We start from the raw sequence: 569,960 nt of genomic DNA, 5'->3' as shown, positions 1-569,960 counted from the left end.
CTTAGGCATTTGTGTCATTGATCTTCCTCACACTGAAGATTTTTTTACTATTTTTTTACAGTTTTCCTTATCCTTGTTTCTGGCTGTTGCCTCTTATCACTGCACCCCTGTGAGAAGAGTTTGGGTCTGTCTTCTCTACACCCTCCCATTAAATAGTTGTGGACAGCAATAAACTCTCCCCTTTGCCTTGTCTTCTACTGAAAAAACCAGTTCCCATGGTCTTCTGTTTATATCATGTGCTCCAGCCCCATGAACATCTTGGGGATTGGAGCTGGACTTGCTCCAGGAGGTCCATATCTTTCTTGTAGTGGGGAGCCCAAAACTGGATGCAGAACTTTCAATGCAGCATCACAAATGCCAAATACATGGCAATAGTCATTTCCTAGGACCCCTGGGTATGGTTTTGCTAAAACTGTGCAGGATGTGATTGGCTGCCTTTGCCACAGGGATGCACTGCTCACTGAATCAGCTTGTAGCACCAAACTGATAGCTCCCTTTTTGCAAGGTTGCCTGCTAATCACTTAGTCCCTGACCGAGATGGTTGCAGAGATTCTCCCTTCCCAGGTGCAGGATTTTGCACTTCCCTTTGCTGAACTTCACAAGGGTCAATCAATGCATTGCTCCAGTCTAGAAACATCTCCCTCTACACAACTTGGCATCAGGTGTGAATTTTCTGAGTAGTGCACACTGTCCTATCATCCAGGTAATTTAAAGACATAAAATAGTCCTGTCCCAAATATCAATCCCTGAAGACTATCACAGTGACAATCAACTAGATGCACATTGTACTGCTGATTAAAATCCTTTAAGACACATAGTCCAGGCAATTATCCATTCACCAGCCAAACATATCTCACCAATATGGCTATCAAGAAACCACACTGAAGGCTTTGCTGAAGTCAAAATACACAGGCTCCACCATGCTCCTCACTGTGAGTCATCTGGCTCATCACAGAAGGCAATCAGTTTCATCAGGCACAATATGCTGCTGGTAACTCCGTGCAGGCTGTTTCCAATCACCCTTTGACATTCAAGCACCAGCGCAGGACCTCCAAGAGGACTCACTCCATAAACTTTGTCATGCCCTTGCAAAGCTGCTATGGAGCAGCCACATGGTGATGTTGGCCCACTCCTCTGGTGCTCCTAGAGACTTCCCATCTGGACCATCTGGCTTGGGTATGCCCAGCTTGCTTGAGTGCTCCCTTACTCTGTCTTCCTCTCCTCTGGGTATTGCCGCAAAGGAGACTGCAACCAGCATCAAGAGCAGGAGAGTCTGAAGGCAGTCTTGCACAGCAAAAAAGGCAAAAAGGCACTGACTGCCTCCACTTTTTCCATGTCCTTTGTCCCTCAGTCTCTAGGTGGACTTAGTAGCAAGCTCCCAATTTGTTAAGTTTTCCTTTTTCAATTCTTTATAGGAGCCCTTCTTGTTGTCCTTGACATCCCTTGCTAATTTAAACTCCAGCTGCTCTTCTGGTATCTCTCTGTTTTCTTATATTGCAGTAAATTAGATAAATTCATCCCATTGGTAGTAAGAAAAACTCTGAGGAAGAACTCACGGGAGCCGTTCACACAAGGGAACTAGCCAAATGCATCTAAATCTTTCAAGACTTGGAAGCAGCAACCAGATGGAAAGGGACCATTTCCAGATGCCAACCCTCCATGGAAGATTTCAAATCCTCAAAGAAAACAGCTCATGGAAAATTCATCTTATAAGAGACGTAAGAGAAAGAAAAATCATTGTTCTCTTTTGTTACTGTGCATCTCAAATCCTTTCCCAAACTCTGACTCTTGCTCTATATTCTTAAATCCCAGTGCACACTAATTACCAATTATATTTTAACATTCTGTCAGCACATTATATCTATTTTCGCTTGGAAAACTTTTGGGTTTTTTTCCCATGGGGCATTAAGATAAGCACTTTATTAATTAAGCTGCCCAGAATTAAATGTGGATAATTGGGAATGCTACCATTTCTGTCAAGTATGAAACATCATTGTTTGGAAAGATGTAAGACAGCTCCAAAAAAAACCCTATCCATGGTTGAGCACATATTCAAGGGACAAAGCACTGTGTTCTTCAAATCCTTGCTCTCTCAGGACTTCCTAGGAGAATCTTGGTGCGAACAAAATTTTGGAAAACAGTAGGGGTGTCCTCTTAGTCTTCACAATGAAAGACTACAATATTTCCAACATGCAAATATTAAAACCCTAGAAGAAGATGAAATGTGTTCTCAATCTTTTCTTTAAAGATTTTAGTTTGCTGCTAGGTATTAATTTTCATATTTCATGTGAACTGTGCTATAGCTCATAGAGGGTTCAACACGTTCACTGTCTTTGCTACAAGAAATTTGTGACATTTTCTCATTAAGTATATCAGGTATGAAAATAGCAGAAAGAGAAAACAGTGACTATCGAAGGAGGACTGGATGCTTGCCTTTTTTTTCAAGTAACTTTCCAGACTGAGGTTGTCACTATAGAGCTAAGAGTAGAGTTCATATCAGCTGTCTTGCCAAAATTATCTCCTCTTGCCTTTGATGGCAAATGTTTTATCTCTTTTTCTTTTGAACTTTTTGCAGTGATGCATAAGGAAAGTGTTCCAGTTTCGCTTCATTTTCCACAAAACAAAGCACACACCTAATCACACATCTGCTGCTTGTTATATTAATGCCCTGAGCCAGCCTGGCTCCTCCTTTAGTCCCTGCCTTCAGGCACATTTCTCTTTCCGTGGCAGGGATCTGAGGCAGCAGGTCTTCAGCTGTGTTACAGCTTAAAATGGCAAATAGTCCATTGCTTTGTAGCTGTCCATTTATACATCCCCTCTTGCACTGCTGTACATTGCCCCTGTGAAGTGCTCCTCTGGGATGATATGACAATTACAATCTTGATTTCCTACATCATGCATGTTTTTCTAGCTCCTGAAGCCTCTTCCCACATCAGCTTGAGAATCACCTTTCTGTTTCTCACTTCATGTGGTATTTTGGCTGATGCCCTCTTGCATTTAAACATTCAAGAGCTCTATCACAGTTTCACTTCTCTATTTTGCCACACTTGAATCCTACCTCTTACATGTTGTCTGGATGCAGAGGGCAGGGCTCTTCCAGTTCCTGCACTACATAATTGTGATTAGTTAATTCCTGTGAGAATTATCTGGAAATTATTTCTAAATTCACACATACCAAAGCCAGCTCTTTTAGGAAGTAAATGTTCCTTCTAACTTGTATTTGTTGGTGATATCCACCCTCTGCACCAGCAGAACCAAGCCAGTCTTAGGCAGTCTTCATGTGCCTTCTGAAACTGTGGGAAATTTAACTCTGATGAGGAGACATTCAGTGTTTCTGTTCTTTCTTTTGGAGCCTCCCCCACTGTCCTCTTGACACCAAGGACATTTCACTCAATCACTCCAAGAGAAGGACCTGTCACCTTCAATTCCACCTGATCTGTCTTTGTTTCCTGAGCTGTCACCTAATATAACACAAGCCCAACAAACTGATCTGGAAATGCCTTAAAACAAAAGTTTTCCACAGCAGGCATCAGACTCACATCAGCCATTATGGAAGCCCATATCTTCATGTGTGATATCATCTCTCTCCAGCTAAAACATCCCTTGGTCCCTTGGGCACTCCTTTGCTCTGGAAGCTGGTCAGCACTTAGGTGCTTCGGTGCTGCCACATCTGCTGCTGGTGACCCGGACGTGGTACGGGTTGGGAGAAGGGGAACAGTGTGCCTGTGGTCTTGGTGCTGATGTAGACCTTCCCCCACCCAAGTTAAGCATTCTTCTTTTGGACTTCCTTTGCTTTTGGCAATGTAAACACTTGAATAATTTGCAAACACCAGTCCACTAAAAGTTAGGCTCTGAAAAATTTTGACACTGGGGGACGGTTGAAAAAACTAGTTAGGGAACCATTATTATTGACAGAGAAGACAAAGCTAAATTTTGACCTAAATTTCTCCATGTAACATGTAACAGAGCAAAAATGGTGTGTATAGGGACAACTCTGGGTTCTGGATAGAAGGGAGCAAATACTCTTTCATGTATAAAAGCAGGCAGAGAGCAAGGCAGCATGTGAAGTCCCACATTTTTCAAGATTTCTGTGATCCTTTGCTCACAGGGGTGTGCCTGAGGGCCCTTTGATCCTCTGGTGCACCATGGGGAAGCCACTCTGTGTCTGCACCGTGGTGAAAGGCCCTGCTTGCAGGGGGCTTGCAGGAAGGGCTGTGTGAGTCGGCTGTGCTGCAGGGTCAGCACACAGCAGGGCTGCAGGATAAGAGAGCAGCCAAGCCTCAGGCCTCCAGGTGGGATATGGCTGCTGGGGCAGGGAAAATGCTGCTGGTGCTTTGCTTAAGGGCTCTGATATGCACACCACTGGGGAGAGGGTGTAGGTAGGAAGAGGCTGTTGGAAAAATCCATCCAAAAGCCTTTAGGAGTGACAAGTCCCAAATTCCCAAATTCCCAAATTCCCAAAGTCCCAATACATACACATACACACACATACACTTCTCTTTTGTACAGAATGGTGTAGCGTCACCCCCACTTTTAACCAGACACCAATTGCTCCCAGTGATGCAGAAAGGCGGCCTTTTGCAGGAGTGCAGCTCCACACTCCTTTCCTTGGCTGTGCCTGTATAGCTCAGCTCTAAAGATGGCACTGGAGGGTTGCTTTGCAGCAGTAAGTACGGAAGGAACAAGAGAAGAACAGCAGACCCTGAAATTTAGGGGAAGACTGCAGCAGAGCAGCTAATCCCACTTGAAAGGATGGGCTCATGTCCAATTATAGGTTTTTTTCCAATCCCCTGGGAAAGCCATTATACTGATGGCAGTTGGATTGGTGCAGCTACAGCAATCTTGAAAGCGTTTAAGATATCTTTGATTAAATGATATAGTGGACAAAGACTGAAATTGCTTCTCTAGCAAAACCCTAGCATGGATACTTTTTTAATTAAAATGAGCTAATATGATACTTTTACTTGTAAAATCACATGAAAGGGAGAAAACAAAAGTGAGGGATGTGAGAAAGGGAAAACACCCCTTTGTTTTCTCTACCGATTATCACCATACTGTTTTTAAAATTCCTTTGCTTCCCTGTGTAATCAGGTTGATTAAAATCCTCTAAAGAAATAAAACAGCTGCACAGACTTCCAAAATCGCATTCTTCTCTACTTCATGTGCGTTGTATTCTTTTCAACAGCTTTGTTTCCAAATTATTCTTTTTCCTTCATTGCCTCTGAAAGTCTATTACTGTATTTATTAAAACAAAGCTGAATAAGCATGCTGAATACAGCCACAGTGATTGCCTCAACACATGTTGTTCGTGCAAGGACTAATGTGCAAGCAGGTTTGAGCTGCTGGCTGTCACTGAACTGAGGCAGAACAATAGAAAACCCAGCTGAAAGAATGAAATTGTTCACTAAAGGAAGATTCCATATTTTGCCCTTCTATCATACTCTGAAGAGCTGAAATAATTATTAAGCTGAAGTCAGACCATGATATTTTACTTCTACCCAGGTTAGGAGGAGGAATGTTCCCATCTTGTCTCTAAAATGACCTGACACCTTTCCACTGTCGAAGGCTGGGATGAGGTAGTGCTTCCACATGCTGCTGCTGCAAGCTATACTTTCCAGGGAATTAGCTCATCTGGGGTGGCTTGGGAAGGGGGCACCCTGCTTGCTTCCCACTCCTGCTTGGTGGTGATTTGCCTGGCTGTAGGAGGCAGCAGGAATAAGGAGAAGCTGGTGTGCAGAGCACAGCACACACATGCACTCACCGTGTGTACACACAGCACACATGGGGGTCTGCACCTGTGCACGGGAGCGAGGGTAGTGCAAGAGCCCTGGCAGGAGCCCTGCATGAATGCATGAGCCCTGGCAGCTGGGGAGGTGGCACACCAGTCCTCCTGCCACTGTCTCAGTGCTTGTGCAAACCACAGTGTGCCCAGTGCTTCTATAGACCTCTCCAAGCCAAGTGCTTTCCTGCTCCCTATTCCATTAGGTTTTCCACAGGCAGGCTTCCCTAAGGAGGCAGGATGTTTAACTGAGCGGAGCTGTGCGTGACACCGTGAAGAGGTGCATTGTACCCACTGCTAAAGTGGGAACTGGTGGTGGAACCAGGGAAGTGGTTGAGTCACCATCACTGGAGGTATTTAAAAGACCTGTGGATGTAGCATTTAGCAACACGGTTTAGTGGTGGACTTGGCAGTGTAGCTTAACCATCTTTTGCAGCCTAAGGGATTCTATGATTCCTCTCTGGGAAGCATAGGGGTGCCCTGTTTCCTGCCAAGCCCTCCCTCTGTGCTGCACTCCCCATAGTGGTAAGTTTTGTTCCTTGCTCAGCCCAGCGAGCAATTTGAGTCATCCCAAAACAGAGGCAAAGACACAGCTGCAGGCAGAGGCAGTTCTGCAGGGCTGTAACACTGCTGGAATTTGCACAAGCAAGATGCAAGTGCTTTTATTACTGGCCTCAGTTAGCATGGTGGCTTGAGTCTTCTCACCTTTTTGACTTGTCCAAGAAATGTACTGTAATTTCTTGGTCAGTACAATAGATTTCTTTGTTTTGCTAGGCAAAATTTAATTTAATGGAAGGTACACAGCCAAGCACAGACTTTCTTCTTGCTGAGCAGCTTTATGTGCGAGTGGTGAACCACCCGTATCCTCCCCAGGCACCCTGCAGCCCAACAGCATCGACCTTGCCATGGGCACCAACAGCTTCCCCTGGCACTCCAGTAACACAAAACTTTTCTGCCTTATCATGAAGACATTTAGGAGAGACAAAAAACATTTACAGAGACAAAAATATTTATGACCTCAGTGTCATAAATAAGGCTACACTTAGTTCGATAGAACATATCAAATTTATTTTAATGATTAATAGAACCATATCTGGAAAGGGCAAGTTGAAAAAGCTACTTTGCAATTCTGAAACAGTGATAAAATCACTCTTGAAATGTTTAAAAATATGAAAATTGAGTATCTGATAAACAAGAGCAAACAGAGTCAGTCCTATGCAAATGACTGAGGACAGGGCAGATTCTGAAAATACCAGAGGCTAGAAATTTCTTTCTTCTAGAAGAAACTGTGTGTCCCAAATAGTTTTAAATCAGCAAACTTTATGTGCTGTTATCCAGATGGAGTAAAATGCTGGCCCCACAGACATTAATCACTCAATGAACTCACTGAGGTCAGAGTTTTTACCCTGAGACTCAATTTTTTAAAAAATAATTCATATTTCTGACATTTTTATATACACTCACATAGCACAGACTTACAGACTTCCTGCATTGTGCCCATATATATAAATTCATTTATAGCAGTACTGGTACTAATGTTTTGTAAAATCTATTACTGATTTACAACTCTAAAGAGTTTCTAATTTCTCTGTCATCCTATTCAGACATCACTCTGTATTTTGCTCTCTTCAGTGCAAACCACTGAAGGCCCATTCTAGCAGAATGACATGAAAGCACACATGTTGTGTGATGAAGAGCAGCCCTATTCCACAAAACACACAGATGTTTTTGAGATGCAGCATCACTGCATTGTTTCCCAGCACAGACCTATAAAAGCACCATTTTATTCATTTAAAATGCCATGATATGGAGAGTGGCTGATTCATATGGTATGTGTGCTTTGCTGAAAAGAAAAAAAAGATGTATAAAAGTAGAACTCAGTGGCAGAATTGCAAACACAGCCTTTTTGGGTGCTCTAGACACCCAAGAGAAAGCAAATAGCTCCTTAAGCCCCAGGGTTGATTGGGGTGTACTCTGAGAAGACATGGCTCTGTGACCCCCCCCAAAGGACTGGGCTGTAACACACACGTGCCCCAGGAAGTTACAAAGGCAGACAGGTCTCGTGCACTCAGGTTTTTCTCCCAGAAGAAATAATCTGTCAAGTTGTAAAGCATTCCCCTGACCCAGTTTGGCAACTTCATATCCTACAATAGTTTTTTATTTCTTATTGCATATCATGGCATAAATTCACATATTTGTGTTTCCCAAATTGTTGTTTTTGAGAAGGTAATTTTTTTTCCTGGTTTTACCCAAATATTCTCTTAGTGTCAAAGAGGTTGTAACACCATAATTTTTCATATTTCTATACTTAAATGTCTGCTACTCACATTTCAGAAGAGGACTATCCATATAAAACGACCTAACTGGTCATTGCTTGCAGCAGCACCTGTATGTTAAATACACTTTGTGGTAGAAAAAGTTTAAAATCCCCTTTGAAGCCTTTTCCCAAGCTTTGTTTACAGTTTGGACAGTAAATATGGATGTGATAAAGTGTTTAGAGACATGTATTATAATGTGCATCTCAGTTCACAACCACAGTTAATGCATCTGTGTATGTGTCTAACCTCATACATAAAAGTGTTTCAGCTTTGGTGCTTGTGGATTATTAAAATTGTATCATTATATCTCTTTCTTTGATCACAACTTAGTGTAACACATTATCTTGATTCTCAGTAACTTCCAACTTTGATGTTATATTTAATAAAGTATAATGCTGTGCTGAGGAATCCCTCGGGTATCTTTAATTTCTTTTCTTTTTTATTAATATATATTACACTTTAAATGGGATTAAATTGTCTGATTAGTGAAGCAGGCTCTCACTGCAGCAGTTAAACCCTGAATTCCTCAGGGTGCTCTGTAGACATTGTTGAAACATCTTTCCAAGGTGCTGATAAGCCCATGAGAATTAAGCAAAACATTTCCCTTGTGCTGAGGCTGGTTTCATGCTCTGACCCCAACCTTTGCTTTGTTAATCCATCTTCCTGCACAGAAACCTTTGCTTTTGCCCTTAGAAATGTTGTAAGGCTGCACTGTAAAGTAGGAGGCAGAACTGAGGCAGGATTTTGAAGACACCCTGCCACCCCAAACCCGAGAGCTGTGTGGAGAGTGGCCTGCACAGAGCTATGGCCTGCAAGGGGCTGCGTCACCACAGAGCATCATCCAAAATATGCACCAAGACCAACATCACCCATTGTCCCCACCAGGGGAAATTGCTCGATGCTCACAGGCTTGGCACTGCCTTGAAGTGGGCCAGTGCCACTGCTTGTGGCCACCCAAGCAGTGTCAGGAAACTTGGTCAGGGCTGAGCCCATGAAATGGAGCACTTAGCCCAGAAAAGCCCGGTGGTGATGTACAAGGCCCCGGCACAGTCCCTGTGCCCAAACAGCCCTGGAACAAGTGCTCGATCAAGCTCATGAAGTACATTGTGTGCTGAGCTGAAGAACAAACTCAAGCATGGCACAAGGACTATCCTATAAAAAACTCTTCTGGAAAATGCTTAAAAGCAATTGAAAAGCAAAGAGTGGGCTGAGACAGGCATGGACTTGGGGAAGAGGAGAAGAGGGAGGCTGACAGGCAGGCGGATCTTTTCTCACTCTTTTTTGTGCTCCAGTGGCTTTTGGTTGGGACAGCTCTGCCGCCTGCCCTTCTGCAGTTTTTACAGCATCCAGCCCTCATCCCCAGTAGTTCATCAGATTTCATTTTAATTGCCTCCAGCACGGTAATGAGGGCAAGTGGAGCCTAAACTCTGGCTGACGATGCCTACACAACTCTCTGAGAGAGGAGGTCCTCCCTAGCCTGTCAAGCAGTAAAAGTAGTCTTGAGAACCTGGGGCCACATCATTGTGCTCTTTATTAAATCTTATTAAGCCTTATACTAACCCTTATACTTCTATATTATAAAAGTAATTCTCTAGAGTTGGACAGTGCCAAGCCAAGCAGATTTTGCCATACTGCAAGCATAGGAAAATTCTTCATCACTTTGGCTTTATTGGCTAACACCAATTGTCTTTAACAGTCAATCAATGTACTATGCAAGTAGAAAAATTCAAATGTACAGTAGACTGACCAGTAAATAAAAACCAGATTTAAAAGACTTAAACACAAAAGACCTCTTAAATCACTATAGTTCTGCCTCTTGAGTTGTCAGGCTTTTAACATTTCACTGACAGATACATATATATAAAACATTGTTATGAGATATACTTCCAAGCCTGTAATTCAATAATACTCAATGAAAAGTTATATGCAAACTCACCTGATTATTTGATAAATAATTCAACCAATTAGTGACATGATAGCGTTCCTACCTAAAGAATAGTGAAGTCCCCCTGCACAGGGTACGAGGCAGAGTTTTACAATGCAGCTCAGTTTTTTGGTCCTTCAGTGTCCAGACCCAGCTTGGACATCACTTATGTACCTAAGCAGTTTACACAGGTGAATAGCACAGCTGCCTTTTCAGAGAGCTAAGTCTTCCACAATATGATCAGCAGAAATACTGTCAGTATACAAGCTGGTGTTTTAGCATTTCAGGCTTAATCAAAAAAAAGGAAGACTAGACTAGATGAGACTAGACTAGACTAGGTTTCCATATTTCTAGGACCTGAAGAAGGAGGTATGGGACAGGAGTAGAGGCTGTTTCTTTATGTCTACACAGTAGAAAAATACCTCTTCAGATTTACAAAGGTAAAAATGTTTAATTCGTAGGTGACCCTTCCCCTCCTGGTCACTGAAAAAGAAGTAGATTACTGAGCTAAAAGGAAGAAACATTTCACAACATTACTGACAATTAAGTAAAATAACAATTTTAAAGCTCTGGGAAAAGGGTATATGTGGTGAAGGATTTGTTTGCATAGACAAAATAAGTGAACCTGAGGGCAACGCAGGAAGGCACTGCTGGTATAGACCCAGGAGGCACAATACAAAACCAAAACACAGCCAGGTGGTCTGATAAAACAGAGGCAATGGGAAGAGCCCTCATAAACCATCACTGATGTCTTGACTGTCTTTGATGATAAAAGTTTTAAGAAGTTGTTCAATTACCTTCTGCTTTGCTTTCCATATGGTACCTAAGTAGCTTATTCAAAGTGAACTGTAAATTGCATGATCAACTCTTTGGTTTGTGGTAAAAAGCAGCAGGTGAGGCAGACCAGGGTCCTTGTGTGGACACAGGCAAGACCTAAACCTCAGACACTGAGAACCTGAGTCAACAGCAAGGTTTTCCTGAACTGGGATACTACTGATGAATGTACCAGTCAGCAGTAAGGACTTCTGGCTTTCCTGGCACTGTGTGGGTGCTCTCTCAACTGCCAAAATCAGGGTACAAAATCTGGTCATACCCTCTCTTCCTCTCTCCTAGTGCATTGATCCCAAAACACCCATCTCCCTACTATCCCCCAGCCCAGAACCTGCCCCCTGCCTGCTGCAGGCGATGGCCTAGTGAGGATGAAAGAGTTTGGAGTGTTTCCTGTGCCGTTGGGAATATGCACACCACAGTTCAAAAATCCCTGGTATTAAACATGAAAGATGTGAACCTAGCAAGGAGCAGGAAGAGTGACATTTAAGGCAAGAAACATCAGAGATTTTAGAAAAAATTGCCATCCAGTATGGAGAAACAACTTCATAAATCACAGAATGACAGAATCTGTCCCACTGGAAAATAACCACAAGAGAGGAATTCTTGCAAATGCATTTCTGATTTGGGAGATAAAATTAGAAAACCCAAAGTTGACTGTTGTGAAACCATCTTTGCATAGTCCAGTAATTTAGAAAATTCAGGTAAGTGCTTGAATGGATGTCCTGACTTTTGTGAGGACAACAACCATATTGGTACTATCTTTAATGGGACCAGGATGTCAACCCTGAACTTTGTGCAGTTGATCCAAAGCAGCCAACATCAAGTCATGTCAGTGCTCATATGAACACAGTAATGAAGTCAGTACAGTACTCAATTAAGGAACTTTCTCATTAGCAGGCAAACAGTATCCCTTTGCTGAAGACCCATACCTGCTTGTTTGAGGAAAAGTTCTATGAAAATCCTGCCATCACAATTTATGTGAAAAGTACCTCCAGGAAAAAAATCTAGTAGTAGCAATTCAAATGATAAACTTCAATCCATGGAACTCAGGAAGTGAGTTGGCATGAAGGACGGAAAAATGCTTTCTTCTTAAGAAGACTTTGACTTTTTCAAGGAAAAAATTGATAAAAGAATGTTCTGGTCCCAAATCACAATATTTTGTTTCTGAAAAGTGGCAACAGAGCCTTGAGGACAGGAATGTCTGCTTCCTTCACTCTGGAAGGTAGTTTGAGATCCTGTCTTTCCCATAAATTATGCTTCCATTCTGTCCCCCTTCTTTCTAAAGACACGTAGGAAAATAACCCAATTTGCTTCAGTTACTTAGCTTCAATAAACCTTCCTCCACCATGATTGTTGGACAATCATAGAATGATTTGGGTTGTAAGGGGCCTTAAAGTTCATCTAATTCCAACCCCCTGCCATGGGCAGGGACACCTCCTTGCACTTCTACCAGGTTGCTCAGAGCCACATCCAACATGGCTCTGAACACTTCCAGGGATGAGGCATCCACAACTTCCCTGGGCAACCTCTTCCAGCACCTCAGCACCCTCACAGTAAAGAACTTCCTCCTGCTGTCTAATCCAAAACTACTTTCAATTTAAAGCCATTCCCCCTTCTCCTGTCCCTACATGTCCTTTTAAAAAGTCCCTCTCCATCTTTCTTGTAGACTCCCTTCATGTACTGAAGGCTGAAATTAGGTCACACCGAAGCCTCCTATTCTCCAGGCTGACCAATCCCAAGTCTCTCAACCTTTCCTCATAGGAAGGGTGGCCAATCCCTCTCATCGTCTTGGTGGCCTCCTCCCCCTTCCCTTGACCTGCTGCCCACACTGCTCTGGATGCAGCCCAGGACACTGTTGGTTTTCTGGGCTGCAAATGCCTGTTGCTGGGTCATGTCCAGCCTCTCACCCACCAGCACCCCCAAGTCCTTCTGGGCAGGGCTATTCTTGATCTGTTCATCCCCAGCTTTTGTTGATACCAGGAGCTGCCCATACCTGGGTGCAGCTGCTTGCACTTGGTCTCGTTAACCTCATGAGATTCCCATGGGCCACTTCTTGAGCTTGTCCAGGTCCCCTTGGATGCCATCCCATCCTACAGGTGTGGCAACCACACCACTCAGCTTGGTGTTATCTGCAAACTTGCTGAGGGTGCACTTGATCCCTTAATCTGTCATTAATGAAGATATTAAATGACACTGGTGGCAGTAAGGACCCCTGAGGGGCACCACTTGTGACTGATGTCCATTGAGACCCTGAGCCATTGACCATGACCCTCTGGATGTGACTGTCCAACCAAGTTCTTATCCAACAGTATGTGACCAATCATTGTAAAAAAGTTTGTCTTACTAACATTTCTGTACTGATAAAATTTAAGCATATAAAAAAAATATATTTTGTATATATATATATATATATATATATAAGTATATACACACAGAGACCAATATTGATTTGCGGGAATTAAATCAGTCTAAAGAAACTCCTTTTGAAATAATTACACCGTGTAAAAATGAAATAATGCACAAGGTATAAATATATGCCACTTATATAGGTACCTTTCTGTTAGGAAAAAAAGAGCTGTGTGTGCATCCTCCCCCACCTCCCCATCTGACCTCTCCCAGTAATAGTTATGTGTTAAAATCTTTCTGCTGAAATAAAAACTTTTCATTAATATTCTTAAAAATCAAATTGAAAACTCAACTGGTCTGTATTTTTAGTGTGTTTTTAAGTCCTCTACTCCTAAATTGCTCTTTTTATCCAGACAAGTCAAATGATGCTGGTACTCTGTTTTTCTGTCACATACTCTTTCCTTAAAATCACAAGTCATTCTGCCCCATCCAGAACATGAGGGCAAACATGCACACTACTTGCAATACCCTGTAAGACCCAGACACTATAAAATCCATCATTTAAATCTGGTATAGTATTTCTGGCTTAAAAAAATAAATGCAGATGAAGCTATCTTCAGCCCAAGGTAAAAACCATCCCCTGGGAAAAAACTGCCTACAGTGTAAACCAGAATAAATGCTGCAATATTTATGAGAATAGTGGTGCTGGGAATCCCCTCTGAGAGCCTCTGATTTTCACCATACATACATTTCACCATTCACCATATCATAAGATGTTCTAAAATTAGAAGAGGCCACAATCTGACAAGTATCCTTTATGTTTTAGTCCTACAGATGGATACCATGAGGTACTTTCTCAGCTTGAAACTGTTCCAAAACCAGAGGCACTAATCTGACATATTAAACTGAATTTATATAAAGTCTTGTGTCTTTACATCATGCCACATCATTTATGGCATGCTGGGCTGTGACAGCTTAAGTTATGAAAATGCAGTATCACACAGCAGATCAGAGCTGGCTTTATAGCAGGGCTCATGAATTTCTTCATCCAGAAAGAATAAATTTTGTGTGGGAACATTCTGCATAGAACCCCTGCAGAGCAATAGATTAAAACTGGATTTTAGCATTTACCTCTAGCTCAACTATAAATCAGGAATTAGAATTGATAATGGCAGTTATCCATCAACAGCAATGCAACTGCAGATGAACCGGAGTAGTTTTATGGTTAAAAGGAGTTACTTTTTATTATTATCCTTAAAGAAAAGCTCTTCTGTTTGGAATGTTCCTAGTCTCTACATAGGGAGTGATTAGATCCGTACAGATATCAGCATGGATCACAAAGATGCATTTGAAGTAACACCTCTCCAGATTCCAGACTGTTACTCTGACACTGTAGCAATGGGCTTGAGCAGTTCACATTGCAGACTCCTCCCAAGAGAAGAGCTGCAAGGGACAGCTACCAGAGCCGGCAGGACTCTGCCCCGCGGTTCATCGTCGTGTTCGCCGGGCAATGGAAAGCTTTACGGAACTCTTCAAAGTTGCTCATGGCTCCGATTACTCTGCAAAGAGAAAAGTGATGAGAAAAGTGATGGACATGCAGGTTGCCTTCTGTCAAACACTACAGGTCTGCAAGTGTTTCAGTGTTTTCACTTCAGGCTGAATTTTCAGGCTTTCACGTAATTTTTTCACAAATAAAACCGAAAGGTACAGAAGAAGGGCTCCCAGTTAATATGAAGAAAATCTTATTTTGTTTCATGCTTTGAGAAGCATCTTGCTTTGCTAGAAATGTGATGAAAAACAAATGCATTTTGTGATATCGTGCCCTTTAGAACAATTTTCTAATGTGACCCTTGGCAGCAGAGGTGGGAGATAAGCAGTAGCTGTGCTCAGTGGAATCCTTCTTCCAGCCCTGCCAGACAGCTGCAGGGCAGCAGGCAGGGGATGTAAGCACACACCGGGGTTGTGCTGGCAGTGGGGTTGTGCTGGCAGTGGTTTCATGTGGCTCTCAATTCTCGTAACAGCACGCTCTGTCCACCCACACCTACACACACCCACACCCACCCACTGAGTCCCTGGGACTTTGCAGTCTCAGGGGGCAATTAGAGACTCTTGTTGGGCAGCTCAGCCTTGCACCTATGAGCACCTCAACTCATCTGATATTTTGGAAATATATTTTCTGAGCCTTCTGCCCTGACCAGCTCCCAAGCCCTCTTGCTTCTACCACAGGTGGTGGGATACTGAAAGAGCAGCACATCCCTGCCTGACCCAAGCTGGACTATGTGTCTCCATCCCAGACTGGCCCCTTCAGGCATAGGGGAAGAGCTTGCTCTTTGCATGCAGTCATCCTTGGCTCCTGCTTTCATGTCTGCATTATGTGATGTGGTCAGAAACTATTATTTTACCTCTGCTAGATTGTGACTTTGTTGTTTGCTGCTTTTTCCTATGCTTTTAATCATCTTGTAATTTGCTAACCCGAAACTTGCAATGGTGTTACAAAGTTTCCTGAGTTACGAGCAGGAAAGTATCTACTGTGATATTAATTGTATACCTTTCCTTTGTTATGCTGTGAGGAGGCATTTTTCTATATTGCAGACAATCAGCTTCTCAGTGTAGCTCAGCATGGTAGAAAACGTTCTTATTACATTGATTAGACTTTCTGTAAGAAAATTTGCAGTCATCTGGCACAAAAATGTCTAAAGGTCAGTTTTGTAGGGAGGATTACCAAATGAGGTTAGGCTGCAAATAAGAAATACAGCTTTACTGTAAAAAAGCTGCAGATACATATTCAGGGACTGGAACAGCGAGAGCTGGTCATGCAGAACTGCTGCTGATGTTGGTGGGAGTTCTGCCTGCCATGCCAGGGATTTCAATCTGAAATTGGCATTCAAAAATAGCAAAGACACATGCTAATACTGAAAATCTGCCAATTAAAAAGAAATAAACCCAGAATTTATCCAATGAAAAGATCTTTATGTATGCATGCATGCCACTTTTCTACCCATGGTTTGATACTGCCACACATTAACTAAAATCAGAGTGGGCTGTCTGGATTTCATCCCACTGAATTACAGTAGAGACACCTTTCCCTAAGCAGGTCACCCTGGCCTCCCTTGGTAATCAATAGAAAGATATATTTGCAGAGTCTAAGTAATTTAAATTTATTACCTGCTGAAAGATTATTTTTATATATATTTAGTTCTAAAATGCCATTTCCTTTTTGACTGTGAAGAGAACCTGGTGTGAAACATTCAGATGCACACACCTGTGTTCAAGATGTGTTGCTCATTTCTATAGTTTTTATTGTTACCTTTTATGATTACTTTTAAAAGGGCTGTTTGAGCTTTTTGGACAGAAAGAGCTGTCAGCGTGGGAGCTAGCTGTATTGCAGTTATGCTCATAATGGTCTTGGGACATAAATGAAATCCAGTTGGGAGAAATAGATAATATAATTTGTTAGCCCAGCTGATATGATTTGCAAGAGAAGACAAGCACCAGTTCTTCAGTTTCAAAACAGAAGCCAGTTCTCAGTATCTCACTCAAAAACTAAGAAAAAGTTTTGTCTTTATTTTCTAGATCTCAAATTAATCGAAACGTCTCTGAAATTTTCTTTCATAGCTTGATGCCTTCAGGAGTTTTCCTAATAAATACTCTATCCCTAGAGTTCCCTGTATATTTTGAGATTTGCACCATCTCATGGGAATGTAGCTATGTAATGATTCAGAATATAAATATACATATAGGTAAATAAACCTGAGGACTTTAAAAGACAGCAAATGGTTATTTTTGCCAAAATCTTAACAAGAGTAGGAATTATGAAATTAATATCTCTGTAGGCTGAAGGTCAGCCTGATACTCCTGTCCTCATTGTCATTGTATTTTAACATTGTATTTTCAATGTTAAAAGGCACACAGATTTGCATACTGTACTACTTTTACCCTCACTAGCTGGTATAAGACTCTTTTAGTCAACAGAAACTGGTAGGATTCTCTAGAAGGCAAATAATCCACTGTATTGTATGAATCAGCTTGTGGAGTTAACTTCCTTTGTCCTTATAAAGAGGCAATGTAGTACTGCACCCAGTTCTTAGTTAAGTAGATGCAACCAACAGGAATCCCAACAAAACCAACATGTTATTGGTCACAAAAACTCTGTGAAGAAGCAGAGAAATAAACTCTGGCTTCCTAATTCTTATGTGGTTCCCCCCTTCCCGTGGCAGGGAGTTCATGAGTGTCTGTGGTGAGGGAAGCCTGGGGAAAGCCTTTTGGCAAGGACAGACACTCTCTGTTATGGCTGGACTGTCACTGCTCCTTCAAGAAAAGTGTCACTTGAATGCCAGCAGAAGAGTTTGGTCTTGAACTGAGCTTACAGGGCACATTTTGCCTTGCATTATCAATATAATTCAAGGTAGAGACTTATAAGCTTTCAATGAACTCAGACAGATTAAACCAAGGACCCTCCTTATATTCACTGTTTGCTAAACTAGAATTGCTTCGGGAAAGAGATAGATGAGGCATTTTAGGTACTCAGGCCATGATGACAGGACATCACAGGGATCACAGTGTGTTCTGGTTCAAATGCTTTTGAAGGTAGATGCAAGCTCCTCAATTTTACAGAAGACCATTTGTAATAGTGAAAGAAGCTAATAAAACCAATTCAATTTCCATCTAAACCAAGAGCACAGTCCAATTTTGTGTTTGCTCTTAACCCCCTTTTAAAATGCTAAATTTCTGCACTTCTGTTCTGCAGTGATTGATTCTGTATGTACACTGAGGAAATACTTTATTTGCACTACCTGAACTGAGGAGGGCTGTGAGCTCCAGTATATATTTGCTCCCTCGCCGATTCTGGTCTAAAGGAGTTGCATCTTACCTAATAAAATAAAAAAAACAGAAACAGGCACATTATCTGGGATGACTTTGTATGTAAAGCAAAATGTAAAGTCACTGTTCTTAAGATGCCTATTACTTATAGAATGCATAACATGGAAAGACACCATAAATTCCTACTTTGTTTCACCTTTGCCAATATGCAGTTTTCTGTTGGTATGTTCTCTTGTTTTTCAAACCCCCTGATGGATCCAGTGCCCACCCACTGTTTTTCTCTACACACACTTTCCCATCATCTAACCACAGTCACTTTACTAGTTCTTTTGAAGTTCTCTATAATGGTAGCTTGTCTTTCAGCTTGTGCTGCATCATCTCACACCTTAATAATTACCAAACATACTTCTTGGTCTCAAAGCTATGTAATGTGTATAAAAGGTACACATAATAATGCTTATCATCTACAATTGCAGCTATATTAGCTGGCATAGTTATTCCATGTTGGAACGTCAGTTTCTTTTTAAATTACACATTTTCCACATTTCCATCAGTGGTCCCCAGTTCCCTGCTCCTGATAAGATACTTACCCAAATCATAACTGACCACAAAACAGGGCAGATAGAATATTTGCACAACTGAATAATCCCTCTTACACTGTATCCATTGCATGAAAAATCTCCTTTAAACTGCCTCTACCTTACGTAAGTCTCTACATTAAATGTTCCTGTCAACAAAATCCTTTAAGCCAGATTGCCCAAAGGATTTCAGTGGACTTCAGTGCAATTTTTTCTGGCTAAGCACAGCTCTGACAGTTTAAATAAGGCTGTTGAGTGTCTTGAGCTCTGTGGATATGGGCTGAGCTTGAGGGTACCTTGCATACAGTGCTCTCACTGTGCATGTGCCTTCCCTGTGAGGGACCACTGGACGTATGATTCCTGCAGTGGTCCTATAAGGCCCCCAGATATTCCCTATAGATTCAAAATTTATTTGGAGAAAAAGTGCCACGAGGCGAAACTTAATTCAGCATAAATGACCAAAGTGGAATATTTTCTTTGCTCAATATTGTCAAACTGAAACAGCCATAGGCCCATAGACTGCTACACTGACTCTCAGCAGAGAAATTATTTTCGGCCAGGACTGCTTGCATTGGGTCTTGTTTTTTTTAGTTTGGCATGATTCATTCCTTCAACTGGTGGCAAAGTTTTATAGCCTGACTTTCCTTCTCATGTAGGGAGTTTGTCCCAATCTGGTTACCCAAATGAATAATTTCTGATCCTCTCCCTTGCTCTATGTTTTTCTAAAAAACTCGCATCTCTTATCAAAGTTTTGTTACAGCATATTTAGTGACAGATGGGAAAAAATAAACTAAGACTTTCTTCACTGCTGCTTATTTTCCTTGAACAACGTACACAGTAACAAATGGTGGTGGGACACTTTTAACAGGAGTTTGTGGTGGAAGCAGTCATAAACTGCTGTGTATTGCAAGCACCAGGAATCTGGGAAGTTAAAATTGAAGGAGGTTGAGGAGTCAATATATGCAGGAAGACCCTTTTAGTGGAGGGAAGTAGAAAGAAGAAAGAAAGTTTCTGTGACAACACTGTGCAAAACCAAGAATATTTTCAGCAGTACTGGCACCATGGGTAGTTGAGGACAAAGAGGGAAAGAAAAAGAAATAATTATTGTGGGAGAAGTCTCTGCTTATACTCTCAAAAGTCTGTGTTTGGGTGATGCAGATTGTTGAAACCAGGCAGGCTCATATCTGCACTGCACATTGTTCCGGTTAACACATGGGGATTTGAAACACATTTGCACTACTCACATGGGCATAACTGAGAAAGAAAAGCTGGTTGTGTGTGAACTCAAGGCCTGGCAGTAAAGGCTCTTCTTCTCCTCCCCTCTTTTCTGTAATCCATTTCCTGTATGCCTGATAAGAAAGAGATACTAAGTGCCTTTCAGCAACATGAAGATTACCACAACTTCTTTTTCTTTTTTTAATAATATGATGTTTCAGATATTTTTCATCTACTTACCCTGAAAGCTTCTCGCAGACCTCCATTGTCTGCAATGTTTTCTGCCAAAGTCCTCTTCCCTTTCACCTTGGCAGAATGAAAGAACATCAGTCATTTGACCCATTTCTGAACTTCCTACTCGATCAACTTCAAAAAGAGGAGAAAAAGTAAAACAAGGCAAGAACAACCTCAGTCAATTTCATCCATCTTTGGTTAAGAAAACTGGGTTTCAATGTGAAAACTGCCAGTAAAAAATTTTCTGTGATGAGTTATCCTGGCTCTGGCCCTAGATCTCTGTAGCACAAAATATGGCAGATAGAATGCACTTAAGAATCCAGTCTTTGAATACAATCTTTGAGCTGAGTGTCAGTAATTTTCCCCTAAGGACTGTTTATATCTGGTGACATGTGAGATCCAGTAGCCTCTTTCTTAAACTTTTATCTAAAAGGTTATATTTATTTCTCTACATAACTCTCAATATACTACTGGGATGCTAAAATAACTTCTAAGTCATAACACAAATAACTGTAATTAAAAATAACTGTCAGAGACAGAATCAAAATTGATAGTACATTCAATGCTCTAAAAATATCTGCAAAGGAGATTCCTGTTGTTTCTCCTGGGTATTGATTCCAAGATCAGGAGCAATAGCAACCAGAACATGTTGTTGGAAACAGCTCTATATAAACTTTGTGAGGAAACTGGTCTCCTGGCATTACCAAGTGCAGTATCATTACAAAGAAATCCTAATTTCTGCTGAAGTAGCATTATCTCTACTCACCCAGCCTACTAAGGTCTTTGTGTTACCAACTGTAATTGTAATTAAGCAGTTTTACTCTCTCCTGTGCCTCAAATAGGCAAGATAATTGAGCACAGTTTTGAGCAGGGCTCTGAAGGTCAATGCTGGCTGCAGCCATCAGCTCTCCTGTGCCACAGGGATCAGTAGGGTAGGGTTGGCATCAGGACTCAGTTTCAGGATGGCAAAAGATGGGAAAATGGAGAAGAAGAGGTAAAAAGACCAAGGGAATCGCCAGGTACTTGTGCTCAGCCCCACACTCGGTGCAGATGAGCACCCAGATTGTACTCGGGACATCTTACTCGATGCCTTGGGTACAGTGTTACAGGAAAAATGGGAGCCACGGAGGAAAGTGCAACCCTTTCCTGCTAGCTCTCCCCTGCCCTCAGGAGGCTGGAGATGGAGGTGAGAGAGAAGCTTTTAGGACAAAAGGTGCTGGGACAGCAGGGAACAGGCACACATACCAGCTGCCTTTTCCCTGGCCTTCCTACTCGCACATTTTCTTCGCAGTGGGCTTGTGACAGAGACTGACTTAGAGCATAAGATGAGAGTAACCTAACAGTGGCACAGGGCCACAGGTCATCTGAAAAGTGGAAGAAGTCTTTCTGCTGATCTCAGGCAGCTCTGGATCAGGTATTTGAGACTACTCTGCCCAGACAGTTTGTGGCAGGGCAGGGACCACGATAAGCCCTTTATTCAATGAGATGACTTTATGTGATTATTGCACTCTGAAGCTATTTCTATATCCACTTTTTCTTTCATTAGGCTTCTGTTCTGGAGACATTTTTATTGCATACTAGATGAAAAGGAAGAAGAATAAATAGGTTTCTTGATCCATGAAAAATATTCATTTAAGGGTAAAAAACCTGCAGAATATTGATGTAAATGACAGAACAAAATGACAATAAAAAAAAGGTCTTTGCTTGCATAGCTCTTCATGCAAAAGCTATAAAATATGACAGAAAATTGGAAGATTCTTCTATCCTTTAAGAAGTGCTTTCGGTTATCCTGTGGAAATAGAAGGAATGGGATGACAAGGCTGTGGGTGATAGGATCTCTCCAGTAAGCCCATCCATGGACTTCAAAGGCAGTATCTACACTGGAGAGGAAATTCAGACCTACCTCATCTCAAGAGACAGTGGAAAAGGCAAAGGGGATGGCCAAGCCAACGGCAGAGACATGGGAAGGGCTCAGCCCCATCCTTGGGGAAGCTTTTATTGATCTTCGAGTGGCATTTTTGTAATGACAGTTTTTGTCCTACAGATATTCAGGAATGAGCCTGAGAATTTTGATTTGTAACTTAGCTTATTATGAAGTATTTAAAGTCTGAGTCGCTGGACTTCAGACTGGACCACAATACGGCTTTGTTATCTCCAAGACCAGCACAAACAAGCCTGGGAAAAGTGCTAGAATTGTTGATGAGCATTTCATGTGGCCTTGCTATTCTGAAAAGGTAAAGATGTAATAGTATTTCTAAAATGTAGGTAGAGGTGTTAGAATTGAGTGGGGACTGGAATATGTGTTTTATCCTGGAAACTAAGATTACAGTTGTGTCCCAGACAACATTACTGGAATTTCAGCTATTCATTTCTGAAGGTCTGCAATTTATCCTGTTTATCCTCATTTTGGACACACAAATACATCTACACATTTTCAGGGAAGCCCATACCTCTGACAGACAATGAAACAGAAACCATTCCCTTGCACTTTCTTTCTCAATCCTTTTCTAGGAGCTACTGCTATCATATTCCCTTGATTAAACATACAAATGGGGTCTGTGTGCACACACGGAAGAAATAGCAAGAGTTGAATATGAAATAAAGTAGGGCTTATGCATCCATTTTATAGCTGCAATAAATAACAGGCAGAATTGTTAAAGGAATCTATAAAACATGCTATTATATTCTTTCTAAAAGAGTGATTGCTCAGTTTTCATTACAAACCTCATCTTGAGAAGACATTTAACGTGCTCACAATAATTAGACCAGCCCTGCTGAGTGGCTTCATCCTCTTCCTCTGATTCCAAAAGGATGTGAGGGATTGAAATGGTTTAACCCCATCACCAGAGTGTGGGTAGTGGTATTTGACCAGACTAATCAAACCTGACAGACAATTTTTAACACAATTATTCACCTCAAAAAATCATTTGTTGTGAGAAATGAAGTTGGTAGTCTAATATTCCAATACATTGGGATTTATAAAAAGAGAACTTTAAAAAAAAAAAAAAGGGGGCACAACAACACAAACTCCTCATGTACCACTATTTTCAGTCACTGGTGGTTTACATACGTGTAAGCCAGCTTGCTTCCAGTAGTAATTGTTGTACTGATTAATCATGCATTTTGTTTTCTCCTTAAATTTTTCTTCAGAGTCAGTTGTCCACCAAGGGTCTAAATTTCCATTTTTGTCATATTTCCGACCTCAAAAAGGAAAGAAAGAAAACAAATTTTTTTGCAGGAGAAAACTTTTACAATTTAGGAATTTATCACCTGCACAGAAATGAGAGGTGAATGTTCTCATGTAAGTGTGTTTACAAAATGAGTAGGATCAGCGATCAAAATCTTTAACTCCGTGAAATCAGCAGTGAAAAGTTGTCGTTCTATTTATTGTCAGAATTTCCATTTGCAGAAGAAGATAGTAATGACTAACAAGTTCAGCAGTACATTTTATAATTACATAGTGTAAGACACATTTAGCTTTCTTGCAAGTGTAATTGTATTTTTCATCCTCAGACCATATGTCTTTGATTCTGAAAATGTGATGATAACTAATTTATTATTAATTCTTCACTTGATCAGGAACCCAATCCATTTCATGCAAACTTCTGAAGTTTCCGTGTTTGATTTTGGAGCAAGACCAGAACATTTAAACCCTATCCATGGAAACAGGGAGGATATATACATCCCATTGCCCAGGCTGATGGTTACAGCAGTGCCTCATGGAAGTTTCACCCTCAGGTCCCTGCTCCCTGTCATTTGTAGGAGAGTATTTAGTCTCCATCATGACTCCAGCCAGTCAGACACAAGACATGTTTGGACTTTACTGAGAGCATGTTTAGCTGCCCATGTGGATGCAGCCTTGCTCTGTGATTTGATTCTTCTTTGCAACTGCAGGAGAGAGAGGTAAGGATCAATACAGGCATAATACCAAGTACTGAAGATGTTTTATTTCATGCTTTTATTTCTTCTTTTTTTCCTCTGTGTATTATCTTGTTCAAGATGACAAATTCCTAGAGATGTATTTATTTCTATATTTGGAAGGGAAGAGCCTGGCAAGAAGTAGGGGTCTGCTTAGGGAATCAAACCTTAGGTTCCTTTCTGACTGGCAGGAGACAAGAGGGAGATTAGGTACTCACCTACACAAGGTGGGAGTTTATGAAATAAAATGTCTCCATTCTGGAGTGATTGTTGACACAAAATATTGTAGAGCAGTGCCAAAAAGGATACCAGGACACAAGGCTTTCTTTTCTTTTTTCTTCTCTTTTCTTTTCTTTTACTACACAACATAAGCAAACTCAAAATTGCTGCTAGGAGGAGGAGGTTCAGGTTTCTTTCTCCCTGCACCTCCCTCCTCTCCCCCTCCCCTCACTTTCTCTCAGAAGCCCAATTTTTAAAAGCACCTTACTGAGACAGCCAAACCTAGATAGTGGCAATGCCTCACTCTACCCAGCTTGTCAGGACAATTGGATTGATATTTTCTGACCATTCTTCTTTTTCCCCTCTCTCTCTTTTTTGAATTTAATTTTAACATTTTGCAACACCTTTTCTGCATCACTATTGTTCCAGTATTGTATTTTAAAACTTTTGTAATTATCTTTTGAAAAAGATACCTGAAATGAAAAGTTTTCTTGGAAGTAATTTTTATCAATCAGAAATTATCCTTTTGCCCTTCCCACTCCCCCCATTAGGACTTTCAGAATCTGTTGCTGATTTAGTTTTCATTCAAGACAAACAGAAGGAATCAAGCTTGTGGCATTTCTTACCAAATAAAATCCAATTCAGAGAAGCAAGATTCCATGTAAATAAATCTAATAAATACAAGTTGATAATTTTTTCACGCAATTCAGCACCATTAGAACACCCAAAACAATAAAAACGCTACAGCATGTACAAGTCAGCTTTCTAATCTGTCAACTCTGTAAATAAAAAAGTTATCAACATGCAGTCAATCACTCACCATTGCTATCAAATCCATGAGTAAACTCATGGCCGACAATCACTCCTATGGCACCATAACTTAATGACCTGTAACACAAAGAACCAGTTTCCTCAGGAAGTGTTCACAGTCATGAACATTAATGGACAAAAGACCTCAGGAAATATCATTATTGATTTTAAAAGGGGGTGAGGAGGCAGGGGACTATGGGTCTAAAAATCACACCTATACAATTTGGACTTAAAGATGTTGAAGCTCTTAACTCTTTTAAAAGCAACATTTAATCTAAAACTTTGAAAGCATTGGGCTGGTTCACTCTTCCAACCAAATTCCTTATCAGCATCGTATGAGCTCCAAATGTCTCCCACAGCTGACTGCATTCTGTATATTCTGACAGGGAACAGGACACAGTTACAGCTATAACTACTCTGAAACAAAGACTATATTTTGTAAAGCATTAACAGATCTCCATTCAGTTTTAAAAAGAAAGGTCACATAATTCCCTTGCACCTGCCCTGGAATAGGAAATGATACACAGTCGGACCTAAGGCACCCGGGAAACAGAGTAAAAAGAAATATTTTGTATTCCTGATTGACAATTAATTATATCTTCCTTATTATATCCCAATAAACATGCTTTTGGGAGAAACAGAGATGAAAGAGGGAAAGGCTAAGGGCTTTTTTACATCAAAAGCAGTGGATATCATGGGGGTAGGTGATCTACCCAATGCATCTTTCATTTGTTGAGTTGATTTTTGTGATTTTATTTATTTCATTATTGAGATGCTACACTTCAAAGCAGCTTATAGTATTTCTAACACATCGTATTGAAATAGAAGAAAGGCAGAGGGTTTTGAAATAACATGTTATTATTGGACCTAATGATCCATAATGCACTAATTGCTCATCTCAGTCAGGCCCAAAAGGTATTATATCATTTAATTCCCTCTGCTCCTACGAAAATCCTTCCCTTTGTTTTTTTGTTTCCTGAAAGGTACTTTGCATGTGCTAAAATCTTCCCTACTGTTTTTTAGCCCAAGTACTGTTACAAACCTTCTCTAAGAAATGCAGGTTAAAATGATACATTTCAGCAATGGAAATATCGTCCTTTTGTGTGACAAATTTGTAATCTTGTGTAGCACACAGTGATAATTACCCCTAATAAATGCACTATGTAAGACTTGTTTTCCACATCTGAACTAAAGGGGTTATGCAGGTTCTTTTGCAGCTGGAGAAGTGAAAAAACAATGGCACAAAACAGGTAAAGAGATCGAGAAGAACCAAGCCCTATTACTAAATACATCTTATTTTTCCTCTAAGGTTCTTCGTCACCATGAGTGACAGGACAAAGAACAGGTTGGTGTTCTGGCACTCCTACAGCTTTCCTTAGCTCCAAAACATTGGGTGAAGTTTGCAGCAAATTTTGGCTTTGAATCTGTGAACCCCCTTCAGCATTTTGTCCAGCTCAACAGCATTTATTGCCATAAATTTTCCCAGCTCTGTTCGTGCTTTTCATTTCTGGGCACAGTAGGACATAGATGGAAGGGATTAGGTGCAGTCCAGCAGATACCATATTAAAGGGGAACTTTCTGGGACTGGGGAGGCTCAGAGAACTGTAAGGAAGCTATGAGATCAGGTAGTTTGAAATCTCTATTTCAATATATCTGGCACTGAAGGCTCATAACTGTGAATGATGGCATTTGAATGTTATTTAATGTACTGAGATGTAAAAGTGATAACTAAGCTTCCCTTTATGAAAATAGACATAGCTGGTTTTTGGTGGTTGCGCTGGAACTGTTCACTAAAACGCCACTAAATGTTAAATATTTGCTAAAACAGTTTTTCAGCAAGCACTGGTGACTTTTTGATGGTTTGTCTGTTCCACTGCCATGTACTGTTTCTTCTAAGCAGACAGAAAACATCCAGAATATTTCAAGGACAAAAGCAATTGGTTGTCTGATATAAACCAGCCACATTTGTTTACTAAATTTCATTTTGATACGTACTCAAGCAAAACCAATTTAAGCTAAGGTAACCTTTAAAGAAGAGAGATGAGCAAAGTATAACACTTTGAAAGAACCACAATTTTATCACTATGGCAGAAGGTCAGAATACAGAGAAATCTCTTCAGAAAGCAAAGCTGGAAACAGATCTGCAATAACTGTAACAGGAAAAAAGTTCACCTTAACAAGAAAGGACTTTCTTCTATCCCCAATTACCACTTACAAAGTCACCTGGCCCACAAGAATTCTCTTTGAATTCAAATTAATTTGTTCCTAAATTGAACGTCTTTCTACATATATTGCAAAATTTCCTGTTTACAAGGACATAATCCAGATTGGATGATGGCAAACACAAAATGTTCAGAAAGTTTTACAAAGATTTATTAAGGATATGTTTCACCAGTAACTGGCTTTATATAACTGCAAAATAACTTTCAGAAACTGCCATCAGAAACTTTTCATGGTCTTATCCTGCCCTAAAATAGAAAGCTATTGAACTGCACAAAAGCAGTGATTTTTCAAAATTAAATGTATGTGACCTATAATTACCCTTCCTCAGCTACACTGGCACATGCTCAGGCAATCTCAGGCAATCACTTATGCACATGAAGATATTCTCAGGCACCTCAACAGGCACAGACAAGGGGCCACTGCTAATCTTAGATATTAGCAGAAAGTGAACAATAAACTGATAATAATTGGCTTCTTGGGGTATTCAGTTCTGTTCAGGAAGTGTTAGTTACCTGATTTACAATTCCTTTTAATACCTGCCATGTGCACACTGCTGCATCTGCATGCTGTAGCATTGAAACACTTCCACTTGGGTGCACTTAATTAGCAATTCCTGCGAGAAGTCAGTCATCAGTTTAAGACAACAGCAACACATATGGCTCCCAAGGGTAAGAAAAAGTATCTCACAAAGCAGCACTTCTCAAAGTCAGTTCTTCCAGTGGAAAAACCAGGATACAGCAGGAGAGAACACACAACCCAAGGGCCAAGTTTGCCCTGCAGAAAGACAACACAGTTTTCCCATGCACTCACTACCTTTTGGTTGCCTTCAGCACTGCAGCCTTCTCTGCCATGCCCTCTTCTTCACCTATATATGTTTGCAATAACTTCCCCTGTTTTTCCTCATTTCTAGGTGGATGAAGTTCCCTGGTGCAATACTTACCTAGGATACTCTGTTCCCCAAAAGAAAGGCTTTTGAAGTTCTCCTGCTGGGAATCCTGCAATTGAAAAAAAAAAATATAATAAAAAAGTGAGGCCAATTCAATACAGCTGAATTGCTGTCACAATGCCCAAGGGTTTAGATTTTATGACCTCATTTGTTTGGTTTCAGAAGGTTTTGCGAGGGGAGCTTTCCCTGGGGTGGTAGTTTCAGACTGCAATGTAGAGGATCTTGGAGAGGCAGCAGAGATGCTGCCACACGCTCGTCTGAGTAAGCACACGTGTTCCTGTGAAAAACACACCTCCTGTTTCCTATGAAGAATACTGGATTACCCTCAGATGTGCCGACAGATCAACAGACAATACATAGGTAAAGTGCAAGAAGAATTAAAATAGTGTTAGCTTAGTGAGGCTTCAGTGCAGCAAGAAACATGAAAGTGGTAAAATGTAAGCCTAATTCTATTTAGTCTATGAAAAACAAAGGTAAATGAGCATGCTTAGGCACTTCTGTAAAGGAAAACTGTAGATTATTAAGGCTGTAGGGTCAGTCTAGCTACAGATATTACCTGGCTGTTTCTGGTAGACTAACCAGTTGCCAAAAAAACATCAGTGGAAACACTCTGGCGAGTGATGATCTACTGATGTTTCACATAGGAATCAAAATTGTTCCTCAAAGTCACATGTCTATTTTTAATTCCAGGGTGACATTTCAGTGCCAGGATACTGAAGACAGTGGAGCTGCACATGGTAAAAATGTAACAGCCCAAAGAACTGCTAAATAGAACATACACCCATGGTCAAAATTCTTACATGATGGTGAAAAGTGCCATCCTTCCAGGCCCAGATGTGGAATTTACTGTCTTGTGTCACAAACTCCCATCCATAAAGCACAGGCATACACCTGCTTTGAAGCTTAACCCACATGGTCATCACCTTGTTGAGGAAGAACCAGTTTCCTCAGGTGACTCACTTGTCTTCCCAGGAGCTGCTGCTTCACCCTATGGGTCTCTCTTCAAGAAATCACCTGAATGCTCAGATCAATACAAAAACAAATTCATTTAATTCTAACCCTATTCATTTTTTTTGTGGATATATTGGACATAGATTTCTTTATATCTGAGATAAGTTTTCAGGCAAGATCGTTGTTCTTTCCTTACAAAGTCTTTAAAAAACTTACTTTGAAATGAAAAAAAGAAAAAAGAAAAGAAAAAAAAGAAAAAACCAAAACCCCAAAACCAAAACCAGTATGCTGAGTGTAATTCATGCCAAGTGATATGGCACAAGGCATGTCCTCTTGGCCTGCCCAGCTGCTTTTTGATGTTGCTTCTCCATGGCTGCCATCATTCCCTATCTGCAATTAGCTTACAAAAAATGTGGGCTTCAAATTTATTTTCTGAATGTTGTTTGGGGTTTTATTCTTACTTCTCCAGATGTTGTTTTATTGTTTCAAGCATGGTATTATTTTCTTTTCCAGCACTACAGACCAAAATTTAACCAGTGTCAAGGACAAAGTTTTCCTGATCTAACTCTCCTTGCCTCCCAGTGCACAGAGAAGATTATTTATGATGCATGTTTTTAAACATTTTAAGCAGCAATGGTACACTCATACAACCTAATGAAAATTCCTTGTTAGGCCTTAAGTTAAAAGCTGTGTTTAGAGCTGAAAATCCTATCTGAACTGGTTCTCTCCAAACACCGAATCTCAGAAGAGGTTTTAGAATGCTTAAGTTCTACTAACTCTAAATGATCCTATCCCCACAACAACAGGTGAGAGGAACTGTGGCCAAAATGAACAAATGAGCCCATACTGAAGGCAGTATGAACGAAATCATGTCTAATGATCACACAATCCTGTGTGCCTGTCCCTGCACCAAGAGGCTATCAAAATCTTTTTAAGGAGCTGCAGTTTTTATGTCCAGGTATAGACTTGTGTAGTGAATTTGCACTTGTCTGCAGTAGAGGTAATATACATTATTTACAGCAAATTAGGTGCAAATCTTCACTCAGGCTTATCCATCTACACTAAATGTGTCTTTGTAGAACATTGCTGAAACACAGTCAGCTGTGAGTTAAACCATGAGATAGTTTTCACTGAACAAGTCAATGAATGAATGGTAGGAAGCTCCAATCCTGAGTCCATGCAACAGGTTGGTAACTATTTACTGAAAGTCAGGATCCATTTTAGGTTAGATATCACTGAGCAAAGTGCTGGTTGAAGGAGTGGTTTCTGGTTCTGGATGTGTGAAAACACCTCTGTAGTTTGCACTAATGGAAGCTCAGGAAGTATTTTCAGGCCAAAGCAGAGAAAGAGGCCATCAGAATGTAATGCACATTTCAGAAAACCTCAGGAAACTGAAATATGTTATCACCAGGAGTTTGTTTTGTTTTGTTTTGTTTGGGGGGTTCATGTGTTTGTGGTTTTGTTGTTGTTGTTTTTGTTTGGTTTTTGGTAAGAAAAAAGATCTAATTTTGAAAGGGATTCTTGGTCAGACAGTAGAGCAAATGGATCCCATTCTCCAGAGGTCAGCGGCACTGAGGAACTGAGGGTGCTTGTCCCCTCTTGCAACACTACAAGGAACAAATTCAGAGTTGGCAACACTTTTTATGCAATGTCTCCTTCAGGCAAGCAATAACTACATCATCCTTGGGGGAGCAAGGATAACAGTGTCTTAGACTAGAATGTCCTTGAAATTGTAACATGAGATTGATCACCAGTTTCTTATTTTGTGCTGATTTGAATCCCTCGATTTAGGCAATTCCCTTGTGAAATCTGTTTCCTTTTTGCTTGACATATTGCACCTAAAAGAATTAATGACAAAACTCAGAGAGCTCATAGTAGGCTGCAGATGCAATAAATATTAATGGGATTATTTATATGCTACTGGAGTTCAAGCAGGCAAAGGACAGATCTGAAGGAGTAAGACAGGCAGACTTCAGGGAATTTCACACCTTAAGGAAGAGATACAGGCACTGGGAATGTATTTTGAGCTAACACTTGACCACAAATTTAGCCTGTATTGTGCACGTTTTAAAGCTTTCTCCCTCTACACAGCCCCAAAAGAGAGACACAGGCTGAGAGTCTCTCTCTTTATACACTATATTGCTAATGCAGACCCTGAGTCTATGGTCATTACTCACCAACAGCACACAGAAAGAAAACTGTGTTATCTTATTACAGACCCCACACAAATCCATCTGCCATCATCAAGACCTGGACTTGAAGAATCTGCTTTGACTGCCTTTTTACAACCTACCTAAATTTGGAGCAATGCTATTGGGCTGCATTCTGAGATGGGCAGTGGTGTGACATGCCACAAGAGCACTGGTCTGTGGACAGATGAGTTCAGGCTGTCACAGAACAGCACTGGTACCCTACATCCATGCATCTTACTGGTGGCAAGGCGGGACAGCCAGGCTAGATCATCCTCAAGATGGACTTTGTGCCACTGATCCCAACATGCTACAGACCAGTTGTTCTGATCACAGCCCTTTAAGCCCAGTGGTCCAAGGAGTTTTCAGCGCATCTGAGTACCCACTTGAGTAGCCAATTCTTCAGGAGTTTTTATTTGAGTATGTTAAGGGAGAAAGTGCTGAAATTCTTTCTAAAGAATAAATCACATTCACATCTCTCTCCTCAACCACCGAGCTAATAATCTCATTGTAGAAAGCTGGTCAGGGAAACTGTTTCCAGGGTTTACTTTATCATGTACACAGGGACTGTTGTGAGCCTGGCTAGCTTGAAATTCCCTAGATTTACCTTCTTGAAGATAGGAGTGACATTTGCTTTCTTCCAGTCCTCAGGAACCTCCCCCAGTCACTATAACCTTTCAAAGATTACCAAGAGTGGCCTCACAATGATGTTGTGAGCTTGTAGGTGCACCCTGTCAGAGCCCATGGGCTTGTGTTTGTCCAGTCTGTTTGAACATTTCCTAACCTATTCCTCCTCCACAGAGGGTAAATCTCCTTTGTTACCAGGTCCCCTGCCCTCATTCAGCACTACATTTTCCTTCAACTTTCTGCTGCTGCAGCTACACTTGCAGGAACATTTTTTCACATCCCTTGCCAGATTCATGTATAGGGAGGCTTTGGCTGTCCGAACCTCTGTGTCTGGACCCTTGGACAGTGACTGTTCAACTTTCCTCTTAGTCACCTTACTGCTCTGGAATGCAGGGGCACTTCAAGCAGTGCAGTACATCTGGCTTACTTCAAACATTTCACTCTTAATTTATGCTGATATTGAAGCTCTGGAAGAATCCTGCCTGCACGGTGTATATATATATATATATATATATACACACATACACTCTGCCTTTTAATGTAATTGAAGGTTTCTATCTTCATTTTATCCATGATATCATTTTCAGCATCTCTCTACAGCAAGGTGCTGTAAAGCTTGTTAGAATGTATTTAAAATTTGAAGGTTTTTCTTTCCTCCAATTTTGCAGGGGCTTTACTGCCATTAATAAATCCACTTACCAGCGAATACCTACACTTTGCAGATGAATATCCTTACATTCAGTATAATATTGCTAGTTTACCAAGAAGACACAAGTAACCACATTTGATCTGATAATTCCCTGAAACAATGCAGGGCAATAATGGATAAAGTAAACCAAAACACACATGAGAAGACTCGCCAAATCATGAGGAAATTTGCAGTTCAAATCTAAATATAAATTCAAATTTTATAGTTCAATTACATTATTTGGTTATATTGTATGATGATTTTAACTGAGGCAAAGCTTTATTCCTCAATAATGAGGTTGGTTTGTTTAAAGCAACTTCTGACAGGCTAGTGAATCCCATATGTAAGTAACAGATATGGGAGACAGCTGTGCTAAACTGTGTGATATACAGGGTGCTCTGCCAATTGGTGTACTGGCAATTCTCAGATGTGTTCAAAAGCTGTAACTTGTTTTTTCAAGTGTCACTGAATGAATTCAGATGTAGAGTTTTAAAGGGATAAGACATAAGCAGAAGACTAACTGCTGGTCAGTAATCAAAGAATATTGAATTCACACAAGGAATTAAATGTGAAGACAGCTGGGGTGTTGGTTAGTTGTCTAAAAACAGCCCAAAGGACATTTTGTTTAAAATGGTTCCACAGACTTCTATGTGGACAATTGAATCTCATGCCAGTGATGGCTTTCATGTCTTCTTTGAGGTCTAGCTGCCAGTCTTGATGGCAAGGGGCTTCTCCAAGTTTTATCTCAGATAAAACACATGAGGAAACCTTTCAGACACTGTAGAGCACCCCAGACAGCTTTGAGCATCCATATGTAGGTGACAGAGACCAAACTCTCTGTCATTACATGGACCTGAATCATACACCTTATTTCAAGTTTTATCCTGTGGACAAAGAGCAGAGAAAACAAAAATTGTGTGAGGACAGAAGATATCAATTGTGTAAGGCACAGTAACTGTTCCATACAATGCATGAAAACAAAGCTTAATTTTATGAAGAGCTCAGTGAATAAATTCATTAAAGAGATACAGGGAAGTAATAGTCTTAAAGCAGAGGACTCTGCAGCCTCTGCTTCAATTCTTGGCTCAGCTTCTGCTTCACCTGACAAGAGACTCTGCTACCCATGAAAAAGAGAGAACCCAGTATTTCCCAACCACAGTGGGGCAACATGAGGAGAAACATGACGTGGTTTGTGAGGTGCCAAGGAATACTGTCTACTAAGGGAGTAGGAAATGTGAAAACATCTGTTTTACAAGAAACTTTGATCTTTATTTTTTAAGGAGAAGCCTCACTGGATTTCCCAGGGTGAGAGAATGGGGGTAGGGGGAGAAGAAAAAAAGGAAAAATTCTTCTACTTTATACATTCATAATAAGAATTTTAGAAAGAAAAGATAAAGAATGGAGGTAAGGATCATGTATCATCTCACTTGTGACCATAGTTAAATAAAATGAGAGCTCACTTAAGACACTTAAAGCTTACTTAATAACAGGGCTCAGAAAGTGTTCAGTCCAAATCTGCTGTGTTCATTAACCTCCTGGAAACTAATGGCACACTTGAAACTACTTCATCAAGAACCTTCCAATTAGTCCAGTTCTTAAGGGAAGAGAAAATGCCCCTATGGACATTCCCCTTGTCCTGCCCCGGCCACGGCACTGGGTGCTGTTTGCCAGCACTTCCCTGGCTCCTGGCAAGATAAGAGCTCTCCCTTGCAACTCACAGCATAAGCGAGCTGCCAGCATCAATATCTGGGTGATGCTTCCTGTAAAGACGATACTTATTGGCTAATATGAGCTCTCATCTCTGCTTTTCTCTATGGATGCTAATTTAAATGCAATTTTTAAATTCTGTTGTAGATTATATCTCCTTCCTGTAACATGTACTGAGGCCGCTCTCTAAAGAGGCCTCTTGACTTTCACTGGAGAACTGCAGGAACAGCACAAATGACTTAGAAGGAGCATGGATATAAACTAAGAGAGATAATATCAACATTAATTACCCAGTACATCTATTCAAGCTTACACTTCATGAGTATGTTGCTTTTATTTGCCTCAGTTCACTGTAAATCTCCCTTTCATTACTGTTCACAGCCCACAAATGTGACTATTTTTATATATTCTAAAGGCATACATATTTACATTTTGAAAAAACAACTGAACACACCAAATGTCTGACGAACAGTTTCCTTTTATCTTTAACATATTCAAGGGCCAATATTTTTGTGCTGTAATGAAATAAAAACCTTTTCTTGAACAGAAGTGTGCTAGCACACTTTGATCATCACTTGTGTCTATTTTCAGCACATATTTGTTGACAGCTCTAGAGTGCATTAAAATAAACTAATCCTTTAGGAATGTGGTTTTGGTGTTCCAATTATGATAATTAAAAAGATAGTATTCATGCTGCTTAGATGATATGAAGTGTACTTAGATACATTTTGAGACTCTAAAGGCAATGACACATACCTGTTGTCCTTGTTAAGTACCTATAATTAAAGGGGAAATTGACGAGCAAATGCACAGAAAATTGAAAAATTATCCAAACTAGGATTAAGAAATTATTAACAACCATTATAAACATGCATAGTGGTTCATCTAAGACACTTTGAATTATTGAAAAAGAGGAAATAAATAAATAGAACTCACATAAAGAGAACATCAGGAGTAAACTTGCATAATATTAAGATAAATTATATGTACCATATTTTTTAACTCTGCTCTTTGTGGTACATCTCACTTTGATACAGCTACTTATTTCTCCTTTGTAGATATTAACAGAATTGTTGGTCATTCAAGCTATCAATAGTTCAGTAATGAAAATTAAATTAAGCAACAGCAAAGACAAGGGTGTTTGCACTAAAGTACAGCAAAATTTGGTAGATCTACTGCATGTGCAAGATTTGCTATATTCTCCCAAATCCAGTGATTTTTAAAATCATCTAGTTTCTATTCTCTATTAATTTTCACTTTTCATGAAACAAGACCTTTTCTTCCAAGTAACTGAGTAGTCAAGTAGTCAAGTTAAAAACACTAAAAGCCTGTACATGGACTTGCATAGATATTCTAATGTTTATGTCAGTGATACAGATTACAGAGACAGAACAATTTGTGATCCTTCCATCAGGAGTGTCAGAGACCTCCCTGTGTTTTGAACACAGAAAGCAAAACCAGCTGCCTAAAGCTCAGAAGCTCCACTTCTGCAGGTACCTGACGATTGCTCTTTTCCAAAATCCATGGGTCACGGCACTGATGTTTCTTTTTCTCTAAACTTTTTCAAGAAGCCTTTGGTGACTAATCAAGTTCGGAGTTTCTGTAGATTTGTTGATATCATCACACAGTACATTTCTATTTCCAAACTAACGGTCCTAATTTTTAGAATCAAATTTTGGAACCAGGGATTTTCCAGTTCATGTAGAAACTAATTTCCATAATCAAATTCTGTTATGCATTTTAAAATTCTTATTTCTCAAATTCTTCTTAGTAAAGTCACTTACAAAGAGCAAAAATAGATGGGCCTTGAAGACACTAAAGTCCAGTTTGCTTACTGAATAGCAGGGGCACTCAAGCAGGTGAAGATCTGGTCCATTCACTATTTAGAGCAGTGATCAGTAGTAGATGTGAAGGGAAAGAGTGTCAGGCAACTACCTGTGAGGTAATTCTTCTGCTAGCACATATTCCTACCTTCCAGAAGCCAGCAGGAGAGGGAACTGTCCTCCTGAACTGAGTTCATATACCTCTACTCTTTTGTACAGAACAGAACACCCTCTTTTCTGATCATCCGCTAATGCGGTAAGTAGCAGAGATCCCCACAACACACCCCTCCAACTATTTGCCAACAAGGAATTGGTTCCCACCTCCTTTTCTTATCTCTAATCAATCATTAACTTATGAAAGGGCCTTCTTTCTTGTCCCACAACAACTTCCAGTTATTAGTATTGGGAAAGAACATCCAAAGTGTGCGATGGAAAAAAACAGTGTATCAAGCATACTTACCTGCTTTCTAAATTTTAAAAAACCTCTAATAGATTCAGAAAGTATGATTTTTTTCTAAAAGAAAAAGCTAAAAACATCTCACATTCTCATGTTCACTCTTCACCATTATATCATACGCTTATTCATTCTCTCTATTCAATCATGTTGTGGTCACAACCGCATTCCTTCATATAGAGGCTAAAGTGATTTTTTATGCAGATCCCTCTGAACTATCTTTTGAAAAATAGGATTTGAAACTTGCCACACCTACTCTTCCTGTGCTGAGGCCACTATAAGTCATAGGCTATACATCAAAGCTGGTTGTTTGGAAATTTTTTGTCGAAGTTCCTTTGAAATAGCTGGGAGAATATCATATGGTCCTTATATTTGTCATAGTTCATTGTATGAATTTCTTCTACAGTCTTATTGACACAGTTTATTGACACTAAATTTTAAGCAATTTCTGGGACCAACCTCTCACAAGAAAAAGCTCCAGGGTTAGAACTTCCCAAACTCTTCCCGTGCAAAGAATTATCTTATTTTTATGCCTTAGAGACTCTTCTCTTTCAGTGTATTTGACAAAAAATTTTTATTATTAGTTCTTGTGCTGCTAGAAATTTGGTCCTCAAAATCTTTCTGGGCTTGCTGTATCACAGTTTTACATTTAACTTGCTGGAGTTCAAGCTTAATTCTTTTTCTCAAATGACTCTAGTTTGAAGAACTTTTTTTCTGTGGTTTAACTAGGCCTTTAAAAATGCCACAGTTCTTGTGGTATGTGAGCAGTCCCTCAAAACTTTGTATGGATTACTACTGAAAACATACCTGCAAAGCAGCAAGGTAGAAGTTCTTCCCCACCAGCATTAATGAGAAATCAGTAGTGATGTGTCAAATGTTTATCAGCAGCTTCTGACTTGAGAATGTTCTTCCCACATCTCACAGGGCCTCTTGCCCCATTAAAACACACCAGCCAGCAGTGGAAGACAGTACTGTGCCTTTCTCTGAATCTTCCCTCCTGTTGCACATCATTTTCAGGGCATGCTTACATTTGTACCTCTCTGGTAGGAGAGGGCTTTGTTCAGAAAGAGCCACCTAAAACTTTTTCCTCTTTGAAAGTCCTGAAAGAACTGAGAGTGAGTAGCACCGTCCACACTTCAAGGTCACTTGCCAGCAGAACGAGAAGGTCAGCTGTTTTGATAAAAAATACAATTGCCTCTACACCCATAACTGATGGGTTATGTTTGATAGCTCTCTGACTCCTGACTCTTTCAGACATGAGTGTGAAATTTTCAGTGGCTCCAGCCTCTTGACACAGTTTTCTCTAATGTGCCACGGTGGAGTGGCTGGGACAGCTGAGCACTGCTGAAACTTGAGAGAACCCAATATTAAAGCAGTATAACAGCGATGGCTTCATTTTGCTCTGAGCAGGCGTCCTCTCCACTCACAAAAACCTCTCCAGCAGCAGTGATGGTGGAGGAAGAGCAGCTGTAATGCTTTGCAGGTACCTTAGAACTGTGACCACCTCAGCCAAGTGCTCCCTCAGATGATCAACAAAAATGTGACTGCCTAATGATGGCAGCCCCTCTAATTAAGGAAGAGCTATCTAAATATAGCACTAATTTTAATCAAAAGAACTGCCTAATTATTATACACGCTTTACAACTGAGATCACTTAGACATGAAAGATTTTGAGTGGTTTGGAGGCAAAGTTGCTTACAGAAATTGGTAGAAGCAAATACCAGCAGACTCAGACTGCCAGTCCTCTGCTGTACCTTCTTCAGTGTGATACATTAACTTTGTGCCTTTCTCTCTGTGACCAAAAGAGATGCAGGAATAAAAGGGGGAATCACTAAGCAATTTTTGAGGTCCTGTCTCTGGGGACCGAGACCACAGAGGTGGTGGCAGCCACCTTCCAGACACGAATGGCATAGAAGAAGAAGGCTGATTTAACATGCAAAGCTTGTAAGAGCAAAGAGAAGTGCCAGGGTAAAGGTAACACTCTTGTACACAGAAAGACTGGTATTGAATTTTAAAGCGTGATAGAAAATTTCAGTTCAAAGCCCCATTAAAACAAACAGGAATGAACATCCAAACTCATAACACTTCTTTGAAAAAGTCATCTCTTTTACCTAATTTGTTTCCACACCAGAATATAAGCTATCTAAAAACAACCAGTAACTAAAATTAGTAGAAGACAGGTAGTACTGCATATACAAAATAACTTCATCAAACTATACAGGTAAGAATTTTAAGTTAGCTACAGATATCACTCCTTGTCCTTGAAGGTATTGAACAAATCCACTGGACAAACATTTGTATGTTTTCTGGTCTGTATCACAGTCGTCTCTAGTCACATTTATTGCTACATATCTGTCAATACTAGAGGACAGAACTGCTATCACTGTATATTTATGGAGATGTGTGTACACATGTTTTTGCCACAGAAAACAGAAGATAGAAACATTAGGCTTTAATAAAAGTGATTTAAGCTATCATTTGCAATGGACAGAGTACAAACACACACATGGTCACTGCAACTCATCTGACGCAGGGTAACTCATTGAGCAACTGTAGTTCCAATTTGTGGGAGCTCTGGGTTTTCCAGATTGATCCTCTCACTTAGGTCTCACAGCTGAATTACCAGGTCTGAGCTTTTAATTTTCGGTCACAAACAACACAATAGGTACAGCAGTTATCTGAAGCTTGACACATACATTCCCAAACAGGCACTTTATAAGGAGACTCAGAAGGCAGATACTCACTGATCTGGTTGGTAGATGCACTATAGAAAGCATTTACAGTAGTCGGGCTTGTAAACCACCTGTAGTAAGAACAAAATTAATTCTCTGTCAGTACATTGACATTCACCTTTATGAATCAAAGGAGCAAAGATAAAAATTGAACTCAGGTGAAGGAAGTAAAAACATTAAGGACTTAAGATACATTAAAGTTTAAGTATTTCTCCATTTCAGTACATGCTACTCACACTTTCTTAGAACATTGAAATCTATTGTTTAATGACTTTAACTATGTACAGTCAATGAATTCCCAACAGGAGCAATTCCTAGTGTTCCTATCACGTGATCTGTTTAATTTCTAAGTGACCACTGTGCTTCTGAGGTCTGCCATGCTGATGAATCAAAATTCACCCAGCAGAGGCTGCAAGACTGACAGCAGCTGGGAAACCTCTCTTGAGTGTCTTTCAAACACGTGTGGAGAAACTCTCTGTTGAAATTAGAGGAGAGCATTTTGAAACAAGTAAAGTGGCTTTAGAGGCTTTGCTGAACAATTACTTGAACAATTAGGATTATGCCAACAACACAAACAAGTACCTTCTGGGAATGTAAATTCAGAATAAACAGCTTCATGTTCTGTACCCTATGCAGTGAACATGACCATCCTAAACAAACAGGCCTCTTGCCAGGCATTTCTTCTCATAGTTTGGTTTCTCATATATACTGGAGGAAACCCTAGATTTGAATAGGAGTTGGACTTTGATGATCCTTGTGAGTCCCTTCCAACTCAACATATTCTATGATTCTATGAATAGCAAATGAATCTCCTTAGCCTAAGCTCATCTGTATTGACAGCGGCTTCAACCATATGAGTGGAAAATCTCAACTGACTTCATCAAGAACCAAATCTCCTCAGATGAAACCCTGAGTTCAGTGAGCCCAAGATTTCACTTTATGATTTTATAAGGGAGCAGTGAGGCAAAAGAAATAAAGATGACGAGAATTAGTGGTTAGTTCATAATAACTTAGAAGTAACTCTAGTAAATATCCAAACAAGAACATCTTGATGTCTTTAGCAAAATATTACTCAAAAGTTTTGAAAAGCCACATGAATGCAATGTAATTGCTTTGGAAATTTTCTTTTAAAGAGGAGAGATAGAAGCTGCAAAACAAAGGAAGATCTATCAGAATATGGAAAATATGTGATATCAATGACAATGTATACACAATTTGTGCTTTAAAATAGCCCCATTAATGAAAGAGTCATCTGCACACCCTGACTGGTTTTCTGACAACTAATGTCCTCACATAAACCAGGTAACAAAGGGGAGAGTTTGAAAATGGCAGCATTTTGTCTTTTGTCAATAAATTTAACTGCTTGTTTTAGTCTCCAAGCTGAGCAGCTTATTTTGCAATGAATCAACCAGAAAAACTAACAAATGAAGGCTAAAAGAGTGATATCGTGTACATATTTTAACAATCTGTCACATTAAAGGCTCTAATTGTCACAGATAACTCTCCCTGCTTTGTTTATTAGGAGATTGTGAAGGGGAGGAGCAGGGGGAGGTTGTTTTCTCTTCATAATAAGGAGATTAAATGTTAGAGGTAATGTAGTGAGATAATGGAAAATTGAAGAAAGAATGTGTATGGTGAGGGGATCAAAAAAAAAAAATTAGGGGCTTAATTAACAACATTTCAATTTCATGTTCACAGACACAATCAGCTGAACTGTGTTGAAGGATGCAAGCCTGCCATTTGTGCCTTGGGACCTGCTCTCCAGGCTTAGCAGTAAATCCAGAGGACTGCCCCTTTTTTGAAAAGGAGAAATCCCATCTGAAAAGGACTCATCTGAAACAATCAACACTTCAATTTAGATTTTACTGTAAGTTTGAACAAAGACACATAGTGCTGTGACTTGCACCTCACCCTGTTGGCTTGTTCTGTTTACAACAGCCTTTCTCAAACAGCAACTTTTAAGCATGAAAAAGGCTTCTGGAACAGCAAATCCTCCTTTTTTGAAAATTCCTCTTAGCCTTTTATTTCCAGAGGATCAAGGGCCTGAGATGTATCACAGATACTTCAAATCAGATTAATGTGCTGTGGTTCTTCTCTCCATCCTCTGGGGGGGCTTACCACAGTTAGCTGCAGAGAGGAATCACCACAAGCAGCAGCAAAGAGCTCTTCACTGCCTAGAGACAGCTCTCTTAACAGCACAAGCTGTTTTACTGGGTGAGGAGCTGGTGATACAGGTACTTGTCCCCACAGGAGCACTTCACTCTGCCCAAGAGCAGCAGTGAATGCTGGCGACATTTGTTCCGCATTTACGGAGGGAGGACATCACACCATCCTCTGGCCATACTTTCATACCTAAGAACTCATAGACTTGTAGCTCGTAGATGTATCACAAGCATCCCCATCCTGCTTTGTTTCTCATGATCTACCACTGCAATTGCAGAGCCCATCCCATTTCCTGACCTTAACATGAGACAAAGACTGAGAACAGCCTTGATTTTCTCACTGTAGAACTGAACTCAGTTCTTTCCAAATTGCTTTTTCATAATGAGGCCTCAAAAACGACCCTGTATGAAACTTGTTATGCTTTTAGGCAGTTACGAAGAGGACACTTAGCAGCCCTACTGAGGAGTCAGGAAGAATGAGAGTTCTCGAAGAGTATTTCATATTTGACATTTGGCAAGGAGATTTCCATTCCAGCATTTTGTTGTACCATTCTGAGCACTCTCAAAAAGATTTAGGAAGTATTTTCCAGAAAAGAGTAGAAATAACCAAGACTGCTTCCATCCAGACTAGCAGAACAACTTCACTTCTCATCTGCCATGTGAACTCCTTGAAATGACTGAACCGTCAGGGACAGTCCTTAACTAATAACACACCAAATTACCATATGAAGGTGTGTAATAAATAGCTGCTGCTGTTAAATTTTCAGGTGAAAAAAATTTAGAAATAACTCTCCCATTCCTGTTTGAAGTCAGATTCCCTGAGCATTTGCTCTAGGTCTGGTTACAATTTCAGTGCATTTTATCTATTAACAGAAGGATAGAAAAAAAAGAAAGGCATAACATTCCAAGCTCTTATTAATTGCAAAGTAAATAAATAAAAATTCTAGAACTGCTGACACTGTTTTCATTTGCTATAAGTTTGTGAAAAATGGGACAGCTTTGAATGATGTCCTGTAGCATTACCTATCTACTACTGCAGCAGTCAGAACCTAACGCTGCAGAGTTGACACTTGTAAGGTTGAGATTTCTCTTGTAAAAATAAAATGTGAAACATACACTGAGACAGCAAGTGGGGCAGAAACTCTCTTACTCTGTGTTTCTTTAGGCTACAATTTTCTCTGTGATATTTTCTTTCTGAGTTAAGAGTACAGTGTGCTACATTGCCACTCATGAAGAGGGGTGGCTGGGAACATTTACAACGCAGGAAAAAGCTTATTAGTTTACTTTATTCTCTGTAAAGCACAAACTAAATTTTCAAACTGATCTCTCAATTTTTTGAGTTAGAAGAAATCTTTCAGTTTGCTGTTCAACATCCAAAGTAAGAAATAAAAAATAGTAATATAAATAAAGAAAATGAACTTGTCGATGTACAAGACTTAAGCCGGTCAGAAGTGAAAAGTGTACTAAGTTTCTGGAAGCTGGAAAATGTCTTTCAAAGAAAATACTATTAAGAAACCTTCTAACTGGGAGGCAACCTTCAAGGTGACTTTCAAAATTGTATTTCCTCTTCTCATTGTTAGTCTCTTTTATACATTTTCCCCTGTAGAAACAGAAGATTATTGTCCTAGGCCAGGCTGCCATCTGTCTCCCTTAGGAATAGGCAAGCAACTAGGATGGTAAGGCTGGGCCCAGCCTTCAGTGCCACATCACTGATCAAAATGAGGTTCAAAGACCAGGAAAAGGCTCCAGAAGGCTCCTTTCCAGCCTCTCCTCTCCAGGGCAGGTCCCAGCCACACAATTTCTGAGCTCTCCAGCAGCATCTCTCCAACAGACAACAGACCACCCAGTGTTCCTGATGGCTGCTTTTCCCTTTTAGGAGAAGGAGCTTTACACTGTCCTTAATGGTATCCAACCCAGAACCTCTCATAGCTGCTCTCCCTTGGGGCAAACCAAGGGCCAGGGCTTACACACATTAGTGTGTGGTCAAGAAAAACAGGGATGGGCCCTGGAGGAGATCCTGGAATCCTCTCATAGCATACCTCCTTTGGGTCCTCTTATCAGGATACCAGATGCCTACATCCCCAGCACAGAAAGTGAAAAATTGAGAAAGATTTGACCAGGTCTAAAAATCTTAGATTATATGCTGACTTTAAAGGAGAAAGATAAATAGTAATGAAGTGGCATGCCCAAGAAGTCCTCTGATGCTTTGTTATTTGCAAGTATGATATCAGTGTTAAGGACAGATTCCATCATGGATAAAAAGGTGCAGGAATGTGTTTGTATACACACACACACGTGTGTATATTTGTATGTAGGAATGTGTATGGCTCCGTCGTTGGATAAGTAAATGCAACTAAAACCCTGACTCTCCTTTACTTCTCCCTTATACGTGGCCATCACTTCTCCCTGTACTAACTTTTACTTTCCTCTGCTCCAGGTGAATCTCACCAGGATTAAAATAATTGTCTTCACACCTGGTGCCCATTCTCCCTCACTGCCCCTTCCAGCCTCTCCTTCTCCACTGAGCCCTCTCAACGTAACCTGCGCTGGTTTGTGCACCATGCTCCTCAGCTCCTGCACAAATCCCTTTCATGTGTCTCTCTGCTGATACCTGAGCACTTTCTTCTTTGTTAGGTAGAGCCAGCTGTGAAGGTGACAGTCATCTCCCCAGCCAGCTGTGAGGATGGCAGCTGGCATCCAAAGCTGGTGTTGAGGACAACAAGTAATAGTGTTGAGGACCACAGCCAGGATGCCCTCAGGGGAGCCTGGCCCCAGGACTGGCAGAACGGATGCCTTGTCACAGCTTTCTGGTACAAGCAGGGCTGGGTATGTCCCCCCACCCATGCCCTGAGCAATGTCTCATCTGAGTTCCTCCATGCTCCCTCCTCCTGTCAAGCAGATAAATGCCAGGGATGGAGGGAACAGAACAGAGAACAAAGAATTTTGATAATTACTCCTGATTTAAGTTTTTTCCTTGTCTTTTCAGATTAAAAAACTGTTGAATTTCCAAAATAATTGTTTTCCATTTTGTTATCCACATTCTTCCTTGTTTTACCTAACTCCTTTGTCTTGTATCTCCCATTTCCTCTGTCCATCCCCTGATGGTCTTTTCCTGGTACTTTGATTGAACCATCATCTTAATTTCACATTTAGCTGAGGAAAATTATTCCAGTTTGAAATAATATTGTTGAGAAACATGGACTGTCTGCTGAAAGAATATGGTGTTTTACCTTTTGGTTGTAGTATTACTTTAGTAACTTTTATTTTATTTCCTTAAACACTCATTTTCTTATTTATCTTTTTCGGTCCATAACTTTGATGATCTTATAATATCTATCTCTAAATATAAATGTTATGCTAAAAGCTACTAAACTACGGAAAAGAAGAAATTAAGGAAATAGAAACAAAAACCCAAGGGTAATTAGCTATTAACATAGCACCAAGCTTCATCAAAAATTCTGTGGAGTTCTATGAAATGGAGAAGTTTAAAAAACAAAAACAGAAAAATTAGAGGAAAAAAAAGAAGTAAAAGCATCAGAAAGCAGGGGTGTATGATAATTTAAAAGTGGCAAGTGGCTAAAAAGTGGCTGATATTTTTGAGGCCAGGTTTGACATGCCTCAGACTGGTAAGTGGGAGTTATTGCATTATTTTAATAAATTTTTTAAAAATTACTGGGGGCAGCAATGACTCTTTGTGCCTTGGTGTCCCTCAGCAGGCAGAGTGACACCACTTTCAGAACCCTTTTCTATCACTGAACAGTTGCAGAGACAGAATAATGTCCCAGCAGGAACCCTAATTATTCCTCCGCCAGGCCTCACGTGGAGCTTACCTCCAGCCCTGCAGAAGGCAGAGCAAATAGCTGTGCTAACAAAGAGAAGGGACCAGAAATCAAACTGGCATCCCTCAGACCTGAATGTGCTCTGAGAGGTGACAAGAAAAGAGCTGCAGAGGTGATGAGGGGCTGGCTATTATATAGTCCTAGAAATAAGATGGTAAAGACAGGCATGAGAAGGTGTTCAATCTTGTAGTGGGCAATCAGATAACACTTTCATTTTTTAAGCGTACCCACGTGACAGCTCTCAGCAGATAGTTCTTGAGTCAGGGGCTGCCTACCAGTCCATTTCCTTACAGGGGAGTTTTCCCATTGTGCCAAGAATCTACAGGTTCTGCATCAGTGCTGCCCCAAGGCTGACCGTGAGGAGGAGGTTGCTGATCACTGCTATAGAGAGGCCAGTGTTGTTTCACTGCTCTCTTGGAACTGTTACTCTGAAGGAAATACACCATCATGGTCTAGTCCTGACATCCAGGAAAATCCCTAAAATCGTCCCCTGGGGTTAACCAGTGCAATGTCAGAGAAAGCTGTGATGAGAAGGTAAAATTCACAATAAAAACTAAGCTATAAAAAAGCCCTTGAACACACGGGGCCAAATTAAAACACTCTAACCATGAACAGCCTTTGTTTCTCCCGCTGACATCCTTGCCCTGCCTCACAGACAGCACGGAGCCACCCCTGGAACAAAGTATGGTTCAGTTGAAGTAGGACTTTCTGGAGTCCTGAGGAAATACCACCACAGGAGCTAAGCAGCAGCACTGATTTCAAAGACTGTGTGTAGAAGAAGTCATTTTTAAGTAGCATGATTAGCCTAATTAAGTTCTGCTTAGGTTTTAATTTGCATTTTAAGGATTTGATTACCCACAAGTAAGAAAAGAGAATGATTCTCTCATGTATTTTATGACAGTTTGTGACACAATCTGCACTCTAATGTTTACAAATAAATAAAAATAACATATGTAGATTAAATTATGTTTCATTCTGTATCATTGCTATTAACAGCAGGTAACTAACAATGCTGATTTGTATTACTAATAATAACATTATCTCTTACTATGGTTTCATTCCTACAAAATTTATTTCATAAATCCCTGCTGTACCATTTCAAACTCTAACTGTGACCAAGAGGCACAGTCCATTTTTAATTGTGATTCAGTTACCCCTTTTTTTCATTAAATTAAGTTCAAGCTTCAAGCATGTGAATACCGTGCATATGAGCAGGGATACCTAGAACTCACCGAAAAAAAAATCCACAGGAGTTTCTGAATAATGGGAATTTGCCCATAGGCTTTTTGTGTCATAACATGTTGCTGTCTATATAATTCTATTAAAACTTAATAGATAACAGTATTTATTACATAAATTAAATAATATAATTTAAAACATTGTTAGAAGATTATGTAAATATGTATTTTGTCTACTCACTCTGTTTTTGGAACTTCTTTTCTAAGCCAGTAGAAATCAGATTGGGCTGCGTATTTGCGAGTTTGCAATACATTGCCAAAATAATCATTTTCTGTAAACTTCAGCTGTATAGAAAAAGCACAGACAATTTTAAAGCATGTCCAAAGAAACAAAAGCTGACATAAAACAAACAGAATTTTTATTTTATACAAGCTAATCACCTAATTTTTTAGTGATTTTCAAAGCAAGTAAAATTTTCACAGTTGGTAGGAAGAATAAATATTTTATGAGCTTAGTTAAAAAAACAGGCTGAGCAGATTTGCACAAGGGTCTGGAACACTGGGAAAGCCCTTTACTGTGCGGAGTGCTGCTGAAGGAATCATAAGCACCCAACAATGGATTGCAGACTGCACATTTCTATGGCTATTATTAAGAGAGCCTCTTTTCCAGGAGGAAGTAGGCCTACTTTCATTTGTAAAAGTGCATTTTAAAACCACTTCCAACAATGTAACAAAGTCCCCTTTTTCAGTTTGCTATACATTTTATAACCAATACTTCATATTCTGTGCCTTCTGAGGGTTCTGCCACATTAAATATTTACAGCCATAAGGCTCCATACTTCCATAAGTTTCCAAATACGATAGCATTCACACACACACAACTAAACAGGCAAGGAAAAGGGATGTTAATAGGTTGTAAGCCCTGTCATCAGTTTAAAACAATTCTAGGATTTGTGAGGAAGTTGCACTTCAGATGTAAACTATGGTTTTGCAAGCATGATTAACAAGTATTTTTGAGCAGACATTACCACTTATCTGAGCAAATAATTCCATACCCTGAGTGAGAGTTGGTCACATGCTCTGTCTCATTACACTGTTTTCACTGCACCATCTCACCCTACGCTTTCCATGGACAAGGACTAGGCTGGTAGAGTTGGTTCTCTCAAAAAATGATGCCTCTGTTTAGTGTTTGTTCATGTGCTCTGGCAAAGATGATGATCGCTCTTGTCTTTTACTGGTCCAGGATTGAACTTGGGTTTCTAGTTTGCCTGTGACTTTCAGTAATACAATTCATCAAATGTGTGCCACAGTTGGAAAATGGTAAAATACATTATTATTAATCATTTGCCTTCCTGCCTTAGTTAGGCTGCACAGATACTGGAGCAGGAAGGAGTTCTCCCACAGTATCCTTGTCCAGCAGGCAACACAATAGGCCTATACATTGGTTAGGACCTCTTGGCATTATTAAAAGCAACAACTGTAAATTAAATTCATAGCCTGGAGAGATGAGGAGAGCTTATATAGGGCATCCTAAATTGTGATATTCTGAGATAAAATGCATTAGTGTTTTTGAAGACCATTATTTTGAGAAGAAATGCTTTTGGTTTGTTCCATTTTTATAGTTAAATGCAAAATTTATGCAAAAATTACAGTGTATGCTTAACCTTTAAAATGCTTAATGGCAGGAAGGTTCTTTGCATGCAGGCACATTTTACTCCCAGCAGGCCTCATGATCTCACTCAGATACAACAACATTGACTACTTAGACAAAATTTAGAGCTAGCACACTTCAAAAATAAAATAAAAATAACCAGGCAAGCACAAGTCCAGGTGCATACCAAATAAAAGACTAGCTTTGATTTTAGACAGCAGCAAAACAGAGCGAAGAATAGCTGAAATAAATGAATAAAGCTGCAAGCCTGACACTTACAGTTTTGATGTCTTCATTAATATATGTGTCATTCATTATAAACTGAGGGTAACCAACTTTCGCCATAACTGCTTTTGCCTTTGAAAAAGAAAAAGAGAAAAAAAAGTTTTGACAGATAAAACCACTTTCAGCATACAGCTTTCTCTCTTTCTTGCTCAGTTCCCACTTTGTATTATTATGGTCCCCTGGAGCCATCCTAATTTAACTTCAAAACAACTTGCCTACAAGGTAAACTTGGTGCCACAAATGAGCTCGGCATCACAATGCACAGAGTCCAGATTCCGTTGTCAGATTATCACAGTGGGTCTGTTGCTGCCTGCAGAGCTTTTGCGTACTTACAGCAATGTGTCTGAGTGCAAAATCTTAACAGCTGATTTTCCCTACTGGGTTTTGTGTTAATCAGATGGTCAAATGCCTGTTTGTACAATGTTTTCCAAAGGACGACAGGAAACGGCCTGTTCCACTATGGCAAAATAGCTGGTACACATCCAACTGCTAAAATAGATTTGATGCACAGCTGTGAATCAACCTTGGTCCCAGCAAGTGCAGACTGGTGTGTTTCCACTGAGGGCCACTGCTATTTGCACCTGAGGATGGCTCCTTTTCTGAAGGGCACTGTCTTTTCCAAAAACCACAGGGCTCATCTTTGTTTAGTTCTCCAGTTTCACTCCTTTACCTTTCAGTTTTTGCCTTTTTCCTAATGTCAGTAGGGGTGTTAAAATAAAACATGTCACTTGTCATTAATCCTCTTTCAGTCGTGACTTGGCCCCAGAATTTATGCACAACCTGCGTGAACAGTCCAGTGTGAAGTAGCTGTAGGTGAGTATTCCCACTTTGTAAATCATGGTGTGCATGTATAAACAGCCGTAGTAATCCTCACAAAAACACCAGCAGGCCACTCAGAAACCCAGAATCTCTGTGGAAACAGGTTTCCAGAAGAAAGAAAAAGTATACAAAAAGATGACATACCAAGTGAAATGTGAAAGGTCCATAGGATAAATTACAGCCATGATGGACTAGGACAGCACAAAACTTTCACTTTTTATGTTTTCAGGATGCTGAATGTAATTTCTCCATAAGTCTTTGGAATTCCTTCCACCCCTCAAAAGGTGCCCCTCCATGGTCATCAAACTCAGATGTCAAGACTCAAATGAATATTGCAAGATATGAAAAGCAATAAATAATTGGCCCTTAAACCAAGTACAACTGTACCAACCCTGCATTCTGCTCACTAGGAGCAGAGCCTGGACCTCTCTGGGGTCCAACAACTTTTATTTCCTTCTTGCTGCAGGGTGCTGACTGCTCAAGTGAAGATTCCCCTTCCTCCACATATCCTTTCTCCTTCTCCCACTTCACAATATCTCAATACAGCAGGGCCTCCTATACAGCAAGACTTAAAACCAGCTGTTCCACAATTTTAAGAAGAAAGGTAACGGAGGACTGCCTCCATTTCACCAAAGTCATTGTTTCCTCTTTTATTTTTCAAGAAAGGCCTCTTCTTTAAACTCCTTCAATCTCATTTCCAACCCAAAGTCATAATCCTCCATTTGTGACATCACGATTAATTGTGGTTGAGGTAATTGAGATGTCACAAACAGAAGATAACATCTTCAGGTAGGAAATTAGCAGCAGGAGCAGATGATCTCTTAAGCAAAAAAGATCCCATTGTCATGCAAATTGCCCTAGTAATAAAAATAGCAATGGAAGAAAAATGCTGAATGGAAAATATGAAATGAGCCAAATTAGCTTACAACAGAATGTTTCCTTACTTTTCCAGAAGGTTCAGCAGTCTTTCACGATATTTTAAATGCTGTGCTGGGGAGGGATAATAAAAAGCTAGGAAGGGAGCATGATTCATCTGCAAGTTTGTATGTAATCAAGAGTGCCTAATTTTTTCCTGGTGGTGTTGTCAGGTCCAACTGACTGAACTTTGCAAGGAATCGGAAAATTATTCCTCATGTTTCAATCCCAGTTAAAACTAGCTTTGAAAAAGGAAAGAGCAAAACACATCAGTTTTAATTTTTGCTAAGTCAGCTGCTTAAACAAGTCTGGTGAATCTCAAATATTCTGCATAAGTTCATCACTTCCTTTGTGACTTTCACAATTGATGTAGTGAGATTGAGATTTCTAAGCATGAGAATTAAGTAGTTGGACACGATGGAGTTTTTTTGCAAAGGCTATATAAACCCCTAGTAAATAACAGAGTGTGTCTCGAGATTTTTGAAAGCAAACTCAAAAGGCAGTGCTGCTTCTAGTACTTCGATGCTTTTTCAATGTCTAAAGCTGTCTGTATTTTGTGAGATAGATAGATAAGGGGGAAATGTTATTTTATTGCGTTTATTACTTAAAAGGCCTTACCACAATATGTGCGAGTTAGAGATCAGAGCAAAAAAGACAGACAAAGCTGATGCTGACAGTGAAGGGTGTTTGGCTCTTGGTTAGGCAAACTGTTTCCTATAGCCAAAGCAAAACTCATGAGAGAACCTAGGAAGCCCTCTGAAGTCCTTGGGAATCCCTCTGACTGGGATTCCTCCTAGGGGCTTTGCATCAGGTGCAAACCTGTTCAGCTAAGCCCAACACACAGCCCAATTTATTAACACAAGTGACAAGTTAGAAACTATCATATTGAGAGTAGGTTTCTAAATTTGCATGTTGGAAGTCTTGTTTCTGTGCCTATTTTTCTGTTCACTTGTGTAATATTTAACAGCAGTTTGGAGATTCCCTATTTATACAGCACAAGGAAGTGGAAAGCTCTTCTATAACTTCCTTGCTCTTTGATAATGATGTCAGTATTTTCCCCTTGATAAGATTAAAAGTAGGTATAAGAGACCAGCCTTCCAGAAGGCATGCACAGGGGAGTCAAATGAAATGTGACAAATGTGCAGGAACCAGCCATGTGGCAATTGCACATGAATCCACCATAAACACGCTATCCACAAGTTTTTATGGTTCAAAGGCTCATTTAACTCTTTTCTCTAATTTGCATATTAAACAACCCTTTGTACAGGAAGAAAAGAGGTGATGGGATACTTCCCCCAGGCACCAATAAGCACTCAGCCTTCGTTGGGCTGTTGGGTAAATTAAGGAAACTCATCACTCCAGGGCTCCTCTCCTGCCATCACAAGCAAGAGGCTCTTGCAGGGTGCTTTAGGGTAAGTCATGATGACTCTTTTCTAGCCCAGCAGCCAGGGAGAGCAGGCTCTGAGGCAGAGGATCCAGAGTGGGACTACTACTTCCACCACTCCTTGTGCATCGAAGTTTCCCCAGTGACTTCAACACAGCCAGGATTTTACCATCAGTGTCTTTCTGTCACAGTGAGAGCACTGCAAGTCAGTTTACTACACAGACAAAATAATAAACAAGCTTTCACTCTCTGCTCATCAACTTGCCCACGTGGGAATGCACACGTGTTTCAGTGCTCCAAAGCATCCCAGTTTCCAGCCTATTCAAATTCTCACTTGACAACCAAGAGTGTGAGTATTCTGAGAGCCTTTCTGCCTCTCAAAGTATGACTTGGACATTTTATACAACACTAAGTACTGACATATTTTACTTACAGTAAAGAGAAAACAAAACATATATCTCACAACAAAGTTTTGAGTCTGACAGAGATCTTCTGTATATTAACTTGACTCAATAACTTTGTAAAGATAATTTTTAAGCTTCTAAATATATAAAAATTAATACAATTACAGTTCACTGAAAAATTAGCATGAAATACATTGTGAAAGCTAAAATTATTCATGGCAAAGTAATGTCCCATTTAATTACAAAGATTAATTCCGCCTTTATATATGCGCCTGGTCTTTCCATTTTTCATTGAGAACAGATGATTCAAGAGCCATCTGGTAAAACTGCTGCATAAATATCACTGCATCTATCTAGGGTTTACATATGGAAGAACTAGGAAAATAGAGTGATGGGTCTTGGCAAAACACAGGAAAGTTCCATCACAGGACTAAAGCCCAATCCTACAGATGTCAGTAGGAAGTGACTACTGACTTGAGTGAGAGATAGACTGAGTTCACCCTAATGATGCACAGTATTTCCTCTGTGGGAAAATGAAAAATCAGGGATTTTCACATTGTCAACTACAACGGAAAGTGAAGTGGCAACTCAAACATGAACACTTGGCCTGAAATGACAATTTTTAACAGTACTTGATCTGCAGTGAACTGTCTAATCCATATTCAAGAATACAGATTATCATTATTTATTTTTAAAATTTGGCCTAACTGCCCTCTTTTTGTTGCAGGTCACAATAATAGAAGCTGTGTAGATTTTCAAGAACCGATGTTTCATTTAATGATAATTCACATACCACCACTTCACACTACACTGCACCATAACAATCCCCTCTTTTACAATAATTGTTTTGAATGCTCTAAAATAATTGATAAAATAATGAAGACAGAAAATACAGCTATCATTCCATCTTTGTAATAGCTTTAGGCAAAGGTTAAAAAAAAAAAAAGAAATAATCAAATGACTTATGTGAATAATGACACCCATGTACACATAAAATTGCTTTCAGTTAAATACACATTAGGATTTCAAAAATAGCTGAGTCCATTTAACACCTTTGTGCTGCCAAATGAAAAAAAATCCTAGTCCTTGCTCTTCTTCCCTGCTCCTCTCATCTCTGTCCATAGTTCTTCTCATGCTGCCTGCACCCACAGCCTCCAAAGGCTGCCTCAGCTCCTCGACACATCTTTCTGTGGGACTGCTTAACAGTTACTTCAATAACACAGCTGAAATTTAACCAAGCTTTTCCCCAGCTAATTTCCTGCCAGATCGCTGAGCTGAATCACTCACTCACTACATGGAGAGACACAACTACTTCTGGAACTTTTATGAGACAAGTGCTGGGGACACATGATGTGGCAAAGTGGAGAAGGGTTATGCGGTACACGAGTTACCTCCTGCTCTGAATGGTCTTTTGAAGCTAAAGCCTCACTCAGAGAAAACTTACTGACAAGAAAATACTTCTTAGTACACTTAAAAATACGACACCATAATTATAATGCTAGGAAACAGAGAGGAAAAGGACACAGCAGTTCCTAAGAAATGTGTTCATTGGGATTATATGTTTGGTCTTAATATCTACTATTCATCAAGACAATATTATTATTGCTCACCATAAAGATTAAAGCATCTAAAAGTTTAATAGGACTACCATGGACAAAAGAGTCAGAAAAAGCAACAATGAACATCAGTGCCACTCTTTCCTGTCCTAAATCCCTTCTGGCTCTCTGGAATACAAAGATTCAGTCATTGGTTCAAGCACTGTGACAAAAGTTTCACTGGAATTAACTTTTCAGTTTAAACTAATCCCACATTAAATTATTTTTTTTTTAGCAATAGAACTGGATTACGATTGTGCAAAATTAGCATCTTTATTTCAGTCTTACTTATATAAACATACTGATTGACTGTGATGTTTTCATAAGCACAGCTCCTCAGTTCAATGCAACACTACAATTAATAGACCTATTCATATTTTCTCCTTCCACCAGAAACTTATTCTGCTGCCAGCTTTGTTTTAATTTTGTTAAGAAAAATAATTCTTTTTCCATTTTGTTTTAATTTCATTTTCCATTCACAACCTCTGTAGGACAATTAGCATGATTCCATTATGTTATACACAGAATATTATGAGAGACATATATTCTGTCCTTCATTAACAGAATGTCAGATCTGCAATAACTTCCTTTGTGGCACACAGAAAATATTTTCATCTTTGAAGATATAAGTGCACTTATACTGCAGACCAGCACAACTGAGTTCTGGCACAGGATGTGCTTAACTGCCAACTATTTCTGTCCAAAGCACCTTGGTGAGTTTTAAGGGTCTTTGGATTCTCAGTAGAGCTGGAATGATGCCCATGGACCAGAAGAAAGGATGATGCCCAGATATGCAAAATGACTCAGCTATGGCACCACACCAGCAGGGAAAGGTCAGCTCCAGTGTGGGTTTTTCTGCACTGGATTCCCCTCTGCACACCTGTGCATCCCTTGGGGCATGACTGCACCAGGGTATGTGGACAGCTGGGAGCTCCTTCAGCTGCACTTCAAACAAGCCAGAAGCAATTGTTGTGGTCTGAAGGTGCAGACTATCATTAGTATCATGGTGGTATAGATTAGATATAGATGATACAGAATAGACGTAGATATATGCCCCATGGTATGTGCTGCTAAGATGCCTTTGATAGGACTCATGCCAAGCTAAGCTTGTACTCACACTTAGCACTGTAAAAGACCATACTCCTCATGCCTTTATTTTCAGGCAACACTCCATGTTTTCCAATACAATTATCTTTGAAAACCAAACAACCAAACATACTCCCCCAACTCAAAATTCTCTTTGTGTTTTGAAATTACCTTAGATATCTTTACTAAAAACCTTTTGCACCAGGATCCTAAGGATTTGCAATAGCAAAAAAGAAAAAAAAAAAAAAAAGCCACCTTTGACTGGTCTTCTGTCACACTGGTGAGCTGCAGAAATTATTATGTTCCATTTTTTATAGAAACTACTTCCTGGGCCCATTTCACCGCTCGCCCCCAGAACACCTCATGAGTTGACCCATACTCCCATGTTCATGCCACCTCTTGCTAGAAACACACCCACCTTTCCAAAACTCTTTTCTGCTGTTTTTGTTTTAGCTCTGGGCAAGCAGCAGGCTTAAGAAAACCCACTATGCTAGCAAAATATAAGTCCCCGGGGACCTAAAAACACCCTGTGTGCTGAGATCTCTGGCACTGGACACTGAGAGAGGGGCAGGCTCAGGGATCAGAAAAGGGAGAGGAAGCTCTCTCTCTCTCATAATTGTATGGGATATGATTTACCACAGCATTTCTTTTCCAGTTTTATGCAAAACTCTGAATAACCTGTTCCAGAAAGGGACTTCTGACCTTAGCATTTGCTTGCATCAGTTTATAGTCATTTAACATTTTCAAGGTTAAGCAAAGGTTGCTGAGCTTTTTTTTTTAATAAAGAATAGCATGTGAAAAATTCCCTTTTCATTTCTCATTTCACAAGTGAGCTTCAGCCACAGTCTTGATGCAACAGAAACCAGACATGGCAGAGACTCCTTTTAACACTACTCAAACTGAAATAGTGACTGAGAACTTAAACTCCAGTGTTACTCATGACTTCCATGTTTTATCTCTGAGGATAAATTTCTTTTCCTTGAACAGGGACCCTGCCCAGCACTGTACCAGTAAGCATGACACTATCAGTTGTCCATGCCTTGTAATATATGGGGGAAAGCAGATGCATACATAGACAAAAAACATAGGCTGCAGAATATAGAAAAAAATACATTCAGAAAATGCTCTACTCAAGACCAAATTCCTCTCTATTCCAAATCTTTACGTATTTTTATTTTTAAATAAATTATATCTAGGTGTTTTCACATTGATGAAGCTCATCCCATATGCAGAAAACTGAGCACAAGACACCTCACAGCTCCCTCACAAATGAGGGCAGCTGAGGAAGCCTTTATTCTTAGCCACAGCATCCTGGCCTCTAAAAGGCCACTAAAAGAACAAATTCCTGAGTCTCATGAACTCCTTGTGATAAGGCTCCTTCACAAATAAACTCCAGCAATACCAGTACCTGAAGCCATTTAAAATTTCACAACTTTGCTTCAGATCCCAGTGACTGGTACAATACCTGAGCAAGTTCAAGTGCTGCTGGCTCACGCTGCTGGTTGTGGACAGCTTGGTGCCAAGACTGAGGGTCCATGGTGGGGTCCCAGCCCAGGGCCCTGCCCAGCTCCTCACCCACTCCCAGCCAGCAGGCAGCTCTCCTCTCAGTGGGCATTTACAGCACACACAGATCACCACAGCCAGGAAATCACTTTCATTGGGAAGAGCGAGGGAATGCCAAGCAGATACCTGAGCTTGCCCTTGTAAACTCCTTCACACAGAGAATGGCTCTCCTGCACCTCCATATCTGCTACTGCTGAGCTGGGGAACCACACTGTCTTTGTAACTGTATCTCTACAGGAGACAGGTTTACTTGTTAAAACAAAGATAGTGAAAGTTAAAGCTGAAACTGTCAAAGTCTTCCAGGAGTGGCGGAGGATCCCTCACTCTTTGGAAGAACTGCTCTGTCATTTAGCATAGCAATGCTTTCATGTTGTTTTTCTGCCACAAAACCTTCAGATGCACCCTGGTCCCTCAGCATCTGCAGGTGTCTGTCCATCTGTCTCCCTCCTACTTCAAGCATGAGATTTGTCACAAGTGTTTTGATGTCACGCACCCATTCTGGCCTTATGTATTTGTGGCAGAGTCTGAAAAATGACAGCTGTGAGATCAGGGTTAAATACAATTTCCTCTCCCTTCACCTGTTTTCCACTATCTGTTTGCATGGTGCTCAGGTTATTAATGGAACTGACATCCCTGCACAACTGAGTGAGCAGTAGCAGCAGCCAGATAACAAGGGAGAAGCTGACAGCAGCAATCTAACCCCAGAGATAAGAGATAAGCAAACATGCCATGGCTATTAGTTTCAACTCTGGCCAACGGAGAAGAACATCTCCTGTGGTTACTGATCAGGAAAGCCCAGTCTTCCTGTGAAGGTTAAATTAAATTCAGGATGTGATAGATTATTCTTAGAGTTCAAAAATTAAAGTTTGTGATGAGAAATAAATATTTGATGTAAAACGAATAAGAAAGAAAAGGGGATGTTAATCTGACAGAAAGTGAAGACCTATTTTTATTCAGAGAAAAGCATGGAACACTTCTACTCTAGAAGGAAAGTACCATTCTCTGTTTCTCCCAGGGGAGAAAATATTACTCTAAAAACTGGCATTTTCCAAACAGCTATCTCAGGAATGGTGCAGGAGTGGCAGCCTAAAAATCCTGGCCAAATTCCAAACTAGTTAAGTAGTGCAAATTTCAAATCCCTTACATCATTTCTGAGCAGCATCTACTTTCCTTCCAGCTTCCTACTGAGTTGTCCCCTTCTTTTCATATGTCCATGCACATGGTAAAAGGATTGGGCTGTTCAGCCTCAAGAAGGGATGACTGAGAGGGAACCTCATCAATGTCTGTAAGTATCTGAAGGGAGAGTGTCAGAGGATGAAGCCTTTTGGAGGCTCTTCTCAGTGCTGCCAAGCAATAGGACAAGAGGCAGAAACTGATGCACAGGAAGTTCCACCTGAACATGAGGAAGAACTTCTTTACTCTGGAGGTGACAGAACACTGGAAAAGATGCCCAGAGAGGGTGTGGAGTCTCCCTTGCTGGAGATGTTCAAGAGCCATCTGGACACAATCTTGTGCCATGTGCTCTAGGACGCCCCTGCTTGAGCAGGGAGGTTGGACTAGATGACCCAGCCTGTGGTCCCCTCCCAGCCTGACCCATCCTGTGATTCTGTGAAAGATGAGTTAAACCAGGAAGATAAACCCCTAGTGATATATTTAATGCACAATGGAATTGCAGACGTGTTGGAAAAGAGTTAAAATGTGACTCTGCCTTTTCCAAACTTCAACACATTTCAAGCTTCTGAGGAGATTTGCTCATTGCTCCCTGCAATGCAACTACTACAACGCAACAAAGCCCTCGAATTTTTTACATCCAGACAGAGACTACCCTAGTTTCAGAATGCTCACTTCCACAAAGGAGAAGCGTGGCTAAGGTTTAATTGGCACTCAACAAAAGTACACTTTCTAATTTAAAAATGGCAAGGTTGTTTCCAGAATATCTGAATCAAACTTTCCGGTAAAACCAGTAAATTAGGAAGTCAGCAAAAGCCCATAGGCTTTTGAACAGGAATGAAGTGTCGAACTGCAATTAGAGCCTTCGGAAATTTCTCCCGCTTTTCTTAGCTCTTCTGAAGTATGTCTAGCAGTTCCTATGAGTGCTCTGAAGCAGTCTTACACTTTGTAAAGTTCTCTGACATCCTTGAAGCAAAGATATAAAGTCATCTTAAAGGAACGTGTAAAAGGTCTCTTGCGAGCTTTAGTTTAGAAACTCCATCCCTCTCTTTTAACAAGTGTTGTTCTATCAGTTTTGTGCTGGCTTTCATTCTAGAAAAAAGCCCATTGGAATCAGAGGCACTGAGTCTCAGGGCTGGTTCCTCTATCATATTTTTGCATTAGTTTTCATAGGACGGGTCTGCAGACCCCACAAGACTCAAAAGGCATTTTTAATTTTTGCAGAGCACCCAGTAACCACTTTCAAGACTGGATGATTTGTCATCTTTGTGCAAAACTAGCTTGGCATTAAGCAAGATTAATTTCAGCTCCTGAAGCTGTGGTGCTCGGCCTTTTTGTCTGGGCTTGCCTCAGATCTCAATGAAATGTTATTTTTCAGAACTGTATCTAACGCATGTTTTGGACAGGCTATATGAAGAAAAGCAGGAGGCTCCATTCTCCCAGCATGTATTGTGGTGCCAATACTTTGCAGAAGCAAGAGTGAGCACAAAAAGAGAACAGGCAATGATGATTCTCTGATTTCTGCACTACCCTAACATAGGAGAAGATGACATTTTTCAGACAAGCAAAAAGACACTCTGAGGCAGTGGGACTCATTGCTTGGGAAGTTGTGGATGATGAAAATTGTCATGGGTTCAAAAAGTCATTAGACAAACTCAGAGCAGGAAAATATGCATAACTATGAAGACACCACTTCTGGCTCAGGAAGCAAGCGAGCTGCAGTTTGTAGAGGCCAGGAAAGGATAGTGGGAATGTGTCCCTTTATGCTCGCCCTGTCCTTAGGTTCATCTCTAAACATCTGCTACTGTTTGGCCACTGTCCGAAGCAGACACTGGACTCTGCTCTGAGCAGTACAGCTGTCATGGTTGTAGTGAAATGTGAAGAGAAGGAGACCATGGAGAACTGGGAAAGGGGGCAGGGGCTCAGATAACTGACTGCAGGGCTGGATAGGGCCAGCAAGTTCCAGCTGGGAAGTGAATGGCTACAGTAGAATAACCCATGAACACCTACCTCCTTTAAAGTACCTATACTTTGTTAAATCAGGGTTTGTACAGATGGCTCTTGATTTCCTAAGGGCTATTGGCCCAAATTACACTGTGTTGTCTAGGGAGGTTTGCTGGAGCTCTCTGAAGCAGCAGAACAAGCCCTGTAGGCTAAAGAAAGGTACCTAATGCTGCCCAAGAGAGCCACCTATAGCTAGGCACAGTCCTGATATTTTCCTGTGCTCCTCTTGACTCAGTCTTCAGACTTGGAGAGATGTGAAGAAAACAAATGTTGCGTATACAACTTCCTTAGAAATAAAGCAAAGCAGCAGGCAAGTTCAGGAGCCAAATGATTGCACAGTGACCTTGGGATTTGTGCTCCATGACTTAAGGAGGTTAATAATGTTACAGAAAAATCTTACTAGAGGAAAAACAAGCTCTTTTTTGGCTTATCATCCATGCTTTAAAAATAGTACTGCAAAGCAAAAAAAAAAGCCAAAAAAAAAAAAAACCAAAAAACCCCCAACTTCCAAATAGGAAGTTATTCTTGTGCCATAGCCTAACAGGATATTTTATAAGAGAATTGCAAACTTTAAGAAAAACATATTTTTTCAAGCCTCCAGCTAAAACCAAGCACAAAGGGCATTTTAGGAAGGAAAAAGAGTGATTAATAAAATAATGGTTCCTGTCCAGGAGTGGGAATAGTTTAACATGTCAGTGATGATCTTCCACTGAATTATCCTTTGAAGAGCAGAAGCAAGAAATTACCATTTCAAAGAAGTGAGCCCTCATCACACAAGTTACGTCAATGGAGTTTCAGTTGTGGGTTCTCCCTTTCCCCTGCGGCCCACCATGCAAAACACAGCCGTCAATACCGTCTGGCTGCCATTGCTGGCTGCAATCTGCACCTTCCCTGTAAGGGAAACAAAAGGCTCTCGCTTTTCTCCCCCCACCCTGCAGTTCTGCTCAGAGGTTGTGACTGTGGCCATGGGCAACTCACAGAACACGCACTTGAAGAGTGTTGCCAGACACACCCTTGGAGCTGCACTCAGTTGAATAATTTCTCTGTTCTGCAAATGAGGGCAAAATATAATGACCCTTACAAAAGAGAGACTAAAAGGGCAAGAACCGAAACCTTTTTGAGGTGTTTGTTTGTTTGTTTATCAGAGCACTCCATTGAAAATTCGGGGGCTAGCAGACATACTTGAAGCAAATTTGAGATGATAGTCAAATACGGTACAATAAAGAAGGGCTTGAATAGAGCAGAGGGGCAAGGATAAGAGAAAAAAACCTCACAGCACAGAGCCGAGCGCTTCTCTCGGACTCAGAGCTCCTTTGGAAGCTGCGTGAGCTCCATCCAGAGAGCCAGGTGAGAACTGCACGTGAAGGCAGAGTCGCCTAACCCTGTTAGAAACTTTTTTGGTAAGATTGGCTTTCAGATGGTCTGGTTTAAATTAATCTTTCGATCGCAGAAAGAAAGAAATGGAGGAAGGAGAGAGGTAAATTATTAGATGTTATCTCATTATATTCTTTTGTTACAAAAAGAGTGTCAAAGCTTAACTCCAAAGTATACAAGGGCTAAAGAGATTATTCTCATTTCAAGGCTGCAAGACAATTGTTCCCTGTGTCACATGGAGTAGTAGATTTGATCCTTTTAACATCAAATTAGTAGTGTCCCTTCTGACAGACACAAAGAGTCACAGACACAGTGATTAGATAAAGCTGACAAGCTGCCTAAAGCAAAATTCAAGAATAGTTTCTACCAGAGGGTCTTTTGTAAGTCCTTTGGAGGTCGATGGTTCCTTTGATTGCAAAGCATCAGGCTGACAGCAAGGTATACAAATTTGGCCTCAGCCAAGCACAAAAGAAAGGTGGGCATCAGTCAGAAAACAGGAAACAGAAAACACACCAAACAGTGAGTACCTGAATCAGAGAGAGGATTTGCAATTAATTCTCTTTCAAACCTGCCGTGTCCTTTACATTACAATGTTGTCATCTAAAGATACAATCACCACAAGGCTCTCTATGCTCATTGTCCAGACACCCAGATCCCACAGTGACCCTATTCTTCCTTCAGGAAATGAGTAAAAAATTTGTTAATGACCCAAATATGCCTGAAATTAAAGAAAAACTTAAGGCAAATTAAATAGATCACATGGAACAGGCCCAGAAAACAAAACCACCATCAGGTTTCTGCAATTAATTTCTTTTCAGAGAATGTGAACATTTCAAGAATGCGATGCAATTAAAAAAACAGAGGAAGAGCAAGATATCTGAATCACAGTCATTTCCATGTAGGATACAGTTCTGCCATGGAACTTAGGGCAGAAGCTCCAATCTGCACTACTATAAGGGACAACGTAACAGTTACTGATGAAAACATAAAAGACCAAAACATCCTTTACCTAACTAATAGCTTCCTTTCTTTACTTAATTGATAGACTAGAATTAGAACATTTTGGTTGGAAGGAACCTACAAGGAATATTTTATCCAATGGCCAGATGACCTCAGAGTGACCAAAAGTTAAAGCACATTGTTAAGGGCATTGTCCAAATGCCTCTTAAACACAAGCTTGGGCCATCGACCACCTCTCCAGGAAGCCTGTTCCAGTGTTTGACCACCCACTCAGTAAGGAAATGCTTCCTAATCTCCAGCCCAAACTCCCTGATGAAGTACCTTTTAACTGCTCCCACACATGCTGTCACTGGATCCAGGGAGATGAGATCAGCACATCCCTCTCCACTTCCCCACTTTAGGAAGCTGTAGAGGTGGCCCCTCAGCCTCGTTTTCTCCAAACCAGACAGCCTCAAAGTCCCCAGCTGTTCCTCACAGGACACTCCTTCCAGCCCTTTCACCCGTCTTGTTGCCCTCCCTTGGATGCCTTAAGGGACCTCCAGATTCTTTTTAAGTATAGGGGCCCAGAACAACACACAGCACTCCAGGTGAGGCCACACCAACGCTGAACACAGCTGCCCTGCACCCTCTCTCTTCCAATTTATACTTGGTTCCTGGTGTTTTTCCATCCTTGGTGAAGAGTCCAGCATGTGGATGACATTTATTGACAAAGAAATGCAACTTCTACCGATTTCTATAACAAACTAATACTGCGGGGTTTTCAATCTCCCTCATAGAATTCATGCTGTCTGTGCTGCTTTATTAAAGCCTAAGTATTGAAAAAGTAACAGCAGAAAGTGCTAGGCTCATGAGATTTAATTGAACAGAGTAACAGATTTTGAAGGTTCTGTTGTATTATAAACCTTTGATTTCCCCAGTGAATTTTCTGACCCTACATGTAATGAATCTGTTTCTTGAACTAAAAACATGCTCATCCAAGAGTTCCAGGACAAATTGAATATCATTAACAATAAATAATATTTAATAAATATGCACACACTCCATGTCTGGAAATCTACCAAATGTCTTTCTAGACTCTTTCCTTCCAGCCAAGTAGCTATTTCTGTGCATCTGAACTTAAACTTGTAGTCATAAGTCCTATCACGTAATTGTTGCTGCAGTATCTAAGGCATTACATAACACTTGTCTCCTACAAGTTTGACCTGGTTCTTATGTCAGCAAACTATGAAATGGTTTTTCAGTTCAGTGAGAATGATTTTAAACCACTGGCTATTCATTTGATAGTACTATGGCTTGTAGCATTATTTTTGTTGTACTTATGGAATTTAGTTTGTCATGCATTGTTCAGCCCAGACTCACCCCACTAATTTCAGAACCTTCAATTACACGTCTAAATTGGGAGCAAAGTGGCATATGCTTCCAAAATGTGTCAACAGAGGGAAAGAGCCATCTCTACCTGCCAAAGATCTAGCCTGCCTTCTGATGAAAACCCTCCTTAAAACAGGAAAGGGAGAGCTTTTTTAGGGAATTTTGGCAATGTTTGTATCGTTTCCCTGCTGAAAGGCAGGTAGCAAATTCTGAACAAAATCACTAAGCAGGTTGTTATATAGAAGTATCTTTATTAAGGAAATCATTAGAAAATCTTCCTGCTCTTATTTTGCATCAATTTTAACAAATATCTAAATTACAGATAATTATATTTCTAATGGTATTTCTAGTAAAAAAAAGTATAACAGCCAATAAGAAGTAATAACTGCAGCCCATTTACCACCAGGTTAGCAGGAAATAAATGTCATTTTACTACTGTTCTCTTGCTATAGAGTTTATTGGTGCATTTATGCAGCTCTATTTCATTTCCGCATATATGAAGAGCACTGCTGTATAAAATGTAAATGGACTGCATATGGAATTTAAATCTTTCCAATGATAAAATAGCTCAACAGCTTTTTCATTAGAATTACTAAAAAACTTTGAAGGTCATATTTGCTTTTAAATCAAAACACTGCTATTTTTATTCAAGCACAGAGAGCAGGAACAGTTCAGCTGCACTTGCCTGTCAGTTTATTCAAAGAGGGTGCTTACTGATTCACTGATATCCAATTGCCTCAACAAATAAGGACACAGACCTACACAACACTCTCCACTTGTCTTTTTATATGCCCCCTCCAATTGCTGCTCTGGGGACAGAGCTCTGCATCTGGACAGCCTTCCTTTCCACTCACCACATGCTGTAAAAATGGGAATAGAGTGGAAAGGCTTTGAGTACATCCTCCTGCCTTCATCTTTACCTCTTGCCTTTTATTGTGACTATCTGAGAACAACCAGGACCAGTAATGCCATCTTTGATTATCACACTTCATAACTGGCATTATTCTGTCAGGAAATGGATGTTCAGCTGGGATCACCATTACACTCTCAAAAGACAGCTCTCAAGTTAGGCCTCCCACCACAACACTTGAAAAACTATGAAACCTGAATTATTCTCATATTCCCTTCTAGTTGGATCCTCCATCTTCACAGCAAACACCCGGAGCTGTCACAGGTGTTTTAGACACTGTTTTCTGTCTGTAGATTCGTGTGTCCCTGAGATCCTAGTCAAGGTGAAAACTTTGTCAAGAAAAGTCAAATATGAAATAAGCTCATAGTCTACATCAGCCAGAGCTAGATAGGGAAAGGTGGAAAGAAGTGAAGAAGAACAAGGTAATAAAAATAACTTCTGCAAAGAAGCAGGAGCTCAGATGGCTCGGGTTCCAGAAAAACAAATGTGGCATGCGTCCCTCCTCTAACAAAATGATGAGTAGGTAGCTGGAACTGCGAGTGCAGTCCATGACATACTGTTATCACTCAAGTCAAATTTTATTTTAACAGGATTTTACTCATTCAACATTTATATTTGTTACCTTCTCATGAGCTTTTCTTTTTGTTTCAGAGTCCATCCAGTCATTTTCCTTTTCTAGCATGTCAATAAAAGCCCAGCGAATTCCTTCAATCAACTCCTCCATCTGCAAAACATTTAGTAAATCCCTCCCCAGTAAGATATATCATAGCAGAAAGAAAAGGTTTGGTGTACATAGGACTGATAGACTTGGTTAGACCACAAATGATTTCAAATCAGGTGGTATCAGCTGTCCTTTCTTGAAGGCTAATTTCTGCTTTCTCTGGTACTGAGACACTTCTTCTGAGGGTAAGTTTCTTTCCATCTTCTTTCCCTTCTGGTGTAGCACAGACCCTGTTCGCTGCTGATCATTTCATGTCATATTTGTGAGAATACCCATCTTGAAATCATAAATCATAAATCACTGAGAGATTTGCAGTCTTTTGGGGAGATTTCTGACCCTCCGGTTCTAGATCGCTGGCCCATGCAGAAGGAGCCAGCCAAAAGGCATTTGCACAAATAAAGCCTTTTCTGCAGAGAGAAGGTCCGTGGCCTGGTTTGGTTTATGTGAGACTGAGACATGCCTTATTAATACTGCCAAAGAACTGAATTTGGGCTGACAGCACCATGATCCAAATACAAAACAGTATCCAAATATTTAGCCTGTATTTAGCTGCATTTGTGAAGCATTGCTACCCTTTACTGCAGGGGTGGAGGCCCTGGCTCACACCACTGAGCAGCCTTAACTGCTTCTGTGGTCCTGGACCACCAGTGACAGCTGGGATCTGTGCAAAACTGGGAAAACCCACAACTACTTCAGCTTGGCTGCTTCTTCAGACACCTCTGCAAAGCCAAGACCCTCAAGCAAGTAAAAAATAATAATAATAGACTGTTCAGTGAGTATGCACACTAAGAAAATCCTGAAATTACAGAAAATAAGAAATCTAATGGCTAAGATATGGATTATATGAGTCAAGAGCCCTCATTCCTATGGATCTGTCTGGCAGCCCAGAAAGGTGTACGCTACCAGCTGCCACTATTTGCACCAGCAGATGAGCCCCGTGACAGATAGCCATGGGGAATACTGTGAGGGTGAGGCAATGAGGGGGATCCAGCCATTGCCTGAGTCTTTTAGCACATACAAGGGTTAAGACAGCACAAGACATGACAGATACCCATTAGATGAAGACTTAGTGGAACTTTGTGGTATCAATTATGTTACATTTAAAAATAATGAAAATGTCAAGAAGCAGAGATTTATATAATCTTATTCTATAAATTTAGTAGATCTGAAATGTCATTAAAAGTGGGGACTAAACTCTCAAAAGTAACATTACTTTTAGGTAAATTGTCATTAATGTATCAGATCTGTATTTTAATCTGGAATTGTCCTTTATTTGTGGTGCAGTCAGAAAAAACGTAGCAAAGTTCCCTGGAGTATTAATTTTTTCCTACCCTTTTCAAAAAACATTTTCTTATTTTTAGAGGCTCCAGGGTCAACTAGAGCAGGTCTAGCATTAAATAGGACTAAAGAGTGAACATTCACAGTATTCACTGCATCCCAGGAAACAGGGTAACTTAAAGATATTGATGACAGAGCACTGACTCAATTAACTTTGTGCACTAATGAGGTGAACTCCCTGTATTTGGAGGTTACAAGTTCAAACGCAAGCTCTGCAGCTGGGCCCTGGTGTATACTTAGGCTTTATGCAGCAGCTGTGGCTGCAGGGGGCAGGGGGAGAAACCCATTCCTGCTATCAAAGTTATTACTGAAACTGCTCAGGCGTATCTGTAAGAAACACTGCAGGCACTCTGAGTGAGAAGCAGTGCTATATTTAGACGCAAATAATGTCTTTATTGATAAAAGAAGAGAAGTATCTAAGGTATGAAACATCAATCACAAAACATGGGGGGGGGAAAGAATCCATATTATCCGTAACTCAGGATTTGCTTATCATAGACAGATATATGCCATAAGCTAAAAAAAAAAAGAAAAAAAAAAAAAAAACCTGTACGAATAAGAGTGCTTTACTCACATGCTTTCTTACTGCTTAAAAAAGAGAAATAGAACTGAAAACCAGTGGAATGAAAATGATAACACCACAAACTATTAACTTGAAAAGCACACTTCTAAATGAAATGCAACGAATTCCACCTGTATGTAATTTTATCTCCACGGACTGTTCATTTTTTAAGACTGAATGTTGTGACCTACACTATGAATTTTATATGCATTTCTCACTATGGATGCTACTGTGAATTCAGACTTGATAATTTTCCAAAGCTTTGGTCTAAAAGGAACGTGCACACTAAGAAACATTCTAATTAGGTCACATTTCAATAGAAACCATTCTCTGCTCTATCTGCTTCTCATAATTTTTCCTCAAATAAACAAATATGAAAATATGTCCATCCCCTCCATAAAGTGTACATTTCTTATACTCCTACTCTTCCCACTTATCCTGTGCAGGATAATACACTGCATATGCCTGGCATATTTTTGCCACAAAATGGCCAAATAGCACATTACAAACTGGATCAAGAAGAAGGAGATTGAAAAGCTGGATCTCAGAGAGGAAACTCTAGGTGAAGGCAGATATGAAAAGAAATGCAGAACCTAAGAGGGAAACAGACTACAAAGATTTGGACAAGCCAAATAAGTGTGTGCTTTCTAAAATGGAATCTTTCCCTGAGAAAGCAGTCAAAGTAGATAAAATAAAACAGATAGGCTACTGAGCCAGGGCATTGCAGGGCTTTCACAGAGCTGTTGCTCCCAGCACAGGGTGCTATTTCACATTTCCTAAACAGTTGTGCCCTTCCCGCATGGAGTGCTAAGTTCAATGACTAAATGAGTTAATTTAAAACTGATTATTGTTGGAAAAATCAATGGCTGTAAAAGCAGATATTGGAAAACCTTATAAGAAAAACATGAACTGAAACTAAGTCATAAATTATTGTGACGGGTAATTAATTATTTGAATATGTTTTTGAGAGAAGTGATAACATAGCTATTGTTGAAATTTTAGAATGAGGATTAACATCTCTCTGGACTGAATGGTATGGAAAAATATTTCCTTTCACTGATCAGCAGAAAAGATTTGAATCACAGATATAAACTCTCGCTACACGGCTCTAAGCTTCCCTTAACTTGGGTCAGACATCAGTTACATGTTTCTTGCTTAGATTACAGGTGTAGGAGTCACAGCTTTCAAAGAGTAGTCCTAAAGCAGAGAAATCTCAACCAATTTTTTGACTAGTCAGTAAAAACTTTACTATCATGAATTATACTAGCTATACTGAACCATTTCTCATCAATACCCCTCACTCTGTTCCTGCACAGCCTGCCTGTCACTATTTACATATATTAATTAACAGCATTCAACTTGGTTTTGAACTGGCTGCTTATTTGTCTGAAGGACTGCAGATAGAAAGAAGGGGCAATGCCCAAATGGGCAGAAAGGTAACAATTCTTTAAATTCATTCAATTTTCTCCTTGTGTGTTTTTCTTTTTTGTTTTGGTTTGGGTTTTTTGTTTATTCAATTAAAACATTTTTAAGAATTTTATCTCTTTCTAAACATTTTCTAACATCAGAGGCAATTTTGTGAGGAGGAAATTTCCAGACAGAGACTAAAGAGGACTCACCATCTCTTTCTTGTCTTCTTGAAAATGGGCTTTCACAAACATCTTACCCACAACGTAGGGGAGGGCATTTTCTACAAGGTCCACACATTTATCCCACTGAGGCAGCAAAGTTGTAGTCCCATGGATCACCTGTTGACAGGGACCGGTATTAGGCCATAACATCATACTCTTGAAGAAGAACCCACATGCAGTATAGGCCAAAGCATATTTGTCAAATAGCCACCAAAAGGAAACAATAATGATACTCTACAGCTATTTCTATTTTCATCCAATGCTATGACAAGTACTTTGAACACCACAAAATAGCTGTAAGATTTTAAACTTAAGAACAGTACAATGGTAACAGTGACTTAGAGAGACTAGGCTTAGAGGGTTAGTGCTAACTTTGGACTACTCTTGGTGTTCTGTGTTAAGTAGAGAGATAATTTCCTCTAAAAAAACCTTGCTGTGAGATAGCTCCTGAAAACATTTGCCTCTCCTCTGACAGGGTGAGAGGCCTAGGGAGATTGTCCTCATGAAAATTGGGTTAGTCCTTATGAAACACCTCCGACAGAGCCCTCCATTGCCACAAACTAATGACATCTAACACAGTTAGGGATATGTCCACACCTTCTTGTCATTTACTTGTCCAGCTACTTTTACCATAGTTTGTGTCAAATAGTTGCTTTCAGTTCCTTTTCCAAACAGAGCATTTTCAGGAGAAAAGAGGTTTGAATCATCAAGAACACTGAATATGTTTGTCTCCCCCCATCCCCCCAAAAATTAAAAAAATCATTCTATGTTGCAGTAGAAAGACGTTGGTAGAACAACTGACGTATTTTACTAAAGAAATGGTCATTAAAAAGGCTCTGACGATGCCACCATAAATGAGCTTCAAAAGAAACAGTCAAGAATGGTCAACACACCAAGGAACAAGGCAAAACAGAACTCAAGATCATTTGCTCTCTTGGTTTCTGTTTCTCACAGGAAGAACGCTGTTACTGTGGGTAGTTACCCAGCTAACATTACATTGCTCATCAAGATGTAGTTCATTGTGTTGGGTTGACCCTGAGTTGATGGACAGTCTTTAAGACCAATTACGCTTCTCACAATTTACATATTTAAACCACCCAGAAAGGCGGGACTTCCCCTTCTTGGTCGGAGCTCGCCTGCTGGAAGGTGGGGGGGCTCCGAGCCTCCCGGCCCCGCTGGGCCGGGCCGGGGCCACTGCGCCTTTCCCCCTTTCTCAGCACCACGGCACGGACCCTGGGTCGCTGGGGGGAACTGTCCCAGAGCCGCAGGCAGCTAAAACCAGCCATGGACTGCTCACAGCTAAACCCATCCAGCGCGGCTTCTGGGGACAGGCGGGTCCCTCTCCTCTCCATGCGGAGCCGGCGGAGCCAGCGGGAGCCGGCAGAGCCTCCTGTCTGCAGCCAGCACACTTCGTGCTGAACTGAAGAGGACACCATGCAGCCAGCAGCACAAAGGGAGCGAGGCTTTCCCCACCGTAAAGCCTGAACGGGAGCACTCTTCAACATGGCGGCTCCAGAGTCAGAGAGAAAGAGAAGTGAGTCACGTGGGACGGAGCTGAGCATGGCGATGGGAGAAAAGAGGGCGATGCCGCGATTCTGGCGCGCAGCTTAAAAGAAACCTTCTTGCATGCCGTGGTAAGAAACTGTAATACCACAAACTGTTTGTCTCTTTAATCCATCTGAAGAACATGGGGGGATGGAGTATCCTCATGTGCCTGTGAAGATTGTGAAGAATGCCTATGCCAGGCTATATAGAAGTAGTAAGAGGCTGTTACAGACTTGTGGCGAAGAAAAGCCTCTGTGTGCAGGCCAAAATAACTTATCCTTAAAAAGATGAATAACCCCATGTGATGGCCCATGTTTTGCAGTGTGAAGGAACTGTGAGATTTTTCATGGGAGAGATGTTCTACACACAGCAGACTGTTTGTTTCCGGGCGGGTCTGCTGTTGGTGGCAGTTTGGGAACCATGTGCAACTGAAGGAAAACCTTTTCTTCCTTAAGCATAAGAGAAAGACTTTTCAAGAACTGCAACACTGACTAACATCCCATGTTCTGTTATCCCTTGTGTGAGCTGGATAAAAGGAGAGAAGTGCTGGAAAGACGGGGGGGGGGGGGGGAATTTACTTTAATTTTGTTTTGTTGTTTTCTCTTTACTTTTAATTCTGTTAGTAATAAAGCTCTTTCATTGTACTGCAACTGTTTAAGGTTTGTGCCTGCTTTGCTTTTCTCCTAATTCTTATCTCACAGAAGAAAAATAAGTAAATAATGGATATTTTGAATCAAAACCACTACATTTAATTGGTGTTTCTGCCCGGTTTCGAACTCAACCCGCTACATTCATCTAAAAAAACCCTACACACAACAAGATACAAGATGGGTCCATGTGAGCCATAAGCAGTGCTGACCTAAGAAACTTTTGTTATTTTCAAGGTTCAAAGTGTTCTCTTGCCACTTAAGGAACTTCTTAAGCTTTTCCACAGAGAACAAACACAATCCCAGTCCAACAGTTAACACCTGTCAGCTGTGTAAAGGCAGAGTATAGTCAGCATCAGACCAGATCAGGTGGGATAGGGATTTTGGCCTCTCACAGATTATGCAAGCCTCTTAAGCACCAATTTTGCAGTTTCTGAACCCCTTCTTTTTCCCATTATTCTCTTCCTTTGAGCACAAGATTAAATATCCAGCAAAACTGAAGGGTTTGGATTTGTCTTTTTCCAATAGGAAAAGATTTCATTGGAAAATTCCAGAGCAGCTTAACCCTCAGCTATTGAAGGTGAGATATTTTGGTCATTCAAAGATTGATTTTCCCTATCATATTGTCTGTAATTAAGCATAATCAATGACTCACACTTAAATACACCAGAGAATTGCATTTTCAAATGTTTTTTATTAATACTGTATGTGCAGTAATAGATTTTCGATGGCAGAGAGTACACTGCTTCTATAAGAAAACCCTATTAGTCAAACCAATACCTAATAAGGTGATATTTTTTCTAAACAGAGGCAAATTTGACAATCAACTCCTTTTCCAAATTCTTCAACTTTTATGCAAAACACAACACTCAAAAAAAAGATAAAAAAAAAAGAGAAGAAAATTTCTCTCTGGGGTCAGAGTAAATCTGCAATGGATCTTTTTCCTGATGCAGGGGGAAGAAGGGGAGTTATGGCATTAGTCACCAGAGCTTGAAATTCCTTCCAAAAGCTCTGAGTATGCATCAGCCATAGAAAGAGTCAGGAGACAGAGCTGGCTTTTAGACTGTGACATACTATTATTACAACATAATAATTATCATTATTTTGAGGGAGGCTTGACTGTAAGGAGGATATAAAGGCAGCACAGGCTGTGAGACCAATAAAAATAGAGCTGAGAGGAATAGATTATATCTCACAGCTGGTTTATTGATATTTATGTTACAACAGCCAACAAGAACTCCCTCAAATGGTCCTCCTAATATTAATGTACCACTCTAAAACACAGTACTTCAGGTAGTAACAGTGACTATAAATAGCAGGTTTCAAGCCCTCCCAGTCAATTCAGAACTTCACGACACAATTAACCGACCTCTTCCCCAGGTGCCACCGCAAATTTACAAGGTCTCAAAGTGCCACTGCAGAGGAGCTGCTGATAGTTGCTGATGTGGTACTCAAAGCACTTTCTTTAGAGTCAGCAGGTTTGTCCTATTTCTGAACCTGAAGTTTTTTTACAGCTTCATCATGTATTTTTCCTTCTCTGTGCAAAGATTTTGTGGCCCTGATGCCAAGATTTCTACATATAAGGTATAAAAGCTACCAAAAGAAAATGAGAACCTAGTAAAAAAAATACTGTGCTTATGATGGTTGAGGCTGACTGAATTAATGAAACAATGACTGTATAAAATACATTCTTTCCTTAAAGTGTCACTGATTTATCTCACGGTCATATCTCTTTAGCAGGAATTCAATGCTTTATTTGCCTATCTGGCAAGGGGTTGGTGAGTCCTTTTTATGATACTAAAGTGCCTCTAGTTCTCCATCCTCTGACTGGACAAATCTATTCAACAACAGAATAGTCCAGTGCCTTGGACTCCATTCCTCATGTCCTTTCTATTGACCTGTGAAATCTGTTCCACTGAGCTGTTTACTTCACTTAACTTTACGTATTAACTATTAGCAACTGCTGTTTACTTCACTTAACTAACTCTCCATCTCCAGGTCCCAGGGGTAGATAATAGGAATGAATTGCTGATTCACTGCTTTTACTGTGCTGTAAGCTTTCACAGCCATCTACATGGCCAGTATTGTTTAACTTATTCATCAACTACTTGGAGGAAGGGGCAGAGGCCTCCTCAGCGAGTTCACTGATGGCACAAAGCTGGGAGGAGTGGCCGATACCCCCAAGAGCTGTGCAGCCCTTCAGAAGGGCTTTGACAGGCTGGAGAGATGGGCAGAGGAACGCTCTGAAACTCAGCCAGGGCAAATGCAGGGTCCTGCACCTGGGCAAGAACAACCCCAGGCACCAGCACAGGCTGGGGGCCGACCTGCTGGAAAGCAGCTCTGAGGAGAGGGACCTGGGGCTCCTGGTGGACAACGAGCTGTCCATGAGCCAGCAGTGCCCTGGGGCCAGGAACACCAATGAATCCTGGGGTGCATTAGGAACAGCACTGCCAGCAGGTCAGGGAGAGGATCCTGCCCTGCTACTCAGCCTCAGTGAGGTGTGTTTGGAGTGCTGTGTCCAGTTCTGGGCTCCTCAGGACAGGAAGCACACTGAGTTCCTGGAGCAGATCCAGTGGAGGGAAACAAGGATGAAGGAATCTGCTGCCATGTGCTCTGGGGATGGCCCTGCTTGAGCAGGGAGGTTGAACCAGATAGCCACACTTTGGTCCCTTCCAACCAGACCCATTCTGTAATTCTGTGACAGCCTTGATGAGATTATTAATAAGCACTGAATCACTTTGAGTTAGATTTCTCCCTAAGCTTCTGTGTCCCAGAGAAGTGACAGTAGCCCATCACCATCTTAAAATGCACACTATCCAAAGCTTAATGTTTCCTTTCAGGATTTTTTCCGGCCATTATATAACTCAATGTAACTCAGTATCATGCTGCAGGCTGGCTGATAACCAGCATCATTTTACCTAACTACAAGGAATGTCCCAGGAGGGGATACCTACAGACTTGTCACTGTGGTTCTGACAGCCAGTTTCTCATATTTTACATGAAGATAACAGCATCTTTAACAAGACTATTTTGAATATGATCTCAGAAGTATAAGAAGCTGCCTTTCCTGTGTCGTTTCCATCAAGCTACTGGAGTTTATTTTTAGGTATGTGATCAACTCAGAACTATGCCAGGATTACTCATGGAAAAACAGTATAGGTTCTATAATAAGTCACCTGCATGCCTCACCAGGGAGGACAGAATACACACACCTCCTGCACCACATCACTCCCAGCACCATGCCAGCCTCCTGTTGTCAGCCAGTTTTCATAATGGCAAATAAAGTTCACCATCCAAAGTGGCTTAGACACAAGACAAAGCACCATTCAATTTCAGTTTAACCCTTTATTTAAGGAGCCCTCACACTGCCTCCAGGATTACCAAAGTGGCTTTCTATTCAGGGTTCACCTAATCAAATGTATGTGTTTTATATAAATGCCCATATTACTCGGCAGATAATTTAGTTCTGCTCTCACAGCTTGAAGCAGTTTTCTGGTTCTTCTGTAATGCCAAGCTGGAAGGTACCTGATCATCTTCTCTGTGGAAATGGCTGGTGTATCGATGTGCTAGAGCTCATGTAATGCTGGCATCAGAGCATGGGAGAGCTTGGAGCAAGCTTTAAAAAAGTGAAATCCTAGACTTCTGTTTTACTAGAGCTGTATTCACACAAGAGCAAGCAGTAGGTTTTCACAAAAAGTTTAGATTTTGGCCAAAAGGATTTGGCCTGCAGGTCACAGCCCACATAACCTAATTCAAAAACATTCCAACTTTCAAGTTGCTGCAAAAGAAGACTAAGGTTTTTAAAGGGGAGATTTCAAAACCTCTTTAACATCACCTAAAAGACTTTTTTTTTCTTAGTGTCATATAAATGTCTTAGTGTCACATACAAAAATATGTATGTCTATTGTTTTAGAGGGAGTCTTCAATAAGAAAAAAGTTTATTTAGAAAATTCATCCAGCATGGAAAACATTTAGTTTTGCAAAGGTACAAGCAACTATAAGGGAAACCAATAGTGTCAACACTACGACCCTTGTAAATGCTATGGAAGCAAAACTTACCCGAGAAAATTCCAGCCACCGATACTGAAAACGTCTACTGAGGTTGAATAACCTTGAATAAACCATCCTCCACACAAGGTAGTTGGCAAGAGTCCTGTTAAATCAAGCATATTTTTATCAGACATGTAAACACATATGATGTACCACAAAGCACTCACAGAAATATCTCTACAAACATTTTACCTGAATGGTGGAAATTTCACCTTAAAAATTAATGAGTGATGGCCAAATTGATAAATCCAAATCACACAGGAGAATCTGTATGATTGCAGCCACTTAATATATACTTACCCCATGATAACCAACTTCTAGGGATTATTTATAACAGGTTCATCACCTAGTATGTCATTTTTTTCCAAATGTTTTTTTTCCAAAAGGCAGCTTTCATTTTCCTTAGAAGTGGCAAGAACTGTGTTATCATAATAGTTGCATCAAAGCTCTATCCAGAGATTAACTGGTTTTTCTTTTGTAGATCAAAGTGAATGTTATCTCCCCTCATTAGTAGAGCACATAAATGGTAACAGAATAGGTAACAGTCCATCCCATATACACTCTCATTATCTCATATTTGTATATTTCATTAGAAGTTATCAATATGCTTTGAAAACTTCTACTATTCACAAAGTTATTAAAGTATTACTGTTCCTATTTTGTCAGATGGATAGTTGAAATACCAAAAGTGAAGTCTCAGTAACAAAAATCCTATAAGAATTGAGGCTGAGAGATCTGGAAAGAGATTGTTTAAAATTCCCAGGAGATCTGACATCCATGCCCCTTTTCAAAAACTTTGGGCACCTGACTGGAGGATTTATCCAGCCTAGATTGATCTCTCTCCATGTTCAACAGTGGCTGTATGAGCTAAAGGTGCATTCTGAAATATGCAATTCAACTTCCAACAGTCACAAAACAAGTCCAAAAATGGCCTAAACATATTATTCTCATCTTCTTTTATACATGACATATTTTTCAAGGATAGTCATTGCTTCAAAGCTATGGATATTCAAATGTTATTTGCTCCCCACTGGGATATAGATAACATTTTTGGCAGGCCACAGTCTTCTCCATAGTTAGGAAAATTGCTTCTTTGCAACCAAAGATGCTGTTATGGACAATCCAAACAACTCCCCCATCTCTAACAATCCCATTTCTGCAATCTCCCATTGCCATAAGTGTGGGGCAATGCAGCTGTTGCTACGGTGTCACTCCATTAGCTTCACTCAGAGACACAGTTCCCTCTTCTGAATCATAACGGCCTGGAAACACACTTCGTGGGCACGCTGTCTTGACAGCAGCATCTGCTTGAGACATAACTTCAGTTTTGCCTCTAACCAAGCTCCAGCCCACCCACACAAAGCCTTCAACTCAAGATGCGTTGTTGCATCTCTCACACTGGGTATATTCCCTCTTTTAGTACACAGATATATTCTATAGTGCACCTAAATGCCCACGATAATCATAAAACATATCTGAAAAAGCTTTTTTAGCATGGATAATGTACATTTATAAGACAGTACATGTTACAAAAGCCAAAATAGTTAGCTCTGCTTAGATAACCACACCATTTTAAGATAATGTTTAGGATCATTAAAAATTCATTTCAACCTAAGAAATGCCAGAAAGTTCAGATTTTTCCCTTAGTAAGTTTTTGACAATGTGGAATTTTCTCACTCAATGGCCAGTGAAGCACCCTAAAAGCACTCAGCTCTCATTGTTTTGGTAAATGACTCAAACTCCAGAAACCTCACAACAATCTGCCTCAGGTATTTCAGCAGAGCTGAAGAGTATCCAGCTGTAGCATCTTCTGCAGCATTTATGCAAATCTCACAGATTAAAAGGTTAAAGATTTGATTTCAATCAAAAGCCTTAGGTAAAAAACCTTAGCTAAATAGATCACCATCACACACCAATTATGTATTACAATTTGGTACTTAATCACCACCAAAAAAAAAATCAATTCTCTCTTCTGTGTACTTCTTGTTCTCACACAGCGATGTTTGTCCTTACATTTGAGTTGGGGAAACTCTCTCAAACTGGTAGTGAATGAAAGACTGTAATTTCTAAAGGCTGGGTCTCAAAAAGGTGACTAATTGAAAGACAATAATATCAACAAGAATTCAGAAATGTTTGTGTCAGGTATAAGTAATGAAGGCAGACAACAGTTGCGGGAAATATCTCATAATTAATTGAGGATTGTTTTAATTTGGGAAGGAAAAGGCTGACACATGCTAAAACCAAGCTGTCTGATGAGACAGCAATAATTCCAGATTGTAAGCACAACAGAATCCACACAGCATTAAACAAAAGGGAGGTTCCCCTTGAATGTTTTTTAATGGGGGGTGGGCAACAAGTGGAGAGGTTGAGGGGGTTTACTGTTGCATGTTTGAAGGGCAGTGTGCTTTAGTTTGTTTTTCGAAACAAAATAAAATAGAAATTTATCTGAATTTGTTTACCTATTTGGGGGATGATTATTTTACATTTTGGGCTAACTATGCAAACTTCAAATCATTTGGTGATCTTCAGTTCTCTTAAAAACTGTACTTTTTGCCTATAAAGTTACTACAACGCAGGTCTTGGGGTGATTTTCCTTGCAGTTTCACAAATAAGTTCACTGAGGCTCAGAGAAGTTAATCTCTACACATGGAGCAAAATCCAGCACACAAATAAAACCTAAAAATCCTCTCTGCTCTTTTGATGAGACCGGAATATTTGTTGTTGTAACCTTTCAGAAGAGTACACTCTATTTTAACTTCCAAATGCCTGTTACAGAAAGTGTAGGCTCACTTTTAACCAGTATGACCCTTATTGTGACACACATTCCCAAAGGAAGTGGTAGAGAGCTTGTTTGCTGGGACAGTTAAAATTATACCAGTGCTTATGAATATTTACTAAAGTACTTTCTCCCCTGTCTGAGAATAAAGTAGGTTGCTCATGTAAAATTCCGTGAGCTTGCAATATTTTAATCAACAGACATGGTAGCAATTAAAGAGGACAGATTTAATATGAGATAGGTGGACAAATTAATTGACGTTCTAAGAAAAAGATCTCTTTCACAAATTTTAGATCTGTTTGAAAATTGTATTCAGAATTGAGTCACGAATCAAATTAAAAGTACAGAAAAACTTTTGCCTCTATTGCTAGAGGCACTAGTTCAAGACAAATTATTGTAACTTCTCTAATTTTTCAGAGTCAGACTAAGACCAGAAAAGGGATCTAGTGCCTCCATCCATCTCTAAAGAAAATTCTTCATATGCTATATGAATTAGAGTTCTTCTCAATTAATAGTCCAATACTGCACAGATATGGGAAGGTAAGACAAAGGAAAAAGGGCCTACAAGAAAGTTGGAGAGGGACATTTTACAAGAACATATAATGATAGGACAAGGGGACTGGCTTTAGACTGAAAAAGGATAGATTTATCAGCTGTTAGGAGAAAATTCTTTACTGTGAGGGAGATGAGGCATTGAACAGGTTGTCCAGAGAAGCTGTGGATGCCCCATCCCTAAAAGTGTTCAAGGCCAGGCTGGCCTTGCCCTTAAGGATGGATCATCACAATGGGGCTTTGAGCAACTTGGTCTAGTGCAAGGTGTCCCTGCCTGTGGGAAGGGTGTTGAAACTAAATAATCTATAGCGTCCCTTCCAATCCAAACCATTCTGTGGTTCTATGAAACCAACTATCCATTCAGAGATCTATGAGAATGATAAAGCTGCTTCTTTCAACAGCTGCAAAGATCTCCAGGAAGGATGCAATTTAGGGTATCCTATTTATGGCTCACATAAAGCACCAGCACACAGGTAACAGGGAAGGGATATATATAAAGGATATATATAAAATATGTAATAATTGGTGCCAGCACAGTTCTCTCTGCCCCCTCACATGGCACAGCTGTACTGGAGCTCTGCCATTGCTCGTTTACATCACAGCTACATACATACACCTCTTTTTCCTGTAATAGAGATAAACCCCATTAAAAATTGATTGGTACACCAAAAAGCTGAAGGAATCCCTGAAGACCTGTTATGAAGGTTTGACTTACTTCAGCACCTGACATGACTTAGGCTAGCTATCCCAGAGCTGATGGAAACTCCTGCAGGCTGGTTGCTGAGCTTCGTGGGCAGCTCCCTGTGGAGAGCCCAGCTCCTGGGTTGGAGTCACAGCAGTGCTCTGGCCTGGGGACTTCAGACCAACCTCTGAACCACACTGCTGCACCTATTTCAAGCACCACACAGTAACTTGATTACATGCAGTTAAGTAAAATTCTGCTAAATTCACGCTACACGTCAATGTGCCCTTTTCTAGTAACATTGCCCTGTGAAAGATTTCACAATTCAAGATTGCTCAGCAGGTTCTCTGAGGGAGAAATTTTCAACACAAGGATTTTGAGTCCATACAACTTGCCACCTCCAACACAGAGAACTCCTTCTGTAGCCAGACTTAATTTTCACTCCATTCTTTTCTCCACCTCAAACAAACTTCATTAAATACTTTACCCGATCACTGGGTGAAATACTGGGGCATGAGCCATCTTTTTGTGACATTTTGAACAATACCCAGGCTAGCAGGGTACTCATTGAGGAAGAGGACACACAAGGCACTGGAATAAAAGTATAATTTAGGGATAGCCTTGTAACTGAAAAGAATATGGACTTGGTGAAAGTACCTGCTTTTCCTTATGACACTCCATCTCTTGAAATGATGAGAAGACAATTCACATTATGAACACTGAAGCAAATCTAAAATTTTGAAATGCTTTTCTAGGAATTTGATTGGTCTAGATATTTACAGTAACAAATTAAATTCATGTTGTTTATATTAACTAAACCTTTAAAATATCATATGGAGAATGACAAATGAGATTACCTAAAATAAAATATCCTTGTTAAGTTTTCAGGGTTCACCCTACAAGGGAATATTGAGACCTCACTGTTAGGAGTTCACACTAAGATGATCTCCTAATTTTCTCAGGCCAGATAGCAAAGTTACCTCTGGAGCAGACTCTGACATTTTAAATAATGAACATAATCACCTAAGAGATAAACATGATCTTGGTTATCATGCCTGGGCTGTTTGGATACATTTTACACACAAGAATTTGAAGCCTGCTTGGGTTCAGTTTAGCACTATTTGCCATTTATAACATTTTATGATGCAATTTTCTTAGGATAAGACCGGGCAGAAAATGCCTAAGCCGTTAGCACCTCTAACATATGCAGTGTGAATATACTGAAACTGCTTTTGCTCACCCTCTCCCCCCAGCCTGTGAGGGCGGAAACCTGGTCTTGAGCTTTGCTAAAGACAGGCATTGCAATTATTTCTGGTCATTACTCCAGCCTCCTTCTGTCATGACACACAGGCTGGCTTAACTTCTCTTGAATATTTAGATTTTCCCTGAATAAGAAACTGATGGAAAAAGTCTCCAGGTATTTACTCTATAGTTACATAATATATTTGCATGTAAGTGTATTTGTAGGCAGGGAATAACTAATTCCCTGTCATCTTGCTAAATATGCAACCTCTAAATCCTACATTTATCCCCACTGATGTAACTAACTTTGAGTTAGAAAGCATGGACAGCTCAAACAATTTAAAAGTCTTTCCTCAGTAGATTAAAATTGGTGGCACTAATGCTATTTATCTGAATTTTACAAGGAAAGGATATTTGATGATCTGTAAGCAAATCAGTAAATTTTCTTTTTCTTATTGTTTGATTTGTGTGCTATTTTTAAAGGTACTATGAATTAATGTAAGCATTCCATCACTAGAGACAGAGTGACAATATAAGAAAAATCTCTGTCTTTTTTTTTCCTGAAATACATTTGGTTGTGGCCATACTGTACAATCAGCAAAGATTGATATTTGGAGACAACAGCTTAACAATATTTATTTTAAATTTCAGCAACATGCCTCAGAGAACAAATTATCACAGAAATCCCTTAGATGTCATCAATAAGGATGTTTCAAATGGGATGTCACTTTTTCATCGCTGCCCAAAACTCTCTTGCTTCCCTTTGCAAAGCACATCTGCCATGTTTAATCAGAGCTACCTGCATTTTACAACTATGTCCTGCAGGTGTAAAGGATTTCACAAGATACAAGACCCTATACAAGTTAGAGATGCTGAATGCATCTGGAAAGAGCAGCTTTACTGCAACCTGTGTTATCCATAGAACAAAGGTGTTGAAACTGAAAATTCTCCTGCTGTGCACAAGGTAATATCTAAATCCTCATTCAGGCAAAACCAAACAGACTGTTTGCCTAGAGACTTGATTCCAAGAATAGCTGAAACTCATTAAAAAAAAAATAGAAAAGCCAGCATTTGATGTACCCTTATGATGCCTTTTCCTGGTCTTAAAATCAAGAGTCAAACACTCTGGAAGGGAAAAAGGGATTTTACCTTGGTATTTATTTTAAGGATCCTTAGGTGCACTACGTCTACGTCGAATGCACCTCAATGCCCACTGCAATGCACACCCCCCAAAGATCTGGTATAATATTATAGGTCTCATTAATTAGCATATCTATCAAAGATTCCCCAGTGAGAGACTTGAGTGAGCCCCCCTCCCCAAGGAACCTTCCCCTGGATGGTTCTATCTTGGTTTACAGAATGTGTTCTGGAGAGGACCTTGGGGTCTGGGGCACACTGATCCCTGGCTACAAAGCTTCTAAAATGTTCAGTCTCTCAGCTTGACAAACAAATCCAAGAATGTAGGCAAAAAGCACTAAGAATACAGAAGTTGTAAAAAGGTATAACAGGGGTATAAAAGAAAAGGCAAAAAATCTTCATGGCATCACTTATAAGTGTGGGTGAAACCATCATAGGATCCTTACTTTTTCCTTTCATTTTCTAGTATCCTGAATAAATCTTTGAAGTACTGGGGAACACGGACAATCACATTTTCTGAAGGACCTATATCTTTAAGCTCAGGATAGAGTTTGGTGTCAATCACCTTCTTGATGTATCCCAGCCAGTCAAACTGCAATGACAAAGAGAAGGCTGGTTAAAGCAGATTATGAAGAGAGATGATTTATGAACTAAGTTGTACCTTTAAAACTAATGGTTTCAAAGCTTTACTTATTACGAACATAGAAATTATTGCACTTTATCATTACATATGTTTTCAATCCTCATTAAAGTTGGAACTGTATTTAAAAGAACATATACTGTAAATGAGCACACACATTCCTTATGATACTCCTTTAACATGCTGCTCTGAACACTAAAGACAGTTTTAATTATACAGATCAGATATTAAAAGAATAATTTTTCAGTTATCCCCAACCAACCTGTGGAATCATGGCACTAAGCTCCGATATGTTCATTTTATTGTACATCACCTCACTTGTTCGATTTTCATAGGGAATCATGATCTGGTGAAGAGAAAAAAAAACACAAAACCATCAAAACAAGGTTTATCTTGCAGGGACTCTTACGTCGTTACCGTCCTTCATAATCCCTGTGCAGAAATATCTCACCACCTGTTTTCCAAGCATTTATGGCATTAACTTCCCTTTCTGAGGATTGCATTAAACTGGAAGAAATGGAAGATAATTCCTTTTAAGTTTAACTCATTATTGGAAAATTTAATGAGCTGCATGTGTTCTTTGGACATATCAGATGATTTGGCTCTGATTATGCTAAGGAAAGACATGTTAATTCATAAGAGATAAAAGTACACATTGACGATTAATACCTATTCATCCCTTCCTATCAAGTAGAAGCCACCTTCAGGTTTAATACATCAAATCTGAGATAGGTGCACCTTCATAAACTGAAGTGCATCTCATGTCTTGGATTTGAACATGTTCTTGCTACGGTCTTATTCCACCTGGGGGAAGAGCCAGATACACACTCCTCATTTCACCCCTTCACTCTGATTTCCATAGCAGGAAACCTGAGTATATAGGCCAGGCATGAATTAAAGCATTCCACAACCAGGCCTCTCATCTGGGTGACCAGAGGAGCTGGATCTCAAGTTCCTCTGCAGTGTCCAAGGATACAGCAAAAGAAACCCTAAATATGAAGCAAATCCTTTTATAACTGATGAGAAGGACACCCAGACTCCAAGATGGCCCTATGGTTCATAATAGAAAAACAAATCAAGTACAAGGTACAGCTCAAAATTTTCTCAGTGTTCAAGAAGAAACAAAATTCCCAGTGGCAATTCCAGCCCTGCTCTAAGGTAAATCCTGTACCACTGTCTGTATGCAGTCTAAAGGACAGGGATTGACGCCAGACTAACCAGACAGCTGGAACTTCTCCAACCAAAATTCTCCAGTAAGTGTCTGTGGTTTTACTATTGCTCAAGCCACACAGGAAACAAAAAAATTACTTTCTTCTCCCTTTCTGCAAATTTCATTTATCTGACAAATCTTTAACTCTTCTTGAACCCATTTACTCCCTTTCTCTCAAAACTTTCTCCAGTGATTCAAACCTAATAAAAATCTTCCTTGTACACAACAACCTCTCTCAAAGCATGCCACTCCTTCCTACATCCAAAGTATTCTTGCTGCCTCTTCCTGAGCACAGAAGTTCTCCATTACATACACTTACTTAAAAAATTGCAGAGGAACACAGGATACAGTAAAACCTACAGTGACAAACAGGACTACCTCCATCACGGTAAAATGTTTATATACATAATCATTAGGTACATTATATTTATGCAACAAGGCATGTCCATTGACTCATGCCTAATATCTGAACAGATACCAGGAGGATTATTCTTACTAAAAGAAACCATAAGCAAGCATGGTTTGTTGCATAACGATGTGCATTACAGATCCTGAGAGTTGTTACATGATCCATGTCATCTTATACAGCAGCTTCACTTACATACTTTGTGGATTAATGCTCTGTAAGACACCTGTTAGGCAAAGCATTAGAGCTACTAGAGCTAAGGATGCATCTTCTCATGCCATCACTGATAAACAGAAGAAATATTTACTGTTTTTCAAGTCTACCAGGTCACAAGGAAGTATTTGCGCATTAGTCCATCCATGCTAAGTAACTAAAAATTAATATTGGACTTTGCTTAGATGTTTGACAAAATTTCATCCCTTTCAGCAGAGAGATGGAAACATTGATTGGCTTCTGTTGTGGGTGGCCCTCACTTATGTACATACATGCCATTAAGAAGCATCCTTTAGACTGCAACAGCAGAACCCAGATAAAAGTCATCTACTGCATTGCCTGTCCTGTGCAACACAACAGGCTTCTCTGCTAACAGAGACCAACATTTCACAGGGATAGCTTCTTTCCTTGCAAATATGAAGGAATACTCAGCTCAGCTGGCAGTTCTGCAAACCAGCATCAAGCCTGTACCCTTACTTTTGGTGGTTTCCCAACACTGAGGCCAATCCTTCTCCCTAGTTTTAGTAGAGGTTGAAATGATAATGAACTTGCAGCACCCATGAGTGGGATTCCTGTAGTAGCCATACTGAAACAGGGATATAGAGAAGCAAAAACACTCCTTCAATCTGCAATAATCCCAAGGCATAAATTAAACACCACAAGGGAGCAAAAACGTCACCAAGTAAATGTCAGAACCAAGTACCAGATTTAAATATGCTTAGCTTTACTAAATTCAGCTGATCCTCTAAATTAAAACTCATGAGTTTTTCATCCACTCTCCCAGACTACCCCACGAAAACACTTCAGGAGCTAAGGGTGGTGCTACTGTAAACACCACTCCCTCACCACCAAGCTCCAATATCCCACCTCAGTCTTGCATTGCTTTTAGACTGTTCCGCAGAGAATCAGCCCAGTCTGCTGTTAAACAACAGGGTAATAGATCCTCAACACAGGTGCACAGCAGGAGCTCAGATTCCACACAGCTTCAAAATTATAGAATCACTTAGGTTGGAAAATACGTGTAAGGCCTTGAGCTATGTAATATTTTTTCAGCTGCCAAGTGGGTACCAGTGAATTGGTGTAGATGCACTTCAGCTGGGATATTGACCTCATCACCTTTTCAGGAGGATAAGCCCTAACTCCTATGGGACCCTTCTCAGGTGCTTCCACAGTTTCTAACATATCAACAATCCCTGTATCTCTGCTGCCATATGGATCTCCATCCCCCACCTCCACTGAGATGGGAGACCAAAGGACCTCGCTAATACACCATCCCTTAAACATTGCCATGCCACCCCCAGGCTTGCCACTGGTGAGCCTGGCTGACATTACAATTTTGTCCTGGGGTGATGTTATGAAGCCGCTTTATTCCTTAACCATCCGCTCAATGCCCAAGGATGCTCTGCCTTTAAGATGGACCCGGGGGGGCTCGGGGGGCTCGGGAGGGAGCACTGTGCTGCTCTTTGGGGTTCTTTGTGTTCCACTAGCAGGAAAAAGGTTCTGTTGGTTTGTCTTGTTCTTTTTTCCCTTCCCTTCCCCTTGCCTCACTGCCTCACTTCCCTCCTCACCGGTCCAGGGAGCCTGCGGGGGTGGCCCCAGTGGGCCTGCAGGGTGGCCCCGGCTGGTCCGAGCCCACGTGTCTGTTCCCTCTCTGGGAATTTGTTGTATTTTGACGGGGTTTTTTTATCCTGTTCTATCCTGTTTTTGTTTGGTGCTAATAAACAGTTTGTTTTTTTCCACTTCCACTTGCTGTGACCCACTTGTCTTATTGGTGGAGGAAAGGGGGAGGCCCTTTTCCCTTCAGAGGAGACCCTCCGGAGTGTTTTCTCCTGAAGTTTTGTCTCCAAAACCAAGACAAATTTAAAACACCAAGGGTATTTGGCTAAGGTTTTCCCCTGAGAATAAAATTACAGTTTAACAATTAACTAAGGGAGAAATATTATTCATCCTTTCCTCATCAGGATCTGCTCCTCTCCTTCTGCTTTTAAAATCCCTATTGCTAATGTTGTTGATATAAGGGCTTTCCGTTTTGAGAAAAGGTTATATTAGATTACCAACCTCTGCTATTTTAACTTCCAGTCTTAGAACTGATTTCATATCCGATTCAGCTCGGGAGGCGTTTGCACCCAGAAGCACTGCTGTATCAACCATGAACTGCAAAAAGGCATCTCGGTACTGTAAAGAAACAGAAGAGTGAAATGAAAACAGGAGCTGCTCTTGAGCAGAGTTGTAGCAGTAGACCAGAAATGCCCAGCACTAGGAGTGTAATACCTTCACACCTTAGGAACCAAGGTTGTACTTTCCTTACCTTGAGTGCCAAGCAAGTTAAAAAGGAGAAATAACACTGTAAAAATACAGTGCGTGACAGGCAGAGATACCTGCTATGGTTCAGGGAGCACAAATCTCAGGAAATGCAAAAGGCCATTCTGGATTAGACTGACAACTTTCAGCTCTTACAAATGGATTAGACAATGTGTATGAATGTACACCTGAATTTTAGGCCAACTAATACAGTAACCACCATGGGACAGAAGTACTTGTATACAAGTGCAAGCTTCATTTAGGACACTTTGCAAGAGTGTTTGTGATAGAAGTGGTGTTTTGTGATAGATACCCTGCAAAACCCAAATCCAAACAAAACACAACCCATTCTCAGTCTGGAGCTCAACAAAACAAAACAACAATGAAAAAAGATGAGGGGGAAAATGGTGACTCTATTTTCCAGCCGATAATACTTACAGATTTGGCTTCTGTGGTATTTTCTAGGTAATCCTCTCGAGATGCCAGAGAGAGACTTGCTTGGTCAAGCTGTTAAAAAAAACCAAGAAGTAACATTTAACAGCTAAATTCATCAGATTCAAAGGTAAACTGATAAGTAACTTTGGAAGGGTTCATGTTTTTCTGGCAATTATGGTAGATGTGTGCAAATGCCTAATACATAAAATACTGCACCAGTCTGAGTTGCACAGGATTTCAAAATAAAAGAAAAATGTTATGCTGTGCTGACAGGTATTAACTAAATCACATTACTGTGATCTGGGGAGCCACAGATGCCCCCTGCAATATCTAAGCCACCTAAAGAAAAGAATCACAGGTGTGATTTATATGGTTAAAACAGCTACATCAGCAAGTAGGAAACACAAAAGGACTGGGTCTACAGGATCAAACCATTGGTGCTGATGACCATGTATCCATCCTATGCCTATTTCAGAGGCCTAAGAGTCAGCTTGGGACCACACCAGCCTAGTGTATGCACCAAATGCCCTTGAGGTGCTGGAGCATGTGAGCTGCTCTCTACCTGGGAGGCATCGTTAGGTTTTCTTGACTGAAACTGAGGTTACACTTTTGAGCTCCACCCTAGACCAGCACTGTGTGCTGTATACAGTCTTTTGAGCAGATGAACTGAAACTGAACTGGATACCAGCCAGGATTGCTTGCACAGGATATTGTTATGTCTCCAGTACTTTAGCTAAAGGTGTCTGGTAGTCCAGATGGATCTTTGATCTTCACTTATCTTTTCCATCTAAACATGGATCAGATTTGCCGATCTACAGTCACCCTAATATTGGAATTAGGCCTGAAAATTTGAGATCTGCATTAAGAGTTTTGAGTGAAACATCTACATGGGAATATTTGCATGCTGTTTCAAATTCCTAACCAGGAAGAACTCACTACACAGCATATATTTTATAATAATTACTGGGAATTGAGATTTCCCAGAACTTCTCAATGTGATCAAGTTAGGTTAGGGTATGGAAGACAAAGTTGAAAACTTCATTTAACCAGCTTCCAAATTCTGAATAAGACACTGATTGGAGCAGAAACAACTGCTTTGATGTAACATTTTTGGTTTGATGCTGCAATTGTTTCTAAAGATAAATCTACTGAAGATAGACTGTATTTATTCATACAATTTCACTAAGTCCTTTCTAATCTAAGTCCTTTAGGTTAAGCGATTTATATTTCACATTTTCTACATTTATAAAAATGTAACAAATGAATAAAACTTAAAGCGAATGAATAAATATAATCTTTCTCTCTACTAGCTGATGTTCACAACCTTTAAAATATACCACAAACAAATAAAACAAACCATCTTCAAAAAGGAGTAATTGTGATGCTCAGTACAACTCTCATTCTTTGAAAAACTTTCTTTTCTCAGCACAATGATGCAAAAAGAATGTACTCTTATGCTTTTTTACATGTGTCTTTGCAATAGATGACTTCAGATTATTTGATGAATTTCAATTCTGTGACTGTTACATTAAATGTTCCTCTAAATTCCCATGTCTTAAGAATTAGAGTTGACAACACATTAAACGAAGAGAGCAGAAAAATGAGAAATAAACAAAAAAGTTAACCAACTGCTTCAGCACTCATGAAAAAAAAATATAATGTTGAATGCTGAACAAAGTTTTATTTGGAGTTTCCACCTCTTTTATGACCCATTGGTGATTTTGCAATGCTGAACAAAAAGAATTTTGCAATAAAGCCATTTTCACAAGCAGATTGAAATATTCTGTGGTACATCTACACCCCTGGGAATTCGTTAAAACATGGACAAAGTAGGGCACTGGCTGATGCATTCTGCAGATCAAGGCCCTAATCAAACTAACATCAGAATACCCTACGGAACAATATGTTATTCATAACAGGTAGTGCTTCAGTTATTTAGATACTTAATTCTTAGGTGCTGCTAAGCATAGCAAGTGAAGGTAATGCTGGTCATAAATCATTTCCAAGAGAGCAGCAGTGAGGGTGTCCCTGTCCAGCCATTTGCTGACAGGTGGCTTGAACTGAAATATTGTGACAGGAGATACCTAACTAAACATCTCTCTGATTCTACTGCTTCAGTTCTTTCAAGTGAGTCTTCAGCTGAAGAAAATGTGACAGGATCTGAACAGCATCTTAGCAGAATGACATCTTTGATACAGCAAACTGTTGATCTGCTGTTGACCATCCAGGAAAATGTCCTGGAGAAGGGGGGAAGTTACCCTTCAACTTAATGCCAGTTAAATGTCACAGTGAAAAGAAATATGGAATAATCGACTTAGAACTGACTTCCACTCCAGTACCACCACAGTCCCTAAATACAATGTATTCTTGGCTACATTCCTACAGCTAGCCAAGATGCTAGCAAAATAAGGATCATAGACCCTATTTTGCTGTGATGAATGCCATCATAACTTTCTTATTTGTTCCTTATCTCTTGCCTTCATAAACTATTTCCTTGTAGCCATGGAGGGAGGGTCTGCTCTGGCTACTCATCTGAAGTTCTTAAACAACAGTGCATTTGGCCCAGGCACTCAGTCTTGCACAGTTATACAACTTCATCTGGAGTTTTGTCAGACTACAGGGAGACAACGTTCCTTGGGTCTTTTTCTTACTAAACTGTTGTGTAATGCCATGCGCTGCTAACAAATGGGTAATGTTTTGGTGTAAAAACAACAGCATTTCAGGAAAAAGGTAAATTCTCTATTTCATGTTTAAAAGCACTTGGGAAAAATCTGTGTGGTAAGGTGCTGTATAAGCACCAGATTAAGTGTTTCCATCTCAAGAAAAAGAGCTCAAGTTCAAAATATCTGCTAGTGATGGACCATTTTTCATCCTCCCAGACAAAAAGCATTCTTCATGCAACCGATAAGTCATAAACAGCACACAAAATTAGATATTGACGTCTTATTCTCATGCACATAGACCCTGGCTATTGGTCTAATGGGACCATTTTTATGGGGTTTTTTCCATTTGAAAGAAGAAAACAACCTGTACCGAAATACTTTTCAATAGCATGTGGTTGCTAGTGGCTTCTACATTCCCATAAATTGGCCCCTACGTACAACTGTAAGCCAGCAGATAATAACAGCAACAATCAAGTGTAAACATCTGGCATGTAAAGATGTTTTAAAGAAAGAGACCATCAAACACCTATTAGATATGCTATACTGTACCTTCAGGATATAGCGATTGGAGATTTTGTCATCAGCAGCCACGTACAAACGGATGAAGACAGAGCTACTGTATTGGCCACGAAGAGTTGCCAAGGCTTGGACTAAGCTGAACCTCCTTTCTGACCACAGCCCTTCAGGTCCAATATTGGATTCCAACACAGGCCAACGGAAAGGTGAATGCTTCAGTATACTTAACAGAGGTTTCACATCAGCTTTTTCAATTTTATCTGAAATGTCAAAGTGTGACAACAATTACATTCCAGACAATTCAAGCCCAGCAGCAGCTACATAAGACAAAGATTTATTGGCATCGATTGATTTTCAGGCAAGGCAATCACAATAGTTGAAACCCAAAGCCTCTGCTCTGCCTGTGAGCACAGCAGCATAGAAGTCCAACCCTGTTTATCTGTATCAAGAATAAGAGAGGCAAGTCAGTGCCTTTCAAAAAAAGGCAAAGGCTGGAATTAAGTAAATTTAAAAAACCCACTCCTTGATTAGGAACTAGCATAGAAACTTCACTGTTTTGGGGGAGGGGGGTTATTGTTCATAATCAAAGCTGGAGTGGCAGCATCTGGGCACCAAGGCTGAGGAGCAGGCTGTCTCAATTGCTGGCAGTCAGACTTGGGCCATGTTGGAAGAAAACTGTGCAGGAAAAAAGCCTGAAAGAGTCAGAAGGACAAGGGGACTCCCAATACTTCTTTCACCTGTGCAGCTACCTAAGGGTAGTGATGTGTCCCAAACTAGTGTACTTTGCCTTACAGCAGCATTTACAAGCTAAGGAAAAGCACTCTGCAAATGTGGCTAACATGCTTGACATGAAGATACCTAAGCTAAAGAGTCCAGGACTGTCTATACCCAGCCCTGGCGTAGTGTTTTGATTAAATAGATTTAGAGAAATGTAGAAGGTGATGAGCAACTCTTGAAAGTATCAGTATGAGAATTTCATCAGAGGGTTCCTCTGAATTATTAACCCCAGGCACTAACCCCACAACCCTGGGGCACAGTTTAACATCCTTTTGCACAGATAAATATCTCTTCATAGTTCTGACAAGCAGAGGTTTCTCTAAAACTGACTTCTTTTGCCTGGGTGTACCTCAGTCTCAATAGCCAGCTTTAGAAATGTGTAGAAGACCCTCTGCATTCAGTTGAATCCATATCAGCAAAATCCAAGCATCTGCACAGAGCTTCACAGAGCTCTGCACAGAGATAAAAAGCCTGCCTTTAGAAATGCAGGGAATGCATCCATTTCCTTCTCAAATCAATCCACTTACTCTCATTCATGCAGGATGCGTAAAGGATCTTGGCCTTCTGTACAGCTTCACTGTCTCGTCTTTTGCTGATGGGTTTCTCTAGCAAGGCTGAAAAAACAATTTTTTTTTCAATACTTTGGAAAATGTAGACACTGTTTGCATGTTTCAGCATTTGGTTTAATCATAGCACTTGTTTAATTAAGTATGAGGCTCCATGTATATTTTCTTAAGCAGTAGCACAGACTTACCTGCACCTTTTTCAATCCCCAACAGAGAAGGATTTTTTATTTTTTTCAGAGAACTAACTTAAAGCCAAATGACAGATGCAGCTTATTACTTGTGCTCACAACCAGCTACCCTCAGCAAACTGAGGGGACAGGCAGTCGTGGGGTGAGGGTGGCAACCAGCACACAGGACAGGGAGCCAGGAATTTTTTCAAGTGGCTCAGCTTCTGGTGCTGGTACATTATGAAAACAGGACCTAACAGAGAAGGTTACAGGATCTCAGGAGCAAGACCACTGGTGTTCACTTTTGCCAGCCCTGGTGCTGCTGAAAGAAAGCAGCAGAGAACTGCCCCATTGTCAGTCAAACACAATCTCAGCCTTGTTAGTGACACAGAAAGCCAAGTGTCCAACTACTGTTTGTAAAGCTGCACTCTGTACACACACTCATCCTCACTTCACACTATAGGTGTAAACATCCTCGGTGCCTGAAAGCCAGACTAACCTTTCTAAGCTGTCATCTCTCCACATTCCTTGCATTCCTCACATTATGTCATGGAAAGGAAATAGCATGCAAAGTGCATCTGAATCTCAGCAGTCCCCTCCCAGCTGCCTTGAATTGTTCTATCCAAGCTGTAAATCAGGCATGATGCAGCTGCAGATACAAAGTACTGTGGTTAAATGCAGAGGCAGCTGAGTTTCAGAGAGATCTGTCAGCTCAGGTGCTGCACAGCACGAGCACTTCCACAGCCAAGAGAAGCAGGATCGCTCTTGAGCACAGCACAGGAACAGGGCTGGCAAGCTCTGTTGGACCTCACCTGGTATTGCAAAACCCAAGCCAATCCTGCAAAGCATTACCTTATTGTTACAGGGACCACTGGAAAGAGTGGCTTTGCTGGTATCAAGTCCCTCCTGTTGTGTGCTCAGCCAGGGCTAAAAAGCCTTGAAAAATTCAAGACTCCCTTCTCCATACCATAGTACCACCCAGTGCTCTGGGTTTCAAATGAGCAAAGGCAGCACAGTGCAATTGTGCTAAGAAGCATTCCCCACACAAAAGGAGGAACAAAGAGGAACACAAGAGTCCCTTAGGCCTGCAGAGAACCACTGAGACTTCATAACACCACCAGCCATGGCAAGACCAAACAGCTCCCACGCAGAGCTGGATCAGGGTCAATGCAACATTATTCCTCTGCCAGGACTGGCTGGGGACGTGCAGAGTACTGAAGAGGTGGTGGTACTGCCATCCAAAAGCAGCACCCTCCTGCAAACGGGTGGCAGCTGCTCACTCTCCAGCCCTGCTCTATCCAGCAGCTTTCTGGAGTCCACCCTACAGTGCCTCCTCTCCTGGGAGGCGAAAGCTGGATGGGACTGCTCGGTTCTACAGCTGAGAACAGCCTGGGTTTGCACAGCTTCTCTCAGTATTAGGAGCTCACTGCTTGAGGCAGAATTTTAAGGCACTTATTTCCCAAAATTTCCAGAGCACCCTGAGGAACCAGCCTTTTAGATATTCCCCACCTGAGCTCATGTGAGCACTCGGGACCATAATGCAGACCTCAAACTGTTTACTACTCAAGGAATACCATAGTGATAAGCAAATGCCACTTGTTCTCTCCCTCCAATCCCTTTTCTCCTTAAACAAAAAAACAAAAAAACCCCCCCACGCATTGCCCAATTCTTTTGCTTAGATCCTTAAGAGATTTAATGAGATCATTCCCATTTAATTATGAATAAGATTTTTCCCTTAAAATACTTCTGGAGAGGATAGCTTTGATTTCAAATCCTCAAATATTTCCCAATTTGTTAAATACAATATAATGCCAACCATCAACGTATATGTTCAGTGTGCACAATTCTTAGTAGCATAATCAGACCTGTTCACATATTTTAAATGGCATTTTAAAAGAAATTATAAATGATGTCTCCATAAAACCAAGGATGAAAACCTACCCTCCCATTAAAGTCATTACAATAATTTCTGTCTTTGCCAGTGAGCTGTACAACCATGAAATTGAAGCTAATAAAATCCAGTGGCTAAAGCTCAAGAGAGAAAGAGATAAGAGCCAATAAAATCAACCCTAGAGATACACCTGCATCAAATTGTGTTAAAATCAGACCTGGTGTTTTCCCATCAAACCATCTCATTTTGTGACAGAATGAAGATGTAACACTCCCTTCACTATTGGAGAGAGTGAGGTGGGGTAGATGTTGCCAACTTGCTCAGAATTCTTTTAAGAAGACAATTCTTGGTTCTGATAACATAAAATCCAGTGATCAAACGTGAAAGACTTAGTAAGATGGTTGAATCCTATGGACACTGAAATAGGGGATGCAATCCATGGATGCTCTTTAGGCTATGGAGGCTTCTCAGCCTTAACCTCAAGTTTTCAGAAAGATTTAGAAGCTCAAACCTGGAGCACTGCTCACATCCACATAATTTATACATTAGCTAGTATAAAATCCAAATACAAGATTTAGAAATTTGCTTCTTATTTAGCTCACAAATACATATGGATTTTACATGTCCTTGAGTATCTAAATTCTTAAAGACAAACAGCAAGAAAAGGCAAGAATAGCAACAAAAGGCAAGAAGCACAGCATACTGATCAAAGATATATGTAATCAATTGGTCTGTCTAGAGGTTGCTTATTCATGGAAAGAAAGTCACTACTGTGATTGAAATCAATGTAGGCCCAGCAAGCTCTCTTTAAATAAGCAATATTGGGTCCTGTGAGTCGCCTGGCCGCAGCTGCAGGCTCTGACAAACCCAGGCTGCACAGACCATATCTGTTTGTGTGGGTCGATGCACACTGCTCTCTACAGGGCTGCTTTTGGGAGGGCAGCAGCTCAGTCTCTGCTCTTCCAGGACTCTGCAAGCTGAACAAACCTGCCCCAGGGCCATCCCACACTCTCTGAACAGTGCTTAATCTCCTGACACATGACATGGATTTCAGGCTCTCATCTACAGCAGAGAAATGCCAGCCAGTGACATACAGAAAGCAAATTCAGCCCCTCTGAAAAAATTCACCTGAACTATAGCTGTCTGGGAAGACTGTCTTTCCATCTTGAAAAACTGTAATAGTCTCAGATATTTTCTCTTTTGACACCAAAATGTAAGCAAAATCTATGTGGTCTTTCAAGGGATAGGAAGAGAAAGACCACCAAAGCTCAGTTAATGTTGAGCCTCATAAGATACCACAGATTTGCTGTTTAGTTCCTTACTTTGTCTTTCCAAGCTCCAACTCTCACACCTCACTAAGGGATTGTGTGTATTCATACAAATCCACTGAGAAGTTCAGTCTAATAGGCTTTCCTTAAGCACAGTCTCCTTGAACTTTGACGTAATTAGGCAGATCAGGGCTACCAGCACTTTGACTAAAACAGCTCACTTAGCACTGAGAAGGACACTGGGCTTGTTCTTGGAGCTTGCTTGCTTTCTTCCGTTTTTTTTTTTAAACTCAGTTTTCTTGTTTCAAATTAGAAGTTCTAATTCCGTAAAGCAATCTTCCATTTTAGGACACCAAATATTTACCTCTACAGAAGAATTTTTAGGAATAAATAGTTTTGATCAGATTAGGAAATACACATCACTCCAACAATATTGAAAAAATACCCTTAAATTAATAGCTCATTTTTCAGCTCTCAAATGAACAATACAGCACCAGACATAGAATAGCAATCTGGCTGCAAAGGTTAAAAAAAACCCACAATCTAAGCTGCTTTCCAGCCATCTATAAAAGCATAGAATTGTTATTAACATTAACCAAAATTTAACAATTTATTGCTGCTACTGAGTTATACCACTGGCCTCCCTGCAAAGCAGAATATCATAACCAAAAATCACCAGGACAAGCAAAGTGAACCAGCATAGCTTAAGCCAGCTGAATATACAGTTTGGATCCCATTTCCTTAGCCAAATATCAAGTACATGTCTGAATGGCTTTTTTAGCAAAATAGCTCTTTTTCAGTTACATTTTTCACTTTCTTCACTTTGAAATTATTTCCAAAGTCATTCTCTTTGGGTTAAAAAAAAGATCTTGGCCTCTATCACTAACCTCAGCACCTCGTGGATGCCCAGATGCAAGATTTATGTTTCCCTTCACATAAAACTTAGTTATGGCAAGTGTCAAAACCTACTGGCAGTTCCACTCCACAGTGCTGTAGTAACATAACTCATCTCATTAAGCAGCCACCACTTGCACAGTCAGAAACTGTCAAAAGGTGTTCACGATATCCTCAACTTCCTGAGGCTGCAAACGGCTTCATCATTCACTTTCTTCTACCAAGGAGCTGAGAGTGCAGATGTTCCCATTGCAGTCAAAGTTCTTGGACTTCTGTCACCCCAGGTCAGGCATGTTTGCATCATTGCACGCCCTTACTCTCATATAAAACACAAAGACTCGGCATCACCAGCAAAAAAACACTCCATAGCTGGGAGTGATCTTCACTTGCCTCAACTGGAGATGCTCAGATATACAGTCAAGGAAAAAAAGCCACAGCTGGGGGTGGGGAGCTGGGAAGGGAAGGAAGAGAGTTTATATTGAGTTGCCTCTTTTTCAGGGCAAGAGGGCTAAAAAAGGCCAGCTTCCTGTGGTTCACTACCCTCAAGTAAATAGCAATCATCTGCTGTTAAAAGTGAGAGCAAGGCACATTACAAAGGAAGCTTTGCATGTGTGTTTATTTAACTGCATACTATTCTGAAGCTGCTAAGGATAGTCTTGTGGCTAAGTGTTACCTTTAATCTTACTTTCCATTTCCAGCCCTTGTTGATTTTCCAGCTGACTGTCTTGCACAGCTTCACTTTGGTTTTCAACCACCGTATTTTATTTATGGCACCAAGAAATCCTATACCTTTCCTTCTTCTGACTTGGAGTGCATGAAAAAGGATTGTAAAGCAAGATTTGCAGGGAAAAGAAACATGCACACCATTTATTCAGATGAGAAATATTGATTCAATTTATCAGTGTCCTGATCAGATTGTATGTATACTGTACCCTATCAGACAGGTTTATATATATATATATTTGTGTTGAACTCCTGAGAAATACTATGTTATTCATGAGGCTTATTTCCTATCCTAGTGAGAAAAATAAAATTTTTCTGTGCACTTTACAACCCTAGATATGGGGAATATATTGTGCTAGTAAAGATGGTAGCATTTTTTCCACTAGTTTTTGTCCTTATCCTTTTAGAAACATTTGCTCTATGTGGAAAATGCAAGCTCAAGTATTTGCATGGTGATATCTGACAACGATCTCAAATATATTATAATGCTTTCTGTCCTGAAGAAAAACAACTCCATGTGCAAATATCCCCCAGGGAATATGCTTGGACTGTAAACAAAACAAAAATTATACAAGAACCCCAAGAGACATCCCATTTCCTGGAAAGCTGTAACCGTGGAGGAGTGAAAAACTAGAAGCAGACAAATAATTCAGCATGAACTCCCAGGGCAATGCTAGAACAGACAACAGTCTTGCACTGCAAAACCAGAGAAGTATCAAAGTGGGGAGATGATCTTAGTGTGTACACAGGCTGGTGAGACAGACTGGAACACGGCCTGCCCTTCAGCTTTCTGCATTGTAAAAACAATGTTGGACAGTTGGACAGAGGGCAGAAAAATAGCAAAACAATTGGGTTTATTTCCTTTGGAGAGTGTGGCTTGAGAAATAGAAGACAAGGACAAAAAAGCATGCAATGAGGGAACATGATTTTTCTCACAAGAGATGTGAAAGGGTAATGGGATCACAATATCAAAGCACCTTGAGAAAATGCTTGGTGCCAGAGAGGTCTTTAGACTATTGAAAAAAGGCACAAAGAAAGCCAACTGTTGAATGATGAAGACAAATTCAGCAGTGACAGTGATCAACCATTGGAACCAGCAACCAGAGGAGATAGTGGCTTTTCTACCTCTTAATATCTTCAAGACTTCATGCTTTTTTGGGAGATAAACTTTAGCCCAAAGTCAATTATGTTTTATCCCAGTGCAAGCTACTGAGCTGCATTAAATGGGTAATGTAATTGTCTGTGACAAAAAAAAAGCCATAGGAAATAATCTAATGGTTACTCCTGGAATTGCACTCTATACATTTAGGATACAGATCTCAAAGCACTCTTAGACATGACAGACCAAGGAGACACAGCCATTATCCATTGTTGCAGATAAAGAAAGTGAGCCACAGATTGCTCCTTATCTAATTCATGTCAGAGTCCTACTGGTTGGAATAATGCTCCTTTATGAGTATAAAGCTTGCTGAACTTGATCTGCACACTCAAAGAGCTTGATCCTTTGGAGACAGTGAATGCCCCTCAGTCTCTTTAATTTCAGAGACAGTAGGAGTTGCTTGGCATTGCCCAGATGATGCTCAGCACTAAACTGAAAGCAGCTTGTAATGCATTTTTTTGGGAATCAGACTCAGAAAGCAGTCCAAGGGCCTACATATTCAGCAGGTTTATTTGCAAATACCCGATGACAGAGAATTTCTCTTTCAATACTTGAGCAATAAAGACTCTGCTTGTCACCCTCCCCTCACTGTGCACTACAGCTATAAGGACTGAGTTTCTAAACTAATGAGAAGAATAATTAAAAGAGCTGTTCCCATCTCCAGCTATCAGTGACAAGCTTTGTTTCCTCCCTAACTTAGCACTATTATGTGCTACCTCTGTGAAGAGACAAAACTCAAGTAATGTTTTGGAAATTTGCAGAAGATCCTCTGATGCCAGCAACAGGCTCTTTTAAGGATGTTCTGTGAAGAATTACCACTGAAATGTAGAGAAAAACCTTCTCAAACCTTGGTTGGAGTTTAGCAATCAAACCAAACACACAAACATCTGTGCAGAATGTCATTCCCTGATGTCCCTGAACTATAAGATAACTATGATTTATCTAGTCCTCCTTAAGAATTTCTAACCCTTAATTCCCATATTTTCTTCACGCGTAAGAACTATGGCAAAAGAGTTCCTGAAAAGTAACCTCTAAAACCCAAGCATCCAACTGCACTTGTGCCACTGGAGTTGTCTTAGCACTTCAACTATGTCATGAAGGCATTGCCCTCTCTTCAAACTCTCAGCACACTGGATTTAAGAAGTCAAGGTCAGTATGGTTCACAGAGCAAAGATTTGGCCAGGGTGCCAAACAGCACACAAAAAAACTTTAGAGCCACAGTGCTGTTACAGAAATCACAGCTAGACAAATGTACACTCTTAAGTAATGCAAGCTTACACGTTCCAAGAGTGATCATTTCAGAATGGTTTGGGGCCAGCTCACATTCATTTAGAGTATCTGCTTTCCAATTCCTTTTTTTCAGAGCCCAAAGGGAAGGAGAGCTGGCAGTGGTAAGTTTCATTGTGCCTACAAGGGGCACAGTGTTCTACCCCAAAATACAAACACTGGCCACAGCATACAAAATTATACACAAGACGGCTGAGATCACTCTATCAATGGTAACATTCCTGTCTCGATACATGAAAATAAGAATTTATTTAGACTGCAACATTCCAGGTCGCAAAATAGTCAAAGAAGAAAATCTGAAACATATATTTTTATTCTCATCTGTTTGGAAACCTGACTCTTATAGCTGGAATGGAGTATAGAGGGGAGAGTGACGAATATATGATATATACGTGTGTGTGTGTGTGTGTGTGTATGTTCTAAAAGGAAGTGACAGACTTGACTGACATTTCAAGCTGAACATATTTCTTGGGAACAAGACAAGTATGAAGCCAGGATTATTCTTAGAGTTAAATCTGTTCTCTCAGAGCACTCTTCTGCAAAAGACATGGACATCTGCTGTAGGACACAACATACAATAGTTCAGTACAGCTTTATCCCTCTTAGCAGGTTAATAGCACAGGTCAAACTCCCACATGAATGCACCTGCCCAGCTTCCATTTCAGAATTGTTTTGCATCTGGAAGCCCAGGAAGAAGAGCAAAGCAAGATCTTGCCTGCCTGGAAAATACCACAGAGACAAACCTCAGTGGATGTGCAGATGCCTGCTTACAGTTCTCTTCTGACACCAGTGCAACCCAACCTCAAATTCATTATTTCAAGGCCTCATTAAATTCCTTTATGCCTTTAAAACACAAGTTCTGCTGAGAATATCTCCTGATATGCAACTTTAGTGTACAAAACAACTTATTTCCTCTATTAGCAATTGATAGCAATATTTGGTTTCTGAGGCTTCCCTAAAATATGAGCTAACCTAAATTTATTTATTTTTTGTAAACTACCAGTTCTGCTAATTGCTCTGCAGTGTTTCTTGCTAGTTCAGGTATCTTATGTACAATCTGACATGTGCAGTCTGGAGTCCTCTTCCCCACCAGACACTTTATTAGAAGTGAACTGCAAATTATTGGTTTTTAAATAAAAATTTGTTTCCAGACATCCAAAATAAGAAAATACACAGTCTAAAAGATAACATTTTTGCTCCCTCACAAATAAACAAAAAAAAAAAAAAAGAAATGAAACATTTTCTCACCACCATAAATAAATTAAATAATTTTTTAATTGTTACTGACATTAAGGCTCTTCTTCATTTTCTTTGTCCCTTGGTGGCTGTAAACAATTCTCAATTTCAGAGCACAGGAAGGGAAGCAGTCCAAGCCTAATGCAGTGCAAAATATATGTCACTGTATTTTATAAATACCTATTTTGTGTTTCTGATGAATTATAGTCCAGCTTTCTCTACTGTTTGCTAAATACATATATGGGAAATCAAACTAGCATCAAAGGCTTGCAAAAATATTTCTCTATATGCTTAAAACTATTCTTGCCTAATTAAAGCTTTTTGTTCTGAGTGTCTAAAGCAAAATAAAACAGCAAATCAATACACCTTTCTGGTGCTTATAATGGACCTTTTAAATTATTTCAAAGCATATTTTATTTCCACTTTCATATCTGCTGTGTTGTATGTTCCCACTTCTTTGGAAGGCACAACCACCCAGAATGTCAATGGATAGAGCCATTAGTCACTTTTGGAAGGACTTGTGTTGGCTTACATGGCCTCAGAGATGCCTTAGATATGAAATATAATAGTTTCCATATTTTCAAACCAGCAACTTCTTGTTGTTTTTGGGGGTTTTTTTTGGTTTTTTTTAATAAAACCACCAGTGTATTCTGCAGCTCCATGAGTTCATTCCTCAGAATGGTCTTTGTGGAGCTGATGCCTTAATCTAGGCCTACCTTGTTTTGATAAACTGTGTCTCACTCCTCCCCTTGTTTTATTTTGTGAGCTGGGGGGAGAGGACGGGTTGGTAGTTGGTTGGTCTGGTGGGGCAGAATTTGGTTTGTTCACTTTTTTGTGGTTTTTTTAACGTATTTAATCATGATCAAGACACTAGTTATCGATTCAGGAAACTATGTTTTGTATTTGATAAAATTAATGTCCATCAACCAATTTCTTGATGGCAGCATTCATGTCATCATGGATGGAACAGTGACTCTTGAAAATAACAGCCCCATATTATTAATTCTTCTGATATGCCAACAGAATGTTTAAATCATTATAAATTAATTTTGCACTCACGAGGATCTAATTAATATGTATTTCCACAGGAATTCATGAAGATCTAGTAATTAATCAATTCATATAAGTTCTAGTTCCCAAGGAGTTTAAATCAAGTAAATCAAGCAAATATTCCCAAACACCAGCTTCATTAAAGGTTGCTGTATTTAGAAAAATAAACCAAACTAATATACTGATATTCTAGGGTTCCCCCTTGCCACTTGAAAAGAAACTCCTCAATTCTTTCCTTGAATATCCATTCTAGCAATATGGAATTTCTCATGGAAATAGCATTCACAAAGTTGTGCTTACATAAATGGTTCCTAATGCTGTTCAGTGCCCTAATACACAGCACATTTCCTAAACAGAAATATTGTTTGTTTACAGTTTCAGCATTTTGTAAATTCTCTGAGTTTGTATATCCAAAGATAAGCCCATCATGTGAGTTCCTCCAAAAAGTCAACATAACTGTACACAAACTGTGACCAAACCAAAAATCATTTTATGGGGATATGAGAGCCTGTGTTGATAAATTTAATTTCAATAATAAATCTTACTCTTTTGAGTAGAATTGCCCTCTTCCCTGCCCTGCCCCTCTGGCCTCCCAGTATTATGCTGCAGAGGATAACACATGTCATTTTAATGTTAAGCAGAAGAGTTTAAACCACATTTAAACCAGAAGACTGCAAATTTCCCAATCGTTACAATATAGGTGGAGGTCTACACTCTACACTAAATGGCAGCATTACATTGACTTCAATACAATAATACTTTTAACTTGTACTTGTGGAATTCTTTTTTTTTCCAAAAAAAGGAATCAGATGTCATGGATTGCTGTGCCTTCCAAGGCATGAACCCTCATTCTGTAAAACTACCCACCCAAACACAGCCATCAAACATTTTTAAATTCAGTATCTGCAAGTATGGATCATACAAACCCCAGATTCACTGTAAATTTAGGGGAAATACGTGCCACATGTGGAACAGAAGCGAGCAGGATGCCCCACTTTGGTTCCAGCTGAGGGCTCAGAGGAGGATGCCATTCTAGTCTCCAAACCAGGGAGATGCTGTGGGAATCCTGTGGCTCAGTTACTGTGCTGCCTTTAAACCTCATTTAGGAATCAAAATTATCTCCTCTCAGTACTCATGGTTTTCCAAAATCACTCATTACAAACGCAACTTTCATTCTGAGCAGCCACAAAGCCTGGAAGAAGTCCTGGCTTCTCCACTTTTGACTTAGGTATTTCATTTTACCAAAAAGCTATTAAATTCTTGCCCAGAGAGATTTACCTGACTTGTGCCACTTATGTTTTTTCTTACATTCAGATAAATAAGCCACTATAGGAAATATCTGGACCACTCAAAACGAATGTCTTTACCATTGAAAAGAGATCCATTTATTGCAGAAAAGACCAAGCAAAACAGCATTAAGTGCTATTGCTTTTTTCTGCTTTCTTGTTATTCAAGAGCAGCTATCCAGCAATATATTGGAGGAAAAACCATAAATATCCTCTTTTATTTTAATTATTGCTGGTATTCTCCCTCTTACTTGGGACAGCTCTCAAATAGCTCAAATACCTTTGAGGGGAAACAAATCACAAGAGACAGGTCAGCTAATACAGACACCTGGGGATGAGTGTCAGCAGCTGCATTACAGATTTCACGGGACACATCCAAACTATCCCAGTGATCCCAACGGAGCACCAGTTGAATGGTGCCCTAAAATAGCCCTGTGGCACAGGGTCTTCTGTGCAGGACAGCAACCACTCAACAGCAACAACAACTGCTCCAACCCCTGGGATCAGTCTGAAAGGCTATCCTATAGTCAAACAGTATAAATTTCCAAAGAGATATTTTTACTTACTGGTTTTACTTATAAAAAATGTATTTTCCAAAGGAAATCATTGCAGATTATCTTGGGAAAAGTTGCCTACGCTGCCAAGATATTTTGTTTGCTGTCTGTCTCATGTTCTTTAGAAACCCACACACCATATCCTCCTAAAAGGCCTCCATTTCTGTCTGTTTACCGCATTGGAAATTCCTCATTTTAAACTGAGTGACATCCAGAAAACAGCCACACTACAAAGCTTAGCACAGTAAATCAGCCTGAAGTAGGTGTCTCACTGGGCCAGGAACAGTAGGGAGACTTCATTTGTAAACTGGTTTCCACAGTCATAAATTAAATTTAAAAGGCCTGGAAGACATGTTCACAAATGATTCACATAATTTAAATCGGCTCCTTTGCAGTGCTGAGATTTAGGAATGTTTGTGGAGTTTTGTTTTGTTGTTTTTATTTTAATTTATTGCTTCCTGCATGGTCACTCAGAGAAAGGAAAAAATAAGCCAGCTGTACACTATTGTACTTCAGACCTCAGAGAAAGGAAAAGAAGCTTCTGGGTTCACAACCAACATTCACCACAGGTAATAAGCACTGAATTACGTGCCTCCGACTTCCAGCTCTGAACTGTTCACAAAAAGCCACTTGCTTTCCAGTGGTAAGACAAAAGCGCTCCTAAAGCCTTAATGGAGGTCATCAAATCAGAATGGAAACATTCATCAGGAGCACAAATAGCTTTGCAGGAAATATGGTAAGTGGAAAAACATTTAGTAACTCAGAGTCACTGCTGTCTTGACCTGACAAAAGGCTGAAGCTGTTGCAGTTTGAAATAGCTTTTGTTCATGTTACACAGGCCACAGCCAAACGATTCTTTCCATTTTGAAGGACTCCAAGAGCTTCCTCATCAGAGGCCTATTGGGCACTGGGAATGTTTGTTCTTAACCAACATGAGGTACTTTTTAACATGCCTGTGGTGTAGCTGAAAAGGAAAGGCTGGCTTCAAGGCAGGGACAGTCTGGTCCAGCCAGGAATGGTTAACAGGAAGTAGTTGTACCTCAGTCCTCTTCAAGATAGTTCTATAAGGAGCAGTTCTATAAGAAATTTTAACCTAAATATTACATGTCCCTTACCTGGATTTGGGTCACAACCCAAACCACAAGCCTCTGCTTTTGAGATATTTTTGTCTCTCTACAATTATCTTCTTTACATTCCTCAATGATGCCTGAAATCCTGCTGCAGGTCACATCCAAGGAAAGACCTACCACTACTTTTTCTAGGCTAGATCTTTATTTATTTTGTATAGCCAGGAGATCAAAATGAGTTGCATATGTGGTTTGTGGATTCCTCTGAGTGCAGAAAAATACCCAAGTGACCCTCAAACAACATATGGAAAAGAAATTAAAGGGGAAATGATGATATGATTAGCATCTTAAGACAGCTAGAGAAACCCATGGGAGCATTATATATATATACTCCTACCCCATTATAGACCCAAATCTTAAAACAAAAAGTATTTTTAATGATCACATTATGTTTTGCAGATCTAGAAGAACCCCAAAATTAATGTTTCTAATCCTGATCCTTCAATCAACCAGAGACACACAGACAAAAAAAAAAATCTACCACCCAGTAGTTCTTAGCTATTTTCCACTGACTTACTACCATTTCCTCTCTTTGGAATTCCCTATTAATGCACCAAAACCTTCACCGATACAGAAAATGTTCTACTCTTTTGAAGCTTACACCTGCAAAGTCATTTGGTCTTGTGAGTCTGTAACTTCAAAAAACCCCCAAAGACACACACACACAAAAAAAACCAAACACAAAAAAAAGAAAATTAAATGAAACCCCAAAACACACACAACACACACACACAAAAACAAAAACCAAACCAAACAAAAAAACCCCCCACCAAACAAATAACCTACAAACAAACCAAAACACCAAACCCAAAAGAAATAGAAAAAAAAGCTTTGTTCTCAAACCCACTGATACCTAATGGAGGGCTCAGTACGTTACACAGCTACAACTACCTTTCTTTGGTAAGGCAAAATTAGTTCTTACACTTACTACCTATTATCCACTGGAAGATTTTCTTCTGCAGCAGTTGCTGCTGAACAAAAAAAATTAAGCTTCCAGAATATTGAAGATACACTTGTGCAACCTGTGTAATAGGTCTTTGCCCAAAATCCCTTTCTCAGGAAAAGGAGCAGGCTCAGGAACATTCAGGGACCAGAAGACAGATTAGATGTTCAAATAGTTTATTTTCAGTAACATAATTTTTTAATATATATCCTGAATAAATGTTTCCATCTATACTACAACATCAAAGAAAATCAAATATGAAAAATATGTCTTTCTGGCCAAGCCATGTTATCACTTTAAGATTAATAGTTTTCTTTAACATGATAAGTATTTCAGAATGTAGCCAGGTCTCTAAAGACAGAGGCCTTTTTAATCTACCAAATGTCAAACAGGGACATTTACCATGTGGTACAAAGTTCTACCAAGAGTTCTTCAGGAAGGAGAGATTAAATTTTCCTCCAAGGTCTATTCAGCCCTATAACTATTTCTCTATGCAGGAATTCTTCCTCTTGCTAAAACTTCTGCTAGCAAAGTTGTGGTCATACACAAATTAATAACTCAGTGTTAAGCTAATTTACTGAAATAACTCAAGAGAAAACACAAATATACCTAGAGGCTGAAGTTATGCTTGTTATTTCAGCTACCAACACTTTCCTTTTTCCTTTCTTAAATTACAAAGAATATATTTTGGAAAGTTTATTAAGTAAAAAGTTAAGGAGGAGATGGCAAATGTTATATTAGAAACACTTCTGTACATCAACCAGCATTTCACATCTTTGTCCCTGTCCATGCCAAGGGCCTCCTATTAAAAATAATTTTGTATAAATTTCCTTTATTTGATATGGAGTTTCCATTAAGCAAATACTTCTCACTTGGATGTTTCTTTCTTTGTCTTGTGTTTTTCTAGCTATGGATTAGCAAATTCTAAAGGGACTGCAGAAAGAAAATCAAATAAAAACCTGGCTTAGCATGATGTCCTTGATTAGGACCTGTAAAAAGAGGAAATTAAGGATGGCAGTGACAGCTTGCTACTCTATACTCAATTAGGATTAGCCTCTTTGTGGCTATGGTTCATGCAGGATGTGCAGTTATCTAATACAGCCCAATTCTGGCAGCAGAACAACTAGAACGCAAAGCATAACTTAAAACAGACTCTGGAAATACTTTTTTTTCTTTTCATTGTGGCATCTTCAGCAGATTTTAAACAGAAGTCTTGAGATCATATCCTGTGTTGAAAATCAAAACTCATATTCTGAGCCCAAATGCAGCTTTTAAAGTACTTAATTATGTGAAAATTTAATACAATAAGACTGAAGAAAGTAAGTGGAGAAGGGCTTTGGTACCTACACAAAATCCAAGAAAAATAAGTGCTATATTTAAGCATTAAATCCTAAAACTGACCTCTGTTCTGTGGTGAGCTCAAACCAGGCTCTTATGTCAATTATTATGTCAATTATGTGCTCAAGGTGGGCAAAGCTCAAGCACACCACCACCAATATTAAATCTTGCATGTCTCCCTTTTTTTGAATAACTCACTTCTAGCCAAGACTATAAGAATCTGGCAGGATTTTCCTACCTAACAATAATCATCACCCTTTCTCCCCAGCTGGTCTGCAGGGCTTCCTGGTGAGGTGGCCACGCTGCAGAGTATAGCCCTAAGTCAAGTCACATGCAGATTAAAATACCCCTCTTCCTACACATTTCCACCCTGGGGCTATTTTTTCCTCCAGAAACACATTTTTAAGCAACTTTCTGTTTCACTGATGATAGATCAGGTACCTCAGTGGCAGCCTGAACGGCAGTGGGAAGGAAACCCACTACCCAAACAAACCTCCGTCTCTGGAAGCTTGTGAATTGCCTCTGCCAAGGGCTAGGTGACTGTACTGGAAAATACCACTCTGGTTTGACTTTATTACATTATTTCATGCTGTTGGCTGACTGTTAGAGACAGCCTGCTGCACTGGACTGATGATTGTCTGATTTTGGGACATTCTTACATGTGTGTGCTCTGCTCCTGCACTCTGGTCTAGCCATCACCTGCAAGGGGGAAAGAGTTAAATCCCCTCATCTTTTTCTTTTTGTTATTAACAGGATCATTTCATCCCTCCATTCTTAACTGATAGAATTTCCAGCAGTTCTGTTCTTCCTCCCAAATTCTCTTTATGTTAAATTCAGTATCTCTCAATGTGATTTTCAATAAAAACAAGAAAAATATACTTTTGAAAGAGAACATCAAGTCGGGCTGTTGGATGTTATCCAGTGATCAGAACTGTGGAGACGTCTGGTCATTTCAAGCCCAGCCAATTAACAAGCTACAGTGACAAGCCAACCAAATACTTTTCAAAATGATATATTTACCCTTTAGTTTGAGGTCCACATTGTGTCGCAGCCAGGGATAAACACCATAGTTGGACATATCTTCAGGAATAGGGTTTTGATATATCCAGCCATCACATGCAAATCGATAGAAGTTCTCACACGGATCTATGGATTGATTTATCTTGCTCAGGATGCCAGCAGCTGTAAAAAAGACACCACATAGATTTTGTGGAACACTTTTTCCTAAACAGAGAATTACACAAGGCTACAGTCCAGAAATGATGATTAATGAAAAACAAACAAACAAACAAAAAAGACGAAATATCTGGAGTGAATCTTCTTGAGTGCCATACAGCAATGATGGCTGAACTTAGCAGTACATGAACATGAACTGCTAGAGCGAGACACCTGAAGACAGGCTCTCCATTGTTGCCATCATAGAATTAATTGCCTGAGGAATTTAGTAGCAATACATATTAAGTAGATTGTGATTAACATTTCAGTAACTATGAACTGCTTACCTCTAGCTGAATACTGCATAAGAAAACAAATCAAATTCTGATCTACCATTCATTGGAAAAGATAACTGTAGTATTTTCAGCTCCATTTCGTGACTGCTTCCCTACCAGTTACTATTGCAGGTGAAAGAGAGGCAGTAAGAAAGACATCAGCCTGACAAAGCCCAAGAGCCAGTAGCTTTGAGTACCTAATGATAAAATCATAGAATAGTTTGGGTTGGAAGGACTCCTTAGAGGTCACCTAGTCCAATGTTCTGCAATAATCAGGGACATCTTCAACTAGACCAGGTTGCTCAGAGTCCCATCCAGCCTGACCTTGAACACCTCCAGAATGGGGCATCCACAACTTCTCTGGGTGACCTATGCCAGTGTTTTACCACCCTCACTATAAAAATTTTCTTCTATGTAACTAGTCTGAATCTACCCTCTTTCAACTTAAAACCATATAAAGTCTGTGCCAGATCTGGTACAAAAGCATCTCTGTGCTGAACAATTCACTTGCTAGTTGTCTGATTACTGGAAAGGAAGCAACAAAATATACCTGAAGGTCCAGTCACTCAACATTTGTTTTCATATTAAAAAAAAAAGAAAAATAACTCCTATGGGAAACTTTGAGTCAACCTAGTTAGACTAGCTAGACCAAATTAAAACATGAATTTTAATTGTACAAAATAAACAAAACAGAAGCAACTTGAACAGTGACTTTTTAAAAAGTTTGGAGTTGTTGTTCTTTCTCCCTCATTAATTAAGCTTTCAGAGTAAAATGTATAATGGGAAAAAATTAAAGGGTATAAATATCTCATTAACATACTATAATCTGATATGATTGAGAGGATAAAATTGCTGCTTACCAGCTTCAATGCATTCTGCAGTCAAACAGTACTGTTGCTTCGGATGAAACTTTATAAGACCTTGGCTAACTGCAAAATGGAAAACCATAATGAGATAATTTGCAATGAATTTTGACAACTGCAGCCAAATGTTGTGTTCTTGATCATTCCAATATCAGTGCAGCCTCTGGTCCCAGTGCCTCTCTGACTGCACTGATTTAGAGCACTTAGAATGTACATTAAGTAAATATTTAGAATGTATATTAAATAAATACTGCAGCTTGTACAAATAATTTTCCCCTCCTGATCCCGCTTTCTCCTTCCCCCCTCTTTGCTCACAGGCAGCACAAAGCAAGGGCTGTCTCTGCACAGTGCCTGGAGTAGCATCACTTCAGCCCTACTCACTGACAGTGAACACCACCACAATGCAAACAATTCAGCACTGTTAGCATCCTCCAGAGCTTGGAAACACAGGAGAATAGAATGGCTTGGGTCAGAAGGGACCTTAAAGATCCTCCAATTCCAGTGCTCTGCCATGGGCAGAGACCTTACACTAGACCATGGTTGGAAATGCAACACAGAGCAGTCTCCCCACCCTCTGCAGGGTTTCCACAGCTCCCCTGAGCTGTGAGGCTCACACTGCTCTGCAGCAGCACTGCACTGCCCAGCACAACCCAGCACCAACAGGACGCTTCCAGGGTCTCCTTATTCCAGCCTGGAATAAAGCAGATTGTAATGGGCACACGGATAGCTGTGCTTTATAAGGCACAACCCAGTTTCTGTCTGAACTGTCTCCCAAAAGTATTGTAATTGCATTTGCTTCCAAAAACCTTGCTGAGAAGAACTATGAAATTGTCAGTTAATTTTGCTCAGCTTTTAAAAATGTGTATTACAACTGCCACTGAAATTTAAGCACAGGAATTGCTAATGTCAGACACTGCTCTCAGGCAGCAAATATGCAGATAATTGATACTTGGGACTAGGGAGGGAGAATCCCAAGGGGTAGGTGAAATAGGACTCACTAGATGTGTTCAGTAGGCATAAAAAATGTCTCATTATATCCATTATCTTAAAACAGTCCATAGCAAAAAATAAAAAAAGCAAATAACACTGAACAAAAAAACCCAATGATGGAATATATTATGGTACCATAGCTTTAACTGTGCTGATAGTTATAAAGCAATTTCTGCTATAGTTATATATTGTTCAACAGTGATAGAAAAATGCAAAATGGCACTTCAGCCCCGGAAAATTTTTTTATATGAAGTCCTAAACTAGAATTGAATATAAAGCTGTTTCATCTCTTCCAACCTCACAGTTTTAATGACAATTAATGACAGAAGCAGCTGGATTTCAATCAAAGGTTCTCAGAAAATGGGAATGTGAAACTATTTCTGGACAGCTTTTCCAAAGCTTGCATTGGCTCAGTGAAACACAACACCTCAACCACCTTTGTAAATTAGCCAAGAAATACGTAAGATTTTGAAGTATAGAAAGGTTGTAATTGAAATATTGAAGAACAGTATAATGTAGAGAAGTGGAGATCTCCAGAATATGATTTTGAGCCACTACAAATAGGAACTACAAATAATGGATAATGTTCCTTTTAATTAAGTGTTGCACCCCTCCCAACTCACCTTCTTCCCTGATTAGAATTTAGCCTTTTAGAATCCATCCAGATCTTGAATGCTTGCTGGACTTTTTTTCTTAATAAAGCAGAGACAGGAGGGAAAAGCCCAGACATAATTTCATTCTTAATCTGAAGTAGCCCTTGTGTTTTTGATACTTATAAACAAACGCAAAATCCCATTTCACTGGGAAACGTACAACTTTATCATTAGAACAAATTTTTAAAAAAAAATCTTTGGCAGTAACATTTCCCTTTTAAGTAACAGCTAATTTTGACAGGAAAAAAAACTTTGCATAGTTTTGTTCTCTTGCCTTTTTATTGTTAAGAGAACTAATCATTACATTATTACTTAGTCATGGTTATAACCCTCGGTGTCCTACTTGTTCCTTTATAAGCCTGTTTCCAGATTATTAAGCAAATACACACCACAATTAAGTCTTAAAAAAATAAATCTATAAGGGAAAAAGCATACAAATGTAGAGATGCAAGTAATGTGAACATTCCTGTGATGTAAGAAGCCCAAAAGGACTACCAAATCAGGAGGGGAGGCTCTCAAATAGAGATTCAAAGCTGCCTGACTTCTCACCCAAGGGAACTGGACAGCAATGGGCTTCCTCCAAGGAGGAGGTGGCTCCTGCCCTGTCACAGCCCCCACTCCTACCAGAGCATCACAGGCAGGACTCCAGTAATGCTGAGCCACTGCCCTGGTAGCTCCCCACTGGAGTCACAGTGTGGTCACAGCCAGCAGGAGCAAGGAACAGTAAATAACAATACCCGATTCTCCCACATCCTCATTAGACTTTGTAGGAACTAGGAGAAGAAGAAAGCAGGAGAAAGCTGAATTTCACTCCTCAGGCTGGAAAATTGATTTCAGGTGTACCAGAAACAGCAAGTTTTGCAGAGTAAATGAAAACTGAATAAAAAAAGAACATCTTGAGGTGCCTGAAATGTTTCACATGGACAGAAATAATAATGTCCATTTCTACAGTTTAATAAAACTAAAAAGTAGTTAAGCTCAAACTTACAAACAAAACAATATCACAATGAAACATGGAAACATCTAGTTGAAAAAATGTTAAACCAAAACAATTTAACTTCTTTTTCCTTTGTTCTTTAGGTTGAAAATTTCAGACAATTTTCAAACAAATCCTAAAAGCATTTTGGTTGACCCAAGGCCAGCATTTTTATTTTCTTAGCAGTTATGCCAATGAAAATTTTGACACTGAGTCCCTGGCTACAGAACATGCCACAGGCACACTTGGAAAAGTATCTGCAAGAATTAATATATTTGCTTGAATTTTTACACCTGGCCTATGGATAAAGCAGTTCTGTCTCTGAGAAGCTGTGGTGGTAAATGTCTATTGCTTTTATTGCTCTAAGCAATAAACAAACAAATAAACAAATCTAGTGCAGGCACAAAGAAATAAGGTCTCTCCATTATTACTCCCTCGTGTTTATACTGCTTTATTTAAGTGAAAAACTTTTTTTTTTCCATCTAGAAATTTGAAGATTCAAACTTGCTCATGGTTATAAAAAGTTTTGTTGACTTGAATGGGATCACTAACACAGAAGTTATTTGCCTGCAAATGTTGCAGAATTTGCTCTAGAGCAGAAAAAGTCTAACCAAGAGTGAGCCTGGTGCTTTAAATATTCTATAGAAAACCTGACATTGTTTTCTTAGTTGTGACTATAAACAAAGCAGACCTTTCAAACAAGATCACAAGATCATAAAGGATTGGAGGAAAGCAAAGATATGCTTAGAGGCAAGGTTTCCACCAATCTAGAGAAATCTGCGTTGGTCGAAAGAAATGAAAAGTTGGGCTGAATTATTCCAAAAGAGGATCCAGCTCTGCAAAGTTCTTACAGGATACAACACATCTTCCTCTTTACTTGGAGTTTCCAGGCATATTTATACTTCTACACATCATTTCAGAAGTGTAGGCATATGCTTCCAACTGATAGTCTAACAAAACCAATCTACAGGTAATTTCAAATGTGGGAGAAGAAAAACAAAATTCCTTCTCTGTTGGATCTAGTTACAGCTTATATACCTGATCAAAATATTTCAATTTCATCCTAAATGCACTCTTTATGTCTTTTGCAAAGGCAACTTTGCAATTCATCATAGAAGAACAAAAAGATCTAAAAAATGTGCATGCATATGCACTATTGACGTTTCTACAGGAATTTTAGTTAAGCCCTAAATGAAAACCAAATGAAGGAAAACCCAAAAGATTCCATAAAATGCGTGCACTACACAGATTCATTTTCAGGGAACAGAGAATATTACTCCACATCGGTCACAACCTGTGAATCTGTAATCAGCATAATCTCACCTGTTTCTCTCCATCCTGTGAAAGAACCCAGTTCTGGTCAGAACACATTCAACTGACTATACAAATTTAAATTCAGCATTCAAAAAGTTACATGAGATCATATTGCATCTCCCAGCTCTAGCATTCCCGCAACAAGAACTCCTTTACTGACACATATCCCTTTCAGGATAAATATAAAATGGGGGGAAAGAAAAGAAACTGAGGTTTTCACCAAAAGATGTCGTGAAGCACAAACAGCGGCACCCAGCAGACAGGCTGGGGAGGGTTGTGCTCAGGTTAGTGTCAACGCTTTCACTTACCCAAGAAAAGCGCGGTGCCAAGAACAACAGTGCCACTCACAAAGACACCGAGGGCGATCCGAGTGGCTTTGCTGGCTGCTCCCCTGGCCTCGGGGACTGTCTCTCCTTCCATCGGGATAGCTTGGGACGTGCTTGCTCTCGCAGAAGTATGGTTTTCCCCTGCTGCTGTCGTGTCAGTGTTTCAACTGTTCACAAACTGTGCCCATGAGCTCTCCTCCTCCTCCTCTCTCCTATTTAAAACTCCAGGTTTCTGTCATGAACCATTTCCTAGGCACTTCCTGCTCTCTCCCTCTCAAAGCAAAATCACATGTAAAATAGTAGCTGTCTCCTACGTTTTCCTCTGCCCAGGAGGAGGAAAGGCAAGCGGTGGCCACAGTTCGTGCAGCCCTTGCTGCCTATAGAGCCTCTATGAGCCAATCACTCAGCAGTCCCCCTTATCAGGGGTTCTGAACACGAGCATTTCACAATGTCACTGAACAGATGTTTTAACTATTCAAAGAGCTGCAAACCCTTTCCAATCAAAGCAGGATTGCTGACAACTTCTACAAACACAAGTCTGATGGAAGGTTTTCTTTTTTTCTCCTTGCACTTATTTAAAAAGACTAATTATCTGCTGACTAAAGTTTTCTCCTTTTAAACCATTGCTGCTGCATCATTTGGCTTCACCAGAAGAGGTACCCACTCAGCAGACAAATCCCTTTTTAAAGCTTCCTAAGAACTCTCAGACTATCATGTAGCATTTTATTTTGGGAATTTGGTATGTGACACTGTGTGCCAAAAATCACAGTCAAGCAGCACAAAGCAATAATCAGCACAACCTACAGAATAGTCCTGCTCTAAAAGCTAGGTCTGCTTTTTTCCAGGCAAGATATTTCAGTCCTTGCTGATACAAAATACATTTTAAGAGATGATCCTATTCTTCCAAGTCAAGTACTCCTATAAGCTTAGTGGAAAAGTATCTATTTGGCACTTTAAGACAGTGGGGAATTTAAAAAAAAGTCTTATTTAGATAGATTTCTCAGTGGAGTAGACTTGATAGTCCCCTCTCCATGTACCAAACTTTCCCCATTTGTTAAGTAACAAAATTAGTCATTTCAAGGTGAATTCTCTGAGCTGAGTGTGACATTCTGCCCTCTGAGGAGCCCTTGCTTTCTCCAGAGCTGGACTCTCATACAAAACAAAAGGATGCAGGGAGTGGCAGCACCATGCTCATGCTCTCAACAACAGTTTAGGTGCCTGAGTTACTTACTTTTATGGGGACTTATCTCAGCCCCCAACCACACTCAAAAAGCTGCACAAGTAGAGACAAGAAAGACATACATATGTCACAAAACGTGTGTGATGGCAGTTATCAGTTTGGAGACTGAATGCTTTTTCCATGTGAACACCTCCAACCAAGTTATCCTGGATGTCACATGGACATAAAGGGAAAGCCCATCTATCTAGAGGAAGACTTAGAGTTTGAAGGTCCTGAAATCCTCACTCCTCAACCCCCTCTACAGTGTCACTGGGGTCTTGCAAACAAAGTGCCCTCAGTTCTTATTCCTGTCCCTCTTCACCAGGAAACTCCAAGAGGACATTCTCATCTCTGCTTGGTGCAGAACAGGAAAAAAGCATTTGCTCCTTTTCACCTGCTTACTTGTCCCACATATAACCCATGATTTTGACATCCATCAGCTGAGGCAGGGGAGGGAAATTATGCCACAGAACCAGGAGGACCACACGCCTCCCAGTACAAAAACTCCTGCTCATGCATGAATGACTCCATGGGTGTGAGCAGATCTCTGGTTATAAGCAATACTCAGCCCAAGACTGTTACCAGCACAGGTTTGAGAAGGTATTTATGTGATGTTGGTGCAATTGAGTCTTCATATCAGAAGTCACTATGATCTCAAAGGGGCTGCCAAAAGGGCAGAGTACTGGAACAGAAAAGGCATGGACACAGCATGATCTCAACACTTAATCCACTGTGTCCATGACCCCAAAGCTGAGTAAACCTTAACAGGACCTTTTGACAAGTATTTGCTGTTGGTTACCTGATGGTTTTCCTACTGAACCCCGACATTACAAATGCTGAGCTATTAGACCTATTCATACTATCAGCTTTATATCCCCTCGACCAGTGCTGAATTACCATATGCTTAGTCAATTGCCCCATAATTTCTAAATTTTAAGTTCTGCCCCCTTGAGAACTACTAGTATGTATGGCACTATCATCATGCTCTATCAGTGTGTCACTAGCAGGATTTTGCTTTCATTTCTCTCTTTCTAGGACAACATCAAGGCAGAAACCAAGAGCAGCTTTCAACAGACAAAGCAGCAACCAGTTATTTCTCTTTGGAAATCTGCATCAGGGGAAGAGGGAAAGGAGAGATAGGGAAGGAGCAGGGAGAGGCTGGACAATTCACTCCCTTCTCCCAAACACCCGAAGGTGAGGACTATGGGAACATGGAGCTACCCCAACCAAATCCAGCAAGTTCCAACTACAGCAGTCCTCTGGAGAGTCAGCTCCAAGCAGCACATAATCCTTGTAGCAAGAAAAATCACAAATCAGCTGCCAGCAACAGAATTACTTTTCCATGTTTGGGTTTGTGGGCTTATTTACACTGTGGCATAGTATGAAGTGTCCTTCCCTTTGACTGAAGAGCCTGGCTGTAGTCAATAACTCATCTTGGTTTCTTCAGCATGCACAGAACTATGAAAGTAAGGCTAAACCATAAACAGCTGTAGGCAACAGCTGCAAAGGTCCATTTCCAGCAGTTTGAAAAGGTGCATGGAGCACATGTGAGTAAGTTCCTGATAATGATGATCTGTGACAGAAGCCTGAGGAATTTAATGCATGTTTTTGATGACCATTCTAGGACTTGGTTGCCTTGCTCATCTTGAGTCCAGCAGTTCCTTGGCAGGTACAGGATACATGGCCACACCCTGCTGGAACTGCTAACAGCACCTCTGGCCATTGCAGACAAATAAGGCACTTAGCGAGGCTGTGCAAAGACTCTGCTAAACATTCATAGAACATTGAACAGACATAGGGGGCAAAAAAGCAATAACTAAATGCTACATGCTCCAAACCACATTTCATTCTCTCAGAATTCCATCTGACCAAGATCCCACTCAAACAATGGGATCACTCTGGCACTTACAACAAAGCCAGGACAATGCACAAACAATTCCATCCATGGTCATATGCCAGAGCTGGCAAACCTTCTGGAACATGCTCTGGACTGAAGCACAGCAAGTGTCCCAGCTTCTAGAAAAGGTCTGTCTGTGAATATAAGTGTGTGTGTGTATGCATGTGAATGTACACCCACAAACACACACGTTTTATTTTGCTCTTCCACAAGCAGAGACAATTCTCTCTTCCACCCATTATGTCAGAGAAGAGCACTGGATCAGAGCTAACTAAAATCAATAGGACCATGTCAGCTTCTCCTCATACAGCTTGTCTCAAGGAAGTTCCCATTTCTTGAGGTTTGATTACTCGATTGATAAACAAAATCACACATATTGCCCAGTTTTCACTGGAACAGTCAAAAACAGTTGCATAGGTGTTGCTGAATGTGTGGAATAACAAAACAGCCTGAGGTCAGCACACAGTCAGCCCAACCTGACCAAGCTTGCTTAAAGAACCTGCTTGCAATGAGCCTGAGTACTGTAAAATATTTAATCTTTCTGGCATTTAGATAACTTCAAAACATATTAAAACAATCACTGATACTTTTTATACAAAAAGAAAAAAATCCCAGTTCAGTTCTAGATGTAAAACCCAATATAACACGTGTAAAACATACTAGGTTACACCAACACGAGTTACAGACATTGTCTCGGAGGACACTGACCTCATGGTGCACATTAAAGACTTGCACTATCTGGGAAGTGCCTGATGCACAGCTTAGCAGAAGCAGTCCACAATCACAGCACCACAACTTTGGTGATGTACTATTGAGCATTTCTAGCTCATGGTAAAAGGAAAACACAGCCACCATCACACTGATGGAAGCAGGGAAACCAGATACAGCTTGAGTGGCTTCCTCATAGAAGTAGAGGCGTAATGTTGGCTTCATTGAAAGAGATTAATTAGTGTGGGTCAGAGTAAAGGCTGTATTCCATTCCATTTCAAGGGTTCCACCCTGGGCCTTGAACTGTTTTTTTCAAACTATGCAGCTGTTGTAGCCAGAACTGGGCTTTACGTACACAAAGCATGCTCGAGAAAAGCCCAACATGTTGCATTTGAAGACAGCTTGATCAGATCTCTGAATTTTATAAATTACACTCCCTTGGATACAAAAACTGCCAAATTTCTGTGCTGCAGCAAACAGAAACCACACTCTGGCACTACTTCATGTCCTTTATTCATGGGACAGATACAGCTGGAAACAAATGACTCCATTGTTTTCCACTGGTACAGCCACATTACAGAAGGCCTCAGCCCATCTGTGAGAAGTGGGTCATTAATTAGGAGTCAATACTGAGCCAACAGGATTTGCAGGGCTCCAAACACTGCTGGTGGCAAGCTTTTCCACTAACTATAACTGCAGCTGTGAGGAGAACACCCTGAAAAGCAGAAAACTTTGTTCTCCAGTATCTAATACCCCAAATCAATTTTCTTTTTCAATTCCAAGTAGACTAAGCTATTCTCATTACTCCAAGAAAAACTTTTTCCTGCTGCAGGAAACATTGCATTCTCTGACCAAAAGGTCTTTATATCTAACCCAAACAGCAACTGACTATGAAACTCAACATCTGGGATGATTAAAGTTAAGCCACTCAAGTTTGCAAGCTTTTTATTTGCTGCTTTTGAAAAAGCACTGTAATGAAGCAATGCATATGTTCTCAAGCAGAACGAACTGCTTTAGGTCTTCCGGCAATTTTTCTTCAAGAAGCACATTAAATTCTAGCTAAAGCAAACACTACTTCTCCTAAAGACCACATTCGCACTACAATCAGAGTGTGTTTACACAGAGCCATCACATGGGCATCCTTCCCATCTGTCATCCCACTATAGAGATTAAACAAGGGTGCATGCTGACATGGGCTGTAGAAAGGCATCTCAGTTGGGGATTAAGAAACATACAAGATACCCTGGCATAACTCAGAGCAAATTTTTGGTTTTTTCATATACTCAAACTATGTACATAGGCTGTAAAGACATTGAAAAAGACATTGCTGGGAAATGTCACTTTTCCAATGGCCACAGCTGTAGATGCAGGGAGGTAGACAGAACACAAATAAATGTCTGTTGTTTCCTTAAAATATTGCATCATTCCACCAGAGCTTTACCCACTTATTTTGCTTTGTCCAAATGTTCGCTCACAGCTGTCAAAACCTATTTATATGAGTGGAAGCAAGAAGCTTGGTTACCAAGGAGTTTGTGTCCTATGGATGAATTTTCAGGTGTGCAATGAGGCATGCATTCACTGGCATTTTAAATTAAAAGAGGAGGAGAGCCACTGCCTTGCACGTGACTGCTTTCAGCTTCTGCCAAAGAGATCCCTCCACTGTGACCTCCTGTCTCTCAGAGAAGCACGACTGCCTCTGCAAAAGCAATGGCTCCTGCCTGCTCTCCCACTTGGATCTCCAGCAGCACAAATCTGTCTTTGGCAGCAGCAGAGCTCGGAGACAGCTGCAGCCAGGAGCAGAGCAATCACTCCATAGAGGTGCCACTGAACAGGAAACAGGCACTCTGTCACTCCTATCTACTCGCTCGCTTGTTCTAACTTTTGTAGGAAATCAGAAAAAGTGGAGCAAAAGCTCCTCCAAGTGTTTTAACCCCAAGGCAATAGAGCTTAGCAGTCCCATCAGGCATGAGCTCTGGTGAAAGCTCTTCTTGCACAGGGGCTGTTGCATCACATTCCTCTGCACAACAAATGCACCTAACCAGAGCTTGTAGCAGAAACAAGATACCTTTTCACCTAGGCAAAAACTTGGCAGAATTAGTATCTTCAAACCCAAATTCCCTCTATCAAATTTGACTGAAGTTGGCTGACAAGGTCTAGCATTACTTAGCAAGGCTGGGTGGGAGAAAAGGGGCACAGAGACAGGAAAGCACAACTGCATAACCCGTTTTCAGAAGAAAACGGCTGGGCAAAAAACCCAAAAAAAACCAACAACAAAAAACCCCCACCCATAAACCTGAAAAAGTGAATCCTACTCTTCCAGGGGGCTGTTACAACCGGCTCAGGGTCTTCCTGAAGGTAGTTTTATTTCAAAACATTTTATTCCACTGAGTTCTTTTTCTTCTTCCTCATCTCAAAATGAGATTAAAATTGACTTTGCACACTGCTAAAAGCCAGAAAAATCACACATCAAATATGATGCCCTAAATAAAACGCCCCTTAACAACATGAGATTTTGTGTGTATTAATTCAGTGGAGGTATTTTCAGGCATTCTCTGTTCTTGTCCTCATCTTGGTGCAACTCCTGTAACTACGTACATATCTAATAATGATGAACAGCAGTACCTCAGGAGAGTTTAAATGTATTTAGTCAGCAAAGTCTCTGGAAAGGGGAGACCAGAGTCAGATCAGGTTGAAACCACAGCATGAGGCCCCATGGGACAGGATCATCGAGACCAAACATTTGCTTTCCTGAAGTTGCAGAAATCCTCAAAAATCAAACAGTTAGGTAATTATCTTTACAAGTCAAATTGCTACGTCTCTGACAGCCCTTCCCTGAAGTTTCCAACATCTCTATTTCAAATAAAGCTTTGTTGTCTTCTTTACTATTAACACAAGGCTAGAGAACAGAATAAGGATTTCTGTACTGTCAAACATACCGGAACTACTTGTTAGAGATCAAAAGCTGGACCGTTATGTGGTATTGCTCCCCAAAAATTTTCCCTAAGCTAAGAACAAGTAGCTTGATTAGGGAGACTGATGAAAGGGCCTAAGTATGAGTCTAACTAGCTACTCTTAGATATTTAAATAACCATGCGAAGAAATTAGCAATACTGTTAGCAAAGTTAATAACAATGACAAAAATAGTCATGACCAAGCTTGCTTACAGGGAAGGAAAATTATGCTGACCAAAGCTAAATCCTTTTCTGTAACTTGCAGAAAGGATCACATTCTTCTGAAAAAGTTCCTTTAGCTTCTTCAATATGCACTTCCCAAGAAAATGATAGAATCTTAGTCCACTAAAAGACACTGATAAATTCATAGGTCTCTAATAATTTAATGCTATTTCTATTGCTAGTTCTTTGAAATTACTGCAAACATGATCAGCCTCTTCCTTGGTTGAACTGGTTGACTGAAATGGGACATTCATTATCCAACTTTACAACAATCAAGTAAAACTTTCATGAAGATTGTGCTTTTAATAAAAAAAAGTGATAGATGTGAAAGGTGCCTTGCAATTTGGACTACCAACAGAAATAAAATTGGCCAAAACTTACAGCACCTGCTTTACCTCAGCAAAAGTCTGCAGGCTGGCAGTAAGTTTCTTAAAAAACCTAGGAGTATCATGGCTTTTGAAGCAGCAATTAGTGAGAGAAAATAAGAGCCTGAAGAGGCATATACCACCTCCCCAAACTAGAGAGAAAGCACTAGCAGTCAGACTACATCTGGACTACAACACATGAGAGAATTTCCTACTGCCTTCCCAAACCTGACTTGACTCCGCAACTGGGTACAGCCCTCAGCATGTTCAGGGCAGCTAGCGATAGAAGAACACTGGTAAGACCTTGATGAGAATTTCCATGTGCCAAGGGCATCAGAGAGATCAGGATCCAGGCTGTGCTGTAGCTAGCCAGGATGTAGTCACAATACCCAGGTTATCAAGTGAAAGACCTCCATTTAAGTGAAAGACCTCCATTTCCTCACAGGTCTTTGTTACACTTCCTAAAGGCTAAGACCTGCTCCTCTTACACAGGCCTTTCCTACCTTTCTCTGGTTCCAAGACTTTCCCTGGAAAAGCAGCCTGAAAAAATGCAGTGCCGTGTTCCTGATTTTCACCAAGGTGCTGACCATTGCTGAAATTAATTCATTCCCTTTGCAGTCACTACTCACACCTTTCAGAGCACCAGAAAATGTTACCAGGAACGATACAAATGCAGCTCATTTCACTCTGAGTCAACCAGATAAACTCACACTCCTGACCAGGCTTTCATAGTGTGACGCCATGACTACATTTTCTTGGGGCATTGCACCCTTTGCCTTTGGAAGACATGTACTTAATAGGTATTCATTTCATAAAAACATTTAAGGCTTGCTGCTTTTATTTTAACCACATATTTTTCTTCCCTGTATCTGGACATAAAAGCAACTATAAAACACAGTTTTAAGTTGAATAAAATACTGAATGAAAATCATCCACTGTTGCATGAATCTGGATACACTATAAAATATTTAAAGCTATTCAAATATATTTTGATCAGCATGACATAAAATGTATTTTAGTATGTTTGAAGTTAAGATACATCTGACTATCATTTGCTCACAATTAAATGCTCAAGAATGGCCAAATTTCTGCTGCTCACTGGAAAAATTATTCACTCACTGCCACCAGACAGCCAAGCAGGTGCTGGGAAAGCCAGGTCACAAGCATGATCCAGACCTGGACCATGTCATTCTGTTCTCCCAAGTAATACATGTTCAGTACAGAAAAGCACGTCTACTGGATGAAGGAAATCACCATGGCCTCTAGGGTATGCCCAGCCTCTGCCCTGGAGGGAGGCCTGCTGAGATAAGGAGATCGCACAACCTCCCAGCAGAATCCCCCTGGAAAAGGCAGCCACCTTTCAGTTACGGCGAGAGAGGACACAGACCCACGATCCTCTTGGAGACCCTATGCAGATCCTTTGTAACCCATTTGCTTTTACCCTCTCACACCCACCCCTGTACCCCTATAAGAGCTAGCCCTCTGCCCCTGCGAGGAGAGAGAGCTCGTCCTTGGCCTCCCCTATGCAGGGTTCAGGCTAATAAAGCTGCCTCATGCAAAACTGCTGTACGGGCCTCTCATCTCTCTCCTCCTGGTCTGGCCTGGAGATTGCCTCGCAGAGCAAGAGCTGAAATCACGAGCTGACAATCACTAAAGAGCTGATAGCCTCTCTGCAAAGGCACTCCGGCAGCTGAGGGAAAACTCCATGGGCTCTGGGAAGACGGTTCCTCGCGGGACCATCTCTCCAGACCGGTTACGGTTTCCTGGGCCCGAGCTACAGACCCCACACCAGCTACCTCAGTGGCCCACATAGGTACCCTTCCCCTCTAAATCACTGAGCAGGAGCTTACCTTTGTGATAGCATGTAACAGCACTCCTTCTGCAAAGGTATCTAAAACCACATTGCCGATTTTGCTTGTAGTAAAAATTAAATTAAATAAAGGGCCTCACATTTCAAAGATTATCAAGAGCTAGGAAGCCCTTGTTGCACAAAATGGGTGCTGTCCCCACATTCTTTAAAAGAAATTCCTTGTGAGAAAATGTACCTAAAACTTGAGTAGCATTATCATATTTTTAATCTAACCTCAGAAGAGAACAAAATCAGCCCATGTAACCAAAATCAACTGGGAGAGCCAAACTGCTGACATAAATGAAATTTTATTTAGAAGTTTTGAAGGTATGAATGGCAACAAATAACTGAAAAACAACACACCCCCTTACAAATCTACACCAACAGCAGAGTACTGACACAGATAAAGCTCTTAATTCCCATTAGATCAAAGTTACTGGATCACCTTTCATTGCTCTCAAAAGTTCAAATTATGTGAAACTTCCGGCTGACTGAAATCATATTACCATAGAATATCTCTAGTTGGAAGTGACCCATAAGTGATTCAGTAGATAGGATCAGAAAAAGACAAGAAAAAACCAAGAGGTAATGTCCCTAACAACCCTCCTCTGTATTTCTAAAGCAGCTATAAACCATGATGCTCTGCAGCCTTTACTATTAACATTTTTCCCATATCCTACACCTGGCATGATTTGCTCCCCCATCCCACCACCAGTTCCCATTCCTGCTCATCACTGAGGTCTGCCAGCACATGAGGAGCCAGACCCATTTTAAACACAGACTGCTTTCTCATCCATTCATTTCAGCAGTGTAGCTGAGTGACATCAGTTTCCCACTCCCCTTTAATGTCTCTCCTTGTTTGTTTTTAACCCACTTGTTTTGTCACACGGCCATGGGAGAGCTCCCTGCAACTCTCATGGCAGAGGGGACAACATAGAGTGAGGCCAAAGCAGTGAGAATGCAGAGATAGCTGGGACCATTCACATGGCACAGCTACTGGAATAAATGACTTCACAGCAACCCCCTCCCATGAGCTATAGTGTTGAGGGAACTAGGTTAAATAGGCCTTAGAAAACACTCCAGTCAAGGAAGTCTGAAATATTTATCTTTGAGAAGTTACAGCTAATTAAATTTCCGTATACCTCATATGTGCTTGCAGCACTTCTGGAAATAGAAGTTTAGAGAGGCAGGGGACAAGAGCGACTACACCTTCTAGTCTCACCAAACCCAAGGGTTAGGTCTGTATTGGGAGCAAGCTCTTAAAATAGTTCTAGCACAACCCCTAGGCTGAAGACACACACTACAATAGAAAGGCTCTGGCAGTAGTTTGACTCTTTAGATTTAGCTCAAGAGAGCAACCTCTTTCATTGTTCCAGAAGTTCCAAAACTTGTTAATACTTTCCTTCCTCCAGGCTAAGTAGTCAGCAACTTGAAAACGGTTTGGACCCATCAGTTTTAGTGAGGCTGTCTCTTGCCCTACTTACCTAGAAGAGTACTAAATTTCTCTTACCTTGTTTTGTTTTCCCAGTTACACCTAATGTATCACCTTTTTTTTTAAAAGGTTGAAGGTGTTCCAGGAAGGTCTTCCTGCAGCTTGCATATGGTCCCCCAGAGGAATCCAGGTGAGCAGTGTCTACTGCCTCACCCACCCACTACCAGCAGGGACCCCATAGACAGGCTGCGGGCTGCAGACTTCCCTTGTGGTGAGGACAGTGGTGTACCCACAGCCACCAGTCTGTTTTGTCCCTCTCTCTGTCCTGCAGCTCTGTCTCCTGTGTCTGGCACTTCCAGAAGGGAGGCTCTGGGCAAGCACTACACCTCACATCTGAGTTGGCCTAATATATCCAGTGCTCCTGGCCTGTTCTATCCTTTGTGCCAAGGTGCAAACAGCACCCACAGCAACCTGGCCACACCACACAGGGAAAGGGCCTAACTGTGGGCACACAGGGTGGGATAAGCAAGCCCAGTCACTTCCCATTCCACATGTTGATGCCCTTGGATTGTACTCAGAAGCAACATCTCCACAGTTCATGGATGGTCTGGACTCTACACCAACTGGAAGGCAACCTTTCCGTTCAGGCAAGCTCGTTTTTGTCGGAACTGGTATAGATATCAAGGCGGGTGCTAGAATATGACACCATCATCTGATGTTTTGCACTATTAGGCATTTGCAGTTCTGATTCAGAAGTCCACGAATGTGATGAGTAAGTGGTTTTGTATCTGTGTGTCCCATACCTGCCAGCTCCATCTCCCTTGCACTGAAATGTTTTGGGCTAGCTTGGTCAGCCTTCTGCTTCTGAGGTACATTCAGCAGTTCATAGCTCACACCCCAGTGTCCGGGACAACAAAAAACATGCATAAAGAAAATACAATCTGCCACATCTGTACTAAGATCATCAGGGCTCCAGGACGTGTGAATGCATAAATGCATTATCAAAGGAGGCCTAAGAAAAATGTCCATCTGACAGGCCTCCTGGAGAGGTGATGAATGCCTCAAGCCTGTCAGCATTTAAGAGGCATTTGGGCAATGCTCTTTGGGCAATGCTCTTTAACAACATGCTCTAACTTTTGGTCACTTTGAAGTGGTCAGGAAGTTGGACTAGGTATTTCTTTTTGCTCTAGATGTTCCTTCCAGCTGAGCTTCCATTCCATTCATCATTTTACCCATTACCAAATTGGTTCAATGTGTTGCCAGTTAAAAATGCAGGGAAGTGAACAACAAAGATTAAACATCTCTCACACCCCAAGTTTTTTTTTCTTGGGCTCAAATTCACTCCTGCCCCTTCCTCACCCCACTCCCCTGAGGGGTCCAAGGTACCAGGGACTGTGCTCAGTCACTATCAACTCCACCCTGCTGCTCCATCTTCCACACACTTTTCCCCTGTTCCAGAGTGGGATCCCTCCTAAGAGCCACAGTCCTCGAGGAAAAATCTGCTGCCAGAGGGGCTGCAGTTTTTGCAGGAAATACCCACATGCCCCAGTGCAGGTCCTGTAAAGACCAGTGTGGATCCCACCTCCAGCCTAGTCCCCTCCAAGGGCTGCAGGACAATCCCTGCTCCATTGGAGCCCTATCCAGAGCAGCAGGGGAATCTCTCCTCTGGTGCCTGCAGCGCTTTCTCCCCTTTTCCTCTGACGTTGCTGCTCGCAGGGTGTTCCCAACTCCACTGTGCAGCATTTTGCCACTTGAAACCCAGGCGTGCAGCTTCACCACTGCCAGGCCCAGAGACACCCATTTACCTGCACCATGAGCGACCTTCCCAGCTGCCTGGGAGACACAGGCCATACTTCTACTTTGGAGCAGTGCAGGAAGAAAAGTGAAAACCAGAAGTCTGTGCACAAGGCCATCTCCCAGCAGCCATCGAACTGCATCCAGATGTGGGTGAGGATCCAGCTGTGGGTGAAGATCTGACAGTCAGAAACAGTAACTCAGTGGCCTCTACAGGCCTTTGGGGGTTCACTTTGTGGGACCCTAGAGCACAAACTTTAGGAGGAGCAGCTGAGGTAAGAGGGTTGCTCTAGCCTTGACAAGAGACTTGGGAGACATTATTGCTCTCTGTAACTACTGGAAAGGAGGCTGTAGTGAGGTGGGGGTCACTCTTTTCTCCCAAGTAACAAACATCAGGACAAGAGCAAATGGCCTCAGTTAGCACCACTGGCAGTTTACACTGGCTATTAAGAAAAAATTTCCTCATTGAAAGTGTTGTGAAGCACTGGAACAGGCTGTCCAGGGAAGCAGTCAAGTCACCATCCCTGGAGTAGATATGGCACTCAGGGACACGGTTTAGTGTTGGCAGTGTTAGGTTAATGGATGATTATCTTCATGATTCTATTAAGTGAATCTTGACTGTAACTTAAGACACGTGGCTGTCTGCAAATCAGCTCCAGAAAATGCCAGCAGATAGCTTCCTTTTCCTTAGTATTTAGCTGTTATACATACAGTAAGAATTTTACAATGGTAGCAGGAACATTTTACTTCAAGACACAGGTAAAAAGTCCTGACTAAATTCCTAAAAATTCCTAAATTTCTAAAAAAAACGTTAATGAACATTCCTATAATTATTCTGTCAGTCTTCATTGGGATTTTAAACAATGAGCTGTCAAAAATTTGTTTCCTGAAAAAAACCTGTCATCCTTCCACCCCAAATAATGAACCAGTGGTTATAAAATATCATTGAAAACACTTAAGTGTTACAAGACATGCCAACCATTAGAAAGTAACTTCACAGGAGGTCCCAGTGTGGAGCTTAAGAGCAGAACCAGGACAAAGCATAGAATAAAAGAAAATAATTTTGAAAATCAAAACCATCAGGTTTCATAATTAACTGAAGTTAAATGGGAAAGCGTTAGATAACATTAGCAGCTACCAAAACAACAAAAAGCATCACAGAGCGGTATACACTCATCTTTGTTATTCCCGTCTACTAAAATTATTGTTTTAGTCCACTGGTGCATTTCTGTGCCTATACAAAGAATAGTTGCACAAAAAATGTTTCCATTATACACCAATAAATACTTGTGTATTTGGGTGCTACCCAGGCAATGTGGCACACTGTGCTGTGCATTCTCCATTGAGTCATGAAACATCCTCTTGAGCAACACACAAAGTTGTCATGGCATGCTGAAGTCAGATGGCTGTAGCAGTGCTTTTTAATCATTATTAATGTACATTTGCCAGTTCTGATCAGTATTTCCAGTTCCATGAGCTGAAGACAGCAGAGACACCCCTGGTATCCTTCTGCCTTCCACCCTTCCATGCTCACTGACAATCCATGACCATTAAATCCCACAGCTGCCTTTCTTTTGGGCTTCATGAATTTTGTATTTATTTGCTTCAGTAATCAGTCTACCCCTTAAGCACTCCCTAATCTGAAGTTTCCTTTTAGTCTTCATTTAATTTCCAGCAGCTAAACTCTTTTCCTTCTAAAATACTTAGAAGGCATCTTGTACTCATTACTCAGTTAAAAAAAAAAAAAAAAACCAACAAAACAAACCCAAATGTTTCCAATTTCTCCAACTTCTCTGGCCAATAGCATCAGAGGACAGGCTGGGCAGTGTGACTGGCACTCTCTTTTCCATATCCAGATGTGTTCCCCAAATCCCCATACCACTTCTGTTGTGCTGTCCTGTTTCTTGGCTCCTCCTCCCAGCTCATTTCCCCAGTTCCTTTTCATCTTAATGCCTCTTGCCCCTACATCCTTACTGCTCTTGTCACTGCACAGGAATACTTCTCATCACACTTTCAATTATGAAGTTCATTTCACATTTTTCTTTTCCCTCTTTCTAACACCTCCACTCCCTACCTCTGAAGCTCAAGTTCACTGCAATGTACAACCACTGTATGAACTTCTTCACATCCCCCAGTTCCCATGCCACATTTCTCATTCCTTGCTTCCTAAAGCATTCCATGTTTCAAAAAGGCACTTCTAAGTTGCTCAGTGCTATTATTAATCACTGCAGCACTTGCTTACTTTGCTACTTCTCTCACTTGCTCCCTCAGCATCTCTAACGACTCCAACTATTCTTCTCTTTGTGGGCAAAGTTTGTCAGCTTTCTCAGACTACCCACAGGCATCATCTGCAGTCTCCTATACCTCAATTAAAATAAGAAATTGAGTTATCTTCCTCTCACCCATCCCCTCGCTCCCTCCAGCAAGCTGTCAACACCTCAAATTCTCAAACAGCAAAAATAATAAAGGAAGATACCTTTCTTCCCTGTCATGCATGTAAGCACTCCAAAATTACTCCTTATTCTACCCTCAGTCTATATGTGAGACTTTTTTCCCCTCAGAAAGTTAAGGCTTCCCCTTTCTTTTTCTGAGCTATCAAGCCTTCTGCTATCACTGTACTTAATGCAGATCTAAATACTTCTCCCTTCCAGTTATGTGGAATTCGTGTAAATCTCTCTACATTTTCTGGAAGTCACGTTTTTCTTCCATTGTATGACATTACTCTGGGGTGTGATTCAGAAAGGTTAATAACTTCTTTATGTACCCATCCTGTTCATGCCCCTCTCCCTGTTACCTAAATTCCTGTGCCAGTTTCCATCATTCTCAATGTCACAGTAACTTCTCCTAAGCCTGTCTTTTCTCTGTGCCACACAATGAGTCACACTGTCACCCAAAGCCTACTTACCACTTTAGCAGAAAAACTTAAATTTCCACTTAGAGATCTCCAAAGAATTCACATCTAAAACACTGTACAGAAAAGCAACTCTTTCTAGGCAAATATCTCTGAAGCTTCAAGTGAGTCCCCCCATTACAAATATCAGTGTGCTGTTCCATACTACACAGTATCTTATCTGAGCATTTATTACATGGAAAGTAACAGAATTCATCTGAGACAGAAAAGATACTCAATAAAAAGACCATGAAGAACCTTTATGTGACAAAGAAAAAGGAGGTACAATGGTAAGCATCATACCCATCAATTCTGTCATTTGAACACTGAATCCACAATGGATTTAACAATTCAAACACACAAGTAACGATAGCGTACCTTTATTTTAACACGTGCACTGCACTGATGCAGTAGATACAACGCCAGCAGTTTCTCCTTGCACAAACTACTATCAGTCAATAACTTCTAGGTGGAAGCAGCATTTAGTGCAAAGAATAATTAAGAAACTTCTAATGTTAACCGTATCTCGGGAACTGTTTGCATACATGGCGCAGCAATTACAGCTGCTTCCCAACTGGCCTTAAACATGGAAAACTGATCAGCTACAGCAGTTTACATTTGGAAATTCTAACACAGAGACTTGTTTTTCTTTTAAAAAAATCTACACTACAGCAACAAATAAATAAAGACCGACAGTGTGTATATATTTGCTCAGAATCAATTCAGCAACTTAAAAAAATATAATGTTCAGTGTTTGCTGAATTGCTTTATACTGCATCTATCACTTCAAAACACTACATTTAAAAAAAGTTAAAGAAAAAAAAAATAATTCTTCCAACTCTCTTCATACCCTATTAGTTGAAAAGCTTGCAAGCACTGCTGCCTCTCAGCTATTAATACGCAATTCAGGTCCCCTGGTCATTCTGGGACTCTTTACAGAACATCCCTGCACACCCAGCAGCTTCCTGTGCAGTAATGCCAAAGGGAAGTACAAGCCCTGGTACAGTGAGCACATTAAATCATCTTCCAGTTCACAAGTTTCCTTGCTAAAAACCAAACCACCCCCACTTGTTGTGACTGATTTCTACATCTGCCAAGCTCACCCAGGAACACAGATACTCTGAACTCTGTGTCCCTGTGTGCTTCATTTCACCTACATGAGCAATCACACTAAGAATCAATGGAAATATTCATGCTTGCAAAGTTATGGATACACCTGTTTACAGGATATCTGCATTCATCTGCGGCTAGACAAACTGACTGCAGTCCTGGACCATAAATGAAGAGTCTCTACTATATTATAGGTTATAATACCAACATCTTTTCTGGGATACCTACAGCAGAGCTAAAACACTCAGGGAAATGCAGAAAACTATTCTATTTAGAGGGAAGCTCTGTTCTTTGGAAGTATTTAGTGATTCACAAGCTGTAGGCCATGGAAGAACTGTGCCCTGTGTATATTCAAGAATTAACATTAACTGTGATAATTTAAAATAGTAAGACTGAAAAATGCTTCTGTTGGCTCTCCAAACTGAAAACATTTTAACAATTTTAGACCAATTATGGACTGAAGAAACAGCAAATTTTTGCAAGTTTTCTAGTATCAGTCTGGAATTCCGCACAGGCTACTCAGGTTCCATGAACAGTTTATATATGCGGGATGCAATAAAATTACTCCTTATGTGTGGTTTAAGAATATAAAGGACAGCTTTTGTTTGGTTTGTTTTCGTTAACAGTATCTTGGGGGGGCAAATGAACTCTCTCCAATAAAACTAAGAAAATGTGAATACTGTGTGTTGAATGAAACATCATTACTGTTCAGGATTAGAGTGTTCAGGGAAATAGTGCATTTTTTATTCTATCTTGGAAAAGTAAAAAATGCACATAATAGTCATATCCCTCCTACCTCAAATGGGATTTTTAAACACAAATATCTTAGTCAATACACAGCTCTTACAAAAATATAACTTTTGACAACATGAGAAACTGCTAAAGAAAAATGCATCTTCTTCCAGAACAGAATCACAATGCCCCCCAGCTTCTACTGATTTTTACACTGCAAGTGAGTCTAACTGAGCAATAGCCTCACACAATATGGGCCATCTGTGGCAATACAACCAGCACTGATCCTACCGAAGCACACACATACTTGCCCCTCAGAACATTCAGTACAAGTGCATATAAAGACAGATCACCCACATTTCTTCATCCTCTAAGCCAACCTTTACTTCAAAAATCTAGTGCTTCCTGTAAGGCTGGGGAGAAGATATGCCCACAAGAACCTCATTATGCTCAATTACTTGCACTGGGTGGAATGAAAACCCAGCCTTGATCTTCATACTTCAGTACAAACCTATTGTTAAATCCATGTCAGAATCCAAATAGTCAATATGGCAGCAACTGAAGAATTCCAGGATGTAAAAGGCCAAAGATTCTTCTGCCGCAGAGATTACAGCAATGATGAAGAAAACTAGGGTAAATAGAAATTTAAGACTGGCTTTCTTCCCTTTGCAACAAAGGGCTTGGAGTATTCTCACAAGATTTTTTTCTTTTTAGTTATGCCCTTGTCTATATGGAAGCACTGCAGTGTTCATTAAAAAAGCCAAACAAAAACCAACACCACACAAAAACCCTCTCCCATTTTTAAAAAGCACTATAGATGAAAAATCTACTGGAAAAACAAAACCAACAAGAACTCCATGGACCACCCTTGAGGGATGAAATGCTAAAGATGTCTTTTTTAATCAACCAGTTTGTGAAGATCTACAAAAAAATAAAAAGGATCACATTCTAAAGGTTCAGTGCAGTCAGCAGCTATATAGTTTTGCTGCTTATTCATCTTTAAGTTGACTTTCAAAAATAACACCCTAGCTTGTCAAAATATACATTTTCCATTTGCTTTTAAATTAAAATAACAATAAAAAAACATTTAAAGAATTCACAATCAATAGCATGACTAAGTTTCAGGATCATCTACAGCATATAATTTAAAGGTTCAAAATGCCAATATGCAGCATGTGGCAGGCCTATATGCTCCATGCAGCATGTACACTTAGGATAATTTCAAATAATCTTGATGTTCAGATGTCAGTCTGTTTCTTCCAAATTGTGTAGAATACCCATCTGGAGAAAATAAGCAGTTAAGGAAAAGAAAAGGCAACATTTGTAGTACATGGTTAAAATGTAGCTCTTTTTACTTATATTTAAATTCTGAAAACTTCCAGTAGCTCATAAAGGGTAGGCAAAACACTCAAAAGTGAAATCTCCCTGGATTCTCTTTTTGGCTCAGCAGTTCAGGGATGCCTACACTTCAAATCACATACACATTCAATTAAGGTCTGGCAGTTGTAAAGGCAAAAATAACCTGTTTCTCTGAAACCGCAAGCTTTTAAGGGCAAGTATCTGTATATCCTTCACATTCTTTTATCTTGAAAATGCGGGGTCAAATCTGAGTTTCACAGAGAGCTGACAATAATGAGAAGCAGGAGGAGCTGACTATAGTCAGTCTGGAGTCAGTAAGGGGTCAGTATGGAGGCTGCAGCATTGAACACTACCAGGGTTAGACACACAGAAGGGAGGCAAAATGAACACATGCAACAGAAGAAAGGCTGTCAGAGCATCACACGCTTAATGTATTATGAATAAGCAGATCCTGGAAAGATGTTTCCTGTCAAGAGAGACAGCCACAGCAGGCTTTACCCTGCAAAACATTTCCAGGGAGATCCCATAAAAGCAGTAAACACTCAAGGCAAAATGCAGCCAGCAGAACCACCTTACAGCAGATCAAAATGCTCCTCTCAAGCTAAGGGCTTGAAGGTTAAACTTCTAGCTCCTTATATAACTTCCCTGCTACCCACAAATTGAAGAGATTCTGAAGGATTATTTTTAGGAATGGGATGCTTCTGAGAACATGCATACCCCTCCACTTGGAATACTTTTTTCCAGTAACACTAACTAGTAATGATAGGTATCATTCTCTTCCCCATTCCCCAGTCTTAAAAATCAAGTCTGAGCTGTATGTTCGATATGTCAGACAATATTTAAAGATCTGGATCATGCTAATCTGTATGAAGTTGGTTTCTTATTTTTGTAAAACAAAAAAGAAAATAAGAAGATACATCCTTGTCAGAACTCCCAGGCAGCATTACCCTTATCGAACAGTTTATCCCACATCACACACACCACTCAAGAACATTAACAAAAACACAGCCTGTTCATGGAAGGTGCTGATCATTTCACCAGCTGTGAATTTACAGCACTTCTAGAAAACAATTCCTACAATTATCCTTAAAATAAAACTGCAGCAGTTCATTTACTATGAAAAAAAATAAGTGTTTAAATCAGAACTGCCTTTTTGCTTGAGTTCATTACCTCCAACCAATCTACGCTTGCTTGATTTATTAATATACACTCTTCAGTCTTCTTCAGTCTTTAAGGATACAATTCCATGTAGGAGGGAACGCACACAGTTTCTTTTGAAAACTCCACAGGACAGTAAAGCCTGCTAAGCTGTTCTTCGTACAGAGTCAAGGCATCAGTCAGATTGATACAGTTTCCCTGAAGAAAAAAGAAGTTCCAGTCACAATCAAGCAAATAAGCAAAATTTCAGATGAATATATACATTTTGACATTACTGCAAGGCTTCCACATACTTGAGAAGCAGATACATGCTGTTCTCAATATTTAATATTTACAAGGCAAACAATGAACAGCTTGTCTTCATTCTGCCTACAGCAAACAACAATTTGTATCCTTTCAACAAAGGGTAAGTAAGGGGGCATTATCTATATTCTCATTAGCAGAAGGAACCATTATATGAGGGCTTCCAGTTCACAGACCACCATGTGTTGTTTACCTATAACATCCACTCCCTAACCATTTTCTTAATGATTGCTTACATTTATTAGTAAACAGTATTACAACGTCCAGATTCTTCTGTTATTTAACATTGCCTAGATCTTACAGTGTTTAAATGCACTATTAACAAAACTATAGCCTATCTATTTTAAACAGATTCCTCCACAAAGCACTATGACTAAATACATCAAATTATACAGAAGTTCTCTGACTGCGGGCTACATTGTCTTGAGTTTTCACGTCATGATTCTGAAAAGGAAGTGATTCCTATGATACCTTTTTTTGTCTTAGGGGTGAAACAGTATTACCCAAACACATCATTCTTGGAATACAAACACATTGAGGATTACAAAGAATGAAGAATTAAACAAACAAAAAAAACCCCAAAACAAACAAAGAACCCCCCCCAGAAAAACCAATCCCCCAGATGAAAACATACAAAAAAAACCCCCAAACCAAACCCCAATAAACAAAATATCCACCCCCCCCCCCCCCAAAACAACTCAAACAAAAGAACTCACCCAACCCCCCCAGCAACTCTTTTATGCAAGCACTACCTTGTCCCAAGCTAACTATTAGTAAGAAGCAGAAGTTACTGTAATGTATATCTGGGATGCCCATATGGAGAAAGCTCTGATTAGAAGACTGAATTCTCCATATCCTGGAGAACACATTTGAAGATTTAGTGGTAACAGTGAGTTCACAGAACACCAGACTGAACAAACACCAAATATCCAAAGCAATAAAAGTTATGTAAGTTCAATTAAAAAATAAAAACCTTTGTCAAGTTTCTTGCCTACATAACTGAGTAGGCTAGCAAATACTTCACAACCTTAAATTCAATGCTCTTAGGAATGAGTGAGGCAAATACAAGTTATCTGGACACTAATTTAAAATCAAGTGAAGTTGAATACAATCACCACTGCGTGGTCCACAAATTGCTCAGGTTTTTTCCAGGTATGAGGCACTGAATGAAGACTCACCAAAAAAAAAAAAGTGTACTGTTGCTGTGGCACAGCACAGAGATAATACATTCTGTAATTGTGGTCACAGTGGAGATATTGCAAAGGCCCTTGGCACACTGACAGCCAAATGAATTGATTTGTGTGGTCTTCTATGTCCACCACTTTCCTGAGGAATTTTAGCTCAACCTACAGGCCCCAAACATGATAAACCAACTATGCTGTAACACTACACATGAACAGCAAGTTATATGATGACTATAAATCTCTATTGCCCACACAGCATGTGCCAATCTGGCCATATGCAGGGCAGGATGAGATCTTCAGGAGATACATGTCCCCAGCTTCTCGTAATGGTTGGGTTTACTAGCATGTAGTATAAATGCCTTTTACCTTGATGTAGCACAAAGCCTGCTTTCCATTTCTGATTTCTGATCAGCAGAAACAGAAGCATTAACTAGCATTTTCCAAAGTAGCTCTCAATATAAAAATCATCAAGCTTCCCCACGTTTTACCACTTCTAGTGGAGGAATGTTTGCCACAGAAGATAAAAAGGAGAACAAAAAGGAAATCTTTATGTTAATGAAACAGCTCCTAATAATCCAGCACAAGAGCCAAAGCCCCACAAAATGATGGCAAGAAATGCAAGGCACAGAAGTTACATGTTAGAAAGTGTCTAAAGCAACAGCCTCCACCCACTGTGGAGTGGCAGGATCCTCCTGCTGCTCTGAATGACTTTGGGAAGTGTTTGTGTGTACCCACAAGTACACAATTTTGGTTTGGTTTTTTTTTTTTACTGACCATTGAATGCAGTATCTTGTTCTTCCTGCCCTTCAATAACATGTGTAACTTGCACCTGACTGAACCAGATGGTTCAATAAGAAAAAGCTAATCTAATAAAAAAATTTAGTTCCCTTACAGTCACAGCTTATTCAATATTTTAGGATCTCTAACTCGAAATGAGGACCCCAGGAACCTGGACTTCCTCAACGCTTCCTAAATGTCTGACTGCCTGTGTTTCACACATCGTATTGCTCTGCTAACACACTGTGAAGCTTCTAAATCCAGAACAGTCTTTAAGAAAGACTCATTTTACTGTGTAAATTCTTCATGGCACTCCCATATTTTTTTAAATAGCCTTAAAATGATTATATGCACACAGGTGCAACTAAAAGTTAATTTTCACAAAGCAAGGAGCTGAGTTTGAACAAGTACTATCTGTGCTCTTTAAAACATACAACAGACAGAGGCCAAAACAAGCAGAGGTCACATTTGAAATCAGTATTTCTACACAGCTCCATTTACACTGATTTTTCCATGTAACAACATCAGATGATAACTAGAACCAAAGTGTAAAATGTACATTCTACCTTGGAATTTATACTATTTCTCCTACTTTTTACTGGTAGGATTTTTTCACAGTGTATTTAAAACATTTCTATTTCCAGAGGAAGTGAAAAGATAATTCATTCCACCAATCTTCCTCTGAATTTTTTGCATCATGCTCAATTTTTTTTTTTTTTTTTTGGATTGTGCTCAAGTGTTCACAAGTGAAGAAGAAAGCCTCAACTTAAAAAAATCTTAACACAGCATCTTGACAATGCTCTTAGGCACATGATGTGATTCTCGGGGTTGTCCTGTACAGGGCCAGGAGCTGGACTTTGATGATTCCTGTGGGTCCCTTCCAGGCCACGAAATCCTATGATTCCACTCTATCATTCTATAATCTTTTAAAAAAACCATGTTTGGGAAAGCCCTCCTTCAAAAGAACTTGCATAAAACGTGTTTGATTATAATTTTGATCATATTGCACAAACAAACCTGTACTTGCTTATTTGGTAAAGGAAAGTGGCATGCTTTATATGGAATTTTTCATATTTGGGTTCGGCTATCAGAAAACAAATGAGATTTGTAAAAAGGTATAAGACTAACACTTACTGAGCACAACAATGAACAGACTGCTGCAGTACAGTTCAGTAACCTGTCATTATCCAGAGGATTGTGGTGGGTTTTTTTGGTTCAGCTGCCCTTTACCAAACATATCATTTTGTTTCAACATCAGACTGAATGCAAAAGGAAACTGAAAAACAACCTGTGTGTGTAATTTGAGTCATAAATAGAAACGCTGCTAGGTAATTTACAGAGCATACCACTATTACGTCGGAAGTTGAATAGGATACACAGTGATAGAGAAGTATCCAGTTTCCCAGACTGTTGCTTCAGTATTTCATTATTTCTCCCTTCTCTAGCAAGAGACAAATCACTGCAGACACCATGGAAAACAAATTACAGGAGCAGTGAACATGCCAAGAAACAATTTTTGCTTTTCAAACCCACAACTCCCCAATTTCCAAATCAAGATCTTGCCTAAAGGTTCAGACAACCCACCTGGCTCTTCTATCAACCTTTTTCTTCTGGAGAAACACCACAGGATTTTATAGTTCTGCATTGTTACTATTTTTTGTAACTATCTGGCTTTACTCAATACAGAGTTAAGCATTTCAAAAATCAATTCTACAAAACATAAGGCTTATTTCAATAAAGTTATTGAAAAATCACTATTATTAACACCTTTCTTTAAAAGATGACCAGCTTTACCAACCAAGGCTACAGTGTTAATAACAATGTCAATCACACTTAGATGTTCTAGTATCACTAGAGTGCCACAGGGAACCAAGCAGAGATCAGTCTAATAAGCTGTGTCCACTTTAACTGCCGCTGCCTAATGAAGAGTTATGTGGTAGAGTAATGCATTGTTTGCTCTGGACAGACACCATATAACTCAAACAATAGCTAATATTGAATGCTGTTTAATAAGGTTTAAAGCAGATGACTCACTAATTAAATGTTTTCAGAAGGAAATAACCAAAATCATGTTCTTTTTTCTCCCACAGGGTTCAGTCAAATTTTCAACACACACAAAACCCTACCCAACTCCTCTGCCCAGCCCCCCGTACTTAATCTCTGTTCCACGTCAAACAATTTGACAGGTAAGAACTAGGAGATAGATGAATTTTTTTTTACTCCTTAAGAAGCATCTTTCAGACAGAAGAGTACTTGAGGCGGTTTAAACTTTGAGATTAACAAATCTTTATCAGTAAAGACCTTGTTTAAGACAGATGACTCCTGAACTGTTTCACAGCCTTTGCATCCTGAGTCTGCTCAGGGCTTGCACTCACTCCAACAGCTCATGCCTGTCTCCCAACATCAGTTTTTCTGGGCTCTCACAAGGCATATATTCTGTAGACCCATGAGTTTAGTTTTTAGGTTTCTACAGCACAAGGCACAACACATTTAAATAACAAATACAGTTCTGGACCGACAAAAAACATTCCTTAAAATAAGTAGCGAAAAAAAAATTGTTTAAATTAACCATGTAAGTTCCAGTTAACTATGCCCACCTATAAAGGGGATGTGTCCATCAACTATTAACAGGCTGAACTTGGGCCACTATGCTTCCTCCAACCCTCAGAAAGTAAACCAGTGACTTGAAAGCAGGTGAAAGGGTCCCTTTTCCATACTTGACCATTTCTTACATGTCTTACCCCACATGTCATTGTCACTGGACACCTTTGTCTGTGACTGTACGCCAGAGAAGTTTAATTTTTAACATGGGTTTCTGTTTTTGTTTTGCAATAATGTGCCAGAATTTGACATCGCCAAGGTTCGGTTTTATCCTTCCTCACTTCACAGTGACTAATAAGCAGTGAGACACTGATCATGAAACACCTAGCATAAAAGCTAGGCTTAAGTTTGGGGGGACACAGAGGGCTGTTAAGGAAATAATGGAGGCAAACCTGACTGTTAAGTACGTCCACTGGCCAAAAGATCAATTAATTTAAAGCTGAACTCTCAGTAACAAAGGGAAATGAAAATGTCTGTTCCTTAAAGCCTCTCAAACTACCAAGAAATCACAGAGGCTCACACAGCCATTCTTCCAGCATCCTTTCATGGTTCAGTCATAGAGAATCTTGCTCCCTCGCTGGAAGTGCTAATTAGAAAGCCCACACAGCAGCCAAAAAAAGGAGTCTAACTATGGAGCAACATGATGATTGTCTGGACATTCAGAGGGCTGTGTAGGAGAGTGGCCAGGAAGAGACAGCTTAGTGAAGGGCCACATGTTCATGCGGGAGACACATGATCCCTTGCACCAGGGGTCAGTGCTGTTTACTGGAACGTGTGAGTGGTCTGAGTTTCTATCCTGCCTGGGCTGAATGACCCCAACCAGGAAGTCACAAATTCCTGTTTAGAGGTATTTTTAAAGATTCCACTTTATAAACAGGCTGAAAATGATAGCCTTCTCAACCTCAAAAGATTAGATCAACAGAACAAAAACTTAGCACAGAAAAAGGCATTTTCTTAGCTACACAATCCACTGACACGCAGAAACAACCTTACAATCAGTCTCTGCATCTGCTAGACCATGGTTTCACAGCTCTTGGGACAATCCTCACATGCTACTTCGAAGGCACAAGAGAGGGATGGTTCAGAAAACAAAAGCCACAAACATATCATCTACAAGAATACATACTCACTTGAAAGAAATCACTTGGGCCATCTAAAAATCATATTTTTATGAAGTCCAATACTGTAAAAACACTTAACGCGCTCAGAAACAAGTTGCTGGGAAGGTGTATTAGAGATGAAACTGCACCTCAGGATTTTCCAAGGTCTTACATCCTCACCAACTCAAATTTCTCTCCACTGTGATGGCTGGGAACATGTGCCTCTAACTGGCTCTGCCTTGGAGAAGGTTAACACCGAGCAGACCTGGCCTCATATCGTATCATATTGTATCGTGTCATATCATTACACATTTCAAAGCACCAACTTCAGAAGAAGAATGGAAATAAGAGCATGCCATATGACCACTGAACCTCAGAGTGGTGGGATTATGTTTAACAGTAAGTTTTCATAAACAAGCTTCAAGTCTTAAACCTACAGACAGGTTTGCAAGTTCTGCAGGCTAAGGGCCCTGAAGCTCATGACTCTCTGTGTAGGCTCCAACACTCAATATGGATGATGCAGCTAGAAAAGCAAGGGCATGTAAAGCACAGCTGCTACTCGTACAAGTTTTTGTTCTAAGCTGTGATTACTATTTGCACAGAGAAAGTATGAAGGCATTTTTCCCCAAATACACTCAGACACAGACTTAAAGCAGCAGAGAATGACATTCATTAACTTCCCCTTTTACATCTTTCCAGAGCTGAAAAAAAGGTAGTCCCTCCTGCATCTTAAAATTGGCCACATAAGTTCTTATAACTCCTAGGAATACAAATAAATAGTCTGAAAAATCTTCCACAGGCAGAATGTCTAAAAATCTTAATGAACTGCCAGGCAATACCAGTTACCTGCCTCCACCTAGTGGTGACAGGACATTCTGCACCAGCATTTGGAGACTGCTTTGAGGATCACCAAGGAAGGAATCCCGAATGAACCACCAGGTGTGTTAGAGCAGCATGCGAGAAGTAATTCTTTTTACAATCTCAGATAAATTATATCCATCTGGAGTTCAACAGCACTAGACCCTGCCTGCTGAAAATTCACTTGCAGATCAGAACATTTTCTAAAACTTGCGCAGAGCTCAATGAAGAGGTGATGAGCATTTCCCTTTATTTTTCCCAGCAGTGGCATTTAGACAGCAGGCAGCAATACAGTATGTGAAAGGATGGCATTCTGTGAACACAACTCCACTTCTGGGTAAGGAATTTCTTTGGCACTGAAATAAATGACATCCTAACTAGATGCACATGATTCTGTTCAGGGTGCAAGGGGACATGCTACAAACTACAAAGAACAAAAATTTTCAATGTCAGTACAATATAATGCCAAGGCAGAAGAAGCAACTATAATTACTGGCTAGTAGTCCACAGAACAACAATCCTTTTGCTGCATTTTTCCTATGAGACATTTCCTCATCATAGCAAAGATGAGGCTCTAACAAGTAAGTGGACATTCCCTCAGCCACTTTTCTTGGTGATATTTAATATTTTTTGGTTTAGAGAACCAAAATGCAAAGAAGGGACTGGGGGGCACACGGAGTCCTGTATTTTAAAAACATAACTGCCTTAAAAGGCACATGATGTCTTCAGCAAGGCCTGCTGTGTAATATATGCATCCTGAAAGTAGATAGCGGGAACAAAAGTAACTTAAATTCCCAATGTTAATACACAGAGCTGAAACCACTGGCATTCAACAGCAAACACAACAGAGCATTCAAAATCATTTATGAGTTCCCAGTGTGTGACTAAGCTGCCAAAGTTCATAGCAGTCATGTTTGAACTTCCGACCATAGTCTAACCCAATACTCTGAGTAGCCAGCTTCAGATAGTTTAGTTGAATTTAAATTTGTTTAAATAATTAAAACAAAGTTATAGACAGCTGATTTTCTTTAGAGCACCCTGGTAAGTCTGTTCATCCTATGACCAGACTACTGAGTTGTGTGAGGATGTGGTGGGTTGAGTTTGGCTGGATGCCAAGTGCCCACAAAAGACATGCTGTCATTCCCCTGCTCAGCTGGACAGAGGAGAGAAAATACAGCAAAAGGCTCACAGGGCAACATAAGGATGGGGAGAGAACACTCACCAGTTACTGTCACAAGCAATCAGACTCACCTTTGTATTAAACTCAAGTTCCTCATCAAATCAGAGTGGGATAATAAGAAATAAACCCAAATTTTAGGAACATCTTCCCCTACCCCTCTTTTCTCCCCAGGGTGAACTTTACTCACAAACTGCGCTAATGGGGAATGGGGATTGTGGTCAGTTCATCCCATTTTATTTCTAGTGCTCCTTCCTCCTCCCACACTTCTCTGCTCCAGTGTGGGGTCTCCCCCCATGTGAGACAGTCCTCCATTAAGTTCCCCAACATGAGTGCTTCCATGGTCTGCAGTTTTTCATTAATTGCTCCAGCATGGGTCTCCTGCAGGGTCACAAGTTCTGCTAGCAAGCCTTCTCCAGTGTGGGTTTCCCACAGGGTCACAGCTTCCTCCAGGTATCCACGTGTTCTGGCATGGGGTCCTCCAGGGGCTGCAGGTGGATCTCTGCTCCCCTGTGGAGCTTCATGGGCTGCAGAATGACAGCCTCCTACATCATGGTCTTCATCACAGGCTGCATGGGAATCTCTGCACTGGTACATGGAGCATCTCCTGCCCCTCCTTCTCCACTGACCTTGGAGTCTGCAGAGCTGTTTCTCTCACATATTCTCACTTCTCTCTCTGGCTGCAACTGCTGTTGTGCAGCAACTTTTCGCCCTTCAAAAATCTTATCCCAGAGGCACTACCACAGTCACTGATGGGCTCAGCTTTGGCCAGAAGTTGATCCACCCCGAAGCAAGTCTGGCATTGGCTTTGTCAGACATGGGGGAGCCCTCCCCACTCCCCCCCACTATCAAAACCTAGTCAGATAAACCCAGTACAGATGGTTTTTCCATTCTTACAGAGGATTATTTTGTTTTTTCAGGCCCAACTGGGAAGGGGCTACAAGAACCATCAAATGGGCTGGGTAGTGTATCAGTAGATGTATCAAAAGCTCTGAAAGCTGTTTGCCCCAGTATTAATTGTCCTTTTCTCAACACTTTCAGGAAGACGAAGCTGCTTGAGAACACTGCTTCTATACTCCAGCCCTTTCATTGGCTACCCATTAGCCACAAGTCCAATTTTAAGCCATGTCAATTTTAATATTGTTTCTTTCTCATCCTGCCATGTACCACCTTGTTGCTTTGGGGCCACAAAATATAATATTGCATAGTTTCACAACAGCTAAAACCCACCAGGGCTGGTTCAGAACTGCTGTCCTTTCTTTCTGTGCAAGCAGATGATGGAGAGCCAACTTATCTCCTCCCGTGAGGACAGGACAGGCAGCAGGGGCTGCACCAGTCTCCACCTCAGCTGGTTTCAGCTGACACAAAACAACCCTCCTGTCCTCTGGCTACAGCACAGCCATCATTCCAGCTTTCAGCACAACCTTATTCTCAAGAGCCCTTCTGCAAAGTCCAAAAAAAACCTGTCCCCAGACATGTTTACCTTTGTCCCAATAAGGCCAGCTAGTCTCACTGTGTATGGTGTAAGTACAGTAACTGCAACACAACTTGCTCTGTTTCCAAAAGATTTAGTGTCCTTTTGATATCAAAGTCTGCCATAAATATTTCCACTAGTAACAGGACAGAAATGCCATTAAAATTTAGAGTGTGGTACAACCATGTTAATCGTATCTTATATTTCAACCACAAGATCATTTCTCCTGCTCATAAAACCACAGTATTTTAAAACAGAGCAGCATATTAGAATTGCCAGAAACCTCATCCCACAAGTTTTTCGTTTCTTTTAAAACCTGCACAATTTTACAGTAGACCAATTTCTTTATATTTCAGAGCTTAAGGATATTATTCCAAAATACAGTACTTAGATTCTCCACACATCAGAAGACTAGTTTATGAGCATGACAAAAGAAACACAACTTCAGAGACTTAGACTTCGCTGAACCATCTGCTGGCTCCTGTCACATTCTTGTATTATTGCACACAGCTTTGTGGCATTCCAAATTCAGGATTACATGAAGTATTTTCAGTGGAAAGCTATACCACAAGTCTATTATCTATGAGGTGGCTATATTAATTTTCTCATCCCCCTGCACCTATGCCAAACTCTTACACCTTAATGAACGATAAATTTTCATGTTTTACACTCTACAACTGAAGACATTAGCTTAAAAACCATCTATCTCTTCATAAAGTACATCTGTTCTGCTTTTCAAAGAATTGTTCAGCTGCAATATTCTGTAGCATGCCTTGCTGAGTCTTACAATTATGCTTTTAAACTCCAGACAAAAGTTCATGAAATAATGAAAAAAAGACAAGTCAGTTAGCAAAACCTAACTTTCATGCAAAAGTGCTTGGTAAGTCATTAAAGGAAGAAAACCAGCTTGTAGTAGATTTTTAGGTAGTTTTGTCTTTTTTTTTTAACTGAAACAGTGCAAATTGCAATACATACAAAGCAGTACTTCATTACACCCAGATATCATACCTGTGTGAAGTATTTTCCATCTTGTTTCAGGACTTTCATTGAGAGGTCAAGAATCAACCGCAGAAATTCCCATGTAGAATCTGCATATGGGGAGTGATTGAAAAACAACCGCACATTATTGGCTTGTTCACTTATTACATATTCAAGACTTGCAAAGTCTTAAAAAAATTTTAAAAATAAAGCCTGGAGTAAAAAACCCCAAATGTAAACCATATGCAACAGCAGTGATGGCAGGAGTGCTGCTGGTTTTCTTCACAGGAATTCTCCAGAAGTTTCCAATAAACTCTAAAGTGAGGAAAATCTACTAGAGTATGAACTCCAAATACTTCTCAAGAACTACATGAGTTCATATTATTCTGGAATAAGATTTAAAAGAGTGCTAGGCACATGCTAGCCTTTTCTAATATTCAAAAAATTTTCAAAAGAACAGATGTCTTACTATCTTTTTTTTCCTCTCAGATTTGTTGTTTAAATGGAAAAAATGAAAGCAGTTATGGTGTAAGCTGTTATGCAGCAGAAGAACAGAAATGTTGAAAATTCTCTGGAAGTTTAAGAAAATAAATTACAAGATTTACCTTCTTCTGGAGATGTGGAGATTGGAACAGCTGTCAGATCATTAATTACATAATCAAACATTCTTCCTTCTTTGGCATACCTCTTCAGTACAGGAATACAGTCCTCAATTAGGACCTATAAGAATGAAATACTGTACCTAGTCTTCAAAATACCCTAAAACTCACCAGGTAAAAGGAACAAATGTGGATTCACAGAAATTAAAGCGGAAAATATCAAAATTAAATACATGTTTAATTTTAGGCTCCACCTTCAACTTTTTACATCATACAGAAAGAAGGAACTTTGTAGGAATTATGACAATGACAACACAGGCACTCTAGGACTGAATTTCCTAGATCTGTGACCACTGTTCTTCCTACCAAATGCTGACAACAGTTAGCAGTTCCATGTAAGTATAGTAAGTTATTCATATGAAGGGTCACTGATTTCCACAGTAGCATGTGACTTATCTGTTAATTTTTTGTGTGTTTTTATTAGCTCACTCCTGTAAGTTACTATCTATCACAGCATCTATGGACCAGTAATGAAAACAAAAACAGGCTACACCTGGGCTCATTTTTAAGTGCTGTCAGATGCAGCACAAAGACCTCAACTGCAGGAATGCATGACATTTGTTGGGGTTTTTATTTTTAATATAACAGCAGTGTAATACTAAGGGATTTTGCCTGCAAATTAAAAATAATTGTTAAATGTGTATTACAAATCCGGGTATTTCCAACTGTATAGAACACCTAAGAAATACACATTTCTTCTATCTTTTTAACAGTTTAAGGTTTAACAGTTTAAGGAATGATGTTAAACACTACGTTCTTACTGCTATTTCCTCTTTATTTCTAAGTTATAGCAAACATTCTCCTATTTCACATTCCTTAAAAGCTGCATATGCATTTAATTTTAGAAGTCTGAAGACAGAGTTAAAATACTTCCAACATGAATTCCAGCTATTAAAATATGCAAGTGTCATACAAAAGGAAAAAATGCTTCCCAAACTTGAGTGAGAAAACTTGTCCCCAAAACTTTGCCATAGCAGTCTTCCAGACTAGGTCAACATGTATTTAAAATATTACTTGTAATGAAAGAAAAACAAAACATTACCTGGTAGCACTCTCCTTTCAGATTGTCTAAGACATCTCCGCACGTTTTACGCATGTGTTTTCTACACCCGTCAATCACCATTTGGTCAATGTTTGAGGTTTGTCAAGGCATAATACACTCCAGAAGTAATAGAGGTAACAGCTTCTACTTCTTCAGAAACAAGTTCTCAAGGAGGTGGCATTCACAAAGGAATAATTGGATGTGTCTATTGGTGTATATACTGCAATAGCCAACCTTACGTTCTGGCCTCCAGATTCAAATAGATTATTAGGAAGTGCTTATTTTTGGTTTTAACCAAAATTTTTGATACTTTAGGTTATCATCATCATCAAACCCTGAAATGTGAACTGTAAAACTATTAAAAACTCCATAAAGTTAAAGTAGGTTCAGATTTTAACCTACACTTTTAAGACAATTATTTTTAGTCTTAGCAAAGGGATCCCAAAATCTAGGATGATCAACATTTCACATGGCTAACAGCAGTTTACATTACAAACTATATGAACTACACAATGTTGAAAACTTGATTTGTATTGGTATTTTTAAAACAGGGTTGGTCAATTCATCAATACAGTTCATCAAGTCCTTGCATTCCTATTGATTAAATTTTTTTGCTTCTAGGCACTATTTTTTTTTTACAGCTTTCTTTAGGAAAACAGAAGAACTCAAAAAGGCAGAACTGAGCCCAAAACACAAACTTGACAGATCTGTCTTCTGTTACTAGAGAAAGCATCAGAATGATGACAGAGGCATCCCTTTCCAGCCTTATTTAAACTACTCTCAGAGTTATAGTATGGATTGGGAACCTGAAAGCAGGTGTTGCATAACGATGCACAAACATGCAGTCACTGGTCTCTCTAAGCTGACAAAAAGAAATTTCATTTAAGACCCCATCTCCTCATGCAAATCAGAACCTGACAGGTAACTGTCCTCAGTGCTAAGGTATCAGCAGAAAGCTCTGGTTGATATGAATAACGGGCCATTTGTCAAAGGATATCTCTACCATAGTAACCATCTTTGGCTTCAGTTTGACTATCTCATAGAGTATACCTCCATCACCACCTCCTAGGATTAGCACTTCTTTCCCAGTGTAGTCTTCCTTTCCACTGCCCATTATGGCTTGAGTATATGCCAGGTCACTTTCTGCCAGATCTGAATGGAAGGAAGAGAGAATTGGACAGCAATATTAAGTCTTCAGTTGTTCTCATTAACTGGTATTAATCCAGAGGTGATACAATACAGACGAAAGCAAGAGCATCTACAGAAACAACCTGGCTCTCAGAGACAGTGCAAGTAGTGAGATCTTTCTCAGAATCCCACACAGGATTTCTCCAGTTCTCCATGTGAACCCAACAAATGGCCACCTCAGCATTTGGAAGTACTGTGTGCCAAAAGAAGCCAAGTAGGAGACCAAAACCATCAGTCTTTGTAACTTGATACTTCAGTGGCTTTTTATCTCAGACTCATCCTGAAAGAGACAGATCTGGAAATTTTTGAAAACACATTGTGGACACCAGCTAAAAAGAGCAACCTAGCCTAGATGCACACCAGTCGATCCCTGCACAGAAACAAACATGACCATTAACCCAGGTGCTGAAGGGCCCTGCAGCTTGCCTTCTGCCAGCATCAGCTTCAAAGCAGGCACTAACACTCCCAAGCTGCAATAACAGATCTGCACTACAAGGGCCAAGCTTTGTGCAGCAGCACATCGTGGCATATCCTATCACTCTGCCTGGCAACTACCACCTCACTCACGAGTGCACAATAACAAAATGAGACAAAGCATTGTTTTAAAATCCCATGGAAGGGAAATAAGTAATGGCATACGTCCCTTTCTACAAGGCACATTGTCACAATGTTCAAGCAAAACCTCATCTCCATATTAAACTCTGATGAAAATTTCTGGCTAGAAGTACTGAGTACTACATTTGATGATTTCTAATACAGTTCTATCTGGATTAGAAAATACCTTGCTAATGCACTCAGTAACAGTGCTTTTCAGCTGCCATCTGCACAGAAGCCCTCTTGACAGTTGCAGAAAGTGAACTGAATGGTTAGAGGTACTTCCAATGATTTCAAAAAGCTGTAGTTTAATTCCTTAATTTCTCTGCCATCAGAGTTAAGACAGGTATTCTATCCCTGGGCAGCAACAGCCCTCATTTACCACAGTCAGTCCTTTTTCAACATAAGAACTAAGATTTTACAAAGCACAATCCTTTTGTTGCCTAGATTTTCTAGAAAACAGCAGTCTCCAGTTTTAAAAAACAGTAGTGCACTTTCTTCTACGTTCGCTTTCAAAAATACAAAGGTCAGCAGGCACAAAGTACAACACAAAAACCCTCACAAAGGTTGAGTTGCTATTCTGATTAACTTAAGAGTTATTATTTTGAAGAAGAGTCAAAAGATGTTCACCAATAAAGCAGCTAAATGGTTTGAGATACAGCTGCCCTATACCTCACCAAGCAGGAAATTCCCTTAGAGAATCAAGGGAGCAGCAGGGTTATACACATACACACATGCCAGCTCCCACTTCTTTGTATTTGTTTAGAACTACATTGTGTTTTGAAGACTGAAAGTAGCTTGTTTTGCTGTCAAAGAGAAGCTCTCAGAAGGTTGGACTGGCAACAAGAGGGAAAAGCTCATATAAAAGAGTGGAGTAGAGCAAGCTCTGCTACAGAACACCATCTATTCTCCTCAGCCACTTTCTGCAGCAAAGATACTAACTCTGGAAAAATAAATCTTTTCTTTTTCAACTCTAGATTTTACACTGGTCAGCCTGATTGACATCCTTAATATAAAGGAACAGATACACATGTACATGCATAAACAGTTTCCAGCATCAGAACCATGACTCTTAGACATCTAATAAAACTGCCACATCAGGACAGAAAACAACACTTCTGACATTTTCACACCAGAGATCCTTAAATGAGATGGTACTTACTAACATCCCCACTGAGAATAAGAATATTCCCAAATTGTTTTGAATGCAGAATTTTAATATTCTGAAAAGGTGAATCTTCATCATAAACAACTTCATCTATGTCATATTCCACCAGGCGCCCATCAGCTGTAGGCCAGTATCTATCAATGACACCTCCTCTCAAAATGGCTGGCAACCTAGAAAGAAATAATATGAGAAAGAGATTACAAAAAATTGGAATGTTTATTTTTTAAAAAAATCCACTTTAAATATCCCGTGGATTCACCATAATAAGTAATATTTACAAGAGGCATCTAAGAAAACTTGCTACATTTAACACTCAACATATACAAGAAACCTACCAGCCATATGTTAAATATACATAAGTTGCTAAGGCACAGATAATATAAATGATTCTTCTTTATGTACAACTTCCACAATGTACCTGTGAATTTCACTCTATTCAAAGAGATGGAATTTACATAACATACAAGCCTCTGTAGAAGAAACAGCTCATGATCAGAAAATAATACAAAAGCAGAATGCAGGCAAAAAAAACAACAAAAAATCTTCAGTTAAGAATGCCATTTCTTTAAGATTAAGTGCATCTTACTCAGAGCTGTACTGAGAGACATTTTAATACACAGAGAAACAAAAAGTGAACTATTACAGTGTTTCAAACTGAGCTGGGTCAATCTGCAGTGCATAAGCACAATCCTTGATATCAGCAGATAGTCTGTATTACTTTTTAAAAGTGGTTCAAGCATCTGCAAAGATTGTTTTGGGTTTCTTGTTTGTGGGTTTTAGGGGTTTCTTAAATTCCATAGAGATGGTTCAAATCAGTATTTCACCTGTAAAGACAAACTATCTTTGAAATAACAGCAAATGATCAAAGGGATTGTGTTTAGGCAAAAGTGCAGACACAGAGTTCATCAGATCTCCCACACACACTTGAAAGAATAAAGGGGTTTTTTTTCCAGAGGAGGGTGTAGCAGAAGACCAGAGATAAGCTGCTTCTCAATTCCCTAGTGATTCCCAGCCAACATTCCAGAAACACTTCCTACCCCCAGCGAGCCGCCAGATGGCGGCACGCAGTGGGAGCAAGAGCAACCCTTCCTTACCTCAGAACAACAAAAAGGCAGGAAAAGCTTCTCCAGCTACATTCACCCTACTGCAGCTGCGTGTGTGCAGCTGACATCAAAACGATGCAAAACAAATTTTAAAAAAGGCACAAAAGAAAAACAAGCAAAAAAAGACGCTGAGGAGCATGTGCCAAGATCCATGCCAGATACACTGTTTGAAGAGGTTCATCCTCTATACTACAGTAACCAAAAGATCTAGGTCACTTCAAGCAGATGTTTTCCTGACCTGTTTTTAAGAAATTCCTATCACAGGGATTCCACAAACTCCCTGTATCATTTCAGCATTAAAATAACCTCAAAGCTTCTCCTCAATAACACAGATTGAGGAGATCAATCTATGAGATCATCTATGTTCATACACTGTGCACCTTGTGAGCCTTTACCAGGTTGAAGTAAAGCAAGATAACTACTCTCTGTTTTACACACAACTGTAAAACAAATAATATTCAAGTATAATACCACTTTTCAAATTACTACCATTTTACTTGTGGTCTCTCAAACTTCAGATCTACTTTCTGCCATAATACTGCTTAACTGTTTTCCTGTTTTGTAGTTTGTTCCTTGGCTTTACTGAGCCTTGCTGATTTTACACTTGCTTTTTACTTTTCTTAACCCATTTTCACTTCTACGGTCCTTCAAGCACCCACTACATCTTCCACCATGGGCATGCCTACAGTAAGGGCTCTCTGGCTTCACGGTATCAGTCACTGCCAGATAGTCACCACGAAGACAACAACAAGCCACATCCAGTATGAAAGTTATTTCAGCACCAGGCCATGAGCCACAATTTGAGTCCCTAAAATTTAATATATAGCCTTGAATTTAAATAATTCAAATTGACAGAGGGCTTGCAAAGCCTCCATCCTTGAGTTTTATTATAAAAGTTTGCTACAAAACATATCTATATTCTTGTCAGGTCCCTAAACCACACATGCCCACAGTGAGCACCATGAGGCACACCAGAGGCAGAGATGTGAGAGAAAGAGCCGCAGGAAACCTTCTCAGGGTGGGGTCTCCTCTATGGGCTTGAACTTCATTTTAGCTCTAAACCTCAGCCCTGGTCCCTGAGCTCTATCCCACCTGCCCAAGTGTTTGGCCAATCCTTGACACCCAGCTCGCCCCCAAAGCTGCCTCAGTACTACAGCCCAGCCTGGCAGTCACAGGGATGGGTCTCACGCTGGTCACCATCACCAGCTCACCTTCTCCATGGGCTGTGGGATGTGGCCCATAGGGTACAGTTTATGCCTTGGCCTATTCCCCTGCCACCCTTGGCTGCCCAGCCCTTCCAGAGCAGTCTGTTCCCACTTCCAGGCTGCATTTTCTCTCACTATTTCATGCAATCATCACAAGAAACTAAAAAAATATCCCATCTGTATCTTCATACTCCAGGCTATTCACACATTACAGCAAAGCACAACTTGCTTATCTTTAGTAACTATGCAGACAAACCACACACAGAAGAAGAGGTACAAACTTACCGTTTCACCCTTTTAATGTTACCATGAAACAATTCTTTCATTCTTTCTTCTACTTTGTTTAGAAGCTGCAAAAAATAGCAAACATGAGGTAGAATTTGTAGATCATCACTTAATGCAAAATACCTGTTAAAATTACTCTACCTGGAAGGCAATAAAACATAGCACCTGCTATGAAAAGGCTTTGAAATGTAACCAGAAGCCCATGAGTAACTATCTTGCCTCCTCAGCCTGGTTACAAGCAGGACTGTCCATATTACAGCAGCTGTAATACGAGACCCAGTACTTGCAAAAGAGTGTGTGCATTCATGCACTCACGTGTGTACACAACTTCAACAGGTGTTACTGCTCCTCGTCAGTAATCCAGGTTTGAACTGACTTTAATATTTTTAATCTTTTACCAAGATAGACTTTGATCGACCTGAAAAAAAAAAAAAAAAAAATAGGTGCTCCCCATGCAGTTAGATAATCCTAGTAAGCAGCACTCATACCTGATCAACTTCCTCTCTTCCTTTCATGTGATCATTGTAGCTCTGCAGATCCACCAACACTAATCCACGAGGATGAATTCTCAAATTGGCAAAACTACAACAGAGAGACAGTGATGACAAATTTATTATCAAAAATCAGAGTAAGGAAATAAAATCTGAAACGAGTTACATTAAAATTCAGAATGCATGCTTTTTCCCCAGCATCTGTAACCATTGGCAGTGACAGCTCAAGTCTTCCTCTGCAAGGAAGAGCAAACAAAGTTGCAAGAACTTGCCTATCACTACACAACTAATAAAACCAGTAGGAAGCAAGGCAGTGAAACCATGTTTAAGCCACAACAACCATGGTACAATGAGAATATGCTGCTTGCTAGTCTCAGTTCTTCAAATAATGCCTGCTGGAGCAGGTGTGTTGGTTTGGTTTGGGTTTTTTAATTGAAAACAAGCCTTAAGAAAACAACCGGACCTTTTCCTTTTCACTTCTAGGGGTGTGTTTGTTTCATTTTGTGGGGAGGGTGGTTGGGGTTGGTTGTTTGGCTTTCTGTTGAATGGGTTTTTTTTTAACTTTTTATAGCAACTATTCAGAGACACTGATCACATTCAAAGCTGAGTAAAAATCTGTGAGAAACAATACACATCCTGGGGCAAACCACAGCTTTCACTGGCAAAGAAATTGCAGCAGCAAACTCTCATTGATGAGCAGAGATGCAAAGTCAACATAACTCCTACTGTATATCTACTACAGGAACATTTCAAGACCAAAGAGCAAGGCTTCACTATGCTACACACATGAGGCGAACAAACAATGAATCTTGGAGAACTTGCAAGAAACAAAACAAGAGCTAAGGGCAGTGGGGAAGGACACAAGAAGAGAGGGCAGCCGAGGCAATATCCTTCCCACTCTAGGGAGGAGAGAATACAAAAAGAAACAGAAAGGCTAAAAGGGGACTACATAAAGGAAATGGAGGGGAAAAACCATACACCAGAAAAAAGGAGCAGAAGAGGGGATGAGAACAGAAATGGCTGAACAAAAAAAGAACGGTATTCAGAGATAGAAATGCACTAGTACAACACAGAAACCTCGGATAAAGCTGTATCATTCTCTGAATGCTCTTTTCTTTGCCTGTCTGCTCTTATCACCCCACTTAGCCCCAAAGGAAAACACAGACTAGCTCTTGTTGTGACAATAAGTTTAGATGACCTCCCATCTTCCCACCACTCCCACCTTTGTCTCTTCCAGAGCTCCTTTTGCAAACTGTCAGCCTAATATGAACACCACCTCTCCCATGGTGCTGGGAACTTCAGCCCTTAGGTGCAGTCAGAAATAAAACCCTAATTATTCCGTTTTATCTGAAGACAACTTTTGGTAACTGTAAAATGATCAAATTATGGAAACTGACTGAAGCAATTTAAGAATAAAAATGCTCTTGCTGGCTTTGGAACAGCAGTGATCTGCAGCTCTCACGTGTTACTACTGTCACCCAGCTCTCTTCAGAGGATAGGCCCGGAAAGCCTGAGGCTTTCCTCACGACTCTGCACACAGGTCTTGCTTCCAAGAAGGAAAGGCGCTTCTATTTAACACACACATGCACACCCAGAGCCCACAGACTGTCACCACCTTGGAGCAACCCTCCCTCCAACCCACAGCTTCCCCACTAGGTGTCTTCCGACACAGGTTTCTGATGAGGGAACACAAAAGCCTACCAGGATTCTGTTTACATGATGAGTTGGGTTTTTTTAAAGGAGAGAAAGACAAAAAGCAGAACTCAGAAGATGGAAGTACTGGTCACTCCAGCAGGTTTTGGACACAACCATTCACAGTGAAAAGGGTAAATTCCATAGGCCCTCAGAGCTGTGGAACTACAGACAGAAATACATAAACACAGTTCATATGACAGCTCTGTAATTTGATTCCTTGAAAACTGGCACAGTGTCAAGTATTTTCACTGTTAGAAAAACTTTTTATCAGTTCGTTTCCATATTCCAGGAGTTGTTGTTGGCACAAATAAGCAACAGATTTCATTATCCCATGACTCGAGTTCTTTTAAATTAATTTCCTCCAAGAATCACATAGCTGTCATAAGATTTGACAGCTGACATCTTCACTTCCCCTTTGACTCCATGACAGGATATTCCTGCCTCCACTTTGAGGTAAGAGGCAAAGAGGCAGAGAGGAAAGTTGCTCTGAAAGTATAGCCACACAACTTCAGATTTGTAAGTGATGCAATGGCATTAGAATACAGTGACAATGGCACTGCAGAACCATCATTCATTTTATCAAATTGTCATCTCTACCAGAATAGCAGGGTCCTGACACCTGGGGAAAGGGGGAAGAGATGAAAGGCAGGCAGCAGGCTGTGTATTCAGACAAAAATTCAAGTTCCAAGTTTCTGGCTGATATTCTCCATTAGTTTATGGTAAAAAAAACACTTGAATGAAATTTGTAATTCTCAACAGTAATACAGGTCCAGGTTGGTTATACCTTGGCTATAAGTTATCTGGATGAAAACAGACACCTGAAACAAGCTAAGATGCCTGTAAAGATTTAAACACGCAGCCAACAGTACAAGTGTACTCAAAAAAGGGAACAGTCCAGTATTAAGTAGTATTAAGGCAGTAGTGGTGGGCCAAAGCTGAACCCACAGAAGACTTACTAGCTTCAATCAGCAGATAGCAAAGGCTATGCTGGCTTTTGTCACTTTACATTTGTCTGCTTGGCAGAACATATATGAATGCAGGTTTTTATCAGCAGCAGCTCTTTTAATATGTGGAGGAAGGTTCTTTAAAACAATGATAGAGTTTCCATTTTCTACCTATGCAAATACAAGAAAGATTATTTTAGAATCCAAATGAGGGGAAAAATAAAGTTTGCTTCAAAATTAGCCCCTCCTATCTCATCTTTCTGAAAAATATAATTCCTGTTTCAAAAAATAAACCACTTGCCACACTTTTGGTGTGTGCTTGCATGTAATTTCATAGAAGTAGTGAGGGGAAAAAAAAAAGGCTCAGTGAGGAGGTATCCTCTTCCCTTCCATCTGGCAAGGAAATCTGCATCTGAAAAGCAGCCCCCACTACAATAAGGCTCCACTCTTTGCTGCACCTGCATATCTGTCACATCCTCCAGTGCAGTATTCAAGCTTTTTGTGCTTGTATGCAAACAAGCACCAACTACAGAAACAATTCTACTGAGTGCTGCATCTTACCACCTGATCATCAGGAAACTTCAGATGTCAACAAAATTCCAAACCCCACAAATCCAGAAGTAACTGCTGGAAACAGAACTAGGAAGCAAAGATCTAACCCAAAATGCGCATCATCCTACCTTACTTGCACTGCGGAGGAAGAAGCATTGCAATCTCATGTATCCAAGAAAGGTTTTCCAACACCACACACCCAGAGAATAAAGCTGGATAGACAGACAGGTACCTACAAACTCCTATTTATCCATCAAACCTCTGATCTGCTGACTAACTTTGAGTCACTATAAAATAGAATAGTTCAAGTATTTCAGAAACAGCTTGCCACTAAAAGCATCACCTGTCAAACAACTCAATGAGAAAGGAAATAAAAATCTGTTAATATTAGGAAAATATAAAATTTTTAAAAATGGCACGACATTGTTTCCCTAAAACATAGCCTTTTTTAAGTGTTCTTCATCTTAATTACAAAGTATTTGAGGGACCTTAAGGAACTAGGCAATCACATTTTTTCATTATACCATCATTCCAGTTCTCTTCTTACAGAATAGGAAAATTAAACCAATGACATAGTAGCTGCTGCTGATTCCTACCAACTCCTTCCTATTCTTCAGTCCATTTTTATACTCTGGGTAACTCCACAGGCAACTACAACACTTCACCCTGTAACAAAGAGCTGAAGAATGTTCATCCTGCTCCCTTAAAATATGCTGACTAGCACACAGAGTGGTTAGCAAAAGCCTAACAGAGAAAATAAAAAAGTAAACACACTCCCCTCTCCCTTCACAGTGTTAACATATTCATCAGCATCTCTGTGATATACAAACCAAATTCAATTGGGTAAAGCTTGCACTGTTGTGAACAGTGAAGTCAAATGCCAGTAGGATTATACTTCTCTAAACAAGAATTCAGAAACTGAAGTTAAAAATGGGTATGTGTATAGGGGAAGTCAAAGATTTTCTAAAAGACACTCTTCTACTGTAGAAACAATGACTTAAGTTTCAGGTTTTGGGGGTCTGTGAAGGTGGAACATGACAAAAGAGGGAGCATAGATGCACAAAGGAAAAAATAAATCCCTCATAGCTCTATGCAATATAACAAAAGACTACTTGCACACAAGCAGTAAAGACATTAAAACAAAGTATTAGTTGAGAAGATATCAATTTCCAAAGATTAGCTTCACTGATTTTTTTCCTTAACCTAGATTTAACACTTCTCAATCTGTTGAAATATACTGGGCACTATACAAAGTACTGTATACATTAAATAAGACAAAAACTTCACATTTTTTTAACCTAACTTTTAACAGTTTAGTCCAAGATAGTGACATTTCAGTAAAAGCATGCTGCTTAATGTGACCCTAAAACCATCCTGGAAGCAATCTAAAAACACGCAGCTCAGAAAAATGAGACTGCTGGGACCCCAAAACTCAGAGACCCAGCTCCACTCTGGCACATGGTACTGTTTCCCAAGCAGTGTTTGGGCAAGAGGATTGGCAAAGCAGAGAGGGATTGCATCCATCACCACTTCAGAGGAGAACGAGTGGCTCAAGAGAGCCATTTCCTGCTCCACTCTAGAGTCTTGTGTTGACAACTCCATTAGTTAAAGGTTTTCAGCTGAACCTCCCTCAATTACGTTCTTTGTCAGAATAAATCACAAAGTAAATGGACCAGGTAGAGTTGCCACATATGACTTTTGCTTGCTTAGCTTTGGACAAAGGAGAACAGGGATCTGTTGCTTTGGTAATGACAATAGGAAAGCACATCTTAATCCCCAAATCAGCTCCACTTCGTTCAACCAGCAAAGTCCTTCATGGGGCTGTTCACGTGGTATCCTCATCACAGATGAAGTTTTGTCAAAAGCAGTGCCCACAATCCCACCATCTGCAGCACAGGGCTCCCTGCAGGTTATGGGGGTTATCTCAGCAAACTCTGGAGTGTAGACACTGTTTAGCAACATGTTACTATCCCATCTCAAATATTTTTCCCAGGGATTAGTACCCAGCTTTACATCAACCACACATCTTTGTTTTGCAATGTCTCAGTCACCTTTGGCTGGCTAAAAACACGTTTGTGTGCACATGCTCCCAAAACCCTTACTCACATACAGCACCCACTCCATCTCTCATTCTAGGGAACTTGTGACAAGTGGCAGCCAGCCATCCTTACAAGAGCTGCTCATGACATACCTACCCCTCCATCACAATTCTTTTTTTCCATGTTTTACTACAAGCTGCTGGGGGAAATGAAGTACACTGTTTTGCAGGGAAGGAGGAAGAATCTGTATGCCCTGGCTACTTTCTGTCCAATTGCATCAGGTAATATTTTTACACTAACTAAAAATGGATGATATTTTAGGGCACTAAGATTAAGTGCAGACAAACTTGCTGGTATTAAAATACAGCCCATTTAGTTAGTATGAAATCCTCCATATGCTCATCAGTTCAGTCTTACAACTTGTGAAATGTGTTTGTTTTGCAAGGTTTTTTAACTGTCCAGTCTGTTGAGTTTTATGGGTTTACAACCTCATTTGTTTAAGTTAACTGAAACTACATCAAACAGAAATACAAACAAACTACACTAACAGAAATACACAGTTTGGGGCTACCTTTAAAAAAAAAATATTCAGGCTTTTTCTATAACCAGAGGAAACAAAAGTGCTGAGGTCCCAAAACACAGAAAGTTCTCCTGCACACATGTTCCCTAATTGGGAGCTTAATGGGTCTGGCAATGCACAAAAAATACTTTAACTCCATTACAGACAGTAAGTTGTCAAACTGAAGTGAGCCATTTTCAAGGAAGATAAATCCAGTATGCACCAGAGTTCAGACAGCAATGAATATACCGAGAGAGCAATAACCATTCTCTATTATCATTTAACACTGCACCGTTAAAAAAAAAAAAAAGTTCACTTTGCAAGTGCCACATTTGAAAAGGTAACTGAAATATACAAAAACTTCCCAGAGCACAACTGAGAATGATAAACATAGAACTACTCATATCCTCTTACTTGTTACCTTAGTTTGGATCCCAAGAAACCCCCCACAAAAAAATCCCAATCAAACAAACAACCCACCAAACAAAACAAATCCAACCAGCAAAAAACAAAAAACAAGCAACTCCAAAGCAGCAACTGCCACGATGATGTCCAGAACAGGTAACTGAATAACTGCAAGGAACCTAAGTGCAATAAAATCACGGTAGTTACGTATAAATAAACCAGATCAACGTATACCATAATCAACTAACCCTCACACTGTGAAGCAGCATGAGGAAATAAAGTGAATGTAGTTTTGTTTTTCAGTTTGTCCCAGCAGTCTCAGCTTTTGTGTCACTAATGACACCAACCACCCTCACATGCTGTTAATTACTTCAGAAGCTGCTTGAGAATTTGCAGCATATAAAGGCGTGTAAATGCAGACAGAGACACAAAGCAGTCATTGTTCACATGCTAAGGTTAGATTCCAACATGTTTAGACATATTTAATGGTCAGAAAAATTACAAATACATTGAACTGACTGGAGCTGTCCTGCATCTGGAAGGACTAGTGCTGAGACCAAGGCACCATTCTATGGTACGGACCAGACTGATCAGTTCAACCTTCTGATATCCAAACTGCAAGATGACATAGTCCAGATTATGAAAAAGATTCTGCTTTATCATAGCTACTTCATACACAAGGCTGAAAAAAGGACAGCTTACCCTGTCAACACTACAGGAGGTCCAATAGATGGAAAAATAGATATTTTAAGGAAAGATAGTGGGGACATAATCTAGAGGAAGAAAATCCACTCACCTGCCATTTTTTTTGATGTAGGTTACTAAATAACCATGGTCTTCCCAGTTATGAACTGTTTCTGTCATTCCCTGCTCCTGAAAAATGGGCTGTAGAGCTTTAAGAACGGCATTACAATCAGCTGCAAGATTAAGAGAGAAGAAATAATCAGTGAGGATTTTCCACTCAAGTTACTTCTGCCCTTTTTTAGGGGCTGAAAAGTTTATCCTGACAGATTGGATTAACTTTTCTTTAAGTACCATGTGAACAATCTTTCATTTCCTCTTCCACCCACCCCCATTCTCCCTAGAGATATTTCTCAGTGCACAGGTATCCAAACAATTTTCCTTTAAATCAGTTTTTACACCTGAGCAAAAATGATTATCTACTATGGATGTATTGAGAGTATTTTAATTACGGCTACTATTGGTCATCTACTGTATCACAATCCACACAAGTCTTTACTCATATAATTACTTTTAAAATCACTTAACACACAAACAGCAATCCAAAAAAACCCACAGCACTGACAAGAAACTCCAAAAAAATGTTGAGCTGTAGTACTGGGAAATTACAAAGGCACTGAAAACTAACCTATCCGCTCCACCCCTACACAAACAGCCTTTTTTCTAACATCCAGGTGAGAGCAAGTTCCCAGTTGAAATCTTCATGACGCTATGGAAAAGATCACTCAGAAGAGCACACAAAAACTCACTTGGAAATAACTGACATTACTCTGGTACAATTACCTTCAAAAGCAAGGTGATAATTTGTCCATAAAGGTATTTAGTCAGTCAGAATATGCTGAGTTCAGAAGCCTTAAGTTTGCTGTACAGTTTTGTGGGTTTTTTGTTACCCACAACATAGCTTAAATGAACAATTTTAGTTTCTTCAAACAAGTGTCTCAAAAACAAGTTGCAAGTTTTGCCCGTTTATTTTGGAATTCACAAGGTGAATTAGTGGAGGATGCTCCTAAAGCTGCACTTAGCAGAACAGGAACAAAACTGGAAAGACTATTATACCAGTGTCAGTGAGGAGACCTAACATAACATTCATCTACAGGCCGTCTCATTAAGGCAACTAGCATAATTTCTGCTTCACAAAACACAGAACTAAGCCACTATGGTCAAGCAATACGTCAGCAATGTAACCAGGATTTAGAGTATCTCTACCAGAGAAATCAGCTGGCACAGCCACATTATGGAGGCACAGCTTACAACCAAATGCTTCAGCACAGACACAGTCTTCCCCATCATGACTTTCCTAAAGAGTTATTCCCAACATACGTACTTTGTTTTACCCCCTGCTCCCAAAATGCATATGCATTGGAAACCAGTAGAGGTAGTCTGCAGACAATCAGAAATAGTTTCCAGGATAAAATGGAGTTGTACTAGCTACAAAGAACTGAAAAAAAAAATCCTTACCAAATTACCCCTGAATGTTTTAACCAGACAGACTGAAGTAATTGACAGTATTTACTTTTCTTCAAACACAAAGTCAAGAGCAAACCAACTCCCCAACAGCCAAGGATATTTAATAAAAGTTGAAAGGATTTGCTTATTGCTCATTGTAGTGGTTTGGTCCAAAATACTCATTACTGTTTATCTTCTGTGAGATAAGAATTAGGAGAAATGCAAAACAGGCACCAAACTTGAAAGAATATAAAGAAGTTTATTAACAAACCTAAAAGAAGAAAAAAAATTATACCACCTTCAGAACTCTCCTCCTCCCCCCACCTTCCTCCCTTCTCCCACTGACAATGTGAAAAGACAACCCTTAAGATGTTCAGTCTGTTTACCACTTCCATAATAACCTTGTTCAGTCCATTTAGAAAGAGAAGTCTCTTCTTGCTCATGCTATGAAAACATTATCACAACGAGACAGCCGCCCACTTCCAAATATTGTTCAGTCCATTTAGGAAGAGGAGTCTCTCTGCCTGCGTGTGAGTCCTTTCCCCCGACTTGCAGCTTTTCCCGCAACTGCTTTCGAGGGTCCACTCTTGAAGTTTTTTGGGGTACAATTTTAAGGTTGAGCCGTTCAGAAACAAAAACAGAGGCCCTTCTCCTTCCCTGGGAGCAAAGGGTCTTCATCATCTTCATCTTTAGGACTATCTCTGGGAGCATCTCTAGAACTGAGGTTTTCTCCTTTCCCATTTGGAGCAAAAGTCCTCATCTGGTTCATCTCTAGGGACTGAGGTTTTCTCCTTTCCCGTTTGGAGCAAAAGTCCTCATCTGGTTCATCTCTCCCTGTCCAAACTTCTCATGAAATTACAGCTGCATCAGCATCTGCCTATCTCAGTGCAGGTGCTTTTGCTCACGAGTTGAACACTCCACCCCCCATATCTTCATGAAATTACAACAGGATACTCTGATATATCATAGCTTCACAACAGAATTTCAGCTTTAAGCATCTCCTCTCTCTCTTCCCTCAGGTTTTCAGCTCTTCACAGCAGTAAAAAGGGTTAATCTCACCTCGGCCTTACAGCTTTGCAGCTGGAATGTTGAATTTTTCTTATCGCAGTGGAGAGGGGGGAGAGCCGAGCCGCTCCGGCTGCCCACGGCAAGGCAGTGGGGGGGGGTTCCACGGCTGGAACAGGTCCATCGGCTTCAGGATGGCCGTGGCCCGGCCCAGCCTGGCCCAAGCAGGGCCTGGCCGGGCCCGCTGGCCCCCACACGGGGCCCGCAGCCACCTGTCCCAGCGCCGGAAACGAGAGAGAGCTTGGAGGGGAAGTTTGCCTATTCTTAAATGTGGATCACAGAGGTGATCACAACTTTAAGTGGCTTAGAGAATTGTCCATATTCAAACTGGCCAGCTGATAGGTTCTATCAGTTCCCAGAGGAAACTGTAAGCACCCCTTAGCAAGGACGTCCCTTCCGGGACTATGCTTGCTAACCTATGACACTCATATTATCTGATCTTGATGCATGTTCTGAGATAGATTTATTTTTCACCTTCTACATCTCACTCATTAACTCCGTGTTGCAAACTAAAGGAAAATAGAACCAACAAAGCTATTCTGTGAGATCACAGTATATTGTTTAACTGTTGGTTCCTTCTTAGTCAGTAGCACTACTGACAAAACACCACAATCCACTACCATCATGAAACTTCTTCCTTTCTCTACCTTCCTGTAAAAATCTGCATCATCTGTACCAGCAAGATTTTAGGCTTCCTGTCCAGTGTCAGGTTCTACCATGGCACAGGCAATAATTAAGGCTCAGAGTACAAAGCTTGTCTGCCCAGTAACCACGGTTACAGTAGTAATAAGTGGGCCAGCAATCAAAGCAACATGTTTTTCAGACATTGAAAGAATAGATACATGGGACCATAACTATGAGCCACAGTTCTTAAACTGGTTCTAATCTCTGCAGCCTTGCACGGGGAAGGGAACTTTGCAATGCTCACTTTAAACTTGCAGCTTCTGCCAGGCATCAGCACTTTTTGGAGAAGGTAGGAGCAGCTGCTCCAACTCCAGTACATTCACAAAGAATTTGTCACTTCAGACAAGTGCTCCCCACTTCTTCAGTAGCATTTGCTTCCTTGCCCAACTCCTTTACTTTCTCCGTCTTTTTCAAAACAAACACCTATTTCCATCCTTTACTTATGTCACTACCACAAAACCATTAAAGAACTCTGTTTACTAAAGCATGCCATACCCTCCCAGGGCCAAGAGTAAAATGACATGAAACCCAAGTTGAACTAACTAGTGTCCAACCAGCCCCCAAACCACTTCACTTCTGCAGCTCCTGCAAGATAGTAGGAAGATGGTGAACAGACTGAAAACTGAAGTGCCCATAACACATTTAGCCCATTTTCAACAGCTTCAAGGAATCCTGCTAGGTGCATCTTGGCAGACACTGAAGGACAAATCATCACTGGTATTTTTCTGCTTCATGAACATACCAACCCCTCACATACTGTTCATCACTCAGCAGTAGAGTTCTTTGCTAAGAACCCAGGCACAAGCTTGATTAAGCTCTTCCTATTATGCTATTAACTTCAGGAAATTAAAATAACAACATGCTCTTTCATCAGGTATCCTTTCAGTTATACCACACAAGATTTGCCTTGGAGGGCTAATTAATTCTCCAAAGTTGGAGATTCCTTTATAAAATGTTTGAGGCGTAACTGGTTGCTTGAAGGCGTCAGGAAGTTTCAGCAATCTCAGAATCTCTCACCCAAATCCACTTGTCACCACCTCACTCCAAGCTCAGATATGCTCTTATCAAGCATTGATAAGCAAAAAGGACAATGGTGATTAGAACAATAGGAACACCTTTGAATCTACATCTACGTGTTTATTGAAGTAGTCAATTTTTGCTGTTGTTCTTCAGGAACAAAGGAAACAAACTCTGGATACCAAGTATAAAATACTGGTTTAGGTGCTTGATAATTATTTGCTGGAAGGAATGAAAAATGCCCAGAGTTTCACCCTTAGAGAACAGGAACAAAAACCACTGTGTATAGGATTTGAGATATATGTATTTTTCAGGAGTTAACGCTCAGCCAGAAAGTTTTTGAATCCCAGCACATTTGAAGAGAAGACTTGCAGCAGTTTCAGATGTTCCTCTAAATCTGAGCAGCAAAGCAATCAGTACTTGAAAGTAATCTGTGAATGTGATGCCAAAGTCTAGAGTCACTGTAAGCACCAAGTCTGGGCTCAAGCATCACTAGTTCCACCCTGATACTTAAACTCAGTGTTGGAGCGATCTGCTATCGAGCCAGACTATCTCTAAAAATATTCTGGTTTAAGACTTCTTCATGCCCTATGATTAACAAAATTTAGTAAGCTATGAAAACAGATTAGTACTTATTCGAAAATATTCACCCCACTTCCAACTTCAAATTTTTCTTACCCTGATTTTAAATAACTTCTTCTAACAAGCAAGAATATAACATAACCAAAACAATAGAACACATTATAGCACTTATATATGATTCTGCATCTGATGCATTTTTCCCTTGGTAGCTAAATATTCAATAGAGAAAGGTGAAGAAAACAAATCAAATTAAGTGCTTCATTAAGAATACATTAAGAGTTGGCATACATTAGGAATCAAGATGCAGAATATGCTAAGAGTAAACAGCAACCTGAGCTGCTGGCATATTGTTTCAGTTTAGAGCTGTTTAAGTTGTTTCAACATAGTAAAATCCTTATGTTTTGCAAGTCTAATATTCTTGCACACAGGCACTATTGATCAACTCCAATCTTCAAAAATCTTACAGGAAAAGGAAATACAGAGACAGGGTGGGAGGGCACTACATATAAATGATGAAGGGAACACACCTGATAGAAGAGATTCATTTCTAGGCAGCTGAGGTCCAGGGGCAGCTCAAGACGAGCAGCAGGAGGTGCCTTCAACCTGCTACAGCTGCACACCTGACTGCTCTGGCACTGAGCTCACTACAGTGAAACTGGTGGCCCCCTTCACCACCACCTCTTACTGAAAGTAGTGTCCTCAGGCTCATAGGTGTACAGGGAATCTCTCATTCACAGACTAATCCAAGGCATTTTTCCAGTGCCAATATTGTATCTCAATTTTAACCATGAAAATACTGCAGAATTAAGAGACGTGCAGCAGAAATGTTTAGTGAGCAAGTTGTTCATAATTAAAATCCAGAACCAAGGAGAAGCTTCAGGCTTCTATGTATTTTCCACATCCTAGATTTCCTTTAGCACTAGAGAAAATAGAAAAAAAACCAACAAAAAAGCTAAAAGTCACAACAGTTTATGGCAAGTCAACAGCCACCTCCTCCTCCTAGGTCCCCCTCTCCATTGTACATGGAAGATAGAGCAGTACATAATAGTTTGCAGATAACTTGTTAACACTTAGTCATCAACATCTGCACAGCAATCTTTTTCTTAAAACTAGAAAACTTAAGAATTGTACTACTTTTGTCCTAGCTAAAAGGATCTGCCTGCATGGAAAATGAGTGAGCAGAGCACACTGGTATTTGAAACAGACTATCTAGAAAAGTTTCCACAGCAGTATCACAGGCTCAACTAAAGTCAGAATGCCAACAGTTGCCTCAACAGGTCCTTGTCCAACAACAAAATACCCCCATATCTCACAAGAATGAAAGTATCCCCTCCAAGCACACTTCAAGACCCTGCTTTCATTACTGCCCAGAACAAAGCAGGTAGCTTTTTCCTGACATGTTAACAGATGCAAATGAAAAAATGGCTTTAGCAACAAAGACCTTCTGAGTATTAAGTTTCAAAGTCTCCCATCAGAACACACACACGGGAAGAATCCTTTGTTTTGTCCTTGCCAGCTCTGCAAAAGAAGAAAACAGCAGGAAGCAGAAAACTATACTAAAATTACTCCTTTCAACCAAATTGCACCTATGAGCATCATCCTCATCATACTGGTTTAGACACAGAATTCAACAAACCATGTATGGCATGAGGCTTAAGCGGGGAGCAGGTGGAAATAGTCATCTACTACTCATCCATGAGAAAACAGATCATCGAGTTTCCTACTACACTCACTCTATTGCATTATGTATTACACAAATTTAAGAGTAGAAGGCTGCTCTTTCCAAAAGTTTCCACAGAACACTTGCCACACTCCTAACTTTTAAGGATTTCCAGCTACATGTGAATACAGGCAAATCCACCTACACTGTCACATCAGCAAGTCCATGAACTTACTGGCACTTCCATGTGATCACCACAGCCAACAGGAGTCATTCTGTGCATCCAAGTGTCCTTTAGGAAATTATGGGTAAAACAACTATGAGTCAGAATGAGCTCTCAAAATGTTAAAGATACCCAGCTACAGACGAGAGAATTCAACCCTCTCTCCTCCCCAAATACAAATAATACAAAGGTAGGTGCACTACCACCACCTCTGTATTAGCACCCTAATCACCTTCAGGAGAGAATTCTACAGAAGATCTCAAGTTTTCAGCAAATACAGGTCTATGAGATCCATCCACTTCCATAATGGAATAAATACACTGAAAAGAAGTTATTCCTTCATCCTTCCTCTACATGATTTGTTGTATTAGGGATATCAAAAATCTAATTTACTGTACACAAAACCAAAACAGATCTTGTGTACTGAATAACCCATGTTGTTTTGTGAATCTAAAGTTCCTGAAGTTTTCTGTAAACTCACCTCAATAAAAATACATTCCAGTATCAGGTTTAGGCTGTCGCCCCTTGAGACGTAAAATTCTAGTTACTGGATTACAATATTAAAAACATCTACTATCAAACTGCAGAATAAACTAAGTACCACCAGTAAGCACATATACAGAGCAAGACTAGTCTGAAGCAGTTTTACACACAACAGCCATTACTAACTCTGAAGTCCACTTTGTAAGGGGCCTTATAACTTGACATTCATTGCATGAAAAGAGTAGGTTTGGCTCCAAATCCTAGTATAAGTGATGTAGCAAAATGCTTTCATTGGTAGCAATATTCCATTTCCATCTAGTATTTTAGGCAAGAACTTATTTTTTAAAAGGTTAAATTGTGAATTTCTGCTACAAGGATAGATAATGCAGTTACAAGAATGATTTCTGTACTTTCAATCAAAAAACACCTCAACATGGAGTTTAATTAAATCTGGGAGAGCAGAACATAAGGTTTACTAGACTATGCCACAGCATTCCCAATCTTTATCTGTATCCCACGAATTTTCAGTCAAACACATTGTAGGGAAGAAGATTGCTACTAAGGTTGCGTAGTTTTATTCATCATTGTGTAGGATCTCTGATACAAATGCATTCTTAGAGATAAGAATCCTTGTATCAAGGAACTTTTATTACTTTAACATCACCTCTGCTGCTTATACTTGCAGCAAAAGCTGAGTACCTTCACTAGAAAGGAGAGAAAGCATACAACAACTTTCTTGTCACTGTCTCTGAGCAAATGCCAGATACCTGGCAGCCATGGTCATTCAACAGCTATTCTATGGTTTGGTGTAAAATAACTATGCTGTTCAGTGCTTCTGAAACACAGCACAGGGCAAGCAACCTAGGTAGAGGGTACAGCAGAGACCAGACCAAAAGGGAAGAATGAAGTACTGAAGAAACAGACTGTAACAGCTCCACAAAACACTTTTTTGTTTTGCCTTCCTCTTCCCAGGACAGCAACCCTTCACATGAGCCAGACTGAAAAGTAAAGCATCAAAATAAAATTATGTTCTCATTCTTTCATGTAAAGCTGGTCACTAAGTCAATGTAAGTGTTATCTCAACAAATAATTTTGATGTTTGCATAAAACACAAGCACATTGCACATGAAGTTAAGTACGCTAACAAAGTCTTTTCAAGCACAAATGAGGGCCTGTCACTGCAACACACATATTGAAAGAACTAGAAGAAAGCACTTGCTACCAATTCAGAGCTCATTCACACTTTGAAGAACAATTTAACATTAGCTGTGAAAATGAAAACACTTAATACATTTTATAAACAGAGGCCATTTCCCCCCCACCCATCAACCCACAGACTGACTTCCTAATACATGGTTCACTCATGGGAAAAAATCAGAGCCTTACTGAAGGCATTTTGCATTTTAAGATCACTCAGGATGGATAAATCCTACTGACCAGTTGAGGAGTCTATGCAGGGGACTGTTAACACATACTGCCATGCACTTGTACGCAGATTATTTTATTAAGTCATGTGCACATTGACTCAAGGCTTCAAACAGCTCAGTTAAGTGAAGCAGTTCAGCTTTATTACTCAACTTTTGCGACTAGTAGTAGGAAATATTTACTAGTCTCCAAATTTCTGGTACCCAGATCTTGTACCCATGCATTGGACAAGGCACACCAGCCAGAGATCAGAACAGGGCCTCTGCATTACGCCATGGTCCTGCAGAGACACCTGCAGCGACACCTGCAGCAGCCAGGATGCATCCTTTACAGGACTCTCTCTGAAAATCTGTACCAGTACAAATAGATAAGTAATCAGAGGCAGCTCAATTATGAAGAGGAGAGCTCAATTATGAAGAGCATCATCACTCTCATTCACTCTGACATCTACAAACCATTTCTATTTTTGATAAAATAGATTAAAAGAAGTTTTCCTATATGTGGCATCTAATTGCAGCTAGTTATGATGTAGCATCCTACTACAGTTAACAACTTATTTAAATGCCCATCGTCTGGAAATGTGCACAACATATCACAGAAAGTGATTCTCTGGTACCTCTGGAAAAAAACCCAAAACAACAACTTATGGCTCCACTTGAGCCTTAATATCAACAAATGTGATTTTAATGCTTCAACTCCAGTAGCTACATTTGTCTCCCAGTAGCACACAACCAAAGTCCATCAACTGGCATACAAACCTCATTTTATTTCTCCCATTTTAAACCTTAGCATCTTTTGGAATACCTGCAGCCTTTCCACCCAAAAAAAACTGTAAAAGAGAAAATACACTTGGTAACAGAACTCCAGCATGTCCAAATAGTATCAGCTCTCCTGGTCACTTACATCTTTCAAGCCACTTTAATTACCCATGACCTGACCATCTTCTAGAAACATGTTAAGCAAAGTGATTAGTACTTGTCCTAAAAACTTTCCTCACCTTTCAAGGATTTTGGTATTTAAAACGCATGGTCAGAGAAATGTATCTGAAATAGGAAATACTGATGTGTCAAAAGCAGTCTTCATTTCCTGCAGGAATTTGCTCTACAGCCTCAAAACAGAGCCTCATGAAGAGTATCTCCCACACTGTTAAACCTTCACCTTTGCAGGTGACAGCTCCTTCATGCCTGAGCAAGCAGCCATTGAGAACTTGACATCATGCTGGAGAATCAGATAATTATATTTTTAGAGTTCCAGTCACAAAGCATTTTAATCTTCCAAACTAGAAACCAACAAAAGCAGAGAATGAGTTCATAGCAGTCCTTACTGCTAAAAATGGAAAGCTATTAATTCCTGTATTAACACCTCCTGACAAGCCCCATTTGTGCTCTAACACTCACCAGGGCAGTTCTCGGTCCAGGCCTGTCAGGACTAGACAGTGGAGACCTGCAGGGCTCAGCTCACAACAGCCCAGACAAAAGCAAAGGCTGAGCCCACACCACTCAGGAAGCTGCTAAGGAAACATAACCAAAACAGACCCATTTCTGAACTGCCAGTTGCAAACACACCTTTAGCCAAGGTTGATAACACAGTTGCAAGCTCCAGAGATATCTGAGCCTTGTTTAATCCTTATTTACATGGTCTTCACATACAGATCATAGCTAAGGAGTCAGCAAATTTTGTTCACATACCATAAATCAATAAAGTAAAGAGATAAGCCTGTCATCTGCATGTTATCACTGCAATCAGATGTTTCAGCACTTCAGACAATCCAACACTTGACAGAACCAGTCAAATTTAGCTACAAGGATCAGAGATGCCATTCCCTCACAAGAAGTTCAAATATACTTAATGTGTTTTTACAGCTAACGGCAGCCAGCTCCAGCCACAAAAGCAGAATCCGTCTCATAGGAAAAACAAAGCCCTAGCATCTCTAGCATATCAGGCAACAAAAGCACCCACCAGAGAACATCAAATTAAAAATAACTCTCTACACAGGCAAGTGCTCAAAGGTTTTACTGATGAGTTTCATTTATAATCTTAGGCTTAAACTAGTACTGATCTTGACAGTTTCTTGCTCTTTCATATACAAGATTGACTTACTTGAGAAAGAAACAACAAGTTTTCAAGAAAAATATCACGTTTTCAATGCCAGTCATCTTTTCCTGCATTCTCTGCTATTTCCGCATTTAGCATGGAATGAACAATGATTCAATATCGAGAACTGCTGATTATCTGCTAAATAAACCAAACCAGCACCAGCTCCAAATTGTCTTTACTACAGCAAGACAGCTCAAAACATGCAAGCAACTGCATTCATGCAGCATTTTCCCAGGTAGAAATTCAGGTAGATGGTGGCAAGAAAGAGCCAACACAGCACCTCCCCCTCAGCATTTAGCTCTCTTAAACACTCCTCTTGCTGGGAGATTATCCCTTCAGAAAGCCATTTTCTTAATTAGTTCTTAAAGTAAGGAAACTCAGCAACAAGGCTTTAAAAAGCTGCAAAACTCAAAACCTTGTCAACTCTTCCCCCCCCTTCAAAAGTTTAGATCAGCACAGCCAAAAATAAGTACATAAAACTGTAGCACTGCTCTATGAAGAACATTAAGATTTCCAATCCAAACAAAGACAAGAATGAAAATATTATTTTAACTGCATGCAGTTCAAATATTTAACGATTTGACAGCCTAAGTAAAACCTTCAGTACTGAAAGAATATTTAGTAGAGTAGCTCAGACCATCTGATAATTAAGACTTCCCCCCCTGCAGTCTCAGAATTGAGCAATGGACCCAACTCTGCAGACAGGACCAAAGCTACTGACAGAGGATGCTCAGCCCTCAAAGGTCATTCCCCTCTATCTCCATGAAAACATTAATTTGAGGAAAACCAGATCGTGTGCACACAACACATTCACTTACAATTTTTCTTAAAAATTTAAGCATTGCCCAACCCACACTCTCTCTAAGCCCAGCATTCCCAGAGTGTGTAATTTATCCAAGAGCTTCCTAAGCATTTGTTTTAATAACTATAGCAGCTCAGGTAATCACTGCTCTCCTCCACCAACTCACTCATCTATGCCCTGGCCCCAAGTATTATGGGCACCACTGTTTGTGCCACTGTACCCTATATACCATGTATAATCCCCCCAGCAATAATCCCAAATAGCAAACATGGAGACAATTCAAACTGATTTCTAACTAATTTGCCTTTCAAAGCAATTTTCTGAAGCAAATAGAAGAACCCAAACCTCACAAAGAGTCTCCACATTATCTCTCCTCCCACTCTTAAGAATAATCTGAAGAACATTAATCAGTTCAATACTCAACAACCAAGAAAACTAAGCTTATATGACGCATTCACACATGGATGGAAACGCTCCCATGTGCAAGCAGACTTACAACATACAGTAAATCTAAAATCAATTCTGTACAGGTATAAGGCATCAAATATCTATATACTTTCATAATAAAATCCTCAGAATAAATAACTTGAGGAGTCTCAATTTCATCTCTTCTGACTAACAAAAAGACAACTAAAGCTTTCTGTGCCCCAATTAAGGAAGGCCAGTGATGTGTGTCCATTTTTATAAATGTTAACATAGTCTTCTTGTCTTTTAGGATAGGGAACACTATGGTGTTTGCCTGCTAAAGTTGACTGCAGGGTCACAGATAAGCAAAATATTTCTGTTCAAAGGCCTGTGATCTACAGTTACTAATTTAATCAGCTCTTGAGAAGACTATCACTGGAAGTCAGGCTATGCTATCCAGCTATCAAAGATTCAACCCTGCTTATATTTAACTATTATTATTTCTAAAAAACTAATCAGATGCCTAATTAGAGTAGATAGTTATAAGGACAGGCAAAAGGCCTTTTTCTCTTTTGACTAGTATATAGATTTTTGTAGTATATGAAAAAATTTATTGAAAAGATTGAAAAAAAGGCAGCTTTTAGCAGAAGTACATGGCTTCATTCATCTCATGCAAATCCATTCCCAAGACAGTATTGTGTCCCCCCCCATCTCAAACCAATACAAAAGGACTTATTTTCTCTAACTCCCCAGATCCATGTTTTTATTGACATTTGCTGGCATTTCCAACAATCTTACAGGCGTGATGACCACAACACTAAGAAATGGCTACATAACAAGTTATCATTCTCAAGATCCTTACTGAGTACATTTGAGTCCTGAAGAATGTACATGACAAGCTCCAGAGTCCTGTACCCCAAGACAACTGGACTGCCTGAAAAAACCAGAGCTGTTAATCGAAAGGGTTTGTAACATGCCAAGTAAGTCAGCTAGTGAGAACAACCCACCAGAATCCACACCATTCTGCAGCACAAGCAGTTGCTAATAGCTGCTCAAGTGTTAACACTTGACAAAATCCCATCTTCCTCATGCAGAGCTGTGTCCTGTGGATCTTCTCCCTGCCAGCAACAAAGACAGCCTCCATCCTTTACTCACAGAGAAACTCCGAAGACTGAGGATAAAGACAAGTCACACATACCAGAGAACAAAGTAATAAACAGATCCCAGAGAATTACTAACATCTCAAATACTATCTCAGCCTTTATAATCATCTTCAGTCTTGATGGTAGACAATTACAACGATGCCTTTGGATAGCTGCTATGTTAAAAGTGAACAGTCAGAAACATATACAGATTATTTCAACCATGTATAATGGCCCTCAGACAAGCAGAATTCTTAAAAAAACCCCATGTACAGTTATTGCAAGATGCATTGCAATGAAACAAACTATTGTACAACCCTTCTACAAAGTACAGATGGCATTTATCTGGACTTCTTGTAAAGCCTTTGACACAGTTCCCTGCAACATCCTGGTCTCTAAATTGGTGAGAGCTGGACTCAGTGCGTGGACTGTTTGGTGCAAAAGAAAGTGGTTGGACCATCACATCCACAGGGTTGTGGTCAATGGCTCAGGGTCTCAATGGACATCAGTCACAAGTGGTGCCCCTCAGGGGTCCTTACTGCCACCAGTGTCATTTAATATCTTCATTAATGACAGATTAAGGGAGCAAGTGCACCCTCAGCAAGTTTGCAGGTAACACCAAGCTGAGTGGTGTGGTTGCCACACCTGTAGGATGGGATGGCATCCAAGGGGACCTGGACAAGCTCAAGAAGTGGCCCATGGGAATCTCATGAGGTTAACGAGACCAAGTGCAAGCAGCTGCACCCAGGTATGGGCAGCTCCTGGTATCAACAAAAGCTGGGGATGAACAGATCAAGAATAGCCCTGCCCAGGACTTGGGGGTGCTGGTGGGTGAGAGGCTGGACATGACCCAGCAACAGGCATTTGCAGCCCAGAAAACCAACAGTGTCCTGGGCTGCATCCAGAGCAGTGTGGGCAGCAGGGTGAGGAAGGGGATTCTGCCCCTCTGCTCTGGCAAGACCCCATCAGCAGTGCTACACTCAGCTCTGGGGTCCCCAGCACAGGAAGGAAATGGACCTGTTGGAGCCAGTCCAGAGGAGGACACCAAGATGCTCCAGAGGGATGGAGCATCTCTTCTACAAGGACAGGCTGAGAGAATTGGGATTGTTCAGTCTGGAAAAGAAAAGGCTTTGAGGTGTCCTAATCACAGCTTTCCAGTACCTGAAGGGAACTTAAAAGAAAGCTGGAGAGAGACTTTTTCAAAAGGGCATGGAGCGACAGGGAAGAATGGCTTCAAACTGAGAGTAGGGTTCAGTTAGATGTTAGGAAAAAGTTCTTTACTGTGGGGGTGGTGAAGCATTGAAATGGAATGCCCAGAGAAGCTGTGGATACCACATCCCTGAAAGTGTTCAAGGCCAGGTTGGATGGGGTTCAGTGCAACATGGCCTAGCCCAAGGTGCAGCTGCCCATGGCAGAGAGGTTAGAAGTAGATAACCCTTAAGGTCCCTTTCAGCCCAGGCCATTCTATGGCAACTTTAGTTATATTAATACCTACCCAAAAATATACATTTGTCAAAAAGCAAGGACACAGTTATGTTTTGAGGAAGAAGAGTGTGCATTTACCACGTTTACAGATTTTGCCTTCTCCAGAACGCAAACAGAGACTCAACAGCTTTAGCTGAGACCTAGAAATAACATGTTATCCTCACAAGATCTGAAGGTCCAAAACCACACATTTACTAAATGCCATTTCATGGCATTCCAGACCCTTCAAAAGTCTAATTGTCCACCTAAATTGGGGAAAAAAACTCAATTAGTTGACAGTCTATGATTAAGCTTTGAGGTTTAACTCCTGTGACACAAACTACACATGCACATGTCCTATTTAGATAACTCTTTGTGCTTCGGACCCTAAACACTAGATGAGGGGAAAAACTCCACATAGAAAGTACAAACCAACTACTGAGCTGTCACGGCTAAAAGAAAGTTCTTCATGTTTCACTGAAGATGCCTCTTGCACTAAGACAAATGTAAGCAGGGAAAAATGTTTCTTCCCTCCTTTGATCTACACAGCAACACTTCTACAGTTGGGCCCATCACCCCACCCCCATTTAGGTACATCCATCTTGGTCAGAAAGACCTTCCCCAAATGTACAGGGAAGTGGAAAAGCCTAACTAAACCCAAAGCAATAGTTAAGAATATTACTACATTCTCTTTACAGTTAACGGCATTGATTTTTATATCACAGAGGAGCTAACACACCTATAGCCTATTTTCAATACACCTACTTTTCTCCCCAAAGCAATTTTGATCCTTCTGCAGAAGCCAGTCACTGATGTAACTCCTGAACCCATGATAGTTCAGGGAACCACACAGGCGAAGAGGTCATTGTGGAGGCCGGTTGGTTTCCATGAAACTAGTTTTTACACTAATCTGTTTTACCAATTCTGCTCATACTAGATTAGTCAAGCACAAGGAAAACAGCAGGACTATCTCATTTGCCATTAGGTCACCATTAGTGGCTAACCTGCCCTGAAAAAAACTCAGTGTAAAAGGGAAACGGAAAGGTTTTCACTGCGAAAACCAGAGAACGCTATCCTAAAGCACACTATCTGGGAACAACTGCAGTAACACCTTCCCCTCCCTGGCTCTCAGAAGTGCACATGTAGCAGTGCCACAAAGGGCACGCTTCGCAGCAAAGCCCCTGTGGTCAGGAACCTCTTTCTTAAACCAAGCTTTTAACAGATTTTGTCTGCAGATGCAGGGAACTACCTTCACTGGAACTACCAAACTGGGAAGGAGAAAGGGGTTCGACACAGGAGGCCAGGCCGGCCCCGGGCCCCAAGGGCGGGTGCCTAGAGCGGGAAGGCCACACCGAGCCCGCGGCCTGGCTCAGCACTCAGCGAGGCGCTTTGGCGCCCACGGCAGCTCCCCCCTTCCCCCATCAAACCCTTCCACCCAGCTCGGCCGCTGGGAAACGTGGTTGTCGCCGCGGCCCAAACGTGCCCCCTACAGATACCCGCGGGGTCAGGCCTCGCCACAGCCAGCGGCTCCAGCGCTAATCGCGTCCTCCACCAGGTTCGAGCAGCCCCGCAGTGACACCGCACTCCCGCGCCGCACCCGCGCCTCGCTCGGCGGCAGCCGCCAGCCCGGTTCGTCGCACCGGCCTCAAGGGCGGTGCAGGGGCGGCACAGCGGCAGCGCCGGGGCGGCCTCACGGGTGGCCGGGCCCGGCCGCTCGCCAACAGCCAGGCTCCCCTTCCCTTCGCCCGGCCCTGCGGTTCGGCACCTCCCGCCCCCCCTGCCCCCACGGGGAAAGCGCGCCCTGGGGCCGCCCGGAGCCGCCGCGACCGCCCGGGCCAGGGGAAGCCGCACGTCCCCCCGCCCCCGGCCCGACCCCGCGGGCTCCCCCCGGGTCACGCAGCCCCCGGCGCGGCGGGCTCAGGGCAGGAGGCCGCAGCGGGCCGCCCGCCTGCCGGGGAACAGAGGCGGGTACCAGGGGCTAGCACGGCCCGGCGGGAACGCCGGGGAAAGGCCGGAGGAGGGAGGTGGTGCCCGCACGGGCCTCATCCTCGGCGGCCCTGGCGAGACACCGACACGGGGGGGATGGGGAAGGGGCGCGCCCCCACCGTCTTCTAGCCCGGTTACCTGTGGCGCCGAGCAGGAAGTCCAGGGTGCTGTGCCGCGCTGCTGCTGCCATAGTGAGATAGAGCCTTGTGCCATACCTGGAGCGGCGGCGGCAGCACGGCCGTCTGGCGGAGCGGCCCTATATGCGCGGGGGCTGCGGCGGCGCCGCGGGGGGGGAGCGCGGCGGGGCGGGGCCGGGGCGGGCCGGGGCGGGCCGGGGGAAGCGGCGGGCCCTGAGACCCCGGGCTGGGCCGCTCGGCATGGCCGGAGAGCGCTGCGGAGCTCGGGGGGGTGCGGCTGACGCGCACCTACCCCCTGAAACGCTGTAATGGTGCCCTGGCGCTGAGGCCACGGAGCGGTCCCAGCGGCAGCAGCGGCGGGGCTGCTGCGTGTCACCTGCTGCCCGCCGTGGGCACGGAGGAGGCCTGCTGTCCCTCCCTGCAGAGGGACCACCACCAGGGAGTCTTCAAAGCCTTTTGTTTAAAGTCTTTTTTATTCATAACGGATAACTGTAAAACAGCGTGCTGAAGCCACAAATTACCTTAATCACATGCAGTTAGTTACCAACCCAGAAAAATAGTATCCAGAAGTAGTTAGCTATAAGACTGATCACAGAATCACAATATCACAGAATCAATTATGTTGGTAAAGACCTCTGAGATCATGGAGTCCAACCTGTGACCGAAAACATCACCCTGTCAACTGGACCATGGCACTGAGTGCCACATTCAGTCTTTCCTTTAAAACGTCCAGGGATGGTAACTCCACCACCCCTCTGAGCAGCCCATTCCAGTGTCTAACTAACCTTTCTGTGAAGAAATTCCTCCTAATGTCCAACCCAAATCTCCCCAGGTGCAGCTTAAGGCTGGGTCCTCTCGTCCTGTCACAGGCTGCCTGGCAGAAGAGATCGAGCCCCACCTGTCCACAATCTCAGGGAATTGTAGAGATCATAAGGTCACCTCTGTGTCCTTTTCTCCAGGCTAAAAAACCCCAGCTTCCTTTGCTGCTCCTCATCAGACTTGTGCTCTAGACCCTTCCCCAGCTCCGTTGTCCTTCTGTGGACACGCTCCAGCACCTCAATGCCCTTCCTGAATTGAGGGGCCCAGAACTGGACACAGGACTGCAGGTGTGGCCTCACCAGTACCAAGTACAGGGAAAGATGTTTGACTGTCAGTTACTAGGAGCTTTGCCAGCTGGCAAATTCCTTTCATTTTATTGCATGAATGAGAGTGGATTTGCACAATGCCATAGCATCAGTGGTTTCACATGATTCCTCAATTAAATGAAAAGATTTACAAGTAATTGTTAGCGTGTAATCTAATGTGCTACCGTGATTATTTCTATAACTTTCAATAAGGTATTTTTCAGGGCAAACTTACAGTATCCTTGTTTTTAACAGTTACAGTTCCACACAGGCACCCTGAGCAAAGCAGAAACATTCACTGGAGGTGTGCATCAGAGACGCACTACAGACATCTGCAGGTCTGTAGTAACTACACTTTCTTCAGATGGTCTTCATTTGACACAAGTCATGCATGAGAGGCTGGGGGTTTTATGATTAATTAGCTAAAATATACAGCTTTGCAGATTCCCATTCAATATCTTTGATCCAATCCTGGATATTATAGGGGATTACGTAGTTCTGTTTGGGTGGCTTGTGTATGCTTGTTGCCATTCCATCAGGAACTCTGATTTTTCTTAGTGCCATCTATTTTTTATTTTTATTTAACCAAAATAATTGCTTCCATACTGCTGACTTCAATCTCTCTACTGTTTGTTTGAGGTTTTTTTTTTCAGATATGCAGCTGCCACAAGACAACCAGTAATATCCCTGCAGTTTACAATCTCTTACATCTCAGCTTCAGTTGTGGCTGCTGCAGTGGTTTCAGTTACCTCATTCCATAAAGGATTGATTTTGACTCTCTTCAGTGGGAGCAACGCCTTGTGTTCCATTCAACCTATTACATTGTCTTTCCACTGTGGAATAATTGGAAGAAGGTAATATCAATGCTGCCACCTAAGTACCTTCAAATGTAATTGTTCATACATGCCAAGTGCCTTGCTAAATTATGCCCTTACAAACAAACAAACATCTTTCCTGGGTTTACAGGGGGGGAAAAAAAAGGAACATCAATATGTCATCCAAATCTTTTCCTGGCATTAGCTTTGCAATTTAAGGTTGACCATTCCAGACTGGCACTTAAAGAAAGTTGAAACATCATCTTTTCAGTTAAATTTGCTGTGGAAAAAAGAACAGTGGCCTTACTGTGTCCTTTTTTATATGGATGAGAATTTTGTGGTTTAGTAGTAGGTTGAAGAGCTGAAGAGGCTAATGAATTATTACAAAGAACAGTATGAAGCCTCTCTTTCTTAAACTTTGATTTAAAGAACAGTTATTAGCCATAAATGGCTTTTGCAGTTGCTCGTTGGGCGAGGTGGAACTGGGAAAGCTGGCAAAACAGCATGAGCAAATTCAAAAAACAGCAGAAAAGAAGAGGTTCATCCTGGAAACTTTGGTAGAGCTGAAGGAAAACATCAACAAGAGGAAGAAACCTGCAATATCAACATGTAGAACGAAAGCAAACAGTAAATTACATATGGTTTTACAGAAAAATGTAACAACAAAGCCCACAGAATTTAAGCCTCCATGGGAAGAATCCCATCACTGAGGAAGGAACTAACAGAATTCTCTTCCACTTCTTTGGCATGAGTACTCTGTGCATACTACTTAACTAGGTCATGCCTGGGATATTTTTGGGAATCTTCTTGTTAGAAAATTACACCGAAGGGAATTTTAAAAAGAGCAATTAAAATAATTAGAGAGATGAAGGGATTGATTTATGAGACAAGATCAAAAGATCTGGAATATTAAAACATGTTTCACAAATGCTGTGGAGTTTGGATGACATCATGTTGTTAAGATTAGCACAGACTATTTGGAAAGAGTTTATTCAGTGTGAGATTACGTGCGTATTTTGAAACTAGTAGAAACTGAAAAAGTGGGAGAGAAAAAGGTTGAGGCACTGGTTTTTGAAAAGCTTTGTGCTGAAAATCAAGGGCAGAGACCATACCCTCTACAGGTAGATTGGACAGATTAGATAAAGATACCAGCTGATGGGAACAATCTTGCACTGGCAAATAGCTGGAACAAAGGCCTTGCACAGTATGCAATAACCTGCACTAGATGTGTGCTTTTGGCTGAATAACCTCTGTTCTTCATACAGGACCACAGCAGGCTGAAATAGCAAGTGTTTCAAGTCTCAAGGGGTTTTTTTAAGCAGAGTGTAATAGCATTTTCAACCACAGGTTCCCAGTTCATCCTCTCTGACTACATCCACCTCTGATCATTGTTCTGAAAATACTTCACTTACAACTGCCACAGCCCAAAGTTCACCTAGGGAATGAAAGTTAAACCCAACTTCTTCTCATAGACAGCTAAGAAATATCCTTTAAGAAAAAGATTTTTCCTCATTTTTACTCCCTGTTCAGAAATTCATTAACTTCAGGTCCTTCTGAGTCCAGCCTAGAGTTCACTAGGGTTGCTTAAGAATAGTAGACTTTTTTCCTGAACGGTTAAAAAGTTTCTAAAGTGATGACACGTTTAAGACAGGAGTTCACAAAGGCTGTGTTAGCCCTTGTTTAGGAATACTTGTGTATCTCACAGATTTATCACTGAGGAATAATGTGGACATCTCACAATGTGAATTGAAACCTTGAAATGAAACGTATTTATTTAAAATATACATACACATGAGTTCTCCCTCCATGCCTGGTTCTGTATATTCAAAGTATTGTTAAACATTAGTGCAACACAATTAAATAAGCAGAATAACATGTGCAAACATGTTACCCCATGCTGAAGTGCCTGCTAGAAGATGGTACCAAAATGGGAAAAGCAGGGGCTGCAAACAGAAGAGGCGTAGAACTTGATGCAAACCCTTGAAAGTGCCTTCATCATCTTCGCTGTTTGTGCATCTGGATCAGTTTTTCCCCAGGAATTTTCTTTTTTTGAGCACAGCTCTAGTCCTTAAGTATTTGCTTATCATTGACGGAAGTCATGGTAAATTTTGAGGGGTAGGAGAGGGAAGATAATACTTAATTTTAGAAAAATATTGGTAGGGTGGGATGGGAAAGGATCTTGTAAGTTAGTGGTTGTTTTAGAAATTCTTTGAGGTAATAATGTGGTATCACAATTTTGACCAAACATGAAATTCACCACTTTGCAAAACAGCATTATCTTACTATATAAGACGAAATTAATGTTTTCTAGAGGTGAATAACTGTTTAATACAGCTAAGAAAACTAGAACTGATTGTTGTAATGAATTTACTTCTTTAATTCTTATTTCTACTTTTGTGCCTGAGCATGTTACTGTTTACTAAAACAAATACAATTTATCTCCCCTCTCTTGGACGCTTTCAATCTGATATGTAGGCTTGCTGGGGCATAGCTCTAGAGGCTTAAGAAAAAAAAAAGATAGAAAACTGTCAGTTTCAAATTAAATTTAGGCAGTGTGGAGGCTACATCATAGTGGAAATTATGAGAAAAACCTCTAACTTTAAAAACAAGCATATTGAGTTCAACAGGAAACTTACTCAGGTAGATTACAAGATGAATAAAGACTCTTTTCTTTTTTTCTTTTTTTTTTAATTCTGCAAAGAAAGACCCAGGAGAGTCAAATTATATCATAGGATGTAAGAGTTCTCACAGAACAAGAGAACAATTTCAGGAAGTTAGCAAACTCAGATAAGAGTTGATTACTTAAATAAGTGCTACTATAAATTATAGCAGCTATTATACTCTCTGCTTTTTGAGAACTCTCTGCTGGATTTCAGCCAGAGTGCTGTGTGTGAACCCTTGGGATTTCCTTTGGTCCAAATAGACTCCAGTCTGTTCTCTTTGTGCAGAGGTTATTTACCACAGAGGTGAGACCTCAAGTCCAGTCATCCCAGGATCCTGGTCATCCTGCACATCTTCTTCAGAGACACCTTACTTGTGTTAGAACACTCGCTAATCAGGTTTCAATCTTGACAGAAACTAACAAATTATTTTGATAACACTGAGAAGTAGCCACAGAAACCACTGACAGACCCTTCCTTACCTTTGCCTTCCCAGCAGCATCCTCTTAGCTTAGCCCAGGCCATGCCTCTTAACCTGCACATAATGGAGGTTTGGGGTTGGGGTTTTTTCCTAACTGCCAAAATGCCACAGACGCGGCAGAGTTTCTTTCTGTGTTTCTCTATAGATGTTTGACCATTTGACAGAATTCTCCAGAATCCCAATAGTATTTCCTCACCCCCAAACCAAATACAAGGAAAGGCTAGGTGAACACTGCTTTTCCATCCCAACCACAGTCTTGCCTGTGAACTCACCACATGATGCAGCAAAATTTGATCAAGCTTTCCCTTAACACCCATGTCATCTCTCAGAATAATTATATCCTCTAAGAATTCCCTCTTGGTGTTTGAAAACAGCCTTTGAGGACCCTTTTTTATAACTCCTATCAGATTATCTCCACTATTAGCTCTTTGTCCCTAGTCATCATCTGATCCCATGGGCAGCTCATCAGGTGATTCCCAGTAACACATCAGATGATCATGATCTTGAACAGCAACCAAAGGACTTGCCTGGCTTGTCCACTGTCTATCATGCCTGTCACATTGTCTGGAGGCACCTCCTCAGGCATCGATACGGCTTGCCAGTGCTAGTCTTTCTTTATGACCTAAGCTATAGAAGTTACATCTGATGGCTGCATCAGCTTGTTAGAATTACCTAAACCACTCCCAAGTGGTGACTTACAGAGTACAGGACAGGACCTGTGGTTCACAATCAAAAAGAATATAACAGAAAAAATTGGATTCTGTTGCCTCATTTCCCTTCACACAAAGCAGAATGATGGCAAGCTCAGGTGAGGTCAGAAAACTAGTGCTGGGGGTGGCTGTGTGTGACATGGTTGGGACTTTAGGATAGCACTCATTTCCACCAGCAATACAACAGAATCTTTTTTCTTTACATTAAGCTGGTTTTGTTAGTTTGGGTTTTTTTCTGTTTTCTTTCTGCTTTGTCTCTATTTCCTAATAATTACTGTCACAAAACCAGTCATGCACTGGTTTCCCCTGTTACAGTATCTTGTCTATTGATTATAATTTCCCATGGTATGCAGGTGACTTCAGGAAGAGGTTACCCCCAGATATCAAAATACACTGAAAAGGTAAATCTCTTCTTTTTCATCACAGCACTCTGTATCCAGTGGACACCATTCTCCTTTCTTTTCGACCAACATCAGCAGCTACAGTTGAAATAATGTAAATATTATAGCAAACCAAAAGCAACCTGATCAGGGTGAAAGAATTTCTTTTATACCTTGTAAAACTCTTTATATTATGGAAAAATATACATGGGGTGGTAATTTGTAGTCCTAACCTCTCATAACATGAAGATAATAATATTCTTTCTGATCAAAGTGTGTTTATGGAGGGATGGAATCCCTGCACAGAGAAGAATGGATGGTAAATTGATTAAAATTAGAGTAATGAATTAATCCAGACAGCATGGAGGCAGTAGAACAGATGAGCAAAAGAGAAGCAGTGTAAAAAAAACCCACCACAATAGAAAAGATGTTTTACCTTAACTAGATATCAGTAATATGTACTTTATATGCATGTTTTACAGTATTATTTATCATAAAACTGTTCCTTTTAGTTACCTTTTCCAATTCTCTTTTGAGAGATGATGCCTCAGTATGCACTCTCTGAGAAATGCTGATAAATTATAGTGTGAATTTTATTCTCATATCTGTATTATATATATTGGATTCAGGGCTTGCATGAAATTCTGTTGCCACTGAAGTCAAAGAAAGACTTAATGCTGACTTCAAGGGAGCCAGAATGTCAGCATTTGTCTGGTGCACTGCAGACAAGGTTAGACCAATACTCTTTGTCACCTGGTCATTTGACTTTCCAGGCAGAATTGTATGTAATAGCATTCAAAGTATAAAACCAAGGAAAATGAACAAAATGCTTAAATACATGCCAATAACTCATACTAGCTACAATTTAGTCATAAACTCAACTCAACCCTTCAGAACTCTATAAGGGGTATTACTTTATTGATGAGTTCAGCTTTCTTATTATGAGACGAGGTATTACCATTATGCCTGTGATAAGTGAACCTTTTGGTTGCAAGTGTAATACAAATTCCAAATTAGAAAATGGTCTCTTCCTCAAAGGGATTTCCAGATTAAAGAAAGGTGCCTGTCTAAACAGGACAAGGTGCCAGTGCACAACAGCTGCTGCACGTCAGCCTCTCCTGTGAGCCCTGCGCATGAAGCTCATCTCCTCTAACTCAGATGTCTACAATCCAGAAACCTGTCTTTGATCTGGTTGTCTTCACTGCATTCAGAACCAGCAGAGAGCCAGTTTTAAGACGTAGTTCATCACATCCTCATTTTCAACCAGAGCAGATAAAATGTGTTCTGGTTCTATCGGTTGTCTATGGACAGTTCAGGTGAATTCCACATTCGTGGAGTGCTTTGAACAGATTGAATGAATTCCCTTCTATTGAGAGATACTCTCAACATGAAATAAGAATTGCCATGTGGGGATAAGCCATGATTACTTTTTTAAAGTTTTCTCCTTAGCAGAAACTTTTGCACAAACTTCTCCATTTTCTATTGTAAATAAGAAACAGCATGTGCTTAGGAAAGAGAGATGAGTTTTCCAGGGGGAAAAAACCAATACAGTAAGATAATACTGATCCACTCAGCTGGCCATGATCTCATTTTATTGGCTGTCAGACCATCGCTGAGTTCATTAAATAACATCACAGAAAGTCTTTGTGAAAGACTTTGTGGTTTTTCACAGTCAGTTCCTCTAAGAAGTTGTCATGTAACATCTAATTATAAATTTGTATGGTTTTTAAATGCAAGGTAAATCAAAATGTAGAGTCAAGAATATAATCCAAAGTGATTGATCTACAGCTCACCTAAGTACTTTCACAATTAGAGCTAAAGTGCATAAAACAAATTTGGAGAAACAGACAAAAGTTTAGTAGTTAATCCTCCAAAACCTGTGTAAAATATTGGCCCTATTGACAAGGTAATACAATAACAATGTATTGCAATCTGTTACCAAAAGTTCACCAGAACTCAATAAAGTAATAATTGGCAGTAATTACAGCAAAGTGCCTTTTGGAATTGACATAAAAATTTTCAGCCTGAAACAGCCTGATGTAAATATCAGAAAATTTGTGTGTCCTTGCAACCCAGAAGATTGGCAGATAACATATACTGATTGTAGAAGTTAGGTACCAGCTCAGTCTTTACTAAAGTGCCTCTGCTGATGCTTTGAGAGGAACTAGAGCAGTAGCTTAGGAGTCAGGAGATCAGTGTTTTAATGCTTCAATTGCTAATGATTATTCCACCCAAAAAGAGGTGATAACAGTACTTTCTTTCTCTATTAGTTTGTACACCCATGAGGATGAAAACTGTTTCAGCTGTGACATTTTAAAAAAATACAAATTCAACAGGCAGCTCTAAATTCCTCTTGTGAATAATGTATATGGTATTCTACACAAATTTCCATAATGGTTCTTTATTACTTGCGTTTTATTATCTGAGCAATTCCTTGCACAGTCTTTAATATATTCTCCAGTTATTTATCAGGTTGGTTTAGGTTTCTTTTTTTAGGTTTTTGTCTTTGTTAAATTTAAACTGAAAGAACTTCTGGTGAACATAAAATGGCATGTAACGATATTGTCAGTGAGCGAGCAGTTGTTCAAGAGATAACAAATAGTTTGTTTAGAGGTTTTGGCTGCAACACTTATATAATGACTATTATTGCCAGCAACATTAGCCTAGAGTACAAGAAAAACAGAAAAGTAATCAGATAGGAATACTTACCATACGCAAAGTTCAAATGTAGGTGGTTTTTTTTCCTCCTAGCATCAGAATTCTGGAAGGTTTTCTGCAAAGTGGTGAGAGGTGAAAATCTGGAGAGGGAAGATTTTCAAATTTTTAAGGGGATTTCCAATAGAACCTGCAGCTGCTAGTAACACCTGAGGATAATTTTCAAAGGTAGGACTTTTGAGTACTGTATCTATTTTGACTTTTGGGCTGAAAATGGTGAAAGAAATGCAGACTTGGAGAAAGAGACAGAGCAAAAGGATTTCTTATACAAAATTCAAATTGTCATTAATTTCCTCTGTCTGGACAAAATTTGAAACAAAAACCTCCCTTGATGAGAGTTATGTCAAAGCATAGGCACTGAAGATCCCAGTTGCTTCAATAGACAAAGACTGTACACATACACAAAGGAAGGGTATTTGTACAGGGTTCTGTAAACTAAGGACTTCAAGTATCTTATGGAATAACATGGAATTGTATTTTCTTTATTTTAAAGTAAGGGTCTTACTTTTGTGAGTGCATGAATCCTGAAAAAAAGCAAGTAGCTATTTTGTTTCCTGTCACTTCCCAATCCCAACTTTACTAGCATGACATGCAAAATTAAGAACGTCAGTAATAGGTAATGTCATTAGAACTTCTCGTGTGGAAACATTCTAATTTTTTAATTTAAACTTCATAGAAGAGTTGGTTTTATGACCTAAATCAAATGGTTGGAAATTTAGTTTGGTCTGGCTCCTATGCTTTCAGTATTTTGGGATTGCTACTATGCAGGGGTTAAGCTGTAAGAAGAAAAGAATGTATTGTCGTACCTGCAGGATTCTAGAAATCCTGGTTAGGTTTCTCTTCTGATCTAGGCAGTGATATGGTGGCCTTGCTTTTGTACTCTGATGAATTCAAGCTTCGGTGCTCTGAGTGCTCACTACTTCCTGACCTTTTTCCTATTTTGCCCAGTTTTCAGGGGCTATCTGTCATAATCAATGATACTGTGTTTCATTGTGCCAAAAGAGCTCAGTTGGTGTCTTGCCAGTGCCAAAAGACATGGATTCAAAAAGATATTTGAGAACGCTGAAATGAAACTCTTGGATTGTATTTTCTTCCTGATTCCTGTTTTAAATCGTGCACTATTGTATTTGTCTTCATCACATACTCAAACTGACAGAGCCCCATGTAACAATAAACAATACTGAACTGCCAGCCTTTAACTTTTACTGTTTGCTTAGGAAGTGTGTGGAAACTAATGAGAAAGTGTATGAATTCATTTTTGGATCAATGAATGCTGAATAACAGATTTTGCAATAAAAATGGCTCAGGAAAAGACAAGATACATTTTCTGTGTGACAGCCACTTTTGGGTATGTCAAACAAAGCTGTAAAACTTAACCAATATGTCATGCAGACTTCTTGGAACAAATTATGCAGTTGCCTGACTCCATTCTTTCAGAAAACTTTACCACAGATTTTATTGCACTCTGACATGGTTTCTCTGCGGCACTGAGAGCCACTGACACAAGGAGCCCAGGGCTCTCCTGGTGGATGGGGCCACTTATCCTTTGTGTTATGGGCAGCTCGGTGCAGCCAGACTTAGTGTGGAGCCTTTGCTGGCCGCAGCACTGCAGGAGTGTAGGAGCAACACCCAGCTCTGCCTTCCCACACACTCTCCTGCATTGAAACTGTGTAGATGGATTAAAAGACTCGGCCCTAAGAGATAACAGCTGATCCTGTCATAAACCAGGCTTGAGTACTGATGTCGGGGTCCCTCTGATCTGCAGGCACGGTGCTTGCTGTAGTGCTTCCTAGTGGTATGGAAACAAGTCCCGTGGGATCACATGGCTGCAACAGAGCTGCAGGAGGCAGTCAAGATTGTCAGAGGAAATACTAGTAAGCACCTTACTCTTAAGTACTCTGCTTCCCTGGAAATATGTTCTTGTCAGCATTTCTACTGTTGGATCCCTTCTAGTTATGAGACCACATGATTGTAGTTCTGCCAGGTAAACCCAAGGGACTCTGAAAAATTTCTTTGATTTCTGGACAAGACAGCAAGCCCATTATCACTATGCATTATAGGACTGTTTAGACTACTGACCACTTGGCAACAAATTGGCTTTACTTCCTATTAGATTTATTTGATGTGCTGGAGTGAGTCCAGAGAAGGGAAGCAGAGCTGATGAAGGGTCTGGAGCACAAGTCTTATGATGAGCATCTGAAGGAGATGGGTTTTTTAGCCAGGAGAAAAAGAGGCTCAGGGGAGACCTTCTTGCTCTCTTCAACTACCTGAAAGGAGGTTGTAGCCAGGTGGGGGTTGGTCTCTTCTCCCAAGTAGCAAGTGACAGGACAAGAAGAAATGGTTTTGAGTTGCACCAGGGGTGGTTTAGATTGAATATTAGAAAAAATTTCTTCTGAAAGCATTGCAAGGCATTGGAACAGGCTAGCCAGGGAAGTGTTGGAGTCGCCATCCCTGGAAGTGTTCAAAAAACATGCGGGTAGGGCACTGGAGGGCATGGTTTAATGTTGAACATGGTGGTGGCACTAGATTGATGGTTGGACTTGATGATCTCAAAGGTCTTTTCCAGCCTTAACCATTCTATGGTTTTCCTATTGTTTTTCTTTCTCATTAATGAATAATATCAAGCTAAAAACACAATATTTTTTTTCCTGTGTTTTGTTCGAAATGTAAATGGTACTTTTTGATGGTAAAGAACCCATAGTTTTCTGCTTGTAGGTGATATTTCTGGTCAAATTATATGTTGTGAGTAGCATTAGCTTACTTTTGTTAGTAAGCCTCACTTCTACCTTTATAATAATTAATGAAGCTCAGCTTTAAGGGACAGTGCATGTGCTATTGCCAGAGTAGTCCTATTCATATGGCATCCACCATGCATGGCATATTCCATTTCCTGGATTATATGCAGTCTGTCTGAATGGTAGCCTCCAGTAACATGTTTACAGTATATCCTGTTGAAAACAACATAAAGCTCTATTTATAAACTGTTTAGGAGTTAAATGTCTCATAAATGTTCCAGCCCTTAAAAGCAAGCATTCCCACTTCCAATGTATTAGTGAAATGCACACATTTATTCACAAATCATTCTGTGGGCTAGTTTTATCAATTCTAAACCACAGCTGAATTGATGACATTTTCTCCCTTCCTCTGGCTTTCAGTCAAGCCCACAATCACTTTCCCTGTGTGCCTTGAATATTTAATTGGTAAACACTGCAGGATAATATTTAACTACAAATAAAAATCTATCATTACTGCCATATCGTAAACACATAGGGAAATTCCAGTTTAATTTTCTGAAATTGCTTGCTTGCAGCACTAAATATGTGGGATTAAACTGACTTTGAGAGAATGCTAACCGAGAAGCAATAAGATGCTTTTGGCCCTGTGCTGTTTCTGAAGGCTTTGCAAAGATGCTATCATGCAGCATTTCAGTCATGGCAGGAATGAACTGGAAATTTCCTGAGAAGAGATGGTGGGTAGGTAAAAGGTTGCTATAAAACCTTAAGCCTCCCCTAAGGTCATATTGCAAGCTGCTTGAAATAACAAATATTAAAAACATGTAATGCAGCTGTGGTGTAAATATATAAAGTGCTGCATGAGTAAGAAGACAAGGAAATAAAAAACCCCCAAAATATGAGATACCTCTGAATGAAGGAGAAGTAATGGCTATCTATATGACCCCTCTTTAATCCTTACACTCTTTCTGCAGTTTCAAGTTCCAGTCATCTCTCTCATTCCCACTTTCAACTTCCTGTCTCCTCAGTTCCATTCTCTCTTCTTTCTTTCCTGTGATCATCACTTAAAATCCTCACTTATTCTTCAGTGCTCTCCCAATTATTTCCTCCGTTAACTTGGTTTTTCTTTTGCTGCATACTACTCCAGACCTGCTTCTGTCTATAGCTCTTTGATATTTGATTTACCTTATTATCTTTCATTTATCTTAGCATCTTTATCTGTTATTTAGAAATCAGCAGAGCTTTCTCCACCTTCCCACTCAAACTGCACTTTTGCCCACTGAATGCAGCACTGTTTGTTCTCAGAGCTTCTTCCTTTCTTCTTCTCAATCATACTTGATTCTGTTTGATACTGGTCATTTGCATCCCCTCCTGCTGAGTCCTTTGTATGATGTTAGTTCCATCAGTTTCTGATTTCTCTGCTGTCTACAACTGCCTTTTCTTGTTCTGCTTTCACTGTTGCTGACTTCCTGACTGACTTAATTTGCAAAATGCATCCTGCTGTTGGGGTTTGGACTTTGTGACAGGGATCATGTTTAAAACCTAGTATCTTTTTTCTAAAAACCAGTTTTTCCAGTGCACACTACTTTCAAACCATCTTTTTATCAGTACTTGGAGCCCCTCTCTCCAAAGAGAGTTATATCCTCACATCACTGCACTCAGAAAAGGGAGTTTCTACACAGAGAATTTATGATCCAAATACTGAAAACAAAAGGGATCAGCAAATCACCAAAACATTATTGCTCCTGTTTTACACAGGCTGAGCTGAAAGTTTAATTCAGATCTTGTAAAACTGAGTTCAGTTTATTAATGGTGGAAATATTCTGTAACTCAGACCATCATCTTTCTGCTTCTCCAGGAAGCAAACCCAAGCCTGGGCAGATGTGGAGATTTTCTCAGCACTTGCTGTAGTTACTCAGCATCACATTTAAGGTGCTGCTGATTTTGATGACAGATATATTGCAGGCTTTACTGTGAAGTGCAGTCGCCCAGTAGAAACCAGTCCAAGGCACTAAACCAGGCTGCTATTATTTCAGCTGTCCAGGAAACTAGTGTGATTGCATGTGATAATATGGTTAGTGCCCTTACTAGCACCTGTCTTCAGTTTTTCCCACCATTTTATTTTTTATTTCAGTGGGAAGCAAATCAGTCACAGATACAAATGCAAATGTAAGTGCGTGGCAAGCAATGGTTCTGGTTGGCTCTTTTAAAAAGACTTCATTTTCTGTTCTCTTGCATTGGTAAAATAAATCCTTTAGATTGAGAATTCTAAAAATGTACCCAGATTCAGTAGTCACTTTCCAAAATCTTAGCTGCATCTTTACATGATGCATGTAATGCTTATTCACTGTAAAAATGTCTTTCTTCCTAAAGCAAATCATCCTTCAATGTGAATCCAGGTTTTTCCCTAATATCTCTAATGCCCTCAAGGGAGATAAAGCATTAAGCAATAGATTGTATGAAAGTATGTAACCTGGTATATATAAGCTAATAATCTCTGGCCAGAAGTGCAGTCTTTCAAATAGTTGCCACAGCTGGCAAACTGAACATAATTACATTGGGAGTCATCTTTCTCTAAGCAGTCCTTGTCAATTGTATCACCACAGTCATTTCTTTTGAAGACATGTAAAAACCAGAAAGTCCGACAAATATATTTGCTAATTAAATCCCCAGCTAAATCAAGAGTAAAACACAGATGCCGTGCTCCTCCTTTGCTTCCTCCTGACTGCATAGGAATGGCTTGTTGAGAAATTATCACTTTTTCATTTAAAAATCATGTATTACTGACAAAACAAAGGCAGGCAGATACTAATAACTCTGCAATGTGGTTCTGAATTTGTTAGTGAGAAGGTGAAGTCAAAGTGAGGAGGTGGGAGAGGTGCTGGGAAAAGCAGGAGGTAGAAAAAACACAGGTTGTGAATTCAGTGTCAAACTGGTAATCATAGAATCATCGAATGGTTTGGATTGGAAGGGACCTTAAAGATCATCTCATTCCAACCCCCCTGCCATAGACAGGGACACCTCCCACTAGACCAGGTTGCTCAAAGCCCCATCCACTCTGGCCTGGAACACTTCCAGAGACATCCCCAACCTGGACAACCTATTCCCGTGCCACACCACCCTCACAGAATTCCTTCCTAATACACAATCTAAATGTAATTAATTGTAAATTTGCAACTTAAACCCTTTTCCCCTTGTCCTGTCACTACGCACCCTTGTGAAAAGTCCCTCTCCAATGAATGAATGTGGCAGTCAGCCGTGACAGGGAAGTTGTATCTCTAATTGGCTTTCCAGCCTTGAGGCTTGGTCTTGGCAGAAAGATAAAGAAAAGGCTGGTGAACAGTTCTGAAGGTAAAAAGTGATTATTTACAACGACAGCAGAGATGTACGGTGTGGGAGGTGGACAGGGATGATGTGAGGCCACACATGTAACTGAGAATGCCTGTCTTCAGGCATTCATTTGGCTTATTTCTAAGCCTGTTCTAGATAGGTTGGTTTCTAAATCACTGTTTTCATCATTAGTACTTTTAAGCACTATTGTTTACTTTTGAAACTCTTTTTATTGTAATTGTTACTTTAAAAAATAAGAGATTGATAGTTCCAGATACCTAGCAACTACAAATTATTCATCATGTTTCAGTGGTCTTAATGACACCCACATATATAAGAAGAGATATTGTGTTACTAGACTGAAATGAATCATTAAGACCAACAGTTACAGTTTTTAGAACATGTTCTGAAACATTCTCTAGAGGAATATGGTGTGTGTGAATAAAGACCTTTTGAGTCACAAGGTCTTGTGACCACAAGCCAGTTTATTCACACCAAGCTTTTTATTTATAAATGTGTTGTGGACCAAAGAAAGAAAGAGGAAATAAGGCAGTGTAGAAACCAACACTCATTATTCTGTGCAGGTGCTCTGAGCAATCCTATCTATTAATGTAGTCCTTCTGCAACATGGCTGTGGAGCTGGCTGTGCCCAGGCTGCTCACCCAGGCTGGATCTGCAGTATGTTGGGTGAGAAGCAGCCCCAGAGCCTGGTGCTCCTCACATGGCTTATCTGTGGTGGTATATCTGTCTTTATTAACTCTAGAGAGAGGCTGGGGTGACTTTCCAAATGCCTACAGCAAGTGACTCAAGCTAGGTGGGGTTCAATCCCTGAATTCCTCTCCTCATAGCAGGAGCCTGTTCAATCAACAGGCAGCCTTGAAAGCTTGTTACAGCCCAAAGCAAAAAAACCTTCCAAATTCCATTTGATTGCTACAGCCTTATGCTTCAGTACAAAATAACTTTTACAACATGTGCTTGAAGAACAGGGCTATGTCTTGCACTACAGAAGTAAAGAGCTTTGCAAAATGCATTAACTACATCAAGAGAAACCCCTTCCTTCATTCTCTAAGTTGAAGCAACTGTTTTCCTCCTTCAGTAGGTCCAATTCTGACACTGTTCATTAGGCCATGCCACTTTATTCTGCTATTGCTTTAACACTTGATACTCCCCCCCATGTAGGGCCAGGATGTTTCCCACTAATGTCAGTGTACAGTGGTGGCTACACTGTCTGTGGTGAATGAGGATGGAAGAAAGGAGTCCTTCACATTTTCATATTGATAACAGTCTTATTGCTCGTGCATAACTTAGCTCTGTTTTCACATGCATATCATATTCAGGGTCTACTTCAAGGACTCCATTCAATTTGGACCTGCAATTTCCTGGTATCAGGTCTAATTGTCTGGCTGCAGTGTTAGATTTCACAGGACAGCATTCCAAAGCCTGGGATGCACAAGCAAAAATTTCTAATTTCAGATGCCTGACTGACTAATAACTTAAGCTGTTCTTAAGACAGCTGGCTTTCCTTACAGCTAGACAACTGCAAGCTTTTATCAGCACCAAACTGGTGCTGATACAGCAAAGTCAAACATTTGGAGCAATTGAAGAGGAGACAGCCCATTTCAAAGCTCCTGTGTTCATAAGTTTCCATGGCCCAAGCTGCACACTTCCTAGACTTGGAAGAAAGTTAAAATGTTTTCTTAAACATTGAAAAGGTATTTCAGCAAATACTGTAGAAAAGCAGAACAGCTTTTCAAATATTAAAGCATTTTTATTCTCTAAAATAAAAGCATTTTCCCCTAAAGCTTAAAATTGGCAGTATCTCTTTAACATTCCTCTCCAGCAAGAAAACACCTCATTCTTACATGTTTTGTATGCATCTGCAGATATAGCAAAGATTAAAAAAACCCGAACAACCAAGATACCATTTAAAACATTTCTGGAAACTTCGTGGCTCTGTCCTGGAGATTTTAAGTAGGTCCTGGCCAAGACCTGGAACTCACCTATATAGTATTACATAAACTGGCCAGTGGTTCACTAAACAGACACTGGATTGTACCCAGGCTCTTTCCCATCTGCTGTATCCTGCTCCCACCCCTGCACACAGCATTTTCAAAGACAGAACTAATGGGATGCTGGATTTAAAAATTCCTCACTGAGACCGAGTGCCATTGCCAGACCCCAGCCTGGGTGTTGTACCTGAGCTCTTCTGCTGCCAGGGCTGGGCACGTGCAGAAGAGCTTGGGGCTATTTTGGGTAAAAATCTGAGCTTGTTCTGGAGGACCTTTGACCTCAGGGCAAGAAAGGTCTTAATGGTGGAGCTTAGTGAGCTCTACTGGCCCACGTCCCTGCTAAGGACTGCAGGTGCCTTTCTGGGGCTGGCCCTGAAGGGTGCTGCAGGTCACACAGGGAAGCACAATGGGATGGATTCCCGTCCTGCAGGCTGGCCTCACAGCCCAGCCCCAGACAGAGCTGCTTGACCATTTTTCTTCAGTGCAAGTTGTGTTTTATGGATCTGACAGTGCCACTTCACTGCAGCCACGACCTATATGGTTCACAGCCTTCTAAGGCCGCTAACACTCATTATTTTTATCTAAACTGATGCTAGTGCAGGCCAGCAGAAGTTAATCAAGTGCTTATCAAATTCATATCTGTATATACACAAACCCATGGCAGAAGACAAGAGGTTTATTTTGCCTTTTAACTCCTTTTTGATCTAGAAGAGGACCTTCATTTAAGGGGCTTTCACTCCCAATTTACTGTAATTAATAATAAAAATTATTATTTTTTTAAACTTGTGTGACCATTAATTTTTTGGATTATTTTTGCTATTTTATGTCAGAATATGACAGATTCGTTTTCATGACCATATAGATGAAAACAGAGTGATTTAGACATTTAGTATCACTTTGTTAAATTATACAGTTTTATTTTTACACCATCATTTGCATGTGCTAAAAGAGAACCCCTCTAAGTAACCCTGTAAGTGAAAGCTAAAATGTTCTCTTCAGAATGGCTTTTGATATTTTCAATCAAAATGAAAAAAAAAAAAAGTTAAAAAAATGTGCCGTTCCAGCTAGTTAAACTCTCAAGTGAACAATAGGTTTCTGCATGTTTATGAAAAATTATCATTTGATAGTATGCTGAAGTTTTCACAACAATGACAGTAGTATTTTAACTTCTGGTCTAACTTCTGGTTCAGCTACATTTAATTGCAGAGGTCAATGGTACACAGAGGCCAGTTAGGTTAACTACTGAACTGCTCTTCTTAGGAATACCTTTGAATATAAATGCTGGAAAAATAACCAGATCCTTCATTTATGCCAAAATAATCTTATCTGTGTTGGTTCACTAAATGAAACAGTGAATTCTGTTGTAAAAAGCACACTATGCAAGTTTTTGTGTTGCCCATTTTTTCCTTCCTTCAGCACTGCAGCACGCTGAGCACTGCACGTGCTTCACAGAACATTTCCAGGTAATAAATTCAAGCATCTAATAAAGAGCAGTAAACAGTCAAAGTGAAAAAAAAAATTAAATTTGTTGGTGGTAAAACCAGTGGTAAGTACCCAGGAATTTGTGGTTTGTAATGCACATTCATAATCTGTCTTTGTTGATTTTGCAGCAATGATAGAGATACAGGTGGTTTGGCCAAGTATCTGCCAGTTATTCATATAGCTGCAGGAATGAAAACAAAGCCAAGGGGCAAAACATTAAAAAAATTATTTTCTTAATAATTGTATCTGTAAGGTTAACTCATGCTGAAGGGAGAATGTGGAAACAGAAGGAGAAAAGTTCTGACTTTGCATCCAGACTACCTGAAAGTCAGATTGGTCCTGATCCTCGGTCAGGGAGAGGGACACAACTCCGAAGTCTGAACACCCTGAACTGCTGTCTAGAAGGACTGGCTTTTATTGCCCCTCTGATCTTACCACCAATGTGTTTCTACCAGCGATGGAAGTTTGTTAGTTCTAGTTGCAGGTCAGCTCTATAAATGCTTCAATGAAAAAAAAATAGTAAAAATGCTTATTGTGGAGTTATTAATGATTCTGTAAATGAACAAACCACCTCTCTCTATCAGTCTCTTCCCCAATTTTATCCCGTTCTTAACTGTGTCACAATTTCTTTTCTTCTGCAAGTTAAAAACCAGACAAATGCACAATTATGGCACTTGGCTGAGATGATCACAGTCCCCTCACACAGCCTTATCTCTACCTGGTGCCTCCACAGCTTGAGACTGATGGGATTTTCCTTATAAGATCCACCTTCCTTTTTCTTGCTGTAGGTAAGGCAGCAACACTAATTTCTGCTGCTTCCAGGCGTAAGGTCAGTGCAGGAGGACAATGCACGTATTCTGCTAGCCTGACTTTTATACAACAGTCTGGATCACACTATTCTGCATAAACAGAAAAGCTTAGATGAATTTTATGTCAGATATACTCACTCAAAAAGTCTACTGTAATTCATGAGCCAAAAAGTAAAAAAAACACAAGGAAGAAAAGGAGGCTGTTTGGCTTGATTTGTTGCCCACGTGTAAGCATCTGGTGTGATACAAAATGCCCTCAGGTACCTTTCCAAGTATCCAGCAGCTGGTCCAGAATGTCTTTGATCTCCAGTAGGGCCTCACCCACATCTGCCAGCCCCATGTGTAGATCTTAGAAACCCTAAAACTTATCCACCAGGAGACAAAAGGAGACAAGTGGGGGATGAGTTTCAAAACGTTGTTTCAAGTCAGATTTTTAGCCTAAGAACACCTTAGGATATCTCAGATCACACCAGATGCCTGCGTGGGCAACTGAATCAAATTCAGTCGGTTTGGAGAAATTAAAAAAAAAAAAAAAATCTAGTAATATCTTAATAGAGGTCCTCAAAGAGGCATGAGAGGGAAAAGGACAGGAACTTTTGTAATGCAATAGCAAATAAAAAGGATGACATTAAAAAAAAAAAGAAGGGAAAAAAGTATTTCAGTTTGAAAGATTCCTTTGAGGGGGAAATAAAAAAGGATGTATGACCATGTGTTTTCAAGACAGGCAGAAGTGGCAGTGACATACTATTCAGCCACTAATATACTTGCAAAGAACTAAAAAGAGGTAGAACTAATCATAAATGTAGAGAATATGATACATAATTGGTAAAAATATCCAATTACATTTCAACACCACCAGAGCCTTAAAAGTATGAAAGCAAACACCAGACCCACATCTCTCTGAGGTAAAAAAAGGGGAAAACTTTAGTCTACCTACACTAGTCTGTGTGCTTAGTCCTCATAGATGTTGTGAATTCTCCCAGTTTACCACCATAACATTAGAATCAAACCTTAAATTGTACTTTGTTTATTAGGTCACATCAAAAGATCATAAAAATACTTTTAAAAAAGTATTTAAGTGAGTTCAGTGCATACAAATCTACTGCAGATGTTTAGGAATGCCTCTGCTTGGTGGTTCAAACTGGTATGATCAGAGGAAGAATTATATTTAGCTTTCTATATAAAGTTACCAGCAATAAGACTCATAGATACAGGATTTCTTTTTAAATCTTACCCTGAAATTACATTAGTGAAGAAAGCAACATTCCTCAGGATGACATTAGGATATAATTGATTGTTTTTTCAGACTACAAGAGGAACATACCTAATCACAGTAAAGGATAACATTTTCAAAACCAACTGAAAAACCTCAGAACTCTCCTAAAAGCTTACATGCTTCAGCAAAAAAAATATGCTATTGTCTCTACCTTTAACATGGGTAAGAGGAAAAATAAAAGGCATTTCCTCATGCCAGAAGAATGCAATTCAGAAAATTGCAAAAACTGCATAGCAACCTATCTGGGAAATCCTACCAATGTGTCCGATCTGTGCTTTGTGCCCATTTCTCATGGTAATCTTTTATCTGGGAACAAAGCCACAATTGCTGAAACAGCTCTGCTTGTATAAAGTAACAGCGTGTCCAATAAGCAACAAAGGACAATTTAGTTCTCAGAACAAATAACCTGGCTGGCTCCAGATGAGCTCGCTCAAGAAACAGAGCAGCAACGCTTCCCTCTCAAACAAAGCTGAGGCACCCGGTTACGCGGGGCTAGTGCAGCCCAGACACCACGTGCATACCGAAGGAAACCTGTCCAGAACCAGCCAGGGAACGTGCCCAGCTCTGGGCTGGCCTGGACAAACAAATCAAAGGTAGTGAGATGTAAGTTCACTTGTGAAGATCTGACATTTTAAGTTCTTCACACAGGACTGGCCAGAGCAGTGGTTTTGCTTACCTTGACGATGACCTCCTGTATCAAACACTTCAACTATTACTGTGATAAACTGATAAATAAGGGAAAGTAAAGTGATAGTTATTATTATTTTTAGGAGGTGGTCAGACACGAAAAAGGATGGTGTATCTTGTTGGTGTATCTCGGCAGAAGGAATATGAATCACATATGAAGAGAATGAGAATATATGAGAGAATATGGCAATTGCCACTAATAAGGAATTATGTCACTCTACCTTATTTTTACAAACAGACTTAAGCACATCAACAATCAGAGAATGAATTTATTTGCAGGATACATTTATCATACATAGAAAACAATATTTATTGTTTCGTTAATTAAATAGAGAAAAAAGACAAAACAAAACTACAATACATTATTCAGTGTTCCATATATTTGTTAGCCGACATTTTCAAACTGAAGCTTTCTTTTTTTTCCTTTTTTAAAAAAAACCATGATCATGAACAATGCATAGTGGGAACAAAGGGTCTAAAAATCTAACATTCCACAGCTGTGAGTCAGTGTGAAAAATAAGGCCATGTAGAGGAAAAAAAAAACCTACAGTGAATTTCTAAACAATACATATTCTATTGACAGGCTTCAGATAAGATCAACTAAGTATATGAAATCTAAAAGCAATGTTATGTAAGGAAAAGATGAATTTAAAATATCAACAAACAACTTGGAAATAGATTTTTCTAGTGATGGCTTGGAAATAGCCTCCAAACTTTCAACCAAGTATCAATGAAGATCAGTTATACTATGATGCTCCAAAAACCATCCCAGGATGAACATCTAGAGGTGAGAAATATCCAACTCCATTTTAAAAAATAAGCTACAGCTACCCATGCTACTTATTCAGCACATATATATTGAAGGAATGAAAAGTGTTAAGAAAAAAGTTTGATCACCACTCACTGAATGATTCAGTGAAGGGCTGGAAAACACATCTTCCTGCTCTGAAATGTTAATTACAACTTCTTTTCAGGTTTCATGACAATGTAAATGGAATGAATGGAATTGCAGTGTCATATCCTGCTCTTTGTTCCTGTCCTTTCACACCGGGTCAGCAGTGTGAAAGTTTCATAAAGCTGCCATAAGCTGAAGTTCTTCACTGCCCCTAAACACTGCCATCTGCTCTTCACATGATGGAGTGGATGAGCCCAAGCCAGAAGTCACAGAGCTGCTGTTTTCTGGCAGTCCTCAGTGCGATGTTCCCAAATGCTGCATTGATGCAGGGTGTGTACCCCAGGTAACTCAGCCACATTAAATAACTAATCAATAGAAAGCGTTACATGAAATTCAGGATAAAGAAGATATAAAATATTTGCCAATATTGGATCTTACCTGTGTTAAGATTCAAGGTTCCTTACTCACAAGATTGCAAGAATAAAGCTGAGGAAAGACTGGTTGTGGAAATTGGTCTGAGAGCAAGTGTACAAAATGCATATTTTACAAGTAACTATATCTAGAGTTTAGCTCTATATATAAATAGAGACTAGGCTATACAAAACTTTATAAGCCTTCTTCATCTGTCATTAGTGATATCCAGATCTGTATTGATCTCTGAATTAGTAAGACATACATAATTTATTTTAAAAATATTCCTACAGGTCACCCTTTGACATCATGTAAAATGTATGGGAAGCTATGGGAACGCTGCGATTGTGCTAAATGGAACAAAATATATCCTTATTAAAAGAAAGCTGAAACACCCTGCCTTCCATGGAGAGTTCTGTCCTGAAAACTGTTTCTTCAGTAAGGTCTACACAGTCTTGTTCATCCCAGTTATTCAGAACAGCACAAACAGCAGCAATAAGAGGGTGATGCATTCCAAGGCTGATCTCTTTTAGTGGCCCTGAAAAAACTGTGTTTACCATGCTTGTAGCTGAGGCTTCACAGAAAGTAAGAACCATATTTTAAACATCAGCCGAACAAAACTCATGCAGCTGAGGTTACATTATGTCCCCATCACTTGTCTTCTGTTAATAAAGAAGTTAAGAATTACTTATGGGGGAAAAACATAAGTTTCTGTTTTCAAATCCAGAGAAAACCATAGAGAGAATTCACAGAGAGAAGGAAAAACAAAAGCCTACATTGCAGAATATGGAGGACTGCTCTAAGTTATCCCTAAAAAAGCACTAATACATCCTATGGCTATGTACGTATTTGTTATACAAATGTATGTATACACACACATCCACAAATGCAGAATTATCACTGAAAGAATCAGTATCAATATCGTTGGTTGTTTCCTTCTAAATAAAAAGGATGAGTTAACAAATTTTCCACTGTGGCTCATAATTTGGGATGACTAATCTGCAAGTTTGTCTACACTTTTTCTAGTGAAGCCTCTTTCATTTAACTTGTACAGAAGCAAGCTGGTTTTAATTTCCTAAGTTAGCAAAGAGCATGTAACATCCCCCATGCTAAGGAGTTTGCCATTTCCATGTCGTATCATGCATTATCAGAACATGCTATGTAAATATTTGCTGATATAAAAAATTTAATAAAAAACAAGTTAGAACAATGATTATAATTATGGAATTCTTCTGGAAATTTTCAAACAAAAGCTAAGTATAACATTTCTGAATATTAGACATTACTTCTTCCATCTGATACAGATTTAAAATGCATAGTATATACATAAATAGTAGCAGCCATCCAATCTTTAAGAGTGCTGTGTTTTATAGTCCAGTCAATACGCCCTATAATTATATTGATGGACCCTGTATTAAAGATTCTGAGGGGCTAATTAGACTAAAATGTAGAAGGATTTAATTTTAAGGAATTACTTCCTTTCTATTTTTACAAAAACAAAAGACACATCACAAATACTCCAGTAAAAATCCAACACACAAAAATTACCCTGTACTTTTGTGTTTTCTCTTGCTAAATAAATGACCAAAACCCCAGGAAAAATCCTCCCAGTAAGTGTATGTATGGCCCATGCTTATCAGAATGTAATCCATATGTTAGGATTATGGAGAATGAAATGGATCCACTGAACAACTTCTTCTTCAGAGAGTGGTCCAACCTACCTATTACCTTTGTCCACATTAATCTAAGATGTGCTGGGTCACCATTCATACCTAGTTTGCTTAAAGTCTTGATTCTTGTACATACCTAAATCAACCCTTACTCAGTAGAATTTTAGTGTATGGAGAAATGGACTCATGAATTACTTTTAAGCACTTCTAGTACTCTCTCTTCCATACAAGAGATCTAGGGTCTTCACAGTGCACTAGTTTGTCTGTTTTGCTAAAGCCATGACCGATGTCTTATCCACCCTCTTCTTGCTTATGAGGTCAGACACAGACTGAAGTTCTACTTGGTAAAACTGTGGCCTTCAGTGACTGTGTAAAGTAAACTGGCTTTAGCTTCATTTGATAAAGCTGCATGTTTTGGTAGCACAATAAATAACCAGGAACAGCCTGCCAGCCTCATTGTAGAAGATGAAATTTGTGCATGCCAATTCAGAAGCTTTGGGTTCTTCTAAATCTGTTGCCTACATCTCCATGAGAGGCACTATGCTGAAGGACTGTTCCAAGCCACTGTAGTCAACATGAATAAATAAATATCAGACTTGACATGTTTTGAAAGTAAATATCCTGCCTTACTAAATTACATTAAACTTCCAAGTGCAAATTAATTTTTTGGAATGTAGATTGGATGAGACAGAGGAAAGTGTCACAGAGCCATTGAAAGGAAGAGCTCAGATCAGTAAACAGCCACTGAGGCGAGAGAGCAGTCTGGAAGAGAGCCTTAGAGCCAGGCCTTGGGCAAGGACCAGGCTGCTCCTGCCCTCCTGTCCACAGAGGGATGGCAGAGTGGCCCATCAGAACGGCTACTCTGAAACCTCTGTATGTTTCCAGGAGTGATGACAAGTTAGACTTACAGGGTGTAGTTTGTTTTTTCTTTCTTGCACTTTGTGTTACTTTTAATGGTCCCCAGAGGGACGAGCTCACACTAGATTGGAGGATTTACTCTCTCCTACCAGGACCCATCCCAATTTGCCTGGGTTGAAATGACTGAAAAGGAGAGGCACAGGCCAGCCACCCCAGAGAGGTGAACTTCAAGGGCCCACCCAGCCTGTGGCAGCACTGGAAAGGGATGTAAACCAGCCAACAACAAATAAATAAACATGGTCTCTCATAACTGCTTGCGTCATCTTAAGAAAGGAGTCCATCTTAAGTGTGAAAACTACTGTGCAAAAGTACACATCAGTGGGCAAATGCAAACATCAGATATGAATCTGTGCAGTAGCACCACGAACTGGGCTCAGCCCCGCTTTGAAATTACCCAGGCTTTCACCTCAGGTGCCAAAAGAATCTATTTTACCTGGTCATGGATGTTTCAGTACTCCCTGCAAGCCAGGATCCATGAGCTTAGGTTCCACTTTAGCTCCTGACGGAAAGGCTGTTTCTGTAAAGGAACTCTGAGCTGCAGCAGCTCCTGTGGGGAGCACTGTATGAGGCAGAAGTTGCAGGGTATTTTCTAAAGTTTCCTATTTCAAATATTGAGGCTCCCGAACTAAAACGTTTTTGTTCAAATATCAGCTTATATTGAGGCAAGGCTCTGATTGAACCTGTTATATATAAACTAGGCAATATATCACAGGAGGACAAGACATTCAATATATAATCCTACTGGGTACAAAATACTACAGACTTAAAGGGCTTCAAAGCATGTCAGACATACTTCAGTCAGTAAAATACTGACTGTTCTTCCACTGTTCATTTAAGAACAAAGATATGGTCTGTATTCATCTCAGAAAGCAAAGCCAAATATTTAAATAGTTCAAATCACAATCATACTCTTCCTCTAAATAGTTCATATGTAAGACCAGCTTCAGCTAAATATCTTTGTTAGCTATCTTTGAACAGAATGAATCCTAGCAAAGGAAAACAACCCTTTGAAATACAGAAAATCATCAGTGAGTTACTGTACATATTACATGCATAGCATTGGAGGATAGACACCATAAAAACAATAGGTTTCACTTTCAACTGTGAACAGATAGAATACAGTATTATTTTCTGAGTAAAACACCACAAACATTACATATCACTTAGGAAAACTATGCATAACATACTTCAGCACTCAGAAACTAAATTTCAGTTATCTTGTAGCTATTGCTGACAAATATTGCCTTTAAAAAAACTTCAGCTGCGTATGATAATATACAACTGAAAGTGTAAGCAACACAAATGTGGGCTTTGTTATCCTCCCACATGCTTCATTTTTAGCAGACATTGGCACTTCTCATCTACATCCTGAGGACGACGTTCCTCCAGTCATTTTGGCCAGGTGAAAAGGAAAGCCACTAACCCATATGGCTGCTCTCCCCCATTAACACATGGTATGCATTTACCTAGCTTTTCCCCATTTTGAGACCACACTTTAGGGCTTCTTAGAATCCAGTTTGGTGGAATACCAGGCTAGAAAAGCCAAAACAAGTCACTGAAGACTATGCTGATTGAGAAATGATCAGAGCCCACACAGATCTTCTGACAATTATAAAATAAAATTAAATTTAATTATTAATTAATTAATTATTAAAATTATAAAATAAAACTGTTTTTTCCTCCCACTTTACAAAAATTTGAGGCAAAATAATTCCCTTATTTCAAGATGTGAATTAATGAAGTCTGATTTTTTCCTATGAAATCTTAAAATGCAATTTCTCCAAAATTAATACAGTGCTTAAAGAGTGGTTAAAAAGGCTCCTACTTTTTCCTATTAGATTTCCCATGACCACAGGCATGGTGTTGTAAAGTTTTAAATTAAAACAGCAACCACCAGTTGATTGTTCTTTCAGTGTCATTTTAAGGGAATTATTTCAATCTCAGTACTGGACGAATTTTAAAAGGCAATGGATTCATTATTTCTGTGTACTTTGAGAACTGATGGAAGAATATCCAATGTCCTATCGTGCTGTCACCATCCAAAGTCCCAGTGCAACATTGGCAGCCAAAAGTGCACTTCCAGCAAGCAAAATTAAAAAGCCAACAAGCTCTCTGTTTTGTTTTTCTACAATTAGGGAGCTCAACGTGGCTTCCAGGAAAGAATTTAATATCCACTGACCATCCAAAGCAAAGCAGGGTACAGCATTGATAACTGCCAGTGCTCCTGATAGTGAGATGAGGTACCTGGTTCAATTTAGTTAAGGTTCATAAGAATATCCGAGAAAATGTAAAAAAAAAGTAAAAAAAAAAAAAAAAGATACATGTATTTTATTTCTAGTATGCAGAGAGAGACATATGAAGGTTAATTTTCTAGCTGCCATTCCACAGAAATTATATGAGTAAAATTAGTTTTACACCATAACGTACCTGCTCAGAGAATTGCCCTTGCAGATTTTTATTTTTTTAAGAGCTAAGTTTGGATACTTAAACCTGCACTCTTCACAACTTGAGTGAAAACAGGAGACAGAAAAACCACCATCTTCTTTGCTTGCTTTGTGTGCTTTTGGAGGAAGGTTATAGCTCTGACACCACGCCTGAACTAAGAAGGTATCCTATACTCAAGTATGAAATCATGATTAGCAGTATTTTCCAAAACACTCCCTAGTAAATGACTAAAATATAATCAGAAATCTGACCTATCTCTCCTACTTACCTGTCAGCCAGAAATCTGGGTGGATTTCTGTACGTGTGTGTGCACGTGAGAACGAGGGATGGGTAGATAATTTTTACTGTTGGTAAAGGCTTGCTAACTGCAGTACCTACCTCCATCCTCAGTGGCCAGGCAAGAAGACATGAGTCAGAAAGCAGCTGGGGCAGTGTGAACCCTGATGTGTTCCCAGAAAATGAGAGCTTATGTGGTACCTTTACTCTAGTTCTATGGACTAGTTATTAAACTGAACTACATAGTTTAATTATTCTATAGCCACGCATGAACATTTCAGTTTCTAAGGCTAAAGGTTCCAACATTAGCCACATTCAAGTCTACTAATCTATACGTATGTGTATATATATAATCTTGTTCACGAATAAGCAAGTGTTAACCAAATTATCCTGTTTTTTGAATAGCTATTTTCTTTTCTCTTGAAGAAAAAAAATAAAAAACCCAACCATATCCTGTTATTTAGTTCAGTATAATGACACAAAAATAATAAAACCCTGACATTGCAATGCTAGCAAGAACATCTAATTTTTCCTGACTTAAATTCAAGCTTACTTTGGCTCTCTTGTCACATCTGTTAAGGCTCATCCTCAAGAGTTAAAAAAGCACTGACCAAAAATACACTCTTAAGCTCAAGAAAGTTAGAGATTTCATTTTTAGCTTGGCACAGGGACAATAATCAATGCAGAGATGGGATAAAGATGTCAAATGTCTACAGAAATATTTCACGGCATCCTGTCTAGAATGATATCCAACTGAAATTTCGCTGGGTCACTAAATTCTAAACAGTTCCCTTCTTACCTTAAAAGAACAAACATACTTCAAAGGATACTTGCAAAACGTCTCTATCACCACAGGCATGTCGATACTTAGAAAGTTTTGTCGTGGTACAAAACTGCTGAGACTTACTGAAATGAAAATAAAAAGATACACAAAGCATGAAAAGTCATTCCAGGGTTATAACATTATGAGCTTTAGATTATAATTTTGCAGAAAAATCACATGGGAAATGACCTTGAAGGACAAATAAATAATAAGGGTCTGCTTGTTTTTTGTTTTTACAAGACTGCAGCTGTTACATTTTTCTTAAACATGGTCACTATCACGGTAAAGTCACTACACAAAGCACAGTTAGTATTTCAGTAAAACTAGATCTAAAATACATATTTTCAGAGGCATCTTCAGTCATAAAGACCCCACTGTGTGATTCCAGTACTTTTCAAAGAAAAGAGATTATAAAAGTTACCAGACTTTTTCAACATATGCAGTCCACATGCATACTGTGGTTGCACACGTGTATTTTCTCTGAAGGCCAGAAAAATCTTCCCTTGCAGTACCTGCAGAAGATCTCCCTAACCTGAGGCCAAGCTCATGGTGTACAGGAGTAGGGGAGATGGGGAGCAGAATTGTGGAGTCCCTCTGAGAAAGCAAAGGCTACAAGGGAATGCACAGCTGCATCACACAACACCAGTCAGCCAGTGTGTAAGTGGCTTCTCTTCTGTGTTCAGATGGTAAGTGACTTCAAGATAGAACCTGGTGCAACTTAAAAACCTGGGAGGGGGGACTTGCCATCCTTCTTTAAAACAGTGACTGGAAAATTGCAGTGTTGAGGACCACAGGATCTTGAAATACTTTATTACTGTACACACTGTTCCTTGAAGGTGTACATGAACCTTCAGTTGACTGCATGTCAAATGTTTCTGAGAGATTCTTCAAGGAAAGTGTGGTGGTTTGAGACCTGCCAGAAGGCACTTTGTTAGTAAAGGGCAGTTCCATCTGGGTAGCAGTCTGAGTCTGCCAGCACCAAGGACTGTTTGAAACCCTCTGTGACAGCTGCAGGAAAGACACCTTTCCTACTAAAAGGAAGGCACAGAGAAGTCTAACCCCCAGAAGGAAGAGGTTAGGGTAAATTGATGCAGAATTAGAAAATCACCTTGATAATAAACTTGCACGATACCACCAATACCCTTGCTGTCTTTGAAGTACAACTTTAGATGTGAGTTGCCAGCCACAATGGCCTGAATTTTCCCTACTTACGTGGAGAAAAGTTATAGCCATAAGAAATACATACCTCCAGAGAGATATTTGAAGGCAAGAGATCAAACCCCACTCAATACAAACATCCCTTGGGAAAGGAACAGTTTAACTGACCCTTAGAGAAATTTTAACCATAGGTGTCATAGGTTAGCAAGCATAGTCCTGGAAGGGACGTCCTTGCTAAGGGGTGCTTACAGTTTCCTCTGGGAACTGATAGAACCTATCAGCTGGCCAGTTTGAATATGGACAATTCTCGAAGCCACTTAAAGTTGTGACCTCCTCTGTGATCCACATCTAAGAATAGGCAAACTCCCCCTCCAAGCTCTCTCTCGTTTCCGGCGCTGGGACAGGTGGCTGCGGGCCCCGTGTGGGGGCCAGTGGGCCCGGCCAGGCCCTGCTTGGGCCAGGCCGGGCCGGGCCACGGCCATCCTGGGTCGATGGACCTGTTCCAGCCGTGGAACCCCCCCCACTGCCTTGCCGTGGGCAGCCGGAGCGGCTCGGCTCTCCCCCCTCTCCACTTCGATAAGAAAGATTCAACATTCCAGCTGCAAAGCTGCAAGGCCGAGGTGAGATTAACCCTTTTACTGCTGTGAAGAGCTGAAAACCTGAGGGAAGAGAGAGAGAGGAGATGCTTAAAGCTGAAATTCTGTTGTGAAGCTATGATATATCAGAGTATCCCGTTGTAATTTCATGAAGATATGGGGGGTGGAGTGTTCAACTCGTGAGCAAAAGCACCTGCGCTGAGATAGGCAGATGCTGACGCAGCTGTAATTTCATGAGAAGTTTGGACAGAGAGAGATGGACCAGATGAGGACTTTTGCTCCAAACGGGAAAGGAGAAAACCTCAGTCCCTAGAGATGCTCCCAGAGATAGTCCTAACGATGAAGATGATGAAGACCCTTTGCTCCCAGGGAAGGAGAAGGGCCTCTGTTTTTTTGTTTCTGAATGGCTCAACCTTAAAATTGTACCCCAAAAAACTTCAAGAGTGGACCCTCGAAAGCAGTTGCGGGAAAAGCTGCAAGTCGGGGGAAAGGACTCACACGCAGGCAGAGAGACTCCTCTTCCTAAATGGACTGAACAATATTTGGAAGTGGGCGGCTGTCTCGTTGTGATACTGTTTTCATAGCATGAGCAAGAAGAGACTTCTCTTTCTAACTGAACAAGGTAATTATGGAAGTGGTAAACAGACTGAACAGCTTAAGGGTTGTCTTTTCACACTGTCAGTGGGAGAAGGGAGGAAGGTGGGGGGAGGAGGAGAGTTCTGAAGGTGGTATAATTTTTTTTTTTTCCTTTCCTCTTTTAGGTCTGTTAATAAACTTCTTTATATTCTTTCAAGTTTGGTGCCTGTTTTGCATTTCTCCTAATTCTTATCTCACAGAAGATAAACAGTAATGAGTATTTTGGACCAAACCACTACACTAAATTGGTGTTTCCTCCCGGTTACAAACCGAACCCGCGACAATAGGCTAAGAGAACACTGGGAACAGAACATACCAAAAGTGCTGCTAAGTATATCTTACTTAAGAGTGAGATCAGATTTCTTCAGGTTTGATAAAGAATTCAAGGACACAGCAACAAAGGTGAGGGAAAGTATTCTAAAGTCACGTAAGGCAGAGAACGGTCCATTTGGTCACATAAAGACATTTACTTCTGTTAGCAGATGCCTTTCTGATAAGTCCAGCCAGCAATCACACCATGGGTTGGAAAGACATGGATAGCAAGGAGAACCGAAAAAAGAATGGGTTTGATGTGGCAACAAGCAGAGAACTTTTCAGTATCAAAATTGCCAGTGCGCTTGAAAGTCATGTTTTTTCTTAAAGCTTAAGACCAACCTTTGATTTAAGGGAACTGGGAGAAAACAAATCTGTTGGACAACTGAGTGAAGAACACAACAGACAAACCCTGGACACTACCCAGATCAGAAAGTCAGAGGTATCCAAGTCGATCACAGAATCATAGAATGATCTGGGTAGGAAGGGACCTTAAACATCATCTTGTTCCAATCTCCCTGTCACAGGCAGGAACATATTCCACTAGACCAGGTTGGTAAAAGCCCCATCTAGCCTTGCCTTGAACACTACCAGGGACAGGGCATCCACCATGTCTATGGGAAATGTGTTTCAGTGCCTCACTATATTTATTGAAGAATTTCTTCATTGTATCTAACCTCTTTCTAGAAGAAAGCCTGTATGATGAGTCACTGATTATAAGAGATACAACTGCAAAGTTCTTTGAAACATTCTATGTGTTTGTCTAGCAGTATTTAGTATCAAGCTATGACAGTAAAAATATAGTTGAACCACAAAAAAAGCCCCAAAGATACAGTATTTTTCCCTTACATCTATTCTACACAAAAAATTAATCAACTAAATGCAATATTTTATTAAAATACTCATTTAGCCTTATTTTAAAAATTACAGTGGTTAACCAAGCAGACACCACAGCCTTCTGCAGCTTGACACAGGAGCTTGCCTGAGTGCAGGTGCAGGACCTTGTACTTGGTCTTATTGAACCTCATGAGGGTTCTTTTCAAGCTTGCTCAGGTCCCTCTGGATGGCTTCCCATCCTTCAGGTGTGCCAACAGCACCACTCAGCTTGGCATTGTCTGCAAACTTGTAGGAGGTGTACTTGATCCTGCTGTGGGGAGGCTGTGTCCCAGCCCGTGGGTGGAGCTGCCCTATGGGATGTGCTCCCCTACCTGGGAGGGCAGCTTCCCAGGAGCACCCTGAGTTCCATCCCCACACAGCCGCACCCTGGCTGCCTGCTCATTCCAGGGCCATGAGGTCACACAGGCCCAGGGGACTCCAGCAGCTGTCCATAAGCACCCTGAGTGCCAGCCCCACACAGCCCTGCTCCCTGAATACCATCCCCACACAGCTGTGCTCTGACTGCAGGGGCCATGAGGTCACAGAGCCCCATGGCACTGCACTGGCCATAAGAACCAACTGCTCAGCCCCCATCCCTGACTGTGTGGTGGAAAGGGGATCATGGCGCTTGTCCACCATCTTTTCCTCTCCCTCCTCATCCTCCTGATGGTCCTGCATCCTGGGGCTGCCAACTATGCTCCACAGAAATCACAGGAAGCAGGTAAGCTGCCAGCACTGGTGCAGCCTTTCATGGGCTAGTGGGGTCTTCTCACCAAGAAGATGTTTTTTCCTCCAGTGCTTTACTGAGGGTTTCCTCTCTGTGAGCGCTCTCCTGCTAACAGAGTCCCAAGTCCATCTCTCCTCCAGGGGTGTTGCACATTGTGTTTAAAGAGTGCTGAGCTGCCAGCTCAGAGGTCCCTGGGTCCTCCTCTGCAGCTCTGGCAATCCACTGACATCTGGCTCCCACGTTGCTACCTGACCCCCCATCCAGTGCTTCTGTACACAAAAGCAGAAGATCCCAACATGCAATGGAAACATTTCTCTGTGCTTGCTCCTAGCTGAGTCTCTAGCTGATTCTGTGGCAGCTTGGCAGAAAGATGGTTTGGAGCCCTTGGGCGAGCCCGGAGCAGGTAAGTTCTCAATGTTCCTTCCTTTGAAAGAATAATTATCACCAATGTGTCAATAGCTTAGTAATGAGCAATTTTCTTTAAGATGGCTTGCTGAAATCTTCAGTCGTCAAACACATGCGTAATCGCCCAGGTAAGTTAGTTGGAGGAAGATACATTTACCTTTTAATCTTCCTTCCATAAGAAATGCAAGTTGCTCATTCCAAGGCCGATGCCAGCCACTGGCATGGCCAGGTAATTGCTGTCCTGTGGTCAGCACAAGACGGCTGTGTGGCAGCAGGCTCTTTCCCCAGTGCATACTCTTGCATGTCACATCAGCAACTGAGCTGAAAGTGTGTTGGGTTCAAGATATCTGGATCCCATTACAGAGACAATGAGAAACAGGACTCTTGCACAAACATAGCTTCCTCTGTAGCTTCATCCCAGAGCTTGCCCTGAGTACCCAGATGACCAAAGCACAAAGGTAGCCCCAAGCAGGATCCCTCTCATGAGCTGAGGTCCAGATCAGTGTTCTGACTTGCATATTGGGCAGGGAAGCTAGAGGGAACCTCCCCATCCTCCTGTGTCCTCCATGCCTGAGCCATGCGGAGGCTTTACCCGTGTCTGCTTTTTGGCAGTGCTGCCAAAGTCCGGAGAAAAACAGAATGAGAAAGCTGCTGAATCTCCTCAAGCAGACTCAAAGCAGTCAGGTACTGAGCAGTCCTGCTGGGATCCCTTATGGGGAGACACATCCTGAAACGTGCAAGTGGCTGCAAGGGGTGCTCATGCTGGAGAAAGGGCAGACAGGGAAAGTAAGCTTTAAGTGTCTCCTGTGAGGGCCTGACTCCATCCCATTGGGGTGTGGGAGCTGGCCCAGAGAGGGAGAGTTGCAGGTGGAACTGCCCAATGAGTTTTTGTCAAAGCAGTGACTGGCCAAGCAGCAGTGCTCCCCACTGTGCTCTCCTCCTGACCATTTGAGCTCTGTTCAAGGGACAGCCTGTCCCCAGGGGGTGGGAGTGTGCCTCCAGGACCAGCACTGGGGAGAAAACAAGAGAACATTCTGGTGATATCAAATGTGCTGCAAGTTCACCAGTGGTTAACTGGCAGACGACAGGCTAACATTTGGAATTGCTCTCACAGAAACGGCTGGAGAAATGACCAAACAAGTTCCTAATGCCCGTGAGCACATCGAAAGTATTTTCTGTCATGGAGCAGGCTGTATGATAGGCATAGTGATAGTCCTGGTTGCCGTGCCAGCTGGGATACTGATGTGCTCTCTCGCAATCTGCTGGTGGTGTGAGAGAAAACGGTGAGTCACAGATCCCCCCACAGCTCCTGCTTCCTTCAAAGGCAGCTCACAGCCACAAAGCATTTCTAGTCAGGCTGCTGTGCAGCAGCTAGTGGTTGGTCGAAAAACTCCTCTGAGGCTTCTGCAGCTGTCAGCAGCTTTAACTGGCCTCTTAATTTCTGGGTCTTCTCTTGGGGAGCCTACTTGGACTGGAGCCAGTGTTTGCTCAAACTGAGCCTGCCTGGACAAGAACAGCTTGCATGAGTGTCAGGCAGAAGCAAAACAAAGTCAGGACAAAAAAGAGTGAGGGGTGATATTGCTCTAGAAAGCAAGAGATGCATTGGCACCTGCTGCAGACCAGTGAACCTGCCTGGAGGAATATCCCTGCTTGGTGGTGCCCTGGCCAAGGTGTGCAGCGGTGAGCCCTGCCAGCTCTGGGCCCTGCTGTGCAGGAGAGTCCCTGTGTCTCACCTGCAGCTTAGCCACCTCCTCTCTCCACAGGCGTCTCTCTGGAGAACAGCAGGAACGCACCGGCCTGATCGCATGCTCAGACAGCCAGCCCAGTTCACCTGAACCTGGTCTGCCACTGTAGTAGCCCTGAGAAACTCACACATCTGATCCCTGAGCTGTCCTTCCCCTGCCCCTCCTCGGCTGCCCTTCAGCAGCTGTGGAAACTGCCCAGCCCCAGCCACAACAGAAACAGCCACCTCCACCCCCAAACCTGCTGGCCCAGCCCTCCAGACAAAGCTGAAGGGGGCCTGCCAGGGTAGCGGTTGGGCTGACAGAAACATGACCAGCAGCTTCAGGGATCAGCTCTTTTTGTCTGAATAAAAGGGAGAGTTTTCACACAAGTATTCGCACAGTATCAGAATATCCAGAGCTGGAAGGGACTCAACAAGGATCACGAAATCCAACTCCTGGCCCTACAAAGAACATCCCCAAGAGTCACACCATGTGCCTGAGAGCATTGTCCAAAAGCTACTTGAACTCTGTTAAGCTTGGTGCCATGACCACTTCCCTGGGGGCCCTGTTCCACTGCCTGACCACCTTCTGGGTGAAGAACCTTTTCCTGATATCTGACCTAAACCTCCCCTGGCACAGTTTCAGCCCATTTCCTGGGGTCCTGTCACTGGTCACCAGAGAGAAGAGATCAGTGTCTGCCCCTCCACTTCCCCTTGTGAGGTTGTAGACCATGATGAGGTTTCCTCCAGGCTGAGGAAGCCAAGTGACCTCAGGTGCTCCTCAAATGGTTTCCTGTCTAGACTCTTCACCATCTTCGTAGCCCTCCTTTGGATGGTCTCTAATGGCTTTTACATCTCTATTATATTGTGGCAGCCAAAACTGCGCCCAGCACTTGAGGTGAGGCCGCCCCAGTGCAGAGCAGAGCAGGACAATCCCCTCCCTGGCCTGGCTGACGATGCTGTCCCTGATGTCCCCAGGACAAAGCTGACCCTCCTGGCTGCCAGGGCACTGCTGGCTCATGTTCAGCTTGCTGCTTACCAAGACACTCAGATGTCTTTCTGTGGGGCTGCTCTCCAGCCTCACATTATCCAGTTTGTCTGTACACACAGGTCAAGTGATACCCGAAGCAAACTTGACAAGTTGAAGGCTGGTATCAGAACATCTGATCAAAACTCCTGTTTATGAGCCAAAATAGCAAAATGGCTGAGGCACCCAGTGTATTCAAAGGTTTCAAAAGACATACACTGCAAAATACTGTAGTTTCAAAGCTTGACTGCCTCTTGACAAACACCTTAATGGCCACTACCAAGTCACCATCCTGAGCCTGGAGTTACGCCTACGTTGAGAATGGATCACTGATCTTCCCATTTTGTTACAATAAACTGTTGTCACTGACAGCCACTAGACATGGATCTAAACTCCAAACCTTACTGCTGAAGCAAGCTTCAAACACAAAGAAACTTCAGGAAGTTGCTGGACTGAGCTCTAGAGACTGTAACATGAGGCAATACATTTACTGGTTGTAAGGACCAAACCTAATGGCAGTACGTGAATTTGTCCTCTGAAGAATAACAAAAGAATTACAGAAATTATGGTCCCCAGGCTTGTCTTCAAAAAGACACTGCTGGGAAGAGGTGAAGAGCAATGAGCGTGGGTGAGAGAAAACAGTCATTGTTTTCCCACTCTAATTAAACAATTCTTTGACCTGGAAATAACATTTCTTTTGTTGGCTAATGCTAGATGGTGTTGGCAAATATTGAGAAGAATTCACAACAGATACAATTTTAATTAGAAGTGACTTGAAGACTAGGTTGACCAAAGACCTATTCCAAACTTCTTTGTGGGGGAAGGGGCATGTATGCTGTGGAAGAGACAGACAGCATGGCATGAGTAATTTCTGTGTGGTCTCCAGAAGAACTGTATGTGTAACCCTTTAAACATGGGTTAAAGGCAAAGGAGGACCATCCTCAGCAGTAACGAACAAGCATGGAAATGCTGAGAGAGCAGGCTGTACCAGAAAGGCCTTCATCATGGGTTATGGCTGTTGTTGCTCATAAACATCCCCAAAGCCAGGAAGTGGCTTCTTTTTTTCAGAAGACTCGGATACAACAGAAGTAGGAAACTGGTCCATCTTGAGGAAATTATCTTCTAGGTAAATTCTGTCTTCTTTTCATGAAGGAAATCTTACAGGTTTTGGTCCATGATGGACAAGAGTAACACTCAGGGATATGTTTCCTCAAGTAGTGTGAATTCCCAACACAAATCTTAAGTCATCAGACTCTTCCCAACCAACAAGGGCTGGAGAAGGAAGCAAAAATGTTGCAGTATTAGAAATGACAAGAGGGAATAAAACCCCTCATACATAATAAAGAAGAAACACTGCAAATTTGCATGGCAGTACTGACAGGGCCCTCCATTTCAACCTTACATATCAACTGTCCAACACAGGAAGAGCCTCTAGAGCATAACTGGGCTGCAATAAGAAAAGTTTAAAACACTTAATACCATGTGTATTAAACCGACAGTATGAATTTATATTGGATAACATTAGATACTTTTTACAGAAAGAATGCTAATTAAAAGCATTTATCAATGTGTCTGTCCCAAACAACATGCACTCCTAATCATTTTTCTGTTTTAGTTTTGGCCAAATCTCTGTCACTGTAAGTTCATTTAGGATTATAATTCTTTACAGTTTTGCTATTTTTTAAATACTGGAAACAAGTGCTATATATAGCCTCCATATCAACAAAAAATATTTTTGCTAGTATACTTTAATTTGAGACAACGTAAAGATTTAACAGAAATAAACTGTAGAGGCTATTTCTTCTAAGTAGCTAACACATTTAAAAAAAAAAATGTTATCTGGAAGTTATCTTCAAACGAAAATACGAAATAATTACTGTTTCTCCATAAATCAGGACTAACATGACAACAATACAAGCCTAAGCAGAAAATAATACATGCATAATCTTAGAATGTTATTCAAACACTACTTTAGTGACATTTCTAGAGAAAATAAAGTCATAGTACTAGTACTACAATTCCCGTATCGTGTTGAGTGTTAAATGTAGCACTACTCTAAAAAGTAATGCTTCCTGCAGGCAGAAAGATCACACTAAAGAATAAGGCATTTCATTTCACTACAAAACATATTCCTATTTCAAAGCTCACACAGTAGCAAAAGAAATTATATTTTATTTTAACTAAAAAACCAGTTACCACATTCTGATCAGTCACATTTAAAAAAAAAAAGCACACCAAACCGGTTGGCCCCAGTCAGTATTGTACAGTGCAAAGCTAAGTCTGAAATATTTAGTTGTTCCATTGGAATCCATGAAACTCTACGATTGTACAGTGACTGCCTGCTACCCAAGCCATGGTCCTATCATTTTAGGTCTGGTGTTTTTCCAAAGGGAACATAGAGCACAGATTGCATTTGCGGTGAAGTCGGTAATAAAATCAAGCTTTTAGCTTTCAAATTAATACATTCTATGTAGAATTCCAAGGGTAAATCACCTCACAATTATATTCCTACATGTATGCAAACAGTATTTTCACTAAGTAACTTCTTCAAGAAGAACTACCACTTTAAAGGTAACAACATTCTTTTTCAACTTCTGAAAGACCGGCAGGTTCAATTCTTTTGCAGAATTACTGTTCAGGAGCAAACACCAACGAAAACGCCATTGCTCCAATGTATTAGCAAATGTTGTATGTTATTTAATTTAGAGCAGTCAAATGAAAAAATAAATAAGGAAAAAACTGTTGTGAAAACACTTGTGGCTCAGTAGTCACGGCAATCTGTCGCAGGTACTTGGTTATTAGGTATGATTTAAGCAGTCATTCTAAAATTCCAGGCAAAGTGTTGGAGCACGGTGCCCTACAGATTTTACAATAGCATTTTGAGACATTTATGTGTTAGGAAAATGCAGGTACCTGGTTCCTATTACTAACCTGAATAAGATCTATTCTAGAAATAGCCCTTTCATACTTTTCTGAAAAAACAACCATCTCATACCACACATGGTTTCTATTACCTTCGTAACTCATTGCACTGTGCACATTTCATTTTAGGCCTGAGTAGTCCATGTCTCTCCACTGGCTGTAACAATAAATGCATTCTGCTTTAAACAAATCAACTAAGAAGCACTCCAAGACCTTGTTTAAGCAGCCAGGCAAAGAAAACCATATTAGAAATTGTTTTTGCTAAACTTTCAATAAATAATACCAACCTGTATACTGAAGATGCATGGGGTGTCCTACATATAGCATGTCAATATGGGGTGGATGCTTTACCCTGATTAGCCTTGTTTGGTTCTCCAAAGAAGGAGTTACACAAAAGCTTGGAACAAAGTCCTTATGGCAGTCCACGTTGGTTCGACAAACCTTGCTGGCTTCAATAACTTTTCGTGCTGGCAGACAGGCATACTGCAAAGGGCATTTAAAAAGATTATGAAAGGTAAAGGTATTTTCCAACAGATCAAAATAAAAGGAACTATATATGCCTTTTTAAAGCAAAGACATGTCTCACTGATATAAGCCAATGAAGTGCTGAAATCTGATTTTTTCCTAGTTTTTTGTTGTCAAATCCTGAAGAATCTCTACCTGATACATATTCAGTCATTCCATATTTTGTGCAATGTGGAAGGGAGGGTGTATACATATACCAAAATAAAAGCAAACCAGAATTTCTAGAAAGATACACACATGCACAACAAAAAATCATGGCATCTAAACATAGTTCAGTGATTTCTAAAGGACAGAGCCTGTATCAACATCCTAGTGACTTACCTGTTCAAGCTGAAATTTTAGCAAAGAAACCAACAAATCTACCAGGTGAGTGATAGCTAAGAAACCATTCTCAACTAAGATGAACACAGGATGTTCAATGCAGTGCTGTGCTCCAACCCCTGCCTGTAACACTCTTTCACTCTGTAAGTCTGACAGACCAGATCTTTCTTGCTCCCCACAGGCCAAAGACAGTACAGCAGAAGGGAACAGGAAATTAGTTTTCCCCTTCACATCTCTTGTAAAATCTCAGTGACACTTTTCCTTTTGTTCTAAAAACAGAAACAAGGAATCCTAATCTACTGTTTGTCTTAGGAGGAAAAAAAACAGTCAATTCTACCTTCTCAGCCTGATCATTGCACTCCCCATAAATGCATGAGTGTCAGACCCTCACCATTAACCTCGACACAAACTCCTTCTAATCTAGTGAGAGGGAGAAGACACACTTCAAAAACTGCTGCATAGCTTGCGAAGACCATTTAAAATAATTTTTCAAAAACTCACAGCCAGTCTAAGGACACTTGAAAGCCACAAGGTCTCAGGCTTCTGAATGTTTTTATTTCTCCTCTGTTTATAAGTAGCAGCTATGAGCTCAAGAATGCCAAGGCTCAAAGGGATAGTGATGTATCAAATCTTGCTGCCACTGCCATATTTCCAATGAATTGCTGGAATGTGTTCAATTCTTAGTGGTTAAGTACCACAAAAACACCCTGGAGTGGGAAGTTTACCACTGTAGAAACTGTAAACATACTAGATTTGGAACAAATTTATTTGAATTTCTTCAGGTATTTATCACTAGAGTTCAGAAGAATAATAAACTGGTACATGTAGAAAAGTTTACACAGTTGATTCTTGTACTCTTTTGCTTATAATGAACAGAAATATTCCACCACTGTCAGTATGGAACACGTATTTTAACAAACATTTCTGTATTTTCATAGACTCCTAGAATGGCTTGGGTAGGAAGGGACCTTAAAGATATCTCATTCCAACCCCACTCATGGGCAGGGACACCTTTCCCTAGACCATGCTGCTCAGAGCTCCATGCAGCCTGGTCTTGAATACTTCCAGGGATGGGGCATCCACAGCTTCTCTGGGCAACCTGTGCCAGTGCCTCACCACCCTCACAGTAAAGGATTTCTTCCTAATATCTAATCTAAACCTGCCCTCTTTCAGTTTAAAGGCATTCCCCCTTGTCCTATCACTACATGCCCCTGTGAAAAGTCTCTCTCCAGCTTTCTTGTAGCCCCTTTAGGCACTGGAACAATGCTAAACCCTTTTATAAGGGAGTAAGTCAAAATCCTACAGAGAAACTTTACGTTTCTATGTGACAAGAACATCAACATGGTGAAAAAATATTCAAGTATGGCCCCTCATTTTGAGAAACTGGGCAATCTCTAGGACCTTCTCCTGCATGTTTTTATTTTAATTTAGGGAGTAGCACTGCTGGCTTCAGACAAAATAACCGAACTGATAGTCCAGGGCTTTGCTTTCCATGTAGTGCTCAATACCTTTAAAGACTGAAACACCAAAATAAGCAATTTCACCTTCTTCTCAAAAGCTGTTTTTTCTCACCAGTATTGTGCATCCAGAATACTGAAAATGACTGAGGTGATCTTCTGCCTAAAGGAATGAGGTGTCTAAGATTTTTTATGATTCTTCCAGAGACCCCCTGTTTGACTATGGGAAAAATCAAAACTAATGTTTTGTGGTTTTTTAAGCTATAATTGGGAGAATAGTATACATGTATACCTTTATTACAAACTGTAGATATTCTTGAGTATGCTGCCTAAGTGTCAGTAAATATTTCTAACTTAATATAAAAAAATTTAGATTTACCAAAGAGAATTAGCAGTTTAAAGTAACTTACCAGATGGCTGTCCAACTTATTGCTGTATGAAAAGCAAATGTCTGTGAGGCTGTTGTTACTACAACATTCAACTGTGCCATCAAGTCTTCTGTAGACTAAAGAACATAGGCATAGAGCAAATAATCAGTATTATAGTAACTTCCTGAAAAAAATTAGTCTCTGAATGAAGTAAAACAATCATCCTATGGCCTTCAAGAATTACAGTAATTCATACAGCCTAGGTGAGGCTCAGTCGTAACTAAAAATAAAGCTTCACCACCAATATGTGTGAATGTTACATGATTTCGATCATGTCACATACTGATTTTTTCACCTTAAGGAATCTCCTTGAGATACTGGGGATCTACTACTGCAATGTTTTGAGCATTACAAGTTGCAAAACACTTTTATATCCATTGCCCCTAACCTACACCAACGTTTGGAATAGAAATTTGTTAGCTACTACTGTACTGATTTCACTGGCTGGCTATGGAAATGGCCAAGACTCAAAACATACTTTTTAAATCATGAAAGCCTTTACAAGACTCAGATTCTGAAAGCTTTCCAAGCCTTGAAGGCTGCAGCAGTGAATAAATGATGTTTTAAACCATGATTTAACTTGGTAAAGAACCTTTGTACATATGCTCTTTAAATGAATTAAGCCTAACTTACTGTCCAGCAACAGCTTAAACACACACACACACACACACACACACAAGAATGGTCACAGTAAGGATCTGTATCACAGCAACTGTAGTCCCTTCCTTAAGCACATCAAGCCTGGGATACTGGTTGCTGATTTATCACTGCATAACCTGCAGTCCACTGACACGGAGCTGTATGCCTGGGGCTTACAGGTGCATGCACTGTACTGTACAAACCTTTTTTCAAGTACCCTGAGGCTAAGAAACGACATATATTTTTGAATATTGAATGACCATGATATTAGTTTCCTTTTAAACTACATTGAAAACACTTTTTTTTTTTTTTAATTTCAAGAAGATCCTTAGGGCACTGTTTTTTCTCTAGCTTCATACTCAGATAGTTCACTCTCCATTTGTTTTATAGTCAACTAGATGGAGTCTATTTGCTATATACATTTTTATCAATATTCTGTATTTATGTCAAGTTGTGAACTGTCAAGATTTTGACAAATGACAACTGCTGGAGACCAGAGTTCTTTTAATTTCAGAGGAATATTTCTCACTGCTGGAGGCTTATGACTCCAAAAATGCAGACAGACTGGTCTGATTAGAAGGCAGCAGTGAGGACACTGTGCTGCTAACACAACACAGCAACCAGGCTTGGAAGCAATATTGAGTCTCCAGCATTAAGCCTCTAGTATGTCACTCTAAATGGGACTGGTTCATCTGCAGAATATGCAGTTTTATTACCCATGACTCTGAAACTGCACTTCAGAGAACAGCAGAATCTGAGGATATATATACCCACAGCATCTGAGAATTGGTTCTTGCCATCCCTGCCCAGCTGCAAGCAGGTGCCAAAGTTGCCCTCCTCTTCAGGGGCATAATCCAAACTGTCAGATCTCTAAAAGCAGGTTCTTACCCATACTCCACTAGTTTCCAGTTTAAATATTTATCTTAGTACCAGCTATAAGATCACTTTCTTTATGTACTAAAAAAAAAAAATTCCTTTTTCAGCCTCACGAAAGTACTATGCATCAAAACCATGGACAGTCGAGTTGCCTGACCTGCTGTTTATTTCCAGTATGATGGAAAAATGCAGTGACAATTTTAAAGCTCTGAATAGCATCATATAGATTTTGCTCAGCAACAGCCCCTTACCTTTGGAATTCAGTTTCCATGAATGCTTTCATGAAAGAAACTTTAGAGAGCTTCAGAGCATGTCACAAGACACTCAGTCAATTTAACTTGACTGTTCCTTTTTGTTCTACTCGATTTTTGTTTATCGTTCTAGTTTAGTCCAGTTCTTTTTTTTTCTTTTTTTTTTTGGTTTTGGAGGTAAGCCCTTACAGCAACAAGCACTCTAACGTATAAATGGAAACAGAAGGAAGTAGACTGACTTCCAGAAGCAGTATGTGCAATCCAGACAAAACTGAGTTTATGGGCAATGACATAAAACCCTATAGGGAGACATATCTGAAGAAGTGACCATAATAAAGCACATCATTGGGTTAAACCATACAATTTGCAACATCATGCTGATCAAAGCTGTGAGGTAACCCGTGGAATTTACATCTGCAGAAGATCACTGAGTTGATCCATTTAACAGAACTTAGAGGAGATAAGAGATAATTGTACTACTGCTGAGAACCAAGTTCAGCAATATCCTGAAGAAGCAAATTTTATTATGCAGATCATACAGGGTATTTGTACAGAATGACTGAAAGACAAGAGAAATTCCTCTATCTAGCCTTCCCTCACTTTCAGCTTCCACAAAACAGCATGGCACATTGGTAACTGCTTAAAACAGGACAGCAGACTTCACTTACAAGAAATCTGACCCCAACAACAAATTCTAAATCCAAAATAGTCTTTAAGACATGATAAAATTAAAATATAAATTAATTAATATATAAAATAATGAGGAGAGCACCTTAAGTCATACCTCTAGCTGGAAAGCTTAATTGCTGTAGGGTGGCTGCACTTACACAGTAGCCGACCTGTGACTTCTCTGAAATGTCTCCCAGACAGGAATTCCAGTCTTCCACATTATAAACTGGGCAATCTTGTAGGTTAGTGACAAGGTCTCCCACAAAAAGACCTCTCGGTCCATTGGCAGGTGAATCCTGAGAAAAACAGTGAAGTCAGTCATATTATTATAGTTAAAACCACAAGGATTTGTTTACAGTTCTACTGAATACTATCTTTAGGTTAAGACACTAAAAAATGGTGGGAAATAGGGGGAAATGGGAGGGAAAGGGAAGTCTCCAAGTATCCTGGAGACATCTGAAAATTTGAATAATTATTTTCATACAGGTTAAAATGGTAAGAAAAATCATAACATATTAAGTTTAAGAAACTTAAATTAATACTCTGAACTTTTCAAGAAAGCAGGTGTACCAATACTTTCAAAGGTAATATTACATAATAAATGTCACTTTCTCCCGAGTTTTATCAGTTGACTTTCAGATCCAAGAAGGATCATTTCAGTTCTGCTATTCAACTGTGCTGTATTTGATTAAGTCAGAAAAAAATAATTCTTTTCCAGAATCCCAAAAGTCTATCTCTACTTTGCTTTCAGCTGACCAAATAAGGAAATCAGCTCAAAATAATCTTTAACATTAAAAACAGATAGCAGTAACTGGAGTGATAATGCAGTTTCCGGTAGATTTGCTTTGTGCCAATCCTGAAAAAGAGAGAAAAAATCCCCAGAAATAAACCTGCAAACTCATCTCAAATGTCTCAACAGTTTTATAGTATGCTGATTAGTCTATCATTATTCACACCATGTTCCTTTATTTACTGATACTAAAATACATGAGACTGAGAAGAAAACTTACAGCAAGAGGTTCAATATATTAGATTCTGCAAAGTGCTGCACTGACCAAATCTGATTGTGACATTAAGAGATACAGGTACATTTCAGGTCACAAAGCGTATAATATAGAAACAGCAAATATCTCTCTTACCTCTGCGACCTCAGTGACAAGTGCCCCAACACCCGTGTAATAGAAAGGGAAAAGAATGGCCGGCAGCAGAAACAAAACCATGAAACTTGCAACAGCAAGAACAAAATTATGCCATACCCCTAAAAAGAAGGCAAAAAAAAAGTTTCTAAATAAACACTAATAACAAAAAACTGGTTTGGAAATGATCCTACAGCTGCCTTCTAATTAACTTTCCTGAAATAATTACTGTAAGAATGAATTAAAAGTTAATTTGTGAACACAGGCATAAAAGAAGAGTACACAGATTACTTTACAAACTTTAGCTTCTATGATGGCACATTGTAAGGGAGTTTCAGAGAAACCTCTAAGCCCCTGAGAATTATACTATGAAAAAAGACAGGGGAGCAGTACATCCATTTCTAAGGTGTCACTCCACCAGGATGAGAGTTCATGTACCACTACATTTCTAAGTATCAGAGGGCAGTGTACCCAGAAGAAAAACTGGGCTTCTGAATCAATTATTAAAATACAGAATGAAATGTATTACGTGTTACCGTCTACCACAATAAACTGTTGAATTAAAGAATCTCAATAAATGGGCTTATTTTTGAATACATACTGTTTGTCCTAGAGAGTAAGATGTCTGAAATTTACTTGCAATTTAGTATTTGTGATGGTAATCTACATTATTTAAATTAAAATTATTGCATGTATATGTGCCAAACGAATTTAGAAAATTATTTGGAAAAAAGACTTTTTCTACAAGAAAATATGGACCTAAAACCCCATCAAGAAACTAAGTTGTACAATCAGCATTTCCTGACACATTATTTTGAGGAACATATTTGCAATTGCCATCTTCACAGTATGTGGTTCTCCATAGGAAGCAATGAGCCACTATCATAGGACACAGTTGGCGTTCACCATCAAAGCTTTATGGCTTTCCACATTCAGCACTACACAAATTTTCTCATTTAGTTTGTGTTCTCAGACAAAAACTTTTGTATGAACAAGGCAGGAAAACTTTTCAATGTTGAAGAGTCTTTATTTCCTTCTTACAGGGCTTCATCTTGTTAAGAGAAGTTTATTCAATTCTGTATTTACAGTGCAGTTACAGGGCAGGAATTGAAGTAAATATATTTAAAAATATATTCAAACTTTCTTGCAGTGTATATAACACGGACATCATAGCATATGGCAGACTTATCTCCCTTGTCTATCTCTACATCTTATCTGGTCTTCTTTTACACTTCTAATGCTGCAAAAATGAGAGACATTTCTGGAATTCTTGAAGTAAGGATTTGTTGCCAGTTCCATAGTAGATGCTTCTTAAAGTTATTTCTTTCTATAGTTTTAATTGTATCTCATGGAAAGGAACTCAGATAGAGGAAATGTTTTTGTAATCAGTTCTCCTTATTTCACATAGACACATTTATGCGCAAAAAATCCAGAAGTACTGAGTAAATATTTTAACTTTATTGTTTTAACCTTTTTATCTTTTTTCAGCTTAACAAAAGACAAAAATGTAAAATGGAAACAAAATTATTTTCACCAGTGTGGCTGCTACACAGAATAAACTGAAAAAATCCTTAAAACAGTAGTAATAAAAAAGAGGTGATGGAACTGCTAGAGAGTAACAAGGAATACTTTCAAACATCTAGGAAACATGGGCCTTGCTACCAAAATCGACACCATTTGCTGGGTGGAATACAGCAAAATATCTAAGATAGAAAGGTTTCAAACTCATCCCAGGTGATCCACAGAAAAATGCTCAAAATGAGAATACCTGTAGAGGCAATTGCTCAGTTTACCTTCAACTTCATCTTGCTAAAACAGCCTCATTCTCGGATACCTAATTCCTTACATTTAAAAGGGACACTTTACACAACCCTACCTAAAAAACCTCAAAATAATTAACTATTAATTAAAAAAAAACCACCAAAATTATCTCAGAAAATAATACAAATATTTGAACTAATTACAAGAAAGTGCTGCACAGAATCAGTTTTCATCTATCTAGCAGGCATGGAATTACATATAATTATATATATATATATAACTGTAAATATCACAAGTCTTACAAGAACACTCATTTCCTGTTCTTGAACTCATGATGCCATCTGCTGTACAACAAATATATTTTTTAATCTCCAGACTATGGCTGGACTGCAAAAAGACTGTTTGGTATTGGCCTCTAGTCTAGCTCTGTTACATAGCTGCCATACAAAAATCTGAGAGTATGTCTCTCTAAATTCAAATTTCTGAACACCACAAATAGGTTCATCCAACTGTTCTGACAAATAAAACCAAATTCAGTCGTTTACTGAATATCACATTTTATCATTATCAAACATCCTAGTTCTGAAACATATCTATCATAAACTGTAAAACAATGCACTTATTTGTTACACCTAACTGAAAACAAGCCATTCATGCTAACCAGTCTTGCAACATGTTTGCTCCTGCCTTGTATTCCCCTATTTCAGGTTTCCCAAGAAACATGAAAAATTATTATAGGTGTTTGCTTGTCATCAAACATGCAAGCAATTATTTTCTATTACAGCTTAGAATTCTATTTTTTCTGATAATGTCTCAGGAATCTATCAACTCAGGTTCAATGCACTACATCAACCCATTCTGAAATTCAGAATGCCTTTTCTTTCAGTTCTGCTCACAGTAGATGGAAATGGAAATAGATTAACAGGGCTTCATAAAAGGTAGCCTATTGTAGTGAATGATTTTTGTTGATTAGGGTATTTGGAATACAGATATATTTACTTACCTAACATTTGTAATTATTTACTTGATTTATGAAAGTTTGAAAACATGCTTGCTAAAGGGTTCTGTATGTCCACCCTCTATACGATGTTTTAGATACAATAGTCAAGAAACAATGTTGGTAACTAAACATTACAACAGGCTGGCTGCCAGCCTACTGTGCCCTGCAACAGAAAAACATCAGTATCAAGAACTAAACCAAGATGATAACTTTTCTATCTCTATTTCAGTTCTTTGGGAACCACCTTTGTCTCTAGAAATAATCATACAAGTGGTTCAGGCAGAACAATACAGTCTCAGTTTGACTTTTCACAGCAACCAGGCTCTACTTCCCAGTAGCCAGAGACCAAAAAACATCAATTCAAAAATATCTGGAGATCATCTGGAGCCACAAGGTATGATTCTCTTTGGATGTTTGTGTTTTAACCTTTATTTCCTCCTGATGGCAACATAAAAACACGGTGACCTGTACAATAACACAACTCACAGGTCAGTGAAAACCACTCACAGTACTACTGAAAATTAGATTGCTCCTACTGCAGAAAATGGTAGTGAATTGCTCAAGGATGTTGACCTGTGATAGGAAGTCCTGGTCTCATACCACCATTCTGGCTGAGTATTTCCCAGCTTGTGTGCTCCAAGGTTTTGCTACTTAGGCCATATGATATGCAGAAATATCCCAAGCAATACACAAACAAAAAAGACAGAGGAACTTCTGCATCTGGTGTAACAGCTCTTTCTAATGAGAGGAAGATCAGAAGCCCCACTTTTTCCCCAACCACACAACTGGAATTTCTTATGCATGACTACTCTGAATTGGATCTAGATTATAATAATATTTTTCATGACAGGAAATTGGTACTCATTTAAGATCCTAGAAACTGACATCTCTAGCCCAGAAAGCAGCTCAATAAGGACAGCAATGATTAAATGATTTTCTGAGATGCCAATGTAGGTTCAGAACAGAAGGATCAGCATTAGGTAAAGAGAAGCAAGCTTTGGTACTTATTCATTCTAAACCTTAAATACTCAATCAAAGATTCACAAATGATGCCTTAGAATAAGTAATGGTGCTAAGCAAAGATTTAATAAAAAAGCACAAACTATTACCTGCACAAAATATCCTTAACTGCTGGACAGGAGATATCAGCTGCAAGTGAGTTGTGAAGAGGTCAACAAATGCTCCAGGATAGACAATGAATATAAAAATCCCAAATCCATTGAATCGTACTTGTTCTCTTAAAAAGAAAAGAAAAATGAAGTAGTGTAACTGCAAAAAAACAAAAGAAAAACTGAAGAGATTCTACATAGCACACATTTTTTGACAAGAATGACTAAAATTTTATTATAAAACTAATTTATTTTTGATACTATCAGTAATTGAAAGATAATTAAATGAAAGGATGTTTTCTGCAGTACTTGCCATTTCTAAGAAGTATACGTTTGTACGTTTGGTAAAAACATAAAGGATAAGTTCAACTTCTTTTCTGTCTCCTGGTAACAAGAACACATAAAATACTTTTTAAAAACCCACCCAACCTTCATGTTAAGATATATTTCAACGTTTGGGGTAATTTTTCTTTTAGGTAAAAAAAATGGTAATTTGTAGGAAGCAGTTTCAAACCCATTTATGTAAAAATATTTGCAAGAAGAAACTGCTTTCCTTTTAAAGAAACACTTCCACAGTTCTGGAATTTTTAATTCCTCTGTTTCTCCTAAATGGAATTTAGAGTACATTGGAAACTAACAAAAATGAGGGAAATGTCATCTGAAAAAATGAAAACAAGTCAAGAGGTTAAAAGGACAAATGCTAATGCCCTTCCAAACCTTAACACTCTATGATTCTATTTAAAAACATTTGTAGCTGACACTATTATACAGATAGGATCTTTTTTTTTCAGGGGTTTTGCAATTACTTTTAAATGGAATTTTTTTTAAAAATTAAATTTTTGAAAAATCAAATTAATTTTTGAAAAACATTAAGGTTTTTTGAAGCTAGAAATTGCATAAGGGACTTAAGAGAAGCATGGCACAATCATGTTCCACGACAAACCAGGCACAGATCAGCTAATCCCATATCTTCATTGAGACAATACACTGGGTCTAACGTTTTATTTATTCACATTTATCTATTAATATGTATATACACCAAAAGTAGACAAAGCATTATACAATCTATTCAGAATTAAGTCACACACTAATACTCATCCCATGCTACCAATTAATAATAGGCAGTTTAAATTCAGGATTTCATGACTTGGGTAGAAGATACACAGGGAAGACAAACAAGACTTTTTTGGTACAAGCCTTGACTAAGCTAAGGCTCAAATATTTAAGCTCTTGTAGTTCACAGCTAATGCTCTCTTGAACTGAGGTGGGCAAAAGTGTATTAGATTTCAGGAGGGCTAAGTGATTTGCCAGAATAATAAAATTTGCCCACAGCACAGCTTTTTAGTAAAGTTGAAACCCTGAGGATTTGCAGTAACAGCACTATAGACCCAACCTGTGCTAGGAGGAAAATAAAAAAGTCAAGCAGAAAACAGCAGCAGCAACATTGGCTGCCAAGGTACATTGGAGCAACTAATTTCTCCTCTGGAAATATCTGGGAAACAATTTTTTGATGAAAACGTAACCCAAAATTGAACATTCAAAGTTTTTGCTCTAGACCTTGAATAAAGATATCACACCACTAGGATACAAGAATTATTCTTTCCTTCTGCTTAAAAAGAGCTCTGTAGTAACACCTAGCTTCTCTGCAGTCTGCCAGCAACATGTAATAGAAAGAAAATTTTGTTGCTTTTTCCTGTGATGGGATAAGCAAAAGGTTCATCCTCCACAGAAAACTCCCTGTGAATATTTGAGGGAAAAAAGCTGAAACACAAGCAGAGCATGTGAAACACAGAGGGTCCCAAACCACCCCTTTGAGTGAGAACTCTTGGGGTTGTAAAAAAGGTAGTATATGGGTTAAAAAGCAGTCATGACTCCCTACACTCAGGAAAATCAGAGAAACAACTTAGGGCTTCATGCTAATAGGACAGATAACGATGCTGTCAGGGAGAAATGCAGAGGACACCTCACCATCAGTCCCAGAAATCACTGCTTAACCTTCTTATGCTGAAGTGGCATTTAACAGTAATGACTAACCTTGTCAAATAACTTTTGTGAAGTAATTATCACACTTAAGGACGTTAAAAATACAATCTTTGATCAAAACTAATACATCACTGAGGTTAACAGGGGCAAGTCACATTTGACTGAGTTACTGCTTCAACCTGTTCATATGCTGTTTCATAAGCTATGTTTAAACAAATCAATTAAACATCTGTTTTAAAGTATCACTGTGCAAGAGCACAAGTTCTTTTCAAGTGCCACAGGTGCAGAAATGAAAAAAATAGTATTTTAAACCTGATGCTATATTTGCAAAGCCAAAGTCCTTTCTCATGATCTGTACAACAGACATTGTATTAAAACTCTTCTTTAATTGTACACCCTTCCGAGCTTCAAATCTAAGGAAGCTAAGAATTACAGACTACACACTCTCTCTGGTTAAAACAAAGCAGTGCTAACAACATTCACGGGTGAGTAAGTGCTCTGGAATATTTGGCTTTGTTGTCAGAGCAGGAGAAAAGCGATGTATTACCGAATAGCTGCCACCCCATGGCCGACTTCATGTATCACACCGCTGATGAGGATTGCAGAGAAGAAATAAGTCAGCTGGCTGACGGGCAAATTGACACCAGGCACCTGTTGATGTGGGCATGACAACAAAACAAAACATAGGAGGAAAACAAGAGGTACAAAGACAAATCATTCTGCTCCTAAGCTTGCTGCTCTCACTCAGCTTATTCAGACCCACAACAGAAGAGGGGCTGTTCTCATGCAGTACTATCAGTTTGTATCTCTTTTACCAACTTCTTCGGTGTATTTTAAAGTAGATTAAATACATATTCTTTGATGAACATTAAATAGCTCTCTGGGCACAAAAGCCCCTCTCCCTGTCCTGTTTATTCACCACAGCACTGACCAAATGTGTCCTACTCTATATTAAGCTCAAGAAGTTTATAAAAATGTACACAGACTTCCACTCAAATGAAACAGGTTTGGCACTGTGAGCATTAGTTTATAATTTCCTGCAGCCAGTCATGTAGCTATAGAAAGGATCCTCCTTTCCAAAGAAAGTAATAAAAACTCTATGGCACTTAAAACAGAATGAACATGAGAAGTTCAAAAATGAGTTGACAGCTGAACAGTCAGTCTCCCTTCACTCTCCCTATACAAATCACAAGATTATCCCAGTTTACAGGGTCAAAAAGAAAAAGGTAATTTTCATCTGTTGTTCAGGTTTTGGTAGTCTACACATGGCAATTTAACCTTAAAAACCCCCACCTTGAAATGAGTACACTATTTTTATTTACCTAAGACACAATACACAGGCCCCTCATACTCTTCCTGTTGCTGTGGATTCCCACCACTCCCAGGTCTTTCACTGCGCTTCTCATGAGACACCAACTGCTTCCAGACAGGCTTCAAAGTGGCCACTAGTCAAAGCATAAGGACCCATCCCCTTCTTCCTCCTGATGGACCTTCAATACTGCTTGGTTCCGTTCCCCCTCAGCTCCTGGGCTGCAGTGGGATGATAAGGCCACTTCTGCTGCTTGCTCTAGGACATTTCTCCTGTCCGACCTACAGCTTTTTCCACTCTAGGCAGGCTGCACTCCAGTATAGTCACTAACAACTGATGTGAACATAACTTGAACTGCAATCCAGTTTCACAAAAGAGATGCTGTGGGCAAAAATTCCTGGCCTCTCTATAGAACTCTGTAAAAACCACCCTTGTGGAAAACAAAAGGCTGCATATCCCAGCTACGCAGGTTGAATTCTACCTTTGTTCAGTCCTGCACATTCCCCAGTAAAATGCATTTACCTACCCATGCAGCAGAACTTTACAAGAGGTTGTTGAGACAATCTAGCTAAAATAAATCCTTCAAAAGGATTCATTAATGTTAATCATCTCACAAATCTGTCTAGAGTGTGATCATGACCAAGGTATCTACCTAAACTGGCTCAACTGTGGTACCTCACAGCATGAAAGACAGCTACACTTTATTTGTTAAACATCATTGCTTGCACTACATCATCAGCTGGTGGCACTAATGCATCACTTCAGTGGTGTTGCCTCTGCTATGGGAGGACAGATGGCAACAGCAAGAGTTGCTATCTCAATTCCACCATGACTACAGCCTGCTAGAACACAGCACCAGATGCTTTCAGACTTTACGTCAAAGAAGCTATTTTAGGATTCACCTAAAACAGAAGCTACCTCTCATGAAGGGCTCTGAAACCAATAGCAGTATTTTGTTAAAAACCACACTGTCTTGTATTTTATGGCCTTCTGGAAATGCCTTTAGTAAAAGAAGATCCTTTGCTAGTAACTACTCTGCCTCTTTCCTACTTTTGTCAGTAGGCAACCAACACAAGAGGGGGCACCTGAAGAGAAACAGCCCAGTTACCTACAGACAGGTATTTTAAATCAAGTACATGACTGAACAAAATAGGAAGTGTACAAAAATCTTAATAAGATATAATCAGAACTGTTTCTCCCTCTCTCCACAGCCAGAGGCTAAAGGCTAAACAGGTTTATGCCATAGGCTAAAATTAAGTTTAAAAAGAAAAAGTGGGGGGTTGTTGTTTTTTTTTTAACTAATTCGCTCTCTTCCAGGCAGTCAAATACAAGTAAATAGTTTAAATGAGAAGGTCCTCCTAAGCCGTTCTTCACCTCTTTCCAACCACGTAAGTCTCTTTTTGGTGTCAATTTATACTAGCACATTCCCCTTAAAAAGAACATTGAAACTCGCTAAAGGCAAAATTACACAACTGTGACCATTCAGAAATGAAATAATGAGATATGAAAGGAAGAGAACCACAACTCAAATTAGGAGAAGTAACGTTATCCACACACATGGCATTACATTATCCCTATAAATTAAATTGTTTTCAGTGCCAGTCAATCCTTGGTTTGAATGCAGTGATATTGCCAGTAGGCAGTCACAGAGGAAATAATTCCACATTGAACTGTGAACATCATCCTGCTTTTCTGCTTTCATTGTTCCAGTTCACACCAGATTCATTCCAAAGGCTCATCTTTACTTTGGTTGTGTCTGTTGTTTCCTCCAAAAAGCAATATATTGTCAATGACCACTTCACTCTGGTGTCACAAAAGTGGATGGATCCATATAATGATCTTAGGAAATGAAGATGTAAAGGAGGCTTTCCTTACTCCAGAATGGTTAGGAGAGATCCTGTTGTAACGTAAATTACAAAATTTTCTGCCTCATCTTCAGCTCGTGCCCTCCTGGATGCACAGACTGCCCACTCCTATCTGCCCCTGGAGGTAATTCAGGAGCAGGCTCTGGACAGGGGACAGCAGTGGCAGTGACAGTGGTCCTCCCTCAGGTCTCACTGCCTGCTTTTGCCAACACATACTGCACTCTCTATATTCACCCTGCTTGTGTGGAACAGACCCAACCATCCAAAGGCACTGAGATTATGCAACATGCTTAAATCAGGCTTCCTGCACTCATGCCATTTTGTAAGTCTAGCTGCATGCAGTCAGTTTAGCATTTACAGGAAGGTCTGTTTTGTCTGCACACAATTCTCAACTTCTGTTCACTAGAATAGCTGAGTACTTAAATAGAGTAACGTGGCTGGGCACCTCTACTTTAAGCCATGTAGCAGAAGGCAGAGTAATCCCGTAAGACCTTCTGAATGTCTGGAAAGTGACCATATATTTTGGCCAGACTGCACTCTTGGTATAAAAAAGGTGACTAGGAATCCTTCCAGGTTAAAACTGTTGTATGGCAATGTCAGTTCTTCCATTACTGCCTTGTGAAGAGATTAAAAAGACAGCATTTGCAGTCTCTCCTATCCTGTGAAATACATTCCATTCTAAATCCATACAATATATTGTCCATAAAACAATTAAATATATCATTAGACTTTACGTAGATATTGCCAGAAGCAGCACTTGAAATTTCACATTGTAAATTAAGTCATAAGTCCTTGAAGAATCAAAAAATACTTCATCACTAATGAATCTTTGCTTCTACTATCACACAAAGCTTTTTGCCCTTCTTTCCTTTTCCACTGCTGTTTTGTATTGTATTAAAAGAAACAGAACTTGTGTTTTCTTGTCAATATGTATGAGCTCTGCAAACTTTAGGGTCACTAGAGCCTCTACACTGCACAGGTCACAGGAAGTGAGTTCTTAACTCAGTTTTATATTCTTAGTACTATAATTTAGGGCTTTTCAAAATTACTATCCAATTCCCACTCCTCAGAATTTTTAATATAAACTCTTCCACATTTGCCTTCATTTGCCCTTTTACTATACCCACTCCCCCATTTTTAAGGCTGGTAATACACCAGCGCATTTTCATCGAGATGAACATCAGGAGTTGGGTTATTCTTGCATGGGAATATTTAAGCATTTTATACCCCATAAAGAAGCTGCTTTAGATCTGTTCACAGCTCTCAAACAAAGACCCAAGGAGGGAACACTCACCACAACTTGCAGCATTCGATCATTTTGGGCTTTCGGAGCCTCAGTGAGCATTTGGGTCAGTGTTTGCAGCAGGGTCTTTCCCAGCAGAATAACAGAGCCAAACATGGCAACTATTCCAAACAGCATTCCTATGCTGAACCTACACAGAGAAGCAAATAGTTCAACAATGCACAGCCTCAAGAAAAAAAGGGTATAATCTCTGCTTTATAGCACAAGTTAGCACACAAAACACAGGGCAAAACTTACATGATGCAACCACAATTCATCAACAACCCAGTACAAAAATACTAGATGAAACTAGTAATAATAATAAATAGTAATAACACTAACAACATACATTGTCCGTGTTTAATAAATGTTTTACAGCCAAACCATATACTGATCAATTTTAAATACTTTTATTCAGTTACCCAATACGTGTAACTTGTCTGTAGCTATGAATATTTAAATTTATATGAATATATAAACATAACTAACAATGTATAATTGACCATGTTGCACCACACCATCACATATTTAGAGACCTGGATCAAATGATAGGGCAGCTTATGTACTTATATATATAAGCTTCTTCGGTACATTTTGCATCTTTTTCACAAACAATAAAAGGGGCTAAAGAACAATAAATGAGACAATCTGTTTTAAAGAACAACTAAAAAATACAACCGCAAGACCACACTAACACCAATTTCTTAAGCTACATTGTTCTTCTCACCAATTTATTTTCCATTAAAATCAATGTTGAAAATAATTTCAATTCATGTCACTCCACCTAGTGACAAATTTTTATTTAGCATTATTATTATTCTTAATTTACACTGTCCTATAGTTGAAGGATGTCATAACTTTTTTTTATAACTGGAACACTTCACCACCAGTCCTCCTTCCTCTCACAACACTGTAAGAGTTCTCTTATCATCCTTAATGGAGCTCACAGGGAATTAGTAGATTTATTTTAAGCAACATGTACTTGTAATGTTAATTAAAGACACTAGTGGAAACATTATACTGTAATAAATCATACACATTAAAAATTGTAATTGATATAGAGCTATTTCAGACTGATTATTACAAAATCATTACATACTAGAGAAACCAATATGAAGCAGACCTCTCTTTTATTATTATCTCACTGAGGGTAGCAATACAGGAAATGAAAAGAAATTCAAACCTTACTCACTTTATATTTTCAGAGCAGATACAAAGTAAAGCTAGGAAAGCAACTGAACAATAGTTTTCTAAACCAGTCCAGGCGCATCCATACTAAACCAGCCTACTTATCTACCCATTCCCAGCACTGTGCAACCTTAGCATGGAAAGGTGCGGGCAGATAAAAGACAGAAGGTGAGCAAGATGCTTCTGAGCAGGTATCGTTGCTGAATGTCTGGGCAATGACTAACTGCAGGGACACAACTGTCTCTGAGTACTTTGTAAACTCTAGTGATTGGGAAAGCTAAGTGTACAGCGTTGGAAGTGATTTAGGATCCGAGAAGCTGCTTTCAGATCTACTTCTGTATGCAGTATTGCACATAACAGCTGTACTCTTCAGAACTACGCATAGTTCAAACCACAGGTACAAATAGTTTAAGGATTTCTAGCTTTATAGTATCGCAATATGCAACCTGTATTACAACTATGTATTTTTTAGCAGAGGAGAAAGACTTACACTGGCACAGAACAATTAGAGCAACCACTCTAATTGGTTTTATCATTAGCCTATTAAAATAACCATGTCTATCCACTGCCCTTCTAATGCTGAAAGGCACCAATGTGGTTCAGTTGTTGACTCCGTATTTGACAGAAGAAAAAAGACACAGAATTTATACCATAAGTAGAGAAATCTGGGTCTCCATCTCCCCCAGTTGTAGAACTGGCGGTTGAAGAGAGCTGTTTGCCACCGCAGGTGGAAGGGAGAGACGCTCAAGCCGTACGTCAGCAGCCACTCCTCGTACGATGCCTTCAGAGAGTTGGAGGACTGCAAAGCAATGGAAAACCAGTTTAACCAAAACATTCTAGGAAGATTTTGTAATGTGACCAAGCAGTAAATGTGATCTGTTTATATAAAAACAGATGTATGGCTTCAGATAAATGTCCTACACATTATTTACGTTTTGACAAATAGGTAGATGTGACGTGTAACACGAAAAAGTTATGCCACTGTTTTTATGTCATTTGCAACAACTGTAGGTTTGTGAGAGAGATCAGGTATCCAGAGTTATCTGACAAACAAGATCTTCCATCATCTTTCCTAGTGTTAAATCACTTTCAGTAATTCTATCTTCTGGTTGGAAGGCTACAGACTGTTGATGCTATTCTTTCAACACGAAATTATATTCCAATAAACATTCTAAGAACTACAATAATGAAAAATACTTCTTTTGTCTTCAGCTGAAAAAAACTTTCTAATACAGGTGAGATATGACTCAGTATTGCAGATACCTGTTAGCAAGGATAAAAACGAGGTCATTTTTCAAATACAATAACGATGCCTAAAGAGGGTCTGAAATATCAGATCGTGCTAACAAAGAACCACAAGGAATTTAAAGTTATCAACCTGCATTGCAAGAGCAATTTCACTATAGTAACTTCCCAGCATTTCAAGATACTTCTAGTACTTCCAAAGATTTCTCTTGATGAGAAATGTGACCTGTAAACCACATGATGAATACTTATCTGCAGAATTATCTTGAATTACAGACCAGTAGACATGATTTTTGCAATTGCTAACTTTATATTATATGGCACCGGCACTCTCAGTAGGCTTTAGTCACCTGCTTCATGGAAGCTTGTGTCAGAAACCCAGATGAAGGAATGCTTTCCTTGGAGGAGAAAGAGGAACTCAGAGCTCAGGAAAAGCACACATGAGCTTTGAGCCTTCTGACACGGGGCAGTTCCCAAGGCAGGAGTGTCTCTGACACAATCCAGACAAGTCTTCGGAGCTTTCTGAACTGGAGCATTGTTCCCAAGGTTCCCTACGAGCAGCAGCACCTACTGAAGACATCCGGAATGTGTCGTTCACAACAGCCTCCCTTCTCCTCCCCCATGAGGAACTTCACAAGTTTCTGGCTGTTGTTCGTGGCTCTTTGAACAAATTTAGAACTTGCCAATTCCTTGCATTCCTCCTGCCCTGCACCACAGTGCTGGTGGGGATTGAGGATCTCATATTGCACAACTGCATTAACAGCTTTTCTCATTTTGTCAAATTAATTAAAACTTGAACACTAAAAGTTTATTTCAAGTAACAAATTTCCTCAGATGTGAGACCCGTTTACTTGAGTCACTGTTCATGTATCACCTATTATACCATTTATTCTTTCTGCCAATATATTTCTGTGTCACTTCCTTCTTCTTCACCCTACTGATTTCAGCCACATTTTTCTTCCATCAGCTGAGGGCACCAACAGGAATTTTCACTGTAATGCATTCCCATCAACACCACTCACTCCCTATGACACCCTAAGTTTAGTGTCCACAATCAGATCAGCTTTTGCTAATTTCAACAGAAGAGATCACAAAAATTATTAGACTTGCACACAATTAGTGATGTATAAGCCAAGGAAACCAAGAAAAAGACCTCCTCATATAATCTACTAGATAATTAAGAACAAAAATACATACATCATTACATACCTCTGATATGAGAAACTCTCTTTTGTGAATTAAAAACCCCCATCCTATTCATTCACACAGTCAAAAAAACCTCAAAACCACCCTAATACATTACTCGAATAAAGTTAACCATGTAAGTGTTGTCAATGTAAAAATACATTGACTTGGCACTTGAAAATGTGTTCCTTTTATTACATGCAAACCCCACTCTTTTTCCCTAGAAATGCCACAAATTCATCCCTTCAAATTCATTCCAACAACATCACAGCCCCATTGTATTAGCAAGACATAAACAAATATGAAGTTTTCCATGAGCAATATGGAATCACTGACCATACAGCTGTCAAATGTGGAAAAGAAAGGTACCAAAAGTTTTTCCTTTTGTATTTTCCTCACAAGTTGTGAAAACATTATTCATGATCACTAAATGACTGCAATCCTTAGCAAAATACACTAAAAAGCTCTTTGCAAACTTTTGCTCCTTCTGTCCTGATCCAGTGGGATCACCACATTATACATACACCTTCATGCCTGGTGTGCTTCATTTCAAGCTGCCTTCACACAGGCCTTGGCTGTGCTTCTTCGAGATCTAGGTGATCTTTGCTGTATTAGTTTTACTATAAAAGCAATACCTATTTATTTATGCAAGCCTTCAAAATACCAGACATCTGCTAAACACTCCAGGAGCTCCACTGGTATGTGCCAGCAAGCAGGAGTCCTTTACATTCTTCTTTACTGACAAAATCTGTTCAAGAGCTCTGAATCACTTCGGCTTCCTGATCTCAAAAGCTGAGAGCCAACCTTGACTGAATGTGTCTAACGCATCCAGTATTTCTCACAGCAGAGGAGGGACAACCTTCTACTCTTCCCTCATTCCTGATCCTTCAGGCAGAATGAAATGTGATGACTTAGGATGCTGGGGAGAAGGAATTTAGGGATCTGAGTGATTCCTCTTCCAGAATCCAAGCTTCAGTGAAAACGTTGGTGGCAGTGGTAAAATGAGGAGCAACAAGAGGGACTTAACATCCAAATTCCAGTTTGATTTGGTATAGCTTTAGTTTCCTAACACAAGTGTATCTTTTAATTCTAGCAATACGATAATATGTGGATTTATCTGGGCAAAAATACATTTATACACAGTTATACTTCCTATACTGTAGTCTAAGAGTCAGACTGCCAAATAAATTATCTAAAATCTGAACAAAACCAGTAAGGTAACAAACTGAGCAAAAGACATTGCACATTGAACAGGTTTACAGAATAAACACTAACTGCAAGTTACAGCATGCATCCTTCTCTCACCAAAAGTATCAACAGGAACATGCATGGCAAAGTGCTCCTACATTACTCTTCACTCACACTCTGTACATCCTCTTGGTGTAATTACACTCAAAGTGATCTGAGGTTTAAACAGGGCCTGCCTTTTGCTGTGGTTGCTAGCAGCCTTGGGCTGTGACTGTGGTAGGAGATTTACAGTATCAGCAGAAAAACAAGCAACCTGAGTTTCCTAATTACATAAGCCTGGTTATTTAATCCAGATTCTATTTCGACTGTGGTACTCACAGTGAAACCTACGATTGAGATGTACAACATGAGATCTACCAGTAAGTTCACTGAAACTCAACAGCTCCCACGTAATTCCTGATGATTAATAACCTTGGACAACTTTTAGTTAAAAGATCAGAATTAGAATTTAACTCCTGGACTCTCATGCTTGCTGTAGAATTCTAGGCATTCTCCCTTCTTTTTCAACATAAATCAGGCATTAAGCAGGCTGCAATGTAGGGTTTTTTTCCTCCCTTGCTGCTGCAAGAAATGCAGTGGCTCTCCTTACTTACAAAAGAGAATTATTTTATGGTCTAATGCAGAAAGAGATCTTCAGAATCTCAGAGATGCAAATCGTCTCAGCATCATGGCACAACAGGTCTGGTACCTGAGCTCAGTTCTTGCTTCACAGCCCAAGATTCTTCACCAGACACAAAGCTGCTGCCAAAAGAGAAGCAGCCTCCTGGCTGACCTTCCTGGTGTGTCTCACTGCAGTCACAGCACATTCTTCTGGTACCTGGCCAATCTTCTAATGCGTTTCAAAACAATTCTGTATTTTTTTTCCCAAATACTTAACACAGACTTGCTGTAAGAAAATTTGAGAAGTCTTCAGGTAAATGACTGTATTTATTATTGTCATTATGCACAGACTAATATTTTGCAATTAACAGCTCTCATGATTTACAGAGCTACATTTGCTCTCCAGTTAGCTGCAGGGGGAGACGCTTTTCCAAGTTTTCTCAGCACCTGAATTTTCTTGTATTTCTTCCTATATTTTACAGGAGTGACAAAATGAACATTTTTTACTTTCATATCACTATGTCTTATCTGTGTTGGCAGAAACAGATGCAGCTCCTGGACTGCAACATTAAGAATCACAGATCAAACCTTTTGTTCTCTCTCATATTTAACCAGCACACAGTTTACTTTGCATGCATTCTTTGTAATTTCAGTCATGTCTTAAAAATCATACCTCGGAATCTTTAAAAAAAAATCAAAACAATGCCACACCACTTAATGAAACTTGAGCAATGCACGGATGCATCCCAGATATAACAAATTATGTCTTGGTGTATTTTCTCTTTAAACCTTCCCCCCTACATCAGGAAGAAAAGGACAAATTCTCCAAGGATCAAAATTTATTTCTTTAAAAAAGTAATTGTATCGAGTTCTGTCTCAACTTATTTTTCTCACTAAAACTAAAGACATTCAAAAGAAAGAAATACGCATTAATTTTTACATTTTTAGAAAAACCATCATTATAAGGCACATACTCCACACCGCAAACTTACAAGGTTGCCTTTTAGGTTTTTTTAAGTATAATAACAATTAAACTCCAGATAACACATTAAAATGCCACGGAACTGCTGAAGCAGTAGATTAAAAGCTGACTTCCTTAACTTTCGGCAGATTTGGTCCTTTAACACAGACCGAAGCCCGTGCAATCTCCTGGGAGGCGTTTTGAACCCAGCGCCGGGCGGAAGCAAAACAGGCGCTGCCTGGGCCCGGCTGCGGGCGGGGAGGCGCGTCTGGGCCATGGATCGCCTCAGCTGCCCGAGACAGCGCAGCAGGCCCGGGCAGGGCGGCGGCCCCTCCGCCAGCCCGGGCACGGCAGCGGGGCCCGGGGCCGCCGGGGGCTCTCGGCGGGGTGGGGAACGGGACTGCTTCTGCCTCCTCCCGGCCCCGTCCGGCTCTGCGCCCTCGGCCCTCACCTTGAGCAGCGTGTCCGCCAGGTACACGGCGCACCACCCGCCCAGCACGGTCACCACCACCGGCACCGGGATCATCGCGGGCCGGGCCGGGCCGCGCCTCAGCGGGGCAGCCCCGGAACGCAACCTGCCCGGAACCTTTCTCCGATCGGCTCTACTGCCCGGGCGGACGCTTCCGGGCAGCGCGTCGAGCGAGGGCAGGTGGCGGCATGACGTCACGGCCCGGGCGCGCGACAGCGTTAGGGGTCGTTAGGGCGGGGCGCGTGCGCAGTGGGGGCGGGAGGGGCGCGGGGCGGCGGAGGCTGAGGGCGGAGGCTGAGGGCGGAGGCTGAGGGCGGAGGCTGAGGGCGGAGGCTGAGGGCGGCGGAGGCTGGGACACTTCTTCCTGCCTTGGCTGGATTTACCCGAGCTGCGGCGCCCTGCGGGTTCTTTGCGGAAGATCCATTGACAACGATCCGGAAATTGCGCGGGAGAATAAAAGTCGTTTGTGGTGGCAAGATCAAAGCCGGTTGTGGAAGTGCTTCAGTAACGAGAGAGGAACAAGATTCCCTTTAACTGGTGACGTTCTGTCAGAAATTCAGCACCGACCTCGTTGCACAGTAAAATCATTCCTTGAGGCTGCTTGTGAGAGTGGCTGTGTTTCCTTCCCAGGCCACTGTCTGCTAATTCTCCGGCCGTGTGCCGGTATTGGGTCTGGCTGACATGGAGTTCATTTTCCCACAGCAGCCTCACATCTTTCAGGGGTACCTACAAAGATGTTGATAACACACCGGGGTTTTGGCACAGCTTCAACACTTGTCTCTCCGACATTCTCCCCACCAGTGGGCTGGGGGTGGGCAAGGTCCTGGGAGAGGGTACTACTGGGACAGCTGGTCCAAATTAACCAAAGGGATATTCTATGCCGTGTGGCATCAGATATAAAAAACTAAGGAAAGGAGGAGGAAGCATTTGTTATTTGTTTGACTTCTAGAGCAAGTGAGGTGAAACAGCCCTGGGCAGTCCCTCATCGTTGGCACTTGCAGGTGCAGAGCAGTAATTGAACTAGTAGTCGATGCTGGCTTTCACTTGTTCTGTTTGCTCAGTTTCTTTGTCTTTCAACTCAGGGATTGTCTTCCCCCTACGTTTAGATTTTCTATCATCCTAACAGCCCTACTTTTTGATGGAAGCTGTTCATGTTGACTGATGCCTTTTGAGAACTTTGGAAAGACCTTCATTTGGACACAAAAGCTGACTAATTACAGGAAGTGCATCCAGCCCTGCATGCAACAGAATTTGAGTTTATGCACTGACATAGATGACTTTGAGATGTGCCCAGCATCTAAAAGGAGTTACAAACAGTCACAGAATATTGAGATCTGATAATGATTTTTTTCTGCACTGGTTCCCAGTCTAACAAATGCAGCAAATTATGGAGAAATTATGCAAATATGGTTTATTCTAGACCTTATTAACTGAAAACTCAAGTTGTTCCATAGTCCAACATGAATTTAATATAAATGTACAGACTCTAAAGCAGTGGTGGTCTTCAGAAGCAGTGGAGAGGAATTGCATTCAAACAGTTGAGAACACAAGTACTTTAACTAGTGTCATACCCTTACTGAAATAAAGCAAACTAAAATGGATGTGTTTAAATGAACCAGTTGATAAACAGGTTTTGTAGCATTATTGTATTTTCACTTCTATATTCAGTGTACCATAAAAATACAGACTTGAATTTTGTTGAGTTTTCATAGAAATTGGAAGTGCAACTAAAAAAGGAATGAAAATAAAATACACAGTCTATATTTTATTGCTGGAAAGTTTATCTCCAGAAAATAAACAAAAGTAAGAATTTTCTAGAACACAGAAGATGGATATTCTGAGAGACTGCCAGCCCCAGAGTTCTGACTTGGGTAATTTGAGCGGACGTTTTGCCCATGGCAGAGAGGCAAAGTTTATCCTTGTTCCCATGGAAGTAAATTGTTGTGGACTGTGAAGTGTTACGTGGAGTGGTTGCATTTTAAAAGTAAAGGTATTCAGGATCAAAGATTTCCACTTTAAAATGGTTCAGGAGGTAGCACAGATACTGATACACACTTTACCCCTGCTTGGTTTTACTTAGAGCCAGATATTAAGCTGGAGCAGTGGCCAGAGCAGAATGCCCCGCAGTAACCACATGAGTGCACAGTGTCCACACGCTGTTACAGAGCAGTTCAGCTGTCAGAGTTTCAGGGGTCACAGCTGAGGGGTGCATCAGGGGAGGGCATGGGCGGACCTCAGCAGGGCAAGCATCAAGGATTGTTGGAAAAGGTTAAACATCAATTATCATTCAAGAGTATCTAAGTCCATGCAAAAAGGTTAGACAGAAAAAATATACTCATAAGCAATACTACTAATTAAATATAATTTCTCAAGTAAATACCAAACCGAATCTGTTAATAATACAGTAATTAAGATATTATCAAATTCGTGATTTAATATCATAGGTATCTTTTTGTAGACATGGTAAATATATCTATCTTAAGATTAATTATCGGTATGTCTAATAATTAATCTCTTCAACTTTGATCTGTTATTGAAGTAGATATGTGATTATTCAGATGTTACTATAGAAGACACATTGGAAAATAAAAGTAGAACTAGCCTGAACAGCACCATCAAAAACCCTGATGTTAGAGGAGTTTGCAGGGTTTCAGGGAAATTGTACCCAATTGCAGTTCATCACAGGCTCAGACCTAAAATCAGCTAAGATGTTGATTTTGTCGAGGAGAGGTTGTAAATTTTGTCAGTTTGAAGACACTACAATCAGAACATGAATTGATTGGATAAGTGTTTGAGCCTCAGGGAAAGAAAATGGGATTTTTGATATGTTCTGCGTAGTCTTCATCTCTAGATGGCTGGTCATGGAGATGAGCTAAGGACAGGAGAGGACAGCTGGGATAAAACGGGACTCTGCAAATGGTTATGTGCCAGTGTAGCTTAAAGTGAAGGGGTGGTTTCACAGAGTACATGAATGTTTCCAGAATGAGCCTCCAAGCCTAGCTTTATTTAAAGTACAGAGTAGAATTTAAAGTACAGACTAGAATGCATGAAAGAAGGAATCCATGGGTAAAGATGAAATAGATGGTCCATTAAGCACTTCTGCAGGGTAGGAGATTGCTTCTGGAGGAAATAAAGAGATCAGAATAAAGAAATATGAGACACAAAAGGAGACATACAGAGACTGGCACACTACAGAGATGTGTGTACTATTGGTTGTAAAAGTATGAAGGAAAAATATGTTTTCATTATTTTACTAATATTACTGTATAAAAAAATCTCTGTATAGGGGAGAAACTCAGGTAATGGGGATTATGGAGATATGTTATATGTATGATCTTTTAAACTGAAACTCAGACAAGAAAATAAAAAGATCCTTTCATCTTTGCTCTGCTTAAAAAACGTAAGAGCAGAATGTTACACAATTTTATTGGTTTGGGTGTTTTCATGTTCCAATTACAGTATGAAACAGTCTAGCTTTATTTAAATAGAAATGAGGTCAAAATACTCTGTTAAGGTTCAGGATTTGTTTGCAGTATTTAACCTGGTTACCAAAAACACTTGCTGGAAAGATGGGATTTCAATTCTTAAAACAAATGGCATTTTTTCTAAAGTCACTACCCCTATGAAAACATAGGTAAAGGAGAAGCACAAGTGTTCCTAGAAACACACCTTTACTAGATTATTCTGCAAAACACAGTAGTCGTACATGCTTTTTCACCAGTTGTTTCACGGTGTTGGTCTATAGCAAAACAAATGATAGGTTTTCCTTATTTGCTGTCAGTTTGCAGCCTTTACCCATCTGTTAACTCTGTTAGGCAAATCTCAGCTGGAATTACATCTAAAAGAGGTTCCTCTAAAGCTGTTGCGCTCCAAGGAGAAGTAAGTATCAGACTTTAAAGAAAAGCAAAGGAAATGGTGAAACTTGAGACATGTGGCTTGAATATTATTCTAGAATACATTTCCAGAGGAATACTAGTTTCAGGCTTATACTGACCATTTTAGATTATAGTCTTGCTTGTACCCTCTGTAAGCATTTAGAAGTTATGAATGAGGAAAAGCATGGAATATCTACTGGAGAACAGCTCTTCAGCATTAGCTCTTACGTTGGGAGCCCTTTACAACTTTAAAAGTCTATCCATGAAAGTGAGTTTACCTAAATTACAGGAAATAAAGGGCTTAGTGAAGGAGGAGAGCATAAAAGGGCATAATATCAAACAATTGTTTCAAGGTTTGGGGGATTTTTCTGCTTTAAATTACCTGTAAAGTTCCTATGGACACAATCCCCTTATTCTACTGCGGAATGCAAAATAAATAGAATAGTTTCAGTCTAACAGGTATTGTTTCATGCTTACTGTAACCTGAAATAAATGCACATGATAGCGTTAAACCTATCAACTTTTAACCCCAAAACCTGTAGGGCAGCCTTAAACCCTAGGAAAAGAAGTGGCCTTAGCATGAAAAGTCAAAGTGAGGTAACAGTTTGAGACAAAGTAGTTCATAGTTTCATAGGCTGTTAAAGCCTGAAGCATTTCTGTTCATGGAAGCATAGATAGGGTTGGGTTGGGAGGGGCCTTAAAGACCACCTAGTTTCAATCCCCCACCATGGGCAGGAACACCTTCCCCTAGACCAGGTTGCTCAGGGCCCCATCCAGTCTGGATTCATCTATACATGTGTGATACTTGGCTGTCTAACAATAGGAATGTCTTGCACAGGATGAGCTGGTGAGGATATCCCCGTAACTGTCCACTTGGACTGTACAGATGGCTGAAGGAGCTCCTGAATTGCTCCATCATGCAGCATGGCACTCAGTTAAACCAGCACTGATTTTGTTCTACCTCAAGGACAGAAGTGAGCAGCTTTGTGATTGCACAGCACTGCACACAGTGGATAAACTAATTTTAACTGGTGTCCCAGTACTACAAATCCACTCTGCCCCTTGTCAGCCAGAGCACCAGAACTATCCATGACGAAAGAGTGGGTTTGCCTTACAGAGACCACTTTATGTTAGGAGCCTAAGCTAAGAACATTTCCTTTCTTACTAATAAAAATAAATGGTTTGAGAGTTGACTGCAATAAAGCTGTGAACGTCTTCATGGATACTCTAGTCAGAGCATAAAGATATGCTCACCAAGAGCTGGTGGGCAAAGGAAACACAGAGCAGTCTGCAGTTCTCAAAAGTGATTTCCAAGACAAATTATTTTCAAGCATCACTTTTAGCTCCAGATCTTGAGAACTGAACTGTGCTTTGAAGAGCCACCCCTGTGTTGCACAGCCAGAGGACACAGAGTGAAACAGCTTAATATAGTTTATTTTTCCAGACTTGTTTCTATCCTTGTGTAGAAGATATTGCCTGTCCACAACTCTAATTCATATGGGTGTAAAGTGAGATGTGAAGATTTTAAAAACTCCTTCATGTAATTTCCTAAGAGAAACACTTTTTAGTCCTGGAGATTTGATATTTTATTGGAAAACATCAATGCCCAATGGAGCAGTGGGAGGAATTGTCTTTCTGTGCTAACACTGAATTCTTTTGGCAATTTCTCTCTGAAAATCTGCAATATTTGTATGGCAGAGGCCTCAGATAATTGAAGAATGTTCCTGTAGCAGATTTGATTTAATAAAAATAAGGTTAGATAGAGGTCATGTTTGACTACTTGATAGGTAGGTATAACTAGTAGATTTATTCATGTGTTCACCATAGAGAGCATTCCTTCTTAATGCCCTTATTTTTTCAGACCTTTGGAGGTGTGACAAGGTAAGGATTTTTTCCTTATGACTCTTGAGAACTAAGGGAAGTGCCCTGATATTGATTCAAACTTTAAAAATCTTCACACCCACGATTTAACCGTCTTTGTCTTTTATTTTCTGTTCAGCAGGTACAAACCAAAGATAGCAACTGATAAATCACATATAATTCAGCAGGTTGGTGCAGTTGTCCTTGAGTTTGGTAATTTTTTATCTAAAGGCAATAATTTATTTATAATGTCCTTGAAATTCTGCTCCTGCCCATTTCCTCATCTTACTTGTTCTGGGTGCATCTTTCTACCAGACAGATTTTTCATGTCTCAGACATGTATTTCTTTCCTCTCAATATGCCATTCAGATGAGAAATCATCAGAATTTAGTCGCTGTTCTCTTTGTTAGACTAGAGATGATTGTGCTAACAGAGGGACCACAGCTGCAATTTTTTGTCATGGTTTATTACAAAAGATAAATAAATTACTTTCTGTGGTGCTGAGTCCCCAAGTCCTCTGGTATATCTGTACCTAGTTCTCATACGTATCTCTGGGTTGAGTCAACAGCAAAATGCCTTGCTGCAGTCAGGTAAGGTCTTAATCTGACAAGATATACTAGTGCACAGCTGATGTGATCAACTGATGGGGATGGGCATCATCAAAATAAGTGTGTGATGGGATTGAAAAAGATAGTACATGATTACTTGAATTATTCTGATCTGTGAAAACAATTAGTAGTCTCTCTGTTGAAAGTTTCGACAGTGATTGTCAGTTCCTATTTTGTCAAAATTGCTTGCTGAGAACAGTATCTCATGGTGCAGTGTCATGCTTTTGTTTCTTTTCCAAATAATTGTGAATCGTTACAGTAGACAGGATGTTTACAAAAATCAGCATGTAATTTAAATTTCATATTCAAAATCTGCCATTAGCCTTGCTCTTTCTTATGCTATCAGCTCTGCCAGATACACTGGTTAAAGCTGACCAGGAGAAAAGTGGAAACAAATTTGTTGCTTGTACATCATCATCATCATCATCATCGTCATTATAATCATCATCATATTTCAGTTACCTAAAACATTTAGGTAACTAGAAGTTCTACACAATACAAAGGAACAGAGAGTATGGCTTTTGGGTAATGGTGGTCAAAGCTATGATGTTCTAGAATTTGTATGGGTTATATTCATAAGGCAGTTTTCAGAAGTTACTACAAATTCGTAGATGATGCTAACAACACTATTAATGATTCTGTAACTCTGAAATTCAGAACAAGGTCACTGCGCGCCTTTAACGAGACCATCTCCTTAATACAAGGCTAATTATTTCTCTATGGAACAGTCTGTGATCATAATCATCGTGCTTTTCTGTGGAAAAGAAAGAGAGCATGCTGGAGTTTAATTATTATTTAGTAGCCTAGAAATGCCACAGAAACAAAATAAGCTAATTTAGATTTGTATTTTATTGATTTCCTGCCTATTAGACAAACACTTTTGCATGCTATTTTATGTCATTCATTATTTAAATAACTTGATGTTATTGTTGTTGGCATAACTATACAAGTAGAAACTCAAGAGCAAGTTCTTGATTTTTTTCTTGATATTAAGAAATAAAGATTGGGCAAAATGGGGAGAAGTAAACAACCAGTAGATGATACTTCCTCAAACAATTTTTCTTCTGACAAAATCACTGAGGTTTGATACTCTTTCTGCAAGCTAGGATTCAAAGTTGTTTTCTGTTAAAACCAAGCATAGGAATGGTTTGTGATGCCTGGGAAAATTGGTAGCTCCACTGTATTTTAAATTTCTGTAGTTCTGTCTGACTGCATGTGACTGGGTACCATTACTAAAAGGCTCTGCGTTTCATCAAGCCTATGGGCCAAGTCATTGTTGCATGGATGCATTTTTACTAAGAGGAGAGAGCCCAAAAATACAAATAAAATCTGAGTGAATTAGAAAATGGGTGGTGAGTTTGGGTTTTTTTTCACTATCCTCTGCATTAGTCCTCTGATAAATCTGTCTGATAGCAGGTTTCTTATTTTTACATCTTAGTCAGTAATTCAGGTGTGTTGAATGAAGAGAATAGTTATACTGGTTACACTGCAACTTTGGTTTTCATATTCTTTATCAAAAAATTCAAATGAATGTAAAGATAGGAATTAGTTAGCCAAATACTTAGTATCGTGGACCCACTATTCTTACCTGATAAAAAACTGTAATTTATGTAGTCAAGATTAAGACAGAGAAGCAAAGTTTTGCATTGCTAAAGGTCTATAATATGTTGCTACTACATGGTAATTTAAAGCAAAACTCCAGAAATATATTTTTTAGCTTTTTACTTTAAAGAAGTCTTACTTCAAGTGAGCAGAGGTTGTGACTTCTTATGTGTGGACTTGAATTTTCAACTGTATTACACTGTTTGCATTACACTAAAACATTGTGGGCTACATTAGAAAAAAATTCTTTTGGGATGCTCAGGGAAGTTTTGTCTGTGCTCATGAGGTTTCTCAAAAAGCAAAACATTTACGTAAGTGTATTAAGTAGTGACAGGTTTAAAAAACAGTTCTGACATTATGCAGTGAAATATCTCAGTGGAGAAGCAAGACACATACACATTTCTGTTAACCATCAACTTCACTTTCAAAACTAGTAAGTTGTGCCAGGAAGCATATTAATTAGACAAGCTTCTACCAATGCCACGGAAGTCTATTTTTAACTATATTGGGATTTTATACTTCATATAAATGCATTTCTACTATGTCTGTTGTATCTCTATACACAAGACATAATAATTTTATGCCATGTGTGTCAGTGTACAAGGCCTAACTTGCCAGACACTGAATCCATCATCTGAAATGCACTTATGCCTCATTATTTACTTACAAATTCATCTGCTGCATGTATTTAACAGATGACTCTGGAAGTCATGGGGCTGTGCATCCTAGAGGTTATTCAACAGCAATGATATGCTGCAAAATAATGCTAAGAGTGACTATTTTCCCCTTCAAAATCTACTCAGATCTGCATTTTCTGATATTAGTGATAAAATTTGAGTTTACTCCTTTTATCTCCACAATTTAATACAATTCAGGTGTGATAGTTACTGGGTGTTAGGTAGGTGACAGACTCTTTTCCTGTTTACTCATCACTAAGACTATTACTTGTCACTGCTATGAAAATTTTTTGAAGGGAGTAGTATTGAGCTGGTATTTCTTAGGCATATTTGCAAGATGAAGATTGTAAAATCTAAACAATGGCCTACCTTTGCTAAATAACAGCACATGGAAGAAAGAACTCTGTGTTCAAGAGCTAGTTTGTAATATTACTATTGTAATATAAACTGAAATAAGTTAAGGTATAAGACCATGTTACAAAAACATACTGCCTCTTCCATTGCCTTCTGGTACTTTTGTTGTAAATATGAACCTTCAGAAGGAGATATGTAAAGTCACTTAGCTGATTCTGGCTTTGTTTTAATGTGGTCTCGACCACTTGGAAGGCAGGGCCTTAGACTGACTGCAGACACCTCTGTTCTAGCCAAAGAACAGCTCTGTGAGCCCTGTTGCGACCTCCAGCACGTTTCAAGTGCAGTAATCCTCTCATGCCTCAAAATGTTTGACAACAGCCATAATCGGCCTTACTGAGGAATAGTCCAAGGGGTCTCCTTGGACTGAGCTGATTGCTATATGTACATCCATCAGTCCTGACCTACACAAATGAATGTTGTGCACCTAGTTCTGAGTCGTCCATCTTGTTGTGGCGACTTGGGAAGGGGGTGGCTATAAGGAGTCAGCAATCTCCCAGGGCAAGTCATCAGCTTTATCGGCTTCCAGATGACAGCATTTTTGGGAAAGAGGGCAGTGGAGAGTGAGTCAGGCTTAATGAAGCAGCCTGCTTGGTCATCTTCCTCTCTGAGATACTTGAAATGAAAAGAATCAGTCATCAAATGAGTTAAAGGGAGATCCTCTCTGAAATCACTATCCCAGCCATGAGTTGTTACAACTAATTGCCACCCAGGGGGACCTTGACAGGCTTGAGAGATGAGCCTGTGCAAACCTACTGAAGTTCAGCAAGGCCAGGTGTAAGGGCCTGAATTGGAGCAATCCTAAGCACAAGTATAGGCTGGATGAATGGATTGAGAGCAACCCTGGGAAGAAAGGCTGGAGGTGTTTGCAGGCAAAAAGCTCAATACGACTTGGCAGTGTGCCCTTGCAATGTGCCCTTGCCCTTGCAGCCCAGAAAGGCAAGCACATCCTGGGATGCGTCAAAAAAGGTGCGACCAGCAGACTGAGGGAATGATTCTCCTGCTCTACTCTGCTCTTGTGATATCCCACCTGGAGCACTACATAACAGGTCTGGGGTGCCCAGCATAAGAAAGATGGGGACCTGTTGGAACAAGTCCAGAGGAGAGTCTCTAAGTTGATCAGAGTGCTAAAGCACCTGTTTTCATGAAGACAGGCTGAGAGAGTTTGACCTGTTTGGCTTAGAGAAGAGAAGGCTCTGGGGTGACCTTCTAGCAGCCTTTCAGTACATAAAGTTGGCTACAAGAAGAGAGGACTGGAGAGGGACTTTTCACAAGGGCTTGTAGTGATAGGACGAGGGGGAATGACTTCAAACTGAAGGAGTGCAGGTTTAGATTAGGTATTAGGAAGAACTTGTTTGCTGTGAAGGTGATGAGGCACTGGGACAGGTTGAGAGAGGTTGTGGACTCCCTGTCTCTGGAGGTGTTCAAGACCAGGCTGGATGGTCTTGATGAGTAACATGGTCTAGTGGAAGGTTCCCTGCGCAGGGCAGGGGTGTTCGAGCTAGATGATCTTTAAGGTTCCTTCCAAAGCAACTCCTATGATTCTGTGATTCTTTGATAAATGTCTTTAGCACTAATTTTGAAAGTTGTTGTTCTCCTAAAAGTGGCAAGTAGCAGCAGCAAGTGGCCAGTACAGTATTGCTCATAAGGATGCTGCTCTTGTCACCATTACTGGTGTGGATCTGGTGGAGAACAGGTACAGCAGAGGAGTGAGGAAGAGAGAAATTCATTCTTGTGAAGATGCACAGATGACCAGAAATCTGTGCTTCTGGAAGTAGAAACCTCAGGATATGCCCCACACACAACTTTGAGATCTCCATCAATAGCCCTCACTAAGACAACACTCCAGCCAGCACGAGCACAACTGTGTGATTCACAAACACACACACACACACACGCTCTTCCTTTGGCTTTTCTTCATCCCCATGCCTACAGGCTCAGCAGCTGGTCGCTATGGCCTCGCATGCTCTGGAGCCCTTCCCTGTGAGCAGGGCTGTCCTGCGTGGGGGAAGGCTCTGCCAACACCCCAGGGCAGCTGCTGTGTGAGCTTGCTCCCGAGGCAGCAGCAATGCGGTCACGTTGGTGTGTCATTCACCTCCCCTAGATAGTTCCTCCGAGGTGACTTCTTCATAATTACGTCTCCATAATTATTTCCTTCTCCAGTGTGGCGTAGGCAGGCACGCACTGCCCCAAATGCCATGGGAGGAGTTGTGCATTACCTACTACCGCTGTATGCCTGGCACTTGGGAAAAGCCTGGAATGACAGGGAGAGGGAGGGCAGGAAAAGGACCTAAAGGTGTGTTCCTTCAACACCTCCTGCTTGACAGTTGAGCCCTGCTTTTACCATGGTCAAGTGCCACAGGGGACCAAGTTACAGGGTGAATCAAACTCTATATTTAGGAAGAACAACTGGAAGCTATGACAGGAATTCCCTTTTACACTTCGCTCCTCTGCTGAGTCCTGCTCCAGCCTGGAGCAGCACTCAGTGCCGTCCAGGCTGAAAGCATCGGAGCTATTTCAGACACATTAAAAGGGTCACAGTCAATACCTCAGCTGGTAGAAGAAGGTACCTCTTTCAGCATCAAAAGGAGGTGTGCATACTCACTTGACGGTTTGGAACTTTTTTTGTATAAGTAAATAAATTAGCTAATCTTGAAGGGGTCAATTAAAGTCTTGAAAGACCCTTATGAAAACTCTTTAGTAAGTGTTCTGAGTTTACTGCAATAGTTGCGGGTTTCTGCCTATTTTAATGTCTCGTGCAGTGTATCAGAGTATTCAGAGCAGATTGCTATTGCTTCATAGTCTGTGGGGATCTTTAAAGATTTTAAACAGAAAGTCACTTAAATGCCTTGTGACTCATAAGAACTGTGTATGAGCTTGAATACTGTAGTACATAGGAAGATGGTTGTTGTTTTCTCTATGTTTGTTATAGTTAGTGAAATATTACATTATGGTTTTGATGTAAGAGAGGTTTCTTTCACTATTCTTAACAGGCAACTGTAGCAAAGATTATTGTGATGTATTACAGAAAATGTGACCACATTTGCCTAGAGCTTATAGTAAGTTTTCATGTAACAAGCTGAAAGCTGCAGGGTAGCTTTCATTGTACTGTCTGGGTAGTGTAGTTCCTGTCAAAGCCTTTTAATAAGATAATACACTGCAGTTCTGTCTCCAAAATACCCATTGTGCTTGATGCCGTGCATGTGGCAGGGGGAGAGGACAGCTTCCAGCTGGGGCAGGGGGAGGGCTCTTGCTGTTGTCTGTGTTCTACTGTACATCTCTTGTGTGCATTACAAAAGATGGCATTATGATATCTCATCGTATTTAAAGCAAATTGAATAAATCAGCTTATTATCTTGCTGCAGCCCTGTCAGAAATTATTTTTAGCAGAGAGACAGAAGATAGGTTCCTTTGTTTTACAAAGTTTCACTTCAAAACACTCATTTATTTCACTGCAGTAGTCCTGTATTTCTGCTCATGAGTAGTCCTGCTCATGAGTACTTTCACTGCAAATCAAGGGAATTTGCAAGGGAAGTCTGCCATAAACCAGCTCCAGATTGAGCTAACATTGCCACTGCTTTCTAAGTTTGGCTCAGCATGCAGCCCATAAAAGGTAAAAGGTAAGGTGTGGGGTGGCCAAAAAGACACCGGGGAATACAGGCTGCCTGTCTGCGTTTCTCTGCTTGCCAGAGATGTGAAATCCTGCTGTGGAAATAAGGGTGAAGTGGGATTTTTTCAAGTTTGCAGAGCTGATTGGAATACCAGAAATAACTTAATACAATCAGTGCAGCACTCTTGACTCTCTCTGAGACACATGGTGAAAGAACAAAGGAATTTATAAAAATTATCTAATCACTTCTGTAATGGATAGTTCTGTAATCTAAGGTCTATTTTCCTGTGATTGATGGTCAGTATTGCTCTGTAAGGAAATTCAGGGAAGGAAGGCAAGGGGAAAGAGCCAGAGATCTATTTTTACTCAGTAGTGTGCTGTTGTCCTGATTTCTCTGGCGGTAATGAGGACAGCACGGTCTGGTCGGAAAATCACCTCCTCCAAAAGCAGTCCTACACAATTGTATCATGCATCCATCTTTAGGAACTGGTGTCTGATTGCAGTAATTTTGAACACTGACTGCTTGTGAACCCAGAGCACCTCGCTGAGGAGCACTACTGCTGTGCTTGTTTTAAAGCTGAGGTTCAGGGTAAATCCTTGCCATTTATCTCTAAGTGGCCCAAGAGGCTTGTATGGCTGTTTTTGCAATGCACGGGCATGCAAGATGAAGTTCATCTTGGCAAGAATTTCTTTGTAACAGTGCTTGGGAAGTAGTTCCACTGTGTTTTAAAATGTTTAATGTTGTTTTCCTGTGCTTTTGTTTCCATTTTTCATTCTGATTAAAAAGATGAAAAGTTGATAAGAAAAATTAATTAAACATTCTGTATTATGAGTCCTATCTTCCCAGTCACTTGGGGGATTGTTTTTTGTTTATTTTGGAATACAGTCACTGGTCAACAGAACAGTTATTTATACGCATATAAAGATTTTCAGAAAGAAAGGAGAGTGTAGTAAATCCTTTTGTGTTTCTGAAATTTGTTTGAATTTTGTCATGAAGGTCAGTGGCCGAGATTGCATCCCCTAAAGTGAATTCTAAAGTGCTTTAAACTCCCTCTCATTTTAAGATTGTATATGTAAAACCACAATATAAAACTCATTGAAAGAATGCTGGTTTTATTTTGCACAGTGGGATTTTTTCTGATTTATTAATTCAGTGGAAGAAATTTAAACCCAAAGCAATTTAAGACCATGATTGTCCTCTGACAGAATGCTATGTTGGTTTGGACAGCACTTTTTGCAGCTGAGGGTGTGACCAGAGGGAGACCTCTAATGGCAGGTCATTTGTACTTTTAATTCTGCTCAGCGCTGTACCCAGATTTAAAACCGATGTGAGAATATGCAGGAGAGGGTCTTCCAGTCAGTCCCAGCAATACAATCAGGCTCATATTCCAAGTTGAAGCCAACCTACAATTCATCCATATTTTTTTTTGATACTGCCTCATGTGACAGTTTTACTCTTTGGAGTACCCAAGTCTTTGACACACTTTAAATTTCTCAGTGTAATTCTACTATTCTCTCCTATGTCATTTATTTCTATTCTCATTACTTCCCTTCCTATCTCAGGTTAAATACAGTATAAAAAATGTGCTGTAGTTTGTGGTGATCAGTGAATTTCTCTGGTGAAATAATTTCTCAGCTTTTAGAATTACTTTATATTACAGTAGCTAAATAACTAGACTTTGATGAAAGTCTAGTCCAGTTAAAACCTAACTTCCCAGTGAGAGAATAAAAAGCTAAGATGGTGTTTCAAATAATCTGCTAATAAAATTTCTTTCTTTTTACTTTGGTGTATTTCCGTTTGCTATTGTATATTAATATTGTATCAGTCCATATTTCTCCACCTGAACAAAATTATATGGAAAAATATGTTATTTTTGATCTTATTGCTAAAGAAAATTGATGAATCTATATGATCTAAAACTTTGAGGAGGGGCTACTTTGTGCACTAGCAACTGTCAAGGAGAATTTTTCCATTTGACCGTCTTGATCGCTTTCAGTCCACAGGTATTAAAGGTTTGCAAGGATTTGTGAGTCAGAAAATGGTTATGTCTGCATTTATCAATATTTCCTAACAAGTTATGCTTTATTTTATTTATGCTTAAACTGAAAGTTCTAATAATTCCCACATACATACTGTGACAGGGCTACTCATATATTGTCTATCCTCAAATGCTTCCCTTAATTCTTACTCATTTTACAGTGCTGTTAAGGTTTGAGAGATTCCTTATCTCTACTCATTATTGTTTTTAATGTGAAAGAGATAGCTTCATTTGTGGCTATGAAAGATTAATTGGAGAAGCTCAGGTGGTCTGACTCCTTCTGATATTCAGAAGGAATAACTAAGCAACTTGGAAACTGAGATGGAAACAGGAGCTGGGCAGATGAAATGGATGCCTGTCAAGAGGCAGCGTGGGTTAAGTTCTGGCTTATCTTCCATAGCTATCAGAATGTCAGAGCCTGTAACACTTTCCAATTTTGCTTGCAGGGATAAGCCTCTGTCATAAAAATGTCAAAACAACCAGCATCACATGTCAAAGCCATTCAGGTAAGAGACAGCATTTATGTTTTTAATATAATAAAATGATAAATCTCCATCTCCATTGCTTGGCAGACTGCATTTTTACTTGGACAAAGAACCGTAGGAGTGCTAGCTGGGGTTATTCTGTTAAAGTGAAAAACTTAGTAGACATGAAAGCACTGAAAAAGTGTGACCTGGAGATCATCGTTTGTTCTGAGCTGATAAAAAAACTGGATCAGGTAATTCATTAATCACTTGTTTGCACAGTCTTTCCAGTGTTAGGTTATGCCTGTTGGAGGATCATCTAAGCAAAACATGGTAATGCATCTGCATAACTGTTAAGTTAAAATAATTCCTGTAACCGTTAGATTTCCCACAAAGCTGATGTAATACTGGGAGAATTATAGGCTAAAAAGATGGCATGGGTATAGTGAAGTTTTTTATGTCTGCATTCCTTAAGGAGAAAAACCCTCAACTTTGAATAATTAAGAAGCATTTTATTTAAAAGCCAAAGTAAAATGAGAGAAATGTTGATCTTTTAATTTGAAAGATTCTTGTTTCTCACATACCTCTTCAATGGTATATGATTATAAGGATGAAGTCGATTGTTGCATACTTGTAAAAGATACAACTAGAGAATTATCCCAACATCATCATGAAGTAGTGTCATGAAGAATGTGTTTAGTTCATGTTATCAATGATTCTTGTCAAGAGGCATAAATGTCTTCTGAACTGAGGAATCTTACAGAGTTCTCATGTATTTCGTAAAATGTACTTCCAGAGAAATTTTGCCATGAGTTCAGTTGCCTTACCTAAGAAACACAAAATGGAATTTCTAAAGTCTGCTCTGTTCTCTGTTTCTTTGAGATAATACTAGTGCAAAGATTGGGGTATCAAGATTAATTACCCAGGGGCTAGGCAGCATACTGAAAATGCAAGGCACTGTAAAAGTGCAGATTCTCTTTATCATCATCAATTCTACTGAAACAGGCATGCAAACTACTGTACTCTAATTCTGTAGAAATTAGAAAAATTTTGCCATTTTGCCAGAATATTGATTTCACTCAGTTCAAATTTTCATGCCTCTTTTACAGTGGCTATAGAAATGTTTGTATGACTAATGAAAATATATAGACATTTAATGGCTCAAAAATATTTATTTCCATTTTACATTTAAACTCCATAGGCACATACAAACATTTTTAAGGAATTAATTGGTTTACATTTTTTTCTTAAAGATGTAATGATATGCTGCATTTTATTTTTAGGATGACTTTCCAACTTCTAAATGTAAACAGTGTTCCTAGGTCGTTCATTTAAAAAATGCTTTAAATTTAAGCACTAAGTTTAATATTTTAAGAAAATTTAATTTTTGCAAAGGTAATTTGAATCATGAGAAAGAATTACAGCACAAATTTTAAAATATATCTATTAAGCATTTTGTCAAAGGTGGTTCTAGTAGGGAGACTTGCACTTGAATTGATGCTTTTTACGCTTTGAGCACTCTAAGAACAAAATGTCACATTACTTTTATACACTGTGATTCATATATTATGATCCTTTGCTATTGTGTGGTGGTATAATAGGACTGACGTGCCCTGGAGAATGTACATCATGCTGCAGCAATGGGAATGTAATGGCACCTAACTGACTGAAGCATTTCTGGTGTTCTGTGTCTGAAATGTCTTTTTTCTCACTGTACGAGATGTAGACAAAAATGTTCATTTGCCAATAGCTACTAGATGTGTCAGAGTTAAAGGCAGCAACTGGTTCCCAAGAGTAGTACCAAAGTACTGTTAATTCCTTTAAACAATTGCTGACCTCCTGATACCTTAGGTTTTAACTTTCATATTTTTCAAATCCTGTGCTGCCTAGTGTGTAACTCTGAAGTTTCTTGTAGCCTGTTAATTTCTGCTCTCTCATGTTAGGTAGACATAACAAAGCCTCTCCAGGCTTGCTCTCCAAGGACACTCAGGCCATCCTAGGCCCAAAAAGTATAAACCAAAAGCCTCTAAAGGGGGGGGAAAGCTTGGGGAAATTACATCATTAACTGAAGCTTTAATTGGAGAATTAACCCTGATATGCAAATGAACCAAACCTATAAAAGTGTGAAACACTCGTGACTTGGAGTCCATCTTGGGGTCCATCTTGGCAAAAACCTCTCACCCCCCAGGGGGTACCTTTGAAGGCCTTTCAAATAAATACCCACCTTTATTCTCTTACTCCTGTCTAGTCTCTGTTTCTACGAGGCCTCTTAAGACATCACTCCCCTTCTCAGTGTGTAAAACGCTGTGAACAGCTCTGACTGAAAATTATTCTATCTTTAAACACTCTTGGCTTTCCCCAGAGGTAAGGGTGAGGAGATTCCTGGGGTTTTTGTTGCTGTTGTTTTGGTTTTGTTGGTTGGTTGGTTGTTTCTGGATTTCATTCAGTTTTCTCTACAGCTTCTATCTTTATTCTTTTTCTTTCTCTTTCTTTCTTTCTTTCTTTCTTTCTTTCTTTCTTTCTTTCTTTCTTTCTTTCTTTCTTTCTTTCTTTCTTTCTTTCTTTCTTTCTTTCTTTCTTTCTTTCTTTCTTTCTTTTTCTTTCTCTTTCTTTTCTTTCTTTCTTTTTCTTTCTCTTTCTTTTCTTTCTTTCTTTCTTTCTTTTTTCTTTCTTTTTCTTTCTCTTTCTTTTCTTTCTTTCTTTCTTTCTTTTTCTTTCTTTCTTTCTTTCTTTCTTTCTGTCTTTTTCTTTTTCTTTTTCTTTTTCTTTTTCTTTTTCTTTTTCTTTTTCTTTTTCTTTTCTTTCTTTTCTTTCTGTCTTTTTCTCTCTCTTTCTCTCTCTTTTCTTTTTTTTTTTTTTTTAATTAAATATGTCTATACAAAAGTGTCTTTCCAGATTACTCAGTCATCCATCTGGACAGCCAGGAATGGCTGTGATGCTGTGAAGGACTTACCCATAACAGTCCTCAAGTCATGCACAGCTGCATCAGTTGTAGCCTAATCTGAACACCCTCTCTCTATTAAACAGAAAGAAGAACACACAAAAAAATTCTCTAAGTACCAGTTAGAGAATAGCAATATATTAGTATGCCATTTTTACAGGTATTTTTCCTTTGGTTTATTCAGAATGACCTTGGTAGAGTACATCAGTGCACATACCTACCTACTCATTATAAGAACTGCAATGGCACACAGTATGGTAGGCCTTTCAAACAAAGGAAGAGGCAAACTCAGTAGTTTTCATAATTAGGATGGTTAAACATAACAATCAGACCTAGAAAGTCTGTCTAAAGCAATTATAATTTAGGATTTCAGAAGTCTGGAACAGACAATTTCCTATTTAGCATTTTACTGGATGGAGATCCCCAAGGGTTATATCTCCATAGCTTGCAGGTGACACAAGCCTTGAAACATATTTTTAAAACAAAATTGTGAACTTGTGCTAATCACAGCATGAGTCTTTTCAGAGCTATGCTGGTGTACAGAATTTGGCCCACTCATTACACAGCTGCTCATCTGAGAGACAGAACCAGCATTGGATTAAGAGAGATTTGCAGCTCAGGACTTTGGTACCTCTGCTCAGAATTGTTTGGAAATGTCATACTTTCATTTTATACTGGAAATATTTTAATTTACAGAATCTGATATCAGATGCAGACAGTTTTTAACTATGTCTCAAAGGATGCTCATTTTACCAAGTTATTATGTCATGATTGTGTATTTCTTGCCCAAACTCCGACGTGAATGTCCTTACTGCAGATAACAAAGTGCAAACTGCTTTTGTGTGACACAGATTACTGGGAAAGTGCTGAAGCAGACCAAAGAGTGGTTTATTGAATTTAATTAGCAGCCTGGAACTTAGAGGTTAATTTTTGTTTTCTGAACCACTTTTAGTCACATTGACCTGTCAATCATGGTGGAACGTGCAAGGGCTGTAGTGTGCCATGGGGGGCTGGCTTCTGCTTTGACTATCTCCAAGGGAAAGGAATGTCCAAGTTCGGGATGAGCACCAAAAGGAGAGATATCTCTTAAATTTTCAACTCTGCAAACTTGTATGACCATGCTAGCTGTAATTTGCAGAGAAGTTTCCCAGTCCAAATATTGAAGCTGTCTGGAGATACCAGCACTTGGCGGGGCAGTAACTTAAAATTAGAAATGGCAAAGCTGGTTTTTTTCCACCTCTAAATGAAATGGTGAGTTAAGAACTGTGAGACTGAAAATGCCCTGTTTCCTGGGAACTTACGAAGTGCAGGTGAAAAGTTTCATGATATCTAAACTAATGCTCAGTGAAAAAGGTTTATGAAACAAATACCTGGTTTTCTGTAACCCTGCAGTTATTTGGCAGCCCTGCTGAAATTACAGCATCATCTTGCATAAATAAGATAATGGGAAACAGGTAAGTAGAATACAGGGAAAAGTACTCATTTCTTGGCAGATGGGTTCTTAATTTGCTCATCATTTGATTACAGCCGTCAGAACAGTTGTTACTGAAAACCGTGGGCTGTTTTCCTGTGGTTGCCCAAGTGGGGCATGATCTGCAAGACCATAACTTGAGCAGAAGGATGAGATTATTCATCTCCATTTAGTGCAGATCAGTCAGATGGTAAAGGACAAGAACAGAGCTCGCTGTTAGAAGGTTCTCTGCTTCTGCTCCGTAACATTACCAATTCACCCCCTGGTTTTACCAGTGGGAGCCATGGTATTTTGATGACATTTCCTAGGAGCAGCTTCTCTTCTGAGATCACGAGATAAGAATAAGTATAAATTGTGCATTTAGTTGATCATGCCATTTGACTTTTAAAATAATCTGGGCTTGGTCACATTTGGAAATGGATACTTTTCAGATGTTCTTTCCTAAGCACTGTTTTGTGCCATTCTATTCCCCAAAATCTTTATTTTTAAGATACCTATTATCAGCTCTAATTACATTATGGCTACTAGCTTTCTGCCCCAGTTAAAAGATCAGATTGATGCAGTTGTGTGGGTATCCTTCTGGAGGGAGTTTGCTGAAGCCAGGGGCCAGTGGTCTGCCCAGTGTCGGAGCTGGTTCAACTATTCACAGTTTGTAGCACCCGTGGGTACGTTTTGTTGGTAAAATCACATTTTAAACACTTATGGCTTAAGCTGATTCAGGGCAGGCTTCCCTTCTAAGCTACCTGTGGTTAAGTGAGGTGAAAACTGGTGTCATTGGAGAATGGAGAGTGGTCCAGTGATCAGGTGTTATTGAAAGATTTGTGTGATTTTCACTTAAATGTTGCTTTTGGCGTTCACTTTCTGTTTGACCTTGACCAAACTGAAGCAGACCCAGATGCCTAAAGACGCTTTAGTGTCCAGTACTCATTTTTTTTTTAAGTCCAGTGAAATTAGGAAACATTAGTCTAAAATGCAGTACTTCACTTTCTAGTTTGTTTTTTACTTTCTGTCTTTAAAATGGAGATGAAAGCACTTCTCTTTCCCAGGAGTGGTGTGATGTGCATACATTGAAGGCATAAGTGCTTGGAAACCATGATAATGTCTATATGCTTGTCCCACTCCAAGTTTTTCCATTTACCAACTGTATCTTTATTTATCAGTCACTATTATATACATCACAATTTCCTTCTCACAGGCTAATATTAACATCCCAATGGGAGCATTTCGACCTGGTGCAGGCCACCCTCATAAAAGAAAAGAATTTACACCTGAAGAAGTGGAGGAGGTAAGCAAAAAAGATTTTTTTTTTCCCAAGGAGAATCCCTGCCATGAAATGGAAGAAAGCCTTTAAAGTGATCTTAAAGCTCTGCATACCAATCTTAGGTACCACAGTTGAACATGCACTGATATTTCATGGAAATAAATGGCCACTTACTAACACTTCATGTATAAATAGTTCTGCTTTGGGTGCCAAGGACCCTGTAGGAATATAAACTGTTTCAAAGGTGTGTAGCTCTGCTGCCACAGCGGGATAGTACCTGCTGTCAGGAGAGAGAGTCAGGATTTCCCTAGCAGCATTTGTCTAGATAGGACCTGGTGAGATACAGCAGGAAAAGTTGTAGCAAGGCTTTGGAAGACTTTGCCGCTACCTGCCACCCTGTGGTGTGATTTATTGTTACAGCTTTACAGTTTTGGAACAGGTTTTCAAACACAACGCTTTTTGGAAGGTTTATCAACAAGAAGAAGTTGCATGTGAAGACACTTGCAAGTTAAAACAGAAATTCTGAACCCATTTGCCTGTCCAGGGGTGAAAATACTCCATTTTAGACTGAATTCTGCATTTTCATGCTTGTATTTTACAGGGAGTGTTTAGCACTGAGTTTTGAATATTAAAATCCAATTTATACCTTAACTAACATTGATCACAAAGGTTATGAGTAAACACAGATATCATATTTCTGGATGATATTAAAGTATCGTATTTATCATTAACTTTTATAATAAATGAGACCTAAAATCAACAGTGGAAGAAAAGGTAGTGGTAGATATTCCAAACAAGATAAAAAAGATGGGTGCTCCTGGTTTCCTGGCCAGTTTGCTTATTTTGGATTTGTAATCCCCACATGAGAACTCATCCTACTGGTCCAGAGCTCCCAATGCTCCTCACAGCCAAGGGCAGGAAAGGCTATGTAAGAGCTAATTCTTCATTTTCTGTCTCAGTCATTTTTTTTTTTTTTTGCCATATTTTGATATAAACAGTGCTCTGTTTACAGAGAACTTTCCTGAAGTAATCAAACCTAGGCTGACTTAGCTCTTAAGATTTAAAAAAGCCAGACATACAAAATGACCTTGAACATATATTGTGGCTTTTTCCATTGGAGAGAAATCAAAGCATGTTCTCTGCGCAGTAATTAAACTGGTGAAGGAGTGCATGTTATTAAGCAGAAACTAATATAGCATGTGTGAATTCTAGTAGTGTTTGAGAACTAAAATAAATGACTGGTGCTGATAATTACATTTGTTTGGGTAATTGAATGTTGCTTTGCTTCTCAGCTACATGAATACTATATATAAGACAGATGTTATGGAAGTTCTTGGCCCAGGTTTTATGGCCAGTACTCAACCAAACCGATGGGAGTAATCACTACAGAAACAGGTCTTGTTACAGGAATAGAATACAAATGCCACCAGTGAACTTGTCATTTCAGTTGTCTCATCTTGTTAGGTTTTTCCATACAGGTCATGATTTTTCAGAGCAGTTTTAGACAAATGCAACTTTTGGTAACAGTGAGTAATATTTTCCACTGTATTTTAAAGCCTTGACAAAGGAGATGAGTGGAATATGGATCTTACTCACAGGGGTGGTGCAGTCAGGTGGGAATGTGTATTTTTGAAGGTCAGTGGAGCAAACATGTTGACATGAAAAGAAATGGAGGGTGGGAATTACAGAAAATAACTCTTCATCAGTCAGAGCATTCCCATGCTTGTATTTGTTAACCCTTGTTGTATATCCAAGTCACTCTTCAGGCTTCCTTCCATAAAACTGAAGGCCATAGTCTGATCTCAGCTGTGCATTGCACATGGAGTGAGTGATATAGGGAGGGGTGAAGTCATAAATAGCACAGACCTGACGTTGGAAGAGCAAGCTGAGCACAAAGTCTCCAAAACATGGGCAAAGCTTGCACCATTTGTTCCACAAGAGGAATGGTATTGCCATGAGTTGAAATGGTATTTTTTACATAGTATCTGCTATGTACTGATAAGAACTATGGGGTTGAGGGAGTGCTTGTTTCCCCTGATTATTCAGATTACCTAGGAAAACTGTCAAAGGAAACAATACAAGCTCATGGCATCTTTGACTACTGATACAATTTTGTGCATCCTTCAAAACAGCTTCTGTATCAATTTACTTACTCTCCTGCTGTGCTTTGCTACTGTTTCAGGATGTTAGATCGTTGAGTCATATATCAGACAGTACATACAGTACCTGGGGCTGAATTACTGTCTGGGATTTGAAATGATCTAGCAAAAACAATATTAAAATATATTATTAGTATTATCTTGTATTAATTAATAGTGTATTGGCTAAAATGTGAGAAAAGATAATACAAGTTTACCAAGCCAAGCAATGTAATTATCACTTCAGTTTCCTTATGTATAGTGGTCTTAAGAAAGTCCTGTCAGTTTTCTACAATGCCTTGTTTGTTTGCTAGTTGATATTGCAAACTCTTCTTCCTGATTAGCATGTAGTCCATTAGTCATCAGAGAAAAAAAAGAGGGGTTTACTGGCCAATAATATTTGACAAGTAATGTTGGAATCTAAAAAATGAAGTTAAATATTAAGAATTCACTGTTCACAGTTATTACAACTTTTCAAAAAGGGTGGCTAATAAATCTAAATAGTGGTTGAACTCCAAAAAGTCCATCACAGGAGGACATTCACAGAGTAATCAAAAAAGAAAAAATATTTTCCTCATGAAATTATTTGCAATAAAATATAAATTAATCTCTAAATGTACTTGATTCCTCATGTATGCCAGCTTTATAAGATACACAGCAAGCTGGAACAACAGTGAACTCCTGTCTGGAAATCTACTCCTGCAAAACATAACCCAGTCTAGAAATGGTCTAAAATACCTGTTCTACTCACCTAGAAGCAATAGTACAGCTGAGGAAGTATGAAGGGCTGAAATACTCTGGTCCGTTGGGAAATTATCTGAGTTGCTCACTATTGTGTAAGTGGTGTTATTTAACTGGTATTTTTACAGTGTCAGCAGAATAGCCATGCAGCACTACCCTAATTCAAACATAAAATGACAAAAACCCTTCTGGTCTTGCAACTGAGGTCATGAAAAGTTAAATTTCAACTCATGTTGATCTTGCATGGAGCTTTTGGGGTACATAACCTACTATCATAGCTCTTCCCTAGAGCTGCAGACATGCATAATGCTTTTCCTCTCCAACTGTCTGGCAACTGTGAAACTCTCAAAGGAATTAGATGATAAAAATGGTTCTACTTTTTTGTCATCTAAAATATGAAGGACTTGGAGTTGCCTTTAATTCTCCAGTCAGTTATTTTCTGCTAATGGTCTGGCTCTGTAAATTCTTACCCATTCTTATCCACATTCCTCTACAACTGAGCATCTTCTATTCTTTTGAGAATGTTTTTAGACATTTTAGACAAAAAAAACCAAAATAACTTATTTCTTCCTGCCTCCACCCCAATTTCCACTGGGAATGCCTTTAGTATAAAAACATCCTTTCCTGTCTTTCAAATAACTGATCTATGCTCATGTTCAAGAGATTGCTGTTGCAGCAGGAAGGTCACTGTGTCCTTTTGTGCAGAATGTTCCTGCTTCAACAGAGGAGGAGAAAGAGAAGAAACGCCTCCCAGGAGCTAAGAAACTTCCAGGTCCTGCTGTCAACTTGTCAGAGATTCAGAACATAAAGAGTGAGCTGAAATATGTCCCCAAAGCTGAACAGTAGCTGGAAGAAGCAGGTGAGTGAAAGAGAGATTCTTTGCATGGCTCTAGGAGTAGTAGGCTGATCCAGAAACCTCTCTAAGTAAAAAGATGGCTTTTCAATTACTTCAATGGACCTGGAGTTGCACCCCATAATTCAAAGACAAAATACAAGAAGTCATAATCCTTGGGATTTTCTGTTATTTCAAACATTGATCATGTTGGAGACTATATCCAATGATATATGGCATCCATCAACCAGCCTAACAAGTAGTCTATTCAGCATATTAGGAATTCAGTGTATTTGGAATATCGAAGCCACCTTAAAATAACCTATTGCTTCATAAGCACAAGTTTCAGTTTTGCAAAATACAGGACTTGTACTTTTACAATCTAACTACAAATGAATGATTTACAGTGCAAATAAATTTATTGCAGCAATGGACAAGTAAGTCAGAATTTTTTTTAGAAAGCTCCTTTGGAACATTAGTTATTTGATATTAATTTATGTAATTCAAAATTGATATGCTAATGGTTCCATGTATGTGATCACGCAAACATACTCAATGCTATTTGTGGCACCCAAGGACTTGCTGTAGTCCAGCACAGGAAGGACATGGACCTGTTGGAGTGAATCCAGAGGAGGGTCACAAAGGTGATCACAGGGCAGGAGCATCTCTTTATGAAAGACAGAGCGAGGTTGTTCAGCCTGGAGAAGAGAAGGCTCTGGGCTGACTTCACTGTGGCCTTTCAAGTACCTAAAGAGGGCTTATAGAAAAGATGGAGACAGAATTTATAGTAGGTCTTGTTGTCATAGGATAATGAGTAATGGTTTTAAACTTGAGGACATTAGACTAAATATAAGGAAGAAGTTTTTTACAATGAGGATGATGAAACACTGGACCAGGTTGCCCAGAGGTGGTAAATGCCACATACCTGTAAACAATGAAGATCAGGCTGGATGAGGCTCTGAGCGACCTGGTCTAGTGGAAGATGTTCCTGCTCATTGCAGAGGGGTTGGACTAGATGACCTTTAAAGATCCCTTCCAACCCAAACCATTCTATGATTCTATCATTTTATTTAAAAGGAAATATTCAGCACTTCAGTGCCAACTTCAGAATAATTTACATCTGATTTCAAATAAGACCCATAAGCCTCTGTTGTTCTACATTCTGAACCTTAAAGAAATTAATGATAATTTCTGTCCATGAAATTATCCTCTGATTTCCTTTGAAAAGCCTGAGTCAGTAAAGATGCATCAGGCAATTACAATGAAAACTCAGATGTACAGAGAAGTTTCAATACAAAAAAAAAAACCCACCCTGGCTACAGTAAGAAAAAGATAGTTGTGTCACATAGTCGTCACCTGAATTGCTAGTTCTGCATATTGACTGATAAATCCTTTTTATCCTGAAGAGAGGCAGAGGAGTTAAATTGAGCAGGAGAAAATAATCTGGAATTTACTGCATAGAAACATAAATGAAGAACAGAGGAAAACAGAAAGCAATACAAAGGGGTTCTGGAAATGCAGAAGTGCTAAAGACCAGGAATCCTAAAAGAAATGGCATATAATTTGAGTGAATTGCCCCAGTGCACACTGCATCATTAACTTATTTTTTATGTACAGCATAAATACACCATTTGGAAGGAAAGAGCATTTAGTTTTTTCTTGCTTTTACCCTGCTGTGTCATAATGTTCCTGATATTTTAAAAGAAGCAATGGAGTCTTTCTCTTCAGGAAACTTGGGGGGGGGGGAAAAATAACATTTTGTAAAATGAAAGATTTTATTCATTTCACTAAAGCACTGCCCAGAGAAATACGAATTTTTAATGTGAGCCTTTAAAGAGGCTTTTTCTTGTAAGAGCTATTTCAACATAAATTTAACCCCATATTTATTCTCTAATGATCGCTATTTTTAACATTTAAAAGGTTTTTTTAATTACCTTACTGAGAATCTGACAGAAACATTTAGGGCATGCTCAGATGTTCACTCTAAAGAAAAATTTTCTACTGAAAGGTCAGCAAAGGGCATCTCGAAAGCAGTGAGGTTATTATGAAGTCATTTCTGTCTCTCTCAGGTTCTGACAGTGATACAGATTTCCAGTTTTTGAGTAGTGCAGTCACAGGCCATATCTGAAAACATAGTTTCTACAAGACTTGCAGGTACAGTACTCATTGGAGCCCGGGAGTTTGGGTTTGGATGTGCAGAACTAAGCATGTGCATGAATTCCACATAAAATTGAAATGTAAATTAATCACATGCCACATCCAGCAGCCTTGAATTATACTAAATCTAATGACTGTCCCCTAGAAGAGGACATTCATCAGTTCCGGTGTTTCAGTCGTGGCCTGCAGCCTTGTATAAAATGTGATATAGTCAAAGAGCTGGTTTATGACTGGTCATGCAAATCCTGTGAAGATTATCTTAGTCTGCAAGAAATTCACCCTCACATGTGCCTGATACTTTGCTCCATCTACAGGAAGGGATTACAGATCATCCTTTGGATGTGATGATCTCAAAAGAATGGTGAACTGACTGGTCAATAGAATTTGCCTGTGCAGAGTGTGTACTGATAGATGAGGGTGTTCTTTGGTTTTCACAGTTAAGAAATTAATTCTCTCCTACATCAGTACTATAATCTTCTCAGATATTCACTATTGAGGGATTTCTCTTTGATATTATTTTTGTCTTTCTTGTGGTACTCTGTAGGAAATACCTACTTGAAACAGTTAGAATAACTCCAAATACTCCAGATAATTTCCATTATTCTGTGATCCTATAATATGATACAATAAAAAATATCAAAAGTGCACTTTAACATGTCAAAAATATCAAAGCTTTTACATCCACAGCAGTTATTTCCAACTTTACCTCCTGTATTGTCACATTTCATGGTTAATTTCAGTAAATTGCAAGCTAACATGATTAATTGTGTTTTAATTTTGATCCGTTTTCTTGCTCAGTTTAACAGCATGCAAACCCAGCAGCAAAAATAAGAAAGCTGCAAAGCAGTAGGTTGGTTCATTATTTGCAAACCCATTCCTACATAATTTGCACTTTAGAGTAACTCCTGTTAAATATCTTTGGTCTTGCTCTTCGCCAGAATAGGAAACATGAATAGACTTGCTAAGATCATAGATGTGAGTGTAACAGTTTGTGGGAGGAATGTAATTAGGGAGATGTCATGAAGCTGGATCCACTGAAGGTCATCAAGTGCTCCTAAGTTAAAATATTCCTGTAGTCATCCCCTGATGGGGATCTGGTCTATCATCTGTAATTAGATAATTAGCATACTCTCTTGTCATAAGGATTCTTTCTTCCACACCTGTAGATGATGTGTTAGATGCAGCTAGTTTTAATATACAATGTGAGTTATGATTTATTTCCCCTTTCTCCATCTACAATTTTTTCCTGCTCCCTTCACATCTGCATATTTCTGCATGCGCAGGAGTGAAGCATATGCAAAATAGTAACAAAATACCACACACTAAAAATACATGCCCTATTGAATAAGTAATGGTAGGAAACATTTAGTTTGTGACAAATTAAGCCTGCTGTGGCTGAGATATATCGCTGATTGTTGTGGTATCTCCTGTGATAACTAGTATGGTGATTGTACCTGAAAATGGGCCTGAGCACAAACTGGCATTTCACCAGAGAATATAGATGATGGCAGCCAGTTACTTCATGCTCATTCTTCATTCTGTATCCCTTCATGTTTTGTGTCCTGAAGTGTGGAAGGCTGTGTAACAAATCTTTTTACAGTGAAGGGCCATGGAGTCTGAATGCTGGACTTTGGTTTTGGAGGACCTAAACCTTCAGCTAAAGTGGTCTTGTCCTTTCCTCTTGAAGGAGACTTTCTTAGTAGAAGAATTTCTCAGAAGGCAAAAAAGGAAATTTACTGTCTTGAAGTTACGAAACATAGGGGCAGCACTCCCAGCGCTGTGTTCTGGTTGTGTTTGGAGAAAGGGATCAGGATCCCCATCCCCATCCTGAAGGGTCAGGATCCCCATCACAATGTCAATGAGATGGTTTCTCACCCTCTGATGCAGTACTTGTAGAAAAACTGTTGTCTTGGAGCTCTGCTGGGGAGGGTGGTTTGATTGCAGAAGGTAGTTCTCTTGTCAGTTTATAGAAGCAAGGGAACTGTATTTTGAAGGCTGAAGAACTGTCAAAACTTCCTAGGGCAGCTTAGCCTTTGCATTATGCAGGGAATTCTGCCCTGCCTAAAATGGGAAATCCTGTCAGCAGAGCAGCCTCTGAGATTGGCATCACTCGGGGAAGAGAGAAAAAGGGGAAAAAAACCCTAACAGAAGTGCCTTGGGGAATAAAGCTCTTATATCCACATACACAAGATGTTCCTTGGTATTGCTATTAATTATTTACATAAAAAATTTGTCAAATACCCCAGGCTAAAAATGCACATTATAACTTTGCCCACTGAGTGCTGAGGATTTAATTACAGTTTCCTGCTATATACTGGTCTTAAGCTGCACCTCAGTTAACAGCAGCCATTTACCTCTCCTGCTGTCCCTGCTCTGACACACAGTTTAGTGTTTGCATCCCATTCCTGTGCTCACATGGATCAGGGGTGTACAGTTAAACTTCAGTACAGTTACAAGCAAGGTTACTGCTTTTTTCTCCAGAAACACAACAGTGCTTGCTAGAGGAACTCTGACGTGCTGTGAGCTCTTTAAAGAGCACTGCAATTTTAGGAAAGTGTGTTCATTTGATTGAGTCCCAGCAGCCAGAACTTGTGTGAGAGAAGGGAATCCTGCATCCAGAGGATGCTGAGGTAGGTCAGGAGATAAGGTCTCCTGGAGTGGGAACTGTGGGGTGAAGAAGGAGTATGTGCATCAAGAATTTCTGCAGGACTCTGCTGCCAAAGTCAGAGGAATCATGGGGGGATCTCCTCGGTGTGCACAAGTACCTAAAGGCAGAGTGCAAGAGGACAGAGCCAGACTCTTCTCAGTGATGCCCAGTGACTGGACATCCCCCAACATACTCACTGTGTGGCCTGTGTTAATTTCAAAGTGCTTCTTGTCTTCTTCTATCTATGGTTTCCTACCATCCTGCTGTCTTTGATTCAGAACTCCCAGACCAGCAGCACTCAAGGATTTCATGGCCAGCCATCAATTTTTTCAGGTCCCTTCTTCTTGTAAAATTGTCCTAAGAAACTAGGTAGTTGAAGGCTTGTAGGATTTTTTTAATAGTATATTTAAAGTTCTTTTGGTTTGCCTTCCAGGTTTTTTGAGTCTACTTATGATGTGCTTTCAGACTTTAAAACAGAAGAGCCAGAAATTTATTTTCAAAGAGAAAAATGGAATATCCAGGACATAATTTAATATCAGGACAATATTTAATATCATAATTTAATATCAGGAACCTTTGTAATTCTGTTACCTCCTCAAGCAAGAAAAAAAAGTTATTAATGTTTTTGTTTCCCAGAGTTTCTGTCATCAGAAGAAAAAATTTAGTTGCCATGTTTAACCCCAGCCAGCCACCAAGTACCACACAGGCACTGGCTCACTCCCCCACCAGTGCTGGAGGGAAGAGAGTTGGAAGGATAAAAGTGAGAGAAATCGTGGGCTGAGATAAAAACAGTTTAATAGGTAAAGCAAAGGCCATGCACACAAGCAAAGCAAAACCAGGAATTAATTCACTGCTTCCCAAGGGCAGGCAGGAGTTCAGTCATCCCAGGAGAGCAGGGCCCCATCGCATGTATCAGTGACTGGGGAAGACAACACCATCAATCCAAACATCTTCTCTTACTCCTTCTTCCCTGCACTATATACTGAGGATGATGACCCATGGTCTGGAATGTCCCTTTGGACAGTTAAGGTGACCTGTCCCAGCTGTGTCTCCTCCCGACCTCCCATGGACCCCCAGCCCCCTCAGCAGCATGGCAGTACAAAAAGCAGAAAAGGCCTTGGCTCTGTGTAAGCCCTGCTCAGCAGTAACAAAAACATCTCTGTATTATCAATCCTGTGTTCAGCATAAATCCAACATTTAGCCTCATACCAGCCACTGGGAAGAAAATTAACTCCACACCAGCCAAACCCAGCACAATTGTGTCTAACATGGCCTGCTGCTGTCTGTCCTGAATTGAGTCTCTACCCCCGACACAATGCAGTGGTAAGCCCCAGCACGTCATTCCTCAGACCTTTGCAACTCAAGGAGAGATTTCCTTCTTATTCTCTAGTTGAATAGTGGAAGAGACAGAGGAGAACAGACTGGAGAGAGTCTGCTTTCTAATTGCCTAAGAAAGCTTGGAGGTATGTGTTAGGATGTTAATTTTCCCAAGTAAAGAACAGGGCATATTCTTATAAACCACAAATGCTTCTACATAAACTAGTTAGGAAAAGATTATGCTTTGTGGTTTAGAAAACTGACTAATAACTTCAAAACAAACACTGAAGAATCAGAAAATATTTTGCTTCAAAGCAAACTACAAGAACAAATGCTTGTATTTTTTCAAAACAAAAATATGGGGAAAAAAAGTATTTTATTTCCAAACTGTATGTTTAAGCAGAGCTGGTTTTTTATTACTGAAGAGACAAACACAAAGTAATAACTTGAAGAAGTCTCTCCTAGTTTTTAGAAGACGAGCATGCTACTTATCTATCTACACCATACACAAGAGAGTTTGCAGACGTGGAGATGAACAGGCCTCTACACACAGACAGGAGAAATGTCTTCATTGAGCCTCACCCTTTGAAACATTAATGCCCTTAAAGTAACAAAGTACTTCCAATGCTAGCAATGTGGACCCACAGATCTCTGCTCCGTTCTCAAGTGAGAACCATTTCTGGAAGAAAGGTCCAAGAATTTTGTTTGAAAGCTGAATATTTTCATTAAAGCAAAAAAAAAGTCACTGATATTTAATAACTGCTTCCCTGTGGTCATTCTGTTGATTACTTAGTCCTGAACTTTTGTTAGGCTCTTTTGTAAAGTAACCCCTCTCTTTCCATTGGTGTTGTTCATAACAGAGTTTCATAAAAACTAAACTTTACACTCAATTGCCTGAGTTAGATGCAATTTCTGGGGTGACATCCCTCAAAACAAGCACAGAAAGGCAGAATGCCTCCTGGAGATAATGGATGTGGAGGGATCAGTGAAGTGTGAAGATGGAATACAGTCAACAGGCTTTTTCTTGCTTATCTGTGCTAGATGTTTTAAGAGTTAGCGCATAAAGTGCAGCATCGAACAAGTACCACTGAAATGTACTCCTCTGTGAAAAGTCAAAACAGGGTATCAGGAATCCCTAAAACTTCAGTTATTTGCTGTGTGAGCGGGTCCAAGAATTTAGGAGAAGGTCCTGTGACTTAAAAGACACCTATCCCAAGTCATACGCATATAAATCCATGCAGAACTAACTGTAATGAGGGAACTGTCTGCATTGGAAGCTGGAGAGCAGGAACAAGATCATATTGATCACTGTCAGAGAGTCACCAGTGAGACGAGAGCGATGCTGTTTCTCTGTCCCTGGGAACTGTCCTGCCAGTGTTAGGTATGCCTGGAGCAATCAGACACTGTCATGACAGACATCACCGGAAACACAAAATAATAAGCAATTCCAGTCATTCCAACTTTATACAGTTCAAAATGTGTTCAGCACAAGGTTTTCAAGTGCTACGTCAGAGTGAAAAGGCTAACTGCTTTGGAATACATGAAGTGGGACTTCCCATGTTAGTAACAGCTCAGATAATTTTGTCAAATCTACATAAATTCTAGCCAATTAAGCTGACAGTATGATCTGAAATATCGCAGCTCTGATGTGATAATCAAATGAATTTTCTTCTAAATTTAGTGCCTCATCATTTTGTTTTATAGTTTTTATTCAATTCATTTGATAGAAGACTACCTAATTATGTTCTCACAGCCTTGTGCTCAAAAACCACATAAATTACTGCATCACTGTACTTTGTCATCTCTTGCAGAACTGGCTCAATGTGGCATGAGCCTTGTGACCCCTGTCCAGGAGCAGGCCATCTACAAGTGTCAAAAGCCGTGCTTTATACTCAGGATTACACCTTCTTCAGCCACCAAATTGCTCCTGGTGTGCCTTCTTTTGAAAATGTAGCTCTTTTAGTGCCAAGGCTACCTGTGTTTCATGCTTGTTTGCAAATTCCTCCTGAGAATAGCATTTTGTAGTGTTTGAGCTCACTGTATGTGGGTAGAACATCATGTGTAGGTGGAGCTCACCATGGCACTGATCCCAACATCCATTGCCCCATCGGCAACACTACTGAGGACATACTAAGCTTCCAATGTTGTTGGGTTTTGCTGTCACTATCTGCTGCTGTTTTAACCTCCTAATTCTCCTTTGATTTGCCACAGTGGTCTCAAATACACTGTATTTCCAAGTATTAAGAAAACAAAGGACACAGCAGAAATTATCATTTTCCTGCAGAAATATGTATTAGTTTTACTTTCAGTGTTGGTCAAAAGTTTACATGTTTGATTTGCTGCAGGTTGTAGCTAGCTGAAAGGGGACTCAGCTGAACTAACCTTTACTTCAACTTGAGAACAAGTGTAATGCCTGGTTTTCTGTCCTGCTGTTTACTGGTTATAGCAGTATGGCTGTATTTGTTTCTGACCACAAATGACTGAGGTTCATGTACAGACATGGATTCCATAAAAGCATAATAAATCCCTCAGTCTTGGTGTTCAGAACTTACTCCCCCACCTTGGTAAAGTTGATGTAGCATTGCTTTTAATTTAATAATTCAGTTATTCAATGGATAAAAAAATAAATTGAGTCCTTCAGCTTTTAGCTCTCCTGAGTCTTTGTTCTCATTTGTTGCCTTGGAGCACACCTTGTCTTAAAATTGCTGTTACTCCTACGTGAACTCGCAGAGCCTTTCAGGGCACAGAAAAGCAATCTCGGAGCAAATAATGGCTGTGGCTGTGAATGCACTCAGGGAAGGAGAGGGCGCTGGTCGTGCTTGCCCTGCTTCCCAGCAAATGAACCCCAGGAGAAGCGGGGCCGTGCCCGCTGCCCTGGCAGTGCCTTCCGCAGCCGTGGCAGCAGAAATGCTGCTGTGCACAAAGGGAGAGAAATTGTTTTTATTGAGGAAACAGCAGAGAACAAAAAGCTTCCCCCAAAGCCAAACTGCTCCTATTCTGAGGTAAGGATGATGACAACTGGATATTGCTGTTTCAAAGCTTTGAAATGTTCTGCCTTTATATAGAAGATGAAACCAGCACAAAGTATGTACTGAAATGGAAGAAAATGCATATCTGAAGACTTGAAACCAAATATTTGAGCTGAAATAGGCAGAATACAGAGAAAAGAACACCTTCAGTTTTTCTGTGTTTACAAATCATGCTGCTCTTGAGTGCAGTATCCTTTCCAAAGATTGTTAAAGACAGGGTAGAGTATGTCCTCTGCCATTAAATACTTAATGAAGGATCTCAAACCTTTTAATTTTGAATTTCTCGGTTTCCTTGGTTTTGTGGTTTTGTCCGAAAATATTTGAATTTATCTGTCTCTTCAGGCTTTGAATGGAAGCATTTATTTTGGAAAAATATATAATATTTCTCTCTTTTAGTTCTCAAGACCAGAAGAGATCTCTCTGTGAAGACAAGAGGCTTATTTTCAATTTTTCAGTCCATTTTGCTGAAAGCAAAGTGAGTTCAGATGGGTATATCACACATGTACCCTTTTTTTAGTTTAAGCCCTTCATTAAAAAGTAATGAATCAGGCAATAATGTAGTATTGCATCCCTTTCCGCTTTTTATATGCTTTTAAAATTTTTATTCCGCCACAGAATAGATATGCTATCATGTATGTGAATAATTACTCTGGGGCAAATTAACTCTGCAGCTAAGTGTTGTCTGTCTCCAGCTACTACAGCTTAACACATTAGTAGACAATACCTGAGCCACTGTTGAGCTTGTGAATGCTTCAAAGTCTGTCACAAACCGTGTTCATGTTCTGCCTTATGTGTGTAGAGAACAAGAACCTGGCCAAACCTGTGTTAAACCTGGCTGAACATCACAGCTCAGTTGACAAGCAGTCGCTTGCTGGGCCATGTCAAAGTGTGAAGTTATTGCAGTTTGGATGAAATTTAAAAACCCTGTTTCCCTAAGGCAGGATGACAAATAGAGCGATCACCTCCAACTTCTTCAATGCCTTTCTTTAATAGACACCATAGAGGGGAGTGGAGGCTGGCTTTTAGAGAAGCTTGTGCTGACCTGGGGCTAAAAGCCTCATTTTTGAGCTAAAGATTGACCATCATGCAGCAAAATCAAGTCCTTGGGTCTCCATCTGCAGTGAGATTTTTAGCATCTTTAACATTTTCATCAAGGCAAGCTCATGGTGTGAAAATCATGTGCAATGGCATCAGAGTACCTTGAGCCAATGGAGCATTCCTTCACATCCCTCAGCAGTGTCTGGAATTTTATGAACAGCACAGGGACCAGATCCTTGTTGAGCAGTGATGTAGGCAGCTCCAGTTAGCCACCAAGGATGGCAGAACAACACATTGCACTGCTGTGTTCTCATCTGCCTCAGAGGGACACTTCATCTCCATGTCTCCCAGTGCCCCCCTTTGCCATGGAGGTGATCCTCTTATCAGAGGGAACAACTGCCTGAACTCCAGCTTCTGTAAACACCTAGTGGCTGGCTGGCTTCATCACTAAAGAGGGAAGCTGAAGTGCCTCAGACCCTGAGGGCAGGCAGGCAGGAGTGGAGAAGAGCTGGTCCATACTATGGCACTGCCTTCTGCCTTGATTTCTGTATCCCAGGGGATGGATGAAGGCCAGCATTGTCCTCCCCTGCCAGGGTGCTCTAGCATTGCTCAGGGACAAGTCCTGGTTCCTCCCAAGAGGAAATCGGCTGTAAAGACTATAGAGAGAGGAAAATGGAGGCAGAGTCCTGTCTCACCCATAGTCTCTGGTCTCTGATCACACAGGTCCCTTCAGAAACTTTCTGCCCTGCAGAAACCCACACTTCTGTCATCTCAAGAAGATGGTTTTGCATATGCTGTTAAGAATCCTCGAGACACTTCTGCAAGCAGCATGGTGAGGCTTGTGTGGAGAGCTGTTTAGACATAGCCAACAGAAAAAAATTGAAAACAATCAGATTTTTTCCCCTGGGGCTTCAGCAATGTCCTCAGTGAATCCAGGAGACATTTCCCATCACCCTGGATTTACAGTGTGAACTGTCTCCTCCAGATATGCTCCAACTTTTTTAAAAGCAAGTAGAAAAATTTGCAAACATGCAAGAGAAGGGATGTGCTGGTAGCCCCTCCCTTCTGCCTTGGCTCGGTGATTATCACACATACCCAGCCAGGAAGCATGAATAAAGCAGGTCAGGTCCTTCTTTGCCTCAAAAGGATTAAACCCCACAATTCTTGCTTCCTTGGAGACTGCAGACTACCTTGGCAGGGGGGTCCTTTCTAGACTTTGAGCTAAAGCTCGGCTGCTGTGCAGAAATGAATTAAAATTAATCTGTAGACAAGTGAGCCTGATGGCAGCTTAGCAATGTGGAGCTCAACTGGCAATAAGGAAACTTGCTTCCATGTGCCTTAGCCTGTGGATTGCTGTGTACCATGTCTAAAGGCTAATTTGTGTAGCAACAGTCTCCTCAAGCTGTAATTTGAAAGAAACCAGGGTGGCTGCTGCTGTGTTTTTGTACAAAGTCTGGTGCAATTACGTAGGTGCTGAGGAGGAAAGTCTTTGTGGAAATTCACCAAGCTTCTGGGCGCTGCTCAGGTTTACACATCTCCTGGGTACTCAGATGAGCAGGTAGTTGAAACTCAGGTAATTTAGATGGGCATGAGCACAGTTTGAGGTTATGGTGTAGTTGGATCATGATTTTGAGGACCACAATTTTGGATTTAAGTACCTGCATCCCATTTGCACCTTAGGCATCCAAATTGCTGGGGCTGTCCTCCAGAGGTAAGGAGCTCGGCCCCAAGGCCACTCAGTGGGAACTGTGCTCATAAATCACTTAAGCGCATCTCAAAATCATACTCCAAATTTGAATCTTCAAGTTTCATATTGCTCACTGCTAAGAGTGAATGGGGCTCTGTGTCTCTCTGCAGTCAGATCCAGCACCTGTGCTGGTACAGCTGTGTGAGTGCTCCAGCAGGAGCTGCTGCACACGGGTTCCGGGAGGAGCCTTTCTGCCCAGCTGAGCAAAATAAATCTTTTCCACAGAAACTGTAGATCACGGCTGTGCAAATTCATAAACAAAATATAATTGGTCTCTGGTGCCTGTTTTTTAACAGCAGGTGATTCCTCTCACCTTTCCCTTCTATTTCTCTGTGGAAACGTATTTCTTTTCAATTTTTTTACTCAAAAAATAATTTTGTGTTTTGAAGCATGGTGCCGTGAGAATGTTTAGTTCTCCCATATGTCTTCCAGTCAATCCTAATAACTCATTTCTAAATGCTCACCTGCCACAGATTGCAAATCAAGTATTAACAGTACAAATAACATGTTGTAACACTTCCATTTATGTTTTGAAGAAACCTGTCTATTCCTTGGCAAAAAATGGGCTTATGTTTGAAACTCGAATAAATTACAAAATCCTACAAACACAACATATATGTGCATATATATATATATATACACATATATATAGGCTACTGATGTGAAAGAACTATATGTGTATTGTAGATTTATGTATCAAATGTTAAGCTATTTGTCAATGGACAAACTGCCCTACTACCTGCAGTAGCTTTGAAGAAGCGAGATAATGTGAAGAATTAAGCATATCCTGCAGGGACCAGATGTCAGAATACACAGTTTTCTAATGCAGTCAGTAACATGTCAAATTAGCAGCCTGTATATGATGTCTTGGCTTCATGCTTTTCCATCTCTGAGGAGATCCTCTGGGTTAGGTGCAAGACGGCTGTCAAATTTCCCAAGCTAATTAGGAACTCTCACTTTTCCATAGCAAAGGGGCCATAAAACCTAGGATGAGACTTAAATATGCAGAAGAGGCTCCAGAGAATGTGGGTTATGGAAAATGTGGGTTATGGAAAAACTGTGTTGGGTTTTGAGTAGGCAACCATTTTCTTACCACCCTTTCCTTTTCCTCCCATTTGCTATATTTTTTCAATATATTTTGCTTGATACAAAGTGCTAAGAATTTCAGGAAAAGTATTTGCAGAGTGCACAGAGACCACTAAGTCTCAATTTAAATGTATTGAAAATAAAACCATAGCCAGCTTCTGTCTCATCTGTGAGTGTATTTGCAGGGGTGTGACCATTGTCTCAGGCTCTCTCTTTTTATTGCACGTGCCAGAGTTATATTGAAAGAAAAGAGGTGGATGATTAGTACCACAATTAATCACAGTTCAGTTGTGCTGTGATGTTATCTCTAGGCATATCAGATGTACACTATATTTATATGGAACAACACTCACTCATACATTATGAATTCTGTGAGAAGAAGCCATATGACCAGGAGAAAGCAGCATTTTTAGAAACTGTAACTGGAACAGAGAGTCAAATGTGGGTTATTTGCAGTACAGACTGGGTAAGGTGGCAGAAGAGGCAGAATTCATGATGAATAAATTGGATAGTGCTGCCCAAATAGAGATAGATGAGATTTCTGTTTTCTTTCTTGGAGAGGAGCCTCTTCTCACTGTCTTCAAGATCACAGAGCTTTCTGCTAATGCCTTGAGAGCAAAGAAATCAGTCTGAGAGAGCTTAGGGATAGGGATTGCTTCAGGTTTGGCAGCACTTGGCTGGTCCCAGCCCCAACACCACCATGCTGCCCATCCTTGTTCCTGCAGTGGAGCTGCACTGAGGAGCCACCTGGCTGCACACCAGCCTCATGGCTGAGAAGTAGTAACCTCCCCTGCCTTCACAGCCCAGCAAGGACCACTAAATGTCACTTCAGCTGACTGGGATTTCTGGGCACATCTTGTCTTTCAGTAGCAGAGCAACACACAACAGTGTGTGTTGCTCTCACAGAGCTTCAAACTGTCCAAGCACCCATGATATCCCTGAAAAGTCCTGAAAGAGCAGAAATTAGAACAGAGCTATGTCCCTTTGCTAAGGCTTCCAAACAAACACAGATCCTGATAAAGCCCTCGCCGGTGTTTAGCACAAAGAAGCTTCTGAAGTGAAGTGGGACAATTCTCTTTGTAACTTTAATTGCAGTTTTGTTTTAAAGGGGGAGCACATCAGGCAGCAGCAGGGGACGGTCCCTCCTCCCCAGGGTGGTGGGTCAAGGGGCAGCAGCCCTCTGTTCAAAAAGGGCCTGTAGAGGTTACACTGCTGCATTTTTCCCTTTAACTCCAACAGCAGAAGCAGGTAGGTTGTGCTGCTGCCCTTCTGTGTTTCCCTGGCTACCACAGAAATGTGGTTGTTTTACTTCCCCCAGCCTCTTCTCAATAGTAATGCAAAGGAACAGTGTGTCCTTCAGCTGCTTCAGCAATCTGAAGTACTAAAAATGCAAAAGACTCTTTTCTGACAGTCGTTTGTCTTCTTGTGCTTCTGGGTTTGCCATTAATAAAGACTGGTTTTTTTCCAAGCACTAGTTTTCAAATGAATTGTGGTTTTGTCAACTCTATTAATATAATGATTTAGTACAGAACATTGCCCAAAGGGTTAATGGTGAATCTAGTTTATTTACACTGTTGATTGTTGGTAGGATCTGCGTTTGGGAATTTTTTTTTTTTTTTGGGTGGAAAAAAGGGGGAAATAATTGTTACACTGAGATAAATCCCAGTCAAAACATATCAGTAAATACTGTATTGTGGCAGTAACTCTTAAGGGAAACTAGAGGGCAAGCTTCTAAAGTACTTTGAGCTCTGTAAACCTGCAATTAGGTATCTCCTCAGCTTCCCAAGGAAACACTAAGTGCCTCACTCCTAGGGGCTTGCATGTTTAATCAGCTAAATGCTTTCAAAATACTGCCCTGGGAGGGCTCAGGAGGCCTGCTGCATAAAATAATAGTCATTGCTGTGTGTCAGCAGTCAAGCAGCTCCTATTGTAAGTCTGCTGCTTATTAGACCCAGTATAACTGAGTTGTCATTTACCTATCCCCCCCTTTGTCTCAAATTTTTGTGCCATGAATTGTGTCTTATTGTGTACTAGAAATCACTGTGGGCCAAAGAGGGTTTTATTATTATTGTTATCATTATTGTTATACTGTGAGTACTGCTTAGCATCTGCATGGGGCTTGGCCCATTCATAAAAATAACTTTTCACTTCTTATGGGCCAGTCTTTGAGTCTGGGGGAAACTGGGTATACAGTATCATTTTTAGAGCTTGTAGTTGTCAAAATGCATCTTGAAGGGCAGCATTGAAGTGTTTGGCATCACACACCTGAATGAAGGTGCAGATCAATGCAGCAGGAGGCTGAGATGAGGCAGAGGCTGTGGAACCAGTTTGTGAATGCCAATTTTATGTTGTACTGCAGATTTGGGCCCTGCCCTCAGCTGAACCATAAAGGAGCAGGAATAGCTGGGGTTAAGCCATAATACACAGTTTTAAAAATTATGATATTTCTCCACTGATTTGAGAAGCTCTCTTCAGCAACTTCGGAGTGTTAGGAATGTTGAGCAGGGATTAGGGTTATTGAGTCTGTCAGATCTGAAGGTGTTGACCCTATAAAGCCCCCGAAGTCGAAGAGCAGCACCAGCCTCCTGGGCAGCTGCTGGGATAAAAAACTGGCCAGATCAGTCATGCTCAATGCTCATGATGCATCAGGAGAATAGCTGAAAGCAAAATGTTTCCATAAAAAGTTACATTTTCAAAGCACAAAACTTTCCCAGTGGAGAAATGTTCCATGAGAAAAATGTTGGACCATTTTGACTCTTGGCATACTCTAAGGTACAAAATTTCATTGCGTTTTAAATAAATTTCAGCAGCCTCAGCCCATGCCAACTCTCAAGCAACAAATCAAGCAAACTCGACTTTTTCTCCAGAAATTATCCAACCTGATAATTCTCTTGTCATTTCACCCTTTTGCTTCATGGAAGGAAGAAAGGGTGTGTTTGCAGTACACCAAGATGCTGTTTGCTTCCAATTTCATTGTCCTGGAACTTGAAATTCATAAAAAGCCATGATATAAATATATATATAATTTTAGTCCCAAAGTAAGCATATACAAACAACCCCGAAAATCAATCACCTTCAGGATACACATGATCAGACTTTGTTTCATAAAACATTTTTTTTTTTTAAGTAGTCATTTCTAAAATCAACATTAACTGTGCTTTTTTTTCAGGGACAAACGTAAGGCAACTGTCTGCCTTGCCAAAGTTTGAACACATGGCTTTTGAAAGTCTAACCAGTCAACACCCAGTGCTTAGATCTTTCTCCTCAACCATTAAAGTTGCTCGAAAATGGAAAGTATTTGCAATAAAAAATGAATGGCAGAGCTAGGATCCTGGACAATATGTGAATTCTTATGGGTAATGAAATAAAAATCTTCAGACAATATTAAAGTCTGATAGGAAGTGAAAAATCAGGCAGTATGGAAGCTAAGGGTGAGTGTTTATATGTTAGTCATTGCACGTGAATTAACATACTGTACAGTCTGCCTTATATTGTGTTGCCTGAATTTTATGATTCATAACAATTTCCCTCATACCATCTCATCTCTACAAATTGTGGATAGTTACAAAACAATGCACAGGAATGCTGAATCACCTTTTCTAAATACCAGTAAGTTTCTGAAGTACCCTACCTCACTTTAAGTATAGGGGAAAGAAAACTTGGTATTGATATCTTAATATTTGAATATGAATAACCACTATTAGGCGTGTTCAGTCTTGACTGATTAACTGATGCTTATGTGAGTCATTTATCAACTCAATATTATTTTAATATGTGCTTTTTAAGTTCCTCAATTTTTTTGAAAAGGAAAAAGCCATTGACTCCACAAAAATCAGCTGTCAACAAAGATCAATGGCACTTTAGAAATGCCATTAGTGAGGGACTCCATAGGAATCAGCAGCATGCCAAATATTTCACTTTCAGGGTCTTCATCCCTGCAGCTCTACCATCTACACAAAATAAAATTTCTTAATCTTTTGCTTACCATTTTTTAATTTAAAAAATACAATAACACGAATAAAACAAATAGTTTTTAAACCCTTCTCTGTATGTGAAAACCATGCAGACACCAAGCAGTGTTGCTTAGCACGAGGCATGTGTCTCTGGAGAAAATGCCAGCTTATCAGGAGTTTTAAGTGGCAGCCAGCATGACAATAGCAAAAGACATGAGCATTCAGGTGTGAAATCATAGAGCCTTTCCAGCAGCAGCATTTTGCTGTGTGATATGTTGCATTCGGATTTGTGAGAATGTCTCGTACATAATTTAGGGTAAATCTTTAATATTTGATTGGAGAGCCATCACAAATGAAGTGCCAGCGTAAAAGAAGTCCAAGGCCAGTGCCTTCGTCCAGAATCTCTTTTGTGCAAAACAACTTGAAAATCATTGTTCATAATTTGATTATGTAGCACAGCTGTGCATTTTAGAGTTCATATGGCACGAGGCAGCACAATCTTGAGGGTGATAGCCCACCCCTACAATGGCTTTTATTGCACTGTTTGAGGGACTACAATAGGACTGACAAAAGGATTCGCCTGGAAGAGTCTTTACCCTACCATAAAAATGTCAGTAAAAATAACATCATCTTTCTCCAAATTTCAGCCTCCCCAAACTGAATATTTTTCTAGAAAAACAAACCTAGGTGGCCTGAGTTTTCCCAGAAAAGCACAGAATATCTGTGGATTTTCAATTTCCTGAGAATGAATCCAAATTTTTAAACTAAAATAGGCGCTTTTGTCAAGAAGCTTTGATTTGTTAGATTTCCAGCTCCCTGTCCACCCCAAATAACATTTCTAAGTACTTCCAACAGCTGTTGTTCAGCAGCTTCAAACCCTTGATGCTATGGGTCTGGTGCAGACATGAGCCATTAAGATCATTATGAAATTTTACAGTCCAAGCTACTGAGTGAGGATTTACAAGGCTGGGAGATGCCTCACCAAACTCCTCCTTCGCTGCCAGGCACAGCTCCTGCTGTTGGGTCTCTGTGTGCTGAGTGCCTGGCCAAGGCATGTGCAGGGCTGGTGGGCTGAGGCTTCCACTGGAGTGAGTGGAGCTGCCCCGAGAGCAGGCAGCAAGGGTTTGAGAGGTGCAAAATGGCTTTGGTCCTCCTGATTGTGCTGCCCTTCATGGGACATGAGAGGGTTTGGCTTTTTGGAGCTGTAATGCTTCTGGTGGGTTCCTTCCCTATCCAGCCTGAAGGCTGTGGCCCCCACACTCACAAGTCACTTTTGAAGTAATCCAGGAATTCTGTAGCTTAGCTGTATAATAATATTTAATCCAGGTTAGAGAGCTCAATACCAATAATCATGTTCTTGCCTTTGTACTTTAGCTGCAGACACCTCTGAGGCATTTTCCTCAAGCCATCTCTGTGGTGGCTGCCAAGTCCTGACTGCAGGGAGCCTCTGCAGCAAGAGCACTCACCACTATATACATTTTCTCCTAGCTGGGAACTTTGTTTTCAGAGACATACCCTGGCTGAGAAACCCCAGTCGTGCAATTAAATCTCAGAGGGTGCATTTCATATTGCATCACCACTCAGTACAAGAAAGATGTCCCATTGTTTTAAATGTCACAGCTTTTTTTGACTTCCTCTTTTAATATTTTTATTGTTTGGTTTGGTATTTTTTTTCCTGTACTGAATATTTTACCAATCATTATTTTACTTGTAATAAGTGCTTTTTCTGGTCCCTTCTGTATAGAGCTTTATCTTGTAGACATCACAATTACCAATCCATAAGGGCTCCGAGCAATTTCTTTTCTTTTTCATGCTACACCACCACCCAGGTGCATTGCTACTGGCTATTTTCCACCCTGTGCCTGCAAGCAGCTGAGTGGTTTTGGTTATCGTTGGAGAAATCAATAGGATTTGTTGCACCTCAAAGGAGGTAATAAACACTTTGCAGGGTCAGACATTAGGCTTTGGCTTCCTTACTGATGAATTTGCTACAACGATAATTCCTGAAGTTTCACTGTCTGCTGTTATGGGGAATGAAAATGAAGTACAACTAAACTGACCAAGAAATCCCTCTCTAATGTCAGCGACATAAATTTTTTGCTGCTTAAGCTGTTTAAGTCACTTGGATTCATGAACACACTATTTGGGTGTACCTGCTAATATGGTCTGGATGATACCTTCCAATGGGGATCAAGCTCTTGAGTGAGGCCTACACTGGAAATCAAACCCTTTTGAAAGAAGAAATTGTACAGGTGAATAAGAACCACTTAACATAAACTCAGAGAACATTCTTTTCCCTATACTGATAAATAATTGCAAAGAATAACAATTATAGGCACACACCTGCATGGACTTGGCAGACCTTACTAGAGTGCTAGAGAGGGAAAGCTTTTTTTTTCTCTTCAGAAGACACTAATTTAAAAGGCAGAAAGTGCTGCAGCATAGTTCTCATTAACAGAGGTAGAAAGAGCCTCTGCAGCTCCTTATCAACAACTTTAATCACAGCATATGGTATATGCTGCTTAATCTTTGCTAGCCATTATGAATCACAAATAACCTCATACAATCCCAAAGCAATTGAAGATGGGTCTGCAAAATCTTTTTATAGGGGTGACACTTTAAGTTATGAGAATTTGTAGTGAAAATGTTAATGAAAACCAAAAAATTGAAATGAGAACTTGAATTTAATGTGAGGTAAGCATCTCTTACAGCCACTGTGCTTTAAAACCTGTACGCTATGGAGAGAAAATATTAAGGGTAACTCCAGAAAAAGTCATTGCAGAAGTAGTAATACCAATAACAGAAGGTATACCAGAATTTATAGAGGGTTTTCTTTGTAATAACATTTCAAAGTGCTCTGCATAATCAGTCCTTTAAAATTATGAACTACTCAGATATGATAAACTTCAAGATATGCTTCTCCAGCTTTAGGAAACTGTTGTTTTTTATCTTTATAGACAATGTATTTATATCAGCGTTTGTAGTGAATCCATAAGCTAAGAAAATCCATGCTCATTGAGGTTCTACTTCATGTAAGTGATGACTGGCAGCACAGCATAATATTTTAGGCAGCTTTCTGATCTCAGCCAAGAGATGCCCAAACACGAGTAAATTTATAACCAATAAGGCTAAAGAGATCTAAAAGTTCAGAACACATTTCCATGCTCTAGAGGTTGTAGTGTTTGTAATACACTACAAATCCCAAACCTCTTGAATTAGTACTAGTCAAGATGTAGGGATATTTGTTAATTTTTCACTGGAAATACTGATATCTGAGTGGTTTTTTTCACTTTTGAAACTGCTACTTATTGCAACATCTTGGACTGTCAGGAACCACATACACGTGGATCATCAGCATCTGGGTTCCCCTATCAAAAAAAAGGCAATATAACACATGAAAAATGTCATGACTTTATGGACATTAGGTCTTCCAGAGAACAAAAATTTAGAATTCATGTTGATCTGAAAGACTTCTATTTGACAACTGTCATTTCAGAACCACTGAATGGAATTGTGTCTCTTTTGCAAGTTCCTTTGCTGACAAAGCTTTGTGTCAGTGTAGGTAACAAGAAATTTTGATAAATTTTGAAACACAAGGAATGTTTCCACCTGATTTTTCTTGTCTTATATAAAAGGGTCTATTGTGTCTGTCTAGACCTGCTGTTACACAGCAGTCGGCTGCAGCTCCTTTGTGTGTGCACTACTGAGCTGCAAATAGTGAAAGGGTCAAAACTGCCCTTCACTCTCCATGTCACACTGTCTGAACTAAGATATAAATTAGAGGAAGAACATATATATGTCAATAGGAGCATTTGGCTTTCAATAATTTCTTCATAGTGAAGATGGCAAAGCTTGAAATTAAAAAGATTCTTTTTGCATTTTGTTGGAAAATATTTTTTGCCTAGCATTCTTTATCAGACAAATTGAAGGAATAAAAATTCTGACCTTTTTCTTTTGGTTTTGAAACCTTGCATGTATGTGTATGTGCATGTGCAATCTACATTTCCATTTTCAGCTGCTTTCTTACACATTTATATTGACTGTAGGAAAAGTGAAAAAAAAAAAACAAAACACCCAGAGTTAAAAAAAAATTTAAAAAAAAAGGCATAAATGTTAATCTTTCCAGTATTTCACAGGGACAATGCCCAGAAAATATAAATGAGAGAAAACTTATTTTAACAGACATATGATATACACTCAGCTCTATGAGAGTTGTTCTCATTATCCTGACAGAAATATAACAAATGTGTGGAAATAATTTGTAAAAAACCATGCAGGAAAGAATAGTTTAATTTAAAGTAGGATCTTTCATCTAGTCAACCAGATATCGTTGGAAAGGAGTCAAGGGATGACCTCCCTCCCCTTTGCAACTTAAAACATCTCTCTGGCATCCCATCATAGCATTAATATGTTAACCTGGGGCACATTTGACTTCCTACTGCTTCCTCTGGCATCTGTGTGGACAGTGATCCAGATATGATATAAATATTAAAGTAGTTGCATGGGAGAAGCTGGTCGTAGCAAGTGCTGCCCATCAAAGGGAAGTGAGAGGAGAGGAATTAAAGCAGATCCACTGGCACTCCAGGTTACTGTCTCCCAAAGGTCAAGGCTTTTACCAGATGTGCAGGAGAATTAGAGAGTCTAAGGAGATAGTCTGGCTTTATTTCACATTGACAATTCACTAGAGCAATCAAAGAAGACATGTCCCTGGATTTACCTCTTGCCCAGGTTTTTCCTTCTGTAGAGGAGTGTGTTTGTAATTCCAGACTAATTCTGCTCCAGACTGACAGACATTCATGACCTCTGTCCCCTTCTTACCTTACTGTAACTGATACCCTTTTCATTCCCAGTGTGCTATTTGCTGGGAATGGCCAGATGTCTTTTAAATGACAACATGGGAACAAAACTCTTTCCTGGGTCTCCTAATTCCGTAAGAAGTCATTACCTTCATTTACCACTTGCACTTTTGAAGGGGCATTTTTTAACCCTTTTTATCAGTTTTTCCAAATGGTGCAGAATTTTCTTCAAGCAGACATACCTGTTGTCCATGTGCAATTCACATGGTATGCAATGAACACTTTCAGTAGTTTGGAATCTTTAGAGTGTAGTTGACTTAAATCATGATCCACAGCCTGGCTAAACAGTATTGTGAAGACAAGGGCTGGTTCTCCAACTGCAAATTCTCTGTCTGCTCCCAAATAGAGTGCTCCTTGCTGCCTCTTTTTGAGGGTTGCATTTATGACTGAGATAGTGGTGAGTAAGAGATCTATAAATGGGTTCTGGTGAGGAGTAAACATCATGTGGTCGTTCACTTTGGAAGCTTGTTGAGTGGGAGGCATTTACTGAGCCTTGGTGCACTTGCTATAATCACTGATCTTCCTTGAAGTGCTAATGTCTGTTTTCTCCTGTGTAAAGTTACTTCTTATAGAAGACGATGCCTTAGCAGAATTTTGGGGTTAAATATATAGGGCTAGAAACCATTGAAATAATGAAAATAAATTTATTTAGTGCCTAGGTGATTCATGCATGGTCTTTAGTTTTATAATATTAGCACCAAATGGGGTCATTTTATTGCGTATATGGAGATACAGCCAAAATCTGGATGGATTTAATATTTCTTCTTCCTCCAGCTATCATACTCTACAAGAACAGAAAACACTGGCAATTGGAATTACTAGTGCTTTTTTAAGAATAAATCTTTTATCTGCTTGCTGTTAACCAGTTGGGTGTTTTCAGAAATTAAAAGGGAGATGCAGCATTAAAAACTGTAATTTTGAAAAAGAAAAAAAAATAGTGAGATTTTGCAATTCATTCCTTTATTTGCATTTATTTTTGAAGTTGCATCTGTGTTGAACAGCACATACATTAAATAATTTCTTATATAAAAATAGCTATTGCTTTGTTCTCTGGTTAGAAACCTCAGGGATCCAGTCGGTTTTGTTGCAGAAGCTGACACTGGCATCCAACCGACTGCAGTCATAGCCCTGCAGATTCTCAGTCAGGGAGTGGAGAAGGTCTTGAGGGCTGAAAACCCCTCTGATTCCATGTTTCAAAGTGCTCATAAGCATGTGCTTATGCCCACCCTTAATCAGGACAACATTTAAGCATTTCCTCTCAAGTATATCCCTTGTTTAAATGGCCAAGGGTTGATCCGTGTAAGGTTGATTGGAGCAGCAAGGGAGTCTGGTGATAACCTGCAGCAGCTGAAAGACTCACCAGAGAACATAACTGTGAGGATTATTAATGTACCATAAGCAACCTATTTTTGAGTTTACAGGCTCCCATTGATCTCCGGAGGAGTTTGTGCTCTAAAAATAACGTGCCTTTGGGAGCTGGAACAGGGAGAATTGGAGCTGGCCAGTGGGAGGTCTGAGTGGATTAGAGCATCACAGGGAGATAATAGAGGGTCCACTGACTGCAAAGGGAGCTCAGGTAGTAATTATAAGCAACCAGAGTGCAGAGAGTATACCTGAAAGAAAGATAATATTGCTACCAGGTGTTAAAATAGCACCACTTGCAAGCAGCATGCTCTAGACAAAACTTGAGAACAGTGAGCTTGATTTTCCTCAGCACCTGAGCCCTGAGGAAAGATTTATCATCATGGCAATTTGATTTCTGCTTCTTTTGGATGGCAAGTGGCAGAGTTCCTGGGAGCTATGTTTTTTTATTGCTCCTCCTGCTAATTAGCTACTTTTGTAGGCACATTGTCTCCTAGAAGGCTGGGTCTCCTTTGGTTAGAGCTGCTGTGTCTCAGTTGTGACTGGAAGAACTGGACACAGAAGGTCTTTTGGTGGGTCCACTGCCTGGTGAGAGACCTGTGTCATGGAAGGGGGGGAAGAAGAGGGGTGCTTGCTTGGCTGGATGGAATATGATGCCAGTTTGGACTTTTCAGCCCTGAGGTCATAAAGGTATTAAGTGATATTAATATTAATTTCAATGGGAGATGAATGACAAACCTGGAGGAAACAAAGAAAGGACAAAGAAGTATTTGAAAAATGGAGTGTGTGACTAAAAGTAATCCATCAACCAGATTACTTGGCTTTTTAGCAACACAGTAACACTGTATAATACCTTGCTGTATTAGTTTGTAAACTCACTGATGGCTCCACAGCCAGGCAGGGGCAAGAGGGACCTTGCACATGGCCCATGAATCTACCTTGGCCCTCGTGAGCGGGGGACAGCTTCCCTTGGGACAAGCAAAGGCTCTTCCCAGATTTACAGAATGCCTGAGCCTTGAGACCCCCTCTGGAAAACATCCAGTCCAATGCCCTGCTCAGGTCATTGCTCAGGGCCATGTCCATTCAGGATTTGAATATCTCCAAGAATGGAGTCTCCACAACCTTCCTGGGCAACCTGGACCAGTGTTTCTCCCTTCTGATGGTAAAAGAAATTTTATTTCCTATTTAGATGAAATTCCCTGTATTTCGATTTGTGCCTGTCTCCTATCCTGTCCCTGGGCACAGTGAAGAAAGTCTGTCTCCATCCTTTTTGTACCCAAGGGCTTTGTACCCATCTTCTTTGTATCACCACGATACTTGGGGGCTTGATACGCCCAGCACAGGATGGCTGTCATTAGGAACTCAGGAAGTGAGGAGAGGCTAAACTACTTAAAGAAGATAAGCATGGAGCTCCCATGCAGGGCAGATGTCTCCTCCAGGGAGACAGAAAATGCAGAAAATACAGCCTTACAATCTAATAAGCTGAATCTACTAGAAAGGTACCAAAAAAAATATCATGTAATCCTAAAACCCAGAATGGTAAATTTCAGATGTCCATCGTGCCACAAACCTGCCCACAATGTGTTTGGAGGCAGAACCTGTTGCTGGTGCCTTTCAGCAGAAGGATCAGAAAACACTTGTGCCACCGGGGACCACACTGTGCTCAGATTTGCCTGCTGTGCCCTGCACACTCTTTCTCCCAATTCCAGGTTTGAGCCCTTGAGTTCAGTCACAGCCAGCAATGTTTTATTCACACACCACTTGACAACAGCCACCCTGTGATACTCAGGAACAGACACAGAAGAGTTTGAAAGAGAAGACAGAATAATCCCGAGTGCTGAAGCACATGGAGAGCGTGTGTAGGCAGGAGGTAATTATATAGGACAGGATTACACATGCCTGCATATCCCAGGGAACCATCAAGCACAACCTTAAAGTTGGATTTTGGTTTTGAGATCAGAAAGAGAAATACCTAAAATTACCTGATTGGAAGGAAATTTCAGCTGAAACAGAACAGTGCATTGCCTTACTGAGCCCAGCTATGAGATGGCCATGTCGTTTGATTGCTAAAGGCCACAGAGAGTGTTGGTAGCACTACATATGGTGTTATGGCCGCTTCACTGTAGGCAGTGACACCCTCTCACTTTTTTTCAAGACAAGTTAATTAACATTTGGCTTCTTTATTTAAAAGTTGCCGTCACTTTCAAGCAGTCAGTGTAAGCAATGCAGGGTTTCTCTTAATAGCACCTCTCTTCCCCAGGGAAGAGTTTTTTCTGAAAGCTAAGCAATCTCAGCCTTTTGAATGTCCCTCCAGTGTTTGTCCAAATGTGCACAGCCTGCATGTGTTCTGGAGCACAGCGAAACTCGCTTTATGTAACATATCATGAGATATAGAAAGTTGTCATTTTTTGTTCTGTCCTGTGACTTTTCTCTATTTTCTAAGCATTTATAAAAGGTTCATGAGTTCAACAAAATTTACCAAAAGTAGACATATTTCTCCACCTCAAATACTTATATCTTAGCTGATTAAACATATATGCTGGGACAGTTAGTGTCTTGATCTTTTGAAAATTAATTGCAAAACCTGTTTTCTGGTTTTCAATATTGAGCTGTCTGGAACCACTGATATCAATAGCAACCATGGTATTCCTTAACTTCAAAGAGAACAGAAATAGGCCATTTTCTGGGCTTCAAATTAGCTGTGACTATGCAGGAAAGAGTCCCTGTAGACAGGTCAAAAGAAATTGCTCATCACTCCCCAGACAGAAGCTAAGTGCCCCCCCAGCCTTGCTTTAGATACAGAAATAAATCAGTGGGATTTATGAAAAGAACACAGAAAATGCTTTGCTACTATGTCTAGAATACTGTCCTCAGTGCTGGTCAATCAAGAGAATTAAAGCAGAAATAAAAGAGAAGTGGAGCTGTGACAAAAGTAGTTACAGGAAGATATATTCTACCAAAAGAAGAGAGGCTGAAAATTCCCCAAGACTTTTCAGTTTGGATGGAGTCTTACCAGTAAAGACTGTAATGGGCAGAACAGAAAAGGCAAGAGAAGAGGATAGTCAAAGTAGTTGAAAAAAAAACTTAAAATGCACAGAAATACATGTATATATTAGTAAGTAGTATTTACTGGTAAAATTAAACACCGTTTTGGTTTTTATAAATTGATGCATCTCTAAACCCTGCAACATGGCCACACTGCTGGGCACATGGCAGGATTTGCCCCCTGTGCCTGCTGGAGCGGTGGCAGGGCTTTCCTGGGGTTGAGTCCCACTCAGGGTCTGTGTAGGGCTGAACCCTGCCCAGTGCCCTGCCCAGCTCCCACACTCTGCTGGATGGGCAGATGGGGTGGGGCAGAGCCCCAGCACCCTGTAGCAAGGGCAAAACTCAAGGCTTTAAAGGCCTGAGGTCTTGACGGAATCATGAAGTTTCATCAGACAGAGATTTGGAGAGTAGGTGGGAAAAGCTAGTGGATCACAAAGATTTGTATTCCCTGACTTTGGCTGTAAACAAGTGCTGTCAGCAAAGGAAAAATTGCAGGTGTGGGGAATGTCCTCCCCCTCACAGCTTTTCTGCATGATATGAAAATACCCACGAGTGCACTGATAATGATTAATTTCTGGTCTTGTATTTGTTGCACAGGTCTGACAAGTGAAACTGAATGGATTCCAATGAATGGAGATAATTTCAAATATTTTATATATTTGTATGAAGACTATGAACTTCCCAACTCTTCAATACCCCATAGGAAGTATCTTCTTTGTACATTTATATCAATGCTTTCTTGTTGTCCATTTTGTTTAACATAGGAAAGTACTGCTGAAATAAAACAGAACAAAGCAACTAGCAATGAATATGTGTGTGTACAGGGATGATTTTGACCTGAGAATGGGGAATAGTGTAATTTGAAGTTTGAGCAAAAGTAGAATAAATACTTCTAAAAAATTACATCATTATTTGCAATTAATTTGGTTTCTTTCTTTTTGAAAAATGTCAATGTGTATAAATGAGTTTTTAAATGACTTCACAAAATGCAGAATAAGTGAGGAGTGTAACATCTTTTATGTCCTGTTGTGAGTTCCTGGTTATAGAAGAGGAATCATGTATCATGTGTAATAAAGGAAAGGAAAATATTATAAGCAATGGTCTTTCTGGTGAGTTGAGCTAAATTTTTCTTTTGTTGTAGAGACAAAGTGTTTCTTTTTCTCCAAAATCTAAAATGCACTGCTGTTCTGATACTTATGCACCACCTTTATACAATGAATATACAAGATGTGAGGTAGCTGACAGAAAACCTGCAACCTTTATTCAAATAAACAGTCATCCAGCCTTGATGGAGCATGTTCATGAATATAGCTTGAACAATCATTATCTTCAAAAGCTCAAATGAAAAGGGGACATGGGAATATGGATGCTGGGCAAAAGTAGTGTATGATCACAGCAGCTCTTACATAGAGTGATTAATCCTTGATACTAGTGTTATATGGACTGTACATAAAAGAAGACTGATGCCTATTCTATTTTTGGAAATGAGATCTTATTGTTAGAGAGTCTCCTTGGTCTCTTTTATGTTACTTACTGTAAAGGGATATGAGGAGCTGTTTTTAATAATATTCTTCTAATGTTGATTGAAGCTATTCTACATATTCTGAAACTCTGTGCCTGGCTCTTGTTTATTCAAATAAAATAAAGATAATTATTCTGGTTAGAAAACAGATTTCAAGTTGAATATTACTTACAATGACATCCATTTAATTCTTGTTTGCTCCGTCAGATAATACAAAAGCTAACTGAAATGATTTTTGAATTTTAAGTTTCCATATATTTGCATTACTTTGTACAGGAAATTAGAAAGGAGCTGTACTCTCTGCAGCTCAATTAAAATGACATTCTTGTATTTTTTACTTTGAATATTCAATATCAACATTGCTTGCTATCCTGCTTCATCCTTATATGCTCTGATTTCCCTTAATGCATTTCTTGGAGGTGAACATCCCTGAAGGACAGGTTGAAATGGAAGTGTCAAGAGATGGAATGCATCAGGAGCACCTTTCATTTACATCCCGATGAGATTAACATGTCTGTTCCATCAAAAATGAACAATTTTACCCAAGACTGCATTATCAGTCACTGATACTGGACTGCATTGTTCCTACCAGTATGGAAATGATAAAAAGGAGAAAACATCCAAAAGCATGCTGAAGGTGAGATGAGTCAGGGCCTTGGCTTTTGTTTTCTTTACTCACTTAAAACATACTAATTTCAGAGAACTGGGGAATAAAGCCTCATTCCCCCCTCCTTTTGTAGTCAGGAAACTTTGCAGTGGAAATTCCAGGGGATGGAGTGAGTTGTCCATCTTCACATCCCAGTCTTCACACCTGAATGTGTAAGTGAAAGAAAAAACCCCATCCCTGACAGAGAAGTGTGGTTCTTTTGCCAGATTTCAAATCCTTGCTTCTGAATGGAGGGGTACCACCAGGGGCCACTGAAACATCCTCAGAGTGGGAGGGACCAGTCAGAGGCAAAGAATAGTTATTCTGAGTTCTGTTTTTATTTTAAACAAAAATTCAAAATATGTATAATTTTAAGCTCCCTTGAGGCTGACAGCTAATGGGGAGCAGGGATCAATGAGAACCCTGGGTTAAGTCTTAGGACTACAAGAAATCCTTAACAAAATGTGAAATTAGCAACTAAGTACTAGGAAAAAAGGAGGCTCTGAAGACTCTCTGTGTCTTGCTAGCCAACTGTTTACAACTGGTCTGAACCTTCTTGTGGTAGTGAGGTTTTTTTTCATCTAAGCCTCATTAAAGGATCTGACTGTAGGGCACACACAGACCAATGAAACATTCCCCAAGCAGCTCTACAGTCTAGTACCTCTGGCATGGGAAACTCTATGCCCAGACATTAGATTTTGGCACAAATTTAGGGAAGAATTGAAGTCTTACAACGAAGAATGAGCACAGAAATACATAATAACAGATCATGCTAAAATCATGCTGATTTCCTGCGGTCACATGGGAGTCTTTGTGGGTATGAGCCAAACTCACTGACAGGTGTGTATTAACACCTCACTAATGACCACCCCTAGAGAGCGACCCCAGAGGAATGGCTGCACTGAAGCAAACACAGCTGAACCAGAGAGATAAGCTCCACTCCACCCCATAACCCCTAACCTGTTCAGTGGGGGACTCATGATAAAAAGCAAAATATGTGGATTTCAATGTCATCCCTGTGCCCTGGTCTCTGTTTGGTGCTGGTGTGACAGTAAATCAAAGGGACAGTATTGCCCCCATGTCACCAGGCACTGGGCATGAAAGGTGGGGGAAGAGTTTCCTTTGTCAACTCCGTACCCAGTACTCTGTGTTCTAATTTTGTTTTTTTTAATCCTAATGCCAGAAAAGGTATTTTGTTAATCTAAGAGAAATTGCTCAACAATGTCGTAGCAACATGTTCTGTTAAAAAAACAGAAATAGGTATCATGCAGTGCCCACAGCAAAGGGTTTAGTCTAATGGGACAGCAAGACCCCAATACATTTGGGAAGAGAGTTTTAATCACTGGCCAGTGAACAAAACCACACTCTAACAATTTTTCTGATCATCTGCACAGAAAAATCCAAACACATTTAGTTTACAGGTAAAGATAAACATAGAGGTAAAATAATAATTACCATTATCTGAAATTTTGGGGGAGTTTGAATGTATCTCCATTTCTTACTCTGGTAAGCAATCACTTTCAGTTAAAAGATTATATTGCTTCTGCGTTTCTGATGCAAACAGTGTTATTTGTCTTAGAACTCTGGAGGCTTGGATTTATGCATTAATTTTAATTATAGAACTAAACTGGCAGTTTTGTCTTTTCTGTGATGGTGTAAGCTAATAGTAAAAGCAAGTAGTTAAAAAATAAAAAAAAGGTAGTAAAAGCAAGGCCTCACCATACTGCTTTACATACTGTATCGGTAAAACATCTGTAGTTACATGCAACTGGGTTTATGGATGTGAATTCCCCAATCAACATCTGGAGGCGCAGTTCACTGAGTTCAATGGCATCTCACCAGGACTGTGCTCAGTGTACTCATAAGGGTGATAAAGAAGGTCCTCTTATTTATCTCTTGTTTTATGCAGTCTGTAAGTTATTTATGAGAAGGCATAAAAAAATCTGGCAGCTTGGCCATTTTTTGTTATAAAAAATTGATGTTGAGAGAAGAGAATCACAGAAGATGGTCCAAGGAAAATAGTTGTATATTTTCTTTAGCTTTAGGGGCAAAATATTGAAACAATTTTCTTTTGCCCTTGTGACTATGTCCCAGTTTCTCTAATGTGTGCATATTTAATTTGAATAAGTTTTTGCAGATTAAATAATGCCCTTGGAAAAAATACCTTAATTTTGGTGTATGAACTGCCTAGTACTACTGGTGCATGAATAATTACAAAGAAAACTTCCCCTAAAGCCAGTTTTTCAGTCCTCAAAAATACTGCAGCCCCAAGATAAAATATTCTGTAGAGACAAAAAAACCTGAGGACTGGATATAAGATCAGTCAAACCTGGTAAAATCCAGTTTTCCTGTGTCTTTGGAAGAAATTTAAAGCTGTTTGTAAAATAAGCACACCTATTCATATGTTGTATTTACTTCCCACTGCATTACTTTGCAGTAATCTATGAGGTGGATGCTTTCAAAGACATTCTACAGAAGACTGGTGACTGACTGCAAGTGCAAGTGAAGTGAGAGTGCTCTGGCCCTGATACCAACTGTGGGTTTCTTAAGAACTGGTGGACGGTAAATCTTGTCTGGTGACTAATTAAATTTGATTCTGTCTGGATGTCATAATGTGAAAAGTGATTTAATCCTTTGCTGTATCTTTAGTGAAACTGGAATTAGATTTGTCTTTCTTACAGATGCTGCATCCATAGTAAATGTTTTTTACAGGTACTGCAATAGTTTCTGTTGAGAGTAATCTTCATCCAATACAGTGGTTCTTCCTTTCCATCTAATACGTTCCTAGTTGAGCAATTGCAGGGTCTTAGTGGTCCATAACATATCTCCCTTCCAACAGAAGACTGACAATCCAAGCCCCGGCACTAGCAGAAATGCAGAAGTCAACATGCAGCTGAACTGAACATTGTAATGGCACAGTACACAGCATCTTCTGTCTTTAACGCGTACCTGTCGACCACGTGAGGCAAGTTTGGACACAAGGGGCAGAATTCACACATTTTTTTGGGCATGAGGAGGATCCAGATGAGTAGATGTCTGTTGAGGAAATAACTTTCAGGGATGGGACTTTGCAGTTACAGGAATTTATTGTCTAAAATAACAAAACGCATCAGTTGAGGCGTGAGATTTTACAACACCTCCGAATAATGGCGACTAGTCACAAGATTTAGAGTTACATCGTAATTTATAACTTTCCAATCCAACAGGCACCTAAAACAACACTTTGTTTTGGATTTATGACCTATCACCTGTGGCACTTCTCACTGCAATGCAGCTGCGTCTTGACCAATAACTTCTCATGTCACGTACACACAGATGTCTCTATTATACCATCTACATTCTTAAACTATATAAAATCACACTATTATATTTAAAACCCTCCACCAGAGCACCCAGCGTACGTTTTTACTTATAACTATAGGAACACAGGCTTGTAATCCTTTTGCTTAAGATCTATAAATGTCTATCAATTAAGCCAGACCTAGTCTCTTCCAGGGCTGTAAATCAAAGCCTCCTTTAATTGCAGGAGTTTCTACTCCTCTGTCTCCCACAGATGTCATAGGTTGATGCTGGCCAGCTGCCAGGCACCCACCAAAGCTGCTCACTCATTCTCCTCTGCAGCTGGACAGAAGAGAGAAAATATAATGAAGGGTTCATGAGCTGAGATAAGGACTGAGAGAAATCACTCATCAAATACCATCAAGGGCAAAACAGGCTTAACTTAGAGATATGAGTTGGATTTATTACTAACAATAATAATGAGAAGTCAAGTAAACCCTTAAAGGCACCTTCCCCCTACCCCTCCCTCCTTTCAGCTCTAGCTCCTACCCCAGCAGTGCAGGGAGATGGAGAATGGGGGTTATGATCAGTTAATTTCCTGTGGCTTCTCGCACTGCTCAGGGAGAGGAGTTGTTCCTCTGCTGCGCTGTGGGGTCCCTCCCATGGGAGACAGCTCTCCGTGAACTTCTCCAAAGTGAGTCCATCTCATGAGCAACAGCTCCCTTCAAACTGCTGCAACGTGAATCCATCCCACAGGCCACAGTCCCCGTCAAACCGCTGCAGCGTGGGTCACTCTTTCATGGAGTGCAGGTCTTCAAGGACAGGCTGCTCCAGCCTGGGAGCAGGGCACCTCTCTCCATGGGTCTCCCACAGGATCACTGCCTCCTCTCAGGCATCCACCTGCTCCAGTGTGGGGCTCCTCCACAGGCTGCAGGTGGACCTTTGCATCCCTGTGGATCCCCATGGGCTGCAGGGGTACAGCTGCTTCACCATGGGCTGTACCATGGGCGGTACCATGGGCTGCAGGGGAATCTCAGGTCTGGTGCCTGGAGCACCTCCTGCCCCTCCTTCTCCACTGACCTTGGTGTTGCAGAGCTGTTCCTCTCACGGGTTCTCACTCTGCTCTTCTCTGGCCGAAAATTACAACTGCGCCACAACTTTTGTTTTGATTTCTTCTTAAATATGTTATCACAGAGGTGTTACTACCTGTCATGGTTTAGCATAGTTTGGGTTTTTAGTTAAGGAGGGTTCCATCAGTCACGCAAGTGATTCTTTGCAAAGAGGTGCTTACAGCTTCCTCTAGATGCAATAGAACCAATCAACTGGCTAGTTTGAATACTGGCAGCTTTTTAAAATCACTTAAGAAGCTTGACACGTCTCTGTGATCCACATTTAAGAATGGACAAAGCCCAGGAAAGCTCTCCCTTGCTTCTGGCTTTTGGACAGGCAACTGGGGACTGGAGCTGGGCCCTGCTCGGTGTGGCCTGGCCGGGTCAGCCGTGGTGGGGCTTGGCTGAGATCTCAGCCGCTTCTGCTCGCTGGACACCCGGCACAGCCCCCTCAGTGCGGGCCAGGCCACCCGGGAGACCCTGGAGCCTCCGCAGCCCTGCTCTGTGCGGGCCGGCCCCCGCAGCCCTGCTCCTTGCAGGCAGCCCTGCGGTGTGGCCAGGCCAGGCCAACCCTCACCCAGTTCGGCCAAAACTCATCTGAGGCTGCTGCCCGGCAAAGATCATGTGCCAACAGCAAGAGGTGAATTCCAGCTGCAAGGCCTAGGTGAGATTAACCCTTCGAGTGTTGTAAGATTCTCCAGAACAGATGAAGCCTGCAGACACCAATCCTCTCCCAAGTCAGAGGAAAGGTGAAGGCACGTGAAGAAAACACCATAAAGACACCAAAGTCAGTGATGAAGGAAGAGCTGAAACCCCGAGAGAGGAGAAAGAGGAGATGCTTCAAACCTAGAAGCTGAAATTCTGTTGTAAAGCTATGGTGATGGACTGTGATACATCAGAGTACCTGTTGTGATTTCATGAAGCATGGGGGGTGGAGCATTCAAACTGCAATGGTGAGCAAAGGTACCTGTGCTGAAACAAGCAAATGACTGTAATTGTGAGCAAAAGTACCTGTGCTGAAATAAGCAACTGTTGAAGCAGCTGTGATTTGATGAGAAGCTTGAACAGAGAGAGATGAAAGTGATGAAGACCCTTGCTCCCAGGGGAGGAGGAGGGCCTCTGTTCCTGGAGCTGAAGATGCTTCCAGAGATAGGTGAAGAGAAACTTTGTTTCCAAACAGCTCAACCTTAAAATGGTACCCCATTAGCTCAAGATTGGACCCTCGAAAGCAGTTGTGGGGAAAGCTGTAAGTCGAGGGAAGGGACTTCCACATGTGAGCAGAGAACCAACCCAGCCGGCTGTCTCGCTGTGACACTGAAGCCATGAGAGAACTGTGTCTTGTGGAGATGTCTCTGTAGCATGAGCAAGAGAGACTCCTCTCCCTAAGTGAACTGGAAAGGATTATTATAGAGGTGGTAACCTGACTGGAAAAAATCTCAAGGGTTGTCTTTTTACATGGTCGGTGGGGGGAGGAGAAGTGTTCTGAAGGTTTAGTCTGACTTTTTTCCTGACTTTTAGGTCTGTTAATAAATTTTTTTATATTCTTTTAAGTTTTGTGCCTGCTTTGCTTTCTCCCTAATTCTTGTCTCACAGAAGGAAAATAAGTAAGAAATGGATATTTTGAACCAAACCACTACACTTAGTTGGTGTTTCTGCCCAGTTTACAAACTGAACCCGCTACACCACCATCTCTAATTGGCCTAGGCTTTGCCAACAGCATGTCCATCTTCAGAGCCATCAGGGACTGGCCCTGCTGGACATGGTGGAAGCTTCCAGAAGCTTCTCACAGGAGCCATCTCTGTGGCCCCCCTGCTACCAAAAACCAGGCTGTGCAAACCCAATACAGTAAATCAACTCATCAGGTGTAGGAGGGTAGTGAAACTGGGATGAACTCATAGAAAGTAAGATGTGGAAGGTGGGGCTGAGAGGCTGAAGACAGCCTAGGTGTAGGTTTCTTCTTTGAGAAACAGGTCAGGGAGAAGAGTGATTTCAGGTCTCCCATAAGGCAGATGAAATATTCTTATAAGCAGCTGGGAGAAGTCTCATGATCACTGGCCCCTTTTCTCATGGGGGCCTTCAACTTACGAGTTGTCTGCTGGAAATACACCACATCAGTGAGGAAAAAGTCCAGGGGGTGCCTGCAGTGTGTGGAAGATGACCTGACACAGCTGGTGAGTGAGCCAACCAAGGGAGGTGCCCTGCTGGGCCTGTTGTTTGTGGGCAGAGGACTTGTGGGTGATGTGATGGTTGGATGGTGTCTCGGGCAAAGCCATCATGAAATGATAAAAAGTTTTTGATTCTTGAAGAAAGAGGGGGGTCAGCAGAACTGCCACCTTGGACTTCCAGAGGACAGCTGGTCACAAGTGGTAACCAAGGGCTCAGTTTTGGCACCAGTCCTGTTTAATATCTTTATCAACTCAGTCAGTTTGCAGATGACATCAAGCTGGGTGGGAGTGTTTAACTGCTGGAGGGCGGAAAGGGTCTGCAGAGGGATATGGACAGGTTGGATCAATGGGCCAAGGCCAGTCGTATGAGGTTCAATGAGGTGAACCACCAGGTCACAACACTTGGGTCACAACAACCCAAGGTAATGCTCCAGACTTGGAGAAAAATGCATGGAAAGCTGTGCAGTGTAAAAGGGTCAGCCTGGGGGTGTTGGTCAACAGCTGCTGAACATGAGTCACGGTGTGCCCAGGTGGCCAAGAAGGCCAATGGCATCCTGATCTGTGTCAGCAATAGTGTGGCCAGCAGGACCAGGGCAGTGACTGTCACCCTCTACTTGGCACTGGTGAGGCCACACCTTAAATCCTGTGTCCAGTTTTGGGCCCCTCACTACAAGAAGGACATTGAGGGGCTGAGCGAGTCCAGAGAAGAGCAACAGACATCGTTTAGTGGTGGACTTAGCAGTGCTGGGTTTTGGGTTGGACTTGATGATCTTGTCTTTCCCAACCTAAACAATTCTATGATTCTGTGATTCTAAAATCCCTGCTGCCATACCACTCCTTTCCTGCCAAATTTTCAAACAGATAGCTCAGCAGGTTCACCCAAGCAGGTCCAGCAGGCTGGTGAAAGATATGTGCTGGACTGAACCATGAGAGATAAATGCTTAGAGGAGGCCAAAGACTTGAGGACAAATTTTAAGGCCCTTTGGATCCTTAATGTTACTACACTTAGGAAAACCATCTTTCTCCTTGCTTTGCCCCAACAGTCCTGGTGTCTGCTGAGGTGCTGATTTGGAGACGCTGGTGAGCAAAGGAAGGGAGGCAGGGTTTGAATAAATAGGGCTCTACTTCTCAGTGTTGCTGGTTGCTATCATCGTTGCTGACAAGCCTGGTCCTGGCCTGGTGCCTAGAATTATAAAGATCAGGAGAATATCCAGATTTGTGCTTTCCTACAGAAACTAGGTAAGAAGCACAAATTCTAAAATGTCTTCTAGAAATCGCACACACAAAAAAACAGATAAAGCAAATAAAGTCCTCTGCCCTGTCAAGCACATAGTGTCCTCCTCCTCCCTATTTCCATGACAGACACATGTCACTGGAGCTGGGGTATGGTTTACCAGCTCTCTGGCCTTCACAATGTTCTCGGCACTTCTTGCATACTCCCTGCATACACATCCATATGCTCATCCTCTGTTTTTATTGCTGAAGGTTATCAAGGGTAAATGAAGGCCTCCAGTGCCACTTTCTATGGCCAGTTTAGATCTCTCAGATAATCTCCTGTGAGGTCACCCACCTCTTCTAAATGTCATGCGCGCATGTGATCCGAAGGCCTTCACAGTCTGTCCTCATGCCTAAATGACATCCCAGTGACTCAGCCACTAACACCTCTGAATGAGGCCACCTCTTAACTCCCTGCTATGGCTGTTTCTCCAATAAATGTTACTGAGCATCCTCGCACTAAGAGCAATCAAGTGGGGCAGTGCGAGGGGTAAGAGCTCTGTGGAGATTGGGAAAATCACACTGGTCAGCACCACATAGTTGATAAAATTAATTCAATGTCAAATTCATATAGCCATGACTCAAATGGGACATGGGGGCTCTTCCCTAGCCCTTGAGAGGAGAGGAACATGCTCTGCCTGTGCCACACGTCCAGCAAGGCAGCTGAAAGCAGCTGTGTTCTGACCTAAACCCAAAGGCCAGATCAGCTGCAGGTGTAGGTGAAGCTGTGCTGGTTTGCACCCTGGATTTATCACCAGCCCCCACCTGGAAAAGCAGCCCAGCAGATCATGGGCTCTGGAGGAGCCTGATTCAGAAGAACATGAGGTGGGATCACAGCTTCCAAAACTCCTTCCTGCTGGGGTGAAGGCAGGCCGGGGGGGCTGGGAGAGAGGACTGGAGGCCTCTCCTTCCCTTCTCTTCCCTCCAGAGGACTCAGGCTCTGCTAGCCTGGTCTCCCCTGGGATTGCTCCCATCTGGCCTGCTTGGTTGAGGCTTCCTGCCCTGCTGTCCTTCAGAGACCTCCTCACATCTGTGGCAAAAAATCCCAGTGCCCAGGATTTCTAGTCCTTTCCCACAAAGCTGGGACTATTTCATCCCTCCATGAGCTTCTTTGGTGTGACTGTATTTCCCACTGTGAAGTCATTCTGTCCTGCTGGAGCAGCAAGTGAACCAGCATGTTGTGGAAGTGATTTTGGATGGCAGGATTTCGGGAAACACAATGTATGTCAAGGTGGAGGCATTATTCCTTCAGAATTTGTCTTGTTGTGCCCCAGCAGTCACACTGGTGTTGCATCATCTGGGAAATCTTTACCAGGAACAGCTTCCAGTTCTTCAAGGGGGTCTCTCTTCTGCACCTCTTTCAACTTGGTACGGTACAGCATGAATCAGATAGAAGAATATGGCTGTTGTTAGTCTTGCTTATTGGTTTTTTTGGCTTACTGATATTTTGCACACCTTGCTTCTCCTCTTCAAGAAAAGAGAGAAGAAAGTGACATCCAGAAATGCAAATTACTAATATCCAGAACAAAAGATATTTCTCCTCTACCAATTTAATCTAAAAAAGAAAATTACCTGGTTTATTTATCTTTATGTCATGTAGGGGAAAAAACAAGAAAAACCAGCTCTGACATCAGTGGTGGTAGAGATCTTTTCCATACTACTGCAGTCAATTGTCAAAAATGCATTTGTTACAGGTCTATCTCAGCAGAAGTTCTCAAGTCATGACATCCCTGGGAAGCAGCTTTTTAAAGAGCAGTGATGTCGGGCAATGACTTTCCACTGGCTCTTCCTATGAAGAGAGGCAGTGCTTTCAGGCAGGCACTTTGCATGCCCTTTGTCCTGTACATTTTCAGCCTACTGACATGCTTAGTAAATTTTGCAAACAGCAATTATGGTGTCTCCAAAGCATCACAGACCAGCGTGCACCCCAGGCTTTCTCCTATTTAAGGCTTTTGTTTTTCAGTAAAGCACCCCTATTTAGAAAATCGCTTGTGGGAATCACCAAGGCCTGAGCACTTTGTGACTGAATGCCTATTAGAAGCAGAAGATCCTGAAGTAGAGCCTCAGAGGGATTCAAAACGCCATCTAATCCATCTCCTTGCATCCAGGCAGATTTGTAAGGAATGTATTCTTTACAGCACACTTTAAAGATGATGCCATGCATGATGGCAACCTCACAACCTCCCTAGGCAACCAGTCCTAGCCTTTTGTTATCTTTACTGTTAGAAACTCTTTCCTAATTCAAAGCTGTTATTATTGGTCTGCATATATGTAACATATATTTGTGATGTTACATGTTACGCCTCTGCAGGAAACATAAAACACCGAGTAGAGCAATCAAAATGGAAAATTATGCCAATCCTATCAATTTCCATCACAGAGGTGAGAAAGCAAACCCTGTATTTCCCAAGACATGATTGACCTACGTGCAAGGGGGGACCTTGGTCTCTTGTGATTTTTCTAGGTAAGATGATAAAAACAATGAGCCTTAAAAGAAAGTGAGCTGGTTCTTGCTAACCCAAGCAAGAGCTAAAGGCTCACACTCAGAAGAACTAGCGGTTCCCAGTCCAGGGAAGCTCCACCTTCTCTAATGCCACTAGAGAACAGACCAAAGCCAAAACAAGGAAAAAACCAAAGAGGATAAATGACTAAAAGTTTAAAAGTCAAACCCCAAACTGCTTCACCATGCAGAAGGTGTAGCTCAGAGCACATTTTATTATCTTCACAAGCAAGGAGCCCAGATGAGTATGTAGGTGATTGGTGCAATTAGAAATTATGCCATTCAAATGTAGAGTCAGCGTGAAAAGAGTCAAGGCACAAAGTTGGATTATAGCTTCCCCAGCAATTCTCCTGGTTGGATTTTTTGGTCATGATGAAATGAAAGGTAGGTAGAAGAAATACTGACAGAGATTATTTCATGTCTGAATAGTCTTAGGAAGTTGAGACGAGGCTTGTAGCTGAGTTGAAGCTTCTTTGGAGCTACAGGTTCCCACATATTTGTGTAGGGGATATAGAAGGACTGTAGTTGTTTTGGAAAACCCGAACCTTTTGTCTTCTTAATACAAGCTTTCACTAGTAATAACAGTCACAAGAAAATCCTTTTCTCTTCCCTCCATCCACATTTTTTAAATGAGAAAGAAATTCTAATTTCCCAGCAGACCATTAGCATCCAACATATCAAACCCATCCAAAAGGATAAGCAGAATGAAGGCGTCTATTTTCATCACTGAACACATAAGCTTTTAAAAATAACGTGCTGAAATGGGCCAAGGGGAGAAGAACTTTACCCCTCCATCCTTGCACATACGTCCCATAGTGATGCCTGCTTTTATGGCACTGCAGGCTGCCACAGGAAACCAAGGTTAAATAGTTTAAGGTTGAATAGCCTGGCTCCCCTTGGAGCTAGCATTTGTGACCTTTAGAAGACTGTGCAAACCAGAAGCTGGTAAATATTTGTTTCTAAGAGAAACCCAAACAATTAAGAGCAAAAAGATTTATTGACTGCAGTGACTTACAGCAGTGGCCTCATGGGAGGGCACTTCCCAGCACTTTCTGAGTGTTTCAAAAGTGTCCATTGCACACAGTACTGTCCTAAACCAAACTGGACAGTTAGATGCCACCTTGATAACAGAATCACTGCATTTTAGTAAGTAGGAAGGACATTGTCATGAGGAGCAATGGCCATTAGGATTGTTTAGCTGCCTGACAGGGCCTTGGCTTCTAACTGCTCTCTCTGCCTTTGAAAGTGACCTGAATACTTTGGTTTCTGATGTCGTAGCTATGCCTATTTATCCTCTTGTTTGTCTTTTTAGTTGAGAATTTCAGTACATGGGAAACCACAAATGGCCTACAGGAACTGAGGTTCTCTGCAGTACTTTTTTCCCGGACATTATGGCAATGTGTTGTAATTCCAGAAGCTGTAGAAATGCTGTAGAGTATTTTCTCCAGTAACTGTTCTCTGAAAATATGAGGAAGGTCAGGAGAATGCCCGATCTGACTAGCAGGGAAAAAAAATCAACTTTTTTATCATTCAATTAAACATTTCCAGAAGTTGAAGCAGTAGGAAACAATATTGCTTCTGAGGTAACCCAAGTGATATCAGCAGGGGCACCCACATAACAACTGGTGCTTCCTAAAGCATCAGTGAAGGCTGCAGAATGGGAGCATCCTAGAAGAGATTATTGCTGCCCTTCCCCATCCTTGCTCACCCTGGCCTGCTCACTCCATACAAGCCACTGATAATATCTACACAGCAAGAGGTAACCCATTAAAAATAAACTGCTGTAGGTAGAAACTCACCAGACTCTCTTCTATAGCAGATAAGGGGCTCAGTTGTAAAGGGTCTGATCTTTAAAATGACCTTTATTCTAACTGGACCACTGGGAGCTGGTTATACCCTGCATACCAGGCGAGAAAGCTGGCATATAAGGTTGAAAAATTAAGCTAAGACAGCCTCTCTGGCTTCTCTGTGCTAAGAAAGTTGTGTTTCTCCTTGTTCCAGAGATGATGGCAAAATTTCTACTGGATTTGAAGGAATCAAAGCCAGTCTCTATTTCCATATAACTCCGTAAACGTTGGACCAAAAAATTCTTATTCAACCACAAACCTCATTTAAAGAAAGTTGCAAGATACAGCTCCCTGCAGAAGATCTGTTAGACTTCTAACAGCTATTTTATATCATCAAAGGCAAATAAACCTGCTTGGGGAAAAACAGGCAGGTGATTTGTATGGTGATTGCTTTCATATTCTGTTTATAATTTCAGCTTACAGCCTCTAAGCCACAGTCAGGAGTAGCAGAAATGTCAGGGTGTGCAGTTTGTTTGCACTGATGTTTATTTTACATGTACAGCTGGTGTGTATCAAAAGTGAGCGGATATAGCTATTTCAAGGTATGTCCTGAACTTGAGTGTTGTCTTTCCAGACAATGTAATCTTCCAACCCTGGAAATTCTGTCAGGGTGCTGATGTTGGGAAGTATGGGAGAATTTACTTAATACAATCCATCTTTTTAGAAGTTTTGACTTAGCTGGTGTAATGAAATGCTATACCAGCAGTGCACAGTATGTGCCTGCATAGTGATGGACTGAAAGTCTGCCTCCAGTCTAGTTTGTGAAGTTAATATTTTGACTTTTCTTTTGGTTTTGGGGGTTTTTTTTGCCAGGGCTGTAGGCACATTCTTATGTTACTGTGAGCTAAATAAAAGTGTCGGCAGTGAGTTTATCTACTGCTATATATAAAACTACTTACCTTTTGAAACCAGGTTTCTTCTGACCAGATTTGACATTTTCACAGTGCAAATTCAGGAAATTTTCTTTGTGGTAACTTGCTTGTTGGACCATAGCTCAGCAAAGAGGAAGACTGGAAGAGGGTGAAAGGTAGGGAAGCCATGGTTGCACCCTGTCAAGATGGTCAGGTTGGCCTAAACTACTGTATTGCTGTCATTGAATGACCTCCAGAAGGTATTAACTATGTCATTACTTGTAATTTTAAAACAAAATTGAGGCATATACATTTATTTTTATTCTCTTCCTCCTTTCAACGATAGGATATCGAATTGACACGATTCCGTGGTAGTTCCATTTAACCACGTTTCTCACTGAACTTCAGCTCTCATTAGCATCCTCCCCTTGGACATGACTCCCTTGGGATCAGAGGAGGTTCCCTGATACCAGCACTGCTTCCTTGAAGGGGGGAGAAAGGTGCAAATGTACTGGTTTTGTGTGTGTGAGGACTAAGGATTTTCTGGAAGAACATGGCATCCTGCTGAGCCATATTCCCCACCCTCACCGCCAAAGCCACTGTCTCTTTACTGCAGGAGGAGCTTTGCCAGACCTCACCTGGCAAAACCCCACCTCTGGCTGAGCTGCATTCCTGAGGAGGGTGTGTGCTTGACCCAGGTGCATTGCTGGGTGCCTCAGCAAGGCTGGAGCGGGGCATCCAAGGGCTGCTGACTTCTAATGTCAGACAAGTCCCATGGTTCTGCTGAGAGACACCAAGTGCCCTGGAGAGATGGGAAGACCAATGGACAGGTAAGTCTTTGCAGTATTGGGAAGGTGTTTTGCTCTTAGACATTTCAAGTTTGTGTTTCCCCCCAAAGAGTTTCACATGTTTCAGGTCCATCTGTCCTCTTCACCTGCTTTTCTCTTCACTTGTCTACAATTTCATTTCTTGGGTGTGACAGAAGAACTAACATAGAGCAATGATTTTCCTGCTTCAGGCAAAATGCAAAGGTCCCCTGAAAACTCTTCTATTGTACCAGGAAGATGCTGCTGCACTGCCATGCCAGGTGCTCACTGCTGGGGCTCAGGGCATGAGCTATCTGTGGTCACTCCCTTTGAAAGTCACTTATGTCAGTCTTTATCCTAGACAGAGGAGACCAAAATAAACTTGCTGAATATAGAACAGCCTTTCAAGCTGTTTTGGGCATACTGTGTGTTTTTCCTGTGCAGGTCAACCTTTGCACTTCCATGAGGAAACCAGTATTTGCATTGTTCCTGTCATAAGAACTCTAAACTAAAAATTAATAAAAGTGAGCTCATAGTACATTAGTTCTTGGAGAGTGCCTTGAGGATGAGGGGTTTGGCTCACTGCTATCCACAGTTTATATGCATGCCCAGTTGGCATCCAGATCATACCAGGGAAAGAGCGGAGATGACTGAAGCCATGGTCTGCTAGGACTTTGGCCTGGGGAAGAAAACTTGACATACACAATTTCTGTAACTACTCCAGAAATTTCTTTCAGGAGTGGAATTTAGAGACTATGTCTGGTGTGGAGGAAATTGTCTCTCTCCCTGTTTGGTGAGCAGGGCCAACAGTACCTTATGCCTTTATGGACTGGCTCTGAGATCATCCCGACAAGTGATCAGAGAGGCTTGCTAGTCACACACTGTTCGGTAACTCATGATGATTAGGGGAGTAAATGATACACATTCCATCAATGCCTTTGTTACACTCCAGCATGGCTTTATGCGGTCAGGAGTCACTGAGGGAAAAAAGCCCTCTACACACCTGGTTGCTTGTCATCGATCCTTCATCCTTTGGCATGCACCATTCATTCCAGCTGCACTTCACCCATGGGTGCTCTCCCACTTAAACATGAGAGCTTGTGAGTAAATGAAAAAGGATCAGCCGGTGCAGGTGAAAGCCTTTCAGTCCCAAGGATAAGCCTGAGACTTACATGGCATGGCGGGACCCAGTCCAAGCCCCTAGGTAATGTGCTGCAGCTGCTGACAGTGATGACAACAATGATGACAATAGTGTACAGACTCTAGGATCACTTTTAGTGATCAGCTGAGTGTAGACATCAGGATCTCATTATCTCATGCAGTAACAGGAGCTGATTACACTGTAACCTTTACTTTGCTCACCAACAGTCCATGTCTTGAAGAGCATTTGCTTGAATGTGGATTAGGAAATGGAAGAGGATGGTAGAGCTGAGTCCTAACAGCTTATATGAAAAGCACCTTGATTTCAGAGAGATCTGCAGCTTCACTTCTTCTCTGTGCTGTCCCAATAGAGGAAAATGTCATTTCAGTTTTCTCCTCTATGGTCTCAGAGCACCAGTTGTTCCTCACATCTCTATCCCTATAAAAACTCATCCTCATTCTAATTACAAGTAAATGCATTAAAAGACCACTGAACCATGGGAAGCTAGTCCCATTTCCTTATCCTTTTCTCAGACCTGAGGTGTGTATCCCAGTTATTCAGGTTTTGTACTGGATAGATGCATCACCATGGAGATCAGGTCAGGGTGGACTGGGCTGTGTGCAGTGGGGGCAGTGCTGGGAGCTGCTGGGTGTGTGTCTCCAGCCAGAGGCAGAAGGGAAAGCCCAGCTCTCCTGCCATGAGTCATCATACAGCCCAAAGCTGCAGCTGTTGCCACTACACATACCCATGCATATCAAGTTTGGGAACCCAGTTCAACCAGCCCCAAGGTCTTTGGGAGGCAGGAATGCCTCATGGAGGTCAGAAATATTCTTCTTATAGCAGGGGGCTTCCACACTTGCAGAAGGGACCCACGAGCAGAGCAGCTTCAGCTAGGGCTGTACATACCCATGCTGTGCAAAATCAGCAGCCACAGGTGTCTGTGAGCATCCCTGAGCTGGATGCAGAGTGAAGATGCTCCTGGGCAAGGGTTGCAGGTCCCTCTCTGCTCCACCAACAGCACATGCAGCACTGCTTGCCCAGGGGTGAAAGCCAGGGCTCAGTGCAGAGCATCTCTGGTGACACCTGGCCATCACAGGAGCAGATGAACCCCAAGCAGCCCTCCACACTCAGCTGTGAGGTGCTGTGAAAGCCATTAGTGCATCTACTCTGAAATGGGCTCATTAAAATACACATTCTCCTTCATTATCCTACGGCTGCAGTGCCTGACTCATCTCACTGCAGTTGCTCTGGAATGGGAACCCAAGTTAAAAATTTTCCAATTTGTTTTTATTCACCAAGGAAGCTCATGTCTTACCCACCGAGATGGCAGTGGAAGCTGGAACAACATCTGTCTTCATGGGAGGCAAATGAAAGGAATCCTGAAAAAAAAGGGAGAGGAAATAAATCAGGCACTGTCTGATTTAAAGCCTGTTATTTCATGTTGCCTTTCACAATTTGACACAGGATGCTTTCTTGCACAGGTGCAGTTATTCCTGGAGTAACCCAGCTGGGACATGGCCACTCCCAACCCAGGTGTGCCAATGGTATTTCCTCCTTTACTCCTCTTTTTCCACAGAGCACAAAAAACTGCCACACAGCCATGGCCTAGCAGCCATGGTCTTGCAGCGAGCTTTGGCTGGGACCCCTTCTCTGACTACTGACCATGCTAAACCTCTCTTCTCCCCAGAGGCAGATGGAGCCCCGCACTCAAAGATTTTTGTGCCAGCACTGTCCCCAAACACAGACCCCTCTGCAGTGGCACATGGATGGATACAGGGTGCTGAGGGTTTGCAGAGCTTCTCTGACAGGCTGGGGGAGGCACTGCCTTGTGCTGCCTTCCTGCTCCCCCAGCTCACAGGGACAGTGTCCTGTGGGCACTGCTCAGACAGTGCTTAAAGCCGCAGGCAACCACAGCCTCCCCCTGTCAAAATGGAAACTTCACAGCCTAAGCCCACCTCATCCAAGCTGGGAACCTTCTCTTTCATACACAGACATGATCTCAGCAAACATTGCTTTTAGCTGCAAGAAAATTCCTCCCTCTTACTGTTTTGCTCTTAAGGACTGCTTTCACGGGCTAAACATACTTTGCTTTAAATAGATGTGCTGACCCAAATACTACTGTGAATGATTATTCAAGGGTGAAGAACAGACTGTAGTCCAAAGATTTTTACAAGACAACTTAAATCAATACGATCTTTCTGATTAGCACTTCTAGAAAACCTGCATACTATAGTCATTACTTGGCTCATTTTGCTGTTATTTGTTCATGTGGTACATTATCAAGCATCTGAAATATTTACTCTGTTGTCCTCTGGACTGCACTGATTTCTTTTGGAACAAAATGTAGCCTGGAAATACTCTGCTATGGATTTTTGTAACAAATATTTTACAGTAAGCCACATGTTATTAGTGAGCCTAATATGACTCATACAAACCTTTTTATAATATTTACTCTTAAAAATAACTGGTAAAATATAAAATAATAATTCAATTTTTTATTAACTGATGGCCTACTTGCAATATTAAACTGGACATGGCATTGCAACTTGGGCCATTTTTCAATTTTGTATAGGAAAAAACCTCTGCATGTGTGGAAGTCAATGTTTTTCACAGCACACATCTGAATGGTTTTTTTCTTATTTCAGACTGCCTACTGTAGTAGAGCAATCACTTTAACAGAAAATATACTGACAGCCTGAAATCTAAATCTAATTTAAAGTTTAAATGATGCACATGATTAAAAATGTATTGTCTATTCCCAACAAATCAGCATCATTGAAACACTAATACTTCCCTAATTTTAAGCACCATCTAGTGAATCAAACATTAGATCTGATCTTCCAAATTACGCTCAAGGAAAATAAGATCCTGGTTTGACTGCATCCCACGTAGTGCTAGGTCTCGTGCTGAGATTTTTAAGTTAGCTGTTTAGTCACCATCTCTTCTCTTCCTAATGGACATTAAATATTCCTCCAAAGGTGCTGGAGACCTGAGATGCTGCATAAAGATAATTTGTTTGTTGATAAAGGAGGGTCCTGGCTGAGCAGGCTCCCGAGTTATACAAGGCTAACTGCCTGCAAGTAGAGCAGGGAGAAACCTCATTTTGATAATGATAATTTTTTTTTTATCACTCCAGAGAAAGGGACTGGAAAGGATGTGGCTTCATTTCAATAATAAACCAAAGAAAAAAAATCTCCAGGCAAATAAACAGCTTTATAAGGATCATGATTCTTATGACTTCTATTAGCTGGCTTGCCATGAAGATGAAGTAGGTCTCAGAGGGGATAGCACAGCAAATCTGCATACAATTATAGGACCTGCTTACCTGGCACTGGTGTTAAATCAGTTCAGTTAAATCAACACCAGCAACTGACCTGTATAAATGGCTGCCCACAGATGGAATTCATTTGGAAAGCAAGTGATGCACAACCAGTTGGGTTAACATGAAATCCCTCTGGGCACGGGCAGGGACATTCAGACTGAGCCTCGTTTGGCCTCTCTGAAATTACAGAGCTTGTGGCTGGAGCTGTGCTTGGAACTGTGCTGGTACATGTGCCAGCAAAACTGGTGCAAGACTGGGCAGTGCCTGGCCTGGCCTGGCCTTGCTATGGATGAGGAAAAAGCATGTTGCCCTTGACTGGGAGTGCATCACTTGGGAGGCAGGAGTGTCATATGGGGGTCAGAAATATTCCTTGGCTGCTGCTGGCTGGCAATACCCTCAGTTGACCAAGCTGTATATTTGACATCTTTCTGGTACATCTGCATCTGGGGGAAGCAGGATTTATTGATGGTCCTTGGTCCCAGCTACTCTGTGGTACCAGCACATGCACTTCAGCAGTGCCCTGGGGCTGCTGGCCACGGCTCAACAGCAGAGCAGCCCAGTTCTCTGCACGGGGGCTCTCCTGGCAGTGCATCCCCAACCACCCACCCAGACAGTGGCTCACGTGCTACATCTGCTTGGGAGGTCACACAGGGAGGGAGTCTGAGGACCTGGGCCACAGAGGCCTCTCTGCTGTTCTGTTTTTGGGTTGTCCCCTTTGCTCCCTGTGCATCACTTCCTGGCTGTGTCACCCACCAACCCCGCACCTCAGAGCAGCTGTGGCAGCACAGGCTAAGGGCTGGTGGAGGACAAGGACTGTTGGTGAGGAGGAGGTGATGCCAGGAGGTTTGCATGCCAGAACTGCTGCAGGAACTCTCCTCAAACTCAGCCCTGTGCTACAGTCACAGCTCCTGTGCTCACCTGCCTGGCCCCTCTGGCGCCCAGGGAAATTGTGATGGACGGTGCCCACCTGCTATTTCAAAACAGTGGAGGTTCATCTGCACCTCGTGTTACAGAAATCTGGTACCTCATGGGGGTTAAACTGGGGAAAGCAGTGGCTCTTGGAGCAGGAGCATTTAAGGCCCAGTCCCTCATCACCAGGACTCATGACTGCTGAGGGTTGACAGAGGTACCTGGTCTTTGGTCTCTACTTCCAAAACAGGAGAAGTATCAAAACTGAAGCTTGGAATTGACTGCACAGCTTCACTAACGCCTGAAGTACCTTAAGAGTTGTCCCACCTTGGACACAGGCAAAACCACTGGGAAAAAGAAACAAGCATTCCTTTTCTCCTTCATCCCTACTGCCCATACATGTTGTGTTGCTAGCAAAGGGTAAGATCTTTTAGCAAGATCCTGATTTATGGTCTATAATTTCATGATAGAAAGTGGACTCAAGCAGGAAATCAATTTTCAGAGCTATACAGCAATGAAGAATGATATTTTTGGAGTCCTTCCCCACAAACAGAGCAGAGCATGTGTAGGTATCAGTCTGTTTAGCAAGACAGTTTAAGCCCACTTAACAGTCACACAGCATACACGATCCATATTAGGATCCAGTCAGCTCCAAACACTGCTCAGCTACAGGGGTAAGCCAGAATTTCATGACATCACATAAATAAATATAAAGAAATACAGTAAAAAGGCTTTACCTTGGGCTTAAGCAAAAGGCACTATTTCCCAGTCCTGTGGGATCCTTCTCTGTCCCCAAGTCTGCTGGCTTACAGTGCAGTAAAATGATCTGGCATTTATCGACCCCGGCAAAGTCTGCAAGTCCTGAGGGTGTTTGATTTGGAAAGAAAGGTGTAGGGAGGAGATTCCTGAACACCTCCATCCAGAATAATGCAGGGAAAAAAAAGAAGAAACAAAAGCAAGCTTTAAGAGGTCTGAATGTGTAGCCTGCCCAGAGCTGCTATTCCTGGTAGAAATTAGACCCTGAAGTGCCCAGGTGAAAATCAGGGATAATCCCTGTGTAAGTGCTTCTAATTAGGACAAACTGAAAGTGAGAATGTTGAGCAAGACAGCTCTGGCCCATTCCTGGGGGCTCCTGGTTTGCTCCCAGCTGGTAACTGAGAGCACAATTATGCAAACCTCCTCTATAAACAGAATTTGGTTTATTATGGCCGAACTGGGGGAATCTATTTTTGTCGCCACTTTGTGCGAATGTGTTACCCTTGCGATTTCCAGCCAGGTCATTCCAAGTCAGCTGCTTTGGCTGTGGCTGTCAGTGGAAGCTCCTCCGTCCATCCAGTCCCTGGACCCATTTCTCACCCGCCCGGGGTTGGCTCCCAGGCAAGGGGGACGAGGGCATGAGCCTGTGGCTATTCTGGTAGCTGTGAGCTATGGAGGTGTCACGTGAAGCAAAGAGCCAGAAATGCATGTCAAATCGAACCAGTGACTAATCACGGTATTTTGGTTGTCTTAGTGGCTGCCGGGGAAAGATTTATGGGCTCAGAAAATCTTCCCGTAATAATCCCTGGGAGCTGATTTGATCTTTGGCTGAGGCTTCCCAAGACTGTGTGGAAAGAGGACGGAAAGGGGGCTGCTGTCCCAGGGGCGGTGACGTCTAAACTGATCGGAGTTCAAAATACAAACAAGAGGAGAAAAGTCAGCGCTCTCTTCTCATCTGTGTCTGCTCAGAGCCATGCGCTGGCAGCCAGAGAGGATCCCTTTGATCTGCCTGTGGAGCAAGAATGGTCGGGGGAGACGGCTGAGACACGACGGGCCACTTACTGGGATTGTCATCTAGCTCCCTCATCTGTCACCTGATGGCCAGCCAAGCAAGTGCTCGGCACAACAGTGGACCCTTCATCCTTGCACAACTCGTGGAGGCAAGAAAAGTAAGCACCCTGCAGCTGATATGACATTCAGCTTTTTTTTCTACAAAGGAATGAATTGAATTCAGTACAAATCTACTAACTGTCCCCCTATGCCAGGCAAGAGACTGACTTGCGTTTTTTGTTTTGGGTTGGGCTTTTCTCTAACAGCTGGAGGTCTGCTGGGCATTCAAGCAATGGCTGTTGAGTAAGGCAGCTGTTTCAATATCTAATTGCATTTTAGCTCTAATAGCTCAAGGGGAAAGCATTGCATTGTCTGCCATGAGCTACTTCCTTTCCTACTGCAAAGCACACTGCACCGCCGTGCTCGCCCAGTACCAGAGCCTGAGGTCAGAGGGCTTTCTCTGTGATATTTTGCTGAAAGTGAAAGAAAATGAGTTTCCTGCACACAAGTCCTTGTTGGCATGCTCCAGTGACTACTTCCGAGCCATGTTCAAAAGTTATACCCAAGAGTCTAAAGCCAGTGTTATTCACCTACAAGTTGTCTCACCCACTGGGCTCCAGCACATTCTGGATTTCATTTACACATCCCTGCTGCCCCTTTCCTTTGAAAGCCTGGAGGATACCTTGGAAGCTGCAAGCTACTTACAAGTGACTGATGCTATTGGTTTGTGCAATCAGTACTTAGTTAACAATCTTGCCTTGGAAAACTGCTGCTTCTCTGCCAACGTGGCAAGGAAGTTCTACCTGCCAGATGCCCTAGCAGCCACAGAAAAATACATTATCAAAAACGTCTGGAAGCTGCTGGATGTGGATTTGTCAGGACTTCTCGAGCTGAACTTCAGGTCTTTGGTAGCAGTGATTCAATCACCAGATCTCCCCATGGTGGAAGAATGTCGCCTGTTGAATCTTGTCCTGCGGTGGTTGAAGCAGGATAAATCCAGGCTGGATCATGCAAGCAGCCTTTTAGAGCACATAAGATATGGTCTCATCCCAGTGGAAGAGCTGAGAAAAACCTACACACAGTCTGAAGTGCCCCTCTCAGCAGGTATTAAGTGCTTGATCATAAAAGCAATAAATTATCACACATCTGTATTCAAACAGCCTGTCATGCAGGATAAGTTCACCACACTGAGGAATGAGAAAACTCGGATCCTTCTGCTAGGGGGAGGGACAGCAAGTGAGGGGCTCATCACCGATGTGGTGGCCTTCGATGTTTACAATCACAAGTGGCGAACCCTTACGCAGCTGCAGGACAGGGTGCAGAACCACAGTGTGTGTGTGGTGGGGAACTTCCTTTATGTCTTGGGTGGGGAAATACAAAGTGGTACCCCGGGTGATGCTAAAATTGAGAAGACCTTATCAGTTACAAACAAGGTCCAACGGTATGATCCAAGGTTTAACACATGGACCCAAATCACAGGCATGCTGGAAAAGAGATGCCAGTTTTCTTGCTGTGTCCTAGGCAAGGATATCTTTGCCATTGGTGGAAGGGGTGAGGATGGGTCGCTGCATTCATCTGTGGAAGTCTATGACATCAGCAGGGATAGATGGACGAAGGCCAAGGAATTGCCATGCAGGATACATGGCCATGCCAGTGCTGTTTGCAAGAACACCATATACATCTCTGGGGGCAAGTACTCGGCCCCAGCCAGCACAAGCAATGACGTTTACTCTCTGAGCTCACTTGAAGTGCAGTGGGTGAAACGAGCCCCAATGAGCATTGCTCGGTTTGGGCACCAGATGGCAACAATCAGGGAAGCCATATTCACCTTTCTGGGGTTATATGAACCTTTCTCTGAAATAGAAAGGTACGACCCCGATCAAAACCAATGGACCCGGTTAAGACCACTAGTCTACGATCGATTCTCCTACGGCCTGGCAGTGGTAGAGGAAACAGCTCTTCTTATTGGGGGAAAGAAATGGCAAAACTCACTGGAGGTCTGCACGCAAGACGTGGTTGGCTACGACATCGACAATGATGGCTGGGAAGAGATCTGCAAGGCCCCTCTGCCGTGGTGTGGGCTGCAGTGTGCCGTGCTCCAGCTCTCTGAGGTGCCCGAAGAGCAGGACACCGACAGCCAGCAGAAGAAGCTGCCCAACTGCTGAGCTCCCATGCTGAGCAATATCCATCCCAGGAGATGAGCGAGCAGGGCGGTCCTGGAGAAGAAGAAAACTGCAGCCGCACTGAATGTGAGAGTGGAAGTTACGCTTGGATAAGCCAAATGCTTGGTGGAAACAGGCAAGAAAATCTGGCTCCAGCACAGGAAACACATCTAGGATTTATAAAGCTGGAAGCTGATCTCACTGAGCAAGGATGTAACCAATAGCACATTTAGAGGCAATAAATGAGAATCATAATCCTTGACTTTTGGAGAGTAATACCTAGATAGCAATTAGTAGATGTTGCAAGTCAGATTTTTCAAGTATTAAAAAATATAATCCATCTTTTCTGTTTTCTTAATCACAGGTAATTTTTCCAGCTGGTAAGTGCTATTGAATTTTTATGCTATGGCTAAGCAAAAGGAAAGAGAGCTGTATAAAGACTAGAAAATTGATACCTGCAAGAATTAGTAGCAAGTATTGCCAAGGAAAAGGTATTATTTGATATACTACATTCTAGGCAAGAATGTCTTAGCTAGCCAGCATGAAATTACTGGACAGAAAGCAGGGATTTTTCACTATGTAGACTCAGCTACAGCTGAAAGTTAAAACACTGTTTATTTGATAAAAGCTCATTTCTCTCTCAGTGGCCTTTGTTGTAGAACACCTTCCAGATGTTTATTTTGTGTTATTTTAAAGATTCACGCTACTGGTGATGTACATTTCTTTTGTATCCAAACCCTGTGTTAGCTTAGATGGCCAGAGCTGAATGGGAATCCTTATCATCAGCCTCCAAGAAGCTTGTTACAGGAGGAACAAGCTGTTACTAATGCCTTGGCATTTACCTTGGTACCATACACTGCTTTATCACACCTATGCATAAGGGCAAAATTCTTCATTGCCGTTGAACTGCTACATGAGAGAACCATGCAGTCAAAAAAGGTTTACTTTCATCAAAGAGTACAAAGGGGAGGGAGGTAACTGAAGGTTTTCAAAAGTCTTTACTCAGTGTCTGCCTACATATGAATCAGCAATAGTGTCACTCCCTTTTGGCCACACTGGCAGCGTTTGAAGTCACACAGGGGTACTTTATGATACAGGCATATGTGAAATGCAGATAAAATGGTCAGATGCCATAGAATCACTCTGGTATGGAGTAAATTGAATCTTGAGCCATAAATGTTCATTTAAAAGCTAAATTTATTGTACTTCATTTTACAGTGTTCCCTTCCTAGGCTGAGAATTAATACAATAAAAATATATATAGAACATTTAATAGTCTTAAAAGAAGGCAGCACAATGGAGAGGACACATGTTCGTTGTCACTAGACTAGCTTAAAAAACTGTAATGTTTAATTTTCACCTTTAAAGCAATCAAGCTAACTTTACTAATGTAAAGTGCAGGCAGAATGGCTGTTGCATAGCAACAGATCTAAGTCTTCTGAACTGCCTTGGTTTTGACAAGGAATCAACTACACAATGTGCATATACATCCATCAGATATAAAGAGTTTTTCTTATGAATATATTTACTTTTGGTCCAGTAAAACAGTAGCAAGAGAATCTAAATGCTTGGAACAATAGCACAATCCATTTCAAGTCAAGCATTTCTTAAGAGAAATTTACAAAAACCTCACAAATTTAATATACAAGTCAGTACCCATGCAGTAAATAAATGTCCAGTTTATACAAACAATATTCTTCTAATAGTACAAATCTTACACTGGATCCAGAATTCTATACAAATGTTAATACATGATTTGTCATCCATACAACTTGAATATAGGATTACTGAAAATGGGCTACAGAAAGGCCACTGTACAGTTGTGCAAAATCTGCAGAACATTTGCAATCCAAATGCAATAAAAAGATAGAAAATGAGGGGTAGAAAGAGAAGAAGAAAGAAAAAGAGAATGGGGAGCAAGAGAGAAAAAGGGGAGAAAGAGAGAGGAATAAAGTAAAGAAAGAAGGAGAGAGAAAACAAATCTGTCCATTCTTTCCTTCATCCCTTCATGGATATAACTGCCAGGAAATATCAGAGCTCATAAAGATTGAAGTACATTCACTGAGCTGTACAGGCAATAGTCTCAAGTTGGTTAAGAGTACAACTCACTAAAGTATAAAGGAGGCTTTTCCTTTCCACATGAGCACTATTAAATCATGTCATGAGTCCTAACTTATGCAGCAAAATATGAAGAGCAGCAGAAATATTTTGTCATTCTCTTAACATTTTTCAAAAACAAGCCCATAAAAAGTAAATACATGATTTAAGAGTTCCCTCCCACTTTTATTTCAGGCATGTGCCTAGCTCTAAGGATCTTTTTCCCCTCATATTCACTGGGTTGTCTTCAGCAGATAGCAAATCTCATGGAAGTTTAAAACATTTTAATTGGCTTGTGAACTCAGCAGAACTCAGACACATCCCTTCTCCTTCAAAAGCCAACTGGAGGATTTTTTACTCCTCAGTTATTTTTCAGGTTCTGTGCTCAGCTCTGCTCTCATCACACATTATCCCTGCATACAATACAGCCAAATTTTGCAGCTCAAAAAACACATAGGAAACTACTTGAAAAATCCTATTCACTCCTTTTCTATTGTGGGAATCTTCAAAGCATCTCAGATTTGAAGCATTTCACTGGGAACCTTTTCCACTGCTGCTTTTCTGGGCTGAAGAAATGCTGCTACCAAGGATGTTGAAAGTCTACATTTTCTCTTTTGCAAAATATGCACATTATACTGATACCTTCAGTGCAAAAGCATCATCAATCACAGTACCATGACTAATTTTTTTTTTTCAATCAGCCTAATGTGATTAAGAGACAACACACAATTTGGTCTTAATTATAATACAAACCAGCATCCCTTTGTACTGGTGGTAAACCTTAGCAACAGGCTTTAAAAAAGCACAAGGAAATAAGACCTAACCTTTTGACACTTAAATTCACATTAGTCATTTTTCCGTCTGCCGACTTTCACCCTTCTATGTGTTTGACAAAACTGAAATACAACCACTGCATTACACTTTTTCCCTGTTATTTAAGAAAACTCCTAGAGTTTCTCATGAAATATAAAAATTGGTTTTCTCCCACCACCAAAATAGTACCTGCACTCCAAAAATGCAATGCAATACTGGAATTATATAATACAAAATATCATTGTAAAACTGACCTTTGATAACAAAAGCTTTAGCATGTGGAACTTCCTGCATGAAGGCCACAGTCTTCCAAAAATGCTTTTAAATCCTTCTCTTCAATAGCTAAAGATCATGTTTTTTAATTCACAGAAGGTAAACACGAGCAGAGCATTGGTAGCATATAAAATATACAAATCCTCATTAAATAAGTGGTATCATTGACCATTGAAGGCTTACTTCACACAGCTGAGTAACATTAAAATATCATTTACTAGAGCTCTCACATATTGATATAAAAACTACTTTATGCACTTAAGTAAAGGGCTGGAGTGTAGCAAATGGACAAAAAGAGAGACCTTTATACATGTGTTTCTATATACGAGTGAGTGTGTGCTAACGAGGCTAGAAGTGCTTCAACCTCAGACGAGCCATTAACAGAGTCCCTCGGGGGGCTGCTTTCGTAGACGTTCATGAAGAGATCAAGGTACATTTGTTTCCATTCTTGAAAGTCTCTAGACGTCAAAGCTGGATTATCCAGAACTTTATCTATAATGGCTACTTCTCCTTCCCTGGCCTGTGAGAGAAAAGGAACAAGCAAAGAGTTAATGCAAGTGATGAGTCACTGGCAAAATCAATCACATGGGTGGAAGGAGAGAATGGGGGGTGCAAACTCAAGCCTCAGAGCCTCTGAAAGTACAGGGACTATCTGCTCTATGAGCACTCACAAACAGGAGCCCTTCCTGCAGGGTGTCACGCTTCCCTCTGTGGGACTTGGGCTTCCCTTGCCTTGTCCACAACCCTCGGTAAGAGTCCCTATTCCCCCACCTGCCCCCTTGCTCAGCCCCAGAAAAAGCAAGCCCTGTACTGTTTACTATTAGCTGCTCGCATTTTTCAGGATGGGTTTCACACAACAAAGTGCCATCTCTTTGCTCTTGATCAGCATCAGAAATACTGCGTGGGTGTGTGGGTGAGATACACACACAGCCTCCCACCTGCCAGCACACCTATGCCTCTTTACCAGGCTTGTCATGGGGGCATCTGAGCTCTGCACTGCAAAGGCTTGTGCAAGGAGTCCCATGTGAAGGACAACTCATCTTCACTAAAGATCTACTGCATGTGATGGGCTGGCTGGCTGCAACCTCTTCCCACCACTGACGTGACAATGAGAAGGCAGAGAAAGGGGAAATACAACATAGCTGCTGGTACCTCCTTATGCACCATTGGGGCAGGGGAAGGAATGTATCAATCCCTCTCTGGTCACTGGTTCACAGGGAGCTGAGGGTCACAGTAAGCCTCAGATGTACCCATAGCCACTCACGGCTGTTGCAAGTGGTGGAAGCTGGATGCCACAGCCATAATCCTTGGGAACAGCTAACACAGAGGTTTCCAGCACTACTCCTCAGCACAGGAATGGCGTGGCCACCAGCAATCTCCCCTCCAACCTCCCTGCCAGAGGGGTCTCACACTCCTCATGGCTAACTGACATTTTCCATGTCCATACTATGAGTATGTTAAATCTTTCTGGATAGCATGGCAAGGGGAAGTACCAAGCTGTGTGTGATGGGACAGATCAGAAGGGTCAAAGATATCTTCCATAAGCAGTACTTTCATGCTTTGCAAACAACAGCAAATTAACACTACTTGCTAGAATACTCAATTCCTGAAGAAGAGGGCAAGCTGAGAACAAGCAGTGGAAAAGAAACCATGGGAACTCCTGATCACCATATCTCTGCTTGAACTACAGCAACTTATTTCTCATAGGTTGTGGCTGGTCCCACACATCTGCACTGCCAGCCAGGCAGCTCATACTCAATGACAGGAGAATGATTTTGTGTTATCCCAGGAAAGAGAGCACAGGGGTCTTTCATTAATGACTTAGAAGATGTGACATCAAGAGCTAGAAGCAGTTTGGAGGACTGTCTCTGGATATTACTATGTAGGATAAAATTCAAGGAGAATTCAGAACATCAATGCCAACAGGCCAGCACAACTGGCTGCATTCAGGAAGGAGAAATCAAAGGCACTGATAAAAAGGAAGAATAATTGATTAGGTAATAGCAGTAGCTACTGGTTGATACGATTACCAGTAGGATGGCAGAGGTGGAGCTCTGGGCTGTAATGCAGCTAGTCACAAGTTACCATGATGTCACTACAAACCAAGCATGTGTCACCCTACACTGCTGTTCTATGCAGGAAACAACAATTATCTGCCTTTGCTCCTTGCTGCCATTTTGTTTTCCATTACTGGTGTCATGTACTTAAGAATGATTTGCACCAATCACAGTCCAAACAAGAGTGCTGACAGGCTTAGAAAATATGGCTTATGGACAGAGAATGAACAAATTGTGTTTCCTTGGTCCAAAGGAAAGAAGTTCCAGAGAAGTACAAAACCAGGCACCTGCTGGGTCAAGAGGCTGCACTGGTTTCGGACTTCCCTGAAGGAAAGCAATTTCATTTGCAGGAAGCCATTGGTATAATGTACCTCAGGTACCAATAAACACCAACAAAAGAGACAATTCAGCATGGTAGCAGGCTGCTGATGCTGAACCACAGCTCTGGTGGGAGTGACCCTGCCGTGGTACAAAAGCACAGCTACAGTGTGAACCTCCTGCCACCCTGATGTGTGTGAGAGCCCTATGATTTTGTTTCCATTTCTCATGCTTGTAGAAGCCATGTGGACAGCTTGTGAATGTTGCCTTTTTTTGCCAGCCTGCAATCCTGCAAAGACTCACATACAAAGATAATAATGCAAGCTGCCTTCAATGAGATGATACAGTACAGGAAGTTAAGCATGTGTAGGATTTTTTTTTCAGGATGGGAGCCCCGCAGCATGAAAATTATATTGTTTAAATGCTTCTCTAGGTGACAGAAAACTAAATTAATTAATGTTGATAAAGCCCTCGTTGATGAAAGCTGTTACAAAATGCACTGTAAAATTATCTGGCGACTTAAAATGTGGTAATTTAATATAGTTAACAGGGTCCCTGAGGAAATCCAGCATATTGCTTGCTGAAATCTCTATCAGGAGAGAACTGAAACGGCTGTAACAAACAAAGGAAGCTGACAAGGAGGTTAAATGAGCTGTGGTACATTTAAAATAACCATAAAAATCTTCAAATCTATCATTGCCTCTATCTATTTATTTAATCAATCTTACTGACTAAATACAATGATCCTATCAGCTTACACAGAAACCAAGCACACAGTTTCCTCCTGGACAAGCTCATCAATTAGAAAACAGTCAAGTGTTGCAAGAGATACTGTGCCCTTCTGAAGGCTGGCTTTGCTTAACTTTAGACTTTGGCAATTACAAAGTGGATGTGTTTCGGTAAATGAAAACGTTCAGGGACAAAAAAGGGATTAAGGTTTCCTCCAATAATTTGGCGTCAAATTCTGTTAAACTATCTAGAGGAGGAGCAGCTGACTGAGATTAAATACAAGAAAATAAAGAAATAAAAACTGATCCTCACTTTGACTGCTCTTCCAGGCATGTTTTTCTCTGCTTTTCAAGCAGTGCTTCCCCATGTCGCCCTTGTTTGCACACTGGGCTCAGCCTGGATTCCAGCTGCACACAATAATCTCTGATTACAATACAGCCCAATCCAACCCTGGGGCAGGATTTTTCCTCCCTGTTTTATCTCACCTTTAAAGTGCTTTTCAGAATTCGCAGCTGGTGCAGTTTTTCATTGACTACTGGATCACTACATCTCTTTATAAAAAATTTCTTATACTCCAGCTTAGTGGTAATCCGGTGTTCTCCTAAAGGAGACAGGCTGGCCTGCTCCAAGGCTCTGTACAAATCTTGCAAGGAGTCTGCTGTTTTTTCCTCTATAGTTTCAACTGTAATGAGACAAAGGGGAAAACAAAAAAAGGAGGAAGAAATAGAGAAAGGAACAATGTATCATTAATGTGATTATATGAAGACCTATCAAAAACCTTTGCAAAATGTCTAACAGGTTTAACTAGACCATAAAGAGAATGTTTCACACCTCCTAAGTTCCAGAAAAAAGTGCTGCGATGGCTCCTTCTTGCTATTGCCTTCAGAAGAAAGGGAGAAAAACTTTCAAGAATGTAAAATATTGACACACAGAGAAAGAGGGAAAAAACAGAAATAGTGCAAGATGCAGTAATATTAGAGTGACTTACTACCAGAAATCAGATGTCTGGTACTGCAATTATATAATTCTGGTGACTTCCTTATTACAAGGAGAGGAAGCCCTGGAAGGATCCTGCTGAGGAACCCATCAGGGATCAGCTCTCAGACTGAAAGTGATGGTAACAGCACTCAAGAATATGTGATGGTGGCCCTGGAATGACATGACCTTTTCCTTCCTAGAAAATTCCACTTATTTTTGCCTCTTATTTTTGATACTCAGTAGTGTTGTTCAATCCTCAATAAAGCTGTCACTTATGGTGGTCTGTTACTTTACTATTACCTGAAGGTTCAGCAGCAGACTACTAAACATAAGAGCACAACCATGACTTGGCAGCACAGCAAACCAAAAAAGAGCTGTCTGCCTTATAGTTTGGTTTTTAAAAATTAAAATTTATTATATAATATACCAAAATATATAAATATAAAAAGTATTTATTTATTATAGGTTTAAAATATTTGTTCTAACTAGTACTGAAAGCATTTAAAAGGAAAAAATATAAAAGAAAGGTTTTGCTTCTCTAAAACTAAAGCAAGCAAAAGCTGGGGATGAAGTATTACTCTGATACGAGCATTTCAAATGCTTCATTTAGAAAACATCAAACCACTTCAACCTTTCACACAACGTTTCCCCCAGAGGAAACTGTTTGGTGACTCCGTACAAGCTTTGCGAGCATCAGTGCAGTGTCAGGATTAGCGTGATCAGGAGTGGTGATCAGGATGAGCCAGGGCAGCCCTTGGGACAGTGTTAGCTGTGTCCCTTAGCTCTGTCCCTGCTGCCCCTTGCACACTGACACACATGTTCATGCAACAGCCAGACACCACCTGTGCATGGCCTCCTGGTTGCTTCTAGAGCCCTCGGGATCCTCCCAGACAGTCTTGGCTTTCCAAGTGGTGCTTGTTTTCCTGGTTCAAGGTGCCTGTGTCCTCGGGAGGCTTTCCTAGAAGCTCTTTAGGAAGGCTGCTTGGTTTCAGGCATTAGCTTTACCCTGAGACTGACCCTGCTCCAAGACAGTAATTTCTACTGGCTGAAACTTTACCACAATACTGAAGTACCCTTGAGTGGCAGTATCCTCAGGTGATTAGAGGGTTTTTTATCAATCACCAAGAAGAAGACAGTTTGTGTTTAGAAGTGACATTTTTAGCCCATCAAGAGCTACCTGAGACCAGGTATTGTATGCATCCCATTCGAGCCCATACTATGCAGTAGGGCAACGAGTTTTCTCAGGCTCAGGCAAGAACTCCAGAAACCTAAATCTCCTCACCCCATCACAAAAAGTGTTTGTGTTTGTACAGATCTTTATACAATCCAAGAATTTTGCAATCAGTAACTAATCTAGCTTCATCTCTCATCAGTTTATTCCTTTGCCCTTTTAAAGGGCAACTGTCTTTAAAGCACACATTTTAATTTTCTTTTTTTAAGAGATATGGAAGTGAAGAAGGGTTGGAGACCTTTTATCGATGGAAGTATTTTGAGTCTGCACAGAGCTCCCTAAATCATCCCATCCTGTGCTACCCTGCTTGGCGAGCTGGGTTCATCACTGTCAATGGTGGCCAAGACTGAAATAAAATAGAAATGAGATGCTTTTCTCTTTCTTGGAATTTTCTTATTAAAACATTTAATAGGCTAAAGGGCAAAAGATTCAGTAGCTGAATACTTAGAGAGTGGTTAAAATCTCCTGTGGTCTTGATTTTTATGCTTTCTTAAGAAGTCCATGCAGCAATGAGGTCAGAAGTTTGGGATCTCTCTATCAGTTCCTATTGCTGAATGCTGATGTCCATCAGTCTGACAGCTGTGGAAGGGGAGTGATTTGCTAAAGGGCAAAGGGAAAAAAAACCTTCTGGTCTGACACAGGAGTATTTGACATATGTTTCTCTCTCTCTCGCCTTCTCATCTCTTGCTATTCAAGGCAAAAAAGATCTTTCCTCAGGTGTCTCTTCCCCAGCAGGACTGCCAAGGTTGTACCCTGAGGGGATTAGTACAGGCATGGCTTGCTGAAGAAGCAGGCCAGCCCTTTGACTCTGCACCATCTGAATTTACGTTGCTAGAGTGACCTAGAGCCTGGACTGGTAACCAGCCACCACATCCGGGCTTGCCATCAAAAATCCATGGCTTCCTAAAACACAAAAGCTCCCACCAAGACAAAGGACAGCATTTGAGTTCAACCCTAAGGTTCAATACTGAATGACAAGTGCCTTTAATGAACCTGGATGGCCCCTGTGAGTATAAACCCTGTGCCAGGGGGCTTGTCCTTCCCTCCCTCCCTGCACTCTGGCCTGGGATCTGCATGGCTGGTGCTCCTCAGGGCTCATCCTCTGGGACAAGCAGCCACCACTAAACATGGGCTTCAGAGTGACTGCGGACACCGGACTTCTACCCTCGCCCAGACGGGAACAGCTCTGAGACCACACAGGAAAGGCACAGGACTGTGGGGGCAGGACACAGGCTGGGTTAGGCAGCAGAACCCTGACAGAAGGTTTCTGGAACACATCAGCACATCACCTCCACACGGCTGGGGCTGCCTCCCCCAGACTCTGTCACTGACTTGGTGATGTCACTACCAGCAGCTCATCAAAAATGGGACAGGATTTCCTAAAAAGGAAAGCGGAGAGAAGAAAAACAGGTCCCTTAAATGCCTTGCTGCTGCTGAGGCTGGGGAAGCTCTAAAGAGGGCAAGATGCCTTGGTCCACCCATGGTGGGAGAGAGGGCAGTGGGCGTCACGCAAACACATCCCAAGCCCTTAATATTTTCCGGAGAAATGCTGAAGGTGGTGCTGCTGCTCTCAATGGCTCTCAGTAGGCGGGAATGAGATTACACACACATCTCCCCTCCCTCAGCCTTCTGCTAGAGCCTTTGATTGATTTCCTGTAGGTGTTGGTGAAACCCTTGGCACCATAAAGCATCTGAGGTATTCTGTTAGATATAGAGCAGAGCTTAAAACATATTTTCTTTTTTTAAATTGATGGACTTGTATGCAAGTCATGCTATTACAGCATGGCTGTCTTGTTAAGGAAGAATAAGACCTCTGGTAATGTGTTTAAGTAGAAAATGTGGTTTAATAGAATTTGCAGGTGACCTCAGAGCAGCAGCCAACACAACAGTTGTTTTTCACACTCATTTGGCTGCTGAGTCATGGGTTGCATCTTTCGTGTTTCTCTGAATGCACTGCCAGGTCACTGTTTACACATACTGCTGAAAAGCAGGGTCTCTGCTCTGAAGTGGTGATTTTGTCCCCTGCCCCACACAAGCCTGAACAACTCTGTAACTCAGGAGCAGAAATAAAGCTGCAGAAACTTCAACACATGGGATCTAAATCTGGTGGGAACCCGATCTTCCAAAAGCAAGAATACACAGGCACTGAATTTTGTAACAAAGCAGCTCCTGCTGTCTTCAAGTGAATGCAAAGCCATTTGCATTCAATTCTGCAGATAAAGAATACATCAGTCTAGTAAATGTTGTGCTATTATTTTGCACTATTCTGCTTTCCACAGGAAAAGTTTCTGAACGTTTTGTACTTTGCCCTCTCTTCTTACAATGCAGTAAATATTTGTAACTACTTTTACATTTTCTCAGGAGAGAGAGATGAAGATTATGGCTGGGTAGGTGAAACTCCAAGAGGTCAGGAACCGTTTGGGTTCTTGGCATTCAGGAAAAACTGGTGGGATTTCTCATATTGTGTTGTCATTTGTTGTTGAAAAGAGCATGCACCAAGCTCTGTGATGTACTAAGTGTAACCACCTCCTGCCTCTGTTAGGCAATTCATCTTTCCATTATTTCCCTCTTATAAACCAAGATCATAAGAGCATAAGGTACTGATGTGAAAAGTGACCAGAGAGAAAGTTACCATTGGTATTTACATGGATCAAGAGATGATTAGTCCACAGAAACTGATGATTCAGGAAGACGGTACTGAATTAGAACCCTGTAGAAGGTCACCACTGCAACCCAGGTGGCTAACACACTGCTCTCTGGACACAGAGAATCTCTAGGCACACACTTCTCATAAATCTGCTCTAAATATATGGAATAACCTCCAGCAGTTTTAAGTGGAGGTGCCTGCACTTCTGTGATTCACTTTTCTGTTAAAGCTCAAGCTGCCAAAATCTTGCATGGTTTGCATCTTTCACTGAGGTACCAAAGGAGCCCGTGGTTTCACCTGGGGCTATGAGTGAACAGAACTGCCTATGTAAGGATAGTTAATAAATTTTGTCACCTACCCTGCTGACAAGGTCATATTTTTCAAGGATCAAAGCTCTTCATTGGGGCCCCTTTGGTCTTTGCCAGTGCCTCCAGACACCACCCAGGCTCAATCCCGTTGCCTTTAGACTTCTCATCCTGACTGATGGACACCACTACCACCCTGATGGAATTCTCCATTTTCCTATTATCCTCTTTTCTGTTGGCTACCTTTACTGCTTAGTGACGCACTTTCCTTTGCTGTGCAACTCCTCTCACACACGCCCACTCCTCTCCTTGCAATCAGGCCTGCATTGGAACAGAAGTACCACCCTCTGCAAATCCCCAGAAAGCCAAGCTGCTGCAAAGTCTGTGACAGAAACAAACAAGGCAAAGTCAGACTGAAATCCCCAGGCTCCACTGAAATTTAAACTCCCATTTTCACTCCTTTTGGTGAGCTCACTCCCTCTGGCAGAGGGACCAGCTAAGCTCAGCTTTCTCAGGATCTTAAAGAGGCAATTTTGTTAGAATACATCACTAATTACATTATTAAACAGCTGCCATGTTATTTCCCCCCTACAAATCCCAAAGATCTGCTTCCAGTTTGAGAGCTACACCTTTTTGCTTCCCGTTTTGTGCAGGGGAGGCACCTACCTCAAGTATCCCAGAGACTTTCTGCGAGTGGCAGTAAATACTCCCCCAAAACAAGAAGCATCCCAGGCCTCTGGGAAACGGTCTCAAGTTAGATAAAGCAGCCTTGGATGCACAAACCTCTGGGTGTTTTTTTTTTCTTTGCCTTCTTGACCCTGATGTGTCTATGTTGGCAAAAGACACACTGGTCTGCCACAAGCCAACTAATAACTGATATAATCCCAGTAGCAACAAAGCATTTGTGATCTTCCTGTGCCACAGCATGTTCTCTCTGCCATGTCTAACAACAGGGACTATCAAACCTTGCCTGGTCCTGCAGTAGTTTCACTGATAGGATGGTAGAGCAGCACACAGATGCCTGCTGACCTCTTGGGAAGGTGGGAGCCTCCTGCAGCAAACTCTCCAGCCCCGGCTCAGGCTGTGCCAACAGGCAGGCAAAGGCTGTGGCCACAGCGTGCAACAGCCTGACCGAGCTTGTAAACCCCAGGGAACAGTTAGGAGAGGGACTGAAGGAATCCCCTAGATACAAGGGGGAAAAGTAGAAGGATGAAAAGAGAGTGGATGTGGATTTTAGCAATGTTGTAGGGGAGAGGAGAAAAGAAATCCTCCAAAGAAGCAGTTGGTTTCGCAGTGCAAGGCTTAAATCCATTTTTGCTGCGGTTCAGGTTCATCATTAAGAGTCCAAACTGCCCAAGAGAGACATACCCAAATGCTTGTAACACAGAGATACAGGAATTAATAATTTTTTACACTGTTTAGATGACTGGCTGGCAGACTAAGGTATGCATTTCTTTTCCCCCACCAACTACAAACAAAAAGAAACAAAACGGTGAAATCGATGTAAGGCTTCCAGGGAGATGTTGCCCACACAGCTGTGGCTGTGCATGAGGTCACTCCTGCACAGGTACGGGGGGAGCTACAATAACATGGAAAGTCAGCTCCTGGTAGGAAAATGTTACAAGCCACATCCCTAATTATTGAGAAAAGGAAGAAGCAACACAGTATTTAAGCCTGGCAGGGTACAGCAGGCAGGAAGTGCAATAAAATGCAGGTCTACATGGAAACAGCTGCTAATCATCTGCTCTGGGTAAGATAGGACAGATTTCCCTTTTAAAGTACAAGTAGAAACCTATGATATGTCCTATGCCACTTTAAAATCAAGGCCTGACTGGATATGTGAATACACCTGTAAAAACACACACACACGAGCATACTAATGTTTTCTACAAGTGAAGAAAAGTTTAAGCAAGCTGATTTAAAACTAAATTAAAACTAAAACAGGGGCTTCTTGTGCAGCACCTGGTCTCCGCAATCCTTCCCTCTGGTACTGCTTCCCTTTCCCTGCCTTTTTCTGATTCACTTAATCCTCTGTCCTTCCTGTCCCTGTGTATGTGAAAGTGCAGAATTTTCCCAAAAGTCTTGAATCAAGGAAGGGAGGAACATTGTTTAAAAACAAGCTTTGATCATTGTGTTTGGTGAAATAATGGTAGCTGGAGGATCATTAAATTTTAAATTTATTGTATTTATTTTTTTGTATTTATTCAATGCAGGTATTAAATCTGGATTTTATACCATCATTTCCTCTAAAGTGGAAGTATTTTTGGGTTACCAGGATGGTTGTACACAGTTTCTATTCTCTCCTATTACGCAAACCTGCAGACAAAAAAAGGTATTCCCTAGAGAGGCTGCTCACTGAAAGCACCAACACAACAGAGTCCTGCACTTGCTGGAATTTTCCACCCAATGGTACCAAGGCTGCTGCTCCTCTCACATGCAGGAACATCTTGAAATAAAGTGAACTGTGCAGGCAAGTGGAAAACTCAACTCCCACATGATAGATTTCTGAAGGTATTTCAGGCATTTTGCACTACAACCAAGTTCAATATCACAAGGAGGTAGGTACCATCTTTTAAAAGATCTAGCCCTAGCCTTTGTAAGGCCTGACAGATGCCAAGCCTTTGCTGTGACACCAAAGGTTTAATTGTTTTGTGAACTATTTATGGCACTAGCAGTTTTCCTTTTGGGTCAGTAGATCCCTGTGAATCTCTTTTCCACTGGTCACCTTTCTGGGGATGTCTGAAGGACAAGCTGCCTGCACCCTGCCATGGCCCTGTGAGCCCCCAGTGCCCTGCTGGCTGCAGTGTGAGCTGGCAGGCAGGAGCATGTTTACATGTTCAACCTCCAGCCTTCATGGGACACCTGAGCTGGTCTTGCTCTGAGTCTCACACCCACCTCAGGCACCTCTCTTCAGCTTCCCACACAACTGGAATTGCTTACTAAAACCAGCTGACACTAAACTCAGCATAAGGAAAAACCCTCGATGCCTCTCCCTGCAGATCTGCATTGTTGAGCTGACAGTAACGTTCAGCCATTTTTGACATCCACTCAGCAGTGAGGGACAGGTGCCAGCTAACAGTTACTGTGTGAGTGAGAAGGGACACACAGAGGGAACAACCAGCTCGTTCTGTTCGTGCTGCCTCTTGACAGCTCTTGCACACCTCAAATAAGCATCTGTAGCTCCCCCTTTGCTCACAGTCCTGCTGTTTCATGAGGTTATATTGGTGGGCTGTGATTTCGGAGAAGCCGTAAGAATGAAGTCACTCCGAAGCTTCCCAAAGTAAAGGAATTCTGATCGGTGGCAGAAGTTTTCCACAGTAGAGTTGTAGTTGCAGCCTTCCTTGGTTTTGGATGTGGTATTCTACTCATTAAGCTGCCTATGAAGACACCAGTTTAACCTTAATCTGCTGATTTTAGTGACTCTTTGGGAGAATTTTACACAATGAAATAGGATATCCTGACATTTTTCTGTGCCACACACTGATATAAGTGCTGTTTAATTTTACCACAAGCTACCAATGCTGAAGTGAAATAAGCAGACCAATCACATTTTGATGGTACACTTTCCCTTGGGCCCTGCAGTTCAAAAACAATGGAAAACCTGTATTTATGAGGAAAGCTAGGTGCTGGAGCAAACTGGGAAAAATTGCTAGACATGTGGGGATTCTGTAACTTTTTATCAGGATGAGGAGTTCCCTACAAAAAATAATTCCCAAGTAATACATAGAAGCAATTACTCCTTGAAGAAAATATTGTTTTTACAAACCTAAGCTGTTGCAGCACTCAAAGTTGTAAAAGGTTAAGTGATAAATGATATGGACCCAGCGACATTACTCACCAGTCAGAATCAAGCCACAGTCACACTCACACAACTGCAGCGCCTGTCAGGGTTTATGGGGTTGATATCTGAAAGCAAGCCCCAGCAGATGGGGGTCATGTTCCTGGTGAGCAACACCCACCCGGAAAATGAACTCTACTTCAGGCTACATCCCAAGTTGCTTATTTGTATGAAAATGTAGCACTGAGAGTGAAGTTTTCCAAAACACTTGCATCACTGAGGAATTGCAATCTTACTTTCAATATGGGAGAAACATGGAAAATTAGTGGGCAGGGGCCTGGTTAATTGAATCTCTGCCTCAGTTACCTATGTAAGACACTGTGGTCTGCTGGGGAAGCACCTCCTGAGGTTTTTCTGAAAGGGGCCTGAAATACTTCCCAAAACGTTACCCCAGAAGATGTCTTTATTCAGATATTCAGATTTATTATTGGATTTATAATTCCACGTTATGATAGCTGCACTGATTAGATTCCAACCTAATTAAGCTGCACCCTGATTTACATCTTATTTATGCAGGCCACAACACTGCCAAGTATTAGGCACCCCCTGTCAGCTTCTGAATTCCCATCACACCCCCATGGTCTGTAAGCACTGCACAGAGTTCAAAGTACCTTTCAGAACAACAGCTCTTGCTGCAATGACAGAAATGCAGTAATACCATGTGGCTTTTCTAGACATCATTCATGTCATCAGATGTCAGAATGAACTTGTGAACACGTATGAACCTCAGCATAAAGTGCTCTCAAAACTGGCATGAGAGTGGTCACAGCAGAAAGGTCCATTTCCCATCTGTTGGGCACAATGTGTTTGCCACAAAAGAAAGAAGAGAAAGGAATTGAACGTCAGCCCTGACAGACAATGGTTATGCAAAAGCAAGACCGAAAATTTGCTGGCTTATTTCCTTTATTAAGCCCAAAGTAACACCTTTAAAAAATCCTGACTTCATGAATAAATCAAATGCCTTCATTAAAGAAACATTTACTGCCATTTTCTATACTTTATTTTAAGGCATACAGAAAAATATTTAACAAATGTGTATGCAATTAAATGCCAGGGACTGCTAATTACAGCCCTTCTGAATGCCTCTGCAAAACAAAGATACTCAATACAATATGTTAGAAAGGGTGGGGAAAAGAAAGAGAGGAAGCTGAAGACAATCTAATACACATTAGTGCAGATAAATGCTGGCCTTTGGCTACGAGCAGCAAATAAGCCATCAGTGTAACCCCAAATGGCAGCCAAAGGACAATTCAGAGTCACATCCTTGCTTCCGCTTCTCTAATTCATTTCCAAAACATTTCACCTCTAACTAATTATGGAATTTAATGACAGAATGTAAAGGACTGGCTGGGGTTGCAGGCCATTCCAACAAGGCTTTAATGACATATCCTTCAGGTTGCAGAATCTTTATGTACTTAGCAGTGATTTATCATCCCTGGCAGAGGCAGGTACTTCAAAGGCAACCTTATATAAAAAATAAATTCTGCCTTTGCCAAGCATTGGAAAGAGCACTAAATTAAATTTTAAAATCAATTCCTACAGACAAACTCAGTGGGTTTGTCTATCTGGCCAACAGGCAAAAATTTATGACAGTACAGTTTTGTAATCAATAATAGCAATACAGTGCATGTTTCTGATTAGAAAAAATTAAAGATGCCAAAACCAACATTGTTAAATATTTAGGCTGTTTTGTGACAGTCCCATTAAGCAGAAACATAAAACATGCATTTTGATGAATTTCCAACTAGTTTATGTCATACTGTACTTTTTATTTTTCAAAAAAGAATATTAAAACTATTATAAGCTTTGTCACCTGCTGTAAGGCAGAATGATGTAATTTTATTCACTGCACATTTCCTGTTTGTGAGGCAAAAAAGCATAATTTACTTCTTTATAAAAGGGAAATATATATATAACTATATATATATAATTTTATTGGTATTAACATAATGCAATACCATACATTGAGCAAACAGAAAGAAAACATTTCAAAATACATTTTTTAAAAGTATCTCCCTGTAAGATAGTAAGAAATATCAAGTAATTAGCATTAACATTATTACAATACACCCTTAGCCAAATATATTAAGGAAAATCCACATTCTAATCACAGAGATAGAGGCAAACATCAACCCATAGGGGACTCAGAACATAATGATAAATACAATATCTGAATCTACTCTGAGTGACATCCAGACAAATACTGGCCCCAAAACAGCCCTCTGGAGTCTGGGTGTTATACAGAGAATACTTTGTGCCTGCTTGGCCAGGCATCATCACTCACATGTTTTAGTCCTAGAAGATAAAGAGGAACTGAAGAGTTTAACTGCAGAGTCTAATAAATCTCAGCGTGAGGTATCTTCTCCGTCATCCAAACGAGTGCCAGTGTACCCTCTGGGAATTCATTACAAACCATTAGATAAATGGAAGTCTCTGAAAGGTCTGTACATACCTCCACTTGACAGAATACACTTAGTTTAGCATGACACAGTAAGGAAACTTCCTTCACTAATGTGAAGCACGCTTAAATGACACGACTCTGTCTGGTTGGCCTGAATGGGTTCACTGGAGTTCAGTACAAGCAATGGGAAATTACAGTTACCATGGCTGAATCCCTCTTTAATTCCTCGAGGTGTGCAGAACAAAACTGAGTGACATCAAAGCCCTTCCCCTGCCAAGACCCTCTTCCCCTTCCGTTCTCCCGTGCGGGGGGCAGTATTTTCTGCAAATGTGCTCCATGTAGACTGGATCTGACTTTGTGCCTAGTCCCATTGTGGAAAGGGTGCATTCTTCAAAAGACTGGCCATGCCCTTTGACACCTTCCTGGAGGCCTCATATTCAGGCATGTGGTTGTCTATGCTTTAACAGGTCTGTTCTCTGTTATAAACATCAAAGTTATTCAAGAAGAACTGACTTTCTGAACGGAGGCCATTAGGTTGCTTGCAAGAGGCTGAAGTTGAGTCTCCGTCGTGCCAATTCTCTAATGATAAGTTTATCAACCTTTGAGTCCAATCGGTTCAGTGCCAAGAGATGTGGATCCCATTTGACATGGAGAGGTGCTATCAACTCTCGCAGTGTATTAGCCTAATATGATAAAGCAGTGATACAATATGTTGAAAGATCGGTGATGTGCCATTATTTCCATATCATATTAGTAAATTAGAAATATTATCATGCAAACAAGAGCAAATAGCAAGTCTGGCATACAGTAGCAGCACTACAGAGCCTTTCTAATCTGCATGCAGCTATGCTCGTGAGGACAGAGACATGGCACTGTTCTGCTATTACACCTCACTCCATTAAAATATCCATCCCTGATGCAAAAGAGGTATTTAGGGCAGAAAGTTATATATTCTCTTTTTGTAGATATGTTTTCAAAAAGAAAAAAGAACAGAACAAAGACCAATTAAAAAAACCCCAAACAACCCACAAATAAAACAAGAGAACAATACACATCCTAACCAACTTGGTAGGTTTTCTCCATGTTGAAGACACATTAGCTCATTTGGAAGCACTGGGAAAGGGTCACATGAATGAGGAGAATGGAAGCAAAGAATGTGCCCCAAATCCACCAAACGTGCTACAAACACAGAAAAATATCCTGGTGGCAACTTATGCGTGAACTAGAAAAAGAGGTGGCACAACACAATCTGGCTCCTTTCGTTCTCCTAGCTGACAGTCCAGCGTTGTGCAATGTTGGGTGAAGGATAAGATACAGAGCTAGGAGATCATGTGATTTTGCAACCACACTGACATTACACACTTCCATAAGCTAGGGCTTGAGAACTCGAGAATCTTTGTGGACCTGTGTTAGCAAAGAAAAGAGAAAGAGAGAGGTGGAATAAACAGCATACAGCTAAATTGTTTACTTAGAGTTTCTGTGTGGAAATGCAGTCTCTGCACAGGCAGTTTCAAAAGCCTGGCTGCTCTCAGTGCATTCCTTATTCTATTGTCTACTACACTAAATTGTAATAAAAAACTAAACTCCATGGATCTTAACATCCATTGTCATTTTGAATCCCAGATATGAAATAGCTGGGGGATGTTTTGTTGTTAAAAAAAAACCACTTTGGGAAAGAGTTCAACTGTGCATAATGTAAAGGTGTACAACAAACTCATTCCAATTTAACTGGTGAGATTTGTTTAACTCTTGTTAAAGAGATTTTTTTTTCCAAAAGACAGGATGGAAAGGAAGGAAAATACCAAGTATTGCCATTTTTATTCTTGAGCATATCACAAACGGTCTGGGAAGCAGAAAAGAAATGTTGTCCCAGTGATAGAAAACACAAGGTAAAAAGAATCCCAGATTGGAAACATTGGTGCCATTTACTCCACACATGGCAGCAATTGGAAAATGAGTTTCAGAGAGCCAGAGGGTGAGCAATGCTATACAGAACTCAAACCCAGTTCAGCCTCTTCTCTATTGCTGAGATTTCCTGGGACTCTGTGCGTCAACAAGGCAAGGAGGAAGAAGAAGTGTGAGGAAAACAGTTTATATATATAACTAAATTCTAAGTATAGCAGTCAAGAGAATATTTTACATAACCTATTGTTTAAAAGAAAAACCATTTGATCCCACAACCAAAATGAAAAAAACCCAAACCCAACCCCCCAAACCAAACCCCAAACCCCTGACAAACAAAAGGCCAAACTAGCACATTTCAGGACTCATGGGGTTGAGGAAAGGGAGACTTTGTACAGTACATAAGGGGATGTTTTTCACATTTTATCCTGTTTTATACTACAAACAGTGGTAGCATTGAAAATAAGAGTCTTGGGTTTATTTGGAAAAAGACACTAAGTGAAAGAGGATACTGCTGCCTCATAGGTATCACTCCTGCAGCTTCAGGAGATCCTGTCACCTTATGGCTGTTGTTCATACAGCTTAATCACTAAGAATTCAGAAAGTTTGGTTTCAAAGGTCAGGCTTTGGCAAAAGAAACTTCCCTTTTTGTGAAACAAGATGGCTGTGAAATAAAGGAGGGTTACTGGAGTTAAGGTAAGGGCATTGTCTAGCAGGTGTCTATACCCAGCTCTTCCTCACACCCAGCTGAGTCCGGCTGGGACGCGTCCTCTGTGTCTGTGGAAGAACTGTGCTACCCTCAACACATGGTGGGACAGGACTTGTGTTATGTACATAAAATTCAACTAAATTTTGCACTAGAAGACTATTTCTGAAAAAACCCTGCAAGTAAGACACACTTTCGTAAAGACTGTTCAGTAATATTGCTAAGGTTTGATTATATAAATTATCAAACACTGGTCATTTTTCACTGTCCCAGTTTGGATTAGTCACTGTGCATGAACATCCTTTCATTAACCTCTTGTGGTAAGTTGTAGCATATACTGTCCTATTTATCTTAATGTGAATATAATTATCAGGCATTAGGGGGGCTTTTCTAAATAGATTTTCAATATCACTTACTGATAGTAACTAAGCATTTAGAAAATCTGCTTTTTAGTTGTAAAATTATTTTTCCTTATCCTTACAAACCCCACATTTTCCTTTCTGTATCAATAACATTAGCAAAATTATTTATGTAAAAAATCTCCAGCATATGGTTTTCTTTCGTAAGGGTTTTAAAATTTGTTTTAAAGGAGAACAAATACAAATAACAAAGAACGAATAACGTGCTTTCGGATGGATACTTATCGACACTACAACTTATGAAACTCATGAGACTTGCAAACATTTTGAAAAGTAAACCAACTGCCATTCACATACAAAAATGAATGTGACCCTGTGAATACAGTGAAGTGAACTTACTGCATTTATCAACCAAATTATGTTTGCATTATGAAAAGAATTTTATGGCAAATGACTTCCCCAGAGTGGTTACAGACACAAAACTGCCTGCTGCAAATCCCTGCCTATTCCTTCAGTTGATGTGGTCATGTGGGATGTGAGGAATCTTACGTCTGAGCAAACCTGCAGCAGTAGGAGGTACTTTACCCACCTAAAGTGGCGGAGACAGGATGCACCTAGGCTGGGACCAACCCACCAAGCAGGAGCAAAAGGATGCTCTGCACACCTTTCCAGGCCAAGTGTCAAAAGCCAATAAAAATGTAAGCAAAGGGGAAGAGAAAGTTCTCTGGAGAAATGTTTGAGAGTCACAATCAATAAGGTCTCAAAACGGCTCTCACACAAGAAGTCCTATTTAAGGAAAGGAGCACAGAAGGTGATACAAGTCTTTCTCTTTGAGACTGATTTATAAATAAATTTTTAAGGCACAGCAGCAGTCACTAATGAGAAGGTAGAAAGTTAGGGTTTTCCCTTTGATGTGTTTTTTTAAATAAAACGTACAAGATTTTACCACTGCCACTTAAGAGTAAAAAACCCCACTTTCTTATGAATCTTCACATTATATATTTTGCCTAAACAGACTACAAGATACCTGGTTATTAAATGGTATGTTTATGATAAATGTTCTTTTCAAAAAAGGGTTAGGTTGAATAACAGCAGGTTAATAAACTTACTTTTTAAATACATACTGAAACTTTAGAAATAGAAATTTCAGACTTCCCTTCCATAGTGACAATCAGTAAACCTGTACCTGCCTTTTGAAGATCTACCCTTTCCTTAGTTTGTATCCTATTTTGTGTACATATTTCTACATCTGTCTGCATACTCAAGAGAGAAGAACTTTGACTGGAAGTCCTTACCTACTATCTGGTCCAATAATGAAGCATATCTAGTTATGCATATTCCCCTAAAGGTAAATACTTTGCATGAGTGATCAGGCTCTGAACAAGAATGAATGTGAAGAACAACGGGGAAGAGAAAACCTTCCCCATGTGCCACAAACTGCTACCTGGCTGCTTCTCTTAGAAGTCCATTGGCAGATACGTGGTCCTCCTTACTAGGGAAATGGCTTTGACACAGAGTCCTGGGGAGGACTGCTGGCAGATCTGCCAACTGTCTATTGCTCAATGGTGGGAAGTTCCCACCATCTCCAGGTCTCAGATGCAGAGATGAAAAGGAGCTGGTAGAGAGCCATGGCCTCTGCACATTATCCTGTAGGAAGCCAGTTAGGTATGGAAGCAACAGCAGGAGTCACCCAGTACTCCTCTGGAGACTGCAGAAAAGGGCACTAAATCAAACAATGATAATACAGGAGTATGCTATCTGCAAGTTTCAGCTTTTCCAACATCACCATAAATGCTTTAGTGTCCTCCATGTCCTCACTGAGGAACACCAAGAGCACAAATGTTCTACAGGAAAGCACCATGGTGCGGAACAGGGACAGCAGGACAGATGGTGGTGACAGCCCACGTCCAACCTCCAGTGCCTGCTCCTCTGCAAGGGCTGCACTCAGTCCCATGAGATCAAGGCAGTGGAAATTACAGGGCTCTGATCAGCAGGCATTTTTCCTCCCACTTACCACAGGCTTTCTAAATTGCAAATGTAACCCATCTCTCCTATGCACTTCATGTACTATAGCTATTGCTAAATAACCCTCTATCTACCCAGTACTAAAGAACTAAATAAACTAAAATCTAGCACATTAAATTGCTAAATTACTAACTCTTACTGTATTATTACAGTGCATTATATTATATTATTCCTAATTCTGCCCCTATTTTATCCCTCCATATTAGATATATCTCATGGTTATTCTTATGCTGTTAAGATACCTAATACCTGCAAAACTCTCTCCTTCAGCTCTTTACCAGGGTCTTACTGGAGTGACAGTTCACAGCTCCAAGATGGAACAGTTGTGTCAGAAAATAAGGTTATTTTTCCAGGGTAGTTGATTTTGTAACCACTGCAAAGTAATACAAAGAGCTGCTTCCAGACAAAGGTTGCCCTCTAATTTGGGACATAAACAGTGAGACACAGTTGAATAACCATGCTCAGGAAAAAGAAAAAAGAGAGCTGGCTGAACTTCTCATAGTTCTATACACATTCAAAAGGCACAGGATGTAATCACAACTTTACCATCCCACTGGGCAGTTTTTGAATTCTGATAATGATATCAAAATTCCTGGATATTGGCACTCTAATTGCTGGATTACACGGAGACTTAAGTTACATAAGCCTACGGGACAAGCCTCACCCAGGAGAAGTCTATGTTACATCCAAAAGACAAGCACATGAGGCATGCATCTAATGGTGAGATTCCTTTCAATACAATTGTTAGTACTATTGTAAGCTAAAACCAGCCAGGCTATGACTGTAATGGCATATAAAGCTCAACGTAATCTACCAAACCTCCTGCATGGTTTATTCTGAGAACTGCTTGAAAAGCCATGTCTTTGTTTCCTGACCATAAAGCAGGAATTGTAGTTCCTGTCTGTCACCCCATGAAAGAGTTAATGTACAACACAAAAGTGGGAGCTGTGTTTCCCAACTAATGCTTTGGACATCAACCCTGAAAAAAAAGCAATGTACTAATTTTTTGCATTGTTATCAACACATCTTTTAATAATGAGTATTTAAGGAGAATTGGTCTTATTATTGTAACAAACTATTCTCTGTATTACATTTTCAACTACTTTTTAAAGCTGTATTTCTGGGAATTTTTTTACATTAACTTACTTTACAGCTTTAAAAGCAGACAGAAACGTATGGAATTAATTATAGCATGAAAAAGTTAAATGTACACAAACAAATTTTTAACTTCAACCAGTAGAAGCCCCTTTGGTTAGTAAAGGCTTTAGCAGCCGATCATCAAGTAACACAATTGCTTTTTCTGGTGGTGCTTTTCATACTGACAACAAAAATACCACTACACCGACAAAATCCCTGGTGTGGCTAAATAACACCCATCCATGTTCCCACTGCCAGGCTACATCCAAGGGCAGTGGATGGAGATGCTGCCCCTGCCACAAATGCTGACAGCTAAAGCAACCTGCCATCCTGGCCTGGGATCCCTTCTCTGACTGGGTCAATAAAAGAGCCACAGATCATCTGAGCACTGCATATTAATATCATCATACCGTGTGGTTAAGGTAAAATGAATGCTGAGAAAAAACTGTTACCTTCTTTGTGCCCCATTTGGCTGAGACTTTTCAGCAGCTTTTGCTAAAACCTCCAACAGGAATGGTGTCAAAACCTGCCCAGCTGGGGAAAATTGGGGAGGCAGATTATTATTATTGTTGTTATTATTATATTAATATTGATTGTGTTGAGATATTCTAATTTAATTTGGAGCTCACTGGAGGGGCCCACACACAAAACATGGACTCTACTATTACTCTTCTGGCAAGGCCAACAAGTGAAATGTTGGCACCACTCCTGGTTGGTTGTGCTGTGTTTAACAAAGGTATTCCCTTCTCTTCTCCGCGTTCTAGCACGCTGACCTGTCAATCCACTTGCCTTGACTGTTCCCAGACAAGTATTGTTGTTCTGCTCTAACTCTATTTTTGATTCAATCAGGTCTCTTTCAGGGTCGAGGAGGACCATATTTAGCAACAAAAATGCTATCAGACCTCACATCAACAACCTGAAATATACTGCACAAAATTAGCGTATAAAAACCCTGCTTTTAGAAGCCTTGCTTTTAATTAGTTTGATTCCCATAAAAATATGACAGGAATCACCTTTCCTGTTCTAAACCAATGATTCAGCTGCTTTCTCGGGTATCTATGGCATCCTGAAAGCCCATCAGAGCAACAAAGAAATGAGCTCCTTGTCTTCCTGGAGTGAATTCCTTACCTATTTGGGAGTATAAGATGAAGAATTATTGATTCAATGTTTCACACCTGTTGGATACTTTCATCTGGTAAATTTAACTTATTTTTTATGAGAATAATTATCTCTATATAAAAAGCTTGCATTGAAAGGTTTTATGTAAGGTACTCTTCTGATAAGCAAAACATTCCTCTGTTGTTTGTTAAGAATTGCTTGCATATTTTTAACATGCAAGAGCTGTTTTCAGAGGGGATCCAATTTTTCCATAAAAATATATATCTTAAGCCGATCATATTCCAAACAATGCCATCACTGGTGTAATAAGAGAAATTCAGGGTTGCACAGGGATTTCATTAGACTAAAGATTCCTGTTACGGGAGTCAAATGCTGAAAATATCAGAAGCTCTTGACTGTTTTTAAACTTTAAAGATAGCAACAAACAGCAAATTTTAAATTATTTCAAATCCCTGAACATGCTGGACTGAATGAGATCTAGCATGGATAGTATCTCTTCAAGCCTGCTAAGACAGTACTTCTATATGCACTTTAGGAGGGGAAAAAACAGCAAACTAATCAAGGGAGTATTTTGTCGTATCACCTTATGTGTTCAAGCTCCTGGCTAAATACTCCTTCAGAAAACCATAAGGCTGCCATTCATGCATGGATAGCAAAAGGCATTTGTCAGACTGGCCAGGAACCCAGACAAAGCTGAAGGATGCCATGCCAGGGTTTCACGGCCCAAGATGCCCAGCCATGCAGGAGTCCTTAGCCCTCCTTCCCAGACTTTTCTGACCCACCAAAGGCCCTCTTGGTGAGAGGACACACTGCACCCAGTGGTTTTTAAGGAAAGATCCTGAGTTCTTGGTGAACTGGTGATAACCAGTAAGTAGTCACATTTACACTTCCATCAACTCCTACTCTTCCACTAATTCCTCCACCAGTTCAGAAGGTTTTTACCCTCAATGACCTTAGCACAAAAGTACAAAGACATCAGTGTGAAAATTGCTTCTCATTAGCCTCTTCCTTGCTAAATCATCCCCAGGCATCTCCAAAACACACAAACTGCCCTGTCACACACAGTTTGGTGCGGCGTAGCTGCCATACTTCTGTATGATGGCATTGTTTCACAGAAAAAAATAATCCTGCACTGAACATATTACAGCACCAATATGTGATTCAGGCCCTGGTTCTCTTCTCCTACATCTGACCCCTTCCCAGTGTGGAAGGGCAGAGCCAGGGAGAGACCTGCTGTCCTCTGGAGTGAGGGACCAGTGCACAGGGCCCACCAGGTACCTATTTCCCTGTTCCTACAGTAGCTCAAGCTCCTCTACTGACACAAACCACCAGAGTTGTGTTGGAGATGGGCACTTCTCAAAGCCTTTTGAGTTGTTAAAAGTGGTGTTCTTTTTCAGGAGAATGAAAACAGGATCTCTGAAGCTTTCAACTGGAAATGAGAGTGCCATCATCTTAGAACGTGCACAACTACTTGCTCCTGCTATCTCAACCAGGTCTTTAGATCACAACCAGGGAAAAATATCTTTAGTTTACTCAAAGGTAACAATATCCAGGAAAAGAGAAGCCTTATTAAAATGAGGACAGCTCTTCCCCAAAGGACTGCTCCAGCTCTGGGAGCAGTTGGGCAGCAAGGGATCTGCTAGTGTGAGATGATGGCTGAGCAGGCAGGGGCAAGGAAAAGGAGTTGGAGAAAGGCAGGCACTGTGTGGGAGGGAGCACCCATTGCAGCTCCACCACTGACACCTGACCCTGGATTTGCTGTAGCTATCTGCTGGGAGGTGGAGACACACTTCAGACATAACTAGTTTTACAAGAAACCTCTCAATCTGGGTAATGACGTGGAGGGCTCAGCCCACTCCCCTGTAAGCCTCCAGTAGTGCTGGTCCCCAGAGCTGCTGAGCACTCAGCCCTTGGTCCTGCCAACAGCGACAGAAAGGGCATCAGGAGGCTTGAAGACAAAATCCCTTACTGTCACCACAACTGGTGACTGTTGTCTGCAAGGGAATCCAAATGGACCAAAACACCCTGAGATGCTGGGGGAAGGGGTTACCTGTAAAAACAGCCACCCTTTGAAAATGCTGGGTAAGACTGCCCTTCCCTCAGGGGATGGTAAGCCAAAGGATGCTTGTAATGAGGGGTTTCTGCCCTCCAGACCAGTCACATGCATGGGCAAGGCTCCCCTGGGCAAGCTGTAGCATGATCCAGAGCTGTTACACAGGGGATATCTTCCCAGCAAATTGCTACTCACTCCTGCTTTGGTTTGTTTAAGTGCTTTTCACCAAAATATCACCACTAAACAAAGAAAATATTAGCATCTCTACAGCCTGAAAAACACTATAATGTAGCTGAGCTCTGTTCTCATCCCATAACAGCAACCTCCCTCCTATGGATTTCTCAAGCTGCTTAGTTAGCTGTTGTCCTCTGCTATTTTCTTCAGAAGTTACATTGTCTTTTTTACTTTCCCCTCCTCTGCAGTCTTGTACATGAATAAGCATTACACTTCTCTTTTCATGCATCAAACCAAACCTTTTTCTTTTTTCCCTATCACAGAAACATCTCATACTAAACAGTTCCCTTTAGTTCTCTTCTTGGATTGCACTTACGAAAAATGTCAAATCAGCTTCTACAAAAACAGAGAACTAGGGAGGTTTGGCTTCTACATATGAATAAACATAGGAAGTAGCATGATAAAGCAGAAACAAAATAAAATGATACTCAGTTGTGACATCTCACCTCAAAAAGCAGTACTGAAAAAGGCAGAGGAGGGCTGATAGGTTTATTGTGATGCAAAAGGATTTTCCTGCAAGGAATGCATGGTCTAGGGCTAATCAAGACTTCTTCCCTATAAACAAGGGGGATGGAACAGAAACCTGTATAATTATGAGGACCTACATGCAGAGAAAAGGTTGATAATTGCCTCTTCAAGTAACAGAAACATCTGAGAGTTTGTGTGCTAGGTTTAAAACTAACCAGAAGGGATGCTTGTCTTTCTAGCCTGGAGTTAAAATGTGTAACTCCTTATTGCCACATGACAGAGCTCAAAGTACACCTGAGTTCAAAATCAATAAAACTATTTTGTGGAAGAATGATCCATCAAGGGTTACAAGCAAGACACCTTTAACTCTCCCTAGAAATACGTTTTTAGGCATGGTTCAAGGCAGGCTAACTGGGTTAGCTGGGATATGGGGCTCACCTCTCTTTAGTACAATCACTTGTGCTTGCAGGTGACTTTTTAAAACCCAAATAACTCTGAGTCTTAGATCTAATATAGAACTAGACAAATCAATGTTTTGGACAATTTTTGCTAAGCCCACATCTTCTGTGCAGAATGGAAAGGTTAGATTGCAAGATTAAATAGTAAAACTAACAGGCTCAGTGAATTTTTAATTTTGCAAGGATTTGGTTTTCTTCAGAAGAATGTAGACACCCCTGTTAAAGAAGTTGTGTATCTAGTGTCAGTAAGTGCATTAATTTTCCCATATAATGCCAGGACTTGCCATCAGCACAACTGGCTATTCCAAAGAGTTACAGAGTAACCAAAATGTTCAGTGTATATTATATGATATATCTATTCAACACTTCTGTGAAAAAGTAAGAATTTTCTCAATTTAAGTTTTCTATGAAAAAGTACATGAGAAGGTAGGATCAAGCAAGAATTTACCTGTTCTGGTTACATATCAACACAACAGCTGGTGATGAAAAAAATGTTGATGACCATGATTGATACACTTCTTTGTGAACTATAAAACAGCAAGAGCACAGTCAGCTTAAGCTGAAGGTGTTTAAAGCAACCCCTTAGCAGGTGTTTGCAGAAACCTTGGGGGGATTTCAGAACTGGAACTCCACAGTAACAAGTCTATGTGCAGAGAACAATCTTGCCTGCTCAGCCTGGAACTACCACAACCATTGTATTTGCCTTGGAAGGAGAGAACAGGTGTTAGTAAAATCCAGGAGGACCAGAGATGAAGATCTGGCTATATACTTTTGGTCATTAATAATAGTGCTAAAGATGAGCAATATCAGTCTAGAGAAATGCAAAACATACGAGGACAAAATAAAGAAACAGCCTCATGAATTTGTCCTTTAAAATCCTACTCTATTTCCAAACAGTACAACTGAGTAAGTCATCGGAAGAGAAAGTCACAGCATGGCCTCTGCTAGCACCTTCAGAAGACAAGAGCTAAGGGGCCACTATGAAAAGGTTTTATTTGCCAAAAATAACTGTCACCCCAACTAATTATGGACATTGATATTACAGGGTTTTCAACTTAATCACAAGGTTATGCCAGATTCTCCTCCTTGGAAGACAACTTGGGCTGAGCAATATTTCAGTGCACTGGCATGGTCAATGCACAGAACATGGCCCCAGCATAAAATCCATCCACTTGGCTCACCTGTGCAAAATGCTAAACTGCATAAATATTTGAAAGAAAGGCTAAAGCAACATACAGTAGGTTATGCTGTAAGACAAATGTGACACTGTAGAAACAAAATACTTCTAAAACAGTTTTTCTAACTGGGGAAAGATTTATACCAGCATCATCCTCAATTTGTGGCACAGAGAATTAGAGGCTGATGGGATTTTCATTTCAAAAACCAATCACAACTTAATTAAACTCGTTCCATAGCTTATCCTCACCATTACAGCTTTATGCCCTATTTCTAATCTTCTACCTTTTGCTTCCATCTCACCCCACTCAGTTTTGCAATCTCCTCCCAGCCACCCTGATGTTTCCAATTCCCACGTACTACAGATCAGACTGCACAAACTGTTTCTTTCCTTTTCAAGAAAAGGGGTAAATTAAGCCTCCACCACCTTGGGGGTGTGCTTTCTTTGTTCACTGGGTTACTCTCAGCAACCTCCTACTCCTCATCATTCCAAGGCACGGTGACGCTCAGAAATGTACACGGTCTTCTGACAGCCTTGGCAACAAAGCCAAATCTATGTAGAATATAAAATCTCACCCCTCCACACCTGCCTTCCTCCAAGTAGAAACTACAGGTGTCACAGGTGCTGGCTGCTCAGGGCCATCCACCCATGCCCTCATCCTCCCATATTCAACCTCCACTAAATTTCAGGAATAATGAAATCCATAAAGACCCAAGTGCTATTTTCAAAACTGAAGAGTCTAATGTTTACTGCAAGTGACTTTTATACTCTCCTGTAAATCCCATAATCTTGTTTAGCCACAACATACACAAGCTTAGGAAATAGGTCTTTTGGGATGGGACAGGCCAAGAAGAAGGTAGCTGACACAGTTCTGAGTTGTATTAACTGTAAAAGTCATTTCCAAACTGTGAGTCTTCAAGGCAATAATTTTTTAACTTTATGAACACACTGACACTTCCTTCCACCTTCTACCAATTGTTCAGAAGTAATTGTACCAAAAATTTCAGCCATTCTTTAAACAAGTATTCCCAGGAAAGCTAACACACGTCTTTTTTCCCTCTCCTTTTACTATGGAGACATTTTACAGATATTTTACAGATTGTGCAAGACTTTCATAAAATGAATTTTCCTTAGAGTTTGCACAGATACAAGGACAACCTTTTTATTCTGTAAGATTCATGATAGCCACTATAAGGTGTCCTTATCTGCTGGCAGAATTCGTAAATTCAAGGTTAAAACAAAGTGAGCAGAGAACTTGGAAACTATTGATTTATTAATCCATAAGGCACCAATGTCTAAAGTGCATTTGTGTTTGTTGGGTCTTTTTTTTTACATTTTATTTTTATTCCACAGTGTCACCATTTCATAAACAATGTTCAATTTTCAATGTGTCGGTATAAAAAATTTATGTTATGGTTAAATTAGTCTAGTTGATTCATAAGTACTTATAGCCCTTGGAAGAATCACATGAAACTTTGGAGGATACATTAAGAAACAGGACATTAAATACCTAGATCATACAGTGACACTGTAGAAGGTAAGTAGAACATGTAAAAAAATTAATAATTTAGTCTTGTATAGTTTTAGTTTGGAGTGTAAAATTTAAATGGAATTTTGCCGAGGCTCTTCACATAGTCAGAAATAAATAAATAAAAATACTCTCTTCTGTCTTCTAAAGAGACAGAAGCAAGCAACTCCCGTTGTCTTTAAAGCCATTACAATAAAGATAAAAATACAAATGTTTTGCTGTAAAATTACGTACATGTACTTAGCTTAATTAAAAAAAAAAAAGGCAAATGTCTTGAAAATAACTTTTTTTTTTTAATTAAAAGTTTAAAATAAATGACAGGACACATTCTTGCAGGGAGGAAAGAAACAGGAACTCTTGCAATAATCAGCTTCAAGCTTTTTTAGATTTAGTATGATTTTTATATTGGATTTCAAGTGTGCACATTGCTACAGCAAAAAAATCTCACTTCAATGCCAATTGTAGAAGCTATTGAAATATTTCTATGTGAATTCTAAACCAGATTTTGCTATTTTTACTACAGGAAGATACTCTCTAATTCCCCATGTCTCATATTCACCATCTCTCAAGTATTCCATGAAGACCACTCTGCACATGTAGGAAACCCCACTGACAGGGGATTCTGGCATCGCCAAGCCTCTGGGTGCTGTGCCAGGAGCCGTTCCTGGAGCCTCCCCAAGCCATCCCTACTCACTCAAAATCTGAGCTCCTTTAAGCTGGAACTAAAAGCACAAGGATCCCCAGTTAGGTTTTCTTACTTACTCTCATCAGTGGTGCTGGGTAAAATGATGAGGGTAAACTTCCTGTCCTTGCCACTGCCTGATCTCTGTCCATCCCTGAATTTACATCCAGGAGAAATCTCCTAAGTGAGGCTTCCTTAGTTTTGCTTCCTCCTTGAGGCCTGTAAATCATCTCACAATAAAATGAATGAACGTTTCAAAAACTGGCTGAATTGTGGTTTAAATTGAAGTTTTTTGGCAGCCTCCCTCCCCACTCTCTGATGGTGATAACAACTCTAATACTTTTAAACAAATCAGCAGTGATATTCTATATTCCAAAAGCCTGAAGTTTACCCCTCTGGAATTCAGAAGAGAAGAAATAGCTGGTATTATTTTGTGCCAGCAGTACTCAAAATGTGGAGCCAGAAAGCAAAAATCCTACTTAAAATGCAGCCATTTTCTTAATGTAAATACAGTAAGATCCCACAGAGAACTTGTTTCATGCTTTGTTCATAAAATCATGCTATTTCATAGCACCACACTAGTAAAAAGATGCTGGACTGCTGACCATCGTCAACAGATTCCAAAATCCACAAATTTGGGGCACAAAAGGAGACAAAAAATACTTATCTTCTTGGTTTTAAACCATGCTTTTTTTAAAAAAAGCTAGAAACCTATTTTATTAATAATGAATGAGAACTGCAAAATTACCTGATTACAGGGCACTTTTTTTTGTTTGTTAATACTGTATTATCTCATTTGTTTCAAGAGAACTGGAAATTCTTAATGTTAAAAAACAACAGAAGATCTTACAAATAAAACACACATGGCTACTATAAACTCTGAGCATTAATGAGCCTTCTGCTCCCCACCTATCTCCAGGTAACATCTTCCTTGGCTATTTAGATGCAGAAGGTCTGGGACACAGGGAACAATCTTTTCCTTCTAGAAGTTCAGCTCTCAGAAGTGAGCAATATTAGCCACCTTCCCTATGCAAGGCGTCCTCTGACAGCAAAAGCCAAGCCCAGATGGAGGAGACACCAGAGGCTCACTGTTAAAGGGAGGGCTACACTGTGGGGTTCCCCTGAGGCTGCTCTGCATCCAGAAACAGTCCCAGATGGTACCAATAGCCTGAACAGTGCAAAAGAATAAAATTATTAAACTCCACTGGCACCAAAGTGTGAGGAAACATCTCCTAGACTGCTGGAAGACAGTCTCAGAAGCTAGAATGATATGGAGGGATGAAATCCCTTGCCAAATTTTATAATTTTATATAATGATACGGTAAATGCTGTGCTAACAGACATAGAACCTGGCAAACACCAGGTTAGTCTGCAAGGCTTTTTTTTTTTTTTACCTAGTTAGGCTGTTAGTTTTACAAAATGTCATATTTATTTGTTGGCTGGTTTTAGCCCAATTAATTTGACATTTTAATTCAGCTGAGGCTTTTATTAACATGAGCTACTTAATGTGGATAGATAAGAGGCCCAGAAAAAATCATAACAACTACAATTAGAAAAACAACCATTAAGCAGAAAAGCATCTGGGATACTGTACAGCCCAAAGTGAAATATGAAGTACAGTATGGTTGCCAAACAGATGCTTATCACAGTTAGAGCATAGAACAGCCAGGGCAGAGCAACCTTCCTGGTTTCAACCAGATGTGCTGCACCCAGTTTGGACACTGCCATGGCAGAAGAGATGGGAGTCAGCCTGGAAAAGCCAGGGAAGCTCAGCAAGAGGCATCAGAGGCCTAGCAAACACTGTCTGTAGGAAAAACTAAACCAACCTTCACAACAACCTTTCAGCTCAAAAGAAGGGCTACTATAATGGAGCAGTCTGTTTTCTGTGCCATAAGGAAATGGAAATGCTGGGCTTAAATTGCAGAGGGAACAATTCAATATCCATTAGCAGAAAAAAAAAAAAAAAATTATTCCTTCCCAAAACAGCAAAGAGGAAAAGCACTGTCTGGAGGGAATGAAGAATGCCCACCATTGGGGTGTTTAAGATTTGGAAGGTATGGCAGCTCCAGATTTAGATGGCTAAATGGACAATCTTCCAAATTACTTCCAGTTCCCTGGTTCTGAGACATGCACACCACAGTTAAATCTTCACCAGGGTCCTTGCAGGGACCAAGATTTTAACCTATACACACTGCCCTCCTGCACTGGAAAGGTTTAGGAAACCAGTAAGGACATTATGATGCCAAAAGATAATAATCTAGTGCCATTTTAGCTGTCTAGGGGTATCCAAGGAAGTTGCATAGGGCTGGCAGGTTAGACACTTCACCTCCACAAAATCTGTGACCCTCCGCAGCAGTAGCTAGTGTCTGCAAGGAAAGTCAGTCAGAAAGCCAGGCTAGCATGCTAGGACAACTCACAAAAAATTGTCCTACAACATTGATTGCACAGGCCTCCATGAAAATATTCATCTTAAATGCAAAAATTCTGAGGACTTCTTTTTTAAAAAATAGATCAAACTAAACTGCTTTGTAGCAAATGTGGCTTTTCTGAGTCTTCTGTGAAGCTAAACAAAAAATCGGTAGGATGCCTACTGTTTGCACTGAAGTCCTTAATATCCCATCCTGTTTCCCATGACGAACATTAATTAAACAGGAATGCATGTTTACATGGTGACCCTCCAGACATTCAGCATAGTTGTAGTTTAATAAAACTATATCCCTCGCATGTCCTTCCATGCACTACTGACTCAAGTTCATCCTAGTTTTAATGGCTGCCTTGAAAGAACATAAGAGCCACACACAACAGATGGTACCACCTGGAGATGTAATGAATACATTCTGAAAAGATTTTAGTTCTCCTCTGTTCTCCTAGTCCTACTGGTACTGTGCCATCATCTTCTGATTTAATTACCATTGATTATAGAAAGGATTTAATCTTTTTTTTTAGCTTTGAAAATTTAAAATTATACATTTCAAAAGAACATTCTCATGTACATGACACGTAGCTAACTTTTTTATTGTAGATTTCTGTTTCCTTTGGATTTGGAAACCTTCAGATCAGGTCAAATCCCCACCATATCTCAAAGAGGAACTATCCCAGTTCTGCAAAAATCCGAGTGAGCAAGGGCTTTGTCATGGAAAAATTCCAATTAAATTGCAGTAGTCAAATCTAAGAGTGTCTTTAAAACAATTTTCAGTGAGTTTCAGTGAGAAGGTTTATATAAACGATTTAAAAAATGCCTGTTTTTCATGTTTGAAATCAAAATGAATGTGAGTTTCCATTTTAGGACAGGAAAACCCTCTTTTCAATGGAAAATTATGTGTTAATTAAAAAAACCCAACAAGTTGGGTTTTCCTTTTCATCCATAAAGTAGTATCAAAAAACCTACATATCCTCATTTAGGAAATTTGACTATCACTTCAGAATTGAAAGCACATTTGGAATGGAGGAAGTGGAAACAGCAAGCACAAAAAAAGGCTTTTTTATACTGAATCTTTTCAGGCCAACAAACTGGGAAGAAACAGCATATCCTTCAGTGGGGTAAACAGAGAGCCCTAGAGGACTTGGACTGTCTTCCCTCTATTGCTTGTGAAGTGTTCTAGCACTTATGAGTGGCCTTTTCCCAAGGAGAGAATCTCTGCAGCCAAACTAAGACAGGGCAGCAGCAGAGACAGAGCTTGCTGACACCAAGTGGAAAAATTATACATAAACCAGACTGGTTACACAACACCTGGCGAGAGAATTAATGCAGAACATAAAATGCCCCACCAGAAATACACCGTCACATGTACAGATTCCCTGTTTCACCACCCAACCCGAAGGGGTCTCTGGTAGGGAGTAGCCCAGCTCCACTGAAAGTTCCCAACTTAGTAACTGAATTGAGGAAACTTAGCAAGAAAAGCAATTTAGAAGAATGGCCATGTATGAAATTCTCTTGTGCATTACTTTTGCTTATAAAAAGACAATTTAATCCACGTATTTCAGGCAAAAGCAGATGACCTTTGTTGGCAATGAAACCCAAAGCTATTAAAACCAAAAGAAAAGTAGGAATTCATCTCTCCTTTGCATTTTTAGCAGCATGGGCAATGGAAATCAAATAAAATTTTAAATGTGGCAACAATATATTTGTGGGCAAAATGCATCTATATGTATAAACACTAACAAGCATAAAATTAAACTACTCTTATTTTTGTTGACAGCCCATATTGCTTCCTGAATTGCTACTCAGTAAATGATTCAATATTTGGCTTTCAAACACTGCAGGCAATTTTTTCCCCTTGAACTGAATTTTTAAATCAGGATGTGGAAGTTTCATATCCCATAATTTTTATTTAGAATACAAACTCACTTCCGCAGTGGAGTTGCTTTTGCATATGAGAACTGAAAAAGCTTTATTTAATAAATTTTAAATTTTAATTAAAGAACATGCTCAGAAATAAACATATCTACTCCCAGTACTTGTTTATCTACGATAGTCATACTTTTGAACATAATTAGGCAGCATTTTTAGGTAAAATCAATCTGAGTTAACAGTAAAAACAGTGCCTTGGAGGCAATGGGACAAGTAGACAAGGCATAAAATGCTGATGGTCTTCAGCCCATAGGAGTGCAAATGCCCAGTCAGGTGACACAGGAAGGCTCAAACGGGAATTAGGAACGAAAAATAAGATCCCCAAAAACAATGCTCAGAAAAAGCAGACATGTCAGTAACCTACTCCAGTTTCTGAGCATGCACGGGCTGTGTCGCTCAGAAGGGTGTCAGGCAAAAACCACCCCTCCCAACCTGCTCTTTGTTGTACAGAACTGATAGTGGATGCAGTAAGTTAGAATAACACCCTCCTTGATGTGCCAGAAGGTGCTGCACTTTGTGCCATTCACCAGCTTCACGTGGAATACTTCTAATGTGAAACATTACCTCAATTTCTCATAGCTCTGCTTATTCAAGGCACCCCTGGCCATTAATTCCAGAGGGGAAGATACAGTATCTTAATGGTTCTCCCTTGCCTCTCAGTGAGGATAAAACTAGGTGGTCAGAGGACAGGACATCACTAATGATGTCCTCTCTAAAATGGAAAGAGGCTGTCAGAAAAGCAAACTGCCCTACTAATTTCAGCCACATATCCTCATCAACTCCAGAGCACACAAACCAGGCTTTATGCATTATTCATCCTGACTCCCAAGTTTCACTGTTGCCTAAAACCTGCCAAAGTGAAGACATGCTACCTAAAATGCAGAGAAGCAAAACTTAAAAGTGTACACAGGCTACCACTTCATAACATAGTGTTTAATTAGCCAACACTGATGCTTCTGAGACACACCATTTGGACTGTGCATTACAGCCCTCTCATTAAAAAGAAGGAAGCCTCCCTAGACCTGTATTTTGGAATTTGAAATACCTGACCTTATTTGGAGTATATCTTTTACTAGCACTAACTCCTTCTTGAAGGCAAATGCCACCTAGGATGTCCCATGGATACACCTTCTTGGGCACAGTGCATGATGCTTGTTGCTAGTCATGGGAGTCCTTAAACTCCTCTGTCTCAGTTTTGAGAAACTGTTCTCAGTTTCTCTTATTCTCTTGCTGATTTGTAGTTTACTGGGGAAAAAAGGGAAGGAAACCTCTCAGGCTTGGTAACTCAGCACAGTCATTTGATATCTCTTTCAGTGATCAGCCCTCCCTGACATCAAGGTGAGCTTTCCTGAAACCCTTCACAGGGACTGGACAACTCTCTGAGCTGCAAAATGCCAACATTAGCTTCTGTTCTGGCTTTTGACAAGTGTTTTCAGTGGTTTAAGGTTAAAAGCCAAGTTTCAGAGACCAGAGCATGAGGCTATTGTGTTCCTCTGAGGCAGCATTCACAAGACTATGGGACTAAGCATGGGATGCCAGGAGATGTTGCAAACCTGAACAAGAGCTTGTGGTGATGGACCAAAATGCTAGGGAATACGTGTGAGTGTGCCCAGCCTTCAGAAGCACTGTGAAATCTTTTAAAGGTGACAGAAGTCACATGAGGAAGACTGTTGCATCTTGTAAACACTCTGGAGGGTGAAATCAATGCAGCGAACAAGTGGCTCCCAGTCTTTAATTGCCCCAGAATGGCAGCCACTGATTTATTAAAATTCATATAAGACTTTGTTCCAGTTGTCCATCCTATATAGAAGACACTCCAAAATGATGATGGGGTAGCAACAAAAAAATCCTTAAACAAGTCAGGAAGAACTACAGTACTTAAGAGTGCAGAAAAAGGACTGAAAACTTGCAGAACAAAGAGGCAAGAAACAACACAGAAGGAAATGGGGTTTAACAGTGGGAAGACAGTCTAAGTAATTTCCTCCTGCTGCAAATACCTTTTCAAACTCAAACATAGACATCAATGTCTACTCATGTTCCTGAATAAATTTTATGGAGCCAGCACAGTGGAAAGCTCCCTTGCACACTGTTGCAGGTCCCAGGTGAGAGTTCCCTGGAAAGTGTGCCAATATTGCCCCAGCCAATCCTGCAGTACATGGAGCCACCACAGAGCCCCTGTCCCAGCGGTCTTTGGGCAGATGAACAGCACCTGAGACTCCTACAGACACCGCTGTTCTCCAAAGACTTTTTCAGGGAGTATGCAAAAAAGGTGCAGGCTTTTCTGCAGCTAAATTGATGGGATCAACAGCCAGTTACACTCTGCAGAGAGCTAGTTATGTACTTCTTTTAGATGCTGAAACCCTAGTAATGCACAAACCAAAGAAGTCTTTGAAAATGAAGGAACCATCTCCAATGATAATTTCAAAAAACAAAGCAAAAAATGAAATAAGCTTTCCTGGGAAAAAAACCTGGAAGTAGTCTCTCTAGAAGTGCTCTTTGCATGAAGATCTATCAAACACAGAGTGCAGACAGTGGTAGGGCCAGAAGGGAAGAAGATGATGGTGTCATGATACACTGCTGTCTCCTAATACCTCCCACTAGCAGAAAACAAACCTGCAAAGGCCAAATTTGTCCTTCACAACTGAATCACAGAAATGCAAACACTGTGCCACAGCTTCCAACCTGCCCTCCGTGCACAGGCTGCCCCTGAACAGCACAGCAAGGGGCATGTTTGGTGCCACAGGTCTGAAAGTGGTTTGCCATTTGCATAGTCAGGAGCAAAACACATGGACAAGCTCAAATATCCCACAAGAGAATCCTCTTTGATTACAAAGCAAGAGACCATTACAAGATGGTGTCAATATGGAACATCTGAATGATTTACACAAAAGTCATTTGGGAAATACAACAATCCATTAAGGATTAGCAGTGCAATGTTATTGTGATATAACAAGACAAAAAAGCAACTGAACACACAACAAAGTTAGGTTCTGACAGATAAACATAGGAAAGGACAACCCATATTTTTAGTTTACCATATATATCTAGGCATTGTAGCAGAGTTGATACACAGAACTATTTGCAGGGTCAGTAAAGTCTTGCAATATCTATTTAAGACATAAAGTGGTGACTGACCAAGAGAAGATGTTTAATTGTTGCAAATCAGTATAGCTTTAGTACAAAGTCAACAGAACTATGTTAAATTATAGCAGGTGGGGACAGCGTCTGAGAAAAGTGTGGAGCTCCTAGTTTGTGGTGCAGTTATTTGAAAACAATTCTGCAAAAGAAGTTGGAAGAAACAGGATTGCATTTTACTATTTAATTTAAATTCATGTTGTTCTAAAAGTGAGAATGTAAAAACAGAAAGCTGAGAAAACAAACTTTTGGCAATGACATCTGACTTGTACAGCAACAACTGCAAAGGAGCTGCGTTCTTGTCCCACAAAAAAAGCAATAGGAATGATTAAGCTTTAGAACACACACATGTACACACAAGAACACACATAATCATCCAAGAGCCCAGAACTATGTCAGGATCACAAACGTGTAAGGCAAATAAATATATTTAAAAGATTCTGATATCACATGAGGGAACATTCAAGGTGATGTTAAAACATTTCTGAAAGAGAGAGGATTTCCTTTCTCCAGACAGTTGCAATGTTTCATTTTCCCAGAGCAATGCAAGTGAAGGGGGCAGTGAGATAGCACACACAAAGTCACCCATCCTGTTAGTGACTTAGCAGATGTAAGGAAATCTCTCAACTCAGAAACTGGATTTTGCACTTAAGAACACCATTTGCCGGAAATCCTCCTGCCTTTTACTGGTAAGGGCACCGGAAAAAGCCAGCATTACAAACAGAACATTGCAGTCACAGCAACAAGCAATTCAACACTTAAACTTTTCAACAGACAAGACAGTACTTCACTTCTGGTTTTGTAATTTCAAGGTCAATAACTCATCATGAGCACTTGACTTCTCTAGCTGGTCGTCAGTGTCTCAAAAATAATCTCCTGTTAAAGCTTCAACCAAGGAAACCTCCTCCCTCAAACAAAAAATAAAAGTATGTGTATACAGGGAGACCACTTCAAAAATTAAACCTTTTTTCTCCTTTTCTGGAAACTAGTATAGAAAGATGGAGAAAAGCCGAGGTTCTGGCCCAATAAATCAAGCACTAGCCTTTTACTAGTAATCAGCATGCTATAAAATGCTTCAACCAGGTACACAAAAACATTGAAATTGAGATTCAAAACACCTAAAAACTTAAGACCTTGCAATGGTATCTGTAAATAGTGCCCAAACAGCACAGTAAAGCCAGTGGAAAGTCTCTGACTATTTCCATTTTCAGTAAGGACTTTTAAAAAAAATACTTTTGTATTGCTATCAGTAAAAACCCATTTGAAAACCAAAACTGAAGGCTAAAAATAGGACAAAATGTTCTGCATGGTTGATGAAATTTAACCCTGTTAATTAGACAGCTTCATTTCACAGTCAGTAAGAGTCTAATATTACCTAATAAATGTATCAGTTTTTTGCAGAGTCATGCATGAACACAACTGAAATAGTGCCTTTTTAAACTTTTAATGCCATCAAATTTAATATCTGCAAAAGAAACCACTGCTTCCTCAAAGCAGCAGAAGAAAGTCAAGAATTGGAAATGTTTAGAAAGTAATGCCTAAAAGCATAAGGCCAATGGAAAACTGTGGGTCTCTCCCAATCAGACTAAACAACATCCACATCAATTTTAATGCTCAACAAAGGTGCTAACTTTAGTGAATCAAGTTAAGTAGGTAGCTAATTCATTAAAGCTTTCATTACCCTTTCCTATCTCTTAACCATTTTTATATTTCTTTACTGCAGTGAAAAAGCTGAATTTGAAGAAATAGATAGCAGAAAACCTTGGAGAGCTTCAAGGGTCATCCTGCCTTCTTTGCCACTTCAGGTAATTTAATTGCAGTGTAACCCCACAAATCACGAGTGCAGGCTTCACTGACTGACTCTACAACTTGGGTGTGGACTCAACTTTGCTAGCAGCACATGCTGAGAAGCTCCACAAACGACAGTGAAGGACAGAGCATGAAACAGACACAAAAATGTGTTTACATGTTCAGGAGGGACAGGGACCTTCTCTAATCCCTACTTATTTGGATTATGTTTGATAAGTAGCACTAATCTCTATGTAGTTTATGTGCCATGTCACTGAGAGTTACTCAACGTTATAATTTTTTTTAAGCCTTGCTGGTCACATAGTTGTTCTCTATAACTTTTCTGTTTGTTTGAAATGCTTTTTGAATTTCTTTCTTTATAAATCACAATGAGAGGAACTGAGGAAAATACCCTCTCTTTTTCAACTTCTTACAGATTTTGGGATGGCTTGTGACCTGCCTGGCTGGATACTACACAATCACAGCCTAACTCTACACTCTAGGATTTACCAAGAGGTTTTTACAGCTCGGATGGGGCTGGCTGGAAATCTCACTAAGTATATCCTGAAACACTCCTGTCAGTGGGAGAGGATACTGTGCAAGTGTAAGCATGAAGAAGACATGGAAGCAAAATCCATTTAAACTAAGAATTACTAGTAGGAGGGGATTGGTGACCAGCCTACAGGGAAGTGTCTGGTGATCATGAGAGGTCATGCAGCACTCTGGTTATTAAGCCTTATACATAAGGCAGTCCAAAGAGGTGTGTGACAAGGAGGACCTGGTAAAACATGGGGGATGTTGAAAGACTATTGGATAGGAAAAAGGAAAAACAACCTCTACATTACACAAACAGGACACTTGAAAAGCCACAGAAATATCCCATACTTACTTTTATCTTCCAGGTTTTCTTCTGCTGCTTTGCCTTCCTCTTCCTCCTCCTCCTCAACCTCCTTCTGCTGTGCTTCTTCATGGTGGTCGGCAGCACCGACTGAAAGGCTCTGGCAGCAGTGGTTGAAGCCGCTATCCCGAGGCAGAGTGAAACTTCGTGGCTTTCCCCCATTCCCGTTCAGCACTTGCATCCGCTCACCCTCCACGAGGGGGAAGGGGCCGTAGTGGTCTTGCAGGTGGCACTTCTGGGTGGGCAAGGTTGACTGCCGCCGGTGCTCGGGGGACACCACGGCCACCTCGGAGAACACGGAGTCCTCCAGCGGCAGCGTCTGCAGGTAGTGCAGTCCCGAGCTCGTGAGCGGCGTCTCAATGAGGTCCTGCCAGGAGCGCCGCTGGCTCGCGGTCTTGCGCACCGGGGACTCGGTGGTGCTCCCCGCCACCTCCGGGCGGAACTCCTCGTGCGACGACTGCGACTGGGATGTCTCCGTGGAGGAGAGGCGGCTGTGCTTGGGCTCCACGTAAGGGCTTGTGCAGCTCATCTGCAACGCCAACAATGAGCAATCTTCAGATCAATGCACACCGAGACCTACTGCCAGTAACAGCCTCTCACTTTTCATTGTCACCAATGGCACCTGGTTCATTAATGAAGGCGCAAATGTACCTAATTAACCTGCCCTGTTCCTAATTTTAATGCATACCCCTGTCTGTATATGTCACCCCTGTAGGTCAAATACTGATACTTATTCATAATAAGTATCTTTACTATGTCACTTAATCCATAAAATAAGCCAACAAAATGTGCAGAAAACTTTGCAAAATAGTGCAAAATACGGCACTATGGAAGACTTAGAAGAGACGTACCTGGTTCATTCAAAATCTTAAAAATGCTATCCAAATGCCTGTTGTTATCCTATCTTGCTTTTCTTTGGAATCATTCTTGCAGTGCTTCAGTACTGTCATTCAAAGATCTATAATTTTGTAAGATGAAGTATTGCCTTCAAATTAAACATCATGAATGCTCTCTTTCCCCTGAATTTCCCGATTGTGCATTCCAGAAACCATATCCAAGTAGACACATTAGTTAACACTGAGTATGCAGACATGAAAGTTAAAATTGCCAGTGGAGAGTAAGTTAGAGGTCTATAATACAGTTTTATATCAACAACTGCTTCAAGAAAAAGTAAAACCCTGAAATCCCCCTTTTTTCTAATTTGTATTTCTCTATAAGAGAAACCTATTTTTTCACAATAACAGAACACCCGCTATAGTGGTTTGCAATACAGGACAGAACATTTTTATGTTCGCATTTCTCTGGAAATTCAAGTGTAACTTGTTACTGTAAAGCTTCACAGCACAACTGCTGGAGCCTTAAAGAAGAGTCTGTGTTGTTCCTTAGGTAAGAACATTTTCTCAGGAAGTTGATAAGGGAGTGGTGAGGAATTGCATGGATGAGTAGCTGTCCATCATGAATGAAGAACAAAAAAAATGAATTCCGTAACTTAATCTATTTCATACAGCAAGTGGGATTATAAATCTCTGTTCTCTACAAACCAGTGGAAACAGCACTGATGGCCATTGAAGCCTGTGATGTGTTTACTTAGCAAATGCCTTAAGTCAAGCACTGACTCAAAAAGCACAGTCGAGTGCCATCCTGGGTGCATGCATGTGCTCCTGGGCAGGAGAACAGGTAGAAAGAAGTGGCACTTTGGGTACACATTCCTAGGACAGCTGCAGGTGACTTACTGAAGGTGGCCGTGGGTAAGTGTCGTACGGGGGCGGGGGGCTGTCCTGCTTCGGTGTCGATGGAGTGTCAGCTTCCTCCTTGTCACTCTCACTCCAGTAATCTACAAGTTACATAAGGATCAGGTCAAAAACTGCCAACACATTTTGATGCATTTTTGTATCAGAGACTTGCTTCCACAAAAGCAACTGGAAATTCCTCCTTTGGTATTATTGGCAGTGAAACACCACAATGCCGATGCCGATGCCGATCAATGGTAGCTGCTGCAATTTGGAATTGTCTTAATCTAAAGAAGGAAAATTCTAAACACTGTGGTGTATACTAGATCTACTGTCCCATTACAGAGATATTAAACCACAACCTGAAAATAAGACACAAATTTAACTCTTGTACACACCTTATAAATACAACAGACACATAGAATACTCTTAATACAAATATCAGACTTTTAAATATTTATACAGCCATAAAAATAATGATGATTGGACATGTATTGGCTGAAAAATACTGAAAATATTTTTTGAATGGAAAAGATTAAAAATATAGCTTTGCTAAAGTCTTGTTGACTGCAAATAACATCAACAAATATATTTAGCCAGCTGGCAAATCAAACAGGTAGGGGTTTTTGCACACATGAATAATCAGTGCTATTTTTCTACCCATTGTCTCCATTCTGTTCTACCAGTTACACAAGTTTTTCAATTCAATATCTAATAACAAACAGCTGTATTTAAGGTAAGACAGAAAAACTTTATATTGTATATGTGCTTCATAAAACTGCTGCTGCCCTGTTATCCATGCAAGAACATAAAAGTGATATGGTAAGGAAAAAATATGACAATGACATTTAAGAACAGAGTTCAAAAAGAAGGATGAGAAAGTACAAAAGACATAGATTTTGTAGGCTAAATTTAATGGGCTACATCATTTCATTTTTTCAGGAAATCAAGTCTTGGCCAAGCTTATTTCAAAGGGGAAAACAAATGGAAGAATATACCACATGGGAATTTATATTTATTCTGTTACAAATATTTTTTTAATCAGAACACCATCTAACTACAAGGACACTGAACCTTAATATTCCTTACAAAAAAAACCTGTTTAACTACTGACTCAGTTCAAGACAGACAACTCTTAAGATTTTTGGACACTGTAAGGCTTTTGCAAACATTTCTGTTGCCACTTTGTTTCTGACTGCATTACCTTCCAGTGTTTGGATAAATCATTGCACAAGAGGACACTATAGCTCAGACTACTCACAGATTAATCACAAGCGATTTTCACTTCACCTAGTAAGTGTTCAACGAAGTGCATGATTGACTACTCTCTCTTTGATAGATAAGGAGAAAAGGATTGATTGCTGCTTCATAAATGACCTAAACTAAAAATTTGAGTTGGCACAACATATAATTTTGACTTTAATGATTTTTTATTACAATTATTGTCTTGTATGATCAATGATCTACCATACTTAAAGAGTTAAAACATAAACTTACCTTTAAATGACACCATCTTGAAACAGGTGTCCCTATAGTTTTGTGGTTTTTTAGATTTTAGTAATGGTGGGGACAGCCTTATTTATCTACTTATTTTTTCCACGCAGTAGCAATTCTGTTTTTACTCCAAGCCTCTTGATTTACTTCCTGCGAGCTTATAGCTGAGAGATTCTCTTTAAACAGTATAATAAGTAAGTTGCATAAATAAAGTTTTTATGACTACAAAATAATAAAAAAAAGTCCTCACAATTATGACTCTAGACATCTGAAAATAATTAATTTTTGGTGAATGAAAGGCTAAATCAGTGAAAACTCTTTTTCTAAATAAATCCTAGTTTTAAGAAAACTTATTTCCAGAAACTTAAACCACTTGAAAATACTGGCATGTAGGCAATGTTTGCTCCTATTGCAGTAAAGCCTAATGGTGCAAAGTGTGGCGAAAGACCTGTCAGAACTGCATTGTTCAATGACATTTCTGCAGACTTGGAGCTCAACTGTTTATTCTGAAAGCAAAATTTAGCAGTCTCAGTGCAGGTTCCAGTTTTGGCTAAAAATACGAAGGTGTTCTTGCTGTCAAATCCCCATACAAGAAAACACTGTATGATGACGCTTTTACACACCTTATCTCAGTCAGGGAATTCTGTTGGCAACCCACAGCTCTTCTTGAAAACTTCTGCAGTAACAGGGGTCAATTTTCAGATAAAGTGTATGAAAATGGCCTCCCACCAATTTTTAAAAATGCTCTGCTTTTGGCAACTGGCTCATTAGAGTTTATCTAAAACATGTATGATGCTATGAAACACTTGCTGTATTTCTCTCTGTAGATCTTTTCCAATTCAGTGATGGACAAGCTCTATGCATCAGGCAAATCTTGAAAGTTTTCTCAATGACTAATAGACTGAATATATTATATATAAACTAAAACTGACCTGCCATTTCCCAAATAAATATATTCTATTTATATAAACCAGGGTTTTTTTTCCTCTGATTTAGATGACTGGAAAGCATGTAACTTCTCCATCCAAGGAAGTCCTTTGCTGTATTGCTAACATTCATTGTATTTCATATGAAAACTTGATGGTATTTTTATAAAACTGTTCTGTACAGAATGTAACATTTTATTCAGCAGTACACCCACAATTCAGTGATTCGTGCATCTCTGAAGCTCTTGAAATACATTTATGCACTTTAGATTCAGAACCATTCAACTCTTAATTGAGACAGATTTGACAACTCCTGTTGAATTGTTTCAGAGGTATTATAAAGCTTTGCTGCAAAGGGCTGAATCGCACAGAAATAAAAGACCTTTTGTCAAATCAAATATGCAGATGACAATTGGTACAGTCACTGAATATAGAAAATTCCAGCTTCACAGTTTCTATAACTGCAAAAAAAATTGACATGATAGAGAGGTTTTACTTTGCTAACTTGATGCCTCTGCTAATTAGGGACACTACTGAGCTGTGTAATAGCCCTTGTGCTGGGAGCCAAGGAAAATCACCAGTGGCATTAAAACAATGTACGGCAGCGACGGGGGAATGCGATTCTACCTCCCACACTAAACACAACTAAGCAACACAAAGAGGCTATAGTTCTACCTACCTGCATGGAACAAATCAACATGAGTGAATGGTGTTGGAGTGATAATAAAGAACTCTGTCAGTGCCTGGGATATAATTTGCATAGTCAGTGGGGTTTCACTGATTATCTTCAATAGGGAGACATTTTAATAATAAGCTATCTGAGGCCTGAATGCACATCATCGCATGTCTAGCTGGATCATCTGCTATTTTATTACTCAGTCATTTCTTAGTAGGAAAAATATTTCTCCAAAATCCATCTGGATTTTGAAAGGTGTATCATGTGTGTAATTGTGCACTTGGACAGCATTAGCATAACATACACCTTTTCACTTACTGTCCCACATGGCATTGTAATAGTAGTGCCAACCTACTACCAACAAAAATATTAATTTGGCTTTGAATGCCAAAACAGAGGATTTCCTAGAAGACTCTGATACTCAGAGTTTGTTCACAGCCTCTTCAAGCAGTGACAACAAATGGTACACAGGTTCTTTCAAATAGGTTACTGTAGTGCTGCTTAGGAAATACAGATTCCCAAACTGATTTTCAGTTCTGGTGAGGCACTGAAGAACATGACTGAAGAACAGTGAGCATGGTGCTGCTACCATGGGCTCTGTGAATGCAGAGGGCCTGGTGTCAAAAATGACATGAGTTTTTTGGGCCAAAATCCAGAACCTTTCTGATCAAGACTTCAGAGCCACAGAATTAAAAACCAAGGTTTTGACTGGGTGGGAAGCAGGCAGACAGGTATCTGGATAAGGTCTGGATCATCACAACCACTGCAATTTTCTGGTGCCTGCTGCTAGGTGCCTATATTAAAAAGAGCATGAATTCAAAAACTATCTGCTTGCCAAAGCAGATACTTGGATAGGAACACTTCTGTGCATCCATGTCACTGGCAATTCTAAGAAACAGCCTCCACAATACAACTGGACTGACCCTTTCTTTCTTCTGTCTGCAAACAGGATTTCCACTGCAACAGTTCAAAGCAAAGCAACTCATTATTTTATACATGCTGCTTTTTTAACCCATGAAATATTAGGCATAAAAAATAAACACGTAAAATGCTGTAACCCTGCAACTCCAAGTGAAATGCCAACAGGGCTGTAGCACACACTGCAATATAGTAAAACCAGTAGAAATCACAAAATTAAAGTGGCCTTAAAATTAAAGTCCTTCGGGTAAATCCAATTATGTCAACAGGCTTTAGAAGGATGGTTTTGCTCCCAAGACCAATTTCATGCACTCCTGCCCTCTGTGAATTCAAACACCAAATGCAATGCTTGGAATCTTTTTTTAGCTTGCAGATTCTTAAGTTTCTTCTGATAAGGGACGCAGATTCCTTGGTACAACATAGTGGAGCTTACTGGCAGTATATCTGCTGGTTTTAGCTATCTTCTGCAGCCTTCTCACAAATAATCCAGTGTCTGCAGATCAGAGTCTGAAGGAGTTAATCAAAACTCCTGACAGAGAAGGAATCCTCTAAAGCAGTAACAGTGGTACCCATATGTGATTTGCTTTCAGATGACAAGAATGAAGCCTGATACACAGCAGAGAAAAGAGAACAGATGAACTTTTGATAAGAGCTGACAGAAAAAACCAAAATAACAACACATTACCTTGCTCTTGTTTGATCCTCTCTCTTTCTGCATAGCCAGCAGCAAGCATGTTAATTCTGTTGAGCCATCTGAAATAATATTAAAAAAAGCAGTGATACTGATCCAGCCTCTTAATTTTTGGGTGCATTTCTAGCAAAAACAAAGCTAGAAGCATCTGAAGGAGATTAAGGACAATGTTATTTTTCATATCAGACAGCTGTTCTCTTTGATACTCTTGTTCAGGGAGTCTCCAAAGATCTATGATTTTGCTGTTCAACAAACTGTTTTCACAGCAAGAATTTTATTTCAAATGGAAAACCATGTATGATGTCAAACATCTGTAAAATAAAGGATTTAGAGATAATCAAAGAGCTGTTAAGTCTGCTGCTCACAGATATGCCTTCACACAAATACTCCTGCTGTTCTGATTTCTTAAGAATAAATACCACTTTTCAGAGATTTAAGCAATATTTTAAGGCCTGAATTGGCAACTTAGCAGAGGAACAGAGCAGAAAACAGCAGTAAAAAGAACAGGTTCACTCCCAAACAGACAGTGTGGTTTAATTATGCCATTATGTGTTTTAGAGCTTACCTACAGTGCCGTGTACAAAGAGAAGGAGGCATATCAGAATTCACTTTTGTGTTTGTGTCGGATAAGTGGGGGGAGAAAGATGCTTCAATGCAATTCACATCTAAGGCTTTAATCTCAACATAGACTTGAAAAAGTGCTTCCGTAAACTGCACAAATTAAAAAAAAAAAAAAAACCAACCCAAACAAAACCATACAAAACCCCAACATCCAAACACAAAAAAAACCCCAAAAACCCAAACCAAAAAACAAATGAGCTATTGCTGCTCTCTTCTAGCAGGGCCATCATGGCCAAGCATACACTGAACTGTCTGTAGCAGGGCAGTTTCACCTGTACTCTTCCCCCATGGGGCTCTCAGTGTATTCATTAGCCAAATGCTTACACTGAATCAGGTCCTTCATCAACGAGGCTTTAAACCACCATGGCAATCTCCCGTGGTTGTCCATTCCATGGTAAACCTGGAATTACTTGCTCCAGTCATCCCATAGTCAGGATTTGACAGGCCTGGTTTGCCAACCTACTGGCTTGCAATTTAACTGCTAGGGTATACAGAAAGACAACTCCAGTCAGGTTTGCGTCTTCTTCAGGAATGGGAAACCCCTGTTTCAGAAAACTGTGCCTGATGGATTTTGTTTACGTACTGCATGCGCAGGATCAGGATGTTTGTCTCAGCAGAGGACACACCTTTGCAATGATTCCTGCATGCCTGTCTTCAGGACATTGCAGTGCAGGGCAAGCAGGCACCAGATCATAAAATACAGTTGCTTTCCTGAAATTTCCAGAAATTAACTCCTGTCATCGTGGAGTCAGAGAACTATAGAGTGCTTTAGGCTGGAAGGATCTTAACAATCTTCTAGTTACAAATGCCCCTGGCATGGGCAGGGACACTTTCCACCGACTGTCACTGTCCTTCCACAAATAGTGACCGCATTTTTGACCTGTAAACCATGTTAATGGTCCATAAATTGTTGTACACTGGTAAGAAAGCTAGGGATTTACTCCTAAAATGATTGCAGAATACTTCATGTTACCACACAATCAAAATTTCTGCCAGAAGAATAGGGAAGCTGAAGAGGATACCTAAAATTTGACTTGTAAGTGTTAGGAAGTGCCATACAGTTATAAAAACCAGAAGCACACAGGAACAGAAATCCAACAAACCATGTCTCAGACAATGACTTCACATCTTCGCAGGCGAAAGATGACCCACTACAAAGCTATCTTTTAGGTTCACAAACCTGATATGTGAAGACTCCTTTGGGGAATAAAGCTCAGCTGCCAGCTGAACCAGCTCTGCCAGTTCAAATCAAAGGCACTGAGGCAGGAACCTCACCCAAAGCACTCCAGCCTTGTGCTGCAGAGGGACCAGCAAAGGCCACAGACTTGTCTGTGTCCAAAGGGTAAAGCAGCACAAGATGACAAGCATCTGCTCTGTCAAATGGCAGACAATGGGGATGGTGCTTTGCTTGCCTCTCGCCTATTCAGGATTTCACGTTCCCAGTTCAGCTCCCGGTTTACCACCCTCACCTGCACTGCCAGCAGGGAACAGCCACCTATGAACTCCACCAGGCAGGGCTGCTGACCACAAAGTATTAGACAATATGGCTATAAAGGTTCTCCTGTCCTTCATTCTGTCCTCAACATGAGACAGCATTTCCTAGTAAGTGTGCTTGTTAGTGAGGTAACCAATTAAATTAACAAACACTTAACTGACAGTCAATTGATGCTGCTTACAGAGATGACAGATGACTGCTTCCAGAAAAGCAGTATTTCCTGAAGAGTACAATCTAAGGAGAGCCCAGGAAATGTGTACCATTCTCTCACTTTGAGAGAGAGCAGCATGACTTCACCTTTAATGAATTTCTGCAGGTCATGATCTGTGCCGAGGTTTGGACTATGACCTGCAGTGCCTGTGGGGTGAACGATGGCACTGATGTGGCTGTAAACTGTGAACAACGACAGCTTTTGAGTTGTTTGCCAGTCTGGAAGGTAAAGGAATGGTATTGACTTCTGCATATTTTCTGGTAAGTGGCTGCTAAAGCTTCTTCAGATATGGTTAGAGAATTAATATTATTTTAATAAAGCATGGCCAGAGTTCTGGTTTGTTGAAGGTAAAATTGTATGAGAAATCCAACACACCGGACTTGCATCAAAAGGGAAATGTAAAGATCTCCTGAAGAATGGAAGAGGAGTAATACATGCCTGGATTACAATGCACTGGGGACAAAAGTTCCAATCATACAGCTACACAAATGTTTCTCAATATGCATATTAAAAGATACAAAGCCCTGGGACATGGGAAGATTTATATCTTTCTTCCCTTCAGTGTGTGCGTCCTGGTAGCCACTGACCTTTGGAGGGCAAGAGGCCAAGAAAATATTGCTTCTTTACAGCAAATGCAGCCTTAATTTTCTTGTGAGAATTATAAGATCTGTTTCCTAGGTATGACAATAAATACTGGTAACTGCAGTAGTCATTCAGATTTCCTTTTTTTTTTCTTTTTAAGAACAGTACATTCATTTCTTGTCAATATTTAATTAAAACTGTTTTATGACATACAGAACAGGATTAAAAAACCCTGATTTTCTGCAGACCTGCAATTTCTGTAAGGAAGGATGCACAGTACTCTCATTCTCAAAGACTAGTAGGAAACTGTCTTATCTTACATTCAGGTAGATGCAATACAGTTAGTCAAAGCAGGGTGTCCAATTGTCCTTAATCATAAAACTCAAGGCTATGGGATGAACTTGCTGTATGGGAATACGGATACCTCAGCCTGCCTGTGAGTACCTGAATGCAGTTTAACCAGAATGAAGAGAATAACAATGAATTTCCAAGCAACATGTTTCCATGACCATACACTTACACTAGCAAAACAGTACTTTGCATCTATAAGGGGTATTCTGTCCTTCTTCTCACCCAGACTAAGCATGTTAATGGGTAAAAAGAACATTTTTCTAGTGTGACCATATAGACCAAAGGGAATTCAGATGCCACAGCAACAAAGTTCAGTGAGCTCTCCAGACTCCTTACCAGCACAATGGTGTGGCACAGTCATAAAAGTAGTAAGAAAATTTGAATAGTGACAGAGTTATTTGAGATTAAAGTACCCATTTTATGCAAGGAGATACACACAAACAAAAACTTCATAGCCTGCAAACATTTTTTTTTAATATAAAAAATGGAATTATTTTATACAAGGGATGAAGGAATTGAACAATTTTGAACTTTCAGTCAGGCTATGTATTAGCAGTTTTCTGCTGTTGTTTCTTCTGCTTCATGTATGAACAAAACTGAAATGACTGCCTGATACATAACTAGAATCTGTGTCAGAAACTTGAAAAAAAAATAGAACATAAAATGATCAAAAGAGTATTAATTCAACTTCCTAACTTCATTCTGTGTTTTACTTCATCTAGGCTTCAAAATGCTTTTAGACAGGAATTATTTTATTATCCCTGCATTTGAAAGACTATTTTTCAGTCACTTTTTTCCAATCTATTGAGTTAATTCAGTGTTTGTAAAAGTGAACTAATTTTTCTAAATATTAATGAAAGAGAAAAATAAAATTCTTTGGTGAGACTATGATGGCAACTCAAATGTAAGAATTTCAAGTAATTCCATAGACCTTGACAGAGTTTAAATTTACGTGTGTATAACTCAGAGCAAAATTTTGTCAAGCTCATTCTAAAGGAATTAATAAGCACTTATTTCAAAATATGATTAAAAGACTATTTGTGGTGGGAAGATAAAAATCTTTTAATTCCTGGGATTTGCACTATGCAATTGATTTTTAAAATATTGTTCCATATTTGCTGCTGCTTTCTGATTACTGAACAATTATATAAATTTATATCCTTAAAGAGAAGGTGTCTTGTCATACTGACTGGGCACCTGCTGACAGAAATGATTTAGCTACTGCTGTTGTTCAGGATATGTCATATACAGACCATGCCATTATTCTGTTTGCCGTGCAGCAAACTGCATTTTGAGTGATTGGCTTGACAGAATTATCAAGAAAAGGCAAGCCTAAAATCTCACAAACAAATACAAAGGTTTTAAGTTTTCTAACTGAGAAGAGACTTTTGAAGTGAGCCTCAGTCCTGCACAAACTTCTGAAAAAATGTTAACAGAAAGCTATTTCTATATGAAAGCAAGCACAGTGTGGTATCAGCATGCTTTTCCAGCCAAATATTACCAGTAGTGCACTGGCAGTACCCTGAAGGTGCTCTGCCAGGTAAGTTGAATCTAGTACCCACAGGAGAGATTAAACCATGATTATAGGACTTACTAAGTTTTATTGATTCAGTTTGACCTCCTTTTCCTCTGTTTTTAAAAACAACTCTGGTCAGCGAGGATATCAACAGACATTATCTAAGACAGAACAATTCTCAGGTTGCAATAGGAGATTTTTGTTTGTGTTCTCTGTCATTTGATGAAAATGGCATATTATTTTGAACTGAATTAGTTTCAGTTTATATTGTGAAAATAAATGAAATAAACCCCCTAACATTTGAATAAACATGGGATTCATGTTCTAATTTACCATTCAAATGAATTAAGAGGAATTGTGTTTATTTTGTGCTGAAGTCTTAATCCTCTTTGTGAAAAATTGCACAAGTGGCCTAGAATAGATACAGTGAAATTTAATACTCAAAGAACTAAGACTTTAGTCCTTGTTCTTTTTTGAAGTGCTTAAATTTCCCTTTCAAATTCAATACAACCAAAATTTCACTTCAAAATTCATGGAAGTAGAGAGAATCTGCAAAATTCATTACTTGTAAACCCCACTCGTTTTTCAAGACTGGCATAAAAAACCTGACTGCTTTAAATCTTTCTCCAACTTCTTATTTCCTCCAGGGAAAGAAACAGAAGGATGCCCAGAGAAGGCATCACGTATTTTGGAGTATGTAAGGAAGCAGAGTTGGAGATATCTCACCCTTGCAGGTGCCACACAGCCAAAACCAGAAACCTGGAATTCTGAAATTGTGTTTGGATGCTGTTTCACACACTGTATTTATTTCTTTTTAGAAACAGGGAATCATGTTTCTAAAGATTTCAAACCTTTGCATCAAAAAGGTAATTTTTGCATGAATCGAATAATTAACATGAAGCCAGTCAGAAACAATGTTACTTTGCACCTATTTTCTAAGCAATTAAACTTAGCTTTTTAGATTATGATGTAATTTATTATCATTTTGTTATTAGTAGCTTCAAGAAGTGTCACATTTAAGGAATGGGTCCTTGAACTTTGCTAGATCTCCTTACCTGTTCATATCATCTAGATGTTCAGCAGCAAAATAAAAACTTTTGATCTTAGGATGGCAGGCTTTGAATGCACTGTAGAGGAAAAACATAATTAAAAAATGTAATGGCACAACTCTGTTTTGTTTTTTTTCTGAAATGTAAGATCACATGGTCACCAAGGAATGAGATGAGTTCATATTTGAGTTGCTGCATGCCCCCAAACAGTATATGAACGTACAACTTTTAGGATTGTGCCAGATTTCACCAAGTAAAGTGCTCTTCAACTACCCCTTTCTAAATAATTCTTGATTCATATGTGCATAAATAATTGTTCAACCATCACCTGCAGTGTACTGTATGTGGATAAAGTTAATCAGGTAAGGATATAATTTTACGTATCAGGTAATTTTGCTGATATACATATAGCTGTCATTTTTTTCTGAACAGAAAACTGACTAAACAATGAATTCAATACAACAGAAAAATTCTCAGTCCTTGTGATTTCTCACATCCCAATGACTTTGACATTACCTTTAGCAATAATGACTGCATTTCAAGCAGGAAAATGTGATGTGCTGACTGACTTCTGAAAAGCTGTCATAAATCAACACTGTGTTCATGAGGTCATCTTAAGCAATGGGCAATTACATCGCATCTTTTCTTTCCACCAAAGTAATCAACATGACTGGGCTGAGAGAATGACTGCATTTCATACATAATATGAAATAAATTACTAGAAAGAATCTTTTAACTATGTTGAATAAAGATTTATGGTGAAGTACCTGAAGAGGAAATGCATTTGAAATAATTAATAATTTACAGTAGAGAAGAATCATTTTGAGAATAATCTGAAGATGTCTCTTAAAAAAAGAACAAAAAATGTAACGGTCCCAAAGAAAATAAGGAAAACTGCAAACATGATACATGACGAGCATCATCACCATTTTTCTGAGACACAATGGATTTTATATATATACACACATATTTATATTATATAATAATTCTCTCTCTAATCCATTGTGTCTCAGAAAAATGGTAATGACGTTCTCCATGTGTAACATGCTTGCAATTTTCAATATATATGTCTGTGTGTGCACACAGATTTACACACATCTATGTTTTAGAAATCAGGCAAATGAAATTGCTAACAGCAAAGTTACTGCTAGAGAAGGTAACATAACATTGAGACTAAAACAATTCCTCTAATACATGACAGCATGACACAATTTTATGCAAGTCAAAGCAGATGTACAGTGACATCTGCTCAGTTTAGAAAGACATCATCAGGTTACTGAGACCTAAAACTGGACTTCTTAAAACTGTTACAGCATCTGTCATCTGGATTCTTAAGAGGGTTTTTTCCCTTTATCTGCCACCCAAGCAAAGAATCTTAATAACAGCATTTTATGTGCAGCTATTCAGTTGACACTAAATCAAGTAAAATCAAACCAAAACAATTTAAGCAGGGTGCAATTCTGAGAAATTAGTTGACTTTATGCTGCTGCCCCAACAGAAAAGAAAAAATGAAGCACTTTAACCATGTGGCCCAAGGACACAGGACAATAGGCCCAAGCTAACGTATGCTTTATTTTTTAAAATGCAGTTTCTATTGTCTGCCCTTTGAGACCAGCTTGAAGGGTGGAGTTCATCCTAAAGAGAGAGTCAGATCAACTGATACAAGGTTGGTGCTTTCTGTAGAACTGTAAGTACTACAAATCATACCACTTTACATTTGCAAATTATGTTTTGCACAAATTTCAGCAACTCCAGACTTGTTAAAAAAACCATACAAATCATTAGAAGGCAAGGCAAAAAATTTTTTAACAATAATGACTCTAAAAGTATCTCTGTGGGAGTCTACACCTGTCACATTGCTACATATGCCTGAATTTATCTAAATAATAAAAGGATTTGTGCAATGGCACAAATCTGGATTGCAGCATAAACAGATGAGAAGAAATGTTCTTTGAGACCTTTAGGTCATGTAACAAAAATACAACAAATCACTGCCATTCTTTTTTTTTTTTTTACTCTGACTCAGGACTGAAATAATGTCTCAGCAAACTTCGAGGTGATGCTAACTAATCTGGAGTTATGTTAAACACTGATGCCTGGCCATAAACTTGGGGACTTTCTTATTTGGATGGTCTCTGCATTATGCTTAAAGCTCTCTATTGAGCATAAAGCACACAAACACTCTCCAACCCCAACAAACAAATAAAAAAAATTACAACCCCAAACAGAAAGGAAAAAAAAGAAGAAAGGAAAACTAGGAAAATAAAGAGACAGAAGCAGCCAAGCAGTCTTCTTGCTCATAATTCATTTTGGTTTAGTCAAGCACTGTGATTCATGATGAAATGAAAAAATAGCCTCCTTTGGGCAAGATGGCACATACAACACAAAAAATGAATTTTCTTTTTCTGTATGAGCTTATTCTGTGATAAAACCTCATGACAATAGTAACAATGTCCATTATGTCCCTGTTTTAAGGGAAAACCTTGCCCTTTTTTCCACTTTTTTTATTGTATCATTGCATTACTTTTGAGCATGCTTACTATTTCTTGCGGCATTCACTGGCTCTGTCAATTTTAAATTCAGGTAGACTGATGAATCCTTCTGCTTTTTCATCCTGCAAAGATAGTTCCAGATATTACTGTAGCTAAAGTGTCAGAAAAAAAACCCCACCATGCTGAAAACTTACAAATATTTTCACTTGCCTGCTTCTTACGTAAGGAATACTAATGTCTGCTCCGCTCTGGCAAACCTCCCACAGAAGTCACTGGGACTTTTGCCAAAGTAGCAAGACAGATCCCTTGGTATAAAATACAATTTTAAATACCCAGTTTTCTGAAACAATTTCACAGCTGAACCAACATTTGAAAATATACAAAATGGCCAAATGTATTCTGTCAATTAGTTACCATAATTAGTTAATTTTGGGGGGAAATGGACTAATTAGTAAGGAGAAATGCAGCCTATTGTAAGAAATAGAGAAAAAAGCAATTTCAGTGTGTGTTGTTTATCATTTTATGTATCACAGCTAAGAGGCATATCTCTTCATCTACTTTCATCTCTCTACAACACTCAGAGTAACTCTGACCTTCCTCCCCTCTCCTCTAAAGACTTACACATAGTCTATTTTATCAGCTACTCAATCTCCCTTGACTTTTCACAGTTTGAAAGCATTATTTATATTAAGCTACTATTACATCAATAACACCGACTTTGTTATTTAACTGCTCATAACTTTGCATGCAAAATTAATACCGGATCATAGAAATGAAGCTGCAAAAAACACAAACGTATGTGAAGGAATTCCACAAAAATACATCTTTTTGTAAGAATTCAAATGGTTATTTATACCACATATGTAGTCCATATGATTATATGCCTTCTTAAAAATAAAAAAAAAGGCACAAATCAGCATATAAAACTGGAGATGGAACCATTATGTGGAAGGTACAGGGTTGTAACAGGTTCTGCATTAGCAGGTATTTTAAAATCAAAAATACACTTTTTAGAATAATCTTGCTATTTCTTCTTTGAATGGTTGCCTAGAGAAACAAGAGTTTGGCAAGAACAATGTTGGCTTGTCTGTCCACCTGCCACTGAGGCACCCCTTACCAGCCTTTCAGTCTACTGGTGATGACAGACACGGTGCTGAGGGAGCTGAGGTCTCAGAAATAACCAAACTCAGAAAATCTCAGGGAAACTTGGGACAGGGTGGGAGATGGAGGTGCTGAGAGCACTGCCCTCCACATGGGGAAATATGGCACACGTCAGAAGTTCCATCTGTTCCTTAGACCCAGCTGTTGACCACTCACTACGCTTGGAGGCATCAATTACTGCCCCGATGAAGACATTGTAGTAGCCAGGGGAGGGGGAATGGAGAGGAGGGAGTTAGGGTTACTGATCTGAAGCTGGGATCAAGGCACAAATGGAATGAGTCTGAGAAAACAGGCTCTGATAACTCTTGTCATGGAACAACTTGCTTTCTGTTTACACAGGGAAAAGTTGGGGATTGCTTTGAAAGGTTATGTACAAATGCTTGCTGTGATTAAAAGAACAAGTCCAGGACAGAGTGCATGCAGATGTTAACAATGGTTTTATCTCAGCATATTTACTAATGAGTCTAGTAAGATTTAAAATTAAGGTATCCTAACACTGGCAAAAAGCTTTGGTGCTAAAGCTGATATAACAAATGTGTACCAATGCAGAAAGTGTTGCATAATCAAAGCTGTACACAATTCAGCTGGGATGCTCCCATGCTTTTAAGTTCAGCATATATGAGCACTGAAATAGTATCAAAAGCTACAAAGAAGGAACAACAGGAGAACACAACTGAGAAAACAGAACTATCTTCCTTAATTGCCTAGCACAGATAAACAAGGAACACCAGGCAGCACAACATTAAAGTTTACACTCCCATGACTAAGCTTGAATGACAGGATTAAATAACTACCTTTTTGCTTTCAAGGGTTCGAGGATAAATTTATTCTGAACTGGTGTCATGAGGACACAGAAAACTGTGTTATTTCTCCGTGTAGTAAAAGGTGAATTGGAAGGAACAAATATCTTCAAACCTTAATGGTAATTTTGTCAGGCAGTTAATATTAATTTCAGTGTGATTATTTGTGTGAATAAAGTTACTAACATATATAAACACTGAAAGCATTGTTTTCCCACTAAATCATGACAACAGCACTACACAAAGCATTCGCTGAGACCATGAGTACAGATGTTTACCTCTTCATTGATATACCAATATAGAGATGTGTCCTTCAGGACAAACCAGTACTTTTTCCATTTTTGGGAGAAATAACTCTTGGCATCTTTCTTTTTCCAAAGCCAGCCTTCACAGTCCCCTCGACCAAGATCTTTACATGAGATCCGTCTTTTGCTTTTACCAGGAATAGGAGCTGAAAATGACAATGAGGTGATGTGAAAGCATTTGATTTTCCAGTAAATCAACAAGATACCTAATCAGAAAGCACTATATATTTGTTTAAGGAAATTAATTAAAAATTTCAGACTCAAATTGTCATGAAAAAGTTATTACAAGCATTCTATTTTGACCACAAAGCTTATGCACGCCACCGTAAGTTAAAAGCCAAAGCAAATCAAACCAAACCGTGTTCAGCACCTCAGAGCTCATATTCTATGGATAAGACCACAAGAAAAAAAAAAAAAGCTACACAGAAAGAGAAGACACTACAGAGAAAAGAAAGGCAAGATATTTAACAATAAGAAAAATGGTTATTTGTAATTTTCAACAGATTAATATTTCACATCAGAATAAAGCACACAACATATAAACTCATGTACGTCCCACTTGGTTGCCAAACACAACTATTTAAGTACTTCACAGGTATTTACAAATTTCTCTTTGCAGCTCCTTTTGAAACTAAACAGTTCCTAAGGCCTTTGTACTTCTGAATCAAAGGAGGAAAATTTACTATGATATAAATTACCTGAGAGCGTAGGTAATGAGCAAGTGCTGCAGTGAGGCATTACCTGAACACAGCTGGAAAAACCAACCCTGGCCCCAAAGAGGCTAGAGTCTAAGTATTCAAAAAAAAAGATAAAAGCAGATACATGAAGGTAGAGGAGCATTAGGAAACTATGAGACATCAGTAATGGACTAATACATTCTCAACATCATCAACTGAGCAGAATATATTATTGGAGCTAACAAGTTATAGTTCCTCACATACTGCAATACCATAAAATTAATCTCAACAGTTCTTTTCCAACCAATACATGAGAACAAATTTATTTTTTACCTTTGTTCTTCTTTTTACTTTTCTGCTGTAGAGAAGACTGCTGAAATGTCTACAAGAAAATCAAAATGGAAGAAGTGAAAATGCAATGTTTATATTTAACCACATCTTTATAATTAAAAAAATGTTACTGTGAAGTCATCGTCAGGTAACACCAGCCAAGAGACTTCTAGGCCTAAGAAAAAAGGTGATTTTAGTTCACCTGTTCATAAGGTTGTAAAGCAAAAGTACACTGTGAAACATCTTAAAACAGACCACCAATGAGTTTGCCAAAGCAACTGTAGTTTCTGTCCAAAATGGTCGCTCTCCTCTTGTTCTGTTAATAAAGAAGGAATGTCTTGCTTTGGTTACTGTGATACAGCCCATGTCTTTCTAACGTATACACTAAGTATTCTTGACATAGACACGTAAATATGCAAAATAACACACTGCCTAATGCAGGTGTGAAATATACAATGGTCATTAGACCATCAGACAATTTTCTCAGAACCAGGCCTAGTATTTTGAAACATACCAGTAAATTCCGCTAAATCGCAACAGAGAAAAAGTCTCCCAAATAAAAAGTCTGAACTTTATTTTTCTGACTTTATTTTTCACCATGTTGTAAGTGGAAATATTTCCCTCCAGTTGATCCACTCCCACAAACTAACCCATTGCCTCGGCAATGAGACATGATGGAAGTTACTCCTTTATTTAAGATCTTAGCTTATTAATAATAGCAATAAATATTAACACATTTTATAGCCATTTCTGTTGAAAAACTAACTTTGACTCAGATAAGCACAATCCCCATTGAACTAAAAAAATTATTCTGTTATTTATCAGACAAAATTTAAAGACATTATTTCACTAGTTTTGAATTTTAGTTTTTTATAAAGGCAGACAAACGTATTAGTGTTAAAACTAAGAAAAGGCTACATTAGTGTCTGAGTATTAAAACTTCCTATTTCAGCTTACCATGAATCAATACAGAAATCAATACTTTTGTGCCACTTGGTAAAAATAAATCTAAGCAAAAGCACTGACAGCTCTGCAATCCCAAATCCTGTTCCTAATAGGTGAGACAATCCCTCACCCTAGTTTACAAGACCAGGTTCAATTCAAAGAGCAGCTGTGGTTTTGCACATGGCATTTAGTGCTATGGCTTAGTTGACACAATGTTGTTTGGTCAAATGTTGGACTCTGCGACCTTGGAGCTCTTTTCCAACCTTAATGACTCTGTTCTAATTTTCTCCTCCCTGCTTCCCAGACCTGTGAGCTCATGTGCAGCAGACTCAGCTTTGAAGGGATCTTCTGCCTCACAGCTCAGAGATTCTCAAGCAGAAAAAACTAACATGCCATGGGGAAAAATTACCAGCAAGACAATAATTAGGTGTAATTAAAAAATTTAACTGACTTGCTAGATGTGCTGATCCCTTGGAGACTGTATCTGACTAAAGCTACTCCACTATATTGCCACCTCAGTGGGTCAAAATAGGCCTCCACTGGGAAGAAAAAAGGATCCTACTCATTTTCATTCCCTGTCTCTCGTCGTTTTCTTCCCCTACTGGTACCAATTAAATCAGCACCAGCTCTCAACAAACCAAGACAGCAACACCATCCCAACTTACATCACATGAAATATTTCAACCTGCAAAGGACTAGAAGAGACCTTAATGGCCCAGGAATAACAGAGTGGCTGAGCAGAAGTGTAAATAAATCCCTCTGAAAATTTTACCTAATTCAAACTGGCTGAAAAAATAGACACCTACAAATCCAAAACTTTAGCACTTCTCATGTCACAACTCAGACAATTTCATTCTGCTGGTTGACTTTTCTGCACTATTATTTTCACAGTGTCAAAGCAGAAAAGGAAAATCTCTGCTCCATTTTCTCACAAGTGATTCTGAGAGCAGGTGAGAACAATATGAAAAGCCTTCTCTTTAGATGTTTTGTCTGTAAATTGAACCTGCAAACCTGAGTTCACACCTCTCGACTTCTGAGTCAGTTTTTGGGAAGAAAGGGTAATGAAGGGGTATCAGTTTTTAATAGGAAGAAAGCATATAATTTAGATGTCTAACCACTTTCCCATACATTATGTTATACTGTAAAATAGAAAATTTTTATTGAATTCAGTTATTATTCTGAATTAGCTCATTGAATTAAATCACAATTAAGGGCAAATTCAACAACTGAGTGAAGCTCCTGGGAACTATTTCACCTGCAGTGATTTTAACTAACACTTTAGATTATTTTACATGGACTTCAGGCTTCAAGTTGACCCTTTGCTAAAATCCAGCACCAGCTTTTTTCTTAACACAGAAAATGTATATGTAATATAAAATATGTAATTAGAAAACAACAACAACAACAAAGAAGTGAGGAGGAAATCTAAAAATGCTTCTTCTGTTGCTTTTTAGTTTTAGTGACTTGAACACAGCCTCTTACCAGTTGTAAGGTAATGCTAAGTGCTGTTTTCTCAGTGGTGTTAGGAGGTCATGTCCTTCCTCCTGACGCAGCAAGGCTTGCTTTGAAGCCAACACTGGATCCTGTTCTTCAGGGTCATCTCTAACCGAGATCCAACTATCTCCAAAGAGGTAGATTCCACAGCTTCTTTAAACGACCTGTTCTAATGCTGGCCACCATCATGTTTCCCCTTTTACAGCTTATTTCTGTGATGTGGCAAATACGGAAATAATATAAATACTACTTCTTAATGCCATAAACCCTAAAAACATGGATTTACACCAAAGCAAGAAATGTATTTGTGCTAATGCAAACTTGCTGTAAGATACTGTTTAGCACTCACCCACACAGCCAGATTCAATGTATGTTCCCTGCATTTTGATTCTGATACATCTTGAGCTTTGAGCAATTGCTTTCCTAAACACCTTGTCCCAGTTTCCAAGAATCCATCTCCAACTAATTCTGAGAGCAAGCAAGAAATAAAATAGAAAGCAGCATTCCAGATTAAAGAAAGTTGTTAGTAACTCAAAATAATGAGTAAAATGGAAACAAGACTGACATTGAAGTATTAAATAGATGAGTACCTGAAGACAAGTGGAAATTGTCACTCCAGAACAATATTTGAAACTGTTTAATCGTATTCTGAATTACATGCTTTCCAGTTACTCGAAACACAACTAGAAAACTTCCCATTACCCAAAAGCAAGGTGTCACTTGTTGTTTAACATGTATCAAAACCCCTTTGAATACACTAAGACTCAGTGAGCTTTTTAGACACAATGCTTTTCTCCTGTAATAAGTGATCCTTGAAATTGTTCCATTTAATAATATACCTAGACTAAGACCTTTGACAAATGCATGTCTAAGTAGAATATCAAAGAAACATTTCATGTATGTAAAGGTCTGCCTTTCCTATTAGCAGCCTCAAAGGACATGTATTTTAAAAGGAATAAAACACCATTTATTAAAGGGATTTTTGCCATGTTTCTGGTTTGGTGTTTTGGTTTTGTAGGGTTTTTTTGTCTGTGGTTTTTTGTCCGCTGGGTTTTTCTTGCAGAGGAACTAGTGTACCTCGAGCCCTACCTCTCTGAGGTCTTAGCTGCACATTCCATGAGCCAATGGAGATTTCATTGTGAAGGGAAGAGCCATAACAGTTCCTCTCTTTATGCAACTGCTCATTACCAGACTTGCTATGCAGGTTGTATTTATTTTACAGTCTTCAAAATGATTGACAGAGTTCTGAAAGGCCAGCAGAAGACTGCACAGCTGTAAAGGGTAACCTGCCCCACAGTAAGCCTTTTAGAATTACAGCACAGCAACGCAGCTACACTGTAAAAAACTTACAGGTGAAGGCTCACACCAACCAGAGAGATCACCTCTGGCCTGTAATCATATTTACTCTTTAGCACAAAACTAATTCCATATAGGTGGTATAATCAATACTATCTGCATGCACACAATTGCACGTCAGCATCTTTGTATGTATAACACAACATTTTCAAGAAATGAGACTATCATGTTTTTGTCTCATTCTTAGAGTTATCCAGCTTTCTTTCCTGGGATAAAGTATTATTGGTTAGTACTACACCTTCTCTGTATCTGCTCAGAAGGGAAACGAGATTGAAAGTTAGTCGTTAATGTTCAGAAGCCTGAAAATGTATTTAACTTGTTTAGTAGTGATTTCATAGCTCTCTATTTGGAAAAATGTATTTAAATGAAAGTATGAAATTATTTAAGTTTCCAATTATTTTATTTGTTTCATGCCAGATAAGAAACTTAATAAATTGATCTTTCAATACTAATATTAAATTGGAGTTAAACTGGTATCAGAAGAGAAGAATGTTTGATAAAACTGTTACGATGAAAGTTAGAAAACTTCTATTCCAGTTGATAGCTCACATAAAAGTAGAAAACAAATAGACTGGTTATGGAAACGATAAATTTGAGAAGACTGCTTATTTTGACAACCCAGCCAAGAGGCTGAGGAAGATGTCTAAAGATTTGATGTCAGGCTGTTCCTTAGCGCTTCTCTAAGATCTAATATAAATTCCAGGTGTGACCAACAGAACATTACATCCATGTCCAAAAAATAGATATATTCTAATAGTTACAGAAACTCCTTCATGGTTACAGAATTTGTAGGTCTACCAAAAACTGAAGATTCTCTGAAGGTCTAGATTGGCCATGGCAATTAGTACTAAACTGGACAGCTCCTAAAATTCTCATTAAAGGGCTTTTTTGCTTCTCCACTTTTCTTCAGAGATTTTTCACTCACTCATTTAAAAAAAGCTGAAAGAGAGAACCAGGTTATGGAAAAAGTAATACCCAATTCTTCTACCCAAATTTGAGCTCAGTGTGATTGGAAGGGAAAATGCAGGTATATTTTTATAGTTTTATTTAGAGCTCAGGTCAAATCCAATTTTTCTCAAGCTGCAAGTTATGATACTAAGGAACTATTTACAGTAAGGCAGTTCCCCCCTGTCACTGTAAGATAGCTTTCTCTAGTTTCAGCAGGGTAGCTTGTAACACATCTGATTACTGGAACTTTCTGCTACAGATGGAAAAGCCAGTATCTGGGAAAAAAATGAAAGCTGGTTCTGCCAATTATATGATTGATCTCTCACTTTGAGAGATAGTTCTCAATGCTTTGAGAACACTGACAATGTTCTATTTTCACAGTTTTGATATATCACATAGACATTTCTCTGCATTTGGTGTGTTGAGATCCAAAGTTTCAGAGCTAAATGAGGAGTGAAAAGGGGGAAAATGCAAACCTATTTATACACAATGTCACACTCGACGTCAGTATTAACATCTCAAGCTTAAGGGTACTCGCGACAGAGGTCTTTGCCAATATCTTTTTTTGTTTACCATCTTGTTTAGTCTCCATTAAGAGCTAATAACAGACAGGACTAATTATTTTCATGGATATTTGTGGAAAATAAAGTTTTCAATGACTGTGTTACAAAGATGTGATGAGGGAACACCTCTGTCAGATCAGAAAGTTTGAAACCTGCCAATCAGCAGCAGAATTTCATTCATGCGCTTTGTTAATGACCACAAGGAAAAAGAAACAGTATGTGCCTTAAGAGTTTTTTACTGTAAAAATAGGTAGCCTGCGATCCTGAAGCTGCCAACTTCCTATCTGCCTCTGAGGTAAGCAATGGCTGTATGAGCTGTGCAGGATGGTCTCCTTATTACATAGTCTACAAGGGCTGATAATATCAGATGTCTGTTCTTTCATACAACTGCTGCTATGTCTGCTTATCCAAGAAGAATAGGCTAGCTAAGGGCAGAACTATGGTTGTCTGAAATGTGATAGCAAGAACAGCTTTTCTGCTCAGGGATTCTTATTCATCCTCCCATTTCTAAATGTTTTCTTGTCATTTGGGGTGGGCTCTGTGGCAAATGTTACATTAGCTGGATACAACTTAGCAGTTGCGCAATCTAGTGCAAATATTTTGTGCAAAGTTGTTAGCATAATGAATGAAGAAATAAAATAATTTTTTAAATCTTCAGGCTATTTGGAAAAATAATATACAGTGGTGCTGCTTTCCACCACTAGGGAAAGCCATTAAGCCACAGGACTCTTTAATTGAAATACCAAAGCAGTAAAACTCCTGGACAACATTAACTTTAAATGAGAGTTTTCATATTCCCCCAGTCTTTTCGACTGCCATAACAAGAACTACAGAAGTGTCATAGCTGCCTGAAGCAAATGAGGATAAAAAGTTAAGCTAGACAAGTGCTGTTCATTAGAATAATTTATTCTGAGATCATTCTTCTGCTCTACATCCTCTTTAAAACATGTAATTTTGGTACCTCCCACACTACTTTTTATTGACAGTAAGTAATCTAGGAGAGAAAGGGAGGATTAAAAAACTGTATGTATCCTTTAATGGCAAAAGTTCTGGATGCATCAGTTGCTCCATCACTGTGTATGTTTCAAGTGCACATATTTAAGAAGGAAAAAAGGAACTAAACTACCACCTGTTACAGAACAGTATTTAACCTTCAGCAGTTCCCAGTTTAACCACTTACTGAGGAGAACAGACCAGTCAGAAAAAACACAAAACAACTGAGGCAGAAAGGCACCCCTGGAGATCATCTTATCCAGCCTTGTTGCTCAAAGCAGACTCAAGTAGAGAAGGTTGTTCAGGGCTGTGTCCAGTTGGGTTTTTAGTATCTCCAAGATGGAAACTCCACTAACTCCATGGGCAACACTGAACAATCTTCACAGTAAAAGTATTTTTTTCTTATTTTTATATGGAATTTCCTGTATTTCCATTTTTGTCCATTGCCTTTTGTCCTTTCAGAGTGTGTCTGAGACAAGTCACCCCAAAAGCATTTGAGAAGCTTCGTGGATACTTGTGCCCTGTTTCTATGCCCCTCCAGCAGATATCAAACTTCGCAATTTCTTCCAGGAAAAATCTTGGTTTTCTTAGAAAATTTATGTGGTTTTCATAGGGAAGGTAGATCTTCCTCTTATGCTTATCTAAACATTAAAACAATAAGAATATCCAAGCAGATTTAAGAAACTTATTCTTCATCTATTATTGGATTAGAGAGGTGGTCTGTGGCACAGCATGGAGCCAATCCCGGATTTTCTCAGAAGAAAACAAACTGCTGTAAAACAGTAATCCCTCCCAGGGCATTAACAACACCTTGCACCAAGCCCATGGTCTTTGTAGAGAAAAAATCATTAGCCAAAAATAAAGGTCCCATGCCCCCTTACAGCACCTTGGTGCTTGCTCATGGTGAAGAGCACATACACCTCCTTCTGCAGGAGGAGTTAGCAACACTTCTGATTGTGCCCTTCAGCATGATCTCTTTCAAATTGCTATGTCTGATTATGTGACAAAGAAAAGTGCAGAGGATGTAGGCACTCTGAGAAAACAGATTTCTACTTCAAGAAAGATACACTATTCTCTGTTAGCAGGTTATTCTCTGTTAGCACTTGGACATCATATGCTTAGTGAAAGAAACAGAAAACTCCTTTTGGCTTTCAACAGAGGGGAAGTTTTCATGGGGAAAAGAAGGCAAGAGCTTCTGTACATCAGGAATTGTACGTTCTGTTAAAATTCATACCAAACACTTCCACTGGCCTTATGAATTAAGGCAGAAAAAGAACTGTTCATTCCAGGATAAAAGTCCCATTACTTGCTGGAATTCAGTAAACTTTCCTCTAAGCATAAGATGAAACAGCCCTTTGCAGAAGGTGGGGAAAGATAACAAGAGGTCTTTTTAATTCTGAGCTGGCTATGGTGACCTTATGGGTACAAACCAGCTTACAAGAAGTTTTACACATCATTTTAAAGTCAGAATTCTGTAGTGTTGGAAATGCTATCTACTTGGGTTAATCTGAAAGCAAAGAGATATACTTGAGAAGTGGACAAAAAGAAGTTATTGCTTTATGAAAAATACCAGGTTGCTTTTTCCTACACAGCACAGTAGCAGAGATGGATTGGCTGACTCAGGGATCAGGCGCTAAGCAACAAGCACTTCTCTCCAGTAAAACAGAAACACCTAATAAAACAGCTTCAGTTCAGGAGCTGCAGTGCTGCAAAGAGCCATTTTCCTCCCAGGTGGAACCATACAATCTCTCATATTGTGTGTTAGCAACAGGCTTGAGGGGCCACCACTGTGTAAGTCGGGTAGAGTAATGGGGCAGAGACTCCTGTGGAGTCAAAACCACTACTTGGAAAAAATCCCTTGTTCAGAAACAATGGAGCTGTTTGTCAAAGCATTTTGATAAAATGGCACTCTGAAACAGGCATATGTGCTCCATTAATTCAAACAACAATTCCACCACTCAGTACCAGTTTTTTAGAATGCCGAATTTCATGACACATGCCAGCCGGTGTCCTCGGTTGAATGCTTTCATAGTCCTGGTACCTCCCTTTCCCTCGTGCAGAAAGGAGAGCAGAGAGGACCCGACAGAGAAGTCAGGCCCTAGATCAAAGTTCTCCTGGATGTGACACTCCCCACCATATCGCAGTGGTAACTCATGCCGAGCCCTTTCTGTGCGATTCCTGACACAAACTACTCTGCTACAATGTGCTGCACTTAATCTCGTCTTTATCAAAGGGGAATAACTGTGGGATGAAATCACTTGTTCTACATTAATAAAAAATAAAATCTCAACTGTGCTACTGTGACTGTACCAGCTACAGGAAATATAGCTTACTGATGTACAAACAATGGTAATACCTACAAAGGCAATGGTCCTCTGTCAGGTAATAAAAGCAGGATACAATCAGGAATGATTCTATGAAATAGATAACAGAAAAAAAAATATAGAATGGGGATATGAAAGGAAATTAGGAAATTTCTGAGAGATTTATTAGTGTATAGATCTACAGCTCTAGACCATATTAAATTACACTTTCAGACCATTATATTCTATGCAGTGAGGAATAAATCTAGACTGGCAGAGCTGGACTAGATGACCTTTACAGTTACTCTCTCATTTTTAAAGAATTTCCCAGCTTTGTCATGGAAAGAAATTATGGCAGGCCATTTTTTTCCCCTCATGGTCACAATGCAAAAGAAGGTAATAGAGAAAGTTTAAAACAAAAATTTTCCACAAAAGACTCCAATTGTGCTTCATGATGGACCATAAACCAATCTTACCTCATCTCTAGAGGATTTTGCTTTCCTGCAATAATTAACTCTGTATTTTAGTAAAGATCAGAGAGTATATAGAAATAAATGTAAACTCTCCCATATTCAATACCTATAAATTTCATTGGGGCAACCATTTCACCAATAAGAGCAAATTAATGGTATTAACTATTTCTTTCAAAGAGAAACAATGCAGATGTGAAAATATTCTCTAATTTGTGGCAAGAATAATATACCTCAAGAACAATGCAGATAGTATTCCATATAATTAAAAGAATTTAGCACTCCCTCTGAGGAATCTAAGTATTACTGTTTCACAAAATATATGCTTAAACAGAAATCAAATATAAAAGCTGCACATGCACATCTACTGTCTTCAGTCTTGAGTTCAAAGAAATGAGAGTCTAGAACTGGCAAAGCAGATGTGAGATTACTGACGCACATTCCCGAGACGATTTTAGCTAAGCAGCAATGAAACAACAGAAACTATGCCTTAAATCTGAGCAAGTTGCTATCCTCTCAGCTATTGCCAAAATATCATCTCCAGCTTTTCTGCCATGACAGATGAGTAGTGCCAAAGGTTGGCCGAGAGTTCATTCAGCCTCCATCTCACGAGGTTTTCAACACCCAGCTGGGCAAAGCCCTGAGAAGCCTTGTCTGACCTCAGAGCTGGCCCTGCTTTGAGCCAAAGACCAGAGTAGAGAACCTCCTGAGGCTGCTCCCACACTGAATTATCCTACTATCCTATGCAGTTTATGCTGGTATCTGAGGCATCTGGGGTTTTTTTTCTGTAGCAAATTCATTAGACGCCTTTCTCTTGCTGGCATCTTTCCTTCCCCGCTGTCCAACATTTTACTTGGAATTATGACAACTGGCTATCCATTCACCCAGTTTATCACCTTTTTCTGGTCCCATCATTAGTAAGAGCAATTCATGCCATGTCTGAATGTGGAGTTTAATACAGATCTGAATAGGATTAAGTGAAAGAGATTAACTGTAATAGCAGAGGACTAGACCCAGGAGGCCCCTCTATTCCTCTATGCTGATTGCACTAGTCTAAAAATAATACAAAGCCATCTTCCATTAGCAAGGAATTTATATGCTGTTTCTCTCTATCTTTTTCTCTCAGAAATGTAGAAGATTTATTTTGAAAGTAATTTTTTTCCAAACTCAGATGGAATAGCAAAAATTGCCTTTGAGCACAACAATTTTATGGATATGCCAATCATTTTCCAATTGTCACAAGAAAGGAATATTTTGCTTACTGGTTAACTGTTTTACTGTTTTGTTTGTTTTATACGATACACAGTTCACTTATGACTTAGATATAAATTCTTACTCAGATTTTAACAATATGAATACTATTTTAATTACTTATTTTTTGTCTGTTTCATTTGTGAAGTGCTGCATTCAAATGAAAGGATACATATAGTATTGTTTAGATGGTTTCTACTGGGCGTTTATAAGCTGGCCAAATCCTGGAACCACTATTCCAACTTGAGAATGTGAGACATGCTGCTCTCCTGTCTGAATCTGATATATAAACCCACAAATATCCCACTGAAAAAAACCCCACGCCAATGTGTAGGCATTCAAAGCTGCCTGCGGCCAGTGGGATGATTGAGGCTGTGGGACACGATGGTGTTTCAGACTCATGAAAGCAAAAGGTAAAAATTTCCCATTATGTTTCTTTTCCTTGTCCTACTTTCCCTTAGTTAATTTTTTAAGTGTTGTTCTTTCTAAATGTCTCCCAGAGCAAAGGGCTGTCTATACCTGAACTATACTAGATTAGGCTGATGAGAAATGAATACAAGCTCGTGATGCCTTCACAGCACAATTGCATTTTCTTCTCTGCATTGCGTTATATGAAACATTTTACTAGCACTTTTGCCTCTGAATAGACTTTGAGACTTTTAAAATAACTCCAAATCAGATTATTCTATAACTTCATAAGCCTCTCCAGCTCAGTTTCCACTGCAATGCAGTGAGTTTCTTCCATTTCACACATGTGGACCTAGTTACCATCACAGCCTTATTTCCTTATTACATGCTCACTGATAGAAAAGGGAGCAAGGAGTTGAAGTTGTAGAAGAGGCCAAACAACTCCCTAAGGCTACAAAAACTAAGGTGAGATGTGACCAGTATAACCTACAGGAGAAAGATGTGTCTTAAATGCTCCAGCCACCTCCAGAGAGGGATATCTGGGTGCTCAGCTTTTACCAGCCAAGCTCTGTGGGACCTTCACAAACATACAAGTACTTGAGAAGAAACTCAGGCACCACAGCAGCTCAGTGTTGGACTTTTCTACTGAGGCACCCAGGAGCCTACTTGGAGACCAGTCTGAGACAGCTATTTTTGAGAAGTCTAGACATCATGAAAAATTACAGGTTTTTCCCTTGTGAAATTTCAACAGCATATGTGCTACTTTTAGTTAAGGTTTGTGTTTTCCTACCTTTGCAGTAGAAGCTAGAATGTGCACAATTATATTTAGACTGTAAAGGGCTAACTTGCAACAAAGCAGTGAAGAAATGATTTTTAAAATAATTTCTTACTGTGGTAATTAGAGACTGAATTTTTTTCCAATTATTTCCAAAACTGTCCATTATGTTTATTTAATTTCTGGATAGTTACTTTAAATCCAGTGCAGTTTCTTACCTGGGAATATAAAAATCCAATGGTTTTTAACTGGAACACAACTATAATTTTTCTACATTAAATAATTATTACATTTTTTAAAGAGAGTTTAAAATTTCCTTTGCTGATGATTAAAGCATATAAGTCTGTAATCTATCTGCAAGTTTCAGTATTATTTATATATATATATTTAAATGGAGATGAAAGACCACAGCAAAGAAGTAACAGTAATTCAAATATTAACAAAAATTATGGAAAAACTATTGGAAAATATTTTTCACTATGCACATAGGTTAAACTGGACTTTGATACCAACTGCTATATTTTTATTCTAATAACAATTACATGTCTAACTATAGACTACTGTGAAAACAGGGAGGAGAAAAAGAAAAAGGGAGCCTTGTTATTTAAACACTGCCATAGCTGGACTCCAAACATTTTTAAGAAGAAAATGTACCAACTCCATCTGTTGTAATGGTACAATGACATTCTAGAATTCAGACACCTACTTAAAATCTGTGCAACTGATTTTTAATTTTTTCTCTACAAAATTTTTTGTTAATTTACAAATATTGATAACAAAAAAATTCACCAAACAGAAATTCTTTAAATACTGTGATATTTACAATTATAGGAAACTGCTAGTTTTTCAGTGGGGTAGTTTTGGTAGGGTTGGATTTTTTTGGTAAATCACTTTGCAGTATGTAATGTATTTTAGATGTCATTTTAAAAATAAGATTTTTGCAATAAATTGATGGGTAGCTTGCGCACAGGTTTATTAGGAAACTAATATGCACATGTTCTGCACTTTTTAAAATGCTAGTTATTGGGTACTACGATTAAAGGGTTTTATAAAAACATGCATATTTGATTCCAGAATTTTCATCCCAAAACTATGCAGTTTAAGTATTTTCACTTTTACTTCCTTTCAGCCTTTCTGCACAGAGGAACAGAAGTAAGGGAAAATCAATCACTTAAGTAGAGTTGGACTTTAAAGTTTTCAAAATAATGAGGTTTTGGTAAATTCTTCTCTCTGTTGACAACACCCAAATACATACATTTTGAATTCAACTTTTAAACAGCATCTTTCTGTCTTTTTTCTGGAGGGGCTTGTAGGAGGCAAGAAACACCTCAAAATAAGCATAATTGAAGTATAAGTTATTTTGGCTACAATTTACTGTCTCCTCTCCAATTTTATATTATTAGCTTACTATTAGCCAAAACACAGGTTTTTGCAATATATCCATAAACAAATCTTCTTCACTTAAAGTATTCTCAATAAGATCACTGTTGCAGCCAACTGACCCTTGCCTGGCCAGACTGAGGCATCCCCACCAGCTCTGCTGAGAAAACCCAATGAGCTGAACTGGTACAGACACCGTGGGAGGGCTGGAGAGAGGGACAGCTGCAATTGTAACCCTGCTCAAAGCCCTTGTCCTTGCTGCCTCATTCTGGCAGAGTAGAAAGGAGAGTCCCTGGCTCGCCATGGGTGCTCACTACAGCAGGAATTGCTGTTAATTATGTGATTGAGAGTCACGAGGCTGCACTTCAACCACATGGAGGGTTATACAATGCTGAAGAGGAAAAAAGACGTCTGCCGAAGTTGTGCCAACTTAATACAATTTGCAGCACAAGGACTCCAGCTGATAGCTTTTATTTGATTTTTCCCTTATTAAAAGTAAAACTGGAACATTAAAGATAGTGCATGGGTACATATCTACACGTGTAAATTCAGCAAAATCCCAATGGTACAAAACCTTGATTTATCTCCTCCACCCATTACTCAGCGACCTGTTTCAGAGGTATGAACTTGAAGTGGGACATTTTACTACTAAACTTATCTTATTTTCAAATGCAAATAAAATAACTAAGGAAACTCCTCTAATTAATTAAACAATTTAAAATAGACTGGATATCACATCAAAGTGAGAAGCTGTTATTTTTCTGTCACTTTTCCTAAAACAAGCAAGTCACTATGTATTGCTAAGAACACATGAACAAGTGAGCATACACTGGAAAAGGCAAAGGGATAATGGGAGACAGAAAGGGAGAAGAAACAAGGTCAATAATGTAAGTTTATTTGTGTAGGTTGCAGCCTGTTGTATATAGTAGGGAGTTATGCAAGAAAAAGTAATCTTGCTTTCTAATACATACAACAGCCTTTTCTTCACATTGCAATGCTGCTTCTAGGCTAAGGGAAAGTTGTATTGATCCAGTAAGGAGCAAATTATTATTAACCTGCTATTGAACTTCTTTTGACCCATGACTCTATCTCCCTCCTAAATAACCACATTATTTTCCTTCAACAGAAACAAAGCACAGCACACCAAGAAAATTCCTACACAGAAACCATAATGAACTCGAGAAACATGATATACCAGAGCTTTCATCTCTTGCGCCCCAAAAGTTCAAGACAATTTTAACTGTGCTGTTTTCTACCTACAGAAATAGATCACATTGAACACCTGCTTGCACATCAGATTAGCAACAGCTCAAACAGTTTGCCTCAGTTTAATAAAAACATTAACACTCTGTGTTGCTTTCTTTTACAATAGTGAGGATGAAAAATAGAATGCAAGAACAACTTGGCTAGAAATCAACATAATGCTGGAAAGAATTTCTAGAATGGGAAAAAAACCAAAGCAGTGAGGAAAATTTGTATGTGAGGATTCAGAAACACCAGAAGAGGGTACAAGAGATGTTTAATTCACAGACACAACACAAATTAGTTTTTGTTTTGCTATGGTATCAGCTATCACATTGGTTATGTCCAGTGGACACAAGCAAACCCTGTTCACTTTCCAAGGCTGCAACTGAAAGGCACCCTTGACCAGACAGTTTTTGATTGCAATGGCAGGTCAACAATATAAATAAAACTGTGAAAACCAGTGATTTTATGCAAGTTTAGTATCCTGACAGTCAGAAAAATGCTAGACTGCCACATTCTTGCGATCACTTTAAAATACAACAATTTGAACCTGCTGGGATTTTACAGAATGGCTTTTAGCAGATAAACAACAACCAGGCAGTTCTACATTACCATAGTAATTTTTTTAACATCATCCACTTTGTTTACAGCACAAAAAATAATACCATTTCTGCAGTGGTAATTTAATTCAGCAGTTTAGTTTCTTGATCAAAGATTTTTCTTTTCTGTAGAGCCATGTATAAAAGCAGCAGAAGCAGTTGAAGTCAGCACAATTGTAAAAGCCGCTTTTCTGCAGAAAACCTTCACAGTAAAAAGGTAATCAACCTGCTCACATCAGTGGCTGCAAAAATTCAAAAGGAAAGAGGCCTGGAATTGTAAGGGGAATTCATCATTAACTAGTGGGATGCATTTTTAGTCCAAAGTTATTTAACATTTCTATCAATGGAGTCAAAAAAGAATGAAAACATAACTGAATAAAGGTAACACAGAATCAAAGACCAGCGAATGACACAAAACCTGAATGCTGAGTGAGCAGCATGGCTTCTACTCCAGGGAATTCGGTAAAAGGGAAAAGAAAATAGAGGAAAAAAAGAGAAGAAATTAAATGTGCATGCTTTCTATTTCACAGAATATGCACATTAAAAAATATAATTTCAGAACAAGGAAATGCCACAGCAGATCCCAGATTCCTGGAGCTTCAATACTCCTTGTTCTGGACTTGGGAATCATGGGGGCCAAGTTTGAGGGTCCAGAACCCTGACCCTCACATATTTCACACTTAGGGTTGCTTCAGAGACATGGATTATTTAGCAAGCATACCCAAGAAGTCACAACATGACCAACCATGTACAATGTTATTGTATTTAATAACAAAGAATGCAAGATAGAAGCTTTTAGATTGGGAATATCAGTCTTGGGAATATCTTGCAAGTAAGTGATTTGAAACACTATCATTACAGAAAAAATAAAACTAAAACCAAGTAACAAACATACTTTCATTCCAAGCTATGCTTAAAGGCAGTAACCAGTCCTTTAAACATTTAAATAGAGAAGTAGAGAACAGGAAAGGTTATGCAACCTTTCCATGCAGCTACTAGAAATTTATGTGCTGCGCTGGCATATATACTTTAGGAAGGATGCTCAAGATACTTTAGGATTGAAGATTTGAAGATTTGAAAGAATTATGAGAATGACGAAAGGATGTGAAAACAATCTTTGAAGAAAAACGTAAGATGCTCATTCTAACTCTTTAAAGCAAGAGAAGTCTACAAAATTATTTGATTATAACCTGTAAAATCCTATATTGGGGGATAAATTTGGTAACAAAAGATGTTTAAATCCAGAGGATAATGGTATATTTGTAACTATGGTTGGACACAGAAGCCAGGTAAACACAGGCTAATAGGTGAATACTTCTAACAACAAGAGCAATCAGGGATCGGAGCTACTTAACAAGCCTGGTGGAGTGTTCTTTAGCACTGGGACCTTATACAAACAATTGAGGCACTACAGGTTCAAATTCAGCTAAAGCCACCTGGTAGAAGCTGCTCTTTACTTTAGGAAAATCGACTGGCTTGCGGTATACACAGCACAGAGTCACAGTATTCTCTCTTTCCCTGCTATTCTAGCATAATGAAAACATTGACTTCTATAAAAACCACAAACCAAACCCAAAAAAACCCTCCAGCTCTTTCACTACTATCAGAGCAGAACCTTTGCACTCAACTCATGTGCATCCAGAGGCTTCCATTTACAAATAATCTGAAATCTTTGTGAAAAACTATAGCTGCTGATTGTAAAAAAATATTTTGTAATAGGAAAGCCACTCTTTTAGTGATCTTTACGACACAATTTGAGCATAAAGTATGTGTTTTCATTGTCTTATTTGTTATCTGTAGATTAATAAAATTTTACTGTGGACAGATACAAGTTCCTTGTGTGTTATCTGTACTCCCCCATTCTTTATCTGCTCACTGCACTATTTATTTGAGATTTTAAGAAAAGTTCTGCCCAATTTATTTCAAAACCTTTGGCTCTGCTATGTGGCAAAGATGTATGCACCAAAATACTTGGGTGTCATCACTACAAAAAAGAAACTCTGGTCCTGCATGATAGCAGCCAGCTTCCAGAGACAGCATCAGCAATACTCAGCTGCAAAGGGCTGTAAATGCTTTATGAAGGGCTCCTTTCCATTTCCCTGGGGACAAATCAATAGTCCAAGCTTCCTTTTTCTGTTTACTTCATGCATTTTGCTCCATAGCCAGTCAGCAGATCAATACTGATTTGTATTCTAAAGAATTAATAACCTTTATTTATTTTTATAAAGGGAAAAGCTCCTACTAAACTTTCAAACAGATGCTGAAAATTTAATGGCATTATAGAGAGAGATCCTTTAATGGTAATGATGCACAAGAAGGATTAGCTGATACTGGTGGAATTTGGGGTGTTAACAGTTCAAATGTTTTGTGGATGGATATCCAAAGTAAATGAAAAATGCTTGTTGTCAATTCTACGCTTGCTGTTGCTCATTAACTTCCATACCAGTTTTGAGAATCTTCCAGTTCCTGTGTGCATCATTTATTTTTGTACAGAATTTGGATTATGTGATAGAGGGAACCAAAGGAAAAAAAAGATAATACCTTAAAATAAAAGCTTTTGTCACTGCACAATGTCAGGAACTTAACATATACTGAGAAAGAAATGTCACTGAGAGATGAGTATTCTCTTGATATATGGAAAGTGCTATTGGGCGAATGTCTTATCACATCTAAAATATGTTGTGATCTTCTAACTTCATTTTTTGGACACACTTAAAAATGAGCAAGTTACTGCAATTTTCTTTTTGCATCCTATACAGTAGAACCCCTTCCTTTACATTTATACTTGCATTCCTGAGGTCTGAATGTTAAAAACAGTCACGTGCATTAGAGCTCGCCTTACCTGAAAAGAAAAACAAACGCTTCCCACAAGCTTTCCTGCCATTAGCAGGCCTTTCAAAGTACCTGCAGTAAAGGGGTTGTCTGACAACGCTTAGCATATTGCAGTGACAGAGACGTTGGGAAGAAGGTTTCTAGCCACGCAGGAAACTGCTGTACTTCCCTTTCCATCAGCAGCAAGTAAGTCAATGCAGAGATACCACACTGCATTTCAAAAGATACCAGACTGCTACGTTCTAGATAAAGGAATAAAAGGCTGCTGTCCATCCCGCATCTTAACAGCAAAATCAAGAATTCTGAAGTATTTCTTTGAGACTTAGTTATTGTCTGAACAATAGAAATCAGTACAACAGCAGCAGTCCAAAAGAGGTTTGAACACCACTATAAATCCAAGACTGTCTCTTATCACAAGCACAGAGCAATGACTTTTGTTAATGTTATTTTTACTCACATGGTACAAAGCAGTTTCTGGTCCAGGTGTGCCCATGACTTCTTGTCTCAATGACTCCATTTGTAAACTAGGCAACAGCGAGTAATGACTTGGACTACTACTCTTGTCTCCCTTCTTTTTGGACTTTTTCCCAGTATCCTTTTTGCTATTCCTTTGAAACATGTAGTCTTCTTGACCTATTTTCTCATTGCTCATATAGCGAAGCAATGAATTTTCTGTTGAAAGAAAAGTAATGCAAAACATCATTGTGAATTGTTGCCTGCATGTAAATCCTGCTTCCAAAATACGCAATATTCTTGCTAAGATCTGCTGTCAATTTTAACTCTTCAGGACTATTGCACTAACAAAACCCATTTGCTTCTTTGGTTCAGATATAATAAGAAAGCAAACTTTTGGTAGGGAAAATTCAGGATTCTTACAGTTTTCTGGTATATTTTAAATAAAGGGAACAAAATATAAAAGCTGCACATCAATAAATTTTTCCTTGGAGTTTAAAAAAAATGAGCAATGATGGACTTAGGATAACTTTTGGAGGTTTGTTACTTTTTTACCAGGAGTTCCAATGAATACAAAGGCCACACATTTTAAAGTAATTTGCTCCGAACATTCTTGGAGATCATTCACCATATCATACATACTTTCCCTGAATACTCTTCCAGCATGTACCAATTTGTAGCTGAGACTTCCTGACCCAGAAGCAGTGTCTGTCAATTTAGGAAACCTCAGCAGATTTCTCTTTCACAAATTGTCTGGTTTTTCCTTGCATTAATGTGAACTTCTAGTATCCACAATCTGCTGTGGAAAGAGATTCTTTAACTTCAACATGAACTGCACCAGCTCATTTTCCTTTTAACCAGCATCCGACACAGATATTTGATCTCTTTGCTCTTGTTTCAGATTAAACACTGACAAACCTATTTCCTTACTTCATTCCACACAAGGTTTTATAAACCTTTTATTATGACCTGCTTAAGTTCCCCAAACTGATAATGGCCAGCCTGCTTAATTGGCCCCAGTTTGGAAGTCAATTCATGCATCTGATTAATTTTTGTTGTCTCCTAAACCTTCTTGAATTCAACTGTGTTTTTCTTAAGAGATTAAGAGACTGGAATTGCACACACAAAGCACGAGCAACAACTGACACAGCAGCATAAGAATACTTCTAAATTTGTCTTGTATTCTTTTCCTAATAATTCCTAAGTGTTTCCTTTTTTTGATCCCTACTGAATATTTAGTTAATATTTTTACAGAAATAGCTATCATTACTGTAACATCTTGTTCCTGGCTGATAAGAGCAATCACAGAGGTCACAATTTTGTATGTGGAGTTATGTATCCAAGCCTCAGAAACCAAAATTTTGAAGAACTTATCCTCTTTGATTTTGAGGTAAGTCCCATGCTGCTCTAGAATGTTTTTCATACAAAAAGAACTCTTAAAGACAAAGAAATGTGGTATATATTTCTCATTTAAGCATAAAAATTATTTATCAGTAGTAATCATACATTTTGCTCTCTAGTATTATAAAATTAAGACCAGTTTCAAAATGGATGGGATAATACAGCTGTATCATTGAAATGCCAACATGAATTTAAGACAAACTGCATGGCTTTGCAGTCACAACTTTCTTTTGCCTGGTTAATCAACTTCCTCAATCCTAAAATAGACTCTGCAAAAAATACAAAATAAAGAAAATACCGAAACAGGTTTACAAACATATATAGCTAAGTAAGCTGCAAAATGATGTTGAAATATATAGCTAAAAGCAAGACAAAACCCTTAATGCCTTGTATAAGATGTGTGTTCAGATCACTTACCTCTCCTAGTATCCCTTTTTATTTTATTGGGGTCTTCATAATCTCCCACCCAGTTATATTCTACTGGCATAGAAATAGGCCTCAACTTCCCTGGAAACAGAGGAAAAAATCGAGATCATGCACCATAAGGCAGCATTAAGCTAACATTCTTTAGAAGAAAGAACAAATTACATGCTAAGCTGCCGTGCTACAGGGTTGCTTACGAAAGAGGATCCAGCATTGCCTCTGAACAAGAGGTTAAGACAGGAGTTCTGTTCTCTTTAACAGAAAAGAAGCAGCTAAGTATTTAATGGATTTTCTTTTTAAGTTTAGAAAATAAATCCAGCGCCCTACAAAATCACATTGGAGTGACGTCTGACACTGACAAACACATTTAAATTACTTTAGTTTTCACTGAGCAATATCTACTTTTTATTCTGGAAGCCCCTGGCACCCACACAGGAGAACTGTTTTAAAGCATATGTGAATTGTCGGTAACAGAAACTTGTGCATATCATTGAAGCACCTTCACAAACAGCATATCTGCTTGTGGGCTTACAAGATCCATCAGTGACCAAGTAAGAAAGGAAGCACAAAACCTCTATGTGTAATTTCTTTTGTAGCATTTCATCCACAGATAGCAAAGTATGTTATCTTTGCTAAATTCACCTGGACTTCAGACAGCAAAAGACGGAATAGATGAAGACTATCCTATCTTTTAAATTTTGATTGGAAGCTGCTGAACTGATTTTAAAAAATGCTGTAAACTATGATTTCTCTTTAAGGATTGGACATATATAGTTGGAAATCAGTGAAATCAGTGTGCTATGGAACTTAGTGGGGCCACTAAGAGTGTTCTGAATCCTTTAGCAAGTTAAATAGTGTATTAAAACAGTAGCATAGCACATGGCATATTATCTGACAGACTGAAAACAAAATGTTTTCCCAACAAGATCAGCCCTTGCTCTTTTTAAAATCAATCTACCAGTCACAAACCCAAAAAGTGAGTAAATAATTTGATTTTAAAAGTAGCAAAGCTAGAAGTAAAAACTTCAAAAGTTTTGTAAATTATTTTAGCAGAAAATTCCTACATAAAAGTCTTACTCCACATTTTTGAGGTTAAATCCATGATACACTGAAAAAAAGAGACATGTTTATAATGAAAACAAATATTCAAACATGTCTATCTCCCTGCTGAAGTACTGTGTCCATGGAAAACACACCAATACCATGCAGGCAGCATAATGGTAAAAGTTTTTATTATCTTTTTAAAAAGAAATTGACAAAAAAGCTGTATGTTCTGTACAGACCATAGGATAAGCTCACAAAAACATCACTACTCAGGAAAATCACATGTATTTTAAACTTTTCACTAATCATTCATTTTACTATTTAGGGACACATATTTAAGTCTGATTGAAGCTGGTGAGATTTAGTGCACAAAGTCATTTCCTGAGTGGGGATGTATTTGGCTCATGTTTACTTGATCAGAAGCAGTTCTCAACAGTTTCTTTTTCTAGAAATAAAACTTTCTTTTCTTTGTGAGGCTGAACAATATCTTATTAATAGGAACTGCACACTTAATAAAACAGAAAAGCTACAAAAATTGTGTAAAATCTGATTGTTATCAAAAGTAACAACAAATTTTCTGCAAAACCTTCAGCTGTTCAAATGACCTGCTTTTGTATCTGACATTAAAACTGCAATGATCAAATTTGTTTCTTTCCTTAAACTCAAGTTTCATTTGCTTGTTACCTCTCCTAACAACCCTGTTTTTAACCCATATGGATTCCCTAATCTCTTTTCCATGTGGAGGACACTCAGGAAAATTTTTATCTATATGTGAACAGGAGCTTTCCAAGGCCAATTAACAGCAACTATATAACAGCTAGAAGCCAATAAGAGCATGAAAGAGAAATATCTTTGTTAACATTGTCAAAAAATGTCAGAAGATTCCAATAAAGAAATTACAGAGGGCCCTATTAACCTCTCATGAAGGAGGACTGAGAAAATTTTTGTAAAAAAATTGACACCATCACAAAATTAAAGATAAGTATATGTTAAAAACAATTATTTCTCTAGACCTGGGAACTCTCTTTGACCTTCTTTAATGGGTCACCATAAGGCAGAAGAGTGTAATTGTCATTTTCCAGATTTCTGTGAAACCCTAAGGTCATGCCTACCCACAAACCTTATGTTAACAAATGCCATGTGGGAAACTTCAGAATGTAATGCTGAAATGGTAATATTTTTAGAAAATACACTTAAATGAAAATGGACTTGATGATGTGAATTCATTAAAAAGGAAGTGAGATCAAAAGCAAAAGGCTGTAAAACAAATGTGTTAAATAATGACTGATTTCCAGTGGAGTCTTTGACCGATGTCTTTATGACCCTTTCTGCTAACAGAACAAAAAGGCTAAAAAAGCTATCCTATAACAAAATAATGGATTCAGCAGTCCTTGAAGAAGAAATGTGTTCTTCTTCACTCTGGACCACCTGTATTAAAATTTAATGTCTGTAACAGTGAGTACATCTCTGTTAATGGAACTGACTGCAGACACCAATTGTAATATCTGAAATACTGCAGTAATAAAACTGGTATATCAATTTTGAAAACTTAGCAGTTATTTTGCACAGAATGGGCATGGTTAGAAAACACTTGGAAACATTTTGAAATCAAAAGGATACTGAAGAATTTTCAGCAGGATGGTGTACTTTTGCAGAAAGGGTGCATTTTTTGAAAATGCAACCTTTAATGTTGTGCAAACACATTGCTCCAGGTCCTGAGGATACTTTACACAGCTGAATTTCAATTTATATCAAGGTTCCCAGGTGATTTTGGTGCTTGGCCGCATGATGTACTAAATCTATGCTTCCTCATAAATTACATCTATTTTCTTCACAAAGGGATATGATGACAGGATTGTTATAACAACTCTAACATACAGCTTGTGCTCACTTTAAAAACTGAAGTAACATAACAGGTAGGTAGAAAAAATATTCAAGTGTGTGCTCAGCTAATGCTATAGCAGTCAAAATACCTTTTTTAAACATGAGATTTCCTCTCCATTTTCTTCTATAGCCTAACAACTCTATGTATGTACAATTTTATACTTGGCAACAGAAAATCATTTCTCCCTGTCTAAGCTGAAACAAGTTACCATACTAGCTAAAGGAAGAGTTCCAACAGTTTCAAGGGCAAAATAAGCTGGAGTACAAGGGTTTGAGCATCAAAATTCTCACCAGAAATTGTTTCTGAATTCTCATCCTAAATAAGCCAAAATCCAAGATGTGGACGTAGCACAAATACATGAGTGTTAACATGCAAAATTCCTTCTTAAACAACCTATGATCTAAAATAAAGAGGAACTGCTATACATAAAAAGCCACCACTTGCAATACAGGAAGTTACAGGAGGTTACTATAGTATTACCAAAAAAAAAAAGCACACTGTCATTAGTCATACTTCAATTCTGGGACTAACGAAAAATTAAAGAGTTTTAGAGAGCACTGCAGCATGAAAGCACCATGTCATTTCTTGGTAAATCTGAAGAGATCATTATTATACCTAGGAAATTTTTTCCAAAGCTGAATTCCAAAACTTACACAAGTCTTGCCCTTAAAATGAGAGAACATTTCCATTCTGTATTTTTAGTAAAAAAATATGAGCTTCTGGTATATGCTTTTTTCAACAAAATGATACTGAAACAGATTCTGGAAAACTAAGCTGATAGAAAAATAGAATTTATATTCAGAAAACCCATCAATTTTAAACTGGTCTTACCTATCATAGTAAGTTTATTTTTTCTTTCCTATAATAAGAGTAAGCTCTTAGGTTGAAATTGGACTAAAGTAGTATTGAATTCTTAGCAAAATCAATGGCCACCAGAAATATTTTCATGGTTAAAAACAAAAGCAGATGCATGAAAATCTTAAAATCAACAAATGGTGATTATCTTTACAAGATCAATGCTGTACCATATGTCGGTGTGCTCTCTCTCCTTCCAGGACCACTTGTTCTTCCTTTCTCATATTCATAGCAGTACAAAACTGCATCTTCTTCAACCACATTAAAGCGTTTCCGATACTCCTGGTCCAGAAATGAGTTTGGAGATTCAGATCCTGTATGAACCGGTTTGCCCACTATATGTCTGCCAACATCGTCACAGGGGAGATTTCCCTTTTCATCCCTTTAGTTAAAAAGAGAAGTTTTTAATATATTGAGATAAGACACTGATTTTTTTTTTAACTGTGAATATTTCAATAAACATGGGCCTATGTCAATATTTCATACACTCAGATGAAATCCACCCCACATCAGGATCACACGGCATATATGCATATGTATGCATTTATATGCCAGTTACCTCACACGTCTGTTTGTTCAATTCTTTACAGATTTATCCATCTCATTGGTTTCTCTTGAAAAGAATTATAGAAATAAAACTGATGCGCAGTAACTCTTTTTATTTTTCTTGGTTTTTCTGGAATATACCTAGCATTCTGTGATTTAGGGCAGAGGAATAATGTTGGCCTTACATTTTTATACTTGCATTTTTAAATACATCAGATAGTTTTACAACATGGCTACATGGCAAGCATGAGCAAACCCAATCTGGTTCCTTACACTTTAACCCCAGATCAAGAAGAACCAGGTACAGAAGATATATACAGACACCTGACATAGTTTTACACAATCATTTCAGGTCTAGAAGTTGTATACATACATCCATGCAGTTTCAAATACAGTGTGCAGCACCTGCTTATCAGCTGCTACCCCAGGACAGTGCTCACTTTGCAGTTTGTGTCAGGTCCTCAAGATCATTTTGCTTTCCTGCACCCCTGCCCCATTCTTTGAAAATGGAAATTACTCAAAGGCATCAAACAAGAGAGCAAGCTGTGCTGGGTCAGGACTCCTTTCTCGTACTACATGAACCAGGGCTCATCTACTAAACATGCTGGTAAAGCTGTGCCTGAAGATGGCTGCAAAAGACCTGACCAGACAGTTATTTCTGGGTAGCAAAATGCCCAAGAGGTAATCAAGAGAGAAGCTGTGCCATATGCTCCTGTTGGTGTCCTTCAGCCCCTCTGGACTCCCAGCTGAGTTCCAAGCTGGCCAGCTGACCCTTACTTCCCTTGGCACCTTGAGACTCCATCTGAGGACCAAGCAAAGTCTCCTCATGGGACCCAGGCAGCCATGAGGGATGAGAAAAGGCACCATCACAAACCCCCACTGATCACTACACTCACTTTGGCAAGCTGCTTTCTCAAAGCAGGGATGGTGTTGGCTTAGTGAGGAGGGCTGGTGCAGCCCCAACAGGGCTGTGGGCTCTCCTCCAGTCAAAGAGAGACTTTGTGTGGTGACAGAGCTGGGGACCCCAGCAGGTAACATGATGGAGACTGACATAAACCAGCCCGGTGCTAATCAATGCTTACAACCACCATCAGGGGCTGGCACAAGGAAGGCAGGGCAGCCTGACCTAGAGGGATCTTTAGTGCAAGCATGGAATTAAGTACAGAGCCAGGCAAACACCCTTTGCCACAGCCCTCTGGAGATGAGGGCTCCAGTTCTCATCCCCAAAGGTACTTGGTAAATATGAACAGGCACTAACATACAACAGCAATCCTAAGTAAACAGCACATGGGAAGTGCTGCTCCCCTTTATCCATGCCATCCATGTGAGGCTATGTCAGCAGCTGTACTGTCTCTGGGCATGATCACCAAGGCTTTGGGCTTTACAATTTACATAAAAATATCAAGTCCTTTCCTCTGTTCCAGGAAAAAAAAGAGGGCTTGTTTGTTTGCTATTTTTCTTTTGGAATGGCAACAACAAACTGAGAAACAGATGTTGAGCAGTTTGATAATACCCAAAATATACACATGATTTAATATAGTTAATCATGGACAAAAAACCTGATGAAATGCCCAAACAAATTATTCAGAAACACTGCACCCTGTGTGACAGGTGAAATCAAGAATAGTCCATTTGGATTAAGCTGATAAAAAAATTCAAATGTACACAGCTTTATCTCTCTACAAGATTACAGCTTCTACTAATATGTATTATAAGATTTAATCAGAATTGGTCCAAACTACTGCATTATCATAATGATTTAAGAGATGGTATTAATAAATAATCAAAATCCATTTGGAAGATCTCAATTTTTAGAGCAGAACTCAAAAACTGAAGAGCAGTGAATGTTCACCAAAAATACTTCAAAAATGAGGATGCACTTCTTTTCAAATGAAAGTGTTTTTGTGATGGTAAACAGAATCTGAAGCAGTACAAAGATACTGGTCCTTTTAAGATAATATAGTTTCAGGAGCACTAGGTCTTTACCATATGACTACTGCATTCAAAGAGAAACACACCTAAGACTATGTTTTGGTTGGGTTTTTCTTCCCCACAGCTTTTTTTTATGTTAATGGATTAGAATTAAATACTTGGTTCTTTTCTGTCAATTTTCTTAAAACCATGTCCTTAAAACATTTATGTGAGCATAACAAAGAACTGTTATCAGGGAGATAAAATAAATGTTCAATTCCTGTGCACAATTCAAGTGTCATGACTGAGAATGTCTTTATTTAATTAAAAGAAAAAATAACAGTTACAGTAAACTAGAGTATGTGTAAGTTCAACTGAGTTATACATGTCACATTTGAAATAATTTTTTTTTTCTATGAGAAATAGAAGCCAAGCCAGGTACAGATGAGGCAGGGATAAGGAAGGAACATGGGACACAGCTTAAGGCTTTACAAAAGGCTTGTGAATCCTCATGAAGTCAAAATCACACTTTTACCCTGGAAGGTTTTTCATATCTCTAAAGAGTAAGAAATTATCATAGAATCACAACCTCTCCTCCCCACTAGGCAATTTAATTTGCCATATACCTCACTCTTGGACAACCCCCTGGAAAGTCCTGTCAGTATCAGGTTATACATCTTATTAAATGGCTAGAGGAGTTGCTGATAAGAAAGTGTAAGAAAAACTCAGCCTCAAGAAGCTCAGGTACAAGAAAGAACATGCTGCCCTTTTCCAAGAAAGGTAACTAAAAGAAAACAAGAAGTAATTTAGAAATACAGTAACTGGACATATGATAGCCTGTGTCTAAGAATATGGAAGCTTTAGGAATTCTGATTCCTCTTAAATACATTCCTAGACCTCTACGTAGCCACTTCTGTATTACAAATAATACAAATTCTCTCAGAATTTTAGGAAAGCAACATCTGTGTACATTACAGAATTATACTGAATCATTTGTGGCCGTGTCAAGGTAGGTTAATGAATCTGCAAGGAGGATCTGCTGCTCTTCTGGCTCAGCAAGCCCAGAGGCCTGGGAGAGACAAAAATGCCTGTTCCAGGTGGCAGGTCAGAGCAGCAGGTATATTGACAGGGAACAGCATGGTCACTGCACAGTCTAGCAGAGTGGCCACTAAAACACAAGCCTGAAATTTGCTCTAATACTATCTAATCGAACCTATCTAAGAAAGAAAACGCTATGGCAGGACTGAACAGTGCTGTTGTTGAACGTAAAGTTTCTTGCATTTAACTCAGACTCCCTAATCATCATTATTATTGGGCAAAGGGACAGATATGAACTCCTTTCCTAGTTACAGATTCAAGGTTTCAGGTAACTTTTGCTCTTCTGAAAGAGGATGAGACTGTTGTAGTCAATTGATTACCCCATATTTGAGAAAATAGGGTACCGAACCTTGTTTTCTAAAGGCTACTGTCCATTTTGTAGACAAGATACTGATTCAGAACACTGTGGGTCTGATTCAACATATCTACCCTTAATAACCAGTTTACCGGCAAAATACAGTATTAATACAGTACTATCTGCAGGGCAGATAATAAATAGTATGAACAGAATGGTCAGTTACTTCAAAAATACATTTTATATCAAATTGTATTGTGAAATGATCTTTTTCACCTTGGAACATAAGGTTCTGTTGGAGGAGGGGGTATGTAGAGATCCTGAAGGGCAGAGCTGTCTCTTTTTGTAGGTGTGCTGATAGTGCTGGATGGAGTAGCAACACTGCTTGTAGGGCTTCTAGGAATAAGAGGCTGGTTCAAAAGAGAGAGAGAAATAATCAAGATTACATTTTAATCAAGATTATCCTTATACATTATACATTTTTATTTGTAAAAGCCAAAACCAGACTATAGTTCAGAAAGCTAAAGAAATAGTAAGCAGGTCTAATGTTTTGTGTGCTTTTAAACTAAAAAGCCACTCATGCTAAGAAGACAGATCTACGAATGGACATGTATTGTGCTTATAAAATTGACTCCTTTGATTACATCTTTTTCCCTTTAGCACAGCAAGTTTATTGCCAATGCCCATAAAATTAGTGATCACTAGAGCTACTGGTGAAATCTTAACGAGTAAATAACATACAGAATCCAGTTAATTCCTTAATTAAACTAACACTGCAAAGAAAAAGTCTAGTGTTTACTGCAAAAGGTGCATAAGTAGGCATTAAATTGAATGTCAAGTCCTCCCATCTGCTCTACAGCTTAAGAATTAAGTGTAAAAGCTTCCGTTTACGCCTGCAGATGCTGTTAAATCAGGTACTGCATCCTCAGAGCACACGCGCTATGAGAGAATCAACTGGAGATTATTATTATTATTCTTCATTCCCCTGGGCACACTCCTCACAAAATAACATTTACTCACAGGTAAATAAACTGTACCCTCCTTGCAAAATAATCATGTATTCTAGCTATCACTCCAGTCCAGATAGGATCCTTCCTCTTAATCACATCTCGCTCTCTATCTCATGAATTAAGCATACCTTTTTCTTCCTTAATTTAACTGTCTTTATTAAATCACTGTAGGGCTGAAAATCATAGCAAGATTTTCTAACTCTCCACACAGATGCAGAAAAATCAAATGAGAAGAAAAGTTTGATTGTTTTAGTCCACTTAATAACATGTCTGTCTAAGAACAAAAGCCTTGTGTGGCTTGGTTTGTGTGATAGCTAAACTCAGACAGAAGAAAAAGAGCAGAACAGCAAGCAAAAGAGTAGCTTCATACATCCTAAAAAGAATCTAATATTAAAATATACTAAGCTTTGCTTAGAGTTTTTTTTCTCCTCCACCTTTTTGTAAGTTTACTCCTTGAAGAAAGAAGTGCTGGGATGATAAAGTGAGAGTTCACTATACTTGTAATTTCTGGCCATAGTAACTACTTGAAGACACAAACATTGCACATTGTATTGATGGCAGAGAAGCTCTAAATGTGGACTGAATGGGTGCATAGAAAGATCCTTCTCCCAGCACTATTAACAATACTTTTTGACAGACCAAAAGGGCATTCTTGTGCAGAATAATCAGTTCTCATTTTCTAGATATTAATCTTGACACTGTAGCAGAAAACCCCAAAAGTTTAAAGCAGGAACATTGTCAGAATATTGGCCTTTGTCAGCTCATGATAAGCCATTCGAATCTATGCCTATCAAGCCAAGGCCCCACCACGTTATGTTTTTACCATCTGTATGTAGGAACAATGAATATGACCTAGAAAACCTCATCCTTTGGCCAGTTACTGCCTTGTTTTAGGAACAGAGCTGCGTTAGATGTTATTTATCTCTAACAGAATAAAATGCATGCTCAAAATTTGCTTGTTAAAACTTTGCAAGTCCACCTTTAGAGCAACTATAAACTGACAGAAGTTTTTTGGTTTTGAATGTTCAAAATCTGTCTCCTATAAACAGTGATACTGCTTAATTCTTTCCTTGTTCATTAGAGTTAATGTGAGTATTCTACAGCCAGGCCAAGGAAAGACTGCCAGTATTTACAGGAAGAGAGGGAGAAAGACACACACAAAAAAACAGACAGGTAAAAGACTTTACAACCACTAAAAACAAGACAAGTCTGCAAAAATAAGAATAAAGTTGGTGGTAAAAACAGGTCAAAAAAACCCAAAACAACCCAAAACAATAAAAAACGCCCTGAACATCACCCCTCCCTCTTTCAGAGAAACAAAAATCTTATCCCTTAAATTTTCATCTGTGACACTGTAGCCATAGATGTTTTTGAACCACTCACTAATACAACACTGTTTGTTACCTTTCTGATACCTTGCACTTCTACAACAAGAACACTTCGTGGCTTGCTGGGTAGCCTGTTCAATTAATTTTCATTGTAAACCACGAGGATTCTGTGACCTAGATCCTGTTTACACTTGTTAAGCCCAAGCTGTTTGCTCATGGCTCATACCAGCAGAAGCACTGAAAGAAAGACAAACTATGTAGATGGGTTTGCTCTTCTCTATTTAGAGGAAGAAGACAACCCTTTATTTACCTCCATGAAAAGGCAAGTAAGAGGAAAGGGGGCCTTAGAGACTGGAATGGTGGCAGTCAATAGGAGCTTATAGTTTATATTATGTAGGGAAAATCATGCCCAAGCATAAAATTATCTGGACTTAGAAGGGTTTGACGTGCCCCTGGTGGTCCTGACAAGCTGCTGGAGGGCTAGAGGACACAGGTAAAGAATTTCCCTTGTGTTACAGCCTAGAATACCTGGCTGCAACTATTTAAATTCTAATGATATTGCCCTAATTTTGGTATTACACACAGTCCTGACATACAAGTCAGTTTGTCCTCCAGGCAATTTGCTGGTTGATCCTGGAAATCAGTTTGGGTTTGTACATCTTTGACAAATGCATATTTCAGTTTATATTTCAGCACAGGAAGGTGGTTAAAACAGCAAGTGCAATAGGAAGAAATGGTTCAGTCTAACACAGAAAGCCACATGCTATCCAACTTACTGAAGGCAAGTGTTCCCCTGCCAGACACTTTCAGAGGTGAAGATACAGTGTAACTGGGGACACTCTGAATGACTGTGGTACCCCACAGGACTGCAAAGCGCATTTACCTTCCCAGGGCACCTGGACCTCTCAGGGGCATAGAAATTGTAATACAATCCAATCCAAGTGGAGGTACAATCCTGTAGGATTGTCTCAAAACATACTAGGATGTCTCATATATCTTTCGTAGTTCTTTAGCATTGCCAAATTCAACTCTCTTCTTATTTCTCCAGAAACAGAAAAACTGTCTAACTAGGTAAAAAAGGGAAATCCAAACTTAAAAATAGGTCACCACCCCCTTTTTTTTTTAAAAAAAAAGTATTTATCATGACTACACCAGTAAATCAGTAAGAATTTTTACACGGTAAAAACATTCAAATGGTCTTTCCTGACAGTGGCTCAATACACTGAGAGCACTGTTGTAGCTAACACTTTGTGCTGTGGAAGTTCAGCTTTCATTTCTATATACAGAATTAAAAATTCTTCAGACCCCTCTGGTTGAGAAGAAAGCCTTCAGAACATGGTCTAGAGGTATGGTACATCTACAAGGCATTTTGCATTGAAATTTAGAGCCCTCAGCTGTTCACTTCAAGACAATCTGGTCGCCTGCAAGTAACCAGCGCATGTAGCTTTCAATTTCAATGGCAGCCACTCAGTGGGCCACACGCAGGCACATTGGACACAAAAACACATGCAACTCCAATCAAGTATTTCTCAATTGGATGCCTTGGAGATCAGTAATGTCACTGAGTTAATTCTCTTCCAAGGAGCAGAGATTCTCCTGCTGCAGTGCCTTTGGCCAGGGCAAGTGGGATTGCTGAAACAGCAATAAAACTAAAACATTAACAGGTCTAAAGAGTTGAATACCTGGCCCATGGGAAAAGCCTGACAGGAGAAAGTTCAGAAGTTACATTAAAGTTATATTAAAATTGGAACTACATAAAAAACGTCCCATAGATGACCCTGCATCAATCTTAATCCACAATGACAGACACAAAATCTGTAATTCAGTATATTTTGGAGTACTATTTCTCAAACATTTTGAATGCACCATCCTCCTTCAGGTCCATTAGTCTTCACAGAGCCTTCCCTAAACTGTCACTTGGCTGGAGAACAGGGGACTGTCTTTACTCACAGCAGCTCAGTTTCTCTAACATGGGGAAAAAGGAAATCCCTGTAAGTATTGACTGACAGCACGCAAGTCCCCTCTCCTTCAGAAGCTGTTCTGTCCCTGGTAGGCTCTACGCTGTGGTCCCCACTTCCCTTCTTGCTAACAGGATCTACTGCCACTTTTTGTACCCCTGGTCCTGAAGGAACTGAGAGGGTGTCCCAGTGAGTCAGCATATTATTTTTGATTTTTTCTATCTAAACAATGAATTTAATCAATATTTAATATATACTACCTAAAATTATTTTTAATGTTTTTTAAAACTCTTTGAACCTTTCATTAACTCACTTGGAAGCTGCAATATAAGTTTGAGAAACATTGCTCCAGAAAAAGACACACAATTTTTCAAAATACAAGCAAAACTAAAACAGAAATTTAAATTACATTATCTTTATACAGTATTTGCATCAGTAAGCAGATTATACTACCAATATATTTTTCATATTGGATCAAGGTTACAACAATACATTGAACAAAATGTTTCCCATAAAATAAACCTTTTAGAAGAACAACCATGACATGAAGTAATGAGATTCTGTAACTAATCCAGTCAGAGTTCATTTTAATAGTGCTACAAAGAATGCCCAACTCCCATGCAGTTAAAAGACAACTAAGTAATTTAAAAGCAAACAAGTTGGTATTTTATTCAAGTTTAATAATTAAAAAGTGTAGGATCATTAGTTCTAGTCATGAACGATGGAAACAGTATATAGCATTGTGTCTAGATGAATGAAGGAGGCAATATAATCAAGTAAGAAAATATATTGAATAAAAATAATAAAAGTAGCATTTTATTTCAAACAAAGGACTTGTTATTGTTGCTGCTGCTTCTTAGGAAAATGAAAAGCTGAATATTTAATAGTAGAAATACGATGCACATCTAACTAATCCAAAACAAACTGTTAAGAAAATTACAGATACTGAGCTGCTGGAGAATTTTAACAGTACATTTTAATCAAATACAAAACAGTACAGGAAACTATTAAGATATACAAAAGGTGACATATAAAAGGCTTGGTGAAGGAGGGGTCAGAAGGTTTTTTTCCAAGTCAACACATCAGATGTGGCTGGCAGCTGGACTTGCCCCCGCCTCACTGCCATGAGGAGGAGCCTTCTCACTGACACCGGCCGGTGCATCCCAAATTAACCATGTGAGGCATGGCACATGTTGCTCTGGCTCTCCTTTTCTGTATTAAAAAAAACTGGATGAAGAGTCTTTTTTCTTTTTGAGTAATGAACAAAGCATTTTCCAGAAGGCAAAGGAGGACTTTGCAGCTAGGTTCTTGTTAGTGTGATGACAGTGACTTACACAAAATTTCATATGCTCTGAGAATCTTCTCTATTGAACCTTCCACCCTTATTCAAACAGCACTTCAAGGGGCTTTCCTTTGAAACCTCCCCAAAATAACACAAAGTGGAAAGGAGAAATAAAACAGACAATCTAGAGTAGAGGACATTTATTTAAGTTAGGTTTTGAACCAGACAAAAATTTGGAGAGTTCAAAGATAAAGTCACCTCTATGTCAAGCAAGAAAAATTTTAAAAAATAAAGGTTAAAGTTAATTGGTTTGTTCACCATATCCAGTAGCAGTCAGAAATACAAATATTGCAAACTGCAATATCATTCTAGGTTCTCACACAATGGATCAGACTATCAAAAAAGTAACTGAAAGGCAAATTTAGTAAGGTTTGTCTTGCAGGCATAACATCTTAATATTTATGGTACAATACCATATTAATGAATACTTTCAATTGCAAAAGGCAACCACTAAATTCCCCAAGGCCACAGCTGCCTAATTCAACTGTTATAAAAGAAATAACAGAGGCTGAAAAATCCCTTGACTTCACAAATTTGGACATGATTCTAAAGTGCATCATGGGAGAACCTTGATTACCAGTAAGAGGTTGGATACTGATGGGTATTAAAACAGACAATCAACTGACTGGAAAAAAAACCAAACTCAAAACAACCATCCAAACTGCACTTTCTTTAATCAGGACACAAGGGGAAAAAAAGGAGTTTTTTGTTTCTGTACTGATTGACCTTAGAGCTGGAATTAAAGTGCTTGTAAATACAAACTCATTATGTAATGGTGCATAGTATAGCCATAGGCTAATTGTATTATTTTACTGTACATCAAGCATTCAATTTCAGTTTCAGGACTGCTACACCAGACGCATAATTCTTCTTCTTTCTTTCTCTCCCCTAACCTTTCATATTTATTCTAAGGATAGAAATATTTATGAAAAGAATAAATATTCTGCTAAAAGAGAAAAAAAACCCAACTCACAAAGAATTAAAAATTATGTAGCCTGCATTTAACTGCTAATTCATGGCAAGACTGCAATGCAAAGGCAGAACTGTTCAAAATAAACAGAAGAAAATTCTAAGAAGCATTTATGCCAATTATAAACCAGTTAATATCTGAATGATCTAAAAGCATTTTCCACACTCTGAGACCGTGAATGTTTGGCTGGCATATGGCTAATCTGGATACTAACAGTGGACAGAAAGCTCTTAAGCACTTCACTATCAGGGTATAATTTAACTCCTGGGATGCCCTGTCACTCACACACAAACTAGCTCGATACTGGTAGTACCTGCACACTGCCTGAGCTGGAAGACTCATCGAGCACTTTCCCAGCTCACAGGCATATTTAGTATCTCTCCATTAAGCCTAGTTTGTCATGCAGCTGCAAATGGCAAACCTCATGTTCCTATACACAGTTACTGACTGAACAAGCAGAATGTAATTTAACAAAAATGCCTCCACATTATTCACTTTAAAATTAAGTTTCAAAGGTTTTCAATTTAAACGTCACAATGTAAATTTTAATGTAAATGAGTCTCCTAATTTAATACACTGAAATATTTACCTTCTACACCTATGGCATCAGCTGTTAAACATATTGATTGGTGGGATGCATACAAAAAAACTCAAGTCTGATTTTGTGTCATCCTGCTTACATTAGGGCAGACCTTCACCTTCTTACCTCACTCATCACAGTATGATTAGGTTGTGACACCACACTTTTCCTGGGTTCACTTTATTTGCAGACACAAAAAGACCACAGCAGTCTTTTTGCTGATCCTGTTTTCTGTTTTATCAGAATTTCATCCCCATATCTCACTCTATAATCTTTTGAATATTTTGCACTTTAACAGAATTATTACTGAATCATAATTTCCTTACAGCCTGTGTCTCTGCTGAATAATACATATAGTTCAATTAACTCAGCTCTGGGATGACAGAACAGTTGTAATGTTCTCAATTATTTAAAGACATCCTGATATGGGAAAACAAGTTACCATAACCTCCCCTGCTTGCAAAGGTGACGTTACCTTATGTTTTTTTGGTATTTGCAGTCACTTTCGTCCCTCTCCTCTCACATTACCTACCAAGATTTATTAAAGAATAAAAGCCGTAGTATCAAACAGCAATTGCTACGCTTACAGTGATTTTTTTTCCAGAAAAAATTTTAAATAAACATAATTTCTTCCTATTTTTACAGCTACAAAATTAAACTGCACTCTGACTTCTTTTGATGCTTGTTACTGATAAAATATACAGTACTGATTTCACACTTAGGCTACATTTAAACTTTAACATCAGCTGACTGTAACATCTGTTCAACTCTGATCTGTATAAATCAACAACAGAAATTTCCACATTATGCATCTTCTGAAGTTTGTCTGCACTTCACCCTGGAGCTTTGTCCACACTCTGCCTACTTAAGAAAACTGTTGTTTCTCACACAAGAATTATAAATTACAACAGACACACATATGCCCACTGCACACATAAGCAATGAATGAGGTTCTGGCCTTTTCCCGGTGTCATGTTTGATACAATCAGAGTAATATCATTGTGATACCAGAATTGTATCTGCAATGTTTAACAGTATCTCTATTTGTGTTCATATTAGCCTTGAAAATATTCATATTTTTCATGCTAACAGCAAGAACCAACCCCCCCTACCCCCAATACTCCCATTGCCCCCCATTCCCCAAATCAGTAAGATCACAGAAAATCACTGTCTAGGGTCAATGTCACCCAGTACAGATAATCTACATTCAAGCTAGCTGTCCAGATTCCCTTTATCATCAAATGCTGAGAAAGAGGCATGTGCAGGGGCAAATTCACCATATCCTAAGGTAGATCAGTCAGAACAGGCCAAGATGAATGAGCCAGTAACTGCTAATGCCATGTCTGCTGCCCAAAAGGAGTTTAAATGAGAAACCTGAATGACATGTAGATATTTACACAGCAGATCTAAAGTTAGATCAGTTGAGTAAGACCCAAGTACTTGTCAGAAACTTTTGATGTGGGGTCTGCAGTGCAATTATTCTGGTAATAAATGATAAAGTGAAGCAAAATGGAGTATTTCGGAGCATGGCCCAATTCACCCAAAGAAATACCAAACTCACCCGAATTCAGGATTTAGACTGAAAGCATTTGACCCCTTTTAAAGCAATGATGTGTATTTTACATTTGCATTTATATTCTCACTAAAGCTATGGAAAAAGTGCAGCCTTCAAGTATAGACATTCATACACTCATATCATGCATCCAGATTTGCAATTTTATCTTCAGACACTAATTTCTGGTTGGAAGTTTTGGTCACATGTGTAGTCAGTTCTTTATATCTGAAAGGCTAAAATATCTCCATCATTTAAAAACTTAGTTTCAAAGATATAATGCATTTCACTATTATAATATATATTTTTACACACACACACATATATACACACACACACACATATGAAAGAAGTTCTTCATGGCATTAGTTCTTTTTATGTATCTCTTAACATTTCAAATGGCATAGACCACAGATAAAGGCAGCGGCATTTCCATATCCCTTTTTCCTTTTGTCCAAACGTTGCAGACATCTTTTTTCTTTCAAATGTACTTAATTTCTAATTAGAATTTTTAGTGTGGTAATAAAAATGTCCCAAAGAATGCACTCTTTATGCAAACAAAATAAATTTCTAAACAATATTATGTCTGAACTGAATGGAAAAATGCATTATTTGTTGGTTCCATCAGCTGGTTACATACCTTCATCAGTCTGAACATAACTTTTATTTCCTACAGTAATCCATCACAGTGACATTTTATCCTAGAGTTAAACATGAAAGCTTTAATGAAACCATTCCACGGCTTTCAGCACGTTGCAGGCTTACTAAAATTAAGTGCCCAGCCAGACATCTTGTGCTATGGCTCCTTATGTGCAAGCCTTCAGTCTCAAGGACAACTGTGACACAAGTACAACTTTATTTACATGAGGAAATTTTGATGGTTAACTGGTTTATTGAACACAATCACCTTATAGATTTTCCAGTAACTCCACGAGTGATCAAACTGAGAACTCAAACATTTTTGCCCCCTCTTTTTGAGGTTATACTGTACTGAGATCTTCACAAGAAATCAAACTAAAATTTATCAGTTTGTGAAGTATGTTTGTTTCTCCTTAGCTAGAACAAATTATCTGAGGTCACTTTTCTGCACTGTAGAACACTGGGATGATTACTTCTTAACTTTGAAAAGTTCTAACAGGTTTAATTTCAATTAAGCCTATGAGAACAAATCGCAGAGAAATAATTTCAGAAACAATTTTTCCAAGTATACAAGAGTAAATCTATATGCTGCTGAGGATGAAGCACAATAAAGCATCATTGAGATAATCTATAGTTAAAATGATGGTGTATGACTTATGATTAAGCTTCATTACCTGCAGAGCAAGGGGCTTCCATCTCATATTTTTCAGTAAAGCTGGTGCTGAGGTAAGCATGCTCTGAGGTCGCTTTTTCAAAGTTAAGATAACACCACTCGGATCCTCTCGTAGTGCATTCACCAAATTTTTCAACTGCCACCCCACCTGGTAACCAGTAAAATCATTACAATAAAATTGAGGTACAGTATTCAATATGTAATGTTCCCTTTTTAAATAAGATTAGTAAATAACATAAAGGAGTGTATATATATATCATAAAGGAGATTAACTCTAGAAATGTCAAAACTTAATTATTGCATAAAAATCACATAAACTAAAATAATTATTGTAATGCATTAAGATGTATATGCATAATTTCAGGTTTTAGAATTAATAAACTACTGTTACTTCACTGCAAATGCACAATTAAATCTCAAAGGGTTTTCAAACTTATCTCTGGTACATAGACTTTAGAGACTAGAAAGTTAAAAAGCCCTGGCTTCTGCATTCACAGTTCATTTCAAAACTGAGCATTTTGTACTTTGTGGTTACTATTTAAAGTCCACTAACCACATGTAGTATTACACTACTACTCCTAGCAGCTTATGCAAGCATAAACCAGTTCAGGAAAATCTTCTACTCTTCACATTGCTATAAAAATGAAGTCAGAATCACAAGGCCTTTTTTAAAATAGTGCTTCTTTCATGATGATTTCAGAAACAAACACAGTAGATCAATGACAGAAATGTAGTCCAGTCACTACGTCTTAGCCCAAAATAAAATTTTCCTAATTTAATTACAGCATTTTCAACTATTCTAAAATTAAAACCTTGATTAAAATGGAAAGCAATTAAATAAATTAATTAAATTAATTAAATAAATACAAGATTAAACTTTCCGAGTAATTTATTTTGCATCTTTGGAAAAAGTACTTCAAATATGAAAACATTGTAAGTCATGACAATGGTTTTAAGGCCTGATTACTTATATATAATGCCTGATTACAAGGTACCTATGGTGAAAAGCTTCAGGATATTAAAAGTATGCTTTTTCAAATTTGGCACCTAGACTGGTAGTACACAGAATCATACATCCCTTCAAAATCTTGGCCTGTAGACTCAGAAAGTGATTATTTCTGTAAGTTTCACAGCTTTTCTACCTCTTTTTACTCTGTCTTCCACCTGCCCCCCACAAAACAAACAAGTAAATTTTTCCTGATGTACAAAGGATCACAGTTATGAATATTTTCCTTCTTCCACAACTTCTACAAAAACATTGTCAAGAAGAAAATTACCCAGCTGAGAAGTGGAAAAATAAAAATCTAGAACTCTGAAGTGATAAGGTTACTTTATGTCATATCAATACATTTGAAAAATCAAATTGGCAGTGTGAAAAAAGAGCACAGATGTTCCTTATCATTGGTACAGTGCAATACGACACAAACATATTTTTTACCTATGCTGAAGCAAGATAATCACATGTAAGTTGTTGCTACTTACTTTGTACCTTATTCCCTATTACACCAAACCTCACTTTGTTTAGTATCACTTATTTTAAGAACTGCTTCTCCTATACAAGCATGCCACTTAAGCCAACACTAATCTTACCAACAACCCTGAATCACAAACATGGCTCATAGCTCATCACCCTTTCTTCAGCTCCAGTGAACCCACCCGTCCTGTTTCCACCACGGCAAAGCCCATTATATCCAGGATGCAATTCCACAGTAAGATTATTGTATGCAAAGAAAAAGGGTATTGATAACATGCATCTTTTTAGAATATTTTTCAGCTTTCACAGAAGACTATCAAGCATGCTGAAATCCTTATTTTCAGTCCCATGTACTAGGCATATGGCTACTATACTTCGAATAAAATGAAACATTAACTCAACCAACTCCAGCCCAATTCCCACATCCCACTGAAGTCTCCATTGCGTTTCAACAGCATTTAAACAAAAGATCTTCAAGTCCAAGCTTTGTGTGTAAGGACATTATGATTTTATAAAAAACTACCTTGCTATTTACAATACTGTTTTCTTACTTTTAGAGCCTTCCACCACTGCTTAGGAGCAGTAAGTTCCCCATGGTTACATAGTGTCACTGTGGGCATATGCGAGGTTTCATTTGCTGTCCAAAAGAAGGAATTAATGGCCTACAGTTCATGTAAGCTATCTCTGTACCTAAGCTACTGTACACTGTAATTCCCTAATGCAATGACTGAAGAGGGATTCCTGGAGCAGAATCCTTCTGCTGAATAAAGCAGCACAGAGAACCTTGATGAGAATATGATTTGACCTCAGTTATGGAGTCAGGATGTAAAGTTCTTCCCATTTAAGTTGGTAGGACGCTGCATGCGAAAAATGTGCTTTAAAGCCATCTGTTTCTCACTGAAATAGCCAGAGGAATATAAATAAAACTGGGGCTTCTAGGTTATGCTAGCATTTAAAAAATTATTTTGAATGCACTTTCATACTTTGCAGAGATAAACTGTCTCATGTATTTGAAATATGCCTTACATTGCAATAAATGGGAGATTATCTAGTCTCTTTATGAGAGTTAGGGGGATTAAAGAAAAAAATCACTTCAAAGCACAAAATCTGATGTATTTAATTTAGAAGCTCATGAATAAAAACAGTTTAACTTAATTTTTCACAGTGAAATTCTGAGTTTACTATAAATTTCAAATGAGGTTCATCCTCTGCTTTTATCTAGTTCCCTAACAAAAGTTTTCTGGCTGTTGAGACGGGCCTTGATGGCTTCTCATAATATGAAAAAGAAGTACTAAACTGGCCTAAGAGGAACAAGTCACATAAGAGGCAGTCAACAATCAATTGAAGGAAATCGATGTCCACGTAGGAGGCCTGTTTTTCAGTTCCAACATAGTTCAGATCCTCTCAAAATTCACTGTGGCACAGAAAAATTTATTTGAGGAGGTCAGGCTGGAAGGAGGAAAAAGCAGTGACTGTATCTGGAACTGGAAACTCTTTTTCAGAAATCCACTTCAGTGACATGTAACCTACCCTTTAAATATGATTTGATTTTATTCTCTCTAACATCTCCTTTTTCATTACCACAGTTAGCAATTTGCAACTTCTAATCATCAAGTTTTTTGGGCAAAATTTTCAAAATTCCTGTCATATCCTTAATCCTGCCCATGTACTGCAAAACAAGGACAATAATAAGAAAGTTTCGACACTGGTTTGAAAATTCAATATATATGTAAGAGAACTGTATTAGCAGACAACTTTACTTACAGTAAAATAACCTGAGCAATTTATTTTGAAAACAGAGCACCATGCTGACCAGGTGCCCATTTTTAAGAGCCAAGGAAGTTACTGTTGCCTGCTTTAAAATAAATTTACATTGTTGAACTAGTGCCATCTAGAAACAGCAGCCAGGAGAAGAGTCTTTGATGGCAGCCTAAGCCCAGTGCTGGCTTTCATTGCCCATGCCTGAATCCCTGCTGGCTGCCTGTGCAGCTCGTGGCCACATGCAGGTAGGGACCAGGGCAGCCACTGGCGCCCTTAGGGGCTGTGATAAGCTGGTTTTGCCAAGATGACAGCACCTCTGCTGCAGGAGTCTACCAGGTAAAGGAGGTACAGAAGGGGTAACCCACATCTAAGGAGCGATGGCCCAAGGCCAGATCAACGGTGCTGCTGGGGTGGCATGGGCAGAGGCACCACGCTCCCAAAGGGGAGGGCAACAGTGTGCAGAGACACAGGCCTGCACACAGGTGCCTATAGCATCAGCATCAGGCCACCTCCACGTTTCTTATTCATTCCACCACTACATGTCCAGAGACTGTGGCCAGGCTGGGAAGCCTCACCAGAGTGCTCCAGAGTCACTCAGGGACACCCAGGTTGCTTCAGCAGGGTAAGACTGGCACACGGGAGCCCTGCACAGCCCTAACACATCCTCCTCCTCTCCTTGCCAAGCACCCACTAGCCCAAATTGCAGGAAGCTTTAGCAAAGGATGCTGTTAGAGGTCCCCATCTACCACCTGGAAAAAGAACATGCCTCTGACCAAGCTGAGATCTATTTTAAAAGATCCCTCTGTTTCCTTGGCTTTCAGCAAGCGCATCTGGATGACAATATTACAACAGCCTGAAATTAAACTTTTATTTTGAATTCCTATTCTAAATTGTCAAGAATTCAACTTTCATATATTTAAAAGTTGCTCTTATATAGTTACTTTTTTCCCCAGATGAATCTACTGCTGCCCTTATGACAAGGTTAGAAGATTATTGCCAATCTTCCTTTTTCCTTAAAGTAAGCATGACCATTCACTGACTCTTTTTTTACACAGCTGCACTCAAGACAGTATTCCCATGCTCCTGTGCTCATTCATGAGTACTGCTGTATGTTATGGTCCAGAAAGGAGATCTGTAAAGTATTAACATGCAGGCAGCACAAATACAATTAGATGGACTTACGCCAATTATTTTTAGGATGCTATGAAATAACTTTCACTCTGAAAAATCTAGGACTTGTATCCCCAAAGAACAGCTACATCATTTAAAAGCAGCGTGCAAACCCAATAGACAGTGACACTACATCATCAAGAGGATGGAATAACAGTCAAATGGTAAACAGAACAGAGTACATATTTTTACAGGCCTAATTCTATTCAAAGGGTGACCAGAGCCCCCTGAAAGTTAATGAAAGCTTTCTGCATCCATGAAAAGAAAAACGTGGGGGTTTTTTGCATTACTTTAATTATTTCCTGACCCGCAGATTTGTAAAAGTAGTAATATTGTCATGGTTTAGCATAGTTAAAGAGGGCTCCAGCCACGGAAGTGATTTTTTGCAAGGAGGTGCTTACAGCTTCCTCTAGATGCAATAGAACCAATCAACTGGCTAGTTTGAATACTGGCAACTTTTTAAAGCCACTTAAAAAGCTTGACACGCCTCTGTGATCCACATTTAAGAATGGACAAACCCCAGGAAAGCTCTCTCTTGCTTCTGGCTTTTGGACAGGAATCTTGGGGGGGGGGGGGGGGGGGGGGGCTGTAGGTGGCCCAGCGGGACTGGGCCGGGCCCTGCTCGGCCCGAGCCGGCCGGGACACAGCCATCCTGGAGCCGTGCGGCCCTGCTCCACCCACAGCCCTGCTCCATGCAGGCCGCCTGTGGCACGGCCAGGCCAGGCCTTCCCCTGCCCTCCAGTGCAGCCGAAAATTCATCTGAGGCCACTGCCCGGCAAAGCTCATGTGACCAACAGTGAGAGGCGAATTCCAGCTGTGGGGCCTGGGTGAGATTAACCCTTTTAATGCTGTAAGATTCTCCAGAAGAGATGAAACCTGCAGACATCAATCCTCTCCCGAGTCAAAGGAAAGGGAAAGGTGAAGGCACATGAAGAAAACACCATAAAGACACCAAAGTCAGTGATGAAGGAAGAGCTGAAACCCCGAGAGAGGAGAAAGAGGAGATGCTTCAAACCTAGAAGCTGGAATTCTGTTGTAAAGCTATGGTGATGGACTGTGATACATCAGAGTATCTGCTGTAATTTCATGAAGCATGGGGGGTGGAGCATTCAAACTGCAATGGTGAGCAAAGGTACCTGTGCTGAAACAAGCAAATGACTGTAATTGTGAGCAAAAGTACCTGTGCTGAAATAAGCAACTGTTGAAGTAGCTGTGATTTTATGAGAAGCTTGAACAGAGAGAGATGAAAGTGATGAAGACCTTTGCTCCCAGGGGAGGAGGAGGGCCTCTATTCCTGGAGATGAAGATGCTCCCAGAGATAGGTGAAGAGAACCTTTGCTTCTGAACAGCTCAACCTTAAAATGGTACCCCAGTAGCTAAAGATTGAACCCTTGAAAGCAGTTGTGGGGAAAGCTGTAAGTCGAGGGAAGGGACTCTCACATGTGAGCAGAGAACCAACCTGGGCGGCTGGCTGGCTGTGACACTGAAGCCATGAGAGGTCTGTGTCTTGTGGAGATGTCTCCATAGCATGAGCAAGAGAGACTCCTCTCCCTAAGTGAACTGGAAAAGATTATTATAGAGGTGGTAAACTGACTGGAAAAAATCTCAAGGGTTGTCTTTTTACATGGTCAGTGGGAGAAGGGAGGAAGGTGGGGGGAGGAAAAGTGTTCTGCAGGTTTAGTCTGACTTTTTTTTCTTTCTTTTAGGTCTGTTAATAAACTTCTTTATATTCCTTTAAGTTTTGTGCCTGCTTTGTTTTCTAATTCTTATCACACAGAAGGAAAATAAGTAAATAATGGATATTTTGAACCAAACCACTACAAATATCTTTACACTTTTGAAGGAAAAATAACACCTCGCTGCTAAATATAACCTGCTAAGCCATTTCCTATTTTCTAACTAATCGAATTTGTAAAATCCACTCTAGTGTCTAATTTTAAAAAGTTAGTGGACTAGGAAGATAACCAAAATTCTTTTTCTTCCAATGTTGCCTGTAATTAGTTGCATGCACCCAGAGTGCTTTGACTTATCAACATTTCAGGCTTCAAGCTTTTACTCATTTTTCAGCTAAAAAAACCTGAACAATTTCTAGGAGGGAAAATGGGTTCACCTTAAGAAATGGGTGTTTTTATAAGAACTTCCATATTGAACACCATCTTCCATATAATGAAAAAAGAATAGTGCATAAGTGTGTAAGAAAAAAACACCAACGTTGCACTTCAAATAACTATCAAACATAGCATGCTGTTAAGCAACTCAGAATCTGACAAGAAAATCAACAGCATCATGCTGCTAAATTAACAGACTGATTTCCATGAACACTGGCCAGAAATGAGGATGGTCAGCTGGTAGCCCCATGAAACAAATGTTAGTAGCGAGTATCTTCTTCCCTTCCCCCAGCTGCAGATGCCTGAAAAGGCCAAAAATTAATGGAAAGACATAGGTCTTCTGTCTCCAGAAAATATGACTGGTGAGGAAACCACAAAAGGATGTTTACAGCATGGACTACCACAGAGATGAAAGCTGTATCTGTATGCGGTAGGCGAAGCAGTGTCAGGAGAACAGTAGACACCTCTTCAGGGATTTATCCAGGTTCTTAAGCTAGCATGGTAATAGCATCCACACTTGCATAATGGTTTTCTCCCAAGGAGGAGAGGTTAATAATATTGTGATTGCATAGGCTGCAATTCTAATTAAAGAGTATCTTGGCTATATTATTTAAATCAATGCAATTTTAATTCAATGTTAAAAGTCAGTTCTGTGCATACTTAGAATGTCACTGATCACACTGCACTGTACCATAGACCAAAGTCACAACAACACAGTTTGTATTTAAAGTACATTGAAGAAAATCACACCTTTTACTTGAATAATTCCTGGTACTTCACTAAAACCTTTGCTTACTACCAGAAAATCATGAAAAAAGTGATTTTTACATTAATTTTTGGCTATGTACACTAAAGATCACAATTAAGAGACTCTCCCAAGAATAAACTAAGTTAGGATCCAAATTGAGAGTTGAGTGCAGAAATCACTGCCTCTCATTAAGCTGCCCTAAACATATTTCCTTGCCAGAAAATGTATCTGACCCAGAGCTTAACTTCTGACTGATTTTACTACCTTGCTCCTTTTAAGTATTTGCACAGCGAAGCACCACCATAATTCAACAAACTTGACAGTATTAGTAATATGACCACAGAGCACCTTGGTATAGGAGGCAACTACTTGTATTTTTCATGGGGGAACTAAACTTTGCTTTATCCAGGAACACAGAATCAGTTCTGTATTGAAGCTTGGATACTGTTTAATAGCAATGCTTACCTTTCATTTTGTACTGATACAATCAACCTTCACCTCAGAGCTACCCCATTGTTTTGCTTTTGAGTCACTGCTAGCACAACATCCTAGAACAAATAAATGAGCATATTTGTTGGAAGAGCAAAGACTCCAACATCATGCGTTTGATGATATATTTTACAGACATAAATGTCAGTTACTAGGTACAATTTTCTGAGGAAAATGGGTCTCATTTCCCCATTTCAGAGTACGGCGCTGAAAAAACAGGGCTGATTCCAGTTCACTCAGATTTGGTGTGCCTCTGAAATTCGAAGCATTTTCCTTCACTTGGGTACCTGCAGTGACTGGCTGTCTCCAGTGTGGTAATTATAATGTATCTGTCTCTTCAAGCAGGAGTACAGATAACCAGAAAAGACAGGTCATGGCAATTTGGAAGGTTTTCAGAAACATGGATCTCAGCGTTATTTATCCTCAGAGGGACTAAACTCAATCTTCCAAATGCTAGGAAGGTGCCTCAAGCACCAAGATGTGCATAATTTCAGGTCAAAGGCCTTCCATGGGGGCAAAGCACTGGGCTGATGGGACTATGCCAATACAAACCCCAAGCATACAACAGACAAGAAACCATTAGGTCCTTGCACCAGGATACAGGAACTGAGGGGTCTGGTCCCAATTCCCGGCGACCACTTTTCTTTTGTGTAATATAAATGCAATACAAACTAACACGTACTGCAGAGAATAGGGTCTGAGAGCCACATTGTGATGAGCAGGCCCTATCCCTTCTTCAGCAAGGGCACAGACATTAACCTCTTATGAACAAAGGTGCTGCCACCAGAGTCCTTGCTTGGCCTCATTTTCAAGACATTCCAGGGAATATAAGGAGAGCGCAGGTGTCTATCCATTTCAGCAGGGCTCCAGGTGAAGGACATTATCTCCCCGCCTAAGAAGAGACATTTCAGCATCCTTGGGTGGCCTCAGGTGAGTGCTAAGAAAACTCAAGTGCTGATAAAAATCTAAGCAGGCACAGAGAGGTGGTGGCACGAGCTGGAGGCTCAGGCAGGATATAGGCAGACTGGGTCACACCCTGGTTTCTCACAGATTAAGCAGCAGTATGGACGTGGACAGCTTCCCCCTTCCTCAGGGGAGAGGAATAGCCAAATTCTCCACATTTCATACAGCATAAGGAATTTGCTCCTCAGGAGTGACCCTGCAGTATTAACCCCCAGCCACAAATGCCTTACAAGAACTCATTTTTGTGGCCCTATGCTTCATCTCACAATGGGAATTTGAGCTCTGTTTGTGTGCATTGCACAGTCTCGTATTTAAACTCCCCAAATGCTTGTCCTGGAATTAAAACAATAAATACATGTAAACATACATGCATACACATATATAATTTTTTTTCAGATTAGGTTTACATTCTCACAACTTAATATTTTAGAATGATTCCAGTGAGTCAGTAATTCCAACAGTCTTTGACCTCCCCCCAGCTTTTCAGCATATAAATAAACTTCTTGAGATCCCCAGATGTCCTGCAGCTAAACAGTGCTGCTACCCTTGAAACAGATGTTTCTTGAGACTGAATTCATATAGTGAAAATAAATTAGCATGTGTACAAAGAAATTGTAAAAAAAAGAAAATCCTTAAGGTTACTAATGACCAAGCAAACTGAAAAAAAAATCTAAATCCAAAACAAGCCTTTAAGTGAGCCACAAACTTATGCAGCATCACTTAGGGAAAGGAAGGACAGGGATATGGAATTAAAAGAAACTGTCATTAAAAAAGCAGTAATTATTTAGTCATGAGAGATGCTGGGGTTTTTTTTTTTTCATTTTACTGCTATTGAAATAATCAGCCATACACTATGTACTCTGTTCAGGCCATTGAGTTGTTTTAATCCAATATATTGAGTTGTTTTAAATAAAAATTTACACATTCAGAGTACATCTATTCAAACCATAGAATTTCCCTTGCTTTAATTTTTCCTCGCATGTGACACAGCATTAATTTGCTTTTCTTACTGTTTTGATCTATTTTTACAACAGCTATCACTGTTCCATACTTCCTCACGAGTTACCTCATAATTTCACCAGAATAAGACAACAGATTATGCACCAGAAGATTGGGCTAGAACCTGAAGATCAGCTGCGTCATGTACATAGCTACTACCTGCATAAAGCACAGAAGTATTCAAAATTATTCCATCCTAACTCATATGTAGTCCAGGCTGTGCACAGCAGTAATGTCAGTTGTGTTAATATGCACAACTTTGAAGACATCCCTCCTTAAGCTTTCATCATCTTTTCTACAGTGTACTTCAATTTTCAGCAACCTCAGTTAAAAGGAAATTATTAGCAGCAGAATAATACCTGCCTTCCTTCCCAAATACACATACCTGAACTTACACTAACAATAAGCCTTTTTAACCTGTTCTTATGAGACAAAAAGAGTAATATAATCTGTATTCTGTTCTACAGGCATCAAACAATTTAACAACACAAAACTCTAATTCTACTTAATATCTGCTACCTGGCATAAAAAATATAATCTCATTATATATTCTGGAATAATCATTTTAACTGCAGAATTCACAGTATTCTCACTATTGAGAGCATACTGTTAAAATTTTAATTTAAACTGCCTGCAAATACAAATTGTACCAAGATTTGCAGCCAGTAGCAACTACTGAGAATATGAAAATAATTTTTATCAGGAATATATGCAAAAACATTTTGGCAGCATATTGTCTTTCAATATTTATGTTGAAAATATTAATACCATTTACAGCACCAATTAGAGGATTTTTTTTCTATGGAAATGCTACCATGTGGGGGAAAAACAGCAAAACAGAAAAAACCCTCTAAAAAATCAAACCATTAAAATGCATCATCTTCCAGTGTTTTCTGTGCAGAAAGACAAATTTAACCATTAGGTCACAAAAATGCTCCACAGAATACTGCAGCAGTTTTTAGCAAATCCATCCTCAGGAATTTAGTCCTAAGTATAGCTTGTGTAAAAATACCAGACTTGGATATGGACTCAGAAATGTGGCTACTGCCAGCAGTGACACTATGAAGGCCCACCTGTGACACTCAGAAAAAGTCAACTAGTGTCTGCAGAGGATTTCTAACTACAATTACACTGCTTTCAAAAGATACTTTGCTGCCTTAAAGTCAGCCCAGGTGTGTATTCCCAAACCGTATTTGTACAAAGCAGTCTATGTCATCAACTACAAAAGAACTTATTTTCCCCAAAGAAAAAGAATATAAGAGCTCAACAGTCTCCTGAATGTTGTTCCTGTTTGTTTATATAATCACACAAGTAAAGTACCAGGGCTCAGTAACAGTAGAGTTGTCCATTCTGGGGTACAATCAGGACAGAAAAAATAATCTGGTTTTGAGTGAGCTGTAGTATGCAGTAAATGGCATTAGGTGACCAGGACCACAATCAGCTGGCAAGGAATACTTCTAGAAATACAGTGTATGGCTACTGAAGCCATGTCCCAGTCATACGAGACAATGAGCATCTCTTGTTGCACCAGCTTCTTCTTGAAAGGACTTCCTGAAAGGACTCATACAGCAACATCAACCTTCCAGTGCTTGACTGTTCACAGCTCCATCCCTGCCCTACCAATCCCACAGATAGGTTTACCATGCCCAGCACATATTCTAGTGCACCGAACTGCAGCAGAGGGTTGGGATCAGGTGCTCTGGAACACAGATCCAAGAGCACACAGGATGTGGGATGCCAGTGCCCAGGTCACAGGACAAAATGTGCCATTCACAAAACCAGAGGCAGTAAGGAGTAGTTTCCACAACCATTTGTGACTTACAAGTGACACTGACAGTGTTCCCTTTCCATTCTTGGGCACAGTCAACCAGATTTAATGCTTTCAGCTATGACAAGCAGGTTGACTTTAAATTAAAGTAGAAAAACTGATGTAGTTTAGTTCTGTTATCATCTAGGAGGCAGGTAGCTGCTGAAAGACACCAGTGGCTTTCTGCTACAACTGGAATTCCACTGGAGCATGACACAGGTGTGCTTAAGTGTGAACATTTAATAAGGAAAATTATTTAAAGTTTGGCAGAAACATGAAGCAGCATGGGTTGGCCAAAGCTTACGCCGGTTTAGCACAGATGTGATGACTTGTTTGTTAGCTGTTCTGTCCTGCCAGAGAGAGAAGTGCAACTGCATGCCCACACTGACACACCACACTATTTACATAAGAATGAGCCTGTGCTCATCAAAGTGGTGTGTGCTCCATACATCAAGCCCCAGGGATCAACAGAAAAGCGATTCCATGGACGAGAGCATCCAGCACTTGTTCCCATGGGGAAATGAAAGATCATGCTCCCTCACACATGTCATTTCTGCAATATGACACTTCCCTGACATATGCAATACAAAATATTTCTGTGTGTATCTGCAAATCTATTTAAAAAAGATAACATAAATAACATCATATAATCTCAACCCAAATTCCATGGTAAAGGGAAATTTATAAAAATATTTTTTCTTTCAAAGGGATCACGACAACTCAGTTCTTTTATCAGTACTACACAATACTTACGGAGATTGTAAAAACAGGATAGGGAATTATACTGGAATTTTGAGAGTGTGGTTGGAGGACAGACTACAATTGCCAAGAAGTATGGACCCCCTTCCCCTTGCAAACTACAAAGAGTTTAGGACAGAGCCCTACAGAACTGGGTCACTTCCACAAAGACTTCCATGAACATTTCTGAATAGCCCTAAAAAGCTTTCAGATGTAAATTCCACCCACATTTAAAATTAAAATATTTGTGTTAACATTTACCAAACTTTTATAAACAGAGAGAACCCAAGGATTAGGAAATTACTAAAAGCATGATTTGGGAGCTGTTCCTCTATATCCTCTTCCATAAAAGCACATGCATGACAGCAACAGAAAGAAACTGAACATAAAGCTTATTTCCCTTGAACTTTTATGAGCTTGCTGCACTGTTTTTTTGTTCAAGTCAAGCATCATAAGAAAATAAAAATACTGTTTTAAATAAGGATGTTGTTAATGGGAGTTGTGTAAGGTGTCAAACATCTAATGTTTAAAGCTTGGACTGACCCTGCTGCCCTCTGCCTTATACTATTCCAGCCCACTTCCTCACTAAGCCTTTTTAGAAATACTGCCTCATTAAAAGCCAGGTTAACAAGGCCTTAAATCAAATACCTGTGCTCACAAAAGCCTAGCTGGATCTGAAACAGTGCAGAAAAAAACAAATAAACAAAAATATTTGCAACATCATTTTTCTACTCAGAGGTGTTTTGTTTTGTTTGGTTTTCCCTCAAAATAAGAGGCCATCTACTGCAAACTCCATTTTGGATACATACACTCCAGAGATTCATATGCACCCCAAGTTCAGTATTTCCCATGAGCTGGAATTTACCATCTCCCAGCAAATCCTAAGACATTCTGTGGAAGTTGAACTCTCCTCACTAATTGTACAGTGAAACTTAAAAATCTGTTCTCTTATTTTTCTAAACAAAGACTTAAGTTAGGATGAGTATCTAGAAAGGCATCACACTCTTAAGTGTATACCCTTCCAACAAAGCAAGGTATGATCTTGTAAATGTATAACATGCTTCAGAGGAATTTTAGCAAAATCTCCTCTAAGTTTTTGTACTGTAAATATAAAAAGAGTTCCTGCAAGTCAATTATGTGGACTCGGTTTGGCACACTGGAGTCTCCACAGTAAGAAACTTGCTGTATAAAAGCTAAGTGTTACCTACTACAAGATTCCAAAAAAACCATTCCAACTTATAGGTGTTAAATACATTAAACCTACCAGCTTCTACATGCAACAGATTGATAGTTGATCACAACCAACTATTTTTTTCCATCATCAATATTTACAAAAACTCTGATGAATTTTAGCCAACAAACACAAATTTTGGGAATCCACAAGTCTCTCACCTCATATCAAATGTGTATTCAATCTGTAAGTCATCATACTTGTATTCCAAGTATATGGAATGTGCCAAATATGCCTCCAAAATAAAGAAACTATTACACAAGAACCGACTGTTAATCAAGAATACTGTATCATCCTGAGTCTGTACATCCCTGTTTTCTGCTTGGACTATTTTCTCTACTGTTTTATCACTGATGCAACCAGAAAGAGTACTGTGGAGAGGACTAATTCATTTAAGCAATAATATAGTCTCCTGCTGTTTCAGTTGGTTAAGAAAAGGACTATCTTGAGCCAAAATAGGCTCCTGAATTATATATGGGCACTAACATGAGAGCTGTGGTACAGTGCAAATTCTGAAATACCCAAGTGAGGAAGGTGTTTTTACCTGTTTGTTTACACTGGAAATATTTTAGACACACAGGCTTTTAGAGAAGATTAAGAATGGAATTTTCAGGGACGTTTAGGAGAAGACATTGTCTAAATCCTTTGAATCTTAATAGAGGAGTCACAGAATCATTTGGGTTGGAAGAGACCTTAAAGATCACCTAGTGTCCAACATCCCCACAAAGCCCTCTCCAACCTGGCCTTGAACACTTCCAGGGATGGGGCATCTGCAGCTTCTCTGGGCAACTTTTTCCAGTCCCTTACAAGCCTCCCAGCAAAGAATTTCTTCTAATATCTAATCTAAACTTGCCCTCTTTCAGTTTAAAGCTATTCCCCTTGGTCTATCAATAAAGACCCTTGTAAAAAGTCCCTCTCCAGCTCTCTTGTAGCCCTTTTAGGTACTGGGAGGTGCTACAAAGTCTCCTCAAAGCCTCTTCTCCAGTCTGAACAACCCCAGTTCTCTCAGCCTCTTCTTAAGGAGAGGTGTTCCAGCCCTAGGATCATCTTTGTGATCTCCTCTAGACTTGGTCCAACAGGTCCATGACCTACTCATGATGGAGGGAGTTATGACCCTTACTTACAGAGCGACGTTATTTAAGAATAGATCTGTCCTGTAAGGCAAAACTGACACAGAAGATTCACATAGCTGTTTAACCTTAATGAACCACTATTTAAAGAACCATTTTCTGAACATTAACTTTTCATGATTTTAGGCCTAATCAATATTTTTTTATTTAAAAAATTTAGGAGATATTTACATTCCAAGCATCCTGCCAGCAACAAGTGGAATAATCCTATTATGCATGTTTTCTATCAAATAGCAAACAATCAAAATAATCACTTGAAATTCTTTGATTTCACTGCCAAATGAAATACTATGAAGATTAAGCATCACTACAAGCAAAGGATGTCAATAGACAATTTAAAACTATTCGACACCCAGTATTAGGACACGCATAATGAAAATCAGTATAAATCACTTAACTATTCTCCTACCTTGCTGCTTATTTGAAAGCCAGTGGGCTTTCTGAAAAAGCAGCTTTTTCGTAGTTATTAAAATGTGATTCATGTAAAAAGTATTATCTAACAAGTTGGATTTTTAAACCAATTGTATGGAACTTCTCCTCCTTGTATTCGTATTTATTCTTTGAAATATAAAGTACAAAAGACAGACATTAACTTCAATTTGACAGAAAAAATACACAGAAATAACTGAAGAAAATTTTTAAAAAGAGGTTTAATTCTAAAAGAAATTAAAGTTAAGATTTTTATATTTTTTTATATTTTGAGTCTCCATTTACAAGACATCACCTTAATAACAGCTACATGTGAATAATACTTCCCTACAGCTTTAGAATTAGATATCTAAAAAATTTAGTCAGTTATTTCTATGGTCAATACTAGTGATATAAGTCTGATGAGTTACATATGATACGTATGATAAGCAATAGGGAGCAAGCTGTCCTGTATTTGCAGCTGGTGACTAGTATATCAAGTGTGAAAAAAACCCCAATAAACAGTATAAACAAAATGTAGTATCTTCAGAATTATTTATCTCCTAAGCAAGAGTCACTGTAAGGAATAATATGTCTTCCCAGAAAAACAAATTCCTAGAACTGGACAGTAAATTCCTCACGATAGGGGCTGGAATACAAAAGGATTTACTTAGACTCTTGTCAAATTCTGCAGAATATATACAAAAAATGAAATATTGGGGCTTTATAAATTGAAGAGTGAATGAAATGTACTTTTGCAAAGGTAACATGGGAGGTACTGCCACATTTCTAAGAAAATCCTAGTTGACTTTCACTTGGAAAATCAACACTAGAACACAAGAAAATTACTTGTATACATTGGATACAGTATCAATGATGACAACTATTTCAATTATATTGTTGATACAACAAAGTAAAGCATAGGTAAATGTGTGATTTAGTCTATTACTATACATATTCACTGCACCATATTAAACTAAGTTTGTCTTAGCTCCCTATGGTCCTTTTCCCTAGAAATACAATCAGTACTTTTTTCTGTGCCTCTGAAAATACTTCACTTATGCAAAAGCCAGGACATTCAACTCCTACATTAAAAATTCCATCCAACTAGGTAAGAAAGCTCATCTTAAGGCTAGTCAAAACATTACTGTTAGTGTTAGGGGTAAGAATCTGAACTTTCCACCAAATAAAAGCAGTGCATATGTGCTAAGAAAACTAGAATAAATACCTAGCCAACTGGAAATTTTCAAGTTGACAAGGCAACTTTACAGCACCATCAGAAATTGTTGGAGAAACTAGCTAGTGTAAGTACTGAATGTTTAATGATGTGCTTCTTCAGATGTGTATATATTTTAATAGCCAAAATAATAATGTTCTAAAATGTTTTTCAAATTAAATTGATGTCATAAGCTCTCTTAGTGCAGAAAAACAGAGAAATTAGTCATCAACTGTATGTGAAAAGTAATCATGGAATACAACATGGGATAAAGAAGCTATATGGCCAACACAATATTGAAATTCACCCTGACCTGCTCAGATTTACCAAATTACATTGCATAGCTCAAATGATAGCTTCTCATCCATTAAGGTCCACATATGTACAGTATATTTGATTTCAAACTCAACTGGAGTGAAATAATAGTGAAATATTACCCTAATCTGTGCAGAGGAGCTGACATGATGTACAGTGGCCTAAAGCTGGAAGTGGAGCCCCGTGTGGAATGACAAAACACAACCTTTACAAACGACTGCCACACTAATAACAATGGAACATGGTATTTTCTTGTCTGTTAAAATGCTTGCAAGAACACATGTAACTAATACCATATATTGACTTTCACTACTCCCAAGAAACTTCATACTCTGGAAAAAGAATAGTTGCTTTCTATACTGACAGTCTGCTCTTTTGTCTTACAAAGCCCTACCTTAGAAAAGGTAAATTCATTTTAACAGTTTCCTAATCCTAAATAAAATCACCAGAAACTAACAAGTATCTGTTCCCACAAAGGGCAATTTGCAAGGTGTTATGATAGTCAAGAAAACTATCTGAAAGTTTTGTTACATTTTAAGTTTCCAAGTTTAAAAACCTGTCTTTAAATTAAGTCAATCACCCTAGGTATCCCTATGGGAATTTCACATGCTTGTCTTCTTAAAAAACACACTCTAACACTGTCCGGTACGTTTGGAAAGTACTAAGTTTTCCAGATTCCAGGAAGTATTCTTGATCTTAAACCCACCAGGGCACAGTATTTCCAACTTCCTGCATCCCTTCGACCCAAAATTTCCATTACACTTAAACCAACTGTTTATTAACAGAGCATGGGTAAGTAGAAAACAGCCTAACAGATCTCCCAAGCCGCAGCTATTTAGCCTAACTTGGTATCTCCTGTAATACTCAGATGATCAGGGTTTAGCTTAAAACTTCAGAACTGTGTGGTTTCAAAAGAGAAAAGGAAAATGTAGATGTTAGAAGAAATAATGATTTATAAATACACATTTTTCTACACATTTCTTCTCTACACATGCTAATGTGCCACGACACCTCTATCTCCAATTGACACAGAACATAGTTATACATACCACAGTTTGGTGGTTAACTTGAATCACTTCATCCCCAGCATGGATTTTCTTGCACCGATCTGCAGGTGACTGAATTTAAAATAAAAGAGATGATCAAGAATACAGGTCTTACCAGCCATCATCTCTCTTTCAGCAGTATGATTGCTAAGCTGTGTAATTCAGGTTAGATTGATAATGACATTCTACTGTGAAATAAAGAATTAAAGAAATATTTAATAAATCAGTTTGTTCTTGTTGGAGAAAAATGATATGCACTATTCTACACAATAAAATCACATGTTAGGAAAGGTGTGAATTTATATGATAACCAAGTCCTAAGGATTTCTTTTGAATTTCATTCTGACAGAAGGATGCTTTAATCTGCCTGACACCTCTTAAGCCTCAAAAGTCAATCTTTGGCTGACTTTTGAACCTACCAAATCTAACTGGCAATTCCATATAAACAAACTTCGTAAAATTGTCTTTTTATTCTACAACATTTCAATATGTTGCAGAGAGCTTCAGTAAATTACTGTTCTGCAAAGAGTACACAAGGAGAGTAGATTAGGTTAGGTACAACCTAGGAAGAGTGAGTACTTTAATGGTAACTTTGTTTTGGAACATTATTAGGGTGAAAGAAATGCAACCATCATCAAAATCCTACAGTGATCACACTTTCAGAAAAGCAAAGTAGTTTGGTACTTTGCTTTTGCCTCAAAAAAAATCCTCAGTAACAACAAAAAAACCAAATAAAAATAAAACCCGCAACAAAAAAACCCTCTTCCATAAAGTGAAAGCCCCCAAAATTTGCCCTTCTTCTCCCTTTACAGTAGACCAACTGTTTGCTGAGGGGAGTATCTGTAAGTTTAAAGGAAAACAAATTCTTTCCGTTTTTCAGAGAGTCACACTTTAATTTTTCTCGCAATACTGTGGCTGCCAGGAGGCACTTAATTGACTCCACAGTAGAAGGTGAGACTGACAGTTTTAAAAAAAACGCAAATGAAGTATGTTGCTCAGGAGCAGGTTTCATAAAAAAAACTGCTACAAATTTTATGTAAAGGAGTGAAATGAAATCGATTTCCAGGTGAGATAACAGGTCATCTAAAGAAAGTGCTCCAGGCCTGAAATGTGGACCTTTTGTAATAACCTATGCACTACATCCCTATTCAAAACACATCCCCCCATAGCTAGGCCATGACTTTCTAGTTCAATTCACATAATTCTTGGCCTTAGTTAAGGATAGTGTTCAAATTAAAGATATCCAAGAGACGTGAGAGACTGAAAGAAAGGTCACTCATGACTCAGTCCTAGCAGACATTGCACAGAACATCCCAAATCAAACTGGGCTAATAAGAATTTCATTTTACTTAATAAAGAACAGCAGCCTTGACTATTTAAGTAATAAAGGTATTGGTTGAGTGACTTGGGGAAAAACTTTAACACTGGTGATTGTCCTAATAATCTGTCTTCTGTCTGCCATTTCACTCCTCATTCATACCTCTAAAATCTTTATAATCCTCCTACGAAATACAGCTCTTTTAGCTCAGATGTAAGTGAATCCTGTGTCATTACCCTTGAACTCTTTAGGATTTTATTATTATACACCCTTTGCTTTACAGTGTCTTCAGCATTCATAGCTTAAGTCTTGACAAAACAGGCATTCTGTGTAGCAGTTTGCCAAGCTATTAAAATAGGGTCTGAGAATCTTCAAACTGGAAAAGCCTATATTAAAAAAGCCTCACTGCAATCAAACACAAGGTGAGGTAAAAATCCTTTATAAAGAAATGTCAAGGCTGTGGTCTTATGAAGGGGTTATAACTCCTGTTCCTTATTGTCTTTTCCTCTCCAGTAAAAAACAGACCTTGCTGTAAAATAGTACCTTTTATCATGCCTATTTAAGGAAAACAGAGGAGAATTGATAAGGTCTTCCTTTTTTAGATGTATATGCTGATCATTAAGCACAGAATCCACTCATGAAGTCCTACTAGGAGTAACAAAGTGTGCCACACCACAACTGTATCTTCATCAGCTGGTAATCCGGTTCAACAGGGAGTTGAAGAGATGCAAGCACCTGTCACTGAAGCTCACACATCAATAATTAAAAGCTATTCAGAATCTGCTTAGGATTTATTCTTTAGAAAAAATTTATTTTTGTCCTTTAGGCTAATTGTTGTCTTTTTCCCCTGGTATACCCATACTGTCTGAAAGTCCAGTTAAGAGCCCCCGCAGGACAACTGCTGCATGCCCACAGTGGAGATTTTGGTGTTATTTCTTCTGAAAAGTCTCTTTTCCCTGCGATCTAAGGGTACCCTGACCCTGCAAAGCCAACCAGATCGCAGTAAGTGGTGATACTGGGAGCACCCCTTCAAAGCTACATTCCTGTTGGAGAGGCGCTGCATGCTATTACTTGAGAAAAATGCTCTTTTTTATTGGAAAACCAAAGGACAAAATTGTCTTATTTAAGGACACATTTGGTTTGTGAATTAAAAGAATCTCTCCAACACGGTCTAGAAGGGCTATTCAACAAGAAACCTAAAATCTTTTGCTGGACCAATACACCATTTAGATTGTTACTTCCAAATGAAAGACAGATGACAGGAACTGGAAAGCTCAGCTTGCTCTAATGCTACAGGGCCACTGGAGAGAAGCCCTTACAGGGCAGTGACCTGTGAGGAACACTGCTCTGTCTCAGTCCAACCTTCAGAGCTCAGCTGCTCTGATCTGCAGGGCTGATGTGTTGGGGGAGATGACTCCTAACGCCAAACAGCAAGATCCAAACTCTAACGGGCTTTGCAGCTGGACATCAAACACCTCAAATGCCAGACAGAAAAAGCAGAACTGCCTTTACAAAACTACTCTCTTACACTGATGTGGAGAGCACTACCATGATACTGTGTTTAATACAGACACATGTTCTTCTCCAGGATCTTTCAGACAAAAAAGTCTATAATTGTCTCACTTGGAAGAGCAGATTTGGAAATTGAAAGGACACAAAATTTCGTTCAAATGAAAGAATTTGGATTCTTCTTTCCTAGAAGTTAAAACTGTATGGCAAAGAGTAAACACGTCAAGACCAGCAGGTCAGATCACATGTGCACCATTGTGATCTTGTTCTGGCTATGCTGCTTAGATGTTTCTCTTCCCATCTACCAAAATCAAAACTCTGTGTGTGTGTCTGTGCATGCGCATGTGCATGTATGTGTGTGTTAAAGAAAGCAGCTAGAAATTATGTTCTTAAAAGCAGGAGACACCCTTCTCTCTCTAAAGCACTACTCATTTTCACAAATGCTTTAACACAAAACAGCTTTTTCCCTTGACAACAGAGTGCAGTTTCTTGGTCTGCTGTGAGCACCTCCAGGGTGTCACAGTGAGTGAAAGAGTCAGTAATAACAGCAGAAGAGTCATCATGACTGAAGCTTCCTGACATAGCTTTAAATTATATTCATGAATCACAAAAGAGTTTTGAGGGAATGCATTAAGATTTTATTTTTATCTTTGCCCCTGGGAAATTAAATCCATTAGTAAGTTATGGAAAGAAATTGTTCCTTCTTTAATTTGAGAGATTCAACTGTAAAAATTGTTCTCTTTATTTCATACATTTTCTAGATTAAGCTCAACTGTAGTTCTGTTTGGTTTGTTTAGTTTTGCTAATTTCACTAATGATGTCTGTAGCTGTAGGCCTGACTATCTAGAATTTTCACTTTCCTTGAAATTCCTTACATTTTCTTATTCCAAGACAGGTGGCATTCACACAAATTCTACAACAGGTATTATCTATTGGTTATAACCCATGGATATCCTGCCCACAGCAGAAAAGCAGAAAGGAAAAAGGCTATCAGATTGCAGCTCCTATGAAAGGATGAAAATAGTACTCCTATTTTATAGAAATGCTAACAGAACCTCACTGCAAGTCAGGTGCAGCAGCTGTTAAGTGCCATGTAGGTAGTTTGCACTTCCCACAGGATGACACAATAGCATGACAAAACAAATATTTCTGACAGCTTCATTTTAAGAAAATGCCATTAAGATCTTTGAAAGGAATTGCCTAAACCATTATGGAACAGTTCAGTGTCATTTAATGATTGTTCCACATTAATTGAAGATCATGGATAGAAGCCTTTTCCCCCAAAATTATAATTTCACTCAACTCCTAACAGACAGACGGTTCCCTAAACATGGTGTACGAGGAAAGGAGGTTGTATTTCAAAGGGTTTTGAAAAGTAGTCTATTATGTTTCACTTGTTTTTTAATGCCTTCAGTGAGAATTAGTACACTCGTAATAAGTGTTCCTTTCCATAGGCATTACTCAGAAGTTCATGCAGAAATACATGGTTATTTGTCAATGTGAAGGGATGTCCATTTCCATGCACTCATTTATTACAAAATGAAGCTTGATAGATGGAAAATATAAAAGCTGTTTGTCTAATACTGCAGCAAACTCCAGCGTAACAGCCTAAACATAATATAGACATTTATCTTTTATTCACAGAGCAAAGTAACTCCAAGACAGCTGCTTCCTGTCTTGATCAGAGTATTTTAGGTGTCTTGCAAGAACAAATCAAGACTGATTCTCTTGGTTCTTAACTGGGAACAACTCTTTCAGTTTGAGGTAAACAAGCACAAGCATCTCTGCTGTCCAACATGCCATTGGTCCTTAACAGCCAACTAGCACAAGTTTGCAAGCAAAATGTAGTTTACAGCAAAGGGAAAGCATTAACCACAGGTAAGGTCAGAAAGGCTTCCAGGCCTGAACATACAGTATTAACAATACTTACATTTTCTGTTGTTCCAGTAATTACATGAAGACCATCATATGTTGACTTAATGTACATACCCTAAGAAAAAGACATCATGGGAAAGAATTTTTAAAGTGTTTCACAAACCATAACCATCCAAACAAAACTTGCATATCTCTTAAAGAATCTTTTTCTTTTTGCTTTCTTTAAGATTTGTGGACTTTAATGCATGCCATGAGGTATTTGTCTCTGAATAAGAAAGTGCTTTTTGATATACTTCAAGAACAGCCCAAATCATTTTGGCCCTAACTAACAATAGCAAACTAAAACATTTACCACAGTTATGTCCATAAATACTCCCCACTTTTTCTAATACAATTCTTCAACTACAAATATAACAATGCCTTACAAAAAGCCCCAGAATTACAAACTGCCTTAGTATGATCAGTATGACCATTTTGCTTTGAAAACTACATTGAGTTTTAAAAGATCTGGAGTCTTCAGGAGGCAACGCTGCAAACACAACTTTCAAACTGCTAACCAGTGCTTGGAATTGTGCCTGCTAAATGGCTGCAAGACCTTCTCATAGCCCCACTCATCCCAGTGAACACTTCAGCTATAAAACTCAGTGATGAAAACTTCAACATCAACTCTGTTAGCTATGTCACTTCTTTCAAAAAATATGAAAAAGGAGGGATAGCTTATGAACAGACAGAAGTTCCTGCATGCGTAGTCCAAGACAGTGTCTCAAATATGCCTTTTCACCAAGCCTTAATTCAAACATTTAAACAGCATCCATTATGACACCGAGAGAAGGAAAAAGCAGAGATAATTGGCATATACTGAGCATTTGACAATTTTTGAGGAATCTCCTTTCCCTCAACCACTTTACAGAAAGCAGGTAAACACTGAGAGCCTGAGTAAATATCCTCTCCAAAACGTACTTTTCTCTTTTTAATCAGAGTGCCAATGAGAAATCTGTTCTTATTTGAGGAGCCCAGTGCACTCACTGGTGAGTAAGTATGGTAAAGAGGCAAAGAAGACATATTGAGTTGGACTGATCTGCGCTGGGACCAGAACTGACAGACATTTTGGTAGCAGAAATGAGGAAGTACACCTCAAATAACAAAGTGGATAATATTCCCAGTAAAACAAACCAGGGACTTCCTGAATTTCTCAGGACAGGGGCTCAAAAGTGAACTCCTATTTTGTTCTGCACAATTACATAGCGTTAATCACATCAAACCCAGTTGTCATGTTCAGCTGCCACAGCTAGAAGGTAACAAATCCAGAATCTACTTATTACTACACAGTCAGAAACCCCTGACATCATCCTTCAACTTCCAGCTCCTCTATGTACCTTCAGTGATTTGTCCATTGATTGGCTCCATCACACAGCTTTTGCTTAACTCAAATACAGAATGGCTTTTTCACACGTTTATCCTCACAACACCCCTGTGAGGTAGGGAAACACTAATATACCATACATCTTAACACTAATATACAGATATCTTACAGGAAGCATAATGAGCCACACAAGAGGCTGAGACATGTTGGTATCTGTTCCTTGGTACACACACCTACCCTCAAACCACCACCAAATCAGGGCTTCAGTCCCTCTCACGGTCCCCATCTAAGTGACTGGGCCGTACCCCCTGCAATATGGCAAGAGCTAAAATCACAGTGACCATGGTGACAGGAACTTTGAGTCAGGCCCCCACACAGAGCAATTTCTGAAGAAAGCCACATCTTTGCTTTTACTGACAATGAGCTACTGCTTTCAACCTTAAGCATCAGGGTGAAAGCCAAAAAGTCTCACACTTAATGGTTACACGGTGTTTAGTTTTGTGCAAAGCATTATTCCAAAGGATAGTAAACTCATCCACTACCATTCCAGAGTACAATTTACATCCAATCTAGTATTTTTGACAAATTTAAAAGACTTTGAAAATGCAAAAGAGGAGAAAGAACTTTTGCAAATGTTCTTTAAAGGCCAGGATCAAGGTTTTGCATACATTAAGAGAGAAAAGAAGGAAGCTGAAAAATATCCACCCTAGACTGTATTTATTCCACATGTGCAAAATTAATAAATGTTACATTAGTACCATGTCACATTAATTTTGCAAGAGCCAACATAATTCTTGTTATAAAGCAGCTTTTAAATCAGGACAGGCAACATTTTACAATACAAAAATGAGCCCCTTTCACCCATGTTTCTCAACTCCTCATTTTAAGTGAGCAATATATGGGAAATGGTACAGAGAAGAGAGTGTTTCTGGCTTCCAATTGCTTGATCTGGAATGGAAATAAGAATATCACAGACATTTACAAGTTTTCCTCTCTCTGCCTCCTTGTGGCTGCACAATATCAATAGTACTTTTAGCAATTAAGAATACAGGGGAGATCAGTGTGTGCTCTGTCCATTTGCACTGAAAGAAATTGGTAGATACAAATCTTAGGTATTCAAAGGTAAGTCCTTAAGAAATTATAAGAATCGGTTACACCAGATAAAAGGAAAGCTAATTCAGCTTATATGAATAAAAAAACCATAAACTAACCAACCTAGTAATAAGGAATAAATGTATGCCTAGATTAAAATATGAGTAACTCATGCTTAATTGTATGAGAGATTGTCCTGATCAGTTATGGGTAGAGCTCTAATTTCAAATCAATCATTACAATTTATCTTGGTGATTAAGTTAAGGGTTAGAAAAGAGACCTTTTGTGCTTTTTTTCCCCCTTTATTTATTTTTGTTGTTTTTTTTTTTTTTTTTTAAAGAATGAAAACAGAATGTGATCTATTTCTAACATATTTTATGCAATGCTAGAAGGAAAAGGAAAAAAGATACTAATTCCATTTTATCACACATATAATTAATTTTTTTTTTCACTCAATTTTCATGAAGCCCTCCGAAGTTGCATGTGCCTCTTTAACCCCAAACAGCTCTCAGAATGCTGTTCGTAACCCTTTTCCAGCTCTTCCAGTATTTAAAACTAAAAAAATTCAGAAATATCAGGAATAGTAGTACACTGGAATCCTGGAAAGAGAATCAGCAGTGCACTTTAATCAGCTGCCACACCCTGCTGTATCTAGGACTTGTATTTTATCAGTGATTTTTACATGACAAGCTTCTTTTGTGTTTGCTTCCACAGGCAAAAAGGAACAATCACTTTCATGTTCTGATGAATTTACCTTTGCATTTCTGAACCCAGCAAGGTTGAAATCATATCACAGTCACTTACCTGACTGGGATTAAAATGATTATATGAACAAAAACCAACTGAAATTCAAGATTAACCTTTGCTACAGTTCTTTGATATTCTGTTCTGTATTAAAAATAAAGTAGAAAGTGATTGTCACAGAAAAACTACCCAAGAAAAACTTGGTTTCCTGATTTTTGTCTAAATACACTCAATGTTTTCAGTCAAGTAGCAATATTTTTAAGTTTGTTTCATGGTAAAACATACTACCTAAGCTAGTCAGTTTTGTCTCTTTGTATATCAGAATGGAAAAACATACAAAATTAAATTCTGCTTAGTGATACAGATGAAACAACTTGCAAGTCCTCAAAAAAAGGAAAAAGAAAGGATTACACATGGAACCATGTTGGTGATTGCAAAGCTGACCACATTAATCCATTTTAAGGCTTTTAAAATAACTTTCTACCATGACAACTCTTTTCACCCTTACTGCACACAGCCACTTGCAGGCTATATCTCTTCCCCCAGCAGCACTCACTGGAGAACACATGAATGCAGCCAGTCACAAGAGACAAGGATAGAGGGAACAAAAAAAAGGGAAAAAACCAAACAAAACCAATACCAAACCCCACCCAAACCACAGCTTTACCCAGTACACAAGAGGTTCTCCACATTAAACCCTAACAACATTTTCTGCTTGACAGGTTGCTTTAGTTGCTTGAAAGGTTATTTAGTCATCGGTGTTAGCTAGTTTTAATATCTATAAGACATGGTAACACATTTACTCATTTCTTCTGCATTCAGGTATTAGTCTGACAATTTACATTTACCTCTGACAAATACTTACGTTTCCACAAGAAAAGACCAAACACAGTGAAGGAACTACTGCTGCTGATGAAAACATCCTGATCATGTTCCAATCTTTTTTGAGTTGTAAAATCTTCAAGCATTTTCTTAATTCCATCATATATTTACCACGAGTTTACGGAAATAGCATTATTTTCCAAACTTTTAGTTGACTTCTCTTTTCCTTTCCTTTTTCTCTCCCAGATTTACTTTAGCTTCTTAGCTATTCAATTTGAGATGTCAGAAATTCTGTTTAGGATAGGTGACAAAAAATCTTCCCAGTTAGCGGCCATCCTTGTCTTTTTTCTTCTGCCTGAAGTCCTTCCATCTTTATAGAACATTTTATTTAGTGATTGGTAAAGCCAGCACAGAACTGTCATGTGGGTCAAAAATCTACAGGAAAGTTGACAATAAACCATTTTTCCACCTCCATCATTGCACAAATCCTGGAAGAAGGTCCAGAAATTATTGAGCTTCACATTTATCCCAGCGCTTCTGATGTGCCAAGAATATTCACAACTCCAAGCTCCACCATCAATTCTTAAACCGACACTCTCAGCACCCAGTGGGGCAGTACTGATGTACATTCACTGTGTCTTAATTCAAAGGTATTACATTAAAAAGCAAACAAAGGCCCAACAACCCAAAAGCATAAAAAGCACCAAGAACCACATGACAAAGGTGATCTGTTGGCAAGATGGGTGCTGTTAAAAAGGGAAGGGGATGATTTTGACTCTCCTGGCACGAATCCACCATCCTTGGTGCCTGCTCTGGAGAGCTCACAATCTAAAGGAGGCGGCACAATGCCGAGGCAACACAACAGTGGCACGCAGGCAAGGATCAGGGAAAAAAACATTACTGTGTCAAAATGGCATTGTATCCTTCTAAGGCTTGTATACTGCATTGTTGCTATTTTCTTTTTTTTTTGAATAAGAATTATTTTTATGACAATGACATCAAGACCCTGCTAAATTGGTTCACAAATACATAAAAAGAAAAAGCCCTGCCTTGAAGAGTTTCCAGTTTAAACAGACAAGACAGACAGAGGGTGTAAAACAGAGACACAGAGAGGGAAAGAGATTCTTTCATCAGCTACGCAGGGGGCACAGACCCATGAAACATATCCTTATTTACAAAAATACCGTGCAACATTTCTCAGTCCCTGGGAGTTCATACCAACATACACAAAAACTTAAATGAGGGGGGGAAAGAAACAAAAAAAACCCAGCCACAAGACAGAAAGAAAAATAAAATTCAAGTTCAGATAAAATGACAGAACTCATAAAAAGTGATCAAGAGAAAGGGGAAGAAGATTTCCTCATTACAGTAGAAGAAAGGGTTTCAAAAGGTTGACTGCAGTTAGGTGGTGCAAGAGTTACAACTACAGGAGAAAGGGAGGGAAAGAGAGGGAGGAGAGAATCCATGAGAAGCTGAAATCCTGAAGGACAAGTTCAAAATGGATTCAGAGATAAAGAAGAAAGCCAGTAGAGGAAGGGAAAACAAATTGCAGACTAAAACAAAGGATGGGGCGTATTTACTCATCCAGGTGTCTGGGTTTTTCTCGTATTTTAATTGCGATTTTCCAAAAGAATGGAAAATGAATTTAGTGTACAAGTGCTCTAAATAACTTGGCATACCAACTCAGCGAAGAAAAACAAATCAACCTAAAACCCAGTAACAACCAACCCACAAACCAAAATATTCTCCAAAACTACAACATCCAGACAACTTCAAAAACCTGCTGCAAAGAGTACAGCAGTCCTCCTTCAAGAATATCCAAGAAAATGGAATAAGATTGGGCAGAAGTTGCAAAAGCTATTTCTTTAGACAAAAAATGTTTAACTGTATTCTGATTACCTTCTTTTCCACCTCCAAAAATTATGGGAACAGATATTATTAATGATGTAAAGTCATACATCTGGAATTGTTACCAGTGTTGGTTTTTTCCATGCAGCCCGTGTTGGATACTTGAGTAAACAAGAGATCAATGGTCAGCTCTTGAACAACAAACACAGGATGGCTGCATTAAGAGCCTTTACAAGCACCTGATTAAGAATGCAGAATTCTTGCAATAAAATTCAATGAGTTACTTATCAGCAGTGCTGTAGAGGTTGGAATAACTTATAAAATAGCTTTATAACCCAGAGATACTATGAAACATTTTCCAGAATCTGACAGGTTTTGTGCATAAGCCCACGCAAACTTCTTGGTTGAGTTGATCTTAGCAATTTAAGTCCCTTCAGACTTCAAGATCCTAGAACAATCTGAGCCATTTTTCAGAAGCTGGTATAAATGGCAAGAACTTCTTACTAATTTCTCCCTGTTCACTGAACTCTGCATACTTCAGTCAGCTTTACAGAATACTTCCCTGCTGGCCCAGCTGCATGAGAAACCAAACTAGCATAAGCAATCAAACTGTTTTCAAACTTTAAAACAGAAAAGGCTAACATGTCCTATTCATTTTCATATATACAGCTTATTTTTAAAAAATCACTTTCTCATCCTGGATGATGGGTTTGATTAACTGCGTACTTCTTACCAGCCCTTCACTTGGCTTGATGTTTGTAAGCTGGATCACTTCAAGATGGGCAGACTGGGAAACCAGTGGATCAGAAGAGAGCGAGATAATGTGATCACAGACACCAGAGAGAGTTTTACACTAGAAAAGAAAAAAGAAAAGAAAATGTCACAATAAGCATACCATTGCTAATTATTTGAATGTCAATATACAGATTAAACCATCACTTATTTCAAGTACATACAAGGCAGAGGGGGAAAGGCCTCAGGCAGCAATACAATACAAAATACATTATCTGTGATGACCCTGAACTAACAGCACCAGACCAGGGAAGAACAGGAGGCAAATGCTTTTGTATCTGAGCAGTGACAAAGAGGGGTTCCCATGCACTCTGAAGGAAAGGTGCCCTGCTCAGGCACACAGGGAATGTGTGGTGACCTCCAACCCCCACCCTACCCAAATCTTTTGCAAAGACAGTAAGTGCCTCAAAGCCCCCTAACTTCCACTGAATGTGCAGCTGTTCAGCACAGATGAAAATCAGGCTCTTAATGATGACAGGTAACTCCCATTAACTCTGAAGTTTATTCTATACTAATAAAACACGCTAATTGTCTTTGGACTGCGTTTCTCATGTTCTACAGCTGCCAAACCTGATTTACTCTTGCAGACATGAAGATTATATATAATAAATCACCATTTCACAAGGGGATAACTCTTAAACCAGTTATTGTTGGCAGCCTCTGCAGCAAGACAGAAAAAGTTTCTAAAAAGGATGAGATTGTGAAATTGGTACTGTTTTATCTCCTGATCTCTCACTCCCTGAGCACCCTCTTCTCAGAAGCAGGAAAGCTGTGAGGTTTTCCTATCATTCTCTGTAAGACAGTGATTCTTGAGAGTTTCAATGTTTTCCAGGAAGTCCCCTTTCAGCAATTTTAAACTATTTCTCTGTTCAGGTTTCCAAACGCATCTTTTGTCAGCAAATTCAGGGATTAGGACATTCTTCTGGTCCCAAAACTGTGGGCATCTCCAAAATCAATTAAGAATCAGATTAACTGCTCTGAAATTCAAAAGAGGAAAGCTAACCAGTCTCCTCAAATGACTGAAACACAACTGCACACAACTGTTGCACCAATTAATCTTCTAAGATTCCAAAGTATAGTTCTTACAGTAAAAACTATCTGCAACAATCCTATGGAAAAATAATGTAAAACTGGATATAACCTCCTGCCAAATCACCATTTTAATTCCAAATGGCAAACTACAAATATCTTATGTAAAAAGGAAAATTTTTAAAAAGTGATAAAAGAAAAAAAAAAATCCAGTGACAGTGACATCTTAATCCTGTTACAGACCAGTAACTGAGATTTTTCTTCTCTTAAATGTATTTACAAACAGTTGAAAGTTTAGGTTTGTATACAGATCACTTATTTTATTAAACAATAATGTTTCAGGATGAATAAGCAAATCAGAATCAAATGTAAAGAAGACAAAATTTATATTACCGACATGACCTTCTTCCAGAAAAAAATACTACTTTCAGGCACAGCCAAACACACCACCCTTCTACTTTTTCATGATGCAGAATCATTACTGAACACAGAAAGTCAAGAAATACATAAAATGAGCTTAAGAATTGTTTGCGCTTTACCTGAACTACAAAAAAGTGAAAAAGAAAACTTTATTGAAATTTGGGCTTCTTTGATGGCTTTTGGCCCATGAAAACTGCTTTGAGATAACATTTTTTAAAAGGTAAAATTATATAAAATTACATAATAAAAACGAAAGCTTAGTTTCCTGCTTATTTGGGGTTTTAAATACAGTTTTGGCATGTTATTTCTATTTCCATCTTGTAACTGCACTGACAATTATTGAAAAATTGCTTTAAAAAATTACATAGCACTCAGCTATTCGTGCAAAGTGAAGAGATCCGCATTACAAATTATTCTCTGCAGATGAAAATGGAATTTTTCGTATCTCTTTAGACTCGTATTCACCCACCTATTCTTCCTATTAATCTCCTCTAAACCCACTAAATTTATGGGGCTCTCAGGAGTTTCAGAGAAACTTGTGTTTATAGTGAATTACTTTTTTTTCTCTCCAATTTTCAACTGTTGCATTGCAGAGAGATGCCAAAGCACACAGAAAAAGAGTGTTCCTACCACCTAACACAAGGTATGACATTTCACAGATGTGGCTCCTCATTAAAAACCACGTTCTCAGCTGCCTTGACAGATGATGAGGAAAGGAGAGGAGTCGGGCAAGTCCAGGATGTGGCATGGAGCAGCAGCCTAAGCTGAGATGCATTAAATAGCTCCCTGGAGCAGCTGCTCTCCCTCTGCCTCCCCATGACAGGGGTACAGACAGTCTATACAGTAATGCCTATGGTGATCAGCATTCCAGTACAGTTATACTGGTTGCAATCCTAAAACAAGGTGGTATGAATATTCCCCAAGAGGAGCTCTGGGAGTATTGGGTTCCAAAATCACAAAGTTGCTAGGATAAAAAATCTGCCATATGCTTCAATGCATTTCTAAAACACTATTGTCTTTCCGGTCTCTCAGCTTTCTTAGATATTCCCACTGCAGTCCAACAGCACATCATCCCTATAAACTATTACACATTTAAATATTTTCATTAAATATCCCTTGGTTAAAGAGTTGAACTATAAGTAGCATCAAGTACCTCTCTGTCTTATGTTAAAGGCAAATTTTCATGTACTCTGAGCTTGTCCAGAGGGAGCCAGGACAGCAAGGAGCACACACGTACACAGCAGATATTCTCTCCCCACTGCAAAGGCAGGGTATGTGGGCCCTCACTGGAAACATGTCCAAAGGCTGACACAGCCCAACTAATGCATTTTTCCTTGCCTTTACTCTCAGGAAAATCTCATTCACAGCTCATGTTGATAATATGCTAATCAGCATAAATCGGCATACAAACAAGACAGTCAGTTCACCAGGTGCATGCTTCCTCCCCATTAGGCAACTGTATGGGAAAAGACCTTGGACCTATTCAGTGGATCAGGGCCTTCCAAGGCAAAGATGTTGCCATGTGGCACTCAAAGCACTCAAACACTGCACTTTTTCTACTCATTTTGTTCCTAGCAATTTATGAACACGTTATTTCTCAGCATAATTACTCAGGACAATCTGTATTGCAGGCATGTATTTTAGTTCCACTAAAATAAGATGGTAGTCACCTTTTCCCTCAAATGGTAGTTACCTTTGGAGGCTTTGTAAAACTACACTTCTGATTATGAAAACATTGTTAATGAGATCAGGATCCTTTACTCTTTGTAGGTGTTGATTGCCTGCTGCAGTGCAGTATTAGTTACAGTAAGATATGCAGGAAGCTGAGCATCCAACTGCTCCCACAAACATCAGCAGGCACTAAAAATTCCCAGCCTTTTTCAAGCTGCACTCAGCTCCCAGTGTGCAAGGTATCTGTGCACAGGGAAAGGATTTGTCCAGGCCAAAAAAAAAAAAAAAAAAAAGCAAGTTACAAAAGATTAACTGAGCGAAACCAACAGATAATTACATTTTCTCCTTTTGTCACATCATCCCTGTTCTCACTATAAGCCTTGAAGCAATGATTTCAGTTCTCTTTTGCAGTAACTCTTCACTGCACTTCAGTAATAAATTCTCCTCTCTATTCAAGTGACACACTTATAATTGCAGATTGAAGCTACACCACAGTCTTTATGTGCAAAGCTAAATGATTCAAAGGAGAACAAAAAATATCACCACACAGCACCTTGTTTGGTAGAAATTCAAAGGGAAACATTATGTTTCCCTCAGTAGGCAACTACTTTATGCCTCAGAGCATGAAGAATGACAGATAATACTTATTTTCTACCTGAATTTTTGGACTGTAAGGTACCAATTTCGAACAGCTTTTCCACAATTGCTCCTTCTTTCAGCCAGGGGGATAGGGACACAAAGGTGACTAAATTAGATTTGCATCTGTTCCAATACTCTGTAGCTACTCCAATTTGTGCTGGGAAAATGTCTGTGTTCTGCAGCAGAGTGAAGCGCCCATGGACACAGCTTCAGGGGCCTTCCCTCAACCCGTCCATCCGCAGTCTGTTCAACTCGGGCAGCTCTAGGGTCACCAAGAATTTCTGGTCAAGCAAACAGACTTAGGTTTGTCCCTGTCCTTCATTTTGCCCTTCATTTTACCCTCGCAGGCTAGTGACCAAGTTTAAAATCTATCTTGCCAAGTATTTGCAATACTGAAGCATCCTGGCTTAAACATGTTGGCAGGACTGAGGGCAAGAAAAGCACCAGCCTCCCTCATCAGCACCCTCACCTATGGCATTTGAGTGAGGGATAGGATACCAGTAAGACATATGGACTTTCAAGACTAAAAGTAAGAAAAAATGTCCAGGTAATGTTAAGCTTAGTCTGTTGTTTTAGTTAGTTACAGCTGTCCAAGATGAATGAAGTTTAATTAACTTAAGCCAAACCAAAAAATTATTAACCAATTAACTTCAGTCCAAAACAACTGTTATATTGTACAGAACATATCAGTAACTCCAGCAGTCTTAAAACCAAGCAGGCCTGAACATGCACTGGTAAATATACGAAGTTTAAACAGTGAACTATATCTTCTTTTGGATGCAAAAAGAGAAGCTTCTATTAGAATGAAGCTTGTTCAATTCAACTTACAAGGTGTAGACTCCTGAAAGGCAGAAGGTGGTTACTTTATCTTTTTTTTCTAAGACTGTAAAAGTGATACCTTTGACAATGTATTTTTAGTCCATTATATTTCTATAACAAATATTCGAATATAGTGGGCAGAAGCAAATTATCATCACTGTGGTTTCAACAAGGCTTTTGGAAAAAGAGAACATTTTGATCCATTGCTTGTTCTTCTCTTTTTCAACTTAGTAACTCTTTTTAAATTTACATAGCTCATTTGTTTTTCAAAAAACTTTTGACAATTAGCTTCTCTCTGCAGATTCACTTTCTACTGTTTTCCAACTCAATAAAATTGTATTTTCTTTTTTGCAGGAAATGCAGCCTAATTTTTAAAAAGTGAAACTCCTTAAGAAAATAGTCTTTTTTCTTATGGAATTAAACCAAAACAGTTAAAAGAAAAAATACGAAAATTTTCCAGTTAACACTTATTATTAATCTGACTGAAGCCTGGCTTCTACTTTCTGTAATTAGTTCTTCTAGCTTTGCTCTCCCTTCAATACTCTACTGCTTCACATGAATTAATCTGAACTGGATATTTCCATCACATACAGCCTTGAACAGCTGGATGGAATCAATGAATTATTCTTCAAACGTTTTAAAGCTCCACTCAGACATTTGCAACAATTAACTTATAATCCCCCAAATAAGCAGATATAAAATGATAGCCTTTTAAATTGAGCAGTTTTCCAAATATTTTATCATCTCAAGTTAAATCAATATAAAGATTTTAAATATGAACTAGCAAGAGCATACTAATTTTCAATTTTGAAGCCAGCACCACACCTATGGCTTATCCTTTCCTATTTAGGCCCAGTGTATTTTAAAACCTATTCTTCTGAAATTAGTATTTTCTATTGCCATCTACTTCTGTTGGTATTATTTTCTAGTGCTATTTATTTTTTGTTTATATCAAGAAATTATTATTATTATTAAACTATTTATTTATTACATTGCTTACTTAATAAAAGCCACCCTGGAAAAAACATACTGAAAAATGAAGCAGCAGAAATATGAAGCATTTCTCATTATTCATGAATATTTCAGAAATATCAACATTTTAATAAGCAAAACCCAACACATTATTCCTGTGTGGGTTTATGCTTCTTATTCCACAGAAACCAAGTGTTTCTGTGAACGAAGTCACAGGAAAAAAACCCCAAACTTCAAGAAATGTCGTTGTCTTTAAATTAATTTTTTCAACACTCCTACAATTCTAGGACAAAAAATTATACAACAGACATTTTTTCCCCAGATACACTTTGAAACTCCATTTAGAAGAAATAAACAAGTTTAAGTAGGTAATTTCTTCTTAAAACTTCATAATCTTTCAATCAGACCTTTTCCTTTTAGATACATTTTATGTGTTTAGTCGAATAACACAGATTAGTTTACTACCTAATACCGTAAGTGACAATCAAAATGCTTTTTTAAAGCATTTGAAACTCAACTTGCTTGGAGCAAACAAAATTATTTCTGTCTTGAATATAAGCTGAAGCTATAGAGTTCTGTCTCCGCAAAATAACGTCTTAAAATGAAAATACCTGAAAAGCTAGCATGTGAATACATTAATTCACGTTGACACACACTATCTGTGGACAAGGTGATTCAGCAATCTCCACATGCACACCCACACCATCACTTCTGAAAAAAAGAGGGCATTCATTTGCTTTTCAAAAAAAATTTGTGCTGTTAGAATATAAGCACATGAACTATTTTTTGGCCCTACCTACTTAAAACAAACCAATCAGTCATTTATTTGAGGATCCTGCCTTCTTCACGATGCTGTCGAGGAAGACATGAAGACTCAGTGATGGGTTACCTTTGGAGGTTTCCTTGTTTGCACTTCGATAGTGGAAGGATGGTCTCACATCCCCACTGTGCCCATCCATCCTCTTGCTCCCTGACTTGGCACAAAGCAGGCTCACTCCAGGGGAAACAGGGCAGCATCCCCACAAGAGATGTGTGTTTACTGAGCTCCAGCCCTTGAACCACAGCAGGAACCAAAAAACCCCCCTGTTCACTCTGTGTACAATGGAGGTGTTCAACATAGTCACTGGACCACCAACAATGTGCACTGGAAAAAATCTCCTACTCTGATCCAACAGTGTGCTCCTAAGGCAGTAAATATCCTGGTGTCCTAACAAGTAAGAGTACACAACTTTTCTTTAAGTTATATATTTTTTTCAGATCTGTAGCTCTAGTTCTTTTTTACTTATGTGAGAAGAACTCTTAAAATTTGACTTTAATCTTTAGTAAGAACAATACCTTGCAATAATCATTTCCTCAAGGTAATTGCATGAAATGCTAATTGACTGTAAGTCATTTCCTTTCACTTTTTTGAAAACTTCTTTCCTTGTGTCATAAAGAGAAAGTGGTACATTAAATGACACGGGATGAGCAGGTTTGAATGCAACTTCTTGTCTAAGTCACCTCAGCAAACACAGCTCTATGTTTTATATCTGATTATTTAAAGGCAGCTGGATGGGATGCTGGTCAAACACCACTTCAGATGGGAAATCCACTCTGAAAATGGACTTGGAATATCATGATCTTGGGATTTAAAAAAGAATTTACTTTCTGTCCTACAATATCTGTGCACGTGTCCTCTCAATCTTTCCTTCTACATCTTTCCCAAAATTTACTACTATTCTTTTTGTATCAGAGAACCTTATTTTTACTGTTGGATTGCTCCCCCCAGATTGTCTAATGGGCTAAACCCACAACACCTTTTTCTCTCTTCAAGGAGAAGGGTTAGAGGGAATTGTGACTGCTTTCAATTCCAATTCTATCATCAACCTTTTCCCCTGCACATGTAAAAAATTAACTTGCAAACTAAAAATATGACCTCAAATGCCATTTGTTTAATTATTTAGTCAAAGATTTACATCTTTCACCACTTGCTTTTGGTCAGTCTTTCCCCCATCAAATCCCACTGATCAGCTGATATGCAACATGGTCAGAAATTATCCAAGTTACATGTAATACATATATTCATGCTTAATCCTCATATAGTCATGTTTAATCCATGCAGGGTCATTTTTAATCCATGGCTTCACTGCAACATTCAACGCTCTGTTTGTGTTCATGTTTTCTTTCAAGCTTCAGTAGTAATCACAGAGCGTACACTTACACCTATGTCCACCTGTGACCACAGTGAAGTTACTGCAGGCTAAAGAAATAAACCTACAAGAGTCTGAATAATGTAAGATAACTTTTGAAACCTGTCTCGATTCTGTGCATTCATGTATCTCAAATTAATCCCTGTCAGTTTCTTCAAAATTGTCTATTGATGACTGCACAAAGTGATGCTTCATATGCTCTAAACCTGGCAGCTCCCTTTACAATCCTTTCTGCTAATTTGTACATGGTATATAGTGTATAAAGAACATGTCAGAACTCTCAGCTCTTACAGAAGACAACAAGCATGCTTTGAAAACCAGACTATATATACAGATTTCAAACTTACAGCACTTCAACTTTTGCCAAGATTACATAATAAAAGACTTTATTACTTAAATACTTGCAGACATTGACCTAGCATAGATGACCATGTCAGCCTCACTAATTTTGCTAATTGTTTATGTCTCACACCTGAAAAAATGTCAGCAAAACTTAAAAATACAAGGAGATTTTTTATTCCACATCACTGTGAAACCACAGCATCAAAATCTTACAGAATTCAGCCTGCCAAGCATTTCATATGGGTACACTATGAATAAAATAAATTACAAAAAAAAGTATTTAAAAATTTACCTAAAGAAATGCAGTATTTTCTTGCTTGAACTCCGGTAATAAGAATAGTAAGATATCAAAACCTACGTGAATATGAAATAAGCTAAACTAATTCATTACTCACCCTTAAAGAGTTTATCTTCACTTCTAACTTTTAGAAACAAGCTGTGGGTTAACTTAATACTCACTAAAGCTCAGCCACAATATGAAACACAATTTAATACCTAAAACTTGGGTGCAGCTCTCAGGCAAGGTTTACTCAAGCTTTTGACTCTCTATGCACCAGCCTTTCAAACTCATCATGTTTTCTGATGCCCTGATAACTTCCATCTGCTTTATTTACTATCAGTAGCACTACAGATTCTGAGAAGAGACCATTGTATTTATGCTGAGAATTTAAAAGGAAGCATTGCATTAATTTTCCTACCATTATGTTATCTCCAGGCTCCTATGGGGAATAAAGCTGTATAAATAAAGCTACATCACTAACAGAAACATATAATGATTTCATAGAAGCCTAGCAACCATCTCTTTCAAAAAAATGCCTTTTTTAAAAATCACTCTTCTAATCATGGTTTACAAATAACAGATGGGCCTGAGCCAGACAAATACAAACCCTTTCATAGCTCCTGACCTACTGACAAATAGTTCCATACATTCACTCAGTCATACCCAGTCTAGTTGGTTATCACACTGGCACTGCATACAAAAAGCACAAAATACACAGCTCTAAAATTCTATGTGGTCTGTACAAAATTTGTTATCAGAAATCCAAATAGTACTCACCACATGAAGAATTTTATTCTCTGTTTCATATACTGTGCAATCCTGAAAAAGTAAAGCAGAAAAAGCAGGTTAAATCAGTCCAATCATTCTCCCTCCCTTGAGTTATCCTTAAAAGAATTGAACCGAATTGCAAAGTCTTTAGGATGAAACAAAATATTTCAAAGACTTAGAATGGAAAGAAAGCACTGAAATGAAAGGAAATACTGGTAAAAGTTTATACCTATTCACTAGTTCTTCTTGTTTCCTTCCCTGAGACAGACAACACTCTCTCCACTTTACATGCTTTTGGCACATACCAGTTAGTCACGTGTACACCAGACAAGTGCCTTCCACCAGCCATCCCTGAGCACGGACAAAAATGACCTGCTCCTACTGATAACACTGGAAAACAAGGCACCAGCAACAGTCTTACGGGACTGAGATGAACAATTCATGCTCAGCTGAACAGGAATTTTTGCACACTGCTGAAGAAGGGAAGGAAAACCTTGGTGCAGGGGGAAGAAGAGTTAATTGTTTGTAACACACCGTGCAACAGGAGGGAGGAGAAACACCGCACACAAAGCACAAAGGAAACTTGAGGCACACACAACCTGCTGGGACTGCGTGTACATTCTTGCTACCTCACACAGCATGTGAGGCAGCTTCCACAAGCAAGACTAACAGATGGGAGGCTGGGACTGCAAAAGTTTTTCTGACAGTCCAGAATCTCAGTGGATATAAGGAAATGGAATTACCAAGGCAGGGAGCACATGATATACAACCAATATTGGTGAAAGAACCACTCTTAAGTTCATTCAGACACTGTAACTTTATGTTAATTAGTGCAAGCTCTGTTTAGAACAGACGCTTTATATCCTATCTAACAAACCACGTGAAAAATGTGACTAAGTTTCATGTTTACAGTCTCTTTTTAAAATCAACTTATCCTGCTAGAAAACCAACTCTGTTATATGCAACCATTTCCAAAAAAAATGAACTTTCAATCCATGAAACTTCAAGTGTTACTCAGGCAAGAAAAGCCAATGTGTTCTTAAGCTTTGCATAAAGCCACCTAAGCAGAAGTAGCAGGTTGATCAGGGAGCATTTTCCTAATAACAGCTGTTGGCATTCAGGAAACATTTGCCAGTAAGTACGGCCGGAAAGAAAATCTAACACATTTAATTATATGCAGACATCAATGAAGTATTTGCAATCTTAGTAGCAAAACACACATTTCATTGTTATATGTGGGAGGGCATGTAACATTTTCAATCTGGATACATCTATTTTCTGCATGGTTACTTATGAATCATTTTGCAAAAATAGCAGGAAGAGATTGCAACATTTATATTAAAGCAAAAATGTGTTTTCAAGCAGACATAATAATTTCATTGCTAATAGGAAGAGTTTACTGTAAGTTTAAATGCTCAGTTTAAAGAAGGTACTGTTTGAGTAGTCTCACTATTAAGGGAAGAAGGATTCTGGGTTCTCAAATGCTGTAGTGGTTTATGACAAACAAGAAAGCAGTGAACAACAGAGAAATACTGCTAAATCCTTGAATTGAAACTCCCCCACGATCATGAAAGAAGCTAAAGAAATATGCTTCTTTCTGACAAACCAAGACTATATATATAAAAAAATTAAAATATTTCTTAATCCACAAAAGATAGTAAAACAAGTGGAAAACTTCTCAGGCATCCAGTCTATGAATAGATTCACCCTGAACTTCCCTCCTCAACACACAATTCCCTACAAATCCAGGGTCTGGGCAGAGGAATTGCTAAATGAGTTCATCACATAGCAACAGAAGATTGTTGATACTACATCTTCATATTCAGGCAAGAGAAATATCAACAGTTCAGTAAACCATAAAAGACAGAAAGACTGGAGGACAGCAAATGCAATGCTTAGGTAAAAAAACCAATTCCAAAATACACTTTTTCCATACACGAATGACATCCAACTAAACATATCTCAAGCATGAACTCTGGGAAATGTGCAGGAATGTCAAGAACCATGCTGGCATAGCCCAGAGCAGCCCTGAAGTCTAGGATTCAAAGAAACCTAGGAAAAGGTCACCGAGCTGATCCCTGCAGCTCGTTTCCACTTCCTGCAGCCATCCCTAGAGATGAGGGCTGAGACTGCTTCTGAACAACCCCAGGAGCAACAGCCACATGCCACTTTCTGTCATAGGCAAGAGTTTATTCCCCTCTTGCTGCCTTGTGCTTTATCTTTAAGCAGGGACTGAAGACAACTGTGCCCACCCTGCACAAACACCCCTTGGGTGGAATGGTAAGCTGACTGCTTATTACTGGGGGCCTTTACCATTTACAGTTACTGCTTTTTCACACCCATTTCATTTCAACTAAAAGAGCTTAAAGCACTTGAGAACTATAAAAAGTCTCTAACTATGCAATTAGAAATAAATTTTTATTCTCAGCAGCATACCACCCACACCTGGAGAATGTCTCTTTCTTCCATACAAGCCTGTATCTTACTCCTGAAAGATTTTCTTTAGTATCTGTTTAACTAGGGTTTCAAAACATTGCAATTAAGGCAAGAAACAGATCATATGCAAGTTTAACATCAACTTTTTTTCTACTTTAGAACAGCAAGAACACACACAAAAATCTGCAACCAAGCTTTACTCCTACACAAGCTAAAAATTTGCTATTCACTTAGTTAAACCAATACTGTGATTACCCCTGAACTGAAACACACAGCTAGAGTGAGGAGGAGATATATTACTTCTACCTGTTTATTCTCTGAACTTTGCACATATGTTCACTGCCATCCTATACCTGAAGCTAGGTTATGTGATATTCTAACCAACCAACCAAAACTTCAGCTGAAATGCTATAAGGTTATCTTCTAATTGTGGATTATTTTCTAAAACATTAATGACACAGGTTGTTAATAAAGCAACAAAAGAAGCAGTGTTAATTTACTTTTCCTGAAGACATAGTCGAATATTGGCCATTAGTAATTTAAGGGAAGAAAATGGGAGAGTATCACCCACAAGAGAAAAGAGAGAAATAAAAGGGAAATATGATGAAACAACTTTATGACTACTATCAGACCTCCATGGTCACTCTTTCCAGCTCTGCCTCAGGCATAAAAATGGAAAAAGTGACCTTTGCCACCTAGCTGGAACCAGGCTAAAATCCTAAAAAAAGAGAAACAAGTGGTCCAAAACTGTAAGGGAAAAAAAAAGCAGTAAGGGAGGAAGATAAGAGCAGCAAGAACAAACTACACAAATCAAGGAGAGCGTTCTTCTGTGTTTTCAATCCCAGTATAATTTCAAAACCTAATTTTAAGACTAGCAAGACCTACACTACACTGTAACTGAGAGGCATTACTTAGTTCTTCCAGAAGCTCTGACCTTCATAACCACAATTTTGCATTGTCTCTACAGAAAAAATTGTATCTGCACAGATGCTAGCATATTGTCACAAGGAATAATTGCTAAGGACATTTAAATTAGATCCTCTGAATTAGACAGAACTGACTGGTGACAATGCTGCAAAATGTACACATCTCACTCATCCCACCCGAGACATTGCTGGAACAAATCAGACATGAGACAACATATATAAAATACAAATATCTGTAGACTTTTTTTCAAAAGCAGTGTTTATGATGCTATATTTTTCCTTTTTTTTTTCTCCTATCTATTACCACCTTCTTTTTAAACATTTGTCTTAGTATCTCACAGAAGTGGGGAATGGGGTCAGCTAATTATATTACCACTTTTCTTATTCTTTGTTTTCTTTGGACCCACGTTGATTGAATCTCAAATCAACTCAAAATATAAACTACTGAGATACTACCTGCCAACTCACCCTACTGCTCCCATCTCCCACAGTTAAAAAAAAAAAAAAACGTTCATGCAGTTCTCCAGTACTGTAACTGTGGAATAAATATCCTGCAGAAAACATTTCTATTTTTGCATCTGTATGATCTGGTTTACAAGTCCAAGTTGGCAACCTGTCAAATTACCTATTGCAATTACTTGTCAAACACTTCTCTCAGGATACTTGCAGGCTATAATCTTAAAACTTTCCATCACTATTACCACTACTTCTACTACTACTATTATTCATGGTTTTGCCATGTATTCCAGGCAGCTGATGCACTGCACTCTTCATGGCAGTCTTAAGTTCCTGTTACTTCAGAATAAAATTATGATAGTTCAGAAAATGAAATATATACACAGAAATAATGAATGGATACAAAAAAAGGGAGAAATGCAGAAATATATGCATTAGATCTTTCAGCAGTGTTTCAGCATTTCTAGTAATCCTTAGATCAGAGTGCCCAAGAGATGGCATGGACTCCTTTCACTGTATTTTCTTGTTCAGCAGAATGCCTTAGTTGCTCATGTATATGTAGTCATCCTAATTTATTTTTTCTACAAGGCAAGGCAAATTCCTCGGCAGAACTGATAGAGAAGCAGACTACATGATTTTCAGGAACAAATCCCAAATGTCCCAATTCTCAGGTAACATATTAGCACAAAAATGTCCTTTGTAAATTCATATGATAATAATATTGCCTAAAAGCAGGCTATATGAAGAGCAAGACCTTGCCACGAAATCATTAATTCTCTAGGCAGCTTTTATGATGTTTCTGGTGGAGCTTCTTCACTTATTTCTTCATTTATTTTTCTCTGCAGTCCAACTGAATTTACAGGAAGGCAATCTACATGTGTGTGTTTGTGAATGCTGCGCTGTTTTTTCCAATGTGCTCCAGATAAAAATGTAGATAATTGTGTTAGGAATACCATTTAAAAGAGTTAGTAAAATTACCTGGAAAATGCATGAGCAATCCCACTCATCTTCCATGTCTAGTTTTAAGAGGGCACCAGCTAGATTTTACATATTGCTTAAAAACAGATGTCTGATAGAATTGTCACCACTGTTTTTAAAGTCATGCAAAATATTCTAAGCTATGAAACTCCAGTTTTCTAGTTGTAACAAAAGTAATGAATTACATGATTGCTTAAAATAGGGTTCAGACTCTCATGGATTGCCAAACCTTTGGCATAAAACTCTCTTGAGCAATGTAGCCATTGGTTGGAATTAAGCCAAGCCATCCTTTAAATCCCTTTGCATCTCAAATGGATTAGAAGTGTAACTGAATCCTTTAATAGCAGTCTAAGTCAAATGGATGATCTGTTGGTCTTGCTACTTAGCAACAATAAAAAATAATTAACTTGTGAATGCCCAGATCATAACTTCCAGCCCCTTCAGTCTCAGTACTGCAAAATAATTTGTTCTTGCTTCAAGGAGCCTGTTCTAGTGTCACTAGCTCTAGGGAATTTATGCCATTGGCTCTAGAAGGGCTCATTTGGTTTGAATTCTGCCCAATTCAGCTATAGCAAAAGAGCCACAAGACTGAGGTTTGCTGGAGTCGTCACTGAAGGTTCTCACAGAAGTTCTCAACAACAATGACAACAAAGTCTAAAGCTTTGCCAACACATGAAGGTGGCAAAAGTTTTATAATTTCTAGTGAACCTTCATTTATTATTATCCTTTATCATTTTTCTTGGACAAAGACACTGGTACATAGTTTCCAAACAGGTACAAGGATAAGACGGGTTGAGCTCATTTAGCCTTTCACTAATTAGAAAATATATGGAAAAGATATTTAATACTGCTGATGGCAGGAATAAACAATGACAGCTTTGAAACAGTAGACTTGAGTGATAGAATGGTTTGGGTTGGAAGAGATCTTAAAGATCATGTAGTTCCTATACCACTGCCATGAGCAGGGATGACAACGACACTCACTAGACCAGGTTGCTCAAGGCCCCATTCAGCCTGGCCTTGAACACTTCCAGGGATGTGGCATCCACAGCTTCTCTGGGCACTCTGTGCCAGTGCCTCACCACCCTCACATTTCTTCTCAATATCGAATCTAAACCTGCCCTCTTTCAGTTTAAAGCCATTCCCCCTTAAACTATCACCACATGCCCTTGTGAAAAGTCCCTCTCCAGCTCTCTTGTAGCCCCCTTTAGGCCCTGGAAGGCTGCTTATAAAGTCTCCCTGAAGCCTTCTCTTCTCCAGGTTGAACAACCCCGACTCACTTGGCCTGTCTTCATAGCAGAGGTGCTCCAGCCCTCTGATCATCTTTGTGATCTCCTCTGGACTCCTTCCAACAGATCCACATCCTTCTTACATGCGGGCCTCAGAGCTGGATGCAGCACTGCAGGTGGGGTCTCACAAGACCACAGTAGAGGGGGGAAATCAACTCCCTCCACCTGCTTTTGATGCAGCCCAGGATATGGCTGGCTATGACAAAATGCTGTGTTCTATAGAGCATGATGATTAGAAAACTGATGGATATTATGGAACCCTGCTTAGACTGTGATTTACAGGAATGTCTGGGTACTTACTGGAATAACAGAATACAAACTGGCAGATACACAGCTCTGTTCAACCCCCTCCTCCAACCCCTCTTTACAAAAACAAGGAACAAAAAAACTTAAATGCCCCAAAAGCTACAGAAGCTGGTAAGCAGGTAACATTCTTCTCTGGCAACATGCAAAGAAATAAGAGCATGACAGAGTCAGAGGTTTCCTGAGGTACTCGATCACATCTTGTATTTTAAGAGGTCTAGCAGGTCTTTGAATACAAAAGGTGTGGGCCCTGGAGACACTGAAAATTACAAATGTTTGGAAGAGAAAGAGGGGGAAAGGAAATACCTTTCTTCTGTCTCTTACCTAAAATGAAATAGCAAGCTCCTCTAAGCTATACAACACCCAGTGCTTGCACAACCCCTGGCTGCTGCCACACAAAATTAATTTTTAAAATTACATAGATGTTGCTAAAATCTACACTGTACTTCTAAGCAGCCATCCCAAAATATGCTCTTCCCATGACTTTCTTTCCACTGGGCTGCTCAGAAAAGTCTCCCATTACGGCTGTTTCAACTGCGACAGTCCCAGGGAGCTCTATCCTCAACTCTCCCCTTTTCTGCAACCTCTTCCCTATTGCTCAGCAGCCTCCTAAAATCATGCTGCTTTAATTATCATCTCTGTGCAGATGAGTCACAGATCTCTCATCCCTTCTGTTCACATTTGCAGTTCAGAAACTCCTTCTGGATATTTGCCACCAGCCCTAACGCAGTATGCTGAAAAGCTGAAATCACGTTTCTTCCCAAACGCTCCCTGTTCCCCCTTTTTTCCCTATCTCTGTCAACAGCTCCACCACCTTATGTCCCACAAGCTCACAACCTGGGTGCCATTTTCAACTCCTCTTCGCTTCCCACACAAATCCTGTCGATTTTATTCCCACTGCCGTTCAGAAATATTTGCTTTCTTTCTCACTTATGCTACACTTACCCTGCAGTTTCCTGCCACTGGGTCTACGGCATCCTCATTCCATTATAATTCCCTTCCCCTCCACACTGAAGCCAGAACTCATCTGAACCTGCGGAACCCCCTCTGTCCTCCCCCAGTGGAAACGTGCATAAGAACTGAGAGAGATGGGAGAAAGCAGAATGGTGAGGAGGCATTACAGTAAGAGGAGAAGGAAAAAAATCTCTATTGGGAAAATACGATGCAAGCTACTAAATAAATGCTACAAAAAAGGACATTTCTTATGCAACCTACACACATACTTCTAAAAGTCTAGAGCCTTTCCCTGAAAATGCAATAGACCTTCAGTACTCTAAGTTCATAACCCTCATGTACAAACTAATAGCAATTACCCAGCTTACTGAGTACAAAGAATTGCTTTAATTTTATTTAAACAATCTGTGTGGAGTGGCACCTATCACCATAGTAACAGAATACTTCATGTAGAAATTTAATACAACTTACATAAATCACCCACAGATCAAGCAACTACTGGGAAAAATTGCTTGCTGGATTAAGAGCGATGCAATGTGTACACTAAGCTCCTTTATTCTATCTTTCCGAAGTAATTTCCCATTTCCAATTATTTCTCCCTTCTGTAGAAGACATCATGTTGCTTTCCCTAGGGATCTGGTCACATATTAATTCTTACTTTGCATGTAAAGAGCTACACCTCTTCCTTGTTTCTAAAATGAGCCAGTTTCAGTCAGAAACCACAGCAAGTATTTCAGGACCAACTAAAATTGCTGATACGTGCTCATATATCCTGCAAAATCTAAGTGCTTACATGGTCTAAGGCAAATTTCAGCTCCTCAGATGATTTCTCTACTTGATGACATCTCAGCAGGTAAAAAAAAAAAAAATCCACTGAAACTATCAACACGAGAGATTGGAATTGAGGAAAAAATCATCCATCCAAGGAAAAAAAACCAAAGTCAAACCACTTTTTTCCTCCCTCACCTCTAAATAAGCCTCATGCATTCAAAACTATGTGTTTTATTATTGGCATGCAAAATAGAGCTTGTAGCACAATGTGTTATGCCGTTCTTAACTTTTCAATGTCACTTCCAAGGCCATTTAGAGGTAAATAACTTCTTAATTTTTCAGTTCTGCTTTTCGTCTAGTACTATCATGAGAAATAATTATGGTTGAAAAAATATAACTGCAGCAAAATATTTCATGTTTTATCTTTTTCTCAGTGGTTATTTTGCCAACAGAAGAAATGAAATTAATTGAACTGAAAAAAAGTAATAATGTTTAGGTAGATGGCATTCCAGGCTCAGCTACAACTTGAATGTTTCATATTGGATCATCTGAGATGTATGTATTTGTAATGGATTTAAGCAAACAAACATACACAAATCCCTGAAATAAAGATAGACACTACACTTACTAATGCTTAAGGCTTTTACTAGCTACTTAGCAACACATGGTTTCTGTAACTCACTGTACTGAACTGGAATTTTGCTTCACTGTACCTGGTTAAAGAGACTGGGCTGCCTCTGGGAAAGGGGAGCAGAAAGTAAAAGAAATGCTGAGTCTCGGTCTTCGCATCTACTGATATGACCAACGCAATCTTAATACATCGTCATTAATCATTAAATTTACCATTTATAAAGAATTACACAGTTAAGATGGAGACTGTGATGCCATTCAGCATGCATGGACACAGTGCCCACATCAATCTAATAAAAAAAGCTTTTGTTTAAAGGAAACGTGAGATATAAAACCACATTTTGTCTCCTGTCTACACTTTATCTCAGTTTCCAACAACCTTCTGCCACTTTCTGCACGTGGCTCCATGAGTGGGTGAATTAATAGTCCCTGAACTCCTTCACTGTCACCTTGACCCACTCAGGCTCCTTTTCTTGGAAAAATTGAACAGCTGCATTGGTTTACCAGCATATTTCACAATTTTTTCACAAATTACTCTGCTTTGTGTTTCATTTCCCCCCCATGTTCAGAGACTGTCAATCATTAAACTGGAAGAAAAGCAAGCAAACGAAAAAAAGCCTAAAAATAAACAAACAAGCCAACATCGACTCATTTTTGCTTTCTGGTCACTAAGTATTTTACGTACTAAGCAACCTTGAGTATTTTGGCGGTTCTTTGGTTTTGGTTTTTTTTTTCCTTTCATCCACTAGGAAAAGAAATTATTTTCTCTGAGAATGGAAAAGAAAACAAATTCACAAGGCTTTACAGGGTGGTAGCTACTTTGAAAATGTCACATCAAAGACATACACAGCACTACACAACTTTAGGAAGAAAACCCCATACCTCTTTACAGCAGCTATCTCAATGACAACTAATGAGTCATCAAATTAGTTCTAGTACTGGTTCCTCCCAATAGACTATTACTGACATTTTAATCTTTGAGCTATTCCATGTCTAATTCCATTTCAAAAAGCACTTCAAAACTTAAATCAAGAGAATATACATGCAAGTAAGCTATTTCAAAGGGGAAAAAAGGTATAATCAAATAGCAGAAACAAACTACCAGAATCAGAAAAGGGCATCAATGCTATGTACCTTAGGTACTTTTTACATTACATTAAATTACATCTGAAATTTTCCTTAAAAGTGTGCTTTAAGAGAAATAAGCTATTCTACTATGAAAAAGGGAAAAACATTGCTAAAGAGCATAAACTGAAACTACTTTGATATAGCTTCTTGTAAACAAACAACAGTTTCATGCTTCCCACAATCCTTTAGTTTCTATTTTTGACTATATATACATTATCTGCATCACATATTGACTTTTAAAAGTGAAGAAAACAACTGCACAGAACAATATGGATCCTGACACACCACTACTGAGAGCTGCTTTGAAACCCATACAACAGAAAATCTTGCATAGGAGCAGCACTTGAAGGATACAAGGTGAGTCTGAATTCTTGTCAGCATTACTTACAATGAGTTCTAATGCTCTCATATGAAGACCCATTTGATTTCATATCTCTCTCTATATATATGTATATATGTGTGTGTGTGTATATATATATATATATATATATAGGCAGATATTGCCTGGGAATTGTTTTCAAGGGGAGTTATTTGGTTCTAACTTTCCCCCACATCTATCTAAGCTACCTACTTGTACACTTACCCCTTACTTGAACATTTATCAAAAATGGGGTGTTTTGTATAAACACTGTACTATGAATATATTTTTAAAACTTCAAGAATGTGGCTTCCATGTCATGAAGTATTTTTATCTCAAAATGGGAGGAAGGAAGGGATTATTACCTCGGTAGGCTAACAAAGTTTTTTCTGCAAGCATTTGGTCATAAAGTTGGGGTGAAAGGAATAATGCTAAAAATTTAAATTAAAAACTTTAAAATTTAATATGCAACTGTTTCCAGCAAACACATGTTGCCTTGAAAAGCTCTACAATCTAGAGGCGCAAAGCAGCTTTAATGATGATCTAATCAAAGATTCACACCACTAAACTATTAAAACCATTTTATTAGCTAAAGATTCCTGAGGTAATTAGCAACTTGGTATGACCTGAAATTTAAAAATTTTAAGCTATATTTAGTGAGTCCTTAAAGTCCTTAATAACTAGGACTTAAAAACAAAAGTGAGGAATTGTGATAGAGAAGATTATATGAGAGAACTTGTAAGAATGGTACTCAGGATATTAATTATTCTTCATTCATGTATTTGATATTGTCCTTAAAAAATGAATAGAACTATTTTATATTACTGCATTTGGGTTCTGAGTCAGAGCAGGGGAGCTATGAAGGTAAATTTCCATTTTATCCTTTTAACTAGAAAACAAGTCTGAACTTAACATTTCTCAGTGAAACTTCCTATTTGAAATATTCCCCTTTTGAGTTACATCCATGCAATTACAAAACCCACAATGATATAAAAAATAGTGCATTGCTCAAGAAATAATTTGTGATCCTTCTCAGTATCTTTTATCTGAAAAACAGCCATGGCTAAAAGCCAAAAAAAAAAAATCCCCTGGCATGGGAAGTGCGTCCATTGATCAAGGGATATACAGACACTTTCTTCTTTGTATCTCAAAAGCCTTTAAATAGAAAAAAAGTTCCAAACCCCTCAGCTGAAGCAGTGCACGGAGCACTTCTGTGCTCAAAATCACAGGTGCCCATAACGTCCAGACAGTGCATTTGTGTAGGATTATCTTGGTTTCTCTCTGCTATCTTCCATCCTGGCTGCCACCTCACAAATTGCATCACTCAGGTTCTCATCCCATGTCATCCAAAATCCGAGGTTACCTCCAAAAGTTGCTGTGAGACAACTGATGTCAGAAGTGTACTCTGTGACAACAGTGCAAGACAGATCCATGTCAGCCAAGTGACTGCTCTCCATCTCCAGCCCGGTTACACAGCATTGCTTCCACCACAGCTCTTCAAAGAGGTGTTTAGGCAGAGAAGTAAATGCAGTGAAGCTTTTCTTATTTACAGGCCTACAGCTATGCTTCTACTGGAACATATTCCTGAGTAAATCCCACAAGATACTAAAGCTGCAAGATAAACACCAGTGGTTTTAAAACTAAATAAACACCGCAAATCATTGTGAAAGCTGATTAAGAAAAGTAAAAAACATGTGATGAGGGCTACTAATGCTCACTATTAAAGAGCAGTAAAAGAAATAATGTGTTCAGCAGCTCAGCAGCAAAGTTTTCTTTAACTGTCTGGTAACTTACAAAGTCAATATAAAATCAGACTTTTCAGATATTTCTAGGGTTTTAATTCTAAAGAAGAAAGTTTCTTTAGTGAAACCTTAATGAATTCCTGAGGAATAAGAGCACTGAGAATGATAATAAAAGCTACCTACAGATTGCCTAAGAAAGCAAGAAATCTTCTGTTCCTTAAAGTTTTCCGTGTAGCTACTGCTACCTTTCTAAACCAAAATGAGCACATTTAAAAGGACCACTTCCTGGCATCCTCTGAAGCTGAATAACCCAACTAAGTCAACAGCAAGACTTTCATGAACACCATCAAGACAGTCTCTCATGTTCTTCCTGATACACATTTGTGACTGGAACAATTCAGTCAACACAAATCTAAATTCATAAATTATCCAAATGAGAACAAAGCACAACCCAAAACAATAATACACACACACCCCCAACCTGTTCACCCATAGCCCTTTAACATCTATCTTGTACCATCAAAAAAGAACAGGCCTTTTTTATGCATTACAGAGGAAACAGAAAGTACAGCCTCCGATGCTCAGCCTTCGATTCCTACAGAGAGGCAGGTATGTGTAGGAGAGAGTGTGCAAGGAAATGGTAGCAAAAAATCGTAATAGTCTCATGGATTTGTTTGTTATTTAAATTGGGTTTCTTCTCCTCCAGTGTTCTGCTGCAAGGAAAGAGTTTATTATAAAAATGAACAAGAATGCAAGCCCTGGATTAAAGAAGGCATCAGCAAGAAGGACAGTATTAAGAGTCAAAACCTGCAGGAAGAGGCTGTGAAACAATATCCTAAAATCCTAAGGGGAAGAAAAAAATGCCTAGGCCAAAATAAAGCGGCTGCATAGAAGCAGATGACTAGTGCAGGCTACAGTAATAACTTGCAGTGCTCTGAGGGACCTGCTCTCACTGGCAAATGTCCACTGCACACCGGCCTGGTCAGGCCTTGGGCAGCGTGCAACACACATAGAAAATTTAATGGTTAAAACAAAGCATGTGTCTTCCCACATTTTATTCCAAAGTCTGTTTCTAACTCCAACTTTTCTAATTATCTATAGGATAAAACATAGACACTCAATAGGTTTTCTTAGACTTCATACTTATAAGACTGATACAATACTGTCATTTTGCTTCATTATCCATTTAGCTCTGATAATGAGGGGAACACAACCCAATATTATTTAATTCTATGAAGAAACACAATATTACAGTTAGCGTCAAAATGTGCAAAATAATTCAAGCAAGCCATCTTAAGTTTAGAGCTTTTTATTCTTCATCTTGACCAAAGAATCGGTTTTTTGGCTTTGGTTAAAAAATCTGAACATTGACTGTAATTTAAACAATGCAAAAAAATCCTAATGGAACTCAGCTAGTGAAGTTCTATTTTTAAATTTCACAGAAGTATTAAAAAATTCAAAGGTATTAAAAAATGTACAGATTATATACCTTTTCTAAACCTTTAAGCATTATAAAGTTTTTCACTACTGTTAAAAAGAAAAACTGCAACATTGCCTTCTGTAGATCTTTCACCAAAAATATTAAGCTAGTAAAGTACTATAAAATACTTTGCATACAACAGAAAACAAAATTCTGAGACAGAAAAAACACCTGATGAGGTGATACTGAAAGATACTTAAGAAAGCACAATGAGGATTCTCAGTGTGTTCAGTGATCATATAAAAAAATACCAGCTAAGACATTTTGAAATGCTACATTGGAATGCATTTAAGTAGAGCTCAAACTACATGCGTTCAAGACTACCAATGGAACTTTTCTTGATCATTCTTCTGACTACAGCCCAATTCAATTTCAGTACATGCTTAAATTTGGGCACATAAATGCTCCTTTTGACTTCAAAGTACAGATTCATGAACTGCTTCCTGATTGCAGAATTATGTCATTTTTGGAGAAGGTAAAAATGATGTGCTCCAAAGGTATTAAATAGTAGCAATTACTCTCATTCACACTGAAAAATATACATAGGGAAATATCAACCTACACCATAGTGAATTAGCAGTATCATGGATAGGGATGAATTTGTAAGATGAATTGATATTGAGCTAATTCCTGGGAAATACTGCAGTGGTTGCTATTTTACCCACTTTCTCACTAATAGGGGACACATGAAAATAGACCAGGTGGCTCTTTCCCTCATTTAAAAACTATCTAAAGATAGTGATGCACAGCTATTGTGGAAAACTACCAGTCTGGACAGCTGGGTCAGAAGTTTAGTTTTTCTTAGTTTGGAGTGATGCTTGTGAAAACCAGAAAAAGTCTCCTCAGTGCTCCTACCTAGCCCACTCTCTCCCTTTTTCTCCACTCTACCTTCTCAAGTGCAAACAATCCCTCAAACTTCTGCTTGGATCAAAGAGACTTTACATTTCAGGAGAACAACAGGCAAACACAGAGACAGACCTAACCTACACACGGAAGGGTGGGGAAGGTGCTCAGGTTTGCACTCCCAAATGAAGCTCATTAAGCAAGTGTTTCTCAGTTACTACTTCTGGATTTCTTGAAGGTAGGATGTACAAAAATGTATTCAAAATATTCTAACCCCCCCATGGGAACATGTGTCATCTTAACAGGTGTCTGGATGATATGAACTGTATGAAACAACAGATTACTAAAGTCCAATATACACAGATGTTTTGAACCAGACAGGTAATTAAAAATTAAAGACAAAATACAAGAAATTAAATGTGCAAATTATCAAGTAGATATCTCAATTTTATAGTGATGATATTATACAAGATGAATATTACTGCTGAGATATGCAGAGCCATATACACAGCACAACACAAACTAGTATTATAAAACCAGAAAACAGAATTTAAAAAAAGCATTTACTAAATACTAGTATTCCCTTATTTTGGTTGGACAATAATATAGCCAGTGTAAAACAAAATTGTGGGAAGAAGGTAATAGCCATTTACAGTTCAAGAAAAAATAAATTGCTAAGCAGACTGTCTCATACCTGTTGTACTATTGTTGTTAGTTCCAGACAGAGCTGTATGACATTATTTCTTGTTACTGAGTAATCTGTGACAGCAGCAAAAGGTGATCTAAAAAAAAAAGAAAAAAAAAGTAAAAAGTTGAATAGCACTAGCATATATCCACTTGCAGTTTTTAAGTTCCTCTTAAAGAAATTCCACTTACAAAAGCTTTATTTCTAACCGTTTACTTCAGGACTGCCTTTACTCCCCCAGAAGCAGCCCAGCTGACCTTCTGCATCGGTTTGGGAATACCCTTATGAAGGAAAGCAGAGGTACTGCTTCCTCCTGCGATATGAATGGTGTCCAGATGTGAATCAGATCAGAGAAGATTTTGGCTGATTCACTGGGATTTTTGGGATTTGATCTAGTATCTGGTGGAAGTAGCAGATGGATTCAGAATAAGTAAAATCTTTATCTAGAGGGGGAAACAGCATTTAAAACCAGAGATGCACCAAAGCTGAGAAGCACCTGCAAAGCCTAAACTGGCAGCACAGCCCACACACTATGCTACAGTCAGAACTGCTTAGTGAAATGAACAATGTAATCCAACACTTATTTACAGACTTTATCTGCATGTATCCTGTACCTTAAAACTTCACATTAGGATGTTGAAAAGCTTGCCTACGTGGAAGCTTGCTTGCTTTCTAGAGGCACTGCTAAAATGTATTTGGTTAGTGAAGCTGGCAGTCATCTGATTTATTTCTGTACTGCAAGCTTCTCAATCTATAAACGCATATATATGACCTATATTCTTTATTCAAGAAGTAGTCAAACACTAGGCAGGGCTGGTATTTTCTCTAAGAGGAGTCAAGAGCTTGATTTTATCAGTATTGCAAATGAGGTTTTTATGGGCATTATTAGCATCACAAAGATGGCATTTGTCCCTAGTATGCCTGCTTCAAACATTTAAAACAACAACAACAACAAAAAGGTGGTAGTGTGGTTGTCCTTAAATTAGGATGGGCGACTAATCCCTTCCCTAACTGCCTTCTTTCATCACTTCACATGTAATTGTATATACCTTGAAGAGTTTTACAGCACTGCTTGGTACCATGCCTTCCTTATTTAAGCCTGAAGACAAGTACAAAGAACTTTGCTATAAGCAAGTCCAAGAGATAGCTGTAAATACAGTTCTACTGGTACTAACAGGTTTCTAAATTACAGTAATTCTAAACACAGAATTACTGAAATTTTAGTGCAGGCAGATTTGGAATTGTCCACTAATAACCCCATGTGAACTCCCCTATCTCTTCTGGTTTCGTCACATGCTCTCTTTCTTCTCCAGGCAATCCAGCCCTGATGGTTCATAAGACAGAATTAACTCTGAGGTGCATAATCAAGTCTAGCAGCTTTGATTTTATATAATACATCACACAATGACATACACTTTCTGCCTGTATTTTCTAGAGAGAAGACCAGTACATTCTTTTAAAATGGAAGTACAGACACTGTAAGCTAAGGTAAGTTCCAAAAGGTGCCTTATGAAAGGACTGGACTTATTGGACACAGATATACACTGACAATTCAGAGCCCAAGTTTTCTGCAGCATACAACAACTCTACAGTAGGTACACACTACAGCAGGCCAACCCACAGACACACCCACAGATTATTTCTGAAGTTTAGGAGATATATGAGCATATTAAAGGATGAAAGGTAACTGAACCGCTTGGTTATGAACCATAGCTGCATTCAAGAAGCACATGGACAATGCTTTCAGGCACATGGCATCATTCTTGGGCTGTCCTGTGCAGGGCTGGAAGTTGGACTCAATGATCCTGATAGGTCCCTTCCAACTCAGCGTATTTTGTGATTCTATCATAATTGTGTTTAAAGAAGTACATTAGTCAAGATGTACAAAACCAGTGATTTTTCCTTCCATAATTGTAACTCTTGGGGTTCTGAAATCTACCCGAAACCTTGATTTAAAAAGGTCATGTTCATTTAGGAACTTATTTTTATTGAAGATGAATGGAATCAAACCAGCAAATGGTATTATTTTACTTTAAGTATGGGTGTTAATACAATTTGATCCTGAAATTACACAATTGCAATCTATTTGACATTTCAAAGCCTCCAGCATTTCTCTAAACAAAATCACACAGTAGGCTTAGGCTTCTAATATAGCATCATCTTCCCTCATACTTTTGTAATTGAGTTTGGTTTCATGGTTCATGAGGAAAATAATGTTATTTTTATCATCATTACTCTTAGTGAAGATCATTAGAAATGCCCCAAATAAACTTTGTTGACATTAAAGAACAGGCAAAGGGACTGAGACATTACTCATCTTAGTTACATTTAAGTTATCACAGTGAAGACTTACTGGCAACAGCATGTCAAGCAGGCAGCAAGGGTGTCAGCAGGAGGGAGAAGACTACCAAAATTCAGCAACTAAGATGTAAGATTTTGAGAAGGGCTTGACAACTTAGAAAGACAGGGAGACAGGTCCATGTTTTATATAAACTTTGCTCCTGCAGAAAACCTAAGGGATCCTCCAATTGCCTCCTCTGTAGGTCTCTGTAGCTTATAAACCAACTCCCTCGCATCAGTTTCTGCAGCAGCATCTCTGGGGTATTGCTGCAAACTGGACCAGCAAAATTGCAATTCCCTTTTCTCCCCCTTCCCAGTTCAGACCACATCCCTGGAGGCAATCTGAACACACAATTACGCAGCCACTACCATATAAGCAGCTGGAGAAATGGTAAGGGCCCCCAAAGGAAACGTATTTTGGTACTCCATCCCAAGCCTCAACTTCAGTAGTCAAAGTCCAGCAAGACTTAGTGTAACAACATGACAGCAGTTTCAATCAAAATATCAACAGAAACTTCACTGTAGGATCACTGACTGGATTTCATATGAGACACAGTGTAAAATACCAATATGACAAAAATCTCTTCATTGGTAATATACCCAATTGTTTATAATTTTAATACAGCACTATATTATTGACTGTGAATAGACGAATCAACTTGCATAAATGCAAACAAAGCCTACATATACTATAACTTCAGTTGGCTGCTAAAATATTTTCCTCCTCAAGGCACACACCAAGTATAAGAAACTCCCTGTTTAATCAGACCACTTCCCTCTACTTCAAAAAAAAAAAACTTCCTTGGCTTGGCAGAGCCATTTCTATCACCTTTCAATTTCTACACTTTTCTTTCAAAGCCACATTTTTCACAGTCCCTTGGACCTTCAGGTCTGAGGTACCTCACACAGCTCCAGAGAAGAAAATTCCCTGAGAAAAAAATTGTAATTTTCAACATGTGTACTGTCCAATTCGGTGCTTTTGAAGTTAAGCAAAAACTAAAGAACTGGCTTGGACTGGGGCCACATGTTGCCCCACTTCCTGCTGTGACATTGATCTCAGCGTCTCATTGTCTCACCTCTCCCAGTCATTTCCAAGATATTTCCAATACACATTTCCCTCTTTGTGGAACCTTTTTTACTGTTTCTCTTGTAATTCATTTGTTCTTCCTTCAAAATTGTCATTTTCTTTGCAACACCCACATGAAAACACCTTTGTAGCTCCACAGCATGTCTACCTGACCACAGGCCCTTTCCACTCATTTCCCCTTCCAAACCTCTGCTGGTTTCCTCTTTTCACTGTCTATCCCTTCTACACCTGATATCTTAAGGAAAATAAACTTACACAATCACATGAATGCTTCCGCGAACAAATGCAGGGTGGTTTTGCCTTTAGTCCCACATATTCCCCATGGTTCTCCTTTCCAACACTTGAAGCCATTAGTCACTTTCAAACTTTCACAAATGAGTGGGTAACACGTTTCAAGGATAATTAAGTCCATACATATCTGTGATCATGACTACAGCTGGAAAAGTGGGAACCTCTAAAGTTTTCCACTGTGCAAATCCACATTGTGAACCTTTACCTTAGGAGACACCAGGGCAAGATGAAGAGCTTCAAAACACCTCATCCACAGGGGAAAAAAACATTGGTGCTTACTTTTTTTTTTAAACATTAAAGTCAATCAACTTCAATACCCTTATCTATAGGACAAAGTATTCCTAAGACAAGGCATGACAGAGTTCTTTTCACACTTTTATGAACCAGTGTTTGACATAAATAATCTAACTCCGATACGTGAATTTGTTTGTGTAATGTAGGCTGCAACACTCGTGCATGTGTGTACACTTTAATGAATTGAGACCTGAATAAGCATTTTTAGTAGTATCACCATCTTTCAGAATGAAAAAAAAATTATATTATCAACCATTCATTAATTAAAACACCCTGAAGGACTGGTAGAAAAACCAGCCACATTAATATAGCACAGCTAATTCCCTCACAGAATGAAGAAATAATACAAATTCAATAGCTATTAATACTCACAACTGCTGATTGCACATGAAGAAAAATCCTTCAAAAACAATTACAAATTTGTGAAGGAGGTGTATACCCTCAGTATTTCTACATTATCAACTTTTTTGTCCTCATACACTTTAGTCTCCTCATCCGTCTTCTTCATATAACATTGAGTTAAGGGAAAATGATACATAGAAATAACAATTTCACTTTAAAAAGTTGCAATTTGGACAAATACAGACTGCTGTTAGTAAAAACATCACACAAAATAAAAATTAATCATATTTCACCACTAGTTGTAATACTGAGATATTTTATAACAATAGACATTGTGAGGGCTTTAAAACCAATATCATACTTATTTGAGCATCCTAACAAGGGAAAACATCCTACGAGCCTTTTGATTAAATGCAATAGTCCAAAATCTTTCAAAGAGAGAGGCAAACAAAGCAGTAATATAACTCAGTCTTCAAAGGCAACATATTAATCTTGAATAAAAATCTGAATGCACAGTACTGTTGTATATACACTGCTCCTGAGCCATCTAAGGTTCATGGGTTTAGGCTTTCATGAAACAAACATTTCATTTGTATTTCTAATGGAACTGTTTTATGTAAAATCAGGGAGGAATGCAGCAAAATTCACACTGGACAAAGGAATTCTTTAAATGAGTGCTCTATTAAACATTTACAGTTGTTCCAGGAGCACAATCCAGTTAAGTACCACAGTATTCTGAGGCAGCACTTACTCACAGGTTTGGCATACCATTCAAACCAGCAAAAAAGGAAATGCATAAAGGAAACAAGATTCAAAGGTTTAAGACTAAAACCCAATTAACAGATAGTGCAATATTTGTGTGATGAGTAAAGAATTGCTGAAGTCTTTTGTTTCTTTTTGCTTGGGTTTTCATTTGTTTACTCCCACCATCTTGTTTGTAAAGCAGATTTACCCTGTCAGGACAAGCTAACAGGACTGCATGAAGTCTCTTAAGGAGACTCTAAACCAGTAACACTTACTTTGTAAGAAAGAAGTTATGGGCTTACAAACAATGCACTTCTTTACTTAAAACTCCAAAGTACTCCCAGCAGGGCTCATTCACCAAAAACAATGAGGCAAAGAAATCCAGCTGAACACATTCCACCTACAGCAGAAGAAAATCTATGTATTGAGTATGTCACCATGGTGAAAAGAGGGCCATCCATTTTGGAGTGGGGAACATGTTCTCCTACTACAGTGCTTTCATACAATGCAGACTTAAAGGGTGTGCTAAATCTGAACACCTAGAATTGTTCAGTCATAAACAAAGAGCATTCACACCACTGCAGGCTGCACTTCTCTGACACATCAAAGCATCACCAAAAAAAGCCCATGGTGTAAGGCTTGGAGATCCTGTTCTGCTGTCAACCACTGAAGCATTCAAATGCCCTTAACTTCAGGCACAGATTTTACCCTTATTTAATAGGATTTATGTACAGATATAAGTGCTTCGCAAAATTGCATCAATTTATGCCCATACCAAAATAATTTGCCCACCTGGGGTTTAGAAGGTACAGGATTACACCCCACCAAGCTGTGAATGACCCTAGAAGCAGACCTAGACTTGCCAAAAAGGCCTTTTACTCTGAAATTTTACATTTTGTTACTTCTGTCATACCCATATATTTTATATAACCAACAATTTCTATTTACAGTTAGGCTTTTTGTTCACCTTCTTGTTCCATTTTGTTCACGTATCCAGACAGCAGTGGTAAATTAATCAGACTGGTGCACATTTTTCAGCCTGCTAGCTTTTCTCTGGCCACAGCACTGAAAGTCTTGAATACAGAAATCTATCACCACAAAATCTCTTTGTTCCTCCTACTTAGACTGCAGTGTAATCTGCAGCAGCAGTTTAAGTTTTTTATTTCCAAAAAGGGGATAGTGCTAGTGTGAAAAACAAGAGCTACAGAAGAGTTGCTGTGAAAGACATATTGAATCTCTGCCCACACAGATGGCTGAGTCAAACAGTACACCAAAAAAAATCCAGTGGTGCTTGACAAATCCTAATTCACAACCATTAAAATCTGTGACACAACAACAGATGCACAATGTTGTAGTCGTTATCTCACGGGAAGTTGACTGTATTTTCTTAAATTCTTAAGAGAAGAAGAAACTACCACATTATCTTAATGTCTCTTTAATGAGGACTCACGTAAAGCCCTAAAAATAATCAATCCTTCCTCACTCCTATTCTCTAAGTCTGTGTTTATAGTTTATACAGATATTAGTCCTATTGCCAAGATCCAAAATATTCTCTTGATGCTGCATAAGATATACGCTATAAGGAGTCCTTGCTTCAGATAACATGGCCAAACAGTAGAGTAGACAGCAAGAAGAAGCCCAGAAGCACAACTAAGAGTTCTTTTCTTGATTAATGCAATCTGCTGGAAATACAGATTTCCAGGGATTTTGGTTGGCAAAGACAACCAAAGTGTGGTGGAGGTGAATGAAGAGAACATATCAAACCAGGAACAATGTGGAAGATGACATCACCAGAAGTTTGTGCTGGCAGAGCAAGGAGAGAAGTAGAAATGGGAAGAGACAGAGCTCATGAAGCTGCCACCAAAAGTCACCTCAGTTCAAGTTTGCTCAGGATCCTTCCTCTTCCACAAATAGCATTACAGTTCTTCCCAGTCAAGACAATAGTAATGAGATGTACCTGTTAAATCCAGCTGTACCATGAAAGAAAAACATATGACTACAGTGGGACTTGAAGGGGAACAATAGGGTGCTCAAAGGATTTGGAAAATCCTTTTGCTCCCAAGGCTGTCTTCACTTTGCAGCAGCTTCTGACTCATTAAGAGACAAACTCCAACACTCAAAGTTGGGCCACCTTCTGAAGATGATCAGAAGCTTCTGCCTACTGTCTGCCTTTCAGGTGGTCTGCTGAGATCTGGGAGAAAATGGATTGGATGAATCTGAGCACCCTTCATTCATCTCAATTTCAGTACTGCAACCAATAGGTATCAGCAAATTAGTAGAAAAGGAATGAGCTGTGAGTACAGTACAAGACCTGGCTGTGTCCTAACCAGAGAGAAAGCTACTTATAAGCACTGCTAAATACTCCCAACTTGGGGCTCCTAAGAATTTTCTGGGATCCCTATGATATCATTGCTTTTCAGTTTATGCTTGCCTCTGGATAACAACTGAGAAGTTTTCACTGGTGTCACTGAAGATGCAAGTAACCTGGTAAAATCCTAACAAAATTTTGTTAAAAATGAAAACATGTAACTTGACTCTCAAAATCCTTGGAGTGTTCATGTTTCTTTTACATCAAAAAGCCATGGATAGATAATGTATACATAATTCAGAAATTGCAAAGGCAGTGAAAACCAACACATCCACACACAAAGCAACATTTTACAAAGTGTTTTTAAGGTGGACTGTAAATGTGTGGTCCGAGAACAAAACCTTACCCAGGATTAACAGAAATAAATATGTCTAATTTCAATCCAATTAAATGTGCAGATACTACTGGACATACTAGTGCACAGAAAAAAAGTACTTTTATGAAGTTAGGAATAGCTTTATGCCACAAAACTGCAACACATTCATATTGCAAACCCACAGTAGTGAATTTAAAACAGTAATTCTAATTTAATTTTACATTTTTAAGAATTCTTCACCAGGATGGAGTGTATCAGCCCTATAAAAGGCAGAAGAATTTCCAGGAACCTGACACATCAAAGAAGAAGGAGGAGAAGGAAAGCTGGCATATATTACTATTCCAAAGAATACAACTGTCATGAATTACAGGAGTAAAGACTGAGCAGAACACCAGTGATTTATCTGGAAGTCTAGAAGACCTGATTGACTGTAATTCCTGAGAAGTATCACACAACATATTTCAATGCCAAGTTTCTTTGAACATCAGGTAAGTAGTTTGTTGCTATATCCTAAAGTGTGGTTTTCCATCAGTCTGAACTACGTTAAGTGTCAAGTAGAAACACATCACCGTTTCACAAAAGACTCATGGTTTTTCAAGTACCAATCTTGTAAGGAAATTCACTTGGAAGAATTTTAAGATTATGGAGACAGAATAAAACAAAAGGTTATTAAGTTATGAAGTCTTCTGAAAGAGAAGATACATTTTGTGGGCTAAGAAAGTAACAGGAAGTTAAAATTAGACTAGAACGTATCAGTGTGATGACAGTTTCCTTATAGGATTTTATTGGAGAGTTATTTCATGCTCCTCAAAATCGCCAGCCAACTTCTTTTGAAAATAGAATTCTCTACTAAGTCTTCTAGCTTGTAAATGAAACTAAACCAAAAGACTTTTAAAGCCTGGTAATAAAAGCTACCCTAATTTTCAGTAAAACTCAATTTCTGACATACATCTGGAAGTAGGACTGCTCCAGGGAAAGATCTGGAAAAAAGAATGTCCTTGGATCACTGCAACAGCTACAGTGAAAGTAACTCAGCAAATCACAATGCTCACACTCCTTTAGATAATTGTGCCAGGTCTAACAAAGTCCTTTAAGATTTTAAGTGTCCGACAGAAACATCATAAACAGAGCACTCACTACAGCAACAAGTGAAGCACAACCTGTATGGAGTCGTCACCATCCCCTACGTATAAAACCCACATCACTGCATGTCTGCAAGCTGGAGCTGCTGCTAGCTGCTTTTACCAGACATGACCTCAAAAACCACTGCACAGGGGCAGCCCAGCAGAGGTGTTAAAATGGGGTTGTCCTAATTGTTATTAGGACAACCCTAATAGCCACTTCATTTGTCCTCATGGTTTGCTCTCCCCTCTCACAACCCAGAGATAGAACTGGTACTAGAAAACAACCAAAAAACTAAGATTTGGAGTTCAGATTTAATAGCAACAGGTGTGCAGAATAAAATTAAATCCAAGTTCCTTACCTTTAGTAATCAATTTTTAAAATCTTTCTATCTCCCCCTAGTGGCCCCAATACCTTCTTAGAAGGTACACAATAAGCAGAATCATAGGGATCTCCAGATGTTCCCACTTCCTGAGAAAAATGCAGTTATCGGCCTACCTTCATCCTCATTTGGGGTCTTCACAAACAAGGAAGAACAAACTTTACCAAAATATCCAGAGCTCATAAATCAAAAAAGTCTTAAAATGTTTCAGAAAAGATTTCTTAGAACCAGGTGTTTAGATCTTCAAAAGGACTTTCCTAGAAATCTGAAGCCTTCTTTGGACACTCAAGACAGCACTGCTGAAAGCATGATACCACCCTAATTGCCCTCATTTTTAACTTCTTGGAATTCCTGGGTCTGATCAGGTGTCATTTCATTTCAGCTAAATGCAAAAGTACATTCAGTGGACAGTACTACGGTGACACATCAGTCCTCAAATGCAGATGTTTTCTAGCATTAAAAACTACCTTCTTCCTGAACTTCAATTAATAAATTCATATTAAGTTGAAAAACACCCATTGTTCTTCAGTGTGTTAAAAATGTGTGTGTGTATATATATGAAATTTACTTTTGAATATCAGACTATTAAAAAAAAAAAAAAAGCAAACTCAAAAACGCATCAAACGAACAATCAAAACCCAAAAAGAACTTTGACTTAGTAACTAACAGTCTTTAATCATGACCACAGTTCCAATGAGAAACCGAACAAGATTATTTCTAAATAGAAAGAAGTGGCAAAAACTAATCCATCTATGCAAAAGAACATGTTTTTCTACTGTTCTTTCAGTTTTAAAGCACAGTATGATATGCTGCTCTCTGCCAAAAGTGATTTTGCAGGGAGAAAAAGTGAAGCCTACAGGTATTCCAAGTAATAACAGGCTAGAGACAGAACTAAAAATAAACTTCAAATTTTTCAAGTCTCAGTACTAAACTCTTTCCATGAGATTGCACTACTTCTCTACACAACTAATGTTAAATATCTAAAGAGAAATTTAGGAGTCAACTTTAGGTACTCTGGGTTTGAAACTTGAGGAAAGGCTAGAAAGGGAGTAGAAAAGAAGAAGCAATGGTAGCTGCAATCTCCTGAACAAAACAAAGAGCTTGCAGTCCAGCTTAAGAAACAGAAAAGATTCAGGCCTCACCTAAACCATTCATATGGAAGTCATTTATGGGAGAGAAGCCAGCTTTCCTCAGAAAAATGAAACACAAAGCACACAGCAGTAAAACCAAATAATTCTGCTGGATTTTAAAAGTTACACGAAGATCATACTCTGAACAAAACTTCAGCTGCTGGACACAAAATAAGATATACCTTTAAATCAAGATAAGCATTTTATTTTCTCTGGTGAAAATTCATTGTGATGCATTATATAAAGACATACAGATAGACTAATTTTAACCACTTTAGGAATTTCAACGATCATCTTAAATACGTTCACATTAATCTTGTTATAATTAGAAAAAAAGTCATTACAAATGTAGCAAAGGGGAGCACTTCAGTCCTGGTCCCACATACTTCCTAGGTTACAGAGGTAAAAGTGTAGAACAGTTCCTATTACCTCTAGAGTATCAGAAGTATTTCATTGCTATTTAAAAAACCCGAACCACAACATGCATGTTTGTATACACACACACTCTGGAACTATATTGGAGTTATATTTTCATTACCCATGTAATGAAAAGTATGATCAGTTTTGTGAATTTGATAGTATCAAAGCAATGAACCTGATTTATGCAGGTTAAAGTGCTGCTATACATTAATAAAAAATACATATATAACCTAATGATGTCATCCTGTTGCTTTACTGTATAGTGCAGGGTCACAGTGCATTTGGAGGTATTGTACTGAAAAGCTAATCTGAATTGCAGGCTGACATAAAAAAAGAAGAATTGGTACAAACATCCCCTCAGAACATGTGAATGAATTCTGCTTCCATTCAGTGACTACAATACATTTTGTAAACAAGCTGGGGCTTTGTGCATGTGCATGATCTGGTTATCTGTGAGACATTTGGGAGATTTTACCTGTCCAACCAAGCCAGAAGACTTTTGGCTGCTCCAATCAGATCCACTACTGATGTCAGAAAATCATTCGGTAATTTGCGACTGGTCCTTCCATCATAGTGACCACTCCTCCTCCTCCCAGTAATGAAGTTCTGCAGATTTTTGGCAGATGCATTCAGTTTGTGAGAAAGAGTTTTTAGATTTTCTGTTTCCAAACCATAGTTCTACATTGAAAAAAAAAAAAAGAAAACAAAATAAAATTAGCTTTACAGATGAACAGGAAGAACTAAGAACAGCAAGACTGCTCTTCTACTTCAAAACTTAACCATTCCTAATAATTAAGGTAGAAATACACCCACTCAGTTTTTAAATGTACAGCATGTTCTGTTTCTGAAGCACATAGAAACAGAACAGAAAAAGAGCAAAATTATGAGTGATCCTTTAGCTTGTTCTAAGTCTACTGAGAAAAAACATCTCAAAATGAAGAAAAAACCTAGTCTGGAAAACTGTGTTTCAAACCATCAGCAAATCACCAGAATCATAGAACGGTGTGGACTGGAAGGGACCTTCAAGATTCTCTAATTCCAACAGCCCTGCTACATGCAGAGACACTTTCAGAGCTCAGAGCCCCATCCAACCTGGCCTCGATCAGAGGGTTCTCTCTGTAACCCTGATGGTTAGTGACCAGTACCCCATGGCCATACTCACAATAATTCCTAAGACACATTGCCAGCATGAGGGCTTGCAAGTATGCAGCACGGACATGGTGTGATACTAAATTGGTTTTGTTGGCTTCAGAGATCTAAGTAAGTTAATTAGCATACTTCTATTCTTTTTAGCAGTGAAGGACCACCACAATCACAGACCAGAGAACACAGCGCTGCACTGCTCAACCTCTATGTTGCTAATTTAAAGTCAAGTTTTAAACTTTGTTTCCATTTAAGAGTCAATCTCTTAAATTAAGGTCCTTAGCTGTGCAGCAGAGACAGAAATAATTATGCAGAAATATTAACAAATAGTACTTGGAAATCCTTCAAAGGTAAAAATGTTACCAAAACACCTCTAGAAAATGTTCTGATTTAGTTCTCAATTACAATATAATATAGTACCATCAGCAATTTGTTATTTCTATAATAGATTTGTTTTCCTGACACACACAAAGAGTGATAGATACAAAAAGGACTTATTTTGCCTTTCCAAAGGACTGATCAATTGCAGACTTGAGCTTAGTACTCCTCTAAGAGAATTACGGAATTTTGGAAGTTCTCACTTCAGCCACATCAAAGGGTGATAGCATGGGCTGCTGACAGCTTGTTCAGTCAACAATGGAAGGGGCTACTCATTACAGAATGTGAACCATTTCCTACCAAAAACGATGAAGTAGAACACACAAAGCCCCCAGATGCACATAGAAAAATCTAATTCCTAATGACACTCCATGTCCTCCCCAGCTTTCCTCCCATGCCCCTGGTTTGCTTCCCATGCTGATTTGTCCACAAGGAGAGATGGGGGAAGAGATACACTCGCCAATGCTAACCTAAGACTGCTGAAGCTTATTTACCTTAGCTGTTTTTCTATAGGAATTGCGGGGGCAGGGTGTGAGGTGGTGATTATTTACAGCAGTTGTCATGCTCCTAATCTAAACCATCTCCTAATGAATTTAATCCTCTTTAACTACACAGGGACTGCAGGAACATTATACTGAAGCCAGTCCCGGTGAGCCCCCAGCCCTCCCACAACATCCACTCCCACGCCAATGGGGGCTCATGATGGAAAGGAGAAACTACAGCACACGGCTCGTCTGCCATCTCCCAGCCAGCTCTGTGTGCTTGTAAACTGAGCACACTTTGTGAGGGAGCCGCTAAGACAACAACCATCCTTCCACAGCAGAGAATGCACTTTGGAGCTCAGCTTAAGGGGACACTAACCATACACTAAGGTTGTGCTTTACAAACCATTACTGGAACTTCTGTGAACATCCCTACCTTGGGCAAGCAAGGCTTTGCAGGCATGATTCTCAACTACACAGATGCTGTATTCTGCCACCCCATTCAGTCCCCAATTAGATAAAATGTATGTTTGGGCAGTGACTTTTCCATCATGTAAATATTCAAGAGCAATTACACAACAGATAGTATTAGGTTATAAATAAAAAATTACAAGATGAAAACAATTACTTGGGATTGAAAAGTAAAATGTACTTTATTATGCAGCTAAATGGCTCATAACTAATAAGTTATTAAATCAGTCCAAAGTAAAGAGATAAACATCAGATAAAAATATATCTGGTTTTTCCCTGCAGTTTTCTGTGGTTGGTCTGGCTGAGGGAGCACGATGGGGATTGAGGAGTAGGTAGGAGTAAGTTTGAAAAAGATTAGCAGGTTTGTTCTTACTTCATCCTGCTTCTTGAGCATCTAGCTCATTTTGGCAAAATTAATGGGGGAAGAAACAAATGAAAGATATTCTGGATGAATGATAAATCACTGAAAATGTCTTAAAGATCAGCCAAAGCAAAGCCCCACCACAAGCAAGGCACAACAGCATGGCACTCACACCCCCAAACGTGGGGGGCATGACCGCAGGCTGACCACCGGCCTTCTCACAGGGCTGCCTTCTTTCCCATGCACTGAAACACTGAATTTCACAATTCAGCAAGCTGTTCCTAAGGAGCTGAGTCTGATTATCCAAATATAAAACTAAGGCAGGAGAGGGGGGGCAGTGGGCAAGGTGCCCTACAAGCCTAGGCACCTTCTTGCCACACAAGCCACGCCCCACACAGGGCTCGCGGCCAGGGGAGACCACATTGAGGACCAGGCTGGATCCCAACAGTCCTCAACAACCCCACATCTTTTCAGCTCCCCCTCTTTTGCTGTCTCCTCTTTGTCACCTTGTCACCTGCTTGGACAGGCAGGCGCTGGTCCCCAGCCTGTGCAGGCGTTCCATGCCCACCCCAGAGGAAGCCCTGGCAGGCAGCATACAAACCTGAAGTAGCACCAGAAAGTAAAGCATCAGAAGAAAACAAAATCTGCAATATTTAACACTGCAGACCAAGCAAAACAACACTCAAAAAAAAGGCTGCATTTATGTATATGCTTCTTTAGAAAATCAGCTATAAAAGCTTAGTGGCTTCCTCTTAATATCTAAGTGATGGCCACCTACAGCCACATTCTTTTTCAGATGCCTTTTTTCACCACCAGATATGAGAGAAGGAAGAGGCAGTGTTAACAGATTCAAAGCCTATTTTCACACATTTTCATTAAATGTGTGTCTGTGTGTGTGTGTTTTAACATAAAACACTGAGCCTAAACCACATGTAAATTCAGTCTCACATGAGGATGGCACTGACTTTGGTAAAGCCTCCACCTGCAATATGATACAGATAAAGCCAGAGATGGAATATACAGAGATAAATTTCAGGCAAAATCTATTTTTGGGCAGCTGTGTTTATCGAAGCATTTAAGTAGAAGGATGCTAAAACAGCAGCCAAGCTAACAAAATCCCCACTTTGTTTATCACTAATATTTCTGGCCCACACTAAAAGCGACCAGAGCTGTGTGTTCTAATACTGGAAAAAAGCTTGCTTAAATAAAAACTGCCAAGTTTAATCATACATTATATTCGATAATATACTATTAACAATATGGTTTTCTTAGAAATGCACTGCGTTTATTTTCAAGCACTGTAAGAAGATAATTGCAGGCAAAGCAGACAGTTCTTTGTTTTCCCCTAGTCTGCATTTAGACAGCACTAACACGAGTTGTGCTTTCATTAGCCAAAATATATTCACAGTCACTGAAAGAAGCACAAAGAAATCTCTGCATGCTTGTAGAGATTATGAGAAGTGACACAGTCTGGGCATCCGCTTCCTCCACAAGAGGCCACTTCAGAGATACCCCACTCCAACAGAAATGGCTCTAATGGAGTCTCTTCTGGCAATCATAAAACAAGAACTTGATGAAGCTAAGCTACACAGAGTAATAGCTTGTCAGCAGGTGTTTGAACTAAAGGTGGTGGGAGCTATTAAAAGACATCTTACCTGCTAATTACTTTTCTGTGGCTTCACATGACAGTGTGAGTGAGGAATTGTAGCTCTTTTCTTCAGAGCAGCTCTAATCACCACTGATGAGTTTTGCTGGGTATTTTTGTGAGAAGAACCAGCCTGGTCCTTCTGCCAGCCTATCCCTTCACCAGCACCCCATGAGCAGGAAGAGAGTTCACTAACCAAATGTGGAAGTAAAGCAAAATTACAGCTTGATCAATGTTCAGTAGTTGTGTTCCCTGATTCCCTCAATTAAAAAAAATGGTAATAATAATGATAAAAAAAAATTAGACTTCACCTCTTTCCTGTGTTAAATTCACTTGACTCTTGCTGGCAGGGAAGTGCATCTGACACTGTTAGCACAGGTTGAAAAGTAAAGGGTTCCTAACACATACAGTGCTAACTATCTCTGCTGGCTCAGACAGTCTAGAAGATGCCAGGACCTCAGTTTAGGGTATTTTTATACTGCCCACTGCAAGTGCAAGGACATCTCAGCTACCTAAATAAGCCAAGCTCAGATATAAACACAGTGCAACATGCAATACAGACATAACCACAGTCCCATTAACAAATCCAGAAACCCCTTAAAACAGCTGTCTCAATCACAACTTTTATGGAACCACAAATACCTCTATGCCTCCAAGCAGAAATGCTACATCAAGTTCAGTGACACTGTTTGACTCCTACAAACACTCCACAACAGGGAAATGAGCATATGGCCTCTCTGCCCACCTTTCTAAATCACTGTGTCTTCTCTTCAGCCCAGAAAGCTGAAAACCTTGTGGAACAAAAGGCATGAAAACCATACTGCTGGAAACCATGTGGAGCAAAAGGCATGCAGTGACCAGTGCTAACATCTACTGAAGAGACACAAGATGGGAAATGAAGATGCTACTGTAACACTGGTGCTTGAGGGCAAGAAGAAAATAAAAGCAGTATTTTCACCAGACAGCAGAGCAGATAGCAGTGCTTACATCGATTAATTTCTGCTGCTCCTCTGCAGAAGGCAACCAGGATTGTATAAACTGAAGAAGGTAAAGGGTTTTTTTTAATTTGGTAAATATTTTTTGTAACACACACAAGCAATATAATTTAAAGAAAGAAGAAAATGGCAACCTTTCAAAACGACAAATTTTATAGTCTAGATAGCTGTACTGAGTAATAAATTATCTGTAAAGAAGTGAAACTGCTCAATTATATCTGGTATCTTCCAGTAATAAAGATAACTATCACAGGGATGAAATAGTAAGCTCTCTCTAATGCAATAAAAAGTCATTTTCTACTTATTCACAGGATGAACACAGGAGTTTTAGGCAAGAATAGCATATGGCTGCTAAGAAATGGACTTAAAATCACCTCAAGTGAGTTTAATTCTTCTCTTCACTATCTTTCAGTGCTTTCATCTTCCACACTTAATTCTTGAGTATCCTTTCTGTATGTGTTATTTATTTGCTTTTAAACAAGCAACCTGGAAACAGTAAAGTTCACAGGGTCCTCATTTCTTGAGAAGCTTGAGGAAGATTTTAAATGGATAATCCAAACAGCATCACATGAATACCACAGCACATGGCAGAAATTTCAAAACCACACCTGAAAATTTGTGGTGGACAAAAATTCACCAAGAAAAGTTCTAACCTTCGCCTGCGAAGTTGATTTTGAAAATGAACAAAATGCATCTGAACCTCATTCTCCAAAACATTTGGCTGAACACATCCCACAAAGTATGAGGCAGATAGCTTACCAGCCCAAAGCTGCGAGCAACTGATATCACAGCTTGTCATACGGAAGGTGCCTTATGTAACGTTATACCTCATCAGATCTGCCTACAACATGTATTTCTAACGGCCCTTCCTCCAGCATCTCAAAATGCCAGCACTAAGGTTATCTCTCCTTCAAATAGCACTGACACATGGGGTAATTTAGAAGTGCACAACACATGATCCTAACACATCTGTTTCATAAACACAGAATAAGCAGATAAGGACAGAAACCCCAGATAGCTCAAATGACACTTAACATTTACTGCAATTATTAAACAAACACTGATTAAAAGGCAAATGGTTTCAAAGAGTATAAATATTTGTCCTAAATGTTTACAGTCAGAAAAAACTCAGGTGCATGATATTTATAGCCTTGCAGAACCCAGGAAAGATTCATAGTCACCATCATTATCTCCTTTCTTGAAAAATGCCCTTCTTTTTCTACACCACAATCAAGCAAAAGCTGAGCCCTGGCCATGCTTTGCAGCACTAATAGAGCAATTATATAAACTGTTCTTCTTTCAATCAACAATAAACTATTCTTGTTCAACCAACAGACTCTGCAAGACCAAGTACTCATTACTTTTTTCTTTTTCTACTTTCTCATGTAATTTTATCCCCAGCCAGCCAAGTGCTCTTATTTCTTTGTAATTCAAACTACCAGTTCCATATTCAGTTACATGCATTTCCAAAAGTCTTAAAAAGCTAATTAGCAGTTTAAAATAATTTTCTGAAAAAGGAAGGAAGTATTGTTGTGAACACACTACCTTTTAAAAACGTTTTAAACTGTAACAGCTCTTTTTATCCAGTCTGCTTTTAACTAGGGGTTTACATCTCTATAAATGTCCCTCCCAACCTGAACCATGCTATGGCTCTATGAACCAGTGTATGTATTTCATACTTGCCCAAACCTCTAAGTAGTCCAAAGGAAAAAAAAAAAAAAAAAAACCAACAAAAGAAAGAAAAGAAAAAGAAAACCACCCCAGAATTAAAAACATATCTGGGATCCAAAACTGATTCTTGAGGCTGGTGGGAAGAAGGATGCTCACCTTTTGCATACAGACATATTTACTGCCTTTGGCACACCACGGGGTTTACCGCAGTTCTGTGTAAAAGATTTGCTAACGCATTTTCAATGTGATCTGTATGAGCTACCAGAAACTCTTTAGCTCCTTAGCTTTATTGATCTGGTGATAGACTTCAGGATTTCCTACACTGCAGTCAGGTTAGCTCAGGCTGAGCACAGGAAGACACTTGATGTATGATATATAAGCAGAACTTTAACTTGCAAAGGGCAACAGTGAAAAGGGTAAGTAATTTTTCTGCTATGAGCATTCAGAATATTAACAGTAAATTCCACCTTCAGTACATACAAATCTCCATTCAGAAATGAAGCCTTCCTCATTTAGCACTATGATGATTAAGTCTAATATTCACTGTTACTGACAAAACAGTTTTAAGATCTGACTAGTGATAAGTGCAAAGGAAAGTATGTCTGTGTGAGAAATGGCAGGAAGATGAAATTAAGATAAAAGGCATAATTCTTAAGAGGCATCAAATCATTCATGGGTAAAGTAGGTCTATTTTTTACATTCATTTGCATATAAATGTTTTGTGTTAGTGGTAAATGATAAGTAATTTCATGCTGTTAGTGCACACCAATGTTTTCTCTGCCAAATAATAATGCTATTTCATTGGCTGCAATCTTCTATCTTTACAAATTCAAATATAGTGTGCAATAAATTCCTGTGCAGCCATAGCAGATTTAACTAACTAGCATGAAAACTCGTACTGAGAACAGTATGCTCTATAAAGCAAAAACTGTTTTGTTTTCTTTTTTAACCAAATTCTATTCAACACAAATGAAGATTCCCTGACAAATTATTTTGCAAATTCACAGGGACATTATAAAGTTCTTTGTTAAAGAAAAACTTTAGAGCATTCAAAAATTATTTGTGAAGCTTTTCAAATATTCTTATAAGAACATATCTCCTACTTTAAGATCTCTATGTAAAAAATATTTGCAAGATCAAATTAAACTAATTTAATCTTCATGTAAACAAAATGAACATAATACTTAGGAGAAGTAAAGCAAAACTAAAAACAAATAGAATCTCCATGTGGCATTGCATTTATCAAGGCATTGTGGTAAACTAGATTATTTTCTTAAAGATGGAAGAAGCCATGTTTGGCTGTGCAGTCTTCAGTCTTTGTATTCTCCAGGCAGTATATAGTGTTTTCTAGGAAAAAAATGACACCAAGTAGACATAAAATTTACAGTCTGTGGACATTCAGCAAAATATGGTCATACCCAGTTTTGGTAAATGAAATACCATCCCCTGACAAACAGATGATGGAAAAAGAACTATGTGCATTTATTTGCTTTCTTCACGCCAGTTATGCATAGCAGGAGCTACAAGACCTCCAGATGCACTCCAAACCTGGTGACTGATACAGTGATCTGATGGCATTATCTAAGCAATTTTTTCTTTATTATGCATTTCTCTTCTTGTAAGCATCATCTCCTTTTCTTCTCATTTTACTTTCTGTTGGCATTGTTCATTCACATTCAGTTTTTAAAGCAACCACCAAAGAAACAAGGCTTGTCACGTTTCATGTGTGGATGAAGGTCTGCTACACTGTTGTTTGTTTAATGATTGAATGTGAAGCAGTGTTAGACTAGCTTCACCCTCACACACATACTGAAAAGGATCATGTTGAGGCTAAGCTCTGAATGGCGATTGTTAGAACTGATGAACAACTGTATGTTTTATTACCTGGGAATAGTGGAGAAATATGGCACTAAACTCAGTAGTTTCTTCTGTATCTCTAGAGCTGGACATGTTGTTCCTTAGTTTACCATTTTCAACCAGTTTTGAGGTGTCAATTACTTTGGGTGATTTTGTTAGTGTAAATAAAAATGCCCTTCCACATCAAGCAAAAATCTACCTGTTGACACCACCAGTGTGATTGCATGTCCCAATTTAAACAGAAAGAGAAGAACAAGAGACTTGTCTTGCTGGAAATAAAGTAAGTCTGCCAGCATATATCCATCATAGTTTTTTCATCAAGGTTTCTGACCTTGAAAAACATGCAACAAACTCTTAGCAGCAACAAAACACCACCACAGACCTCACTACTCCTTTCTTTTAAGCACAGAGAACATTTCATTTATCTTGCCCTTTCTGACATATGGATTTTATAAAACACAAAGCTGCACCGAGGCATGATAATCTATTGAACATGCTCCCACCTTCACAGTCTGAAGGAGAGAGGGAAGAGACAAACCATGTAAGTTAGGTTGCCTGCCCTCTCCCAGAGCACATTCAGCTCCAATGACGGTATGCAGGATGTACACCCCCACCACTATCAGCAACTGTGACCTGTAACAGCAGTAGCAGCTGGGCAAAAATTTTGTTCCTCCTTCTCTGAAGCACCACAGGAAAAGAAAACCTGTGAATCTCCCACCAGAATGCTTGCTCTGCTGTCAAGAGGATGGCAGGCTGGCAGCCAAGAGAGACTGTACTGAAGATGGATAGCACAGGCCACCATTCGTCCTCTGATCAGCTCACGAACACTGGAGGATCCATTTGTTGCAGGCGCTTATGACAGGAGGCGAATAATGTGAGAGACCATAGCCAGCCACCCACCCACTTTCTGTCAAAAACCCATGAAGAACATCCTTTAAACAGCGTTACCAATCATAACTGGCTTCCAGCTATTACTGTGGCAGTTTGGGTGTTTAGCACAGTTCAAAGAGCCCCCACTTGGGGTGCCTTGCTCTCTTCACACCCGCCAGATATCCTTGCTCAGGCTCTCCACTTTCGCCCAGTACGAAAATGTAGCCCCATGAACTATAGGCATGCAACATAAGCAGCTGGTTTGCCATTTGCCATATCAACAGCTGCCAGGGCAGAAACTGCAAGGAGAAGTTTACCCCCAAAAAATACAGGGGGAGAGGGGGGGAAAGGGGCAGGAATAAAGCACATCAGCAATCAATATTGCAGAAGCTTTCCTAAGTGACAGCAACTTTGTGTTGGAAAACTCTCCTCTGTAGAGCAGGAACAGAGAAGAACAGTGGAAAGGGTTCTGTCCCCTCATTTCTCCTCAATGCCAAAAACTGTTTAGGTGGTCACTCGCTAACTCAGAGAGAAAGGGGGGAGAAGCAGAAGCAACAATCCTTTTGGTTTTTTAATAATTACTTTTAAATCAATCAGGGGTTAAGCTTGCAAGGCATAATTAACTTTACTATTCATAGCTCATCTTGCTACCCATCATCTCCAGCATCCAAAGAGATGTTAACTCATTTGGATCATATATTTTGTAACTCATGCTAAGTTCTATCATGGAACCTCTGTCAAACTCCAGTGAAACAGAAAAAAAAAATCAGATCATTAGAAAAAGAAAATCTTGCATAGTGACTATCTGAATTAGCAGTTATCCTACACTGGAGAGTCATAGGCCTAATGCTCTCCTAAACAATACAGCTAATATTAGAGTCAAATCAGAAGAAAAGGCAAGCCCTACCCAGGATAGACATTCACTGATGCAATAAAAAAAGAAAAGCCTGTAAGTAAAGGACCAATACAGCCAAAAGGATTGCCTCTGAATTAAATTTTCTAAGAGGTTTATCTGATTGGTGAACAATAAATTCAAATTAAGTCCACTAAAATCAATACAACAATAACATTTCATATCCCCGAGGAGCCATCAGGAGCCAATTGTGAGACTGCAAAAACCTCATCTTAAATTAGAAGCTGCAATCTGAACTCATGCTATTGTGTTTTAGCTATGTGTTTTAGCAATTTTCTTTAAGACAAATTCAGAAAAGCACACAACACTGTATGTGCAACAAAGACCACGAAGGGAGAGATTTACTGCATGCATTCAAGATGCAGTGTTAGCCTTTGCTACAAATTCCTTATTTTATATTTAACTTAGTTCCATATACTTTTGCCTAAGATAAAGAAGCTACAATGACAAGTTGTGTTTGTTTGTCTGAAGATAATATCTGTAATTACATACCAAGGAAAAAAGAAATTTCAGCTAATAAACAAGGGGTTTTTTTCTGTAAAAGTACTTTATTTTTCAAAGAGCCACAATCTGTTTCTCTGTGTGATTGGGAAAAATGGTCATGGGTGTTCACCCTAACTTATACTTTATCTTTCCCACTTAACTGAAGTATTTACTTTCTTGTTTTCTTTTGCACTGTCTGATCAAAAAAGTACTTTGTGAATAACTCTCTTTATGTTCCTTTCTATATCAGTAGCATTTTTTTAAGCCTGCAGCTTCCTTATTTAAAAAACTAATTGATGAGTTAACTTATTGCACTGAGTCACATCGCAATGTTATCAGAAACAGTATTCTACAGAAGATAATCTGTGGTTAAAATCAAATGTTTTCCTGTATGAAAAAGCCCTTCTCTCCCTTTTTTAACTTTTTTTGGGGGTATGTTTTATTTTTTTCACTCTCTCATTTTCATTACACTTCACATCACCCCAAAAATGCAACAAGAGGGTATTCAGAAAAGCTGCTGCATATAGAGAACCGACAAGCCCTTCTGAAGAGCCTTTCAGCCTACCATCTTTGATTGCCTCTCCCAGGATTCAGCTTTCTTAAAAGCTCCTTCTGAGGCTTGAAAAATAATATGTACTAAAAACCCACAAAACACCACCTTAGGCAGTGAAGTACATCTTAACAGAGCTATTCACAATCCTCTCTACAGTGGAGAATGCAGTGTGCCCAATCTATCACTAATCTTTACACCAGAAGTTCCTAAGAAGGGTGAAGTCAGCACCACACCCCTCACTGAGCAGATAATCCTAGTTATGCACGACATGACCTGACTGAAAAGACCATTACCAAAATCCTTCCGTATGCTCCATCAAAAATTTATATATTATTTACATATAAGATCATGATTTCAGTATTTAATCCTTTCTACTGTGAAATACGAGCAGCTATGGTTCATCAGGCTCAAGAAATCATCTAAAACATAATTTGCATGAAAGGATCAGTGAAGAATGCCATGGTTAACATCAGAACATTTTGTTCATAAAGAGCAACCAATACTCCATTACTCCATTCACATATATAACTATTTTACATTCCATACCAAACCCAGTCAAGCTTTACTGTGATTTCAGACAAACTTTTATTCTATAATAGATAATATAACAGATATGCAAGCCCTAAATCTCTGATACCAGTTTATTTAACAAGCATCATTCTATCAATAGACTTTTCCCTTTATCTTGCCCCTGGTTTAAAATGCTAAACTGTTCATATATTATAAATCAGGAGTTTCTTGAGCTGCTTAGATAGCCTTTAGGACTAGCAATTTGAGCACAGAAAGTGTGAATATGCAAACACTGTTCACCCCTCCCCACTTTGCCCCAAGAAGCTTACCAGTGCACAGAGCAAGTCTACTGCTTCCAAGATAAGCTCCTGATGGCCAATCCGTGTGACCCCAAGATCTTCCAGTTCCTGGTGAGTAATTCGCAGTAGCTGGTCACCACTAATCTTCTCTCTCTCAAAGTTCTTTATATATTGCTGCAGGCAATCATCAAGACCTGAAACGAAAGGACAGAAGAAGGGAAGAAAAAAGTTAGCAACATTGTACTGCCATAGGAACTGAAACTGGCCAAAAATTAAGCCAGCAGAGGATTCTTGTCCTATCTTTAAGAGAAGTATATTAACATTACAAAAACCTTATGTTACCCAGAAACCTTAAGATTTGGAGAGCTATGGCAGCCATGTTTTTTTCACTTGTGGATGATACCAACTGCTCCTGAACCCCGACCAAAGCCCTGAATTCTTGTAGTTTACTGTGCTATGAATGTCAATCTGGCAGCCCCTAATAACAGGTATGTTAGGGATGCCTCCATCACATCTGGAAGGAGACAGGAGAGGGGAGAGGGGTGAGGGGAGAGGGGAGAACAATGGAACACGCAGTCAAACAGAAAGTGGCACCACACCACAGTGTCTCTCCTACTCCAAGGTCACTCACATATTGCTGAGTCAACTGGAAGTTCACAGATCATGCCAGCCGCTAAAACAAGCTGTAAAGAGCACTAAAGAATAGGAAAGGCAGTAACACTACAAATGCAAAAACAGGGGCCCAAGTGCAGCAGCAGATCCAGCTCAACATACCACAAAGAGAACCTGTAAGGAGTCACAGTATGCAAACGAGCATGAAAAGCCACTCAAGACCTGGGTGCACTTCTCAGAACAAAGTGATCAGGAAGCAGACACAGGCCCATTGTACCAAATAATATCCTAGAAGGTCATGCAGCACATTTGCTCAGGACACGGCTGAATGCAGGGTTGTAGAGGTCCTGCTTTGGGGGGCATCCATATTCTACCTTTCCAGTTCGATTATGAGTCAACGACATGCAGCTGACCACATGTTTTCACCTGGAGCAAAGAGCACTGCAGAACGTGAGAGAATCACACATCTCCTGCCCATCAATCTTTGCCCAAGAGAGCCAGACAGTACAGAGAAGCTCTGCAGCATGTACAGTCATGTACCAAAGGGATAAGTAAGACTCGGGTAGTTGGTGGTCCATTTAACATTTCTGTCTGAATACTTTCCAATGGATCAACATGACTTCTACCAAGCAACAGGAACTGACAAAACTCTGAATGCATTAATTTTGCTGATTCCTGAGAGATATAACCTTTCTGACAAATGTCTTCAAAAACCCCTAATAGTGAAAAGACATCTGCTCATTAGACTGGAAGGAAGCAAGAACATTCTTACTTGCTAATCAAAATGTCTGAAAAATCTGAAGATAAGTGGAAGATAGAAGACTGATCTGACTGCTCAGCCCCAGTTATCCTGTAAGAGCCCTGGTATACAACATAAAGCTTCTCTGAAACTGGTTTTGTTGCATTTTTGGTTCTCATTCGTGCCTTTTAGGGTGTAGCCACACGTCAAAAGAGACTCGCATGAGGAACATGCTGCAGGCAGGGATGCCCCAGTACCAGGCCAGCCTGTCGTTCCTGGTTCAGCCCTTGGACAAGAGTCACCCACACTCTGTCCCTGCTACACCAACACAATATTCATAGGGCTTTAACCTCTAGAACTCACACACTGAAACTAAACCATACACAAACATGCTGTAAAAGAAACACTCCAGCCTCAAGATACAGGAGAAAGTCCCCAGTTCCAGCAGACTTCAACCATGTCCTTCCAGAGCCTGTTGCCTGTTTTTCTGCCTCCAAAACAAAGCCACTTAAACGTCTAGGTTAATCAAGCACTTGAAGCTATGCCTTCATTTCATTGCTCTTTCTAATCTGATAGTTGCTCAAGCCATTCTTCAGGAAAGAAATCTTAAAAGGGCAGGAGAGGCCCTCTCCCTTCTGAGCAGCTGCTCAGATCAGCTCAGCTGGTAAGAGCATAGTGCTAATATACACCAAAGTTGGGGGGGTTGATCCCTGTACAGACCATTCTCTTAAAAGTTGGACTTAATGATCTTTGTGGGTCCCTTCCAACTCAGAATTATTTTGTCATTCTGTGATTGGGTGAAAATTGAGCTGTTGGGGAAGAAGACCAGCCTGGCTGAACAGAGAGCGTTCACTGGAACTCAGGAAAAAAGAGAGTTTACGACCTTTTGCAGAAGGGGCAGGAAACTCAGGAGGACTACAGGGATGTCATGAGGTTATGCAGGGAGAAAATCGGAAAGGCCAAAGCCCAACTAAAAATTAATTTGGCCAGTGCCATAAAAGAAAAAAGAAAGTGTTTCTATAAATATATTAGCAACCAACGGAGAGCCATAGGGAATCTTCAGCCCTTATTGGATGTGGAGGGAAACACAGTGGCAAAGGATGAAGAAACAACTGAAGTACTTCATGACTTCTTTGCCTCAGCCTTGAGTAACAAGACCAGTTGTTCTCCAGGGACCCAGCCCCCTGAGCTAGAAGACGGGGATGGGGAGAAGAATGAAGTGTCCATAATCCAAGGGGAAATGGTCAGTGACCTATTACACTACCTAGACACACACGAGTCTGTGGGGCCGGATGGGATCCATCCAAGGGTACTGAGGGAGATGGTGGAAGTGCTCACTGAGCCACTTTCCATCATATACCGGCAGCCCTGGCTAACTGGAGAGATCCCAGCTGACTGGAGGTCAGCAAATGTGATGTCCATCTCCAAGAAGTGCTGCAAAGAGGAGCTGGGTAACCACAGACCTGTCAGTCTGAACTCGATGCCAGGAAAGTTCATCAAGCAGCTCTTCTTGAGTGCAATCACATGGCAGATACAGGACAACTAGGGGATCAGGCCCAGCCCTCATGGATTTAGAAAAGGCAGGTTCTGCTTTACCAATCCTTCTGTGACAGGGTGACCCCCTTAGTTAATCAGAGAAAAGCTGTGGTATTGTCTACATAGACTTCAGCAGAGCCTCTGACACTGCTTCCCAACAGCATTTTCCTGGGTAAACTGGCTGTTCATGGCTTGGATGGGTGTACTCTTGGCTGGGTATAAAACTGGCTGGATGACTGGGCTCTGGGAGCGGTGGTGAATGGAGTTCATCCAGCTGGTGGCTGGTCACAAGTGATGTTCCCCACGGCTCAGTGTTGAGGCCTTTTTAAAATCTTTATTGATGATCTAGGTGAGGGGCTCAGTGTACTTGTGCTTTACCTAAACTTAAGACCCACACTGGTTACATAGACTGCTGAATGAGAGTAACATTAAAATAATCAACATCATCAGGTATCAAAAAATGAATCACCAGTTAAGGCACTATCAACACAAATCCAGAATAAGACATGACAGATGCACTTAACAAACAGTTACTGACAGATAATTCTACATAAAGGCATTACCCTTCCTCCTCCTGCTACCTAAATATTTTTGTCATTCAGATGTAATCTAGATGGATGAATTTAGTTCCTACAGGGTAAGAAAAAAGTTTAAGACAACAAGAATATTACTGACAATTGTTTGACTCACCAATTTCATAGAAACTACAGCCAGGAAAAAACAAAATAATTTGACCATATACTGGATGACATCTTCAGAATAGCTTGCCACAAATACTTCTCCTTATTCCCTAAACATCCTTTTAAAGTAATTTATTTCTGTCATTTTATTTCTAAATTAAAGAAGACCTCTTCTTTTTGGAAACAAAACTGTGCACAGATGATGATGATAATGATGATGATGATGATGATAATAATAAGGCCAACAAAACAGGCCAGCATTCCTCTCCCACACCTTTTACCCCCAGAGCCACAACACAGCCAGACAGCTGGTGCTGCCTTCAAATCATCAGGAGGGGAGCTTCAGGGAACAAGGGCTCCCAGCTGATGATGCCATTAACTTGGGACAGGACAAGATGTACGAAAAACATCAGGTGCCTGGAGAGGAAGCTAAACGAAAATAACTTCTTAAGAGCACTGTCTTTTCCTAATTTCTTGCAAGTCCAATATCCACCCAACCTCAACATAGTTAGCAATTTTTCTAGCTGTCAAGGTCTGCTCTGCCTCTTCCCCCAGATGCCGTCATATGAGAGGATGTCACCCAACCCACATACCACAGGAATTCCAGCAAATAACTCAGCTTGATGCACTACTCCCTGTTCCTGGCCATGGGTGAGATTAAGGTTCTCATGTATCCAGCACTCCTGGGTGCTTTAAGAATTGGCCTCAGTCCAAAAGCCAGGTTCATGATTATGTTCTGGATGCGTAAGGCCCCAGAGTATATCCAAATTAGGTTCTGTGATGTCAGTACACAAGTAATAGTCTTATATTCAACTACTCTGCTCCATACCCAAAGTAACTGCAAGATTTTTTGCGTACATGTAAAGGCACAGGTGTTCTAGTAGTAAGAGAGGCTAAGTATGACACTAGTCCTCTTAAACTGTATGATGATAGTCCTCTTCCTTTTAAACCTACTTTTTAAAGGAAACTATATACTATAACCTTTTTTTTTTCCCCTTGAAAGATTGCTGGTCTTGAGTTCCAGAAAAAACACAGACCTCCAATGATGCTAACTAGTCAAGAAGGACTCCCCTGCCCCACATGCTATCAACCATGGAGTCTGGCAATGCTGTCCAGATCCTACTATACACTCATTACCTGGCTCGTTTGATTCTCGCCTACAAGAGCATTTAAGATGTTAATACACTGCCCATCTTTGTTAGCTGGTGTGTATACCTGAGATGTTATGTACACAAAAGGACCATTCTGTGCATTGACAGAAAAGGAACAACTCTGTTAAGTCTAAAGCAAGCTCTACCTCACCTGTGGGATTAAACACATAAAACCAGCAAAAAAATAAAAAAGCTCCTCCAAAACAAACTGTGCATGTTTTAATGCTTTAAGCATTAAAAAAACCCCAAAACTTCTCTAGAAAAGTTTATCTTGCAAGTAGAACATACCGGAGCTGGGTTTTTTTCCCCTACTCTGTCATTGAGTTCTACCTTGTATGGGCCTACTCAGAGTTCATCAAATCATTAACAATTTTTACTGGTTCACAGATGCAAATCAGACAGATTTCTACAAAATTCCTTTTATTACAAGAGCATCACAGAAACTGATCAAGAAATGTTTAATTTCATTTTTTTATTCACAAGATTTTCTGGAATAAGCAGGACCCTCCAGAGAAATCTTCCATGCTCACAGTCTCCTAACTAATAACTTCATGATCATTCTGAAGTATTGTCTTATTTTGATGTGTGTTAACAGGTCATCTTTTGAAACAAGCTAACTAACAAACTGCCCTGTAATACAGTGCCACAACGCGTTATGCACATCTGTGGTAATTCAAACTCAAATGAGCCTCTCCATTAAATATATTTGGAGGTTCTGATCTCAGTCTGCTCCTCCTCTGCAAGCAGTTCAGTCTCTTCTCCCACCTCTAAGAGACTAAAAAACATTAAGTAGGCTTTTTCTATGGCTAGATCTGAATTAAAAATCAGCTGCTCCGACACAGTTCTAAAGATACAGTTCTAAAAACAGAGGCAACTAGATAGAATATTCTTCCCCAAATCAGCAGTAAAAGAACTTTTCTTCAAGGTTGGAAAACAACAGTGGAAATAACAGACTTTCTGTCCTTATCAGCCACCTTTTCAGTTAGGGTTAAGGAAAAGATGATGAACATTACAGGTTTAACTATCATACCTGAAACTTTGACAATGAAGTATATATTTCTACTCCCCTGGTATATCAGAGTGAGGATGCAAACTGACAACTTCCCTGAGCAAGTCCTTGTTGTAAACGCAGCACTTACTGAAAAGCGGTAACATACAAACAATACACGGAATAGTTTTGCATGGGAGGGAAAGGCACACAGCTTAACTAAAAAAAAAAAACCAAAACGAAACAACAACAAGAAAAAACCAAAATGACAGGCTTTTGTTTTTTCTTTAAATATAAGGCAAGCAAATTTATCTTTAAATCTGAACAGAAAGAGTACCTGAACTCCATCAGATTTTATACCTTAACAAATACAAATTCAAGCAATGGACTACAGCACAGAATTTACCAAGCCATGAAAAAGAAAAGTAAGCTAGAATGTAATATAAACTGGGTGTGCATATATGCAGCACTATCCAATGCCTTTTCATATTGCAAAATACTATTTGCAAAATTTTTACCTAAACTAGCATGATGGAAATGACCTCTCAAAAGTTACAGCTGTTTTATCCCTGCTCACCATTAAATATGCATTAAATTTAAGGCAACTATTCCTAAGGACTGACCACCTTTGAAACTGTTCATCAGTCTACATATGTTTCAAACTTGAATATTCAGCTGAGTTCCTGGTAAGTTAAAACATTTTGCTATGACATATGCATTTGCACCTGGGCTTTACTAATCCAGAGCTGATAGGCTACTAGTCTATTCATTTTAATTGTACAAAAATACAAGCTTTAGTTATGGCAAAGAGCAAGGCAACCAAGCAGTAAACTACCCCCTCTCTTCCACCTCCACCAGAGAGCTGCTCCTGGGCACAGACACTGCTGGCAGGTCACAGCAGGCAATTATCCCCACTCACGTTTTCTCCTCAGAACCACAGCATGAGAGGCAAGACTAGGAAAGGCCAGTTTCCCCCACAATCTGCACACGGGAGATGGGCATTTGGAAACTCTCCATGTCCCTCAATCTTAATGTCACCATAGAAACCAGGGGTTAGCCAAGCCAGCTGCTTCCCCACCTGAGAGGCAAAGACAATTTTCTTCTGCCCATGGAAGTGATGCTCACGTAAGGGATGCTCACTGCTTCAGGGACTTCAGCACCTCCTGGGCTTCATATGTGACAAACAGATGTCACAGTTATTAGTGCCAGAAGACGGTGCAAAGAACAGAACGTTTTAAGTGCAGTGGATGGCAAACGCCTACTGTGAACAGGATGGCTGCAAAAAAGTAATGCCCCATCCCAGAGGAGCACAGTAGGAAGAATGTTCAATGAACCACCAGAAGCAGCTTTCAGTGCAAATTGAAAAAACATTATGACATATTTGAAACTGGAAAAAAAACCCCAACACATTAATTGCAAGCAGATTAAGGAATAGGTATTGGATTAATGAAAAAAAGAATGTCTGGATTACAGCAGTATTTGCAAAAGAGCTGGACAATCACTTTGTGCACTGCTTACCTTAATTTCAGGTGAGAGCCCTCTAACTGCAAAACATATCTGTCCTTTACTCTATAGAATTATTCTGTCTCTCACTCCCTTCTCCCCCTCTCTCTGACTATAGCAGAGTAAAAGAAAATTCCAAAAGCATTAAAGAAAAACATTAAAAATTACCAAGAATATCCAAATAATTATTCCTTCAAGCATAACATGCATATTCATAGAATATAGTAGAAGATTACATGTTTTCTATGTGCAGTTTAGTTTAGATGTATTTTTTACTAGGAACCTTCAAATGTTCAGTCAAAACATTAGCTGAAAGCTACTGCTAACTAAAAACTATTATTTTAGATACTGAAAGAGAAACACAGTTAAAAAACCCACTTTATATCCACTGGGTATATACTACTACATCCAGAAGTGTTAAGTTTGTAAAATGAAAAACTCAAAAGAGAGAAGATGTGAACATGAGAAGCAGCAACATAATCCAAATTCAGCCTCTCTCAAAGGTCCTACAAGTATCAAGACCCTGGCAACGAGATCAGAGGTCCTGTGTACAGCCTTGAGGTAAATAAGGAAGCACCAGGCTCGTGAAGAGATACACAAAATAAGGAATTGAAATAGAAGTATATTTTAGACCTCGACTTATTCTTTTTAAGGTCCTTCCCAGGAGAAGGACCTGTGATTGGTCAAAGGAAAAGCCACAAGCAAACAAGGAGATAGCATCGCACTAGGCAAGAACCTGGGAGTCAAAGAGTGGTATTTGTGATAGCAATGGATCAAAACAGAAGTCTGAGATCAAAGACGTACTGTCTCAAGTCACTATGAATTCTGCAATTAAATCCTGCTCAAGGAATCCAACTCTGAAGGATTTGCTATTTCTGTACCTACAGATACACTCTCTTTTTGAGATTGCAAACTTTTATGAGACCTGGATATATTAATTGTATGGCCATGCTGGCAATACACGGCAATTCTGTTCATCAGAAAATTGCAGAAACGTCAAGACTCTGTGGATCACACATGGCTCATCAAGAGCTCTACTTTACAAAGAATTTCACACTGACCAAGTATTAAAAGTGTTTTATTGAAAAAAGAAAATTAAAGAAGGAGACAGAGAAACCAAAAACATACATGTAGACTAATTACAAGCATGACTTAAAAATACACAAGAACAAACTGGGTGCTGTGTTCAATAGGGCTTATTTTAATAAAATAAGTTAGACTACTTATAATCAGAGCTTATTATGACAAGATAGACATGTTAATTACAAGAATAATATCCAGTGTTCTGTTTAGCTGTTGATAAATGTAATCATTCGTATTTCTCTGTGTACTTTTTGCTTCCATTATGCCCATCTGTATAGCAAAGCCAAATCTTTACACAAGCACATACTAGTTTCGCAAAGTATTTAAAATCTTAAAACATGGATAACAGTGTTATGCAGTGCTCTGCAACAACCAGTGTCGAGCTTTATTTCTATGAAATTCAAGGATTAGTATCCCTGATTATCAATATTGTTCTCAATGTAAGGGGTTATAATTATTGTTATATTTAGGACTTTCATTATTGGATTACAACGAACACATTGTTCAACTACAGCTGTGGCCTCTGCACATGAGAAATGCTGAAGTGTGCTGAAAAGTTTGTGCAGCTGATAATGGCAGCAGAAATCTCTTTGACAGTGGAAGGGAGAGGAGCCAAACAATCCACAGCATCATTAAATATCAGGAATCCCTCAAGTGGAGCAAAATTAAAGTAACACATTCACTTACTCCTGATAAACACAACATCCAGCTTTAGGGGCCTAGGACAGCCCCAGTGGGGATGGGATGAGAAAGTCTGCATTCACTTTCATAGTAAAATGTATAAAATGACAGATTTTTAAATTCAGGGTTAGAAGTTCAGCCCAATAGGAGAGGCATCTTGAGACAAACTGGAAATATCTGAACCAAACCCAGAAGTTCTCCAAAAAGTTGTGCAAGCATTATAAAGATTGTAAGACTATAAACACTGAATTAAATACTCCCCTAAAATTTCAAAGAGGAAATGCCATTATTGCCTTGATTTTTTTCCTACTTAAATCTATTCCCTTATGATTTTTGAAACAGCTTTGACGACAGGAATGTACAACCAAAGCTTTGCAAAAAGCAAGAGGCAAAAGTGACATTGACACTTTATGTGTAATAATATATTTTTATGATCCAGGCTTATGATTTTTAAGAATCCAGCCAGTCTAGTTTCATTCAGGGTCCCATAATACTAGAGACTGAACAAAGTAACACACAAGGAGACATGGCCCTGACCCAAGAAGCTCAATAAACTTCTCTTTTCCCAAGAAATTCACGCAGGCTAGCTAATAAAGGCAAATCCCTCAACAGCTACTTTTACTTCTACTCTGTTTCACTTTGCAGTTTTTCATACTCTCACAATCATTCCCCTCATTCTTCACATGTACTGTAGTTTGCAAAGTACCTCAGGAAAGGGAAATCTCCTTGGGTCCAAACAATGTTTAACTTCTTTCTCAAAGTACCATGTTCCTGCTCCAATTATCACAAGTAAACTAGAATACATTGCAACTACCTTAGCATATAGGCATTTTTCAACCACCATTATAAAATTAGGGATCCAAATACCATTAATGAACATCTATTTGATTTGTGTTTCATTAAATGTTAAAATTTCAAATGCTACCATTTTTCTCCTCTAAAATGATTCTTTGTAAAAGAGCTGTCTGTATCACTACCACTGTAGGGATGTGATGCTTCCTAAAAATTTGCTACTATGCATCGAACTATGAGGAGTAACTTTATTACTAATTGGATCCCCATACAATACAAAGCAACATATGAATGAGCACAACAAAAAGCTTTTCTCAGCAGTGTCCTTCTGACTTCAAAGTTTCGGGAGGTTTACCTTTGTACTGGACCAAGGCAACTTTACAAGATTACAACGCAGCTTATCCCCAAACATACAATATTCTGGTACCAGCACACAAAGAGGCTACACCACTGGTTTACACAGGAGAAACAACTGCCCATCTCGTAACAGCATGTGGCTTTATCACTTCTCCAACACATCTCTCTAGCAAGCACTGAGCACTAATGATATTAATGAAGTGAGTACCACTAAGGCTCAAGCACACCACCATGATAACAGCGTCAGAACTGGAAAGGACAAAAGCAAACCAGCCCTCCATCTGTCCCAGCCCTGGGCTACAGCTGCACATCTGTGAGCACAACTGCACTAATGTGCAGCACCTGCCCCCAAACAATTTTGCACCACATAACAACAAACTATCAAATTCCCCAATATTACTGTAAGCATTGAAATGCAACCACCATATTCCCTAGGGATGGAAGGCTTTGTCTAAATAGGTGTGGTATTGGCTTTGTCAACAGTTTAGAAGGGGCTAAGTCTGAAACATTCCCTCAGGACTTAAGATATGAAAGTCTTAATTTTCCATAGCTTTTCAGTGTCTCCCATGATTACTTGCAGCTGTGCTTCACACCATAAAGCTACAGAAAGTGCAAAGCCATCACACGTGCAAGCACACAGCAGGCAGGACAGGAGGGGAAGTTTCTTCAAACTCTGAGTGAACTCCCTCCCATTCATTTTCCCTCTTGCAACGCCCATGCAATTCCCAGGCTTGAAGCTCTTTAGAATGAGTTCGCACAACTCAGCCCAGTGTGAGACTTGGGATAGTTTTAGAGTTGTGGGCAGAAAGAGCTGTGCATCCCCCTGCACATGACAAAGAAACATCTGTAACTTAAAACCACTGGTCAAATACTTCAATATGTGTAGGAGTGTCTTGAAGAAGAAAGGGAAAACTATACTTCTAATATTCATCACTTCACATATGATGCCTAAGTAACCATCCCACACCTTTGCAAAATATAAATGAATCATATATTAAAGGGGAAAAAAAACCCTATAATGTTAGAAGATGTTTATGTAAGCCAAGCACACCCCTGACACCAGCCAAGCAAGTAAATAAGTACTGGTCGTCCTTTCAAATGCCTTCCCATGTTTGCATTTTTACAGCATGTTCTGGAGCAGCCACATTAAACACACTGTTGTTACACGAAGGGCCCTCCTCTTCTTCCTCCCTCACATGGACTAATATATGCTATTATGCAAAATTGTCAAATAACCCCTCCACACTCTTTATTAGAGTTTTTCATGATGAAAACCAGCTTTGCTGCCAAAAATTTATTATGCCAGAAGGCATCCTTTTGGCACAAGCTGGAACACTGTGTCCCCGAAAAAATAATACAACGGTTGTTAAAGCTTTGCTTTACCTCTGTACTTTACACTGTCTCCCACCCACTGGAGAAATCTGCTAATGGTTCAAATAAGGCTTCAAGATTTAATTGGTGATGTCCTCACTGAGGGTCTGTGGTTTTGATAAAGCCCAGCAGCATAGTTAAAAGCAAGGCAATTCATTTTGCAACGGGAGCAATTCTGTAGTTTTGCTACACTTACATTGAACCTCTCTCTGGAGCAACAGGGGACCAAGATGCTAGGCTTGGTTGGGAGTGCTTATACAATGACTTCATCCATGCTTCAAATTACTCTTCCTCTCCTTACATTTGATTTTCCTTCTACAACCAGCAAAACTATCCAGCGTTCTTGGCTCTATCTGCCTCCTCTAAGGAAGGATTTCAGAACTAGGAGAGAACCCTAATGACACCAACCATAATTGGACAGAATATGTTCAATGTTCAAATTACTTTACAAACAGTCCTGTAAATACAGCTTTATTACATTCTCATATGCAAAGATCCAGACTATGTTAAGAAGTAAAAACATTTTGAGTTTAAGCTTCTTGGCTAACGCAATCTGCTTCAAACAATATCCAAAGCAGAGAGCTTTACATAAGAGAACATGCAAGGATAACTTTACATGCCTGCTCTTCCCCACTCTTCCTCTCACTCACTAAAAGTGAAGAATACATTCCATCATGTAAAATCTACAACATGGTCTGCAAGCTTGTAAAGTGGAAGTGCAAACAACTGGATCATGGCAAAATATATCTGTTGGGTTTTTATTTTCTTTAGCAATATACTTTTCAAAATAATGTTTTGCCTAAGTTGTAAATACATAAAAATAAATTTAAAAAAAAATCTGTTGCAGTGACAAGCTAAACTTTAGTTAGTCTCATTTTGCATAATCACTTGCTTGTACAATTTATCCATATGAGCAAAAAGCAGTAACTAGGAATTAGACCCTTCAAAGACTGAATTAATCTACAGCGACATATGAGTCTCTTTCAAGTCTTGTCAATGTTATATCCCCAGGAAAGAGAAATGAACATTCACATAGAAAGTAATGTGTGTGCACACAAAAATAATAACAATTTATTTTTAACTATTAACTGCATAGCACTAAATGAATGGTATGAAACCCATCCCTAAACTTCTTTCCCGAAGACAAGATTAGGTACTTCATTGAATATTAATATTACACACTAAATACACTTGTGCAAAATGCTGCCATTTAGTGTTACTAACATTTCATAATGCACATATATACACAGGCATTTACTTCACCAATTCAGAGGCCTAATGCTGGAAAATCCAAAGAATAACCTGAAACCCCCACACTTTTCACTCTTGCAGCCAACACCAACAATAGTCTGTGGGGAGGTGCAAGATGCACGCCACACAGCCTCCCAAGCAATTCATGTAGAAAGAGGTCAGGAACATCACAGGAAACATTCTACCACTGAGAGCTCTACTTGTACAGAGCCCTCCAGAAGGCAGCACAAGGTACAGTGATGTTCTCCTGCATTTCCCTTAGCTGTACTGACAAACAGCCTTGCCCCAAGGCATGTGGAAGGCATGGCAAACAACCAAAGCTAGGGTTCAACTGCAGCTCTAGTTTATTGATGCCACAGCTTATCAGATAAAAGGAAAAAAAAAAAAAAAAAGGTGAAATTTTACCACTGACATAATTTTGAGGTTGGGCTTTCTTTCTGTGATCTTCATCCTTTATTCTACAACAACCCTGGCTGGTAGAACAAAATACTTGTATCAGTCAGCATGGGATAAAGTGCACCGATTATGGATATTCCTGCCCATTTCCACAACACATCAGCAGGAGATTTATTTTAAGTGCTGTTTAGCATTTCCCATGCTAGGTGGATATAGCCAACTGTAGTATACTTCCTGGTCTTGCTCCATTATCTCCTACACATTTAAGCATTATTTGTATTGAAAAGCAAGAAGAGATCAGAATAAAAATCCTGGGTATTTCATTAGCAGCTCATCCATACCTTATCAAAAGCCACAAAAATAAAAAAATCAAGAAAAAGACAAAAACAAAAAAGGTGAAAGAAAATACCTTAATTTTCACTCTGCTGAGTTTAACAGGACTTGTTATATGTATTAATTTTTCTACTCTATGAGACATTCCTTTTTCCATATTTATTCTTTAAAACATACCTAAAACAAAAGGTTGGACAGACATAATTGGATAATTTCAAGTACTTGTAAAACCTGAATGAATTAATAATTACTATTCTGATACTAGTTCTGGCTGACTTTGCATGCCTTCCTCCTTGTTGCTAATGACTGAAAGAAATGACTGTCCCTGTTACCTACCACAAATTCCTTTGGGCTCACTAAAAAATAACATTCTGAGTAAGACTTAAGAATGGGGTTTTTTTAAAAAACAGAGGATATCTTTATTTCCAAGTATGAAGCACATAGTTTGTGTTTCTCTAAGGTATGAGACACAAAATTTCACCACGATTTCCAAATCCCAACCATGTATCTATCAGCTGTATTCTGATCTTGCACTGCATCAAATGCATCCCAGTGACTGTGTTTTACTTCATCCCCCCATTAAGAAACAGTAATACCTTAAAACTGTTCGTTCTTTTAGAATGTCTTTCCTAACCTGAACTATTTCAGAAATAACAGGGCCTTTATAATACAGCATGCATGAAGTTAAGCTCTGGCAGAGAGGAAATGACAATTCTAATGCCTATATAGATATGGTGCAATTCTCCTCATGAGAGATTCTGCTCTGATGAAGTTCCCTTCAGAGCTGGTTCTCTGCCTAACAGCCAGTTTCAAAATGGTAATAGATAGACAAGTAGAAAATTGAAAGAATATCTGAAGTTTTATATTAATAGCTTACTATCAAACTTTCAACAAATCATTGGTATAGTTCTGAAAAGAAAAATATAGCTCTGAAAAGAAAAACATGCAGATTTTTGGGACAGTCCTTTTTAACAAGTAAACGACCCCCTAATTTTAGGGTGAAAACTATGGGCAGAAGGAGACTCTGGAGACTTTTGACTGGAGAGGTTTTGTAATGCACTGCTCCATCACCTCAGGCAGCCTCTCTTGTGGCCACTTAATAGGACTCACCCCTGCCTTCTAGCCAGTTGTCCTGTTTTCAGCGGAAACTACAGCATTTTCATCTGCAGCCCACTGCCACAAAACAAGTACTATGGCTTCTGCACAGCAACAAGAAACCAGCTGGCAACACCAGAGCACCAGTGACACAATCCTTAATAAATAAAAAAATATAACACTCCTTTAAACATCCTGCCACTATATTGTGCCCATAAGACTGTGCCGCACTCGCAGTTGCCATCAGAAAAGAAAGTCTTAACCACACACAAGATTTTTGCAAGAATCCTAAGCGCCATCTTCAGCAGATAGGTACAGAGATCCTGTTAGGATTCTTGTTTGGAGAACCCATCTTACCACCAAGCTAGAGGCTGCATAAAGACCAGGTAAGCTCTACCTATATCAGCATCACTCTCATTTATTCCTTTCCCAGCACCATCACCAGCAAAAATTCTCAGCACATCTGTTACTCTCCCAGCCCAACCTCTCCTCTTTATCTCCTCCCTGTAATCTCTGCACCTAAATAGGAATGGGAAAAACATTTTATCCAAGCATCCATTTTTCTTCCTTCTCTCTCCCTGCATAGCTCCAAGGTCAGCATCTCCTGCAGCATGCAACTTTCTTAAGTGGCAGGAGCTGTACACCAGACTGACAAGAGCCTCAAAGATTTAGTTGCTGCATGAGAGCTGCTGCTGACACTAGCAAAGCCACCCAGAAGGAGCCAGTTACCAATTTCACCTCACTGATGTTACTTGGAAAATCTGTGACTAGCAATAGAGGTATCAAAGACATCTTCTGAATTCCAAGCTGGCAATGCTGTGGTGCGCTAGAACCAGAAAGAAAATGGTGTATGTTCTACATAAAAATTCAAACTGCGAGCAGCCTGTAGGGACCCTCCCTCCTTGTCAGGAGAACCGCATTTCCACCATTTGCAGACAGAATTATATAAGCCAGTCTTTGGCAAGCAGAGCAGTGCTTTGACCTCCAAGCATTCAACAGGAGATGCTGTTAATGAAATAATTTTAACCCACATTGTTCAGGTAGGGGGCAATTCACTAACATGTCTGACAAAGTCTGAGCATCACATTACTGCTGGGACCATCTTCTCTGACACAAGTTGACACTTCACTCATATGTTAAGCTCTGAAGCATCTGTTCCATAATAAACTGTTATATGCTTGCCAAGAACCTAAGCACTGTGTTTTTGGATGAGTATTACTAAGTTGCAAGCCATAATTTAATACTCATCTGACATTGATGGTGACCCAACATTTAATGGAGCTTAATGCTCTTCTGATGCCACTGATTAAATTATTGCTCAGTAGTCCAGTTTCATAATCTACAATTTGCAAGGAAGTAAGACAGATATGCAGGCACTGTCTCCTCTCACATCAGTGAAGCAGTTTACTGGCAGGGAAAGGTTCCCTAATTGAAGTTAAAGGTAAGTACACTATAGTGCATCATTTGTCAGTATAGAACTCTGTTCACAAGCTTTAAGCCAATTATATGATTATGAACAAGCGAAGCATGAAGCATTCCCAAGCACAAGAGGAAAATACGGGTAAAAGCCTTCACCCAGCATGTGCAATGACTTCATAACGTCCTGAGCACTGTCCAGGAAACTCATTCCTCTGGCCAACAGGAGTTTCTATTCATTTTCTCCCCACTAGGTTGTTTAACAGTTTGGTCACCGCTTAGGCACAGCTGTGCAAACAATATTTCAGTGTTTGGCCTGATGCTATTGGATTCCATCCCAAAATGTCTCTCCTCTTCTTTCTGTGCACAGGATGAGGAAGGCTAGTTTGGACACGGAGGATTAGAGGCTTTCACAGCCCAACTTAAATCATTAGACCCTACAATTTTTCAGTTTTGAAATAATTTTACCAAGTAAATTAGCAAGCTTAAACGTATATCTAAGACAGCTGGTAGCAATTGTACTTTCTAAATTGTCTCAAAGTCTATTTCCATCTTGAGGAAAAAAAACACTCTGTGAATACCTAAACATTTTTAAACAATTAAAAGCAATTAAACAAAAGCAATGTTTTTAAAATGCCTTGGATGAGAACAAATAGAGTTTACAAGGGTACAAGCATAAAAAACAACAAATGCTTTTTTAGCTTCCCAGAAAGTAAACCTTTCATCCCAGATAAAACAGAGGTCCTCTGCCAGTACACAAGTAGTTTTACAGGACTATTCATTATTACATTATTTTCACAGCTACTGGCAACCCAGAAACATACCACCCTCAATAAGGTAACTACTTTAAAGTAAAGGAACAACTAAGTGCAAATTGAATGCTAGATGCTAGCACAAATACAGTATTAAAGCTGCAGAAATAAAAAAGTCAAAATCAGAAAATCCCCAGAGTAAGCTTTTCAAAGTGTATGTACCACAGCTACATTGCAGTTCTCAAATATAGGCCTCATTTCTGAGACCATCCATGATTTTAACTTCAAGACTGCAAATACTCCTACTGAAACTAAAGCAGATCGCACTAACGTTTTACATAAGTGTGAGCTTGCATATCTTCTTAGGTGGTGCAGCTTTAATTCTAGCAGAAAGCTGTGGAGCTAATCATGTCCTAATAATTGAATTGATATTACTGGAGTAATATATATATCAGACTAAGTATGTCCTTTACAGTCTCAGAAAATTATGTCATTACCTTGAAATACTTTGAAAATATCAAAAGCATCTCCATTTGGAGATATTTTTTAAAAGGTTTCCCATTAAATGCATATTACTAGACAGTGTTAATTTTTAGAATACATTCCAAAATTAGTTCTGATACATTTTTATATAACCACAAGGCCTATTGACTTCTTCCTTCATTTTAGCTTTAATACTGGCAAAATAATTCTAACTTTTAATGAATTTGGTCTTCAAGAATTTTCCATGCTATAGAATGGAAAAATAGAATGCATTAGAATAGATGCTAGAATAGAATACATATAGAATGTATTAGAAAACAAAATCTGCAAGTGTTTTGAACATTAGCAGCTGATAATCAAATTTCAAAGATTTAATCTCTTCAGAGAATCTCAAATCTTACCATACTGTCTACAGGAAGAAGCTCTCCTGCCCAAAGCTGTACTGAAATCTCAAGAATCAGGGTCCCAGATGTCTCCTTGTGAGGTGCTTGTAACATCTTATGGTTTCTGACACCTTCAGGTGCTTTGCCAAGGATAAATGTATTTTTAGGATTCTACAAGCTGTGCAGTATATATGATCCTTCTTCCCTTTTGCAAAGAAATGTTTTCTCTATTGTCAAGCCCACAAAAGTATATTTAGTTCTACTAATAACTGGCCTTTTTTTGCTTGCATCTTACTCTCCAACGTCACTATCCCCACTTCTTACCACCAAGGTTGCACCTTAGCCAGACCTGCAAAGAGGTTGTATTTCCTATCACTGTATCGAGGAAGTTAAGCTCCAGAGAGAAGGAGATGATTTTCTTCTGCAAAACTAGTCCTCATGACTCAGCATCCTCTAAATGCCAACAGAAAAATATACCCCATTGGCATGCAGGAAAAACATAACAAGAGGTTATTTTTCATGGTCAGGTTTCACAGGAAACGTTACCATTCAGCATTTATAGGAAAAAGTGTCTGTTTTTCCTGCATCTCAGTTCTTCCCAAGACCTCTGACTGCAGCAGTCACCTGCAGTCCACTGTCTTTCTCCATGGGTGGCTAAGGAAAAGAGAAAAAAGAATGTCTCAGCCCAGTCCCAACTCATCAGTGCAAGCAGAACACCCACGAGAGTCACGTCTCTCTCATCTCCAAATTCCCTGCACAAAGCCACTGCTCTTCCTCCCTTGTTCATGCCTTGCAGTGTGGATACCTTGAGTCTCCCACTGCATCCACTCCATCTGGGGAAGACTTTGGTGTGACCACAGCCTGTCCCTACCCAAACCCCGCCTGACCTCTGCCCATAGCTCCCCTATGCTGAACAGCCACCCACTCCCTTCAGAAGCAGAGGAGAAACAGTAGGAAGCCACAGCCCGATCTTCTCACTTTCACTCAGCGTTTCAGCCTGCCTCCTCCACTGCCCTTGGGATGGGATGCCATGGGATGTCTTGACATGCACCGCTAGGTACAGAGCCGGCTGCATGCTCCTAGAAAGCACAGCTGGCAGAAGTCATCACAGCAGCATGAATTCATTGTGAAGACATCTCCTGACACAGCTTGGGACAGGTCTTGGCTATTTAGAAGCATAAAGGGAAGGATGAGTTGATTAGTAAAGTTTCACTGGTATTTTCCACGGCATTCCCTTCAGAGATCCCTGGAACATACTATTAAAAATAGATGCTTGTTTTTATCTTTCACATATTCTGTACTTCTAGAACACAAGTAGTTACATGAAAAGTATTTTGATTAACTGCTGATTTTGTGCAAAGGAATAGATCTCAATTTAAGAAACAGGTCCTATAATTATGGACCCCTGAAAGAATTAGCTGTTTTATTTTACTGGAACCTTTTGAATATCAAGCTGAAAACCTTATAAAAGTCTGTGCTTCAGTATTTTGAGGATTTCTGAGGCTTATAAATGTTCCTTTAATCTATAATTAAGAGAGCTCCATTTTAAACTTAGTCAGAAGTCTATTCCAAATAGCTTTTTTAAGAGCTAACTAGTACTAGGGAATAAAAAAGCAATTCAATGAATGTGTCACCGCTACAGAAAACTGCTGTATCACACTTTTATTTCATTAAATAGCAGACCTTTAGAAGATGAGAAATCAGCAGTTCCAGTCATGACTAAAAGTTCCACCTTTGCACCACACACTAGAAATGCCCAAACATACAGAGGCAGTAAGAGGGGATCTTCCAGGCTTCTACATGACATGTAGAATTATTATGCTACTATTTCAGGAGTTTAAAAACATTATTTAAGGGAGAAGAAACTGTAGTTTCCTCAGGGTAGTAATTGCAATGATTGAAATTGCTGCATCCCAAGTAAAATTGCTAAAGTACAATTTTTTTCACTTAATTACAATTTTTTTTAAAGCATTCCACTAGTGACTACTGTTAACAAGAAAAGACATGGTGATTAAATGTTTCATGTCCTTTAATAGCTAATCTGAAGCGCTAATGAGTGTTCAAAACAGAACTGTCAATTGTTACAGAGCTTCTCACTACACAGTGGAGTGATGAATAAACTTGACTCTTTTGCTTTGCTTGAGTCAGATTCAGAACATTGCAGACCTGATGGCTTAAGCACTGGTGACACAGAGGGACTCCCTATAGGACTGCCTTCCACCTGTCTTACCAGGTGTCTCAGCTCACGCCTCCACTGAGAAGGCCCTCACTTCCCCCTGCTCCGCACAGTCCAAGGGCAGTCACCAATTCCAGAACCTAACTCTAATTAAAACCAAAATATTACCACCACCACCCTCCCCCTTCCTTCTACAGATTAACCAACCTGAAAAAATTCTCTGTTACCTGTGAGACTTTATCACTCCCTTTCTTTGGATGCAGGCCTGCCTCACGTGCCAGGCACTTTGCCCCCTGTGAGCACATCAATAACCCAGGAACGCTGCAGGGAAGCTCAGGGTTACGGCAAGAGATGTCCCCTTGTCCCACTGGTGACTCAGCACCAGATCCACCTCCCACAGTGACCCTGCTACACTCACCTTGCTCCCACATCAGCAGCTCGGTGCCCACACCAATAATGCCAAAGAGAGACCCAGAAGGACCTTCTCTTAGTCCCTCTACCAAGAGTATGAAAGCGTCTCCACCTGCTCTTCCAGTAATCCACCTTTGGCCTACGGTAAATGCCAAAAGCATTTGTCATCATATTTTACCACTGGGAAATAAAACAAGAAAATTGGTGGATAGTTTATACAAGGCATTAGTTACTTTTGGTTTTCTGCAATTTCTATGTCATGATGCTTTTCCTACCAGTCTTGATATCATAATTTCTTTTACGCAAACTCAGAAACAGAAACAGTTTAGTTTCAAACTGTAAGATAATGTCATTTCAAATTTTTCTTGAGAAAGTCCATAAATACCCATTAAAATGTTCCTTGAGAAAACATCCCAAATACTGGTGCAAAAAACAGCTAGAGCTTACCAGAATATCACCATTTACTAACATTATTAATAATGAGCACTCTTGAGGACCTGAATATCAAAACTGATATTTTGAGCTTCTTTTAATACATGAACTTACTGTACAGACTCACCAGATGATGTGGTACAATTCTCTTTAGAGCACTTTTAAAAATCCTTAAATTCCTATTATGGCCCAACTCATAATGGGTGACTTACAGGGCCCCACTTGCTCCTGGAATGAACAGGATGCAGATTCAGCCCACAGCCATTGCATCACCATGTACCAGTATTTTGTCACAGCTCTGATATTTCTCATAAAGCTTCAAGGAACTTCTGAAACAGGTTTTGGTGGTGTATTTGTTTATTTTCCATTAATACAAATCTGTTCTCTAGTGTCACGCTTATCAATGTAACAGTAGAATGTGCTATGCAAGATCAAAGCAGACCTATAAATTATGCCAGGCAGGAATTTTATACTGAAGGGTTTCCTGTTGCTCAAAATAATTTAATCAGATAATCTATATAAAACAAAAAATCTGCAGTATCTTTTTTTCTGTTTGTTCATACATTGCCTCTCTCTTTTTACATATGACAAACTAAGTTATACAGGGCCTACATTTTACAGGGCCTACATTTTACAGAGTCTAAGACAAGAGGCACCCATTCAGTTGGTTTCTGGCACCAGGCCTCTTCCAACATACTGGGTTATGAATTACAAATAGTCTCTTCTTTCCTGCATTCAGTCAGAATAATGGTGAAACAGATGGCAAAATGTTTTGGCTTCTACTGCTCAGCCAGAAGTGTGAGCAATTACACTGGGTGACCAGATCTCTTCCTCCAAATAATCTACACAATTATTTACTTCACCTTGTCTGGTGCCATTCAGGCTGCAACATCCTCTTTACTCAGGGATGAAGAGAGGTGCCTACTTAAGCCTTCCCCATCCCTTACTTTGGGTAGGTGGGGGCAGTCGATCTTGATTTTTAAGACTCCTGTACTTACAAGAAGAATCCAACTTACTCCGTCAACAATATACTGAATACAAAACTCATTTGTGAAATTTTAAACTACTAATAATGACTTTTTTACTTTTCAGTGTGCTACAGAATCTGCATCATCATGACCACCAAAGACTTTATCAAGGGACTGCTTGACAGCAGGGACAAAAGTTAACGAGGTTGTTAATCCTCAATCCACCCCACAGCTTTTGGCAGAAGATAAGAGGAAAAGCATGGTTTGTTTAGGAGGTGGCTCGATCTTCAGAGCTGATGCAGCTTCCCAGGTGGGTGAAGCTCCTCAGACCTCCAGGTCTCAAATCAGGAGTGACAGGTAGTACAGCAGTCTTCGAGTCCCCCTGTGCAAGCTCAGATTTGTGTGGAAGAAATCAGAGCTCTGCAAAGAGGATACCACTGAACAAACATACAAGGCCTCAAGTAATTTGAAAGATGTCAGCCACCATTGAGTACCTAACAAAGAATAGACAATCCTGCCTCTTAACTAAAAAAGAGCATTTTTCCTTTTAAAAGGGTTACTAGAAAAGGATTATGGCATTGTAACAATTTCTTTATTTAAAATACATTCCCAAGCTTCATGTATCAAACTAAAGGTCACTCAACTTAGTCTCCACATAAGGCAAAGGCATTCACACTGGCAGAACAAACTGTATCTTATGAAGCGAAACAAAACTTAAAATGTTTGCTGTGTTAATGATTAACAAAACTTTGTATTTGCCAGTATTTAAAATGCCTTATTATTTCTAAGTTATACAAGTCCAAGACAGCAGCATCCTACAGAACTATTATCAAGAAGAAATGAATCTGTCAAAGTGCAAACAATTTCTGCCTAACAAACAGGATACATGGCGAGTAATATAACAGTAGTTTTAATTAGCTGGGCATATAAAGCTGTTACAAGACAAATTTCTTTCATTAAAAAAAGCAGACAGTCAGTTAGAAATGGTTCAGTGCACCGAACCTAAAGGTGACATAAGACACTAAAGCTTCTCCCTCTCCAGTAAAAGGAGGAGCCGGAGTAGCACCATCCAAGTAGCAGGTGATGAGCAGCCCCTTCTCCTGCTACTGCAATACTGGTAACTGCCCAGAAATGCCAGCAATAAAGGGGGTCCAGCAGCACAGAGGAAAAAAAGTCAGCAGTAAAAAGAACCATTTTCTGTAACTTTGTTCAGGCACTTGGGATAAGAGTTTCTTGCAAAATTAAATGTAGGATATTTAAGTCCCTCCAGTATTGAGTACCAATGTCTTGTGTGTTAGCCAGAAATGGTAGCATGGTACCTGCAGCATATTGGGTATACATTATTTTATAATGTAAAAAAAAAAAGGTGACTAAGAATATGCATGTATGCATAGCACATCTTTTTTTTCCTCTCCACTTACGGGATTCTGCTTTCCACATCATACAACTGCATTCCAACATACGGTTCCCATTTTCCCCCCTGCTTTGGGCTGGAGGTGCACCCCAAAGAAGGGCTATGCCAGCTGCTCCTTTTCCCAAAAGAGCCAGAGGCAACATCAAAAACATCAGCAGAATGCCCACTGCACATATTATTAGCAGAAGACTCGGTCTGGCCAGGCCTAAGGAGAGAGACTCAGGCATTTAAATACAGAAATTAGATGCCTGAATTTAAGATCACAGGGCATGATTGCAGGCAGTTTTGTCTGATCAAATTAGGATGGAGACAGACACATCCTTGCCTCCAAATCCTGTTGTTGCCAATGCCACCCTGGGCATACCAGCCAGGATGCTCAAGGCATTTAAGAGCACTGGGAACCTTAAGCTCCCAGCCCTTGCACACAAGATTATTAAAAGATTCTGGATAAAATGAAAAACAAAATATAGACAGTCCTGGAAGCAAAGCTGGGAATCCAAGACTCCTCCTTGCAGCTAAATGGGGATAGCAGTTTCTCATTTCTTAAAGTAGTTTTGTGAACAGAGATTACAAGATATTGCATGAATGCTGGATTGCTCCTCTTCAATTCAAAACAAGCCATTGTTCTAGGGATGGGAAACTGGTTTCTGGAAAGACAAACATCCCTTCTTGTTTGTTTCATTAAACTGGTAAAAGAAAATTTAATTCAAATTAAGAAAACTCATATTCAAACTGATCCACTGGAGAAAAACAATTTATGTGCTGTTGCCACTTTGCACTCATTACAGGGGCTAATGTTTTTCAAGACACATCTTTTAAACCTTCCTAAGCTTATTATTTACTATCTCCTGACAAGCATGACTTCATTTCATGAGCTGGCACACATCCCATTGTGAGAACCTAATCTTTAATAACATATCCTAATTAAATATGCATATATAATGCAAAAACCAATAGCTAAAATTCAGAACAAAACAAAAAACATTCATTCGACTAAACAAAGCAATTGGATTAGAGTGCACAGAGCAAACTTGAATATTAAGTCACATATGTTACAGCAAAAAGTCATTAAGGGAAGGGGAAAAAAAGAGTAAAAAAAACCCCAAAAAAACAATCAGGCAGACAATTCTTTATAGCTGACCATATCTGACCTCTCTGAACTCCTAGCTAGCTTACTCCCCATCTGTCATATGATAATAACTTTAAAAGAAGCACATTTAAGAACGCATCAAAAGTTCAAGTCAATTGTTCTTAATGTGCTTGATTCCACTCAAGAAGGGTGTGTTCTACAGAAGCTACAAGGATTTATTCTTCTCAACACTGATGGCATAATTTTAACATTAAACTATTTATTATTTTGAGTGGTTCCACAGTGACAAAAAAATCATAATACAGGGACCATCAAACAAAAAAAACCCCAAGAATAAACAAATAAAAATTTTCAAAATTACCTCTTGAGATTTAAATACCAAATCAGGCCACCAAAAAGCTACTTCTATCTATTTGCCCATTTCTGAATTACTGTTATCTGGAAGCCTCTTTCCTTCTAGTGAGTACACTCCTAATATTTGACATTACTGAGATACTTTGAACGAAAAAACTTTGTGTTACAACTTTGTGACCTGCTATAATGCTTTCAAAGATTCTATCAAAAGAAAATTAGATACATTTATAATTTTGTAAGAAATTTTACCATTGATTGAGACTAAACCCCAACATACATCAATCTTTGCCTTCAGAGGTCCCACTGTAATTCTTTCTTGAGGTTTGATTTAGTAAGATTTATCAAAACAGTATTCTGCAGGAAACTCTTCATAGTATTTGAGAGCATGAACAAGAGAGTAAAGGCTTACGATTTACAATTGTAACTCTTAGGATAAATACAAGTCAATTACCTACACCACATTACTGAACACAAAGCGAGAAAATCTAATGAAATGACAATATTACAATTTCTAGATCTTATTTAACCCTGCCTGACTTTTATACTTGCACAGATGAAGAGCGTGTTCATCTTCCCTTCGAATCTAAAATATCACCATTCCCACCACAGCCTACAATATATTGCCAACGTTTTTTTTAATAATGGACCAGGGACAAAAGTTCGTATTCAGCTTTACCTTCTTTTGAAGTAGAAAACAAAATTTAATTAATTTTGGGTTTTTGAAGGGACCTGTCACATATTGAAGTTGTATTTTTCAGTTATTCTATTACACAGAGCACTCATTCCTCTGAAGAGGAGTTTGCTCAGACCTGCAGAGGTGATGAACATTCAGGACATGCTGTTCTGCAGACTAAAGCCTCTGTCCCACAGTCACAGCACTTGGATACTCAGGCAGCCACCTACAGCACACACTGCACCCCACTTTGGAAGGCAACCATGTCAGGAAGACCCATGGAACTCTACAATCTGGTAAGAGAGGCAGCCACCAGAGGTAAGCATTAATTGCCCAGTCTGTTCAGGTCTACTCATGCATAGCTCATTAGCATTAGTTACCTCCAGTTCGTAATTGGATAGTTCACCACAGCTTACAGTGAGCTGGGCAACAACAGATAGGATGCAAGAGAGAAACTAGATACCCAAATAAGTAACAGGAAAAGGTTTTATTGTCCAGAACAGATCAACCAAACTATTGGTGAGCTCCTTGTAAACTAACTTTGAAAAATTTAAGTAACTGAAAAGAAACTACCTTTAGATCTCTGCAACAAATTTAATCTGTTGTTCATGTAGCAAATACTATCTAGTACATAGGGCGTATTTTCACAGAAAAGTGATTTTTGTCTTGTTTTGGTTTTTCCCAAGACCTTGGATTGGTAAACTGTTAAGACCACTTTCAAATACTGACATTTCCGTGATGGAGATGGGGGCCAACAAAATGGTGCCAGACTGTTTTCAATGGTGCCCAGCAACAGGACAAGAAGCAACGTCCATAAACTAAAACACAGGAAGTTCCACCTTAACACAAGGAAGAGCTTCTTTACATTGAGGGTGGCAGAACAGGCTGTCCAGGGAGGCTGTGGAATCTCCCTCTTTGGAGACATTCACAACCCACCTGGACACATTCCTGTGTCACCTGCTCCAGGTGACCCTGCCTCGGCAGAGGGGTTGGACTGGATGATCTCCAGAGGTTCCTTCCAACCCCAACAGTTCTGTGATTCCACCACAATTCTATGACTACCACTACTTCATTGCCACAATTCTTCAGCTGTCTTATTCAAGCAAGGTAGTTATCAGGAACACCAAAACCCATTTATTAAAAAAAAAAAAAAAACACCAACACAAAAACAACAACTAAAAACACATCCAAAAAATCCTAACACACCAACAAGAAAACATGGTAATCATAGGAAATACAGAAGCTTCATGATTAAATATACATCATCATACTTTCTATAGTTGCAAACAGTAGCTTCATCATAACTCATTAGGCATTCAAATGCTCTCTCAGTAATGAAGTTTGCTAAAGCACTCATAATTAAAACAGTCATTTGAAGGCTATGAACTATCCAGTCCTCTTCAAAAATGAGTTTACTTGCTCTCGAGGAGTCCTGTTATAAACCTGTCTTATTTTTCTAATGACAATCTGTCCTATGTCCTTCAAATATTCAGACTGACACTTACATGGAATATTTTATGTGCAGTGATTACCCTTCCAGGCTGAACCTCTGTCAAATCCACATGCAGAGCATGACAAATTATTCGCACTACACTGTGCTCTTGGACTCAGTTATCAGGACTCCAGGAATAGGCTTTTGACCCCAGACTGCATTAAACAGCTAAGATCCACGCAGTTTAAAACATACAATGAAATAATGACTGAAGTAAAAAAAATTACATCTGCTTTTGAAGTCCAGTATCCAGCAGTGACATTACAGACTGCTGGTATTTTCAAGAGGACTTGTGGGGCACAATACTCAACACTACATCAAAAAACATTAGAAGAAATTTAAGAAACACTAAGCCTCCACATTCTAGGTTAAACTAGCATATATTTTTATTTGAAAATATTTGAAGACTGCAACATTTGAAATAATTAACGTCTCTTGAAAAGCAGTAAGGAACTCTTTGTCATCCCGCATTTGCAGAAAATTTTGGAAACAAATAGAAGTGGACTATGAAAATAAAAACACTAAGACATTTGGCTTGGGTTCTTTTCCTATTAGCTCTAATAAAATAAAGTCTACCAAAAAGAGCCATTCTTGACCTATGAAGAGAAATGGAGACAAAGGGCACGTGGTTCAATTCATGATGATAAAAAAACAATAAACAAGACAGCCAATGCTGAACACTCAAGAAGGTATGTTTTGGATATCTCACAAAAGTCTCCAGTCACACTTCACTAAGACTAAGCAAGAAGAAAATTGTTACTTGTTTAGTTTTAAAAAAGTGTACACAAAGCAGGACAAGTGCAGGTTCACAGAAGTTCACTGTACACAATGTAAATTGTTTTTTTTAGAGAGCAACTTCTACTTCGTGTTCAACAAATCCCTCTACTGATATTTCTTGAAACAGAAAAATCTGAAACAAAACAAGGACAAGAACAGCACTGCAGCTTGTGAATCAAACTATCCACTATATGAAAGCAACCAACAAAACTACAAAGCAATTTAAGAAATTAAGACAGGAGCATGTCAGTAATGGATATTGACAAGGGGAATCCAGTTACAAAGATTTTAATTATTAACATGGAATTTAATTAGCGTGCTAGAGCTAACTCTCCCACTACTATGAAGGATGCCAGCAAGCCTTCAGCAACCACACCTGGTCAAGATTTCAGGTTGGCATGTCACTAAAATGACTAAGTTCTCTTGTCATTCCCATGAAAGGTTTCAGTGTTGACTCAGAGGTAAGAATGCCATCTAGTGAATTACTCAGACAACACTGGCATGTCCCACCTATATTTACCTAGCCTCAATATGCAGAGGAAGGCTTTCTTCACCTTCTTATTGATGTGAAGATTATCAGGAGAGAAAGAAGGAGGGGAAGGCAAGGAAAAAAATACCTATTTCAAAATAGGTCATTTATAGCTGTAGCTACTGGCAACTGGTGGATCTGGCCAAACTAAAAATAAATTCTGCACTTTAACAAAACCAGTAATGTTATCAACTTCTTTACAGCTGACAATCATTCCCCGTGGGAGGAAAGAGCCCTTTAGAGGTGAACCTGCCAGCTGCTCAGCTCTATACATGGGTATGCTCATCCTTCCAAATATGAGAGGCCAAGGAGAGGTCCCAGCATTACCCACGCTCAAGGACAACCTCAGCTGCCACCCCAACACTCCTCCAGACTATTTTGGCCAGCTCACACAGGAAGGTTCCATTCCACCAGTGGTACTAGCCCAAGTGGCACAGTCAGGGCCCCACCAGCAATAGCTGAAGCTCTGTGAAAATGGCTGGTGCAGCTCTGCTGGACACCGCCTGACCACCCACATCCCACACCAGTAAAATCCTAGCAGAGGAGTCACCACAGCATTCACAAAGCACAACTCAACACTACCAAATATACACCCTGTTCCACTTAAATCAATGGATGCTTGATGCTGATGTCAGTCCTAAACCATTTATTTCAAAAGCTACTCGAACCTTCAATTTAAAGGCTTAATTAATTCTCATCAACATTTTTCCCTCTTCTTCACACAAAAGAAAAAGGTATCAATACAAAAGTACAGCACTCTGCATCTGACTATATTAAAATAATACACTTCAGCTGAATATAGCTTAATTAAGGCTTACTCTGGTGCACTCCTATATTAATTAATAGTTTACTTGGAAATTCCCACCATATGGTACTGTAGCAGATGTTAATCATGTAAGGCCAAACACTTTGAAATTACTGTTCTAGCCACTTCCTCTGAGGTACCAAGTGCCCTAAATTTCTACTTAAAGGATAAACTGGAAATGCCAAACATCCTACAAGATAACATCCACAGCTATTTTCTTCAAGATAATATTATTTGGCAGATAAATAGCACGAAATGGGGTAGATTTTCAAGCCTCCAGTACTATAAAATGACTTGCTATAGACAGTGCTGGACTCCCTTTGCATAAGAAAAATGCCTGCATTGAAAACCTCAAGGAAAAATTTATTTTGTCACCCAGGTACCTGCTAAACCCCATACACAGGGAGGGCAAAAATGTGCACATGAGTAGATGTGCGTTAAGCATTTCAGCTCTTGGGGTCCCCAGACCCATGGATCTGTGTCTTCCAGCCCTTCATCCTTCAACTGCAGGAAAGGAACACTACAAAAAGCAGCAGATGCTTGCTCTTGGACAGTCAGCTATTTTAAATTTAAGAGGAACTGCCCTGCTAGGCCTGTCTCACAACAAAAAATTGACAGTGCTCTGAGCAGGTTCATGTGGAAGTAGATTTCTTATAATGTGAGCCTAATATTGGGCTCCCAAAATTTTTCTTCTGAAAAAATACAACTCATCTTCATCTCCTTACTTCATCTTTTTAGAGAAAGCAAATGCATTTGAAAAGCTGGAAGACATCAATGAAGAAAATGTGGCATTTCAGAATTTCCCAACACGGTGTTTCCAGACCGGATTTTTTTAACAAGGTATTTGGAAACTCTTATCCTTCAGCATTTGTCTTGGTAACTATTCAGCTTCTAAACTGAAGGTTTAAAGTATTCATTAAGTAAATTATTTAAGCAATAAGTGTGAAAGTTTTGCAGCACAGTTTTCTTTTGTTTTATTTGGAGCTAAAATTCTAAAGTTGTTTTCCTGCTGAAGGTAAGTGCTTGCTACAGGTGATCCTCAGTGCAGGTATGATTTAACGAGGATTTTGTAACTTCTTTGAAAAAACCAGCAGTTACACAGAATGGAAGCCTTGAAGAATGAGCTCTTTCTCCTTGTTGCATACCTCTGAATACAAGCATATACAGGGAGAAATTTCTCAGGAAACAGAGAGAAGCTGCTCCTTATTCCTCTGGAAAATGGTAACAAATATTACTACTTGACTCTGGGAAATACAGTACAATCAAAAGCTACAGCAACTTAACTGAGATTAAATGGTTATCTACACTTCTGTGGATCAGACAGAAAGGCTCGACCATTTGCCAATTTGGGGTTTAGAAGATAAAACTGCCTGGGTTATTATTGCTGGAGTGCTTAAAGGCAACTACTTGCAAAGATTCTAAAAATACTGTATGTATATTTCAATCTTCTCATCTGAAAAGTGATCTGGTTTGCAAAATTCTTGACACCATTAACCAGAAAAGGCATTTTTAAATTGCTTGGTTTAATACTGCACTATGCAAATAAATTTGAATAAGATCAAAATACAGAGCTTTACCAAACTGTTGCAAAAAACCACTTGAGAAAACATATTGTGAAGCCATATTTAAACTAACAGATGTTTCAGAAACAGAACAATATGTTCAAACAAAATAAAGGTGTAAATGGGCAGTGCTAGAAGAGTTTCACAACTAAGCACATCAATTTCAGTAGCGACTGAGATGACCTCATCTAGGAAAGCTCCCTCCTAAAAAGATAATAAATTTAGAAATAAATTCTCATGTTATGCTTAAAATTTGGCTGCATGAATTATCTGCAGAGTGGCTGCTTATGTAACTGCCTTTGCTATGGCAACACTCGGCTGTTAGGCTTTGACACATCCCAGTTGCAATTGCAGTTTCATTTTCTGCTGATAAACAATGGCAGGAGAGGTTTTCTAATCACAAACAAAGATGCTCTAGAACACATCACTGTGATTGATGTGGCAGCCATTGATACTGCTAAAACTCCTAATGTCAGAAGGGCAAGCAAAAAGGGAGAGATCCACAGGAAAAATAAACAAACTAGAGAGAGAGATCTTCCAGCACTGCTTTCAATACGGTTTTAAAGCTGGAGTCCTTAAAACTAAAGTTTGGAATAGTGCAGTTTGACTCCTAACTACCCACAACTGTATAAACTCCCCTCTCTAAAAAGTCCCCCACTTTGACTAAAAATTGTTGTTACTTTTTTTTAAACAGAGTATCAATAAATTAAAGAGTTGTGAGTTCATCAAAATTAAACACCAGCTATAGCACTATTTCATATTTTTCTACAGCTTTTTTGCTAGGCATTACAGTAAAAGTCATAAATCCATTTACTAGTATCACTTCAAAGCTAATGGAGTACTACATGTACCCTCCGATACTGCAAAATTTCAGTTTGCTTTACTTTGGAGAAAGAAAATAGTGGTTTAATGCTGACAAATTGCAAAATGCCTGATCTATTCCACATATGGCACTTAGCAATGACTATTAAGTAGATGACTATTGTGAAGCTCATCAGTCACCTACACACACTTGACAAGGAATCGAAGTTTCAGAATCCAAGTGTTTTTTATACTCTCATCCAGATTTTGTTTCCCTGAGACAACTCAGCCTTCTCCATATTATTTCTAATAGTCACAATTTTTAAGGGCCCTGCCAAAATCAATGTGAAGGGAAGTAGCATATGAAAGAACCTTTAACTTAATAGACCACTAGAAGAAAAACTAAAAAATCTGGACGAAATTGAAAGCCCTAAATGAGGCACGTACATTTGTAGAAGCATACCTCTTTACCACCAAGTAGGTGCTCACATGCCTTTGTAGCACTGTAGTCCATCCTGCACTCCAGAAAAAGCTCCCCCCTAAACTCAGTCCACGTCAGTCTTCAGAGAAAGCCATGGCCAAAAATGAGGTAGGTCTGAAGTGACCCTGAACACAGGATTTACACTTCTGTTTTTAAGGCCTAAACCCATTTGCTAGATCCCGGCGCTGTGAGAAAATTTGTGACTTCACTGATGAGCTTCCCTGTTGCTAACTAATGGTTCAGGAACTGCAGCAGGACCTGGGTGCTGCCACAGCAGTCCTAGGGCTCTGTACATGCACTAACAGGAGCAGGAGGATCCCCATGGCAATATTATTTTTAAATCATCATTAAGTATTGGAATATTTAGTTTCAGAGCATTCTCACAAACTCTCGCATTTTCTTGATGAAGAACACGTAATTCCCACTACACGAAGTGGAGCACAGTTGTTGGCAGCCCATGATGACTCTGCAAACACACATGCCACTGAAAAGGGACATGAACTTCAGCACACAAAGAGCAGACAGAAACTCAGTTCTCAAAGCCATGCAATATTCAATCATCCAGATGGGGAACTTTTGCACTCTGCTTCCACTTTTCTAGCACATCCATATTTCTGCTTCTCTCCCCCCAGACCTTCTAAATATTTGCATCCTTCTAAACCCTGGCAGAGTAGACTTTATAGAGCTAAAAAGCCCCCAGTTCGTAGCATTAGAAGCCTTTAAAGGCAACCCCACGCCATCTTCTTGAGTACAACTACCATTACAACAGTTTAAGCTGTATGAACTCTGTATAAGTCCTATAAGCTGTCATTCAGAAAGCAAAAAATAAATATTTAAGCTTTGTTAGATAAAGTAATATTGATATTTTTTTTCAGGTGGACTGCCTTTTGGAATAGATTCTGCCATTGAGAGAATGGTACTGAATTAAAATACTGTTAAAAATAGCAAGTGCTTATCAAAATACAGCAATTATCAATAACCTCAGACCAAAGAAGTTAAATTAGAAGACTCAGTTAAAAACATCCTATTGTTTGGTAAGTAACTGAGTGTCTTTGAGTGCTCTCAGAGCCTCAGAAATCTAAAACACATCTGGCATGTTCTCCTCCTGAGTGAGTGAAAGCCATGACATTCGAGGATGCTTGCCTATGTGACGTGTCAACGTCTTGAGACATGGCAGTGAAATCCACACAGGTCCTCCAGAGGGGAGGCAGAGGAGGTGACTGACACACTTTCAGCTCACTGATCCATACAGGACCTTTAAAATTAGTACTAAATATATGAAAAGCACAATAATACATGGTTTGAATCAATTTAAATACTCATTTTATCCTCCATGTACAATATGCCATCCTGTGGGAGAGATGAGCTAATCCATCTACTCTTTTTCCAGCTCTATGACAGTTAATCTTCTGTCTGTGGGTTCACTTTACACCATAGAAAACTCATATGCTGACATAGGCTCCCCTCGCTTTGTTTCTTTCATTTGCATAGTTTTAACTGGTACTTTGGTCCACAACTTCTTATTGTACACACTTTCACAGTCAAAATGTAGATAGTTACTTATCTGTATAACCAATTCCAGGTACAACTCTGTAGCTCATCAGCGTTGGCATTAGGCCATTAAAAGGATCCACAGTGTGTATGGCAAGAAATTAAAAACTGACAATATACTGGAGGAACTGCATTTATTCCACAAATACCCAGTCTTGAGCCTGTTCCCTATACAGACATCCAGCCCAGAGTGTGGTACTTTTATCTAACCCCTTTGAGTGGAAATACTTCCCCCATGTTCATTTCTCACATCTTATAATTTCAGGCCCAATGCTTTATCACTACCCTAAACAAAATGCCACTGAGGTAACGGTTCTTTTGCCTAAATAAAGAATTCCAGATGAGGCCTTTTACTGCAAGTGTTCAGGTCATACCAACAAGACCATCACAAAAACACTGAGAGCAATAAAATCTAAAGTGTTTCATTTCCCCTTACTTTCAGATAACTGTAAACAATGTCGAATGGTAGGATTTGCCTTTTTCAGGAAAGATTTTGCTTTGAACATCAAAATCTATTTGGAAGAATGCTCTTTACATAGCTGCTCTGAGCAGGCATATGACATAGCAGGGCACTCACTTCAAGGAAGAGGTTTAAACCAAGTTCAACATTTATAATTCTATAAAATAACCCCCAATAAGTCAGCAAAATATTCTCACATCTTGAAGTTTATTGTAATTTACGCAAACCAGACTTGACTGCCGCTAATGCAAAGACCACAACTGCACTCCTCCCAAACTCCTCATGACAGACACATTCATGTTTTACTCATCAAACTGCCTTGAGTACCCCTTAAAACACAAATAAGCAATTCTGGGGACTTTCAGTAATGTAATTTGCTGGACACAATGCACTTAAAGCAGTAGAAGAATATTTTTTCATATGGATTTCACTAACGATGTTTGCAACACTACACATTATAAGGAAAACAAAGTTGTTGCAGCAAAGACTACTTGCCCTCATCACTACCATCCTTCCTCCAAACTCAGCAAGGTGTGACCCATCAGGCAGGAGCAAACCTGCCCACGGCTACTGGTCACTTTCGTTTCCAGGCTCAACTTCTGAAACTAGCGTGGCTACCTAGGTGGTTTTCCGCCAAGAGTGCTAGTCACAGGCAGGTGCTTTATCTCCTTGCACCACCTAAGTGAACGTTCATGTGCTACACAGAATACAAAATGACGAAATGGAAGCATGAAGCAACACACATGCGTTTGCTCAGTAAAAATGAAAGTCCTCCAGAGAAAGAATCAAGCATTCATGCCAAAGAAAACCAGATTAAACACTAAAAAGCAAGCTTCATATTCCAGAAAGTAGGCACAACTGCAATATCTGCTTTTTTTTTGGTAAAGTTTACATCATTATTTTTAAAAGATCTACAGCTCTGAGTGTCAGGCACAGGTTTCTAACTACAAATCCTTATCCAGCTGCACAATTTTTAATGCTACCATTTAGCCTGTTCTTTTAAAATTACTGATTTTATAATAATGTATTACAAAAGCAGAGTATGCAATGCACTTCACCTGTCATTTATGAAAAGTACTGGATGCATTACGTTTAAGTGTTTTAAAAATGCATTATCTGCAAATTCATTATTTTTTATGCATTCCCCAAATTATGGTGAAGGTATCTCAGGCATTGATTAGAAAAAAGTCCTACACAATCTTTTTTTTTAGAGGTAAAAATGTTGGAAGCTAAATAGCTGTAAAAAACATTCTGAAGTTGAAAAGGGCTTGCTTTTAATACTGATCATCTGTAGTTCCTTCAAGTTTTTTATTAATATTTACTAATTTCTCAGGATAGGAAGTATTACATCATTCTTTTTGATTATTATTCTACAGAGCGAGAATGCTTCCGAAACTGCAAACCTGTGTATGTTACTAAATACAGTTATAACTCGCCAGCTATAAATGCCACGATTGAATAACTGAAAACATATGCTATATGCCTGAAATTTTAAGGATGATGAAACTGTCACATTAGTAGCACACAGCATGTTATAGAGAACTCCCACAATGCAGCAGTTGTTCAAAACTTGTACCCATCCGGTCATTCTATCTTTATAAAAAGATTTATAATACTAGATGGTAATTTATTCAAAACACAGCTGCAGCCTGACTTAAAGGTAATAAGAAAAATACCCCCCCCACAAAAAAAACACAAAATACCTTTTCACATTACAGCATTAAAGCCATGTCAGAATGGTATGCACAGAGAATAAAACAAAAGCGTTTCCAAAAAGTCCAAATTTTATTCTCATCAGAGTTTTATTTCAGGGGAAGACAGGTGAGGGAGCGAGAGGAGCGGAGCAGCGCAACAACCACACTCAGCCTAGAGCCCAGACTGTTCGTGCTCCCTTCAATCACGGATCTTCAAGTGTCGCCCCCGGTGAAGGGGGCCCGGCCGGAGGAGCCCCTCGCCCGGCACGGCGGCTTCCCAGCAGCGGGGGGGAGCCCCGGCACCTCCGAGGGCGAGGACCGACCCCCGGCCTCGCCGCCCGCCAAGCCCCCCCTGGCCCCCTCCTCGCGGGGGAGGTCGCAACCCTGTGCCCCCGTCCCCCAGCGAGCGCAGCACGTTCGGCTGAACTTTTATTCGCGACTCGTTTGGCGCCGCATCCGCCGGGAGCAGCCGGACACGCTCCCCGCGCCCCTCCGCTGCTGGGGGCGGCTCCTTCGCCACCCCGCGGTCGCCGCCCGGGAGCACCCCGGGTTCCCGCGGGCACAGCCTCACCTCCGCCCCCGGCCCCCTCCCCGGCTCTACGGGCAGCCGGGGATCCCCAGCCGCCGCCCCCGCTCTGAGCCCGGGGCAGGAGGGCAGCGTGGTCCCCGGCCCCAGCGACGCGGCCCCGACGGCCTCCCGCCTCCCTTCCCAACCCAGCCAAAGCGTGCGGGCAGCCGGCACTGCCGGTAGGCGGGATCCCGGCGCGGGGGAAGCCGCGGAGCTCCCCGCACCTGCGGGGCGGGGGTGGGGGTGATGGGAGAGGGCACCGCGCAGCCCCGGCAGCCGCTCCTCACCTTTCATCCAGTCGACGACCTGGCTCGGCGACCACTTACTGACGGGCTCCATGATGAGGGCCATGGGCGGCTCGGGGGCGCGGGGCTCGGGTGGCCGCCGCTCTCCGGGCGAAGGGCGAGGCTGTGCGGGGCGGAGGGACCGCGCTGCCCGGAATCCCGGCGGCGGGAGGAGAGAGCCGCTATATCCCCGCTTGCCTCCGCTCCGCTCCCTCGCTCGCCGCCTCTGTGCCTCTCTGGGGATTTCAGTTCATGTTGCCGGCTCGGCGCGGAGGGGGAGGAGGAGGAGGAGGAGGAAGGGGGAGAAGGGGGCGGCACGCTCCGACGCCTCCCGCCCCCGCGAACCCGCGGGCAGCGGCGGCGGCTCCCGGCCCCGCCGAGAGGTCGGTGCCGGGCGGCGGCGAGCGGGGCACGGGCTCGGCTCTGCCCGCTCCGGTGCCCGGCGGCTCGCGCGGCTCTCCGCCGCTGCCGCGCCGGTGTCTTTTTCTCCTGGCGGAAATGACGAGGCGGCTCCTGCCACCCGAAAATATCTCCAAGTGAAATGGGAAGCGACACCCGACGGCCTCCCGGAGCGGGGGGAGCGGGGGGGGGAGAGGGGGGGAGCCGGGATGACTCGCAAGGTGCCGCCGCCGGCGGGAGGGGGGTCTGGGGCGGCGGCAGCGCCGAGCACCTGCTCCCGGCGGGTCGGGCAGCGGGGGAGCCTGCGGGGGAGCGCAACCAGCGGCTGGGGTGTGGGTTTGTTGGATTTTCCCTGAATTAAGCATCGCTGCGGGGGCGGGAAAAGTAATTTCTTTTTTCTTTTCTTTTCTTTTTTTTTCTGGGTTGTTTTTTGTTAGTTTGTTTGTTTTTGTTTTGGGGGTTTTTTTGGTTTTTTTTCTTTTGAGAGAGTGAGGCGCGGCTGCAATACGGCAGTGATGGACGGTGTCGCCGGGCACCGCGAGGGAGCCGTGCCAGCACCACCGATGGGGTGGCAGCATTTGCCCGGGGTCTGCGGGCGGCCCGGGGAGGGAGAGGAGAGGAGCTGCACCTTTTTGTTTGCCTGCTTCACGCCGAGGGTGCGGTAATGGGGCAAACTAGAGCGAAGTCAACCAGCAGAATGGGGGTAGGACTTTGGCGACCGCAGCATGGAGAGAGCACCGCAGGTGCTCCTCTGCCCTCCCTGTCCCGAGGGTTGCACCACGAGCGTATGGAGGCTGCAGGTGTGAAAATCCACCGTCCCTGCAGCGGGTCATCATTGCTGGAGCTGTTCGTTTTCTCCGCATTCTCCCTAGGCTCCCTAGGCTGTGTCATCCTGGAAGTTACCCCAAAAAAGGCAATTCCCATGGGCCCTGTACCAGAGTGTCTTTTGGTAGGAACTCCTCCCAAGTGCAGAACGATTCCTCCTAGGATGGCGGTGGCACCCTTTTCAGGCACCCTTCCTAGGAGCCTCTGCTCTGAGGAGGTGGCACCTCCCTCTGGAGCTCCAGGCAGACGATAGTGCTAAAGGTTATTTTCCTGCTGGTAAGTTGGCCAATATACAGCTTTGCCTGCATTTGCATTCACCCTGCTTCTCCTGCCAAGGCTGAGGCAACGACCATCGAGATGTTCCTTTTGACAGTGTTGGCTGCTGAATGCCAACTGCTGATACTGACATTTAAGATCTGTATATGAGGAAAAAAAGAGGATTCCCTCAGCCCTGAAGTGGTAACAGCAAAGGAATCAATTCCTTTGCATGGTATGGGCAGTGCCAGAAGCTTTCCCACCTCAATATGTGAGGCTGAAGTAGTAGTGATGAGGGGCAGTAAAGCAGCCATAAGGTTGGTAACACCTCTCCCTGGAGACCCAGGAAGAGTGTCCCCACCAGTTTTAGGTAGACTTGACTCTCACTTTAAAGGTTGTACTTATTTATCTTTGAGAAGAATCTTCTTTTTTACTGAAAACTGGGGCTTGCACACTGTAATTTTCCTTGAATTTGGCTCTGGACTTGTGTCTCCTGTGTCACATTCCTGCCAGCGCACTGACGAGGCCGTTTGCTTCTAAAGAGGTTGTGTTACTTAAAGCCACAGAAGCAATAAACACAGTTGCAAACTAAGGCTGACTTTTTTTCCTTGTGAAAGGTTTGAAAGGTATGCAGGTTCCTTATATACTAAGTTACTGTTGTTGAAAGAGCATGTCATAATTTTAATTAGAAAGCAGTAGTTTGAAAGGTTTAGAAGTATAAATATGCAAGATCAGACTGAAGTCTGGCATGTAATTTATAACACCAGTGTGTAATTCTCATTGGGCTGAAAAGTTCTTCATAGGTGAGGACAGGGGAAGTAGGTTCTCAGTACATATGTATGGAGTTCTATAGTTCATAATTATGCATGCCCTGGGATTCCTGTAGCTTGCCAGCATAATTTGTAGCTAAAGCAAGTTTTTCAGTAAAGCATCTGTGACCCAGTACTGTCCCCATGGTCAGTATCTATTACTTTTAAAGCACCTTTATGGAGGTTTTATCAAATTATGGAGTGGTAAAAGGGAGTTTACTCTTCCACTTCAGTAAATAGATAAAGTGCTGAACATGGAATCTAATTACCTTTATTGTTCTTCTCACAGAGCATAGCCATATCGTAAATACTGGGGTAAATCCCACTGTTTTACTGAGACCTTGTTTCAGTTTCACTGAAGATTGTTGGCTTGGCTAAGATGGGGAGGACTTGGCTCGGGAGTGATGATAGAGTTACCCATCCATGGTATTTAACTTGGTGACCTATTACAGCAATGAATTCTATAGTCAGGACATGTGCTACATAGAAGTATTTTTTTAATTTGCTCTAAATTTATTGCTGCCTGATTTTATTATTGTTCTCTCTTTCTAGGGTAAGAAGGAGAGCTGAATGACTTTTTATGCTGACCTTCTAAAACTAAAGTGTTTCAGCCAAAATGCCTTAACCAATGTCTTCTGGCTGTTTTCATCTTTCAGTTTAGTGGCCTTCATCTTGCCATCACACTTGTATGAGTCAGGTCTTTTATGTAAAGCATATGGGACAGTCTCCTGCAGAGACACTGAACTACAGAATTATGTCTTAACTCATCTTTTAGAATTACTCTGATCCATATAATGCATAAAAAATTACTGTGTTTAAAAATATGTCTAAATATACATGTTCTTATTAGGAAAGACTATATTAGGTAGTAAATGTAAAAGTAAGTGCACAGTAAAATTCAATATTGAAAGAAAAATCAAAAGAACAGGAATAAGTTTAAAATTGAACTACAAGTCTGAACTCAGAAGTGTAAGACTACAAATATGCTTAGGTATCTATTCTCTGAGCAGCCATGGTTATGGATGGACAGATTCAGCAGATAAGTTTGAGCACACACACCTCCTGGATCAGCATCTCAGACTGCAAGCTCACAGAAGATACTGCTTTTTTGTCAGGGTACATTATTAAAAAAAAACCTCCCTAGAGCTGAACTGGCAATCATAGCTGCTACAGCAATACAGAGTGAAAATAATACCCGTAAATAGTTCAAGTCTGTCTAATAATGTACTTTTTGTGCATATTTAATCAATAGGACAACTGAAGTAGAGCACTGCTTATCCTGAACAACGGTGGCAGCTAGATCCTGGTTCTAACAATAGTACACTGAATAGGCATTTGTTTTATATAAATAAAGCCAGACTCTACAGTGGGTATCAGTGATGAGTTACAAGCTCAACTGTGGGCTCCTCAGAAACTTCATGGACGTTTTGCTAGGGTGTATAGAAAACATGAAAGATTCTCAGAAATGACAATTTGAAATCTTGCCCTGAAGTTAGGGAAACAAATTTAGCTCTCAAAAGATGTTTCTGGTGGTGGATATGAAAGCTGTTTCTTAGGCGGGAGATGAAAACAAGTGGAGGCAAATTAACAGTAACTAAAGCTGAGGTCTAATAAAAACAGTTGGAGTAAAATAAAACAACAAAAAAAGCAAAAGCAAGCAAAGTGAAAAAAGCTAATACTCTTCTCACATTAATAAAGTTTGTTTGTCTTTTGACAGCAAATAAATTCCTGATTTTTACAAAGGAGGCTTTATTTTATAAGAATCAAGCTTTTCCACTGGTATTAGCTCGTGCTGCAAATACCTGCTTTGGATATATTACTAGAGAGTATTTTATTCCACAGCTTGCAGCAATGTGTGAAGCAAGTTGCTCCTCTCCTTAAGGGGAGGACTGCTGCCTGTCCTGTGTTCCCCAGAGCCTTTTTGCCTTCAGAGTGGTGCCTGAACTGGTTCCCCAGCAGGGCAAGGATTGCTGCCCCTGCGAGGGCTGGCATCTTCCAAGGGGAACGGGGAAAGACGATTAGGGGGAGGGAAATAACAAATAGTCTTGGTGCCAGGGGCCTATGGACAAGTGAAGGAGGCAGAGGAAGGCTCATGATCAGAGGCACAGTAAGACAGTAAGCCTCTGAGAAGGATAGATGCGGGGCAGAAAAAGTTTAGAGGACCAAAGGCGCTTAGATGCAGTTGAAGACCCAAGCTGATTTAGACTGGGGTCTAAATCTGAGCACTTGTCCCTGGCAGTGGGGCATGGGAAGGAGGCCCATCGCAGCTGAGGAAAGCAGGTGGCTCTCTTGCCTGTGCCTCAGGGGTCTGCATGGCCCACCACCCCCCTGGCAACTGACCACTGCTTGCTCCATGGCCATGGGCAGCCTCTACCTGTACAACAAGGGTGACAAAAAACAATGAGCCTCTAGTGACTTAGGGCCTACATTGGGATCTTGCTGTTCCCTCATTTCTTACCACTCATCTTCACCTGCTTGAAAGCGCAAGTCTTTTAAAGTGTTTCAAATGCAAATATCCTGCCCTTAAAGTATATGCCTTACATCCCTGATAGTTCAATTTGACATAAAGGGGGGGAATGTTGTTGTGCAATTAATATTATTTTGTATAATCAGAAATATAAATCATAATCCCCCAAAGATGTTTAATAATTTGAAGTGTTCAGAACTCAATTAAGGCTATTAAGAGATTAGAAATTAGATCAAAGGTGGCTAAAGGGTAAAAATTCAAGGACTTCAAACACCTTTTGTAATACAAAGACCCTTAAAAATGAAAAGACTGAGAATCTCCCCAGGAAATTCCTATCATTTTAATTAGGTTTCTTCATTTAAAATAAAAAGAAACCACACAATTTGAGTCCCACTTCCTCTCTCAAGCAGTGGACTCAAGAAATTGCCTGCTGAGACCTCCTCCTTTGCCAGGTTTGGAGGGATGTGCAAAGGTTTAACAGGTTTTGGCTACCAGGAGGGACCACCCCAACCATCTGACATGTTCTCCTGCATTGATGCCTGCCAAAGAAATTCTCCCAACCTTTCCTGTGGTGGTGGGAATTATTTTTCCTCTGATCATGTTTTCTCTGGCCTAAACTGTATCCATTTCTCATTTCCTTCCATTTGGAGTCAAGTTGCTGGCTCCTTTTGCCACTGAAAAGGGGAATCCCTAGAAATGTGGAAGGCTCTAGTCTTTCTGCATCTCATGGTTTCTCCCAGCTGGTGCAGCTTCACAACAATGGGAAAGATGGGTATGAGGAAAGTTCAAGCCAGTGGCAGAGGGGCAATGGATATGTCCCTGCAGATCCAGAGGGTTTTTCAGGAGCATTGGCCACTGAGTTGTAGGTGTGTGGGGAGCTGCCATCTCAAAAGAACAGTTTTCTGTTCCTTTTTGAAAATAAATACTCATAGGCTGTGCTATGAGGGCCTTCTCATTTTGTGTTTTTCAGGCATGAGCTCATGGAGGCTGTTCGTTCATCAGCTCAGCTAAGGCTGCACCTCTACTACTGCCACACAAATGCCCTGCCCCGAACAATAAGAAACCCAAGGGAACTCTGCTTCTGTGCTAAAATTATAGAGGAAAATATTATAAAAGAAAACAGCAACTAATTATTAACATCAGGTTCCACTCATTATTAGTATCACAAATGTAAAATGGCTGCCAACAAGATTCAGCTTGGAAATCTCATTAGAAGGAAATGTCACGGTTTATTCCTGGTGATAAATGCTATTTTATTGCCTTTGGAATGGTTGGCTGGTTTGGCTAAATGCAATGGGTGGCTCCCTTTGAGGTGTATATTTCTACTGATGAATTCATATTGTCTGAAGAATAATAAATATCTGATAATTTTCTAAGCAATCCTGAAAATATTTAATGTTGCCAAAGAATTCAGTCATCTAAATTGCACACTGGAGTACAAAAGAAAAAGAATAATGATATGGTAATACAAAAAGGGCAAAATCATAATGAGGAGGGACATTTTTCAGTATACTCAGAAAAGCACAATCTGTCTCCCTGGTAATTTGGTGGAGTACAGACAGTATTACATGCCATATTACAAGTATTACATTTTATTTCTGGCTTCAAGAATCGTTACCATATGTTCAAAGTCAGACATGACCTCTTAAATATAGCATGTTCTTTGTTCGTGCTGTGCGGGCTTCGTCCTGCTTGGACAGTATTTATTCTGAAAAAGTTAAAGACAATATAAATCTTCCAGTGCCAGAAGACTTCGTATCAGCCAGCTTTTATGGATGAACTGGACAGCAATAATTTGGCTCCTACTGACCAGGAATACTCAACAGGTCTGCTTTTTTCTCATACCTAACAAGTTTCTCTAAAAACTATTTATATTGAAATAGTCCTGAATTTCAAGAAGCATTTATTGCTTTCAAAAGTATTTTACAGGAAAAGGAAAAAAGACATGTTTTCAAATATTCCTGGTGTACAGCAGCTTATTGATGTTACAATTAAGTATGCCCTGATGTGCGTTGATAAGGCTATGATTAGAAGTTACTTGAGATTTAACATATGCAGCTTCATGTTTACAGCTAGAGAAATTTATGACCTAAGGTCGTCTACTGTGAGTTGTCCTTCCCAGACTCCATATTCTTCCTGGAGGTGTGTTTGGACTGTACATAGACCTAAAGGTTCGTCCATATGGTGTCACATTGAAATCAAAGGGAATTTTGGGAGTCCAATGGCCAAATCAAGAGAATGCCTGCAGATCAATGTTTACCAGAGTGCATGTTAGACTTACTTAAATACACAAAGTATTCATATATCATGTCATTACCATGGTTTGGACTTTTCTATTTCCATCATCTTCTTATTGTTCTTTCTGTACTGCTGTTTGCAGCCAGACCTGATTAAAGCATAAGAAACAATGATAAGGTAAAGGACTATTGTTATTATCAATGGGAAGGATGATGGAATATTTTGCAAACTTTTCTAGTATTAAAGAGCTGTAATAATGAAGGAAAAGTATCAGTATAGAAAGGAATGATGGGTCAAGATGAGAAGGTGGCATTATGAAAGAAGTGACAGGGAACACACTACAGGAAGCAGTACAATAATCAGAAGAAAATATTACAAGAAATTGGGAAAACCAAGAAGCATAAGAGGAAATGAAAGCATGTATAAGTATGGATCAATCTGTAGGTACAGTTGGAATTAAGGGTAGGGAGGGTTAAAAAGAGTGAGAAAGTGAAGTCAGAAGATATGGCAGAGTATAAAACTGGGAGGAAATAAATGAGAAAATGTGAATATATTGTCATCAATGCTAAGAAGTGCAAAACATAGACAGATTTTAGAAGAAAGGTATTTTTAAAAGGCAGGTAGATTGGACAGGATGGATTTGAAATACCTGAAGTAACTCAGTAGGAATTCAGACAAGGATAGTAGTTAAAATAACACTGATTACTCAGAGAAGAAAGCAAGCTCCTCCCCAAAAATGCCTAAGTGCTCAACAAAAGCTTTTTGTCGTTATTTTTCTTGTTCCTTGTTGTACTAGAGCTAATGAATTGAGCTCTGCTGAATTAATAGTGCCTGATTCATTCTCTAGCACTGGTCTCAGCTACTACAGAGTGGCTTATGTCCATAGCATTAAATAGCCTTTACCTCCAAAGCCAAGTGGCTGCACGTAGCCTGCATATTTTGAGTGGTTCCTGGCCATGTTAACACCCCAAGAGAGCTTGGGACTTGGCTGGGAGGTGTTAGCTGTGCTGGGCAACATTTGCGCAAGTTGGTAGCACAAGCATTCTCATGCCTGGAAATATTCCAAGACCTTGATAGGTTTCCTCCCAGAGAATTAAGGATGGAGCCTACATTCATACCACAGGCTCTGGCATTGCTTTCCATGTCTAGGTTCATGCTCTGCTCTACTCTGTCTTGAAAGCAGCATCCAGTAGGAGAAGCCTGGGCTGAACAGTCTCCAGCTGGTCTCCCAATCCCTGTACTTTGGCAACCAAAGATCAAGGATGTCCTGGAGGTGTCATAAATCCCAGAGGAGAACCCTGGGGTGCTCTGGAGGTGACCCTGGGAGGTAGTCTAACATCTGTCTCAAAACAGTTTAGAATCAACTGGAAGAATCACAACAGCTTACTTTCTACAACCAACCCCTCCATACCTGTGCTTGAAAAAGCAGTAGGATGAGGAGAAATAGTCAATAGCACACTACAAATGAAACCATTTTCTCTCATTTCTTAGCTCCCTCTATCATCACAGCCTCAAAGTCCCAACAGAAAGTTGGCCATTCTCCTACCTAGACAGTCTGATGTTAATCATGGTGCTGCCCCAGTCCTGAGATCTCCTGAAGCTTTTGTTTCTGTAACTGTCAAAGGATGAGCAGTGGGAAGTCAGGACATAGGAGTCACAGATGGAAAACTTTGTCAGAGCTCTTAACTGCAGTTTGAATAATTGCTCAGAGAGAATGCACACCATGGTCTCATTTCAGATTCCTCTAGCCATCCCAATTTTAAAAACTATATTAATCCCAGTGACACCCAGGTATCACACCTATCTAATCTCATCTTCCAAGGCATTTCCATTGTGCTCCTCTCCATAGTAGTCTAAGTGCTTTAGAGAATTAAATGAGCCTACCATATTACCTAATTAATATCGATTTTTATTCTCTTCTTGTTCAACATGGGCAGGAGGAAAAGGCACATAATTCATCTAGTTTGATTACTATTATTAAAGTTATAACAGTGGGAAAGCAATGACAGAGAGTATTTCTGCATTTTAGCCAGAGAGCATTGATATCTGTGAGACTTCCAGTGTCTCAAAGGAGTGAGTCCCAGAGAAAACTCTCTTCTTGTGATGTTGAACAACACAGAGAACATTGCACTAGCATATCCAGATTTGTTCAAGTAGCCTTTCAGAAGCAGTTACGTAGCAGAGGTGCATATTAACATTTGCACTGCTGCAGCATATATGGTTGGGTATCCAAAATGGAACTGCATCCAGTTTAAGACCTGCCCTGCATCTGTGCCCAGGGTTCCTATCCAAGTTTGCATAATGCATTGTGCTGATGTGAATTCCTACTGTGCAAATGTGGCCATATGGCTTTTTAGAAATAAGTCATCTTGCAAATAATCTGGAATGAGTCTGTTGGGACTGATGAAGGTCAGGTCAGAGTCTGAAGACATCACAATGATTTATTTGCCCTCTTTCATTCTCTTTGCAGGTCAGCTGCTGTCTCTTGAACCGGCCTGAGTTTTACATTTTCCTCTCCAGAGCTGAGGTTATTTCTCAGTCAAGTGGATTACATCTGTCCACTCTGGAAGTCAACAATGTTCAGAACCAAGTCAGCATATGGCAGCCGTGGGCTGGGTCTCCTGCCACTACCAGATGAAAAATATCATTCTATCAATCTTGACTAATGGAAAACCAATAGAAATAGAAAAGCTCACAGTGATTCCACAGCTAAAAACCCTCCCTGAAGACCTTATGTGAAGTCAGCATTTTGGGACCATGTTCAGTCTACCTCCATGGCCACCTGACCAGATTGGATCATTTGGCATGGGTGGCATGCTATGCCAGCTGGTGACTCTACGAGGGAGAAAAGCCTTTGTAGTCCTTGCTTGCCCATTAAACCCTTTTGGTTTATATTTGCAGGTACTTGGACCCAGCCTGCAGCTGTAGCAGGGTAGCAGTTACACTCAGGTGTCAAACAGAAGAGAAAAGCTGCTTGTGTGATTTCACAGGCAAGGTCTATACAGAAGGAAGTGCAACTGCTTCTCCAGCCTTCAGAGATAATTTTAGGATAGCTCCAACGGCCATTATGGCCTGAATGACCATGATGTGTCTTTGTTTTCAGGACAGAATTTTGGCAGCCAGCATAAGTTATTTGCCAAGCAAGAGCATGCACAACCAAAAGTAGGTCCTTTATTCATAGTTCATATTAAAAGGAAAGGTACTCCCTGCTGGCAATGCCAGCAGTGAATCTAACATGAACGCATGGTGGTGTATTTGAAAAAATACCAACTGGCCATTTTTTCCTTTCAGTCCAGGAGAGAGAAAGTAGCAGCCCAACAGGGGAAAATGCTGAGCAGGTTTTACATCTGACACATCCTCCTGCGCTCTACGGAAAATTGCCAGCACCATCTCCAGTAATTAGAGATTAAATTCTTCACAAATATATAAAGCAACATGAATGTATCCCAATTTCCATGGCACCTGTCTTATTGTTAGTGCAAGAAATCTTTCTTATAGCTGCCAATAGTCATGGAGAAAGTCAATGGGTTACACAGTGATCATTTACTGAAGGAGGAAATGAGTCAGTATGAGAAAGATAAAACCTTGCTGGTTAATATGCATTTATTTGAAGGATATAAAAGTCTTAGGAATGAATTTTATTTGGGGCACTTTATGTGGGCTTGCATACTGTACTGTCAATGCAATTACTATGCAAATGCACACAGTAACCATGGAAGAAATTTAGGGTATATCTGGTGGCATCACTCTTGGTTTGAGATCATAGAAACTATTTTGACCACCTGATCCGATGTTACTGTGAGAAGCTAGAACTGATGGTGCCTTTCAACTTGGGGACAGGTTTTAAACAACAGGCGATAAAATGTATTTTCTGGATCTATTTTTTTTTCAACACGGTTGCATGTATAATTTCAAGGCATTGGATATGATTAACTAATTATCTCTGTAACAGTTATCCCACATCTGCTGAGTCCTGTGCTAACCACTTAGCTCTCTTTTATTCATCCTACATCATACACATCACTTTTGTGGTGAAGAACCGAGGAGAAAATTGATTGGAACCAGTGGAGAGTGCTGCTGAGTGCCTCCCCACACTGTTTGTGATACAGCTGCCAGTTCAAAAGAGTGGGCAAGTTTCCTCTGCATCACCCTCCTGGCTTTCTTGTTTTCTGAGAGGTCCTTTTCTGCTACACTGTTAATCTCTGACCAGCAATGCAGGCTGGCTTCCAAAGCCTTTTGTATCAGTGCTCATTCTAGTGGGTCCAATTTTCCTCTGAGTTAAACTCAATTAACTCCAGAATAACTCCATTAACTTCAAAGCACCAAGCAAGTGAGTATTAAGTGTATGGAAGAGAATTCAGTAACACTGCTTTCCCCTGAACACTGGCATGTGAGGAGAGAGCAGGAACCTTGTTGTTCATCACTGCCTATTAATATCAAGTATCTGGAGGTTTGTTTTAGTCTCACCTTTGTGACAAGCTTGTCAAAGAGAAAAGCAATGGGTTTTTTTCATGTTTTGAAAAGTTGTATCATATTTCAATTTTGTTACTTTGTCATCATGGCCTTTCTGCCCACAAAAAGATACACTGTTCTAGGATATATTGTTCTACTCTGTCAGTCACATTAGTTCTTTCTAAAGTAACTGAAAAACACATATCAAAACCTGTGGAAACACAGTCATATAACCACAAGACTGCATGTTATTCTCTTATTTTGTTACCAGAGAAAAGAAAGGAAAGAGAACACTTATGGTGAGAAAACAGTGGAATTTTTTGAAAGTTAGTTTTCCACTGATATTAATCCAGTGTGTGCACTGCTCACAGTTTGAATAAAGCTTAAAAATATCTCAAGCTGTCCTTTAAATATGAAAAGTCAAGTGTGTTACAATTTGTAATCAAGTGACTACTTAGAGGAGCTCAAAGCATCACAGAAAACTATGTCAGACTGTAAAACAGGATTGTGAACTTTTGCACTCAATTCAACTCACTCATAGTACACAAGAGTTAAAAATTGCATAAAATTAGCTTTCGCCAATCATATATTCAATAGGAATTTGGTACTAAAGGAAAGTTAATCTTTTAGAATGCTATGTTGGGGAAGGATTGACCAGTAAATTAATAGTCCTGTACTCCAGAAGCATTTTTTCACAACTACATACCCAAATTTATGCACCTAATCTTTTAACGTGACATTTGAATGCAAACACCATATAGTTTATGTTTCTGCCACAGAATAGAGTAGGCAGACTCATTTACCTGTTTCCAGCCTATATTGCTTCATGGTATTCACATGGACAATTCCATTTATTCACATCAGTTCTCAAGAAGTGCATGGATGTCTTGAGCAAGCTGAGATTTTATTTTCCTGCACACACTCACATGCACATACTTGGGATTGGCCTTTAAAAAGCTTTTCCACTCTATTTGTCCTGGTGCTTGACAAAACCACTTGTCACTGCTTTCATATTTATATGGCATCTCTCACTCAGGGGTCTCAAGCAGTATGAGTATTAAAACAAGGAAATGTGTAATATTTGTCTGAAATATTTACATTCCTTTTCTTGTGGAGGTCAAAAATATGGCACACAAAGGCTAAGCAACCTATAGGGTTTGCACAGCTGGCAGTCCAAGAGTCCTAGCTCCCAGCCTTATAACCTCAAGTCTCTTCTCCCCTTTTGGATGTTTCCGAAATAATGCCCATAACTCCCAGAGATGTTCCCAAAACACTGTCCCACAGCACTCCTGAGATTTTTATCTTCTAAGGTTTGGTACAGTGAGAAACTCAACAAAATGCTGGCGTCCATAGGAGGATGCTCTGACGCAGTGGCAGATGGAGAGGGAGGGGAAGAGGCTGCTGCCTCTGGCATGCCCAAAATATCAGTTACAGTAAGCAACAAGTATACATGAAGTAGCTAATAAGTATGTTTTCAAATAATCTTAAGTTTTTTAGGTTTTCCAGACCACCAGAAGTGTAAAGAAATCTAAAAATACCCGAGTAAGATAGACACCACTTCTGAACTCTCTTTTTCAAAATATTTAGTATCATGCTAAATATTTTTAACTCTTGATGCTTTGTCTCAGCTGCCTCCTCTTTTTTACATTTTTACCTTTTCTCATAGGCTCTTGGTTATAGAGTGTTCCAAAAGTGTGTGCTAGCTTTCTTGCATAAGTTCCCTGCATATTTACTTCTCCTTAGAAGCTGAATTTGAGGTCACTCACAAAATCTTGGCTTAGTTTAAAATGTTTTATATGTTCATATTAAATAATCTTAACTCACTATGAGATGAAAGGTTTAGTACTAAAATTTAGGGAATTATTTAGCAAAAGGTAAGTCACTCTGGGATTTTGTTGACATAACTCTTGTATTCTATAATTCTTGATGTAATTCTAATATTCTAAAATTTTCTCAATATAATTCTAGAGCTTCCAAAAAAATCAGATTTTCTCATCCAATATCTATTTTCATAGGGAACCTAGAGTCCAGTTACAAAGTTATGAAGATGTATATAGCAACAGTATCCATGGAGCTTAGAGTTTTTCATCCTAAGGAGGTAGGTTTGAATTTTTTCTCCTCTATCTTACACAAAAAATGTAAAACTTCCTTAAAAACCATGAAAGTAAGGAGCTGTCTATCAACCAGAGTCATATAGAGCTATAGATTTTATCGCTCACTTCTAAATTATTTTCTAAGCAGTCACTCATAGACATGCTGAAATCATTGCTGTACGATTGGGCTGCTCACATCCAAAACAGACTGGCATCTCTGGTGGTGACACTGAATATTGTCCCTACCACTGCTGTTCACCTCTTCTCCAACCACATACTCTCACACTGGGGCAACAGCTTCACAGCCCACCTTTCCCACTGCCTTCATCTCTCAAAGCCCAGGTCTCTGCAAATAGGGTCAGTCAGGGCAGGCAGGCAGTGATGGGCTGAGCTGAGCCACAGGATGGATGCCTGCATAAACAGCTGCTAGTAATTGCCTGTGAACAGGCAGTTTCTCGGCAATTCAAATTAGCACCCATGTAGGAAGAGGGAGGTGGCCTGGCTGTGGCCTTGGATGTGGTTTGTGTGATGCTGGGGCACTCCTGCCACAGGCGGGGAGCCACACTGATGTCAGTCTGCACCAAAATAGATCAAGGCAGTATTGTGTTCGTGCTCCATAGAATAAGACCTGCAATGAGTGAATTATTTAGTGGTCATGCACATCCTCTGAATATTCTTGCCCTATTTAGAAGCAAAAATGAAATTGTTATGAGAAATTTCTCATCATCCTATACATCAAACACATGCCAGACAGTTTGGGCAATATGCTGGTACCTCAGCCATGAATCAGTTTGTGTTTATTGCTGTTCTGGTTTTCTTTCTTTGTTTTTTCTTTTTACTACTTCCTGTATTTTTAAATGGTGAGAAATATGATGCAATGCTAAACATTAAAGTTAAATCAGAAACAGTATATCAAGAAGTACTTCTCCTCTGTATGGTGAAAGACATTTTGCAGGTAAGGTGCAAAAGATCAACTTGTAGCTTGTCTTGCTGAGGAATTTGGTAGAGGTGAGGACTGGAAAGAAGTGTTCTTACTTAGGCTTGACAGCAACTTTAGTCTGCCATGGTCTTCTTGGATATGCCTTGCCATTCTTTATCTTTTTCTTATAAGAGAAAGAAGTAGGTCCAGTGCCCCTGGGACAAATTCCAAAAAAAAGTACATAGAAAGGGGCCAGATTTCTTTGAGGATTTTCAGTTAGTTTCCTTTCTGTCTCTCTTTGGGAGTTTAACTTCTTAAAACACTTGCAAACGTGGGGAAAGTGCCCATTAGAAGGGCCCCACATGGCTGACATGCAGCTGGTGTGGAGCATTTTGCTATGCCTGCTTACACACTTTGTATATGAGTAGGAACAATAACTTGTTTTAACAGCAAGTTCGGGTGTGGACACTTGGGAAAGTTATGGATAATCAAGTGGTGAAGCTAACAGGCATAAGTTCAAGCATGTTAAACTCCTGGGACATGTGTTTTCACTCAGAATAAAGAGGCTGGAGTTTGCAGCAATTTAAACAGAATTAAGCTACAGAAAATGAAAGCAATTTTATTCCTCTGTAAGAGCACCCATATGGCGTTTATCAGCCTGCAGGTTAGGCATACTTACATTCCACCTTTATTTGATTAACTTTCCTGCATGCCTTCATAATAGGCATGGTCTACGATTTATCAGCTAGTTCAGGAAGCCTAAACTATGCTACTTTACAAATACCATTCCTTGTTTATGAACTAATATGGAACCCATTGCTAACTGCAATTGCACTAAAATTGCTGTAATAGTTGCTTAATAAATACACAAGATGAAGTACTTCTACCTTAAAAGTAAAAAAAAAAAACCAAGACCCACTGTACTAGGACTAGCTCTCCAACAGAAATGAGCTTTTGTTTGTTAGTGAATAAGTAACTTTTTTTTTCCAAAGAGTAGTGGCTCCATCAGGTACATCTATCCTCTCAAATAACAATTCCCTACTTCATTTCCAGGTTCTGTCCTCTAATCATCCACACTAGTCCAGTTCCAGTCTCATTTGGCATGAACTTCCTACGGTTCACCAAAACAATAAGCATGCATACTTCTGAGGATGCTTGGATCCAGGGCATCCTGCTGGACAGCACTGAGGGACAGATTTGGCTGCCTCTGCCTCTTACAGCATCTGTCAGCAGGCAGTGTGGGGTGTCGGTGGGGGTAGGTCCAACACGCTATACACATTTTTGTATTTTCTTTGGACGAAATCTAACATCAGGAATGCATTAAATGTGCTCCTATATGCCAAATGCCATGCTCTCTATAACTCTCTCTCGCTCTTTTTAAAATTAGAGACCAACTTCTGGTTTCATTTCTTCTGATTGAAGGTACATTTACAGTCACGTTTCTCATTGGAATGAGATGATCTTCAAGGTCCTTTCCAACCCAACCATTCCCTAATTCTGTGATATATCTGTGTGCATGTGCCTGCTGGAATCACCTGCTCCACCTGGGGAGCAGCAGCCCAGCCCCTGACAGTCTTCTGCCTGCCCCTTGTGCACAAACACAGCCTGGAGATTTTTCCCTCCATTGACTGCTGCACCAGCCTTTCCTCTGGAGGGAGGATGGGAGCCATAATCTTCTTCACGGCTGAGGCAGTTGGTGTGGAGTGGGTAGGCTGTCAAAGGGGCCAGCATCCTTCCCCTCAGGAACAAATGTGTCATCCCTGAGATTTTCCATCTGGCAGGGAAGCAATAGTCCTCCAGAGCTCGGCTCCCCTGTCCTGAATTACTTCATAAAATGAGCTTCCCAATCAGAGATCATGTTTTCCCACTATTAAGCTTACTGTTGCATTTAAAGATGATTTTGTAGCATTTAGCTTAGTGATGGACATAATCCTGTGTCTGATGTAACAGACTTCATAGTAAATTTGTCAAAAATTAATGTTCTGCTAATAAAATGTTATTAGAACAACTCTTTGTGAAGGTTTGAGTCTCCTCTATGCTTACTTTAGTACAGTTAATGGGGGGAGGGGGTTGTTAGAGCATTCTTATGTTCATTTAAAAACAAAAAGGCAATTTAAAAAATAATTAGTATTTTAAAATTCTAATTGGTCATAGGGATCTGTTTTCCATTGAATGGCTCAGATGCTTGAGTGCTTTTTGTATTATGTGTGAAATGGTTCTAACATAATATATACCTTGTTTAGAATTAAATTCCTTAAATGTTTTTAAACATAAGAAAATGTTTTTAAAAATTTAAAAATTTCATAGAGAATTGGAAGTTTGTAATGAAAAATCATTCAGACCATGGGTCCTATGCGAAAAAAAAAAAAAAAATTTAAATTCTGAGGTCATTATCTGACTTCAGCAATCGGTCTATAAAATTTAAAACTTAATAGATACAAAATACAAAATGTTCCAATTGACAGCAATTATCAATCTTGAGTCACACATAGCACATGATATTGTTTTATGGCCCCCCAATTAAGTACAGGCCAGAACTGATAAACACTGTGTGCCTCCACTATAGACTCTGGGGGGATGCATCTTGCTTAACCTTAAGTAAGCAAACTTTAGGCATCTCAGTCTGAGCTGATCACCTTCAAAGCCCAGTTAAGAGAAGCAGGCATTTCTAGAGGATGATTTGTCTTAAAGATCTATCTTAGAGGAAGTGAAATTGCCCTCTGGAAATAGCTGTGTCTCTCAACAGACTGTAAAATGATCCAATAGTGAATAATTCAGACCCAGACATTTAATTTCTCAGAAAATCTAAGCTTGAGTAAATGAAGCCCATACTCTATGTGCACAAACCCAGGGGCTAATATGAGAAAGCAACAAAAGCAGTGCTGGGCATGTGTGTGCTTGAGCAGAAGTCAGAGGAGCACTGCATGAAGCCACATACTTTGGGCATCTAAAACCACTGGTTATCTCAAGGACAACAGGAGAACTTTCCTTGGGTGTATGAAGTGTACCCAGTTTGAAGAGGTCATCCATACTCCCTTCAGTCTTTGTTTACAGACTTACGTCTTTACATGATGTAACTTGACTGAAATAGGCCAGCAACCTTCCTGATATATTTCATATGGGAACTAAAATATTATGTTTATGGTCAACATTATAAAGTGTCCTCATATATGTGTACTCAATATACACATTTTAACCTGAAGCTTAATTAAAAGTTACTCATGCAATCTAAAGGAAATTAATAAGGTGCATAGGTATACATCCATACCTAATTGATTTTTTTCTGTTGTGGTAAATCTCTTCCAGGCACCCCAGTTAGTCATAACTCTAATAATGTTGCATTTTTCTTAATAACAGGTGCATGTGATGATATGTTCCTCTTGTTGGTTTTTTGTTTGTTTGTTTTTGTTGGTTGGGGGTTTTGTTGTTTGCAAAAAGTTTTTGTTTGGTTGGGGTTTTTTTCTTTTATAACTAGCATCAGCTAATGATCTAGTATCATATAATGCACCCTTATGTGTCTGTGAACCACAGCTAGATAATCCCATAGACAAAAGCTCCAGATTTCATGGGATGTGTCCATGCAGTTCTAGCAGTGCACAAGGCAAGGTAGTGATGTCTCAGCAGTGGACTCAAGCTTAAGCAGATGGCTGTGATCCATTCTGATCTCCTTCCTTCTGGACTTCTTGGGGTGAAGAACTTGCCTTTGGGTGAAATTCCTTTGGGTGAAACCTCAAGTATGAATGAGTGAGTCGTAAAATTCCCACTGACTTCAGATGGAGCAAGATTTTACCCTCAGAGTAACTGTTACTATGGTGCCAGACCTCAGGTTTTCAAGGAAGACATGTGCCTCAGAACCAGAGCCTGAAATGAGGGGTCTGCTTTTCCCACACAACCAAAAAACAAAACCAGTTTATGCTACCTGAAAATCTGAGCTCTTGATATCCTTTCATTTTGGCAAATGCCAATAAATCTTCAGTTGATGCTGTGTTAAGTCAAAAGTTTTGAGTGTGTTTGAGTCTGTCATATTAAACCACTGAAGAAGAGATTCTGTTTCAGTACTGCTAACAAGTAGTATTTTTATGACTTAGATCTAGTGAAGCTACTTGTTATGCTCAATATCTTGTTTTATGAGCAAAGTGGAAACAACTTACTTATAAAGACAGGAATTTATTGTTAGTATAATTGAAACCTTAGGACTCTAATCCAAAAGTCATTACTACTCCACATACAACTATTACAGAAAAAAAAGACTATGTCTATTCAGAAAAAGTTGCAACTGTAGTAGTAATAATAATCCAGCTAAAACGGCGGGTCCTTAGTTTCTACCCCTTCTCCTGGTGAAATGCTCCCTCTTCTCCAGCTCTTCCCAGTCTGCGGGCAGCTGCTTTTGCTCAGGTGCTGGACTTGGCAAGATTATGGATTGTTGTTGGCATCTGTAGTCCTTCATCAGGAGGAATTTGATGCTCATGCTGATAGTTTCTTTTTCCTCACTCTATGATCTATTTGGGTGCATTTTTCATGTCAGCTAACATGCTTTTACATCTTTGCCCTTTCTAAAATGGTCTGAACTCTACATCAGATCTGAATTCGCTAAGGACAGAGTGTTATACATATGCTAGATACTGTTTCTTTATTCTACTTGCTGCCCTAGAGCCAGTTTTGTCCAGCCTCAGGTCTGCATGTCTTTATCTGACACTGGTAAGTAGTTTATAGCTCCAGGGTCTCCAGAGCCAATCTCCTGTCGCCCAGTGCTGGTGCTCCCCTACACCACACTCAGGATCTGCACGTCCCAGAGCCACTGCTGTCTCACCAAGGTGGAGTTTCTCCCGCTGCATCACTCCTGTGCAGTCACAAAACCACAGCAGTACCATACAGCAATAAGCAAAACAAACCAAAATAGCCACAGGCACCTGGTCAGAAGGAAAACTGCAGTTACAGCTAAAGCAAGTTAAAATGAAGCTGAGGGCAGGTCAGACAGAGCAAGCTGGACAGGCTTCAGTGCTGAGGCTTGGCAAAACCAACACAAAACTCATGGTCAGACCCTGGCCACAGTGATGCTGTGTTGCAGGTCTGTGTGGGCACAGAGTTTGAGTCCTGTTGTGGAAGCAGGTTGCTAACTCCCTATATTGAATGAAGTGCATGAAAACAAAATCTATGGAAGAAATTAATTTCTAGCACATCTTGGAAAGAAAAGGTTTTAGCACTACAGAGGCAAGGAGAAAGTTCTCCAATACCTTCATAAATCTCAGGGGGGGTGTGACATTTATATAAAATTTATATAAAAATGTTGAGGATATTCGTTGGAAAGATTCAATTTCTTTAAGGATAGGAGTTGACCGAACTATCCCCTCCAATACCTGTTCACTACTCTTTGAAAATTCTCATGCAGAAAGCTTCTTCAAAGTATCTTTTTGCCTGGTGCACCATAGCTGTATTTATTTCTGTATTCTAAATAGTGCAGATACAGGTGATGTTAAAAAGACCAACTCTGTTTTCGTGTGGTTTTTCTTTTCTCAGGGTTCTTTTGCTTGCATCTTCCGACTTCTCCCTGAAGAATTACTTTGGTTATTTATGCTGTTTCGTTCACCAAGAATAAAGCTTTATTTTTACACTGATCTAAAATTGACTGAGCTCATAAAATACTTCACACTGATTCGTGTTTGTGGTGGAAGCAGTTCTTCATGGTTTTTAGTGTATGTCTAAAAGAGGCCTTTTATATTATTAAAAATCTTACTTAAGGAGTGGGGGCACAATCCATTTATTTCTCTGCTGAGAATGCTCACCCAGGACATGCAGAGTTCATTGGGTTATGAATCAACATATTAATTGATTGGGTTTGGGCCTTTTGCTTCCTCTGAAACTGAAGCAGGAGAAGAAGGGCTTTCCAGCATAAATGCTCCAGCATTCGCTTGGGGACAAGACCCCGCTAGGGGCCAGATTAAATCTCCACCATAAATCACTTCAGACCCAGGCCCCCCCCAGGTATGTCTGACTTCGGGGCTTTGGGTTTGACCAGAAGCACAGGGTGGCACGGATCTCCCTTCAGGCAGGAGCCGTGTGCTTGATGAATCTGAGCAGGTCTGAGCCTGGGTGGGTGCCCCAGCTCTGAGCCCTCGCTGTGGAGCTGCTCTGCAGGTGCACACAGGGTGACACGATCCCCCCGCCTTCCCCAGGGGCTGCTCAGGAAAAGCCCAGGGGTGGGAACCCCCCGGCTGGGCAGTGGCTGCCCAGGAGCTGCAGGACCACAGTGCAGCTCTGAAGTGTTTAACTTGTGTCTTCATCTCATCTCAGGGCCCCGGAGCCTTCGGTGGATGCAATCATGAAGCGTGGCAATTGAGTGAGTGTTATGTATGTGTGAAAGCTAAAATTGTTTAAAGCGTAAGCTGAAAGGTCTGACCTCTTAAATAAGAATATTTCAAAAAGATTGCAGTATCAGCGTTCTGTGGGGAAATACCACTTCTAAAAAAATCAGGAGGATATTTTTATAATGCTTGACATTTTATGTTGAAATAATGGCAAATCCTTATGTTCCCTTATTATCCCCACCTCACCCACCCCACATGAAAATTGGCCTGAAAAGTAGAACTCCTTGAATAAATAAAAACAACATTTTAAATCTTCAAATATATTATTTTTCTATCACTAAAAAGAATATACTAAAAACCTAAAATAGCAGCTAACTTCTTTTCTGGTGAGGAGTTAACTTCCTTTCCAGTGGGAAGTAAGGAAAAGTCTTCCTCCTCCTCCTTTTAATTTTGATCTTTTCACTTACTGCAGTGAGGCAGAGAACAAGAAGTGTGAGAAAAAGAAAAAAATAAGAAAGAGATTTGTAGACTGAAACACTGACTGTGCATTTTTGTTAATTTTGAAATTTTGCTTAAATATGATATATAGTATTTAAAATATTTTATTTCTTTGAACTCTTCAGTTGTTATAACTCCTGCAAAACAAACTTCTTAAAGTTTTTGTATTTAAGTGTTCAGGTCAGAAAATTTACTCTTCAAGAGATGGCCAGATTTTAGAGTACCCACATTTTTCAGTATTTCCAGATGAAACAATGCATATTGTTGCCACTTTTTGAATACTGACCTTTTGGAAAACTATCTTAAACTAAACACCAGCAACATTTGAATGTATTTTTAATATCATATTGACTAAACATGAGAGCAAGCATTTCAATAAGAGCGTGACTATCTGAGCACATCTCATGAGGGCAAAGCACATAACACATTTTTGTTGTGTTCTGTTAGAAAGCAGAACACCCTTTTAGCAAATAAATAATGTTACTGTAGGAATGGCCCTAAATTTTAAAATGTGGGAAATATTTTCTTGGGTTGACATTACAAGAGGAAACTTGTGTATATATCAAGCTTCACTAGGTTTAGAGGTTTGCCGTATGTCCCACAGCTGTATATTTTCTCTTTACCTGTCTCCTTTTCATTCTGTTCCCACCATCCCCTGGCCCCTACCCATCAGGTTTCAGACTCTCACAGATACTTTCTGGGAAAGTTCAGTTGCTGCTGGTTGCTACAGGGCACACTGCACCCTGCTATCCACCTTATGGTGAGGTTTACCCATGTGGACAAAACATAAACTGATCTATGCATGGGAGGTCTTGGAAGTTTGTGGTTACCAGTGTTAGTTATGTGCTTATGGAAGGAAAACATAGTCTGTAGTAGAGTCTGGGTTTTTTTCTTTAATGTTCTTTTGCTTGTGGCACTGCCTAATTTTCCACATACATTATTTACTTTACTTTGGTGTATTTTGAGAGAAATCAGCTCTCATAAAACTTTTAGGTGAGCATTTGCTAACCTGTTGTGGTGAGCACTATTCTTCCTGGTTTCTTAAAAATAATTGTTATTATTCGTGTTACATACAGACAAACCACATAGGCTGTGTTTGCCCTTTTCATCTTTTACAGGTTAACTGAATGATTAAGGAGGACACTGAAGTGAGTATTGTCGAAGAGGAAGGCCAAAAAGCCCATCATCAGAGCCACTCAGGTCACTTGGTTTAATGACTAACAGAATACAGTCCAAAAAATATTTTATTCTATGAAGTAATTTGATTCCCATGCAAATGTGCAATTACAGAAACGACCCAGATTGGTTATCCCAGGGAACATCTGCTCTGGTTTTCTGGAGGTGTTCAGTTTGGCATCTTACTATCAAAAGCAATTTGTACCTGGTATATTGACCTGACCGGTCTGAAAATTAGGCTGGGCATTCTAAATGAAGCATTTTAATACTTTATTAAAAAGTTTGTACCACAAGTGCCTTGCATATTCCACCTTCAATATTCACTCATATGGTTAGATTTCCAAGAGAGAATAAGGAATTAATTGATTTTTTTTTTAATGAATGACCCCTTCTTGGTTACCTATTATGTGTATTTCAACTCACTGCATAATATCATTATAAATATAAATATAAATATATATATATAGATAGATATATAGATATATAGATATATATATAAAAAATAATGGAGGTCTGTTAATAAATATATAATTACCCCATGGCCAAGCTGGATTGCTGCTTCTGCACTCTGAGTATTTTTCCTCTGGTTTAGACATCATATCATCAAGCTTCCTCTTATTGATTTCTTCACTTTGGTTTTTATTTACTCAGTCACTTGGATTAGGAAAACCTGGTAAATTGGAGAAAGATTTTAATAGTATTCTGACATATTATTGGTACTTTTCCTTCAAACAAGGTCACTTTCTAATCTCTGTGGGCTATAGAAAACAATTTAAAAAACCTGTTTACTAAAGATGGTGGCATTTGACACAGTCTTTGCCTTAAAAACACTGAAATATGATTGACTCTTACTGAAATAAGATCACTTTTATTTATCCTACATTAAACAGCATGACCTTTTCAGTACCACTTTACATGACACAGATATGCTAAAAACAACTCCATGGTATGATTAATGAACAGTTCCACTGAAGGCAACGAAGTCTTCAAAGACAGTCAGTATCTGTCCTTCCCCAGATGCCACTGAGAAGCTGGATTTGCCTCACTGCTGGCAAATTTGGGGATAATGTAACCCAGCGTTTCCATTTCGTTAGCCGGATGTGGTCCCTTCTCCAGAGCCTCCACATGCAGTTGGCTTTGATGTGTTTCCTGGGAGGAGACAATCAGAGGAAATGGAAAACTCGGAAGCAAAGCACAGGCTGCTGCTTTGGGTGCAGCACACCCAGGGGTACCCTCACTTATGCACTTCCCAAAGGGACAAAAGAAGCTCGTTTAAGGCAGCCTTGCCCAGGATGGGCTCTCCTGTGCTGAGAGTGATGGCTCAGTCCCAGCTGCCTGGGTGTGCTTCCCATATCCTGCTGCTCAGCACTCTCCTGCAGATCCAGGGGCTGCTGCCCAGCTGTGGCTAAGGTCCCTCAAATGTAACATCATATCCTAGGAGTGATTTGGGCCCAGGGGAAGGCAATGCTGAAAGACCTGTTTTCAGCAGAAGCTGGATTTCACCCCAAGCCTCTCTCTTTCTGAAGATGTAATGCTATTGCATAGACTTGTATTAAACTGTTCTGTCATGGAGTGATTCCAATTCTGAGATGTCCAATTTTCTTCAGTTAAATGTACCAAGAATTTCAGGATTATTTGTGATGAAAAGTTACAAATTTTATGCTACTGTTCAGTACATGCCTGTCTAGATAGTTTTACCCTTTCTAAATCAATTCTCAATTCACATATCACCGAGGGCTTTCATTGCTAGGTAACATGCAACACACCTGTGTTCTCCCCTCATTGCTCCTATTTAGACTTGCACTTCATTCCCAAATTGCAGCTGCACTGTCTGTCAGCTTCAAATAACAATTTTCTCTCATTCCTCTCTGACTTAATTTGAACAATTTAATTTTGGTTAACCACTCATCTTCAGAACTTGAAAGACATGAATGTGCAACACCTGGCACAAAACCTTGTGCAAAAGCACAGGACAAGGAGTGGTACCAACTCTCCCGCAATGGCAATGAGCAGAGGTTATGGCCCAGTCTGGAAAAACACTTACACGTGCACTTGTTGTAAAGCACAAAAAATATTCACATATAGGACTTTGAGCACACATAGTTTTACTGCTGGATTGCTGCCTCTGTTTCTTAAGAATAGATTGCATACTTTGCATTGATACTTATCCATCGTGTAAGACACCGACACTTCATCTTAGAGTACATTTTATTGTGTAACCCAAGAGGCAATTCAGAGCTTAGAGAATCAGAGAAGGGTTTGTGCTGGAAGGGACCTTAAAGAGTATCCACTTCCAACTGCCCAGCCATGGGCAGGGACACCTTCCACTAGACCAGGATGCTCAAAGCCACATCCAACCTGGCCTTGAACCCTTCCAGGGATGGAGCATCCACAACTATTCTCACAGTAAATAATTTTTTTCTTATATATAATTTAAACCTATCCTCTTTCAGTAAGTCATTCCCCCTTGTCCTATCCCTACATAGGATTGTGAAAAGTCCCTCTCCAGCTTTCCTGTAAACTTTTAAGTCTTGGAAAATGTTACAAGGTCTCCTGAAGCCTTTTCCTCTCCAGGATGAACAACTCCAACTCTTTCAGCCTTTTTTCATAGGAGAGGTGCTTCAGCCCTCTGATCATCTTTGTGGCTTTCTCTGGACTTGTTCCAGCAGGTCTATGTCATTGTTATTTTGGGGTCCCTTGTGCTGGACACTGTACTCCACTGTGGGGTGGGGTCTCATGAGAGTGGAGGGGCAGAATCTTCCCCCTCACCCTGCTGCCCATGCTGCTTTTTGATGCAGCCCAAGACATGTTTGGCTTTCTGTCATGCAAGTGCACTCAATCCCACTGTCCATGTCGCTGACAGAGATGTTAAACAGATCCCAATACCTGGTGCTCCCCTGAGGAACACCACTCATGACTGGTCTCCACTTGGATGTTGAACTATTGATTGTAACCCTCTGAGTGTGGCCATCCAGGCAGCTCCTTATTCACTGAGTGGGCAATCTGTCATATCCATGTCTCTCCAGTTTAGAAACAAGGACATCATGCTGGGCAGTGTCAAGTGCTTTTCACAAACTCAGGTAGGTGATGGCAGCTGCTCTTCCCTCATCACCATTTCTGTAACTCAATCATAGAAAGCCACCAAATTTGTCAGGCACAATTTGCCCTTAGTGAAGTTGTGTTGGCTTCCACCAAGCACCTGCTCCTTTTCTGTGTGCCTTAGCACAACTTCCAGGAGGATCAGCTTTATGAACTTGCCAGGCACAAAGGTAAGGCTGACTACCCTGTGGTTACCTAGGTCTTCCTTTTTCCTCTTTTCAAAAATGGAGGTTAGGTTTCCCCTTTTCCAGTCAGTGGGAGCTTCACTGGACCGCCATGACTTCTCAAATATGAGGGACAACGCCTTAGCAGCTTCATCCACCAGCTTCTTTGGGGTCCCGTGCACGCATCTCGTCAGGTCACATGGACTCGTGCACCTTCAGCTTCCTGTGATGGTCTCAGACCTGATCTTCTCCTATGGTGGGCAGCTCTTCATTCTCCCAATCCCTGCCTTTGCCTCCTGTGACTTGGGTGGTGTGGCTGGAGAGCTTGCTGGTGAGGAACGAGGCAAAAAGTCATTGAGCACCTCAGCCTTCTCCACATCCCAGGTAACCAGGTCTCCTCTTTCCCTCCAGAGAGGGCCCACATTCCCTAGTCTTCCTGTTATCACTGATGTTCCTGGGTCTCCTCTTCCCTTCAGGGTTGGTAGTTTACGAAGCAGATCCCTGAAGAGGCCAACGTCTGCTCTCCTGTAGTCCTGGGCACTGAGCTGGCTGTGCACCCTCCTCACTGCTCTAAGGATCTCAAGCTCCACCATTTCATGGTCACTGCAGCCCAGGCTGCCCTTGAGCCTCACATTCCTCACCAGCCCCTCATTTGTGAGAGCAAGGTCCAGCACAGCACAGCACTTCTCCTCAGTGCCTCCTCTGCCACTTGGAGTAGGAAGTTATCATTAGTGCATTCCAAGAACTTCATGGATTGCCTGTGCCCTGCTGGGTTGTCCTTCCAACAGATATTGGGGTGGCTGAAATCCCCCATGGGGACCAGGACTTGTGAATGGGAGGCTGCTCCTACCTGTCTATTGTTGCAATTTGCTTCTCTGTCACTGAATGCTGTGAAGAAAGAATTCATTCTCTCAAACATCACACAGAGACTAGTTTCTGTTTCTTAAAAATCCATAGGTATAGTGTCTCATAAGCAAAAGTAATACCAGATTTCTTTAAAGGAAAAGGAATAGCACTTTTAAGTTTAATGTCCTAGAATTTTTTAGATGTGACCATGTATTATTTTTGTATTATTCATGTACTTGTATTATTTTGTATTATATGTGTATTATTTTTACAAAGAAAAAAAGATAAAGACTAGGTTTTTATCTACTTGTTTTGAAGCAACAGTTTGACAATCTGTATTCTTGCCTCAGGAAAATGTGGAAAACAAACTCCTTAATAAACATTTTTATTCTTTGATAAAGCAGCAAGGAAACCTTTGCAGTCTACAGCTTTTACATGCTGGTACAGAACATTCTATTCACCCACTCTTTCAAGAAAAATAAAGCTCTGCGTGAAATAGTGGAAAATAATTTTCGTGAAAAATATGCAAGCATTTCTTTGAAGTATAAAAGGGGTAGCTGTGATGACCTGACAGATTTACAGTTCCTTGATCAAATAGTTAACAACAGAGGAATCCAAAGGAGAGAGTATTCAAAAACGGTGGGAAGAAGATTAGTGATGATTTGCAAAAGATTAACAGGACACATTTTCCAGTAATTCATTTTCTAGTCTGGACAAAGGGAGCATGTTTGAATCTTCAGATGTACATGTGCAGTTCTGTGCAAATGTGTGTGTCAAAGCTTGCTTGGAGAGTCTCTGGAGGAGGTATAGTCTCTTATTAGGGTGTCCTTTTTGAAACACTTAACATGGAAAACAAAGAAAAGCACAATTGAAGTGTTACAGTCAGTAACACGCCTCTTTAGGGTCCCACTCATCTAAACTGTGCTGTGCATGCATTTATTATTTATTTATTCAGACAAAAATAGTATACCCTCATGATTCCTTGTAAATAAAATGAGTATGATCTAGTTGATTGCAGAATGTGGTATGCATCTAATGGGGTGTATTATCAGTGTAATGTCTTCAAGGTACCAGGAAACGAAAGGACATGAACAAAATTACAGACACTACCAATTCCACACAGGTACATTTATATCTCTCAGCAGGTGTAGGTTACAAAAAGATCCATTCATGTAATTACATAGCATATAGAAAATCAGGCTGCCAGGCTATGCCAGCATTTCTAGAGTGTCTAATACTGTCTAATACTAACACTTTACCATTACAAAATGTTGTCTTTCAGTTCCCTTCTCTTACAATCTTACTGTATTTCAACCAAGGATCCAAAATCTATGGGCTATATGTAGGCTCTGGCTTCATGTGTGAAACAAGTTTATAAGATCTTAGCTGGATTTGAAGAAATCTAATTATTTTCTTTAGCAACAGACCTTTCCATGGTTGATTGCAGGTTTTTTAGTACTTCTGAAGGCACAGAAGGTATATGGATGGCCCCTTAGGCTCCTCCTGTGGTCAGTGAGGAAAGAAACAGTCCTTTGGGAAATGACTTGTTTTCTGGAAATAACATTTAAGACAGATGAAATAAATTGCCCTCTGAATGTCTCTCCTTCTTTATTGACTGCCATGAGACAGATTTGGGCTGGGTACCTGGCCAACACAGCCAGCCAGTGTTGGATGAGGCGGATCCTATCTCACAAGCAAGTCTTGGAGGCGCTCTGCAGCCAGAAGGTGCCGAGGCATCACCAGGCAAATCCTCTCCACAGCCTTGTGACTGGCTCTGATGCCCTGTCCTCTGCCACCAGAGACAGAGGGGTGCCATGTGACTGCTGGCCCTTGGAACAACAGCTCATATGTTTATGTAATTGAAGCACTGACCAAGTGCTATATAACTCTGAGCAATTAAGAACAACAGTAATAATTCAGGAATCAGTAAAAATGTAGCATTGGATTTTTAGCTAGCTCTGATCAGCACAAATCTCAAGACATTTTAAATAGTTGGGTATTTGAAATGCCATGCAATTCATGGTAAGTTCAATCAGGCTAAGTTCTCCGGCCCAATTTCAGTGTAGGTAATTGCTTTAACCTATACAAGTTTCCCTAGCAGGGTGTAAGGTTTTCCTCCACCTGCCTCACATTGCTGTGATGCACAGGTGACAGCACTAAGTTGTCCCTGGAACTTTGTGCTGTCCAGGCCAGGCTCCCTTGCCCGCCAGGCCACAGGCAGAGCCACACCAGTCTGCCTGGAGAGATCAGAGCGAGGACAGAGTGCAAAGGTCTGGTATAGTCACGGGAAGGATTTCCCCTATTTAAAGCCTCTTTGCAGTAATGCATTTTTTTTTTATGGCTCTGTCCATTTATCCCAAGCACAAATACAGGCTGGGTGGCCTGGAAAAAGAGATGGGTTTTAAAGGAAATGTTACATGGAGTAAGATGTTAAGCTTTAGCTACATGTTCATATACTTTCACAGCAATGCCCTGTATCCCCCTCAGTCATGAGTCTCAGCAGCCTGCCTGGACTCTCTTGCTCAGCTCTGAAATGTACAGGCATTAGGACAGGGCCTTGAGAGCGTTTCTGTGTTTTAAATACCTTGAGTACCTGGACCACTGTGGTTATCTGAACAGCACTACATTAAATGGAGCTATTCTAGAATCTCATCAATATTTCATCTAGATTGTGGTGCACAGCATTTTCATTCCTCTATTAATGCATCCTTTTCATGATGCTGATGTTCTTTTTTTAACTTTTTCTGTTGTCTTATTAGGATCCTTCCTAGGCCATAGTAAAAATCAGTGTACAGGGCTAGGGACTGTGTGCATGCTCCATATTTGAAATTTGTCTCTTAGCATACACATGTAATTTATAATCTGAAATAGATCTACAGTATATTAATGAGTACACTGTGGATATGTGGATGCTATTTTGGTGTTCCTCAGCTTTAGAGTAGGGTGACATAAGGTCACTGTGCAAGCAAGGAGCACAACATCTTGGTAAGGAATTTCTCTAAAAGTGCTCAGACATAATATCTTAGGTTAGAGCTGTGCAAAATCCATGCTTCGCCCTCAGTTCCAGGACAGGTTAGAGCTGGAGATCAAAAGGCTGCAGTGAGCCAAAAGATTTACCCTGCAGAAAGTGGGGCAGGAGGGAGTTACCAGTGGCTGCATGTTGCCACAGGCTGGTGTAAATCCAGTGTGTGCAGTCCTCATAACCTGACTTGTGTTCTTGAAGCAGAGAAAGGAACAGTTGCTTCTACTGAGGGGCTTCAGGAGGATAACAAATATAGGCAGGACTGTATGGATATATGTGTTCTCTGTAGTAAATTGGTTTCTAACCAACTAAACCATAAGCAGACATTTGAATAATTCAGTGTCACAACAGACATGGATATGTGAAAGAGTAAGTGGACGTTACATGCAAAACACATTGGAAAAATCATCCTTTTGCTTCAAAGAGGCTCATGCTGGAGACAGCAAAGGATCCAACTCTTACAGAGAGGCTATGGTGTACAGAGTAATCTTAAAGGCTGGCATTTTGGTTTGAAGTGTAGTCAAATAGCATTGGAGAAATGTTGAGGCTGTTTTGACACAAATACTGTTTTAGATGCTATTTCCTCCTTAGGTGATCTGGGGGTGTTGGGCATCCTTGAGTATTGGTCATTGACTCTTACTAGACTTGCTAGGTCTTTACATCTACTGTGACTAGAAGAAATTCTAGTCACATATACTGAAGCTTCTATTCTCATATGTTCTGCTCTTAACCCAAGATAGAAAATAAAATCAGTTGAAGATAAAAATAATTGAAAATAAAGTCAACTGCAGGCATACACTTGCTAAAACCCAAGCATATTCCTATAGCATGAGGTGGTAAAGTCCAATTGCTTTGATTTTCCAAATTTCTTGAGAAAAGTGTACAAGTTCATGCTGAGAAGTTGATGGTAATTCCCATATACCACAAAGGACTCGAAATTGATGCTTTTATAATATTTTGCATAACTTTAAATTAGAGACGTCCAACACAGAAAAATAATTGACTGCTGCCTTTTGAAAGCAAAAAATAACTGATTGCATAAATATTATGCCAAAATTCCAACTTATATTTTAGCGAGGTACCACATCCCATAGCTGAAATCCTGTTAAAATTTGGCTGAATCAGTACACAATGTCATTTGCAGCTGGAGACTACTGGGTGCTGGATTGTTCTTACCTTCTTTTTCTCTTTGGCTACACGGGCTGATAAGGACTCTTCTTGGGGAAGTTCTGTTGTGAGAAGCACACATAGGGCAGGGAGCTTCTCATTTATGCTATGCTTTCACAGCAGTTAGGACATTTTTCACAACATAAACCTGCAAACCTCACCCATTTGGGAGAAAAATGGGTTTGTCATGGTTGGGACAGAACGTTTCACTGCTGCTGTCTGTGGCTTCTTCCTGTGTGACGGGGATGGCCCTTGTCTTCTCTGAAGTACTATTGCTCCCTTTCTGTTGGCTGATGATGATCGTTTCCTCCTTCTAAAGGATATTTTAAAACAATAACCTTTCCAAGAAAATATCAGTCTGTGCAAGATCATTGATGAATTATTGTTAAATGTTAACATAATAGAAAAGGAGTGAGAAAGAAAAATCCCTGATTCAGTTTTATTCTGTGCTGCACAGGCTCTGTCTGATATTGCTCCTAGCACCCCTGTAAGGCTCAGAGAAAAATATTTGAGCTGTACTCTCTGGTACAGATCCCCTGAGGCAAAAAAGCCAGTGAAAAACTGCCATACTCAAAGACCTAAAAATATTCATGGTATCCTGTCTCCTCATCAAAAACTACAGGAACCCCTTAGGAAATGAGAACATGCAGTAGCACTTAGAGATGATGGGATGATATATATGTGTGTGCATGCACAGTCTTTAAAAATCTGGTAATTATATAAATATATAGACTTAGAGACATAGAGATATAGAGATATAGAAATATAGAGATGTAGAGAGATCATCTGATGCCGCTAAATCTACAAAAATGGAAAAAGAGCACTTGGCTGAAGCTGAGCCCAGACAAGTTTCAGGTGATGCTGGTCAGAAAGGGACGTCTTTGTAGACCAAAGGTCTTTTCCAAGATTCTGCCAAGGACATCAGGCCCTCATTTGGACAACAGATGCAATACCATGGGCTGCTGTCTGGTTCTGCACAGTGAGTGGGTGATGAGGTTGAACAACTTTAAAATAAAGTGCCTTCTTGAATCTGTTTGCTGATAACCTTAACAAGCATTTGGCCATGGCATTTGTCTGCTCCATGCTGGCACAGAGTAATTTCCTGAAGTCAAAGCTGCCCCACAGGCTGCCTCAGGCTGGGAGACTGGCTGGCTGCTCTCCTGTGGCTGTTGTGAACTCCCCAACCTGGCCCCAGTTTGGCCACCATCCAAGAAGATGCCTTGGCTTCAGTTTGCAAATCAGTTAATGAATGTATCAATCCCCAGCTACAGCAAAATTTGTGTTGACAGCTCTGACCCGGGGGGATGGCAGGGGTGAGACGATGAGAGAGGTAATGTGGGAAAGGCCCCAGCTTTGTGGAAGAACATTTTCTGCTGGAGCAGTGCCTCAACACTGTGAGCTGAGCCTGGTATTAGGAAGCTGTCCTCCAAGGGAAAGCCTCTGCTCCAGCTGTGGTGCTAATTAACAAAAAGTCCCATTTAGTCCTCATATCCTTTCACTTCTCTCAGGATAGAACAAAATCACCAAAGTAGCTCTCTCAGGCAGAGATTTGACTTTATAACATGCATGAGACTACCCAAAGTGCACCAGGGAATTTGCTATTGATTTTGCATGAACAACTTTCATGTTTTATAGCAGTGACAGAGGAAAGCTCTAACAGAGGAGAAATTCACGGCTGCCTTTAAAGGACAATAAAGTGAAAAGGACCAGTTTACAGAGAGCTGAATAAACACAAGCTAAATAGGACCAACTTTCCTTGAATCTGCCAGAAACACAGTTCATTTTCAATAGCCACAATCTTGAGTGTTAACAGCAGCATCTTGGGGAACAACCCTCTATGTTACACGCACAAATCCACTCCGCACTCCTCCTATGTATATTAGGGGTACCATAGGGGATATTAGGGAACACCAGATCATGCTACTTGCAGCATTTCATGAAATTCATTCAGAAAATATGTTGAGAAACCCAAACTCTTTCCTAGGAAATTTTCAGGCTGCTGTAGTCTGTTAACCCACTGCTTTTGTAATGCCATGTTCCCCCTGCTTAGCCTTGGCCACTCCATCAGGCTCTCCCTATTGGTTTCTGTACCCCAGCCCCACCCAGGGACCGCCCCTGGGCCCCTGACAAAACCACCCCACACCCAAACCACGAGGTCTCTCTCTGCCTCCGACTGCGCAGGGACGGGATATGATTAAAGTCATCTCTTACCACCCTCATGGGAGACCCTTTTCTACCTCCTTTGTCACCACTGTGTTGTAACGCTGCTGGCTGCTGGAACAAGATCACGGGGCTGTCCAAAATGGACTTCGGGATGTGACGAGTCGCACTGCCCTAGGAAACCCCCGCTGAGCTCTCAGGGAGCTATGGCCTGATAAGCAAAATCTAGCGTTTTCAACATTAGGCTATCAATTTACTGGGCTGGAAATGGAAGACATTCCTAAAGAAGCAACTCAGGTTGGTGGCCAGTGGGTCTGCTTGTCTCTACCACTGACACAGCAGTGACATCTGGAACCATACCAGAGCCAACACTGAGATAAATATTCAGTGTTTCCCTTCACATTTCTTGTTCTGCTTTTACCAGGCTGTTTGTTTCCTAGTTGACCCATCTGACATTCCTGCTAAATCAGACAGCTGTCCTTGGAAGGACAAGAGAAAGAAAAACACAAAGAAAGGTGAGGCTGAAGCTGTGATACAGGACTTAGTGTACCAAGCACTGCCAAAATAAATCCTGCACTCAGCAAAAGCCTTATCCCATAGTACTGCTAGTCACCACTTCAAAACCTGATTTCTCTGTGTGAGGACAGGTATTTTAGCATTTCCCTTCAAAAACAGATTCTCAACCTCAAATTAATTTAGAGTGGAATCACCCCACAGTAGATGAATTGAGATGACTTTAGAATTCAGGAAATATAGACACAACAGGTAAAATATAAAAGCTTCTTCACCAAATTCTTCCTGGCAGACATGGCAAGTCAGAGCCCCAGCAACCTTCACTTGATGGCAAACCCCAGGGGACCAGAACCAGCTAATAGAAGAGCAGTGTTAAGTCTGACATGTCTCTGAGGACTGGAATTAGTGGTAGATTCAGGGCAAAGTCTGGGCAACCTGGACTTGCCAGTGCTTTTGCAGGGATTTGCAGTCCTGCTCTTCCCAGCATCTCCTGGGTTCATCTCTATAACAGGCCATGTTGGGCTATTTTCAGACCCTGAGCAGGGAAGGAACAGGGCCCTCTGAGCTGCCAGCAAGGTGGCCGTGGCTCAGATGCTGGTCCTCTCATGGGTGTAAGAACCAAGGCTATCTGGCAATGCCATATTACATGAGGTAAATAAGCTCCTTCAGCTCAATACCCACCTGCCAGATCCAGCACTGCCTACTTTATCTCAGGGGTCATTTGTTTCCTAATGAGGTCCAGAGCTGGGAAAAAATGCCAACTGTCTTGCTCCCATTAGTACCACAATCCCAGGGTTTTCAACCATTTGGATTCATTTGCCCTCATGCCAGTAGATTTTTGTTTTCCATTAGTTTTGACCAGAAATAACAAAGCCCTGCCTGTATAGAGGGCTTCGTTGGTCTAATGCTGAGAATTTGAGGATTAGAGCACTCCCAATGCAGGCATGAAAAAAAGTAAGCTAAAGATACTGACTACAACAAGGTGTTACATATGGCAAAATGTCCCTTCAGTTCCTGTGGTACTCCCATGTGTGAGCCCAGCCCTGCCCATATCCTTTAGTGTGGGCCTGAGCTCCACTCGGCTCTGCTGGGGAGGGGCAAATGCTTCAGGGGCCACTGAGCTGTCCTGCTATGCACCACCAGGACAATTGTCTCTGCTCATCCCAAGCTGCTGACAGAGTTGGCAGCCCTTCCTAAATCCACTGGGAGAGCACTTGAAGGTGGTCTGACAGAGAAATGTGGACATTTATGTCTCTCCTAACAGTGTTCTTAGAGAAAATACAACTCTTCCTGTTAGGCAGGAGTCATCAAAAACTTTTGAAATCTACATATTTTTGAAAGAGTACACAGAATCCCACACTGGAGTGAGTCTGAAAAAGTATTTTTTTCTTTGTCTTGTTCGATATCGATAATAAGCGATAACATTGCCTGTATTGCTGTATCTTCTAAGTAAATAAATGCTGGTTTCAGTTGCTTGCTAGATTTAATTCATCTTACCTGTCATATTGCTACAGCTTTTTGCTGGTTGTTCATACTGTGGTAGTAGCTGCAACACCACCTGATTTGTACATCAAAGGTTAATATTTCAATTGCAGATCAATTTGCATTGCAGAGGTTTATTCAAGGAAGATGATTTCCATGTCTTGATAGAGGAAATTAATGGTAAAAATGATAACAAATTGTCAAATTACGGTTCTGAATATTAAAAATGAAAAGTAAAAGATGCATAAGAAGCACCATTGTGGTAATTTCAATGAGCAGAGTGCTACTTCCTGAAGTGCATTTCTCACATAACAGCAAAAGGATTTGTGTGGGTGCATTCTAGCTCTATAGTGTGCCCAAGGTACAGTAATAATTTTATTCTCTAAGTATCCTAGACTGACTAGCATGGCTTTTTAAAACACACTTCAAATAGGGAGGGTTTAGCTAACCCTTCAGAAGATATGAATTGTAGATTCATAAAGCCTGTTTAAAACATAAGGAACACGTATCACTCGCTGGAAGCTTGTTTTATGTTCCTGAATGAAATACTTATGCAGCCAATGGTTCTGTTATTTACACATTGTGTCACAATATAATTTTCTCATTTTCATGAAAGAAGAAACAGCATGATTGTTTCCTTTATCTTTTCTTCAGCAATACTGAATGTTGTCACAGGAAGGATGAGTTACATCATTAGGCTTTCTGTGGTAATTAATTCACTGAGTTTCAGTGTTGCCCTACACAGTGAAGACAGGCATGGTTGCACTAAACATGCAAATTAAAAATATTAAGTGAATCCTACATTCTTCTTTGGTGTGAATATAAATGTATTGAGTGTGTGTGTTAAATTCTACAGCTCGGCTCATTGCTGCCTCCATGTATTTGGGCTTTTGCATCTACTATATAACAGACTAAAGGTATCCTCTCTCTTGCACATGGAACCATGGCAAGCATCACATAAATGCCTGCATTTCACGATGGTGATATAACTTGTCCTTATACTCCCCATATGGATGTCAGAAAACACCATGCACGTAAATGACTACCATGTTTCCATAGAAACTAATGTACTTCAGGCAGAAAAATGGAATGAGATTTATAAATTTTATTTTAAAAAGCACAAAAGTTTAAAAAAAATAGAAGACACCAAATCTTCTTACATTTTTGTCAAAATGCTCAGAAGGTGTTCAATCCAGTCCTTTATAAATTATGTTTTAGAAATCATAGTTGGTTGATGATAATGACTGTCCTGGACAACTAGACTGTTAGCTTAAATATTTTGCTTTGTTATCTCTGCCTCCAGTAATGTAATCCTGACAGTGCTTTGCTTCCTGGCATCTTTGCAGATGAGCACAGTGCAGAGGTGCCTGTGAGATTCCCGTGTGCCCCACACATGTCCTTTGAGGGCCTGACATACCTTCTTCCAGAGGGCTAAACCTCCTGCTTCAGCTTATGGGTGGCTGGTTGCTAAACAGAAAAGCAGAATCAGCTGAGGAGGAGGCACTGCTACTGCTTTTCCTTCATGAATTTTATGGGAAAAAAAATGAGAGGCAGAGCAGGCACCACCTCTCTACTCTCCTGGAGCAAATTCAGTGCCTGAAGCTGCAACAACTGAACTGAACAGGGACATTTTCTAACTGAGCTCTGATGACCCTGGAGCTGGGATGGCAGCAACCCTGCGGCCACATGGCTTCTGGCACTGACAGCATATCCCATCTATTCCCCTGTTTGCCAACCCCTGTTTCAGCATGGGCTCACCCTGGGTCAGAAATATTCCACAGTGACAGAAGAGCAGCTTCCCCGTTTTCAGCACCAGGCTGCAGCTCCTTGGTAACTACAGGCTGGCTGTCTCAGCTCCCAGTTGAGCTGAATTAGCACTGCTGATGGGGCTCATACTGCCTCCTCTGAATGTGTAAGACCTGCAAAAGTGGATAGGCAAGTTTGAATGGGTTAATGTAGCAGAACAGGAGAAGCAGTGTGCAGCATTTTTCTGTATTCATTTTCTTTGATGGACAGGGAACGTTTTTTTTTTTGCCTGGCATGTCATCAAAACAGGTTTCCCAGCTCTGTTTCGAGTCCGATACAGGCATAAGACAGATGTTGCTATACATTTTTCAGTAATTTTCCTATCCAATTCTCTTGGTGTTCACTCTATGACTCCTGCATAATTCAGGTTGCTTACAGTGGTTTGATGTTCTCTTTGAATTTCTTCTTGTTTGTTTGCCCTCACCTTTGCCAGTGACTAACATCACGATACTTTACCACCAGTCTGGGGACTGCTACACCCACGCATCAGCAGCACATTCCCAGGGCTTCTCAGCAGTCCCAGCCCTGGCAAGGAAGCCCTAAATCCTCTGGGTCTTCAGTGAAGCATGCTGGAATCTCCAAAGAGCAACATTCATAATAAAACCTAAAGGAAGGTCTCGGTGTACTACTGTGAGGGGGTCTGTTTTTTTCCAGGCCATGACCCATTAAGGATGAGGGGTTTGCATCATTAATAAGTGATACCACTGCCTAGAAGTGTGTGTCTGAGCTGGTTTTGGAAGGAAAACTAACTAATTGCACAGCTGTGAGGTGACTAAGTGTCTAAGAGGCTGGGGTAGTGGACAACAGAAACTTTCATGGATTAGTCATCTCTTTAAACTCTCTCAGGTTCACCACAAGGAAAAACAGCTTTACCTGTCAGCAAGGTAGACAAGTGCAGCTCACTTTCTAACACAGTACAAACTACAAAAATCACAGCTTCCGCCCTCTCTTGGTGGGCTCAGCAGTGAGACGCTTGATAGAGAGAATTATTGCCCTGTTTTGTCAGTGGTCATTCCAGGTGAGGACTGAAACACACATGAATTCATAGGAAAAAGCCAACAACCAGTTACACGAGAGCTTGATCCATCCATAAAGGATGTAGGCACTGAAGCATGTAATGTTAGAAGCTCTGTTGTTTCCAATGTCTTTTGAACTCTGCTTTGGTGCCCAGACTCCCAGCACCTCAGTAGCAAGCCCTCTGGATGCACTTACCCTGGTCTGCTCTGTGAAGGCAACAGAGGTGCCACAGAGGGATTCCTGCTTCCAGGCTAAGGGCAGTATTGCAGCACCAGCCCTGATGTGTCTTATCCCTCCCATGGAGCCAATCTAAGGCATAAATAAAAATTTTAAAATTTCGTCTTCCAAATCAATCTGCACATTGACACAAATCTTTTATTGTCTTAACTTTACATGCTTAATCTCTAACAATGCTAGAAAACACTCAAATAAGAGTTTCTGTCTCCTTCAATAGATGCTTTTGACAGGTGTTCTCTTGTAGATATACAAAAAGGCTTCAGAGTTTACTGAATGTTGATTCATAGAATCATAGAATTGTTGAGTTTGGAACGGACTTTAAAGACCATCTACCTGGAACTCTATGATCTCTAAGACCCCTTTCAACCTAAATCATTCTGTGATTCTATATTTCTATAAAAACTGTCCTAACTCTCACTGCTGCAAAATCCCTGTATGCAAATAAAAATACACATAATAGAAAAAAAAAAAAAAACAGAGAAAACATGTCAGGATTAACAGCTAGGACAGAACAGAGATCTTTCAGGAAGAGCATCTGTGCTCAATGAATCTCAGATCTGTCAGCAGACCTGACAAGATAAAACACTTGCCCTGTGTTTAGTTAAATCTCACAGCTCCTAATAAACACATAAAAACAATTAAAGGTGTGTTTCAGTAGCAAAACTTATAATTTTATTACAATGTACTATTACTGCAGCAGGATACCAGCTTATATTGTCCTTAAATAGCATCTGACTGGGAAATAGGCAGACTGGGCACTACCTGTTAGCAAACAGGCTAATTCTACCATTTTACTTACAGTGCATAGTTAGAAGCCCTCAACAATACTCTGTTGTACTGCAGAGGCTGCAGAGCTGTGCTTTTGGTGATGAGAATTTTCAGGCATTTTTCTGCTGGTTTAGAGAAAGATTTTGATGGCTCTGTTCATGCTGAGTAGCAGCACAGAGCTGCATGTGGTCTCAGCAAGGATAATGTGCCAGCTTGCGTGGTAAGGTATCTCCTCCCAGCCTCATCTCGTGACAAGACACAGCATTGCCTGCCGAGAGTAATGAACCTGCTTTCACAAACAACAGTAGATGTCTGCTGGTGATTCATGCTGTAAAAACCTGCCTTGCTGTTGTGAGGTCTTAATCCTAGTTCCTTGCTTGTGTGCAGTCATATTATAATTATGTCTCTTCACTGCATTCGACGAACTTGCTAACAGCTGTCTACATCCTTCAGTTGGGATGAACTCCCTTTATGTGATTTCCCTGTAAGCATCCATTTTTCTCTTCTCTCTTGGCTGCCTTACTCATGTCCATCTGCTAACGTGGCAGGATGCTGCTTCCAGATCCTTGCTCCAGCAGAGGTCCTGGGAGAAGTATGGGTTATGCATGTAGCCTGTTTAACACTGTCTCTTAAGTGAAAAGGTCTTCTCCTGTGTCATCTCCAAGGGATTTTCAACCTGTCTCTATGCTTTGTTCATACCACAAAACCATTGTGCTGTTCCTACAACAGCCAGTGTTGTCGGGGTCAGATGGGCTTTGTTGCTCAGCTGGAAAAGATCTGAGGTGATTCCTATAAACAGGCTGGAGATCCCACATCAGGGGAGTAAGGATGTAGTTCAAGTGTTTCCTCTGTCCAGTGTGTACAAAGCCCTTGCTTGCATATTCCTGTGCCTGCTGAAAAGTCAGAAGAATGGCTTTGAAGTGGTTGCTGTTTTGCAAAGTTATGTCTGAGTCAATACACCATTAATTTGTCTTAACTTCCAAGGCAGCAAGCTGAAAGTGACTTGCATTTGGCAGATTTTTCCAGGAAGTTGGCTTTTCCTGAATAACAAGTAGGCAGTTCATAACCAGAATAATACACTTATTAGCAGAAAAGAAGGTAAAAATAAATGAGGTCAAAAGACCTTCTGGTGACTAATATCTTGTTACTCACTGGACCATAAAAATCACTTGAGCTGGACAAGAGCTTGCATTCCTTCTATGTAAATATCATGCTTGGGAGGGCTGGTAATATTTTTGGACCAAAGTAAACAGCAGAATCAAAAGTGCCTGTTTACTCTAAGAAAGCAAAGAAAGCAAACATCTTCAGTTGTACAACCTGCCTTGAAACTATCAATATGTTACAGTGCTTGCTGTCAATGAAACTAAAGAAAAATATTCACATGTGAAGCTTCATTAAAGTGGCTCTTCAAAGTACAAAGCATAGGCTAAAAACCAAATGTTTGTGCACAGAAAGGTCATAATATACTAATGCATTCAGTCAAGTCAGTACAAGATCTATAAATTGTACCCTTTTTTTTCACCAAAAAGGGCATATTTCAAGAGAAGAAAAGCTACAACTCAGTTGCCAAAAGTCCACTGGTCTGTGCTAAAACTCATTGTCACAGTTTGCATTAAATGGGACTGTTTGCTACATGAACAGCTAATTGGGGTGTTTGAAGATGTTAGAAGGAAGCAAAATTTTTAAGAATCCACATGGTAAAGAAAGTGGAGTGTTGCAGTCCGTGTTTCTTTAGTAGAGCTCACATGTATGGCTGCATAGAAATTCCCTCTCATTTCTCAGTTCAGAATATGAAGAACTATTTGAAATCCTTCCCAAGCTGGGAAGCACTTCCCTATGCCATGCAGGAGAAGTGTGTTCAGAGTCCCTGAAGTTGATTAATATGATACAGAGTGGCACAGAGCAACCAGCTCAGTGCTTAAGATTTATTCTTGTGATTAGAGCTAGGCTAACACTGCTCTGCTACTTCTAGAGCTTGTTTAGTTGGTATTAGCTAGGTATTGGTATTAGCAGGTCTTACCTTTGTTATCTGTGTTGTCTACTACACAGCACAGCTATGCCTCAAGAGAGAACACACCTGGAGCACTGCATGTAGCTCTGGAGCCCTCAGCACAGGAAAGACAGGGACCCATTGCAGCAGGTCCAGAGGAGGGCCACAAAGGTGCTCAGAGGGCTGTAGCACGTCTCCTGTGAAGACAGGGAGTTGAGAGAGTTGTGGTTGTTCAGCCTGGAAAAGAGAAGGCTCTGGGGAGACTTTCTAGCAGCCTTCCAGCACTTGAAGGGTCTTATAAGAAAGATGAGGATAGAGTTTTTAGCCAGGCCAGTTGTGATAGGACAAGGAGTATGTGGTTTTAAACTAAAAGAGGACCGATTCAAACTAGGTATTAGGAGGAAATTTTTACAATGAGGATGGCAAGGTGTTGGGTCCCTCCCCTGCCGTGTGGCCCTGGGAGAGGGGCCCTGAGGGCACAGACACGGGGCTTCCCTGTCCCTGCTCAGCCTCGTTCCCATTGGTTGGTTTGTGTTCCCTGCGCGGGCAGAAGGACCCTTGGTCCCGTGACTGGAACAGTTCCTGGGCAGAGCCCCGGCCATGCGGCTGGAGAAATAAACATCTCTGAAACAGCTATCAAGAATCGGTCCATGTATATTTATTTTCCACGAGCCTCATTGTCTGATACATGTGTTACAGTATCCGCACTGTAACAGCAAGGTACTGGAACGCATTGCACAGAAAGGATGTTGTACCCTGTCACTGGAGGTGTTCAAAGTCACATTGGATGGGGCTTTGGGAAACCTGATTTAGTTGAAGATGTTCCTGCTCATTGCAGGGGGCTTGGGCTAGATAACCTTTAAAGGTCCCTTCCAACCCAAACTATTCTCTGATTCTATGAAATAAATCAATCCCAATGAAAAATCCCAAACACTGCTATCTCTATTGTGACACTTTTTCACTGCTGAGTGTCAGAGTGGCCATGTTCAGGAAAGTACATCGAAAGGAAAGAAGAGTCACTGCCCTGCCTAAGGAAAGGAGAAAATGCAGTGAAATAGAGCTGGAAAGACAAGATGTGAGCATAGATGGGGGTTAGTGGGAAGAGGGGAACTTGTCAGTGTAAATGTTCCTGGGAATGCTTGGAATCTTGATTGCTGGTGAATAAATCTCAACAGAGCTGACAGCTGCAGGGAAGCTTGGAGAGTTGGTCCAAGGTATGAAATGAGATATAAAATAGGAGAGTTGTTCAAATTGTCATCTCTATGCTGCTGTCTTATCCCCAATTCTGACACAAATATCGAGGAAAGATTTATAGCGTGCACTCATTTTAGTTATTTTTATAATTGGATGCTAAATATACATTTTTGAGCTCATCTTTCTGATATTTGAAGTCCTTCCAAATCAGGTAGTAGCTCTTTTGGAACTAAAAGTTTCAGCAGCCTGTGCAAACATGCATCCCTTCCCCCTCAATGGTGGACTTCAAATACTTTAGCCTTGATCCACAGTTGAACTGGTCCTGGGAAAATTGCAGGTGTTCACTTAATTTCCTTGGGGTAGTTTGTTATGTTTTTTACATTCAGGCTTTCGATGAAGATCAAAGTTGTATCCACATCATGAAACTTATTAGCATCCTTTACAGACAGAGGATGGGTTTTGTCAGAACCTGCCCAGCCCAGATTGCAATCAGCTGTGAAATCAGCAGGAGTTACACTGCCCTCACTGTCCAGATCAGCATCATATTGGACTGGGTGGAGCCTTGAACTGTGCTGAGAATTCTGTCACTCTGGAATCCATATACCTGTCCCCAGGAAGCAAGAGCCTGTCCACATCAGAGGGTGGCTGCCCTGCATGAGGAGAAATAATGTAATGGCAAACTGTGAAATGCACAGACTGAAGCAAACCTTGTGATTAATACAAGAAGATAGCAAAAGAAAAGGAGAAAAGATAAAGAGCAAGGCCTTGTTAACAAGACTAATGAAAGAGATCACACAGTGTCATCCTGGGGAAGAAGCAAGGGGAATGGCACAGGGAGCCAGTACAGACAAGACAGTGGATCTGAGTGGAAATAAAGAGCTACGCCACTGGTGAGCATCTGAAAAGGTCAGCAGAAAGACTTGGCCTCAGTGTGCCTTTGAAAGAACTTGATTTTAAGAGCTCAGTCCAAAAAGGTGCTGTACTCTGGAGCCAACCTTTCATGGCATCCTTCCCTGGGTCCTTCCCCTTGCAATAAACTGCAGAGGGCTTTTTACTAACTCAGCTTTGTTTGACCAGCAAAGGAGAGCTGGAGCTCAGCAGTGCCTTTGGCCCTGCAGTGCTTGTGCAGGTACACCTGCTCCAAGGGGAGCAGTTTAGAAACTTAGCAGAAAACAAACGGCCTCGTATAATCACCCGATCAGCACTATGACAAGGAAGGATTCCAGGGCTGAGGGGCTGCTACTGCAAGCAGGTGTCTTACATAAGTCAACGCTCCTTGGATCAGACGGTCATATTGTCTCCAAGGGAAAATCATGATTGCTTAGACAAAATGTGGATTAAGAGAGGAGATGGAAAATAATCACCCTTCTCTCATTATCTGTGATGTTTCTTTCATATTTTTCCCCATTAGCTTACTGAATCATTTCAAATGTGCCCTTGTTTCTTTGCCCCTGGCCCTTCATTTTCTGTCTCCAAATCATCTTTCAGGCATTTAAAAGCTTTCCCTCCTCCTCTCTTATTTTATCGTCAATTAGATTTTTTTTCTCTGAGAAATATGTGTCCGACAGTCCCAGCAGGAGTCATCTGGCACAGATTTATTGGTGGGAATGGAGCTCTGCCGATTTCTTCCAGACAAGAAACTGGCTCAAAGATTTTAGAAGTGCTTGCCTTGCTGATGCTGCCACTTTACAGGGCTCTTGCTGTGCAAACTGATATCTTCAGATGCTGGTTCATCTAGGAGGTACTGACAACCCAAAGAGGCAAGGCAAGAGGGTGACAAAGCTGTAGGCGTCTGAATGCAGGTTTCTGGTCAAGTAGAATCAGGAGATAGAACTTCCTAGATCTCACCCTCCTGATTTTTTAATCTGCCTCAAAATGCCCTCTGGTGCCTACGAGGGGTTTGCTTTCTGCCTTCAGCTGGAAGCTGGAGTTTAATCCCACTGCACTCATTGCTGTGCCGTGGGTGAAAACTCTTGACCCACATATTAATCATCTGAATCGATGCATGAAGTCATTGTCAGAGATGAGTTATCTACAAGGAGCAATGCAAATTATTAAATAAATTCTGCCTACTTTTCTCTGTGTTCTTTGTCCTCCACTATCTCCTCGTAGTCCTCTAGAAGATGGGAGTTTTCTCAAATGTATTAATTTTTGGAGCTTTCTTTCCTTGAAGATCAGATAGAGAAATATCTTTGGGAATATGCACAATTTGTTATTCATAAGTCACGCTCTGTTGCTTAGTCATATCCCTGCTTCTCTGTTCCCAGATGGAAGCATTATGTAACATCTGTGCTCCACATAAGAGCAGTAGAGGGATAGGCTTCATGTGTACATGTACATCTATGCATGTATACGTATATATGTGTGCGCATTATCAAATATTTATAGACATAAACCAGTCTAAATCACATAATTTCTGCTTTCAGCAGTACGTTTCTCAAATCTGTGGGGAAACTACTGCAGACCAAAAGATCTGGAAATGTGAGCCTGCACAAGGTAGTCCAAACCACTTGGGAATTATTTTTGTTCTGCTGTCAGAGTAAGCAAACAAAACGTATCTGTTGAGTCCAGTATTGAGAATCAGTATGTAGTACAAGAAACAACAAACTCCTGGCTTGAAAGAGCCTTTTGGCCTCCTGTTCAATCCACAGCTCCAGCCAGGGCAACCCAAAGACTTCTCCCACCCATATCAGCAGGCTGGAGTCAAATGAGACTGAAAGTCCATCTAGAACTCACTGCAGTTTTAAGGGAGCCATGGCAGCTACCTGGACAGAACAAACAGAGAGCCAGAGAATACACAGCACCTGGCTACAGCTCACAGGCCAAATTGTAGAATTGCTTTCCTTTTTAAAATAAAAGAATCATTACTGCCCATGTCCTTATATGTCAGCCATATCCAGGCCATGCTGCTTATCCAGGCCACATTGCTTACCCAGATAATTAAGTCAGAGCATGGTTGACTAAGAAGGCAGAATTCCTTCACTTTTCTGTGGCTGAGTGCATACACCCAGGTGATAACACCACAATTTCCCATGCATGAGATGAAAAAAAAATACACATGAAAAAAGAAACTAATAGAAATAAATAAGCTGGAAAATAGGGCTTCTGTCTTGTAAGTCAGATCCAATGGCTTTTACCACACCTGCTCATATACATGCAGTAACACAGTGCCCCCTACACCTCAGACCACATTTATTTCAGAATTAGCTGCGCACAAGTGACACCAAAGCAATACCATCATTTGCCAGAACACCTGGTTTCCCCCCAGAGGTTTCAGATCCAAAAGCTGAAATCTGACAGGTTTTTCATGGTGTGATTGCAGACATGTAAATTGGAAGCAGCCAATTTCATTTTGCTCACAAGCTTTAAGAAATGTAAATCTGGGTCTCTGAAATATTCTAATTACTTCTCCCCGATGGATCTTTGTGGCTTGAATAACACTAAAATTGCATGACATTCCACCCCCAGAAAATACATAATTCATATCTGCAATCCAGCATCTGTATAAGCTCTGTTCAGGGAGAGCATTAATTTCAGAATGAGGGAATCCCTTGTTTCTTTATAGGGGTAAAAATGTAAATTTCCCAAAATGTAAATTTATATCAACTGCAATTTCCATGTTATTCATCCACAAGGAAGCAAAGGCAGTGCTGGTGGTGTGTGCTGCACCAAGCTGGTGGTTCATGCATCGAAATATGTTCTGCTTGATCAATGTCATGTTGGCACCTCAGACTGATTGCGTCACTTTTGCTGTCACCAGAACCAACACGGTAGCACTGAGACAGGTGACTGCAGCAGGGGGCAGCTCATTAGGCATTTGCTGGATGGGTGACTTGGGCACCAGTGGGAGTGGAGAGCAGTGATGGCATTTTACAGTGGTTAGTGAAGAGTACGGAGACATTCTCTGTTGCCACATTTTGATCAGTACAAATGAAAAGATCTCTCTCAATTCCTTTGGTTTCATAACAATCAGCTCCCCGGTTAGAAACAGAGATAAATCTGGGGCCTGCAACACAGACTGCATTTTCTGGCAGACAAAAATCTGGAGTTTTCCATAAATGCACAAAAGGAACCAGGGAATTAGGCAGAATGCTCTAATAATGGGTGTGAAGTGTGCATGAGATGCAGATGTGATAAAAGTATATTTGTTCATATCACTTCTGTGCAGCACCCTCACTTCAACTTTGTATTTATTGTATTCCTTTGAAATGTAGCTGCTTTGTAAGTATAATTAAGAGCGGGTGCCCTGCACTTTGCAAACATGGGGATGCTGCCATGGCAACAGCAGGGGAACGCAGGGAAGCAGCTCTCTCTGATTAATGTAATTACATAGCAAGCATGTATAATGCCTTTAAATACAGTTTACTTTTGCATGAAGGAGGCATATAATGGATATTATAAGTTCTGTGTGTGTATTCCAGAAATGCTCTTTGCATGTGTTGCAAGTTCACTTTTAGCAGATTGTGCACGTCAGGAGGGAGCCACCACTGCGTGGCAAGTAGGCTGGGAGTGAGAGATCAGAGGTTTTGACTTCTCCCAGGCTCAAACTGAGGTTGTTCTCTACTTGGTTTATTTCTGTTATATTTCAGGGTTGTATTTCAAAGCCAGGTTTTGTAAATACAGTTGATTTTAGTGCTTTAGGGTTAGACGATTCAAGTTCTTATGCATGTGTCCAACTTTACCGAAGTTTGGACTCCTTCTCAGGTTAAAAGAGAATATTCAGGTAAGTAAAATTCCCCATCGTGTCAAGCCTCAGGAAAATTGGTGTGCACAGGCAGCAACTAATTGCCACAAGCATTAATCCCGGCCCCGCATTCCTCAAACATTAACCCTCTATGTCCTCTTCTTTTCAGGGAAGCATTTTCCACATGGAGGGAACAAAGGGCTGAAACCTGAGCTCCCGGGGATGTAACTTAGTAAGGCAGGTGGTGACCAGCCACCACTGTCCCTATGTTTAAATGGCTGGTTCAGTCCCATTTCAGACAGCTCAGCCAGAAGCCTTCAATAAGGGAATGGAAAGGGAGTTTTCTGGGAAGGGAAAGCATAATTATTTCTTCCATGGCATTCCTTGGAAGAGAAAATATATGTGGTGAGGTGGGGATTGTAGGAAGCTATGTGATATATAGCTAGCACCAGAGGAAAAATTTTTAGGAAGGAATCTTTAGAGCCAAGGATCCTTTCATGAGGCCAAGAGGCAGGAAAGCTTGGCACGGCTCTTGCCAGTCATCACTCTATCTCACAAAGATAGGAGCCCCCTTTTGGAGCCTGAGATCATCAGGGTAAAGCCACAGTCACTGTGAAACTCTGCACATGTATTATAGTGTGGGTTTTTGGAAAATGAACATCAGCTTGCAAATCATAGATAATATTTTCACAGATAAAAAGAGAGAAACCCTCTAGAAATGGAAATCTTGGGAACCAGAAAACAGTCTTCTGTGGAACGAGAAAATTACATCACTCTGAGGTGCAGTAGCCCAGGAAGGTGTTCCCCCACGGATTGTGTGATGTATTACAAAAGACCTGTGCGTTTGCAGTAACAGTTTCCTCTGGTAGCACCAAGACATTGAAAATCACTCTTTTTGGTAACCACGTGTGCTTTTGTTTTAAATATTGTCATTTAAAAACATGTCAACACAAACTATTTTTATTACGTTCTTAGACTACCTTTACTAAAACTAAAGAGCCAGATCCTTTTTAGGCTTGTGGCATATAGAAATCAGTGTATTTGTGGTGACTTCTACCAGCTGAAGACTTGAGGCCCAAAGCACTTAGGGACATGCTGTCAGCTAATCACTTTTATCATCCCACTGACATTTTCTTGTCTTAGAGGTCGTAGCACAGAAATTCATATGTCCTGTTCTCCTTTTAAATTGTGATGAAATTATCTTACATTAATTTTTTTACTTTGTCTCACACTGGACA

At 39.9% G+C, this 569,960-nt stretch overlaps 6 protein-coding genes and 3 long non-coding RNA genes across 26 annotated transcripts; 3 read left to right on the top strand and 6 right to left on the bottom strand.

Moving 5' to 3' along the window:
- Positions 1–13,538: 13,538 nt before the first annotated feature.
- Positions 13,539–112,828, bottom strand: PHEX (phosphate regulating endopeptidase homolog X-linked). The gene is made up of 22 exons (XM_032100815.1): positions 112,128–112,828; positions 107,884–107,952; positions 106,554–106,715; positions 90,572–90,658; positions 89,301–89,527; positions 86,092–86,160; positions 85,411–85,527; positions 81,786–81,869; positions 81,330–81,475; positions 74,504–74,597; positions 68,241–68,369; positions 64,623–64,724; positions 48,443–48,520; positions 46,754–46,857; positions 39,346–39,404; positions 28,157–28,211; positions 25,004–25,071; positions 23,117–23,247; positions 20,053–20,118; positions 19,842–19,946; positions 17,992–18,068; positions 13,539–14,757 (listed from the first exon to the last, which is right to left on the bottom strand). Exons 1-22 carry the CDS (start codon positions 112,237–112,239, stop codon positions 14,655–14,657), a joined length of 2,244 nt encoding a protein of 747 aa, XP_031956706.1. The 5' UTR covers positions 112,240–112,828; the 3' UTR covers positions 13,539–14,654.
- Positions 112,829–127,647: 14,819 nt separating this feature from the next.
- SMS (spermine synthase) lies at positions 127,648–173,739 on the bottom strand. Its single transcript, XM_032100814.1, has 11 exons — positions 173,573–173,739; positions 157,009–157,129; positions 150,016–150,109; positions 149,528–149,592; positions 146,929–147,104; positions 144,982–145,136; positions 143,985–144,074; positions 142,889–143,003; positions 142,314–142,393; positions 131,914–132,029; positions 127,648–130,595 (listed from the first exon to the last, which is right to left on the bottom strand). Exons 1-11 carry the CDS (start codon positions 173,622–173,624, stop codon positions 130,553–130,555), a joined length of 1,107 nt encoding a protein of 368 aa, XP_031956705.1. The 5' UTR covers positions 173,625–173,739; the 3' UTR covers positions 127,648–130,552.
- On the top strand, positions 172,813–184,700 carry LOC116440248. Its single transcript, XR_004238468.1, has 5 exons — positions 172,813–173,003; positions 174,951–175,033; positions 175,335–175,549; positions 179,715–179,762; positions 182,493–184,700. It is a non-coding gene; the product is annotated as an uncharacterized LOC116440248 (long non-coding RNA).
- A 10,332-nt stretch (positions 184,701–195,032) lies between these two features.
- On the bottom strand, positions 195,033–236,338 carry MBTPS2 (membrane bound transcription factor peptidase, site 2). 2 transcript variants are annotated; one of them, XM_032100813.1, is made up of 12 exons: positions 235,671–235,975; positions 234,767–234,964; positions 231,051–231,199; positions 229,225–229,363; positions 225,304–225,407; positions 222,774–222,901; positions 218,907–219,025; positions 217,883–218,063; positions 215,315–215,409; positions 212,889–213,084; positions 202,227–202,302; positions 195,033–200,919 (listed from the first exon to the last, which is right to left on the bottom strand). In XM_032100813.1, the coding sequence occupies exons 4-12, from the start codon at positions 229,348–229,350 to the stop codon at positions 200,697–200,699; spliced, it is 1,248 nt and encodes a 415-aa protein (XP_031956704.1). In that variant the 5' UTR covers positions 229,351–229,363; positions 231,051–231,199; positions 234,767–234,964; positions 235,671–235,975; the 3' UTR covers positions 195,033–200,696. The 2 variants fall into 2 exon arrangements, with proteins under 2 accessions (XP_031956704.1, XP_031956703.1); XM_032100812.1 differs by lacking the exons at positions 234,767–234,964; positions 235,671–235,975 and adding an exon at positions 236,091–236,338.
- Positions 236,339–247,585: 11,247 nt separating this feature from the next.
- On the top strand, positions 247,586–287,966 carry SMPX (small muscle protein X-linked). Of its 6 annotated transcripts, XR_004238466.1 has the most exons (6): positions 247,586–247,732; positions 251,237–251,296; positions 256,862–256,951; positions 260,512–260,665; positions 270,185–270,263; positions 287,473–287,966. XR_004238466.1 is itself a non-coding variant. In XM_032100807.1 (5 exons), the coding sequence occupies exons 2-4, from the start codon at positions 251,258–251,260 to the stop codon at positions 260,650–260,652; spliced, it is 270 nt and encodes an 89-aa protein (XP_031956698.1). In that variant the 5' UTR covers positions 247,586–247,732; positions 251,237–251,257; the 3' UTR covers positions 260,653–260,665; positions 268,571–269,406. The 6 variants fall into 6 exon arrangements, 5 of the variants coding, with proteins under 5 accessions (XP_031956698.1, XP_031956700.1, XP_031956697.1 ...); XM_032100807.1 differs by lacking the exons at positions 270,185–270,263; positions 287,473–287,966 and adding an exon at positions 268,571–269,406; XM_032100809.1 differs by lacking the exons at positions 270,185–270,263; positions 287,473–287,966 and adding an exon at positions 265,876–265,975.
- LOC116440245 lies at positions 252,034–259,875 on the bottom strand. The gene is made up of 2 exons (XR_004238467.1): positions 259,817–259,875; positions 252,034–252,081 (listed from the first exon to the last, which is right to left on the bottom strand). It is a non-coding gene; the product is annotated as an uncharacterized LOC116440245 (long non-coding RNA).
- Positions 287,967–305,281: 17,315 nt separating the features above from the next.
- On the bottom strand, positions 305,282–309,366 carry LOC116436724. The gene is made up of 2 exons (XR_004237055.1): positions 308,985–309,366; positions 305,282–305,395 (listed from the first exon to the last, which is right to left on the bottom strand). It is a non-coding gene; the product is annotated as an uncharacterized LOC116436724 (long non-coding RNA).
- Positions 309,367–309,773: 407 nt separating this feature from the next.
- On the top strand, positions 309,774–312,420 carry KLHL34 (kelch like family member 34). Its single transcript, XM_032100805.1, has one exon. It carries the CDS (start codon positions 310,431–310,433, stop codon positions 312,216–312,218), a length of 1,788 nt encoding a protein of 595 aa, XP_031956696.1. The 5' UTR covers positions 309,774–310,430; the 3' UTR covers positions 312,219–312,420.
- Positions 312,421–313,874: 1,454 nt separating this feature from the next.
- CNKSR2 (connector enhancer of kinase suppressor of Ras 2) lies at positions 313,875–522,471 on the bottom strand. Of its 12 annotated transcripts, XM_032100801.1 has the most exons (22): positions 522,141–522,470; positions 486,044–486,207; positions 473,858–474,060; positions 462,556–462,643; positions 447,577–447,618; positions 438,380–438,499; positions 431,833–431,892; positions 427,079–427,147; positions 409,474–409,620; positions 399,697–399,830; positions 395,741–395,952; positions 391,781–391,870; positions 389,967–390,181; positions 371,951–371,999; positions 370,914–371,086; positions 368,723–368,796; positions 366,189–366,260; positions 360,352–360,419; positions 355,656–355,756; positions 353,914–354,451; positions 318,988–319,184; positions 313,875–315,918 (listed from the first exon to the last, which is right to left on the bottom strand). In XM_032100801.1, exons 1-22 carry the CDS (start codon positions 522,202–522,204, stop codon positions 315,703–315,705), a joined length of 3,096 nt encoding a protein of 1,031 aa, XP_031956692.1. In that variant the 5' UTR covers positions 522,205–522,470; the 3' UTR covers positions 313,875–315,702. The 12 variants fall into 12 exon arrangements, with proteins under 12 accessions (XP_031956692.1, XP_031956693.1, XP_031956694.1 ...); XM_032100802.1 differs by lacking the exon at positions 391,781–391,870 and having other exon boundaries at positions 522,141–522,471; XM_032100803.1 differs by lacking the exon at positions 409,474–409,620 and having other exon boundaries at positions 522,141–522,469.
- Between the last annotated feature and the right edge of the window lie 47,489 nt (positions 522,472–569,960).

This window comes from Corvus moneduloides, chromosome 2 (assembly GCF_009650955.1).
Source record: "Corvus moneduloides isolate bCorMon1 chromosome 2, bCorMon1.pri, whole genome shotgun sequence".
NCBI lineage: Eukaryota > Metazoa > Chordata > Aves > Passeriformes > Corvidae > Corvus > Corvus moneduloides.
Note: the sequence above shows the minus strand (reverse complement) of the source record. Positions and strands in the feature narration are given on the sequence as shown.

Excerpts from the sequence above, each read along its gene's own strand:
- PHEX (XM_032100815.1), bottom strand. The coding sequence starts at position 112,239 with ATGGAAGGAGAGACAGTCCCCGAGGCCAGGGGAGCAGCCAGCAAAGCC. Across the intron at positions 90,659-106,553 it reads TGTGGACCTCAAACTAAAGG|CCTTGCTAGAGAAACCCATC; the intron begins GTAAATATATCA and ends TTGTTTTTTCAG. Across the intron at positions 28,212-39,345 it reads TGCATCTACCAACCAGATCA|GATTCCCAGCAGGAGAACTT; the intron begins GTGAGTATCTGC and ends TTTCAATTGCAG.
- SMS (XM_032100814.1), bottom strand. The coding sequence starts at position 173,624 with ATGGCAGCAGCAGCGCGGCACAGCACCCTGGACTTCCTGCTCGGCGCC. Across the intron at positions 142,394-142,888 it reads CTCCACATCTCCAGAAGAAG|ATTCTACATGGGAATTTCTG; the intron begins GTAAATCTTGTA and ends CCCCATATGCAG. Across the intron at positions 132,030-142,313 it reads ATGGAAAATACTTCACACAG|GGAAACTGTATCAATCTGAC; the intron begins GTATGATATCTG and ends TTTTTTCTTCAG.
- MBTPS2 (XM_032100812.1), bottom strand. The coding sequence starts at position 236,165 with ATGATCCCGGTGCCGGTGGTGGTGACCGTGCTGGGCGGGTGGTGCGCC. Across the intron at positions 229,364-231,050 it reads CCCAGATTTCTCTACTTATG|GTTCAGCATAGGAATGCTGT; the intron begins GTATAAATTCTG and ends TTCTCTGTGTAG. Across the intron at positions 200,920-202,226 it reads GTGATAGAGACGTTTTGCAA|GTACCTCATCTCACTATCAG; the intron begins GTATCCTTTGAA and ends AAATTGAACCAG.
- SMPX (XM_032100806.1), top strand. The coding sequence starts at position 251,258 with ATGTCAAAACAACCAGCATCACATGTCAAAGCCATTCAG. Across the intron at positions 251,297-256,861 it reads CACATGTCAAAGCCATTCAG|GCTAATATTAACATCCCAAT; the intron begins GTAAGAGACAGC and ends TCCTTCTCACAG. Across the intron at positions 256,952-260,511 it reads CACCTGAAGAAGTGGAGGAG|AATGTTCCTGCTTCAACAGA; the intron begins GTAAGCAAAAAA and ends CCTTTTGTGCAG.
- KLHL34 (XM_032100805.1), top strand. The coding sequence starts at position 310,431 with ATGAGCTACTTCCTTTCCTACTGCAAAGCACACTGCACCGCCGTGCTC.
- CNKSR2 (XM_032100801.1), bottom strand. The coding sequence starts at position 522,204 with ATGGCCCTCATCATGGAGCCCGTCAGTAAGTGGTCGCCGAGCCAGGTC. Across the intron at positions 462,644-473,857 it reads CTTCTGGCTTGGTTGGACAG|ATCACCTTTTGCTGCTGTCA; the intron begins GTAAAATCTCCC and ends TTTTTTTTTTAG. Across the intron at positions 371,087-371,950 it reads AAGTAAAAAGAAGAACAAAG|CTCCTATTCCTGGTAAAAGC; the intron begins GTAAAAAATAAA and ends TGTCATTTTCAG.